Source organism: Nylanderia fulva, unplaced genomic scaffold (assembly GCF_048542155.1).
Source record: "Nylanderia fulva isolate GAGA-0341 unplaced genomic scaffold, ASM4854215v1 Scaffold4, whole genome shotgun sequence".
NCBI lineage: Eukaryota > Metazoa > Arthropoda > Insecta > Hymenoptera > Formicidae > Nylanderia > Nylanderia fulva.
Window position 1 is genome coordinate 4,286,729 of NW_028190476.1, and position 526,067 is coordinate 4,812,795.

The 526,067-nt window shown below is 32.5% G+C and overlaps 22 protein-coding genes and 4 long non-coding RNA genes across 49 annotated transcripts; 17 read left to right on the forward strand and 9 right to left on the reverse strand.

Moving 5' to 3' along the window:
- Window positions 1–34,988: 34,988 nt before the first annotated feature.
- LOC114936231 (lachesin) lies at window positions 34,989–267,181 on the forward strand. The gene is made up of 11 exons (XM_029309361.2): window positions 34,989–35,606; window positions 116,576–116,685; window positions 171,589–171,796; window positions 180,641–180,799; window positions 180,979–181,107; window positions 228,181–228,398; window positions 229,735–229,810; window positions 248,454–248,510; window positions 248,688–248,774; window positions 258,084–258,182; window positions 262,561–267,181. Exons 1-11 carry the CDS (start codon window positions 35,480–35,482, stop codon window positions 262,629–262,631), a joined length of 1,341 nt encoding a protein of 446 aa, XP_029165194.2. The 5' UTR covers window positions 34,989–35,479; the 3' UTR covers window positions 262,632–267,181.
- Window positions 58,421–60,050, forward strand: LOC146721892 (uncharacterized). The gene is made up of 2 exons (XM_085485894.1): window positions 58,421–59,605; window positions 59,709–60,050. The coding sequence occupies exons 1-2, from the start codon at window positions 58,534–58,536 to the stop codon at window positions 59,891–59,893; spliced, it is 1,257 nt and encodes a 418-aa protein (XP_085342020.1). The 5' UTR covers window positions 58,421–58,533; the 3' UTR covers window positions 59,894–60,050.
- On the forward strand, window positions 61,377–63,675 carry LOC146721893 (uncharacterized). Its single transcript, XM_085486005.1, has 2 exons — window positions 61,377–62,560; window positions 62,664–63,675. The coding sequence occupies exons 1-2, from the start codon at window positions 61,489–61,491 to the stop codon at window positions 62,846–62,848; spliced, it is 1,257 nt and encodes a 418-aa protein (XP_085342131.1). The 5' UTR covers window positions 61,377–61,488; the 3' UTR covers window positions 62,849–63,675.
- On the reverse strand, window positions 230,879–247,120 carry LOC114936232 (uncharacterized). The gene is made up of 4 exons (XR_014925452.1): window positions 246,981–247,120; window positions 246,671–246,862; window positions 246,507–246,552; window positions 230,879–230,918 (listed from the first exon to the last, which is right to left on the reverse strand). It is a non-coding gene; the product is annotated as an uncharacterized LOC114936232 (long non-coding RNA).
- Window positions 267,182–270,724: 3,543 nt separating the features above from the next.
- LOC146721894 (uncharacterized) lies at window positions 270,725–300,599 on the reverse strand. The gene is made up of 3 exons (XR_014925473.1): window positions 300,467–300,599; window positions 300,134–300,264; window positions 270,725–270,864 (listed from the first exon to the last, which is right to left on the reverse strand). It is a non-coding gene; the product is annotated as an uncharacterized LOC146721894 (long non-coding RNA).
- LOC114936176 (venom acid phosphatase Acph-1-like) lies at window positions 273,009–279,131 on the forward strand. Of its 2 annotated transcripts, none has more exons than XM_085485892.1 (8): window positions 273,009–273,165; window positions 275,845–275,939; window positions 276,027–276,148; window positions 276,229–276,339; window positions 276,702–276,967; window positions 277,440–277,720; window positions 278,245–278,450; window positions 278,533–279,131. In XM_085485892.1, the coding sequence occupies exons 3-8, from the start codon at window positions 276,035–276,037 to the stop codon at window positions 278,695–278,697; spliced, it is 1,143 nt and encodes a 380-aa protein (XP_085342018.1). In that variant the 5' UTR covers window positions 273,009–273,165; window positions 275,845–275,939; window positions 276,027–276,034; the 3' UTR covers window positions 278,698–279,131. The 2 variants fall into 2 exon arrangements, with proteins under 2 accessions (XP_085342018.1, XP_029165111.2); XM_029309278.2 differs by having other exon boundaries at window positions 273,009–273,161.
- LOC146721895 (venom acid phosphatase Acph-1-like) lies at window positions 280,414–283,729 on the forward strand. The gene is made up of 7 exons (XM_085485924.1): window positions 280,414–280,485; window positions 280,578–280,707; window positions 280,788–280,898; window positions 281,264–281,529; window positions 281,999–282,279; window positions 282,805–283,010; window positions 283,101–283,729. The coding sequence occupies exons 2-7, from the start codon at window positions 280,579–280,581 to the stop codon at window positions 283,263–283,265; spliced, it is 1,158 nt and encodes a 385-aa protein (XP_085342050.1). The 5' UTR covers window positions 280,414–280,485; window position 280,578; the 3' UTR covers window positions 283,266–283,729.
- LOC114936236 (venom acid phosphatase Acph-1-like) lies at window positions 284,712–288,438 on the forward strand. 3 transcript variants are annotated; one of them, XM_029309364.2, is made up of 7 exons: window positions 284,712–284,797; window positions 285,237–285,358; window positions 285,438–285,548; window positions 285,929–286,197; window positions 286,702–286,982; window positions 287,505–287,710; window positions 287,802–288,438. In XM_029309364.2, the coding sequence occupies exons 2-7, from the start codon at window positions 285,245–285,247 to the stop codon at window positions 287,964–287,966; spliced, it is 1,146 nt and encodes a 381-aa protein (XP_029165197.1). In that variant the 5' UTR covers window positions 284,712–284,797; window positions 285,237–285,244; the 3' UTR covers window positions 287,967–288,438. The 3 variants fall into 3 exon arrangements, with proteins under 3 accessions (XP_029165197.1, XP_085342079.1, XP_029165198.2); XM_085485953.1 differs by having other exon boundaries at window positions 286,861–286,982; XM_029309365.2 differs by lacking the exons at window positions 284,712–284,797; window positions 285,237–285,358 and adding an exon at window positions 285,642–285,742 and having other exon boundaries at window positions 285,487–285,548.
- On the forward strand, window positions 289,730–293,621 carry LOC114936237 (venom acid phosphatase Acph-1-like). The gene is made up of 7 exons (XM_029309366.2): window positions 289,730–289,840; window positions 289,937–290,051; window positions 290,132–290,242; window positions 290,614–290,882; window positions 291,384–291,664; window positions 292,190–292,395; window positions 292,486–293,621. Coding segments are annotated over exons 1-7 (1,146 nt in total). The 5' UTR covers window positions 289,730–289,838; the 3' UTR covers window positions 292,648–293,621.
- Window positions 300,600–300,680: 81 nt separating the features above from the next.
- LOC114936213 (damage-control phosphatase 1) lies at window positions 300,681–303,252 on the forward strand. Of its 3 annotated transcripts, none has more exons than XM_085485871.1 (7): window positions 300,681–300,814; window positions 301,134–301,252; window positions 301,372–301,477; window positions 301,557–301,804; window positions 301,876–302,058; window positions 302,129–302,534; window positions 302,626–303,252. In XM_085485871.1, the coding sequence occupies exons 2-7, from the start codon at window positions 301,170–301,172 to the stop codon at window positions 302,974–302,976; spliced, it is 1,377 nt and encodes a 458-aa protein (XP_085341997.1). In that variant the 5' UTR covers window positions 300,681–300,814; window positions 301,134–301,169; the 3' UTR covers window positions 302,977–303,252. The 3 variants fall into 3 exon arrangements, with proteins under 3 accessions (XP_085341997.1, XP_029165161.2, XP_085341996.1); XM_029309328.2 differs by lacking the exon at window positions 300,681–300,814 and adding an exon at window positions 300,821–300,885; XM_085485870.1 differs by lacking the exon at window positions 300,681–300,814 and adding an exon at window positions 300,821–300,882.
- Window positions 303,253–305,180: 1,928 nt separating this feature from the next.
- On the reverse strand, window positions 305,181–310,601 carry sau (Golgi phosphoprotein 3 homolog sauron). The gene is made up of 4 exons (XM_029309404.2): window positions 309,606–310,601; window positions 309,276–309,522; window positions 309,015–309,190; window positions 305,181–307,080 (listed from the first exon to the last, which is right to left on the reverse strand). The coding sequence occupies exons 1-4, from the start codon at window positions 309,888–309,890 to the stop codon at window positions 306,832–306,834; spliced, it is 957 nt and encodes a 318-aa protein (XP_029165237.2). The 5' UTR covers window positions 309,891–310,601; the 3' UTR covers window positions 305,181–306,831.
- A 7,912-nt stretch (window positions 310,602–318,513) lies between these two features.
- Window positions 318,514–327,024, forward strand: LOC114936255 (uncharacterized). Of its 7 annotated transcripts, none has more exons than XM_029309399.2 (12): window positions 318,514–318,665; window positions 322,815–323,000; window positions 323,383–323,568; window positions 323,645–323,827; window positions 323,943–324,041; window positions 324,240–324,323; window positions 324,690–324,929; window positions 325,017–325,091; window positions 325,226–325,318; window positions 325,388–325,578; window positions 325,730–325,889; window positions 326,479–327,024. In XM_029309399.2, exons 3-12 carry the CDS (start codon window positions 323,385–323,387, stop codon window positions 326,607–326,609), a joined length of 1,440 nt encoding a protein of 479 aa, XP_029165232.2. In that variant the 5' UTR covers window positions 318,514–318,665; window positions 322,815–323,000; window positions 323,383–323,384; the 3' UTR covers window positions 326,610–327,024. The 7 variants fall into 7 exon arrangements, with proteins under 7 accessions (XP_029165232.2, XP_029165231.2, XP_029165233.2 ...); XM_029309398.2 differs by having other exon boundaries at window positions 322,838–323,000; XM_029309400.2 differs by having other exon boundaries at window positions 318,514–318,661.
- LOC114935096 (uncharacterized) lies at window positions 319,911–322,803 on the forward strand. Its single transcript, XM_029307848.2, has one exon. It carries the CDS (start codon window positions 320,257–320,259, stop codon window positions 322,288–322,290), a length of 2,034 nt encoding a protein of 677 aa, XP_029163681.2. The 5' UTR covers window positions 319,911–320,256; the 3' UTR covers window positions 322,291–322,803.
- Window positions 327,025–327,049: 25 nt separating the features above from the next.
- LOC114936175 (uncharacterized) lies at window positions 327,050–333,662 on the forward strand. 2 transcript variants are annotated; one of them, XM_029309277.2, is made up of 3 exons: window positions 327,050–328,361; window positions 330,223–330,477; window positions 330,807–333,662. In XM_029309277.2, exons 2-3 carry the CDS (start codon window positions 330,372–330,374, stop codon window positions 333,614–333,616), a joined length of 2,916 nt encoding a protein of 971 aa, XP_029165110.2. In that variant the 5' UTR covers window positions 327,050–328,361; window positions 330,223–330,371; the 3' UTR covers window positions 333,617–333,662. The 2 variants fall into 2 exon arrangements, with proteins under 2 accessions (XP_029165110.2, XP_085341998.1); XM_085485872.1 differs by lacking the exon at window positions 327,050–328,361 and having other exon boundaries at window positions 328,662–330,477.
- Window positions 333,663–334,340: 678 nt separating this feature from the next.
- LOC114936216 (uncharacterized) lies at window positions 334,341–358,267 on the forward strand. 2 transcript variants are annotated; one of them, XM_029309332.2, is made up of 5 exons: window positions 334,341–334,561; window positions 352,376–352,498; window positions 355,433–357,385; window positions 357,482–357,680; window positions 358,062–358,267. In XM_029309332.2, the coding sequence occupies exons 2-5, from the start codon at window positions 352,378–352,380 to the stop codon at window positions 358,108–358,110; spliced, it is 2,322 nt and encodes a 773-aa protein (XP_029165165.2). In that variant the 5' UTR covers window positions 334,341–334,561; window positions 352,376–352,377; the 3' UTR covers window positions 358,111–358,267. The 2 variants fall into 2 exon arrangements, with proteins under 2 accessions (XP_029165165.2, XP_029165164.2); XM_029309331.2 differs by lacking the exon at window positions 334,341–334,561 and adding an exon at window positions 351,011–351,126.
- On the reverse strand, window positions 358,198–399,800 carry LOC114936215 (uncharacterized). Its single transcript, XM_085485878.1, has 7 exons — window positions 399,540–399,800; window positions 392,903–393,380; window positions 365,207–365,533; window positions 360,961–362,815; window positions 360,011–360,600; window positions 358,844–358,964; window positions 358,198–358,727 (listed from the first exon to the last, which is right to left on the reverse strand). The coding sequence occupies exons 3-7, from the start codon at window positions 365,520–365,522 to the stop codon at window positions 358,691–358,693; spliced, it is 2,919 nt and encodes a 972-aa protein (XP_085342004.1). The 5' UTR covers window positions 365,523–365,533; window positions 392,903–393,380; window positions 399,540–399,800; the 3' UTR covers window positions 358,198–358,690.
- A 118-nt stretch (window positions 399,801–399,918) lies between these two features.
- LOC114936220 (delta(3,5)-Delta(2,4)-dienoyl-CoA isomerase, mitochondrial) lies at window positions 399,919–402,284 on the forward strand. 4 transcript variants are annotated; one of them, XM_085485867.1, is made up of 8 exons: window positions 399,919–400,049; window positions 400,293–400,357; window positions 400,606–400,753; window positions 400,835–400,923; window positions 401,009–401,136; window positions 401,270–401,550; window positions 401,650–401,776; window positions 401,908–402,284. In XM_085485867.1, the coding sequence occupies exons 2-8, from the start codon at window positions 400,309–400,311 to the stop codon at window positions 402,004–402,006; spliced, it is 921 nt and encodes a 306-aa protein (XP_085341993.1). In that variant the 5' UTR covers window positions 399,919–400,049; window positions 400,293–400,308; the 3' UTR covers window positions 402,007–402,284. The 4 variants fall into 4 exon arrangements, with proteins under 4 accessions (XP_085341993.1, XP_029165169.1, XP_085341994.1 ...); XM_029309336.2 differs by having other exon boundaries at window positions 399,920–400,054; XM_085485868.1 differs by lacking the exon at window positions 399,919–400,049 and adding an exon at window positions 400,061–400,204.
- A 39-nt stretch (window positions 402,285–402,323) lies between these two features.
- Window positions 402,324–403,820, reverse strand: LOC114936221 (dynein regulatory complex protein 8). Its single transcript, XM_029309338.2, has 5 exons — window positions 403,743–403,820; window positions 403,159–403,275; window positions 402,955–403,075; window positions 402,627–402,837; window positions 402,324–402,513 (listed from the first exon to the last, which is right to left on the reverse strand). Exons 1-5 carry the CDS (start codon window positions 403,807–403,809, stop codon window positions 402,391–402,393), a joined length of 639 nt encoding a protein of 212 aa, XP_029165171.1. The 5' UTR covers window positions 403,810–403,820; the 3' UTR covers window positions 402,324–402,390.
- A 378-nt stretch (window positions 403,821–404,198) lies between these two features.
- Window positions 404,199–411,529, reverse strand: CPSF1 (cleavage and polyadenylation specificity factor subunit 1). The gene is made up of 21 exons (XM_029309335.2): window positions 410,945–411,529; window positions 410,642–410,856; window positions 410,158–410,468; window positions 409,809–410,059; window positions 409,528–409,709; window positions 409,175–409,459; window positions 408,848–409,021; window positions 408,576–408,713; window positions 408,315–408,464; window positions 407,780–407,941; window positions 407,437–407,672; window positions 407,047–407,257; window positions 406,797–406,963; window positions 406,373–406,616; window positions 405,921–406,106; window positions 405,567–405,815; window positions 405,330–405,482; window positions 405,070–405,246; window positions 404,716–404,989; window positions 404,485–404,614; window positions 404,199–404,386 (listed from the first exon to the last, which is right to left on the reverse strand). The coding sequence occupies exons 1-21, from the start codon at window positions 411,111–411,113 to the stop codon at window positions 404,200–404,202; spliced, it is 4,251 nt and encodes a 1,416-aa protein (XP_029165168.2). The 5' UTR covers window positions 411,114–411,529; the 3' UTR covers window position 404,199.
- A 325-nt stretch (window positions 411,530–411,854) lies between these two features.
- On the forward strand, window positions 411,855–414,505 carry Kaz (E3 ubiquitin-protein transferase Katazuke). The gene is made up of 5 exons (XM_029309334.2): window positions 411,855–412,226; window positions 412,632–413,043; window positions 413,240–413,552; window positions 413,775–414,084; window positions 414,264–414,505. The coding sequence occupies exons 1-5, from the start codon at window positions 412,188–412,190 to the stop codon at window positions 414,363–414,365; spliced, it is 1,176 nt and encodes a 391-aa protein (XP_029165167.1). The 5' UTR covers window positions 411,855–412,187; the 3' UTR covers window positions 414,366–414,505.
- Window positions 414,506–414,863: 358 nt separating this feature from the next.
- Window positions 414,864–426,238, reverse strand: LOC114936293 (equilibrative nucleoside transporter 1-like). 5 transcript variants are annotated; one of them, XM_029309454.2, is made up of 11 exons: window positions 425,907–426,238; window positions 424,133–424,408; window positions 421,410–421,530; window positions 421,192–421,273; window positions 420,971–421,110; window positions 420,451–420,596; window positions 419,977–420,062; window positions 419,745–419,891; window positions 419,207–419,512; window positions 418,817–419,019; window positions 414,864–418,669 (listed from the first exon to the last, which is right to left on the reverse strand). In XM_029309454.2, exons 2-11 carry the CDS (start codon window positions 424,227–424,229, stop codon window positions 418,543–418,545), a joined length of 1,455 nt encoding a protein of 484 aa, XP_029165287.1. In that variant the 5' UTR covers window positions 424,230–424,408; window positions 425,907–426,238; the 3' UTR covers window positions 414,864–418,542. The 5 variants fall into 5 exon arrangements, with proteins under 5 accessions (XP_029165287.1, XP_029165286.1, XP_085342082.1 ...); XM_029309453.2 differs by having other exon boundaries at window positions 425,902–426,238; XM_085485956.1 differs by lacking the exon at window positions 425,907–426,238 and adding an exon at window positions 425,731–425,861.
- Window positions 426,239–427,119: 881 nt separating this feature from the next.
- Window positions 427,120–430,674, reverse strand: LOC146721896 (NADPH-dependent diflavin oxidoreductase 1-like). The gene is made up of 4 exons (XM_085485890.1): window positions 430,656–430,674; window positions 429,660–429,747; window positions 427,774–429,270; window positions 427,120–427,616 (listed from the first exon to the last, which is right to left on the reverse strand). Exons 1-4 carry the CDS (start codon window positions 430,672–430,674, stop codon window positions 427,391–427,393), a joined length of 1,830 nt encoding a protein of 609 aa, XP_085342016.1. The 3' UTR covers window positions 427,120–427,390.
- A 2,324-nt stretch (window positions 430,675–432,998) lies between these two features.
- On the forward strand, window positions 432,999–441,325 carry trbd (ubiquitin thioesterase trabid). Its single transcript, XM_029309451.2, has 7 exons — window positions 432,999–433,775; window positions 434,123–434,404; window positions 434,856–435,057; window positions 435,403–435,680; window positions 435,887–436,116; window positions 436,430–436,859; window positions 437,373–441,325. The coding sequence occupies exons 1-7, from the start codon at window positions 433,057–433,059 to the stop codon at window positions 437,449–437,451; spliced, it is 2,220 nt and encodes a 739-aa protein (XP_029165284.2). The 5' UTR covers window positions 432,999–433,056; the 3' UTR covers window positions 437,452–441,325.
- Window positions 441,326–448,603: 7,278 nt separating this feature from the next.
- On the forward strand, window positions 448,604–515,046 carry LOC114936253 (octopamine receptor beta-1R). Of its 4 annotated transcripts, none has more exons than XM_085485863.1 (5): window positions 448,604–449,972; window positions 450,863–451,429; window positions 462,306–463,616; window positions 500,927–501,148; window positions 509,435–515,046. In XM_085485863.1, the coding sequence occupies exons 3-5, from the start codon at window positions 462,886–462,888 to the stop codon at window positions 509,739–509,741; spliced, it is 1,260 nt and encodes a 419-aa protein (XP_085341989.1). In that variant the 5' UTR covers window positions 448,604–449,972; window positions 450,863–451,429; window positions 462,306–462,885; the 3' UTR covers window positions 509,742–515,046. The 4 variants fall into 4 exon arrangements, with proteins under 4 accessions (XP_085341989.1, XP_085341991.1, XP_085341990.1 ...); XM_085485865.1 differs by having other exon boundaries at window positions 451,022–451,429; XM_085485864.1 differs by having other exon boundaries at window positions 448,604–448,736; window positions 448,817–451,429.
- LOC146721897 (uncharacterized) lies at window positions 493,782–495,032 on the reverse strand. Its single transcript, XR_014925439.1, has 2 exons — window positions 493,969–495,032; window positions 493,782–493,866 (listed from the first exon to the last, which is right to left on the reverse strand). It is a non-coding gene; the product is annotated as an uncharacterized LOC146721897 (long non-coding RNA).
- On the forward strand, window positions 495,465–495,783 carry LOC146721898 (uncharacterized). The gene is made up of 2 exons (XR_014925438.1): window positions 495,465–495,596; window positions 495,699–495,783. It is a non-coding gene; the product is annotated as an uncharacterized LOC146721898 (long non-coding RNA).
- Window positions 515,047–526,067: the final 11,021 nt, after the last annotated feature.

Below are 526,067 nucleotides of genomic sequence, written 5' to 3' on the forward strand. Positions count from 1 at the left end.
TGGCTAATTTATAACATAATGCCTCGATATACGTATAAGCAATGTACCATTTTGTTTGCATTAATCTTCATTTCGGTCATCTCTCCTATGTCTTACGCTTATATTATATCCCCCGATTCTCAAACTTGTCTAAGATAGTAGCTTTAACTTTCTTCTTTCAGCTTGAGAACAATTAATTCTCTCTCGCAAAAACGCGGGAATGTGCGTGTAATCGATAAAAATTATAAAGCTAAATTCTTTGCCGGTTTTATTCTTTAAATTTACATTTGTATATTCGTTGCTCGCAGCTTATTGATAAATTCCAGCTGCGATGATTTTAAAAGTTTTTAAAGAAACGAGTATCAAATAAAACCAAGTATAAACGAGGCTCTTGCTGCGTGCATCTTGATATAAAATTCTTGCATCTCCGAAGAACGCTTTTAAAATATTTTGAGAGAGAGAGAGAGATATCTAGTTTGAGAAATATTTTCCATCTCTTAATAATTATAGTCCTATTTTAAGTTTATCGCATTTCGCTGAAAGAAGATTATATATAACACACACACACACACACGCACACACATATACATATACGCAAGTGCGATGTATAGTGTAGAGCGTAAATTGAAGATAGATCTCTCGCGTGTTCTCCACTCTTTTTTTCGTACGAGATTAATCATCTACAAAGAGCCGACGAGTGCTTATTAAAACGGATTCGCCCAAAATAGAGCGGATAAAAATAAAAATAAAAAAAAAAAAAAAGAGAGAAAGGACACATACACACACACACATGGAAATATTTATACAATCCGCCAAGCCTTTCATAGAAAGCCACTAAATCTCATCGATTCAGACAATGATGCAGCGTTTTGAAGCAGAGTGTAAATTCGTAGAAATATTTAAATCCGCTTTCTGATCAAAATTGCGTTCCGTCAGTATCGCGCCTATGGTATCGTTTTTACAGCGTTTCTCCACAGGCTTAACGAATATCGTTTATATACGGCCTTTTTCATTTTATTGACGCCCGGTGCAAATATATCCCCCGCTTTGAGGGTTAAAATGGTTTTAATAACTCATGGCAATCGGAATTATAAATAATGTAACATCTTTAGTTAAAAAAAGATAAAGTCTCTATGATGGTTGTAATATATTCGATATAAAATTGAAATGAAAACGGAGGTGGAAAAATATTGTACGTATATGCGTACGTATTATTTTAATAAAAATTATTGATTTTATCAAGTTACATTATCAAAATTAAATTATTAACAATTACACGAGATATTATATATTATATTTTTTACAATATTCTTTTAAATCTTGTACAGATCTTTCCATGTTGTTGTTTCCTCGAAGAAGAATTTTCGATAAGTGAATTCCGCGGAATATGTGATTTTGAGAAGAATATATTATTGTATTATGTATGTGAACTGGGGAATATAACGCGCTATCCTCTACGTCTCTCGCGCGCCTGCGTTCTTTGCAGATGCATTATGAATCAGAAATCACATTAGAATATTCTACACATACATATGAGTGCATTAAGGGCACAGGTGGCGATATAGATTTTTTTAGCATACTTTAATATCTGCAGCCAGTTCGATTTATCTGTTGATCGTGGTTAGGACGAATGATGCTGCTGCCAGTCTGATGAGGAACTTTCGCGGTGAATTCTTTATGTGTGAAGCTAGCACATCATTTAATAGAAGATCATCAATAAATAATTGAGAGCTTTATTTTCAAAGGTTCTAAAGGTCTTGATACTTAGTTTTAAAATATTTTGACGATTAAACCAAAGAAAATGCCTACAGACAAAGTGATGCCAACTACGGCATTTTCTTTATTAGTAATTATCAGAATTAAAAAATTGTACAATTATTTATACAATATATTTAAATATTTATATTTATATATATTTATGCAAAAAAATCTATATATTATATTATATATTATTCTACATGAATTAAAAAAAAAGAGTTTTGCCTTCTAAAAGCAAAACAAATATTTAACTAAAATAAAGACCGATCTTCTATATCTATATAGTTATTGAGTACGCTAGTCGATTTTCGAGAGTTATACTTATTTTAAAGCTGTATCTTTTTGAACGAATCTTCTTCGAGTTTTAATTAATGCAATGTATTTATTCAATCTAATCTATTTTCGCGCGCGATATATTGTGATTTGTGTGAATATATCTACCATTAATTCTAGCTTACATATTTGTATTGTGTATATTATATGCATGGTTGGGTCAATTATGATTTTTTTAAACCAAGTTAAGTTAAAGTTAGTTGCTTATAAAATTAATTTAGTTAAGTTAAAAGTTGTATGAACAAAAAATTAAGTTAAGATTAAATTAATTGTAGTTAAATCAAAAGTTAATTTTTAAAAACACATTATTTACATTAAATTAGAATTTTGTTTGTTAATTTTTTAAAATGTATAATAACAAATAACAGAAAAATTTTTCCTTTTATATATAGAAATATATTTTTTGGTAATTACAATTGATGACAAATAAACATAAAAATTATTCAGAGATAACAAAAATTTAACTTTGGAAAAAAGTGAATAAGTTTAAGATAAAAAAATAACTAGTTGAAGTTAAAAATTACTACATTTTAAATTAACTAAGCCAAGTTAAAAGTTATAAACTTTTTAACTTTTTTTTTTTACTTTTTAACTTTTTTACCCAACCCTGGTTATATGCGAAATAATAAGATAATTCTAATATATGTATATGTATTTTATTTGTTACAGGTAACAGTGCGATTCACGCGACGCATCGGGAGTGTCGTGTAAAGTTTCGCGCGTCGGGAGTGCCGTGTAAAGTGTCGAGCGATCGTAATTATTCGTGTTTTCGCGAGTGTTGTGAGTGCTACGAAGGACCAAGAGAGGAGGAGGAGATCCAGGGAGATATCGGGCAACAGCGGGCCAACTGTGAGGTATGCAAAACAAAAACATTTTTTTTCTAAGCTGCATTGTTTATGAGATATTCGATCGTTTCCAAACTTTCGAAACACCCTGTACACACAGCACACAAATATGTATATACGTAATTTGAATATTTTGTTTTCAGATCAATGCGCTGCGTACTACATTTCGCTGTTGCACGTATCGGTGAGTGAGAAATTGTTTATTGGATAACATTTTCATAGGTAATAAAGGCGTGTATAAAGCGTCTCGATTCGTGGAAACTCATAAATCATTAAGATTTCTGGCTTTATTTTCAAGTTAGTAATTATTTTCTAGAGGTCTTGATATTTCAGCAAATAATTCTGGCGATTAAATCAAAGAAAATGTTTTGTTGAATGTAGTAATTGTTGAAATTTAAAAGATTTATTAGTTCTACAAGTTTTGCTTTTTATAAAAATAAAAAAATATTAATTAAAACTAAATAAACTTCAGTAAATCTCTTACTTGAACATATCGAAGTAAAATGTCGTTCGAGTTTCGAGAATTCTGCTTATTATGAAATAATTCTAATGTCGGTCTGAACGTGTACAAATAGTTTTCTAATAATTATAAACATGTACAATGCCTTTTCAAAGAATTCTTATGATGGAAAACTAATTAGAAAACTTATTAAACAACTGCTGCTGATTCTATTTTCGAGAGATTTGCTTATTATGAAATAACTGTCGTGTATTTCTAAACATATACAATGCCTTTCCAAAGAGTTCTTTCATGAAATGATATGCTAACTTCACACTCACGTGAACTCTTGCAAATAATTTTTCGACAAGAGATCGCAGTTAATTTTTTTATCAACTCCTTAACTATAGATGTCTTCCTTTTCTTTTTCTCTCAAGAAAATAAAATTTTCTATCATCCTCAATTAGTGTTTGCTGTCATCTAAACAAAATTATATAGATGATCATCTAGATGAAACTTTGGCTTCATCTTATTTTTATGTAGATATAAATAAAAAAAACATGTGTATTATCTATATCTGCATCTTAGATCAAAAAAAGTATTATCTTTCCTAAATTATCTAGAATAATTTTCAGATAATTTTGATATAGAATCGTATTTTAGAAACATAAAAATATTTAAATAGTAGCTTGAGCAGTAAGCGATACAAATTTATAAATAAAAATATGAATACATATATTTTGATATCCCTTTTATAATTTACATTGTTTTATAACTGCGTTTACATAAGCAGTCTTAAAAATTATTATCTAGAAAATTATCTAGATGAATCGCCATATAATTTTATCTAAATATATTAAAAATAAAATCACCGAAGATGAATTGACATATTTTGATCTCATCTTTATCTAATTAATTTTAAAATCATCTAAGCCGCAACACTGTCCTCAATACCATAAACGTAAGTTTATAATTTTATAATTAACATTTTTTGTCATAACTGCATTTACATAAGTTATCTAGAAATTATCTAGAAAATTATCTAGATGAATCGCCATATAATTTTATCAAAATATATTAAAAATAAAATCACCGAAGATGAATTGACATATTTTGATCTCATCTTTATCTAACTAATTTTTAAATCATCTAAGCCACAACACTGACCTCAATACCATAAACGTAAGCACTAATGTCGCGATTCTGACCGTGCAAAGCCCCGTAAGCGTAATTATCTAGTTAACTCGAGATAACGCAGATTGACCATGATCGGGCATCACTTTTTCTCGAATTTCCTGCGATAGAAAGGAAGTCCGGGGAGGGCGAGGATATAGAGGGACGACGTCTACCAGTCACGAAAGGGACAAGTTCGAACTCTCAATCGCTGTTGAAAGTTGTGTGTAACCCGACGTTGGGACGAGAGCTGCACGGAGATTGGCTTTACAAGCTGTTCTAATGAGATAAGTTCGCCCATCGTGCCTTACTTTTAATATCTCTTCCACTTCCTCCGTCCGCCTTTCCTGGGCGCGCTGCGCCCGGCCCTTAACGAGCGAAATATTGTCTGACGTCGCTTCCGGCAATTTTACTCGTCACCAGCCTTGGATCTCGCCTGAGCGAAAATCGATTGCCCCGATCGAGGCGCGACGCCCTCGCGGGCACCCTCGATACCGTCCATTTTTTTTCCCGCTACGTGAAATTCTTACGATCCGACGTATCCAAGAGCGGTCAATACATTAGCGGCTCTCGAGTCTGCCATCAGCAACACCTGTACGGGACATTAAAGGGCCGAAGCCACGACGGCGACCTTCTCCCTCTCAGCTCGTCTCGTCTTGAATTAATTATATTCATAGTGGATTATTCGCCGTGCGTTGGCTCACGATCTACGTCGGCGAAAAGTCGGAAAAACTTCGCCAGGGAAACGATATCCCTATATATATATATATATATATACAGGGTGTCCGGTAATTAACGGACCAACGATTACAAATGGATTCTTTGGTCAATTTGGGAATGATTTTTCCTCGGCGAAAATGTTGAAAAAGATCATCATTTTTTTACAACTTTCCAATATTTGTCATTATGTATCGTTATAACTAAGCCTCAAATTAAAATTTTATTATAGTAAACTCTACCTGAAATTAACTGAAGAACCCATTTTTTTCAATCGCTTATAACTCGAAAATTATTGACTTCTCAACATTTTTGCTAAGGAAAAATCGTCTCCAAATTGGCCAGAGAATCCGCCCTTAATCATTGGTCCTTTAGTTACCGGACACCCTGTATACTACTTGTATATAATAAAGAAATATTAATAATTTTATTACCTCTTTGAATGCAGACTTGTCTAATATATGTATATTTTTTTATATATTATTTTGTCATATTAAAATTAAAAGGACTTTATTAAACCTAATTGCGTAAAACAAATGTGGCAAGAAAGAATAGTGAGTCTTTTCTCTCTTTTTTTTAATACGACAGCAGTTTAATAAAGGCATTTGCATGAATTGTGTATGGGACAATAAAAGTGGTAGATAACTTTTGTTATATAAAAATATATTTTAAAACTTTTAATTAATTACGAGATCCTTATATATATAATACTACTTGTATATAATAGTCAGAGAGATATTAATAATTTGATTGTCTCTCTGTGTGAATGCAGACTTGTCTAATATATATATATATATATTTTTTTTTTTTTTCATATTGTTTGTCATATTAAAATTAAAAGGACTCTATATTAAACCTAATTGTAAGACAAATGTAGCAAGAAAGAATAGTGAGTCTTTTCTCCTTTTTTTTTTAATATGATAGCAGTTTAATAAAGGCATTTGCATGAATTGTGTACAGGACAATAAAAGTAGTGGATAACTTTTTTTATATAAAAATATATTTTAAAACCTTTAATTAATTACGAGATGACAAACGAAATGCAGTGGTCGGCGATTTGACGAATATTGATCGATGTTATGAATCAATTGTGGCCAATATTTGTTTCCAAGCAAATTTTCTCTCTCTCTCTCTCTTCTGTACGAGATAGAGAGAAAGAGAGAATATCATAAGAGCATTTACTAAATTGAAAAACCGCTTGCGCAAAGGGAACACGTTTATATGAAACAATACGCTGTGGTTTTTATCAATATTTTGTTCAAAAAAACACATCGAAGAAAACTTCGAAAACACCGAAAAAAATATTAAAAAACAACATCGAAACTCGTATCGAACATTATATGTGAAATGCGTGTAAGAACGAAAAATGTGAGAGAATATATAAACAGAACGAGTAACATTCTGTATTTTGATAGAATATAGTAGACATAACATACTACACTATCCGTACTGTGCGATATATATATATAATGTTTATATGGCAAGAATTGTATAGATCTATATCTCTCTCAATAAAAAACACAAGAGAAATAAGAATTAACAATTTAAAAGCCATTTTGAAGAAGAAAACTTTACATATAACTTGTAATATAATTTCAAAAAATAGTTTCGCAAAATTAAAATTAAGAATGTGTGGAGTATAAAAAAAGTAGAATTTTGTAATGGATGCATTTTTTTTTTTTTTTTTTTTTTGCAAAGAGTATAGACTATTGCTTTACTTTAATACATAATCGCGGAGTAATCGCGCGTTCTGGTCACACGAGTCGAAAAAAGGTATCCCCCGACGGTTTTTTGGGCAGAATGGAAAAGAGTTAACGACCCGCGGAATGTCCGATAATTATCCCCAGGACCGAGCGAAGGTGAATTGTACCTGGGATATTTTGTGCAAGCTTGCACCACGTGTCGCAAAATATCAGCTTAAAAGCATGCGTTTATTTTTTGATAAATTACCCCGTTAATCGGCTCTAGCGGAGGTTGGCAGGGGGATGAAATCTGCTTCAACCCTCTCTCTCTCTCGTCCTTCCTTTTCGCTTCTCTCATTTATTCAGTGTCTTCTTCTACTCGCGCGCACACTTGGATATTTTTGGAAAATAAAGGAACTCTCGTAGAGAGATTTCCGACTCTTTTTCCGTCGCGTACGCACCGTCGAATCCCCGCGATAATATTTCTGTGAAATATTAGACAACTAAGTTATTGCCGGTACAGTGAATATAGTGCGCCGCTAGATAACCGAATTTAAAAGCAATCCTATCGGCCTCGTCTCTTTCCGTCTTTCTCTCCTTTTTTTATCTCACCACCCTTCTGCCGCGGCATTCCATTAACGGCTTATCGCGTCCGCGACTCCGTATACGATTCGATACTCATTTAACCGTATCTATTGATGGATCTCGTAGAATAATTATTGTTAATCTGCCGATAAATTTCGCGCGTCTGACAAAACGCAAATCAATCTATTTCGATTCCGTTATGGAAAACGTATACGCGGTCGCGTATAAACAGACCGTAATAATAAATGTATATCAAGTTTTACGCACTGCAGATCCGCGCGTATCCTCGTAGATTAGTTTGTATTCCGAATACGTTTTATTGCTACTTGACTATATATTTTTATATACGATCGGTCTCTTTTTAGAACAAAAATTCCACCTCTTTTGATCGATATATTAAGAGGTTTGCGATGATGTAATCTCGTGCCAGGGCAAAGAGGCTCATTAAGAGCCTTTTCAACAAAGTTTTTAGATACATTTTAATATATATATATACATTTTTTTATTTATTTCGATTTGATTTTATTATCATAATTTTATTACAATTTCATTATTCTCATAATTGCAATAAAGGTATAATAAAATTTTAGTTAATAATGTCAGAAATACGTTTAATGTTGATTTATAGTAGCTACATCTAATTAAAAGGGTTTTATGAATCTTCAATTGTATGGACGATTCGATATATATATATATAATATATATACCAATCCGAATTTAGCAAGGGGATTTGCTCCCATCTTAAAATACACACAGGAATATCGCGTCATATTATATTTAGCAACAGATGCGAACGTAAAATACGTCGATATGATTTTCTACGATATAAATTTGGCAGAATATTCGATATACATATAATGCTTACATTTCAGTACTCTCGACATAAATGAAGTACTATTAATTAATTGTTCAGCCAGAGAAAAATGGCATTCTACAAATTTTATCCCTGTAATTCGCTCGTTTTCGACGAGCGTTACATTCCTCGCGTATGTTATTGGGCAATATTAATCATGGCATGAAATCGAACCACTCGATATTTAATCGACTTCCGAACCTGGATATGAAATATGTTTGAAAATGATTGGAAATGAGTCTGCCCGTGGCAGCTGCTTCGCATCGCCGCTGTGTTTTAGTCTGTTTCGCCGGTAGTCAAAAACAATGTCGTGCGCAAAGTATGCGCTTTAGAGTCGGCTTTATTATACGTCACAAACAATAGTTGAAGGGTGAATGACAGAGCAATAGAAGAGACTTTGGTAATAATAATTTTACGGTAATTTTACAGAGCTTGTCAAACCTATAATTTGCATAATAAAGTTTTAATTGTTCGTTACGCACGTGCATCGATATATCTGATATAATCTATCGTTCAAGAAACAATTATATTTATTATATCTTCCTATAAATAATTTTTTCTTGAAATTTTAAATAAACGATGACCGAGATAATAACGGCTGAGATAACATTCGGGATCTCGTTTCAAATCATATAATGAATATTTTAATTTGCTTTTTCCTCTAAAATCATATTCAAATTCGATACAGAATTTTTCAATTCTACCAAATTACACGATTTCAAGTTTCTTTTCGTTCTTCCTTTTTCGTTTCGCGTACATCTGTACAAAATAATATGCGATTTATGCGTAAAATCGCCCCATCCAACTGTCGAGAGCTTGATCGTAGTTGACTGTAAGGGGCGAATTGGATTATTTTTGTTAATATTCAGCATACGGTCCAACACAAATATAGGTATGGCCGCCGAGCCGTACACGCGCTTCATTTCCTCGCTGGGAAATTGCGTTTCGAAAATCCATTTTCAATCTTCATACACGGACTCTTTCTAACGGTCGTGCAGAGGCCACGCGTGCACGCACACGCGTGCGATTCGCGTAACGCGTGCGAGTAGAATACACGCGAATTTACGTCCGTATCATGGCGACATACTTATATTAGTTACGATATTTATAGTAATTATATTTTTTCGCTCAATACTTATCCGAACAAAAATTGGTATGGAGTATAAAACTCTTTCATTATTTTAGAATATTTGTATAAAATTATTTTTTTAACATATTTTCAAATATCTTACATTATGTTTTATATTTAAATAATATTTTAGATTATATTTTTAAATCTTTTTAAAATACTTATATGTATAAGTGAAACGGTTTTATTTGTCTGCTAATAAATCCAATGATATATACATCTAATACTAATAATAATAATAATATAATAATAAAATAAATCTTAATAATAAAAATAACAATAATAATAAGCTTGGCAAAATTGATTTCGACGTAACTAGCAATTTTATTCAATACTGTCGTTGACGAAACATCATAGCGATGGGACGTGTTCCTCTTTTAACTATTAATTTTAAATAAGATCGCTTTTATGTTGCGTTAATCTCATTTTAATTAATGGAATTATCACTTGATAAGAACCACAACCAAATCGGTCGAAACGTCGTGTAAGTATTGAATAAAATTGCTAGTTACGTCGAAATCAATTTTGCCAAGTTTATTTTCACCACTAGCGTCCAATATTAATTTTGATTAATAATAATAAGGATAATATAAATATTTACTAATAAAAGGTTCTGAATTTTAACGCGTGGACGTCTATCGATCCGAGGAATAATGCGAATAAATATCGAATACATTTTCCATGCATTACGTTTGAAACGTCCATGAGGTAGGTAAGACATTCTTGTTATTCGGTGGCGCGCACAGCAAGTATAAGCACTACAGCACGCTTGGAGTGCAGGCCTCTTCGTCCAAACTTTGAGGCCCCTCCACAAGTCGGTTCACAAATTGGACTCGCAGTTGGTTAAAATATAATTGGCATTCGTTTCTGATAACGAAGAGCGTCTGATGCTATGTGAAACGTCGTCTATGGAACATGTAGACTTTCAATTTCAATGCGTTTTCCCAGTTCGTGTCGCTCTCTTCTTATTGCTAGGCATGATTAGATTAAGGGAAAGATAGACCGGGAAATCTTACCCTTTTTAATGATTACGCGATAATTATTCCGGAGATACTATATAATCGAGAAAAGGCTGCGCTGAATTAAAAATGACGCGTATATATAAAGTAGAGTATTAAAAAAATATGAAGAAAAAATTCTTCGACGAATTGATAGCCTCAATCTTTTTCCTTCAAATTTGCAAACTTGAAAGATATATATTCTATGAGAATCTTATATCACAAATTTTATTAAAACTTGTAAGTTCTTTGTGTCTTTCGTCGTAGTAATGTTTATGTGAATGTCGATGTTATCGATCATTTTGGATAAAACTCGAGTGAGACAATAGGGAAAACTGGAGCGGAACATATGCGGCGCATCGCTATTTTCAAAAGACACCTACATCACAATAATATTGAGATACAATACGAATCGTACTACAAAACAAATAGCAAGGAAGTCTCTATAACTTTTTTTTTTTATATATTCCAGAAATTATTATATATGGTTACATGTAAAATTTATTAAATACGTTAAAAAAAATTTTTTAAAATTTTTTAATATAAAAAGAAAAAAAATGATTGTATGAAAAGATATTTTTAAATGTATATTTCCAGGATAATATTATACATTTGTAAATAATTTCTTGCAATTTTTTTGGAAACAATTAATCTCAGTTCCGAGAATAGTTCTATCTTTGAAGGAAAACGAAGATAGACCTTGGCCACGTAGAATCAATGGGTCTGATGCGTTTGAAGGAATCATTGAGAGAGTACGGAGTAATCCCGCGTACGATATATCTGTATATGTGTAATGTCGTCGTGCTTCCATGCGAAACAAGGTTTACGGAAGTTCACCGAAGAAGAGAAACACGCGTGTGCACACATACTAAAAAAGAGAGAGAGAGAGAGAGAGAGAGAGAGAGAGAGAGAGAGAGAGAGAGAGAGTGAGGAAGGAGGATAGTCGGGCAGCAAAGTATATATCGAGGCGTGTGCAAGGCATGTTCCTGTCGGGAGTCATCTCGATGGGGATCGGGGGCACGTTGCTGCGCCTGACTGTTTCATATTTAAAGTATATTTTCGTCGATGGCGCATTTATTGACATGGACGTAGATACGGCTCTTAGCGCGGCCATCGACAATATATTCCCGGTATCGGGTAGGGAAGCATCATTTCCGGTGGCTTCTCCGATGAAGAAACCTGCCAGTCAGAGCCAGCCCATCCAACCCCTCTTCATCCCTTCTTCCTTTCCTCCTGCTTCGGCTTACAGCTTACTTACGGCTTGCTTCATGCCTCTCTACACCTGGCTGGATGTGTATAGGCATCGAATACCGACAGGCAGCAGCGCCCGTCTCTCTTATAACGTTCCTTTTCCTCGCTACCGCCTCTTTTCGCTTCTCTCCCTCTCGTAGCCTCTCTCGTTCTCGTCTTCTCGTTCCTCCACCACATCGTCCGCGACTGCTTCCTCGTCTTCGAAATCCTCTGCCAGTTCCTATGAAAGTTGCGACCTGATCGATCGAATTGCTTCTCTCCCTCTTGGCATCTCTCGCGCTTATGTTCTCTCCGTCTCGCGTTCTCTTCTCACTCTCTCTCTCTCTCTTTCTTTTTACATCTCTCCGCTCAAGATTTTCTCCGATTCCTGTCTCGCGCTCTCATCCGTCCGAGGAGTTGCGATGCGTTGTAACAAGCGCGGTCGGTCTATCCCGAGATTTGGGTTACGATTCAATTACGAGTACCGAGGCAATGAAAAATGCGGCGTCTTCGAGAAATCGACAGCTCTCTCTCTCTCTCTCTCTCTCTAAATAGTTCAGACGTCAACGTGATGTGCCGGCCTCGATTTTACGCGACCGTGGCATTCGAACGCATTTGAATGCACTTCCCTCGCAGACCGATAGTATTCGATAGTTAATCGACTGATGCGTGTCGCACAGTTATGTCATCCATTCGCGAATCAAGTCTAGTGATACGTTATACATATACATTCATTTATACAAGAGTCTGAAGGACTCTCAAATCATTAAATTATCATAGTACACCTTTTTTCTTCAATATGCAGCAGCATTTAAACTGGATTTTACAAATTACGGGGTTTAATCCTTTTTACGACTCTTGTATACTCCTTGCACAATCTAGTTTAGCATTAAGAGGATTCTAAACGTCCTTGAGAAGTCTGTTGTTCTTTCCTATTTTATCGACAAAATGTGAGGTTAGATAAACTCTAAGCATTCATAATCTGTAATCAAGATATATGAGATTATATAAATTGATCTTTTTCCTGTACAAATTTAAGTATATTAATGTTAACAAAGCGAAGCGCTCTACTTTCAGATAAAAAAAACAATCCGCACAGCCAATAAATAGATTTATAGATTATCTAACCTCACATTTTGTCGATAAAACAGGAAAACCCCAACAGACTTCTCAAGGACGTTTAGAGTTCCCTCAAAATCTTTCATTATTACATAAATGTAGAAAATGGCCGCGAGGCCTACGGACTTTGTGCAAACATTTGTCGTATTGCGGCGGATATGTATATATGCATGCTAGGTGTGTATACCTTATATCCACATATACATTACACACACACACACACACACACACACATATATATATATATATATATACACCCCACATATACGTACATAAGCATTATACAGGCCGTTGGAAGCTTTGCGCGGCAAGACTTTGGTCGTGCAATCCGCGGACGGAATACTAACTCGCTTAATACAATCAATTATTTGCCGCGGAACATCCTCCTCCTCCCGCGCTTTACTTCCAGACTCCGTGTGGTGGCGGTTTCCCGCTCCGACCTATTTCTCGATCTCTTTTCCCTCGATCTCTATCCCTCCGACCGTACGTCACACACGCTCCGTTTCTTCTCTGTGAATACCGGCGATAACACACGGATTACCGATCGGCGTACACTTATACGATCCACCAGGTTCGGTTTTAGGCCGACATCCGTATTATTACATTAACGCGGATCTCCCGGTAACACATACAAGATATACATATACGTATCCCTTGGGGGATAACACCTCTAAATCTTTTCTCTCTTCGTACATACACACATACATACAGATATACATATATATAAGTGTAGAAATGGAGGGTGAATCTTGGGTTTCTCTTCCTCCCTTCCTTTTCTTTACGAAGAGTTTGATATTAGTTTGGGATTGGCGGGATTTGTGTTGGTGCCTACGTCGGTGCACCACCACCACCACCACCACCAGCAAACCTGGTGGTTGTGATCGTTCCGTTGCGGCTACGAAGGAGAGCATAAGAGGTGGCAGCTGCCGAACAGGGTAGCCACCCTCGGTCCGTAGGGCGGGCTACCTCATTGTTTCAGCGTAATTGTCGGACAAAAGCAAACTTGTTTCATTCAACGCTTTCATCAGCCTCTCCACCGTAACTCGGATTCGCGTACTACCACTCCAACACCGCTATTTACATTCTGATAAGACTCACGAAAGAGTGCAATATCGATCGGATAGGCAAGAATAGATTAGCTCTTTCCATAATGCATGGATACGCCGGGGTTATATAATAGACGCGGTGCATTAAATTCGGATTATTGTGTACTTACAATTATTGTGATTGCCCTGCGAAACAAGCGCGACACGTGTTTGTGAGATGTAAATGTTATATACGCACCTGTATATAACATATATATATATATATATATATATATATATATATATTGTATATATTGTATATGTAATAGACGCGCGTATACACGCACGCAATATACAATAATTATTCGTATTAATTACTTATGGACATAAATAACGTAGTGAATATAAAGTGTTTTATATTCCATTTATTGTTATTTTCCATATCCGTATATTTTATAATCGATATATGTATATTACGGGTAGTTGAAATCAAAAACTCGTGAACAAGATTAAGTGTGTTCAGTCGAGAGCAATTCTCGTAATTACTATTGCGATATTTAGTATTTTCAAAAATCTTTAATTGACTGCAATACAAATATATATATGTATAAATAGAACAATGATTATTGATCATCGATGTGTCATAAATGTTTCACGTGGAATTTATACTATATATAGTCGTTTAAATTTTCTCTAAGAATTGCATTTAACGGAACGGCACATATAACTTCTTTGACATTTCTCTCCATGCTAAAATATTATAAAAAAAGCGAGCAAAAAAAAACCGCACAAGAAAGTCTTCCATCATCTTGAAATCAGTCATTGTACCACCAGAAGTTATGATATTAAGCATAACAAACGATCAATCACCATTCTTTTCCGATACGACTTACGTAGATGTAATTAAATCGTTCATTCTGCTATTACTCTTGCCAAGTTTACAATACAACGCTTCTGTTATATACGTATATATATATATATATATATATATATATATATATATATATATATACAGGGTGTCCGGTAACTAACGGACCAATGATTAGGAATCTCTGGCCAATTTGAAGACGATTTTTCCTTAGCAAAAATGTTGAGAAGTCAATAATTTTCGAGTTATAAGCGATTGAAAAAAATGGGTTTTTTGAAAACTAAACGTTTTGGAGTTAAAAGTCTAACATAATTACATTCTTCAGTTAATTTCAGGTAGAGTTTACTATAATAAAATTTTAATTTGAGGCTTGGTTATAAAGATACATAATGACAAATATTGGAAAGTTGTAAAAAATGATGACCTTTTTCGCTGAGAAAAAATAGTTCCCAAATTGACCAAAGAATCTATTTGTAATCGTTGGTCCGTTAGTTACCACACACCCTGTATATCGTATATATGTATGTGCTAACGAAGTAGCAATTTAGCAATTTACTTATACATTTAAGTAATTTATATGTATATGTACCTATATAAACATCAAATATTTAAAAGGATTGCAAAATTATTGATGAAACGTTTTAAAAATTTCATAAAATTTCCAATATAGGACGAATTTCCAATAGAAAAAAGAGACGATGAAGCAGTCACGTATAGATAAAGCTTTTTGCACCGCGTACGTATATATAAACATCGGAGACAAATATATTACTTTCCTAAATAATAATTCTGATTGATTTATTTTCGAAACACAGAAAAAAAGGAATCCTTGATTCAAGTATATTTTTATTCTTGAACGCTATTTGATTGATTTAAGCATAGAATGCTCTTCGTAATCAAAAATTTTCATTTGCCTTAATAATAAATAAGTTTGTGTAAAGTATATTTTATCCTTAAGATATATTCTTGTTTTAAAAATCGCATATGATAAAAACAAACTTAGTCACATTTGAACTATTAGAATTATTATATATATTTGAAAGTACCGCTTATATCCGATGCTCACTTGTCACTTGTCCTTGCAATATTTATAAGTAAATTTCAGCTTCAACCAAGAATATTTTGCACTTTGTTTTAAGGATAAATTATCCTTTATCCAAAATTATTTATATTCGGCGCTAAAATATATTTGAATCAAGGCATATTTGCATTCTTTCAAGAATACTGTTTTTTTCTGTGAAGACATACTTGATCTCACTCTCGCAAGTCGCTGCAATTTGACAGATTGTTCGAAGCACACATGAGACTCGGGCGTATTCATCGGTTGAGAGTAGCCTGGTTCATTTTATTACAGCTATTGTATATTAGAAAAAATACGAGCGGCATGACGGGTGGCGAAGCGAAACGATAAATCAAAACTTCCTTCGTATACGCAAGAATCTTGGTGGATGGGCGGCATTCGTGGGCCACGAGCACACCGGGAACGGAGATTACGTTCGATGTATTCCACATAATTACTTTCGTCTGCTCGATCTCTCGTCGGATATATCGTCGGTGGCTGCCGCGGACTCGCTGCAGCTGTTACTTCTTGTTACGCTTGCGAAACTAGGTACGCGCGTTAAGTTCTGCAGTTGCAGCCAGGTTTTAGAAGGGTTTGGAGAAGGCGGGGACGAAAGGAGCGAGAGAGAGAGAGAGAGAGAGAAGAGGGTGGATGTTGAAGGAGAAGAGCAGCGGTCGAGGGGATAACAAGGCGGGAAAGGGAATTGGGAAGAGGAGGTAACCTGGAGAGAGGGTCGAAGCGAACGAGCACGTACGTCATTAGGTTTGCACCGTTGAGGAGAAACTGCTTAAATCCTTGCCCCCTCCCCCTTCCAACCCCCCTGCTCCTGATCTCGCATCATACACACTCGCGCACGTATCGTAAACGACATGTGGACATCGGCGGAAATAAAATGAATAGGTGGGGGAGAAATAAAACCGGGAAAGAGAAGATAACTATGCGTTTTTCCAGAAGTCCTCCTCGTTTTCAACAGCCGGCTGATGCGCCATTAAGGGTGGCGGCTAGAGTTTGGCTGATTGAAATGAATTAAATTCGCTACGGGATAACGAGGGGCGAGTTGAACCCAGGGAGATGACAAATTTTACTCGATGAAATGTGTATTACTTTAGATTTCGCGTCCACCACAATTATTATATTTAAAATCAAAAATTGGGTAAAATGTCTGACTGAAACGTACGGCGCAGGTTGATGCAAAATTGAAAGAAATGAAAAGAGAAAGAATCGCAAAATAATATATAAATGTACAAGGTGCGACAAATTTTCGATGATTCTTTGTCGAAAATTCAGAGAGATTTCTTATATAAACATATATCTTTTCCTTAATTTTTTTTTAAATAGACAAATTAAAAAAATTAAACTTGATGTATATTTTCTATTAATAAAAAGGATATTTATTAATATTTTTTTCTGTATATCGTTATAAGGGGATGAAACCAATAACCCCTATTTAATTCCTTTTAATATTTTATTTTTAGAGTATATGTTTATGTAAGAAATCTCCTTAATCTTCGACAGAGAATCATCTCAAATTTTTCGCACTTATTAGATATCCCCTGTATATAAAATAAAGTTAACTTTTTATCTAAAACTATATATGCGTATAATACTCAGTTTCTCGCTTGCTCGTCATCTCTTTTTCTCCCATTTGTTGTTCGGTCTCCATTGGCGATACAGCCCTTAGGGTATGCCACTGAATCGCAGATTCAGTAACGCGCCATTCCATGACCCATCTCCTTTCCTTTCCGATTTTACAGCAACTTGAAGTTTCTTCGGTTCCACTAAGAAATAAAAGTTTCGAAAGCGGACTTAAAAAGACGGTTCCTGTTCTCGTGCTCGCTCTTAGCGATCCTACGGTCGAAGCGTATCAAAGAAATCAGTAGCGTGAGACGAGGAGGCGTTGTACATTGTGATGAGGGAAAGGGGAATTGATTCAGAAATATATGTATAATAAGAAAGAGCGCGTCGAGGATTCTCAAAAACTTAATGCCGGAGGACTCGAATCAGTTAAGAGCGAGACACGACGGCGTGATCAACTATCACGGTCCTCCGTAAAAATAAGTTACTGGCTCAAACCCCTCTTCGCGTACATACATGTGCACGCATGTGTATCGGTGAATGTATATATATATATATATATATATATATATATATCCATAGACATACCACGCTGAGCTGAAGATTCACACCCCAATCAGGGGTAGGACGCCTAATATTTACGAGCAGAGTCACGACTTCAGTCGTTTTTTCTCGACAAGTCTTCGTCGCGTTCGCTCTCTTTCTTCTTCCTTCTTCCTTCACTTCCAACTGTCTCCGGTGCAATTCGCGGCAACTAGGTATTTCGTGATACCGGATGATATTTGCACGATTCACGTGTCGATCGTTCCGAACTCCGGCGTGATTACTTGTAATTTTCGAGAGGTCAGAAGCCGGCAGAGTTACGTCGAGCAGACAATCTTGCGGAATATTGGAACCAAGTGTGTCCTTTCTCAGTCTCCCGTATATATACATATATTGTCTCAAGCATTGTCGATATGCAAATAGAAGCGATTCTTAAATGTATTAATCAATCGCGCGTTATTACATTTTTTTCAATCTATGTTCCGAGAAATTTTTTTATATACTTTTTCATATGTTTGAGGTTCTTGTCTTTTTTTCGTTTTACTTTCTTATAATATCTAATATATTTGAGAATAGAAATAATATATATTTTATTAATGACAAAAAGAAGAAAAAAAGAGTCGTTATTTATAAATATAATTATTATGTAACGTATATAATAAAATTTTGGCGAGGATATAAATATCTTACACAAAAATCATACTAATCAATTAACAATTTCACGACAATTAGAGCCTCATTTGATATTATCGTCTTTATTAGTTATTGGACATAATGACATGAAAGCTAACTCTGCTGTTCTCGGTTCCGTGTCTTCCTTTTTATTTTTCTTCCCCTTCTCGATCCCTTCCAAGGCGTTTCTCTCGAGCTAAGCGTGAACGTGCAGGGTCGGCCTGGCGCACAACTTTCCTGCGATCTTGATTTCATCAACGTGTCTCCTTTTATTGTTGCCAGTTTAACGTGGCCTTAAATATTTTGCCATCCCAATACGAACCGTCGGCGTCCGCAGCCGGGACAATACATTCGCTCGCATGCTGGGCCAATCAAGCAGCTATGAAAGATCACGTCCAACCCCAACCCCGCAGTCATCTCTGCAACCTTCGAGCTCACCGCCGACCATCCCTTACCGTAGCTTTCTGTCTTTTTCTCCTTTTTTCGCTCCTTTTCCCACTCGCTCGCTCTCTATCTTTATCTCCCTTTCTCTTATCTATAGCGGGATAGGTAGGATAGATAGGTGGCTCCTGAACGGGTAGGTTGGTAACCGTTACGGCTTGCTTATATCCGCAACGCTTCTGTACGCTCGTGTATTTTAGACCCGTTTCACTTCGCTAACGCTAACTTAGCAACGCCTCTGTCAGCACATTCTCCAATCGAGCTCTATCTGTGGAAAAAAATCCTAGTACACTAGGCTCGTTTTGATCAGCATGATGAGTCGTACAATAAAGCAGCGGGAGCACGTGGACGAGAAATGATGACCTATATATATATATAAAATATTTTTTCCTCGCTAGCAGCACCTTAAGCAAAACTAATTAATGAGCTCTCGGAGCTTTTGTAATTTTAGTTTATTTAAAAATTATTAGAGCGTACATATACAAAAAATGCGTACCAAGTTTATGTATGCAAACACTTTTGGTGTATCCAAATTTTATATTCGTAATTCAAGTTGAAAAATGTATAATGATACGATATCTATTGTATAATGACTAAGCTTTATCCGAGGATAAATAATTCCGTAATTTCGACATTATCGAAATTATTGTTGGAATACATGGATTTTGTTGAATCGGCAATTTGATCTTTCTGTCCTTCAAAAATTCAAACGGCGCGGAACATTCGTGACTCTACTCGATGATATCCGATCCTACAGATTTCTCGGACTCAGCTTTCCTTTAAACGCGACAGACTGTAATTCTTTTAAGGCCCTCACGCCGAGCAGGCAGGGAAGCTGAGACAAAAATTGCATCATTCTAAAAGAAAAATGATGTTATTTTGCACGTGTGATGGATAGTGAAGACCGATAGACGTGATAAAAAAAAAATTAATAAGACTTGACGTAAGTGTACGTACAGATAGTGGGTAGAAGATTTATATGAAAGATAAATGCAACGTAACACATATTTTATATACATAAGAATATTTTAGAATATTGTTGACATATATTTTATAGGTAATTATATAAAAGAAGGAAAATTTTTATTTTCCATCGGAGAGTCTCTTGAAAATAAAATTATAAATCAAGTATTCGGGATGAAGAAGGAGAGAGATGGAATTAAAAATACGCGAAACAGATAACATTTGAAATATTAACTGCTCTATTTGTTACAGAAAAGAATATAAGATATTTTTACGATATGCGCTTAAAGTGGTGACCTCGATGACGTTGCAGACATTACAGTGGCGAACCATTGAATCTCCGACGTACGCGAATATATTCCTGATTATCTGGAATGTCATTGATTACCTGGCAAGCCGCCATCATCTTAGTAAGTAATATTTCTACTGGTGTCCCGTGTAGACCGCTTTTGCATAACTTTAGAGGAAGGAATCCAGTGTGTGCGAGAGGCAAAATTAGATTAGAATTTTTTTTTTTTACGAAATGTAGAGATTTATACAAACACACACATTCCTTATCTCAAAGTGATTATTGATTCTTTTATTAATTAATTTTGTAAAAAATTTCAAACACGTATGTTGAATTTCTCGGAACATTCGAGTTCTGTTCGGTTCAAAAATTTTAAATTTCCACGATAAATAATACAAATTAAATAAACACGTGCGCATGTATGTCAGACATGATTTTACGGTAATCAGAAGGATATTATCGTGATCCTCTTGCGACAAGCCAGCGAAAATCTTGTCATAATACTACATTCTAGGCACTTATGCATATTCTGCTTTTCGTCTTAAGTCATTATTTTCGTTAACCCTGATCCGATGTATGCAGACATCTAAAATATATCTGCTTTTATTTACATGCATCGAGATCCAAATAAAACAAAAGGGAATTCATAATTGTGATTCTAAATCTGTCAAGAAATCTAGCTCGCATCTTGACATTTAAAGATATATTGTAGTACGCATTCTCTTTTACTCTGTCAAATTTTTTATATAATAAAATACTTATTAATACATAAAAAAATCACCGAATTTTTGTAGAAAAACATTACCCCAAACTTTGGACACACATTACATCCTCCTTCTCCATCCCTTTTGCAGAAGAAAATAAAATACTCGTAATTGCGTAAATTGAGAGAAAGAGAAAGCGAGTGTGAAAAAAAGAGAGGAGAAAGAAGAAAGAGAGAGAGAAAGAGAGATCGTGACGCGATTTTAGAATCGTATTGATATCGGAGTTGCATTTTGTAAATTCAGGATGTAAACTCTCGCGCGGCAATAAGTTTCGTCGATACATAAGTGTGTACGACGTCTACACACAAGTAGACAGACGCACGCGTCTCAACACACGAGAATGATGCTGGGGGTTCCCATGGACGTTCCCAGGGTTGCAAGGAAAGAGAAGGACGGAAGGGGGTGAAAGGGGGAGGGAGGAAGACGACGATTCCGTGCGTCGGGTATGGATGGTAAAGGCTACGGAGGGGGTTTTGGTAGTTTGGTATTCTGGCGACGATCTGGGCTGCATTGCATCACGTATGCCGCACCTTGACTACGACATATAGGCCATATATAGGTTTACACACGTGTACGTATACACATACGTGTGTAGGGGGCGGGTATATTCGGTGGCGGATCGCAGATGCGCTCATCAAGCAATCTCGGCCACCGTTAAATTGGCAGACACTTTGAGTACGTCGCCTGTGCTTACTTTGCAAGTAGAGGGTAAAGCCGTCGTAATTCGGAGGAGATATCTCTCACTCTCTCTCTCTCTCTTCCTAGCCCTCTTTATTCGGTTAGTTTAGGCCGTCATTGATCGGCCATTATAAATTGTATCGTAATTACGCGAGAGAACAAATTACCTTTTCGGCGTGTCGTACGTTTTTTGAATAATTGATACGTTTTGCGCGCGCGAGAGAAAAAGAGAGACGCGAAACGTTGGACGTGTAAAAGTCTGCGGAAATATAACAGGCCGATACATCCCACTTTCCCGGAATGGGAATGCCATTCATTACGGCGTTACACGTGTAAAGAAAACCGGCGCTTTTGTACCTTTCTATATACGCATCGAAATATCGACCGTTCGCTAATTCCGGAAAACTGATTGCCAATTACAGTGGAATGGATCGTCGTTCAAATATTAATTACGAGCTCATTGATATAATTAAATTATAATCTATTACCTGGGACTATGCGCATATTAAAAATGGTACATCGCAGAAAATAAACGGGCAATATTTAGCGCGATGTGTTGAATAATAAATCGATGGAATGAAATTACACGTCAGATTTCAGTTGTTTGGATGTATGAAACGCGGAAATTTCGCGTAAACAACGGCGCGATTTATAAATTTTGCTCTTTCGCGTTTTGAAAGGACTAAATTTCGTTTCTCAATTTCTTAATTGGCATATATAATGTGACAGCGAAATTTCCAATTTGAGGGCAAGTTTGCGATTGCGAAAAACGTTAACGGGATGCTAACTATCTGTCTGTCTCATCGATAAATATTATTTCCATTTGACTATTTATTGGCTATACAGAATGAAGAATCCTTTTCTAGAATTAAAGTATTCGTAAAGTATATAAAAAAAAAACAAGTAAGCTAATAATTACAGTTTTTTATCGGTCTTTTGCATTAGGTCAACCTAATCTAAACGATAAGAAAACTGTAATTATTTAACTTTTTTGGTTTCTTTTTAAATACACATACAGTATCCCAGATTTGTTATTATGAATACTTTAATTCTAATAAAGGATTTTATGTTCTGTATAACCAGTAAAGAGTTGAGTAAAAATAATATTTGCCAATAAAACATAGCCAGCATTCCCTTAAGACGTATTAATTATGTCTCGGATATCTTTCGGAGCGAAGGTTTCTCTCGGTGAAGTTTCTTATATCGGCCGATCAATCTGACGTGTCTCTGTAGATATGTTTTCCTCTGTAAGAGAAAGAGAGAGAGAGAGAGAGAGAGAGGAGGAGAAAGTAAAACGCTCGGGTGAGAGAAAGAAAGAATAGGAATGTATGGCGGCGCACGAATGTAGGCCTGGTTTATATCTGAGAATTTCTCGCGCTCGAATGCCGAATCCGGTTTCCGTAAGGTTCGCGATCAGATTTTTCTATACATAAAATGCGGACGAGAGAGCTCGCTCCCTCTTTTTCTCTCCTCAATGTCGGGGCTTGTCCGACGTACTTAGGGCGTCGGTGCTACCTTATACACCGTGTCCTCACTGTGTATACGTCTGGTGTGTCCTGTCCAGTGAGCCGCGTGACAGCTAATATCCGACCAGGAAACTAACACCTCGCTCTAGCGCTGCGTCCCTCCCTTTTGACTCTCCCTACGTCGACACACTGTTCACTATACCTATGTCCCATCGTTCTACTCTACCTATATGTACCCACCTCTCTCTCTCTCTCGTGGACTGTTCCGTCGTCATAACGTGTGTCGTCGGACTAACATTAAAATGAAACGGAGTTTGCCGTTGTATCGGAGAATCCCGTTTTCCGTCCTCTGCTTCGAAGTAGAGAAAAGATACCAAAACCGATATGCCATTTTGTTTTTTTCGATTCTTCATGCCTAACTCGGAAAAGTTTCGGAACGAAAACTTTATACAGATATTTACCGAAGAGAGATTGTTCTTTTCGTTCGCTTGCATTACAGTTTTTTGATGATGTTGTTTCAAATCTTTTTCTCTCTTTTCTTTTTTACATATAGTCTTTTTTAAATGAGAGAGCAAAAATTGAGGTCTGAGAAATTGATCCCCAAAAACTAAAACGGAATGCTGAATATTCATTGGAAACGTAATAAAAATTATCGTAAAAAATAAGAATAAAAATGAAACATATTTAGATACTTACGAATATATAAAATATAGCGTAATATTATTAAAAAGATACTCTGTTATTGTACTGTTATTCAGATTATGCAATTCGTCAAATAAAGCCAGAGGAAGAAACTTTCCAGATTCAGAGAACTTTCGATGCAATACCTGATTTAGCATATAAATGAACAAAAACTTTAAATTCTAATGAATAAGCTAACTAAACTTGCTAGAAATTTACAATAGTTCTTATAAAATGTAGTATTTGATTGGTGACAACGAGAAATAGGAAAATGTCTATTTAAAATTTTAAATATACTCATGTCAATTTTGATATAATATTTCTCTAATATTGATGACACGAACAAGCTAATATTATATAATATCAATTTTTTGTTAATATTTTGAACTCTTTATTAATGATTTAAATTTCAAGTAGTTTAAATATATAAAATTAATACTTTTCTCTCTCTCATTGAAAAATTATGATACGCATTTAAATTTAATCCATACATAGTCGCTATTATTATATTAATCCCTTCAGATTCATCGATATTAATCTTCTTAATAAAATTTATTCAATTTTTTTATTTTGTCAAGAAATTATTTCGTCGACGTTGTAAAATAAAAAATCAAAACACACAGTTTAAACAATTGCTAAATAATATATTTAGGAAACTGTACATCTCACTATAGATTTTATGATAAATCACGAAATGCACTTTCTTCTTAATCACAACCGGTGATGCTTATCGTACCATTTATCTCGTCTCGCTTTTTAAGTAAGAAACTCTGTTACCGTATTAGCTAATGTATTTTTGTCTCATCTATACGTTCTCTATTTCTTTCTCTTTTTCCTAGTCCAGCATATTGATTATGTTTCGGTAAGGTGCGGTCTGATCAGGAATTGGCAATTTGTTGAGGGAAAAATAATGGAATTTAAACGGCTGCGCTATACTCGAGCTAGACTACTTATTATTCCAGCTAGGTTGTATATAATGAAATCTTCTAGTTTAAGGCATTGATTTTCAGCAACTCTTCTTTATTTATATTTCGAAAATATAAAATATTTACAATCAACGATAATAAATTATGAGGAAATGACTAATTTACTCTTTATTATTGAACTCGTCAATAAGTCTAATTAAATTTAAATTTAGTTAATTATAATATTATATTCTCTAAATATAAGTAGATCAGATTACGTAGGCTAGTAATTATCGTTATATCACATGTTGCATGTTCGAACGAAAATATTTGTTTTGAAATTCAACGTGATGTGTGTGCAGTCATATTAATATAGATACTGATTTCGAAACATAACCCGGCGTGAGTCGTATATAATAAACTCCAACTAAATTCCATTACAAAACTCGTACATGTCGCATTCTATTCAAGCTTTTTCGACTGTTTGCCGTTGATATAATTGTAGCAAATTCATGACAGCGCATTATATCGCACGTTATACATTATAATTGTAGTCGACAAGTGAATAAACTTATGCTTTATGCAATACATATGATTCACAATTATATCGGTCGTCTCTGTGCGAATGCATTTTTCAGGCAAAAGACAAAATATTATTAATTGACTGAATTAATATATGCGTTACAAACACAGAATATATAAAGATTCACAAATGTGTCACCTATTGTAACTATTAATTATTACATTTTTATTCTGTTTTTTTTTTACGTTTCGTGTCGCTTTATTAAATGTATCGCGTTTTGCCAAAGGTTTCGCAGAGTACACGCAAAAATTTGCACCGAATTTTTTCAAAGTTTGCGACAATTTTTATTTTCTATTATTTTTGCGAAATCTGTCTTTTCTTGGATGAATATCGCGTATAACAGCGTATTTCACATTTTTGTGTTTTTTTTGCAGCCATGGAGTGTGTAACTTTATTCATTTATTTTTATTTACTTTTTACTTTTATTTATTTATTTAAAATTTTATGTATTATATTTTTGGTGTAGAAAATAATTTTCATTATTAATTTTTAAAACCCAACAAAATAAAATTTTCTCTCGCGCTATAAAATAAATAATTGCACGTATAAATAAATATACATACATATATGTATGTATATATGCTATTGTAAAATCGAATCGATTTTGCACATGCAGTTTGTTACGCGGAGATAAATCGAGGAGGTATAGAAGATCGGACGAAGGTCGAAGAAGTAATAACCGAATCCAATATTCGTTCCTTTCAAGCAACCGTTCGTTGACAAAAAGTGAAATTTGCCTGTGAAGACAGGGCTGTCAGTGACAGCCTTGACGCAGATATACTCTCGCGCATATCCTCTCTCTTGCTCTCTTCAGATTTGTGTAAAATCTCTCTCTTATATAAGTATACGCAGAGAAATGGATGTATAACTGTGTCTCTGCGTGTATAGATATGCAGATCATCTGGCTATAGAATACGCGACAGAAATGTATTTCATGTTGGGAAAATTGAACATTAAACATTCAATTAAATATTTTTTTATCCATATCGGTGTTTACTATAATTTAAGTCATTATGGTAACAATTTTTATAAATGATTCTCAATGTCGTAAAATTATTATTGCATAAGTTTTAGTTTCATTTATCTTCATTCACATTGAGGGCCACAAATTATCATAATTTACAGTTATTTTTAATACCAACTATATTTCGGATTATTATCACTACGTGAAAGAGAGAGGGAAAGATTTATTATTATAGGGTATAGTAACGACTATATAAAAATAGAAAAATCTCAATTATAATTATTTTAATGCAATTATAGTTGCAAAAATATTTTTTTCTCGGTTCATAAATAAACGCGGAATTATATCAATCAAGTGTTAGATCAACGACGTAACTGATTACAAATTTTCCAACGTATACGAGCGATTAAATCTTTAATTATTTCATTTTCTAACGTATCTGTTTTTTTAATGATTTTTCGCTGGGCATTGCAATTTATGGTTAATTAGGCGGCGCTTAATATTTTATATAGGACGTAATAATACGCGCCGTAGGCGAGAGAGAAAGAGCGAGAGAAAGAGAGCGACGATCTTTTTTAACGATTGTGTCACGCGTACGCGTCAATTATCGCGGTTGTTCCTGATCCCGGCTATATAGGGGGATTGTTATTGTTGGGCACGTTGGCACGTTTACGCGGCACATACGCGGACGGGGGTTTTGATTTATGGAAAAGTCACGACGTAACGTCGACGTTTATATCGGCAGATATTTATCGGTCGCCCTTTCGTTTACACTGGTTTAATCGAATCGATCGGGCCGGCCTCGTTCATTAATCAATTTTGAGGGGCCGTTCCGCGCCCAGTCGCCACCTATCGCGCTGAAGTCTTCATAAATCGTGGCTGCGTAAAAAAAAAAGTTATAGAGAAGGCGAGAGAGAAAGAGAGGCGGCCTGACCGCGAATTTATACGTACCGAAACCCGCTGGGACATCCTTCGATTTTTATTACACCCCGCGATCTTAGGTGACAGAAGGGCCACTTTAGGATTTTCGTTGCATTCATCAGTTTTGTCGGGAAAAATTATATTTAACGAAAAAGGATTTCAGATAACGCGCGTCTCGATATAAAATATAGCCGAAAGTCGCGAGCAAAGAGGAAACGTCATCGAGAGTATTTTTTTTTTTTTTTTTTTTTACCATATTCGTCATTCGTTCTCTTATTTTGACATTTTTTGTCGCAGTCGGATCAATTTTAAGGGAGCAACATGTGTGCTACAAATTCGCCCGACTCCGCGAACGTAGGGGCGTCCAACGGGAGAGAACAACGCGTGTCGATAGCCGGGACGATACACAGCTATGTTTGCATTCGGTACAACGGGCTCGAAAACAAGCAACGTGCGCGTCCGCGTATTGTGCAGCCGGGCTCGAAGTGCGTAACGGTTAATGTGTGTCGGTGACAGATTTTAAAAGCTCCAAGCTCAAAAGCTCAAAACGTGTTGATGCGTCGATAGCGCGCATAGCTGTCCCGGAGTCGCAAAACCGGGGAGGAACACATTTTGTTCTCTCTGTCTCGCGCCTCTTCTTTGATATATCTGCCGAGCTATATATCCGTTTCTCTCTCTCTTTGTTTTCGACGATACTCGACCACGGTATATATTTTTTTTTTTATTATTCGCAATCCGACTTTTACACGAGCCCGCTCTCTCTCTCTCTGCCTTGATACAACAACGTCGGCGAATGGTTCTTTCGCGCCGTGCTCTATCTCTGTTTTCGGGCTTCCGCCGTATATATTTCGGCCGCGATAGGCATCGCGTTCCCATCAACACTTTAAAAGAGGCACGTTTTCACGGCGAGGGGGTTCTGCATTTTTATCCCGTTAAAACAAACAATTTTATTACCTCTCCGTCGAAGCTGGATCGAGCGCGCGCGTTTGCCTTTTTTTTTTACACATTCCCCTTTCGGGATATGCGGCGCATCGTATGTGTGTGTGTGTGCGGTGCTCTTTAAAGTTATTCCGAAAATATATCGAACCTTTTAGCGCGCGGACACCTTACGTCTCGGCTCGAGATAAAAATCGGAAACGCGGGAATTTTATTATCTCGTCCACGAGAGAGCACTTCACGTCGAACCAGGGATGCTGGGGGTAGGTTTCAGTATCGAGGAGACGCGATTTTATTTCTGACTAAATCCTAGGGCTGTCATGAAAATCGTCAGTCAATTAATCGCGTCAATTTTTTTCGTAGATTTATATATACCATATATATATTTATATATAGAGGGTGTCTGATATTAGGTGTCACATCGAAAATATACAAGTGGATCTTGTTATTCGGAGACAATTTTTCCTCGGTAAAAATATTGAGCTATCAATCATTTTCGAGCTATAAGCGATTGAAGGTTTTTTTCGCAAACTAAGCCTTATGGAAATAAAATATTAACAAAACCACATTCCCCGATTAATTTCAAGTAGAGTTTACTCTAATAAAATTTTAATTTAAAAACGACGGCCTCATGTCAGACAGCCTGTATATATAGATATTTTTTTCGAAAGAGAGAAACACAGCGGTGAGAGATATGATCTTACGATGAATTCGCGATAATACCTATTGTAGTCGCCTTATTTTCGGAAACTTTAATAATACTCAGTTATTTATGACGACTCGTTGTTTATTCAGCGCGGGAAAAAAATGGTTTGACATCTGTCACCCTTCACTCGGGAATGATAGTTAATTAAGCGTCTCTTGCGTAACCCAATATAGCAACGTCCCATCGTGTCACTTATCATCGCCGCTATCGCGATGATTTGGATGTTGCGTCGTTCTTCGTACATTACTTCATCCACCGAGGACGAGGAACGCGTCATTAATCACACTAGCGAAATATTTGTGAAATATAAGGCCGCGTAATTACGTGTCTCCCGGGGGTGGCTACCCACAATCCACCTTTTCCTGCCCTCTTCCAGATCTCGCTCCACGGGAGGGCGTGGTGAACATGAAAGGGACGAAGAGGACAGGTAGGACGAGGGTTTGACAGAAAGGAAAGAGAGAGAGAGAGAGAAGAGACGCGCGAGGAAAAGAAATTTAAACTTTCAGAATTGGCGCTCGCGCGGACTCGGTAAGAAGATTTCTACAAGACAAAAGCGGTCTTGGCAGGACGGAGGGTGGAAGTGAAAGGACGAAGGTGCACGGTGGCGGGCTTCGGAAAATGAATTGGTATTCAGTGGGATCGGGGCGACGCAATTACATTCCGATTGTCTCATCGTTTGAATAGTCTCTCATCGATTGTATTGAATCTTAATTGGCTGTAGAGTACTCGGAGAGTCTCGAAACTGCAATTGTCTATCGCTTACGGAGTTTTGTTTGCCGAAGGAAACCGGTCTGGTCGACCGAAGATAATAATGTATCGTCGAATTGAGACTGATCCGTTGAATCTCGTCGCGAGATTGGTAGAATCGAATTTACACGTATATATGAATATATATATATATATATATATATATTAATTTTCGAAGAATATTTTCCCCTTCCTTATATATAAACGCATGTTTCATATATGAAACAGTTCAATCGTTCGTTCTAATCGAGTTACTGTAACTCCGGAGTTTAATATGTATCATTTGACATCGAAAATTATTTCAATAATCTCCAATGAATTTTTAATTGATTTTATAATTGTTAGAATTGTTACATTAAGCGATAATCACTTGAACTAAGAAATAATCGAGCGAAATCAAATATTGACGATTGTGATTTATACAGTCTGCCATAAAATGTCACATCTATTTTCGATATCACAATCATTCCGATGGATTTTATTGTATTTTCATACAATAAAGAAATTTCGTTTGTTATTCTCGAAAAATATAATTGTTGGCTTTTTCGATTTTACAATTTTTCGATAAAAATTATCGAGTTGAAACGCGTATTCACGTATGTATATGTATATGAATGTATGAAACAAATGCGCGAACAATGGTTGCGCTTTTGAAAATTGTTGTCTAATTGAGAATCGCTTCGTTTCTCCCACGCGGGAAAACATTATTCTATCTTATGCGAATTGATAAGGAAAGTTACTGGGAAAAGACGACGTATTCGCGATGAAGAGATGGTACGAGCAGAGTTTTTCAGTTAGGAGGAAAGTAGGGAAGAAATCATTTGACGGAGAAAATGAAAATAAGAGACCAGATGTGTCCCGGGCAAAAACTCGCCTCTGATTGTCACATCATTTTCTTTCTTCTTTCCCGTTCTTCCCTTTTTCTTCAAGCTCAATACTTCCCGTCTGCAAACCGTTTATAGTTTTATACCGAATCTTTCCAGAGTATGCAGATTTTTATCCGCAAGAATTCTCAAGATTGCACAAGAGACAATTATCGCATAAATTACATCGTGAGCTTTTTTTCTTCACGTGTGACGCGAATAATTTACGAGAAAGCGGAGAAATAAAATATAGTACATTACTTTAATATCGAGAGACTCGACGTGTCGTTCTTTAATAACGAGAATTGAACAATTTCTTATCTATAATTTCTCATTATAATTGCATTTGAGATTAAAAGCTCGGTCGATCACCGAATCTCCAAGTTCCACATATCTCGCGTGAAAGATCTCCGTATTCGCGATTTTCCGTATTCCAGGCGATATTATATTAGCGCAGTCTCTCCTCCATGACCTTGTAACACTCTAACGAAGATATCAGCAGTTCTCGCGTAAGCGCGGAAGTTTTGCTTAACGATGAAAGTAGCTAAACTCGTAGTACGCGAGAGCCGATAGTAGGGTTGGTTAATTGGTCTTAAGGAAAATTTCACGGCCGGATAATCGGTCGTGTCAATCTCAGTTTTGCGGAATAACACGATGAGATAACTAATAATGGCGATAAGAACGCGAGAGAAAGGCGGAAAGCGGGATTTTTAAGGATGGATCCGTAAGACAGGAAACGACACTGTTGATAACGACGGGGATGGTTTATCTTCTTTCCGCTCTTAGAAAGGTGGTTCTGCGGATCAGCCTAGACGCGCCTAAAACTTACATCAAGGTAATGAAAGCTTCTCTCTCTTCCTCCATCTCTTAGACGTCTACGTTCCGTTCCGGATATCCGCTTGATCCCTCGCTTCTTTTATTTGTTGGCGGCTCTCGAACTTTAGACGCAGCTCTCTCTCTCTCTCTCTCTCTCTCTTCAGGGTTGTTTATTAAGAAAATTTTTCGACGAATATATCCAGACGCGTGTGACGAAAATGTGTAATGAAGGATACAACGTTTAATTTAATACACTCAAAATTCCATTTCATATTTGTACGTTCTTCACAATATCACAGTTTTTGGTATCTGCAAAATTGTGGTTTTTTCGAGATACTTTTTAAAATTGAAAAATATATGCTTTAGTAAAATTTCTGATATAAAACATGTAGAGACAAGAAAAATGTTTAAAATTATTGAAAATATAGAAATGCATTTAAATAAGAAATGTAATATTGCATGCACGTATACAAGTGCAATGTTGTAAAAAGATAAACTCTCGTATCATTTCATTTTGCTTCGCAACTTTTTTTTTATATTTGTGCTATTGATCTAGAGAGATATATAATCTATTCTGATTTCGTGAGATATCTTGTATATTATTTGTGAAGCAAAATCATGTTGCGAGATATCAAACGTCAAATTTTCCTACAAAATATAATATATATATATATCGCATGCAACTATGATAAGCGATTTATTTTCTAACGATTGAAATCAAATGCACGAATATATGCGTAGAATATATCATACACCGGAAAATTATAGTCAAAGTGACAAAGTGACCGATTCACCTACGTCGATTGAAGATAATGTCGATAAAGGCAAAATATATAATCACGAGCCGAATGTAATTGCTATGTTTAATCTGAAATTTTCATGGAAATGATATGCGATCGAACTGAACAGTTACTGCCGTAATTGATATAATTTCGTAAAAGAGAATGTATATTAATACGACTCTCGCAATGGCTGCCTTTTATTAAAAAGGAAAAAGCACGTTTGTATCAAATGGAATAAAATTACGCGTCTATTTCTAGATCGCTTAATATTTATTAAATAATTTATTTCGCGATTTTCTACTGTCATTGTTTATTACTGTGTCGAAAAATAAGCATACGAGTCACATTTTGTGAATAAAAAGCGATAATAAAAATTATATTCCATGGACTGTATAATTAAAATATTATTGTCAACGTCAATATTATTGTAAACTCATTATTCAATTCGGCTTAATACGATAGCACCGTCTATCCGATTATCGCAAAAATTCAAATTTTTTAAACGCACTTTTCTCTTATTACATATGTTATGCAATGTTACTACCGAATCCAATCTTGCGTCAACATTAAAATTACATTAAAATCGAGAAAATTTGAATTTAAATTACTTCTTTCGAATATGTTCTATACGCTTCAAACAGATTTTTATTCGAGAGACACACACGTACACAGCGTGAATTTGCGAGAAATAAAAATTCACCGATTTTATTAGTCTATAAAGTTTGTTCATTGTGTAATTTTACATTTCAAACTAATTATTCTCAAGCTCGCTCTGTCTTACCTTTTGCCCGCCACAAGACGACATAATTGATAACTTTTTCTATAATTATTTCATTAAAGAATGAAAGGGTCCTTCGAAACATAATTTTTCACATCAGTGATTGAGCTTCTCGCGGATATTTCCGTTTTCGAAATACATTATTTGCTCGCGGAATATATATGTATATCGCGTCCGGACATTTTCGAGTGACGCGAAATCACGAAATCTGGAAGAGTATGTCCAAACTCATTCCGGTAGTTTTACGCTCTATTTCGTGTGAGCAAACTCGCCGGCGATTTTTCACGAAAATTAAATGTCACGCGAAATGAGTGCACGGCACGTCTCCGACTTGCTTCTTGATAAAGAATGGGCGATATTATTCTAATGGCGGCGCGGCCGCATCCTACATGATTCTACCATCAACCGTAGTCATCAGTCTTGTATATCGTATGTTTCGTTCCGCGATGTTGCTCTTCGGTAAAACGTGGGACTGTATGTTTCTATTATACCGTGTTTTTGCGCGCGCTACGGTTATTATTCAATAAAAGGAATTTGATACGTCCAGGCTATATATTTCATATAAACTTTTCCCGTGACAGTCCTGTTTAAAAATCACGAGTACCAGCAAAAAGGAAGACGAGGTAAAATATACTCCACGTTTTTTTTTCTTTTGAGAGAGATACTTGTTTATATGCCTTCTCGATAATTATCTGTGTGCAATTTAATTGTAATTCGTGGAAATTGCTTTAAATTAATTATCGTCTGTCTGTGCAATTAAATTGAAATTTTTTTTATACATCAAAAACATCAGAAATGAATAATGTTTGTTATGTTATATAATAAAATGGTATACATATATGTACGTCTCTTGTATAATATATATTTTGTTATTGAATATATATGTAGGTCTTATTTTTTAATATACGTATATACAAGATGTCCGGTAACTAACGGACCAACGTTTACAAATGGATTCTTTGGTCAATTTGGGAACGATTTTTTCTCAGCGAAAATGTCGAAAAAGGTCATCATTTTTTCCAACTTTCCAATATTTGTCATTATGTATCTTTATAACTGAGTCTCAAATTAAAATTTTATTATAGTAAACTCTACCTGAAATTAACCCATTTTTTTCAATCGCTTATAACTCGAAAATTATTGACTTCTCAACATTTTTGCTAAGGAAAAATCGTCTCCAAAATTGGCCAGAGAATCCGCCCTTAATCATTGGTCCGTTAGTTACCGGACACCCTGTATAATATGTTAGAGATGGGCTAATTTTTGTTCGATGACAACATATACACTACTCATGACTTTTATATTACGATCTCGCTTTTCCATAGAACATTTTATTTACGCGTTAATGCGTATACATATCATAATAAGGTAGCATACCAATATTTCACGAGCGCTATTTTCAATTTTAACCGACTCGCGCGATTGGTAAAATGATTTTGATCATGAATGTTATATGTATTCACGATAGAGTGAGAGAGGGCGAAAAAGAGAGCAAATTATAATCTCATTACAAGCAATAACATATAAAAATATAATCGAATTGCCAGATCGCAACGCGGGAATAAAATTAGATTTTTCCAGTTTTTCGAGCGGAAAAAAAACTCGTAACGCCGTTAGAGAAATCGACTCTTTGGGTATAAAATATAAAGATATCACAGAATTCGGATATTCGCGTTATTGCAGCGCGAACATGAATTATCCCTAGGCGGAGAGAATGTTTTTCCTTTTTAAACCCCCCAAGCCGCGTGTACATACAATAATTGCGAAGAGGGACAGGTCTCCTCGGTCTCTCGAATGAGGAGACAATGCGTGGCGCCGGGAGAGAACGTGGCGCGCGCGAGAGGAGCAAGGGAGAATAGACAGATAGCTGGCGCGAGAAGGGGGTTCGTGAGGGGGAGGTCGGGGGGTGAACTACCCCCCTGGACTAAGAAAAGTCGAAAATCTTAATTCGGGAGCGGTGCCGCCCCTGCGATGCGATGGGCGGCGACTCGTGCGCGCCGATTGGCCTGATTCGGGGAAAGGGTGAGATGCTCTTGTGTACGGGGGTGGCTGAGATCTGCGCCGTGATGCTGGGACGGCGCGGCGTGTGTGCCGCACCACTGTGGTCTCCCTCTACGAACACGCCAGTCGACGCCGGGCGTCCCAAGCGCGCGCTTGTTCGGGAGCGCTCGCCGTTTCGTACTCCGATACGTGAAGCTTTTCCAAGTCGCGGTTGTATGTCAGGTGTGTTTCATCCCTAAACGTGGACAGCATATCCTACAGAATCGAAGGGAGTTTCTTGCGAGCTTTTCGAAAGTGAGAGCACTTTTCGCGACGTTTTACTAGTTTTTTTTTTTTTTTATCGGGGACACGTTGACATTTAGGATGCACTGGACGGACATAATTTTTTACAAAATCCTGACATAAGCTCCACGTGAATGAGAGATCGCGTAGGTGAGGGCAGCGAGTAGTGCTGCAAAAAACACTCGTTCCCGAGGGAGTCGGAGCGAAGGAGAAGAGTGTCTTTGAGATAGTTGCGAGTGGGTCGAGAGAGACTTTATTGGGGTGAACCGATAGATATGCGAATGCGGATCTTACATTCGTGACATAGGATTTGTTTATCGGATATCGGTGATGCAGCTACATGCTGGAAGGAGGAAAGGGATGACCGTTAATTTTCTATCGAGGATGGTGGCGGTCTTTGTTTTCGCTTGTCTTCTACTGCAGAATGGCAGGTCAACATTCGCAGCCTACACCACTGGTAATGTTCAATTTCTCTCATTGAGATATTATTTTTGCAAAGCGAAACGTGACTAATTTCTAATTCACCGAATCGCTATTATATTTATAATTATTCGTTACGTTCCGTAATAATTGAAGAAAACATTTTATTAAAAATAATTCAATCGCAATGTGGTTTCCAAAAACCTCATAGTGTTCAACAAATTTATATATATTTATTATTATTATTATTATTTTTATATATTTATAAAAAGATACAATCTAACACCAGATATATTTTCAGAAAATATAATTGCATTAACTTTAATAAACGAGTTTTTCTGCTAAAATGTATTATAAAGATCTGTGATAAGATATAAAACTATATATATGTATATTATTATTATTATTATTATTATTATTATTAGCTTTACTGAATAACGCTTTGATTTTGCCGCATTAATTATAAACCGTACATACATTGGGCAAGTTTGTGACAATCTAAATATAAACTACAAATCCACCATACATCCCGCTGATGTCTCCCGTGTTTGTTTGCATGGTGACTTAAACGCATACTATCCAAGCCGCACATAATCTCGGATTTAATTTTGATCACGTTAAATCTGATGCTGACAATGGTATCGGCATAGTTATAGCATTGTTGCGTTACGTATATATGGCGAATTATCCAATTTAAGCTGAGTGATCGATGTGAGCAAAACATGCCTTTAGAGATTGTCTTTGATAAAATTATATAGTATAACGTTTAATTTTAAATTTTCCATATTAAAATATATCGAGAAACTTAATGTATTTTATTTAATATACACGGTAAAAAATGTCACCGTATAATCATATATTACTTTAACATCTTCTTGCTTTGCTATATACTCTATTTGTTCAATTTTAAAAATCTCTAAAAATGTAATATGCAATAAACTATATAAAAAATGTTAAGAATGTAATTTATAGAGTTCAAAGATACTTAAAAAATTATTTAGTATGTTGTCAAGTGGAAAAAGCGCAAAAAAAGATACATAATAATATAACACAATATATACAAATGACATATATTACTTATTCGTACACACACATATATATATATAACGCGGCATAAAGTTAATATATACGCATTATGTACTCGTCCCTCTCTTTGAGCAATTGAGATGATGATCGTCGCGCGCGTTCCGAATGACACGTCCTTTCGTTCTCTCTCTCCCTTTCTCGTAAGCGCTATCACGAAAAAGCTGCTCGAGGGAGAGAGGGCTTCTAATACCGAGCTTGCTGAAATTACGCTTCAATGGCGAAATTGCGCTAGGAATGAGCTACGTCCTCAGCGCGCGTGCTCCACATGCATAATTCATAAGCGGGGCGTCACGGCGAAACCTCGGGCGATAAATATTTTTTGAGGACGGAAGGATGTAAAAGTGCATGCAAATGAATCTCTCACTGTAATGCAGTGGCTACTACTTACACGGGTATTAAGCCCTCGGCGCTCCGCTACACTTTTCTTTTCAACCCCTTCTTCAACCCCTACCCTGTCGTCTTCCCTCTCTCCCTTACCTTTGCTCTATTATTTTGCGTATACCGCAATTAAATCGCGAGAGAAGAGGGGGCGAATAAAATTTTCGGAAGTGTGGCGGTGTACGAAAGCAGATGCAAATTAATACCCCTTCCTTCCGGTCCCGGTGTCGTTTACATCACGCTACACGTCTCGTGGTGTAGCGTGCACGGGGAAGCACATTTTTCTTCGCTTCCGTTCCGCTTTTCTATATATATATATATATACGAGCATTTATGTAAGAAATGTATTATCGCGTGTAACTGCATACACATTAACATTTACACAGAATATAATCGTATAATTTCAAAGATAGGGACGTAACATCTCGAATGTTTCTTGCGAGTTAGATATTTTTAGTAGTCTTTCATTAGAGACAATAAATTGCACTATATTTCGCTAGAAACTTTATCTATATTTGATGGAATATCTAAGTCTTTCAATGCACGATATATTTATATATAATTAAATTTCCTTTCAAATCTATATTTGAAAGTAAACGAAGAATAATCGATTCTTATTGGATTAGTGACCTTAATTAAGTTATATTGAGATAAAGTTTCTCTTTCAGATCTGTATACGCTTTGGAATCTTAAACAAAATTGCGCGGTCGTTATCCAAAAAACCATGTATCCGCATTAAGGTACCACTTTACGTGCAGCATGCTGCTGCAGCAGTTTGTTGTTTGCAGCAGCTATTGGTGAAGTTCTATTAAATACACAGCAAAACAGAAGAATACGCAACTAGTTGATTCTAATGATTATTATTATTGTACGAGTTAAATAATATAGATTTAAAAAATACATTAAAAATAATTATGAGAATATAAAACCGTAATCTTAATCTTGAAATAATAAGAGAACGGAGAAGTATATGCTCTGATAAATTTTGATCGTGTGACTGATTTGCTGGAGGATCCTAAACGCCGTCCTGTTTTATTAATAAAACATCATTTTTGCGCACTCTTTCTTCTTATTGGTTGAATAGAGAAGAAAAAAGATTTTTAATTTTTCAATATAAAATCGGTAGGTTCTCGCGCTTTAGTTCTACATGTACTTTAATCGTGGAAAAGCATTTATTATTTTATTCAATCAATAAAAAGAAAAGCGTGCGCAATAATAATTGATGTTTTATCGATAAAACAGGACAGCGTTTAGGATTCCCTTAAGGGAATCCTACGCTAATCTACAAGTTTCCTTTCTGTTTTATCTCGACAAAATGTAAAATTAGATAAACTATAAATCTATTTACTGGTTATACGAATTGTTTTTTACCTGAAATTAGAATGCATCGCCCTTTGTTAACATTAATACTTTAATTTGTACAGGAAAACGATTGATCAATGTGTACAGTTTCATATATCTTGGTTACAGAATTACGAGTGCTTAGAATTCATAAATCTTTTTCCTATAATTTCTAATTTCAGATAAAAAACAATCCGTATAGCCAATAAATAGGTTTATAGTTTACCATAGTCCAACCTCACATTTTGTCGATAAAGCTAGTAGTAAGTAACGCGATGATTTCCAAATCCAATTGTGTCTTTAGGAAAGCTACGCGTCGCACAGATTGGCCGGTTCTGAAACCGGGACGTATAGAGTGCGCCATTATCGTTCGTGGCCGGCGGATGCGAATTTTATACAGCGGTCATTCAATTCTCGTGTTACTGCCTGCGAGCGAGCGGCGCAATCTCTTTAGTTAGGTAGCCCCGTACTAAGCGCGTGTCGGATAGAGACGGATAGAGGACAGGGGTGCGGACGATCGGGAATACGCGGTGGATTTCTCCCTCCTCCCTCTCATTGTCCTCTCGTATCTGATCGCAGGGAACGACGAATAAAACCACTTTAGTTCGCTGCCGATTGCCCCGCGCCCGTGTCGTTACGTTTAATGCGTAATACACTCGGTGTATTACGAGCCCCTGATATCCACTTGGCCGCTTATCTCATTCCGATGAATTATCGTGGAGATTTTTGGTAACGATCGCGAAAATCGAACATATCGTCATATTATCGGCGCTTCCTCGCGCGCGTTTTTCCGCTTCGGCGGAAAATCCCGAGGCTCTCCTCCGCTATTCCTACCGGACATTTGTCTTTCCTCTACCCCTCTTTTTTCTTATTGCATCCCCTTTTTTCTCCTTCCTTTACTTTTTCTCTCCTCTTCTCTCTCTCTCTCTCTCTTGTATTAGAGGGGTTGTTCTGGGGCCATACTCTCTTTCCCAACTGTTCCCCGCGAAATTATCTCGTAGCCTAAGGGTTGCCATCTGTTTCGACGGGGGAAGCGACCCCTAATTATGTACGGCGACAGTTGTAAGAGCGCTAAATCTAATATCTAATGTCCGCGCGAGGTATGCGTCGTACGTGTCGAAAATACGAACAATTTCCATTTACATTTCGACCAATTGTTCGACCTCGTAGGGGGAGGTTATCCCTTCGCGCAGCGTGGATAATTGCGGTTATAGTACGGCAAACAAAAAAAAGGGGAAAAAACTGCCTCTCATGGTTCGAGGAATCGTTCCGAGATTCGATACTTCGATCGTTTATTATTTAACACGTATTAAGTCACATGCTGTAGCTATATTTTACAATGAGTTATCAACGAGCACGTGCACGCGATCGTATTCAAATTGAAATTCCGTTCAAGTCTACTTCAAACAGAGAAAGAATAAGGTCTATCGATTTACAATTTACCTCTTAAAAAGATTCTTCTTTCGCGAAAAATAAAAAATAAAAGGATGTCTTCTTAGTTGCTTAGAATTTCGAAAAACTGTAGTCGCGTCTCTCGACATTTTCGTCGAGAACAATTTTAAATTATAAACGGGAAGGTAAGCGTACGGAAAATCTTCGGTAAGTATACCGCGGCACTTTAATGGTAATGCGCAATTCAGGAAATATTTTTCATCTTTACGTCGTCTATTTACTATTTTATTATTACGATATCGTGCAATATATATGCACAAGATGCACGCGCACGTGCGTACGCGACGATCGTATGCCATCTGCCTTTAAATGGGTGGGTGGGAGTCGTTTCTGAACCTGCACATGCTCATGTACACTTATAAACAGCGAGAGAGAGAGGGAGAGGAAGAGAGAGAGAGAGACAGAGAGGGCTTCACGTTCTGCACCCCTGGGATTCTCGCTTCATGCATTTTATATTTCGGCAGACTTTGATTCCTAGACGGGCCACGTGACTCACGGGAGTAATCCTTAATCTTTGATCGGAAATTATCTTTGATCATGGTTCAGTCATTGGACGTTCTTTCTCGACCCTCTTCTTATCTTCCCGGATCCCTTGGGTAGGTATTCGTTCGTATATGGCGGATACGTCGGCGCTTTTGCGTGTGCGAGAGAAGAAGCCGAGTCCAAAGGAAGCAGACTTGTCGTAATTTATATTCTCCGTATATATAAATGCAATTTTTTTGTAAATTTATTTTAGCGATATAGGTACCGAGATATAAGCTTTCTTCATTTTTTTTTATATGCATATTTGAAAATATTTCTCGCAATTCTCAAAAAAAAGAACGATTTTTGCAGATACGCTTTCCAATACATTTTTTTCGACGAGATTGGATTTATCGTGAATTTGATAAATAAAGTTATATAATGTTTTGTTTATCAAATTTCTGATGAATCTCAGAGTATATTATATTACATTAAACACTTTGATATTTCCAGTTCTTCTTCCTTTCACCTCTCTCTTTCACGGGTTATACGGGAAAAATGCGTATACACATCATTATAGCTGCACTTGACATTCCGAACTCTTCGATATTCCGCACCTTAATCTGTTCGCGAAAGATTTGGTCCCGCGAAGTAGTGAAGCAGACAGAGTCGAAGGGTGGAAGAGCGAAGAAAGAAAAGCGCGGGGGTGAGCGCGAGAGAAAGAAAGGGGAAGAAAAAGAGAGAGAGAGAGAGTGTGTGTGGAAAGGTGAGAGAAAGAGAGGAAGAAGGAGAAGAGCGTGTTTCCCCAAGAAGAAATCCTCGCGTGAGCGATCTCGACTCGGCTTACCAAGTTGGCGAAATACTCGAAGCTCTCTCATCCTCTCGTTTTCTCTTCTCTCTTCCGCTCGACTCCCCACCTCGAATCAACTTCGCACCTTCGCCGCCTCTGCCTTCCAGCGTCTTCCTCTGTATCTTTTTTTCTCTTTCGAGCTGCGCGTACGTGTTGAAGTTCTCGTTCTCTGTTCCCGAATATCTCGACTCTCTTGACTACCGACGACTCTCACGACTCTCGCACGATCACTTTGCGACACATGTCGTCGCGATCTGTTTCTCTGCGAATATAATATATTAATTATACTTGTTTTTCTTCGTTAAATAAGCTTCTCCGCTTGTTGAATAGAGATATGAATTACATTTCAATTTGTCAATCGATCATGTTTCTTACGCTTTCTTTCGCTTCTTGCGTAGAAGAAAAAACCATCTTTTTTTTCGTCCCTCGCGATCTATTCCGGGCAACAACAGTAACCATTCCTTTCGTGTTCTCCAAAGACCCTGTTCTTTCTTTTCTTCACTTTTTTTCCCGGCAACTTTTAGGATTGCCTTGAAAGAAAAAGACGTTAAGAGAGTAGTCGTGGTGTACGTGGGCCATTAATATTTGAGATTGCCGCAACCGGTTTCTGAATCTACCAGCAAGGTAGGAGAGAGCCACCGTAGCTACGCGGTTAGAGGGTGATACCGAAGAGCGAAGTCCGTAGGGGGATTACAAATCTGGCCTTTGAGAGGCGATTTATTGGCTTTGGAATGTTCCACGTGGGGTCGCGAGCTTAAGACACGGCCAATTGTGCGGAACATTATTAACTTAAAGGTGCTAAAGTCGGGCGCAACGGAATGCTATTTCATCTATTATTATTCATCGTATATATAATTCGACACTCTTTATTGCACTGAAAAAAGAAAAAAATCCACGTACTTTTACATGGAAATTTTATACTTGTTCAAAACTGGAACAATTATAATTATCACTGTAATTTTTTTTCCATATTTTTTGAAGCGAAAATATAGGTAAAATTATACTATTTTTATGCAAGAATCATTTGTAATTTTTAATTTATAGTATTTTATATTTTATATAAGCATTTATCCATTTTTTTTATAAAATATATATTTATACATTACTAGCGTTTTCTATGTGTAATTTCACGTTCAGTGGAACATTTTTAATCTTGAAAATGTATAAGAATATACATTTAATATAAAATGACATATAACCTGTAATTTTCCATATGAGTAGCAATATTGCATGATTATAAATATATTTTTTCAGTGTATATAATATATTTAATATTATACGAGAGAGAGACAATTCCACTATGGAGGAAATAAAAGTGCTGGAAATTTTTTGAAAGCACCCACCCTATTTTACTCCGGTATATCGTGACGTAATTCCGTTTCATGTCGAGGATTTTTGTCGACGTATTCGCGATAAGATCGATAGATATTTCGTTGAATGTCGGAGAAACTTGGAGATTTCTTTCATATTTGCGACTATAACGGACGGGATCGTTTTCAGTCGCTCATGATTACTGCCAGTTCAAGCGGATTTGTCGAGAGGGTAAGTCGGCGACGGCAAAATCCGCGCGATTCTACGTTTCTGCCAATCTGCGTCAGAAACGTCGTCCGAGATATTATGCCGGCCGACGATATAATTCTTATTACGTCGTAGCGAAGAAAGGGAGAGAGAGAGAAAACCTTTGAGAATTGCCGCCTTTCTCGCAATAGCTGTTCTCTAACAAGGCAAAAAAGTACATTAATTGCGCGCTGTGTTGCGGTATTATTAAATTCTTATGGAAATACAGGTATATACGGAGGCGCGTAAGGAGGGGAGACGGGCCCATCTCATAAAGTTCGCTATTGTGTTATAAAATCTAAATAATTTCAAGTTTTCTAGCGGACGAGAGAAGGGGTGGAAAAGAGGGAAAAGAACGGGAGCCCGGTTTCCACTCACCGTTTTCTACCGTCCGACGAGCGAATATCCAGCGCGAGGGATACACAAAGTGTAAGAGCGGAGAGAGAGAGAGAGAGATCGACGAAAAAAAGAGGGAAAAATAAAAAAATAAAAAAAAAAAAAAAGAAAAAATTAAAAAAGGAAAAAAGAGGGAAAATGTCGGAAGAGACGCAAAGACGGGTTAAGACGTTTGCGTCACGCGGCGCGAGAAGATACAACGAAACTTAAAGCCGGCAGCAATCAGATATTCAAATTATGTTTACTAAATTAGCCTTCTTTGCGGGGATTTTCCTCCCTCTGTCTCATTTTTTGTTTTTTTCTCTTTCGCCGTACGTTGTTCTCCTCTTTCGTTTCGCTCGCTCGCTCGCTCGCTCACTCGCCTCGACAAGAAGTTAACGGGCAAGTTTGCTCCTGTCCGACTGCTGCCGAGTTAACAATTCGGTTAGGAAGTTAGGGTCCTTTCCCCATTCCCACCCCTAACTCCACCTTCTCCTTCTCTCATCTCCCGTTACCCCATAGTCGCCTAACGTTACTCGCTCCGCGACCTTTTTGGCGACGGCCAGTTCGATGGTCTTCTACTCGAAAGAGCTTGACTCCTCGTTACGCAGCAGACGTCGGACTTCGTGCTAGGAGTGAAAATCAGTAAATTCGTCGAGCGTCCGTTACTCCCGGAATAACAGAATCCGGGAACTCGAGGGAAAGAGAGAGAGAGAGAAGGAGAAGAAGCGAGCGCGGAAAGTAGCGGAACTGCATTGCGGAAGATCCAAGTTTCGCGGGGTCGAAACTCCGAAAAAGAAAATTCCGCAATACATTTTAGACGACGCGTTTTACGATCCCTCCCATTCGAAAGCATCAATTTTTGACCCGGTTATATGACATGTGCGTGTTAAAGCGCGCGAGCTTTCTTATTTCCAGATAATTATACAGGGTGTCCGGTAACTAACGGACCAACGATTACAAATGGATTCTTTGGTTAATTTGGGAACGATTTTTCCTTAGCGAAAAAGGTCATCATTTTTTACAACTTTCCAATATTTGTCATTATGTATCTTTATAACTAAGCCTCAAATTCAAATTTTATTATAGTAAACTCTACCTGAAATTAACTGAAGAACTCGAAAATTATTGACTTTTCAACATTTTTGCTAAGGAAAAGTCGTCTCCAAATTGGCCAGAGAATCCGCCCTTAATCCGTTAGTTACCGGACACCCTGTATATCGCGATCAATGCAAACGATTGAGTATATCCTTTAATTGATATAAAAATAAATATTTTCAAGTCGCAATTCATGATTGTTATTTTTTCTTACAATTAGAGATGCTTCTATGAAAGTGGCACTTTAAACAAATGATATCTCGAGCAATCTTTTGTCACGCGTGTAAGGGAAAATGCGTTTCAAAAATGTCGTGGATTTTTGAAGGGACAGAATGTATACAAATCTGGAGAGACATAATTTACGTTCGCCCTTGCTCTTTATTAACAAAAATTATCTTCTGATTAATCTTCTATTCGCCCTCAGGGATGAGCAGATATATACATATACACATATATAATAAATGTAGATACCTATCCGTGTGCCTCGAAACTTATGTATACTAGCAGAAGGGATCTTTCCCTTTCTAGAAAATGTTGCACCCTCCAACCGGTGGTCGAGGGTCCCGCAAGCGGAATGAGTTTAGCCCCTTGTCGTTTACCCTCATTTCAGGAAAGTAAAACTCTTTCCTAAAATATTTATATGTAAAATTCACAGCTTGTGTCCAAAAGTTAAATCTAAAAAATACACTTTATTATTCTTTCATGTTTAACGGTGTAATTACTCAGTATTATTTTTATTCGCTACGTTATTATTATTCCATATAAAGCATGTAAGGTCATTAACGTAAAGAAATAAGTAGGAGGATATAAGGGTACAATTGAGATACTTGAAATTATCCGAGAAAATAGGGCGACAACATGGAAGTTTTATGACAAAGTAGACAATTGTCCCGAAAATGATTAAAGAATAGCAAGCATATATAGGCGCTTAAACATAATTAAAAGATCGTTTGAACGTTTTACGGCTTTTTAGATCCATCTTTCTTATTACGGCATATTTTCATTCATAATTTTCTCATCACACAATACGTGCTTCTGAAATTAAAATAACTATATATATATATATACCTTATGTATACATATATTCTATACTTATTTTATCGCGAAACAAGATTATACGATATCATTGATGATCTGATTGAATGTCGTCTTGTTCTCTAAATAAAGAAAATATATCGAACACGATTTCTTTCAGCGCGCTTCTCATAGATTCAAGTAGACTGATAAAAAATTTACTTTGACGTACAGATTTATTGCTCCGTTATATATCAAACGGGTTAAGAGGTCACAAGTATTTATTACCAATAAAAAGAAATCGATAATAAAAGATTTGCATTTCTAATTCTACTATAGATATTTTTGCGAAACTTGGGCGTGGACAAAAAGGATATATATATATATATATATATAACTTGAAAGAGGAGAATTAATTTTTTTTCGACCCAGTGTAATCATGCAATATTGCTATCCTTATGGAAAATTACAGATTATGTGTAATTTCATATAAAATATATTCTTACATGTATGTTTTCAAGATTAAAAAATATTGCACTGAACATGGAATTATACATAGGATGCTAATAACGTATAAATGCTACAAAATAATGTTATAAATAAAATGGATAAATGTTTATAAAATAAAGTAAAAATACTAAATATATTTATTATTTATTTTCTTACATTAACATGTATTTTTACTTTAAGAAATATGGAAAAAAATTGCAGTAATAATTAAGTAATTTTTCCCGTTTTGTACAAGTAATTTTCATGTAAAAGTATATGAATTTTTTTTAGTTTATATATATATATATGATTGAGAGTGCACAGGGTGAGAGAGCGGAATACGGTCGCAAAGTTTGAAGTTTGTAGATTTATTTCAGCGCGATATCGGCGTCGGTTGACGACTCTCGCTCTTCCCCATCATGTGGAAAGGTGTTTTTATCAGCGACAGTACATCTCATTAACATATCCTCGATTCCGGCGTGATATCCTTGAGCGCGTCACATCATCGGACGGGTTTCGTCTGCCGCGCCAAGTCCATTCCCCAGCTTTTTCACGTCTCTCTGCGGGTCGGCCGGGTTATAAATATGATAATACACGTGGCGGAAGCGGCAGTGAACGAAATAACCCCTTTCGAGATCCCCTTCTCCATCACTGGCATCTCTCTCTCTCTCTCTCGTCGCGCCTGTCAAGAGGAACTTATCCTTATCGACCGTCATGTATTACTCGTCTTCTTTCGCCGCTTTACGATATTGGAAATCCGAAAACGCGAATTAAAGTTCCACCACCCTGTTACGGCGTCGACGCGACATCCACTGTCGGAGTCGCGCGTTCCGGCAGACCCCATCTGCATTCGCAGATCGAGGAGGGAGAAAAAGGGGTGGAAAGGACGCGTGTAAATCGATCGTTCCGTGAAAAGCCGAATCCCCCGATACGGATGAATAGAATTCGTCGGTGGAAATCCGTGGCACGCGATTGCACAGCTTCCTCCTCTATCTTTATTATACGAATTTATTATATAATTGTAGCGTATGTGACGAACGTTGAAAGAAAAAAAAAAAAAAAGAATGATGTGTCGACAGAGAGAAGAGAGATGACGAATATAAGAGAAAGCGATATCGATTGAGAAGCATATGTGCGTATGCAATTATCTCGAGATCTCTCTCGGTAAATATTTCACGGTGTAAATCCAATTCAAACTTCTCGGGTGTTACGTGTTTTAACGTAAACTAGTTTAGCGTCTTTTAATTTGCTGGGACGATCTATTTGCGTGCTGCTAAAGTTAGATGATGTAATTATAAAAGTGTTGCTTGTTGAGATGTAGATAATGTATATTTGTTTCGTAATACGATTATATCAAACTAATTTATGCGAGATGATTTTATATTCCACGCTAGAATATCGTTAAAAAAGGTCTTACATGTATGTATGTATACATGTGAAATATTGAATTTTATAAAATATTTTATTCTCCAACTTTTATGTACATATCAAATAATAATTAGATGAATATAGGATTTGTGTAAGTGAAATTATATGAATTTTTTAAAATAAATATGCAATTTCTATTCTTTGCAGATACGTTATTGCAAAAAATATGTCACACGCGAGAAATTACATTAAATCCGTAAAATTTTTTTCTCTATCGTCAACCGTAAAAAAAATTTGATTAGTTTAAATTTGCTACCTCTACTTTTCAAGCGTTATTACACGTTTTATTTTAAAAGTATATGATATGATAATAAATTATATATATTATTTTTATTATCATATATTTTTAAGATGAAAGGAAACACGCTTGAAAATTCAAGACAGCAAATTTAAACTAATGAAACATTTTTTTTACGGTTGACGATGGAGAAGAAGAATCCCAAGTCTTAATGTGATATACATATATAAAATATTTGTGTTTCTGCAAAAGTTGCTTTAATACTTCGAGTATGCTTTCGACAATACGTACTTAATGAATTTAACCGCAATCGCGAAAACGGATAACAATTCGAGGTCGCGGCGAGAGAGTAAAATCCAAGCACACTTTCTTCGAGAGTATCGACGTTATCGATATCCCATCAATCTCGACGGACCGATCGGCACAATGTGTGTTACGGTTCTGCATCTCGCGTAGGAGAGGACACGGATGCGCACTCAAGCGTCCACAGAGGCCAGTACCTATCCTTTGAATGCACCATTTACATGGTAAATACAAACACTGTAGCCCATTAGAATAATTAGTCTTGCCGCGTAGCCGCTTAGTGTGCATAGCGCGCACACCCTCAACGCAATTAATCCGGCTATAGTAACCCCTTCCTTTTTTCCCTTGTCGTTCTCTCGTCGTTTTCTCGTGTCTCGAAAGAATACGATTTTTATCTCTTCTTTCATGTTTTCGAAAACTTTTCCCTCCTTTAGCGCAAATCTTTTACGTCGCGTCGCACGTGTTAAGATTTTTATTATAGGATATTATTTATATTATTATTTTATTATTTAAAAAATATATTATTTTATATTTAAAAAATTATTTAAAATATATATTTAAAATAAATATATTTATAATAAAATATATTTAAAAAGTTCTCAATAAATTTCCAAGTACTATTAATACTCGTAACGTGCGATTTAAATTGTATTTTAGCCTTCTCATATCGATCGAAAAGAGTCTAGCACTAAATAAAGAGTGTGTTAAATTGACATTTTAGGCAGATTAAAGTGATTTACGAATTTTTCTATTTTTATCTTTTTTTCAAGAACAGTTTATCTCTGTCAAAATTAGCGGAATTTGCGAAGCATTAACTTCGCGACATCTTATCTCTAATTTCTTCTCGTCTCGCGTTTCTGCCAAGAAATTTTTCTACAACTGCGGCTAAGAGGATATTCGTTTTCTCTACGTGAATATATTTTCGTAAACCGAAATTGCTGCGTAGAGATTGCATGAGTTTGCGCAGCTGGTGATTCGTAAAATATGCAGTCGGGAGTTCGTGAGCGTGCGCGCACTATATATAGTAATGTCTTGGCTATTCGGCCGTTTGTTATGTTTGAATTATTGTTCTGATATTTCAAAGAAATGATCGTTGACTTTCCTCGTGGAATTGTATTATCCGCTTGAATTCCTTTGTCAGAGGGTGAGTCCCCGAGCTCTCTCGTGATGCAATCTTATCGTCATTTTTCACTGCACGAAAATTGTTATACTATATTTTCTCTATTGCTAATATGTAACGTACAACGTAATGAGATGTAACAATTAAATACTTGTCAATTAATTTGCCAAGTCAAGAGGAGATTATCTTAAAGAGAATGCATTATACGTATACATTTGACATTTTCCATAATAAATATAACGCAGTGTTAACTAAAGACGTCGATTTGAAATAAAAATTAATTTTTATCGAAACGGATTACTTGTGCACGGGACATAAATTTTCCTCGATACCCATAGCAAGTAATTAAATAAATCCCAATTCGAGATTTCATTTTCTCTTCTCCTTAAAAAAGCGTGGGCGAGAAAAGTATCAAAAAATTGCAGCATTAATGTTTAAATGAGAAAATGAACAATACTCTTTTCCCTACTTGCTTTTTCAAACGCAAATTTTAATTCCATCGTAATGGACTAAGAAGCTCTACTAGCTCTTGCAGAAAGTTTCCTTCTGCGCGCGTAACATTTCCCGGCGGTTTCTCATCCGCGTCGCGGATATTTGACCGTCGTATAGCAGAAGCTAATCCTTCCTTTGCCGTTCATTTTAATTTCATTAAACGAGCTTATATGTACACGCCTGCGCGTTACCCGGCCCGTTCGTAATATTCTCCACTGCCAGGAATACCTAGGTCTCCACTCTATTTATTCATCCGCGTAATTCACAACCGGAAGGTGCTCACCGACCGGAAACGCATACACGGATGTGGCCATTGTTATTCGCCCTCTCGTACCGCAGCACTACCCTCAATCCCGCCCTCGTCGTCCACCAATCACCCCCTCCCTCCCTCACCTCCCCTCACTCCCCCACCCCCGCGGCCGGACTTTCTTTCAGAAGAGCTCTAGAAATACGACTCTTTACTCTTATGCGCGGCCGGGAAACTTCGATCTCGAAAATCGTCTCGCGGTCGAGAGAAGCCGGAGGATTCCCTGGCGTTTACGTTTTGCCGATTTGATACCTCGTCGTGATACTTTTGTATACGAAATCGCGCTTTCGAACTCGGTCGAGAAGTCGAAGGAACATATATCGCGATGCCTCGGTCGACCTATATTTTATTTTTCTCTCTCGTCGGAGATATATGTATATATATATATATATATCAATTTCGCAAGTTTAATTTTTAATTTTTAATTCCTATATATATATATATATATATATATATATACAGGAATTAAAAATTAAACTTGCGAAACTGATAATTATATACTAATAATAGTGGGGATTTTGTGGACGAATAAAAACAGCTCTCCCAACATTGATTCGCAATAATAGAAAAGAATACAATTATCGGATATTCAGTTACATACATATATTCTGCATTTCCAGCATTGAAAATCAGATTCATTAAAGTTGTATTCTCTTGATTCCATAATAAGAACATGATATTAATGTATATACAGAAATGATCAAGCTTATATAGCAAGTTTATATAAAGTTAGGTATAGAGAGAATTTATATAGAGAGATGTTAATACCTTAATAATTTACTTTTCCAGAGATCTTTACAGCTGATATTAATCTTTAACAAAGTATGCGAAGTCTGTTAAATCACAGAGCTCGAGTTTTACTTGCCGTCTGTACGATAAATGAATAAATAATTAAAGAGATTAGAGATTTCACAATGAAAGAATTATCTTCTCTTATTTCTTGTATAATTTATATATCAGATAATTAATATAAACGATTAATTTTTCGTATCAGAAAAGTCGTTTGAAAAAATAAAACAGAAAACGAGGATCTGGATATGAGAAATATTTTTCTTCATCCGTTGTATCAATTTTATTCATATTATTTAATTGAAAGTTAGAAATAGCAATAAAATTTACACATAATTTATTATCGCACAAGTGCATTTTCGTGGAAGAAAATATTTATTTCTGTGTAATTTAAAGGTATAATATTTCAAAAGATATATTTGGTTAAAATTCATCTTTCCAATTAAGTTAATTGATTTCTATTCTATTGCTGTTTGACCTATATAAATATGGATATATATTCCGTATTGATTGGTCGCATTTTGAAAGCATTGCTTCAATCTCTCGTCGATTTATATATGAATCTAGCCGATTCGGAAGAATACTTGGATGGCGAACCAATGAAAAGTATTGCGCAACTGCGTTTTCGGGAATTTTTACCTGCAATCGCTTTTTAATGCTATTTCATCAAAATGGTATATTTCAAAAGATTATTGCAAAACCTAAAACTAATCTCCCTATAGTAAACCCTAAAACTAATTTCCATAGTAATTTTCTATTCAATGTCGCGCTTCGATTGTAACTAATAAATAAATAAAAAAAAAGAAATTTGACAAAAAGTAACGCGATTGTACGAAAAAAAAAATTCTCCTGAAAAATTACAATTCGATCATAGTTGTAGTATTTTTTCATCGATGCCATTTATCTATATAAATTACAAGAGAAAGAGAGAAGTAGAGGAAAATTGAGAAACGAATACATTATATAATTATTTCTTCGGAACTGTATCTCTATATGGAGAAATAATTTTCTCCATATATAAGTTCGAGATTAATTTATATATGGAACTTAGTAATCTCAAACCAAGAGATACAGTTCCGAAGAATTAATTATTCGCGCTTGGGCTCTATTGACCGATTAAAAATACCATATATTATTATTATTAATATTGAGAGCCGACAAAAATATTTCTTATCTGATCTCATATAATTATATTCCCTTTGTCCGGCCACTTGTACGGATCACACAATTTTTGTGGGTTGTTTCAATGAATAGAGGAATCTCATTCCGAAAAAGAGAGAGAGATAGGAGGGTGTGCCTAAAGAAAAGAATATAAAAAAAGAAACTTACGTTTCCATTCCCATATACGTTTTCGCGAGACATTGATCTCGAGGTCCATATATTCACACAGGCCGAGGAATATCTTGATAACGGAATATTCGATTTGGGTTTTCTCTCATCGATGGGGAGGAAAAAAGTCATAATGGAATTGAAGCGGTTTGGTTTCCCGGAATTACTCCTAGCGGAGTTTCTCCACGATGGGGGTTTTGCGCGTACGCACCGAAACGAGGGCAGAATTAAACGCGAGTGGGGGAGAAAGGCAAAGCACTTCCGCCGCGCGGAATAAACGTCGAAGAGCATAATTACATAATGTAATATCGCGTCGATGATACATATATCATCGTATGTATCACCGTCTCGACGATCGAACGCGTATCGGCCGTATGCCCGGCGGTTGTTTTTAGAAAACCGGAAATTCTACCGCGAGCAAGGAATTACGCGATCTTTATTTGCGTACGTTCGTTACGAGAGTGAATACCGTTCAAATCTCGAACCGACGTTTTGTTTGCACTGCACTCGGGATATATTGACGTAGCGTTGCGACACTCGGGTATAACGTGTACAATTATACCGCCCTGTTTCGAAACTGTCTGCAATTTAAGAATTTCGTCCGAATTTCTAGCCCGGATTTGCGAAGCGAGAGCAAATAAAATCGAGTCGCTTCGAAATATTTTACACCTCTCTTCCCGTCAATTAATTTTATGATAATAGTTTCGCTTTATATATTTTATTGTATATGTAAAAATAAATCTCTCGTTATCGCGTACAAAAATGAGGTAGCAAAAATTAATTTCCGAGATCGACGCAAAAGTCAGTAATAGAACTCTATTACCTTCAGCGAAATTCATTTTGTTGTTTATACGCTTTTTTCTCAAGTTGAACAATAGGTACCTAAACGTAAGTTCATTTGATGCATTAGCACTTTAACGATTTATAATTATTACGACTCTACATTCCTTTGTTTTATCACAGGTTTGCGAGAGAAAAGCGCCGGCTCATTCGTCATAAGCTTAAACAATGTCTGGCAATTTAAGCGCGCGCGCACATTAATACTGTATCGTACTCTATTATTCGGCTGGCTTCATAGCAGCAAGATTTCATTCGCCAAAATCCGAAAGGTCATCGACATAAGTCGCACTGATTTTCGTTAAAATTTCAGTATTTGGTATGCACTGCTAAAGAAATAATCGATATCTATGAAACTATAATTTTGCACCAATTCAGTTTCAGCACACAATTCATTTACTTAGATTTAATTTTGTATACTTTTTGTCAATATGGTCTAAATTGAATTTTTTATATATTTTTTTGCGCGGAGGATGGTTAAAAAAAGTAGACCGAAACGTTCGCGATAAACGTATTAATAATAAGAAACTCTTGCAATCTAAAATCTTCGCTCTGCTCTGAAGGCCTACCTGTTTTCCTGTCTTAAATTTTTAAAAATAAGAGTAGTCAGTTAACCATTTGATTTTTAATTCACTTAGACTATTTCTAAATTCGATAGTTTAGACTCTGCATGTTTAAAGAGATGCTGACTGTGTCTGTTTCATCGATTATTTTTATTTAATTCTTGAGTATACAGAATGAAAAATCCTTTTCTAGAATTAAAGTATTCATAATAACAAATCTGGGCTACTATATGTGTGTATAAAAAGAAACCAAGAAAGTTATATAATTAGGTTGACCTAATGAAGAAAACCGATAAAAACTGTAATTATTTAGCTTTCTTGTTTTTTTTTATATACAGGGTGTCCCAGACCTACCGTATCACACGTTAAGGGGAGATTCCTGAGGCGATTTGGAGACGATTTTTCCTCAGCGAAAATGTCGAGAAAGGTCATCATTTTTTTAATGTTCCCAATTTTTGAAATCATGTATCTTTGTAACTAAGCCTTAAATTAAAATTCTATTAAAGTAAACTTTACCTGAAATTAACTAAAAAATATAGTTTTGTTAATAATTTATTTTTACAAGGCTTCGTTTACAAAAAGGCTTTTATTTTCAATCATTTTTAACTAAAAAATTATTAGTACCTGGACATTTTTGTTGAGGAAAAATCGTCTCCAAATCGCCTCAGGAATCTCCCATTAACGTGTGATACGGTAAGTCTGGGACACCCTGTATAGTAGCCCAAATTTTTTATTATGAATGCTTTAATTCTAGTAAAGAATTTTTCATCTTGTATAGCCAATAAATAGTTGAATAAAAATAATATTTATCGATAAAACAGACACATTCAACATTCTTTTAAATATAATTTTCATTTGCGTCAACTTGATTAAATTACTTAAGCAGATGAATTAAAATGTATGATATGTCGAGAAGAAATTAATTTCTTACCGTAAATGAGAGAAAAAATATGCATTTAATAATCAACATTCGCGTTAGCCCAGTTTTTTTCAATCTGCCTATGGATCAATAAGCGATTATAAAACATCGCATTGTTCTCTCTCGTTGCGATATCGTGGCGGGATCGAATCGCCGTCGAATTACCGATTAATGACGTGAATGTAAAGAGGGACATGAATATCCGAGTATCGAAACCCCGGAATCTGAGAGTTTGTCGCCTTCAGTTTTTTAACCTCCGGTATGTTTACTTTAAATCTCATGCAAGATGCGAACCTTTTATTTAACTACACCAGCAAGAGTAAGATATGCAAAGTGTTAAAAAAAGAGTTACATATTTTGAAAGCAGATAATATTGATCAAAATAAGAAAAGAGTGTCTAATAAATATAGGTTCTAATTAATATCTTCAAATATACAAGCTATTTATTTGTTTGCTCTATTCTTTTTCTATTGGTCATCTCACCTTTACATTAGTAATGTTATTATAAAATGTTTATTACAATATAAAAGTAATGCAATCAATAAGAAAAAGATAACAAGCTCAGCTAGAAAAAGGTAACTTGCATCTTCGAAGATATTAATTTTAGGACCCATGTTCATTAGACATTTTTTCATAATTTGATCAATATTACCTGCTCTCAAAATATGTAACCCTTTTTTTTTAAAAAAAGAGGAGAAAGGAAGAAAAAAGGATGAGAGAAAAGGGGTTGACAAGTGGAAAAAGGGAGATATTAATTTTAGGACCCATGTTCATTAGACATTTTTTCATATTTTGATCAATATTACCTGCTCTCAAAATACATAACCCTCTTTTTTAAAAAAAGAGAAGAAAGGAAGAAAAAAGGATGAGAGAAAGGGGGTTGACAAGTGGAAAAAGGAAAATATTAATTTTAGGACCCATGTTCATTAAACATTTTTTCATATTTTGATCAATATTACCTGCTCTCAAAATACGTAACCCTCTTTTTTAAAAAAAGAGAAGAAAGGAAGAAAAAAGGATGAGAGAAAGGGGGTTGACAAGTGGAAAAAGGAAGATATTAATTTTAGTACCCATGTTCATTAGACATTTTTTCATAATTTGATCAATATTACCTGCTCTCAAAATATGTAACCCTCTTTTTTAAAAAAAGAGAAGAAAGGAAGAAAAAAGAATGAGAGAAAGGGGGTTGACAAGTGGAAAAAGGAAGATATTAATTTTAGTACCCATGTTCATTAGACATTTTTTCATAATTTGATCAATATTACCTGCTCTCAAAATATGTAACCCTTTTTTTAAAAAAAGAGAAGAAAGGAAGAAAAAAGGATGAGAGAAAGGGGGTTGACAAGTGGAAAAAGGAAAATATTAATTTTAGGACCCATGTTCATTAAACATTTTTTCATATTTTGATCAATATTACCTGCTCTCAAAATACGTAACCCTCTTTTTTAAAAAAAGAGAAGAAAGGAAGAAAAAAGGATGAGAGAAAGGGGGTTGACAAATGGAAAAAGGAAGATATTAATTTTAGGACCCATGTTCATTAGACATTTTTTCATATTTTGATCAATATTACCTGCTCTCAAAATATGTAACCCTCTTTAAAAAAAAAAAAAAAGAAGAAAGAAAGAAAAAAGAATGAGAGAAAGGGGGTTGACAAGTGGAAAAAGGGAGAAGAAAGATATTAATTTTAGGACCCATGTTCATTAGACATTTTTTCATAATTTGATCAATATTACCTGCTCTCAAAATACGTAACCCTCTTTTTAAAAAAAAGAGAAGAAAGGAAGAAAAAAGAATGAGAGAAAGGGGGTTGACAAGTGGAAAAAGGAAGATATTAATTTTAGGACCCATGTTCATTAGACATTTTTTCATAATTTGATCAATATTACCTGCTCTCAAAATACGTAACCCTCTTTTTAAAAAAAAGAGAAGAAAGGAAGAAAAAAGAATGAGAGAAAGGGGGTTGACAAGTGGAAAAAGGAAGATATTAATTTTAGGACCCATGTTCATTAGACATTTTTTCATAATTTGATCAATATTACCTGCTCTCAAAATACGTAACCCTCTTTTTAAAAAAAAGAGAAGAAAGGAAGAAAAAAGAATGAGAGAAAGGGGGTTGACAAGTGGAAAAAGGAAGATATTAATTTTAGGACCCATGTTCATTAGACATTTTTTCATAATTTGATCAATATTACCTGCTCTCAAAATACGTAACCCTCTTTTTAAAAAAAAGAGAAGAAAGGAAGAAAAAAGAATGAGAGAAAGGGGGTTGACAAGTGGAAAAAGGAAGATATTAATTTTAGGACCCATGTTCATTAGACATTTTTTCATAATTTGATCAATATTACCTGCTCTCAAAATACGTAACCCTCTTTTTTAAAAAAAGAAAAGAAAGGAAGAAAAAAGGATGAGAGAAAGGGGGTTGACAAGTGGAAAAAGGAAGATATTAATTTTAGTACCCATGTTCATTAGACATTTTTTCATAATTTGATCAATATTACCTGCTCTCAAAATACGTAACCCTCTTTTTAAAAAAAAGAGAAGAAAGGAAGAAAAAAGGATGAGAGAAAGGGGGTTGACAAGTGAAAAAAGTGAGAAGGAAGGGAATCAAAGGGAAAAGGGATATATAACGAGTAGACGAACGTTGCGCGAGAATCGTCGGACGATTTCGCAGGATTTCGTAATTGAAACGCTCGTACACGAGGTGTAGGACCGGCACGGCGTGGCGCGAGAGAAACAGCGGCAGACAAACGTTGCTCCTTTCCTTCTCCCTCCGGACTCTCTATTCCTCCAGCAGGCAGCGTCTCGAGTAGCTGAGAGTAGCTGAGAGAGAAAGAGCCAAGTTAACGGAATGTCCGGCTATTTCGGTGCCCGGTACAACGCTCGCTCTTTTTCTTCATCTATGTCTGCACCAAGCTCTCTCCGTCTCTTTCCGCCTTCCATTTGTCTCTTCCTCGCCTTCATTAGATTCCGCGGCGCTTACGCGTCATTCTTTTGCGCGCTTCTACCCTTTGCCGCGTGTAATTCGCGAATTCTCTCGCGTGCGTCTACCTCTCTCTCTCTCTCTCTCTGTGTTTTTCTTTTCGCTTTCTTTAATTCATCACTTCCCGCGCCTTTCCTCCGAGCTGTTTTGCTTCCATTTACACGCGAGGAGTCTGCGCAGCGATTGCGAACTTAACTTATTGAACATCACACGCAATCTCGAATTATTCGCCGAGAGATCTGTGTTAAGTTTCAATCCTGGATGAGAAAGTAAAGATTAAAATTTCAGACTTCAGTCCGAATGTAAACTTTCTTTTTAATCGGTTCTTGTTTTAACGCCGAGCTACTTAAATCAATATAATTACTTATCGAAATTAGCGAGCAAGGGCAGACGAGCCGTAGCAGGATGCTTGTGCTAATAAACAAATATATTGAAACAATTATGCAAAAAAACAGACGTTTCGGTTTATTTAAAATACTCCCCATCCCTGACTCTCTCTTATTTCTTTGGTTAAACATGACTATACTTTTATACATATATTTCGTTATATTTCATTCGCTCTAAAAGGGACATGTCACAACTGTCCGGAACCGATTTGATTCTCCTTGAAATATGTTGTTAAATACACAAATCTAAAAGACACGTATTTTTTTATACGTGCGCAATTTGAGTTTTAAGGGGTGAAACACCCCTTTAAAGAATAACGGTATTTTTCTTTAGGATCAAATATCTGCTAAACTATAAGAGATATAAAGAAAAAACGTACAACAAATTTTAATGGCTTGAAGAGTACTTTAAAGTTATATGAACAAAAATTTTTTTTTTTTTTTTTTTTTTTAAAAAACCCTCACCACCTAATTTTTTTTTTCAAAATTAAAAATTTTGTTTTACCTAATTTAAAGCTTATTTTTTTCCAAATTCAACCATGTGTAATAAAGTTATGTTACGAAATATCATTTTCGAAAATTAATTATAAACGCTCCCGTATATACGCTCATCCGTGCTATGTGCGTAAGTAATTACCGTCGAACAATAAAATATATAAAAAATGTTTTTGTATAATTCTTATTTATGTTTTCTATGTATTTATAACTGCGTATTGTGTATATTTAGATTTAAAAAAAAATTTTTAAATATAATTAATAAGAATTTTTTAAATATACCCCCTGCTTTCTTATTATTTCTTTAATATTTAATTTCTTCTATAAAAATTAAAAACAATTATATTTTATAATAAAATTATTTTTTAATTGAATCTTGCGAATACCAATGTCGCAATATTTGGCATAAACAAATTTTATATCTTACGTTAAATGAATCATAAGATAAGATTATGTGTACGTGTTCCAGATAAGTTATAATTTTTACAATAAAATCTTTAATACGTTAAAATAAATAATAAAATAAGATTATGTGATGACGTATTTCTGATAAGTTAATATAAATTGTTCATGTAGCAGCATAATTCTCACAGTCGGTGTAGTCTTTTCGTTGTAATAATATCTGTGTAAACTGTTCTTTTATTGCAATAGAAAGCAAAATATAACATCTTTGAATATGATTATCAATCCGCTTAACGTTGTTAGACTTTTATTGGTGTCAATAAATTCAATATATTTAACAGAAACGCCAGTAACTGAAGCAGAAGTGGAATTAAAGGAAAACATTAAAAAAATATTACTGGATAGCGTTTTTCATTATAATGGGGTGGAAGTAACGGAAGAAATATATCTCGATTATGAAGAACCTTATAAATTACATAGTTTTGAAATAATTGAAGATGACGAAGAAGCATGGCATGAAGATAGTTTAAATTCTCATCCTCATTGTTCAAATGATGATACAAATTTTGATAGTTCTTATAAAAGACGAGCTGTTGAGTATTGGCGATTTCGGGACACTGATGAAAACAGTAATGACAGAAAAAGGAATCGTCCTCTAAGAGTAGTACAAAATAAATTTAGAAGAGTTTCATCTGAACGTCAGTTAAGGCGATGGGAAGAACAAATACAATCAGGTGGAAGTCGTACAGAAAAATTATCTTACATCTCCAAATTTACACATGATAAATTTACTGCAGCTGTCGAATCAGGATTCATGGTTCATGATATTGATTTAAAAAGATGGGCTTTACAAGCTCAAGAAGAAATAGGAAATTTAAATCCTATATTTAAAGCATCTCACAGTTGGATAGCAAGATTTAAGAAGTCTCACCGAATTGTTTCAAGAAAAGTTACGAAGTTTGTCACTAGAAGAACATTAGAAGATTCTGCTGATTTGCAAAAATCAGCTGATGATTTTCTGGAAACAGTAAAACCTCTTATTGAACAGTTTGGATCTGAAAATATTTACAATTCAGATCAAAGTGGTTTCCAATTGGAACTTCACTCTGGAAGATCATTGTCTAACCAGGGAGAAAAGAAAGTAGAACGTGTCGTGCAATCCATATCATCAACAACCCATTCATATACGATACAACCAATAATATCCTGTAATGGCAATTTGTTGTCCCCTTTATTTATTGTATTAAAAGAAGCTAATGGTAAATTTGGACCAAGAGTACAAGAAAATTTATTTAAAGCAGAAAATGTTATTGTAAAAGCATCGAAATCTGGTAAAATGACATCAGGTATTTTCCTTTTATAATTACTTTTTTTAACAACCTTATTTTATTTAACAATTTAATAAGAGTCATAAAAAAACTATTAAATTAACATTTATATTTTGTACAGATCATTTTAAAATGTGGTTAGAAGAAGCTTATTTCGCAAACATTGGTCCTAATAGCGTTCTTCTTATCGATTCATGGACTGGACATTGCCCCAATATGATTTCGGATTTAACACCTCCTGGAACACATATTACTACTATGATAATACCGAAAGGAACTACAGGGAAAATGAACCATGAATCCTGATTCGACAGCTGCAGTAAATTTATCATGTGTAAATTTGGAGATGTAAGATAATTTTTCTGTACGACTTCCACCTGATTGTATTTGTTCTTCCCATCGCCTTAACTGACGTTCAGATGAAACTCTTCTAAATTTATTTTGTACTACTCTTAGAGGACGATTCCTTTTACCCGCTCTCAAAAAACGTAACCCCTCTTTTCTTTTTAAAAAAAGAAAAAAGGAAGAAAAAAAGGGTGAAGCAAGGGGGTTGGGCAGTGAAAAAAAGTGAGAAAGGGGGGAATCAAAGGGAAAAAGGGGTATTAAAAGAGTGGGCAACTTTTTTGGGGAGGGAAACGTCGGGCGATTTCGGCAGGAAATTTTGTAAATTTAAACGGGTCGACACGAGGTTGGGGAGGGGCCCGGGACGGCGTGGCGGGGAGAGAAAAACGGCCAAGACAAACCCTTTGGGTTTTTTCCTTCTCCCTCCGGACTCTCCTTTTCCTCCGGGAGGGCCAGGTCCGAGTAGCGAGGGGTAGCTGAAGGGAAAAAAGGGCCCAAGTTTAAAGGAATGTCCGGTATTTCGGGCCCGGACAACGCTCAATCTTTGTATACATAACTCAATGTCCCAAGGGACATGTCACAACTGTCCGGAACCGATTTGATTCTCCTTGAAATATGTTGTTAAATACACAAATCTAAAAGACACGTATTTTTTTATACGTGCGCAATTTGAGTTTTAAGGGGTGAAACACCCCTTTAAAGAATAACGGTATTTTTCTTTAGGATCAAATATCTGCTAAACTATAAGAGATATAAAGAAAAAACGTACAACAAATTTTAATGGCTTGAAGAGTACTTTAAAGTTATATGAACAAAAATTTTTTTTTTTTTTTTTTTTTTTAAAAAACCCTCACCACCTAATTTTTTTTTCAAAATTAAAAATTTTGTTTTACCTAATTTAAAGCTTATTTTTTTCCAAATTCAACCATGTGTAATAAAGTTATGTTACGAAATATCATTTTCGAAAATTAATTATAAACGCTCCCGTATATACGCTCATCCGTGCTATGTGCGTAAGTAATTACCGTCGAACAATAAAATATATAAAAAATGTTTTTGTATAATTCTTATTTATGTTTTCTATGTATTTATAACTGCGTATTGTGTATATTTAGATTTAAAAAAAAATTTTTAAATATAATTAATAAGAATTTTTTAAATATACCCCCTGCTTTCTTATTATTTCTTTAATATTTAATTTCTTCTATAAAAATTAAAAACAATTATATTTTATAATAAAATTATTTTTTAATTGAATCTTGCGAATACCAATGTCGCAATATTTGGCATAAACAAATTTTATATCTTACGTTAAATGAATCATAAGATAAGATTATGTGTACGTGTTCCAGATAAGTTATAATTTTTACAATAAAATCTTTAATACGTTAAAATAAATAATAAAATAAGATTATGTGATGACGTATTTCTGATAAGTTAATATAAATTGTTCATGTAGCAGCATAATTCTCACAGTCGGTGTAGTCTTTTCGTTGTAATAATATCTGTGTAAACTGTTCTTTTATTGCAATAGAAAGCAAAATATAACATCTTTGAATATGATTATCAATCCGCTTAACGTTGTTAGACTTTTATTGGTGTCAATAAATTCAATATATTTAACAGAAACGCCAGTAACTGAAGCAGAAGTGGAATTAAAGGAAAACATTAAAAAAATATTACTGGATAGCGTTTTTCATTATAATGGGGTGGAAGTAACGGAAGAAATATATCTCGATTATGAAGAACCTTATAAATTACATAGTTTTGAAATAATTGAAGATGACGAAGAAGCATGGCATGAAGATAGTTTAAATTCTCATCCTCATTGTTCAAATGATGATACAAATTTTGATAGTTCTTATAAAAGACGAGCTGTTGAGTATTGGCGATTTCGGGACACTGATGAAAACAGTAATGACAGAAAAAGGAATCGTCCTCTAAGAGTAGTACAAAATAAATTTAGAAGAGTTTCATCTGAACGTCAGTTAAGGCGATGGGAAGAACAAATACAATCAGGTGGAAGTCGTACAGAAAAATTATCTTACATCTCCAAATTTACACATGATAAATTTACTGCAGCTGTCGAATCAGGATTCATGGTTCATGATATTGATTTAAAAAGATGGGCTTTACAAGCTCAAGAAGAAATAGGAAATTTAAATCCTATATTTAAAGCATCTCACAGTTGGATAGCAAGATTTAAGAAGTCTCACCGAATTGTTTCAAGAAAAGTTACGAAGTTTGTCACTAGAAGAACATTAGAAGATTCTGCTGATTTGCAAAAATCAGCTGATGATTTTCTGGAAACAGTAAAACCTCTTATTGAACAGTTTGGATCTGAAAATATTTACAATTCAGATCAAAGTGGTTTCCAATTGGAACTTCACTCTGGAAGATCATTGTCTAACCAGGGAGAAAAGAAAGTAGAACGTGTCGTGCAATCCATATCATCAACAACCCATTCATATACGATACAACCAATAATATCCTGTAATGGCAATTTGTTGTCCCCTTTATTTATTGTATTAAAAGAAGCTAATGGTAAATTTGGACCAAGAGTACAAGAAAATTTATTTAAAGCAGAAAATGTTATTGTAAAAGCATCGAAATCTGGTAAAATGACATCAGGTATTTTCCTTTTATAATTACTTTTTTTAACAACCTTATTTTATTTAACAATTTAATAAGAGTCATAAAAAAACTATTAAATTAACATTTATATTTTGTACAGATCATTTTAAAATGTGGTTAGAAGAAGCTTATTTCGCAAACATTGGTCCTAATAGCGTTCTTCTTATCGATTCATGGACTGGACATTGCCCCAATATGATTTCGGATTTAACACCTCCTGGAACACATATTACTACTATGATAATACCGAAAGGAACTACAGGGAAAATGAACCATGAATCCTGATTCGACAGCTGCAGTAAATTTATCATGTGTAAATTTGGAGATGTAAGATAATTTTTCTGTACGACTTCCACCTGATTGTATTTGTTCTTCCCATCGCCTTAACTGACGTTCAGATGAAACTCTTCTAAATTTATTTTGTACTACTCTTAGAGGACGATTCCTTTTTCTGTCATTACTGTTTTCATCAGTGTCCCGAAATCGCCAATACTCAACAGCTCGTCTTTTATAAGAACTATCAAAATTTGTATCATCATTTGAACAATGAGGATGAGAATTTAAACTATCTTCATGCCATGCTTCTTCGTCATCTTCAATTATTTCAAAACTATGTAATTTATAAGGTTCTTCATAATCGAGATATATTTCTTCCGTTACTTCCACCCCATTATAATGAAAAACGCTATCCAGTAATATTTTTTTAATGTTTTCCTTTAATTCCACTTCTGCTTCAGTTACTGGCGTTTCTGTTAAATATATTGAATTTATTGACACCAATAAAAGTCTAACAACGTTAAGCGGATTGATAATCATATTCAAAGATGTTATATTTTGCTTTCTATTGCAATAAAAGAACAGTTTACACAGATATTATTACAACGAAAAGACTACACCGACTGTGAGAATTATGCTGCTACATGAACAATTTATATTAACTTATCAGAAATACGTCATCACATAATCTTATTTTATTATTTATTTTAACGTATTAAAGATTTTATTGTAAAAATTATAACTTATCTGGAACACGTACACATAATCTTATCTTATGATTCATTTAACGTAAGATATAAAATTTGTTTATGCCAAATATTGCGACATTGGTATTCGCAAGATTCAATTAAAAAATAATTTTATTATAAAATATAATTGTTTTTAATTTTTATAGAAGAAATTAAATATTAAAGAAATAATAAGAAAGCAGGGGGTATATTTAAAAAATTCTTATTAATTATATTTAAAAATTTTTTTTTAAATCTAAATATACACAATACGCAGTTATAAATACATAGAAAACATAAATAAGAATTATACAAAAACATTTTTTATATATTTTATTGTTCGACGGTAATTACTTACGCACATAGCACGGATGAGCGTATATACGGGAGCGTTTATAATTAATTTTCGAAAATGATATTTCGTAACATAACTTTATTACACATGGTTGAATTTGGAAAAAAATAAGCTTTAAATTAGGTAAAACAAAATTTTTAATTTTGAAAAAAAAAATTAGGTGGTGAGGGTTTTTAAAAAAAAAAAAAAAAAAAAAAATTTTTGTTCATATAACTTTAAAGTACTCTTCAAGCCATTAAAATTTGTTGTACGTTTTTTCTTTATATCTCTTATAGTTTAGCAGATATTTGATCCTAAAGAAAAATACCGTTATTCTTTAAAGGGGTGTTTCACCCCTTAAAACTCAAATTGCGCACGTATAAAAAAATACGTGTCTTTTAGATTTGTGTATTTAACAACATATTTCAAGGAGAATCAAATCGGTTCCGGACAGTTGTGACATGTCCCTTGTAAGTCTTTCTTAACAGTGTAACTTTGATCTGACATTACGATATTAATTTTTTTACCACGGAATACATCTTCTGTATACGTATTCACTTTCCTTTATTACATAACTATTTATTATATTCTGCTCAACTATTTATTATATTCTGTTACAGTAGTATACACAAGACACGATGGAAATTTTTACCTTAATTTGTAGCCGTTAGTTTTCACTATTGTATACGATTGCGAGTCTTAACCAATATTAGTTTTATATATTTTACGTAATGAAATTTGCGATGCGTTCTTTATAACCGACGGTTTTCTTTATTTTCATTGTTTTTATTTTTTATTTTTTAAAAATTAATTTTACACTGAAGATGGTTTCAAATAAATCGAAACGTCTGTTATTTTTGCATAATCGCTTCAATATATTTGTTTATTAGCAGGAACATCCTACTACGGCTCGTCGGCCCTTTCTCGCTAATTCGATTTTTTAATCCCTCGAGCCTTCTATTTTAATAATTGCTTATTCCTATCACACAATTAGATTATTTAACAAATTATTTTGAACGAAAATTAAAGAGACACTCGAAAGGACATATCAAATTAATTGAGCAGATTTAAATACTCGCTTCAAGAATATCTCGGCATCCGTGGTGATTAAACACGCGTATTTTGAGATGCATGAAATGGATGCCAGAAAGCTTTATCAGATCGAAATAAACCGGTCGTATTTATCCCGATTTCTATATATATATTTTCTCGCTCTTTTCGCAGCTGCGCGCGTTTCCACTTTTAAAAATTTTTGTTTCAGTTCCCCGAGGAGTTTCTCTATATACCTTTCACTTCTTCTTTCTTCTCTTCTCTATCTTGCGCCTTCACTATGGCTTGGTTAAACTCTCGACAGCGGAGACAGTACACCGAACAAAGACCGACCATTTCTTGGCACGGAGTCACATGGTCTCCGTTAATGAACAGTCTTCACCAATTTTAGAACGTTGAACGTGGACCAGCGAAAAGCAAGATGCGTCTAACTGCCGCTTTACATCGCGCGATTTTGCTACGAGGAAATATTTGGGAGAAATATTCTCATTTTGACAGAAAGATATTAATGTCTCTACGAGAAATATTCTATTATTTCGCTACACGGTGGAAAAATTTGTGTTTTTTTTTTTTTTTTTTTTTTTTTGTTAAAAACGGTCCCCGTGAAAATTTTTGTGTTAAATATTTAACACATTCATGTGTTAATTTAACATATTACTGTTGAATTTAAATGTTAAATTATTAAAACAACTGAAAAAATGTAAAAATAACACAATGTACATCTATTTTTAATTTTACACAATAAATATGTTCTGCTTTATTAGTGACAAGATTTATCTGTTCAAATTTACAGGAAAAACTGATTTGATTTTCTATTTTATAATACAAACGGGGATGATAAAATTTAAAACTAACACATTTTTTGTTAATTTTTACATTAAAAGTATGTTAATTGTACACAAAAGTTATTTTGAATTATCTGAAGTTTTTCATTTATTGTGTTAAAATATTTGTGTCTCCATTTAACATATCCATATTGTATTAAATTAACACAAAAATTTTTCAACTGTGTACTGATTAGCAGGGGCTATGTATTTTTTATATTTATAGGGCATATATTTTAAGTATTTTTATTATGCAGGTCAATCGAGATTTGTTTATCAATTTGGAAACGATATACATAGTTTAACAGGCAAATATACAATTTTACAAAAACACTTTCTAAATAAAAATTATATATATTATAGAGGGGAACGTACAATGGTGATTTTGATTTTATCTTGTGATGTCTATCCCAAAATCATTTAAAAGTTAATCTAATTTTTTTCAATAAAATTATCCTAGTTTTTTTTACATATAAATCGATTCCTAATAAATTTGACATAAAAAGTTATAAAAATAGGGTGGCAAAAAATGAACAGTTTACGAGATATACAATAAGACTTTAATTTGACAATTGAACCTATGAAATATCTTGTACGAAATATATGGTTTCACCTCGATATTTTTATACGAAATAAGAGGAATCAAATTGATGCAAAAAACATATATACTTGTTTAAAAAAATATCTAGTTGCAAATGATACATATATAGTTTATTACATACTGTACTATATATATTAGATACTGTACATACATGAAACTAGGGCGATGTCTCAAGATACACAAAGAGTGCTCGAGCGTGTCGCGGAGTAACTTTCAAACTTTGGAACACACTTTTCGCTTTTTGCACGCAATGTACATTTTGTTCGCGACTCGTTCTGATTGCTTCGATTAAATAACAAACAAAAACGTTTAGCTAAGAATCGGTGCAATCATGTAGCCAACGTTATGCGGCGTACCGGGTTAAAATTAACTCTCTATAATTAAACATACAGAGGCGCGGTAAATTAAAACAATAAATATCAGAGGAAACGCCACGCAAAAGAGAGAAAGAGCGAGCAAATTCGATCGAGAAGGGGGAGAAGACGGGGGAGAGGTAGCATATTTGCAATCGGCGGGATACACGTGTATTCAGCTCGATGTGTTGCGAATAACGATAATGCACATTTTTCCCTCTTTCTCTCTCTCTCTCTCCGTATTTTTACTCGATGAATCCTGGTTCTAATAAATTCAGATAATTATCGTGTACATAGTTTTTTTTTTTTTTTTTTTTACAATGAATAAATATCGATTACATTTTCCATATTCGAGTAAAACAGGATGATAAAGAAAGACCGAGATGAGATTGGCTCTAATTGATTAGCAAAATAACCGATAATCTTCCCTATAAGCACTAGAGGCTTTATTATTTTCTACTTCGGATTTGCCGATGACATTTGCGGTTGGATATTTATTATTCGTATTCGCGAGCGAGTGAATAAGTTTTCTCCCATTAAAATAAAAGATAACGAACACACGCGTATGTGTACATAAGCTCCGTTTATCATTCATTATTCGCATAGATTCGCTCCGATTCCGCGGCCGGTGACGTAAACGGTTGGATACGTCTGTGTGTTAATTTTGAAAATATAATATGCGCGTGCGTATATAATAGATTCATTCGTGCAAAATATTAGTTTCAAATATTTGATAACGGCGGCGCAGACAACGCGCGTCGTATTGCGCTTTTCATTCAATTATCAGTTCGCATACTTGAATGAATGGGCGCGTGCGAACACGCTCGTTTTGTCCTCTGTCGATAATACACAATATATCTGCATCCGGATTCCAAATGCGAGCCCTGCAATGCCGAAGATTTGAGATTCTGCGAACATTTCCCTCTTTCACCCTTCCTCTTTCTCTGCTCCATTATTCTACTTTGGTATCAATTTCTCCAAGTGAATTTTATATAATAATATATTTATTATACAACTAGTGATAGATAAAAAGACCAACAAAAGCAATTAATATGCTTATAAATTCTCGACTCTTATTGAAGAACTAACATTAATTTTCGATATTATGTGGAATTTTTGTATGATTTTGTATTTTTTAATAATTACGGTAATATAATACTATGAGGAAGACCGCGTGCGGTTGAAACGTTTATTTTATAATAATTGTAATTTTTACTTAAGTTGTTTTATGTTTAGTTTATACATGGAATAAATTTTATTTGACAGAACAACTCTAATAATTGCTCGATAAGTTGGTCTTTTTATCTATCACTAGTTGTATTTACAATATACGAGCGAAACTTTGTATCAATATATTTATTATGTTTTATTTTATATTGATTAAATTGATCACATTATTATTTGATGGAGATAATTTTTCTTCAGATTATTTTTTTCCACCGACGACAGTTTCATCATATATGGTTGATATATCTCTGTAATATATTTTCACTCTAAATTTGCGTATATAGAATTAGCGGAATTTATCTGTATAAATATATATATATATAGTTTTTTGCACGACTTAAAAATAATGCAGGCTTTTCTGAAGGTTGTCACATTTCAACGCAAACTAATTCGTTTTCATTATTAAAGGAGCTCCTGGCAGATAATCTCATTGTCGAAGTCATTAATCTTAATAAGTGCCGGCCAAACAACAATTATGCTTCCCGCGCTGATTTTCTTTAGGATTCGGGGCTAGTTAAATTACGCGCACATACGAAATTTAAAATCAAGAATAGATAAAATAAATAGATTCATTCGTTACGCTACATTTAACGTAAATGGATTTCTACAGATATATATCTATTTGTACAAAGCGAAGAGGAAGTTTCCAATTAATTCAGACGGCATCTCTATGAAAATGATTTCTCAACGAATTTATTATGCGCGTCATACAGCAAGCATTTATTTCTTCTTTGTTTCTCTTTTTTACAATATCCACATTTAACCGACGTCGCGCAGGAAGCTCCCAATTTAACTTTAATGATGACGTATATCTCTTTCAACCTAATGATCCACCGAAGAGGTATAGATACCGATGATTTCATCTCCCCACGATTCTGTACCTCCGGATGAATTACGACAGACACACACACACACACACGCTCAGATTCAACCCCGAAAGATGGGGATTCCGTTTACATACCGCGAATCCGCGTATCCCAGCAGGGATGAGATGTTCGCCAGCGGCCAACGGATGCTGTACCCGAGCGATCCATCCCTTTTTGTCCCCTATTCGGCGATCACTTCCCTATACTTGCCCTTAAAATACGAGGCTGCTGGTATGTATGCATGTATACGTACACGTGTGTGTTCTCGCTATTAACTTCTCGCGCATCGGTCGATAGGATCGATAGCATTGCACGCCCGGCGATGCACCGCGGCGTTATCTTCTCGCTAGGCTGCATTAATGTACCTATCCAGTTATTGCGGACGAGGGAGAGGGTTGGACAAAATGGTCCGGCGAAACACCGTTGGTACAAACCGATATACCGTGGATACGATAGATCCAGATGCACGCGCTTTGCAGACCGCTGCGATCTAGCCGGATGCAATAGACGGGAAGAGGTGGGTGTGAGAGAGAGAGAGAGAGAGAAATGGAGAGAGATTTGCAGCAGCATCGTTGGAGAAATGAGGGGGAAGGTCGCCATAGGTCGCAACTCTACCGGCGAAAATGCATTCCGGCATATCATCGGCGATGTGGGGTAATTATTAATTGTCAGCGAAGAGGTAATGGAAGCTGTACGCGAGCATACTCATACCGGACATTGCTCTGGATCATAGCTTTCTTTCTTCTTCACCCTTCTTGTTCGTCCCTATATGGTGTATCGATGAGTCGTCGTATTCATGCGCTCCCGCCTCTCATGTTTGTGTGTTTAATATACGCATAACTAAGGAACAAATTTATTTAGAAAGGAAAATCAAAAGATGCGTTTGTTTTTTATCGACAATTGTTATTTTTATTGCACTATTTATTGGCTACGCGGAATGAAAAATCTTTTATTAAAATTCAAGTATTATTCATAATAACAAATCTATTATATATGTTTATAAAAAAAAACTACGCATAACTAAGGAACAAATTCATTTAGAAAGGAAAATCAAAAGATGCGTTTGTTTTTTATCGACAATTGTTATTTTTATTGCACTATTTATTGGCTACGCGGAATGAAAAATCTTTTATTAAAATTCGAGTATTATTCATAATAACAAATCTATTATATATGTTTATAAAAAAAAAACTACGCATAACTAAGGAACAAATTCATTTAGAAAGGAAAATCAAAAGATGCGTTTGTTTTTTATCGACAATTGTTATTTTTATTGCACTATTTATTGGCTACGCGGAATGAAAAATCTTTTATTAAAATTCGAGTATTATTCATAATAACAAATCTATTATATATGTTTATAAAAAAAAACTACGCATAACTAAGGAAACAAATTCATTTAGAAAGGAAAATCAAAAGGTGCGTTTGTTTTTTATCGACAATTGTTATTTTTATTGCACTATTTATTGGCTACGCGGAATGAAAAATCTTTTATTAAAATTCGAGTATTATTCATAATAACAAATCTATTATATATGTTTATAAAAAAAAACTACGCATAACTAAGGAACAAATTCATTTAGAAAGGAAAATCAAAAGATGCGTTTGTTTTTTATCGACAATTGTTATTTTTATTGCACTATTTATTGGCTACGCGGAATGAAAAATCTTTTATTAAAATTCGAGTATTATTCATAATAACAAATCTATTATATATGTTTATAAAAAAAAAACTACGCATAACTAAGGAACAAATTCATTTAGAAAGGAAAATCAAAAGGTGCGTTTGTTTTTTATCGACAATTATTATTTTTATTGCACTATTTATTGGCTACGCGGAATGAAAAATCCTTTACTAGAATTCGAGTATTATTCATAATAACAAATCTATTATATATGTTTATAAAAAAAAACTACGCATAACTAAGAAACAAATTCATTTAGAAAGGAAAATCAAAAGATGCGTTTGTTTTTTATCGACAATTGTTATTTTTATTGCACTATTTATTGGCTACGCGGAATGAAAAATCTTTTATTAAAATTCGAGTATTATTCATAATAACAAATCTATTATATATGTTTATAAAAAAAAAAACTACGCATAACTAAGGAACAAATTCATTTAGAAAGGAAAATCAAAAGGTGCGTTTGTTTTTTATCGACAATTGTTATTTTTATTGCACTATTTATTGGCTACGCGGAATGAAAAATCCTTTACTAGAATTCGAGTATTATTCATAATAACAAATCTATTATATATGTTTATAAAAAAAAACTATGCATAACTAAGGAAAAAACTCGCTATACATCCGAGCATTTGGAAAGGAAAATCAAAATAACTCGTTCAAATTGTTATTAACAAAATTCATAATTTTTTGGTCTTTCTAATTTTTCTAATTTTTGAAAAACTATATAATTAATCTTGAAGCAAAATCAACGATAAATGATTATATTTAAGGGGATGCTGATTGTGTCTGTTTTTATCGACAAATATTATTTTCATTTAACTATTTCTTGGCTGTACAGAATAAAAAATGCTTTACTAAAATTGGAGTCTAATCTAACTGATAAGAAAATTGTAAATATTTAACCTTCTTGGGGGTTTTTTATACATAGATTTGTTATTATGAATACTTTAATTCTAGTAATGAATTTTTCATTCTGTATAGCCAATAAAGAGTTAAATGAAAATAATCAATAAACCAGACACATCCCCTTAAAATACTTCGAAAGCTTAATATTTAAAATGTTTTTTTCATAAATTTCATATTTCTATTATCTGAAAAAAATTAATTAATATTTAAATCAAACGGCATGATTTTTTTCGAATTTTTCCTTGTAAGCGAACTTTATGCGGAATATGTCTGACGGTTGATCAGAATTTTCGAACTAATCCGTTTTGATGCGTAACAACGATTACGTCCGCGCATTATACAAGCATCTATCGTATTTAGTAACTGTTTATCCGTTATCCCTTTACACATCTATTTGCGTTATTGCATACGTACATAGGTGCGTATGCATGTACAATATATATATATATATATATATATATATATATATATATATACACAGTATTGCGTGTAACGCGTGTCTCTCTTTGCACGCCACGGCGTATAAACCGGCATTCCAATTACGAAATGTGTCGTTTTCGACAATGGGCCTTGGAGGAACGAGGGAGAAACGAGGGAGCGCAACGCGTATTCCCGTGTATTTATGCTTCGGTATTAGCATCCGCACGTGTGGACACGTGCGTTTGACCCTCCGCGATACGACCTGTAACGCGTCCGATGCACGGCATGGATTCATTATGTTAGCGCGAGGAGATTCTCTGTTGCAACGTGTAGCGAAGATAAGCCGCCTTGTATGCAGCATCCGCTCTATTCGCGGACGTTGGATCACTGGAACTAGGATTTTCTTCTCACATTTTAATTTCGTTTAAAATTAATGAATATACATATGCATAGTTTATTTTTTTGTTTACATTTACAGTGAATTTTTTCTCCTATTTTATTAAAAAACATTTTTTTTTTTCAATGCTACCTTTGTTTTTCCCTTAAAAATAGAACAGTATGTTGTTTTAATCAGTTTTTAGCCGTTCTACCGTATAAAAGGCAAAATTATCAATATATAAATGGCTTACTAATTATTCCAAAGTTTTTCATACACGTTGCGACATAAGATATGAAATATTTTGGAAATTGACTTTTTAATGGTTTTATACACATCAAAATAAAATAAATATCAGCTTAATGCTCTTCTAATTAAAAACGATTTTAATTGATATTTTTTCTTGTCGCCATAAAAATATATAAATAGCTTACAACTTATTTCAAAATTTATTATCGTACATTTTGCGATATAAAATATGAAATGTGTTGTAAATTGTTGATTTTTTAATGGTCTTATCTCAACACTTTCGTATGTGGTCAGACAAATCCATTTACAATTAAATCATATGCATATATATTTAAAAACAAAATGAAGATTTTATCTTAACATGCTCTTCCATTTGCAAAAATTATTTTAATTAAATCATATTTTCCTTTCTCGCGCCATGAAATATCAAAAAAAAAAAAAAAAAAAAAAAATATTGGATCTGATTTAATTTCAAAACATGTTTTACTTTATTAATTACAATTAGATACTTGCGCGCAAAATGAAGATATCATTTTAATGCTCTTCCATTTCTACGTAAGCATTATTTTGATTAAATGACATTTTCCCCTTTCGCACTATAAAATATCAGGAAAAAAGTATCGGATCTAATTTAGTTTCAGAATATTCGACTTTATTAATTACAATTAAATACTTGCGTACATAAAATGAAGAAATCATCTTAATGCTCTTCCATTTCTACGCAAAAATTATTTTGATTAAATCATACATTTTTTCCCTCGCTGTACAATAAAAAAAAAAAAAAATATCGGACCTGATTTAGTTTCAAAATATTCGACTTTATGAATTATATATATTTTGATACTTGTGCATAACATAGCAACGAGAGACGTGAATATTTGCTCGACAAGTGGATGATTGCGCCAATAGATATCGATACGCGTCTATATTTGCGGGCGACAACTGTCGATTGACGACGGCAAATGGAACGTCGATAAAGTTTCGCGAAGAATAAAACGATAAATTTTCAATAAATGCTGTCGCGCGAAAGTAGCGGGCTCTGAAGAGAAGGAAGATATCTTCGTCCTCTTACGACGCGACTTATACGAACCTGATCTTATACGGTCAAGTATCTCAGAATGCAGTCACGTACGCGGACAAAAATGACCGTTCCACCCTCTCTCTTTCTCTCTTTCTTTCAACGCCGACAATTTATTTGTGACACTGTGAAGTGTATATCCCGCGCATTGTATATCCCGTGATTAAAGGGATCTAACCATCTCCCTCGTCGCCTTTTCTCAATCCGCATACATTTTTTACGCGTCGCTTTTTATTCTCATTATCGCGTTTCAAAAACGCGTTTGGGATATAACTCGTTATAATCGTGCAGTAGCATCATCATTTTTAATTGTGGCGAATATTCGTACGTATACCAATATAAAAGAACCACGTAACAATTTGAGCGAAATTTGGGAAACTACTCTCGTAAAAGCGTATTGAGATTTTACGAAAAGGCCAGCCTTTAACGAAATCCGTTAAAAGCTAGGTATTACAAATAATATATGGAATTTTGGTTATATTACAAGTTATTTTTGTATTTTCAAAGCTTCAAATTGTACATATCATCATTAGTAAAATATAATAATTAAATCAGCAATCATTACACAAATTGTCTTTATAATTAAAAAAATTAATGTATTTGTAATTTACATCATATTTTATTCATGAGATAAATAATATATATAATTAATAAAATTAAATCATATAATTAAGGATTAATAATCTAAAGAATTCTTAGGAGAGATCAAATAAAATGTGACTAATTCATTCAATTCTGTCGCATTAATTTTGCATCATAAATACGATTAAATTCAGACTCCCGTATGCATGTAGCGACATTGCGGGCAAATGGGCATGTAACAGATTGCGTCAACAGTCTCGCAGTATTGCTCTCGTGTGTCGATGTTTATCTCTTATTAACTTAGATCATTAAGTGAACGATCGCATCTGTTAATCAGCCAGGATATTATTTATACATCGGGCATTAACTCGTTAACTGTGCATATAATTAACCGATTATACGCTTGAACTGACAATCAGTGGAGATATATCCAAACACAGCAACATTGTATATGAAATACTTAAAACGACAATCATTAATATCATATAAATTGTACGGAAATAATTAATTTTTACTATAACCAATTATTGAGATATTTATTTTTTATGCATAGATTAATGACTGGACTAATTGGCTTTTCCGTGTATTTTTTTTTTTTTTTTTGATAAAAAGATTTAAGAAATTTACTTTTTTTAAATATCAATGTGTCTCTCAGTTAAATGTGTCGTGGCATAAGATACGGGTTAATAAAAAAGACAGATGTAAAGAGAAGAATAAAGTAAAATGTGGAGGAACGGATGGAGCAAATATAAGAGAGTGGGAATTAAGAAAGAAGGAGCTGAATGGGATCAATTGAGGTAGAGAGTCGCTTAAAAAGATAAATGTCTATAACCGAGTTGTAGCAACTCGACTGACCTCGAGAATGGAACGAGAGATTTAACAATTCAGCCCTCCGTTACAGAATATATACACGAGAAAGAGAGAGAGAGAGAGGGACTTTAATTTTCTCTACAATTATAATACAAGGACGGTTTTAATATCTCGTATGATAATAGAATGGAACGCATATGATCGCGTAATGGTGGTTTCGCGGAGGATTCGCGAAGCTCTCGCCAACTTGGCGAATATCTACGTAAAATATCGAACGGAGGGAGAGAGACGATACGACACGCGATGATAAACGGGCGATTAAAAGTGACCATTTTGCGTTGTCTACGCGACCGAGAATCCGCTGCACCCCGTATGTATGCTACCCCTCGCAAGAAAAAAGGGGGTGTTGCCAGAACTATATTCGCAGCCGCGCAAAAACAGGCACAATACGCCGCGATATATCATCATTTTTTTTAAGTTCGCGCGCAAACTCCGCGCGAGAAGCTATCCATGGATTTTTAAAGGTACATACATATATACTATCTAGTGTTATATAAGCCTTTAGCTTATAATATATCTCGATGAAAGTGTATAATAAATAGCGAAAGCGATCGTTTAATCTTCGCACTACGTATTTCTTAATGTATCAGGATCGTAATCCAATTCCTTGTCTATATTAGCTACGCGATTGGAAAATATGGAATGCAGAAAGTACTCACGATCTTTATTAACAAGTAATCACGGCAGAATATTTTTTTAATATTAATTATGCATTTTTTTAATTAATTAAAAGATAAAATATATCGGATGCTTCGAAACAATGGGATCTCCTGTCAGATTGAATCGATAGATTTTTTGGACTAATTTAGATGACGATTTTTAGCGCACATATCGAGAAAAGTTGTCATTTTTCTAATTTTTTTCATCGTAAAATTTTTTCGTCATAGATTCCATCATATCTTCATAATTAAACTCGAAATTAAAATTTTATTAAACTCGATCTGAAATTACCCGAAAAAATGTAATCCTTTTAACTCCACAAATTTGGTTTACGAAATGCCCTGCTTTTTCAATCGCTTTTAATCCAAAAATCATTGATGCGTCAAAATTATTCAGGACGAATTGTCTCCAAATTGACTAGAGAATCTAGTCTTAAGAGAACATCTCTGGTAATTTTGAGAAACTCTGCATGTGTAATATTGAATTTATTTCGAAAGTTACGTAAAATAGAAATGGGCGCGACAATAGAAGCATAGACAGAAAAAGCGTCTCCTGCATCAAATCAATAATCAATTTTCGCGACGCACGAATAATAAATTTTCACGAAGTCGCGAACGATATCGAAGACAAGGGTGACAATTATTGTATATGAAATACTTAAAACGACAATCATTAATATTATATAAATTCAGAAATAAATATTTTTCTCGCCTATTTTTCCATATGTAAGTTTCGAGATTAATTTATATATGGAACTTTGTAATCTCGTACCAAGAGATACAGTTCCGAATAATTAATTTTCGCAATTTTTCGTTCTTTGGCTCTGTTGGCCGATTTAAAAAACATCATATTTATATTATATAAATTGTACGGAAATAATTAATTTTTACTATAACCAATTATTGAGATATTTATTTTTTATGCATAGATTAATGACTGGATTAATTGGCTTTTCCGTATTTTTTTTTCCGTGTCGAGCGTACGTAAACGCTCAACTCAACATATTTTCAACTGCGATCGTAACTGCTGCGCGCGACTGCCAACGAAGCATCTCTAATTCCCTGAAAGAAACAAGTCAGCAGCAGCAGCAATAGCAGCCGAGAGATGACATGGAAAAGGAAACTCGGCACCGGATGCACGGTCATTACCCGGACAATACCGCATTAACGGTTTAAATCGAATTTAACGGCCTACGAAGCCTTCCTCTTGGTCTCCACGTCGCTCTATACCCTGGTTACCCTCCCAGGCTTCACCCCTCACACTGATGCACGACCAACACGTTGGTATAACGATACCGCGGAGAATTTGATTGCTTTACGGGTTACCCGTGATTAGGTAATCTGCCTGTCTCATCCGGTACGTTCCTCATCCCTCGTTCCCGATTTTACATGGGGGACGTGGGATTTAGCGGAACGATCCCGCGCACGGGATTTATCTCCCTTGATTCTTATCGAGCCATTATGAACTATGAAACATCGCCGACAAGGATCTATAAATTTGCGAATCGCGTCAGCGTGAATTACAGACTGAAGATGCGCGAAGCGCGCAATTAAACTACTATTCATCACATTCTGACGTATTTACACTTTTTATAGTGATAAACCCGAGTGATAAACAAGACCTCGAAGTTTAGCGAATGATTTGTGTGTTTGAGTCTTGTCGATACATTTTTTTCTCTTCAATTTGGTGTAAAAACAATCTCTTTTTCTCACTAATTTTTTCTCTTAAACATTTTTATATAGTTTTTATATATATATATATATAATTTTTTCTCTTAAACATTAATATAGTATAGTCTTAATACAATTTTTAGTATAAATATATGTAAATATTTTTAATATAATAATCTTATTTAGAAAAATATTAAAACACTATATATATATATATATATATAATTTTTTCTCTTAAACATTTTTAATATAGTATAGTCTTAATACAATTTTTAGTATAAATATATGTAAATATTTTTAATATAATAATCTTATTTAGAAAAATATTAAAACACTATATATATATATATATATATATAGTTCTTTAATATTTTTCTAAATAAGATTATTATATTAAAAATATTTACATATATTTATACTAAAAATTGTATTAAGACTATACCATATTAAAAATGTTTAAGAGAAAAAATTAGTGAGAAAAAGAGATTGTTACATATTCTTAATAAATATATACATATTTTTAATATATACATATATATATATTAAAAATATGTATATATTTATTAAGAATATTTGAGAAATATATATTTATGAAAGTAATTAGAAAATTGAGAAATGTATTTCCCACGAAGAGATGATACACTATATTCTATGTTTCGCATATTGCCACATAATATTTTGCCGATCTCGGAACTGTGTCAAGTCTTCGAATCGACACGCGCTTGACGGCAGGCCTCTCTCTCTCTTGTACAAAAGGGTTGATCGAATAAATAGGCACGTCATGTGCGACGGGACGTACGAAAGATGTATCGAAAAGAGCGAGCAAGCGGATATTAACATCTTGCGCGCCTATGTATCCCACACACGTATCACACGTATATATATATATGTATATATGTACTGGAAACACGTGCGCGCGCGCTCGTTCGCTCGCGCGTAACCGCACACTCGCGTAAATGGAATACATATATGTCATACATGTATGCATCGTATGGAACATATTATGTACTTGAGAGCTTGATATTACCCCCCTGTACCAAGGGACAGCAATGCATACTGAATAGCCATTACCCTTTTCCCCATTACACGGTCACCTGGCGTGTATAGAATACCAGATTCGCGCGAATAATAACGAATCTATCACTAGGTCGTCGTAAACGAGCCATCCCGAGCCGATTCTTCGATCCTTTCTCGAACCTGCACCCTTCGACGTATCTCGATGGTAAACAAAAAAAGAGAGCCCATATATAGGCGGTAGTTATTTCGCCCCGTTAATCCGAATGAACCTTTATGCAACGTTTCCCTTTGATCTTAACGTCACTTGATATATGTACAAAGTCATACGCTCTCTCCGTAATTGAACTATCAAAGAAGCGAGAAATGTCGGAGCAAAAGCGATAAAACAACGCATCGCTGCGTCGCTGAATTGTGCTTTTATTTCTTGCACACTTTTGAATCATAAAAATGTATTTTGGTTCAAATGAAAAAATTCATCGCGCCACACCGATAGTTTACATATCTGGAATATTTAGAAAGAGATCGCAGCTTTTTGAGCTTCCTTTACGTTCATTATGGAAAATGACAGGCAATCGCGTATCGCGCGACAAAAAAAAAAAAAAAGAATCGAAATTCTTTCGCGATTCCGATTCGCAGCTGAAAGTTTATAATTCGTTGTTAAAAAGTGTGTTGCGCAGCGTGATCTCCGGGGAAATCAGACGAAGCGTCTGGCGATACGTTGCCTTGCAATCACAAACGTCACATGAAACATAAACTCCATGCATCCGCGAACGGCTGCACACCGATAGAGAATACTAATGATCAGATGGATTTCCCACGTGTCGCTTTCAGCTGCGAAAGCACGCGCGTCATATACAAGTGTATTTCTTCCTTTCAACCATTTTTAACGGCATCTTTAATCATTTTATCGGGACGCACAAAGGCAAGAGCGACGTTAAACGAGGGAGAAAGAGCGGAGAAAGGCGCGAGAATAATAATATTATTATTTTGTCCTCGGGAGCGAAGGATCGGCGCGCGATTTTAATATCGTTATTCGGGGCAGATATAATCGCGATTATTGTCTGCATCGGATATCTACACTTGGCTTCGCGCACTCACTTTATTCGCCCCTCAGTCGAACGGGAGACGCAATATTTGTCTTTCTATCGAGTATACTACTGCGAAAAACCGAGGAGTCGAACGCAAATCCGGCAGTCGATAGATCGACTATTCGTGCCGTATAGGAGTCGTCGTCTAGGTGCCTCTAAAATGTCGCCGGAAGGGATGTAACGTCGTTTATATAACTCGGACCCTGCCGGTGTGTGTTCACCGGGATAGAATTTAATAAAAACCCACGAGACATCTTTACGCCCTCGTAACAAGCGCGCTCGTAAACCGAAGAGAATGCCGAACTCCTTTTATATATATATATATATATATCGTGCAATTCTTTTTCTACAATCTCGAATGTACGCGAAACGCGGTCGAGGAACGATAATTACTACGGTAAAACTGGTTTGATTGCAACGAGACGAGTCTGGATCGAATGGGGAATATCATATCCTCTCGCTGTGTGTTTCGTTCTTCATTGTTGTTTGTCCTTCCTCTCGATTTCGCGCACGTAAATCTCCGAAAGAGTCCTTTCTTTTAAGAAACTCTGCGCAAAATTTCCCAGATCGTGGATATCTTTCTTCTACTTTATCAGTGACGTTACTTAATTCTATTAATTTTATAAACATATAGAGAGTTTAGACTAACATATTTTCTGATGAAATTTTAGGTCAAATTATTATTGCACTGAAAACAATTATTAAATTATAATAAATATTTATTTCAATACCGCCTAATCATTTGAAACACATAAATATTGATTCGTTTTGAAGAGAATTCTCTTACATCAAATAAATGATTTATTAGGCAGTATTGAAATAAATATTTATTCGAATTTAATAAAATTTGTTTTCAGCGTATAAGAATAATTATGGAGATAAACTTTATTCGTAAAGTTAAATTATGGTTAAATTAAAAGGATTGCGCAAACAAGCTGGAGAGGACCATTCGACAATATATCTTTGTACCGTGTGTTGTAAATCTCATCGTCTGAATATCAAATACGGTATACGTACGTATGTATATTGGCAAGATCGCAGAACGTAAGGGGATGTCAGGGAATGCTAATAATATTTGCATTTTATGAGAATTCTAGCATGTTGAGCCCGGGCACAAAAGTGTCGCCGAGATGTTTCCATAAATGTGTGTATCGACGCTATTTCAGATTTCACCGTTCATTCATATATCCGCGTATTCGTTGCAAAAATAATTTTCGCTCGCAAAACTCTCTCGCGATCAATTATCAAACAATGTCGCGCTTCTCATAATTTGATTTTCAAACCAGACAAAATCGATATGCATACGTATATAAAAATAGAAGAAAAAATGCATGTTTTCTCTCTTCTTCATGACAAATTACACATATTTTTTTCCCGTGCAACTTACGGCCTCTCTTCTTAACGCGCTAGCAATTTCGCGGTAACGTAATTCCGAGATGAAGGTCCTCCAGTGTATATACCGATAAAATTGAATTTATCGACGAACATTCTCCCTGTTTACACGTGAAAACGATCTTTTATTCGCTCTTACGATAATTAAAGGTAAATTCTGGCGGCTGAGTCGTGTTGGTACGCACGCGTGTACTCGCTCGGTTAGAGAGAGCGGTATGTAGCGACGTTGTTTGGAGAGCTTCTTACAAATTAGCCGTGAATATTCATGTGAGGAAGGTGGAGTAAAACCGCAGGGCACGTACTATCTTCGCGGAAAACATTTCGAGGGGATATTTCTACCCTACGGAAGACGGCAGAATCGGGAAAAGGTGTGTTGTCTCCAACTATCCGGACGAAAATATATACAATATATTCAGTGTTTGCTGCTACCTAAATGAAATTATATTGACGATCATCTAGATCGAATTTTGCCGTCATTATATAGATTATACAAATATCTATAGGTATCTCTGCGTCTTAGATGAAAAAAAGTGTTATCTTTACTAAATTATTTAGAATAATGTTCAGATAATTTGCTTTAGAGTCATAGCAAAAAATATTTAAGTAGTACAACTTAAGTATTAGGCGGTAAAAACGTGTATTTTTGTATTCTTTTTATAATTTACATTTTTTTTTATAAATGCGCTTACATAAGCGGTCTTGAAAATAATATTACATTATCAGGAAATTATCTACATAAATCGCCATATATAATTTTATGTTTTATTTAGATATATTTAAAAGAAAATTATCTTCATCTTAAAATTATCTAAGATGAATTTACATATTTTTATCTCATCTTTATCCGGCTAATTTTTAAATCATATAAACACAACACTGAATATATCGTATAAATAATGTGTGAAATATATTTTTATCCAAATCGATGGAGACACTTATATATGTATAATTACTTAACTCATACGATGATCGAAATCGCTGTAATTTGCATGAGTTTTAATTTTATCATAGGTCTTCTAATTTTAATAACCAAAATTTGTCACGCTTTTGTTGATGAAGAGAGATCACTGCGTTTTCTCAATTTGCGCTAATTTGATTATTCATTCAAATTTCAATATATCTTTTTATTTTTTCAATATAATATTCATAATATAAGAGACGATTTGACGTGAGAAAATGTTGCAATCGTGCGTACGCTATCACATAACGTATACGTTATATACGTTACTACTTTATTATAATCGCCGATGGAAAAAGCCCGATACTTGTTAATCGCTGCTTTAAAGTGCGGCTGATGGTTCCGGTGCTTTGGCGCGGATATAAGCACTTGGGAGTTTTTATGAAGTCTAGAGAGAATCGCGAGACTCTTCGAAGGGGAAAACTCTCCAGCTCTCGGCCAACGAGCGTAGTAAAGCATTACTTACGAGAAATGTGGCTTCACGCATCGTATACACCATCGTGGACGACGCGCAGGGATGAAAGAGAGAGAGAGTGGGGGATAGGAATGGAATTTACTTCAATTTGCAAAAACTCTCGCGCCTCACGGGGACGTAATACTAGCTTATTATCCTCGTAAAGCTGTCACGTCCTACGCCATCCTAGAAATCGCGACGGATTGTGGTGTACCTCTCTAGTTTCCTTATATAATTTTACGCGCGTGAGTGGTGCTTATTTAGGAGTCGAGCTTATAGCTTCTGAAAGAAAAAAACAAGAAGAAGCTCTTAAATTTTTCCAGAGTGGTCTCGGAGAAAGTATACGAAGTGCACGAAGGTATTTAATCCGCGACATCAGACGTACTTTATAAAATGATGACACGGGGCTGAGATCTCCGCCAAAATACAATCTTCAAACGAAACTGTCAAGTCCGTTCTCACCGAGAAGAAGAATTAATCATCAGCGCGGATATATATGATATATATATATATTTTACTCCGATTCTCTATAGCATATAATACTGTGAAATAACTTTTCGGCCATTTACCCTGGTGGAAGTTCGAACAACGCTCCGATGAATAATTCAAATACTAAACGTCAAATTGTGTGTGTCAAAATGAGCCGCGGAGCTTTAAATGAACTTGGAGAGATGCCGCAATCAAAGTTGCGCATATCTGGTAATCTAATTTTATTACACAATATGATTCCATGTGCATAATATATATATATATATATGTGTGTGTAAAATATAATAATACGTCTCAAGAGAAAATTATTCATACATTTGTCGCCGGCAAATATTTTTGAAAAATTCTGGCGTTGTTATATTTTGTAACAAACTTGATAAAATTGGATTTATTATGTTATTAAAATAATATAACGACTCTATAATATTATTTTCACTGCAATTTCGCGCGAAGAATCTATATAGTAATTCTTATAATTCTCACTTAACATTCTGGAGCAATATCTCAGAATGTAGGCAAATTGTATGGAAATACTGGTATTACGTTTAAAATTTGACCGAAATGCTTGTATACGCCAGGGCGTATCGTTTATTGTCTAATATAATTCATACATGTTGCGGGGGAAGATAATTTGGAAAGTAACTCGAGCGTAATACGAGAGATAATTTGCGCGTGGAACGTGATAATACTCGAATTAAAATAATAAGCAAAAATATTTGAAGGGAGAGGGAGGCAAAGTTAGACTTTATATCACGCGCACCAGCGATGAGATGATATAACAGCTCTTCGGTGGTTTATTTTGCGCGGCAAAATTCTCTCTCCCGTAGAGCTAATGTATGTATGTTATTTTATCGCGGTTGAAAATCTCTCTCGCTAGACTCTTTTTCGAAACTTTGAATAACGAGCGTAATACGTGTTTTGTCGGAACGATAAATATCGAGATTACGAGAGTTCGCTAAACTGTTATCAGTGTTGTGCTTAGATGATTTAAAAATTAGCTAGATAAAGGTAAGATAAAAATATGTAAATTCATCTTGAATAAGATAAAATTATATGTGGCGATTCATCTAGATAACTTCCGGATATTATTTTTAAAATTGCTTATGTATATAGACACAGTTATAAAAAAATGTGAATTATAAAAGGGATATTAATTAATTGTTTTTATGTACTATGACTGTAAACCAAATTATCTGAATAATTTAGTGAAGATAACTTTTTCTTCATCTAAAATGCAGATATAAATAATACATGTTTTTATTATCTATATAAAAATAAAGTGACGCGAAAATTTCATCTAGATGATCAGTTATATAATTTTATTTAGATAACAGTCATCACTGACTGTTATTAATACATAAGTATGTGCTAAAATATATATTTTCTCGTCATCATATTTAAAAAATTGTTTTTCAATGACGTTACATTGATGACGCGTAACATTATCACACACTATATAATTTTATTTAGGTTACAGCAAACACTGACTGTTATTAATACATAAATAGGTGCTAAAATATATATTTTCTCGTCATCATATTTAAAAAATTGTTTTTCAATGACGTTACATTGATGACGCGTAACATTATCACACACTATATAATTTTATTTAGGTTACAGCAAACACTGACTGTTATTAATACATAAATAGGTGCTAAAATATATATTTTCTCATCATCATATTTAAAAAAATATTTTTCAATGACGTTACATTGATGACGCGTAATATCATCACACACTATATAATTTTATTTAGGTTACAGCAAACACTGACTGTTATTAATACATAAATAGGTGCTAAAATATGTATTTTCTCATCATCATATTAAAAAAAAAAATGTTTTTCAATAACGTTACATTGATAACGCATAACATCATCACTCGATGAGAAAAGAACAAATAACAATTAATTCGAATTGAAAGGTGCGGATAAGTCGTACAACAAAAATTCAGAGAGAGAGAGAGAGAGAGAGAGAGAGAGGCAGAGAGCGAGAGAGAGAGAGAGAACGTTATGTGGGCGCAGAACGTGTCGTTTTTCATTTCGCCCATTGTTCGCCACACAATTCAGGAGCCTATTATGGTTGTTATTCTTTCGGCCCCTCGACAGCTTCGCCTGCGGTGTATATATGTGCCGCGACAGACAACCGTACTGACATTTGTGCACCGATACGTTATTGCGTTTCGTTGCGGTGCAACAAGCGGTGCAATATACTGTCCGATGTTGCTTCTCTCCCGTACCTGCAAATCCCGTACCGAAATCTATTCGCGATTATTTACGTTCTCCTTCTATCTCTCGTGATTTTCAACGTCAATTCTTTTCCCTCTCGACGCTGCAGTGCTTGCGCGCCCGATGCACGTTTATGAGCCGCAGTCAATTAACGATAATGAAAATACAACGATGAGCTTTATTTCTCGTCGATGCGAATTTTACTCGATAAACCCTCGATTTGCTTTGGAAAGGATGAATCCGCGAAAATAAAAATCATGTTGATCGCGTCACATTAATTTCTAATAATACTATACTATTTAATGGAACGTTTTATAAAAGAAGAAAAAAGAAGATTTATAGTTCTAGTTTATATGCAATTAAAATATAATACATGCACAGTTTTTTTTTTTTTTTCCAATTATTATAATCACATAATTAAAACCCTTTGAAAAAGAAAAAGCAGCGCAGATTAATAAAAGTTACACATTATCACACGAAGCATAAAGTTAAAACGCATCGGTTCAGCGTACTCCCTGACTGTAATTTTATTTTAAGACGAATTAAGCGGATCGTTAAAGAGGATTTCTATTTATACATATATACTTCATAATCTTTTTATTCAAGCACAGTTAGAAAGCGCGCGAGAAAGAGAGAGAGAAAGACAGGATGGAGGGGTAGAATTTCACCACCTCCGTAACTTGTCCTCCCGATTTCACTCCTCCATCCCTCCCTCCCCTCCACCCCCACCCCTCCAACATGCATTCTATTCCTCGTCGATTCAACTGAATGTTTCGTACACTCACCCATCGGCCACGACAAGCATGTTGTATCGGTGTATAAGCGTGTTCGTCGTTCCTCCATAGTATATACGGCGGTAAGGGAGGGGGGAAAACTCGGAATGGGCGAGATTTACGAGCTATGCGGAAACCGATGTGCACCACACAGCTATGCACACGCGCACGCACGCATACACACACACACACACACGCACAAAAGACACGCGCACGCACACAGCCGGGACTCACCGACGTGGGACACTTTTTCTATAGTTCGGTGATTAAACAGTTTAATATCACAAATACCTGGCCTCTGGACAATATCACGTGGTGTGAGGCGCCTCGTATGGAGGCTCCAGGGTGGACCTTTATTGTTCTGATTCGCGCGCGTTGTTGTCCCATCACTTAGCGTCGCGAAACTTTTCGACGGATTTTTCAAGACGCTCTTTTTTCCTCTTCTCTTATTCCACCGATATTTATTATTTCATTCGCCTTATAATAATCGCGTCTGTACCCAAGAATTTGTAATATTAAATATATGAGTCTCGTATTTATTTGTATTTCTAAATTATTATTGTATTTTGATGTGCCTCTGTAGCGTTTTCTATAGTTCGGTGATTAAACAGTTTAATATCACAAATACCTGGCCTCTGGACAATACCACGTGGTATGAGGCGCCTCGTATGGAGGCTCCAGGGTGGACCTTTATTGTTCTGATTCGCGCGCGTTGTTGTCCCATCACTTAGCGTCGCGAAACTTTTCGACGGATTTTTCAAGACGCTCTTTTTTCCTCTTCTCTTATTCCACCGATATTTATTATTTCATTCGCCTTATAATAATCGCGTCTGTACCCAAGAATTTGTAATATTAAATATATGAGTCTCGTATTTATTTGTATTTCTAAATTATTATTGTATTTTGATGTGCCTCTGTAGCGTTTTCTATAGTTCGGTGATTAAACAGTTTAATATCACAAATACCTGGCCTCTGGACAATACCACGTGGTATGAGGCGCCTCGTATGGAGGCTCCAGGGTGGACCTTTATTGTTCTGATTCGCGCGCGTTGTTGTCCCATCACTTAGCGTCGCGAAACTTTTCGACGGATTTTTCAAGACGCTCTTTTTTCCTCTTCTCTTATTCCACCGATATTTATTATTTCATTCGCCTTATAATAATCGCGTCTGTACCCAAGAATTTGTAATATTAAATATATGAGTCTCGTATTTATTTGTATTTCTAAATTATTATTGTATTTTGATGTGCCTCTGTAGCGTTTTCTATAGTTCGGTGATTAAACAGTTTAATATCACAAATACCTGGCCTCTGGACAATACCACGTGGTATGAGGCGCCTCGTATGGAGGCTCCAGGGTGGACCTTTATTGTTCTGATTCGCGCGCGTTGTTGTCCCATCACTTAGCGTCGCGAAACTTTTCGACGGATTTTTCAAGACGCTCTTTTTTCCTCTTCTCTTATTCCACCGATATTTATTATTTCATTCGCCTTATAATAATCGCGTCTGTACCCAAGAATTTGTAATATTAAATATATGAGTCTCGTATTTATTTGTATTTCTAAATTATTATTGTATTTTGATGTGCCTCTGTAGCGTTTTCTATAGTTCGGTGATTAAACAGTTTAATATCACAAATACCTGGCCTCTGGACAATACCACGTGGTGTGAGGCGCCTCGTATGGAGGCTCCAGGGTGAACCTTTATTGTTCTGATTCGCGCGCGTTGTTGTCCCATCACTTAGCGTCGCGAAACTTTTCGACGGATTTTTCAAGACGCTCTTTTTTCCTCTTCTCTTATTCCACCGATATTTATTATTTCATTCGCCTTATAATAATCGCGTCTGTACCCAAGAATTTGTAATATTAAATATATGAGTCTCGTATTTATTTGTATTTCTAAATTATTATTGTATTTTGATGTGCCTCTGTAGCGTTTTCTATAGTTCGGTGATTAAACAGTTTAATATCACAAATACCTGGCCTCTGGACAATACCACGTGGTATGAGGCGCCTCGTATGGAGGCTCCAGGGTGGACCTTTATTGTTCTGATTCGCGCGCGTTGTTGTCCCATCACTTAGCGTCGCGAAACTTTTCGACGGATTTTTCAAGACGCTCTTTTTTCCTCTTCTCTTATTCCACCGATATTTATTATTTCATTCGCCTTATAATAATCGCGTCTGTACCCAAGAATTTGTAATATTAAATATACGAGTCTCGTATTTATTTGTATTTCTAAATTATTATTGTATTTTGATGTGCCTCTGTTTGTTATATTGCATTAATTTTCTCTCTGCAATGAGAACAGAGATTAATTAAATTATGAAGAAAAGAAAAAGCCCAAGAAGGACTTTAGAATTCTAAAATTCAATGCAGTGTTGACTCGGGCAAAGAGTTAGTAGGTACTATTCTTTCATCGTTGATGTAGAAAAAGCCAAGGGAACATAGGATCGAGGAAATGCTTAAAGACAATGCGTGAAGATATTGTGCTGATCTTTTCTTCCGTTAATAAAATATGAGATGGACAAAATTTATAAAAAAATTATTAGCCTTTAAAGCGAAGAGAATATTGAAGAAAAGAGGTGGACATTGTGCAAGTCAGTTTTATAGATAGGAGAAAAGCTTAGAATTTTAATAATAGCTGATAAATTTAATATATGATTTTTTTATTGAATTACGTACAAGAGAGAATCGAGAGTATAAAATTTCCTCTAGGATCGTAAAAGTCTAACCATCAAACACGCAAAACACATTCGTAGCTATCTATTTGTCGTAAAGTAAGTGTAGGCGTTTCCTTCACGAACGCTACGCATAAAGTTAAGCCATGACAAGTTTCGTGAATCATATTATCATTGTGAGGATAGTAAAGCAAAGAAATTTTATTACAGCATTTCGGTCGCCTGACGCGTCAGGCATCACAAATTACAAAAGTTTCCGAAGTCTTCCACGGTGAACTACGAAGGTTTGCCCCTATCTTTCACTCTTGGTTTTCCTATTCATATTCATATGTAATGTCAAATATCGCGCGATGTTTACCCCTAATACTTACATAACATTTCGAATTTTGATATCTCCCTGGTAAAAATAATTTTGCAGCAATTTTCGGTCGCAATTGCGAGGATGTGAATTTTCAAGTCTCCTCGTAAGACAATGGGTACAATAGATTCGAGAAAGGTTAACAAGACGGGATAATTTACACAGCGCAAGGACTGTGGATCTTTTCCCGACTTTTTCTCCACGGATAATTTTAAAAAGGCGGAATCGCGACACCAGTTTGCCGCGAATTAGGACGACCTGTGTGCGACCGATACGCGAGTGATTGCTGAAACGAAAACGAGCGAGAAAAAAAGGCGAGCGAGGAAAGAAGGGAGAAGGATGAAGGGAGACGAAACCCGGTGACCACCTCCAATCAGCCACTATTGCCGGCGAATCGATTTTCGTAATGAATTGTGGCTCGGTAACTCCACCACCACTTCGAGCCAATATTGCTTCTTCAGGTTTACAAGTTCCTTCCTCTCTCTTCCTTGGAGGTCAGGACCTAAAACCTAAAACACGATCGCCTCTAGTCCACGATTAAAGCCGTAATACCTTGACGTCGAAATGTTTTTTCAGCGAGGAATTCTCGCTCCGCCGAGATTTTCGGAGGCGTGTTTCAATGGTACTCGGAAAATTGGAACACGTGAAAGCTCGGTTATCAACGCGACACGACCGTTGTTTTTCAACTAAAAAGCGCGTGTTTCCAAAAAAAAGCTTTGAATTTAAAAAGAATCGACGTAATCTCGCTTTGCACCGAAACCGATACATTTGATTTATTCCCCTCAAAAAAAAAGAGGAATGAGAATCGAGCGAGATATACCTATATTATTTTATTATCTAGTCGTGACGAAGATCTAATTGTTTTTAATTACGTTTGATCCAAAGTGACATTTATATTTTTTTCTTTAATAGAGATTGGCGCATTTATATATATATTTTTTTTGCTTTTGAACTGGTCTATTTAAGATTATATAGTTAATTCGATTGAGCTTAATCGACCAACTGGCGGATGGCTGAAAATACAGTGGTGTTCTTTACGCAAGGCGATGAGTCATGCGTCAAACGCGAACCCTTCTGAGTGGAATTCCTGAAATATGCGAAATATCCGTGGAACGGCACGTTTATAATGTGTTCCGCCAGCCAGCTCGGCGAGTTTTCACGTCGTGATTTAAGCGCGATCTTCTTGGAAAAATCTTGCTCAGCGAACGATGCAAAATCTACACCTCTTCGCTGAAAGACATAATTGCTGAAAATTTTACTTGATATACCGGATTTTTCATGAACTGCTTGGCGCATATAAAATTTAATTTCTTTTATATATTTTTGTAATAAGATTTCTCTTTCTTTCTCTTTTATATTTTTTTCACTTTTTGTTGACACGATTTTAAAATTTTAATTCGTTCCATTATAGTTTTCAAGTTAAACCGATATAATTAATTGTTGCATCGTCATTTAACATATAGACACGTGCCTGCGATATATTTAAAATATTAAGATAACTCCTCAAATTTAATTTCTTTTATATATTTTTAATAAAATTTCTCTCTCTTTCTCTTTTATATTATTTTTACTCTTTTTGTCGACATGCTTACAAAATTCTAATTCGATAAAAAATGTTCAAATAAAACCTACATAATTAATTCCTATATATATTGTCCTTTAGACACGCCTGCGATAAATTTGAAGACGACAATGAAAAATAACATACTTGAAATTAACGCGCGATGAAAAAAAGTCTCCCCCAGGAAGAGTAATCTCATTTTCGAAGGTATAATAAAGGTAGAGCTATATAACGCACACGGGGAGACTCGCGTGCATGATCATTCTCTCTTTTTATACCCTTGTAATTAAGTTTATTATCTGATCTGTTCCCTTTCTCTCCCTCTACGTACGCGATGCGTAATACGATACGATTTTGCGGACGCGCGTATGAAACAATTCGGAAGCCGAATGCGGTTCCCGAATCAGCCAGCGTTCGTATACGCGTCTATACACGCGGGCGGATTTTGGCCAAGTTGGCCGGGTCGATTGTCACTCGCGGTCCATCAGTGTGCGATGGGGCACACGTTTCGGATGACGGGCACGAAAGGGCGAGGTGGGACAGAGTGCGGCGGAATATACACCGCACATGGAAGAGTGTGGCACGGAGAGCGGCAAGTGTGCGGGCGCTCTCTCCGTGTGACCACCAGATTAGTTTTGTTCGAGGCAATTTGAATTTAGATTAGTTGTCGCAAATTGCCGTAGCCGATCGCCACGCGCGACTATAACGCCGGCCTGGTCCGTTATTTCTCCGGAGCGCGCTCATTTCGTAGCCGGCGCGCATATTCGCGTCATTCGTTCTGGATAATCAAACAACTCAAACTCGCGAGTCACTTGTGTCACGCTTGTTTGTAAAGTCCACGCCGGAGGGAGAGAGAGAGAGAGAGTCCGCGTAATTTCTGATAATCGAATCGGCGCGGCGAGGAGAAAATATGTGCGTTCGAGTTTGATTTTTCCCCTTTTTTTTCGAAAAAATAATTCACGCCAGTTTTAGAGATCTTGATAATTCGCATACGTAATTATACAACTTCGTTATATGATTGATTAATTTATTATTAATTTCTTTATTTTAATTAAATTAAATTAGATTACATTTTATTATAATTTATTAAATTAATTTTGAAATAAATATTTCACACATTCATATACCTCGTGCAGAATTAAAATAAGAGTATCATGTATTTTTATCTTTTTTAAAAATGATTTTCTTTTTCCTATAATTTTTAACATATACAAATATAATAGCTCTTTAAAAAAGTATTTTAAATAAAATAAATTTAAAAAGTTTTTAATATTAAATTTCATATTAGAATATATAAGCAAAAGCAAAAGAAATTTTTCTTCACAGTTTAAAATTGACTCACTTAGAGTCTGTCGTGTATGCAGCTGTCTCGTTGCCCAAGGTTTAAAACAACCTAAAATCTACATCTACATCTACAAATCTCTACAAATCCGTTGCTTCAAAAATAAAAGTTTATCACTCACCTACTAAAACAGCACAACAGCGGAGTTGATGACACTGAAGCCGGCTTGTCTGCAACATACAAATATAAAATCTAAATTACAGAAGCACTTAAAAATAATAAATATATTTCAAGAAATTATTTTTATTACGCAAACTCGAATTTTATATTCGCTGCATAGTAAGCAGATATATAAATCTATTTTAAAAATTCTGAAAAGACTATTTCTTTATTAGCAGAAATTTTTATATAAAAGTCTTTCTTTATAATTTTCTCTCGTTTAATTTTATTCGTAACAATTAATAAATGAATAATAAATATTTATCCCAGGATTGCTCCATTCGATGCCTTTTTTAGGCTTTCTCGATCGAACTCTAACCAATTTATCGGAGCAGAGCATGTTCTCAATCGATCGAATCTTCAATCTGAACTCTCAAATCCGCGCGAACATATATGTACACGTACGTACAAGCCATACATGCGCGGCCGACGTGTCGCGAAATATGAGGCGTGAAACATTGCCCAGCTACGTTTCAATGAAATTTCCCATTCCATCGGCATCAGAAATACGATAATAATGAAATCGGGCTATATCAAGCGAAGACACGACGCGAATGCCGATATTCTACAAAAATCGACGATACACTATAATATGCGTCCAACGCATCAAATGCGTTTCTCACATACGAGTCATTTACGATTTGTATAGCGACGCTATTTGTGTTCTAAACGCAATTGCGACAAGTGTCGGGAAATAATTTAGTATTATTAATACATATAAATATTAAATTTTATTACGCAAAGGAAGGTACTTGCTTTCTCTTCGAAATACGTATTAAGAAATCGTTTAAGTAACGTCAAGGTGTGTATATCCGTTATATCACATAATTTTGTAATATACATATATAATTTGGAATATATATTTATTTTATAATTAAGAGATTATCTATATCGCAGTTCTCCCTTGTTCTCGATTAAAAGAGATGCGATATAGATATGTTTATTTAAAAAACGAGCATCAAGTGCGTGTGTCGATTAATTCAATTTTTAATTATAAAATAAATTACTGGATATATTATACATTGCAAAATTATATAATATAAATTTCGATTGCATGAAATGTTCAGAAATTAATTGTTAGTCACACGATTCATTGTTGTTCGTGATGCGAGATTATATTCAAATATTTAAAAAAATTTTTAATTTTAGTATATATTATACGTGCTTTATTATATAAGAGAATATCGTGACGTAAATTAGAGCTCACTGATAAATGATAAAAAAGACAAAATAATATAAATTTTTGAAAATTAAAAAGCTAATTTTTTAATATAAAATATAATATTTTATTATAAAATATTTATAAGTAATTATAAAACTCTAATACACATTACTTTATTATTAAACTCATTATTTTAAAATTTTATGAAATATTAAAAAATGTCTATATAAAAATATTAAAATATAATATAAAAACTATTATTTTTTATTATAGATATGTTAACTATTTTAAAATAATATTTAATATTTATATATATTAATAATACCAAATTATTTCCCGACACTTATCGCAATTGCGTTTAGAACAGAAATTTCACGTCTCGCGTAACAGTCTCGCATTAATACTTTCCTATTCGAGTGTCGTCGTGTGAATGATAACAAAGAGAGAGAGAGAGAGAGAGAGAGAGTACGTAAACATTAGCCAAATACCACATTATCAATTTGTTGCCGAAATATTTTACGTATTATAATATATGTGTATATAAACGTGGAAGATTTAATTATAGAAATATTTTAATATTATAGAATAATTATTAAATGAGGGAAATATCATGGGGCCTTTTGATACTTGATTTAATCATTCGATTTACAATTTGTGTCTTACTGTACATTTATAATCCAAACAACAAATTACATCTAGATTGGCAAAAAATTAAAAGCAGCGAAATACATGCATATATTTGACTTTAAGTATAGTTAGAGAAATCATTATACTATTATAAAGAAGAAACGATAATTTATAATTGTTATTCCTATTGTTTCGGTTCCAGATAAAAATGATAAATAAATAAATGGTGAAAAAATAAACGCTTTGATAAGGAGGCGTCATCACGATACCGATGCAGACGTTTATCGAAAGCTAATTAATCAATTGTAATAATTATAGCGAATTATTTCCCGAATTACTTACATATCACGATCGCATTTCAAAAAGGAATTTGACAATATGCGAAGCGTCTCCGCATAATTACCTTACTGCTCGAGTGTCGCCACGTGAATGACAACACGGGCTGAACGCTCGGGTCAAATACCGTATGTTGCAGTTATTTTGCTGATGCCTCGCGAAATATGTAACATTTTATAATATGTACATAATATTAATTTATAATATGAATAAATGCTGAATATTGTATTCCAAATTAATGTTGATAAATATTGTCGCAAATAAAACCTGTATAACGTTTTTTCGGAGAACAAGATTCATTTTATTTTGATCAACAATCTATTTACATAAATTAATTTAGTATTATCATGTTATGTCTTATCATGTGTTCAATTGTTTAATTTTCAAAAATAATGAATTTATTTAATGTTTAAAAATCAAGAATTTTTCCTTTAATTTTAATAAAGTAATACCTATAAAATTTAATTACTACGAATATGTAATGTGGCAATTAATTTTATTTCTTCTTATTTAATTAAAATGACGCATTTTTTGAACTAACTAATGAATCATAGATAAATATCACATTTAAAAATTTGCTTTAAAAATTTGGTGTGAAAACAAACCACATTTAACATTCCTATTCCATAATGCAAATTACTATATACATTTTAGCGGTTAATTAATATTATCTTTAACTGTTTACAAATTTTAATTATTATAAAAGGTGGAAAGAGAAATAGAAAGAGAAAGAGAGAATATAAAAATTATTAAATAATTATTATAAACTATTTACAAATAAAAGAAATTTAATACAAAAAAGTTTAAGGTTGTAATAATAATAATTTTTTTCGTATTTTGTATTATATTTTAATTATTTAGTACGCGTTACTTAGATATTAATAAAAATGTGTCTTTATCACAGTGATTAAATTACGCAGTGATAAAACATTAATTGTGATATATGGTCTGCCTCATTATCGTGCGTATAACTTGGCGCGAGATTTTTTATTATAAATGTCTTTTGATAAAAATATTAAATAAAAAGATTTTATATAGAGATTTTATATATCTATGTTCTCTCACATATAACGATATATGTGAACATAAATCTGTATTGAAGGTAGTGCCTTCTTTTATATAATTTTCTTTTTTATCAGCTTATATAATATCAAATTAGATATTTTTAGATTTAATATCGCTAAAAAAAACTAATTTTAGATTTTGGTAGAAATTTGGGCGAAAAATCAGATTTCGCAATGAAGAAAAAAATCAGTCTTTTTAAGGACGAATGTATTTTTCTCGTAATACACGAATAATATCGTCCGGATAACGGCAAAGAGTGCAATCTTCAGTTGTTCTGTTATCGACGTTTACATTCGCGAGAAAAATATCTTAACGTTTTTCTCACGAGGGACGGAGTGGTCAAATGGATTTACTCGAATGATCCGTATGATTTACCGAGACATACGTGATAACAGATTGCGAACCTTCTCAACGGGACTTTTGGTATCAATAGATGATAGTTTCTTTCTTTTTATATATTTATTTATTTATTATAAATCACGAAACAATCACAGAAAAAACAGTATCCTTGAAAGAATGCAAATATGCCTTGATTCAAGTATATTTTATCCTTATAATAGCGCCAAATATAAATAATTTTGGATAAATGATAATTTATCCTTAAAACAAAGTGCAAAATATTCTTGGTTGAAGCTGAAATTTACTTATAAATATTGCAAGGACAAGTGACAAGTGAGCATCGGATATAAGTGGTACTTTCAAATATATATAATAATTCTTAGTTCAAATGTGACTAAGTTTGTTTTTACCATATGCGATTTTTAAAACAAGAATATATCTTAAGGATAAAATATACTTTACACAAACTTATTTATTATTAAGGCAAATGAAAATTTGTGATTACAAAGAGCATTCTATGCTTAAATCAATCAAATAGCGTTCAAGAATAAAAATATATTTGAATCAAGGGTTCCTTTTTTTCTGTGAATGTATTCTTATTAAGGATGCAGAGAAATATCGGAAGAAATAATTCCTCGAAATATCTTAGATATTATAAAAGCTCTTCTTCTGGTTTTTGATTTTCTAATAAATCGGAATAAATCGTGACAGTTATTATCGATTTCGTAGATCTCTAGGCGCCATGATATATTTTATCCTTATAATAGCGCGAAATATAAATAATTTTGGATAAAGGATAATTTATCCTTAAAACAAAGTGCAAAATATTCTTGGTTGAAGCTGAAATTTACTTATAAATATTGCAAGGACAAGTGACAAGTGTGCATCGGATATAAGCGGTACTTTCAAGTATATATAATAATTTTTAGTTCAAATGTGACCAAGTTTGTTTTTACCATATGCGATTTTTAAAACAAGAATATATCTTAAGGATAAAATATACTTTACACAAACTTATTTATTATTAAGGCAAATGAAAATTTGTGATTACAAAGAGCATTCTATGCTTAAATCAATCAAATAGCGTTCAAGAATAAAAATATACTTGAATCAAGGATTCCTTTTTTTCTGTGAATGTATTTTTATTAAGGATGCAGAGAAATATCGGAAGAAATAATTCCTCGAAATATCTTAGATATTATAAAAGCTCTTCTTCTGGTTTTTGATTTTCTAATAAATCGGAATAAATCGTGACAGTTATTATCGATTTCGTAGATCTCTAGGCGCCATGATATATTTTATCCTTATAATAGCGCGAAATATAAATAATTTTGGATAAAGGATAATTTATCCTTAAAACAAAGTGCAAAATATTCTTGGTTGAAGCTGAAATTTACTTATAAATATTGCAAGGGCAAGTGACAAGTGTGCATCGGATATAAGCGGTACTTTCAAGTATATATAATAATTCTTAGTTCAAATGTGACTAAGTTTGTTTTTACCATATGCGATTTTTAAAACAAGAATATATCTTAAGGATAAAATATACTTTACACAAACTTATTTATTATTAAGGCAAATGAAAATTTGTGATTACAAAGAGCATTCTATGCTTAAATCAATCAAATAGCGTTCAAGAATAAAAATATACTTGAATCAAGGATTCCTTTTTTTCTGTGATCTAATCGCGTGTCATAAAAAATTTAAAAAAAAATGTATAATGTATATGCAGCATCCTCTGATTACGTATTAATAATTATTGATAAATGAATATACATATGTATAGACGTAATTTTTCATTAATCTTCGAAACATTTCGATATAAAGTACATTTCGATCCAGTTACGCAGACATCGAGTGAATGTAGTATACACTGCCTGGCGCGCAATTAATCATGGAAACTGTCATTTTATGTAATAGTCGACACACGACACGACACGGTAACGATTAGATTATCGTTCGGCCGATCGGCCGGCTATATCATTAAACACGCTCCATCTTTGTCCATCGAAAGTGACGGAATGATTTCGAACCATTTCGCTCTCTCTTTACGCCTGAAATAATAGCGCGTATCACGACCCATCCAAAGTGTTGCCATTGTGCTTTTCGAATTTTCGTAATTTGCCTCCCTCGCGCGTTTGTATCGTCGATGCGTGCGGTTAGCCACGTGTTCGGCAATTTTCCGCGATTGAATGATATCGGACGGATCGGGGGACTATGAATTCTCTCACACGAGAAGCGAGGGAAAAAATAGTGTATATATATATATATATATATATATATTGCGCAAATTTCGTTGACGGAAGGGAAAAGCACGCGACGTCGACGCGTCATTTTCAATGGAATATTTGCATTACTCGTCTCTGGATACAATTTCGAAATAATCGTTGAAAATTGTCACGCTATATATTCCGTTCGGTTCGAAAAACCGTTTTATTTCGTATTTCGCTCTCTCGCGTCGGCCACTTTATTTTTAACGTTTTGCAGCACACGTAATCTCCCGTACACAATCGTGTGATTCAACTAATTACATACCTATTCGATCCATTTGCATTAACGTGTATCTCTACGTGTTTATGTACAATATATATCTTACACATGAAGCGTTTATTGAATTTAACAAAATGATTTAGTTAGGCTTGTCGTTTAATTTGTATTTAAGTTCGCGGATGTTTTTTTCCAGTTTTATAAATCGCGAAATTTTTCTTCGTATTTATATACTCTTGGTATTTATCGATTTTTTTGTTACGACTTAAACGAGACACAATGTATATCGGTTTTTTTATGTTCTCTCTTTTAGACATGTGCAGCAAGTCTATACGTTTCGATTCAGATCGATTATGAGCCTTCAAAGCGTCAGGATGTGCATGAAAATTAAATTTTGACTGTCAAAGTAGCTCCGGAAACGTATTTTTAAATCATCTCGCGGATGATCGTTATCCCGCGAAGCGAAAAGGAGAAAAATAGCGATGCAGTGTGTTCTCGATATTTAAGATTAAAAAGATCCGACATATCGCATCTGACGCGCGCGAGAGAGGATATCAACGGAATAAGAAAATCTTCTCCTCTTGTACCTTGTAGAATTGACCCAACTCTGAGTATTCCTCTCTCTCTACTGTGTATTTCGCGTATTTCCGTATATGAGGATTCGCCTCACGTTGCGCCTCCGTTCCCCAGGATAAGTGTTGCTCAGAACTTAAATTTGATCTAGTGAAAGGATGCAGCAAACAGAAGAAGAATTCATGATCGCGAATTGAATATATACAAGTTTTTAAGTGCGTTATTTCAGATGGAAAAAACAATGATATACAGAGAATTCTTGAAACAATTAATATTAAACGTTCCGTTGAATCATATTCACGTATGTATGAAATATGGCTTGATCTCGAGTCTAAAAAGAGAAAGAGTTTCCTTTTTCCGTTTGAAAAAAAATGGTTACTATTAATCACGAATTCTAAATGCCATTATTCAAAGAGATTTATCTCGGGACTGGCTCGAACACATGTTTAAATTTAACAATGAATGAGATAACATTCGTTTCCTTCGGTGTAAGACCCCCTAAAACCCTCTCTCTCTCTCTCTCTCTCTCTCTTCTCCGCGATGTTCTTTTCCCCGACTATATACTTCTGTCTCTATCAACAGGATCCTCCGCCATCATCCACTATGCGTGCCGCAGGCGGGAATCTTTTTTCTTTCATATGCTGCGTAGTCGGAATTTATGCGAGCGGCATGCACCCGGGATCCGGGACGTCCGTCGTACGGACAGAAATGAATAGAGCGGCTCTGGCTGCCGGGTACTTTACAAATATGTGACCAGAAAACACGCCGAGGGCTCAACCCTCCCTCTGCCATACGGAGATTCCGCTTCGCTGCTTCCGCTTTTCCATTTTCGAACCCGATTTTCGATTTCGCGAGTTTTACATTTTTCACCCTTATTCGATACACTTTCGCGATTTTACGGCGGCCGGCGTAAACGAAAAAAATACTAATTGTAAATACGAAAATTCAAATGCCTTGCGAAGCTAAAAGGGAATTATATGGTATATACTTCATTTTCACATAAACGCATATACAGGATGTATCTAAATAAGTGTAAAACATTTTTTTAATTAAGGGGGATTTCTTATATAATATTTACATGTGTTTTTATATTTCTCCCTGAGGAGTTACATTTTTTTAAAGAGGGAGGAAATTTAATTTTTATTTTTTTCTCACATTTTAGACTAATTAAAAAAATAAAACTTGGTATATTTTCCTAATAAAAAGGATATTTATTAATATTTTTTTCATCGTTATAAGGGGATGAAACTAACTACCCCTATTTAATTTTTTTCGTAAAATCAAGTTTTAAGGGAAAAAAATAAAACTTAATTTTTACATCCTTCTTCAGAAAAGTGTAATTCCTCAGGGAGGGTATAATATATAAGAGTATACATATTTATCATTTTTGACAAAGAATCATCTCCTAAATTTTTTCGCACTTATTTAAATACACCTTGTATAATTCCATATAATTCCATCTTCTCTCTTCTGAGCTTAATTTGTATTTTTACGAGGAAACTTTTTGATATTCCAGATGTGTGCGTAAGTAGTATGTATATGAATACATTGCATCCAATTTTTCAAAAGCGGAATACGATGATATACCGTCAATAATGTATGAAAATCCGAGGTTCTGATCAATTTTGTAGCATGTCGGTTTTGTGGGGATTTCTACCTTTTCGCGGATCTGCTATATAAATCAACGTGTGCCATAAAGATCGTGCACAGAGTCGTAAAATTCTCAGCAGGCAGTTACGACGATGATCTTTCTTTCTATGCGGAAGAGGAAAGCGCGTTGTCCTCTCTTATGTACGTATCATTGTTCGACCAGTGTGCTTTCGTTACCAGTTCACCGATTCAAAAAGCGCATTTAAGGAATACTTTATACACACTATAACGAACTCTTTGTGGAAACGCAAAGTTCCTTTCGAAGAATATCATCGGCAGTATATCGCGAGGAATAATAATCATCTTTCGCGGCTATAAAGACGCGCAGGAAATTAAATCGGTTAACTACTGCGACGAATGATATTATACACATGGGATATCCTCTATTAAACCACTAGTTTTCCGACCTTGTATATATATATATAGTGTATATACCATGTTTCATTAATGTCGCAAACCGTAAACAAGCGTTATAGGAAATCGAAAAATTTGCTGCTACGAATAATTAAGAAACGGTCAATTTTTAACGTGGATTCGTTTTGATAGTCGATTATAAAAAAGTCACATTATATTCCGCGGAAAAGTTTGAATGCATGATAAATCGACGGAGATATAATTACTCCCTGATCATAGAGAGACAAGATAAAACTAAAATGTCAAAATTAAAATATTTGCACGAGTTCTACTTCTACTAATCAATATCATGAATGCATAATGTGGAATAATAATATGATTATGCTTGATTGATTTAGAGATTATATTTAAAATATTCAGTTGGTTTTATGAATCAGAAATAAATATTTCATGTATGCACAAGTCTCATCAGAAACCTTATATACAATATATGTAGATAAGTGATCGATTGAAATAATTATTTCTCTCATCGTGTACAAGCAGTGAAATATTTATATATTATTTTCACAAATATTTTATTCCGTTTATTTCTCTCGCCCACTCTTTATATCTCTTCGATCTGTTTGCGTTCAAGTTTATAATTAAATTGTATTAATTATATTCTTGTACATTGCATTGTATTAAATAAACAATGTTTAATTTTAAAATATGCATCAATCTGGCTATTTTGTAATTTATCTATTTATCTATTTAGCTTTCCTTCTTACTTGAAATAATGAATATAAGTTTGAAAATTATTAAAAAGGTTTTTAAAACTACTCTATTTTTTTTTGATAAATTTTTCAATGACAGTGTTTCAAATCAATATTTCCTGTATATTTTTACCTATTATTTTCACGGAGAAAAAAGAAAAAATGTTGAAATAATTTAAAATTTTATTTAAACAGAGCACTATTAAAATCATTATTTTCAATACTTTGTGCATTTGAAATGTATCAGCGCTCTCGATAAAAAAATGTGAAGCGTTTATTAATATACATTGATCAATACAGCGATCTTCTAAATTTCGTTGAACTGCTTTTCTTTAAGTGAAAACAGAATTTCTCGGACTAGGCGTCAGACTAGACTTTACATTCTTTCACTTAGTAAAACATTCGATATTAGAGAATAGTATTTCGACGCGCGTAATCCTCGGAGAACGTTAAAAAAAAGGGAGAAGACTTAAAAAATAAATGAATTAGATAAATATGATAAATTAGTGAATGAGGAAATTAATTTTTTTTCTATAAATTTATTATAAAATTTAAATATAAATAAATTTTTATATAAAAAAATATGTATTTAAAAATTTAAATAATTTTTAATGATCTGTTGATATTTAAAATAATTATTTTAATGAAAATTATAATAGATAATTTTATTTATATTATTAATAAATTTAGGTGCCAGCAATAAATTATTTTTAATAATTTAAAGATATAAAAAGTGAATTTAAAATATTTTTTTTTAAATTTTATTTATAGTGAAATGTAATAATTTTAGAAAGAAATATTTTTATCGGCTCTCAATATTAAGAATATAAATATGATGTTTTTTCAAATCGCGGCCAACAGAGCCAAAGCACGAAAAATAATTATTCGGAACTGTATCTCTTGGTTTGAGATCACTAATTTTTCGTGCTTTGGCTCTGTTGGCCGATTTAAAAAAAAAATCATATTTATATTCCTAATAATAATTTAAGTTAATAAAAAAAAGATGGCAGCGGTATCCGCAACGCGAGGCATTAGATTTCGACGCGAAGTCCGTCATCGCGACGCGAAACAAAAGGTGAAAATCGCGTTTGGAGACGTCGGAAAGGGAGTCCTTTACGACGAAGAGACGGCTGGTAAAAGGCGCGAGTTGCATAGTGTACGTAAATCCGATATTCTCACTCTTCTTCGCGGCGTCTTACCTCGCTCTCTTCGCGGGAGCGCTGAATATCCGTCACACGATACGTGGGGTGGTCTCGAGAGGATTTACTTTACTGCAGATTGATGTATGAAAGAATATTATTTTACCGCGCGCGCGCGCGCGCGCGACGTTGCTTTCAACGCCGAGGGGATGAAAAGAAGAAAGGGGTTGAGTTTAGCGCAGCGGCGCTCCTTTTTATACAAAATGTCCTTCGATTTCCTTCAAACGACCTAATCTCTCCCCGGGATCCTCGTTTTAAGAAAGCTGTGTGTGTTTGTACGTTTATTCGCTTACCGGTATTTCCCTAATGGCGTATAAGTGTACATCCTAATATCTCGAGGAATTATCAGATCTCGTTTTCGGGAAACGATGCACAGCAGTCTGACTTTCTCATTTTACATCCGGGTCCAATTATACTTTTCTCAGGGAAAACGGAACATTTCCACGTCGTTCTGCGACCGTTTAGCCGGAGTATGTACCAAGTTACGACGCCCGGCAGTTCATTTAGATAAGATCTCCGTCTTTCTCCATTCGACTGCCAGACTTTCCTCGCCGGAGAATGGCGGACGAGCAGATTCTATCGTCGGCAAAACAAATCCAGTATCTTTTTCCCAAATCGGACGTTTTAACTGTCCGCGTATCTCAGAAAGTTCGATATACGAGATCCCATCTTCGAACGTTGCCCCGAATAATATTATATAGATCAAATGAATTCAAATGATAATAATAATAAAGACATCTTTCTCTCGTCGATTCTTTTTCACAAATTTTCATTATAACGGTATTTCCTCGCGCGTGTCATTGGCCTGGACAGACTACGGTCTCTCTTTACAACTTCTTTTCGTTCTCTTGCATTACTTCGGGATAAAAAATTCTCTGACTTTTCGCGGTTTTTTCCTTTTTTTTTTCTTTCTTTTTTTTTCTTTCTTTTTTTTTTCTTGCACATCGTGGGAATTTTTCACAGCGTGGACTCTTTATAAGAAAAATTCCTGGCGATACCGCAACGATTCTCGTTTTTCCTCGTTTTTACACGCGAATAATATGTACGTGCGCCGCTGCTTTTCCGTCGTTTGCAAGTTTTCCGAGCCGGTCCACCCACCGACCGACCATCGTCTCTTCTTCCTCGTCCGTTCCTCTTCCTTCTCGTAGAGGGAATGTAACGAGGACCGCGCGATTGTAAAAAGCTATACGACGCGAGGGGTGCAAGTTGGTTCTCTCATTTGAATACTTAGATTGGAAGGGTCGCGGATCGGAGTAAAGAGTAGAGGTAGATGGTATCCGAGTGGGTGGGAAAGCCTGGGGGCCGCTTAATCGCGTTTTCCGAGAAATTTATGAGATCTGAGCCGATAAGGCAGGGAATAAGAGCAAGTCTGAGAGACCTCGAAGAGAGAGAGAGAAGAAAAAAAGGAACGGAAAATAAACGGGGCTCGCGAGGAGGGTGGGAAGTTAAAACTGGAAACGCGTTTCAAATATAACAGTTCGGTTTAATGCGAAGAAACAGTCTGTGATTCTCGAAGAGATATTTCCAATGTTTTCGAAACAAACGCGCCAGTCATCGTGATGATCGATAAATTGATGATCGACGAGCTATTTCCATGTAGACGTTACACTCTTTCAAATCGCAATTTATGCAGAGCGAATATCTTGAGTGATTTTATTTGTTTTAATTATGTATTTTTAATAAATTTGATAAAAGGCTGTTAAGAGCGGTAAATATAAAAAATTCAAATTATGTTAGAAAGTAAGTCATATATAAAAATAATATTGTTTAATATAATGTCTACTAATAAATTACAATAAAAGGTGACAAAAAAGAATTAAACATTATTTAACAAATAATAAACGTATTATGTATTTTTATTATGACAGTATATTTGTTATCATAAATTTATCATAATTAAATTAATTGAAATACAATTTATTGTGAGAGTTTGAAATGAGGTGTCTTTTGTTGTTGGTCTTGTCTTCAATAACTTTTTCAAAAAAACGTGGTTAAAATTGTCAAGAAGGACGATGTCAACGCTTACGGAACATATTAATTTCTCGCATATTAACAATGAAACTTTTCGAGATTTGATTAAAATCAAAGATCATATCGAGGCGAACATTTGTTGGATATGATGGATTGAAACACGCTTTAATTGCTTATAAATTGACTCGAGTCTTATTGAAGAACTAACATTAATTTTCGATATTATGTGAAATTTTTGTATGATTTTGTATTTTTTAATAATTACTGTAATATAATACTGTAACATAATACTGTAATATAATACTGAAGAAGACCGCGTGCGGTTGAAACGTTTATTTTATAATGATTGTAATTTTCGCTTAAGTTTGAGTATAGAATGTTTGTAGCTTTCACATAATGTTTTATGTTTAGTTTATACATGGAATAAAAATTATATTTGACAGAACAACTCTAATAATTGCTCGATAAGTTGGCCTTTTTATCTATCACTAGTTGTATTTACAATATACGAGCGAAACTTTGTATCAATTGAAAATTTATTATTATATAAGCTTGAAAAGCTTTTTCCTCTTTTAAAAAAGAAGTTTGCTCAAACGGGAAAAATTGAAAAACAGTTTATAGAATAATATATTTTTTTAAACACTTTATCTTTTAATTTTGTGAGAGTGTTTTTCTTCCTCCCTTTGAAAATTGCTCGAATTTTTTACTCTGTTGTACGCAGCTCAAAAAAAAAAAGTATTTAATTCATTTACATAATAATTTACATACGTTAAAAATGTAATGGCTTCTAATTTCGCGAGTCACTGTACGGCCTTTTATCTTCTTTTGAAAAAAAAATATTTTTTTCGAAACTGAAACAAATTTTTTTATCGCGCTGCAAACAACTCGGAAAAAGCATTTGATTCATTTGCACGATAATTTTTGTGCGTACGTTAAGATTACGCGCGCTATTTTCGATGTCTGACCACAAACTGATATACTCCACTTAATACGCATTATTCAATTTTGCATTACAATATCGCGCGTGAAAGCGAAAGAAGGGATTTGATTTATCTTTATCTCGCGACTTTCTCACAATTTTCACTGCAAACCGGAGCAAAAAGTAAAAAAGGAATGGAATAAAAAAAGAGTGAAAAACACAACAGACATGGGGCAGCATTTGTGGCACGATAGAAAAAAAAACACACGGCGCGATAAAAAACGGGTCACATTTGTCCTTTCCTCACATTTTTACGTTGATCAATGCAATCGTAGGAACGGAAGATAATCCGCATTAATAAGAGGTAACGTCAGTTACGAAGTTTTTTTTCTCGCGACCCGATAATTGTGATCGCGCGGTCATATCGTCTAGCGCCACTAATCTAGGATATTTCTCTATTAAGGCCACTTAATCTTCGCGGCTGATGATGTCGGCGCGAAAGAAAGGTTTATCTCGCCCTTCGCTCTTGTTTTTCCATCATCAGTCTACCACCATGGCAAAAGAAGTGATATCGATAGATAGGTGCGCCGGCGGCGGCTTTTTTCGCTTTTCCAAAGGAAAAATCGAGAGTGCCTGCGTTGCCCGTAAGGCGGCTGATAAGGACGACTCATTGGTCCCGGGATAGACAGACTATTGTCATTTGTCAGAGGCATCCTCGCTTATTCCGTGAAAGTCTACCAAGTCCCGAGTCTCTGTTTTGATCGAACGGTGATTTTCTTTCATAATTAAAACTGAGATTTCGCCTATATTTTGCCTATATTTTATGAAGCTACTTTTAGACAGATTTGAAAAATTTTAATTCGCCGTATTTCTCTGTGATTTTCTTTCATAATTAAAACTGAGATTTAGATGATATTTTATCTATATTTTATGGAACTATTTTTGGACAGATTTGAAGAATTTTGATTCGCCGTAACTTTTTTCTACACGAAGAGTGATCTAAATAAAATGATATATCGTAGATGAAAAAAGTGTTCTTTTAGCACATAAAAATATTGAAGTAATAAAATTTAAGCAGTAAGCGATAAAAACTTATAAATAAACATGTAAATATATTATTCTATTTCTTTTAGAATTTATATTTTTTTATAACTTTACATAAGCAGTCTTAAAAATGTGATCTGGAAATTATCTGGATGAATCGCCATATATAATTTTACTTGATCTAAGATAAATTTACATATTTTGATCTCATCTTTGTCTAGCTAATTTAAAAATCATCCAAGTACAATCCTGGGAGAGAGAAACACATTTCTCTAATAAAGAAAACTATATTATCTAAGCGGGAAGAAAGGCACTCGCGAGGGAGGATTATTGACAGAGTCGTCGCTGGCTGGCGTTAAGGTGACATTAGCATTGAAAAATCTTACCCGTGAAAATCTTCGTCTCGCACGTGCGCAATTCGCACGCCGAGAGTGCATTCCACGGGCGTGGTTTTTCTCTCGAGTCGAGCCGAAAAAGGAAGCCGGGAGAATGCAGAGAGAGAGAGAGAGAGAGAGAGAGAGAGAAGAGGAGAAAAAAAAAGGGAAACGCACATCGACAGGAAATCCTCCGGTAGAATCAAGATAAACTCCGTTCCAACGGGGATGTCTACGGACGGTGATATGTGTATAAATTGTATACGAACGGTCGATGTGCGTATAGTACAGAAAGAGAGAAAGAGAGAAAATATTCCCGTGTGGGTTGCACATGTGTGCGCGCTCGACCGTCGCCTTATCTTGGATTTCGTTCGGACTTTACAGCCCCACGTAGAGAGGTCCGCTCCCGCAAGAAGGAAACAGTCCTTTTTCTGGTTGCGGAATCGGCCGCGGGAACCCCATGCATTTCTGATGAAGGTTCAGAGAAAGAGAGAGAGAAAGAGAGCGTACAACTCTTCGCGGCGGTTTCTTACGGCGCACGTCGTGTTCCCGGAATCGTTCGGAGGAGGGTAGAACGACGATTGTGATCTCGATTTAATGAAAATTCGAGTTATCCGAAAACAATTCGATTCTCCCGATCCGACTTTTTCCTCCGCGACTTCTTCGCCATTTCATTTGCGGTGCACTTATCTCGCGCGTCACATACGATATCTCGCGATAAGTTTTGACAAAACGAATTTTCCTCACCCAATTACGCCTTCGAAACTTCAAATTCGATGTTTAAAATTCAATTCGATTTTAGCGTAAATATCAAATAATCGCCGTTCCTTTTTTATCTTTCAATTAAGCTTCTATTTTATCTATAGTTGGAATCAAGAGTCCTTCCATTTTCCATTTATTTTCCACCCGTGATAAGTTATATTACAATTCCTAAATAAATTTATACAATATGTATGTGTGTATTAAACATTGTAATATGTTTCGCAAAATTTTACGATTTATATTTTCCAGGCGCTAAAATATTTGTTACAGCTCACATCAAAGATTGATATTAAACCATCAGCTTAGCAGTGGTACTCGCAAATAAAATAATTTGGTTTTCGCAAGATCGATCGCAGGAAATAATCAGTAACACTCTTACACATACATATATATCGTGCAGAATTAACGAATGAAATTACAAAGTGTAATTACGAAGAAATAGATGAAATGGGGTAGTAAGCGAAAGTCAATACGGATCGCGCAGGAATCATCCCCGTTATTTCTCGCCCCGTATTGAATTACGTATCGCCTTTCGCGTTTATAACAGCGATATTTCCACGACGGTATGCTCGATAGCGAAGGTTCGCTTTCTCGACTCGCTTTCTCGCGAAGAGAGTGCGCGGCGCTACGTGAAGCGGAAAATTGACATAAACTGTTGCTCCTGGCACTCTTCTTCACTCGGGGAGCATCGCACGCGTTGTTGCGGCAGTATAAGGCAAGACTTTCTCCTCTTATACAAGTCACCGCGAGACACCCTCGAGACGAGTACGGCTCTTTGAGATTTACTCGACACGTTATCTGTACTTAAGTGAATTCCTCGATATCATCTAGATTGTTCTCTCATCAACGCTCGTTTCGGAATTATCCTCCCATGATCATGAGCGGTGTTTGCTGGTATCGAAATCAAATTATATAGATGATCAGCTGGATGAAATATTTTTTGCCGTCATCTGATCTTTATATAAATAATAAAAATGTGTTTATATAAATTATAAAAATGTATATAGATAATAAAAATGTGTGAGATTTACTCGACACGTTATCTGTACTTAAGTGAATTCCTCGATATCATCTAGATTGTTCTCACCTCAACGCTCGCTTCGGAAGTATCCTCCTATGATCATGAGCGGTGTTTGCTGGTATCGAAATCAAATTATATAGATGATCAGCTGGATGAAATATTTTTTGCCGTCATCTGATCTTTATATAAATAATAAAAATGTGTTTATATAAATTATAAAAATGTATATAGATAATAAAAATGATTGAGATTTACTCGACACGTTATCTGTACTTAAGTGACTTCCTCGATATCATCTAGATTGTTCTCTCTCATCAACGCTCGTTTCAGAATTACCCTCCCATGATCATGAGCGGTGTTTGCTGGTATCGAAATCAAATTATATAGATAATCAACTGGGTGAAATATTTTTTGCCGTCATCTGATCTTTATATAAATAATAAAAATGTGTTTATATAAATTATAAAAATGTATATAAATAATAAAAATGTGTGAGATTTACTCGACACGTTATCTGTACTTAAGTGAATTCCTCGATATCATCTAGATTGTTCTCTCTCATCAACGCTCGTTTCAGAATTACCCTCCCATGATCATGAGCGGTGTTTGCTGGTATCGAAATCAAATTATATAGATGATCAGCTGGGTGAAATATTTTTTGCCGTCATCTGATCTTTATATAAATAATAAAAATGTGTTTATATAAATTATAAAAATGTATATAGATAATAAAAATGTGTGAAGATGAATTCTCTATATCTGCATCTTAGATGACAAAAATTTATCTTTACTAAATTATTTAGATAATTTGGTTTACAGTCAAAGCACATAAAAATTATTAATTAGTAGAATAAGCAATAAGCGATACAAATTTATAAATAATATATATATATATATATATCTTTTTTTTTATATTATATTTATATTTAAATAGTATAAATATATTTTTATATCCCTTTTGTAATTTATATTTTTTTATAACTGTGTTTACACATAAGTAGTCTTAAAAATAATATTATCTGATGAAATTATCTATATAGATAAATCGCCATATAATTTTATCTTTTATCTAGATATATTTAGCTAATTTTAAAATCATCTAAGGACAACACTGACCATGAGTATATACTATACGTATATAATTAAGGCTCTATATATTTTATTTTATTTTTGTTTACAGTTTAAATATTAAGAGAATCTTCATTTGTAAACGGAAACGCTTCAAATTGCTTCACTCAACCCTGTAAAAGTTTAGTCGCGCGCGAGTTACTCTTTCTTATTTAAACTCCTTTAATTCCTTCCTTCCGTTACTCTAAAAGACTTTTAGCCCGTGTTATAAGATAAGAGTTATAATTTTGCCGGGATTCCATTATTCCTTTCAGAAATAACAAATCAATGTCTGATGATGAGATAAGGTTTCGGCCAGTCAGCAATTTCTCGTCATGTCGCGCGAATACAAAAACCTCAAGATCTCTCCTCTTCTCTTTTCCTACTTTTATTGGATTATATATCTCTTGAGAAAAATTGGTTGATTCTGTTTGCTATAATTTCGATTTATTACCTTTTGATTTATTAATCTCGATTTCAATAATTCGAGATAGGAAAAGAGAAAGATCGAATATTGTTTATCTTTGCAATATTTTGAACCAGATACTCGATTAGACATCCTTTTGAGCAACTGATTTTTTCAATGAGGACGATAAAATGAGCGTAGAATGAAGTATATCGCTTAATTAAAATTTGAACTTAATGAAGTGGCTGATCCTTTTTACTTTTTTCGCTCTACTAAAAAGTTGAATCGGTTTTTGATGCAGAAATTCATTCAAATGTATATTATTGCGTTAATATTATATTACGTAAATATTATATCTCACTTTAATACAATTCAAATTGTACGATTGGATCATTTTTGTTATATTTTTTGTATAAATAATTAATTATATAAATTATATTGAAAAATTAATAATATAAGTAGAACTAGATTTTATGAATTTTGTTTTTCAATAATTTTCTACCACTTTTCCATTTGCAAAATGTATTTTACAAATCTTACTGAAATCGATGGAAAGAAGAGATAAAAACGCCAAAGAAATTCTTACGTAATACATACAACAATCGTTAATATATTATATTATATAAATAATTTTACTCGAGCAGAATTTTTTATCTTTAATCTTTATTGTATTTTTCGTATATATATTTATTAATATATAAATTATATAGTATAATTATATAATATAATTTATAATATAAAATTTATAATATAGAACGGATTTTATCGTTTGCAAAAAGTACTTTACTTTTACTTACCAATGATAAGAAGAGATAAAAAAACATCAAAGAGATTTTTAAATTATACACACTACTAATCGCGTAATATTATATCATATAAATATTATATCTCACTTGTGAACATAATTCTTACTATAAGATACTCTTTCCTATATAAGATAAATTTTTTCCCGTACGTTTTGTACATATTTATTATATATAAATTATATAATACAATTTGTAATAAAATATAGATCGAGATCGTTCCTATGAATTTTATTGTAAAATAATTTTCCTACACTTTTCTCGTTCATAAAAAATATTTCAAATTTTCCTCATATCGATGATGAGAAGAGATGAAAAAACGTCAAAGAGATTCTTACATTATACATACTTCTAATTAATGAATCAAAGCGATTATCACATCTCATATCTTACGTTAGGATCAGTGCGTGGCTTCCGTCACATGACGCGCGACACGTGACCAAAGAGAAAGAAAGAGAGAAAGGGAAAGAGAGGATTCGCCATAGATATTAATTAAAATTCGCGCGGGCACTCGACCCGTAATGAAGAGATCTCCCGCTCTTTAATCACCTCGCGTCACATGAAAACCACCCCGACGACGTCCGCGTATGCGTGTGCATGTATGTATGCATGTATTAACGCTCATATAAGCACGCTTTTGTGCGCTTACTCTGTAAGTTATTCGCCTTTAGCGTCTCTCGCGTTCCTCTCGTCCGTCCCAATTATATGGTCAGGTAAAAGTTTCCGCGAATAATACGGCGCAAGTTGCGTCCGCTAATCTTCCACCCTACAGCCTCTTCCTCTTATCCACTTCCCTCGGAATCTGCTCTTTCAGAGGCGCGATAGGAACAGTCTTTCTTCTCGCGGTTAGCTCGCGGCTGCTCGTCACTCGTCAGAGATTCATTATCGCGACGTAGCTTCATCTTTCGCCGATGCCATATCCATTATCGCGCAACGGAAGCATCTCTCTCCCTTTCGTCAAGCTACTTCCCCCGGCCTAATTAAGTTCGACAACTGACAAGACTTTGGACAAAAGAAACGTTATCGGATAAAGTAAAGAGGTAAAGACGAGGAAGCAATTCGAAAGGATTCTTCAAATATCTTTCTTACGTATTAATTGTTTTGCCACTCCTCTCTAATTATCCTTCTCTTACTGTTTATTTGAAATGAAATTTAAAATAATACGAACAATAATATTTGAAATGCAAGTTGACTTTTAATAATAATAATTCCTGAATTTTGTTTAAAATTATTATATATTTATTTAATAATTTTTATTATTAAATTTGTGAAAACTGAAAATTTTGTATACAGTTTATATCTTTTATTTTCATACGGAAAAATAAACGAGGTAATTTTTTATTTCAAGAACTGTGAAATACTCTATTTATGTTTTAAATAATCTAAATAAATAATATAATTTCAAGTAATTATATTATATATAATATAATATATTGTTGTTATATTATGATAAAATATTTAAATAAATAAACATTCAAAAATGTGCTCAATATCTCAATTAATATTATACGCGTAATGTGACTTTAAGCTTAAATCCAATTCGCTTTTACGAAAATGATGTCGGAACGCATCATTTATTTATCGATTCAGATAAGTAAATATTTGAAAGGCGCGCCTAAGTAATAATTTCACGACAAAGGAATTTTTGATTTCGGGAATCCGTCTCTCGGACGGGTCATTTCACGCGACGCAATTGCGGATGATGTGGGTAAAATTTGGAGTACGAGTTCGAAATGCAGTCTCTCTGTAACAGCCGGAAACGCCCAACCACATACACGCATGTTGCCGCACGGCTACCAGGCTGCTTTGGTCTCCTCCTCCCACCTCCCCTTCAGATGGTAAAGTCGATGGCAACAGCCCAAAGAGAATTTTCTAGTGGTATACACCTTTCGGTTACTTGGCAAGCGGGAGTCGCTTCGATTTACCTTTAAAAACGATCCCACGTGCATAACGTATGATTGTCGGTGACGTCACCAGCACGCACGAGGGCTCTCGAGTTTGCTCCATGCTCGACATTTGTGTAAAAAATATTATTAAATGTCTCAATAAAGGTAGAATAAGTATTTTTGTAGATGGCGAATCCAATTTAATAAGCTCGATTTTTCCGTTCCTCTGTCTCTTTCTCTAAATAAAATAGCTTTCTTTCTCTCTATCTCTTTCTCTATTTTCTCATTCGAGTACGAGACACGCGATATTCGGATCTGAAATCGGATCTGAAGATTTACAATAGCGCCATTATGGCGAGAAAAAAGAAAAACAACTACAAGGAGTATGTTTCGATCGACTTTTCCTCTTAAGATCCACTTAAGATATAACATTTGAGAAACTGGGTATTTTAATAGAAATTAAATCCTTTCCGAAGATTTGGCGAACGTTTTCTCGAAGCGAGCAGCAGCGCCTGCGTCGTTGCAGCTGCGAGAAATTTGTGCAGGAGATAAAACGACGATAAAATGAATATTTTCGTAAAATATTTCGACAAGACGTACGACCACAAACATGCGCGCGGCTGCAATCTAATTTGATACTATAGAAAGTAGAAAGGGAGAGAGAGAGAGAGAGACAGTACAGCGAACACAAAGAGCGATGTAACGCGTGTATAAATTCGTTTTTGCGACATGCCCGACCCCATTATGCGACCTCGTATCGTGTCCTGCCGACACTCTCAGCCCCTAGAAAATGCGGGCCTCGCACTAGGAATGGGCAATGTTTAAAATAAAATCAATTTTTGGAAAAAGGAATCGATTCTGAATATCGATCTTATATGTAACACAAATCAACGAGTCGATTAATCGAGTAAAAAAATATTGGTGAATAAGGTTATTATATAGATTATGTCTTTTTTTCACTTGAAAGTTTTTCTACCTGAAAAATTATTATTATCATTAAGCCAGCAATGTGTATATAAAACTGTAATGAAATAATAATTACAATATTTCAACGAAGGCTCTTTTGTATAAAAACAAATATTAAAAAGGCAATTAAGAGCCAATCGTTATAATAAAATCGATTTTTGGAAAAAGGAATCGATTCTGAATATCAATCTTATATGTAACACAATCGACGAGTCGATTAATCGAGTAAAAAATATTGGTGAATAGGGTTATTATATAGATTATGTCTTTTTTTCACTTGACAGTTTTTCTACCTGAAAAATTATTATTATCATTAAGCCAGCAATGTGTATATAAAACTGTAATGAAATAATAATTATTTCAACAAAGTAGGCTCTTTTGTATAAAAACAAATATTAAAAAGGCAATTAAGAGCCAATCGTTGTTGACAATAACGAATTTCTATATTTGGTATATGTATAAACATTTGATTATCTATATATTTAAACGAAATTACAAGTGTACGTTTCGGTTCCTGTTTGAATCATCTTCAACACTATTATTTACAAAAAACTAAAATTATTCTTTTTCGTCCTACATTAATTGTCACTAAATTTTTTCAACAGTGCAAATAATTATTTCATTTAATTATGCAGGTAAATGAGTAACAATACTGGGAATAAGGATATAATTATTTCGATTTTGCCTAAATTAAATCGAAACTCGATTAATCGACCGACAAAAATATCGACGAAATATAATCGATTATTTGAATCAAAGTATCGATACCTTCGGATTAATCGAAAACATTCTTCATTCCCACTTTGCACACAGTGTTGTGCTTAGATGATTTTAAAATTAGCTAGATAAAGATGCGATAAAAGTATGTAAATTCATACTTAGATAAGATGAAAGTGATTTTGTTTTAGATATATCCAGATTAAAGATAAAAGATAAAAAATGTTAATTATAAAAGGGATATAAAGATATATATGTATTCATATTTTTATTTATAAAGTATCTCTTACTGCTTAATCAGAAAGAAATATTTTTATCGGCTTTCAATATTAAGAATATAAATATGTTTTTTTTAAATCGGCCAACAGAGCTAAAGCACGAAAAATTAATTATTCGGAACTGTATCTCTTGGTTTGAGATCACTAAGTTCCATATATAAATTAATCTCGAAACTTACATATGGAGAAATAGGCGCGAAAAATATAGGTCCGAAATTTATATATGGAACTTATGGAGATACAGTTTCGAATAATTAATTTTTCGTGCTTTGGCTCTGTTGGCCGATTAAAAAAAAACATCATATTTATATTCTCACTGCTTAAATTCTACTAATTATATGCTATGAGATTCTAAATCAAAATTATCCGAAAATTCTAGATAATTTAGTAAAGCTAATACTTTGTTTCATCTAAGATGCAGATATAGATGATACATATTTTTATTATCTATATAAAGATAAGATGACGCCAAAGTTTCATCTAGATCATCATCCATATATAAAAATCTTTCCTCAATGGTAAAAGATTTTTATATATGGATGATCATCTAGATGAAACTTTAGCGTCATCTTATCTTTATATAGATAATAAAAATATGTATCATATATATCTGCATCTTATATATAGATCATGGATATATATGGATGGATAAATTATATATGAATCAGATAGTAATTCTTAAGGTTCGCCAGTAATAATTAATCAAAATCTTTCCTCAATGGTAAAAGTCGACCAGACTGGCAATCATTTATTATAAATAATTAGTTAAAATACCGGTATCAAATAATAAATGATTGCCAGTTTGGTCGACTTTTACCATTGAGGAAAGATTTTGATTAATTATTACTGGCGAACCTTAAGGATTATTATCTGATCCATATATAATTTTATTTACATAACAACAAACACTCGCACATGAGACGCGGATCGCGGACCTCGATCTTCATAAGTATCTCGAAATCTTCTCGTTTCGAAGATTCGATGATGCGCGCGCGCGAAGAACCGTCTATCTTCCATCCGCCGGGACGACGAGACGATGGTCGGGAAAACGTAGAGACTTGAAAAATTGCATTTTGTATTCAATAACTAAGCTGTCACACCGACTGGTGAGCTTCTATAACTCAAGGCGCATCCACGCAGCCACGCGTACATACAACCGCCCCTAGATCGATCGATCCTTCTTTCCTCCCCCAACCCCTACTGGGGTGGAAGGGGATGCACGTACTCTCCTCCCTCATCCCCCGGCATACTCGTTGCAAACTCACTGACGTTGTGATTTCAAAAAATTTCGCTGTCGAACTTTGTATCGGATTTTGTCGATCGAGTTCTCCCTCTGTCCCGTTTCTCACCCCCAACTCACCCCCTCCCGTCATCTTCCGGCGCCAATGTCTGACAGATCCCAAAACTGTCTCATATTCGTCAAAGCGAATTTGGCGGAAGATTTTACTAGCACTGTTGTGCGTCTCGCTGTACACACGTGGATCCGACTGTATTAAAATTTAATTAAAACGCGATGTGTGACAATGAGATACAATGGCGCGCAAATAATATGTTGTAATATTGTCGGAGCGATATGCCGGATGTAGAATGTAATTAACGCGAGAATTTACACGTGATTTTGCTTCCTTATCAGTCCACGGGCGATAATTAAATGTACACACAAGGTTATTAGTTAATTATTATACGTACGTTTAGCCTAGAAATTTTATCGCGGTTTTATGCTAATACGATACTTTCGAGATATCATTATCACAAAATTATACTTTATATATTCATCGATGCAAACATACTTTTATATTATTTTATATATATATATATGTATATATAATATATTAAAATATTGTATACATATATATTTTTTTATATAATTATTCTATATATTTCTAATATAATATATATAAACTTATAATAATAAATAATGATATATATAATTATAAATACATATATTCTTTCTTTTTTCAGTTACCACCATCCCTGATCCTGAATTCGTCGATGAAATAGGAAATATTACGGTACCGGCAGGACGAAATGTTAAACTGGCTTGCAGTGTGAAAGATCTCGGATCGTTTAAGGTATGCATATGAAAATTAATACTTTATTTTATTATTGTGTTGTGTTTAGTTTATTATTCGCGAAATATTTTGTTTCGTAATTTTCACCAATTCAATTATATTTACAAATTGCGATACACTAATGGGAGAGAGCGCCGATTGTTTACTGAGTAACTAAAATAAAAAAAATTATTGAATCAATAATATAATATCTACTTGTGTGTGTATAACAGCCTGTATTAATATCGAAGATAAAAAATTTAATTATCTTTATTAAAACGAGCTTCGTATTAATATCACAGACTTTTCGGATAAATATTAAACATTAATATATTTCGTTCGTCGACTTTTAATTAAAATTTTTTTAAGATCGATGTATTTCCTTTCACTTTCCGTCTTCTTAATCTTCTAAAGCTCAATTTTTGCTGGAAGGCTAAGCAGAAAATTATGAGCACGTGACATCGTTAAATCACGTGGTCGGATATACTTTGATAAATGTCATTCATCAATAAAGGATCTCATTAAATTCGAAGCGTGGGACGGTAGAGAAAAATCGAGGGCGAAGAGGGAATATACGTATCTTCGTAGGATCTTGAATAATTTTCTCATCTGGCGCACTCATCTCACTCAGCTGTTATCGTACACGGAATAAATTAATGGCATCGTGGACGTATATCGCGCATCATATTTAATATATTTTCCTGCTGCGAGCGACGAGTAGGTCGCACACAAATTGGTTACTACCAATAGTTAAATCATATAACGTACAAGTAGCTGCATAAAATTGCGAATAATATTACAAATTTCAAATTTTGTAAATAACCAGGCAACTTTATTCCGTTCCAGTTATTTGAAATTATCGTCTTTTTTTCTCGCACCCCAGTAAACTCAAACTCGTTAATACGAGTGTGATAGTCTCATCTTATAAACGTATATAAATTGCAAGAAAAATACGAAGTAGTCTTTCTTATCTCTTTTCATTCCTTTTTTTTTAATTTTAAAAATGAGCCTTCTATTCATCAGAGTGACGTTTCTCGCAACTTTTAACTGTTTTAAAGAGAAAATCTAACTCGCGCAAAAGAAAGATATATACCTGTATGAGAATACGTAGAAATGTCAAGCTCTTAAACATAACTCGGAAACTGAGTCATTATTCGTATATTCGCGAGTGAACCAGAAACATACACTCGAAATGCTACGATAACCAGAAACAGGTAACGAAAGTCGAAAGAGTTCGACAGAAATCTGAAATTTTACACATCCGGCAAGGGAACATTGAATTGGTACTTTCTGAATCTGAGAGCGTCAAGCTCGTCGCATCGGTTGTCATCTCGTTTTACATAACTAAATCAAAGAACTCGATCGTCCCGGCAAAATTTAGTAACAAGATATATCAAAAGAAAGAGAATTTTTTATATTTATTTATATATTATATTTTTTATATTTTTTCAAGAAGCATGAATAAAAGTATCTTGTTTTTTAAATTTAACTTTCTTAATCTGAATAAGCGCAAATGTCGTTAATTAAACAGTGATATAAGATTAATATGATATAATAAGATTTTACTAAAGATCAGAAAAAACACACTTTGCTCCTCCATCTTATATCTGATTATAGCAGTAAAATTTCGATTAAAAAGAAGCTTTCACACATATCATCAGCAATGAAACATGTACTCTTAAAATGTGATAAATTTACAAAGAATGAGTAAAACTCTTTATTGAATTCAGACACATTTCTTTTTTAAGATATATATCAAACTCAGACACATTTCTTTCTTAAGATATAATATTAATTATAAATTTACCTCATATATAATACTACATGTCAGATGTAACTTAAAATCTCACTATAACTGACAACCGCTATTATTAACTGAATCTTTTAGTGACATTTGCTGCAATGTTATACTACTTACAACTGAGATAATAAAAAACTATTTATTGTTTTTCAATAATATGATCATCTGTTTAAGAGAGGAAATGAAATAAATCGCATATATAAAGTGCAAAAATATTTGAAAAATATTTTGCTATTTCAAAATTGCTTACTTTATCGTAATTCTGACATACAATTATTTAAACGTCACTTACTGCTCGAGATACATGTCATACATTGGAAATAAGAGACGCGACTTTATTGCTTCCTTTTGTCTGCGTTAAAAATTCAAAGCGCGTATTTTCGGAACATTTGATCTCGAACCAGTTTGAGTTGAATCAACTCCCTTCGTGTTTTGAAAAAAAAATGTCGAAGCGTGCCGAAGATCGAGCCGGACAATACTTTGTCGGGCGCCTGCGCGGAACGATTTTATATCGCGATCCGCGTGCAACAGACAACTTACTGCTCTCTCACTGCCACTTCTCCACCTTATACGAGCCTTATACTGCCCCTTAGTGCCCTTTAGTGTCCCACGGAAAGGCCACGAGGGATCGCAACCGCTAAACACGCACTTAAACCACCCCTCGTGTATCTTCTCACCCGGGATCAGCGTTATTACTCCACGATCGTTCCGGTTCGCACGGATATCGAACGACCAGGCAATCGATTATTATCGACCAACGATTATTATTATTCTCGTTTTGACTTTCGTCGACGCGTGTATTTAATTTTACGCGTAACGAAAAACGCAGAGAGCGATCGATCGTATATATACAGGGTGTCCGGTAACTAACGGACCAACGATTACAAATGGATTCTTTGGTCAATTTGGGAACGATTTTTCCTCAGCGAAAATGTCGAAAAAGGTCATCATTTTTTACAACTTTCCAATATTTGTCATTATGTATCTTTATAACTAAGCCTCAAATTCAAATTTTATTATAGTAAACTCTACCTGAAATTAACTGAAGAACCCATTTTTTTCAATCGCTTATAACTCGAAAATTATTGACTTCTCAACATTTTTGCTAAGGAAAAATCGTCTCCAAATTGGCCAGAGAATCCGCCCTTAATCATTGGTCCGTTAGTTACCGGACACCCTGTATATATATATATATATGTGTGTGTGTGTGTATGTGTGTGTGTGTGTGTGTGTGTGTGCGTCGTACAGATGTAAAAGGGAAGGTTAGCAGCGAAATATAATATATTTAACAAAGAGAGAGAGAGGAATTTAATTTTATAAATTTTTCGAGAGACGAATAAAAGTTCTAATTTTAATCTAAATTGAAATGAGCCGCGTATGAATTGCAAAGATATCTTTTTTTTTTTCATCTCTGGACCGAGCGTGCTGGATCGGGAAGGGGGAGGGAACAAGGCGGGGATATTTTATATCGCTTTGAACTCCGTTTGATATAATTTTGCATTCATTGCCAGGGAATCCGAATTATTTCGCAATCTCTCTGAAGTTGCGCTTGATGTCGTTAACGGGTACATTTACGCGCGAAAAAATTTTATCGCGTTTAAACGTATTCCTACATTTTTCTGGTCTTCCAGATTGCGCGCCGAGTGAGCCCCCTCCCCCTTCCACCCCCTTCCACCCCCTACGTATTATCGAAGAAAAAATTCGCGATATTTAATCCCCCATCGAGAACCTGCAACGAGATTCTCTCAGCTTTTTTTTTTTTTTTGCTTATTCGCGCAAAATCAAAGTACACCCTTCCGTCAAGAAAAACAATCGCTATAAGTCAAGATATTAAAATTCCAAGTTTTTTTTCGCGGTATGATATCTCGCCGAGAAATTTTCTTCGACTTCTTAAAGTTTTCACCGCAATACAACCAGAAGAAACTTGGTCACAATCACGTTAAAGGTAATCTTAATTCAATCCTTGCCATTATTAATACCGTCGCGTTTAAATTAGCATTTATAGAGACTGTTTGATATCTCTCTTACACCGAAAAAAATTATTAAATTAATAAATATTTAATTCAGTACTGCCTAATCTATCATTTATTTGAAACAAATAAATATTCATCTGTTTCGAAAAAAGGATTTTTTTATATCAAATAAATATTGTTTCACGTCGAATCAAAATTATTAATAAAAAAACTTATTTGAATTCAATAATTTTTTTTCAGTTCAGTATATTTTTTTATTGCGAGTCCTCTGAATGTTTAATTTCGTTTTCTTTAAAAATTTCTTAATGCACGCTCTTGTGTGTGATTCTCTAAATTTATATGACTAACATTCGCAGGCATCTATATAATTTTAATATCCGCGATAATTAATCTCTCTATATATTGAAATAAATTACAGACACATATATGAGAAATTGTGTGGACTAAGTCAACAGTTTACCCAAATTATATTTCGTTTAAACTTAAGCCTTGACATATTTCACGCAGCTATCGCGAATGAATAATAACGTTGATTTAGTACGAGATCGTTAATTTCTGGTTATAATAAATCTGAATAAACTTTCGCTCGGCAATTTATTTGAGTCATTCATGTTCCACGATCGGATCGTTATATCGATTGCCTCTATTTTGAGCGAGAGTGTATTAATTAATCTTGATTTATCCTTCGCTCTTTTGCAAAAGCTGTCTTGTATGAATGAAACACGCGCAGATTCGCAACATATCTTAATATAACGATTGCACAGAGAAAGAGTATCTTTTTTTTGCACGTATGTATTATATCTCATCGAACTTCCAGGTTTATTTGGAATTTTGTCGGCTAGACACGTATACATGTATGTACCCGCGACCAACAATTTTTCCGCTTCAATGCAGCTAAATTCACGAGCGGAGAGGAAAAAAAAATGAAAGAACGAAAGAAAGGAGACGCATGTGATTCGATGCGCAGCCAACGAAAATGTAAATCCACCGCAACTGCGGGAGCCGATGGTAACGCGCATCCGGCCGGAAGTAAAAATTCCCCTCGGCGTTATTGTTCTTTGGTCGCTTGCCCGATGTACGGCTCGGCTCGTATCTTAACGTGGAATTTCCCCATTTACCGATACTATTTCGCGATGCAGATCGCGCGGCCTCTCTGAGTCCCGGTAAGGATATTGGCCCAGGCGATCGGTATATTTCTGCGGAAATCGAACGAGGAAGAGATGTCCGATAAGAAAATGCATTTCGATTCCTACCCGGGATACACGAGGGGCTACGCAACTTTTTCCCTCCTCCGCGCGTAGCCTCGGAAATTTGATTGTATACGAAAAATTTTAATATATAATATACAACATGTAATATAGACAATAATATATAAAATATATGATATATGGATATAGCATATAATATAATATATTAAATAATATTAAAAATAAATAAAAAATGTATTGTGTATCATATTGTATATAAAAATTTTAATATTATATTTTAATATATATATATAATAATATATAATATTTAATATATAAAATATATGATATATGATATACAATATATACTCTATAATATATTGAATAATATTAAAAATAAATAAAACATGCATTGTATATAATATTGTCTATAAAAGATATAATATTTATATATATATATATATATATATATATATATATTTTTTTTTATATATAAAAAAATTTTAGACAGATCTCTCTCTGTGTTGCAATCAGCATTACATTTTACGCAGTAAACCACGTAAAATAAAAGATCGATAAGATCGATGCTTTCGAAATATGGAACATAAAGATGGATTAAGCTTTTTTCGGATTGATTTCCTCGTTGTTTCAAATCTATATATATATATATATTTTGCCAGAAGTACTACTCGCATTATTTCCAACAAAGCTTGAAGCGGGAGAGACGAGCTAGTTTTTATTTTATCGGAGTACGTTTTTAATGTTGTTGATTTGTCTCCACTTTACAGGGCATTCGCGCAGGGAGAATCCTTCCTGTCCTTTTGTCTATCTCCCTCGTTTCTCGACGAGAGTCATCGCTGTACCGTAGACGAGTACACGTCTATATTAAGCTCTTCTCAGATTATTCTCCAATTAATTAGCCCGAACGATTCTTCAATTGATCCTCGGCGTGCAACCCGCCACCATCGACGAGCTCCAAGAGGTTCGTTATCCTCGATTCGCTCCCACTCTTAGACTCGAATGGGTAATGAACTGGAAGATGGTTCTCGTACCCGGTTGTATTATTAAGATGTTAGACTGTGTTATGCTTGACCGCGCTTTTGGGGATAACGAGGATAATGGAATTAAGGAGTGCCGGAGAAACGTCGATATATCGCACATCTGCAACTTTAATGGTGTTATCTGAAGATTTCAAGTCCTTCTGCAGTCCTGAAGCAATTCATTTTTTTTTCTTTTATTCGCGTCTAAATCAATATTTAGACCAAGTTTATCCGTCAATTATTTTGCGTCGCCGTATTTTTTCATTTCCTACTTTTTTTATCGTCTCCATGTTGCATGTATATTTTTTTATCTTTGTTCCTTTTATCATTGTTTCATTCGGATATAGAAATACTAGCGAAATAGAGTCGAAAGAATTGCGAGCTTTCCCTGCCTTTAAAAGCCCGGGATGTCCCATACGGGAAGGCTTTTTTCCTTTTTTTCTCTCTTTTTTTTTTTTTTTTACAAAATAATCATCGATTTTTTTCCCGCTTAGCTATCGCTCGGCGCGAGGTGCTTTCTCTCTCTCTCTCTCTCTCTTTCGTCGTCGAAAAATCTGACACCGGGCGATCTCTCGCGCGCGAGTTTTTATCCCCACAAATCACGGAGCGGCTATGCGGCACGCGATTCGTCGATAAGCTCAGGCTGTCTGCTCGCAGAACATCTATCGTTATATCGATCGCTCGTCCGTTCGCTCTCTTGCCCGGCACTCGACTGCTGTCGTCAGGACACACACCGGCCGGGTGTTTGTGGATATACGTGCTGGATATACACAGTGTGCGCCGAGAGTCTACTTCGGAGCGCCGACAGCAAAACCGCAAACACGCGGCTTGGCGCGACCAAACCTCAAACCAAAGCCAACACTATTGCCGCGGGGGTAAGTAGAGCTTATGTAGTTTCGATGAGCGACCGCTCGAAGGAAACTACTTTCGCGAACGAAAATCTTTTTTTCATTTATCTCACCCGCGAAATCGGTCGCGAGAAATTAGCGCCCTTATTCATTCGCCCCCGGTAATTTCGCCGATTCCACGAGGAATGATCCTTCCTAAATGCATTTTTAGAAAGGGAGGATAAATCGCGTTCGTTTGCATAGTTTGCTGCGGCAATGAGAGAAAGGGAGATTCGTAAAAATCGAATTTATACAATAAAATTTTATTTGGCAACGCGTCAGTCTCTCTTCCTCCATAAAATTCATCAAATCCAAATATGATTGACACGTCCTAAAACAGAACGGCCAGTAGTCTCAGATTGAAATTATTGACGACTGAAAATATTATTGAAATATTGACAATTTATTGTTGTTTCTGATTCAAGTATATGCCACAAATATCGATAAAACGGAATGAGAATTAAGAGACCTATGCGATATATAAAGAAAATAAAAAAGCAACAAATCTAAAGATTAATGTTTTTGTTTGAATGATCGATCAAAAAATGTGTCCTTTAAAAATTAAATTATCAAAAAATTAATAAATTGAATGACATCGGAAGGCTATTTTTCGTTATTTATATGTTCATAAAGTGACACAATGATTCGTGAATTTTCTCGCGAATGCGATCTGCTGCACTCACATATTTACATTTAGAAAAGAGAGATGTCTAAATGGCGGATAAAAAGTCGCTATTACCGCGGAAACAGTGAAATGCAATTCAACCCAGATCAAAAACGTAAAGGAAATGTAGTCATAGCTGGCGTAAAGAGAAAAATTAAGTATTTGCATCTGCGAGACGCGAAACCTCCGCTTCTCTAGCGTTTCTTTCACCCTTTATTTTCGTTTTAACACGTAAATTGCTGGCTTCCGACATGGTACAGATACTTAACTTCTGTATATTCGTCGTATATATATATATGCCGTCTGCATTTTTCATTTTGTTCATGTAATGCTGTTTATTATGCTCGACCATTATTTGAAGTGTGCATTTATATTTTTCTTTCTTTTTGTACATAAACGCGGTATATTCTACACATTTATTTTCACACATGTATATAACGCATTCACGAATTCTACGATACACCTTTGCAATAGATAATCTGAAAATTCTTAAAGACTTGAAAATGCTCGTATTAAGTTACGCTTCATAAATGTATGTTTAATCGACGTAATCGATTAGAAATTAGTATAATGGAGACCCAATTGGTTATATTGCGATAGGTTTCAATTGTTGATTGTCGAGGGCGCTATATATATATATATATATATATATATATATATATATATATATATGACTGCTCCTATACATAGATAGGATAATCATCCGAGTGATATCATCCCTATATAATGCCCGCTATTGAGAGAATGGGGTCTCCTAACACGATAATACTCGTGTTCAAACACAACGTGAATTACTAAGGATGACTCTTCAAAACATTGCAATTCTAGAGTTGTTCCCAAGACTTAAGCAGGCATGTGGGATTGATAATAATTGAAAAAAAAATGATTCACTTAAATAATTCTTCACAACACCATTCAGTATTAAATAATTCGATTGTCCGAGTAATGTAGATTAATGGAATAGAAAGATATATATAAAGCTTCATTGAATTAATGTCATCCGGTATCTATAAGAATTTAAAAGCGCATAGTGGTATAAACGAAGTCCTAAATGAACAAGATGAGTGAATCTTGAAATGTTGATTCACGGGTTACATCTCGTCATCATTGATATATACATATAAGTGTACATGGAATTGATAAAAGAATAATATAATTTATTTTATGAAATCAATTAATTATTGAAATTAAATTATTAAATAATCTAAAAGAAATAATAATTAGTCAAGGGCTTATAGAAACTAAATGATTTTGATTAATTTTTATCATAGTTTAATAATTGTAATAAATTATATTATGTTAGAAAGGAAAAAAAATAAGTTGAATTTAAATTTCTCTTCTATATAATGTTGATAAGATTGAAAATACATAAGCTTAAATTATAGATACAGAAATTTCTAAAATATATAGTGATACTATTTTCGTAGAATGAAATATATGTGCATAAAAAGGCAAGAGACTGCATTTTTTATCGTTACATCGATCATTCAATTTGTTAACATACGGGCTAATTTAATCCCAATTATTTTTTCTCGTCTACTAGAAATCAGCGTGAGAAATTATTTCAGTCTGTTTGAAGTGATGTAATTACTCTCGTTAAATCTTTCAGAAGCGAGAAATGCAAAAAAATGTCGCATTTCTTCCAATTTTTTCCAATACCTAATACAATTTGTTCACGCGAAAAATAGCCTTATGCGAAAAGTCATATCTAAATGTATATGTATATACATTCTTATCTTTATAGCTTTATTCCCCAACGGGATTCCTTTCCAACAGCATAAATCTTCCACTACTGGCCTCGTCTTTTTTAAATTAATCCTTCCGTTCATGTAAAAGCGGAAACTAATGAGATATTTACGTTGCCAGAGTGCTCCTTTCTAATTCATCTCCTACGGGGCTATTAATAATGCGAAATCGACACATACCAAAGACGTACGGTGGGGAATTAGTGTTATCTCTGAAAAAGATTTCTTCAAGAATATACATATATATATATATATATATATATATGTTATATATATATACATATGTATAAGTCTATATGGGGTGCGATTACCCGTTCGACGTAACGAGGCTTCATCCGGGCTCTTTTGGGGCTAGTTGGGCATAATGAAAGGAACAGTTCGGACTGATGGACGTGAAAATACACAGGCGTACACGTACAGAGACACACACGCGTATGGTAACGGTGCCAAAGTGCCGAAGAGTGTTTCGTGGTGCTCGAACTAATCGATGCGTTAATCTCCTGACCTTTTATCCCCACGTTTCGACTCTCTCGCTACCGTTTCGAATTGCCCCGATCATCCGATCCTCATCGTCCTCTCCTCTCGATCCGCTCCGTTCGATAGAATATTTTCTATCCGCTGAGAGCCGAAAAACGACGTTGAGATATTTCGAAAAATTCTTCAAGCTTACGCCACGCCTCCATCATCGACCGCAATATTATATTCTTCGAGCTTATATCCTAAAATCTGTGTTCTCTACGGTTCCTACAACTGTTTGTCAATCACGTCAGAAGGAACTTGCCGAGCGTACTTGCAATGGTATATTCTTGTGTATGGAAAACTGTTAGCTATTCGCTAACGCAATAATATGATATAAGTGACATAATGTAAAAATTAATAATAAATGTAAATGATATAAATAATAAGACATAAATCCGCTTTTTAAAATTGTAATTTGATTCAATTTTTATTTAAATAAATTAATATATTTAATGAAACATTAGATTTAATCATGGTGGATATTTAAAATACATATTAAAAATATTTAAATTAAACTACACGTGAAAGAAGAGAAAAAGGAAGAGAGATTTAATAAAATATGAAGACAAAAATAGGTAAAACATTGCGCGTATTTAAAATAGAAAAACGTAAACTATTCTCTTACCTGATTATAGATAATTAATTAATGTGAAATAATAAGTCACACATTTATATACTAAATAAAATTCTATTTAAAAATATTTGGTTGATTTTATGAATTAGAAATAAATCTTTTAAATATGTATTAAATTTCTATCATGTGATTTCTAATAATCAATTAAAACAATTGTCCATTTCTTTTAATTTTATGTGAACAGTAAATTATTTAAATATTACATTTTCACAAATTATATTAATAATACACTCTATTTATTTCTCTGTTATAGTTTACGTTTCATAGATTCATCTCATGTTTTTATATTTTATTAAATCTCTCTCTTCTCTTTCTCTTCTTTCATGTTATTTTAATATTTTTAATATTTGAAATATTTGATTCAATGCAAATTCGAAAACTTCAAATATTTTTCGAATAAGAATTTCTCTCTGATTTTTTTACATTACTATTTCAATTAATAATTTTAATTATTGCGTTACAAATATTTTTTATGCATTTTATCTATTGTCCTCATTGAACTGAAACTGAATTTTGAAATGCATTTATATTTAAGGCACAAAACTATTTCAATTATTTTTAACATTCGAAATATGTTTATCACCGAACTCAGTATCGTATTTTAAAAAATATTGTTAAAAGTATGATATCATTTATCGAAACGATAAAAGAAGATTGTAAAAATTTGTCGAGTTTTGATTTCGAGTAATAAAGTAAAAAAAAAATAGCATCTACACACATCTCTTTTTTTCACGCGAGTTAGTAATTTGAAGCGGATGTACACATCGCTTTTACGACGGTTTTATTTCGCGCTTAGAAAAGCACGCGGCTGCCAAAATTGCGCGCACGCAGCTGTAAAAGTGTCGACGTAACCATGTCATCGTCGTAACAATAACACTCATTGCCAGCCAACGATAAGCTTTACACGGTGGACAGTAATAAAATCTACACTCTCGTATAGTGATTTAAATGCCGTCCAGCGGCGAATATATCACGACGAATTTCGCAGACCAGATGCGCTACGAATTTTATGAGGTTCGACATTCCCGTGAAATGTAACGGAGCTTACGTCCTTCCTGAAAATAATGGCGGGGAATAGATGGGAGAGAGAGAGACTAACGAGACGTACAGAGCAAAGCTCTGCCAGAAAATGATTACGATATGATAGTGGGATGCGATATTAATTGAATCATTTAACGCACACACACACACATATATATATATATATATATACACAAGTGTAGGATCAGTGTTTGCTGTTATCTAAAATAAAATTATTTAAATGATCATCTAGATGAAACTTTGGCGTCATCTTATATAAAAATAATAAAAATATGAATACATATATTTTTATATCCCTTTTATAATTAACATTTTTTATAACTGTGTGTTCACATAAACAGTCTTGAAAATTATTATCTAGAAAATTATCTAGACGAATCGCCATGTATAATTTCATCTTTTATCTAGATATATTTAAAACAAAATTATCTTCATCTTACCTAACAATAAGATGAATTTATATATTTTTATCTCATCTTTATCCAGCTAATTTTAAAACCATCTAAGCACAACACTGTATAGGATGAGTATATACAATAGAATCGCCATGTATAATTTCATCTTTTATCTAGATATATTTAAAACAAAATTATCTTCATCTTACCTAACAATAAGATGAAGTTATATATTTTTATCTCATCTTTATCCAGCTAATTTTAAAACCATCTAAGCACAACACTGTATAGGATGAGTATATACATATATATTATCATCTTCTCATCGTTTCTCGAACGCATAATTTCATCTTTTATCTAGATATATTTAAAACAAAATCATCTTCATCTTACCTAACAATAAGATGAATTTATATATTTTTATCTCATCTTTATCCAGCTAATTTTAAAACCATCTAAGCACAACACTGTATAGGATGAGTATATACATATATATTATCATCTTCTCATCGCTTCTCGAACGCATAATTTCATCTTTTATCTAGATATATTTAAAACAAAATCATCTTCATCTTACCTAACAATAAGATGAATTTATATATTTTTATCTCATCTTTATCCAGCTAATTTTAAAATCATCTAAGCACAACACTGTATAGGATGAGTATATACATATATATTATCATCTTCTCATCGCTTCTCGAACGCATAATTTCATCTTTTATCTAGATATATTTAAAACAAAATCATCTTCATCTTACCTAACAATAAGATGAATTTATATATTTTTATCTCATCTTTATCCAGCTAATTTTAAAACCATCTAAGCACAACGCTGTATAGGATGAGTATATACATATATATTATCATCTTCTCATCGCTTCTCGAACGCATAATTTCATCTTTTATCTAGATATATTTAATACAAAATTATCTTCATCTTACCTAACAATAAGATAAATTTATATATTTTTATCTTATCTTTATCCAGCTAATTTTAAAACCATCTAAGCACAACACTGTATAGGATGAGTATATACATATATATTATCATCTTCTCATCGCTTCTCGAACGCATAATTTCATCTTTTATCTAGATATATTTAATACAAAATTATCTTCATCTTAACCTAACAATAAGATGAATTTATATATTTTTATCTCATCTTTATCCAGCTAATTTTAAAACCATCTAAGCACAACACTGTATAGGATGAGTATATACATATATATTATCATCTTCTCATCGCTTCTCGAACGCATAATTTCATCTTTTATCTAGATATATTTAAAACAAAATCATCTTCATCTTACCTAACAATAAGATGAATATTTATATATTTTTATCTCATCTTTATCCAGCTAATTTTAAAACCATCTAAGCACAACACTGTATAGGATGAGTATATACATATATATTATCATCTTCTCATCGCTTCTCGAACGCATAATTTCATCTTTTATCTAGATATATTTAAAACAAAATCATCTTCATCTTACCTAACAATAAGATGAATATTTATATATTTTTATCTCATCTTTATCCAGCTAATTTTAAAACCATCTAAGCACAACACTGTATAGGATGAGTATATACATATATATTATCATCTTCTCATCGCTTCTCGAACGCATAATTTCATCTTTTATCTAGATATATTTAAAACAAAATCATCTTCATCTTACCTAACAATAAGATGAATATTTATATATTTTTATCTCATCTTTATCCAGCTAATTTTAAAACCATCTAAGCACAACACTGTATAGGATGAGTATATACATATATATTATCATCTTCTCATCGCTTCTCGAACATTTAGGAGCGAAAGAGAGACAGAGAGAGACCGCTTCCCTCTATCTATTAACTTGAGCGTAAATATTTGCCCAGGTAAGGTGACTTTGGACTTAAACGGATAAAGAGGTAAGAGCTCTCGACGGCGGTGTCGGCGAAGGATAGGATAGGAAACGCATACCGCAATAATGATCTAACGGCGTTCTCATTTGCGCTGAAAAAATTGCTTTGTGCATTCTCCCTTGGAGAGAGAGAGGGAAATCTCTCTCGCGTCCATCACTCACCGGAATTTCGTCACCCTTTCTCTCGGACGCGCCGGTCCTTTCCGTGAATTTCTCACCGGCGCCGTGATTCTCCGGGTGCGTGTTCCGGAAGAGATGGCACTCATTTTCCCGACCGTTGATTCCGGATGGTCTCACGAAACCTGCTTTCCCTTCTACTTTCCGCACCCCCTTTCTTCACCACCCCTCGTCTGTCGCGTCGCCACCCTCGGTCGCCTCTAAGAACGCAAATAGACAAGGACGCTCTCTCTCTCGCGCGCATCGTCGTCCCCTCGATCAGCCGAAATTGCTACCGACGTAGTCGTGAAATTTTAGTGCCGCGAATCTCTGAATTGTTCCGAACCCGCTCTCTCTCACCTTTCCTTTCTCTCTCTCTCTCTCTCTCACCCCCGGCCAGTCTGTTCCTCTCTGCGACGTCTTTATGTCGCCGGCCGAAAAAAATATCTCTGTAACATCGCGCGCAATCCGCCGGCCGATTCGTCTTTCGTTGATCCTTCCGCCTGCATACGGAGCTACCTCATTTGCATGCATTCGACCGCGCGCAGGGAAACGAAAATAGGAAACAGATAGTAGTCAGATTTTAAGAATCCAAAAAATCTAAAAATACGCCCTGATTTTTTCGCGTCTTACGTTAGTCTTGAATTAATACGATAACTTGACTCCGCATATTTTTATTATAATGACAGTGATGAATAATTTATTGTTAATTTCTACTATAGTCAGATTTTAGGAATCAAAAAATCTAAAAATACGCCCTGATTTTTTCGCGTCTTACGCTAGTCTTGAATTAATACGATAACTTGACTCCGTATATTTTTATTATAATGACAGTGATGAATAATTTATTGTTAATTTCTACTATAGTAGTCATATATAGTAGTCAGATTTTAGGAATCAAAAAATCTAAAAATACGCCCTGATTTTTTCGCGTCTTATGCTTAGTCTTGAATTAATACGATAACTTGACTCCGTATATTTTTATTATAATGACAGTGATGATCAATTTATTGTTAATTTCTACTATAGTAGTCATTTATAGTAGTCAGATTTTAGGAATCAAAAAATCTAAAAATACGCCCTGATTTTTTCGCGTCTTACGCTAGTCTTGAATTAATACGATAACTTGACTCCGTATATTTTTATTATAATGACAGTGATGAATAATTTATTGTTAATTTCTACTATAGTAGTCATATATAGTAGTCAGATTTTAGGAATCAAAAAATCTAAAAATACGCCCTGATTTTTTCGCGTCTTACGTTAGTCTTGAATTAATACGATAACTTGACTCCGTATATTTTTATTATAATGACAGTGATGAATAATTTATTGTTAATTTTTACTAATATTTTAATTTTTAATCTATGCACTGAAGAAGGTTGAAAAAGACAACCGAAACAAATCGAATTTACTTCTGTATAATATTTAATAATTTATGTTATAAATCTTTTCACAAATATAATTCTAGTATAGAACTTATTTAGCTCTTATTGCCTTTTTATTTGTAGATTAAAAATTTTCTAAAGAGCTGTTACAAATTATATTAATACGATAACGTCTTTTATTGTTTATAAATCATTTCTTTTGCACTGCATTTTGATCATTTTAAGCCTTCTTTTCGCGAACGTCGACAATACATTTTATATACATTCCCGTGTCATTATTTATATCTATTGAAAAAGAAATAATATAATTGAATTTATTGAGAAAATAAAGATCGCGCAAAATACTTGTATATTATTGTTCATTGTTTTTCTCTTGCATTACGGCATTATGGCGTGTCTGCTTCTTGAAACTGTTTTTGAAGAAAATATATGCATATATGCATATACAAACACAACATTATGGATATTTTGCGAAATTTTGTAACAAGCCGAGAGATATTGTTACTTCAAAAAGAACAGTTCGATATCATGTATGTGCATATATACATGACAAAGCGGTAACACGATAAATAATAATACGGTATTAATATGATAATATAATAATAATTAAACACAAACAAATCAATTGTGCGGTAGTGTATACGGACCGCAAGTAGCAAAACTAAATGAAAATAATCCATTTATCAGGGATTGTTTGTATGCGTAATATTATTTGAATTAAACCAAATTTTACTCTTATTGTTAACCGAGTTGGCAGTAATTGAGTGGAGTAGAGCGCCAAAACTCTCAAAACCATCCAGGTTGGTACTCGCGGCTTGGTAAAGGATTAATATTTGCCATCGCAAGTCATTGACTTGAATTATATAAGTTGGGGAACGTTTTACAAAGCTCCTTTCTCATTCTTACAATTATTGATAATTGTCAAAGAAATTAACGATATTTAATTTAATAATTGCCGGCGTATCTGTAATGGTATATTATATGTAAAATTTGAATTTCAAATCAGTCGTAATTTTCAATATTGACACTGTTTTAAATATCATAAAATTCGAATAAAAAGACTCTAGGATGACGAGCGACGGATTTAAATTGCAATATCGATAGTTCCCTCTTTGTATTCAAATGTCAATCGTCATATTGTACATTTTAGCAACGACAGTCTAGACCTTTACTTTCTCCAAATTATTCTTTGAAAAATCTCATCTTTTTATTTCATCGATCAAGTTAAAACGACAAATTAAAAAAAAAACTTGTATATATACTATATAAAGTTTTCTTTATATATTATAATAACACACATAATATATTGCACTAGTAACAATAATGTTGAGAAAAGTTATTACATCGCGCGCTATAATTACTTTTATAAGAAAAAATGAAGGAAGTGTATTAGTGAGCTTGTAATATATAAACGTCATTTACTACAATGCTTTCGAGACAGTAAAATTATCGGAAACGCGCAGAGGAGATTTGTATTCCTACTTATGAAATAATTTTCCCCAAAGCTTCTTTCGAGTCTGTTTGCGTTCATCTGTACCAGGAACTCTCGGCCCTCTTTCACGGTACAGTGGTACCTACCCATCTACCTATTTGTTTTGTGCAAAAGCAATAGAGTTTGCATGGCTCTATCGATCGCTGCTCGTGAGGACTCGTGATAATTGAATTGTGAATCCAATCAAGCAGTCGAGATTATGAAAGAGATCGCAATACGGTTCATGGACGTGTGAAGAAAATTACACTTGCTCCAATTCTCCAACGCAACAGCAATATATGTATATTTTTGTGTGATAAATATATTATCCAATTACTGGGATGATTATCACATTTTTCTTGGACGAGTAACACGGATAATAGATTTTTCAACATGTTATAAATAGTTAGTTTGCTGTTACCTAACAATAAATAAAATTATATAGATGATCGTCTAGACTTTGGCATCATTTTATTTTTATCTAGATAATAAAAATATGTATTATTTATATCTGCATTTTAGATAAAAAAAAAAAAGTATTATCTTTACTAAATTATCTAGAATAATGGTCAGATAATTTAGTTTGTTTAAGCAGTAATTAGCGATGAAAACTTATAACTTATTATTAAAATGTATACTTATTCAAATATATTTTATATCCTTTTTATAATTTACATTCTTTTATAACTGTTTACATAAACAGTCTTAAAAATACAATCTGGAAATTGTCTAGATGATTAATTTTATTCTTTATCTTATCTAATTATAAAATGAATTTACATATTTTTATCTCGTCTCTTTATCTAGCTAATTTTAAAATCAGAAAGCACAACACTGGTTCTAAATAAATGTTAAAAACTTACTTTATAGAAATGCCGATTATGTCTAAAAAAAAAAAAAAGTATATAACGTAATAAAAATAATAATTGTCTAAAGATAGATGTTTCTCCATATGTGATATAAAATTGACGAAAATATGATGGAAAAAATTATTCCAATTTCAGGACTAGAATTTTCGAATTTTTTTTAGGTATATACCTTAATTAAATTAAACTTGAAAAAATGTTGGAAATCTCAACTACACGTTTAAAAGAGTAACGTGCTTTCTCTGTGCTTTTATATTCAATAGTTACACATTTCGGCCAATTAATTTGAGCTATTTGAATCATATCCCTTTGTAAGTCGCAATGTTATTTGACGGCGGGGCCGACGACACGTTTTACGGTTTGAAAACCGACCACAATGGTCCCGTTGTGGAATCGATCGTCTCGTTGTTCGTACAGAGGCAAGGATGAATATAGGAGGGTGAGTGGCACAAGCTGGGAGCGTTGAAGGCAAATCAGGGGCTTCGTAGATGATCACTATAGATGGGATGAAATATTAAGCGCAGCATGGGAGGGCAGCGACTGCGTGGGCCGAGGCTGTAGAAGGCTTTTATTAAAAATCTGCGTTGAAGGATGATGGATATCTTCCGAGGAGAGGCCTTCTCTCTCCGGCCTTATGTTCGGACGGGCCGGTAAGAAGTCGGAAGAAAAAGCGGATAAAGTAGACGAAGGAAGCCGTTAAGGACAGAAACAGATGAAACTGTACGGATGGTACGGTTGATGAAGCAGAAGATAAGGAGAGATGAAAAAGTGAAAATAAGAGAAACGTCTCTCCTCCTTTCTCTCTCCCGTTCTGGAGGTGATGAAAGAGGAAATAGATTTTTATTCGGCTCAAAAAGTTGTAAAAAACAATAGCAAAATAATCAAGATATAGAGACGGTGGTTTTTCGATTTCCTTTGTATCGAACTTTTTATATTAATAATGACGATTTGTCGATTTTGTTCAAAAATACGTTGTTACGGTGCGATAATGGAGTATATACAGGGAAAAACAAATATATCAAGATACAATTAAAAATTAAAAAGCATTCCTTCGAAAATGGAAAAACACGCACATAGAGGAAAGACTATATAGTAGCGATAAAATAAAAGAATATAGCGGAATAAAATAAATTAAACATTTCAAAGCAGCTTGGATAGAATAGAAATAAACATGTTTATTGAAAAATAGCACATAAATGGAAAGATACAAGAATAGCGTCTGATACAGAATGAAAATTTCTCTCTCTCTCTCACACTTTCGATTGCTTTAAATTTATATGTTAAAAGCGCACATGTTCAACGGCGAAAGAAGAGACGAATAAGATCGCAATATCAGGTAATACCAGTAAAATGGATATGTGTCTATATTTTGAAATTCGGTTTCCACTATGAAAATCATTATAATTTAGAAAGGAGAGGATTAAAGAGACGCGAAGACAAGGAAGAAAATTACACGTTCGATGATAGGTGCGCATCGAAAGGAAAAGAGCTTCAAAAGAAAGAAGAGGAAAAGGAGAAGAAGGAGAAGAGGAAAGTCATTGAAGAGAGATGAAAAACGACATGGCCAAAATTATAGCGAGACGAAGAAGATGAGGAACGAAGTCTCTTCGATATAATAATAAAAAGAAACATAACAAAGGATTGCGTGGCTTGTTTGGTGTAGAAAATTCATAAGATCGAAGGCATTTTAAGATTGGATGAGTATCCTGGTCATCGTAGATCGCAAAGCTGGATAGAGAAAATGATAACGACGAGATTGCGCAAATTTACGATTAATCGATATTTAACATAAAATGTGATACTATCGGGTAAAATGTATTTGCAGAGAAAATTTTAAGATCACCTCTATATCAATGGGAGATGAACGAATCGATAACTTAATATTTTTTAAAATAAAATTAATATTTGATTTTTTTTTTTTTAATCTAAAAACAAATTTAAGGCTTGAAAATATTTTAAATAAAAGTAACACTTTTATTATTCGCAGATATAAGATTGATATAAAGGAAATCGAAAAAATGGAGAAACCACCGTCTCTTTATCTTGATTATTTTGCTATTGTTTTTCACAGTTTTTTGAACCAAAATGTCAATTAATGTGAGAATATTAATAATTCAAAAATAATAAACTTACATGTGTGTCAGGGGACGTCAGACGTTGCATAACAAACATTTACAAACACACATTTTTTTCTATTCTCACAACGCGAAAGACACATCACGTACGATACGTTTAAAAAACATGTCTCGAGCATAAAATGTCGTACACGAAGAAACGGCACGTATATAAGATTCGCTGACTCTCAGCGGTCAAATTTTGCGGGATATGAAATTAAGGGGCGAAAAACTTACAGTGGCGCACAGAAGACGAAGGAACCAGAAATTGGACGCGGCAGCAAAGATATGCGAAGGAGAGGCAAAAAGAAGTGGGAGCGAGAAGGATAGAATCGGCAGTTGCGGAATCATCGCGTTGGAGAGGGATGATTTGTAGTACAGGCTCGAGGGTCGCAACGAGAGAGAGAGAGAGAGAGAGAGAGTGTAGTGAATTAAAGCGGTTCGTCCTCCCTAACGAAGTCAACACGCCAAGCGGACGGATGAGGCCGCCTTGTTGAGCGGAGACTGTCGTAACAAGCGTAATCTTATATAAGGCAGTAGAGACGAGAGGGAGAGACGCGAGGGTCAATTGTAGGAAGCGGGATGAGATCGAAAGTGGAGGAAGCAAAGAGAGAGAGAGGAGTAAGAAACCTCAGACCACAAAGTCGAGTTATGCCTTTTTCCCGCTTCAGAAATCGACCTTTCGCTCTTCTTATCCACCTGTACTCTCTTCTTCTTCTCTCTCTCTCTCTCTCTCGTGGTCTTTCTTCTCTCTCTTAGGTCGCCATTAAAATGATAAAATAATGTTTGCGATGGTAAGTGCCACTAAAGCCTGCCGCTTAACCGCCCCCACCGGAGGAGCCGGAACCCTCGTAAAGAAGGCGACCCTCGACTTTGTACCACCTTGTCGAACCACTTCGCTCACGCTCGTTCGCCTCGGCGCTAATTTACGAACGCCGTACTCGACGCGGCGACGAGTAATCGATTTACGGTGCCCCAGGAAGGAAAGTAGCAGGGTCATAAGGTGGATAGATCGAGGCAGGAAGGGAAAAGAGGGTGGAGGACATCCCTCCCGATCGAAGAATTTGTGGCGAACAGTCTCCTTCTCTCTCTCTTGTGCACCAAAGCGGATAAAGTATTGACGCGCGGATAATATCGTAATTATTCGCCCGCTCGTTTGTCGCATCCTTAGGGGTTATTATTAACAGCAATTGGCTGTTCCCGGAAATGCGCTCTCGCAAACGCGACGCCCCGGTGTTAGGATGAGAGAGAGAGAGGGTTAAATTACCAGGGGGTGGAGAAGAGGGAGAGAGGTCGCGGAGGCGCGTTTACATTATTGGAGATTAAATGAGCCGGATAATTGTATTGTTTACATCGATATGCGCTCGCGTAAGAGAGGACAAGTGTTATGGAAAAATGGAACGAAATTGCACGGATTAACGTCGACCCTCTTACATGCAGCCAGTGATTATGATTTTGAAATTAAAGTTGGATGAAGATGAGATAAAAATAGGTCAATTCATCTTATTGTTAGGTAAGTTGAAGATGACTTGGTTTCAAATTTATCTGGATAAAATTATATGGCGATTCGTCTAGATAATTTTCTAGATGATAATTTTTAATATATTTAAATAGGAATACAAAAATGTATTCATATTTTTATTTATACATTTTCAGTATTTTTTAGGCGCCACGACTTTAGTTTTCCTTTCTTCCGGCTCTTATTCTTATATATGTGAGTCGTTTAGGTGTATATTTATGCGTTCGTTTTATTTTAGACTCTTTATCGAAGCAATACATATATACATATATATATATGTATATATCAAGTCGAATTATGGATTGTCACGTTGGCGTGATATCCATTCAATTCAATATCGCGTATTCAGGAACGTATCGAGAATATATGCGCATATTTTCGTACACACTTGGACTTATTAATAAACATTACGCGAAAATATATATATATATATATATATTTATTTCGTGAGTAATTCCGCGCGCGGGTTTTTTATTGCTTTACAAACAAAAGGACGTAAACCTCCGACCAAATCCATGCCGTACAAAATCGGATAATACCCGGGCGTGCTAAGAGAGTATTCGCTGCTGCAACTGTATAATAATACGTGCGATTATATATTTTATCAATTTACGGCTCGACAATTTAATAAAATCGCACAGCTAAATCGCGCAATACAAATATGTATATCAATCGATTCGCTGTTGGAAATGTATAATGTATAAGATTATGCAGAATTTTCTCTCGTTTCGCAATTATGAGGCAATGTCTGGCAGACCGGTCGACGAAAAATCTTGTCGCGTCGATTTCGCCTCCTCGCTCGATCATCGGCAGCCGACAAGGCAGGCGACAGCGTTAAACGATTAAGCCCAGCCTCGGGAATGGGCCGGAGATTCTCTCTGACGAAAATCCTCGATATTCCAACCCTCCGCGTGCCTCAACCAAATCCCTTCATCCCGTTTCCCCACGCCTTATACACTCGAAGACGGCTCGGCTTCCACGATAAGATAGGGCGGGCTTTGACGCTCCGATTAGCGCGGACACGTCGGAACACTTTTCAGCACTTTAGCGCATGGATTTCATCCATCCCTCTAATTCCACCCTTCTCTCTCTCTGCTTTTTCACATTCCTCGCCCTTCATTCGTTTTCTTCGCCCCTCGCGATATTCTCTCGCTTCTTGCTAATTTTCCTCATCAGATTTTCTCCTTCGCATTCATTTTTCCGCACTCTTATTTTGATTACACTAATGGATTTAGCTTGATTTTTCTCTCTTCATTTTTTTCACCCTTGTAGTTTATGATTTATTTATTTCTTCATTTTATCTCCCTTTTACATCTTCATATTTTTATTTGTCTTTAATTTGTGTATCGGTGTTTCTTTCTCTCTCCTTGAAAATTATAATTTAATACGTCGTTTTATCGCTCCTTCTTGTTTCGATCTTTCATTTTCGCGTTATTCGATTCTGCCTTTTTCCCACCCTCGCTCTCGCGCTCTTTCTCTCGCTCAATCCATCTCGCTTCTCATTTTGTTCCGTACACTTTTTTTTTTCTCCCTTTCATTACTCTTCTCGCACAGCATCTACGAGCATCTCTCCTCCTTTATCGATTCTTCAACCGCTACCTTGCTCAGCTGCTTACGCGACACGAGTGTCTATTCTGAAAAGGGGGTAGTAATTACCCCCGACTCTGTCTCCCTATAAAAGCGAGTGCAAGTGTGCAATCCCTAAGAGTGACGCACAATCCAGGATGGTAGCGGAAACATTTGCGCGTTCACCAAGGCTGGAAAGTGATAGAAAGACAGAGAGGGGGCGGATACGCGGGGCTCATTAAACCGGGAATGCTGATTGCGTTATCCTTGGCCAAGTCATTTCATCCCGGTTCGGTCGCAAACGACCGTGCATTTCCGGCGGAGGCGTCTCGCGCGCGCGCGCGCGCGCGTATGTGTGCCCTCTTCTTTCTTTCTTTCTCTATTTCTCCCGTGCACGTGCGATTGCGAAAAACTCGTGGGACGCGATCCCGCGTCTATATACCGCCCGGCTCTTAATTAAGGACCGAGTATTCAATTAAGAACTTTTCCCCGGCGAATCCCGCGATTGCATCCGCGATTGTAACTGCGCGCGATCCGATTGTGTTTCGATCCTCGTGCGTTTTCACGGCAACCTGATGCGAGGATATCCCTATTCTGGATCCCCTTTTATTAATTGTTAATCTTCCGCGAGGTGAAAAGAAAGAGGGAATTTTGGTGCGTGGGATTTTTTATTATGATAATTTGTAACGGCTCTTTAAAAATTAATGTACATATAAAAGGGAATAAGAGCGAATTCAATTCCTTCGTTAATATTTATTTGTGGAGAAAGATTTGTAATTTAAAATATTAGATAGAAATAAATTCGAACGTTTCGGTTGCCTTCTTCGACCTTCTTCAGCGCATCATTTAAAATTAAAGATTAATAGAAATTAACAATCAATCACAGTTATATTCGCATAAAACTACGTCGAGCTATTTTTTTTTTTTTTAACGAAATCAACGCATTTTTAAAGCATGAGCATTTTTATATGTTCTATTCCTCGAATCGTCATTCTATGTAATTCGCGAAACAGATCTCTCGCTAATTGTTCGGTTAAGAATCTCGATAACAGCAATTGTTAATATGTCTATAAAATCATTGTGTACGAAAAATTAACATTGAAAGATAAGTAAATTAATAAAAATAGACTAAAGATATGAAAGTTAAAAAATAAAAACAACTAACTATTTTCTCCGTTGTGTGGTCGTCTCTCTGAGAGATAAAAATCATTCGTTATTGTAACCTCGAGCAATCAACATTCGAAAGCCTTCACGTCACAATATAATATCTTACTCGATTTAATTGTAATTATTTTTTTTAATTGTAATTACATAGAATGTCGATTCGAGGAATAATATATAAAAATGCTCATGCTTTAAAAATGTGTTTCTGTATAGTTTTATTATATTGACAGTTATGAATAATTGATTGGTAATTTTTATTAATCTTTAATTTTAAATGATGCGCTGAAGAAGGTTGAAAAAGGCAACCGAAACGTTCGAATTTATTTCTGTATAATATTTTATGTTATAAATCTTTTTCCACAAATAAATATTAATGGAAGAACTTAATTAGCTCTTATTGCCTTTTATATGTACATTAATTTTTATTATGTTTTATTTCAGAAGAAAATAAAGGCACACATCAGAGTCTTTTTGATGATTTTAATCTTAATATTTAATTCTTGAAACGCTATTCTGGAAACTACTTAAGAAACTATATAAAGAAAGCTTCTTATAATTTTTTGAAATATTTGTGCTTGGATTTTATTTAAATATATATATATATATATATATATAAGTATAAAAGACATTTAGTCGAGCAAAAAATAACTCTATCGGATTAAGTAATATCAGAATAAAGAAATTCTTTATGAGAGATGAGATTATTTTGTGCTTTTTTTTCTTTCGACATAGGAAAGCTCTTCTTTTAATCATTATACTTGTCAGATTGAAAATCATGAAAATGTCTCGTTGCTTTTAATGGCTTTTAAATAAATTAATAAAAATGATATGTAAATCATTTAAATGATTGTATCAATCATTAAAATGTGTCATATGTGTACAAAACAATTAAGACGTGCCACCAGTGTGCAACGTGCATATATGCACATCTAAAGGAAAACCGATTTATCCATTTGCGGTTTGTACGAAACTTGGTATGTACTATGGTTTTAGGGGCCATCGAATACAAATATCATTTCAAAATGGCGGCTCCAATATGACGGATCAAAATTTGAAATAATGGTTAGATTGTTACAAAAATAAGTATATCAAAAATGATTGAAGTTGCTAAATAAAATATATCTGAATTGGATTATTCTAAATGGTAGATCAAACTTTACTAAAAAGATCACATAAAGATAATTTTATAAAAAATATGTCAATATATATATAGTATATATATATCAATATTTTAGATTCACCACTTTGAATTTGAAATTGATGTCATATTTGGACTCAGCTATCTATCGAAAATCTAATTTTGTCATACTGCGAAGGAGTTAATAATCATGATCAATCATCGATTAATAAATAATTCCCGATTCAGCGATTTTCGGACCAATATTTTACTCGCCAATTTTTCTACAGAGGGGTATAAGGGAGAAGAAAGGAATTGATAGTCTCAAACCAAGAGACACAGTTCCTAATTAAATCTTGGCAATCTGTCAAGTTAAACAATTTTTGCGCGCGTTGGCTCTTCGGCCGATTTAATTTAGATATATATATATATATATATATATATATTATTTATTAATTTTATTAGATATTAAATTTTTTATTAAATTTTTAATTAGATATATATATATATATATATTATATTAATAAATAATTATTGTAAGAACCTTCGCAAGAGTCGGCTGGAATGTAACGGGACGAGAAACAGTCGGGCGAACCGATTAATTATTAGGTAGATTATACGTGAAAAAGGAGGAAGGAAAAATCCGAAATATCTACGTACACGCACAATCGCCCTTCTCCGCGTGCCGTCCTGGACCAAGTGCGATCTGTCGTTTTGCCGGTCATTAAAAAGCTTTCAACGGACGGACCGTGCCTCATTCCACATGTCGGTGCGCAGCCACGTCCGTGGAAAAATGTTTCGCCGCCAACCGCGGGAGTTTCCGGCGCGACGCGAGACACAAAAAGGGTGAAAGAGAGAGACAGAGGGGTGGACGAAAAGGGAGGCAAAGAATGGCGCGCGCGATCGAAAACCGCGCGCGTTGCGTGGCGTGTTTTTTCCCTTTTTTTTCCTTCCTTTTTTTTACATGCGATCGGCATTCGCGCGCGCGCGCGCTCTCATTGTCGCTTCCTGCATTCCAAAGATTTCCCTGCTTTTTTTTTTTTTTTTTTTTTTTTTTTGCGTGCACGGGCTTGTTAAAGGGCGGATCGATATTTTTGCGCGTCCGGCCAACTCGCGCGCGAGTAATCCAAAGCTCGTTTATACTAGTATTCCCTCCCGGAGGAAAATTCTCCACTAATACTTCTCTCCAATTTGGTGGGGACGCTAATCGTTCGCGTATATAAGCTGAAATATTCCTTCGCGCATTTGTTTTGAAAAAAATAAGAGAACAAAAGGACGCGCGTAAAGAGAGAATGGGGTGAAAAAAAGTCGAGAGCTATTTAAAGCTATAGTTACACAGGGTGCGCGATCTACTTCAGTATCTGTTTCCCGGTTTTCTTCGCTCGGAAAACGTACATACATGCATTCATTAATAATTGCCATATAATCGCCCGGCATTTTGTCCGGTCGCGGTAATGACAAGTGGGCGACTTTGGATAATATTCTTGATGAAAATGCGCAAGAAATTTCGGGTACAACGTCAGTTTCCGTAACGTTCGCAATTTCATGTAACAAAGTTTCGTCTAATTTGAATAACGCGAGCAAAAAGAGATCGCGAGGATCCGTATATATATTTCTCACGTCCTACGAAGGCATCATGAATACGTATGATGCCGCGAGCGGTAAGAAAATAATGGGATTCAAAGGCGCAAATATGTCATGTTAAAATGCACGACGAGGTGTCCGGGAGGTGATGACGTTCCTCGAAGAGAGAGAGAACGGATGAGGAACGCGACATTTTAGACAAAGTGTACACGAATATACACAGAGAAGCCGTTGCGTTCCTCGCAAAAATGGCCTACGAATCGCCGATTCGATCGAGCGGAATTATTGTCGGACTGCGGCAAATGGTGCGATAACGATTCGCGTCGACTAAAAAAAAAAAAAAAAAAATGGTGCCCCGACGCGTTTATTTTTCGAGAAATCTCTCTCTCTCTCTTTCTCTTCCCCGGTCCATTTCACATCGTGCACTCGCAAAATGCACCGCATACGTCAATGCGCGTGTGCCATGGTGTCATGTACCTGCCATCGCGGCCGGTATTTTAACCCCCTTTCGCCCCTCGACTTCTTTTTTTCGGCGAAAAAATCCGCAAACGGTTCGCCTGTAAAATTACTTTACCGCGCCGCGAACGGAAAAAAGGCGGGAAAAAATCGCGCTTTTCGGCGCGCGTTTATCCGAAGGAGAAATCGAGAGGGAGAAATTCGCGCCCAAATAAAATATTGCTTCTTTATCTTCTAACCAGTTACGCCACTCTGAGTTATATCTCGCGTAGTACACCCCGGCGCCTCTCGAAGAGAGAAGTTCTCGGCGAACGATAAGTCCGCCGGTGGAAACGTGGGATTAGGGTAAGAGAAGGCCGATAAACTCTTCGGTTCGACTTGTTACAGGGCCGCGAGAGCGATAGTTTATATTCGTGACGTTTTGCGCCGATAAATTTGATATAATACCTCTCGATAGAGAATCGCGTATTTTTGTGAATGTAAACGTCGATATAATAATTGCATGGCCAGTGTTTGCGGTTATCTAAATAAAATTATATAGATGATCATCGAGATGAAACTTTGGCGTCGTTTTATCTTTATATAGATAATAAAAATGTGTATTATCTGTGTCTGTATCTTATTTAGTAAATTAATTTGGGGGTTTAGAATCTCTCTCTCTCTCTCCATAGCACATAAAAATACTTGACTTAAGCAGTAGAATTTAAACAGTAAACGATAAAAATTTATAAATTAAAACGATACGATTATACATATATTTTGATATCCTTTTTATAATTTACATTTTTTTATAACTGATTTTTTAATTGCCATATAATTTTATATCTTTTCTCGGGTTCGATTCCCGATTCAGCGACTTTCGGATCTATATTTTTCTCTCGCATTTATTTCCTTAGGGGGGAACAGGGAATGTATGGAATTAAATCTCTTGTAGAGATTTTTCCAATTTTAAATCTTGGCCGTGACCAAGTAAAATTTGGTGCCTTGTGCACAGGTATTTAATTCTAACGAAAAAATTTAGTCATGTTGGGATAACGCACTGTCATTCGCGATTTGGCTCTTATTGCCTGTCTTACACTTTAAATTTATATTTATATTACAGAACCTTGTTAAACTCTTAATTTAAATCTTTTATCTAGATATATTTGAAACAAATTTATCTTCATCTTATCTAAGACAAATTGACATATTTTTATCCCATTTTTATCTAGCTAATTTTATGTTTTTTCAGCAACGTTTTAACGTTTATTCTTGCGTTGACGTCGCCTTTCTTCAGTTTCGGACGTATAATTGGAAAGCGATGAGAATATCAAGGAAAAAACTAAACGGACCGACGAAATCTCGGTCAAATCGGTGGGAAGAGGGACGAATTCGAACGACAAACTGCGAAATCAATCAGAGTTTCTGATTGTTACCCCGTGATGTTGATACGCCACGTGTCGAGAGCGCGGTGATTTTGAGAATGGCGGTTACTCAGCGAAAAGGGAAGTATCGACAGGGAGATTCGGACCGTTCGGTCTGTTGGTTTTTCGATCGAGATAGAGCACAGGCTCCAGAGAGTACGTTGCTCGATCTCTCGATACGTTTAACATGGAAATATCGAGAATAGGAGAGATGAGGCGATGGGCCGAAGCGGATTCGATTCCGAGGGTTTCTTGTCGAATTTCGCGGTCAAATTTTTCCCTAAATCTTATTTCTATTAACGGGATTCTAAACGCCGTCTTGTTTCATAAATATCGATTAATAATAATTATTTTTACGTCGAAAACAAAAAAAAAAGATTTTTTTAAATTAATACATTATTTTAACAGAAAATCGGTGGAGAAGCATTTATTATTTTTTATTCAAGCGATAAAAATAAAAAGACGGCGTTTAGGATTCCCTTAATCCCTGCGTAATTTTTCGTTTATTTCGTCGATTAATTTTGCCGAAACTCGACGGGATCGATTAAGAGCCGGAACGATGTTTTCTGGCGCGTTTCTTCGTCGAAGAAGACTTCTTAAATTCTTGTATTAATTCCAGGATGTTTTATATAATGCAACGGAGCGGAGAATCGCTAGAATGCAACGTAAAGAGCAAGAGGATACAATCGACTCTCTCTCTCTCTCTCTCTCTCTCTTGCAATATTCTATTTTTACACCTGGAAATAATCAAAATCGATGAGGCAAAAAGGCGAAAGAGAGAAGACGCAAAAGAGTCGGGATGAATGCGAACGCGATAAATTGACAGAGTTAAACATCAATCCTAAATATGTCAGCCTTTATGGAAATCCTCTTCCTTTCGCGGATCTTGCACGGGATTTTCCAGAGACGTATGCTTGATTTTTAATCGATAATACTTTTGTTTCTTTTTTTTCTTCGTCGCTTCCCTATTCTATTCCTTCTCTCGCTCTTCTTTCCTTTGGTTTTCCGCAGTCCGTGATTGGACAGAAATTGCGCAGGCGGTTTCTGTCTGAGAATTTATCGAATCTCTACGGGCAGAAGTAGGATAAAAATTCGCGCTTCCTATTTCCTCCTCGTACCGATTCGAAGCGGGAACTATAGCTCATTGTTGGAGCTGATTTCTGATTTACGATCACAGCAAATACGCAATATATAAACGAACGTAAAATGTATTTGAGTTGAGAAGAAAAGAAAGCGGTGCGCGCAGAAAACGAGTGGAAATAAAGTTTCAAATATTCAGACGAGACGTCGTTAATAAGCCTCCGACATAATTCATGCGATCTAGTATTAGGAGAGACAATTTGGTGGTGTGAAGTTTGTAATAGAATTTCCATCCCTAGCTTAATCGTGGAAAAATTTATTCTAAGAGACTGAAAAGTCTCGAGAGTGTGATTATCCCTTTTTTTTTTTCTATCGAGAAGAAAAAATTCCTCGAAGCAAGCTAAGGGAGAATCTATCATTAACGTATTATTCTGCCTTTTTAGGATTCCATATCATAATTAGAGCCCCCGAACGAGGACTGTAATCGCTTTTTGCCGTTCGCGCCGAGCATCGCTGAATGCTAAGCAAGCAAGACTAGACGCGGTGGAGCAGCTAATGCACAAAGCATTTCTCTTGCACTATAATTGTTTTACTCTTCATCACTACCTCTCATCGTTCAGCTTCTCCCTTCCTCGTTCAATCTCTAATTATAATTTATTTGTCCTTTACTTATGTCATGTATGACCCTCAAATTGTAATCAGTCATATATACAGGATTGGGAAAGTTACTTTGTAAAAATAACTAGTTACAGAGTCACTCAAAAAGTAACGAGTCGTTACTTTTCAGTTACTTTTTAAAAATAATTATACGTTATTTTAAATACAAGGAGCTTACATTTTATGCACAACCACAGTCGAGTGTTTTAAAAAATTCTTGAATGTAATATCGATCGATTTGCTTGCCACTTTGCGATTACCATCAATGATCTTTGAATGACCTTTATATACAACAGTAAAAATAGTTATAGTAACTTATTAAATGGTAATCGCAAAATCGCAAGCAATCGATCGATCAATTATTACATTTAAGAATTTTTTTCAAATACTTGACTGTGATTGGTCGATCTTAATTATGTGTTATATTATTTTACGTACGCAAAATGAAAATTTTAGGTAAAAGATTAAATCATATGAAGATCCATATGCTACTGTTATTAAAATTTAATTTAACAATATAACGGCTACCATACTTAAATGATATTTTTAGCGGATGTTTCCAAAAAAAAGTCATTAATAAAGTAACTGTTAAAATAGTGACTAGTTACTAAAAAAAAGTAACTAAGTTACAGTTACAGATGGAGAAAAGTAACAAAGTTAATTTACAGTTACCGAAATAAAATAACTGTAACTGTAACTTCGTTACATGTAACTTCCCAACCCTGCATATATATATTTTCGCACTTGCACTTTTAGAAACGAATCGATAAAAAAAATGTAAGATCTTTTTCATACGTTTGCAGGAAATTACATTGTCGATATAGACGCAATCAATCGTATAAATATGCCAGAATGTGAAACCGTTTGTGGACGATTTTCGTGCTTTCCGGATTGAAAGGCGAATTAAAAAGAGGAAAGAGTTTTTTTGAGAATTTATATAAACGTGAGTAGATCGGGAACTCGGGTTTATCGGATGCGTTCGGATTTCTGTCGAAAGCATCGCCGGACCTACATATCTAGGTAGTGTGTGTTGCGTATATATAACTTTATCAATATCCAATATACAAATATGAGCAAGCACGTATACGGATGTATGTATTTCCAGAAGAGTGCGCCATCGTTTACGAAAATCCGCGATAAGGCGGAGATATAATAATCGCCTTCGCGATTATTTTTTTCCACACCAACTAATCAGGATTTTCGCTTTGCTTCGTTTGAAAAGTAATTAACGAGTTTGTAGCAATTTTCAGATTTTGCACAGCGAGAGCAGAACTGAACACTCAGGCAGAAAATCAATATTTAACTTCTAGATTCGTTCGGTTTATTTGTCGAATAAGAGCCCCTTCATATTCCGTACATGTTACAGAATAAAAATAAAAATACAAACATCAAAATATATCTAATTTGTCACTTTTATTTTTTCAATCCTTTCAGTTTTAATCTTTAAGAATGCGCGAAGAAGATCGATTGCAAAGGAAATGTTACCAGCTTTTGTCAAATTTTGTTTGAATCAACGATCGTCTCATTGAGGTACTTTTTTTCGAATCATTAAAGGACGTCGAGATTTTAAACAGAGATATTTTGTATTTTTTGTTTCATGGAAAACCATGAAACATTCAAGACCACAGAGCATGTTATATGTGTTTAAAATTCATTTTTAAATGGTTTTTGTCGCTCTCTTTGCATAAAAAATGCACGAAAAACCGCGAGTCTTTTGGCAATGACAGGCAAAATTGATGGAACTATATTGAAATGAAATTCTGAAATCGTGAGTGACAGTGATTAAGAGATTACACACACGTACACATACAAAAGTGAATATGCAAATTCGTATATATTGTCAATCATTAAAAGCCATATAAATATAAGCAAAAAATATAATTTTGACGTTTGTCCGCTACGGTTCGTCTTAATTAATTGTCATTCTATGCATTAACGATGCATATGAATGTACATATCATTTGCGTATATTTGCAGTTTAATATATTTATCATATTAATATTAGTCAAAATTAAAAGGTAGTAAAATTCAATAAAATATCGGAATGCTTTAATCGATCGTTCTAGATTTTCATTTCGCTAATGAATAAAATAATAAATCAAAATCGTTAAAAAAGGCATTGCAAAAAAAATATTATCACAAAGCTTTTAAATACAAAGCAATTGCAACTCTCAATACTCTCTCAACAAACATATCTTATATTTAAAATTCCAGAATTTTCATATCTTTTGTGAACAAAAATATTTATTCAACTTCAATATATGTATACATATTCACGATATATTTATTTCTACTCAAAGAGAGTATATAGTATGCAAAATAAAAATGTCACGACTAACACGTGGTTGCTCACAAACGTTGCAGATTTTCCGAAATTATTCGGTCCATATTAGATATACAGATCATCCGATACACACATAGATCCCGTATTAATTGCTTACTTAAAAAAAAACTGCCCTTTTTCCGGTTCATAGATCATACGGAGTTAATCCATATTTAATGGTGAAACATTAAAATGGACGATGAAAATAAATGTATAATGTTGGGACGCAAACTACTCTTCTCCCTTTCGTCCCTTTTCCGTCCCTTCCTGTCGTAAGCGAGTAAGAAAAACTGCGCGAACAGCGGGTTAAACTACATCGCGTCCGATAAATTTTCGGCGCAGAGGGGTGGAAGGGGTGGGAAAGGGGAGGAGGAGGAGGGAGGGATGCCGCTAAATCTCTGCCGAGAGATCCACGTGTTCGCCGTGTAATCATTACCGGCGTCCCTGTAAATATTCATACCGCGTTTCGCAGCCGCGCCCGCGAACGTAGAGATATCTCGTATATGCCCCGACGTACATGCACGCACGTGGATATCCGCGGAATACGACCGCGAGACGTATGCGTGCCATTAGATATGGAGAACGAGTGCTGTTTATCCGCCGTTTAATGGTTTCTTTGTCGCGCTCGCACGTATGAAATGCACAGCTGCGGGATAATAAGATGATATCGCGCCAAGTGGGTTAAACTCTCGGGAGGGTAAACGATTTTCGAAGATTGTGCCAGCTCAATTTTATCCACCAAGTCTACCTATTCTTGCACATTTTTTGTATATATTATATGTTGCATATACCTATTGTATAAAATTTATATTGTGCATTTTAATTAATTGTATAATATATTGTATATTATACAATGTTATATATTATATATTAGTAATATATAATATGATTAGTATTATATAGTATTGTGTATATTAAAATATATTATATAATATAAAATAAAAAAAAAATATATATATATATATATAATATATAATATACGTATATAATAGAGCGAGAGCAATAACAGTAATGGAGAACAGGATAATTACGAGAAGTGAAGTAAGTTATATACATATAACGGACTGATATCAATGTGACTTCAATTGCATATATATATATATATATATATATATATATATATATTTAAGTAACTCTCGCACGCGAATTAGCTACTCTATTTTGTTTCTGAATAAATCGGAAGTTGCCCGGGGGGAAGTTGCGAAGTATGTAAATCCGTGCGCTCTTTCGGCGAAGTAGTAGTAGCAGTATAACGCGAGTCGGGAGCGCATTTTCGCGAAGAAGACAGAAGTCGGAATCACCTTTCGCGCGTTTGAAACACTTTTCGTCTAGCGTGTAAAAGGAGCGCGATTTATGAGCGACAAAGAGAGAGAGAGAGAGAGAGACTCTCGGGACGAGTAACAGAGATATAGTGAACTTTTCGTTAACGCGAAAAATGGGCGATTGCCTCATATATGTCCCGTGCGTGTAAATTCGCACGCGCGCGTCAGTTCATATATACATGCATTTTCACGTGTGACCCTCTTCTCTTTTTGATGGATATTGGAAAAGTTGAGCGCGACATCCTGTAGCTCAAATCGTCCCCGATAGAAGGAAATGTCTGCTCGACTGCGTCTCTTTTCCGCGTTTCGCAACAGTTATCCCGCAACTTTCGGTCTTCCTGTGGATGTTTTTGTGTGTGTGTCTCTCTCTCTTTCTCTTTCTTTTTTTTCTTTCTTTCTCTCTTACAACAACAGCGATAGACGCAACTTTCCGACATGCCTCCTACACTAGGACACGAAAACAACATTGACAAATATTTTGATTTAAAACCCGCGGTCCGAAATATTCATCCCATCGTGCGCATACATTATTAAGTGAAATGCGAGTAACCGATGTGTTTTGGAATAAGATAATAAAAGATTCCTAGGTTCACAGATGGATACGATCGAAACGTTCCTTTTATTACGATTCAAAATCAGACGTTTTTTTCTTAGCTAGATCGAGATGAGATAAAAATGTTTAGATAAGATAAATGTAATTTGGTTTTAAATATATCTAGATAAAAAAATAAAATTATATGGTGATTCATCTCTCTAGATAACTTCCAGATAATATTATTTTTAAGAGATATATTATTATCATCTATATAAAGATGACGTCAAAATTTCATCTAGCTGATCATATTAAAATAAGAACAAACTCTGTTTCTAATCCTAAATCTTTATAAAATCACGTAATCTATCTATCCTTAGATTTAACCTACTTCCGATGATATGCGATTCAAATTTAATCGGATTTTTGATCGATTTTTAATGACAAGTTTGAATAACCGGATAAAGTTGGATGATCTGTGTGTGGAAAGTTTACACTTAACCGAGTACGAATACTATCTCTCTCCCTGCTTTTCACTCGTCCTTACCTTCAATCCAACGTTTCACTAGGAAATCGCCTGCACGGTACCTAATGCCGTCGCATATAGATAAAGTTATTCGCAGCTTTCGATAAATCGTCCGCCATTCGTCCGCAGCGCGGCACGGCGCGATCGCGACATATTAATCCGTATATACATCCCCGATCGATGTCTGAACACTGGCGAGGATGGGAAAGGAAAGGGGGCGACATACTCCGAGTAGGGGTATTCAGGTTTCCCGGATATCTCGCCGTTCGTGTAAATTCATCGTCCATTCGGACACCGACCAAACGAGATCTTCGGCATGTAGTATACACACGTATCATCTGGCACACACGTTCTCCCTCTGCCCCCGACCCCTCTTTCTGTCTCCGTCTCTGTCTATCTACCTGTCTCTCTTGTGCCGTAGTGTTGGATATTGGTAAAGTTGTACGCGACATCCCTGCAACAATCGAACAGCCCCGCGTTTCTCTATATAGGGACGCCCGAATTCTCTCTGTTCGTATATAACGGGCTCCGTCCTCTCTTTTCTATTCTCTCTTCTTTATCCTCGCCGCTCGTCTTTTTTCCGCCCCTTTGATTTCCGCTCTTTCTTCGATGGTCTTGGATGTGCGGTTCCGACTTTCTCGAGAAAGGAAGGACGAAAACGTCGATCCCGATAAAAATTCTACCTCTAATCCTACTTTTACGACGAGGGTCGCATTAATGCAATTCATTGAATGCTCGATGGTATAATAATGGAAATCTCTTCTCAAATCGTTGAAAATTAAGAAAGTCACTCCGTTGACTGTCCCGTTATATTTAGAGTTGAATTATCTCGTCTGTTTTCTTTTCTTTTTTGTAAATCAGTATTCAATAAAATTACGACGATAATTCTAATTACGATCATCGGGACGTTAAATCTATTTTGTATTACACGTGCAGGCAAAGTGGCACTTTGTGTGCGTGTTTTCTGTGCGGAAAGCGGCCGATTTCCCACGCCGCCATCTAGCGGCGACGCGGTGAGTGAATAAGCCGCATTCAAAGCCATTGCCTACGGCTGAGCCGCGTTCAAAGTCATTGCCCGCGGCTAAAGCCGTGGGCAATACATTGCCCACGGCTCAGCCGTGGACAATGACTTTGAACGCGGCTATTCCCGCACCGTGCCGTCGCAAGATGGCGGCGTGCGATCGGCCACCTCGCGCACAGAAAACGCGCACAAAGCCACTGTGCCTGCGCTTGTAATACAAAATATCGTGTGTATCAAGTGCGGATTGACAATTGTTCACTCGCCTTCGGCTCGTGCGTTCATCCCCCGCACTTGTGACCAATCGTTAATTTTCCGCACAATATACTATTTCAATTTTTCGTCGATTTTTTCTAATTCGCTGTCAAGCGCATCCGGAGATATTTCGCCATTTCGTTTTTCATTAAGCCGCAAAATAGATGAACCGATATTGCAACAGAGTATCAACATTTATCGCTGCAAAACCGGCAAATATTATGTCGTGTTTCATTCCTCTATATACGTATATATGTATGTGTACATGTCCAACAAATAAAACATCAAGATGGCGATTGCGAAGTTGTAACTGCAGCTTGCGTGTACACGTGGACACACGCAAGCATGTCGCTGTTAATATCGATCGATTTGTTGTGACCGAAAAAAACAAGAAAATATACAAAAACAAAAGCGAAAAAAAACACGCAGCCTCCGACACAGGCTGCCGCCACGTTGCCACCGCGGTTATATACGAGCCAGTAATTTTTTAATTGCGTTTCCATCGGACATTTTTATGGTCGGCTATTTTTGCGGCAGTGTAGGCTCATCCGGTCGCGCTCTCCTCTTTTACACGCTGAATGCGACGATTCAACGCCCATCCTTGTAAATCCGTTTCCACGGCGCGTTGCAAAATTAAATGAATCCACAGTGTGGATTCTCTCTATTGTCGACGGGAAAAACACGAGACAAATATGATTATATACACATATACGGGGTGTTCCATAAGTGGTGGGCAAAATTTCAGAAATGGATTTTTCAGTCGTTCAGATTTTTGTAGCAGTTAGAAGTTCATTTAAAGGCATTTACAGGAGATGGACATATTGAACGTTTCCTCTAATCGTAAAAGACGAGAAATGGGACAACAATTTTGTATTACAAAAATCTTCATTATTCATAAACTAATCTTTTCCATGTTGATATAACTTTTTTTTCTTCTCTAAGCATGAGGAATTCCTGAAATTTTGCCCACCACTTATGAAATACCCTGTATATACAGAGTGCCCCAAAATTAATAGTAAAACTGTTAATGGCAGATTCCTGTGATCATTTGGAGACGATTTTTCCTCAGCGAAAATGTCGAAGAGGCCATTATTTTTTGCTTCGCAATTAAGTCTTAAATTAAAATTCTATTAAAGTAAACTCTACATGAAATTAATGAGAGAATGTGATTTCGTTAATATTTTATTTCCACAAGGCTTGCGAAAAACGCGTTATTCTCAATCGCTTATAACTCGAAAATTATCGCGATGCCTCGACACTTTCGTTGAGTAAAAATCGTCTCCAAATTATTTCTAGGACACCTTGTATATATATATTTCCCCTGTTGCGTGAAACAAAATAATAACTCTCGCGGGAGAGCAACTACAAATTAACTCCTAATTTTCTTCGAGTGACTTTAGTCCAAGCGTTACGTTAAAGTTGATCTCGACAATTCGTTCCTGATTAAAAATCACTTTTATTCGTTACGTAGCGACCCTGCAGTCTCCGAACCTTCTTCGAATGTTCATATTTTACATTTGGCTCTCGCAATATCATCGTAGCTCCAATAATTCCGACTACGTAGCATGCGTTCTCCAATCTCGGCCAAACTCCCCGGCAAAACTTTTCGATCTGACGTTATTGTGGTCCGATACACACCGTGCCACTCGTATGTGGCAATATGTTCGATGGCGACCACCCACGGTCTCTTTTATTTTTTTCTTTCGTTCCTATATAACACACACCCACACGCAGCAAGACATCGACGGACGGTGAAACTCCCTCCAGTTCTTGGCTACGGCCTAATAGCTGTCTAGAATCGGCGCGGCTTTTATTACTTCGACACCCGGGGTAGCGGTTTTCCTCCGGTGGTTTCTATATGTCGCGAAGACGTCGCCGACGGTGCGAGAAGGAGTCAAAGGTTGCGAAAAACGAGGGGTTGAAAGAGAGACAAGGAACGGACGGGGAGAGAGAGAGAGAGAGAGAGAATTAGAGGAGGAAGAGAGTAGAGAGACTCGGAAAAAGGAGAGAGGGAGGTCGAATTCCCAGTAGATCACTGTCACGCCGCGAGAAGCCAATATAAATACCTCAACGCCTCGCCCGGTTTGCGCTCGCTCTCGCATTGCTATACGGCCCTCGCTCTTGTGTAACTTGTCTGTCCTCCCCCGTTTGTTTTCTCACGCGCGAGAGTCAGAATAGGGAGGAAGGTTGACGAGTAAACGGGTGGATCCGCACAGAGGGTGGAAAAAGACGCCCGCGGAAAGAAACAGATCATAAGGTAGGCGACACGGCGCTGCTCGGATTATTCCACGTACGTAGACTCGAGGGGTGGTAGAAGGGGTGGGGTTGTGCACATATTCGAGGAGTTTTATTTTTTAGGAGAACCGATTCCGAAGTCAACCCCTTCGCGAACTCGATCGAACGTCTTTCGCGTCTTCTCTCGCCTCTCGGCAAGAGAGAGAGAGAGAGAGGAAAAAAAGGATTGAGAAATGTGTCGTCGTGTTTGCCGCTTTTCGCGCGCGAATGAATTTTATCCGATGTATCTTCCCGCGCAAACAATATATACTCTCTTTGTGCAACGAGCAAGACGAAAGACGAAACGTGCTTCTCAAACATGCGCTCGGTTAATAAATTACCACGCATTCGCGATGAGAGTTCTTGCGCGGCGCGATGCAGCCTTATTGTTTGCTCTTCCCGAAAGGATGGATGCATTTAGGGATGCCTCGATATATTAGAAATAATAATCTTGAATTAAGTAACTGAGATGGTTTTTATTAGATTAAGAAGCATAAGAGGGGCGAAACGGGCAGTTGCCGCCCTTGAAAAAAAAAAATTAAATATTTGCTCTCCTTTTAAATAAACGAGAATTTAAAATTTATTTCCGTATTTAATATAAAAGTGAAAATATAAAATAACAAGAAAATTAAATTAAAATGAAGAAAAAATTGAAAATAAGAAACAAGAGAGGGTGTGCGAGTAAAACTTTTATTAATCATGTCCTTCCTTCTGGAAAAAATCTTGCGGACGCCCACGGAGAGAACTGAAGAGAGAAATTTGAGATGAAATAAAAATATTAATTTTTATTTCATTCATTAAGAACTCCTCACAATATTGCGCACAATTTTATCTACCGATCATAAAACAATAATCAGTTTCTGAGACGCTAGAACCTTCATCCCTCGAATAATCTTTAATATAACTACACAGAAAAAAAGGAATCCTTGATTCAAGTATATTTTTATTCTCGAACGCTATTTGATTGATTTAAGCATAGAATGCTCTTTGTAATCACAAATTTTCATTTGCCTTAATAATAAATAAGTTTGTGTAAAGTATATTTTATCCTTAAGATATATTCTTGTTTTAAAAATCGCATATGGTAAAAACAAACTTAATTTATAAGTAAATTTCAGCTGCAACCAAGAATATTTTGCACTTTGTTTTAAGGATAAATTATCCTTTATCCAAAATTATTTATATTTGGCGTTATTATAAGGATAAAATATACTTGAATCAAGGCATATTTGCATTCTTTCAAGGATACTGTTTTTTCTGTGTAATTAATGATTAATTTCGAAGTTTGTCGATTGCATTCGCGATGCTGGGAAATTAGGTCGTCGCTCGTGTTGGTCTAATCTTCGTCGACGGTTTGTTAGTAGTGAGTATTAATTATTGTTCATTCACAGAAAAAAAGGAATCCTTGATTCAAGTATATTTTTATTCTCGAACGCTATTTGATTGATTTAAGCATAGAATGCTCTTTGTAATCACAAATTTTCATTTGCCTTAATAATAAATAAGTTTGTGTAAAGTATATTTTATCCTTAAGATATATTCTTGTTTTAAAAATCGCATATGGTAAAAACAAACTTAATTTATAAGTAAATTTCAGCTGCAACCAAGAATATTTTGCACTTTGTTTTAAGGATAAATTATCATTTATCCAAAATTATTTATATTTGGCGCTATTATAAGGATAAAATATACTTGAATCAAGGCATATTTGCATTCTTTCAAGGATACTGTTTTTTCTATGTAGAAAATCGAAACAGATTGTACGCGATAAGAGAGCCGGAAGTTAAATTATTCCATGTGCATACGCCTATCCCTTTTGATATCTTATCTCCCTTGTCGAGGGGGTCAGTCGTGTATGCCAGCCATCCTCCTCAGACACTCGTTTTTCATCTGTCTCGGAGGACAGGGCTCTTGACGGCACAGGGAATTGGCGTCCTTCCTAGGAAGAGGTTCGTGGCTTCTGTCCTAGGAAGACGCCAGAGGGAATATCTCGTCACGTACGTCCGACAACTCGCGGGCGGAATTAAGGAAAACTTTTGTTCGAAAGTTTGTTTTTTGCGCGCAGTGCCGTGGCTCGACTGGAAGAGCATCGTCGATCGTGGAAAAGTTAAGGCCGGAGCTTCTTTTCTTTTTTTTTTTTGTGTTTCTCCCGTTTTTTTTTTGCTGTTATTACAAGCGCGCGCGCGCGCGCACACTTGGACCTCCCAACCTGGATTCGCCGGGTAGATCGCGATTCTTCCCGATGATTTTCGCCTCCCTTCACCTCCCCTTCTCATCCCCCCTACTCTCGTTAGTTTATTATCGTACACCGGGAAAATTGCAGCGCCCGCGAAAATGAACTAGTTAGCCCCGCACATGTGCGACTACGACGGGAGCGTGACTCTGTAACTAAAAGCGAAATAATGAAAAAGAGCGCGGCGCGTAAAATCAGATTACGGAAAGTTATGCGTCGTGACGCATTGCGTAAAGATGGGCGAAAATTTTCGTTGGCCGAAGAGCGAACGGAGGAATTGTGCGCGAATCGTTTTCTTTGTTCGAACACAGAAAAAACAGTATCCTTGAGAGAATGCAAATATGCTTTGATTCAAGTATATTTTATCCTTATAATAGCGCCAAATATAAATAATTTTGGATAAAGGATAATTTATCCTTAAAACAAAGTGCAAAATATTCTTGGTTGAAGCTGAAATTTACTTATAAATATTGCAAGGACAAGTGACAAGTGTGCATCGGATATAAGCGGTACTTTCAAATATATATAATAATTCTTAGTTCAAATGTGACTAAGTTTGTTTTTACCATATGCGATTTTTAAAACAAGAATATATCTTAAGGATAAAATATACTTTACACAAACTTATTTATTATTAAGGCAAATGAAAATTTGTGATTACAAAGAGCATTCTATGCTTAAATCAATCGAATAGCGTTCAAAAATAAAAATATACTTGAATCAAGGATTTCTTTTTTTCTGTGAAGGAGAGGACTCATACATACGTTAATCAATGTCGTGTTCAGATGATTTTAAAATTAGCTAGGTAAAGATGATATAAAAATATGTAATAGTTATAAAAGATGAAATTATATATGGCGATTTATCTAAATAATTTTCTAAATAATAATTTTTAAGACTGCTTATGTAAACACATAGTTATAAAAAAATGTAAATTATAAAAGGGATATAAATATATATACATATATATATATATATATATATATATATTCATATATTTTTATTTATAAAGTTATATCGCTTACCGTTTAAGCTCTACTATTTAAGTATTTTACGTGCTATGATTCTAAACTAAAATTAATTTAGTAAAGATAATACTTTTTTCATTTAAGATGCAAACATAGATAATACATATTTTTATTATCTATATAAAGATAAGATAACGCCAAAGTTTCATCTAGATGATCATCTATATTTTATTTTATTTAGATAACAGCAAACACTGATATTAATATTAATCTCTTGTATACCGTTTAATTAATCGAAAAAGAAAATACAAAAGCCGTATTAGAATATTTGAACGGCTGCAGAAATATCGCAGTGGCAAAACTGAAACTATAACTGAAATTATTACGAGTTATTTGTTATTGCGTCTTTCTTTTCGTAGGAATGCGTTGAAATTAGTTGTAAACATTTTCCACACCCGACGCGAATAATCGCGAGATTAAGAGCGGAACAATTCAGCTTTACTATAAAGTATAAACGGTATGCCGACTGTAATATTTACCGCCGAGTTATGGAGTTCTTAAACTTCGTTATTAGTTCTCTATGTACGGATGAACGAGGGAGTTTCGTTTATCTCTACCCGGTCGCGGAAATTTATCCCGATGCATCGCGTTTGACTTTACGTTCATCATTCTTTGCAAGAATCTTAAATAACCGGTGTATCGCGTTTGCATTGTCTTTTTTACAGTCGCGCCTCCGACGATTTGCTCCGATATTCTTTGCAAAAATAATTACTTTGCGAAACAATGCATAAAATAACTACTGGAGCAAGTATAAAAACAAAGTTTTTTTTTTTACGCACACTCTGATAAACTTATTTGTAATTGTTTAGTATAAATTTCATAAATGTTTTCATATTCTAGATATTAAATAAAAAATACAAATTCATATGGTAATATAATCGATTCAATTTGCTATATTGTTTTTCCAGTATTTATATATTTGAGTTACTATTATTTTATTAAATAGAATTTTCATATTGTACTATTTTGATTCTATTTATTTTACATTATAAGTATTGCAATTTAAAATTGTAACTTTTTGAGAAAATTTATTTGTAAAATTGTTTTGCTTTTAAAAAATTTTTAGTTAAAAATAAAATATATTGTATCAATGCATACATAAATTATCGAATTGCAATATCTTTGGGGAATTCTAACTCGGGAATATAAACTCGGTATCGATGAACGAATGCAGTATTATTGAAAAAATTCAATCGCAATCCTACTACTTTTCGTAAACAATTAATAATACAATAACTTATTATAGGAGTACAATAACGTTATACAAAGCAGAATAATAAGATAATATCATTTATATATGCAATTGCAAGCGAATAGAAATTTATAGTCACCGCGTCATCGTTATTTGTAATACCAATCGTGAATTTAAAGTTCATTTTACGTTGCAATAAGAATTACGTGAGTAATTATCGACGGGGTGGTTTTAATTTTCAATCGCTTTTACGTTCGCGCGCACACACACACACACACACACACAGGCGCACACGTAGCCTCGGCATTACTTTTATCACCCCGATGATCGGGGGATGATTTTATTGCCGATTCCGTATGCCGCGCGAGTATTGGGGTGGTTTAATGAGCCGCAGCCCCGGCCTTGTCGACATCACCTTTTCCGTCTGTTCGTTCGCCGCTCCACCGCAACGCCGACTATCGTCGTCGTCGAATGACCTCGGCTTTCTCTCTCTTCCTTCGTCTCTCTCTCTCTCTCTGTCTCTCGGTTTTCTCTCGCACGCCTACTCCATCCTTTCTTCGCGACTGCTTCTCTTTCGACCACCCTTCCACGTCCCCCATTTTGCTACCCTTTCTCGCTACCTAACGTCTCCGATTTTGCGCACCCTCCGACATCCTCACAATTACGCGCTGCGCGTGCCCTGACTAGAGAAACCGTATACCGCAACTAACCTTCACTCTTAGCTCTGATGGGAAGCAACATCCGAGCGGTCTCGTCCTTTAGTCGCGCCTGTTCCTCGGCTTATCTACTCGCTCCCTCCATTTTCATTCCGATTGCTCGAGTCTCGCGAGCATGTCGGAAATCTTGTGGGGATCGATCTTCTCTCTCTCTCTATCTCTCTCTTTTTTTTCGAGTTTTTATTAATACGTTAAATACATATAATGAATAATGTAGGAATAAGTTGATCAAAATTGCCAGTCTTAGCAATCATTAATTGAAAATGAAAAAAGTGTGTTACGAATTTTTTTTAGTATTTTAAGTTAACTTTTTTTTAAATAAAATTTCGCACGAAAATATTTTATCACATTTTCAACTTATTTTTGCACTAGCAATCGCTTCGATTATATTACGTTGTTATTTCAAGTTTAATATGTATATACTTTTTTTTACTAAATACATTATTTTCAATACTATATAGTTTATTCAATAGACTATACGTAAAAAATATATGAACAAAAATTGTTGCCATTCCATTCCATACATATTTCATTTATCTAATATCTATTTTTTTAATAAATAATGCGATATTTTCAAATTGCATGTGTACGGATTAATAAATTAATCGCGCTTTAAAATTATATTTTGTAAACCAACAGATTTTTGTCGCCGAGTTTTTACATTCGAAGTTGATTTTTAATCAATAAAATTGTAGGACTCGTTTCAAATATTACTCAAGAAATACACACGAGTGACTGTTTGCTAAATGTAAAAGTTGAAATATGAATCTATATATGTAGACAGTCGATCTAGAAAATGCATGATGTTTACTGCCTCGCATATATATTATAATTAATGTAAATGAAACATGTAAATAAATCGCTTGTACAAATACTCGCAATGCTTGTTTCGCGAGCTCTTTAAATAATATGGGAATTATATGGAAAATAAATCTCTGTATAAAATTCTTCTGAAACACGGATACTCTTTTGTTTGCTCGGTACCATAATTTATGTAATACGTTTCTCAATCTAGCACTAATAATTAGTATGAGTTAAACTTTGTCGTAACAAGTAGACAGGAAGTCCACGTCGGGCGAAAGAAGTTTTGTAATCACTTAAAGTGCATTCGCGTGCGGCCTGGGAATTCAAGTTGCTAAGACGCTAAGGTGACAATTTTTCAGCGTCTAGTAGGCTGCGTAATGTAAAATATTGCAATTGCTTCATCGATTGCGTGTAATCATACGATTCTTAATAATTTGATGTAATAATATTAAGTATATTATAATTAGTTTCTTTTTTTTATATCATATTTTATATCATCATTTTTCATTACGATTATATCAATCATTTTTTAATATCTCATAAAATACTACAACTCTCTCTAATCTATATATTGTATAACATGGAATATTATATTTATTTAATATTTGATTTCGAAAAAATAATAAAAACTTTGGAGAAGATAGATGGAAATTGTAAAAAATAAATTTCTTAAAAAGATAAAATATATTTTTACGTATAGTTAGAAATACTTTTCATTTGCGCAATCGGATTGTCTTAATGAATTTCGCGTATGAATATTGCAATTGTCTGCGTTAAATGATATAAATCATATTCATTTTTACATAATAATCTATTTTATAGAAGTTAAAATAATTTTACTTTTAGAAAATTCCAAAATGGGGAAATGACATCCTTTAATTAAACAGTAAATTATACTTAACTTTATTATAAAACATAGAAGATAAAAAATAAAAGAGTCTCAAATTACCATATTTAATTTTATATATAAAAAAATAGTTTAATAAGAAATTTAAATAAATGTATTGTTTAAGCTTCTTGTAACTTTTTATATTAATACGCAAATTTAAAAATAGCAAATGTCTCATAACTTTATGAGAACATTTTTCATTTATATTGTATATCGCGTTTAGTAATTATGCTACTATGAATCCATGGATATCCATATAATAATATGTTTGATATACGACATACAATTCCCGAATGCAAACTTGAATAACTAATGTGTACTAATATGTACATAAGCACGCGAATTAGCATTATTAACTTCCCATGTAGCTTAGATATTTATATAACAATCTTTAATGGGTTTGAATAGAAACGCCGATATAATCATTGCAATAATTAATTGGAATATTATTCCATAATATGCTACATAGCGACGCGCATAATGTCGCTACCCTTGAACAATTGTATGCTGAAGCAGCATGAATAAGCAATTTAATGTCGAATTAGTTAAACATGGCGCCGATTTTGCGGAACGTAATGTCTCTGATAGTTACGCGTATATTTAATACGTTCACTGATTTCTCTTCAGCACTTATCCCAATCTTCGCAGATAAAATATAAAAATATATGATATAAAAAATTTTGATCTTAGCACGTGTAAGCTTTTATTTTGAATCTTTCTTTTTCATATGACATGAATCAGAAAGATTTGTACGCGTTGTTGAAAAAAAAACTTGCAAACTAATTCTAACAGAGAGAATTAACTTCTTTCTTTTAGATATTTATTTTTATATTTTAAAATTTACATTTAAATATTAAAATACACATTTTAAATTGAATTAAATCTCAGATAAAATAATGAAATTTTTACTTCATTTACATCGCTTTTTATTACGCTTCTAATTTGTGTAAAAATCAGTATGTATATAATGTTATTTCTGTATATGTATAATATAAATAATTTTAAATTCATCCAATTTTAATAGGTCATTGTTTTATTTGACTTTATAAAATATTTGAAAAAATGTCCATTTAAATATTTAAAATATACATTTTAAATTGAATTAAATCGCTGAAGGGGAGTAATAAAAAATTTTTTCATTAAATTTTGGTTATCTTATTCTCTTTTTATTGAAATATAAATTATATAATGTATTACTATTAATGTATCAAATGAATTTATCAATTCGCCGTGTCTAATTCTATCTCTTTACGTATCGCGCGTAAATTATCATGCTTCGAGTACATATATATTCTGTGCTATCTTACTGAATTGTACTACCAAATGTGAGAGAAAACACTTTGGAGACGACGAGTACATATCATTCTCTTGGAGCGCGTATATATTTTTAGCGCACCGCAAAGGTCATAGACCAGAGATCATAGCGGGAATCCCGATGGCGCACACCATAATGTATCATACCGATGATCCGATCGTGAGTTACGGAGTTTCGAAGTACAAGAACGGATTTACGATGGTGCGTGAAAGTTAGCCGCTGATCTTGCTCCAAGTGGCGGGAATTCACTCTTGCACTTTGGAATCTCGTAACTTACGAATGGAGACGTCAGGACGTTATGGAATAATGTAACGATTCGATTCCAAATCGACCCTTTATATCCTCGTAAGCGGACAAATATACTGGTTGAAAGAATATTCCTGTATATCTTTCTACTTTAGCTTTCTTTCTATTTATTTTGCACATATCTCATAACTATATATATATATATATATATATATATATTTTGCATCTGTGTTCTTTATGTTTAACCTTTTTATAAAAAGTCTATGTTTTTTTATAAAACGTCGACTTGCAAAGATTCCGCGCTTTAAAAAGACCAAACTTTTCTGCAAAAAAGCTTTTATAAAATGCATGCGACGTATATAAAAATTAATATAAAATTAAAAGAAACTTTTACATAAATATTATATATAACATATAGTTATATAACAATTTTTATATAAAAATATATCATGTTTTATTGCCATACTTTAATTGTCTAGCAGACTTGTACATTTTCATTATATATACACTAACTTAGCTTTCTTGATATATATTTTGCATATATTTTGGACCTACATAAAAGTTAATATAAAATTCTGCATTATAATTTTATACAAGATTATATACAGAATTATTATATAAATTATGTATAAAATTATAAAAATTTTTCTATAGCTTTATATATTAAAAACACGTGTGTTACATTCTTTTTTCTTTTAATGTTACTCAACAAATTCGCTGTATTTTTACTTAGCGTTTTAAATATGTTTTACGTAATACGATGTAAATTAAAATTAAGTAGCTTATAAAGTTTGCCTCAGTATATTCTTTCGCATATACGCGCTCTTCAAACATATATATATATATATATTTTTTTTTTTTTTCAACAAAATTTCCCATCCACCTAACGAACGACGAAGCACACACGTGTCAGTATTATCGAATGTCGAAACGTTCGGTCAGTTTTTATTTGTTTGTTCCGCGCAGCTTTTTACGCTCACACTCCTTAAACGCAATAACGTTCGATAACATATCTCGTTCGGCGAAATGGACAAACACACAGTTTGTCGTTTTGCGCAGGGCACGTTGCATTCTATTCGCCCTCTTTTCCTTCTTCCTACGCGAACGAGAAAGAGACGAACGAAGCGTAATGTGAGATCGTTAGACTCACCGACGTGACGATTAAACCGCAGGGTCCGTTGCCAGCGAGCGAGCGAGCGGTTCGGCCGTCCATATTTCGGCGTCGAAACGTCGAAGAGGGATTCACGAGCGCCGGGGGTCCGCCAGGACACAACGTGAATTAAAGCGCGAGGGATGGCTAAATGGCCAAAACGGAGGAACGCGCGCGGCGATGTTTCCTCGAATAAAAAAAAAAAAAAAAAAAAGAGCGAGGGAGGGATATTTCAGTCCGGGCACTTAGCGAATGATTTTTAAATTGAATCACGTCTCTCAACCCTGCTGCGTTCCGTTGGCGGGCAACTACGGAACACCCAGGGGGTGAAGGGGTAGGTCGAGGAAAGGGGAGGCTGTGTGCTCGAACTCTCTGCTAGAAGAACGTGTTGACAAGCGGAGGACACGAGGGCGGAGCGGAAACGACGCGATGCTCCTTGCCATGTCGCGATGTCTTCTCGGCTGACAAGAAGCAGCATCCGGTTTGTCGCCATCGTTACGATCCCGCTATATTATATATAAGACCGGTGCGTTTGATGAAAATGTGTCGCTCCACGTTCCGGGACGAAATATTTTATACTGCATTCGTGTAATGTTTTGCGGAAAGAGAGAGAGAGAGAGAGAAAGTTGTACCTTTGCGTACGGAAAATATGTATAATTTCGTCCGACATTGTATATAGGTACGTATCGATCCTTTCCTCGGCTTTTACGTAAGACGGAGAGAATTTCGCGCAAAATTTATATAAAACATTGAGCATGTTCGTTTTAGTAATTTTTTGCATTTCGTCGCTCTTCTCGTTTTTTTTTTTTTTTTTTTAGCTCCGATGTACGACTATTTTATTTTTAATATGGAAGATGCGAGAAAAAGAGCACTCCAATATTTAAATTATATTTTTCTTCCTCGACTCTATCATGTATTTTACTATATACGTCTTATTCTTTGGGAGACGCAGGCATGTCGGTGCTGTGCTTAGATGATTTTAAAATTAGTTAGATAAAGATAAGATCTTGGATAAGATAAAGAGGATTTTTTAAAAATATATCTAGATAAAAGATAAAATCATATGTAAATTATAATTAATGTAAATTATAAAAGGCATATGAAAATAATATTCAAATTTTAATAAATGATAAATTTTTATCGCTTAATACCTAAGTCCTACTACTTAAGTATTTTCACGTGCTAGAATTAAACCAAATTATCTGAACATTATTCTAGATAATTTAGAGTAAAGATAACCCCTTTTTTATCTACGCTGCAGATATAGATAATACATATTTTTTATTATCTATATAAAGATAAGATGACACCAAAATTCCATCTAGATGCTAATATAATTTTATTTCGATGACAACAAACACTGCAGGCAATCAAGTTGTTGTAATAAAAAAAAAGTCGATTAATTATACAGGGTGTCCAGCAACTAACGGATCAACGATTACAAATGGATTCTTTGGTCAATTTGGGAACGATTTTTCCTCAGCGAAAATGTCGAAAAAGGTCATCATTTTTTACAACTTTCCAATATTTGTCATTATGTATCTTTATAACTAAGCCTCAAATTCAAATTTTATTATAATAAACTCTACCTGAAATTAACCGAAGAATGTAATTATGTTAGACTTTTAACTCCAAAACGTTTAGTTTTCAAAAAACCCATTTTTTTCAATCGTTTATAACTCGAAAATTATTGACTTCTCAACATTTTTGCTAAGGAAAAATCGTCTCCAAATTGGCCAGAGAATCCGCCCTTAATCATTGATCCGTTAGTTATCGGACACCCTGTATATCAACGTGTACACTTCTTTCGTCGTAGTTCTATGAGAAATTTAGCGAGAGACGACGTGTGGACTTGCGAGATAATCTCATCTGTTCAGAGTCTTTGACAGTTCCTAGATGCTTTTAGCACTCACGACAGCGCTTTCGTACTTCCGGTCTGCGCAATGGCTTAGCGCTCTATGATAATTAAGAGGTTGCCTACAAGTACGAGGAACACCCGACAGCTTGTGGGATAAGTGGTCCTAATACATTTATCTATAAGGTGCCCTAAGTTCTTGTACAAGACGATGTGGTGTAAGGGTGTGGCGAGAGAAGGGTCTGTTGATGAAGAAGCTTCGCAAAGCCGGGCGTAGCAAGGCGCTCATTGTTACATTTCCATTCACTGATTTCGCGACGAGAGAAGAGTAAATCCTCAGGTTTACGTAAGGGGAAAGATTTGGTGCACCGCTATGTGTGCTATCGTGTAAATAAAACTAAAAAAATCCAGACACAACAAAAACGCGTTTGCGTGTCGGGACGCGATTTATTGCATTCAATTTGTTAAATCAAGTTGCCGGAGGACATGGTTCGAATTTCCGACAGTTTGAGTGCTAATCCAATCCAACTTTATACAGACTGTTAACGAGTTCTGTTAACAAGTAGCGTTAGCTGTGATTTTTTCCTATTGTGTTTTTACACCTTCTAAATTTTTATCAAATCTTTTGACGCTTTGCACGCGCGAACAACTGTTTATATACATACATGTGTATATATAAAAACGAAAAGGTGTTGTAAAATCAACGAAACGAGAATACAAAACATATCTCTTTTGTCTAGTCCCACAAAATTAATAACAATACAAAAGAATCAAGTCTTTCTTCTTTTCAATGAATATATTGATGAGTATATATTTCCGCAAAAAAGCACTTTCCATCACGCGAAGTCTTCAAACTGGAGTCATCGAAGCTCTTAATGTACCTATTAAACAAACTATCAGTCTTGGTAAAGGTACACGAAACGTCATGGATTCTCCGGGCCTCGACAGCTTGCGGGTTAAGTGGTTGTAATACATTCAGCCGGAATGTGGTCCAACTTTCCACATACACAATGGCTGGAACTGGAGGTTGGGGAACGAGAGTCGGGGAGGGTTGGCTCAGTTCGCCAGCTCTTTCGCTTTCCACGGTTCTCTATATAAACCGCCTAGGTTCTGGTGAATGTGTTTGCGTACGCGCGCAGGAGCACCGGTGGAGTACTCGCGTGGAAGAAGAACGTTGGAAAGGACGTTGGAGAGGAGAGTTGATCTTGACGTTAACTATAGGTCTCCCGGTCCAGACGTTCCCGCCGGGTCGGGACGGGGTGGGGGATGGGGAGGAGAGACGACGTGGAAGAAAAGAAGACACCGACAGTAGCGTAGCCAGCGCCAAGCCAGACTGGACGGCGCTGAGCTCGTCGCCCTCGTAGTAAACAAAGCTGTAACTCTCCTCTCGCATTGAGGAATCAATGCTTCGTGCCGCGCTCTTGGGGGAACAAACTCCTAGAGCAAACCCTCCTCTCTCTCTCTCTCTCTCTCTTTCTTTTTTACTCTCGCGCATCCATCTTAGTTTTCGTGCGGCTTGCATGCTGATGCATCGGGAAGCGACTCGGAAAGATGGTCACTCGAACTTGCTTTCCGTGTAGCTCTTTATATGTTTCCACGCGTGCTGAACCCGAAACTTAACGGCACGTCGATATTATATTGTGAAGGTGACGTAAGTGACAGCTCGAGGAATCGATGTAGAGCGGAAAAATTCCATTTCCGATTGGCCGCGTCTCTTTATTATTTTTTTTCTTTCTTTCTTTCTTTTGTTCTCGATGCTATTAGAATAATATATTTTTATCGCTGAAATATATATTCGCGCTATCTTGGAGTTATATCGCGCCTTGCGATATTTTTCCTCGTTCCTTCGATTATTAAGTACGATAAAAAGTTTGAGAAAAAGAGAATTCAAGTTAATGCTATTACAAACGTCGGCAATTGAAGAAAATAGCGTAATGATATTCTTTTCGATTATCCCCCCACAGAGAGGCGGAAGAGGCCAGTGTGAAAGATTAAAAGAATCGAGTTAAGGACGCTTACTATTCCACAAGAAGCATGAATACTTTCCAACTCATATTATTTGATATTTGGATCTTCTCCAAGAATTTTCGTAAGAACAGTGTCGTTATAAAGTTGAAGGAGCTCTCTTCCAAACGAACGAGAAGTATTATATCGAATGCGTTTAACATTTTCTTATTCACGATCAATTTTTCCAACACCGAAAGTAAAACGTATTTTCTCAAAGTAAAATTTCGCACAAATTATTTTACGACCGATGATCGTCCTAACGTATACATAAAATTAGCGTGTAAAGGAAAACGCGTAATCTTAAAAATCGGAATAGATCCAATCAATCACGAGAGAGTGAGAGAGAGAGAAAATAATTAAAAACTTGAAGAAAATCTCTTTGACTGTAATATTATTAAAAACTGTAATAAACTCAAACATCTCCTTTTCGCATTTAACACGTAGTTGGAATCACGGACTTAATTTTCATAGAAAGAAAAGTAATTAACCGCAGCTTAGAACGTCGGAAAGGCAAATGACGAAAGTGTCAACCGCGATTTCGCTCGATGTATTCGTACAATTCCATTCCCCGCCGAGATTCGCGTACTCTCCGATCTCTCTGCGAAGATAACCGCCGATATCCGCTACGGCAAAAGCGACTGGATAAATGGTGGACGAAAATTCGCTTACGCTCGAAAGACACGAGAAACGATCTCCTTGCTTCTCCGAGTCGGAAGCGAATAGTTACGGTCTCCTCTCTTCTCCATCGCGTTAATCCCGATCGTTAAAAGTCCTCCTCTCCGTTTAAATATGTATTTACGACTTTGCTCTGCAAGAGCTAAATTATATATAATCGTATTTTAATGTTACAATTTTCGTTTTGTTTATTGTATTTTTTTTTTTACGTTTATCGTATGTTCAGTGTTCGCTGTTATCTAAATAAAATTATTTAGATGAAATTTTTTGGCGTTGTCTTATCTTTATAGAAATTAAAAATATGTATTATCTATATCCGCATCTTGTTGTTAGATGAAAAAAAGTATTATATTTTATAACTGTATTTATATAAGCGGTCTTAAAAATCGAGATAATATTATCTGGAAGTTATCTAGATGAGTTTTTTTAACTAGACATATTTAAAACAAAATCATCCTATCTAAGAGATCTCATCTTTACATAGCTAATTTAAAAATCATCTTAGCACAACACTACTGCGTATGTTCATTTTTTTGTTATACTTGTGTGTCAAATTACCACAAATACGGTGCAACAATTACATAAATGCGCGTGTATCACTAATTGTAATCGTATATTTCGAATAAAATATGCGGTGACGTTTTGCTTTTCCGCGCACACGCATTTCGCTCTGTTTTACTTTAAGTCTCCTCCTAGCCAGCATCGCGAGTTAACATCGCGCGGCAGAGAGTTATCACGATGGCGCAATATAGCCTGTCTGTACAACGCGGTGCATTTGCACATTGTGAAAAGAGTCGGCTGTGTTGAAGTAAGTGCAACGGTTCTCTCTCCTCGTGCCCGAGCGAAAGAACTCGCTGCCCTTCTTATTTCTCCAGGGACTTTTCGCGAACGGGAGCGAACGAGAGAGAGAGAGAGAGAGAGAGCGAGAAGGAAGGGAGATCAGAATTTCCCCTTTATTCTTCCTCTCTTTCTCTCGTTTCCCTTTGTTACCGCTCGTAAGGCCTTCACTTTCTTCGACGTGAATGGGAAAATCGGCTAAATATCTCCGGAGCACTTCCGCGCATCCCGTTGTCGCGATACTTTCTACTTATCTCGTCTTCTATTTTGTTTCCCTTCCCGGGAGAGACAGCTACATATTTCAATGGTAATAACAATCGACGTTATTCAACGATGCTATGCAAGAAGCAGCTGACCGGGATCTCAATAAGCGGTCATTTGAACGATGGGAAGACCGAGTTTTTATTCGTCCGCGGAAAACTTTGCGCGAATAAAACAGAGAGAAGACATATCACACACAATATATACAGAGTGTCCGGTAACTAACGGACCAACGATTACAAGTGGATTCTTTGGTCAATTTGGGAACGATTTTTCCTCAGCGAAAATGTCATCATTTTTTACAACTTTCCAATATTTGTCATTATGTATCTTTATAACTAAGCCTCAAATTCAAATTTTATTATAGTAAACTCTACCTGAAATTAACTGAAGACTGTAATTATGTTAGACTTTTAACTCCAAAACGTTTAGTTTTCGAAAAACCCATTTTTTTTTTCAATCGCTTATAACTCGAAAATTATTGACTTCTCAACATTTTTGCTAAGGAAAAATCGTCTCCAAATTGGCCCGAGAATCCACCCTTAATCATTGGTCCGTTAGTTACCGGTCACCCTGTATATATGTATATATATATATATATATTGCGTTAGTACGTATGGAGGATATTCCATAAGGGACGCCCTCGCAAAATCCCGGAGCGATTTATTCCGCTTGGTTAGGAATATCTATAACCGTAGTAGGTTTGTAGATCACTCGGTGCTTGAAAGCATCATTGATCATCCGTCCCGTTCGCGAATCTCATTTCTTCTTGTTCCTTCGCTTTCCTTTCTTCGTATCGTCACTATACATCTTTATTCCGTATATTTCGCGATCTCTAGTTTACTACACAACTATATCAGAAAATATGCATCCCCACATCCGACCCACGCACATCAAAGTTTTTGAGGAATCTTTATTTGAAAATATAAAATATACAAACAAATATATGGGACGAGAGATTCTCTTTTGCGTTAATCGGAAAATAAAGGTATATAAATTCCCAAGAATTGGATGCATAATTTTGAATGTTTAAACATATCGTCTTCCAAAGTATAGCAATTTCCGATTACACGCGACTCTGCGAACTATTTACGATATAATATGATATCCGTCCCGTTTCAGGTGGCCTGGATGCTTTTCGACAAGAGCGCTATCCTGACGGTACAGAATCACGTTATTACCAGGAACCCCAGAATATCCGTGTCGCACGATAAGCACAGGACCTGGTTCCTACATATCAACGACGTGCACGAGGAGGACAAGGGAAAGTACATGTGCCAGATTAACACCGCCGCCGCCAAAACGCAATATGGCTATCTACACGTTGTAGGTGAGAACGCGCTAACTTGTGAAATATATTGATGTATCGCTAAAATTGCTCAACTTTATTTCATGTATTTCTACAATATTACGAAATTCTTCGAAAAACACTATTAAACGCGTTAGGTAATTGGTTTTCTCTCTTAGAACTCTTTTACAAAAATAATCCGATTTCGTCTCTTTGTATTCAAATATTAAAATGATAATAATTTAATACCGAAAAGGCAAATTTATTATTGTCCGAAAAGTAGACTTTTACTCGTGCGCATCTCTTCTCTTTGAAGATTTCTTTCATTTTGCTAAGGAAAATTTTAACAAGAATATATCAGTGATATGCAATTTCTAATAATTACTCACATTTTTTTATTAATTTTAAGCTTTAAATTATCGACAAATTATGATTGCATTTTGTTGAAAAGTAGAAACAGAAAGAGAGAGAGAGAGAGAGAGAGATGCTTTTATCAAAAATAATTATTTTTCTAAACGAATGTATGAAGACTCATATTTCTCTCGATATCACTATCCTGTCATGTTTTATTGTTTCCGAGAAGAAAAAAAACCACTATCTCATATACGTTGTACGTTAATTCTGTTGCACCATTAGCGGAGAACATTCCCCGATCGATTGTTATTTACGGTCTTATTGTATCGTACTGTGAACCCATTAGATCCTCCGAATAAATCTCATTTCGCGTAATGGAGTCAGCTTACCGTCGCGAAGTTTTGCGCGAAACAGAGCGTAAGCATTTTATCGCAGCCATCTAAACAGATTTATGTTTAGAGAGCGAGAGCGCGTTTCCCGGCGTTTCCGCTAATCTTACAGACAGTAGTAGCAGTAGTAGTAGAAGCAACGATGGAGACATAATAATTTAATCGTAGGAGAGTGTGTATATCACAATAAGACCCCGATGGCGCGCGCGGCCATCTCTCTGCCAGCCGAGAGAACATATTAATATCTCGAGTTTTGACATCTCGGCTGGCTGCGCGGAGAGGCCGAGCGACGTGGATACCCGGGAACGGATGCGTCGGTGGAGTAATCAGCGGGCTAGATTAATTGTTTCCGCGGGACTCTTGCCCCCACCCTCGCACAAACACACGCAAGATTTTCCCGGCGCGACACACATTCCCGCGCGCGATATAATGTCGATAGCGCTTCGACACACAATGGCCATCAGCCATGACTCTACATCGCGCGTGTAACAAGCCTCGGCAGATGCGTTTTAGGTATTCTATCTGTCGCCGGTTATCTCGCGGTTAGGCACGCATCGCGTGATGTTTGTGCCCGATCGATTTATATATGTATAGGTGTATATAAATTACAAACGTTTTATACATATACACATATTGATTATAATATTTTTATTGATTTATATACTATTTTATATTTATTGCAATTATTTTGCATTTAACTCTTTAATAATGATGTCCAAATTAATTAATATTGCTTATTATTTATTATTAGATGGTATTGACTTGTAGTATTTTTATTGAGTTATACTACTTGTGCATTGATCTACATTACCTTCATTGACCTATACTACTTATATTTATTGCAACATTATTTTTATCATCATTTTGCATTTAACTCTTTAATAATAATGTTCAAATGAATTATTATTGCTTATTATTTATTATTAGATATATTGATTTGTAGTATTTTTAGTGACTTATACTACTTTCATCGATCTACATTGCGTTATTACCTTCATTGACCTATACTACTTATATTTATTGCAGCATCATTTTGTATCATCATTTTGCATTTAACCCTTTAATAATGATGTCCAAATGAGTTAATATTGCTTATTATTTAATATTAGATATATTGACTCGTAGGATTCGTATTGCTTATACTACTTTCAGTGATTTACACGACACTTTCATCGACATATACTACTTATTAATTTGAATACGCTTTACTCCCGAATTACGCGATCGCAAGATATTAATTTGATATGAGATATGATGAGATATATATATATATATATATATATATATATGCATATGTATACAAATTTAAATTCTGTCTTATTAAATAGATTTGAATTTGTCATAGTAATATAAATTTTAGCAAACCTGTACTTAATAAATTGAATCTAAAATTAATTGAATTAAACTTTTAAGATCTATACGAAATAAATAATATAAAACACATATAGTTTATAAAACACTTTTCTAAAAAAATGGTAAAAACAAACGTTAAGTACATTAAAAAGGATTCATATCTGTATGCAATAAATAGAAGTAAAAAAATCTATTATTTATATATACTTGACGTTTTTTACCATAAAATAAAAATTTATTACTCACCAATCGATGCATAATGGAATTGATTATGTAGACTAAAAGTTAATCTGTAACATATAAAGTAGTATTTTTATTAACTTATACTACTTTCATTGATCTATATTACTTTTATTGACCTATACTACTTACATTATTGCATCATTATTTTATATCATTATTTTGCATTTAGTTTTTTAATTATGATGTTTTAAATTAATTAATATTATTTATTAATTATTATTTATATATATTGACTTGTAATACTTTTATTGACTTACACTACTTTCATTAATCTACATTACTTTCATTGACTTATACTACTTACATTTATTGTACTATTATTTTATATCATCATTTTGCATTTAATTTTTTAATTATGATGTTTCAAATTAATTAATATTGTTTATTATTTATTATTTATATATATTGACTTGTAATACTTTTATTGACTTACACTACTTTCATTAATCTACATTACTTTCATTGACTTATACTACTTACATTTATTGTACTATTATTTTATATCATCATTTTGCATTTAATTTTTTAATTATGATGTTTCCAATTAATTAATATTGTTTAATATTTATTATTTATATATATTGACTTGTAATACTTTTATTGACTTACACTACTTTCATTAATCTACATTACTTTCATTGACTTATACTACTTACATTTATTGTACTATTATTTTATATCATCATTTTGCATTTAATTTTTTATTTATGATGTTTCAAATTAATTAATATTGTTTATTATTTATTATTATTAGAATTATAAATTAACTTATAATATTTTTATTAACTTATAATAATTTCATTGACCTACATCTGTATTACCTTTATTGACCTATATTACTTTCATATACATTACTTTTATTGACAATATGCTACTTCCATTTATTGTGCCATTATTTTATATTATTTTGCATTTAACCATAATGTTCATAACTTTAATTATAATGTCGAAATTAATTAACATTGCTTATTCATTTTAATCATAATGTCCTAATTAAAATTAATATTGTTTATTATTTATCATTATATATACATATATAAAAATTAAGTTGAAATAAAGGTTTACATACGCACATACAAAACAGATTTTAAATTTGACTTTTTCTCCACGAAAAATACGCCAACTTGCAGTTCTTTAAACATAATATATTTATTTATGATATATATATATATATATATATATATAAATATATATCTGATTCATTATAAATCCAATGAATAAATAAGAATTTAAAAGAGAGATTTTATATGTTGTTTGATTTGATCTTGCTAAAATATCGCGAAACATACATATGTGAAAAATTGATATTCTTAGCCACATTCGGTGCAAATATTCGGTGATGACATCGCTAACTTCGTGACTAGGTGAACGTATCTGATATCATATATATCCCTTGTTCCTGTCTATTTAGTTACCGAACCTTCTTCGCGCGTGGTCGACCATCGCATCTAACGTAAATAAAACAGAAGCCCGGGACCATCTGACTTTTATTCGATTTAAAGGGGAGTTGGCCGGCTTAAAACCGGTAAAAGAGCCGCGAAACTGAAAAGCAGACAATATAATGTACTCGCTGCGCCTTTTGATGGCGCTGAAAATTCCTTGCATCCAATCCACGTTATATCCGCAGGATGAGCCAAATTGTTTTACGGACTGTTTTCTCGGAAACTACTACAGATAGCAACGAGATATAGCTTTGATATCTTAAGAGCCATTTGTGAGACAAACAACGTATTGTTCGGTCGGACATTCCATTTTCAGGGCAACTTCTTTCATTTCTTTAAATGTAGAATATACGGGAAAAAATGTCTTTTATTCTTTTCTTTACATTTCTTTTAAAAAAAAGTAAGTCTAAATTGTTTTGTGCATTTTTGCATATTATTAGACAGATGGATTTGTAGAAAAAAAAAGAGACATTTGTTGGTTTCAAATATATGACTATGTGACATATGCGAATGTGTGATGCGGTTCAAGGAGAATATAACGTATAAATTTAAAATGTAAAATTTCATTTTTACATTAAAATTTTATATTATATTCTCCTTGAATTGAATTTCCGTATTACTAAACGCACAAGTTATACGGGTCATACCAATCAAGAAGCATATCATATTATGTATTGTACGATGAGTTTGACGTTAAATGCTCTAAGGGCATACTGTAATTAGCAATCTACAGTTTACAATGATTTCATTCACGACGGAACTCGATAATTATCCCAGTACAGTTCCCTCTTTTGGATGTTAATTGTAATATGCTGTCAGAACAAAGCAACGTTTAGGATCATTACAGCGACAAAGCGTCTTTCCTCCATCCCATTCTCACCCTCTCTCTCTCTCTCTCTCTCTCTCTCTCTCTCTCTCTCTCTCTCTCTCTCTCTCTCTCTCTGTCTCAACCTCTCTTCTTCTCTATATATTAGAATCGTATCTTCCTCTACCGCAAAAAACATGTTTAGCAATTCTATAAATTCTGAAATCCACAGGTATTAAAATTATATTATACAGGGTGTCCGGTAACTAACGGACCAATGATTAAGGGCGGATTCTCTGGCCAATTTGGAGACGATTTTTCCTTAGAAAAAATGTTGAGAAGTCAATAATTTTCGAGTTATAAGCGATTGAAAAAAAATGGGTTTTTTGAAAACTAAACGTTTTGGAGTTAAAAGTCTAACATAATTACATTCTTCAGTTAATTTCAGGTAGAGTTTACTATAATAAAATTTGAATTTGAGGCTTAGTTATAAAGATACATAATGACAAATATTGGAAAGTTGTAAAAAATGATGACATTTTCGCTGAGGAAAAATCGTTCCCAAATTGACCAAAGAATCCACTTGTAATCGTTGGTCCGTTAGTTATCGGACACCTTATATAAACATCGACATAACCGAAACAGCATTCGCGTGTCAGTCAGACTCGTCACTTTTCGGTATACAAGCAGATCGAATATATTTTTCTTCGGTCGAAAAAAAAAAAAAAATCTGAAAGAGAGATTCACCGGGGGACTCGATAAAGTGGCAATCCCGTTTGGAATCGTCAATATTTGGATATTTAAACGCGCCGATACACGCGTAATGTATATATTTTTGTACACGTCGAAGGGAAAATATATTAAAGCCGCGAAGAGGGGGTAGTTTATCACGCGTAACCGCGCGCGTGTTTACCCTCGGGTTACCCTTCGTCGGATCTCGCCTAACCGGAGCGGCGTCTCTCGAAACCTTGCGCTACCAGGAGACTTTAGGACAAGTTAACGAACAACAGCGACGCGGTAACACGCGCGGCGTTTGCGCTTGAATAATGCATCGACAGACCGTTGCGCGACTGAGAAGGGGATGCGACCCCTTTCCCTCCCTCTTTGCGCGCGCGCATTCAATCTGCCCTTGTTCAACAATTCGGCAACACCCTGCATTAGCATTAATGCGAGATATCGGCGGACACCTGCGGTAATTCATAGGATTGGCCGCGTATGTATCTGCCGGCCATCGGATGTTGTTCGGGCACAAAGGAAATGTTCTTTTCCTTTTGTTTCTCAATGCGAAATTATTATAAGAGAATGTGACGGTAGGGGAATAATTTACAAACTTCCTACCCTCTTCTCTCCGTCCTTTGTAAATATAATCTCCTATATTAACGGAATGAATAATTGCGTCGCCGCGTTAATGATATCGTAATGAATTCTGTGTCGGGGAAAGAAAGATTTTATATCGTTTAAAAATCATCGTGCAATATTTCCATTTTATCCAGCTGACCGTTATAATAATATGCGAAATATCGGACAAAATAATTCTACGTTTGTAATAATCGTACACAGAGATATTACGTGCAAGGAATAATGCTGGAGATACAATAATAATAATAATAATAAAATAATTATAATAAATTAAAAACGCGATAATGATAAAATATAAGGAGGAAAAATGCATATTGTATATCTCGCGATATGCGTATTACATAATGCAATTGTAAATATGTTGCAAATCGTAATATTCTATTTGAGTTAATTTACATTATCGAACATGGTTAAAACAAAACGGTCATTCAATTAACTTCCTACTTCCATTTCCAAAAATATCCTGTATGTAAAATATATCTCTTCACCACATATATTCAGAAATTCTCCATTGTCATAATTTGCAACTTCAACTTTTTCTTTAAATTTATTTCATTCTGTTTACGATCTATTTGAACTGTGTAAGTGAATTATTTAAAACGTGACTTGCAATATTATTTAAAAAGTCTGATACAATATCTAAAGATAGAAGTTTTTTCGTACGTTGAACCAACTTGAAAATTACGAGACAAAATAGTTGGAAAAATTAGATTTGCGATCGCGAATTATTTGTAAATATGTGAAATGTCTGTCTTAGCTCTCGCAGTTTCTCCATTTCAGTGTACATCATCATTAATATTATTACAGTTCTCATTAATTTATTACAATTTCAGTTGCGATCGGGATTAATATTTTTACATATTTTTTTCCTATATTCCCTTTATAATCGATATATTTTAAAAGTTCAACTTTTGAAAGAGCAAGTTTCTTTTTCTGTCTCTCCGAGATTTTACAATTTCAATCGTTCTAATTCTGTATATCGAGAAGTCTCTTCCTTTCTATACTTACTCCATTCATTCGAAAAAATTAACTCGCGATTAACTTGATAATTTGTCGCATTAATTATCGCGTATCGTCGATTGATAAAATCGACATCATCGCTCTTCGAGTGTCTCGTTCGCAAATGCCGATTAATTAATTGGTATACGAAGAAGAAGAGTAATTTGGCTGATGTGTCATATTCGTATAGTAGAAGCAGTACGATATCATTTAAGCACGTCAGCCAATTCAGCGACTTGCATTTCCAGGTTGATCAACGTCGACGTTGCAGACGACGTATGTCCGTATACTAATATTATTCGTTACCACGACGACAATATAATTGAATTATACGCCCTTCTCCCTCTGCCTGTTTCTCTCTCTCTCTTTCTCTCATGCGCGCGCAAGCACGGTTTAATTCAAGAACAGCGATGACGTAGTCAATATATGCAGATGCGAGATATCGCTGTCATAGCGCAATTAAATAAAGTTATCGATAACGCGTTGATAAATTACAGCCGTGATTTATATAGTTGTTTTTTTTTTTCATGCGAGCTGAAAAAAATGATGTTTTAATAATTCATTTATATAGCGCAGCGCATAAGAGCGCGATTTCGCAAAATTTATTCAACAAATATATCGTTTATATACAAATATGTAATCTCTCTCTTTCTCTCTCTTTCTCTATGCGATATGCAATATGCGTATCGCGCCGGCGATAACGAACACGTGTGCGGTGGAAACTGTAAAAGTGCCGTTTCTGCTTAATACTTGCCGCTTAATTTTTAGCGAGTAATGTCACTTTAAACTCTGACGCAACTGCGCGCCATTCATAAATTATGAATAAACGTTACGTGCCACGTGTGCTGCACCATCGTGCCGATCTCAATAATATTAACATACGCCGTCTTAATTAATTGGCTCTATTTGATGATGAAAATCAAACGTCACATGGAACAAAATTATCTTTTAATAATATTTTTTCGTTCTCCACTATATTAATAGTATATAATATAATAATAATAATAATAACCATAATAATATATAATATATGTATAATAATATATAATAGTACAATAATAAAATAATCTTTTATGAAATATTCATCACAATATAAAAAATGATGTATCTTTTGTATCTACAAATTTTCTCGTCTTTTCTGCGGCAAAAATTGATGCAAAGTCCTGAATGAACGCAGGAGAAAATCGCGCATCGACGTGATTTTTGATCGGTTAACGTTAACGTGGGAGATTCCGTTTCATCTCGATGTTAAGCCCGTTTAGTAATTGCCGAAGAGGAGAGCCAGGGAAAGGACGGAAGAATCCGTCAAGGGTATGCAAAATATCGGGGGAAACTCGAAAGCTCGCGGCAAAAATGTAGTCCTTCCCCGTTCCTTCCATCTTAAGGATGAAACGTGACAAGACTTTCCCAGTCTCTCCCTTCCTCCGCCAATCCTTCAGAACATTTCTCTTACAGCGAGGAGAAGGCGCTTCTTATCATTAGTGATTACGAGTTTTTCACGGGCGTTTCCTTCCAACCCGCTTCTTATCTGCGCGCCATTTCTGCCTGCTATTTCCCGTAGTGTTCGCTTCTTTTAAATTTATCAATGACAATGTTTCTTTTTTTTTCGATCGCAATTGCGTGAATTGTGTTTTCCCTGCGTGTATGACTGTTCAATATTTGTCTATTTATATTAATAACTTGTTTATATTCACATTGCGATATATTACATATTAATTGTTAGCTATAGCATCAATTCTAAATAATTAGAGATACGCGAATAATATATATGTATATATTTGGATATAATATTCACGATTGACAATATGCATAGAGAATGAAAATTTTTCGCCAGTTCCATCGTAAATCGAGTTATAATTGCAAGACAAAAAAAAGAAACAAATTTTGACATGTCTCTTAGAATCAATAACTAAAACGCCAACGTCTTTTGTTATCTTTACAGTGCCACCGAACATCGACGATTCGCAAAGTTCGTCGGACGCGATCGTTCGCGAAGGTGCCAATGTGACCCTCACCTGCAAAGCGACCGGAAGTCCGACGCCCAGTATCCGCTGGAAACGGGACGACGGTTCCAAGATATCGATCAACAAAACTTTATCCGGTAACAGAAATTAATTTCGCGCGAAACGAAACGCTTCGACAAGCGGCATATAAATGTATATATACGTATTGTAATTTTCAAACGTAATGGAGTAATCAAAAATATATGTCAGTGTGAGAAATAATTAACCGCGAGCGATCGATTTTACATTTATACGTATAATGGATGGTGGTTTTCAGTGGCCGAGTGGGAAGGCGAAACGCTGGAAATGGCGAGGATTTCGCGACTGGACATGGGCGCGTATTTGTGCATCGCCAGCAACGGCATACCGCCTACGGTCAGCAAGCAGATCAAAGTGTCGGTCGACTGTAAGTACTTTGATTTTAATAAAAATCTGTCTAAGTTTACGGCGAAATAATTCGATCTGCAATAAACCAATTTTCTCGTGTCGATACGGAATGAACGAATAAAGGCGCGGTTTTTTTGCACAATTAAAACAATTATAATCAGTGTTTGCTGTCGTCTAAATAAAATTATATAGACGATCATCTGGATGAAATTTCTTATCTTTTTATATAGATATAAGAAAAATATATATTATCTATATCTGCATCTTAAATGAAAAAGTGTTATCTTTATTAAATTATCTAGAATAATATTCAGATACTTTGGTAGTACAACTTAAGTAGTGAGCTATAAAACTTACATAAATATAAGTATGAATATATTTTTATATTCCTTTTATAATTTACAATTTTTTATAACTGTATTTACATAAGTGATTTTAAAAATAGTATTATCTGGAAGTTATCTAGATGAATCGCTATATAATTGTATCTGTTACCTAAGATATATTTAAATTCAGACTCATCTTCATCTCTAAAGTAAATTTACATATTTTCCATCTCATCATTATCTAAATAATTTTAAAACCGTCTAAGCACAACACTGATTATAATTACATAACTATTGCAAAAAACTCGAGAGCTCTCTTGGTATTATATTTTAATTATCTTTATAACGAAAGAAACTCTTCCTTAGTGCATTCAGAAATTTTTTGTAGATTCGCAAACATTTTTGTCTAACCGGTCGAAAGAAACTTGCTTGCGTCAATCATTATTGATTTACCTAAAAACTGAGGTTCGAAGATTTCATTTCACGCATCGATAGCATTGTCTTTGTTTAAAAGTCACCGGGAAAAAAAGAGCGTAACTAGATTTTGGTCAAACAGATTTCTCTCGCGAAGGAGAGCAAAGGTATCCGCACCGCGACAAATAACGTGTAGGCGCTGCAAGGTAGTCCTCTGAGTGGCAACTGCGGCGCCGGGATACAGTGCGATACTCCGGAAAGGGGTTCAACAACATACAATTTAATAACATAGAAAGGAAACCGGTGACAAAGCGGCCTTTACCGAGTCCTCTCTCTCTCTCTTTCACCTCTTCTCTTTTGCTCTTGCGCTTCTAGGCTGTTTCCCGCTGAGCTAAAACAAACGTGCGAGTGCGCGAGAGAAAGAGCCAAAGAGATAGAGAGAAGGCAACGGGAGAAAAGTAGCGAATGGGGCGTTGAAAGTCAGGATCATGTGTGAGTGCGCGCGTCAGAGAGAGAAAGAAAGGGTTCCCCGGTGAGACATAAAAGTAAGCTCGGGCGAACCGCGACACACCATTACGCCGTTTCCACCCCTGTACTCTTGCCTATTGTTACGTTACTGCTCCTCCTAAATACCGGGCACGTGCCTCTTCCCTGTACTGACACGCTCGCTCACCACCGACGCTCGTTTTGCCTCCGTTTCCGTATCCGGCTAGGATACGGCCGCATCGAAAGTGGATATATATCGCTCGTTTTGCACGTCGTTCTTTCGCGAATTTTATTCGCGCGTGCGAATCTTAAATCGATTAACTACACGTGTTTCTAATATTTTGATCTTCCAAATATTTTTTTTTGTCTTTTTTAAAATATTATTATATCATTTAACTCTTTATTGGCTATACTATAGAATGAAAAATGCTTTATTAGAATTAAAGTATTCATAATAACAAATCTGGGCTACTATATGTGTGTGTATAAAAAGAAGCCAAAAGAGTTAAATAATTATAGTTTTCTTATTACTTAGTTTAGGTTGACCGATAAAATAAAATAAAATAGCCAATAAATGGTTAAATGAAAATAATATTTATCGATAAAACAGACACAGTCAGCACTCCATCCGTAGATTGCCTAATTAATTATAAAATTAATTGACTTGAAGAGTTTGTGTGTTTTGGAAAAAGTTTGTATTTTCAATTTGAAAAAGTTAAAAAAAAAAATTACCCGTTAAATGATTATTCCTTGTAATTTAAATTGAAATTTGACATTTAAGAGTCCGAAGAAAACGTCTTTGCAATTTTTAATATCAACAAAATTAATGACTTTTTTGTAACAAAGTCCTTAGAATATATAGTGAGAAAGGAAACATATTATAGTATCCAATGAGGAAATGACGATTATGGTCCCTTCGTGCAGTATTGCGCTACCTTTGAAAGCTCCGCGATATTTAATTATTAATTATCCGTAAAGTAAAATTGCATCCGCCTTTTAAGTCGGCTACAAAGAGATGGCGAGGAACGGTGGAGGCGGAAGTTTGTCGGGGCTTATGCGAAACATAATCTTCGTATTCTTAAGACGGTTTCCCTCGAGTTTTCACGTAACATTCAAACCGAACCCGCGCGCATGTACACGCGAAAATAATAAACAAAGTGGGAAAGCAACAAAAAGGATTGATGATTTATGTCCACGTAATTAATTAATTAATTCAACCGCATTGAGAAAAATCTATTGTAATTACAATACGAATGAGACGTCATTCGTGAGAGCCGATGACAAAGGAAGGACAAATGTATTTGTCGCTGTTGTCAATGCGAATACACCATGGATTATCCTTTTAGGCGTCCTTTAATTCTATTTGTGGCAGAGCGTAACTAGCAAAGGCTTTTGTCAACGAGTATTACCCTGGGCTCTTTTGAAATTAAATTACGATTGAGTAATAATGCAATAGTATTGTCTGCAATAGTATTATATGCCTCACTGTTGTCGCGACGACGAGAAATTGTATAAGAAATTGGCCCGTTGTTGTGTCGCCCTTTGCAAATGTTCGCTCTTAGATGCATCGTGTTTTCGCGAGATGTAAAACGCGATATATAATGCCGGAAACAAATTCGATATAAATGTATACTGCTGAAAGAGCGAATACAATTACAATAGAATACGCGGAAGACAAAAGTTTTATATCATATCATCTTCTTTCTTCTTTATTAACATTTTATCTATGTTATTTAATAATGTCTATTTATATTTCTAAACAATATGCAATCACTCTATCATTATGATCATATTGCAATAATTATTTTGTTCAATTAAATGTATTAAGCTTATATAATGCAATTATATATGTAGTAGAACGATTAATCTGTTATTATGCAAATGCATTGAGACAAATTTGTTTCAACGACCGATGCTGAAGATTAATGGCTAGTATCCGCAAAATCTCAAAATAAACATTGTACATATAATATTGCGATTATATATCTTTTGTGAATTATATACATTTTTATTCAATTGCTTCATTCAAGAGAAACACTTTTAATATTAGCTCTTTCATTGACCCGTAGCTATTTCATATTATAACTTGTTTGCGTATCACGACAGTATATTTCATTGGTCGATAACATCGGAACAAATTTCAGTAATAACGAGGAAGCGAACGTATGAAACCGGGTGAATATTTTGTCAGATGAATTTTTACGTTTCATTCGCAATATGAAGTTTCTCTAAATAGCCGCAGGACTTGTTTCGCTATACGAAATACAGGATATTACTAAGAGTTATGAATTCCGATATGACTGTTTTGGAATAAGAATAAAAATATTTTACATATATCAAATTTATATATATATATATATGTATATATAAAATATTTATATACATTTGTTTCATTTTTTTCTCTTTTTATTTCAATTTAGTTTCTATTTTTGTCTCATTTTTATCACATATTTGTCATGTTTTTTCATATATATATATATATATATATTATATATTTATATAAAAGATTTTTTGTATAAAAAATTCATTATTTCTAAATTTATCTCAAATTTTTTTTCCAAAATTTGACGCTTTAACAAATAATTTCGTTTTCTGTATAAAAAAAATGTATGAAAGATTCTGTATAAAAGATTTTCTGTATAAAAAAATTCATTATTTCTAAATTTATCTCAAATTTTTTTTCCAAAATTTGACGCTTTATCGAATAATTTAGTTTTACCAAAAGAATTTGCAATATATATCGCGGTTCGCACAATGATAATATTATTAATATCAAATAATATTGATAATATCTAACAATATCTAATCATAATAATTGTTATAATTATTATTATATATAAATGAAATAGATGCATATATATATATATATATATATATTTGACGAAATCAAGGATCGATAAGGAGCGATGGCATTAGCGATAATTAGACGACACATTTTTCGATGTCGGGGAATATAGCGACGTGTTGCCGAGCCGAGAGAGATCAGGGTAACGCTCTTTGCGCGTTTTTACGCGTTCAAACGGAGATTAATTAAATGGTCGGACAGATTACAGGCATCTACCGGCCGACCCTCTTGGTCTGATGACATTACAAGTTTACGGCCTGAAAAAGCGTTATATACGAGGTTTTTCATCCCGCCCCCGGTTTTATCCCTCATCGTGTAGCTTTCGCGCAACGTGACGTATTACACGGCGATATATATTTTGTAGTACGATAATTATAGAGACCATCGCGCGTATGTGTATGTGTATGTGTCGCGCACAAATATATCGTCGCCACGCGCCTACAAACGTCTCGTGAAATATTTTCATTCTCGAATGCGTGGCAACCAATGCGAATCGCACTGCCGCATTTATGACGACGCATTTGTTTGGCCCGGCGAATGTAATTTCAGTAAACACAATTGAACTCGCTCGTTGCAGTTATTAATACAGTTAACGGAAAAGCAAACACTGTATCGTTGGTACAATTATTAATATTCTGCAAGTGTTGATATATTCGGGGAGGGGCATAGAGCGAAGGGAAGGGTCAGAGGGAATGTATACGTTTATATTTAAATATTTTATCTTCGCGCATTATATTTGTAAAATTACGATATCATAACACATACATGCGCGTCCTTCGTAAATACTGTCGGTTTTTCTTTTTCTATTTTTTTTTTTTTTTTTTTTTTTTTTTTCATTTTTACGTTGCAGTTAACACGATAATACTAGTTCAAGAATTGTGTAACTTTTTGCTACACAAGGTTTTTTCCCGTTCGCTGAAGAAAATATTTACATATCGTGCTTATCCTTCTCGGGCATCGCTGACGACTTTTAATCAAAGTTCTTTGTGATAATTACGCGGAACATAATTTTATGTATGCACTCCAATTTACGAGAATGCGAGAATTACGTAATTACAATATGCGTATCTCGCGCGTCAAAGAACAGCATTTCTGGCAAAATAACGTTCTACTAAAGAATATAATTTTCGACTTTCATTAGTTAGCGCGAATTTAGAATGATAAAGTCGCCATTTCCGACTCGGACAGACGGACTTGTTGATGAAGGGGAGAAAGCCGAAATTACGTGTAGCCCGTTCTGCATAAATTTCCATTAAGAAACGCGAGTGTGTAAACTAGAATTTTTGAATAAAGTTCCCGAAAATGCTCAACCTCTCATTTTCATAAAATTTCGGCGGTAACATCCTAAATGATCTCAATCGTTTACTTGAAAGAATTTTTTAAATACACACGAAATTAAATTCGATATAAATAAAGAACAAAAAACCTAATGGCTCTATACTTGTGTATTATAAATTCATTTATTTGGAATTATTTTTTTTTTTAATTTAATAACTAAAGACGTATAATCAACAATTGTAAATTCGACGAGAAGAAATTAAACGTTCGTACAAACATATGGTATCTATCTAGCGTGTTTTCGAGTCATGGACAGTCTTCATCGAGATTCACGTGTTTATTTATTTGAAAGTATTATTTTTTAAAATTTAATAATTAAAGACGTAGTCGTATAATAAATATTCAATTTCATCGTAACTTCGAAGATCCAACAATTGTAAATTCGACGAGAAGAAATTAAACGTTCGTACAAACATATGATATTTATCTAGCGTGTTTTCGAGTCGGACAGTCTGCACCGAGATTCACGTGTTCATTTATTCGAAAGTATTATTTTTTTAATTTAAAGACGTATAATAAATATTAAATTTTAGTCGTACAATATAAATATTAAATTTTCTCGTAACTTCAAAGATCCAACAATTGTAAATTCGACGAGACGAAATGAATAAACGTTCGCACAAACGTATATATGATATCTATCTACTAGTGTGTTTTCGATGCACAGTCTTCACCAAAATTTACGTGACCATCGCTTTACATAACTTCGGTTTGCGAGAAACCGAATATACCGACTCGACAAATGACCGGATCTATTTGCGATAAACTATTCACACGCAGAGAGAGAGAGAGAGACAGTAGAAACAATAGAACTCTCGATGTACAATTCGTCACTGCGTGGCGGGTAGCAAGAGAGGGTTGGTGTGCTAATTTTATTTATTGCCCTCTCACCGCCACCAAAGAGTGCTCCACAAGACAGGCGAGACGAGGACTGGAGATGAGGTTGCAGGTCACGGAAAGAATCGTTTTAATTTATTCGAACGTGTCCGTCGTTCGCGTAGGCAAGTATAGGTATCGCATTTGAGGGAGAAAAGGGGACGAAATGTAACGGCGAAACATTGCAGAGAATGCGACGGGAGAGAATGGTTATATCGGAGGTGGCAAAAGGGGGTAGAAGCGTCGTCGTAGTCACGTATAAGCAGTGACTCAGGCACGATCCTTCTCTCTCTTTCACTCTCGTTCTCTTCTCTTTCAACCCTCCCTCTTTTTCCGCCTGCCACGTCCTCCGTCCTTCCCCACCCCCGGCGGTACTTCCAGTAGCAATCTGTTATTAAAATCAGCAACGAGAAAAATCCGTGCCGTATCTCCGCGGGACGCGAACCGCGGTGCGCAAACGACAGACGTGTTACGGCAAAAATTAAGCCACCCGCAAACTCGGAAACGGAATTACGTAAAGGCGCCCGCTATTGCCCGTTAAAAATCTTAACTCTTGGGAGGAGAAAATGGGGGAGCCTGTAGGATGTAGCAGCGGACAATTGAAGCGAGAATTTTGCTTCATTTTGAATTTTTTTTTTTTAAGGTTCTCTTACCGAATATTTTATCTTCTGATAAATAAATCGAGATTTATTAATCGACAAAGATGTGAAAATAAATTGATTAAGAGAAAAGAAAATGGAGATTCACCCTGTAGGATATATTTTGTTTTATTTTGAATTTTTTTTTCTTAAGGTCCTCTTACCGAATATTTTATCTTCTGATAAATAAATCGAGATTTATTAATCGACAAAGATGTGAAAATAAATTGATTAAGAGAAAAGAAAATGGAGATCCACCCTGTAGGATATATTTTGTTTTATTTTGAATTTTTTTTCTTAAGGTCCTCTTACCGAATATTTTATCTTCCGATAAATAAATCGAGATTTATTAATCGACAAAAGTGTGAAAATAAATTGATTAAGAGAAAAGAAAATGGAGATCCACCCTGTAGGATATATTTTGTTTTATTTTGAATTTTTTTTCTTAAGGTCCTCTTACCGAATATTTTATCTTTCCGATAAATAAATCGAGATTTATTAATCGACAAAGATGTGAAAATAAATTGATTAAGAGAAAAGAAAATGGAGATCCACCCTGTAGGATATATTTTGTTTTATTTTGAATTTTTTTTCTTAAGGTCCTCTTACCGAATATTTGATCTTCCGATAAATAAATCGAGATTTATTAATCGACAAAAGTGCAAACATAAATTGATTAAGAGAAAAGAAAATGGAGATCCACCCTGTAGGATATATTTTGTTTTATTTTGAATTTTTTTTCTTAAGGTCCTCTTACCGAATATTTTATCTTCCGATAAATAAATCGAGATTTATTAATCGACAAAAGTGTGAAAATAAATTGATTAAGAGAAAAGAAAATGGAGATCTACCCTGTGGGATATATTTTGTTTTATTTTGAATTTTTTTTCTTAAGGTCCTCTTACCGAATATTTGATCTTCCGATAAATAAATCGAGATTTATTAATCGACAAAAGTGCAAACATAAATTGATTAAGAGAAAAGAAAATGGAGATCCACCCTGTAGGATATATTTTGTTTTATTTTGAATTTTTTTTCTTAAGGTCCTCTTACCGAATATTTTATCTTCCGATAAATAAATCGAGATATTAATCGACAAAAGTGTGAAAATAAATTGATTAAGAGAAAAGAAAATGGAGATCCACCCTGTAGGATATATTTTGTTTTATTTTGAATTTTTCTTAAGGTCCTCTTACCGAATATTTTATCTTCCGATAAATAAATCGAGATTTATTAATCGACAAAGTGTGAAAATAAATTGATTAAGAGAAAAGAAAATGGAGATCCACCCTGTAGGATATATTTTGTTTTATTTTGAATTTTATTCTTAAGGTCCTCTTACCAAATATTTTATCTTCCGATAATAAATCGAGATTTATAATCAAAGTGTATTTTAGAAAGAAAGGAATCCGGGAATTTGTATTTTGATTTTTAGTCCTTAGAATATTATCTCCGATAAATAAATCGAGTTTATTAACGACAAAGTGCAATATGATAAAAAAAATGGAATCACCGTAGGAATAGTGTTTATTTTGAATTTTTTTTTAAGGTCTTCGATTTATCTTCGATAACGATTTAACGAAAGTGTGAAAAAAATTATAAAAGAAAATAAAGATCCCGTGATATTTTGTTTTATTAATTTTCTTAAGGTCCAGAATTCCGGAAAGATTACGCCAAGAGGAAATTTGAATAAAATGAGAACCTGAGGAAATTTTTTTTTTAATTTTTTAAGTCCACCATTATTCGAAATGTTTATTGTGCATGTAATAATTGTGACGAGAAATGAAGGGACCACCCTGGGATATTTGTTTTATTGATTTTTATCCTACCGAATATTTTTCCCGACAATAAATCGATTTATAACGGCAGGGAAAATTTGATAAAAAAATGTACTAGGTATATTTGTTTTTTTTATTTTTTTTTATCCTCTTAGATTTTTATCTCCGATAATAAATCGAGATTTTAATCAAAATCTAAAAATAATTATTAAGAGAAAAAAAAAGGAATCCACCCTGTAGGATAATTTTGTTTATTGAATTTTCATCTTTTACAAATTTAGCCGATATAAATAAGATATAAGACAAAGGTGAAAATAATTATAAAAAAAAATAATCACCGAGGTATTTTGTTATTTTGAATTTTTTCTAGTCCTTCGATATTATTTCCGATAAATATCGATTTTATCGAAGTGTGAAAATTGTAGGAAAGAATGGATCACTGTGTAATTGTTTTTTGAATTTTTTAGTCCTACCGATTTTTATAAAATTTAATCAAAGTGTTGAGAAGAAACATATAATTTACAATATTAAATTATAATAAGGAAATTAAAAATGGACTATTTTGTTATTTGATTTTTCTAGCCTTAAAATATTTCTTCGAAAAATATTTTATAAAGATAAATGTTAAAGAAAAGACACGGGATTTTTTATTTATTTTTAAGTCTTAAATTTATCCGATATATCGATTATAATCCAATGAAATAATGATTAGAAATTATGTAATCTTTGTTCCGAGAACGAATGTTGAAAAAGAGGAAGTTTTTATCTATATTCTCCAAATAATTTATTAAAATTGTCTTGAAGTTACCTATTCAAGTTTAAGAAACGTATGAGGGGAAAAATTTTAGAAAATAGATCCCCTGGATATATTTGTTTATTTTTCTTAAGTCACCATTCTCCGATAAATGAATATAACGCAAGGAAATTGTAAAAAAAGAATGAGATCACCGCATATTTTGTTTTTTGATTTTTGATTCTTACGCATTTATCGATATCATGATTATACGGGTGAAATTGTTGACAGAAATGGAGACCACCCGAGAATTTTTTATTTTGATTTTCTGTCTCTTCTTTTTTCTTCCAATTATCGCATTATTAACGACAAAGTGAATAACTTGATTAGAAAAAAAGAATCCCTAGATAATTTTGTATATTGATTTCAAGTTTACAAATAGTAAACATTATATACGACAAAGTGAATATAAAAAAAAAAATCGCTCTTTCGCACTCCTCGCTAAACGATTTTTAACGAGAAATTCGGTGCATCGAGGGAGGGAAAAAGGTTTATTCAGAAAATTTGTTAAATATTTACAAGCATCCCCCGCACAAAAGTGCGCAGTATATATATCGTCAGCGTTGTCAATTACAGTATCATTTATGTATGAAACCATTAACGGGTCGCGAGACAACTTTCGGCGGGACAAGATTTAGCGCCTACACGATACGGAAAGTATTGATCTATCTACAACATCGATGAACGCGCATAGAGGGAGGACAGAGGGAGGTGGCTTTTTTTCGTTTCTCCAAAAAAAGTCGAACATTTTGATTTAAACGATGCTACCCAGCAACATCCATTCTGATTCGGAACGATCGTGCTTATCGTGTTTGCCGATTGTAATTTAATTGTCCGACGCCCGAGGAAATTGGAATTCTGCTTGGAGCGCACGCCACGTGGGCGCCGATATTACAGATCGGCATTTGAATCCATTGATTTCGATTTATCCGAGTGGAGCCTGGAAATCATCTGCTTTCCCGACCAGTGAAAATGCGATTTCATGACCCCAGCGCGCGAGCGCGAAAATCTATCGATAAATTTTAAATTAATTGTTACTTTACAGGGGATATCTATCGTCGCTGTCTCTCTCTCTCTCTCTCTCTCTCTCTCTCTCTCTCTCTCTCTCTTATTGTTAGTTTTTAGTCTCTCGCGCGCATCGACTATTACATCGCACGAGAGTGCCCTCCACTTGTAGCATTGCAATATTAATCTCTTCTAAAGCAATAATCTCATTTTCTTAAAAGAGAAAAAAAAAGAGGAAACTTTCACCTCTCTTGTAATAAGATGAAATTTTCAGGTAAATATCATTGAAATATTATCAATCGTATTTTAATACAAATTCAGGTAGAAAAGGGCACAGATATAGAATATAAGAGTCACATAAGAGACACATAAGAGTCGGCACAGATATCTCAATTTATAAAAAAAATCACATCTAATGCAATAATCTCATTTTGTTAAAAGAGAAAAAAGGAAACTTTACTTTTCTTGTAATAAGTTGAAATTTCGAGACATTGAAATAAATATCGAAATATTATCGATCGTATTTTTTAGATACAAATTTAGGTATAAAAGGGCTAATAAAAGCTTGGCATAGATATCTCAGTTTATAAAAAAATCTAACGCAATAATCTCATTTTGTTAAAAGAGAAAAAGGAAACAAATTTCACCGCTCTTATTGTAATAAAATGAAATTCGAGACATCGTTGAAATAAATATTATCGAAATATTATCGATTGTATTTTTTAACACAAACTCAGGTATAAAAAGAGCTCGACACAGATATCTCAATTTAAAAAAAAATCATATCTAACGCAATAATCTCATTTTGTCAAAAGAGAAAAAAGGAAAGAAATTTCGCTTCTTTTATTATAATAAAATGAAATTCGAGACATTGTTGAGATAAATATCGTCGAAATATTATCGATTGAATTTTTTAACACAAATTTAGGTATAAAAAGGGCTAATAAGAGTCAGGCTCAGATATCTGAATTCATAAAAAAAAAAAAAAATACCACGTGTATCCTCCTGATCTTATCAGAGAGGACTTATCGAGGATGCAGAACGAGAATGCGGATTTATACACGAGGTTTTCTTACTAATGATATGCTGAGCATGGTTGAAAGGAAGGATCGAAATAAGTATAAAGAAATTTAAAAATAATTATGTCGTACCTAATATCTGTGTCCAGCTCTTCCTAGCTCTTTTCATAGCTGAATTTCTATTTATATATATATCAAAACCTTTTCAATTGATTATTTTCGTATTTCTTAATACGCTTCGTATTTTTAAATTAATATTCCCGTATAGTTCGAAGGTGCGAAAGCAGAACGACACTATTAAACATATATCCCGCTCTTAATGTTTCTCGATATTTGCTGAAATTGCGTTTATCGCTACGTCGTAAAGTACTGCGAAAATCTCCGGCAAATGTGAGTATTAGTGTAATGACGATCGGATTTTCTCACGATATTGATCTTGTCGGAGTGTTCTGTCGCGACAAGCAGCCTGGCTGCGCCCAGAAAGAAAGATTGCCACTAAAACGAGAGAGGGTTCTCTCTCTCTCTCTCTCTCTCTCGCATCTATTGCGAGGTAGGGCCCCTTATCGGCTACGCGAGCTGGCGTTTATTTAAATTTAAAACTAGGGAATCGATCTTGCGCGCGGCCCCTCGATTTCGCGATTATCTTCTTTCTCTCATTCTCTCCTTTTCTCTCCCTCTCGTTATCCCGCTTTTTCCCTCTTTTCCTGCTTTGTTGCCAGACGACTTCCCTTTCCTCGACTCGTAGCTTTCTCGTACCTCTAATTCCCGCCTCTTGTCGATCGTCTCTGCGCCCGGCACGTTCCTCGAAAAACTCATTAACGTGTCTCGGTGTGGCCTATTCCCCCATCTCTCCCTCTCTTTTACTCCACTCACCACCGGGTTACCTTCTGTGCACGAACGATGTCGAAGAGGCGCAGCATCGATGGGAAACCCGTTGTGACGAAGCGCCGAGTGTTTTGAGAAAAGGAGAAAGAGAGAGAGAGAGAGAAAACTATTTTCAAGAGGATCTTCAGGTTGAGCGAAATCAAGCCGTGACAGCGTGATTTTGATTTTTCAGAAAGTGTGTTTACACAAAGACATACTCAAAAACAGATTATCACGAAAAACTTCTTATTCAATACAAATCCTATAATGGATCGTATCTCAGGGATTTAAACCCTGGATTCTATTCTTCAATTTTTCTATACCTTTTCATTATTATACTTTTCTCCATTTACAGTGTGCTTGCTGTTATCTAAATAAAATTATATAGATAATTATCTAGATAAAATTTTGACGTCATCTTATTTTTGTATAGATAATATAAATATTATCTATATATGCATCTTAGATGAAACAAAGTGTTATCTTTACTAAATTATCTAGAATAATATTCAGATATTTTGATTTAAAGTCATAGCACATAAAAATACTTAAGTTTAGTAGTAGGACAAGCAGTTAGCGATAAAAACTTATAAATAAAAATATGTGAATATACTTTTATATCCCTTTTATAATTTATATTTAAAAATAATATTATCTAGAAATTATCTAGATAATATTATTATCCATATAAGCCATATAATTTTATCTATTATGTCTAGGTATATTTAAAACAAAATTGTGTTCGTCTTATCTAAAATGAATTTACATATTTTTATCTCATCTTTATCTAGCTAATTTTTAAATCATCTAAGCATAACACTGCCCATTTATAATGTTTAAAATAATAATTGGAGGAAAGAAGATACTGATCTCTAAGTAAAATATAACTGAATAAATTAATTAGTAGTATATAGTATATTTTATTATCAAATAAATTTAATATAAAAACGACTCTTTTCACCAGAATTTACTTGGATACTACCTTTCTCCGTAATTTTTCAAATTTTTGTACTAAATATTACCTTTAAATAAGTCATATTAAGTGTTTGAGTGAGCGAGTAAAATTAAATATAGACTTTCTTTTTCTCTCTCATGTACGCGCAGACTTCAAATAAATTATTTCAGCTCTCAAAATTCACTCACCACGCGCGGAAGGCTAAAAACTGTCAGACGAAACTGCCATTGTTTATCCTCGTAGCATCCTTAAAGCGCTTGATGAGTGTACAAGAAAAGAAGAGACGCGAATTTTAGCCGCGCGCTCTTAAAGAACAGAGAAACATCTTCCGTAAGTAACAGAAGAAGACCCGCACGTATATACATAGTACGTATATACGACTACGATGATATATACGGTGTATGTAACGTGTAAAAAAAGCGATTGTCAAAGTTAAAATTGAAGCTTTGCGACAGCGATCAAACTCACTCTTTTATAAAAAAGTTGAAAAAATTAATCTTAAAGTTGTGAGAAAATCAGATTTAAATTTATTTCCTGTCCTTCTCTCTTTCTCATAAAAAAAAAGTGAATCGAGAAGATCACTTTGCGATACTCTGCGTCTCTCAATTCTTATTTTTATTTTTATAGTCTTTGCTCGTAGTTTTCTATTTTTTGTGTGTGTGTGTGTGTTGCTCCGATAAACTACGCGCAGTACATCCGATGCAGCTCGGGACTAAGTATCTTTACGGAGTTTCGCAGGAACGAGCACGTTGTTCCTATCGTTTTTGCTTCACCGAACATAGCGAGGGACGATCGAACGCGGAACAATTTCGGAGTATCTAGGATAGGTGCGCGCTTCCGACCCGTCTGCCAAACACCCGTTACACTTAATACAGGGGTGAGAACTCTCCTCAGCAGGAGAGAGAGAGAGAGAGAGAGAGAATTCTCTTTCGCTTTTACACAGCGAAAGATTCATAAGTGAACTTCGCGCGGTATGATGAAATATCGGGCTGTGCAGACGCGGACGTCGCGTATAATTCGACCTGCTCTTGCACGCGAAACGCGTTTACACGAGAAATGCCTTTGAAGAATCACTATTGTGGAGTAGATTGTGTCAACCTGCTTATTTTCGAGATTCTGTCGAAAATTTATGCGAGGTTAATGCGTAATCCGGCAGCCGACTGATACTTGACTATGAAACTTATGTAAAAATATTATTTTAGTGGTTTGCGATACTCAATTGTCGATATAAATTTTTTAAATAATATAAACCCCCGAATCAAAACGTTGTTGCATTGCAAAAACAGCAATAAACTTTTTCATTCCTTTCCATTTCTTTTCACAATGATAATAAAACATTGATAGATCATTGGTAGGATAGATATAAAAATGCCATTTAACTGAATCAGCTGTTTTCTGTCAAAAATAATTTACGATTATATATACATATAACTTGATTTTAATTAAACTGCGGCGTGTTGTATAATTATATCGATCGCGCTTAAAACTCATATTCAGACATTTTAACAGAGGAAACGACAATTATTTCCGGTCTTTATGGTTCTTGTGACACGTGACGGTGAAGCGCGCGTATAGTGATGTGCAGGTAGTTAAACTCGAAAACTCGAGGTTGAAAAGCCTTGAGAGCTCGAAACAGTGTTTTTGATCTCGGCACGTCGAGCAGCTTGAAAAGGTGCGCGGAATCTCAATGTGTGTGTGTTTGTGTGTGAGTGTGTGTGTGTGTGTGTGTGTAGCATTCGTATCTCCCTGCGTGTGTGTAGTCACGCAGAATCAGTCTTTTATGAAATCTCTTTTTACCGCATCTCCTTTTACTGTTCAAATTGCATTGAATATTCATTTTCATCGTAAAAATATTTCAGTAATTCATATTATTGATCTTTCGGGTGAATACTTTGCGATATTTCACGTTACATATTTTACACTGATGTCGGGAAATTTTTACGTCAGTCAATGCGACAGTCAAGTCGCGTTTTCCATAAAAAAATGGAGAAGAAAAGAAAGAAAGTTGAATTAATCTATATAAATAGAACACGCGATGTGACTTTTATGTAAACAAGAATCCTTCATCAAAGGAACATTATCAGCAGTAGAAACAGTTATTGTTAGATGATTTAAAAATTAGCTAGATAAAAATGAGATAAAAATATGTAAATTTATTTTAAATAAGATAAAGATGATTATGTTTTAAATATATCTAGACATAAAAAATAAAATTATATGGTGATTCATCTAAATAATTTTCTAGATAATAATTTTTAAGATTGCTTATGTAAACACAGTTATAAAAAAAATGTAAATTATAAAAGAAATATAAAAATATATGCATTCATATTTTTAATATAAATTTTTATCGCTTACTGCTTAAGTTCTACTACTTAAGTATTTTTATGTGCTATGATACTAGACCAAAATTATTTGAAAATTATTCTAAATAATTTAGTAAAGACAACACTTTTTTTCATCTAACAATAAGATGCAAATATAGATAAGACATATTTTTATTATCTATATAAAGATAAAATGATGCCAAAGTTTCATCTAGATGATCATCTATATAATTTTATTTAGATAACAGCAAACACACAACTGAGTAGGAATGATCTCTTTATATCTCGGCGTTGTAATTGTGCGCTTTCCAGAATTTGAGCTACTTCAAAGTTCGCGATATAAGGACCGAGATTTTTTTTACCTCGTGCGTTCCGCTGCACTGTATAATTCTTTCGGGAGCCGCATACACGTATGTACGTACATACACACGTCGGGATGCGCGGGACATCCTTCAAGAGAGAAGGGAGACGCCGGTGTGACGCACGGCTTTTGTTTGCCCTTTTTAAATGCGGTCGCACCGCACCGCAACCGCATCGGGGCGACTCGACTCGACGCGACGCGACGCGACGACGCGTATGAATTCCGAGGGGTGTTGAATTTTTATGAGCTTACATACCGTGAATTAGCCCATGTTTCGCCTATCTTATACATACGCACGCGCTCGCGCGCGCGCATAGTTTAGCTTCTTGTAGATACTTGCTGATACGGCCAATTTATAGATTGAATTTAAAGTCCATCGATAAAATTAGTCGTATCCGAAAAGTTCTTTAGAAAGAGATAATTTATATCGTTATTTGTAGAATTAATTTTAATGTTTAATTAAATATTTATATAACAATTTATAATTATGTAAATAAATTGTAAATTATTCCATACATGTATAATCATATAATATAAATGATTTTGTATAATATTTCACGTCTTTTATTGAAGATATTATTTTTATATTAATATTTCAAGCAAAACATTTTTTCTCCCCTTCGTTCTCTCTTTCTGAAGCCCTTTTTGTGCTGACGTGTCCAATATTTCGATTATTAAAAAACAATAGGTATTTTATAGCGATTCCCAAAAGTCGCGTGCAAAACGCAGGATATTTTCCGGTTCGCGAGAAATATCCGTTAATACGATAAAACCATAAAATCTCATGGATTCTTGCCCCCGGTCGCCAATATCTTCTCATTTTCGTCCTCCGAGTGCGCTATATTTCACTTGGCACTCGGATGCGAATGGAAAGTGCAGCAACTCCCTAGTTAGACTTCAGCGACGCTCTTCGCGTGCGTCGCAAGAAAGAGATAAATAAGAAATGAGGAGACATATGTCACACATACACAAACTACGTTGTCGAACACTGACGACGTGAGAACACATTCTAGTTATTCTGCTTATGAAATCTAGAAGAATCGCTGCAACGATGTTTCAAGATCGCTCTTCTCGCGATGCATAAACAAATTCAGCCATCGTGGAAGGGAAGAGATCATTCGAGTGAGTATACAATATCCGATATGTTTCATACATTCGATCTTCGTACTTCGAGGCAGTTTCTGGACGGAAATAAATTTGAGACTTTGTTTTAAAAAAAAATGTAGAAATGGCTTACATTTTAAATGGTCTAAATACCTATCATTCATAAGCAACATTCATGATTTATAAAAAAAGGTAGACATAAAAATTCTAAAATGTCACGAGCACTTTCTCCCTTCTGCTATAGCTTCGATCTTCATATACGCGCGTATGTGTATGAACGATAATACGCCTTGTATATAAAATATCTGCGTGAAGAGCACCGTGATCAAAATTATGTAGAAAAATGTAAAGCACGGAGAGAAGAGAGGAGACTACACACGGTAAATTTGCCCGCCATGTGTCGCGCCACCTTCCTTCTCATTCCTCATCGGGCAAGCCCGCATCTACGCGTCTCTCATCGCATGACTCTCATTCTCTCTGTCCGACGCGGCACTTCAGAGCGAGAGGGAGAGAGAGAGAGAGAGAGAAGAGAGTAGTTGCATGTCGCGTAGCCGGTATGCAACGGCACATGGAGTAGACGTACAGCTTGACGTATTACCGGGTAGTGTATTGTAACTGTGCCGTTACACCGGGACCGAGGCACCACCCATAATAATCATGTCATAATCCACAATCCACGCTCTCCATGCGCGTATAATTGTTATAACGATCTTTATCAACCTTTGACCCTGCCAGTTGAATATATATAATAGAGAGAGAGAGAGAGAGAGAGAGAGAGAGAGAGAGAGAGAGAGAAAGGATTAATCTCACGTTCAGTGATGGGTAAGATACATTTAAAATGTATCTCGATACAGATACACAAATTAAAATGTATATAAATATAGATACTCAGATACTTTTAAATTATATTTTATCATAATAATGGTAATATGCACAAAATGTACTGAATAATTTTTTTATCTTATTATTAATATTTTTTTATATTACGACTTTATTCGTTAGTCTTAACATGTGAAAAATGCCTCAAAGATATCGTCACTCAAACTATTTCGCCACTAAAATTTGACCAATATGCTTAATAAGCGCTCAACCGGTGTTGATGACGATATGTTGATAACTTGCAGTCTTGATCTTTTAAAAATTTCAAGAATTAAGCTATTCAAAAAATATGTGAAAATGTATCTGCAAATGTATCTGAAAAAAAGCATTTCAAGTGTCATATTTTGTATCTAGATATAGATATAGATACTTCAATTCGAATATATCTCAGATACAGATTCAGATTTGCGTCTATAATGCGTGTCGGCTAAATTTTAAACTTGTACTACTTATGTGTCAAAATTATTTCTTACTCGAAGATTTTTATCATTACACTATTGTTTAAAATCGTAATACAAATATAACATTTATTTTATTCTGTTAAAAAACAATTGTATGGAAATAGAAAAAGAGAAAAAGAGAAGGGAAAGAGAAGTGGGAAAGGGAGAGAAAGAGAATATTAATCTCACGTTACGTATTAATTATACGATCTCCTTTTCTCGCATCGTTTGAAGATTTTAAGATTTTACAGCTTCAGTAATTTGCGTCTATGGTATAATGCGTGTCGGCTAAATTTTAGACTTGTACTACTTATGTGTCAAAATTATTTCTCGGCGATTTTATCATTACACTATTGTTTAAATTATAATACAAATTATTACACTATTGTTTAAATCGTAATACAAATATAACATTTTTATTTTATTTAAAAACAATTACGGAAATAGAAAGAGAGAAAAAGGAGAGAGAAAGAGAAATGGGAGAGGGAGAGAAAGAGAACATTAATCTCACGTTACGTATTAATTATACAATCTCCTTTTCTCGCACCATTTGAAGATTTCAAGATTTCACAGCCTGAGTGATTTACGTCTATAATGCATGTCGGCTAAATTTTAAACTCGTACTACTTAAGTGTCAAAATTATTTCTCACTCTCTCGGCGATCTTTATCATTACACTATTGTGTAAAATCGTAATATAACAAATATAACATTAATTTTATTCTGTTAAAAAACAATTGTAGAAAGAGAGAGAGAGAGAGAGAGAGAGAGAGAGAGAGAAGTGGGAGAGGAAGAGAAAGAGAATATTAATCTCATGTTACGTATTAATTATACGATTTCCTTTTTTCATTTGAAGATGTCAAGATTTTACAGCTAAAATGATTTGTGTCCACGTCTATGATGCGTGTCGGCTAAATTTTAGACTCGTACTACTTACGCGTCAAAACTGATTTCCTACTCGGCGATTGTATCATTACACGACTGTTTAAAATCATAATACAAATATAAGATTTATTTTATTTTATCACAACATATATAAGATTTATTTCATTTTGTCAAAAAACGACTATAGAATTAGAGAGGAGCAACAGAAAGGGAGAGAGCATTAATCTCACGTTACGTATTAATTATAGGATTTCCTTTTTTCATTTGAAGATGTCTAGATTTTACAGCTAAAATGATTTGTGTCCACAGTTTGTTAATTTACGTCTATGATGCGTGTCGGCTAAATTTTAGACTCGTACTACTTACGCGTCAAAATTGATTTCCTACTCGGCGATTGTATCATTACACAACTGTTTGAAATCATAATACAAATATAAGATTTATTTTATTTTATCACAACATATATAAGATTTATTTCATTTTGTTAAAAAACTACTATAGAATTAGAGAGGAGCGAGAGAAAAGGGGGATAGACAAAAAAGGGGGAGAGCATTAATCTCACGTTACATATTAATTATACGATTTCCTTTTTTCATTTGAAGATGTGTAGATTTTACAGCTAAAATGATTTGTGTCCACAGTTTGTTAATTTACGTCTATGATGCATGTCGGCTAAATTTTAGACTCGTACTACTTACGCGTCAAAATTGATTTCCTACTCGGCGATTGTATCATTACACGACTGTTTGAAATCATAATACAAATATAAGATTTATTTTATTTTATCACAACATATAAGATTTATTTCATTTTGTCAAAAAACTACTATAGAATGAGAGGAGCGAGAGAAGAGGGGGAGAGACAGAAAGGGAGAGAGCATTAATCTCACGTTACGTATTAATTATACCATTTTCTTTGCTCGTTCCATTTGAAGATTTTAAAATTTTACAGCTAAAATGATTTGTGTTACAGCTTGTAAATTTTATGATGTCTACGGAGCGTGTCGGATAAATTTTAAACGTGTACTACTTAGGTATCAAAATTATTTCTCACTCGATGAATTTACCATTACACAATTGTTTAAAATCGTAATATTAAGATCAAGTAACATAAGATTTATGTTATTCTATCAAAAAATAACTGAAAATGGAGAGAAAAAGGGGAGAGAAGAGGGGAAGAGACAGAGAGGGAGAGAGCATTAATTTCATGTTAGGTATTAATTATGATTTTTTTTTCGCTTTCTTTGAAGATTTCGAGATTTTACAACCAGAATAATTTATGTCCACAGGTAAATTGTGCAATGTCTATATATGTCGGTTAAATTATAAACTCGTACTACTTACGCGTTAAAATTATTTCTCACTCGATGAATTTACCATTACACAATTGTTTAAAATCGTAACACAAATATAAGATTTATTTTATTCTATCAAAAAATAATTGTGGAAATAGAAAAGAAGAGGGGAGGCAAGAAGGGGAGAGACAGAGAGGGAGAAAATATTAATCTAATGTTATGTATTAATTATACGATTTTTTTTCTCGCTCCGTTTGAAGATTTCAAGATTTCACAGCTAAAATAATTTGTGTCTACAGCTTGTAAATTGTACCACGTTTATGGTAATGTCGGCTAAATATTTACTTATACTACTTACGCGACAAAATTTTTTCTCGTTCGGCGATTGCATCATCACACGATTGTTTAAAATCGTAATACAAAAATATCAGATTTATTTTATTCTATCAAAAAATAACTGAAAATGGAGAAAAAAAGGGGAGAGAATAGGGGAAGAGACAGAGAGGGAGAGAGCATTAATTTCATGTTAGGTATTAATTATGATTTTTTTTTTGCTTTCTTTGAAGATTTCGAGATTTTACAACCAGAATAATTTATGTCCACAGGTAAATTGTACAATGTCTATATATGTCGGTTAAATTATAAACTCGTACTACTTACGCGTTAAAATTATTTCTCACTCGATGAATTTACCATTACACAATTGTTTAAAATCGTAACACAAATATAAGATTTATTTTATTCTATCAAAAAATAATTGTGGAAATAGAAAAGAAGAAGGGAGGCAAGAAGGGGAGAGACAGAGGAGGGAGAAAATATTAATCTAATGTTATATATTAATTATACGATTTTTTTTCTCGTTCCATTTGAAGATTTCAAGATTTCACAGCTAAAATAATTTGTGTCTACAGCTTGTAAATTGTACCACGTTTATGATAATGTCGGCTAAATATTTACTTATACTACTTACGCGTCAACATTTTTTCTCGCTCGGCGACTGCATCATTACACGATTGTTTAAAATCGCAATACGAAAATATGAGATTTATTTTATTCTGTCAAAAAAAAAAAAAAAACGACAGTGGAAATAAAAAATAGAAAGGAGAGAGAAAAAAAAAAAAAGAAAATGGCACATTTGACGAGCGCAATTTCTTCCAATAAGTCCGAACGTTTCATATCGTTTCGCGTTTCTCGAACAAAATTATAACGCGTTGTAATTGCGTATAAAGTGGACACACCGCGACGTGACACATCGCCGCGTCGGCGAGTGTATTGCGAGGCATGTTACACACCATATTGCTGGGGCAGGGCGGGCTACAATAATCATGTCATAACGCAATCCGCGCGTGCTTTCCGCGGGTACCCGAGGCTTGTAATTATCGCGCCGCACGAGGACTCGTTATAGCCTTTAACGCTACACATCGACTCCCGATGCGCGCGCACACATACGCACACATCGGCGCTAAAGCACTTGTACAATTGCGAGTATATCTCGCGTATCCTTCATGGACGGCGATGTCAGCGACAGAAGCGACAGAAGCTTTCAAAGTACCACCGTCGCGCCAGGTTACATTCAAGTTTAATTATACGTCTCAACATTATAATCCGATGATAAGAGCTCTATTATATGACTTGAGCTTTCCAGCTGGCGAGCTAATGATTTATTAGCGTTCGATGTAGCGCGGTGTAGAGAATATCTTTCCACATCTATACACGTGGCTGGAAACAAAATTGTCCCTCGCGATAATAATAATTCAAGCTTTGATTCGTTGAATATCGAGTTGGTGGCGTATATTTTCGTTGCGAGAGGTATCTTCTCCTTCCATCGAAACGTGATTTTTCCTTCTATTTTTATTTTGTTCTTTTTTTATTATTTCTGTCCGTCCGCGACATTCATAAATCACGGTGAATGCTCTTTCGGTTAATCGCCATGGCTCCTTCCAACAGGAGAGAGAGAGAGCGCGTCATCCGTTTTCTTTGGCTTAAGACGGACATAACGTTGCCCGCGCCACGTTTATCCGATAATTGTAATGTCAAGCGCCTCTCTCGATTCATTCGTCCTCGTCGAGAGTGAAGCGGCCACGATGTCCCCCTTGGCGTGCGCGATACGTGCCCCGACTGCTCGAGCAGTCATTGTCCACTCGGGCAAACTACATTTCTTACGCGTTGTCGCAACGGGACTGCGAATCCGTCGTCGGAGAAGACGCGTTTTACAACGTCAAACAATTCCGCAGAATTCGACGAACCGAGATATGTCACTTTTTTCTTTCGCGAAAAAATATGTACCTGTTTTCGAAGTTCTATGATAATAATCATTGGCTAAAAGTTAATAATGAAAATTTATATTTGGTAGAGAAAATATCTCGCTCCATATTTTATAATGTCGTTAATATTAACAAATATTAATTGTTTGTATTTTTAAAACGAATTATTTTTTCAAAGCAGAAACGAAAATTGAGATCTGAGAAATTAATCCTTGAAATTTTTAACATATACTTATCGAAAACTGTAGAAGATAAAATTGTGATAAGAAACGTAGAAAGAAAGATAAAAAATTTTAAAACTTACAAACATATGTATGTAGAATAATATGATTAAAAAATATACCTTTTATTAGCGCTATTTCGAGATAGTTCCCAAAGACAAGCATGAAGAAAAAACTTAAAAACTTTACGAACTTTTGATACAAGCTGATTTGGCATATAAACGGACGCGCAAACTACGAGCTTTTGATGAATAAACGAACAAAGTTCATATCAGCTCTGGTAAGCTCTACAATACTTGAATGCTGGATAATAAGTTCATTTAGAAGAGACTCGCATCGCTTTCTCCTCACTAGCTCGATCATCCATGTTTTTATATGAATAAAAATCAATCGAAAATTCAAATTTAAAGTAATATGTAAAAATAAACGTGATATTAAAATACATTTGATATTTTTTAATGCACGGCAAGACTATTGCTATTTTTACGCAAGATTAAATCATTGATTATATATGTAAAAAAATTACATGTTAATATGTATGTGATTTCTCGCATTGATAATTAATATGTCATCTTAATAACTTTTGCGCTAGCACTATCTGAGAGATTTATAAAAATTTCACGTATAATGTGTCACATCATTTTTCAACGTTAGTGCATAAGGATTAAGTTGAAGAGAAAATATCGTATCTCATTTATATCATTTAAGATCACGTTACGAGTACACTATGTATTCCGCGAAGAAAAAAGATTTATTTTTCGAATAATAAAACCGACCGATATCGTTTCGTCGATCGTGACGATGCCACATCGTCGATCCTGGAAGAAACCGCGCAATTCTATAATTCCGATGTCGCGTATCTTTATGATTCATTCGTCTGTGTCTGACCCAAGATAGCGAACGCCCCTTGCGAGACTACGTGCCTAGACTGTGGAGAAGTTACTTTTCGATTTCATCATCCTTCACGACTTTTAACACCCCCCGTCGATTTTGCGCGCTGCGCACGCGTTGATCGATGGTGATTTTTCCAGAACGATCAAAGACACTTCCGCGGCCATTTATCTGTCGGCACAATCCCAAAGGAGTCTAAAGTCTATTTTTTATCCATCATTTTTGTCTTATCAGAATGTATTTTTCCTTGCGACGATAATTATTGGAAAGTTCGATTTCATTGTAAAAATAACTGTTTGAAACGAGAAATTTAAATGTAATCAGAGAAATGGAGTAAAGAATTTTAAATCTTGCCTTAATGTATGTGTTGTAATGTGTGTTTAATCATGTTTGTCACTGCAACGATTGACCTGCGACCTAAAAGATATTTAAAAATAAATCGAAAAATATTATGTAGAAATATCAATTTTATATATCGCTTAAATTTCTTAATCTTTCCACCCTAACGATATTTTAGAAACTAAAAATTATTCACACGGTTACGTATATTTGATCTATTCAGAGTGTTTGCTGTTATCTAAATAAAATTATCTAGATGATCAACGAGATGAAATTTTGGCGTTATTTTATTTCTATATAGATAATAAAAATATGTTATCTATATCTGCATCTTATTTTTATTAAATTATCTCGAATAATATTCAGATAATTTGGTTTAGAGTCATGAATATACTTTAATAGTAAAACTTGAGCAATATAAGTGATAAAAATTACAAATAAAAACATGAATATATTTTGATATTCTTTTCATAATTTACATTTTTTATAACTGTGTTTACATAAGCGGTCTTAAAAATTATTATTTAGAAAATTATTTAGATAAATCGCCATATATAATTTCATCTTTTATAACTATTACATATTTTTATATCATCTTTATCTAGCTAATTTTAAAATCATCTGAACACGACATTGATTAACGTATGTATGAGTCCTCTCCTTCACAGAAAAAAAGGAATCCTCGATTCAAGTATATTTTTATTCTCGAACGCTATTTGATTGATTTAAGCATAGAATGCTCTTTGTAATCACAAATTTTCATTTGCCTTAATAATAAATAAGTTTGTGTGAAGTATATTTTATCCTTAAGATATATTCTTGTTTTAAAAATCGCATATGGTAAAAACAAACTTAGTCACATTCGAATTAAGAATTATATCGCTTATATCCAATGCTCACTTGTCCTTGCAATATTTATAAGTAAATTTCAGCTTGAACCAAGAATATTTTGCACATTGTTTTAAGGATAAATTATCCTTTATCCAAAATTATTTATATTTGGCGCTAAAATATACTTGAATCAAGGCATATTTGCATTCTTTCAAGGATACTGTTTCATCTGTGTCGATTCGATAGCGAATAAAATCGTCGGTTATTTTTATTTATTTATTTTAGACCAATCTATTAATCGCGGACAATACAAATCTCGTCTCATCCGAGTTCGCAGTCCGGACACGTAACTCTCGCCGCGCTCATATCCTTCACCTTCGCGGCTTTGGCCCTGAGCGAATGAATCAGCGAATATGTCGTCGTCCGGAAAAGTGCTTGCCGGTCCGGAGGGTGCGCTCGTCTTTTTGTCACGGACTCCGCTAGACGGGCTACCGTAAAATTATCATATACCACGAACGTAGAGAGAGAGAGAGAGAGAGTGGGGGTGAAATGTGTGTGTGGAGAGCCGCAGCGCACCCTCTCCTTCGCCTTCCACACACTCTTCCTCCCCATCGCCACCCTTCAACGCGGCTGCTACACAGCGCGGCCGCGCTCTACGCCTTCTTCTATTCGCCCTAAGTCCCAGCTGACTGACAGAATAATCTGCGGCGGCAAACGAGGGAAATAATTCAGCACACCGTGCAGATAAGCAGCCGCGTGGAAAGAATACTTGCGACGCCGCTATGTGTATGTATAATACATACAGTTATACGCGGAGGAGAGACCACACGAGAAAATTTACGTGGTGCTACGGGATGGGGTTGCGCGAATTTGTATTCCAGCTCCGTTACGCGGACCTTGATTAGCGTTAGACAGAATTTTTGAAGAAACGAGAAGATCGTTCGACGACGTTACGTACCCCGAGATCCTTGAGATTGGGTGACGCGATGTGTCGAGATTCGAACCGCCTCCATAATTCAGTTTATCCCGGCAACGTGAAACGTTTACGCGATTTTTACAAATTCCGGAATTTTTGATGGACATTATAGGTACCTATCTTGTTACGTTCGCAATTGTATATTCGGTGTTGTGCTTAGATGATTTTTAAATTAACCGGATAAAGATGTACATAAATTTATCTTAGATAAGGTGAAGAGGATTTTGTTTTAAATATATCTAGATGATATTATTTTTAAGACTGCTTATGTAAACACAATTATAAAAAAATGTAAATTATCAAAGGATGTAAAAAGATATATTAAGCGAGACTTAATAATGTATCTATCTTTGTTTATTTTATTTTTTTTAAATAAATAAAGACAAACACAGATTTAAGTGTCACTTAAAGCCAAAATTATTAAAAAATATTACAAAACTTAATTATAAAAAAATGTAAATTATCAAAGGATAACACTTTTTTTCATCTCAAATGCAGATAATACACATTTTTATTATCCATATATTTTATCTAGATTATCATCTATATAATTTTATTTATATAACAGCACACACTATGGATTTCGAATATTTTTTTCGAGAAATGTGTGCGCATAATACAAATAATAATATTGTATTTATTTAAATTTTTTTATAAATTTGATAAATATTGTATAGGTATGTATGTGCGTGTTCTCAAATTGCCAGTCGATTTCTGTTCCAGATATCGTATAAATTGTAATATAAATCACGTCTTTGCTATGCGGCGTTGCGCGCGTGAAATTTGACAACAATTTATTGGTTCCGCGGATGAATTTCTGCTCAATGACGTTGCACGGTGCGCATTTGGCGGCGTAGAATTCGAAGCTGCTCGAAACTGAAACGCGACTCTCCCGCACGTCAAGCTTGACCGAGAATATGCGCAAATTATCTCGTTACCGTCTCGAGGAGCCGGTTAAAGATAGTCTAACTCTGCCGTCGTCGCCAATTTGAGGCGAGAAAAAACGAAGAAAAAATCTATTGAAAATTCAGTGGACGGCGAGGCGAGATCCTCGCGGATCGTCGGATGCATAAGCTACTTTTGCGTACGTCGATTAAACTGTTTCGCCATTATCCCGCGTAATCCGCGGCCTCTTTGTTCCACAAAGTGAGATACGCGCCAAGTAATTACGCTTTATCATCTCCGTCTTGTCTCCCCCATATTATTCGACTATCAGAATACGCGGTCATTATCTTATCGCGTATTATCGCGCATCACGGAACAATTCGTAAAACCCCCGGGCTACGGCGAATGGCAGTTTTCATGGATGCGGGAAGGGGGATGAAAGGGGTGGCTTCGCGGGATCCCTTTTCAGAGACGCCCGACCTCGCGCGTCCGCTTGTAAAGGTGCCACAAATCGCACAAAAGAACCGCGAGCGATCATTTAGCGCGGCTACCTCGCCGACGTCCGTTATCATCGGTAATTTTTCATCCGAGATTCTCTCTCTCTCTCTTTCTCTCCGTATGAATTTGACTGTGTCATTACGATCTCATCCCTCCGCGCGTATTCTACGGCATCGCCGCCATCTTCGGAGTCCCGACCCTCTTAACCGTCTTCATTCCCAAGCACGGCTTCTTCCTTCCTCCATCGCGAATCTCTAATCCGAGCAAGATGTTGCTCTCGTCCCATCTGCTGTCGCCGCCGTCGCCGCTCATCGCCTTCGCTTCCCTAAAGCGCAGGAAGTCTAACGGCTCTTGGGAAGATTGGCGGGAGTAAAACGAAAGGGAAGTAATTACTAATCTTTGAAATAATCGTTTGTGCGCTTCCGGCCGCGCGCGACCGAAAACTCTATTTAGGCGGAACGGTAATTTAAACGATTATCGCGTAAGAAGAGCGCCGAACAATTCCCAAGTGCCGCCAAACGGAGACCGAGATCGGAAATAAATGCATACGTGCGCCATTCATATGTATGCATATCGTCGCGTTTTCAGGGATAAGGTGAAAAATTAGAAGCGGCATTTTCCTCGCGCGTTTTCGCTCGAATTACAATAATCTATATGCACTACTGAAAAAAAAAAAAAAAAAAACTATTGAATTCAAATATTTATTCATATACTTCCCTTTACACATTTATTTGAAACAAATAAATATTTATCTGTTTTGAAAAAGGATTTCTTATATTATCAAATAAATATGTTTTCACGACCAATTGATATTATTTGTTTCAAATAAATGATGTATCCAAGAGTATCGAAATAAATATTTATTTGAATAATTAAATAATATTTTTTTCAGTGTACTTGCTGCAAAAATCCTCTAGATATATTCTCTAAGGATTTAAACAATAATGTGTATATTAAATATCTCACATGTTGATTCATGCTCTAAAATTCTATAAATTGGTAAATTAATTTATCATGAAACCAAAATTTCTCCCAAGAACTCGAATCACTTTCCTCTCAAAGTCTTCGTTATCATATATTATCTAATAACTTTGGAAAAAAAATTATTTCTTGTTCCAAGAGAGAAAGAGAAAGAGATTGATGGTAAAAGATAACGACAAATATCGAATTATTGATTATACAAGAATAAGTTTTATATTAATTTAAAATGAAATCAAATATTCTCCCAAAAACTTATCACTTTCTCTCAAAGTCTTCATATATTATCTAGTAACGTTGACAAAAAAAATATTTTTTCTGACATGTTCCAAGAAAGAAAGAGAGAGAAATTGTTGGTAAAATATAACGACAAATATCGAATTATTGATTATACAAGAATAAGTTTTATATTAATTTAAAATGAAATCAAATATTCTCCCAAAAACTTATCACTTTCTCTCAAAGTCTTCATATATTATCTAGTAACGTTGACAAAAAAAAAGATTTTTTCTGACATGTTCCAAGAAAGAAAGAGAGAGAAATTGATGGTGAAATATAACGATAAGTATCGAATTATTGATTATACAAGAATAAGCTTTATATTAATTTATAACGATATCAAATATTCTCTTAAGAACTCGATCAGAGTCTTCATTATCATCTATTAACTTTGAAATAAATATAAAATAAATATAAAAAGTAAAAATAAAAAGTAATTGATTTCCGATACGAGTTCCAAGTGAGAGAGAGAGAGAGAAACGCGATAAATGCTACGTCGAATTATTATTATTGTACGAGAATAAGTTTTGAGCAACGTTTTCACACCACACAGTTTGAGCTGGAAGCGTCCTGCATTTTATATGCGTTTCCGCCGCTGATCCTCGCATCGCAAAGTCGTCCTTTCGTCGCGCGATATCTGATTTTCGCCCATTCCAGGCAGGTGTTCTCGAAGATGAATCTGCCTCGCGTGGATCGACGATAGACAAACCGGATGGACGAATGCGCGATCGTAGTCGATCGTAGTCGTAGATGCTGGTATAGCATTAGAGAAAGAATTTCGTATTCGACTGTCGTCTGCTTGAAACGACACGATATACAAACTGTATATGTATGAATGTATGTATGTACGTCTGCTCTCTCCTCTATCTCTTTCATCTCGTCTCCTCTCTCCGGGTGGGATTTCTGTGCTGTTAAATAGCTCGCCTTTATTTAACCCCCTATCTCGCTCCCGTCCCCTTCCGGCAACAAACCGAATATAAACTGTGCTTTATTAATGAAAGCTTGGATATCACGCATCGTTCTGACGATTAATAGGAAAAACGTGGGCAAAATATTGCCAACATTAAGTATATTTATATCACCGCGTTACGTTTATGCAAATTCTCAATACCCATCTACTTTTGATACCCGTGTGTTAGACACTCGTTTACATTTTTAAAGTTATATCGAGCTAAAGCGGCTAAAAAATAAAAAAAAAAAAAAGAGAGAAGAGAACTCGCTCGACGATATTACATCGAAATGACATTTTGTTAAAAATATAATTATTACGCCACAGGGAACGTTTACACGTATTTTCCTTTACATTCGAAACGTCTCTCGGGTTGTCTGTTTTACGACATTACGTCGAGAGAACGCAAAAAACGGGAACTCGCGCGCGCGCGCAAGAGAGAGAGAGAGAGAGAGAAAAGCAGGGGATGCCGTCACGGACGAGAAGGGCGTGTCGGTCTTTCCTCCCCTTTTTTTCCTCTCCTTTCCCTGTTTTCTTTTTCAAGCTGGTGAATTAATGCACGTGCCATAAAGTACACTCCTGCAGGAGAAGCCAGCCGGTTCGACTTTACGTTCTCTCGATGGAGCTACAAAACTGAATGCCGATACGTACGTAGAATGGAAAGGTTAAAAGTACTCGCAAGAGCAAAGATATATATATATATATATATTTCTGACGAGATGCCTTTCAGTTTTTCCAACTGCATTCTGTAAATAATATTTTTTTATCCAACAACGTGTCGAAACATTTGTATATAGTACGTAACAATTGTTAACGCGCTGTCGTAATCAGCTGAACAATATTGATTTCCGGTTTTGTCAGCAGCCCGTGCTGCAGAAAAAAAAAATAATTTACCGCGACTGTGATTTCGCGGTGATGTTTTGACTCTAAGCAAAGTAATAAAACTGGAGGAATGATGGACGAATGGTCAATTAAAAATTAATTTGAGGGGTCTTCGCGCGCGAAAAGAGAGAGAAAAAAATTTTAAATCATCAGCCCGCGTTTCGAATCGAATTTATGGGATATTAACTCACCGTTTCGTTATATATCAATCGGCAAACTCATTTCGTCCGGGTGAATCGGCGCGATATCGTTTGCGCAATTAATCGCGATTAATCACAGTTAATAACTTTAACGTCGCGATATATTGGTTTTAATCTGTTTCCGCGCGTACATCTTTCGAACGATTAAATTCATGCTACAAGATAGGGTGAAAGAGAGAGAGTCGCGCGAGCGCGTGTCACGTGTTTTAAATCGATATATGCTAATGACGGATTCCGCGATATGCATTTCGGCTTGTTCCGCGTATGTATGTACATCAACTAATCAACTCGACATGATACGAAAATTATGTCATGTATATCATATTTAGCGCAAGCGTTACATTTGATACGGTTATGAGTTATTCCATACGTGAGACTGATACGCGGGATATGATCAGACTATGAAGCTACGTCACCGATGCGCCGCCAATATTGAAATGATTTTAGCTTTGTAATGTATACAAATTTGTTGTAGTCGAAACTTTGCAATAAAATGTACATATTTTTTACCAATTTTTACCCCTGCAATAATTTAGACGTCATTCAAATAATCATTGATAATTCAGATTTATGTATAATTATTATACAAGATGGGTCAGCAAGAGTATAAAATAAAATTTATTTATATATCATTATTTTTGGGGAAAATTTAAGTTAAAAAAAATTAATAACGCTTTTAAATAATTATAAACAAACTTTTTCTCGTGTTTAATTATTATTTTATAACGCACATATACTCGTTCTAAGACATCTGTCTCTCCTTCTCCTCGTTGTTCTATCATCAGTGTTGTGCTTAGATAATTTTAAAATTAGCTAGATAAAGATGAGGTAAAAATATATAAATTTATCTTAGATAAAATAAAAGTGATTTTATTTTTATATGGCGATTTATCTAGATAATTTTCTAGATAATTAAGACTGCTTATGTAAACGCAGTTATAAAAAAAAATGTAAATTATAAAAGGGATATAAAAATATATGTATTCATATTTTTATTTATAAATTTTTATCGCTTACTACTTAAGTTCTACTATTTAAGTATGTTTATGTGCTATGATTCTAAACCAAAATTATCTGAAAATTATTCTAGATAATTTAATAAAGATAATACTTTTTTTCTATATAAAGATAAGATGACGCCAAAGTTTCATCTAGATGATCATTTATATAATTTTATTTAGACAACAGCAAACACTATTTATTATATCGATATATTCAAAACTATATTATATTGTACAACGCGCAGTCAATATACTTTTTGACGAATGATATCGAATGGCGGTGGATAGTCGCAATAAAACTGCTGCCGCAAAGGTAGGATAAAACGCAAACTAGCAGGTCATTCCATCTGGGTTTAGAATTTCACAGATTCGAATGCGAGCATACGACGACGGGAGAGAGCATTGACAATTTATCGGCGCGAATCAACCAACTGAATGTGGCGTGCGAGATGCGACACGGAGGAATGTGCAACGTCGCAATTTCCGAAATGTATTACACGGTTCCATTTCTGCAGATAATCGTATCGATTCGCTCGTTCCGTCATTCTCTCTAGACTCTAGACGATCCCGCGCGCGATCATGCTTTCCCGTACTTTCCGTATTGATTTTTCCAACTTTTGTATTTTCCAATTGCAATTTTTAAATCGAAAAAAGGTTCAGAGCGACATGTTAAAAAATTTGTGACAAAGTTTACTCAAGATTTTCTTTTATCGTCTAAATAAGATGCGATTGTGGGAACACAGATATTTTTCTTATATCAAAATGAGATGTACAATTGCAAATTCTTTTTTTCAATCTTTTATTCGTGATGATAAAAATGCTTCAATTAAATTTTTATATTATTTATACTTTATAATATTTCTTGTATTAAACAAATAAATGTCGCGTAAAGGTTGCAAAATTTTCTGCGAATAAAACTTCTTATTTAAAAATAAATACCGAAATAGATATTCTCGATAATCAACATATTAAACAGGGGAGAGATAAGTTATATCGTGCCCCAAAAAAAATGAGAATTTGATAAGAATATTACGAACGATAACGATGATATTAACGTGATACGCGTTTGTTGGACGAATTTAATTACGAATCACATATCACGTAAATGTTAGTGCGCGATAAAAAATTAGGTCACCGTAAATAATCTTGTAAAAACGCGTAATATTTTTTTTAACAGCTGCGCGAAATTATTTAATTTCGTTTCGCGAAAATGGGAAGAATCTCGTCGTCTATATACGTAGGTATACATACATGTATATACGTTCACGAGTGCAGGGCGTTTGGCGCTAATCCGATCGATTGGCGCGATAACGGGCGTGCATGATGGAAGACAAGGATTTATCTGCCGCTCGAGAGTCGAAGGATCATACTGTATTTAATTCGCGGGGGCGTTTTAAGGCCCGATTTCCATCGGCGCGGCTCACAATGGCCGCCCCGTGTCGACACAGATATCTATCTCTCAATTTCCTGAATGAAAGTTCGCGCGCATATGTAAACCAATGCGCGGCTTGCACGCGAATTTTCCTGGAATTGTGCATGCGAGGTGCATACATACGTTTCATCAACGAGATTACGAAGACGACGACGATGACATACGTAGGTACGTATACCGTAATCCAAACTCGATCGCTTATCCGATAATTAGAGGTTTCACGAGGGCGGAATCTTTGTCGATCGAGATATACACTCGCCGTTTTAATTCGATTTTTTATTATTTATCGACTACTTAATCAACTTTCGATCCGCTTTTGGGAGGGAAAAATTGCTCGCGATGTACTTCCAATATGCTTCTCAGCGCACTTCCAAGTATCGACATTTTCGACAAGCGTCGCCTGGCTGCATCAATATTAAAGTCGTAAGGTTAATAAATAATCGCGTTCGATGGTACAAAACGTGCGTCTTTTTCTTTACATTTTCGAGAATAATTTTCCGACCCTTTTTTCTGTTTTTTTTTTCTTTTCTTTCACTTCGTTCTGTAAAATTAAAAAACTAGGCGGCCCAAAGACAAACTTGGAGATTTTTACATCGGCCGTTTAATTATCGGTTAACTGACAGCTCCCCCTGAGGTAAAATTCGAGAGGAGGTAAATCGGCAAAGGGGTAAATTAAAGCGACTCTGCCAAGTTCGTTACGTCACCTCGATGGCGAAAAACTTTGGGGGTTCCCTTCTCGCCTTTCCGCGTGCACGGTTTTACCTAAACGCGCACAATTTGCCGGAAAGCCATGCAACGGTGATTGCCATAAACAAGCTATAAAGTGTGTTCACGTTTTATGCATCCATTTTACCTCACTTATCGTTCGCGCTCGAACTCATTCTCTATCTCTCTCCTTCTGTCTAGCGCAACAATCCTCATTTTAAATGCGAACAGAACGCGGCGGGGATTTTTATCGCGGGCTGACTTTACGTTAATCATACTAAAAATAACAGAGACGCCACCGGGATGGTTTTCGCCTTGCGTATCCTTGCCGCGCGCATTAGTATGCGGCATGGGCAGAGATACCGAGGCTCGAAAAATGGGACATTAATCTGTTACATTACCTATGACAGTGAGAAACAGTGCCTTAAGTAGCTCCAAGCTCCGGGCAAACGGTGCTATTTATTACGTTGGAGCGCTCGCCGTTGAAAAATATATAGTAATCCAGAAACAAGAAGGGGAATAAGTTGTTCTATCGCGTTGCTCTCTGTCACGATAACCCACCGCGGTGTTACCATGTGACTTTTGTGTTATTTGTAAAGAAGTCCAGTCGGGGCGCTTCGAAACATTTCTTTCTTTCTCTCCGTCTCTATTAGACTATCAAATTATGCAAATTTTTGGTTAAAAATTCTTTCAAAGTTATTGAAGCAAAGTGACATTAATTGTAATATATATATATGCGCCATTTTATTGTATATTCATTTCTACGGGTTATATACCGCGCATAATATAAATAATTTAATAACAAATAATGAGGGTAAAAATAAGGATGATTAATGATATTTGAAAACGGAGACAGGCAATATTATGTGTATTATAAAACTATTTTAATTTTTCATCAATTGAACTTTTTAAATTGAAACTGGGACTTTTATAATATTTTATAATTTAATTGTATCTCATTGACCAGAAGTTCCTCTAATGGCCCATTATTCTCGGAATAAAATATTCTGTATGATTATTGAACTAAATCGAATACAATATTTATATATTTTACACAATACAATATTTGTATTATATAAAATCCCTTTTTTCTCTTGAATGTTGCAACAAGTTCTTTAAAAGTAGATCTCTACCTTAATAAACTCTTATCCGTCATCAAATATGCTGCATGACTTTACTCTAAAAATATCAAAGATATACGTTTATTTATTATTTAACTTCAAAAATGATAAAGTAATGCGAAAGACATTCTACTTTAGTGAATTTTTCATTTTTCCGTTTATTTTCCCTTCTTTCTTTCTATTTATGTCACCCAACTTTATTTTCCGTTCTCTTCCTAACATCGTTTCTAACATCAAATAGTTCTTCTGTTGGCGATTTTCCGATGATTCTTTAATAAAATAATTTGCCCATCTTGCGTATTTTTTTTTCCTTTTTACTCGATAATGTTTTTACTTTGAGACAGTATCCCGACTTTATAATTTTCACTGCTCGCTTTTTTCCACGGTAGCCTTTGTCATTTATTCCATCGCTTTTTTTTTTGCCACGTGCCATGTTATCGCTCATGAGACTCGTATTCTCAGCATGCAATTTCTTATTTTTATTCGCGTACATTCGTCTAGCTTATCGTCGCACATGTCAGAATACCATCATAAGATTCACATCTAATAAATATGGCACTGATAAAATATTTATTAATATATATATATACACGGATACTTTGTAATTATACTTGCAAATGAATATTTAGATATAGTTGAAAATTAAACATCGCTTTGATTAATAACGATTTCGCTTTCACTTTTCATCTCGCTTCGCAATTCGACCGTACTTATATTTTTATTTCCTTTTTCCGACAAGTTGACGATTTACTCTTTCTCAGATATTACTTTGCTTTAATTAGGTTCATTTTTACTTTTCTCGCTCTTTTCGCTCTCTCTCTCTCTCTCTCTCTCTCTCTCCTCGCTACCGCCTTCATTCTTTTTATGTGTATTATTATTGACGGAAGGGATCCTCTTTAATTGATCCTACTCTCTCTACGACAATTCTCACTGTTATTTCGCCGCAAGTATCTCATGGAAATGTAGACGAGCACCTTTCCGTTTGCCAACCAAAACTGGTAGCAGCGCGTAAAGTGTCCTTTGATCCTCGCCCGCCACGTGCTCGCCAAATTTAAACGAAATTGAAGGAAGGAAGGAAGGAAAGGAAGAGGAAGAAGGTTACAGAAGTCGGTTTTAATGAAAATATTTTTAATGGCCTTTGAAAGAGGAAAATTATTCGGCATTTTTCTTTCGGAGTAATAGATAGATATGTGCCATTTTATACTACGGTTAATCTAATAAAAAGCTAATTCTCTCGAAAGAATATATTCTCGAGAAATAAATAAATAAAGGCTGCCGAAATAAAATCCTGACGTAAGAGAGATGTAGAAGCTGAAAGCGTGAAATTGTCGGGGAAAATACTTTTCCATAAATAATATATCTCCCTTTGTCTCGATGATATTTAGAGATATAGAGCACAAGAGGAAGCAGAAATTTATTTCACGTTAACGCGCGCGCTTGTCGCCTTCTGAAATATATATTTAGGACTAAATATAGATCTTTTTATATATTATCGCGAAATATTATCAATAAGAACGTTTATTCTCCGCTTGTAAATGATTGATACGGACGGATAGAGTATATGCGGGATAGTAACTGGTGGCGTAATGCTGCTGCCAGTTGTCGTTACGTAGATAGTTTGTACCAGCCAAGTTTCATGATACTGTTAAGTAAGTTTGCGAAAGCCTTGGTTTCCGCGATGAAAACCGCAGCAGCGCGCTTGCATATGCTTAAAACAGATATGCATATATAGTGATATTTCAGCAATTCACGTAACCATGCTAGCGCTAGTCTTGAAATACACAACGTTTCTCCAAAAGTTTTGCGCACGCGATACCGAGAAATTAACTCTCGAGTTTTACAGAATTAGTATCTTTCAAGCACAAAATACGATTGTAAAATGTAAAAAAGATATATAATAATGAATGGCAAATACATGCGTGTCACAAAATTGATATTATAGATGGTATAATTTCTTCGGACACAGTTTTTATTTAAAAATAATAATAATAAATAAAAAAGAGAGATAGAATAACGTATAATGTCAAAATTGATATTATTTATACGAATTATTTTAAATATATTTTTTTAATTAAAAAATAATCATATCGCGTGTGTAATAAAACTCTTCAGATTTATAATATTAAACGTGAAAATTATATAGAGAGATGGAATAACGTAATGTCAAAATTGAAATTATTTATTCTAATTATTTTAAATATATTTTTTAAATTAAAAAATAATAATATCACGTGCTCAATAAAACTCTTAAGATTTATAATATTAAACGTGAAAATGATATAGAGAGATAGAATAACGTAATGTCAAAATTGATATGATTTAGATGAATTATTTTAAAATATATTTTTTAAGTAGAAAATAATCATATCGCATAAAACTCTAAAGTTTGATAATATTAAATACGAGAATGACGTAGAGCATAACGTATGATATACGCTTTACTAACTTTATCCGCTTTACGCGAATGAAATTAACGTGTAAGACCGACATAATTCAACTAGGACGGTGCAAGACATTTCGAAAGATACGTCGCACAAAGCGATACTACTTTTCGCCTGTAATTAACACCGCGTCGATGTTAAGTGGAGCAGTAAGCTAGAGCGAGAGCTAGTCCGGAGCTATGCGAGCCCTTCCTGCGGCTTCTCTTCGTTAAAGGCGGAGACACTCCGGCCTGTGAATCGGAGAACCCGGTTCTCCCTTCTCTCGCTTCTCTCTCTCTCTCTCTCTCTCTCATCCCCTTCGTCGCCGACCTTTCACCCTGCTGCATGCTCTCGCCCCGTCTTCGCCGCCACGTTTTCGATCCTCATTCAGGCGACCGTTTGACATCTGAGAGAGCCCGGGACACTGGTGCCGAATACCAGTCGAATTACCGTAAATCGAACTGCCAGCTACCTTCCAGAGCGTCCCAGGAGACGGTTAAATCCCAACCCTAAGCCCGTGTATTAGCGCTTACTGAATTCCCGCGCTCTCTAAAACAGGGGATCACAGCTCATTGCGTGTCCGGGTACATTGCTCGGATGCTCCAGGGCGAACAATCCTTGTATACACCTGACTTTATCCGAGTCGCGAGAGAATTGGGATAATAATGTTTACGCGGATCGAGAGCTAGCTGTTACTGACCATCTTCGCTCGGATTTCTTTTTTTTTTTTCTTCATGCATCTTCTCTGTGAATATTGATATCGTGTATGGATGTCACGCAGTGTTTTCTAAATGAAATTATGTAGATGATCATCTAGATGAAATTTTGGCGCGTCATCTTATCTTTATGTAGATAATACAAATATGTATCATCTGTGTATATCTGCATCTTAGATGAAAGAAAGTATTATCTTTGCTAAATTATCTAGAATAATGTTCGAATAATTTGGTTTAGAGTTATAGCATACAAAGATACTTTAGTACTAAAACTTGAGCAGTAAGTGAAAAGCTTAAATATAAATTGCCAACATTTTTATTTTTTATAAAATGGAGGATCTTTTATATTGTCCAATACTACTAGATGAATCCAAAAGTCAATAGAGTGATATCACTAGGGAGATGAACGATTTCAAAACTTTTCAGCAAACATAGCCGATGGAATTAAAGTTAAACTTAAATAAAAATATGAATATATTTTTGTGTATCTTTTTTACAATTTACATTTTTTTATAATTGTTTACATAAGCGGTCTTAAAAATAATATTATCTGGAAATTATCTAGATGAGTCGCCATATAATTTTATCTTTTATCTAAATATCTTTAAAATAAAATCATTTTCATCTTATTTAAGACGAATTTACACATTTTTATCTCATCTTTCTCTAGCTAATTTTAAAATCATCTAAGCACAACACCGATGCCACGTATCCTAATAGCACAACATATCTGAAAGATACTCAGAGAATTTTCAGAGGATATTCCGAGGATATTCAGAGGACATTCAAACATCCTCAGGATGTTCTCCGAACGTCTTCGGGATATGTGTGCTGTTTGGGGTACTTCGCCGCGGATTTGTCAATAACGATTTCTTAAGCGACGATAACACGTGAAATCACACCTGAATAATTCGCGCAATCTGGAAGGAAGGCCATCAGCCGGATTAAAGGCAGGACCAATAAAGTAGAAAACGTTACAAAACCGCCGGTATGAAAACCGACGGCACAGAGCCGCGCGCTCGCCGTGATAAATCGATTTCGTGTGAAACGAACCGTGAAAAATGGCGGGCAGTCGCACGTGGAAAATGTGTTTCGGCTGATAGCGCTTTCGACGCACTCTCTCTCTCTCTCTCGCTCGCTCTCTGTCTCTTTCGGTGTGTATATGTTTCTCTCCTTCCTCGCAGGCCTCGTTGGCACCGGTTAATGCAGTTGACCCTATGCAACCGTAAATCTAATCCCGCTGACTGCCGGACGTTGGTTAGGTTGGTTAAACGATCTCTTAAGGGTCAGCCCGAAAGGGGCTAATGTAGCGTTAAATAATTTAAAAACTAGGTCGAAGAATTTTTTCTCCGACAGATCGAGTTTCGGACAAAGTTATCTCTGCGCGGATGCGATTTCTTCCGCGCTAATTTTTTATCCTTTCCCTCCAGCTTCTAATGATGAGATTTTTTTCGAACTTTGAATGATCGGAGTGATATATTACGCGAGGCGAGAGGCGAATCATCTGCTATGACTGAGCAACAGCGATTATTAAGTCAGGCAGTAAACCTGTTATTCTATTTGATTTTATTTAGACGAAAAACATACATGAAAATTCTCTCGACAAAATTTATTATTAAATGGCAAATAGGAAAAAGTAGTATTCGTTAAAGTTACCAACATTTTTATTTTTTATAAAATGGAAGATCTTTTATATTGTCCAATACTACTAGATGAATCCAAAAGTCAATAGAGTAATATCACTAGGGAGATGAACGGTTTCAAAACTTTTCAGCAAACATAGCCGATGGAATTAAAGTTAAACTTAAAGTTGAAAATTTTTAACAAATTCTGTTAAATGATACTCTATCAAAAAACATAATGTGTAACTTACAAATGTGCTTATTTTAGCTCTTCGCTTTTACTTCTCTTTTATGTTATATCAAATTGTAATACTTTATCTAAGTTTAACTCGCAATTATACTACCTGTGTAAACTTGGCGCCGTTAATTAATCCAACTAAATGTAAATGAAAAAATATCAAACGTACAACATCGTTGGTCTTTTTATTTAAAAAATCGAATCTTTTTCTATCTTAAGTTATTTTTACGAAATTATTCTATATTCGCGAATAATCAATTTCCCTAGACGAGAAAAAAAAATGAAAATCTAAAATCTAAATATATCTCTAACGCGTGATAGGAAAAAAACGTCTCGAAAATGAAGACAAATGGCTAGGGACCGGAAACGATTAGAGATATAGGTTTACGCCCTGAGAGGAAACCACTGTTGTTTCGCGCGATATAGAACCGGGTCAGGAGAGTCGCGAGATTGACGATGCGGAAGCATTAAGGAAGGGCAAGGTCAACGATAATGTTTTTATCGCGCTTGGGAGAAACAGGTGCTCGCTTATCGCGGTCCAGCTTCCTTTCCCTCGTTAAACGTTATGCGCATTGCGTTCGGTAACCAGATAATCTGATCGGGTCGCAAATAATCCGAGCACACACAATTTCGCGCGCAAAATGTCTTCGACGCGTTTTCCATATTAGCGTTATTCCGCTTTCTAGCGTTGTTCTTAAGTTTTCAAGCAAAGTTTGTTGCAGCCAGAATTGCATACTTGTCGAGTCTTTAGCGAAGGAGTTTGGAATTCTTTAAAATGTTGCAGCGCGGAAAAAAGAAACGAATCAGGAACTTGGAAAACTGACTTGACTCTCTAACGAAACGACGCGTTTTTAATCCGATAATTAACGCAATTTTTGTCGTCGATCGTTTTAAATCGCGTTTAATTGCGTTTCAAATTTCAAAATATCACCGTGGAAAAATATTTGGTGATATTTTTTCAAACGGATAATTGTCCTTTAGTACAAAAGCATTGATTCGGAAAACCAAACATTTCCATGTGAAAAATGTAGGATAGATTTTTGTTGCACGGTGCTTTGGATTTTTCGAGAAAAATCACTGTTAAAAAAATAAATTAATTTTTTCCTCTCTTGCCATCTCTCTTTAAGCATGAATGATCAAAATTATAGTCGCGAAGCACGTTACGTAACAAAAAAAAAAAAGTTCCTTCGAGAAGAGTACGATGTTTATATTTATTTCTCTCCTTTGTATAAATTTCCAATTCACTCTCGCGAATTAGAGAAAAGTTTTCATAATATTTCAATGTGCTTTATTTATTCGAAAACGCTCGACGTCTATACGTCTTCGTTTTCCCGTCTTCTACCTCGCGCGGATAATTTGACGGGAAAACAGCACATGGCGGTTCGACTGGAAACATCGGGGCAAAATTTCATGCATACCGTCTGAACAAGCCAGTACGTGTCCGGACATTCTTTATTAAAGGTGCATACCGCGATATTTGGACGCGAGAAGGAGAGGCCTTCAAGGCCTCCGTGATGAATGTAAGGCCGAAACCTCTCGTAACCTAACCCGTCTCGACCCAGCTCCATCCTATCCTATCCTATCCTACATAAAGGACGTACCTTTAACTCTGTTTAACTTCCACCTGAATTAGCTTTCATCTACCTTGCGGCCCGTTCCACACATTGTTCTCCGCAATCTAACTCGACGTCGTTTACATTTCGCAGTGGTCCGTGCTAATGTTTAAACCCTTCCTCGTTCACCGCGGATCACTTTGTTCGGTAAAACATTTATTATCTTAAAATGGAAAAATTTCTTCCCTCCGGCTTATACACGATAAAGTGCTAGAGTTGATGAAATGGAAAAAAAGATATATATATATATTTGTTTCTTTTAACGGCACACACACTATTATTGCACTTTGATATGATAAAATAACTTTACGGATATAACTACGCGTTTACTTTGGCATCTATCTCGCTAATTAAAATTCTATTTAAAATAAACATCACCTCTCTCTCTCTCTCTCTCTCTCTCTCTCTCTTTGTCTTTCTCTTTCTCGCTCTCTTTTTCTTTTTTTTCAAAGTTAATGAAGAATGAAAGTCTTTAGTCTCTGTTGGCTTATACTTCAAGAAAAGCGTCTTGTTAAAGCATTCCTGTTGAAGAGAAATTAATTCTAAATTCTGTTTGAAAAATACAAACATAGAAAAAAGCGTGCGATAATATAACTTATAAATATTACAGCAGATTATCACGTAATATCTTTTACGAATTAATTATACGAGAATGCACGTGCACGGGAAAGTGTCTCGCGTTAAAGGTACTCGGCTTTTATCGATCGAATTTGACGTTCGCGCGCAAAGGACAATTCGAAAAAGAAGAACAAAAAAAGGAACGAAGAGGGTGCGCCCAATGCCCGACGCAAGCTTTCGTATAGCAAAGCCTGTGCTTGTCTGCGCAATAAGGATCCCAAGCATTACAGACAACCTAGATAGGTCCCGTCCCTTCTCTCACCCTCAGACGGAATGTTTTGCATTTTAAGAAGGTGTCGGATATCCTTTGCGTTATCCGAAGACAGGCCGCCCCTTGTCGACTCGGCTCCGTCCAGAAGCGAGGTGAAAGAGAAAAAGAAAGGGAAAAAGAGCTCAGAGGGGAGATACGAGGGAGAGAGAGAAAGAAAGGCACAAGGGCGAAACCCTCCCTTGAAATCCGTAGTAATTCACGGTCCTGTATTACGTGCCAAAAAGAACACCCTCCCCCAGTCGGCGACGACCGATGCTTGCAGGCTCGCATTACGGTGAACGAGCGGAGAATCCACGTGTTTAGCAATAGCATTCAATACTAAGCGATATTTAAGTTCAATCATTTGTTTTTAAACGTTGCGTATTTTATCAAAGTGTATTGTAATTTAAATACTCAATAGAAATTTTGTAAAAGTTAACAGTAAGTAACACAATAACCAAGATTTTTTCATTTATGAAATTTAAAAGTAATGATAAAAATTATTATATGAATGAAATGATAATATTAATGAAATAGAAATATTTCTAATATCAATTTTTTTCTGCAAAAATTTATGTTAGATCGGCGACCGATGCAGGGTCGTATTACAGTGAACGAGCGGAGAATCCACGTGTTTAGCAATAGCATTCAATACTAAGCGATATTTAAATTCAATCGTTTGTTTTTAAACGTTGCGTAATATTAAGACTTTGCGTATTTTATCAAAGTGTATTGTAATTTAAATACTCAATAGAAATTTTGTAAAAGTTAACAGTAAGTAACACAATAACCAAGATTTTTTCATTTATAAACTTTAAAAGTAATGATAAAAATTATTATATAAATGAAATGATAATATTAATGATATAGAAATATTTCTAATATCAATTTTTTTCTGCAAAAATTTATGTTAGATCGGCGACCGATGCAGGCTCGCATTACAGTGAACGAGCGGAGAATCCACGTGTTTAGCAATAGCATTCAATACTAAGCGATATTTAAGTTCAATCATTTGTTTTTAAACGTTGCGTATTTTATCAAAGTGTATTGTAATTTAAATACTCAATATAAATTTTGTAAAAGTTAACAGTAAGTAACACAATAACCAAGATTTTTTCATTTATGAACTTTAAAAATAATGATAAAAATTATTATATGAATGAAATGATAATATTAATGAAATAGAAATATTTCTAATATCAATTTTTTTCTGCAAAAATTTATGTTAGATCGGCGATGACCGATGCAGGGTCGCATTAATTACAGTGAATGAGCGGAGAATCCACGTGTTTAACAATAGCATGCATTCAATACTTAGCGATATTTAATAAGTTCAATTATTTTTTTTAAACGTTGCATAATATTAAGACTTGGCATATTTTATGAATAAAACAGTATTATAATTTAAATACCCAAAATAAATTTTAAAAAGATAACAATAACAAAGATTTTCACTGTCTTGTTCATATATGAACTTTAAAAATTATTATGGATGAAATGATAATATTAATGAAATAAAAATATTTTTAATATCAATTATTTTCTGCAAAACTTTATATTGGATAATTAAATTGAAAAATTACGATTAATAATGATCTTTTTTTCATACATATAATATATTTTAAGAAAAGTTGAAGATTTTTCAGAGAAGATTAAGATTCCAAGCTGTATATAAGAGAGAGAGATACTCTCTTTCTCCGTAAAATAAAAACAGCAAAAATATGATATTGTGCAAAAGTACGAGATTAACAAATGGCGACGAAAAATCGGACGATTCGCCGCGAATGAATAAAGCAGTCTAAAAACAGTCGCAGGAAAACGGATTGGTCGGGCTTCTGTGTGGTCATTTTCTAGAGGACTCGAAGAACAATCGCATTTAATCGAGTCGCCGTTTACCGAGACTCTTGCTTAAAGGAGATCCCAGATGAAACGAGAGCAAACTCGATCGTTCCGGTATCCAGGAGCCGACAAACCCTGTTTTTCCCTCTTTTTATGTGGAAACCCTCTTTAAAAAACGGCACCTCTCTTCTTCTCCGTAAAGCACATTTTTTTAAAAAGCCGTTTTCAACTGTTTAATTTCATTGAATATTTAAAATAATGTACATATTAAGTCATCAATTTGCGTGGAATCCAATTACGGATTCTCCACAGCACAAATTATACACCAAATTTGCTAAGTTTAAGAAAACAAATTACGCGATTTTATTCCGCAAAGTTAGCCGAAAGATTTACAATCGCGTCAAAAAAATATCTCGTAAATCGAGAAAGACATATACTATATACATGCGTATAATAAAAAATAAACGAAAACTTTTTTACCTCACTGATAATGAAGCTGTATAACTTCGAAAGCAGTTTAGTTATAAATTTATGTACTTGGGACCGCGCACAAGAATCTTCTATAAAATGAAACTTTATTTTTGGCGATGGTAAAGAGACACAAAAACATTTAATTCTCTCTGTGGAATTTGTAGAGTTATCTTTTCTGCTCAAAACCTCATTTAACCAAAAAATTTATATGACACATAATGTTACCATCTTTACGTTATTTATAATTTGAATCTTCATCTTCATTCTTTTCATCATCATAGTTATATCCAATTTTACACGCGCGATTTAATTCGAAGTCGATGTTTTATTTATCGAATTTTCTCTTAATACCTAATGTGTTTTAAGTTTTAATTTTTGAAAAAAAAAGAACAATACCAAAAACGTAGTCTTTATTTATATTTTTACCATTTGTTACTTGTAACTGCGACTTGTTTCACGTGATATTTGTCTCGCGAACATTGCGACATTCTACGGAAAGATGGGTTAGGTATATTCTTAGAGGTTTAAGTTAAATTGAAGCGCTCTTACCTCGAGGAAATGTTATCACGGGCGCCGACAACAACGCCAGGGGTTGTTCATCGAAATGGGATTACTTTTTTATTAAAGGGCCGCGTGATACGCATTTAGGTTTCACGACGTAAAGCAAAAATTAAGCCCAGCCTCTTCCGCGTGCAACGATTATATAAAACTTTAAAAAATATCACACCATCTTTCTCTTTCTCTCTCTTTTTGTCGATTCATAAAATTTATTTTTATCTCCTTAATTATATATTTACGATATTTGAATATCTATTAACATAATAATTCTTGATATAAATTATGAAAGTAATATCTACATTGTATATAATTTATATGCGCATGTATAATAATATCGAATAATATCAATTTGTCTTTATTAATAATTGATGTCTCTTTATTAACGAATAACATTGAGAGAGAGAGAGAGAGAGACTCTTTGAAATCTCGATAATAGGAAAAGAATCAACAAGAGTCAGTTCGCACAGATATTTGTACGTAAACATTTATATACGTTGATATATATATATATATGATATAATTGCTCCTGTAATAATCCTTTCTTTCATTCATTTTGCTTCTATAAATGATTGAACGATTGTAAAAATAACAAACGTTTCAACATAAATATTTACGCACCGAGATTTGTGTTCTGACTTTTTTTTATGATTGGACAAATCATTACCGGTAGCTAAGATTCTATTGGTTTTTTTCTTTGTCGATCCTTCTTAAACTCTTATCCTGCATTTTTTAATACAAAGTTTAACTCGATAATGTCGAATCGAATTTCATCTAATTGGGCTTCTTTTTATACCAGAAAGATATGCACTCGTTATTTAATATTTTTTCTGTTTGTCACTTATAATTTATAACCAGCTTTTTTAAAGTGATATTTTCCTCGCGAACATCGCGATATTCTGCAGAAAATTAAATTAGATACATCTAGTGTTGTGCTTAGATAATTTTAAAATTAGCTAAATAAAGATGAGCTGAAAATATGTAAATTCATCTTATTGTTAGATAAGCCGAAGATGATTTTGTATGGCGACCCATCTAGATAATATTATTTTAATTTCCAGATAATATTATTTTTGAGATATATATAAACACAATTGTAAAAAATGTAGATTATATAAAGAATATATTCATATTTTGATTTATAAGTTTTGTATCACTTACTGCTTAAGTTCTATACTACTAAAGTATTTTCATGTGCTATGACTCTAAACCAAATTATCTGAACATTATTCTACTTAATTTAGTAAAAATATATATTTTTTTCATCTAAGATGTAGATCTAAATAATACATATTTTATTATCTATATAAAGATAAGATGACGCCAAAATTATTTCATCTCGTTGATCACCTTGATAGTTTTATTGAAATAACAGCAATAATAATATTCTAAAAAGATAAAAAACCTTCAAGTGTATGTTGCATCAATTTTAGGTGAAAAACTGACATAATACGACTTCGAAATCTCGCACTCTGAAATAATCAATTATATCCCGAAGGCAAGAGAGAGAGCTCTCGAAAAAGACCGCGATCGTCTCGAGTCATTCTTCACCCACCGGTTAGTCGGCGAGATTTATAGACGCGCGAAAGGGATATCGATCGCGCGTAGACCCATCGTGTATTGTTAGTAATTGGAACATTTATGAGCCAATCAATCACTTCTGCCGTTGCAGTCCCCCCTATGCTATGGATACCGCATCAATTGGTCGGGGCGCCCTTGGGCTACTCCGTTATGTTGGAATGCTATACAGAGGCTCATCCGACTTCTTTGAATTACTGGGCGAGAGAGGACGGTCTAATGATTCACGAGAGCACTAAATACAAGGCTACGTCGACGCCCGACAAGCCTCCCTACAAGACGCACATGACTCTCACGATATCCAACATACAGGTGAGTGAATGCATTCTGCATTATAGTTTTGTGTGTGTCGATTTTGTTTCCATCTGATCTGGTTTGTTCAAACTTTTCTACACGCGTGACGTATTTATATGGAAATTACTCGTGCAAAGAAATAGACTTTTTTTCTAGTCGAGTGGAGAATTTATGATACAATGATAAAGTATAAATATACGACTCGTTGCTTTATCGATATATATATCGCGCGAAAAATTAAGCGTTGTAAATTTTTTGCGTGTTTAATAAATTAGAATTGCACGGTAATAATGGCGAAATATGACGTAATCGCTGTAAAAAAGCGTGGCTTAATCATGTGCACCGCGTTAAAATTCACGGCTGGATAATGGCACTATATCGTAAATCATCGATCGTGACGCGATGAGCGCGATAGATGAGTGTAATAAAGTACTCGTTTAAACTATATATATGTACATGTGCAAAAGAAAAAAAAGAAAAAAACATTTATCATTATTCAACAATGATAATATTAATGTCCCACAAAATACAACATAGTGACTATTAATTAGTATTTAACAGCAATATCGATTATATACATATATATCTGTAATATATATTTCATTAATTATGAAATTGAATTTTCTCAGACAAATTTTTATAATTATAAGAAAAATGTGTTGCAGTTTCTCCAAATCTTAAATTTTATAATTAATGAGGAACATCTTGTGTAATATAATTACTTTATTAAAATCTGCTTCTCTCTCAGTAATTATTCGTACTTATTAAATATATTTAACTTTTTACTATTATAGTTATAAATATTTAACAATTTATAGAATTATAAAAAAAGATTTCTCCAGAATTTCAAATTTTTACATGAGGCGAGGAATATCTTGTACTATATATATATATGTAAATATTTTATTAAAATCTCTCGTTTTAGTAACGTGTTCATTCGGTTTATTTTTAAAAAGTAGACTTATTGTTAGATGTAGTACTACAAGTAGAGAGATATATAAATATTTAATAATTTATATAATTATAAGAAATATTTTTCTCCGAAATTTCAAAATTTTACAATTAATGAAGTGAAAATATCTTGTACTACACATGTAATTATATAATTAAAATCTCTCATAGAAAGTAGATTTTGATATAGCTACAAATGCGTCGTTAAGAACCCACGTGCAGAGATAGGTATATAATAAATATTTAATAATTATAAAAAAAATCAAAGTTTTTCCCCGAATTCCAAAAGTTCACAATTAACGAGGAGAAGATATACATATATGTATATATCTCATACTACATGTAAATAATAATTAAAATCTTCTTTTAACTTTGGTAACTCGTTCATTCGGTTTGCTTTCAGAAAGAGGACTACGGTAGCTACAAGTGCATCGCCAAGAACCCACGTGGAGAAACCGACGGAACGATTCGTCTGTACAGTAAGTGTCTCTCTCTCTCGTTTTGCTTCTCCGCGTTTTGCCCCGAGCCATACCAAGCCGCGGTATACCGTTTACTAAGGTAATGACGGTTCGTCGCGAGCTGTTTGGCGCGTTTATGCCGCGTGGCTGTCATTTCCCGCTTGTTTACAAAGTACCGACGAAGACGAGGGGATAGTAGTGGTAGTTCTCAACGAACTACGTAATTTCTACGGCACACCCGTTAACGGATACACCCCCGCGGTTTGTTTCTTCGGGCGACGCGTTTCGGCGGTGCAGTTTGACACGGTTAATTCCGCTCGCCCGTTACGCGATATCTCTTCCTCTCCTACACAAATATACCCACGTTAATTACCTCCGCCTAATATTTGCCAACAGATCGTGATTCGCGGTGGCACTTCTCCCGAATTAAATCGCAACGTAGTTGGCTGTGGCTACGGGGCTTTAATGCGGCTGATTAAATACAAATAGCTTCAATATTTAGTTTTTCACTTTATTATCGATTTTATCCTTCCGCAGTATTTTATTTCTCATTTTTTTTTTAATATACGATGCATGCGTTTAATTAAGTGCGGGAGAAATTAAGAAATTATTTCGAGCTACGATCAGACATACTGCAAATATAGATGTGAAATATGCATGTATGTAACTCGTGAAAAAAAGAAAAAAGAGTATGAAAGTCGGCATATGTAGAAAGCAAATAGAATCAATGGCGCTTACGAAAACGAATGTGGGGACGAGATCACTCCATTAGTTCCGACCGGTTTTTCGCATTAGCAGCATTCAAATGAAGCGAACATTTAGCATAAAAGATTATCAATAAAAGGGAAGGGAAGAGAGATGACGAAAGGTAAATCTCTGATTCGTTTAAAAAACAACGAGGGCGTAAACGATTTTTCATGCAACGCAATACTTTTTGTTTTGTTATTAATTTTGCCACTAATTCTCTCTCTCTGTGCACGTAAATCATTTAACGAATTAGAGATTTTTTTGTCTAGACTAATTTATACATGAAACGTTATGTGAGAAATTGTTATTTTAAAAATTAATTTTATTAAAAATAGGACTCACCGGTTCGATGCGTAACAGTAGAATTGACAAACGTTGCAATCTGTAAAATATAAACACAATAAAAGTAATAAAGCGAATAATATGCCTAAAACAATTAATATCTTTATAAATATTTTTACGCACATTTTTTCATTTTATAACAAAAAAATTTTATAGTTTATGAAAAAAATTGTTTTTGTGATTGGTTTTGTGTTTAACTACATGATTGCTTTTATAAAATATAACAAATATACAAATAAGGAATAAATTATTAAAAATATAAATATATAAATTATTTAAATAAATAAAAATTTTAAACATTGCTAAAATATTTTATATGTATCTGCTTAAAAATGTATTAATTTTGATATAAATATTTTAAATATTTTGCAAAAGAAAATTTTAACTATTTCATATATGCATTATATTACGTAATAATTTAAAACCCATCGCGAAAATAAATAAATAATCAATTTTACAAGTATATATACAATGCATTACTTTGCGTTCTCAATGAAATGACAAGCAAAATATACTTTGTAAATCGATGCAAAATTTAAGGTACAAGACCAAATATATGCGACTCTAAAGATATTTAAAGAAATTATTGGAGAAAATAACATCACAATAAAATAATTTCCATTTCATGGCGCTTTTTTCGATTCTACTCTTGTATGTGAATATATCATGAAAAATATCCTCTTTGAAAGATAATCGTTTCGAATCACAATAATATATACACAACATTCACATATTATATACGAGTATATAATGTATACGAGAGTTAATTAATCGCGCGGGCTAATAATAATCCTAGAAAATAATCTTATGTATCTTCAATTATTTATCGTAATAATATATTTCGAGAGATACAACGATGACATACACAGATGACAATAACAGAAAATAACAAAATGATATTTTTATCTTTTGATAATTGCGCCGAATAAAAAATACCGAATTTTTCATTTATAATATCGCAAATAATATAAAGCCATGACATCTCCCGTATATTAATAACCAATTCGAAATTCGAGAAATATTATCTACGTGCTTTTATTTTATAACGTGTTAAATATTTAATATTAAATATTTCATGATGGAACAAATTAATTGTCATACGGTATTCGGTAGCGCTCGTCTTTGCAACGTCACAGCGCGCTATTGTTTACATGCCGTGGCCTTGCTGTCACTCGCGCGCCGAGACTCGAACGAGTTGACAGCACGAGTTGACAGCCGCTCCGTGTGTCATTGCATTAATTTTCGTGAGACGTATCGGAAGATGCCAAAAGCGATTGTTCACTTCGCTCATTATAATTACCGATAGTCAACCGTTAGAATCGTCCTAAAACCAAAATTGTATGTACTATTTGACAGGTGACGAGTGATTTTTGTCGCCGGATTTTGGATTACCGATTGTAAGTGAAATTTACCTTTCGCACGATCGTAGTTTCCGCGTTGTTCTCCCATTACGATATAATGAGGTTCGCGTCGTATACGATTAACGATTCAGGAGTGCTGTGCAAAGTGCCATACGGCCGTCGTGTTCTGCTGATTAGTGCGCGCGCGATCGTAATTAACCGTGTTTGCGCGAGCGAGCGTGAGTGAAGGAGACACAAGGCCGAAGAGAGAAAGCTGAGAAGGATCGGAGAAACATTGATGATGCTTCGTAATAATGAATATCATTTATAAAAACAAAAAGTGATAAATAAAAAGGCCAACTTATTGAGCAATTATTAGAGTTGTTCAGTCAAATAAAATTTATTCCATGTATAAACTATTAAACATAAAACATTATGTGAAAGCTACAATTTATTTGACTGAACAACTCAATAAGTTGGCCTTTTTATTTATCACTTTTTGTATTTACAATATACGAGCGAAACTTTGTATCAATTGATCATTTATAAAATATTTAATTTATTCTTAATTAAAAAAAAAAGAAAGCATAATATATGTGATATATGAGTCAAAATTCGTAATAAAATCGTCCAATTTTTTTTTTTTTTAATATCGCGGATATAATTATTGTGGAAACGGATAAAAAAATGTTCTAATTATATTACGAGTGTGATATTTTCTCTAACAAAAATAAAAATAATTTTTTGTTCATTCGTTTAGAAAATTAAAAGCGAGCACAATATGCATACGACGCGGACAGATTATTGAAAAAAGCATTTCCACGATGAAATCCTATGTATTTGTCGGGCTATCGGCGCAACGTGGCGCTAATGCTGAATTATTGATATCCCCTAAAGGGATGCAGGATTAACCGCGCACTAAGAGTCATGTCCCATAATCAAATGCGTTGCGGAGTTGTGTACAAGCATTATACATTCTGCCCTGAGGTGCATAATTGCTAATTATTGCAGACGCTTAGCAGCGTCAAATATTACTTGCATTATATAATTCTCTTATGACGTTAATCGCGGTATTTATATTAATATATAAGCAAATGCTCGTAAATATAATGACAAAATTGCAAAAGTAAATATTTTTGATAATAAAACCTTACAACGGAATATTCAATAAATTATAAATAAAACACTACTGATGGGGTAAAAATTAATATTCTCATCACACGCGGAGCGAAATGGACAAGCAAGGAGAAGAGCGTGCGCACTTTTTTCGTCCCATTTAAAATCGTCGATTTGAAATCGACTGTGACCATTCCATTGTTCCGTCCACGAGCGAGAGGATGGGAATTCGAAGAAGAAGAAGAAGAAGAGAAGAAGAAGTAGAAGAAGAAGCCAGACCAGAAAAGAATTCGAATTTCTCGGAGCGTCTCCAAAGGGGAAGCGGAGAAATAACTTCGGAAAGTCCGGCCAAAGGCATCGGGCAGGAGAGAGGACTGTCTAGAGAAGAGAAGCAAACAAACCTACTTCTAGTACAGTCGGCAACAACGTCGCCGATGAGGGAGGGAAACCCGGGTTTCTCTGGGAAAGCGAAAAGGGTCGGGTCGAAATTAAGTGGCCGTAGTTAGAGATATGTCGGCCGAGTTTTATTAAGCGACATAAAAAAGAGATTTGTAGACTGACTGAAGAAGACACCCTCTCCTTCCGGAGGTAGTCGCGAGGACGATTCCGGTCGCGGGGTTTCGTCTGGCGGCAGTAAAGAATAGGGGAGACAAGTCGAGGGATGACGCCGAGATATGAATTTATTATTAAGGACCGCCTAAGGGGCAAAGTACCCCTGTTTCTTGATATCCGAGTACTTGGTACCCGTGTCTTACCTCGTCTTTACCCTCTCGAGGCCTCTTTTTTTTTTCATCGTACCTTTCTTGCCTCCGCATCTCGACCTCGCGAGAAAGCTCGAATTCCCCGGCTAATTTATTCCATAGCCGAGTCAAACTGCTATTTGTAGCGGCGTTGAAGCGCGGGCTTAGTATGCGAAGAGTGACGGAAGAGAGAAGAAGGTGAAAACTTACTTGCTGCGGTCGCAAAGGATAGTATAACAATATCGTATTCATTTGGCACCCCTTCACCCCCGTGATTTTCTCAGACCAGAGCTTCGTATACATAATGCAACGTCCACCCTCTGATTCAACCGCTCTAAATGTCGCTGCTAAAACGTGGATTTAATAAACGGCCGCGCTTTGTCGACCTTCGTAAATGTCATTTTTCGGCCCCCTCGGTTCTCGAACATATTTGCTTATGCATGGAATTGTACCTACAATCTGTCTCGAAACATATACAGGGTGTCCGGTAACTGACGGATCAACGATTACAAATGGATTCTTTGGTCAATTTGGGAACGATTTTTCCTCAGCGAAAATGTCATCATTTTTTACAACTTTCCAATATTTGTCATTATGTATCTTTATAACTAAGCCTCGAATTAAAATTTTATTATAGTAAACTCTACCTGAAATTAACTGAAGAATGTAATTCAAAAAACCCATTTTTTTCAATCGCTTATAACTCAAAAATTATTGACTTCTCAACATTTTTGCTAAGGAAAAATCGTCTCCAAATTGGCCAGAGAATCCGCCCTTGATCATTGGTCCGTTAGTTACCGGACACCCTGTATATAACGATCTAAAAAATTTCTTCCGATATTATAAGGGCCAATTATTATGCCTCATTAATGTAAATTCTTGTTATAATTTTTGACAAACTGTGCGTCGCTCTAACAATCGTTGCAATCGTATTACATCTTCAATTTGCATTTCCAAGTTTTTTTTGCCGCGCTCGAGATTGTAAAGCTGTACATTCGCGAGACGATTACAATGTGACTTTCGACCGTAAAAATCCCTTAACGCTTAACAAGGTCTTAATGAAATTCTTGCAAACGGAAAACTTGTGTCTCAAATTCCTCCCGCAAATCCATACTGAGTTGTCGGACTTTGAGAACTTTCGCGGTCGCGCGGTATCGCGGCACGCAAAGTTGTACGAGCTTTTCATTTGGATTTGAGAATTTCACTAACGAATTCTTCAGCGTAAGATGCAAACGAAGCCGCGGCCCGGCGTGACTTTGATAAATTTGTTGTGAAACTCTTTCTGCACATGCATTCCGGAAGCCGGTAACGCAGCGGCACTTAGCAATTTCACCGTCGGAGTTACACGGAGGAACGAATTTCAACGAGAATCTCGTTTAGATTTTGAAACGTTGTTGCGGCGAGCATTTTCTCGCCGAATTTTTACGCAGACAGTATCTAACGAAGTTATATTCTTAACTTATCCGCGAGAGAGATGCCGCGAAGAGATATATATTCATTCCGACTGTTTCTCTCAACTGTATTAACACACTTGATATGTATGTATGTAATGTATGTACGTGTCTCTCGAATAATTTCACGAATATTACAACGTCAGAAAATACAGTTCCGTTCATTGTTTGACGACGTTCGCTGTAATATTATTATTATATTTATACATTCTTTTATCAAATATTTTGGTGAAATACAAAGCCAGTTTGCGTTATTACTTGCATTTTACTTGGAATTTTATTAAGCGACAAATTTATGAAAAAAAAAAAAATTACAAAGAATTGCTATTTAAAATTCGCTGTAAATTTCTAAACATGAGAAACATTATACATTAAATTTTTTTAAATAAACTTTTCGCAATTATTTTGTTACTTAAAAAACAAAATACTGTTAAATATTATTTTTCATTTAAAAGAAGAATAATTTTCTTATTTAAAACACGAAAAAAACGATGTGTAATGTACAGTGAAAGCGTGAAATATAAATGCGTGCATTAAAACTGCAATTCCTTCGCAGAATGGGACTTGCGATCATAATTTACAGTGGAAAATCGCGTGAGATTTCACGTCGAGGAATTCGCCGATGAATTTTTTATTCCGTGAGGCGGGCAAGCATAACTACTTTCACGTCGGCGGACAGTTTTGAACGGCGCGATATCGCGAAATTCCTCTATTACTCCGGCCGCGCTTTAATTATGAATTGATCATACTTTCGCAAACTCGGCAGACACAAAACGGGGGCGCCTTTCCCTCTCTCCTCCCTATCTGGCACACCTTTCTATAACTTCGTCAGCGCGCACGGAGGCGTAAAAATTTTGTACCAGGTTGTATGGAGACCTTCGCTGTCTACCTTCGAGGCATGAGTTCGGTGCCGCATGGCCGAAACTTTAACGTAGAAAGCCTCGGGGTCGCTTGGGTTTGAAACTTTTGTCCCTCTCGTTGAGTCGCGATTCTTAGTAACCACCCCGGATTCAATAAATTATTTATGATGCAACGGACGAGCAAATTTTACACTCTCGTTTGCGTCGCACCCCGGTAACGTCATAGTATTGCGCAACTTTGGCGATATTCTTATACCATCAACATTGTTATCTCTGTCCGGTTTTCTTCTTTTTTCTTTTACCAAAACGATTAAAGCGATACGATTTATCGCCTTGTGTTTACAGCATTGTTAACGATATTTAGAAGCTCGAAAATGCGACAAAATATATATGTTAAAAATTCTCTATACATTACGAGTGTAAAATATAATTTAATAAAAAAACTCATTTTAAAAAATTATTTTTATAATCTTTTTGACATTTAATACAATTTAATACAATTTTCACCTCAAAAATATTCCATCGAAAATATTCTATTATAATTTTTGAGAAATTTTAAGTTAAAATTGTAAAAAAGATTATTCAGCGCCATTAAAAAATTTGGAGACTGAATTACTTTCTTTCTCGCGTATTAAAAAATAATTTTTTATTCATAATTGAAGAAAAAAATAATTTTTTATTCAATTATGCAATACAATTGCAAAAGAAATGTTTCATGCTTAACGATGTAATATAGATTACGTAGTCTAAATGACTTCATACAAAATTAGAAAAATAATCGTACATTATCATAACGCACATAATGTTACATAGTTGGGAATAATGCATTGCTGCGATATGACATTTTCCGGAAATTGAGAGTTTATTTTTAATGGACGTGTTTTTTTTTTTTTTTTTTTTTTTTTTTACTTACATGCTCGAAATAATTATGAACGGGGAACCTTGTTAGCTAAATTTGCTCTGTGCTTTACGTGAATGGAAAAGATTACGCGCACATTTTTTGTGTCAAATTCCATCGATATACTGATACATCGCTTTTCGCACACTAACGCGCAATAACGAGGATGAACATTTTGCTTGTAAAACTAAGTCACGAAATCTATTAACATCCTTCGAACGATTTTCCACATTCTTGGTATAATCATGAATATTCATAGCAACTCCGTAGCTATATTTCCGAAGGTGAGAAAATCTTAGAACAAGGGGAAATTAACTTTATGCCTCGATGCTGCACAAAAACGGAGAGAGACAGAGAGAGAGAAGTGCCGTTTTCCGACACATTTTGTCTCTACCGTGAAAATTTCGCATGGTGTATTTTTAATAGCCGCACGGTTGAATTAATTGCGGAGTAGCGGACGCTGCTTCGTTACCTCCTGAAAGGTAAATTCGTTAAATATCTCGTTCTCGCGCCAACAATATGCGTACATACATATTTGCGTATGTATTAGAAACGCGGAAGCGGACGACAACTACTTTTTATGAGATTGTCCCGGATTTACCGCCACGCAAAACCACGGAAATGGGTCAACGAGGAAAAATACGTATCTTCTCGGCGGAGGAATATCTTCGAGAAATAATAATAACAAAATTACTTTTTGCGCGCGGAACGTATCGATGTATCTAGTTCATCAGTTAATTAATTAGTTGTTCCGCGGGTGTACACGCTTTCTTTTCATTACACCGTTATTGGTTCCTGCTATCTAGACGCGTTACACATTTTTACATCTGTTATTTTTTTATAGTATACATATAAATAATTGGAATAACATATATGTATATGTGTGTACGATATTTTTATTAAAATTATTAAGAGGTAAAAGAATCCCCTGTATACACACTGTTTTTCGCGTTTAAAACGTTGGTAAAATTAGTTTGTAAAATGTTGTCAGGGTTAATGTATATTTAAATTTAGCAATTAAAATCTCTACATTATTTTTAAAATGCTAAAACTTGATTCTCCATGTTCAAAAAATGTGTATTAATTAAAAATTTAATTGTAAGAATATATTTCGCGCTCTGTGTGTAATTTGAATTTCATATGTTGTATAACTTGACACATATTACTAAAGAGAGTTTTATACTTTTAATTGATAACGGTGACAAACAAATTCATATAATTTTATATAATTTAGATAATTGCACGAGAAAGCTTTATCTCATCGATTTATTAACGTTGAGATCAAATTACTTTCGCAAGACCCCCGACATTTGTAAACCATAAGTTACTGTTAAATGCATGTCGCGCTAACACACTATTATTGCTAATAGTAAATCAGAGAAGGTAAAGAAAAAAAAAAAAGAAGAAGAAAGACACGAAAAAGAGAGAAACTTACATTCTATTGCGGGAAACCACGCAAAGCGAACAGCTTAGAATAGAAGCCGTTCCAAACTGAAACTCATCAATCTAGGGGATTCCGTCTACAGTTCCTATCAGTCGTGCCCCGCCAACGGAAGGTAATGAAAGAAAAAGTGTCGTCGTCTGTGTCAGCTTTAATTGTCATCCTTTATTGGACGGTCACTCATTCCCGCGTCGAGGTAGTTAGGGGTAGTTGAGGGTGGCGATGTGTAAGTTCGGATCTCACTCTGGCACGCACAGAGGGGTCGTTTCATCCCCCTCGCGGGAAGATATCTCTGAGAAAGAGACGCCGAATGAAAGAGCGATGGCGAGTTCGCTTGTATAATTCATGGGACCACCCGGCGTTCGTGGTCGATGGATCCAACCCTGCGTGCCACGCTGTACCCAATCTCTCTCTCTCTCTCTCTCTCTCTCTCTCTCTTTGCGATAGTAACCCCCGCAGCATCTCAATGCTGACCGACCGGCAGATTAGCCCAAGGAAATTGCCAAACTTCTCGTCGCTCCGGCAAGGAAAGTCGATTCCGAAAGTCGTTCCTCAAACGGCCAGTAACGTCGCCGCCGGGCGACTTCACCCCCTACAGGCTTCTTCGTCCCTTAAACAAACTGATGCGCCGTAACTTTGTTCCCCTCCAGGTTCTCCTTTTACCGAGGATAGAGAAGAGAGGGAGTCTATATAACGTATCCCAGTACTTGCGTTCGCGAGAGGATGAAGAAGACGCGAAACGCAGAAACAAACAATAATATTTGGTTCGGCGAGAAGATAAATTGCTACCCGCCGCTGTCAAAAGTTTCGGCACTAATTTCTTCTGATAATCCACCGTAAAATAATACATTTAGTAATATACGGTATTAGATTACTACTGTAGCGATAGATTACTTGCGCGCGCGTTTACGCCTGATATGTTCGAAATAATCGACATTTTCTCCTGGAAAATCCACGATTAATTAATTACATTTGAATTAAATAATTTGAATACTAATCGGCGCGCACTTGTTGAACGAAATGCGCATATATGCTAAAGAATCGATCATTCAATCACTGTACTATTTTCTACGAATACATTCCAATTTTGCATACCAAAGTTTTCCAATAGCGAGATCAAATACATAATTAATGCTGGAAATCTGCTTCAATTATACATTGCGAATTCACTATGAGAAATTGTGCGCGCGTTTTACACTCGTTCAATGAAATTTCCAATTACATCGCGACAGTGACGAAAGTAAATAAGCGGAAGATGAGACGCCACGAAACTGGCGAAGGAATCCTCAATCGGCGTCAGTTCGGCAAATGGAGAAATATATATATAATCTATGTATGGTAATGCGATTAATGGGATGGGTTCGAGAAGAGTGGCGAGTGAAAGGAGAACGAAACGAAGAAGTCGCGTTAAAAAGAAAATCCTCTCCCGAGAGAGAGAGAGAGAGAGAGAGAGAGAGAAAGAGGAGAAAATATTTCCATAAAATCCTCGGCGGCGACGATGCCGAGGGAAAAGGCAATGTTAGTTCTCGTTCGGTGAATTCGCCGGAATCCAAAATCCGTCCTCTCGCGGTTTGTCGCATAGCCTGCTTGATTCTCAGACGTTACGCAACGCGAGAGATTTCATCCCGCCGTAAAATACAACTTTCCCCTAGACTCTCTGTGTTTCTCTCTCTCTCTCTTCCTCTCTTTGAGGAGAGAAGCACTCTCTTCGCGAGCTTGTCTTTCGAAACTTCGACGTCCAAACGACACGTTGGAGGATGAATTTCTAACCGTTTATCAACACATTAAATATCACGAGAGATGTTAATTTACACTTCGAGAGAGGGAGAAAGCTTTATATATCTAACAATAATAAGTTTAGATGTGAGAACATTGTGTAACGTTACTTGTTCCGAGTTTACGTAGTCACGATAAGGTGTGTGAAAATAGTTTTGAACATTGTTGGAAAATTTCGATGTATCTCGAGAGAAATAACAAAGAAATGCCAACTATTTAGAATGCATCATTAGAACAAAGAGAAATAGCAATTTAGTAATTAAATTAATTCCTCTCGTCTAGACGTGCTTCATTAAAGTCTATGTTCCATTTACACTTTTCCCGATTACGTGTTGCGCGAATCTTGACTCGGGACAGGATCAGCCCTGAGGCTGGTGTCGAAAGCAGATAATATGGATAGGGAACTCGGACGATAATAATCTAGAATGTTTCGAGAGAGACAGCTCGCGCAGTTATTTTGAGCGAGAATAATTGTTGAAAGCCGTAATAACACAAGTAAAATATATCGTATTAAACTGACTCAGTTCTCAATTACTGCATAAAAAACTTTTACATAGCAAACATTATTCGACAAATTAATATAAGAATAATTAAGATATAATAATATTTGTGCTTAGATGATTTTAAAATTAGCTACAATAAATAAAAATGAGATGAAAATATGTAAATTCATCTTATTGTTAGATAAGATGAAGATGATTTCGTTTTAAATACCTGTATATCTAGATGAAAGATAAAATTATATGGCGATTCGTCATTCAAGATAACTTCCAGATAATATTTCCAGATTATTTTTAAGATTGCTTATATAAATATAAACAGTTATAAAAAAATGTAAATTATAAAATATATAAAAATTAATTCATACTTTTATTTACAAGTTTTTATCATTTATTGTTTAAGTATTTTATGTGCTATGTCCACATTAAAGATAACACTTTTTTCATCTAACATCTAGATAATCATGTATATAATTTTATGTAGATAATAGTAAACACTATATAATATTGATATAATCTGTAATATATATAATATATAATTATATAAAAAAAAAATATATAAATTTTTGTTATATGTACAATGTACATATATAAAATTTTATTTACGCATTTTTTCTAGACGTAACCAAAAGAGTAGACATAATAATATAAATTATGTGCAACATCGTTAGGAATTTATTAAAAAATTAAAAAAAATTTTTTTACTTATAAGTAAATGTTGTGGAATGTTGTAATGGTGCGAAAATCGAAATTCCTCGATCACAGCAGTGAAGTTTGAAGTATAGCCGGTGGCACGCGTGTCCTCACGGACAAACGACGACGTGTCGTCGAGCGTTTAGTAGTCACGCGTCGGAATCGGGAAGCCGGAAATGACAGTGGCTGGAATCCGAGGTGGCAGACGGTATAACGTATCGAGAGCCGAAGGAATGAAAGGAAGGGGGGAGGGGGACCACGGGGGGGGTATCGCCATAAGGGAGACTCGCTGACGGCGGTAAGATTGATTGGAGTCACGGGATGGAAAATTAACGGTCTAGCCCGGGTGGTCCAGGGTTGGGCCAAAAGGTGCAGGAAGGCGCCGCAGTCGAGGGATGGCGCCGTGACAGTCGCCGCATACTAATTCCCTGCCACCCCTTTCTCTCTCTCTCTCTCTCTCTTTCTCTCCCTTTTCCATCCCCTTATCTCCCCTTAGCTCTACGAGCTGTTTTAGCTACCCTTAACCGCGCACATCCACGCCCTCGGATGGACGACCATGCTTTCGCGAGGAAATGCCTTTCCGACGAGCACCATTGGCTACTGTGTATCGAGAGATCACCGTTTAGAAATACGGTCCCGGTGAACACAAAGGCGAGGGCAGCCTTGATAGAATTATAACTACGTTACCGAACATACCGCGGCGCTTTTGATCGTTAAGGAGTCTATTTACTCAGAAACTCTCTCCCTCTCTCTACGAAATGCGAAACTCGTCGTAAAAGGATTTTTCTTATGAAGGACCTGTCGTCGGACCTGTCAAACGAGAAAGAGAGAGTTGTTTCGCATATGACTCGTCCCCAATCGACTCCCTTTGTCACGTACGGGGAGACTCCATTCCATAATCACTGGGTCGGTAATCCCGCGGGATATCAAGGCGGATCGTCGCAACATCCGCCTTGAGACTCACCTGACTAACGCCAGGTTAATGGATCGATGCGTTAATGTGACGGATCGTACGTCGGTAATTATCAAAGAGGACTTTGACTCCGTTTGTGTGAGGTGCACCCCCGGCGAAGTGTGTTTAATGCGAATTTGTGTGTTTGTATGTGTGTAAACATATATTTCGGCCTTATCGTTAATTGGATCAAACGGTCGAGCGTCTTGGATCGATACGTTAGTATAAGGGATTTCGTCACGAGTAATTACAATAGACGTGTAGCGGCGGTCGCTGACAAAGGCACCTCGTTGGCCTATTGTCTCCCGCGGAATTGGGTTACGCGATCGTAACCCAACGAAGGGCTGGCAATTTCCTGCTTGTCGCGCCGCGCCGAGCAGATTCGATGACGCTTACGGCAAATTATTTCCTACGCCGATCTGTCGTCGATTTAGTTAATGATCGCGGTCCGACCGCAATAATGGCGGCGATTGGTGGGCGCAATCCTAACACGGCGATTTTCAGTTCAAACCCCCACGCGTAATTTAATCATTACCATGAGCGTCTACAGAGAGTGTTTGCCCTCCTTGAAATCGGTGAAAGAATTAAGCACATTTGCTCTCCTTTCGAAAACACTGGAATTTATTTGCATATTTAATATGACAGAAAGAAAATTTAAGAAAATTAGGAAATAATAAAAAATTCTTTGGGATCGATTCAATACTTATATATTCTTTCACGATAAAGATATATCGGGAAGCACGTTAATTTTTGATAAAACGTTATTATATCGGGAAAATGTTTGGCGAAAATAGTTACAAAAATAGAAAATAGAGAATAATATTCTTTTCGCTAAATTTGTCTCAAGCTTTTATTAGAAATTAATTTACGAAAGTAAAAACAGGTAAGCTGTAGTCATCCCCACGATATTTTTATCAAAAGAAAACTATCCTTAAATTGATTAAAAAATATTATATACTTGAGGAGACATTCCAATTTCATATATTGTAAACTTTATGATTTTGCCTCTTTTTTTATTCAAAAATGCCATCGTTGCAATTATCTAAAATGTGCTTTTCTTACCTGAATTAATCTCTCTTTGATACCTTAAATTTATTACACGGTATACCCGACATTCATGCAAATGGAGTTATTGATTTCCCGTTTGTATGTAATTCATACTATGTTAGGATGCGCTGACAATTACTCGCGCAATGAATAACATTTACGCTAAACAATATTTGAACATCTTGCGTACATCTCCATCTGTAATCGCAGAAGGAGAAATTGGATGGCAGGCAGATGAGCCCGTGGGAAAGGGAGAAACGGAGCGTTAGTGACGTACCGATGAAAAGGGATGATGCTATTAGACTAATTAAGGCGTCTTAAGATTTTAATGAATTCTCCTTGCTCGCTAGCGATGATAAGTCAAATTGGTACATGTAAATGTTCGAGAGGTATGAATTTTCAACAAACAAAATTGCGATTTTTGCATCTTTTACGATCCGTTATATGATTTATGTGCTCCAGTTGTATTTACGAAGTTATTGTCGAGTACAAAAATATTTTCGCGCAAAAGTGTTCTTCCCTGATATAATGAAATTTTCGTTATAATTTAACGATAACTATTATTAATTGACGGTTATAAATGATGTGTATCGAGGAATCTTCAATTTAAATCCGGATCAAATGACACAATTGATTTTCCCAATATATATATATTTCGAGATTTCGGTGAAATCACACGTTCATATTTAATCGAGTATAATGAGAGAGTTGATTCGTCGCCGTCACGTTAACTGGTTCAATCATCAATCAGCCCGACGAAGCTAAATGGTCAGGACAACGGGTTTTAATATCTCCCGAGGAAAATAAAAGTTAGTGCGATAAATCAAAGGTGAAAAGTCGCTGCCTTACTTTCTCTCTCTCTCTCTCTCTCTCTCTCTCTCTGTCTCTGTCTCACTCTCACCTAGCGTCTCCTTTTCTTTTCCCTCTTTCATCTTCCTCTCCTCTGCCTCCCTCTTCTCGCTCTCTCACTTTCTTCTGCTATCTCGCTTTTTTCCTCATTGCGTTCTCAGCTTTAATCTTTCTGCCTTCCATCGGTGACTTGCAAAAGTGATAAATGAATTTTACCCACCGCGCGTGCCATATTTATATCTATAAAACTGGATAATATTCCCTCGTAATAACCATGATGACGCGCGCACGATGACAATTTCCAACAAATGTAATTTGTTCGTTCGTATAGTATATCGAAGTATTGATTTTCACTTGCGCGCGTGGGAGTGCATCAGAGGCAGTAATAATCGCGAATTTAACGCGATTTCTTCTTCCGATTTTCCACGATGAAACTATTATTAATTCCAGCTCCGCGTCCGTGTACAGAGATAAATGTCGCGAGATAAAGCCGCACGGGGGGCTTCATGCTGCGTTGTTCTAATTTTTGCGGCAAACATCGTAGCCGCGAGCGAGTGAAACCGGGTTGAAAGTCATTTAGGTATTATCTTACAGAAAAGACGGCGGCTACATATTTGCGTTACGTTCGCGTGTGTAAACACGTCTGCCGAGGCGCATACTTTGTCATCCCTATCCTATTTACCTTGGGGAGAAACGCATCTTCCCGCAGTATGCATCGCGTGCCACTTCTCACCACCCTCTGTCGACGTGGTAATCGCTCAGATACGCTCGTAACAAATAGCAATGACCTCGTTCGATGCGCGTCTATTTTATCGCACGTCTGCTTAAAATTTTAGCAACAGACATCGCTAAAATCACGTCTCGAACGTAAATAATCATTTCTAAATTCAGCCACAAATGGATGATAATTATAGTTTAGTTCGTATAGAATTAATAATACAGACTCTACAATTCCAGAGTTTTCAAAAGACTTTTCAGACAATACCAAGTCCAAAATTGGCGCATAAGATATGTTTTAAGATTTCTTAAAGCTGTCTTAATGATTTCTTAATGATATATTATGCGTCAGTTTTAGACTTGGTGCTGTCTGGATTGATTCCAAATTTTGAGAAAGACTTGAATTGAAATTAAAATTGTAATATAGGTTATTTTAACGTATCTTTATCTGTTACAACTGCGACATATATTGGTTTTCATTTTATTCAAAACTAAATACAAAGTTGCAACTTTTCGATTAAATATTAAGTCTATTGTGAGAAAGTTATAAATTCATATAATCATGCACAGTCTATTAACATATATCGAACATTTCTTATCTAAAATTATATATTTTGATTTAAGAATTCTTCCGGTCGGCAAATAGATGTCAAAACAAACTCAAAATAACTAAATCAATCTTCTAAATATCACAATTAAAATTTTCTCAAACTTCTTTGTATATGGAGCATAAAAAACTATAATTATTATCCATACATTTTCTTTGTTGTATATATAATAAAAAAGGTAATGGTCTATATATATAAAATTACACAGTCTATTTTTTGTGCACTTTTGCAATATTTGTAATATAAGCTATTCAATTTTATGAATAATATTGAATTTATGATTCATGTTGGTATTTATAGTATATTAAGGCACACAATATATTTTCGCCAATTTGATACTTAATTTTTCTAGCTTTGTGTTTTATACATTTGTTTATTGTTTCAATGGATAATATATTTCAACGTTACTTGAAAAGAACCTATTTATTTTCTGCATCACTCAAAAATTTATTTAAAAATTAAAAATTAAAGAAAACTTACATTAATAGAGAGAAAAATATCGCAAACTAGATTAAACATATATTTAATTCAATCTTAAATGTAAGTTTAATCTAGTCCATTTATTTTATCTATCTACAATCTACAACTATAATCTACAAATCCGTTACCTTAAAATTAAATAAAAGTTTATCTCACTCACCAATGCGCAATAGCGGAGTAATTGATGTTCAAGTTATACGTTTTCTCTGTAACATACAAATATAAAATCCAAATTACAGCAACGTTTAAATTAATTATTATTTCAAAAAATTATTATTGAAAGTGGCGCACTTTATATTTGGCGTATAAAAATAATAAACTCACCTTAGGGTTGCTTCGTCAGTGCCCGATGCCTCTCCTAGGCCTTCTTCTCCTCTCAAATTGTCAGGGTCGTAAGTTCGTTGACTACGCACGACACTTTTAACGGCACTCTCGCACTTACGCGCGATACTTTAACGGCACTCCCGCACTCGTATGCGCGACATTAATGGCACTCCCGAATTTTATACGTAGTCTCTGTAATATACAAATATAAAATCCAAATTACAGCAGCGTTCAAATTAATTATTATTTCAAAAAATTATTATTGAATGCGGCGCACTTTATATTTGGCGCATAAAAATAGTAAACTCACCTTAGGGTTGCTCCGTCGGTGCCCGATGCCTCTCCTAGGCCTCCTTCTCCTCTCAAATTATCAGGGTCGTAAGTTTGTTGACTACGCATGGCACTTTTAACGGCACTCCCGCACTCGTACGCGCGATACTTTAACGGCACTCTCGAATTGTATACGTAGTCTCTGTAACATACAAATATAAAATCTAAATTATAGCACCGTTTAAATTAATCACTATTTTAAAAAATTATTATTGGACGCACCGAACTTTATATTTGATGCATAACAATAATAAACTGTATATAAATATATAATAAAATAACTTTATAAATAAAAAAAAGTTTTCTTAAGTAGAAACTTTTATAGGTTTGTATAAATATTTATAATCTCTAAGTTTCTCTTGTTTAAATTTTACGCAAATTTTACGCGTGGTCCATTTCAAAAAATAGTATTTCAAAAAATTATTATTGGACAGAAAGATCTAAGTTATTCACCAGTGAAAGATTTTTTCAAATCGATTCAGTAGTTTTTGAGAATAAATTTGACACCTTTATCTCTTTATATATTAGTGGTATAAATAAAAGATAGGTTCTAATGTTTATGTCATCGAAAAGTCGCAGCTACAAAAGTGTCCTAATTTTATTCACTCTATCTTTTTTCATCTCGTACGATCTTATTCACCGATGTTTAGCAAAGATGTTATAGCTGTCCGTACACGGACAGTCACAGCTAGTTGTAAATTCGGTCAATGACGTTTTCGCCAAGGACAAACGAAATTACGGATAATTATTCAGGTACATACCTCCGAATAAGTTACACGGAAGCGCGAATAACCGGACGGAAGGGGAAAAGGCGTGTAGTACGTACCGGGAGAGTAAAATATGATGTAGAGTTTGGCCGGCTTGGCCGGCGCCACAGCGGCTAATACGTTCTAGGGGAGAAGTTAGTAACAGGTGGCGCGATCCATAACAGCGCGGGGTGCGAAATTTGCCCAATGTAGGAGGGGTTGCATGTAAATATATGGATATAATATTTTTTAATTTTATATATTAATTTCGTGACTATTGCGTGTGTGTAATTTTTCGAATTCTTTCAAAGAGTTCGAAAGTTCGAAAACAATAGTTGTGTATATATCTCTTAAATATTTTTTTATTAAACCTGTATTAAAAAACATATATGAAAAAAATGTTTCAAACAAATTAATAACACATGAAACAAAATGAAATATGATTCGTGGCAGTTGATTGAAATGTACGATGAAGATTTGAAAGAGTAAATCTCTCTAAAATATACTGAAACTAATTATGTTTTTTTTTCCCCCAGAATAATTGTAAGAAAAAGAATGATAAATGAAGAAGGGCTTTTCTTTTGTATAAACCGCTTTCGGGAAAGAATGTACAAATATTTCGCCAAGAGATTCTAACAATTAATTTTGCGCCAAGTATACGCGACATCAATGCTTCGTATTAAAGAGGAAAACTTGTTTTGTTGCAGTGTCCGCACCGCCTAGCACCAGTCCTAGTCCGTCTACCACGGAGATCGCCAAGAAAGGTAAGACGTTGAACAAAATTTTGTCATAAAATTAATGATAATTGAATATAATAAATTGTAGCAAAATTCATGCCGTAAAATTTTCAACGGTACCATATAATATACAATCGATATTATTCACAACGTACTCTCGGTCGCTTGAATTCAATTTTCCAACGCGTACGTTTACTCTTGCAGATTGGGATTTCATAGCGGAGATGAATAACTCTGTTTACGGAAATCCGAGTTCGCTGACGATTCATAATGAGAAGAATATCAAGACAGGTGAGTACTCTTGGAGAAAAAAAAAGAGAAAAAGAGAGAGAGAGATATATATTTCTTTTTTTCCTTTTACATGCGTTCAACGTACGTACATATACATATTCCGTAATTTCGCGAATTACAAAATTGACTATATGCAATTTTGCATTTCAACGAAGTAATGCAGTCGTCGCGCAATATGCGAAGAGTAACAAGCACTTGAAATATATATTTGGAAAAAGTATTCTCTTCGGTCTTGATCTCTGTTCGAAGAGCGCATCAATCACTCGGATCTTTCTCTCTTTCTCTCTCTCTCTCTCATATACTTTCTTTCAAAGAACACGTTTTAAAAAAGAAGAAACAAAGGTAACGAGACACAGAACAGAATTTAGAACTGACGTAATGTCGGAAGTGATGAAAGAAAAAGTCTATTAAATAGAATATCATCTTATGTGAAAACTGCACGGGAATATCAATACAAATTGAAATGTCAATAACCCATCGAATTTGTTTGTTTTAACTCGTGCATATTTGATGTCTTGACGTATCATTAGTATTGTTGACGTTAAAAATATTCTTCGTGAATACAAGAGAGCAAGAATTCAAATGTTTCATCGGTATATTCCTATATATAGCCTGCTAAAATCTCAACCTAGATAGAGAATTTATATATTCAATCCAACATCACGTGCAGCTAAATGGCACATTTCATAACTAGATTTTAGACAGTAACATACTTTGAATCTCCGGTGCTATTAACTTCGATGTTAACTGGAGCCGGAGGATGCACCAGGGAATCCCGGGAATCGATTGCGGCTATAAGGGTGGTTTGAAAAAGAGCAAGCAGATCATTCTTTAAAAAAGGAGAGAGAGAGCAATGAGAATAAAGTCTACAGCAAAATAAAATTTCGAAAACAAATATCTCTTTCGTTATGTAAAACTGTTGTATTATTGCAAACAGAAATAGTAACGTTTTGAATGAGCATCGGATATAACCTCGATATCGATAATCTTTAATGGGAGCATAAAAAGATCCGACATCAATTGAAAGCTGAAACGTAATAATTTGAAAAAAGAACACAGATACTGCGCTAACTTTAAATTCTTAACATTTGTTTAGGAAATCAAAACACACCGCGATTATCCAAAAAAGCTCTGGTTAAAGCGAAAGAATAAACATAAAAGGGATAAAACAACAAATAAGGAAGGGGTAGAAAAAGAGGTAACTGAAGTGATGTTCGTAATAGGAACACGCGAGTGGTGGTTGCGCGAAAAGAGCGGAAAGGATAGATGGCTGGAAAGAAAAGGAGAGAGAGAGAGAGACCTGGGTTGACTGGGGTAGAAGAGATCCCTGTAACATCAATATTTCATGTATGCTAACACGCCGGAACTAATAATGCTCCAACGTGGAAGACCCAAGAATAATATCAGCCGCCACTGTGTAGTCCGCGTTCTCAACGTCCCTTATCCTCGCCTTTCCCTTCCCTCCATTTCTTTCTTTGTCTCCCTCACTTTGCCTCCATCGCCTAAAACAGCAGCGCTGCTAGCCTCCTTTTGCCGCCTTGCCGTGTTAAATTTAATCGAAAATTCGTGTCTCGTTGCTGGGGCCGTCTCCGTGTCTCTGCCATGTCCGCCTTCCTTGCCACCACGTATAACCCGATGTCATCGTCCGCAGAGACAGGATGGGGCGAAGAAAGGTGAGAGCGAAAAGATGAAACGTTGAGAGAGAGGCGAGACGAAGTAGCGAACGGAATGTGGTAAGTTTGAATACGGCATATGTCTCCTTCTCTCTCTCTCTCTCTCTATTTGCGGAGAAGAGGAAGGAAAGGACGGGCTGTGAAGAAAGGATGAGGTTTGTAATTGGTGCAACATCTGCGGTCTGCAAGGTGGCATTAATGTTTGCTCCCTTCGCGTTCTCTCTCTTTCTCTCCTCCTTTCCACCCCAATGCCGCCGACTCTGAGAATCCCTCTTTCCCTTATCGTGTCGCTTCTCTTTTTCTCCTCTCTTCTTTTATCTTCTGGTTACATTTAACCGAGTCCGCTTTCATTTCTCCCTCCCCAAGCTCTCTTGTTTTCTTAAGCACTTTATTTTTATGTCATCTTCTTTCCTTAACATATCTGTTTGACTTATATTCTCTTTTGGTTCCGCCAGTATCTCTTTTTTATATCCATACTACGCTTGTTACGCGATTTCGCTAACAGCTTCCTCTTATTTCTCACAGAGAGTAGATTTTTTTTCCCCCTCTACATAATTTATTTCATTTCTTTTATCACCCTTCGTTTTTTGCGAATGCGTTCTTCAAACAATCCGGCGGTCGGCGTTCTTTTCCTTACCTATATTTGCCGTCGTCGTCGTCGCTTCTCTCGTTATTTGTATCGTTGAAAATTAAAGGGCACAAGTGTACACTTAAGATTAAACAGAAGATTTGCTCGCGGGTTTCCTTCCGCGCGGAAGGAAACCCAAGCATAAACAGCCCCTTATTTGCTCGTAGTGACTTGCGACAATCCGTCGTTGAGAATACCTAAACATAGCGCGCACTGCATCTTAACTTTCCGTATAAGACGGTATAATGCTATTCATGTGACGCGGCACAAGAAGGTACGTTTGCTTATAAAATGTTACAAAATGTGATGCAGCGTACGACATCAAAATATAAGAAAGATATTTACAATTTTCGCGCAAGATGCGCCTCTGGCACATCGAGAGAGAGTTAAAAGGTATTTAAAAAATATTTTTCTTTCGCAACGAAGTATGAAGCGCGCGGAAAAAAATATTTCTGTAAAATTACACGATTGAGCTGAGTTTCTTTTCGACCCGGCATAATTATGCGATATTGCTACTCATATATGGAAGATCACAGATCATATGTAATGTTTCATATGAAATATTGCACTGAATATGGAATTACGCATAGGAAATGCTATAAATAAAATGGATATAAATGTTTATAAAATAAAGTATTCTAATAAAGTAAAAATATTAAAACAAGTAAAATTGCATAAAAATAGTAACTTTACGTATGTTTTTCCATTAATCTGTATTTTCACTTTAAAAAATATGAAAAAAAAATTACAGTGATAATGAAGTAACTTTTCCAGTTTTTTAATTTCGATATAAAAGTACATGAATTTTTTTCAGTGCAGCTAGATCGCACGCAAATTGCAACAAATTCGGTATAATCGTACCTTTTCGCGTGTACTCTCGTCTATTTTCATCTTTCTCGTTTAGTCCGCGAATTACGGCGAATTACAGAAGCGACCGTACACAGCCTACGGCGATAAGTCACTTTGAGGTTCCGATGGGAAACAGAGCAAGTATTGTCGCGGTATCGTGACATCTCCCGGAGCACATATGCCCTTAGGTGTCGCTTAATTCCCCGGGGCAGCGTTACCCGGCTGTAATTCTGGGAGGGCATGTATAGCGATTGGTTTAGCCGCGTGCCTTCGTACGATTAACACGTCCCCTATTCTATCGCGAACGCGTAGTCGCATGCGTATATATATATATATAGGTACCGAGAATGAAGAAAGCGGAAAACGTAAGCGCGTAAAAAAAAAAGAGGGAAAAAAACACAATTCATTTTCCCGAACATTCTTTCGAATAAATAAAATTAAGTCGAATGAAGAGAGAGAGAGAGAGAGATTGAATTTCTTACAAATGTACATTTGACGAGTTTTATCGGAAAAGAGTTAAGCACCGCGCGATTTGATTTGAACGAATAAACGTAAGGTGAAATTTTCCTAAAGCGCGCGCGTCCGGAGCAGCGAACGCGAATATTCTTCCCTACCGAAGAATTCAGTTAAAATCCCGTTGCGTCGCGGAGGCGTGTACTCGGTGAAATTATTTATGACGTGAATCAACATCGCTAAAGAGACGCGTTAATTACGAGTACAACACGCCCTGGCAATATTGCCGCGCCGCGTGACACGGCCGTATAAGTTTGGATCTCACAGCGTGCGCGCGCGACCTTAGACCGCTGTTAATTTTCTTGGGGAACAAGTTAGCCAGCCACCCCAGCCGCACCTCCGAGGGACACAAGGTAGACTTTGTGGCTGCTCCCTCCCAATATCGGACGACATCAGCCGCGGAGAGAAACGAGAGCACATATATATATATATATATAATATAATTTGTAACAGCTCTTTAAAAATTAATATACATATAAAATGCAATAAAAGCTAATTAAGTTCTTTCATTAATATTTATTTGTGGAAAAAGATTTATAACATAAAATATTAGACAGAAATAAATTCGAACGTTTCGGTTGCCTTTTTCAACCTTCTTCAGCGCATCGTTTAAAATTAAAGATTAATAGAAATTAACAATCAATTATTCATAACTGTCAATATAATAAAACTATACAGAACTATATATATATATATATGTGTGTGTGTGTGTGTGTATACGCGTTCGGATCGTTTAATATTCACGGAATGCAGAATGCGGGCTAAATTCGCATACAGTTTCAGCGTTAAAACACGTTAAACGTCGCGTCGTGCTGACCCGCTCTTCCGAATCCACCCGAATACGTGTATACGACTGAATGACTGAACGAATACCGGCTGCCACGATCCGTTAGACGTAAAATCAATGAGAAGGGGTCACCATAAACCGTCCAACTGTAACTTTTTCGGAAAACTATTCTCTTGTTTGCCATATCTCTCTCTCTCTCTTCTCTTTCCCCGCCTCTAAAAAATTGCAAGAGCGTGAAAAATATTTACCCGAATTATACTTGCGCGAGATTCCATTAATTATACTTATTGTTAGCGCATCGAACTTTTCGAATGAAATTATTTTGAACCGCGTACTTTCGTATAAATACAAGTACAAATATTTTGTCCTATATTAAATTGTGCGCACAAACGTATATCAAATACAACACCTTTCAACACCTCGTCAATACACAGTGAATTATGCCTGATACAGAAATATTATATACCGATGTATCGAGGGATTAAATTCTTACAGGGATTAAACTCGCGCGCATTTTTTTTTATTTCTTTTTATTTTAGATATATTTCAAAGACCGTGCTTTGAAAAAAAGAGGGGATAGTACAGATGGGCGTAATGATACACCGGTGAATGTTACATCGCAGTTTTATATGCGACACGCGAATTCAGGTCAGAGCGTCTGAAAGCGTTTATCAATATTTTTTATCTTTTCCTACTAAAGCGCGCTTCGTGTACAAAAGCATCAGAGATTCCCGTATTAATTTAATGTATAGCTCACGGCGTTCAATAGTACGCATTGATTACGTTCTAAATAACTACAATATATAGAATTACATAAATACATTTATTTTTCTGGGATATTCAATTTAATGACGCTGAACGTTTTTAATTTTATCGAGGAACCAGCAACGTGTGTAAAATTCAGACGCGAGTTTTTCGTTGATATTTATGTTTTTATGCTAACTGCATATTTTGATAAAGGAAGAAACATATTAAACTTGACGCGTGCTTTTTAAACTGATGTGCATATATTCCTCCTTTATTTCTCAGCAAGCTAAAGCTACGCTCTACCAGGACTTTAATATGAACTTGCTCCGCTTATTGAGTTTCCTCATCAGAAGCCTACAGCTTGTATACATTCATGCCTCGTTTATATGCTAAATCGGTTTGTATCGAGAGTTATTCAAGTTTGAAATTTTTTTTTCGTGACTTTCTTAGCGGCGAATCATATAATCCAAAGTGGTAACATCTTTCTCGATAATTTATTACATTGATCTACATGTGAATTTCTATATTTTTTGTGTTTGTTTTCATCTTTTTTTATCATATATTTATAATTTTTAATAAGTATCGTGATTTTGAGGACCTGTTTCTTCGATTTTCTTTTATTTTTTGAAGAGAGGTTATTTAAAAACACATTCTCAATCTCTAACAAATATTTATAATGAATTTTGTATATTAAAAATAGTATATATTTATATTAAATTTTGTCATATTAAACGTTCAGTTTCAAAGGTTGGAGGTAAAAAACAGAATGCCATATCGATTCTAATATTTATTCCTTTTTTCTCGCTTTCAAATTTACCAGCACAATCGTCCTCTAGACTATTTTGTTATATAGGGTGTTTCATAAGAAATTACTGAAATTAATCAGCTGTTATTTTTTAATGCATGCAGTTATTGAGAAAATAAAAATTGTGTTAGAAAGAGGAAAATGTGCAGTTTTCAATGAATATAAATAAAATGTTTGTATACCAATTTATTTTATTGATAAAATGTAATGAAAAAGTATAAATAATCACACGAAATCACATAAACTAATGATAAATATTTTCAACAGTGCCAGATTTAATAGCAGCTATTAAAAGGATCGTCAACAACATTAAAAATAACATGTTAGAAAAAGTTTTTACGAGTTTTCGTAAAAGAACAGAATTTTGTACAAATTCAAATGGTGCGAACTTGGAAAATATTTATCATTAGCTTACATATATTTGATTACTAATACTTTTTTTATTACTTGTTTCAATAAAATAAACTGATATACAAACATTTTATTTATATCCATGAAAAACTGCAGACTTGCCTCTTTCTAACGCAATTTTTCTTTTCTCTATAACTGCATGCATTAAAAAATGACAGCTGATTAGTTTCTGTAATTTTGTATGGGATATCCGGTATAAAAAAAAATAACGAATATTATTATACAGAAAACTCTCCCTCTCTGTCTCATAAGCTCCTGCGTTCTCGCAGCTATATATACGTCTGGTTATACATATATCGGTTGCTATATACGGCTCTCTAAATACGTCGTCGTGAGATTCTAAATTTATTTTCATCTGTTTTATCATATATCTATAATTTTTAATGAGTATCGCGATTTTAAAGACTGGTTTTTCAATTTTTCAATTTTTTAATAGAGAGAGAGAGATTATTTGTTTAAAAATATTATATATTCTGAATCTCTAATAAATATTTATATAAATTTTGAATATTAATTATGGCATATATTTATACTAAATTTTGTCATATTAAACGTTCAGTTTCCGAGGCTAAAAGTAATATTTCTTCCTATTCTCTCGCTTTCATTGTTACTATATTTCGTTAAATAAAAAAAATCGAGAATTATTAACACAGAACTCTTCCTCTCCGTCTCATAAGCTCCTGCACTCTTGTAGCTACATATACACGTCTGGTTATACACATATACGGCTCCCTAAATACGTCGTCGCCCACGCATAGCTGCAGAAACAGCCGGCCGCGTCGCGATAGAGATTGTCGCATATAGGAAACTATAGAACTGCTCCTTCCTCCAGCCGAAAGCCACCCCCACCCTCTCCCTCGTTGGGGGCAGCATGATACGTATAGCGCATGATACACACTGTCACTGCTAATGTTTGGCCGAGATTTGCATACGTCTGTCTAGTCCTATCCATTGCGTCGCCGGTACAACGGTGTTTCACCTCGTTGTCCGAGGGTGTATCCGGCCGTGGTAGCGACCTTACGTACTATCAGCTACCCGGTATTATGTGCACAAACACACGTGCGCGCACACACACACACATACCCACGACGACGCAAGCGCCGTACACCGTCATGATCGCCCATTACCTTGCCCGAAATAGGCTATCGTGCCAAGATCGTGTTCACCGACCTCCTCGCCTTGCCTAAACTGGCTCGCATCGCTCTGCCTCGGGGGCCGTGAACTTACAAATCTAATCAGGGGGAAGGGAAAGGGAGCGAACGAAGACACAAAGCGATATTCACGAGCAGCTTTGCACCGCGGGTAACTCGAAATTAAGCCGTAAGCGCAGGTTGCGCCAGGGTCCTGCTATCTCCTGTTCCTCGTGTTAGATGTCTGTCGGTTGGAACTTTAGTCAATTTACTGAGAACACACGCAGACGCACACGCGTGGCAGAAAAGTCGTAGAAATGGATATATCATAACGATCGGTTTTATAATATTAGGACGGGAGATATTTTGGATATGTATCTAGCGATGTGAATGTACTTGAAACAAAATCGTAAAATGACGACGATTCATAGTGATTGACGATAATCTATATTTATTATTTTGTAATATTATAATAGAATAATTTAAAAAATTATCTCTATTTATAATTATTATTTTTTCTCATAATAGTATATTGTGTATCAAGTGCGGAAAGTTGACAATTGGACACGAGTGAACAATTGTCAATTCGCACGTGATACACATACTATTTTGTATTACAAGTGCAGGCAAAATGGGTTTCGCCATCTTGCGACGGCACGGTGCGGGAATAGCCGCGTTCAAAGTCATTGTCCACGGTTTCAGCCGTGGACAATGACTTTGAACGCGACTCAACCGTAGGCAATGGCTTTGAATACGGCTTATTCACTCACCGCGTTGCCGCTAGATGACGGCGTGGGAAATCGGCCGCTTTCCGCACAGAAAACACGCACACAAAGTGCCACTTTGCCTGCACGTGTAATATAAAATATATTTGGGGAAATAAATATACTAGAATAATCAAATAAAAGACATATCAACTGTTTAAAAAGTGAAAGTAGCAAAATAAATATATATTTATATAATATTTATATATCATATTTATGTAAATATATAATAACATATATTAAATCAATAACATATTTAAATCAATTATTTGTTTAAATCTTGCAACGCTTATTTATTCATGTCTCTCTCTCTCTCTCTCTCTCTCTCTCTCTCTCTCTCTCTCTCTCTCTCTCTCTCTCCCAGTCCGCGGTAACGTGTAACACATGACAAAGACATGTAATCTATATATATGTAAAATTTGACTGTGTAATTTTATCAAAATAATACACGAATTCTGTTTTGTTACAAGAATGTAATCCCCCCCTACTTTCCCCCGGTGGGCTCGCGACACAAGCGTGTGACATGGATAGAATCTACTTGCGCGGAATAAGGGAATTGTGTTTACTCGGAGTTTGCATACTAGTTAACGCGTTTGCCACCCACTTTATGCGTAACAGGCTCGTAAACATCTTCAGTCAAGAGGACCACTCGTCGCGTATCCCTTTGTCCGTGGCTTGTTCCACTGGCTATAGGAATCAGAGAATCTCCTTTTGCCCCTTCTGTTTTCTCTCTCTCTCTCTCTCTTTCTCTTATTGTTAGATCTCGTCTCGACTTTGCGCTACCCTGTCTCGAGGCGAGATTCGATTTTTCATTCATTTCGGTAACATCCGGGAAACACAAATCGCGTATTAACGCGCATAAATAAAATTGCCAATAAGGTATTTTTATCGAGACTCTACTCTTGTATCTCGTGTCTCGTTACGCCGACATAGTTCTCACACAATCATATCTTTTTATATCGATAATATTTCTCATCGTTCGTTTACTTTTTTTTTCTCAAGGTACCAAGTTCCAGTCGAACCTTAACGAAATCGGAAGATCGGAGCAAAAGTCGACCGAGCTGGATAGGAAAAGAAATTACAACTGGCCTCCTGATAAGGGTAAGTTTGACATTTATCTACTTTTCGTATAATAAACTTGATAAATTCTCCAAAGGGGGATCATATTCGCACAATAGTACCTTTTCCTTTTTAATGCCAATAACATTCTTTGAAGAGCATCGTTATAAAAAAAATATTCTAATATTACAACGCGCATAAAAAAAAAAATTTTATTCGACGCGACTAATTAAATTAAGCATTTGCTCTTTCCTTTTGAATAAACACTAAAATTTATTTGCATATTTAATATAAAAAAAAAAATGAAAATAAAACAAAAAATAAATTTTAACAAAAAATTAAGAAAAATGAAAAAGCAAAAATTAATTAATGCCTCCACCTGGAAAAAATCCTACGCCCATAGATGAGAGGAGAGTTGATCGGCGATTGAAATCCAGCTCTCGTGGAGAGACGAACGAGAGGAGACAAAACGCGACAAGTTTTCCTGCCGGAAGGTGTGCGCGGTTTATCTGGCATTTCGCGGCTCCGCCACGGCATTTAACCGGCTGCGTTTCCACCGGGTTTCCGAGGGTGGATCCCCCCCTCCCGCCCTTTCCACCCCCCCCCACCCCTTCGGGCCAGGTGTAGCACCTTTCATAATTCCGCCGAGCCTTCGGCATTATCGGATAATTCTTTGCTACGCTCGCATTTTTTTCCACCCCCTTTTCCCATCCGTCTTCTCTTCTTCCCGCCCCTGCCTTCTTCGGTAATTCAACCCCCGTTCGTTCCTTCCCTCCCCTTACCGGTCTCTCAATATCTCGCTCGACCGCGGTTACTTTTAAAAAGAATTTACATAATGGCGTAATGTGAAAATCCGGGGACGATCGCGATAGTCTCGCGGAAGTAGGTAATTTTGCATGGGGAAAGAAAAGGGGGTTGAAACCGTAACGAGGAAAACTGCGTCGCAAACCGTCGCGTGTAAGCATCTTCGCAAATGAAGAGAGACTGGTGCGAGAAACTAACTGTGGAAACTAAATGTTGCGTGCACGCGAGAGAACCCCGAAAAATGTTGTTCCGAAATAAAATGTCAGATAGCTAACAAGGACTCTACTCGACGAGAGGAACTTGTTCTTAATTCTGTTCTCGAAAAGTCGCAATACTAAAATTGATGTTCGCACAATATTGTGCGGTGAATTCGATATATATATATTCGATACTAGAGAAAAGTACGAGAGAGAAAATTTTACAGTATAAATTAAATAAAATATATCATATATCTCTTTTGCAGGATTTATTGTGAAACTGGAACGTGACGACATTAAGATATTTATTATTATAAAATGTTTTAATTATGCATTTTATTTGTATTAACGATTGTGCATTAAAATATTGAAATAATTACAATGTATTGCTTTCTAAAAATATATTACGTATATAATATTACTGAATACAAATATCGTGATATATGTTTTTCATATTTTAGTACGTTTCACGATTATCAAAAATTATATTAATGTAATTTTGATTATAATATTTTCTCAGTGTTCACATGTCACGCACATCATATATCACTTTCTCATTATGTCGAATAATATTTATATACAAGGTGTCCGGTAACTAACGGACCAACGATTTCACAAATGGATTCTTTGGTTAATTTGGGAACGACTTTTCCTCAGCGAAAATGTCGAAAAAGGTCATCATTTTTTACAACTTTCCAATATTTGTCATTATGTATCTTTATAACCAAGCCTCAAATTAAAATTTTATTATAGTAAAATCTACCTGAAATTAACTGAAGAATGTAATTATGTTAGACTTTTAAAAACCCATTTTTTTCAATCGCTTATAACTCGAAAATTATTGACTTCTCAACATTTTTGCTAAGGAAACATCGTCTCCAAATTGGCCAGAGAATCCGCCCTTAATCATTGGTCCGTTAGTTACCGGACACCCTGTATACGCACACACATATATATAGGTCTGTTCGTTTTGGCTACACTGGCTACACTAATTCAGAGGTTATCTTTTTTCTTCCAATGTCAAGCAAAAAAGACAATCTCTGAACTAGTGTGACCAGTGTAGCCAAAACGAACAGACCTAATATATATAATATAAACATGTCACTTTCGCGTGTCGTGTGACGAAATGTAGACTCGTGAACATTAAATTTCGCAGATCTAGTCAGCAATCTAACGCCACAGAATGTCATATCCGTACTATTTTCGCGTTTCCTGCGCTCTAGTATAATGAGATATAAATATCGATCATAAATATATAAAGCGCGCGAATTCCTCTCGGAACGGAAAAGAAGGGGTCGAGAAATCGCGAACCGAAGGAAGGTAAGATCGTACAAAAGTAGCGAAGCGAAGAATTCTCTCGGGGCAGCACACAGCAGGGGTTGGATAAAAGAAAGGAGAGTCGAGGCAAGTTACTGCTTGCGCGAGCCTTTGGATGAGACTCGAGAAGACGAAGAAAGGTCCGTGGGAAGAGGGTGGATGAAAGAAGGGAACGATACGGACGGGAAGGGGGATGATCCGAGGGGGGTTGTTTCTGATTCGTAATTAGAGATGAGTGAGGCCGGGAAAAGGCCGGAGAATATATTTCTCTCCAAGCGAGTAATAGCTAACGGTACGCAGCGCAAGCCAACCGGAAGAATAACTGACTTCCCATTTTTCTTTTTTCTCTCTTCTCCCTCTGCGTCTACCCTCTGCCCCGCCAACCCCTTCTGTATCTACATCCCTCGGTCTGTCGACCATCGGCACCTTTTTCCCTCCCTCTCTTCTCTCGTTTCCCCCGTTTCTGTTTTCTCGTCCCATTCTCTCGGAGGGAAAGGGATTCTTTCGTGGCGAGCTTCGTGCAACGGGGTAACGACAGATTCTCGTCGAGGAGTCCTTGATTGTGCATTGACCTCCCGAGGCTGCCGATGGCGAGAGAGAGAGAGAGAGAGAGAGAGTCCTCCTTTCTTTTTATTCGCGTGTTGTCTCGTGGCAACGAGAGCGAATATATATATATCCTGGTGTTACAGTTTCTTTGAGGTGCCAGAATCTCTCTTCAAATATATATATAGACGCGTTTATTAAATATGCGATAAAGTGTTTAATTATTTAAAATAGAGACGGTATTAATCATAAAATTATTTCTAATTAAATTTTCCATTTGCATCGTTGCAAACATTTATTATTCTAAAACATTTAATGGAACAACGGAATATTCTTACAAACGAGAATGACCAAAATTTAAAGGTCTCGTATTTCTGCATCCCATTCTTATCGACACTCATTGAACAATATAGAAACGTCATTAAAGATATGAATGTTAAATTCTCTTTTTATAGTCTTAACGAATTGAATAAATATATTAAAGTGCATAAAGATCCTATTCCTAAGTGTTCAAATACCAATGTTATATATAAGATCGTATGTTGGTCAGACTAGTAGGAAATTATCTACTAGAATATCACTGACCATAGATTAAAACATAATCATGAATTTAGTTGGGACGATGTAGAAATACTTGACAAAGAATCACAATATAACAAAAGATTGATTTCAGAGATGATATTCATAAAAAGGCAAAATAACAGTCTTAATTTAAAAACAGATAATGATGGCTTGCCAGTAATTTATGACGATATAATACATAGGCTACTTAGAGATATGAAAGTTAAAAAACATAAACAACTAACTATTTTCTCCGTTGTGTCGTCGTCTCTCTGAGAGATAAAAAAATCATTCGTTATTGTAACTTCGAGCAATCAACATCTGAAAGCCTTCACGTCACAATATAATATCTTACTTGATTTAATTGTAAGTCTATTTTTATTAATTTACTTATCTTTCAATGTTAATTTTTCGTATACAATGATTTTAGTTTTATGCGAATAACTGTGTTTCTGTATAGTTTTATTATATTGACAGTTATGAATAATTGATTGTTAATTTCTATTAATCTTTAATTTTAAACGATGCGCTGAAGAAGGTTGAAAAAGGCAACCGAAACGTTCGAATTTATTTCTGTCTAATATTTTATGTTATAAATTTTTTTCCACGGATAAATATTAATAAAAGAACTTAATTAGCTCTCATTGCATTTTATATGTATATTAATTTTTAAAGAGCTGTTACAAATTATATTAAATTATGGGTCGAATTAAATATATCGTTCCTATTTTAAATTATATTTATTATTATATTATAAAATTGTTAATATAAATTATAATATAAATTATCATTGTATATATGTATATATATACATATATATAATATACAATCGAAATGTCATCTATTCTTGAAAATTGTTGCATTTTTCGATTTTTTTTATGTATATACATATATATTTGACAGCTGCGTAAATTGTGAATTCAAAAATGTTATTTCTACAGAAAAATTTCTAGAGTATGCTTTTGTTCTAAATAGCGAAATTTTTTGTCTAATTCCAGATTCAGCAATGGGCATGACGACGACCGTGACGCTACTACTAATTACTCTGGCCGTAACGATAATTCGATAAACAAAACCCAAGTTCTCGTCGTTTATACGCGATTGGTGTTGATTATCTCCCTAATTAAAGGACTTGGTTAAAAAAAAAATTAGAATTTAAACGATACATGAAGGACCGACACCCAACATACACACACACACACACACACACGTAATTACACACGAGTGACACAAAGACTGACCGAGGTAGTTAACGTCCGTATTAAATGACGGAGAATAAATTACGCGCGTGCCAAGTTAGTGTAGCGACAAAGTTCAAGAGTGGCCAAGAATTGAAGGAGCACGAATCCCAACACCGATCCCCCTCATTATAAGATTGCCTGTGTGCGTATGTGTATGTGTGTGTGTTTCTTTTATGTATGTATGTGTGTAAATGGACTCAGACGATATACGATGGCGATTGGCGGAGAACAACGAGAACGAAGAAGGGATGATATTAAAAAAGTGCAACGACTATCGCTTTCAGTGTGTAATATATTGTAATAACGCCGTAATCGATGACACCACAAAAACACAACCAAATACCAGGTCTGATCCCGTCTCTGCGAGTGCGATTTGGTAAACGCGTGAGAAAATGAATCGTTATATATTTTTTAACTGCATCGTGGGAGAATTTTAGTCGCGCGGTAAAAAAAAAAGGAAAAAAGAAATCTCAATATTTCGGAATATCAAAACGAAACCACTCGAGCTTAAATATCGGATTAAAGTTTACTGACTGAGAACGAGAGAGCCCCACATTCCCGCCGACCGGGGATTTTCGACTATTTTTAAATTTATACTCCTTCGAAAAAAAAAAAAAAACATATATATATATATATAATATAGTTTCTTCTCTTAATAAAAATTGTCAAACTTATCGACAACGTATAGAAGATGTTCCAAGATCATTCGTCGTAATGACGCGCGTATTTGAGAGTAGAACAATCGCGCTTCGAGTTTATTTTCTATCAAGTTCTGTCCGAACTCTCTCGGTTTCGTCCGCGATGTATTCCTTAAGCATCGGCAACTTGTTGTCTTTTTTTTTTTCGGATACTAAAACGTGAGAGAAATATGGCATTGCGCGAGCGCGTATTATCTCCGGCATCGATTCTCTCCGCTTCTTCTCTCCGCGGACACACCCTTTCTGTTCTGCCAAGAGTTACATTCCGAATTCTCTCCGACTCCTCGTCGTTCGAGCCCCCTCGCATCCTTACGTAGGAAATCATGGATCCCATCTGGATACTTGAGATTAAAACGTCAGATTCGATGCGGAGGAGTTGCTCTCGCTTAAGGAGGCGGTCGAAGGAAGCTCGAGGGGTCGAGACGGAGAGGAGAAAAAAGAAAATGGAAAATTTGCGGCGGAGGAAGTGGAACGGAATGGAGATACGCTGTAACGAGGGAATCGAGTCATTGCTTTCATGCCATTTTTTTTTTTTTTTTTTTTTTTTTTTCGAGTGAATTCGATGATTATGCAAACGAGTCTCTTTTTCGTTTTGAAACAAATGATTATACGTACTGAAAAAAAATTTATCGAATTCGAATAAGTATTTATTTCAATACTGCCAAATAAATCATTTATTTGAAACTAATCATATTGATTCGAATAAATGATTGATTAGACAGTGTTTTGAAATAAATATTTATTAATTTAATAATTTTGTTCGGTGTATAGATCTTTCTTCTGTCAAAACTCGTACTTGATAAAAGAGATTCGTGTTGAAACCTTTTCTAATTAATTTATGGACAGAATTAACGAACGGATGAAAAAAATCTCTATTTCTCGTTATCAAAATTCAAATATGACACAGATGTAGATTGATTTTGTTTGTTAATTGAAGGTTATATGAAATAGGTTTCGACACATTTTATGGTACGTGGCGCGCTATCGAAGAAAAAATAATAGACATGCAAAGAGGCCAGTTTTATTATTACGATTTGCATTTCTCGTTTCTGACGTCATAATCCCAGTTAAGTGCAGCGAATGATCTCGGGCACGAAAGCATTGAAAGCTTATCTTTTATTACCTGTCTTTTATTGTATTTGCTATTTTTACGCTTACGCAAAGAAATGCTCTTCTAAGAATCGATCTGTCCTTCTAAAACGTACGTAATGAAAAAAAGCAAAAAGGGTATAATGCGCATTTCATATATTCGCGCACGTTCACGCGGGAGCATTTTCTAGTTAGGAAATCTGTCTGCGAGATTGGAGGAGAAAAATCTCGGGGAGGAGATAAAGATAAATTAGAAAGTTGCTCCGGAAAGCGCGATCGAATCCCGTTTCATCGCGCCGTTTACGTCGCGCGATCAATTTGTTTACGCGTTAATTGATCAAATTGGGATTTGTTCCGTAGACGGTCTCGCGCGCGAGAGCGGCTGCCACGTCGGTTTTAAGCGGGCTTCGAACTACTTAGGAATATCCATTATTCAGCGTACATCTTGTTTAAAGCAACAGGTTCGAGAGAGTCCCTGCACTCTGCTCGCGCAAAGGAGTTAATGCCCGCTACGGATTAAAGAAGGGAAACGGGGCTCGACTTAGGGATTACGTAGGACTTACCCTGATGAGGTCTGTAATCGTGTCATTCGCGAGACTACCTCTCGGTCTTGTAACCTTTTAAGAGTCATAAGCATGGGGAGATCGCGCTCGCAGTTTTCGCGTTTCGCGGTGCAATTTCTGCGAATCTTATCGCGAATGACTCCGAGTCCTCGAATCTGCTCAAACGCAAACTGACGATTGTCTCCCCGGACTATTTCGAAACGAAATGTTTGCGCGCGTTTACGCGCCAACGATTAACCGGCGTTAAAAGGTATTCTTCGTATGTGCATTATATAAACGGTTTGAATCAGGTGACGAGAAAATTATATGGAGATCTAGGGAAGAGTTTTAGAAGAAACAAAAATGATGGCAGAAATGTTTCATAGCCTAGATTGTGCATAACATTAATATTTAAATGCATTTTTTATATTTAGATATGTGTGTAAAAATGTTACTTGTTATCTTCTTTCAGGTAGATTCGTTTAGTTCAACCTCTTCATGATTTTTACGTCATTTGGCGAGGAAAATATATACGCAAGTACTTTGCAATCCTTTTGTAAAAGATATAATTGTACTCGATTTAGTGGCGCAGCGTGATGTCATTTATTTCGATGGATTTTGATAGGCACGGCCGATTAGAGATGATTTTTTTTTTTTTTAATTCTGTTTTAATAAGTTAATCATAGAGCTGCAATACACAGGCACATATACATACATATTCGCGGGTCACTAAACGCTATACGTTTTTTAATCCCGCGCGAGACATATAAAGAGACAGAGTTTAATATTTCGCAAATAGTTTCGTCTCTCTAAAAAAAACATCAAATTCATGATTAAGCAGCAAAATAAAAATAAGTCGGTCGTGCCTAAAAAAAAAAAGACTCGACAGACATCGAATCTATCGAGAATCGATCTCTGCTCGCTCTTAACCCACATAGAGCTCGCATAGCACATATATATATATGTATGTACGTGTGTATGTATACGCGTGTATGCGATTGTAATGTGCACGTTGTAAAGCAACAGTGATTTCTTGCGTGCGTAACATGCGTAATGCCATTTTCCGTTAGCAAGTTCCGTCGTACAGAAGACGCGAGGTAGTTCCTTTCCGATTCCGAATCTTGATTGAACCTTGAAAATCTTCCGCGCTATCGGAAAATTCGCGAAATTCGCAAAATCACCGGCACTCATCATCGAACTAAAAAAGGATGGGAGAATTTTAATGATAAAATAATTTTCAAAAATATTTTCAAAACATATATTAATTATAAAATAATTTTCGAAAATACCTGAAAACAAATGTCTACAGACTTATCGTTAAATTCGCGATCAGCTGACGGAAAATGGCGCGACGCGAAATATTCGAATTATCGGTCTAAGGGTGCTCGAAAAAAAAAAAAAAAAAAAAAAAAAAAAAAAAAAAAAAACGTTAAAACTCGTCTCACCGAGGCGAATCCTGTAAATATACAAGTATACAAGTGAGATAAGGATTACATACGTAGACGTAAGCTTCGCAGACTGCGGTAAATATAGTGTGTGCGGCGTGTCGCGTACGCCCATGTGACGTGTCATATGTCATTAATCCGTTTTTCCTTTTCCGTTTTTCGCAATTTTCGCTTTTCAGTTCTTTCGTACGCCGTCGTTCCCCGCACGGAGAAACTCCCCCGCGCAAAAGGGTAAAAAAAATTCTTAGCGAGTGATATTTTCACCTAATGAGTAATGTACGGATCGACGTGGAAAATTCGCCGTCTCGCAACGTCGTAAGCGCGCGACGAGACATATTAAACGCGAAGGTATATATGTATACATAACGCAAATTATAAATATGAAAATATAAATATATATATATATATATAAATATAAATATAAATATACGAATTACGGGGGACTATATTGAGTATATATATATGTTATATAATATATTACGAATATGCTTTGCGACGTTGAGTTGAATGTTGTTATTTACAAGAAAAACACATGAAGAGACGAGAAGTTCTTATGAATATTCTCGACATATGTAATAAAACAAGAGGTTACGTAAGAACTCTACACATCGCGTTTTTCTTCTCTCGTTTTCTCCGTATTCCTCTCATCTCGCCTATATATTTCAACGAAATATAAAATCCCTTACTCTCCATATGAAATAGCATGTAAGAAGAGAGATACGACTGTAAATATATACTTTTTATTTCTCAATTTACAATTCATCTCGCGATCCATTATAATTAGTAACCCAAAGAAAGAATGTATAGAAACAGATAAGATTACCGATAAAAACTCGAGATATGATATTTTCGGGGTCAAATGAAAGCTGGAGCTTCCACTGACAAATTATCAAATTCGTTTATCATTATTTGATTATTTAATCTCAGTTCTTTATCCTAATTAAACATCTAACGTCTACGCGCTTATCGGGGACTCCGAAAACGTTTCATCCCTCGACTCGCGCGATTCTGTTTGCCGCGAGTAAGCTGAATACAGACTGCGAGACAGGAAGGGAGAGCAACATTCGAAGGGGATGATGGGGGAGAAACGGGCGTTCGTAATATTTGGGCCCACGTGAATCCGCGAAGTGAGACGCTATCTACCATCGACGGATTAAATCTCCAGGCCGACTGTGTGTTTATGTGGGGGCAGACGAGAGGAAGCTGGGGATGTGGCGGAGGAATGGCACGAAAGTTCAACAACGTCGGAATATACGTCAGCATAGCGGAGATAACCGGATCGCGCGCCACGCTACGTAAGATCGAGAGGGAGTATGTGTCAACCTTTACACAATACTTCGCCCGTCTATTGTCGCTGACATTGTAAACGCGCGGGCCGCGCGATTCGCCGGTCGGCATACTAACTGCGGGATTAATTCCGCGTGCGGCGGGACCCGAAGACGGGTCGGTCGGTTGTGCGGTTTTAACGATGACGTAACACGTCACACGCCGTTTTCCCGCAGACGAGTTACTATCAGTTTATAAGCCCGTAAGCCCACCACGGCCGCGGCAAATCGCTAATTAAAACCGCGATGTTCCTCGTCCGAGAATTAGGTGGCGCCGGAAGTTTAATCGACACGGCTCGTTTATTCAGCTCTCAACGTCTATCCAAGCGTTATACACTTCAGCGAGATATATATAAGAGAAGATTTGAAAAAATATGTTTATTTCAATAGTAGAATTTGATTTTTTAATCTTAAATTTATAGAAACTTTGCGTATATTTAGCAGAGTACAAATCTGGATGTATTTATCAAAGAATCAATTTGAGCTACTATATATATGTATATAAAAAAATAAGAAAACTCTTTTGTATCGGACTTAACTGATAAAAAAATTATAATTATTTAATTTTCTTGGTTTTTTTATAAACATATAGGTATAGTAGAAATTGTTATTATAAATACTTTAATTCTAGTAAAGGATTTTCAATTCTGTATAGGCAATAAATAATTCAATGAAAGTAATATTTGTTAATAAAACAGACACATAGTCAGCATCCCCTTAACAGTCACGGAAGAATAAATACATATCTTGAGATTTGTATGAATAAAAAATTTACGAATTCCACAAGACTGCATTTACCTCCCAAAAAATTACTATTATAAAATAAACGCACATAAATTGCGGTCTAAAGAAAAATTATGGAAATAATCTTATTAATCTCTTTACTTTACGGAATAACACAATATGTATATGCAAACGTTATACATATATTATTGTTTTGGAAAATGAATAATTGTTATGATGAACGTTGCTTGCATTGTTTACAAGATATTCAGAGAGAAAGAGAGAGAGAGAGAGCATTTTAGCGATGGGGTCGAAGAGCAAGAAAAACTTCAATGAAATCTTGATGAGAGTTGCTCTGGCAAGAGTAGACACATTGCAACAGATTATGAATTAAATTCACTTTCGGACTCGCTCTTCCTCTTTCTCCAGATATCTTTTACTTCATAATAGGTACGGTCCGCCTCGCCAGGCATTTCCGTCGACCATTCATTCGTGCTTTTCTTTTCTCCAATGCCCTCTGCTCTTCTTCGTTCAGCCCTTCGCATTGTCAAGGTGTTCTTTTCCCCTCGAGAGAGAGAGAGAGAGAGAGAGAATCGCCGAAAAGTACTCGTGAATATTATCACGAAGTGGATAAGTTGACTTGTCAAAATTTGTTTATTAATTTTTCCCGGGGAATCTTGCATAGCGTAAATTAAATTAAGAAGTCTTTATTAAACGCAATGGAAAATTTTCGCTAATTGATTAAAAAATTAAAACTTTAATAATTAAATGAACAAGACTTGAAATTTTTTAATCGTCTTGTTAGAAAATACCGAAACGATCAAAAATTGAGGCTCGACGAGATCTTATGCGGAAGATTTAACTTTGTTCATTAATTTTTGCGATACAAAAAAAAGAAACGAGCGATAGAGATTTTTCTAATAGAAATCAACGAACGCAAAAAAAAATGTAGAAAAAGCAAAGGGAGACCGAGACGATCACAAGATGTGCACAGAATTATTGTATGTCACGTACGATGAAATAGTCGATATAATTTTTCTCTCTCAACGAGAATTCGTTATCTCGATTATGGTATAGAGAAAGAAAAGTAGAACGCCCGCAAAAGTTTTAGATTTGTTATCAGAAGAAGTTAGCGCGTCGTTCCAGCTAGTCTATATTTATTCTCCGAAATGGCGCGAACAAATTATTTCTAATAATGCCGCAATTATCGCAGAGTGGACGCAAGAGTGTCTTTAATGTGGGTCGGTTTTCTTCAATGTTGTGTGGGGACAGAAGAGATATAAGAGGAAAGTGATAAAGAAATTACTTTTATCGTATTATACTATATATATATATCGTTTAAGAGCAGAGCGCAAAAATAATCGTTGTTACTAAAATTGTCTCTTGTTGATATCAGTGTATCATTTTTAAATTCAAAAAAACATAATATATAATTGACACACACACCCAAGATAACGCAAACGTGAAACAACTCTGAAAAGACACCGATTTGATCATCATGGGATGATTTCCACAATTTCCATGATCGATAGAAACATTCGGCGGATAATGACGCAAATACGAGTTACCGTGTAACTCGAAATATGACACGCAAGGCGAATCGAACGAAGAGCGGCGGCACGTATCGTGCATATTCGGCGCGAAGAATCCAGAGCCCTGTACGAGAGAGGGATGGATTCTTAGTACGAGCCGCGTGGAAGTCCGGGAATCCGCAATCCGTTTACGAATTTCGAACGGCAAGGTAATGGCTCGTGCGTAGTCGCGCGGTTAGAAATTACAATTCGAATTCCAGTGCCGTGGGCTGACGACTGGGGGTGAGTGAGAGAGGAGGGAGAAATCGAGAGGAACAGGGATGACGACGGATATTGGAGTAAGGTAGGGGATCGACTAGCTAGGAAACGCGATGGTACGAAGTGGAGGAGTAAACCCGACAGTTGACCCGCGCGCGGATATAACGGCTTTTCGACCGGCATTCTGGAATTGTAATCGCAGTTCCATTCGACATGTTCTACGCACGTCGTAGTCAACCCCTCTTTCTCCCTCCTCCCTTTCGGGCGGTTACGATCCGGTCGGATTCCATTTTAATTACTTACCCCTTCGATCAGCGTCGGTCCGTATATATATATATTCCTCGGTTGTGTCCCCGGCATCTCACGTCACATATTTCCTTCGAACGTGTTACTTCGCACTTGACGTGCTGGTGAACGGTTGCTGTGTATCACCGATGTTGCTTCCGACTCTGTGGGAAACAAGAAAAATTCACTTATTTTTTTGCGCTGAAAATATAAACGTGATCGTTCCCGTGAGTTTAATTTCTTTCGCATTCGTATGAAAATGTGTTTATATTCTATTTTAATGTTTAATCTTGAGAAGAAAGGGAATTCGATTCGAGAGGATTTTATTTACAAATTTGAAAAAAATTAAAATTTGAGAGATCTCGAAGAAATAATATTTCTCTTCGATATTTTTACTGTATAAAGATACTATACTAAAATTGTGAGAGACACTTGCCTACACTCAAAATATTGTTTATTTTCATAGTTTTGAACATTTTGACTTGGTCGTTAATTATTTCAATCATCAGATATTTTCTAATAAAAATTAATTCCAAATTGTGTTTTACATTACATAGGATCAATAAAAAATATAATGGGATCGATGAAAATTATTAAAAATTAAAAATTTAAAAATTACGATTATTTCTATTAATTTTCAGATTTGAAACGTGATAAAAAAATATTAAAAAACAATGCAGAAATTGTAATAAATTACAGAATTACAATAACAGAAATTATCATCGGCCGCGTGAATTTAATCATACATATAAAACGCTTGATAAACTGATATACTTTATTAATATTTTGCCTTCGATGCACTTGATTTTCTAATGAATGCAAACCAGTGTATCCGCTAGACGGAATAAAAATTGCAAAACTGTAATGCCGAAATAGCCACTATTTGTTTACGTGATGTAGGTTCTGTCTACGAAGCGAGAAAATGAAAAAATACTTGAAAGGAGATACACGTGTATAAAATCGCATTCATGTACAATGGCTAAAAAAAAAGAAGAAAAAACGAAAATGTAATCAAGTTCGGTCAATTTGTCAAGTTATTTCTGGCTCCATTACTTCTATCATTAGTCTATTCAAATATCTTGACAAAAAGTAGATCAACAACATATATAATATATATATAATGTACACATGTGTTAATTAGTTAATTTAATACATTCGTAGAAATTCGAATAATTTATAATCAAGAGAAAAAAGTACAATTTATCCATTAAACAAGAATGCAGCTTAAGAATTCAAGCGCATATAATAAGAATATGTATTGTATATAAAATTGTCAGAATATGATTTACAATTGCCAGGAAAAAGATTTTAACTTTTCCGATTATTTAAGTATATAATCAGATAATTCATTTCAAAAGTGTAAAAATGTCATGTACTTTAAAGTAATCTTAGAATAATAGTAATTTTGTTTACTCTTGATATCAAATACGGTAAATAATGTCTCATAGCATTCGTTATCTTTATAGTTAATTGCCACAATAAGATTTGTGACTTAATGTTGTTTAGAATTTTTTGCAGTTTAAGAAATGAAATTTATACAAGTATGTTCACTTTACTCCTCTTTTCTTATAAATTTTTAGTAATTAAAGTAATACTGCATTTATATTAATTATGTAATATACACAGATACAATTTATCGCAACGTAAAGCTGACAAATTAATGACAGACTTTTCGATTATTTTGTGAAGTCTCACTTTTTTCTCCTAGTAAGAAACAAAAAATATCAAAATTAAATATTTAAATAAATAATTGTGATATGGTGGCTTCAAAAATGTCGCAGCAAATGGATTCGAATTCTTAACACTTCGATTTTCATAATACAAAAATTGAAATATTTTTTAAAATTGATAAAATAAATTTAAGAAATAATTTTTATTAAGTTTGATTTCTGTCAAGATAGAAAGAGAAAATTGTATTACAAGACGAAGAAGAACCTATAGACAACAGATGTAAAAAAGATAAATATTCAAAAATTGTCAAAATTTAATCAAATAAAGATATAATCTCAATGAAAGAAATCGTTCTGATAAGAACTAAGAGATGACAGTTGTAATTTCAGCTCTAATTTTTCTAATTCTCTTTAAAATTTCGTGATATAAAAATCGAAAAGATCAAAAAAATCAAGTAAAACTGCTTCGCGAAATGTGCTTGTGTGTAAACACGCGCATATTATTTTTTCCTCGTCATATCTTTGTTCTTATCAACGACTTAATAAAATTGCATAATTAAACATTCATGTGCATATATGCGGGCTATTCGGTTTCACAAATCTTTAGATCAATATCCATTTTGTATAAATGGGGGTAGGAAAACGTTAAGTTCACATTGTAGGAATACAATCAGCCAGTTCGTTGCGATCGAATTAATAATTACATCACGACAAAGAAAAAGTATTTCAACGAAGAACACACTATCAAGAGGACTATTGAAGAATCCTGGACATTACAAAGTTTTAACATTGTAAGTAAGTATGTGAAATATAAATGGTATAACATTGTGATGATATAAGTTGCACGTATTTTATTTTTATTTTTAACGACTTTAAACTCTGACCAAAAAATCTATCGTTAAAGTATAACGCGAAAAAATATAGAACATTTTGTGCATATTATGATTATAATATAATTATGAAGAAAGAACATGTCATTTTATTTATTAAATCAAAATGATCTTCAATGTTCATGCTACATAATTAAAAACTTTTATTTTAAACAAAGAGATGAAGCTTCTTGATTAATCAAAGTTGTTATAAATATACAAGTAGAGTACATTAATTTTCCAATCACAAAATTCAGAGAATTGGATAAGATTCTCATAGAAGACATTTTCTCTTCAATATAAAGATGCCTTCAATGTAATATGAAATGATAAGATACTCCAAATTAAATTAAAAAGCTTCTAAAAGTCAAAGTTCTACAGGAAATCTTTCTAATATATGCATTTGTGTGTTTCCACTATAAAATCTCCTACCTCATCATAAAACATGTAAAAGAACCTAATAATACTTGTACAATTCTTTTAGAATTATTATCACTTCTTATATCTCGTCTCATTGCAGTCATCCGTGCAGTCACGTGTTCATTCGTTCATTCGGTATTCATATCCTCATCCGGGCATTCGCGTAGTTCATCAGTATTAAACTTAGAAAGAAAGTTGGCTACCGTGCGGTTCGCGAACCACTTTATACTTTTCCTTCGCTTTTAAACCTCTTGTACGGCAAGTTTCTCTAATGAGAAGTGATATATTTTAGATTCATTGAATTGAAGTTCGATTCTTTTTTTTTTTTTTCATTTCACGCTTAAAAAATTTTCCGAAGAACTACATATTACGTTATCGTTGCTAATAATGTCGAACATAAAAACTTTGTGCCAAACGAATTTTGTCTACAAGATTTGTATTCTCTCTTATGATTCGCATATTCCTTAAATATTCGTAATAGTAAAGGAAAAGAAAAAAAAGATGAAATAAAAAGAAAAAACAGATTGCGACTTAAAGTAGTGTTCAATATCCGCGAAAATCCTTTTCTTTTATTTTAAAAATTCGAAAAAATAATATTAAAATCTGAAAAATTCAATGACAATTATAAAAAATTACAATTTAATTAATTTCTCTTCAATTGTCGGATTATTTGAGAAGATAAATCAAGACGAATCATACATATAAGCAATTTGTGGATTATTAAAAATGCAAAGAAACAACAATCCTCCCAAATAATTATTTGTTTCATCAACGTTACCGTTGAATAAATAACGCACAGGTAACAGATGGAGATTTTCAAAATAAATTGCTCAAATACTGTAATTGCAAAATAATTGTAACAATATTTATGGATCATGCAATTATGAAAGATTGAAAATATCACGGAAAATCCGAGTACTAAGAGCGCATATATATTGTTAATTGTTATATAGATTGATTATATCACGAATATGAAACTGTTTATTTGTATTAATGATCTATACATAATATCCACTCTTTTAACAGTGTAGAATTTTCACAGTAACATAATGAATAATGTACTAATCTGACGATCAATAACGTAAACAGTTTTATAATGTACAAGAAGTTTTTAATCGCATGATTACTAATATGATGAATGAAGTGATATATCGGCAATCTTAAGCTCTATCTTCTAGTCTTCTAGTACTAAATTGTATATACCATAGATATCTTTATATCTATTTCTTATCTTCATAGATATCAAACAACGTATCACAAATTTATCATGGAAGAATCTCATACTAAGTATATCAATATGCAGAAATTAGCATTAAGTATTTTTTAAGACTATATAAAAATCGATTTCCTTAAAACAAAACTTTTTGTAGAGACGATCTTTTTTCATTTTATTAATTATTTCATTAAAATTAATGCATTTAAAATTATATCATTTTATAGAAATTTGTTATCGAAATTAGGATAAATTAAAAACTTTAGAATTATATACCTATATGTACTATTGATGCATAAATTGGTCTCGTATTTTTAAGCTTTCGCGTACTTCACGCAGAAATTTAATCTATTATCAAATTTATACGTATTTGACATTTAATGTTACACTTAAATAAGAATCTACTTTCTTCTTTTTAATAATCATCATTATTTATATCAATAATAATTTATATCTATATCAATAATAATCTATATCAATAGTTTTAGAATTTTAGATGAACTAGCAACGTATCTCTTCTTTTGTCTTATATAATTCATTTATATTCATAAATCATTTATGGAGCTAATAATTGATAAACATCTTAACTGCTGTGTGACCCATGTTAAACGCATACATTCATATTTCTTGTTATTTGTTATAATATTAAAATGCGAATTTTTTAATTCAGCAATCAAATATATTAAATATATTAAATAACAATAGAAGTAAAATTGAATTATATATTTAACTATTTTTACCTCTTAAAATAGATTTCTTGGATTTAAAAGACAAAATGTAACACATGTTATATTGCGTTATTCAGACAACATGATTATCAATCTCCTGTCTCGCAAAAATGTAAAACTTACATTTATTTTTTATATAATTTTCTTTTGCTTATAAAATTTTATATTATATACTAAGAAATTATTGTTATATATGTATACTCTTTAATTAATTAAATCTGAATATTTACATAATCTTTTAAAGGTATTTGTTATACCTGCCACTTCAACAAAACGATCGGTATCGTCACTTTGACAATCACGAACATTAATATCATCGGATAGTGTACTTCCTATAACGTAAGTAATTACACAAAAATCACATTTTTTAACATTGCGGACTCATCATTGTAAAATATTTCAATTTCATAATTATTATGCGTTTAGTTCGAAGGATGACGAAAATGCAACGTAATTTAGTCATTGGTCTAATGCTTTATTTCGGTTTGCTTACAACATTAGAAGCATTTCGTCCACAAGAAGAGAACACATTACGATTTGTGAGCGTGGTATGATATGCAAATTATAATTCTGCAAAAAAAGATTTCTTCTAAAATACTCGAAACTATTGTAACGTTAAAATTTTCAGCTATTCAGACATGGCGACCGTACTGTAGACACTGCAAATAATGAATCATTCCCAACTGATCCATATAAAACCTTTAACTATTATCCGGATGGCAGCGGTCAGTTAACTAATGTAAGACATTTTATGCATACGCATTTTTAATCCTTTTACTGTTAATATCATCTTATATATTCTATATTTTATGTCACATACTTAAATTTTAAAAAAAAAAAAACAAAATTATGACAATTCTGCGGAAATACCTATTTTTCATATGTAATATGTATACATCAAGAGAGCAAATACGGCTAACTAAATACGTCCGTAATAATAACGAAAAGATTGACATTTTTCTCATTTCTTTGTTTTCGCGTTTGAAAGATATTATTCGTTTATTCTCAAGTTTCCATCTCGTTAGAAAAGAGAAAGTAAAAAATATTATGTCTTACTTTCATTCTTATATATTATTTATTTTTATTAATAATATTATTAAGGCCGGCAAGAAGAGAGTATATGAAATTGGATTGATGCTAAAAAACAGATACAAGAAATTTCTCGGATTATTATATTATCCGCCAAATGTCTACATACGTTGCACGATGATCCCTAGGACCAAGACATCCGCACAGATAGTTCACGCGGCACTTTTCTCACCTACTGGCGAGCAAAAGTGGAATCTGGTACTTCCTTGGCAACCAGCAGATATCAATTACATTCATGATGCTCAAGATATGCTGCTGTTTCCAATTCTGTGTCCCGTGTAAGTAATCTTTTTTTCTTTATCAATATATAATACCAAATGTATAACAATAAATCGTACATCTCAAATAATGCAATAATAATATAATGATTTATATTAAATTTTAATTATATCGATGTCAAAATAATATATGACAAATAGACGAAACAAAAATAATATATGTATGTAAGGCAAGCGATTGACAAAACTTAGGCAAATGTATACAATATACTTATACTCACCTTTTCTTAACATTTTTAACATTTATTTTGTTTCATTAGTATATATTATATATTAATTAATTTAATTTAATTTTGTGACACTTAAAATATTTTTTTACATTACGTTTCAAAAAGAGCGTGTCTATATTTAGAGATTATATTATATAAATTTGTCATAAATAATATATTTTTTTTTAAATTAAAGATTATTTCTCTTTTGTAAATTATTATTCCTTTAAATTTAATTCAAATATGTGCATTTTTTCGGATAGGTATAACAGACTTTATCAAGAAATGCTACAAACTCCAGAAATAAAAAAACAATTAGCAGAATTTGCTAATTTAAGGGAAAAACTGTCAATATGCACAGGAAAAAATATTAACACAATGTATGACTGTTTTCTTGTGTATGGTACTTTGCTTGCACAAAAACATTATGGAATACCTACACTGCCATGCGTGCAAGAAATGTTTCCAAATGGTAAACTTTTGGATGCTGTTAATTTCCAAATGAAACTATTTAGTTATGGCCTGTTAAATAAAATAAATGGAGGTATGTTTAAATGAACAATATACATTTTGTTTATAAATTCTTTAATAATTACAGATTAATCTTCGCGATTGTGCTTAAATATTAGTTATACATTTCGGTTATATAAATGACATTCAGCTATTTTACTTGTTCTTTCATTTTCTTTTATATTTTATTTTTCCTCGGATAAATATGACTGTAAAAGTGACAAGAATAATCGTTTTTAATGTCATAAGTTTAAATAAAATGTTATTTTTACTGTAATATATGTTAATGTTAAATATGCGAGAAATATATATTGAGTTACAAATAACAGCATTTTGAAGTACGCTACCGTTTTAGATCTATGAAATACAGATAATTACTAAAAAGTGACATAGAGTATTTTGATTGAGAAAATAATTAAACCTATTACTTTAATGATTGCATTAAAAAGATTGATACACATTTCAATCATGTATAATTTAATAAAAAAATGTTTATACATGAATAGATCACGTATGTATCTATATACTTTATAAAATATTTATGAATATTTTTTCTAGGTATATTGTTACGCAGAATAATTAACGATATGGAACAGAAGAAAAATGGAACCTTAAAAGATCGAAGGATCAATCTCTATTCTGGACACGACTTCAATCTGGCCGCATTATTGCAGGCTTTAAATATATATAATAATGAAATTCCAAAATACGGAAGCTGTATCATGATAGAATTGCATGAAATGAATAACGAGTATTTTGTGAAAGTAAGAATCTATTTTCATGTGCCAGTACCATTTGCAAACAATACTTGTATCACTAACAATAACAAATGCTTTTTTTTTGTAGGTATTATATTATTTAGGTATACCAACAAGAATAGAAGAAAAGGTCATCCCTGGCTGTGAGGTATTATGTCCGTATAATAAATTCGTTCAATTATTATCGGCAACAACTGCGACGAACGAAGAATCGCAATGTCCAGAAAAAATGAACTTAAGTTTTAAATTTTAACGATTTGATTTTCGACTGTCCTTATTAATTCTTTTCGTGATGTAGTAATTCATGTTTGATTGATTGAATTTGACAAAACATTTAAACGACGATATAAAGATTTTTGAATTATTTTTGAATGACAAAACATTTGAATGGCATATTAAAATTTTTTTATAAGATTTGAATAAAATTGATTATATGTATATATATCTATATGTATATGTTTATGTTGTTGTTATATAGATTTGTTATTATAAATGTGAAACTGTTTATTTGTATTAATAATTTATATAATATTCACTCTTTTAACAATGTAGAATTTTTACAACAACATAATGAATAATGTACTAATCTGACGATCAATATGGTAAGCGTTTTTATAATGTACAAGAAGTCTTTAATCGCGCATGATTACTAATATAATGAATAAAGTGATATATCAGCAATCTTAAGCTCTGTGTGTCTTCTAGTCTTCTAGTACTAGATTGTATATAGATATCTTTATATCCATTTCTTATCTTCATAGATATCAAACAACGTATCACAAATTTATCAAGGAAAAGTCTCATACTAAGAATATCAATATGCAGAAATTAGCATTAAGCATTTTTATGACTAATATATTAAAATCGATTTCCTTAAAACAAAACTTTGTAGAGGTAATCTTTTTTTTATTTTATTAATTTTTTCATTAAATTAATTAATTTAAAATTATATCATTAAGAAAAAATTTCTTATCGAAATTTAGATAAATTAAAAAACTTTAGAATTATATATATGTACTATTGATGCATAAATTAGTCTCGTATTTTTAAGCTTTCGCGTACTTCATGCACAAATTTAATCTATTATCAAATTTATAAGTATTTGACATTTAATGTTACACTTAAATAAGAATCTACTTTCTTTTTTTTAATGATCATCATTATCTATATCAATAATAACTTTAAAGTTTTAAATAAAACTAGCAACATATCTCTTCCTATATAATTTATTTATATTAATAAATCATTTATGGAGCTAGTAATTAATTAACATCTTAACTGCTGTGTGACCCATGTTAAACGCATACATTCATATTTCTTGTTATTTGTTATAATATTAAAATGCGAGTTTTTTTAATTCAGAAATCAAATATATTAAATATTAAATATTAATAAAGAAAAACTGAATTATATATTTAGCTATTTTTACCTCTTAAAATAGATTTCTTGGATTTAAAAGACAAAATGTAACACATGTTATATCGCGTTATTCAGACAACATGATTCTTTATCAATCTCCTGTCTCGCAAAAATGTAAAACTTACATTTATTTTTTATATAATCTTTTTGCTTATAAAATTTTATATTATATGCTAAGAAATTATTGTTATATATATGTATACTTTTTAATTAATTAAAAAATAGAAATATTTAACATTAGTTTATAGTTAAATTTGCTTTATAAATAAAATATTTATATATTAATGATTATTTTTGTATCTGATACTCAATATAAAATATAAAACTTACATTATTCATATGAAGTTTTTTTTTTTAAATATGTCAAACAAAACTTACATATACCTATATTTAAATTAAATTTTGAGAATACAAAATAAGAAAAATAAGGACCATAGTGTAGGATTTATTTTGATTCTTTTATCCTTATTTAGCATGATGATACACGACTGTTGAAAACGTTAAATATTTACATTAACTTTTAAAGATATTTGTATACCTGCCACTTCAACAAAACGATCGGCATCGTCACTTTGACATAACCATCACGAACATCAATATCATCGGACGTGTACCTCCTAACGTAAGTAATTACACAAAAATCACATTTTTATAGCAAACTCATCATTGTGACATATTTCAATTTCATAATTATATTGTGCGTTTAATTCAAAGGATGACGAAAATGCAACATAGTTTAGGCATTGTTCTAATGCTTTGTTTCGGTTTGCTTACAACATTAGAAGCAATTCTTATTCGAGGCGAAGAGTCATTACAAGACGATACATTACGATTTGTGAATGCGGTACGATATGAAAATTATAATTCTTCAAAAAAAGATTTCTTTTAAAATACTCGAAACTATTGTAACGCTAAAATTTTCAGGTATTTAGACATGGCGATCATACTGCAGACACTGCAAATAATGAATCTTTCCCAAATGATCCATACAAAACCTTTGACTACTATCCTGATGGTATCGGTCAGTTAACTGATGTAAGACATTTTATGCATATGCATTTTTAATCCTTTTACTGTTAATATCATCTTATATATTCTATATTTTATGTCACATACTTAAATTTTCAAAAAAAAACAGAAATTATGACAATTCTGCGGAAATACCTATTTTTCATATGTTATATGTATACATCGAAAGAGTAAATACGGCTAACTATAAATACGTCCGTAATAATAACGAAAAGATTGACATTTTTCTCATTTCTTTGTTTTCGCGTTTGAAAGATATTATTCGTTTATTCTCAAGTTTCCATCTCGTTAGAAAAGAGAAAGTGAAAAATATTATGTCTTACTTTCCTTCTTATATATTATTTATTTTTATTAATAATGTTATTATCAAGCTCGGCAAGAAGAGAGTATATGCACTCGGAGTGATGCTAGAACTCAGATACAGCAACTTTCTCGGATCATATTATTATCCGCCAAATGTCTACACACGTTGCACGATGATCCCTAGGACCAAGACATCTGCACAAATAATTCACGCGGCACTTTTCTTACCTATTGATAAGCAAAAGTGGAATGTGGTACTTCCTTGGCAACCAACAGATATCAATTACATGCATGATGCTCAAGATATGCTGCTGTTTCCAATTCGGTGTCCCGTGTAAGTAATCTTTTTTTCTTTATCAATATATAATACCAAATGTATAACAATAAATCGTACATCTCAAATAATGCAATAATAATATAATGATTTATATTAAATTTTAATTATATCGATGTCAAAAATAATATATGACAAATAGACGAAACAAAAATAATATATGTATGTAAGGCAAGCGATTGACAAAACTTAGGCAAATGTATACAATATACTTATACTCACCTTTTCTTAACATTTTTAACATTTAATTTGTTTCATTAGTGTATATTATATATTAATTAATTTAATTTAATTTTGTGACACATAAGATATTTTTTTACATTACGTTTCAAAAAGAGCGTGTCTATATTTAGAGATTATATAAATTTATCATAAATAATATATTATTTTTTTTAAATTAAAGATTATTTCTTTCCGTAAATTATTATTACTTTAAAATTAATTTAAATTTGTGCATTTTTTCGGATAGATATTACCGACTGTATCAAGAAATGCTACAAACTCCAGAAATAAAAGCAAAAGTAGCAGAATTTGATGATTTAAGGAAAAAACTATCGATATGCACAGGAAAAAATATTACCTCAATATATGACTGTTTTCTTGTGTATAACACTTTGCTTGCACAAAAACATTATAACCTATCTACACTCCCATGCACGGAAGACATATTTCCAAATGGCAAACTTTTGGATGCTGTTATTTTCCAAATGAAACTATTTAGTTATGGCCCGTTAAATAAATTAAATGGAGGTATGTGTGAATAAACAACATACATTTTGTTTATAAATTCTCTAATAATTAAAGATTAATATTCGCGATTGTACTTGAATATTAGGTATACATTTCGGTTATATAAATGACATTCAGCTATTATACTTGTTTTTTTATTTTCTTTTATATTTTATTTTACTTCAGATAAATATGATTATAAAAGTGACAAGAATAACCGTTTTCAATGTCACAAGTTTTAAAAAAACGTTATTTCTACTGTAATACGTGTTAATGTTAAATATGCGAGAAATATATATTCCGTTAGAAATAACAGCATTCTGAAGCACGTTACCGTTTTAGATCTATAAAATACAAATAAGTATTAAGAATTGACATGGATTATTTTGATTAAGAAGGGAATTAAATCTAATATTTTAATGATTACATTAAAAAGATTGATACACATCTCAGTCATGTGTAACTTAATAAAAAAATGTTTATATATGAATAGATCACGTATGTATCTATATATTTTTATATAATGTTTATGAATATTTTTTCTAGGTATATTGTTACGCAGAATAATTAACGATATGAAACAGAAAATAAATGGAACCTTACCAGATAGAAAGATCAATCTCTTTTCTGCACACGACTTAAATGTGGCCGCATTATTGCAGGCTTTAAATATATATAATAACGAAACTCCAAAATACGGAAGCTGTATCATAATAGAATTGCATGAAAAGAATAACGAGTATTTTGTGAAAGTAAGAATCTATTTTCATGTGCCAGTACCATTTGCAAATAATACTTGTATCACTAATGCTTAACAATTAACTAATGCTTATTTTTTGTAGGTATTATATTATTTAGGTATACCATCAAAAACAGAAGAAAAAGTCATCCCTGGCTGTGAGGTATTATGTCCGTATAATAAATTCGTTGAATTATTATCGGAGACAACTGCGACAAACGAAGAATCACAATGTCTAGGAAAAATGAATTTAAATTTAAAATTTTAACAATTTGATTTTCGATTATTTTTATAAATTCTCTTCATGATGCAGTAATTCATATTTGATTGATTGAATTTGACAACACATTTGAACGGCATTTTAAAGATTTTTGAATAATTTTTAAATAAAAACACATTTGAATGGCATTTTAAAGATTTTTTATAAGATTTGAATAAAATTGATTATATACTAGTATATATTGTATATATATATATATATATATATATATATATATATATGTTTATGTTATTGTTATATAAATTTGTCATTATAAATGTGAAACTGTTTATTTGTATTAATGATCTATATAATATCCACTCTTTTAACAATGTAGAACTTTCACAGCAACATAATGAATAATGTATACTAATCTGATGAACAATAAGATTAGCATTCTTATAATGTACAAGAAGTTTTTAATCGCATGATTACTAATATGATGAAATAAAGTGATATATCGGCAATCTTAAGCTCTGTCTTCTAGTCTTCTAGTACTAAATTGTGTGTATATAGATATCTTTATATATATTTCTTATCTTCATAGATATCAAACAACGTATCACAATTTTATCAAGGAAAAATCTCATACTAAGTATATCAATATGCAGAAATTAGCATTAAATATTTTTTAAGACTATATAAAAATCGATTTCCTTAAAACAAAACTTTTTGTAGAAATGATCTTTTTTCATTTCATTTATTATATCATTAAAATTAATGCATTTAAAATTATATCATTTTATAAAAATTTGTTATCGAAATTAGGATAAATTAAAAACTTTAGAATTATATATATGTACTATTGATGCATAAATTAGTATCGTATTTTTAAGCTTTCGCGTACTTCATGCACAAATTTAATCTATTATCATTTTATACGTATTTGACATTTAATGTTACACTTAAATAAGAATCTACTTTCTTTTTTTTAATAATCATCATTATTTATATGCATAATAACTTATATCTATATCAATAATAATCTATATCAATAATTTTAAAATTTTAGATCGCAAAAATGTAAAACTTACATTTATTCTTTGTATAATTCTTTTTTGCTTATATAATTTTATATTATATGCTAGGAAATTATTGTTACATATGTATACTCTTTAATTAAATAAAAAATAGAAATATTTAATGTTAGTTTATAGTTAAATCTGCTTTATTATTAAAATATTTATATATTAGTCATTATTTTTGTGTTTGATATTCACATACACAATTTAAAATGTAAAACTTACATTATTCATATGAACTTTTTTTTTAAATATTTCAAAACTTATATACATATATACCTATATTTAAATTAAATTTTGAGAATACAAAATAAGAAAAATATAACGACCATAGTGTTAGATTTATTTTGATTCTTTTATCCTTATTTAGTATAATGATACACGACTGTTGAAATTGTTAAATATTTACATCATCTTTTAAAGGTATTTGTATACCTGCCACTTCAACAAAACGATCGGCATCGTCACTTTGACATAACCATCACGAACATCAATATCATCGGACGTGTACTTCCTAATGTAAGTAATCCTTTCCTTAAAAAGTGTATGTTAAGTCGATTACTCGATTATATCGAAACGTTGAAGCCTTTTTTTCTGCGACGCTGATTAGATGCTGGCGCGTAGTGATATATTCATGGTTAATAGGGTAGGTGCGTAACGTTCGAGCGCTTCGTAATATAAAAATGATGTTTTCTATTATGTATTCAAATTCCCAAATTTCTATTATGTACACAATTTAAATTCGATAAATTTAAATTATGTATATTATAAAAATTCGAGAATTAAAATTATGTACATAATTGAAATTCGGCAAATTAGAATTATGCATCTTCGCGGAGAAAAAGGTTGTTTAGCGCGCGCAAAGCAAGCTTGTGTTATCTAGTTATACAAAAATCACATTTTTATTTCGGACTCATCATTGTGAAATATTTCAATTTCATAATTATTATGCGTTTAGTTCGAAGGATGACGAAAATGCAACGTAATTCAAGCATTGTTCTAATGCTTTGTTTTGGTTTGCTTACAACATTAGAAGCATTTCATCAACAAGAAGAGAACACATTACGGTTTGTGAGCGCGGTACGATATGAAAGTTATAATTCTGCAAAAAAGATTTCTTCTAAAAAACTCGAAACTATTGTAACGCTAAAATTTTCAGGTATTCAGACATGGCGATCGTACTGCAGACGTTGACAATAATGAATCATTCCCAACTGATCCATATAAAACCTTTAACTATTATCCGGATGGCAGCGGTCAGTTAACTAATGTAAGACATTTTATGCATACGCATTTTTAATCCTTTCGCTGTTAATATCATCTTATATATTCTATATTTTATGTCACATACTTAAATTTTCAGAAAAAAAAACAGAAATTATGACAATTCTGCGGAAATACCTATTTTTCATATGTAATATGTATACATCAAGAGAGCAAATACGGCTAAATATATATAAATCGGTCCGTAATAATAACAAAAAAATTGACATTTTTCTCATTTCTTTGTTTTCGCGTTTGAAAGATATTATTCGTTTATTCTTAAATTTCCATCTCTTTAGAAGAGAGAAAGTGACCTGAGAGTAAAATATTACGTCTTATTTTCCTTTTTATATAATATTTATTTTTATTAATAATGTTATTATCAAGATCGGCAAGAAGAGAATATATGACCTTGGATTGATGCTAAAAGACAGATACAACCAATTACTCAAACCACTTTATTACCCGCCAATGGTCTACGTACGTAGCACAATGATCCCTAGGACTAAAATATCCGCACAGATATGTCACGCAGCACTTTTCCAAATTGATGACCAATTTGAGAAGTGGAATCATCCATTTTCTTGGCACCCAGCAGATATCAATTACATTCATGATGCTCAAGATATGCTGCTGTTTCCAATTTTGTGCCCCGTGTAAGTAAACTTTTTTCTTTTTTACTTTTTTTATATAACACTGAATGTATAAGAATAAATCGTACATCTCAAAAAATATAAATAATAATATAATGATTTATATTGAATTTTAATTATATTAATATTATAATAATATTAATAATTATATTAATGTCATAATAATATATGACAAATGGACGAAACAAAAATAATATACCTATGTATGTAAAGCAAGCGATTGACAAAACTTAAACAAATGTATATACAATATACTCTCATTTTCTTAACATTTTTAACATTTATTTTATTTTATTAGTCTATATTATATATTAGTTAATTTAATTTAATTTTGTGACACTGAAAATATTTTTTTACATTACGTTTTAAAAAAAGCGCGTCTATATTTAGAGATTATATTATATAAATTTATCATAAATAATATATTATTTAAATTAAAGATTAGTTCTTTTCCGTAAATTATTATTACTTTAAAATTAATTCAAATATGTGTATATTTTCGGATAGATATTACCGACTTTATCAAAAAATGCTACAAACTCCAGAAATAAAAGCAAAAATAGCAGAATTTGATGATTTAAGGGAAAAACTATCGATATGCACAAGAAAAAATATTACCTCAATGTACGATTTTTTTCATTTGTATAATACTATGTTTACACAAAGGCATTATGGACTACCTCTACTGCAATGCACGCAAAACATATTTTTAAATGGCACAATTGTGGAAGCTGCTATTTTCCAATTGAAACTATTTAGTTATGGCCCGTTAAATAAATTAAATGGAGGTATGTATGAATGAACAACATACATTTTGTTTATAAATTCTCTAACAATTAAGGATTATTATTCGCGATTGTACTTAAATATTAGGTATACATTTCGGTTATATAAATGACATTCAGCTATTTTACTTGTTCTTCCAATTTCTTTTATATTTTATTTTTCCTCAGATAAATATGACTATAAAAGTGACAAGAATAACCGTTTTCAATGTCACAAGTTTAAAAAAAATATTATTTTTTTTGTAATATATATTAATGTTCAATGCGAGAAATATATATTTCGTTAGAAATAACAGCATTCTGAAGCACGTTACCGTTTTAGGTCTATAAAATACGGATAATTACTAAGAATTGACATGAATTATTTTGATTGAGAAAATAATTAAATCTATTATTTTAATGATTGTATTAAAAAGATTGATACACATCTCAATCATGTTAATTTAAAAGAAAAATGTTTATCTATGAATAGATCACGTATATATCTATATATTTTTATAAAATATTTATGAACATTTTTTCCAGGTATATTGTTAGGCAGAATAATTAACGATATGAAACAGAAAATAAATGGAACCTTACCAGATAGAAAGATCAATCTCTTTTCTGCACACGACATAAATGTGGCCGCATTATTGCAGGCTTTAAATATATATAATAATGAAATTCCAAGATACGGAAGCTGTATCATGATAGAATTGCATGAAAAATATGACGAGTTTTTTGTGAAAGTAAGAATCTATTTTTATGTGCCAATATCATTTGCAAATAATACTTGTTATCACTAATGCTTAACAATTAATTAATGCTTATTTTTTGTAGGTATTATATTATTTAGGTATACCAGCAAAAACAGAAGAAAAAATCATCCCTGGCTGTGAGGTATTATGTCCGTATAATAAATTCGTTCAATTATTATCGGCGACAACTGCGACGAACGAAGAATCGCAATGTCCAGAAAAAATGAACTTAAATTTTAAATTTTAACGATTTGATTTTGGACTATTTTTATTAATTCTCTTCGTGATGTAGTAATTCATGTTTAATTGATTGAATTTGACAGAACATTTGAACGATATTTAAAAAATTTTTGAATGATTTTTGAATGAGAGTTTATTTGAATGGCATTTTAAAGATTTTTTATAAGATTTGAATAAAATTGATTATATACTAGTATATATTGTGTGTATATATATATATATATATATATATATATATATGTGTGTGTGTTTATGTTGTTGTTATATAGATTTGTCATTATAAATGTGAAACTGTTTATTTGTATTAATGATCTATATAATATCCACTCTTTTAACAATGTAGAACTTTCACAGCAACATAATGAATAATGTATACTAATCTGACGAACAATAAGATTAGCATTCTTATAATGTACAAGAAGTTTTTAATCGCATAATTACTAATATGATGAAATAAAGTGATATATCGGCAATCTTAAGCTCTGTCTTCTAGTCTTCTAGTACTAAATTGTGTGTGTGTATATAGATATCTTTATATATATTTTTTATCTTCATAGATATCAAACAACGTATCACAACTTTATCAAGAAAGAATCTCATACTAAGTATATCAATATGCAGAAATTAGCATTAGGTATTTTTTAAGACTATATAAAAATCGATTTCCTTAAAACAAAACTTTTTGTAGAGATAATCTTTTTTCATTTCATTAATTATTTCATTAAAATTAATGCATTTAAAATTATATCATTTTATAGAAATTTGTTATCAAAATTAGGATAAATTAAAAACTTTGGAATTATATATATGTACTATTGATGTATAAATTAGTATCGTATTTTTAAGCTTTCGCGTACTTCATGCACAAATTTAATCTATTATCAAATTTATACGTATTTGACATTTAATGTTACACTTAAGTAAGAATCTACTTTCTTCTTTTTAATAATCATCATTATTTATATCAATAATAATTTATGTCTATATCAATAATAATCTATATAATTTTAGAATTTTAGATGAACTAGCAACGTATCTCATCTTTTGTCTTATATAATTCATTTCTATTAATAAATCATTTATGGAGCTAATAATTAATAAACATCTTAACTGCTGTGTGACCCATGTTAAACGCATACATTCATATTTCTTGTTATTTGTTATAATATTAAAATGCGAGTTTTTTTAATTCAGATATCAAATATATTAAATATTAAATATTAATAAAGGAAAACTAAATTATATATTTAGCTATTTTTACCTCTTAAAATAGATTTCTTGGATTTAAAAGACAAAATGTAACACATGTTATATCGCGTTATTCAGACAACATGATTTTTTATGAATCTCCTGTCTCGCAAAAATGTAAAACTTACATTTATTCTTTGTATAATTCTTTTGTGCTTATATAATTTTATATTATATGCTAGGAAATTATTGTTACATATGTATACTCTTTAATTAATAAAAAATAGAAAAATTTAATGTAAGTTTATAGTTAAATTTGTTTCATAAATAAAATATTTTTATATTAGTGATTATTTTTGTGTTTGATACTCACATACACAATTTAAAATATAAAACTTACATTATTTATATGAACTTGTTTTTAAATATGTTAAAACTTATATACATATATACCTATATTTAAATTAAATTTTGAGAATATAAAATAAGAAAAATATAACGACCATAGTGTTAGATTAATTTTGATTCTTTTATCCTTATTTAGCATGATGATACACGACTGTTGAAAACGTTAAATACTTACATTATTTTTTAAAGATATTTGTATACCTGCCATTTCAACAAAACAATCGGCATCGTCACTTTGACATAATCATCACGAACATCAATATCATCGGACGTGTACTTCCTAATGTAAGTAATTACACAAAAATCACATTTTTTAACATTGCGGACTCATCATTGTGACATATTTCAATTTCATAATTATATTGTGCGTTTAATTCGAAGGATGACGAAAATGCAACATAGTTTAGGCATTGTTCTAATGCTTTATTTCGGTTTGCTTACAACATTAGAAGCATTTCGTCAACAAGAAGAGAACACATTACGATTTGTGAGCGCGGTACGATATGAAAATTATAATTCTTCAAAAAAAGATTTCTTTTAAAAAACTCGAAACTATTGTAACGTTAAAATTTTCAGCTATTCAGACATGGCGACCGTAGTCTAGACACTGCAAAAAATGAATCATACCCATCTGATCCATATAAAACCTTTGACTATTATCCGGATGGCAGCGGTGAATTAACTGATGTAAGACATTTTATGCATACGCATTTTTAATCCTTGCACTGTTAATATCATCTTATATATTCTATATTTTATGTTACATACTTAAATTTTCAAAAAAAACAGAAATTATGACAATTCTGCGGAAATACCTATTTTTCATATGTAATATGCATACATCAAGAGAGCAAATACGGCTAAGTAAATAGGTCTGTAATAATAACGAAAAGATTGACATTTTTCTCATTTCTTTGTTTTCGCGTTTGAAAGATATTGATCGTTTATTCTCAAATTTCCATCTCTTTAGAAGAGAGAAAGTGACACGAAAGTAAAATATTACGTCTTATTTTTCATTATATATATTATTTGTTTTTATTAATAATGTTATTATCAAGGTCGGCAGGCAGAGAATATATGACCTCGGATTGATGCTAAAAGAGAGATACAACCAATTTCTCGGAGAAGTTTATTACCCGCCAATGGTCTACGTACGTAGCACGAGGCTCCCTAGGGCCAAGACATCCGCACAGATATGTCACGCAGCACTTTTCAAAATTTATGACCAATGTCAAAGGTGGTATAATCCATTTTTTTGGCAACCAGCTGATGTCAATTACTTTCATGATGGTCAAGATATGCTGTTATTTCCATTGTTCTGCCCCAAGTAATTAAACTTTTTTTCTTTTTTACTTTTTTTATATAACACTGAATGTATAACAATAAATCGTACATTTCAAATAATATAAATAATAATATAATAATTTATATTATATTTTAATTATGTTAATATCATAATAATATTAATAATTATATTAATGTCATAATAATATATAACAAATGGACGAAACAAAAATAATATATGTATGTAAGGCAAGCAATTAACAAAACTTAAACAAATGTATATACAATATACTCTCATTTTCTTAACATTTTTAACATTTATTTTATTTCATTAGTCTATATTATATATTAGTTAATTTAATTTAATATTGTGACACTGAAAATATTTTTTTACATTACATTTCAAAAAGAGCGTGTCTATATTTAGAGATTATATTATATAAATTTATCATAAATAATATATTATTTAAATTAAAGATTAATTCTTTTCCGTAAATTATTATTACTTTAAAATTAATTCAAATATGTGCATTTTTTCGAATAGATATTACCGACTTTATCAAAAAATGATACAAACTCCAGAAATAAAAGCAAAAATAGCAGAATTTGCTGATTTAAGGAAAGAACTATCGATATGCTCAGGAAGAAATGTTACCTCAATGTACGACATTTTTCGTTTGTATCATACTATGTTTGTACAAAGGGATTATGGACTATCTCTACTGCAATGCGCGCAAAACATATTTCGAAATGGCACAATTGTGGATGCTTATATTTACCAATTGAAACTATTTAGTTATGGCCCGTTAAATAAATTAAATGGAGGTATGTGTGAATAAACAACATACATTTTGTTTATAAATTCTCTAACAATTAAAGATTATTCTTCGCAATTGTACTTAAATATTAGGTATACATTTCGGTTATATAAATGACATTCAGCTATTTTACTTGTTCTTCCATTTTCTTTTTTTTTTATTTTTCCTCAGATAAATATGACTATAAAAGTGACAAAAATAACCGTTTTCAATGTCACAAGTTTAAAAAATATTATTTTTTCTGTAATATATACTAATGTTCAATGCGAGAAATATATATTCCGTTAGAAATAACAGCATTCTGAAGCACGTTACCGTTTTAGGTCTATTCTATAAAATACAGATAATTACTAAGAATTGACATGGATTATTTTGATTGAGAAAATAATTAAATCTATTATTTTAATGATTGCATTAAAAAAATTGATACACATCTGAATCATGTTTAATTTTAAAGAAAAATGTTCATATTTTAATAGATCACGTATGTATTTATATATTTTTATAAAATATTTATGAACATTTTTTCTAGGTACATTGTTACGCAGAATAATTAACGATATGGAACAGAAAATAAATAAAAAATTACCAGAGCTAAAGATCAATCTCTTTTCTGCACACGACTTAAATGTGGCCGCATTATTGCAGGCTTTAAATATATATAATAACGAAATTCCAAGATACGGAAGCTGTATCATGATAGAATTGCATGAAATGAATAACGAGTATTTTGTGAAAGTAAGAATCTATTTTCATGTGCCAGTACCATTTGCAAATAATACTTGTATCACTAATGCTTAACAATTAACTAATGCTTATTTTTTGTAGGTATTATATTATTTAGGTATACCAGCAAAAACAAAAGCAAAAGTCATCCCTGGCTGTGAGGTATTATGTCCGTATAATAAATTCGTTCAATTATTATCGACGACAACTGCGACGAACGAAGAATTGCAATGTCCAGAAGAACTGAGAATATTGAAATTTTAACGATTTGATTTTGGACTATTTTTATTAATTCTCTTCGTGATGTAGTAATTCATGTTTAATTGATTGAATTTGACAAAACATTTGAACGACATTTTAAAGATTTTTGAATGTTTTTTGAGTGAGAATTCATTTGAATGGCATTTTAAAGATTTTTTATAAGATTTGAATAAAATTGATTATATGTATATGTATCTATATATGTATATGTTTATACATACATATATATGTACATACATTAATTGTAACTTTAAAATTTTTTATAAATTATTAGGTCGAAATTAGATAAATTGCTAATAGTGAATATAATAAGAATATAGTATATTAACACGATTTTTTTTAACCGAAACGTTATCTCACTTAATGTTATTTAAATGGTAAATTTATCCTAATTAAAGTAATTTTTGTCTCAAAAAATTATTATATATATCGCAATCTTTTTGATCTTATACAATGTAAAAAAAAAGATATTTCGAGGATGTCATCCCTTTATCTTCTCTGTGTCGTGAGACATGGGGCGGATTTTTATTAGACTTTGCTCATTATTATCTACTATCGCGCACCGTCGAAAACTAGATGCCCATACGATCGCGAAAAGTTAAGTTCGTTAAGTATGCCCAGAACCGTGTCTTATCGAAGACACGGAGCTCAGATCCTCCGCCTACCGTGCCGTAGCATAACAATTACCCTATTATTTCGCACACACACACACACACACATACACTCTCAGGACAATTCGTTGGGCCTATACACCGCATATTTCCGTTCTGCGATACTCTCCTGCAACTTCTATTAAGGTTAAATCTTTTCGACCGTCTGGCGTAAGCAGATATCAGCGCTAAAGTTTAATTTGTCCATCTACGTTATTACCACTTGCGTCAGTAAGCTATTTACTTTATTTTATTACCTGTGAATAATCAATCTTTTCTACAAAATATGTATATTTATTAGAGAAGCTTTTTCTTAATAAAAACCGTTGTATACAATTCATTATATATAATAAAATATTGTGTTATGAAACAAAGAATGTCTAATGATGTGAAAAAAAGTATTCAGAAAATTCTTTTCCTACAATATTATCTGTTTACGTGTTCAACCTGTAGCTATTATAGATATAAAATTAATTAATTTATAATAAATAAATTTTTACTTTTATTTATAAATGAAGATAACTACTTCTGCAAAATTAAAAAAATCTCAATGGTTTTTGTAAGATAAAAATGTTATTAGAAACAATGTAGCTTCTTGTGTAAAGAATGAATTAGCAACCATGTTCTCTCAATTTTAAAAATCATCGCGAAACTCGTCGCTAAAAGAACAGGATGTTTCAGCTATTGCAAAGAAAGTTGGTCTTTCTTTTTCCCTTTTCTTTCGTACCGGACCATCCTTTTCTGTTACCCCTTTTTCTCTCCTGTAATCCTTCCCTCGCTCCATCGGGATAAACTCTTGAAATTTCCGAGAGTTGCCCGGATGAGAAGAACCAGTTCCGCACTCCTAATTCTGCGGAATTAAACTCGTGAAATCGTTCTAATTGCGGATACAAGAGCATCGGGGCACTTGCATTGAATCGAGTTGTATCGTACTTTTACGATGCGATACTGCGATTGAATCAATCATCGCTCAATTTCCGATATATTCCGGCCGTTAAACCGTGTTTTATATCGAAAAACGTCGACCGTGTTAATTTATAACTAATGAAAATACATCATTTTATCATATGCAAAATACGAATATTTTTCAAATAGAGATGCGTTCCGCGCGGTCAATTTTCCCCGGTATCTTTATCCCCTATTATTAATCCATAAATTAAAGTCTAAAATTTCAAATTAAAGTCTGAAATCTTAAAATCCGCAAAAGTTAAAGTAAAATCTGATTAAAATAAGAAATAAAGCCCTATTTATTATTTGCATTCCTTTGAAACTTAAGTCTCATACAATTTGTTTTTAATCATTTAAAATCTTCAACACACACATTTTTATTCACCCTAAGTAAAGTAAAAGTTGCACTTTGAATTTAACTAAAAATCCATAGATAAAAAACAAGCTCCGAGATATTCTATATGTTATAAAGTATGAAATTTCGAAAAGTATGTAGTAAGTAGTTTAAACTTTAAAGTTTGAAAGCAATACAGTAAAGAAGACGCGCTTTCGATAAGTCTCGATTGCAAGGATTCCGCTACTTAATATGCAATTATCCACTAAAATTAGCCGACGAAGAATCAGTTTCCTCATAACCATAATTTCCATCGCTTTTTCTTCCTTCTCTTCCTCTAAAATAGTCACATAAGTACAACGATAAATTCGTTTTTAAATGTGCAAGAAATGAAAAAAAATCAAATATCCGGAGCATTTCTTAAGTTTCCGGGTCGCTGCGCGATGCAACGACCAAGGAATGCAAGATTCACCGAAAAAAAGAAAATCGATCGTGCGAAAGTTAGTTTGAAAATGCACGATTTAATTGAACATCCGTAATAATTTGTCTGCGCGAGTAGGTGCCAACTGAAACTCTGCGGTAGCGTTCGCGTGCGATTCGTCGGTGGCAAGGAATTAGCACGAGCTGTCGAGTAGACAATACGGAATTAATTATAATTAACTGCCATTCACAAAAGTTTCCACGAACAATTTTGTGGTCGCACCATACCCGGTTATAATGAACTCTCTCCTAGCAGCTCCTATCATTTACATACTCTTACATTCAAACTGGGTTTTCGTTTGGCTGCCGCGCGCGCTAGAGTTCGCGACAACCTCAAGAAACTTCTTTAAATTATGCCCTTTGGAATATACCTTTGGTATGACGTAGAATATGGCATTTGTTGAGAACTTTTCGCTAAGTTGAAGAAATATTGTTGCAACATCGTAAAAATGTAGACGACTGATTCTTATCGCCAGATAATGGAGATTAAACATATAGAGAAAAAAAAGACCAAAGAATTCATGAATTCAAATATAACCAAATTTTATTTCACATCATTCTATAATTTTTAACCGCGCCCGCACAAATGTATGTGTGTGAGAGAGAGAGAGAGAGAGAGAGAGAGAGAGAGAGAGAAAGAGATTAATATATTTCACATATCTCTATATTTTGTCAAAACCTCGCAAATATTGATTAATATTATAAACTTACAAAAATTAGTCCTCTTTTGACAGCTCTTGTTCTTAATTTTTATAATTAAAATAATTATGATTTAAGAAATTTTAAATAAATAATAAAAAAATGTTTTTAATTAGTAAATTTTTATATTCTATATTCATGAAACAATACGTCACTATATAATAATTGAGAGAGTTGGAAAAAAATTATATAATCACAGAAAAAAAATTAGCCACCATAGCCAATTTTAGCTATGATAAAAAATATTTTTTAGCTATAGAATTCTTCGTTAAACTATATAGCTAAAAATATTAATTATCTCATACCTAAATTTTAACTGGTAACTAATATTTTTAACTATAGTTTAACGGAGAATTTTATAGCTAAAAAATATTAGTTATCATAGCTAAAATTTAGGCATGCTAACTAAATTTCATGTGTAATATAGGGACAACTAAAAGCTACAATAGTTAATTTTTGTTTTCCGTGAGAATATAGTATGAATCAAGTTGTTATTAGGCAATCTGACTATTCGCAACGCTAGATTAATACGAGTTAATTATAATTAACTCGTTATTCGTTTTTAATTTCATTATTATTTTTATATATTTTTATTAATTTTTACAATTTTTTTATTTTTTATCGCTCGATTCTCCTGCGCGCAGGTCTTTCTTACTTTAAGAACTAAGCTAGCCATGTGGTACTCGTATTTACGACTTTGTCCTATATATAATGATATTTCCCATATAACCTCATCATGTTAATTAATTTCACATAAAAGCTCATGAAATCATAATAATGTCAATTGTCATTACAAATAGAAAATAAAAGAATATGCACGTTCATGTAAAAAATATTAAAAAGTTAAAAATATAATTTTTTCCACTTGCATTAATAAGCTATCATAATAAAAAAGAAATCATTTAATTGAATTGAATTAGATGATATCTTAATTTGTAAATGATAAAAATCATTATTTTCAATTCGCAAATTATATAATAAATAATATGCAAGTAAAGTTATACAATTTAAAATTTTATTTCAAACAATTATTTCTAAAAGAACGTAAAAACATATTACTTGCATATTTTAAAATTCTATTAAACTTGAATAAAATATATGTAAAAAAAATCCATGATAAAGTACATTAAAAGAAAAATTAGTTTTTTAATATCTTGTGCTTGTACCGTAATTCAAGAAAATTTTATGCACCGAATAAACTTTTATCAAACTTTTTAAAAAGCAGCATTTATAAGTGTCTCGTGTACATGTGTTTAATTATGTATATATATATATATATGTGTGTGTGTGTGTGAATATGAATGTTATATCAGAAAATGTAAGTGTTGCACGTTCGTGGCTGACGTTCGGCAGTGCATTATCAGTTCGCTTCGCGCTCATAGGAAACCGCAATTTCCACAAATTACACGGATGAAAACTGACTCTTGCGACTGTACACCATCGGCTACAGCGCGGTGGAATTCATGGGTCGCGGGTTATGCCGCATTCGGTGGTATGTAGTAATTAGCAACATTGCTCCCAGATCTCTCGTGGATGGGAGGATCAGGCTGTAGGATCTGGTGGAGGGATGCGGAGGGGTCGGCGAATCCGCTTGCACAGATTTCATTTCGAAGGAATAGAACGCATAGAGCGGCGATATTATCTTGCCTGTGTATATTGTGACTATGACGTTTAATGATCGAGCATTAGTCGAGATTAGCAAAAGTCATCGCAAGTCGGAACAAAAATTACTTAAAAATAATGACTTGGATACATCCTTTCGCAGAGACAGCATTTTTAGTGAAGTTTGTGTAAAAATTGTCCTAACATTAGCAAGGTTTAGAATTCAAGAAAAACATTTGTACACTATGGCAATTGATTTTTAAATATTTGCCTTTTTTATAATTAATTTAGTAAAGAAATAAGAATTTAATAGTAATTATAATAAAAAAAACATACAAATACTTTGCAGTGTAGATTTTTTAAATCTATAATCAAAATTGTTTCTCTTTCATTTATGTCTAACGATAACAAATTGTATAGAAAATTCAAATTGGCATTTTAATAAATGCAAATCATTTATTTTTATTAAAAAAATGTTTTATTTATTAAGAAATTCTACTAATAATTCTTTATTACTCTAAGTATTTTTCAGAAAGTTTCCTATAAATATAAAAGCAATGAAAAAATTACATTACTATTCAATTGATAAATAAAATAAATAAAACAATGTCAAAACGTATCAAATCAAGTAAATTGATTACATAATAAAAATTATACAAAATTAATTAGTTAATTATTTCAATTATTTTATTCTATTATCAAGCAAAGTTTAATAGAGAAAATTTAACTCGAGATTTATCTTTCTTTTTATTGTTTTTTTATAATAAAAATAATTACAAAATAAAAGAAAATTGCTTATATTGAAATAACTTAAAAATTTGAAACTTAACTTTTCTTTTTTATAATTGTTACATTGACTTATTCGATAAATATTTGAAAAATTATAACATTTTTGCTAATGTAATTCTTTTCTTTCTCTCTTTCTAATATTTTATATGCATTAATGTGCTGATATACATATTATTTTTTCGGAAGAAAAGAGCAGGGAATAATTTATTATCAGATTATTTTCATCCGTCAGATTTCGACATTATTGTACAAAATGTAGATAGTCCAAGCGTGACAAAAAAAATTAATTAACCCGCTTTGCATTTAATAAGCACAACATTAAAATTCATGTAACTACTGTGAGAAGATATTATTACTTATTGTTTGCGCCTAATCGATACAAAAGAATTATATTTATACAATACATTATATATTCTGTTGAAATACGATTAATAAAGACGATATTTTATCACGATTTTTCTTCTGTATGATAAAGTGTCTAAGATACGCAATACTCTGTGAGTTTTGCTTTGCATGTCTTCCCTATCTAAGTTTATTAAAGCGCTGTGCAGCTGTAGTTGAATTATCGCTAGAGTTTCCCATTTCAGTAACCGGCAAAAAGTGCACAGAGCGAGAGACGAAACAATTTGACCGTCTTATTCGAATCTTCTCTCTCCTCTTTAGATATCTATAATGCGTCGAGACTAACTTTTGCCAGAACTCGCACCCTCCTTAAGCTAATGTACCTCAGCAACGATCATTATGTAAATTCAAATGTGATAGAGAGAGAGAGAGAGAGAGAGAGAGAGAAAGAGGAAGGGAGAAAACGCATTTACGCTTGGCTATATAATGCGAGCAAAACTTTTTCACAGAGTTGATTAATTCATTTATCAGTATACATCTGGTATCTGTTGATACCTCTCTTCCCCTTTTCAGTAGAGTTAAAATCAATACTTTTATATTATGTAAATAAATATCTATCAAGAATTTTTCTAAATATATATAATATTATAATAAACACATATAATAATATTTTTAAATATGTTATAAATAATAGTATAATAATAGTATATAATATTATACTATTATAATATAATAGTATAATAGTATAATAATAGTATAATAATAGTATAATAATAGTATACTAATAGTATAATATATTATACTACTATATAATAATAGTATAATATTTCGAAAATACAAGAAAGTATATATTTTTAAATTATTTTAATCTTTGCAATAAAAAACAAGAAATTTCAAAGAATCGTTAAAGTTTTTCCACATTTTGTTTCTTTTTTATTTATATATTTCCAATATCTTTATTTCAAATAATTTTTTTTATTTTCTGAATAATTCTTTATAAAACTATCTTTCACGCTCCAAGTAGTAAAAAATGTATAAAATATGAGTTTAAAACTCATTTTTAAAGGTAAATTTAAAAAAAGTTAAAATAATTGGTTAAAAAATTTCATTTTATTAATTCAAAAACAGTTTATTTTAACGTTATAATGTAATATAAATATTTATTTAACGTTTATTAATATTTTATTAATAAAATCATTATACTAATAAAATATATTAATAAACGTTAAATAAATATTTATATTATATTAAAATAAACATTTAATTACGTTAAAATAAACGTTTTTAATGAATAAAAAGAGACTTTAATTAATTATTTTAAAATATCTTTAAAAATGAGTTTTAAACGTTTTTATATTTTTTTGCTACTTTGGGGCAGTATTCAATTCAGAATTATTAAAGTTTTTTGCTACTATAAAATTTTTGTAAATCTTTGAAAAAGTACATTTTTTAATGGTTAGGGTTAGGTTAAAATTTATATTTTAAAAAACAGAGATATAGAGATATGGATACGTGTCGCATCATTTTTATGTATAACATATAACGCATAATTTGAGTTTTTTATAAAATATATGAGAGCAGCTCAAAAACAAGCGCTTCACAATTAAAGAATCTTATCTTTTCATATTTGTAAAATGAAACTCACCGATTTTGCAGCGATCTCATCTCACGCAGAACTACCATAACTGCATATATATATATATACAATATATACTCTCGTGCACACACGCGTGTCCTTGGGAAGGTGAATCTCGTATCATCCATTCGCCGCTCGATCTATAAAACGACAGGGACAAAAATGTAACAGCGTTAGACAATACGCTCGATTCGAGTCAAAGAAAACTTTCCGCACTAATGAAATTTCTTCGAGCGAAAACTTTGGGCGGGAAAGTAGCGGGATGCGCCGCTGCTGCCGCTGTTGTTGAAACCGCATGAAGTTAATTGCGGACGATAAAAGAAATTGAAGATAAATTATTACCTGCTTCTCCGCTTCGCTTCTCCCTCTCTTCTTCCTCTACACTTTGATACGGCACCACTATTCAAATACGCGTCTTAAATTATATGAATAAATATTATAATTCTTTCGCCCAACTTTTCGGCGACTACACTCGACTGAGAGTGCCGAAGGAATAAACGAGCGCGCATGTGCAGGCACATGCGCGTACGCGAGCGAATGCGCGTGCGCACGCGCATGCGCGTCGCGCATCGTTTGCGGTATAAAGCGTCTGCTACGTAGATGACCATCCACTCGCTTCGAACGATACATTTTACGTTCGTAAAAAATTCTTTGGAATTGTGTAACAGTGTAGGATAGTGCATAAAGAGGGTAAGAGTCACCTTCGATGAATTACAATGACAGAAAACAGCTGTTGTTCATTTTCGACACTTTTTATGGTTGTGTGTGCACTTACGTAACCTGTTTTCTTTTAAGCGTGGAACAATTAATTTAATTTTTTTAATTTTAAATACACAAAATGACACATTGTATGTAGGAGAAGCGAATTACGTGACATATCTTTTGTTTCGTTTCAAATGCATGAAGTGTGCACGTGTGATACAAAATAATGGGATAAATCTAAAATCTAAAAAATATTTAAGATAAATTTATAGATATTCGTTATTAATACATTTTTGTCGCTTTATAGGTCTTGCTATCTGCTCAGGCTTTATCAGCACATACAATGACTGAAGTAAATCCTAGAATCCCAGATTTACAGGACACATTCACTCCTTTTGGTGTACCGCTATCTGGAGTATATAAACGGTAATTCTTGAAGATTGTACTTTATTATTTTAATCTCTGACTTCTCGTCCGCTGCTATTATCAAGACTTTGCTGACCTTTGCAACAGAACGATAATAAAATTTTTTATTTGTGTTGCAGAAGTTATGCTTATGTATCGATCAAGGATAGAATGCCAGTGATATTAACAAAAATTATTGATACTTTCTGTCAAAAAAAGAACGAAATTATATATCGATATGGCCAGGTAATCTCATCCAGACAATGTTTGCTCTATGCTCCATTGTCTTGCTGCAATATGTAGATAATATTATTCAATATTTTAGGACGCAGCAAAAGATATCAAGGATATCATAGGATTTATAAGTCAATTAAAAAATGAAATTGTTACTAACAAAACTTTGAAACCTATGCGTTTAAATACCAAGGCAATGATTAATGATGCAGAAGAATGGAATATATATTTGGAGAACAAGACACACATAGAAGGTGAAATACCTACATGGTTCAATACGACATGGTTATACTGTGAAACCTACATGTATCGTGTATTAGCTCAAGAAATTAGTTTAACGTAAGCTTTGATGTACTGTGCGTGGCCTAAATTCATATAGAGCAAGCTAAAATATCTTTTTACAAAATTAGGAACAGCATACAAAGTTATGATCCATTTGAACACATAAAGCAAGCTGTTTTTATTAACTTCATTGATTCTATGGATATCCTTGCCTCGTATGTGAATGATATAGTAAATAACAAAGAATACAATGAGGAAAGTTCAAAGAATAATTTTTTGAAATTACTAAAATTGAGCTTATGGAGTAACAGGTAACAACATTTTTATACTTTCTTTTTTTAAGTACATATTACAAACTATAATATATTATTTTATTTGTAGGGTTGATTTATCTGCAAGTGCAGGATCTGTTCAAAGTCAGACTGATAATCCATTGAATATGGTGGACTCTTTGGATGAAAATATATTAGTAAACAATTGGGAACTTGTATGGAATATCATAAAGAAGAAGACAGATAAAAATGTTGATAATATTCATATAGTGCTTGATAATGCAGGATATGAACTCTTCACTGACTTGTGTTTAGCAGCCTTTTTGGCTACCATTGCACCTGAAATTAAAATAACATTTTATGTAAAGCGATTCCCATGGTATGTGAGTGACACGACGATTCAAGATTTCCACTGGACATTAGATCACTTGAATAGTTTAGATAATTACCCAAATTTGAAATTACTGAGTAAGATGTTCGAGAATCTTTTGGACCGTGAAACTTGGTGTGTTAAGGTATAATTGATTTTTAAATTTTGATATCATTCAGTTATTATTTAAGAGATTTTCTTTATTAAATATAACTTAAATTCTTTTTATTAAACAGGAAGAGCCCTATTGGACAGGACCATATGATTTTAGGCAAATGAAAGAAAAAAACCAAAAGTTATATGCCCAATTTTCCAATGCTAAATTAGTAATATTTAAGGGTGACTTAAATTATAGAAAACTTCTAAGTGACATTAATTTTGAATACAACACAAGTTTTGCAACTGCATTGGGAGATTTTCGACCCACAAATATCTTAAGCTTGCGTACTTTAAAAGCTGACATTTGTGTTGGATTACCACAAGGTATGGCTGAATCATTATTCGAAAAAAATAAAAATTGGTTGATAAGTGGAGATTATGGTCTCATTCAACTCGCTGTTAATTCTGATGTACCTGAAGAATTATAGATTTTTTAAAGCGCAAATAAAATAATAAAATTCGAATTCTAATTATGTATCATTTATATATTATATTTATATGTATATTACTATTATGCATATACATATATAACAGAATAAGAGTTATGTATATATACAAAGGATAAAAAATATTTGATCCAAACAATTTTTGTATTTATATTTATCATAATATATCTCTATATTTTTATGTAATTTTGCGTCATATTAATTTTATGATCTGTGTAAATTTCTATATGTACATAAATAAAATCCATATCTAGTTAATTTTTCTAGTATTTTCCTATAAATATCAAACACTAAAATTTCATATTTTGCCGAGCTACACTGTTCACATTAATATACACGATTAATTATCTCATGTTCATAAAATTTTCCTAAATGTAATCAAAGAAAATATTACCAATGTTGAATTATGCGATATATTAATGTGATTATGATGACATTGTAAAGTGAAAATTTTTGTTGCCTCATCTTTATTACAATTACACAATACACTTTTACAAAAAAATATTTTCACGAGTCGTACTTTCTTTCTCTTATGTTTTGCAATAATGTGATCACATATCTTTATACAACGCTATAAAACTTAAAATACTGTTCAACGTTACGTTATGTATAATTACTTATAATAAAACTACATTTTCTATTTTTTTTACTGTGCACATGTAAGATAAAAAAATTTAATAGAAAATAATAAATATTTCTTACTTTTTTGTTTATTATTATTTCAATTGGCGATATATTACATACGTATGTGCACATAAGAATCCGCCTATAATAACAAAATTATAAAGCAAGTCTAGGTATATAGAAATATATTATACTTTATTCACAAAGAGTATTGAAATATATATAAAATTATCTTGATTTAAATTTGATATTAAAATTTGCTCGACTTCGTATATATACATATTTTAAATAGAACAAATTTCAAATAAAATTGCAAATAATTTTAAGCTGCAAAATATGAGAGTATGAATAATTGCACCTTGTTATCAAACATGTCCACATTTACGTCAGTTAACAGTACAATGATTAATAGGTCAGTTTCTTAATTAGAGAAAACAAGTTACATAAAAAATGTTTGACTCATTGGAAAAAGTGCAACTATAAACAATAACGTATGCAATTTATTTTATTAACAAATAGCTGATAGAGTTTAAAAAGATATTTCTTAATAGATCTTTGCACATAAGATGCAAATATATATTTTATTATTATTGTATAAAACATATAACTTTACTTCAATTAAGCAGAACTGATCTCATTGTATCTCATTGTATTTTTGATTCTTCATATTAAAGTATGTTTTATTAAACTATAATAATGCTCCAAAAATTTTTTTTTCTTTGGATTTTAAAATTAAGTACAATAAAAATCCGCCTATAATAACAAAAAACTGTGAATAAGATCAATTTAATTATTTATAAATATATTCTAAATATGAATATATATATATATATAATAAGCTGTAAAGATAGTAATAATAACAATAATTATAATAATAGAAATAGTAAAGATAACACTTATATTTCCAGTAAATGTAATATGTACTGGCACATGCTTGCTTGGCAAGCTTAATTAGAGTAGTATTACTTTTATAAAATAAAGTAACAAAATCTACAACATTCACATAAAAATTATTTATGCAAGGTGTGTGTATATATTTTTGTATTAATTTTTTGTATTTAAACATACGGAAATGACAAAATAATCATTATTATAGTATTATAATTGAATAGCAATATAAATTGAATTTCGAAATATCAATTTATCATAAAATACAAGTCAAAAATAAAATAGGCGCTATTACAAAAAATTTATTACATAATTTTCAAAAATGTTAAAAATTTGATATTTCTTTAGATATTAATGTAATCTAACACTCCTATTTTCATGCTCATCCAATACTTATTTGCGTTATATTAGAGGCATTTTTGGAAAGTAAATGAAATTAAATCGATATAGAAACATAATTTTTAAAAAATTAATTAGAAATTACTGGCTCTAAGCACGACTATTACTTGTTCTCGCACTTAAAGAATAAAAATTTGACGGAGAAATGTTTTTCGAGCACTGCTGACCAATTAACATTTACTTTTCACAAATGCCTCTCTTGCAATTTTATTATCTATATACATCACATATGTATCTATACAATATTAGTAATAGAAAGCAAGCGAGAGTAAACATATGAAGTATTTTGAATTTATATTAGAGCTACTTTTGTCATACAGGTAACTACAAGTCTTTTACATAATATATCTTTTATATGCTCTGCTCTTACAATATATGTATACCATCCATTAGTGAAACCCTACCCAATAATAGTTTATATCCAACTCTAATCTAACGGATCTCTTTGCTGAAACAGACAAATTTACTGATAAACTGTTCCATAAGGTATTACTTTCACGGTGTTAAATAATTATTTACAAAATTATATTTAAAACAAGTATAGAATGATTCAGATAATGTCCCTTAAAATGTTCCTATGATACGAGATATTTTCAAATATCAATATTTTTTAATAATCACACACATATGTACATACCAAGTATGAAAAAAATAATTTAGATAAGTTTGCTTTCAAAAATATTTAAAGAAATGGAAAAATTTATATAATTTATTTAAAAATGAGATATTTTTACTTTTTCTTTTAGTCTAAGGGACATCTAATTTATCTTATAAATGAGATACTAATCAATCTTTATTACCAAAAAAGAATTTCTTATATTCAATTGATAGATTATGTAACGAAATTATCATTTATATATATTTAAAAATTTTTATAATAACAAAATGTATCAAAATGACAAATAATTTGATATTTTGTATTTAAATCTGAATACATTACTACACATGTAATACTATTAATACAATCTTTTTACATATCAGAGGACATTGTAGATAATGATCTGTATGAAGTGAACATTTATATAGAAAGAGCATAAAGAGAATTTTTTTTATAGAATTTATAACATTTAAATGATTATCAGGAAAATGTGACATTTTACCGAATGTCACACAAGGTCCGCCATATGTAACGTCTTATATCTAACAATTTTATGCACATAATGAATAAAAAAAGATAATAGAAAGTAGTTAATGATTCTAAAAACCTTTCAGTAGTTGGTATCTAAAAATCGTTTCTGAAAAAAAAATTGAAAGTGTAGATTAATGTAAAATTAATTATAAAGCTTAAAATATATTCAATCAAAATAATAATTCGTGCTCGCGCACAGATATAACACAAAATCATAGATACTATGTATAAACAAAGAGGCACATGTATATTAAAAAATAGAATTTAAAAAGATATATGTACATATTCTCATATATTTCAATTATGACTAACAACATATTTCAATTATATATCCAAATTCCTTCAACACACTACCACCTAGCATCCATTTTGAGGCACCCCGCATAGTGTCCCGCGTCTTACATTGTGTTTACGGAAAACGGACATATTCGTAAACACGATGGACACCAAGCAAAAAAGCATAGAAATAAAATTCAGCACGATGTAAATCGTTTTTCTCCGAGTGGAAATTGCATTATCGAGCACAAAACATACATTCACACTTTTGGACTTGTTAATTTCATAATATTTGTATATATACGAACATTTGTTATTTAGCTATCAAATATATTAAATAACAATAAATGGAAATGACTGTAATCTCCTAAAAAGAGTAGTCTCCTATGTAGTTTGAATGCGAATAATTTGGTCTGAATGATCTTTTTTTTCATATTACAACTAAAAAACATGCAAAATTTGTAATCATATTATTCACATTAGTATTCGATATTTATTCCACCTTATTTACGAGATGAATGTTACTTGGTGAATGTAGCAAATACAGCCCAAAGAACCGGGTTGGCGTTACGTTTAGCAGCTTCTGCTTCAAAATCAAGATCTAATAACGTCCGTACTCTTCGCATCGCTACTTCGTAATCGTCATCCGATAATGGAGCAAATGCATTTTCTAATACATCAGCTGCATGAGCTAAAATAACTAATGCTAATGTTCGTCTATCCATACGAGCAGCATCATTCACCCAACGGCCTAACACGGCTTCTTGGATCTGAAAGACAAAAAAGCAACATATGCTATCGTCTCATTCACAACTTATAGCACACAATTCCTATTCATTATTTTTTCCTGCAAAATAAAAAACACATTTTTTTCTCATTCATTAATCTTCTATTATTTTTTTTTATTTCTATTTCTGATTTTGTTTCACACTAAAAAATTTTTATATGTACTTTTCATAATTAAAAAATATTAGGAAATTAGGAATTATTTAATGCTGTTACATAATCAAACTTGAATTGCAAATGAAAAATTTTTACATAAGTACCTTCTTTTCCTTTTTTCTCTTTTAGTAAATAATTTATGTCATACATAGTAAACAATTTATATTATAACAATTTATAATGAAATAAACAATAAATATGTAGATCTATCTTTAAAAAAGATATTTCTGTTATTTATATATAGAAAATATAACGTCATGCATATAAATAAGTACAATCATGTTTATATATATATGTATATATATATATATATATATATATAGAATTTGATTTGTGTTTTATCTTCTCCACAGCTTCTAATCAATGTAAGTAATAAAGCATGTATAAAGATAAGATATATATTACTGCTTCCGTAGACTATAATACAATATATTATAATAATATGTATACATAACACAGAAGCTAGTTTTATATATCTTAAAAATAACTATAAAGACAATGAATAGAGAAAAGTGAAATTTAATTGTTGAAAGTAAACTTCATTATAATCTTAAAGAAATAGTAACTTATAAAAACTGAGTAAAGAAATAACTTTATTTTTTATTAGCAATGCAAGCATATTATTACAATAATATGCTTGCATTGCTAATAAAAAATAAGCATTTTTCAATAAAATTAATGAAAAGAGATTTGATTCAAGAAAATGTATTATAAAAGATACGAGTTTTAGATGTGAAATTTTGTCCAGGAAGGATGCTACATTACAATTTGCAATTAATTTTCAATGCCATATTAGCAATTAAGAATTATCATTGTGTTGTATAATCAAAATATTCAATGTATAAAAAAAACTAATAAATATTTCTTAATAATGAAATCACTTAATAATGAAAACACAAATTAACGATAATATAACAACGATATAATCTCTAATTAATAAGTATAATCAGGTATATAAGGCATTAAAATAAACACTAAAGATTAATATGAAAAATAATCACAAGATTTAACTACAATATATAATTACTATAGGAAGAGACCTATACCTAGTATAAAAGCCTTCAAAATGATAAAACTTTCGCAATTATAAAAATTCTATTAAATAAAATGTTAAATAATAAAACATTTTGTTAGTATAAAAAACATTACAGTTTATATTATAACAATACTATTTTTGTTCAAAAAAGAAAGTTATTCTTTTCTTTAATACACATGCAAATAATTTGTTCCATTGTGTTTACACAATAGAGTTCAATACAAAGGAATAAATGTATGTCACATATGGTCTATCTTCTTTAGTTCAAGAAATAAAATAAAATAGCTATATATGTGTAAAATTTTGAAGAGATTCTATTTAAAATTTTATAGCAATTTTATCAGCATAGATGAAAAAAAATATTAAACAATTATAAATAGAAAAACTTCTTATTTAAAGTTCTGCAGAAATGTCTGCCAAGCTTGTCATTACTAATAAACGACAATAGTGATCCAATAAGTCTCTTTGATATCATGTGTAACAACAATTAAATATATATACATATATTATATATATATGTAATATATATATACATATATATATATATATATGTAAAACATATGTTGTTACGTGTATAAAATAAATTTCGAAATTTATGATTGTATGAGCTCTTTCATCCTCGAGATAAAAATATAAAAAGCTTGGTTTAGCAATTCATTTCAAACATATGCTATGTATGTATAGATAGTGTAATGAAAATGTAATATAGAAAAATGAATAATTTACCTTTTTCACGAGTCGACTTTTGGCAAGATTATCAGTAAGAGGATGTGTTGTCATATCAAACAGTAAGAAATTTTGTTTCTCCGTAGTTAAGACACCTTTCTCAACGAGATTTTTCGCTAGTCGTTCCCTGACATTTTTCAATTGATATCTTAATTTTAAAGGATTCCATGTTTCTCCTGTAGCAATATACAAGATATTCAAGACAAATCCATATTGTATGTATATATACATATACATACATATATAAATAAAGAAACTGACCACTGGGATACTCTATCCAACTCTGCACAGTCTCGGCTGGCTCTGTGTCCTTCAAGTGTTTCAGGGCCTCATCCAACAACACATCTCCCGTAGGTGCATCATTCTTCAGAACAAGTTTCCTCGCCAGTAAACTCTTCTTACGCATCCCTGCCTTCTCCAACTCCACTCTGCCACGGAAACCAAGTTCTGCCAAGATACATCCCCTCAATCCGGAACTTATGCAATCATTCCAAAAGGAAGTGTATCCCTGTAAGGAAACGAAGGATAATACACAATCGACGAAGATTCTGAAAGATCTGTACAGAGAACTGTAATAAGTATATATAAAACCTCTTTGTCCTTCAGGCCGAGGAGCAGGACCTCCTCCATGAGAGTCAGCCGGGTTTCCTTATCCGAGTCCTCGTCGATGGTGGGATTGCAATTGAGATCCTTCAGGGACAAGCAATCCGTGTCCGGGCTCTGGCCCGACAGCTTGTCATTGTGACAGGTGAGGTCCGCGTTCGCGCCGTCCTGGCCGTGTCCGCTGCCGCCCCCGGCTCCGCCGCCGCCGACGCCGCCCCCGTTGCCGCTGTTGACGACGCGTCGTCGCTGCACCAGCCCGTCACCGCGATTCATCGTGCGATGCGGACACTAGGACGGGCCGCTTTGGAATACGTCCGCGTGTCGCCAGATACGCCACCGTGTCACCACCGCCGTGATGCGACGTGGTGCTCGTCGTCGTCGTCGTCGATCCGACAATCAGTGAATGTTGTTGCTGCTGCTGTCACTGCTCTTTACTATTATTGTCGCTCCTGCGACTGGCATTTAGGTGTACGCGATAAACACTCCGTGCCGTTGACGTTTATTCCAAAGCGACATGTCTGTCTTCCAAGATGGCCAATTCTCCGTCCGGCGAGTGTCTCGCAATCACCAACCTCGAGAACACGCGTCGATGACTCGACGCGGCGTGGCGCGTCGCAAAACAGAAAGCGAGGAGAATGCGGAGGAAAAAACGCGTTTCCTTTTCCGAGCGTTTTATCGTTCCCGTTAAAATTCGACTGGAGCTCCTGCGCTCTCGCGCACGTACGTACGTATGTATGTATGTGTTTGTTGGTCGCGATTTTCACTCACATATACGATATGCGTCCGCTGTGAATTTATCGCTGTTGTATAGAGTCGCGCGCGATTTCGGAGCAAATTCAAAAACACGGGGGTCGCTCGATACTGCGATATTGTTACGTCTGCCAAATCGAAGGCGAAATAGGATGAGTATTGTTATACGTCCGAACTTGTCACCGCGACAAGAGCGAATCAGCGAAGTGGAGCAATGTCGCCAGAACACGAGGTGTCCGAAAAATTTCGAATTAAAAATGTTCTAGGGAATGTGACGCAGCGAGAGCGAAGATCGGCCCGCCTGTTTCTTCAGTTTCATACGGGAGAGATGATTGGATATAGCGTCGCCGCGGTTTTTTATAAGTAAAAGCGCGATAAATATGAATCTCGATTTTGTAAGATTGTAAGTTTGTGAGATGAATTTCTGTTTATATCTTTTCCAGGAACTGTCCCGGAAATTTTCTCAGCGCTGAAGAGGAAGAACGAGTTAAAAGATCAGTCATTATCAGTGTTGTGCTTAGGTGATTTTAAAATTCTCTAGCTAAAGATGAGATAAAAATATATAATAAATGATAATCCTTAAGAGTCGCCAGTAATAAATAATGAAAAACTCTCCTCCAATTTTAAAGTCGACCAGACTGGCAATAATTTATTTTAAATAATTAGTTTAATTTACAACGTTTCGGCTGTCATTGCAGCCCTTTTCAAGTAATCTATAAACAATTATATACATATAAATATACTCTTAATGCGCTTAATCATACAAATAATTATAGATTTACAAAAATATATATGTTTACATACCAGATTAATACAATAAATCATATTTACAGCAAATTGCGAAAGACACAGTACTTTGGTTTTCTATTTCCTCAACGCGTAGTGACTAAGTTTCCTGCTAACAGTCAACATCTATTTATTTCGGGCTTACTTCTGTCAGTTATACATTGTTCATCAAAACAATGGTTAATTTTGTCGGGGGTTTGCTGTAAATATGATTTATTGTATTAATCTGGTATGTAAACATATATATTTTTGTAAATCTATAATTATTTGTATGATTAAGCGCATTAAGAGTATATTTATATGTATATAATTGTTTATAGATTACTTGAAAAGGGCTGCAATGACAGCCGAAACGTTGTAAATTAAACTAATTATTTAAAATAAATTATTGCCAGTCTGGTCGACTTTAAAATTGGAGGAGAGTTTTTCAAAAATATATAAATTCATTTTATAGATAAGATGAAGATGATTTTGAATTTAAATATGTCTAGATAAAAAATAAAATTATATAGCAATTCATCTATTCAATTCTAGATAACTTTCAGATATTATTTTTAAAATTGCTTATGTAAACATGCACAGTTATAAAAAAATGTTAATTATAAAAAGGATTTAAAATTCCTATATTTATACTTATTTTATTTGTAAGTTTTCATTGAACACTTTTTTTATCTAATTGTAAGATATACAGATATATATATATATATACAATTAGATGAAAAGTGTTTGATGAAAACTTACAAATAAAATAAGTATGAATATAGAAATTTATATATATATAAAGATAAGGTGACGTCAAAAATTCAACTAGATGATCATCTATATAATTGTATTTAGATAACAGCAAACACTGATCATTATATTTATATCAGTCGATAAAATAAAAATCAAAATATAAATATGTGCAAATGCAAAGACAGATAAGGCACAAAATTTTTTAAAGACCTTCGCAAAATTTTCTTGTTCTATAAATATATCTTAGATACACGAAAATGCTCATTTTGTCACAAATACGTTCGTGAAAGGTATTGCACAAACGTTTCAAATATGCTACATGTTATATTTTTTAGATGTTCTAATGACGTTTTATATAGTGTTATTTATAAATTGATATTTTGAATGAAACTTTGAAATATTTCTGCAACATTTCTGTAGAGTTTTGTGCTATGTGGGCGATAATCTTGATACATATCTATGAAATTAAATATTATATTTAATTAAAAATTTTACGATATATGCGTCTGTGACATGAAATTTTATTTAATTAAAACTTTTACTTTTTTATTCCTTTATTAATTAATATATATATATATATATATATATATATTTAAAGTAACGAATTCAATATTCATATACCCATACAGCACCGATAGATTGCAAAAACATTACAACAATCTTTCACCGCAATATTGCAATATTGCAAATTCACTGCAAAATGTGGCTACATCATTGCTGTTGAATTGCAGCAATGTTAAAATGTCCGCTTTTTGGAAGATTTCAACAAAATACTACAATAATATTGCAATAAATTAATATTAATGTTATTAACAAAATTATTGATTATTGTTAACATTTTTTATTGTACAATATTGCAAAAAATTATTTTATTACAGTATTATACCCAGCAAATACCAAGTTACAGTTATATAATTGTTAGTTGTAATTTTCCACTCAACAATATAATTGTTATAATACACGTATTATATTTTTGATTGGGAAATTACAACTAACAATTATATAGCTGTAACTTGGTGTTTGCTGGGTATATGTATATATATTACAATATATAAATTATAGAATTTGGATTACATGCAATATTTCCGAAATATTAATGTCATGTTGCTACAAGTGTGCTAGAATTTTGTGCACCTATATCTCTACAATGTCTTTATAATGTTGCATTGCAACTTGCAACATTGCAACGTTGCTGCAATATAATTGCAATAATCTGTGCTGTATGGGTAATTTCTCTTCCCCTCCCTCTGTCTTTTCCTCTCCTTCTCGTTATATAATGATGCCATATATGTAATAACTAACATATGACGTATGTGACATTACTCCGTAAAGGCGTTGGCAGAGTGATAAGTGTTTGAACTTTTATATATCTACATATAGCAATATAGACCAGTGATAGCCATAAGTATAATATATTATTTTAACCGGGATATGCTAATTTGAATATATATATGTAAAACTATATATTTCTCGTATGGAACATCGAGGTCTCGTACAACAAGTAGATTACATGGCACAAAGTGCTGACGTGTGTAAGTATGAATCACTATATGTATACTATATATTTCTTAGATAATTCTTGATATGGACGATGAATATATGGTTGGCATGCAAAAAGGCTTTAAAAATCAAATAGTTTAATGCAAATTGTGAGAAGCTGCGTTTTATCATCCGCGGAATGTCTATAATTAAGTATTTTACGATAGAAACTATGAACTATAATGTTCTGTCCTAGCTCATTTGTGAAATTCACTATTGATAGCGATAAAGAAGCAAATGTGAATAAAACATCGACATCAATGGAAAAACCAACAGGATCTACAGAAAGTGAGTACAAATACATGGATAAATAAAAATAGATTGGCTTATTATTAAAACAGTAAAGAAAATGAAAGATGAGACTACATGTAAAAACAGGAGATCAAGATGATGATTATATAAGGCGTAGTAGTTCGGAAAAAATTAGAGAATATTAAACAACAAACTTAATAACTTAAAAGAAATAAAGAATAATTAAGTATTAGACAAATTTTTGCATTCTTATTTTCGACATACCAGCTCATCTTATTAGCCCATATACCTTCCAATCTCTTTCATTTGAATATATTAGAGCCTTCTCTCCATCTAAAAATTAACATGACGCATTTGATCCGCAGTGGCTGACATTACGATACAAGAAGAAAAACAAAAAGAAAAGGAACTAATATTATATACAAATGTGCGAAGCTTGATAAAGCGCATAGAAAAAATAAAGCAGATTAGGGAGGAAACATATCCAGCAGTTATAGCATTATCAGAGACTAGAGTGACGGATAAAATTAAAAATAGTAAAGTAAACGTGCAGGGTTATAATATAATTACATGTGATTCTAAAAATAGACGTACGGGAGGGGTTGTGTTATATGTAAGAGACGATATTAAATATGAGGAAGTTTTGATTGAAAAGAAATTGTCGAAATGCTGGTGCGCCGCGATAGAAATAAAAGAGAAATTTTATAAAGGTGTGATAATGGTAATATATCACTCGCCAAATGCATCAGACCGCGATTTTGTGAAATTCCTAGAGGATATAGTAGAAGAGGTAATATTTAAAGGAGATTGTATGGTAATAGGCGACTTTAATATAGACTTTAAAATGACAAATAAAATCTATACAAAGCAGTTGAAAACGGCAATGCATAGTTTAGGTATGAAACAGTACATTGATAATCCAACGAGAATTACGAAGAAGACTCAAACAATTATAGATTTAGTTTTTGCTAACACCAAAATACACGCACAAGTAGATCACACGTTTAATATAGCAGACCATGCGTGGCTAAAAATTAATTTGAATGCAAGTAAATCCAAAAATAAGTATAGAGAATTTAGTGCTACAGATTATAGTGATTTTAATATAGACGAATTTAATACAGTGTTAAAAAATAAAATAGGGCAAATACAAGGTGTGGATGTTAGTGCAGAAGCAAAGAAATTTGTTGATGATATAGTGAATGCGCTGGACTCTACGGCATTTAGGAAAAAATTAAAAGTTCCGAAAGTATGGGAAGGGAAAAGCTTTTCAGATGAAATAAAGGACGCAGTGAATAGAGACGAAACGTATAAAGACACAGATCAAGAAAAAAAGTACAAATATTATATTGAAAATATAATTAATGATAATAAGGGAAATCCTACATCTATGTGGAATGCTATAAAAGAAATATTTAAAGATGAGCCGGAGGATAGAAAAGAAGTAGAGGATATAGATTTTGAAATATTAAATAACATTGAAGAGTGCAATATAGTGGATAAATTTAATTTATATTATGTACAGAGTGTTGATAACACAGTAAAATCTATAAATGGATATGAAGCAGAATGTATAGATGAACAAATTATTTCTGTTACTGAAAGTAGTAAGATTATGAAAAATTTTGAGATGATTAGTGTAAAGAATCTTGAGGAAGTTGTAATGGGTCTACCAAAAATGAAGGACACAGAAGAGGGTATAACTAGTGACACACTTAAAACAATGTTTTATATGATAGAGAAGACATTTGTTGATGTAATAAATAGTTCATTGAGGAAAGGTTGTTGTCCGGATAATTGGAAAACATCCACGATAATACCGATCCCGAAAGTAGAAAATGCGACAAAAGCAAGTGATTATAGGCCCATTAATATGTTATCAATATTTAAAGAAATATTAGAATTAATAGTAAAAAAACAAATTAAAATGTATTTAGAAAGTAATAACATTATAACAGAACATCAGTCAGACTTTAGAAAACCGTATTCGTGTGAAACGGCAATTCGAACGATTATTGACGAATGGAAATTGATAGTCAGTGAAGGGAAAATGGTAGGGATAATTTTTATGGATCTTGAACGAGCGTTTGAAACAATAGATAGAGACAGATTAATAAAGAAATTATATCAGTATGGAATTAGAGGAATGGTTTTAGAATGGCTAAAATCATATTTAAACAATAGAACACAGAAGGTTCGATTTAATAATAAATTGTCGAACTTAATTACTACAGTATGCGGAGTACCACAAGGATCTGTTTTAGGAACCTTGTTATTTATTGTATATATAAATGATATAATCAAAATTTGTCCAGCGGAATGCAGTATAAAAATGTTTGCGGATAATACATTAATATATGTGACCGGAAAAAGTAGTGCCGAATTAGAGAATAAAATGAATATGGCATTTAAGACAGTGGAAAAATGGATGAATATAAATAAGTTAAAAATAAATGCAGAGAAAACAAAATATATGATAGTTAGAAGTGTAAGAAAAAAACAAATAGATGATATTGCAGTAAAATGTTTATATGGAACTGAAATAGAGAGAGTAGAAATAATGAAATATTTAGGAATAATTATTGACGATAGGCTTCGATTTAAGGACCACTGTAATTATATATTAAAGAAAATAGGGAAAAAAACAAATTTTCTAAATAAAATAAGTAATTTTATATCGGAAGATACTAGATGTACTATATATAAGACAATTTTTGCTCCTCACTTTGAGTATTGTACAATATTAATTAATATGGGAAAAACAGAGCTGAAAAAATTACAAATAGCTCAAAATCGGGCCATGAGAGTCATATTGCAATGTGAGAAGCGTACCAAAATGAAATATATGCTGCAAAAATTGCAGTTTATGTCTATAAAACAGAGGCTACGTTACAATGTATGCATATTTATTTTTAAGATTTTAAAGGGAATATCACCCGAGCAATTAAAAAATAAGTTACAAATAGTAGGAGATGTAAAAAAAAGAAGTACACGACAGGCCGAGGATATTGTAATACCATTTCGTAAAACTACGAGTGCGCAGAAAAGCATATTTTATAAAGGAGTGAAAATGTATAATGCCTTACCAATTGAGATAAGACGATGCGAAAAAATTGAATCGTTTAAGAGTATGTTAAAGGAGTATGTATTTATTAATGTAAACTTATAAAGACTTGACAAATAGCTGAAAAGTTAATAAAGATGAATAAAAAACCTTTGTCTCTCTTTCAATTTAATATTACATTTTTTTTCTATAAGTATTTTATGTAATACAACATTTTTTTCCATTATCTTTAACATTATTATCGAGCGTCTGCCAAATCGAAGGCGAAATAGGATGAGTATTGTTATACGTCCGAACTTGTCACCGCGACAAGAGCGAATCAGCGAAGTGGAGCAATGTCGCCAGAACACGAGGTGTCCGAAAAATTTCGAATTAAAAATGTTCTAGGGAATGTGACGCAGCGAGAGCGAAGATCGGCCCGCCTGTTTCTTCAGTTTCATACGGGAGAGATGATTGGATATAGCGTCGCCGCGGTTTTTTATAAGTAAAAGCGCGATAAATATGAATCTCGATTTTGTAAGATTATAAGTTTGTGAGATGAATTTCTGTTTATATCTTTTCCAGGAACTGTTTCGGAAATTTTCTCAGCGCTGAAGAGGAAGAACGAGTTAAAAGATCAGTCATTATCAGTGTTGTGCTTAGGTGATTTTAAAATTCTCTAGCTAAAGATGAGATAAAAATATATAAATTTATTTTATATTTAATAAGAATATGTATTGTATATAAAATTGTCAGAATATGATTTACAATTGCCGGGAAAAAGATTTTTACTTTTTCGATTATTTAAGTATATAATCAGATAATTCATTTCAAAAGTGTAAAAATGTCATGTACTTTAAAGTAATCTTAGAATAATAGTAATTTTGTTTACTCTTGATATCAAATACGGTAAATAATGTCTCATAGCATTCGTTATCTTTATAGTTAATTGCCACAATAAGATTTGTGACTTAATGTTGTTTAGAATTTTTTGCAGTTTAAGAAATGAAATTCATACAAGTATGTTCACTTTACTCCTCTTTTCTTATAAATTTTTAGTAATTAAAGTAATACTGCATTTATATTAATTATGTAATATACACAGATACAATTTATCGCAACGTAGAGCTGACAAATTAATGACAGACTTTTCGATTATTTTGTGAAGTCTCACTTTTTTCTCCTAGTAAGAAACAAAAAATATCAAAATTAAATATTTAAATAAATAATTGTGATATGGTGGCTTCAAAAATGTCGCAGCAAACGAATTCGAATTCTTAACACTTCGATTTTCATAATACAAAAATTGAAATATTTTTTAAAATTGATAAAATAAATTTAAGAAATAATTTTTATTAAGTTTGATTTCTGTCAAGATAGAAAGAGAAAATTGTATTACAAGACGAAGAAGAACCTATAGACAACAGTTGTAAAAAAGATAAATGTTCAAAAATTGTCAAAATTTAATCAAATAAAGATATAATCTCAATGAAAGAAATCGTTCTGATAAGAACTAAGAGATGACAGTTGTAATTTCAGCTCTAATTTTTCTAATTCTCTTTAAAATTTCGTGATATAAAAATCGAAAAGATCGAAAAAATCAAGTAAAACTGCTTCGCGAAATGGGCTTGTGTGTAAACACGCGCATATTATTTTTTCCTCGTCATATCTTTGTTCTTATCAACGACTTATTGTTAATAAAATTGCATGATTCATGTGCATATATGCGAGCTATTCGGTTTCACAAATCTTTAGATCAATATCAATTTTGTATAAATGGGGGTAGGAAAACGTTAAGTTCACATTGTAGAAATACAATCAGCCAGTTCGTTGCGATCGAATTAATAATTACATCACGACAAAGAAAAAGTATTTCAACGAAGAACACACTATCAAGAGGACTATTGAAGAATCCTGGACATTACAAAGTTTTAACATTGTAAGTAAGTATGTGAAATATAAAGGGTATAACATTGTGATGATATAAGTTGCACGTATTTTATTTTTATTTTTAACGACTTTAAACTCTGACCAAAAAATCTATCGTTAAAGTATAACGCGAAAAAATATAGAACATTTTGTGCATATTATGATTATAATATAATTATGAAGAAAGAACATGTCATTTTATTTATTAAATCAAAATGATCTTCAATGTTCATGCTACATAATTAAAAACTTTTATTTTAAACGAAGAGATGAAGCTTCTTGATTAATCAAAGTTGTTATAAATATACAAGTAGAGTACATTAATTTTCCAATCACAAAATTCAGAGAATTGGATAAGATTCTCATAGAAGACATTTTCTCTTCAATATAAAGATGCCTTCAATGTGATATGAAATGATAAGATACTCCAAATTAAATTAAAAAGCTTCTAAAAGTCAAAGTTCTACAGGAAATCTTTCTAATATATGCATTTGTATGTTTCCACTATAAAATCTCCTACCTCATCATAAAACATGTAAAAGAACCTAATAATACTTGTACAATTCTTTTAGAATTATTATCACTTTTTATATCTCGTCTCATTGCAGTCATCCGTGCAGTCACGTGTTCATTCATTCATTCGGTATTCATATCCTCATCCGAGCATTCGCGTAGTTCATCAGTATTAAACTTAGAAAGAAAGTTGGCTACCGTGCGGTTTGCGAACCACTTTATACTTTTCCTTCGCTTTTAAACCTCTTATACGGCAAGTTTCTCTAATGAGAAGTGATATATTTTAGATTCATTGAATTGAAGTTCGATTCTTTTTTTTTCATTTCACGCTTAAAAAATTTTCCGAAGAACTACATATTACGTTATCGTTGCTAATAATGTCGAACTTTGTGCCAAACGAATTTTGTTTACAAGATTTGTATTCTCTCTTCCCACACAGCATATATGTCAGAAAGATCTCTTTAAGATATCTTTTTAAAGGTAACTTTTTGAGGAATGAAAAAAGATATCTATTAGATAAATATATTAAGATGTCCATATCAAGAGATCTAAAAGATATCTTGTTTGAGAAGTGTCTTACATAAGATATCTAAAAGACATCTTTTGTAGGAAGTCTATTAAAATCTCTTCATATTGACATCATAATGTCATCTTGAAAGTGATAAATTTGTAATATAAATGCGCATGCGCACTGTAGTAGTGTAGATAACCTTAAAAAATAATACAACAACGCGGTGTGTGTACGTGCATGAAATAATTTGTTGGACTTATTAATCAAGTTTAAAGAAAAATTTACAAGTACAATTAAGTATCATTTTTCATTGGGTCACTAATTATCTATTATATTTCGAAAAATCATAATAAGTATATTAATATTACTGCAATTAATATATTCAGGGTGTCCCATTTTAACTCACGGATGAAATAATATTGTATGGCTTATTCAAAGGGGACATAAGATTATAGTGGCATTTATTTGACCTTGGATAATTGTTTGAAGGTCACGTGAAGGTCACCTTCAATTTTTAAAATGTTAAAACAAAAATTATTTAAACATTTATCTAAAAGCCAAAAAAATAGACGCCTAAAAAAATGTGTAATTCTTTGGACAATAATGAAAATAATTCAGTATTAATAACATGCAAAAATATAAAATGTGGCAAAACAATAGGAGAAACAATAAATAATTTCGAATTTCAAGATGATAAATCTTCTACTTCTTCTTCTTCTCTTTATGACTGGTTGGAAGATGATAAAAAATCTATCAATCATGTCTTAGAAGAATCAATAAATTGCATAGATATTAAAAATAATTACAATGATTTTCTAAGTGACTCATCAATAGATGAAATTCAGATTAATACAGATAATTTTTTTGAAAATAAAAAATCTAAAAATTTTAATAAAGTAATGGCACGTTGGGTATGTAGTTATGGTATAACCCATGAAGCAACCGGCGCTCTTCTAAAAATATTAAAAAATGTAGAATTAGATGAATTACGCAATTTGCCTTTAGATCCACGAACTTTACTTGGAACCCCAAAATCAACAATAATTCGTAGTGTACCACCAGGTGAATATTTTCACTATGGTTTAAAAAATGCCTTGCTTGATCAATTGAAAATTATTGATATCGACAGAATATCTACTAATATTCAGATAAATATAAATATTGATGGGTTGCCAATAGCCAAAAGTTCAAAAAGTCAACTTTATCCCATTCTGGGAGAAATGTATCCAAAAATTGCTGAGCCATTTGTAATTGGAGCTTATCATGGAAATGAGAAACCTAATTCCTGTAATACATTTCTGAGAGAATTTATTGATGAATATAACGTTTTACATCAGAGTGGATTTTATTATTGCAACCAAAAATTCACAATTACAATTAGAGCTGTAATTTGTGACAGTCCAGCACGGTCTTTTGTTACATGCACAAAAAGTCACAATGGTTACTTTGGATGTGGAAAATGTAGAGAAGAGGGAAATTATAATAATCATCGTATGTTATTTTTGAATTCAAATGCGGCTTTAAGAATAGATGAAAACTTTATCCAACGTATTGATGAAGAGCATCATTTTGGAACATCACCGTTTGAAGAAACAGGTTTAGGGATGGTTTCGCAATTCCCACTTGATTACATGCATCTGATTTGCCTCGGAGTTGTAAAAAAAATCTTACAAACTTTTACACATGGCTCTCATAAACAAAAGTTTTCTGCTAAAATGATCAAAGAAATATCTGCAAATTTAAAAACAATAGCCAAATGGATTCCATCTGAATTTGCAAGAAAAACTCGTGAATTAGAAAATTTGGATCGATGGAAAGCGACTGAATTAAGATTATTTTTATTGTATGTAGGTCCAGTTGCTCTACAAAATTATTTACCAAAGAAATATTTGATCCATTTTATTTCATTACATTGTGCAATCAGGATTCTTTGTCACGAAACAGATTGCAAAAGAAATAATAAATATGCGAAAGATTTATTGAATTATTTTGTGGAAAAATGTATTGAATTGTTTGGTACTAATTTTTTGATATATAATACCCACAATTTAATTCATTTAGCCGATGATGTTTTAAAATTTGGTCATCTCGATTCATTCAGTGCTTTTTCATTTGAGAGTTATTTATATAATATTAAAAAAAAACTTAAAAAAGCAGAAAAACCTTTACAACAGCTACACAATCGAATTGTAGAACATGTTGCATGTAATTTAAAAAAAAAGATTATTTTTTTCGAGAAACCTATAGTGATGTGTAAAAATAATAAAAAATCCGAGGAACTTGGTATTGCTTCATATAATACTATACATTACAATAAATTTACACTATCAACAATAAATAAAGCGGATCAGTTTTGTTATTTGCAAGATGACACTATTGTACGCGTTAAAAATATTTGTTTAAATAATGACAATCCTATTTTAATTGGAGAATCATTGATAAATCCTATAGGATTTCCAAATTATCCTATTGATTCTAAGGAGTTTGATATTGTAATCGGGAATCAATGGTCTCATTCAACAAATTTTGATGCAAATAATGTTACCAGAAAAGCTGTATGTATCCCATATAAGAAATCATATTGTTTCTTGCCTTTGCTACATTCATATAATTAAAACGATTATTTTATTTCCAATTCATAATATAGAAAATAATATAATTAATAATTTAAAGCTATTATACTTTTACTGATTTTATTTTGTCATATATATCGATATAAACTTTATTTATAAACATACTTTATATTTTAACAACTAATCAAAAAGATTATTTTCTTATTAATCATATTCCATTTCATGCGTGTAAAAAAATTACTCAAACATATAAAAGTACTTCTAATTTATATTATGTTTATATTATATAATTCGTCTTTGTAAAATAAAAATTGATTTTAAAATGATAACAAAGCTATTACATGTAATTTATATAAATATAAAAAGTAATATTAAAAATTATATTTAGAGAAATGATAACATTATCATAAATATATTTATATAAGTATTTAACTATTTATGTGTGTATCGATCGCTGAAGGTTTCAAACTGTGTTTCATATATATATGTATATATATAATATATATATATATATATATATATATATTAGTGATTAAATATATTAGTGATTAAATAATATCGTGAAGATCTGCGCATAATTGCGGTTTAGACGGAGTGTATACGGAGTATACCATCAAACATATAATCGCTATCAAAATTGGAAAGAGAGCCGGATTTTTTATAATTTTTTATGTATGTGCTTCTACGAGCTGTAACGAGTTGCAACATAATTTTTCCTCAAATCGGTATTAAACGTTAAGTGTGTAATATAGGTAAGTTTAATAGACTTTTATTTGAGATTATACTTAACACATAAAAAGTTTTTTTCTCAAAATCATATTATTGTAATTTATTCAGATATGTTTTCTTCCAAAAATTAAGTGCTATATATATTACTTTCTAAAAATCATTCTAATTATATAATTTCAATTTATTAAATATTTTATTTATAAGTAAAAAATTCTAACTATATCTTCAACACTGCTTGATTAATATTTATAGAAATTATTTTTATTTAATATGATTAAATTATTATTTACAACAGTTAACATGATGATAAAAAATTATATATACATATATTGCGATATTATTAATAAATTTACTTTAGAATAAATCAAGATTATTTTTTTCAAAGTGAAACATTTTTAATTTCAGAAATGTATTTTGTTGTATTTTGGAAAGAATGGAGTGCTACGATACCAAGTTGTTGGTTATTTATGGAATCCAAAACTTTCAAATGGCCACCCAAACTTAAAAATCCGACTCATTTATGCATTAAAGCAATATTACCAAAAGAAGATTGGGATACGATTCATTATACTAGATTTATAGGACCATTTGGTAAGTTTAATGTTAATTTAATATCAATTATTTTATATTCAAATATTTTTATTGTATTCTTTATATTATTTTGAAGCTACATATAATGAAGCCAGAGATATTGAAATCCAAGCTGTTGATATTTCGACTAATGATGAAGATGCATTGCAAGCACTTGCAACAGTTAAAGTAACTAACAATAATAAGCCACTTTCTGTAAAACGTGCGATCAATAAACCGCGCCGTCTTTATTCTTCTGACGAAGAAAATCAGAAATCATGTAAGCATTTAAATTCATTTTAAATTTATAAATTAATAAAAATTGTATTTTTTAATATTTTTCTCTTCTAAATATTTACATTTTAATTAATACTATTTTATAATATTTTTTATAGATGTTAAAAATGAAAAACTTCTAAAATCTATAAAAAGTAATAGTTTTCCTCATCAAGACGAAGATGAAGATAAAGAATCTGATGAAGATTCAGAAAAAGGTCTAAACTCTCATATAGTAAATCATTAAAAATATTCACTAACTAATTATACTTTAATAATAATAATATTTAGAATATTAATCGGTTCTCGAAATCAACATATAATATATATATATATATATATATATATATATATATATATATTATATATTTAATAATAATGTTTGTTATTTAATATATTCACATATTTTCTTATAGATGTTCAAAAGAATTTTCAAAAACCTCCAATCCAATATATTCCAAAAAATAAGAAAAAGGAAATCATAAGCGAAGTTGCAGCAGGTGCGATGATAAAATTTTGAAGTCCCTGTTTATAATAGAGAAAATATTAGGAATATTAAATATTAAAAATAGGAATTATTTTAAAATAATAAAATTTTTAAAATAATAGACTGATATACAAATATAAATTCGGGTATAAAGGGCTCCTATACTTTTATTAAGAATTCTTTACCCGAATTTGTATTTGTATATTAGAGTCCTTTATTTGTAAGATTTTATAATTTTAAAATAATTACTATTTTTAACAATAAATATTTATTTCTAATATTTTTTTATTGTGCGCAGGATTTAAATTTATATTTGTTTGTTCGATAAAATTTAAATATTTAAATTTTGAAAAAATGCACTTAATTAAATTTTTCATAGGTGTATCAAACAGTTTTAATAATAGTGAAGAAAACAACAATTTGATAACAGTTCCTGAAAGTCTACCTCTGGAATATGGAGATCTCTTTTCTCAGGATTCATTTCTAATATTAAAAGAATTTGAGAATGAGCCAATAAACAATAATGTTAAAGAATATAATAATGAAACACAAGATATGTTTGAAGTAAAAGATGATGTAAATAATACAAATCAAACATCGACGCGACAAAATGAATTTGGTAAGTTAAAAAATACAGAAATTTGGAATAAATTTATAATAATATTAATTTTTTAAATATTTTTTAACACAATAATTTTCTTTGTAGATTCATCTCAATTGGATAACAAGAAAATATATCAATTAAAAGAGAAACCAATTATTCGTAGTATCGTTGAAACCAGTAAGCTTCATACATTCAATAAATATTAATAATATGATGTAATGTGAATTACATATATATGACTTATAAATTATTCTGTTATTTTGATAGAATTGTCGTACCTCTAACAGTTAATATATCAAAACAAATTTCAGATATTAGGCTCGATAAAAATTATGCACATCCACAAACCAATGTTGAAGGACGAAACAAACAACATACACATGAACATCATGACTTATGTTGCAGTAAATACAATTACAAATTTTTGTCTGTTCAATAATTAAATTGTCTTATTATATCTGATTTTTTTATAGCACCATGTCGTACAGATATTCAAGCAATTAAAAAAGCAATAAATTCTATTTATCTTCTTGTATTGGATATAAGTGAAGGGCCTCGCAATGATACCAATAATCTGACCTTAAACTTGCCTATTACGACAGAAAAGGAATTAAACGATATTGAAATATTGCTGAAGGAAGATGCTGTAGCTCGTTCACAATATGTAAGTGTTTTGTTATTGTATTTCAACATTTATTTAATTTTAGTGTGTGTGTACTCTAATTAAACTATGTCTTGTTAATTTATTTCTAATTAATTTTGGCATCAAAAATGTTATTACATATTCTTAATCAAAATATTATTGCATTTTACAGAAAAAAATGATTAAAAACATTGGTGGTACAACGTTTGAAAAGCATGTACGAAATGCTTTAACTGCAACCTTGATTGATCAAATGGCATATAAAATATCATGGACAGGACAAAAGAATACGATAAGCGTAAAAGAAATGAAGTTTATTGATTTGATAATTGGTATCTATCTTTTTTTGTACTATTTATTTATCATTTTCTTTTAGAGAGTATGTTTTAAGACAAATCGCTTGGATATTTATATCTTATTAATTTTTTATGAAAACGAAATGTCTTATTTTTGATTAACATATTTTATCTATACTATTTCTATAATCATTAATAATACTATTTTAAATTTCCTTTTTTTATATACATTTGATAATAGTTTACTGTATATAAAGTTAAATTTTTACTATACATCACTTTAAATAATTGTTTATAACGACAAATACATTTTTAGACCGTAAGAATATATTCAATATTAAATCAGTCAATAAGGAAACTTAATTTTAGCATGTTCATTTATTATCAATTATACATCATAATACTTAATTATGATGACAGTATGACTAAAATATGATTTGATAATAGAATTTTCTCACAATTTTTAATACAAACTTTATAAATACTGGCATTGCTGTTATATACAAAATTTTTGTTTAAATGTTTATTAGTATAATTTGGAAAGGTTCAGAATATGATAATCGAGTGCTTTATATATTCTAAAATATATGTGTGTTGTACTTATAATTTAATTTTCTTATTTCAGAAACCATAATTAATTGTCGAACTGATTCTACGATTGATAAAATACAAGCCGTTATTAAATCATGGTTACAACATGCTGGCGATCGTCTTCCTAAAGAAGGAACAAAAAAAAATAAAAATAATTTAAAATAATTTTTCGTAAATCTAATTTTACTTTACATACATTTTATAATTATATGTAAAAACAAAAATGTTTTTTTAAATGATTACTATTAGTAATTTTCACTTCAAACACATTTTAGTTACGTGAAAACAAAAATATTTTATTTTTTTTAAATAATTACTAATGTTTTTTAAATAATTATTATTATATGAACATTATATAATATATTGTTAATTATTATTAGTGATTTTCACTTCAAACACAAATTTCCAGTTATGTGAAAACAAAAATATTTTATTTTTCTTTAAATGATTATTAATGTTTTTTTAAAAATAATTATTATTATATAAACATTATATAATATATTGTTAATTAATATTTTAATATTATTTATATTTAAAAAATATCAAAATAATATAAATAATAATATAATAAATAATCCAATGATTTATTTATTATTTCAAAGTAGCCATCATTGAAAAATATGATACTGAAATTAGTTTAATATATCTCTAATATAAAATGGTTTGTTTTAAATACTAAAGTCTCTAAAAATCGATTGAATTTAATTCTAGCGCATAGAGTTATCGCATTTAATGGCTATTAAACAAATTTCAGTGTCACTTTTAAAAAGCCATTTAATAATATAATTTTATGTAAGCAGATGACAATTCAAAAGAAGCTTCTGGTGAGATATTTAGCAAGCTTTCCAAATAAGGGAAGGATATATGAACGACAATATGAATATAAGGATCTCTGTCCTTCATTATCAAAACCTCTCTTTGAGGAGCTCACTAAATATCTCACCAAAAAGTTTGCATTTTTTTAGTGTTTTGAACATCTTCGAATAGATGTCTTATTAACATCATAAACGTGAACTCTTAAAGATATCTAATTTTAGATATCTTTTTGACATCTACTTTAGATATCTTTTTGACATCTAATTTTAGATATCTTTTTAATATCTAATTTTAGATATCTTTTTAATATCTAATATAAGATATCTTTTTGATATCTAATATAAGATATCTCAAAAAAGTTATCTGTTTGATAACTATCGGAAGAAGTCTGTTTTCCCTCTCAATGTGGCGCATAAGAGCTCTTTCTGATATCATTAAGTTATCTTTTTAAAGAAATTTTTGGATGTCCAAAACGTGAATGAGAAAACATTAAGAGTTCTTTTTGTTAACATTTTGCTGTATGGGTTATGATTCGCATATTCCTTAAATATTTGTAATAGTAGAGGAAAAGAAAAAAAAGATGAAAAAAAAAGAAAAAACAGATTGCGACTTAAAGTAGTGTTCAATATCCGCGAAAATCCTTTTCTTTTATTTTAAAAATTCGAAAAAATAATATTAAAATCTGAAAAATTTAATGACAATTATAAAAAATTACAATTTAATTAATTTCTCTTCAATTGTCGGATTATTTGAGAAGATAAATCAAGACGAATCATACATATAAGCAATTTGTGGATTATTAAAAATGCAAAGAAACAACAATCCTCCCAAATAATTATTTGTTTCATCAACGTTACCGTTGAATAATTAATGCACAGGTAACAGATGGAGATTTTCAAAATAAATTGCTCAAATACTGTAATTGCAAAATAATCGTAACAATATTTATGGATCATGCAATTATGAAAGATTGAAAATATCACGGAAAATCCGAGTACTAAGAGCGCATATATATTGTTAATTGTTATATAGATTGATTGAAGAATTTTGCGTTTGAAATTTATTCGATTTTCGCTACGGACTTATGCACAGACCCAATAGGTAAGATAAAGATGATTTTGAATTTAAATATGTAGATAAAAAATAAAATTATATTGCAATTCATCTATTCAATTCTAGATAACTTTCAGATATTATTTTTAAAATTGCTTATGTAAACATGCACAGTTATAAAAAAATGTTAATTATAAAAAGGATTTAAAATTCTTATATTCATACTTATTTTATTTGTAAGTTTTCATCGAACACTTTTTTCATCTAATTGTAAGATATACAGATATATATATATATATATATATATATATATATATATATATATACAATTAGATGAAAAGTGTTCGATGAAAACTTACAAATAAAATAAGTATGAATATAGAAATTTATATATATATAAAGATAAGGTGACGTCAAAATTTCATCTAGATGATCATCTATATAATTTTATTTAGATAACAGCAAACACTGATCATTATATTTATATCAGTCGATAAAATAAAAATCAAAATATAAATATGTGCAAATGCAAAGACAGATAAGGCACAAAATTTTTTAAAGACCTTCGCAAAATTTTCTTGTTCTATAAATATATCTTAGATACACGAAAATGCTCATTTTGTCACAAATACGTTCGTGAAAGGTATTGCACATACGTTTCAAATATGCTACATGTTATATTTTTTAGATGTTCTAATGACGTTTTATATAGTGTTATTTATAAATTGATATTTTGAATGAAACTTTGAAATATTTCTACAACATTTCTGTAGAGTTTTGTGCTATGTGGGCGATAATCTCGATACATATCTATGAAATTAAATATTATATTTAATTAAAAATTTTACGATATATGCGTCTGTGACATGAAATATTATTTAATTAAAACTTTTACTTTTTTATTCCTTTATTAATTAATATATATATATTTAAAGTAACGAATTCAATATTCATATACCCATACAGCACCGATAGATTGCAAAAACATTACAACAATCTTTCACCGCAATATTGCAATATTGCAAATTCACTGCAAAATGTGGCTACATCATTGCTGTTGAATTGCAGCAATGTTAAAATGTCCGCTTTTTGGAAGATTTCAACAAAATACTACAATAATATTGCAATAAATTAATATTAATGTTATTAACAAAATTATTGATTATTGTTAACATTTTTTATTGTACAATATTGCAAAAAATTATTTTATTACAGTATTATACCCAGCAAATACCAAGTTACAGTTATATAATTGTTAGTTGTAATTTTCCACTCAACAATATAATTGTTATAATACACGTATTATATTTTTGATTGGGAAATTACAACTAACAATTATATAGCTGTAACTTGGTGTTTGCTGGGTATATGTATATATATTACAATATATAAATTATAGAATTTGGATTACATGCAATATTTCCGAAATATTAATGTCATGTTGCTACAAGTGTGCTAGAATTTTGTGCACCTATATCTCTACAATGTCTTTATAATGTTGCATTGCAACTTGCAACATTGCAACGTTGCTGCAATATAATTGCAATAATCTGTGCTGTATGGGTAATTTCTCTTCCCCTCCCTCTGTCTTTTCCTCTCCTTCTCGTTATATAATGATGCCATATATGTAATAACTAACATATGACGTATGTGACATTACTCCGTAAAGGCGTTGGCAGAGTGATAAGTGTTTGAACTTTTATATATCTACATATAGCAATATAGACCAGTGATAGCCATAAGTATAATATATTATTTTAACCGGGATATGCTAATTTGAATATATATATGTAAAACTATATATTTCTCGTATGGAACATCGAGGTCTCGTACAACAAGTAGATTACATGGCACAAAGTGCTGACGTGTGTAAGTATGAATCACTATATGTATACTATATATTTCTTAGATAATTCTTGATATGGACGATGAATATATGGTTGGCATGCAAAAAGGCTTTAAAAATCAAATAGTTTAATGCAAATTGTGAGAAGCTGCGTTTTATCATCCGCGGAATGTCTATAATTAAGTATTTTACGATAGAAACTATGAACTATAATGTTCTGTCCTAGCTCATTTGCGAAATTCACTATTGATAGCGATAAAGAAGCAAATGTGAATAAAACATCGACATCAATGGAAAAACCAACAGGATCTACAGAAAGTGAGTACAAATACATGGATAAATAAAAATAGATTGGCTTATTATTAAAACAGTAAAGAAAATGAAAGATGAGACTACATGTAAAAACAGGAGATCAAGATGATGATTATATAAGGCGTAGTAGTTCGGAAAAAATTAGAGAATATTAAACAACAAACTTAATAACTTAAAAGAAATAAAGAATAATTAAGTATTAGACAAATTTTTGCATTCTTATTTTCGACATACCAGCTCATCTTATTAGCCCATATACCTTCCAATCTCTTTCATTTGAATATATTAGAGCCTTCTCTCCATCTAAAAATTAACATGACGCATTTGATCCGCAGTGGCTGACATTACGATACAAGAAGAAAAACAAAAAGAAAAGGAACTAATATTATATACAAATGTGCGAAGCTTGATAAAGCGCATAGAAAAAATAAAGCAGATTAGGGAGGAAACATATCCAGCAGTTATAGCATTATCAGAGACTAGAGTGACGGATAAAATTAAAAATAGTAAAGTAAACGTGCAGGGTTATAATATGATTAAATGTGTTTCTGAAAATAGACGTACGGGAGGGGTTGTGTTATATGTAAGAGACGATATTGAATATAAGAAAGTTTTGATTAAAAAGAAATTGTCGAAATGCTGGTGCGCCGCGATAAAAATAAAAGAGAAATTTTATAAAGGTGTGATAATGGTAATATATCACTCGCCAAGTGCATCAGACCGCGATTTTGTGAAATTCCTAGAGGATATAGTAGAAGAGGTAATATTTAAAGAAGATTGTATGGTAATAGGCGACTTTAATATAGACTTTAAAATGACAAATAAAATCTATACAAAGCAGTTGAAAACGGCAATGCATAGTTTAGGTATGAAACAGTACATTGATAGTCCAACGAGAATTACGAAGAAGACTCAAACAATTATAGATTTAGTTTTTGCTAACACCAAAATACACGCACAAGTAGATCACACGTTTAATATAGCAGACCATGCGTGGCTAAAAATTAATTTGAATGCAAGTAAATCCAAAAATAAGTATAGAGAATTTAGTGCTACAGATTATAGTGATTTTAATATAGACGAATTGAATACAGTGTTAGAAAATAAAATAGGGCAAATACAAGGTGTGGATGTTAGTGCAGAAGCAAAGAAATTTGTTGATATAGTGAATGTGCTGGACGCTACGGCATTTAGAAAAAAATTAAAAGTTCCGAAAGTATGGGAAGGGAAAAGCTTTTCAGATGAAATAAAGGACGCAGTGAATAGAGACGAAACGTATAAAGACACAGATCAAGAAAAAAAGGACAAATATTATATTGAAAATATAATTGAAAATATAAATGATAATAAGGGAAATCCTACATCTATGTGGAATGCTATAAAAGAAATATTTAAAGATGAGCCGGAGGATAGAAAAGAAGTAGAGAATATAGATTTTGAAATATTAAATAACATTGAAGAATGCAATATAGTGGATAAATTTAATTTATATTATGTACAGAGTGTTGATAACACAGTAAAATCTATAAATGGATATGAAGCAGAATGTATAGATGAACAAATTATTTCTGTTACTGAAAGTAGTAAGATTATGAAAAATTTTGAGATGATTAGTGTAAAGAATCTTGAGGAAGTTGTAATGGGTCTACCAAAAATGAAGGACACAGAAGAGGGTATAACTAGTGACACACTTAAAGCAATGTTTTATGAGATAAAGGAGACATTTGTTGATGTAATAAATAGTTTATTGAGGAAAAATTGTTGTCCGGATAATTGGAAAACATCCACGATAATACCGATCCCGAAAGTAGAAAATGCGACAAAAGCAAGTGATTATAGGCCCATTAATATGTTATCAATATTTAAAGAAGTATTAGAATTAATAGTAAAAAAACAAATTAAAATGTATTTAGAAAGTAATAACATTATAACAGAACATCAGTCAGACTTTAGAAAACCGTATTCGTGTGAAACGGCAATTCGAACGATTATTGACGAATGGAAATTGATAGTCAGTGAAGGGAAAATGGTAGGGATAATTTTTATGGATCTTGAACGAGCGTTTGAAACAATAGATAGAGACAGATTAATAAAGAAATTATATCAGTATGGAATTAGAGGAATGGTTTTAGAATGGCTAAAATCATATTTAAACAATAGAACACAGCAGGTTCGATTTAATAATAAATGGTCGAACTTAATTACTACAGTATGCGGAGTACCACAAGGATCTGTTTTAGGAACCTTGTTATTTATTGTATATATAAATGATATAATCAAAATTTGTCCAGCGGAATGCAGTATAAAAATGTTTGCGGATAATACATTAATATATGTGACCGGAAAAAGTAGTGCCGAATTAGAGAATAAAATGAATATGGCATTTAAGACAGTGGAAAAATGGATGAATATAAATAAGTTAAAAATAAATGCAGAGAAAACAAAATATATGATAGTTAGAAGTGTAAGAAAAAAACAAATAGATGATATTGCAGTAAAATGTTTATATGGAACTGAAATAGAGAGAGTAGAAATAATGAAATATTTAGGAATAATTATTGACGATAGGCTTCGATTTAAGGACCACTGTAATTATATATTAAAGAAAATAGGGAAAAAAACAAATTTTCTAAATAAAATAAGTAAGTTTATATCGGAAGATACTAGATGTACTATATATAAGACAATTTTTGCTCCTCACTTTGAGTATTGTACGATATTAATTAATATGGGAGAAACAGAGCTGAAAAAATTACAAATAGCTCAAAATCGGGCCATGAGAGTCATATTGCAATGTGAGAAGCGTACCAAAATAAAATATATGCTGCAAAAATTGCAGTTTATGTCTATAAGACAGAGGCTATATTACAATGTATGCATATTTATTTTTAAGATTTTAAAGGGAATATCACCCGAGCAATTAAAAAATAAGTTACAAATAGTAGGAAATGTAAAAAAAAGAAGTACACGACAGGCCGAGGATATTGTAATACAATTTCGTAAAACTACGAGTGCGCAGAAAAGCATATTTTATGAAGGAGTGAAAATGTATAATGCCTTACCAATTGAGATAAGACGATGCGAAAAAATTGAATCGTTTAAGAATATGTTAAAGAAGTATGTATTTATTAATGTAAACTTATAAAGACTTGACAAATAGCTGAAAAGTTAATAAAGACGAATAAAAAACCTTTGTCTCTCTTTCAATTTAATATTACATTTTTTTTCTATAAGTATTTTATGTAATACAACATTTTTTTCCATTATCTTTAACATTATTATCAAACGTGTATTTTATGAAAACCATATACCTATATATTTCGTGAGTCTTTTATTTCTTCCGTAATGTGCGCTTATATTAAATATTTAAAGCTTGATTTTATTTTATAATATTGTTCGACATTATTACTTATTACATATCAATTTTTTCTTATTTTGTATAAAAATATTACATATCTCTGAAGGCCGGTGTTCCAACTTCTTGATAAGTTTTACCCGACAAGTAGCATATATATCGTTTCTTTTTTTAGAACTTATCTAAAAAGAAACAAAAGTATGCTATCTGTCGGATAAAACTTATCAAAAAGTTGGCATCAACTCTGATTGAGAGATCCCAAATAGCAAACTGATGTCATTAAATGTCAAATAATGACGTACGCGTGTTATTTGGGGGATAATTAAATTTTTCCGCCAATTTTATGATGGTCATTCAGAAAGCATTTATACCGATCGGAAAATGACAGTTGTTAAGTAGAGGAAGCCTCAACAGAGGGCATCAGCTGTTCACTTTTGGCGGTTTCACTCGCGAGCGAGAGGAAATGTCAAGCAACGAAAGAGCGAGAGATCAGCGTTCAGTTCTTCGTGATTGCTCGATCGAGTAGGGTCGGTCGTGTTCGCGTTTAACTCTGACGTTCGTGTATATTCTGAAAAAAGTCATACATTACCGGATATCGCGACGTCGTGTCCACTGTGTCCTTTCAAGAGAGAGCGAAATAAGGAGTTTTTTTTTCATCGAAAAGGGAAATCGAGAAATAAGAATGATTCAGCGAATTCCTCATTGAATAGATCGTTTCATCGAATCGGCTATCAGGTGAGAATACCGGCGAAAGGAATTTATATAAGGTACTTCTCCTCTACCGAGAATTCCTGTCCTTTTCGCGCGATGTATTTATTTTATTAATCTTCGAGATCTTTGATAGCGCGATACAAATGACTTTGATTGCCTAAATAACTTTTTGATGTCTTTAGATCGCATGACATTTTATATGACGTTTAGTTTTTTTTATTTTAAAAGCGATATTTATTGTAAGAAAATTTGAACTTTCTAATCCCACGTAATGACGTAATTGAAAAAAGGAATGTCATTTTACGCGCGTCATATATTATATATATTTGAAAACTTTGAATTATTTTGAATTATTTTTCAATCCTATAGGTATTGTATTAAATTTAAAAAATCAATATAATAACGTATTTTATTCATTTAATTTATAATTTGGCCTTTGTATATAATAAAATAGATTTTAATGTCAAATTATTTAGAAGCACATATATATAGTACATTTTTTTAAAATCAAATAATCCTTTTTGAAAAATAGAAAGAAAATTATATTATTAAATTCTGTCTACATTATAAGATATAATTATGTTATATATTTTGTTATATTTGAAGTTTCTTCTATATATGCTCCATTATTTGACACATATACAACAGAGCATATTAAAATAATCAAATATAATTTTATAAAATAATTAATTAATACATTTTATTATAACGTTGGCATTCTGTTTATAAAAGTTTTACGTTTTGAGTATTTTGATTTTACGCTATAATCTATTTCTGTGAAGCCTGCTCAAGATTCACACAATATAAGATACATATAATGATTTATGTACATAGCATCATAAGACTGTTTATTGAGAAAATATATCTCCGTTGATATATGTGAATGTGATTGATCTATTGACAAAGGAATTCCAATGACTGAACTGATTGTTATTTATGACTATTAAATATCTATGATTACAAATCATTTATATATAAGTAGGATATACAATATTTACATGAGTAAGATATCTTATCGATTATCTTTAATCTTAATCCGATTTAATTCAGATTATTAATTTCTTTTTAAACAATTATCACATAGTAATAAATGTTTTAAAAAATAATTCAATCATTAAATTTAGAAATCATTGATTTAAGACTGTATGTAAATAAGGTAACAAATAATAAATACGAATTAGTAAAATATATAATTGAATTACTATTATATTAGTGACTTATTAGAGATGTACGAATTATTCGAATTCGAATCGAATCAAATCGAATCTGGCAATATTCGATTCGATTCGACTTCGAATCGACGTAGTTCGAAATCGAAAGATTCGTTAACGTCGAATCACTGCAATTCAAATTCGAACTAAAGAACCGCGTAAGAAGACTTAAAACCTGTTTATTAATTTTATCGTTTAATTCTATACGCGTTGATTCGATTCGAATTCGAAATATGGGTGATTCGATTCGATTCAATTCGGCGATATTTTTGTCGATTCGATTCGAGTTGTTTTTTTGCAAATTCGATTCGATTCGATTCGAATTAGAAAATCTTGATTCGCACATCTCTATTACTTATCATCGAACAATTTTGTTCGAAAGAGAAAATTAATTTGTAGCCTTCAAACATTACAAATTTACTATTTTCAATATATTTTTAAATAAACAATTCTATTATTTCATAAGGAAAATATAGACATATAATAAAACGAAGTAACGAACAGGCCGATTTTGGAATAAATATACATCAAATATTAATTTATAGCTTTTAAATATTCAGATTTACTATTTTTGATATATCTCCAAATAAATAATTCTGCTATCTCATAACGAGAAAATATAATAAAACGATCTTTAGATGTGTATCAAACATTAATTTTTCAAACATTGAGATTTACCATTTTTGATATATTTTCAAATAAACAATTCTATTATCTCATATCGAAAAAATATAATGAAACGAATTCTAGGTGAGTATCAAACATTGAGATTTACTATTTTTGATATATTTTTGAATAAACAATTCTATTTTATTTTATAAGGAAAAAATATAATAAAACAAATTCTAAGTGTATATCAAATATTGAGATTTACTTTTTGCGATATATTTTCAAATAAACAATTTTATTACCTCATAAGAAAAAAATATAATAAAACGAGGTATAAGAAACGGAAGCGTGCCGATTTCGGATGTTCTAAATAAGTGTACGTACGTACATAATAACTGCCATACACGGGGAGTAACACACTTGAGAATTACATCACGATTACACGTTCTCGGCTGACATGATTCTAAATTTCTCACACGAGCCTATTATTTCAATCGCGCCGCGCTCTCGTAGTCGGCACGCTCGATTCTCTTGCAGTTGCAGCGAATTGTCGTGGATGAGATTCCCCGGTTATACTCGCGCTCCTTCTGCCTTCCAGCACAATTCAAAGCTCACAAAAGGGAAACCATGGGAATCCCGCCTAATTATATTATTCATTAATTAACTGGGATCGGACAAAAAAGCGCGCTGTCTTAACGATGTGAACGACGAATTATCACGAATTTATTCCCGAACTCTTGCAATGGTGCAAGAATCTCCGAAACAAAAAAAAAGATACGCGTTTCTCGGCGTTATTTTTTTTTCTTCCTTTGGGAAACTCGCGTTTACCTTTGCGCGCCGCGTCAAGTAGCCATAGGAAAGTAGTAAAGTGAAACGAATAACACACCTGTGCAGTTGTTTGGTTTCACGGACACGATTTGGTTAACGGACTTCAAATTATACGGTTCTCCGTTGAAGAGATGGAAATATCCCGAGTTGCGAGGAATATTGTTTGTTACGCGACACACATATGCTTTTATACGCGATTTTTACGACATTATTTTTTTTCATCAAACCTATATAGATATGTAGTAATGACATACTTTAATTAATTGAGAGGTATACACGCGAAATTTTTTTTCACTTTAATTAACATGTGATTCGAGTCCATCTGCGTCCGCATTTTTTCTTATCATTTAATACGGTCATAAAATTATGTCGTTATGTCAAATGTCATATGCATCGATATATAAGCGTCAACTTAAAGTTCTATTTACAGAACTTTGAGAAATTCACTTGACATTTTAAGTCTGATTATTTTTTTCTAATAAAAAATATAGAATAAAATTATTAAAATTATTTTAAATTTAATATACAATTTTTTCAATCGAAAAAGACTTCGATATTCTCGTTGAGGAAAAGTTGATTGTAAAATTGATCGCAGAACACGTTCGTAAATTTATATCACCTGCATATCGCATATACATATATATATATAAACACAGCTTTTATCTAAATATATATGTATATGTATGACCGATTTATTCTCCATAAACGTTCTCTCTTTCGCATCGATTTTTCGTCGACGAATTTATTAATAGCAATTGTATTCTCGCGGATACTCGCGCATATTTCACGAGCGCATTTTTATCGCGGGAAGAGCGGTATGAGCACGTTTACGGGACAGACTTGTTTGCAACCAGGAAATGGATTTCGACAGCGTTTTTAACGACGTCTCGTAAACCAAGACGTCGATAAACACGCTGCTCTCGGCGCGCAGCGTGTTACGAGAAGTTACACCACAAAATTTTATACGTCACATACGCACACATACGAATTTCAAAGCGATACGAATACGGTGACATTCGGTAATGAAAAGATATATAAACGGTACTTTTTTTACAATCATTACCGCGAGATACCACCCATTCAAGGTAGACGCGTGCGAGAAACAGAGGGGTTTAAAGAGAGCTCAATTTTTTTATTTTAAGAAATCAATTTTTTTTTATTTTAATTCCAATTTTTATTTTTTATCTCATTTTTTATATTTTATTTTAATTCCAATTTTTATTTTTTATTTTATTTTTTATTTTGATTCCCGGTATCTCTTATCAGATGTGTTGAAATTTACTTCGACAATCTACGCTTCAATCTTTCTCTCTCTTTCTTTATTGAAACATTGATTAATTTATATGACGCCATTTCGCCGATTGACTTAATCTGCGAGTCATTCATTCCGCAACTTTATAACGCAATGTCTTTTCTTCGATACGCTCTGCAAGGAGATTCGTTGTTTAGATAAATTCCTGTTTTTTTTTGCGCTCATAAAACGGACCGGTTGGTATTACGATCGGAATATTAATGATAGAGACTAATTATATTTTCTTTATACTGGTTAAGCGCCGCGTAAACAGCACAGAATTGAATTTGATATCGCACGCTCCATAAAACGAGGAAGACTTTACGAAGCGAAAGTACAATGAGATGTTCATTGAAAAAGATGTAATTTAATAGCGTTTCATCACGGATGACCGATCACTTTCTAGCCGCTTAGCGCAGAAAGTATTTTACACGGCGAACCTTTTTCTCCTCTCTCGCTCTCTTAAGACGTTCTCTTCTCATCTTAAAAATTTCGACTTTCGAATCGGAGAATCATAGAAAGCGCGGTTTACTCCAAATTTTATATACATAAAGTATTATTTTAATAATTTTATGTATATAATTATATTAGAATATAAATTATAATTATATTACAATTAAATATATTATTAAAAAAATTATTTTATATGAATTTGCATATTTATTAAGACATTTAGGATGTGATTATTTTCCTCGTATGACGTATTACACGGTATATTACGTAGTTTTTTCTCAGGGTGGGAAATACCGAACGGGTCGCATAAATCCCCTCCGGGGCGTAAAATGTTACACATGCTAACGTGAAACGATGTTAATTATCTGGAACGCAAAACAGGTATCGGCGCGCACTCGTTACGATCGAAACTTTCACTTCGCGCGCTACTTGAACGATATTATCTTCTCTCTCTCTTCTTTTTTTTTCTTAAATGCACGTAAGCAACCATAGAATGAGCGTGCAATACAATAAGTTGCGTATACTTTTTTTTCCGCTGTGCTAGAATGCACATTCCGATAATTTTTCATATCTGAAAGCAGATGAGGACAAACGAGTCTTTTTCAGTTTTATTTTTTACATAATAATTTTCGTACATAATAGATATCATAAAATAATTCTATAGCGAGAAGCACGATTTTGTAAGCTAATTATGAGATTGCTAGTTGAATTTTTTATTAGGAAGAAACGTAAAAAAAAATAAAATAAAATCTCACGTGAATTAATTATTGCTATTCGATACAAATTATTTTATCCTCTCGTATTTTTTGTTAATAAGCAAGTTAATTTTTAAATTATGAGATTCTTGAGACATTTATTAAGTCTTTTAATTTATTATTTCTCGCTCCTAAAATTTAAATATCTTGGAATCTTTTGAATATATTATGTGTGTGTATATATATATAAATATTATTAATATATTATGTATAAATTTCATACATAATATAATTAATATATTAATATATTACTAATTAAATAATATTATGTATAATATTACTTAATTAGTATTTAGAGTTCTCGATTTCTCTCTGTAATACGAGTCATAAATTATTCAATATGGACTTGAAATAATTTTTTTGTCACCAATCCAGTCAAACGTCGTATGCAAATACTCCATACGAAACTTACCGGCAATGTACACAAAGTGGAATGAATTCTCGATATAAAAATGTCATTTAACTCGGCACGAAACCGGACTAGTTTTCTATCGCTCGATTCGATCTCGATCCAAAGTGCGGTCACGGTAGAACGCACGCGGATACTCGCGCGAGTCTCGTGTATCCCCCGATGCTTCATCCATGGTTTTGCTCCGTGCATGCATGTACGACATTCCTCCATACGCTCTGATAGTGATCCGAGGCGACGGACAGTTCAACCTCGAAGCGGAGAAGGCCACCGCTGACGAACACGCGTGACTTTCCTGCGCGATTTTCGCGTGTGACGTCATAGATATCAGTCGCGCAGTTATTATGCAATTCGAGGCGCTGATAACCCGGACCGAATTCACCGTCGCGACTTACTTCGTATGCATTATCGTCTTTTACGCGAAATAATTAATTGTACGAAACGTGTCCGGAATCATCGGACGCGTTACAATTTCCATCTGTCAATTTGTTACAAAGAAGATGAAGTAGTAATATTTGCTTTTATATATGATTTTTTTTCTTTATAAGACACGAATTTTCTAAAATAATATATATAAATATTTTTTGAAATATATTTTATATATATTATTATACGTATGTAATAAATGTAATATTATATTATATAATATAAATATATACCATAATATACGTATACAGAGAGAATTTTCTCTTTAGAATTTACTCTGAAAATCATGGTAATCGTGGGACAATATGGTATTAGAAAAATTGAATAAGAGTTTCAAAAAATTTCAAAAAAAATATGAATATCTCCCACAATAATATATAAAATATGTTCGATTAATTTTACTATATGTATATAGTTTTATGTACATTAATATTTTGTATTGTGGTAAATATTAATCAAAGAAACTCATAAAATATTCTTCCAATACCATATTGTCCCGCACGATTACCATGATTTTCATGGTAAATTCTAAGAGGAAATTCTTTTTGTGTATAATAAATATAATAATATATAATATTTTAGTGAGATAGAGATGCAGAAAATGACGATGATTATCGCAAAATGCAAATATGCTTATATACTTAGGATATTATCTTGAGCTAAACTCTATGTGTACATATTTCGCGTACATATATGCACATGCATATCATATACGTGGTCCACGGTGGGGCTTAACCCGGTAACGGACGAGCTTTCATGATCTCGTCGCGTGCGACCTCAATCGCTATCAGCGCGTACGGACCATCCCGATGTCCGTCGTCTACGGACATTCGTCCCGAATTCGATTCAGTGTCAGCGACATCGGAAAATCTCATTGAGTATTCCACATTGGGGCAATAAACGCGCGTCCGCAATTCGTGAATACGAATGAAACGCGGATGAACGAGTCTTATCTGTCAACGATCAGCTGACGCTATTCGATAGATAGAAAAAAACCGATATACATAAAAAAGTGGGTTAATTAAATAAAATATGCAGGATGACCCAAAATTACCAAATACCCTGTTAATGAGGAGAGTCTAAAGATTATTTCCAGACGATTTTAGCTCAGCAAAAATGTCAAGGGAGGTCATCAATTTTTACGTGTTCTCAATTTTTGCCATCGTGTATTTTTGTAACTATTCAGTTAATTTCAGCTACACGGAGATAATTTTCTCTTAGAATTTACCATGAAAAACATGATAATTGTGAAACAATATGAAAGAATTTTATAAAAAAAATTTCTCTGATTAATATTTACAATAAAAATTTGAACAAAAAAATATTAATATCCATAATAAGATATAAAATATATGTTCGATTAACTTTACTTTAATATATGTATACATAATAATATTTTTTATTATGGTAAATATTAATCGGAGAAACTCTTATAAAATTCTTTTAATATTATATATTATTTCACAATTACCATGATTTTCATGGTAAATTCTAAGAGAAAATTCTCTCCGTGTAGCTGAAATTAACTGAAGAATGTAGTTTTGTTAACATTTTATTTCCACAAGGCTTAGTTGCGAAACACCCATTATTTTAATCGCTTATAACTCGAAAATTATTGATGCCTCGCCATTTTTGCCAAGGAAAAATCGTTTCCAAGTAACCTTAAGAATCTCCCCATTAACAAGGTGTCGAACGCGTTTGAAAAGAATCACGCGATAGGAATTCGAGGGAAAATTCGCTGAAAAATGTTCCTGCAGCTTGCACCAAGATGTATGAAGGGTCTCGATCCTTCTTGAATATCTCTCATAAAATGGTTCGAGATGCAACTCGCGCTACATCTCCAGATGTGCAGGGAAGACCAAGGACGAAAGGATCGTCCGACACGCAGGAAGGGAAGCGATTAGAAGAAGGAGCGGTTAAACCGGAAAGTCGAGCGCGACTGAAGGGGCTCGCTCTCAAGCAAAACTGCTATTCTCACATTGTGGATCGTGACAAGATAGGATTCTATGAGTGGCCCCGCGAGAGCATAATTGTCCACGCACGTATCCCACTTCCGGTTCTCCTGCGGCAAAAGCTATTGGGAATATTACCATGCAGGGATGATGATACCATATCTGATCCGCATCTTCTGTCTTTCTCTTTCTCTCTCTATCTATCTCTCTACGTATGTGTGTGTGTATATGTGCATGTGTGCATGTTGGGAAATAATACAATCGGTACTTGACACAGTATCAGGTTTCGCGTTTAAGCGAGATTTAGTGTTATCGCGAATGCGATCGGGTTAACCGCAACCCTTCGCTTGACCCTACTGAATCTCAACGTGGAACCTGAAGAGAATAGCGACGATACCAAAACCGATGTATCATTCTATTTTTAGGCTCTAATTCCTAGATGGAAGCGGAAAATAAAGATTTATATTTATTAGAAATCACACATCTTATCAGAGATTATATAATACAATTAATAAACGGTGTCAAACTTTTTTTTTCAAGCAAACGAAGAGAATTAAAAATTGAGAAAAGAATGTCTAAAATTGAAATTAGATGTAATTTAATTAATGGGATCAAAAAAGAAAAAGAAAAAGTTTCGAGAGAAATTTGAAAGCATATGTATAGAATAATCTATATAATACTATATATACAGTTAATATTATATATTATGTATATGCGGGCTTTTCTCTACCTTTTGAAAAAAGTTCTCACCATTTGCCACAGGAATCTATAGAATTACAGAGATAATGATTCTGAAGCCAAAATATATAGAATTTCGTGGAAATTTTCCTGAATAATTATTATATATACGAAAATTTCGCTAGTCAGATCTCATATGTCAGATTTCTCTCCGAGAAGAGAGAGAAAGAGAGCGGGTTGTCTTTGTCCCTTTCTCTTTCTCCTTCCGTCCCGATGGGTTCCCTCGGAGGAATGGCGCGAAGAGGAAGGGTTAACCAGTAATCGACCTTGGAGCCCCGTCCTTTACGCGTACGCGTGTGTATCTTATTTTATATGCACGCGTGTACGTATGTACATGTACACGCGTGTCTAGCAATACATATATCCGCACCTTAACTCCGAATGCACGTGAATGTACGCGTACGTTCACCAGGTCCGATAGCTCCAACACGTACATACATTATATCTATATACACATAGACACAAGCGAGCGCAATGCCGAGGGCGTAGTTACACGGCTATTCCAGCGAGGAATGCTCGGCATGTCGCTCTCGTCAAATGGCCAGAAAATAAAAGGACTACCTCGCCCGCGGCCTTGATAGAGGAACGCTCCTCTAGCGGGCTCTTTCTCTCTTTGGTCCGATTATCCGCGAGTTTACCATACAAAAGTCATCTTGGAAAATTAACTGTGTCGATGATTATAGAAGCGGTCCGTGGAGAGTCGCAAATATTTATATTTATATAGATATGAGAAACGCGAGATTTGTATCGCGTGTATGGATATGTATATGTATATATATGCCTTCTTGTCTCGTGTATCGTGATATATATATAGGATATGGTAAAGTGATCTGGTAATATTTCAAGCTAATCTTTTCTCTTTTATACACACGTGTGTAATAAGAAAATGATTTTACCTCGCGCGCGTGCCAACATGTTGAATATTTCCTTCCATTTCGCGTAAAATTGAATCAACTGAAATCAGCTGATATCTGATGTTATTACGTTTTCTGCATCGCTCAACTAAAATATTTTTTTTAAGAGAAATCGTGCAGTTTCTTAGAAAGAAAAAATATTCATACATAAAAGTAAATAAAAGATCTACATAAAATATAACGTTTTCTGGCATAAAAAAAGAGTTCCAATTTAGATATATATTTTTAATAATAAAATGCATCATTTGCAGTAAAGTAAATTGATAAAATTTCAAGCTAATCTTTTATTCTCTTATATACAGACGTGTGTAATAAGAAAATGATTTTACTTCTTTACTCGCGTACGTGCCAACATATTGCATATTTCCTTCCATTTCGCATAAAATGAAATCAGCTGATATCTGTCATTACGTTTTCTGCGTTCCTCACTCATTAAAATATTGTGTTTAAGAAAAATCGTGCAGTCTCTTTTAAAGAAAAACATTCATACATAAAAATAAATATTTCAAATATATTTTCTAAAATCATTAAAAAGGATATCTTTTTTTTTAATTATTAAAAGGCAAGAATTTATTTTCATGTCAAACTTGGATGTACATAAAATGTGACATCAAAAAAAGAGAGAGAATCCTAATTCAGATATATATTTTCAATAATAAAATGCATCGTCTGCAATTCACGAAGTGACATTTAGCTTTTATTTCGCTATAAAGCGCCATTAAAGAATCCTCGTCGTAAAATTCACGATATGGTCGGTCAAACTGAGCCATCAAAGTAACGGTTATGCCGAACCGATTCTCCAACATTTTTTATCGCTTTGTCCGATTCTTTAAATTACGGGTTTTAGGCTTCTGCGCACACGCTTCTTGATGCATTATTCAGACTCGAGAGTCTCGAGAGACCTCGTTCACTAAATTCTATCGCTGAACACTCTGTAAACATTATATCGTATAATTTTTTGTACTAATCTTGCATGTCAGAAAAATTGATAAAAAAGGCAAGGATGACGTCTTCGTAGAGACGAAAACTAAATAGAATGAAAAACGTCAAATTACATTTGCAAACAGATAAGCGAAGAAGAACGTACGTACATACAAAAGATAAGGAACGAATCTCAAGATAGCAAACCTACGTCATGGGAAGATTTTTTATACTGTTTTAATTATACTAATAAGACGTTCTCTCGTTCAACATCGTATTTTTCGAGTATTAAAACTGAACAAATAATTCTTACGTGAGAAAAACTCGTATCTTTTTAGAAACAAATTTTGCAGAAAAACGATGAAAAGAAAATAAATATAATACGAAATTGCTTCGAAAGAGGAAACGCAACTGAAAGGAAGTGGCATTGCATGAATGACATTGAATTATCATGTGCGAAAATGCATCCACATTTCGAGAAGTCTCACGAATAATTTGCATCGCGGTAATCGTGGCGGTAACGCATGCAGATCCAGAATCCCCCAGGTACGCGATAACAATACCTAGGAAGCGGGAGCGAGTTACGACTCAGTAGCCACGCAGCGCAGAATGTTTTACGAGCATCCGGGGCACGTCACGCTTTATACATACGCGTCACACTTTACCTCAAATTGCATTCAGCGACATGTGTGCACATATGTGTGTGTATGTGTCGATTCCTCTATTGAACAACAAATCTCTGTCCGATATGAATTGTTTTCAAGACGATTCCTTCATTCTTATATAAATGATAACTGACATTTGATTAACTTTTTCCGTTCTCTTACTAATTCTAATCTTAAATCTATTCTATAGTTTATTTGAAAGATTTATAGTTTATTAGAATTTAAAAGATGATAACTTTACATTATAAAAAAATTAATAAAATAAAGTTCTTTTTGTAAAACGTTTAAAAAAATGTTTATATAATGGAGAAATTATTAATATCTTATTTTATTCTTCTCTAGCTTCTCTGAATAATCTTTGATTATCGTGCAAGATAAATCGTGCCAAGTAAAAAAATTACACCTTCTAAAAAATTATAATTTAAATTATGACGGATTATTTCTGTATGTAAGTATAATACTTTTTTATATTCTTTAATAAAATATTGTATCTCTTCAATCATATTCTGACAAAGAGACGTACGCTGTTGAAAGGAATTTTCTCTCTCATCAATCTATGATGTAACACTATTGTGAAAGAAGATGAACAGAGATTAATTCGATTCTCTCGAAGATGAAGCATTTTTTTACTTATTTTTTTATAGAATCAATTTTTTTCTCGGAATTACCAATAATGAACTCGTATATTCGATATTTACGCGACCAGACAGTGCTTTTGCTTGTAAAACAGTAATTGAACGAAGACTCACCTGCCGTCTGGATATAATTTTGCGCGCGTATGTTACCACTTTACACCTTCGTGCGCGTAATGGCGCAATTACTATAAAAGTACGAGTTTTAAGGTGAAACGCGGTCGCCGCAGGCATTTTTTGTTTTTTGCCGTTTATTGCGAGACAATATTTTGCAACTGAATTACTTGTAATGAGAAAGGAAACGTTCGCCACGAGCTGTGAATGCAACTCGGATTCAAATGGTGCAGTTCTTTCATTATTTCTAATGAAAGACACAACAATATCTGTTATGTTGTTGAATAAAAGATATATAACAAATAAATTATCAGGAAATATTAAAATCACAATAATATACGACTAAAATAGAATATTATTAAGAATATTTAATGCTACTAGAAAAATCCTAAATGAGAAATATAGCATTAATCAAAATATAATAAGAATATAAATAATTTGTAATATTAAATCTCTGATTTTACAGATTTCATTATTAAATATTAGATTTTTTTACACAGAGAGAATTTTTTTATAAAATTTATCCTGAAAATCATGGAAATCGTGGGACAATATGGTATTGGAAGAATTTTATAAAAATTTTTCTGATTAATATTTACCACAATAAAATATAAAATATGTTCGATTAATTTTACTATGTACATGGTGAAATTTATCATATTAATACATATTAATATTTTTTATTGTGGTAAATATTAATCAGAGAAACTCATAAAACTCTTCCAATATTGCCTCACGATTACCATGATTTTCAGGGTAAATTCTACTTGTAAGAGAAAATTCTAACCGTGTATAAATTTTGTGTAGAGGAAATTTATGTGAAAAAAGCTATAATTAGATTCGTCAAAATTAGAAATAAAAGTACGTGCAATTTCGTACTATTCAATCGCGCATTGGTTTATTTTCTGACCGATAATTCCTGGTTTAAGCTCGTACCGGTGAAATCGACATATATAGCTCGCGGAGAATCTCGTGTGCAGAGTCGCGTGCATTAACGGCGTGTCTGGTGCATTCGCAAAAATATCTCGTGACACGCGAGTCACAGATTTCTTACAAGCACGAAGCACAGTGAATCGTGCAATTAACCATGTGAACGAAAGCATTCGTCTCATAAGATTTAAAGAGAAATATAGCTTTTCCGCTAAACGCAGAGGAAGGTGATGATCCCTCGCTGTAATTATGTTGCATTATAATATCAAGAGCACGAACAAAATTTTTTTATTAATTCGCAAAAATTGTAAAAAGAATTTTTAGAACAATTTTTAAATTTGTCATACAAGACACTAATTTATATTGCGCTATATAGCGTAAAAATAAAAAAAATTATATAATATTTAAATTTAAATTTTATTATACAATATTACATTTTATTATATATCAAATATTTAAATTATTATATGAAATCTAAATTATTATATATATATATATATATATATATATATATGTATAATATATAATAATTATTACTGTAAAAATTATTATTTTAAATTAAAATTATGGTATTAAATTTAAATTTATATTAAGCTGATACGTTTGTAATAATGGACCGTTGGAATCGCCTTAATATTATACCGCACGACGATAACAGCTGCGTCTCACCGCACTGCGAAGATTTACAATCCGGAGGCTAGACTCGCAACGGAGTAAAATCTCGAGCTGCCAGCGCGGCTACGACCGCGGTCAGGTACGGATCGGCAGCCCACGAAAGTGGAACGATAAATCTATGCCGGGATAACTGGACGTTTAGCTCCCACATTCCATCCGAGTCTTTAACAGCCGCGAATTTTCCGCGATATTTATCGCGCAACGCGCAGCGGAGGAGAAACGCTTTGAGCTTCAAGCTGAGAGGTGCACTTCGCGGTCAAGTAGAATTAAAAAATCCTGTCGTTCAACGCAGCGTGAAATAACACAGATTGCATTAAATTGACTCCCTCTCGTGAATGAATTTTATTGTTTTCATGAAAATTTACATATTTTTGCAGAAAAGTTTATTAAAATATTAAGATGATCGAAAATATAATTTTAATACTCAATTTTTCATCTTTTTCTATTAATAACAACATTCGTTTTCACGATGCATTTCTCACCTTGAATTTAATATAAGTATATACATATGAGAGATAGGTCCAAATTTAAAAATTAAAAAAATTTAGATGTTCTATAAAATGCGGAAATTTCCTTTGTATGTATTACATAAAAATAAACGATAATAAATAACAGTACTTCGAAACTTTCTAATAAAACTACCGTTTAGAAGTAATCTGATCGTATTGCATTCTTAATTGCGAACTTAATTAGCGTCTGGCTGCTAGTGCGTGGGTTTAATCCACGAAAAGTGAAAATAAGAAGAGGCGTAGCCTCTGGAGATGAGCTAAGAAGGCGACGGCATACATATTTTGCATCGGAGAAAGTCGTACGTTTATACCTCCCTTCTCCTGATTTTTTTTCTTCCTTCACCTTCTCGTTGCTGTCCTCGTAATCAGCCATTATGCAGATACGTATAATCATTACCGCGCATTAACATCTTGCATAACGCATTGCATTTAATTAAATGTACGGGTCTATCGTTCGAAGTCGTGTGAAGTAAAAAGATTATTCCGTTTAATACAATTCTTTCTTCATTTTTCTTTGTAATTACAATGAGGAAATATAAATTTGAATTTATTGTATTTAAATATATATTTTATATAATTATAATATTACTTTAATTGTGTATGTGCATTTGTAATTACATATTATATTATAATGTCCTTATAAATATTGATATGATTACATTAACGTAATTGTTGTCATAATTAAAATATGTTATTCAATTTTTCATATAATTTTTTGCAATGAAAATTGGAAATATATTTTTTCCAATATACCTATCTTGATTATAAATCTATTATTATGTTACTATAATAATAAAGATAAATATATATAACCTTTATCGATAATATTTATCTAGTATTTGCTTCAAGTTTGAGCCATATTATTTCGCAAAATTTTGCGTAACAGCAATATTCTTGCATATTTAGTTGCTGACGTTGCAGCTGACATTTTCTTGAATGCTATATGATAGCAATGAATCGCTAGCAGTCCATGTTGTGCGCCGATATGGTATATTACGCGAAACGGAAGTGAAGAGAGTTGGAGAATATATAGGATGTTTAGAATCGCATACTGATACGCTCTATTTTAATGTTTGAAAATAAAGGATAATTTTACGCTTGGAAGCGCTTCTAAACTATTAGTCTACCCTTCAACGAAACACTTACAACACTACTAGACTGAAAATCTTATTTTATAAGTCTTAGTTACCAACAATATAGGTATGTCAAAATTAAAAATCTTTCCTGTGTCTTATACACTGAAAAATTTGTTAACTTGACTAAATCTTTCAACTAAATTATTATTTTGTTAATTAAACACATATATTAGTATTTGAGTCAAATATACATTTCGTTAGATTTAATATATTTAATTTAAATATTTTTATATATTTAATTAATAAAATAATATTTATTTGAAAGGTTTAGTCAAGTTAAACAATTTTTTTCAGTGTAGAGAGGTATATAAAAAAATTAGATAAATGTTTTACATGACTGCATTTGTGTTATTATTATCAATATATAGTCTTGTTTCTATAATAATGTTTTTACTTATAAAACCAATATAATTTTCTTGAATTAATTAAATATATACACACAATATTCTCTATATCTTTATAACTATGATTATATATTCTATCCATTATTTAAATTGAAATATTGTGGATTCTATAATAAGCGGGTCAGATAAACGGTTTTGCCTTTCGCGAATATTTCGTTTACAGAATGTTTTTGCTGGAGAAAAAAGATAAATTACCTTTTGTGCTACTTGCAACCTTATTTTTTATCGATGCCAGCAAGATAATGAGATAATATTACGTAAAAAAAGTACCGCTTTTTAACATCGATCGAACTTGTAATGGAGTATAATTATTTCAATATTAATTGCGTGATACAATAATTGCTTTTATTATGACAAAATGATGTCCGGTGATCGATGCAATTAATATTAAAATAATTATGATCAATTACACACAAGATTCTAATTAATTTTAAAAAGCGGTACTGTTTTTACGGAACTATATAAACTGCAACATTTATTATAAGATGTATCCGCGTAAAAATCTTTAACAGATTTGTGACAGACCTTTTAAGAATTTCTTGGATATATACGCGACGGGGTGGAATGCATTCGGTATTTCCGGTCGCTGATATTTTTTCTACAAGGTAGAAAGATCCATAAAATCGAAGAAAAATTGCGCGAATACCGTTTTCGTAAAATCTCGAAAAAATATTCCCCGACGTTCTCGTATTACAGGAATAAAAAATATATTATTACAAATGTAATGAAGACGCAAATCAAACGAAATATATAATTGACTCTTGTTTTATCTCATTTGATTAAATATTGCATATATATCTTTTTCCTCATCGCTATACATGCATGAGTAGAGAAGATAGTAGATGACTGTAAATGTCTTCGAGTTAACGCATGCGTATATCAGTGCCATCGGTACGAAAAGTTGTAAGCTAGACGACGTAGATGATGATGCGGCGGCCTCCTTGTCATGAAAGTACCGTTGTGATGAGCGATGGGTGATGCTGTATATTCCGTACCACCTCGTTCGAACGCACAAATGTAAATCTGGCAAGGTCCTACATTGACCATCGTATACTCAGTAAATAAAGTAATAAGTGTAAATCCCGTTTCGGAACAGAAAAAAAGACTACCGCAAAGTGTTTTCGTTAATACACTAGTTCGAACGAAAGCGGCATGTGTTAAAATTAAGGAGCATTTTTTGTGGCAAAATATTCCTCTTTATGTAAAATGAATTCTAAAGAGGAGAATAAAATGTGTGAACATATATACGTGCATACTGAACGAAATTGTTAACTTGACTAAATTTTTCAATTAAATTACCTACTATTTTGTTAATTGAATATATATTAGTATTTAAGTCGCAAAGACATATTTTGTTAGATTTAATATTAATATTATATTTAATTTAAATTATTTTTATATGTTCAATTAATAATTATTATTTAGTTGAAAGATGTGTAAACTTATATCTTTTATTAAACAATTGTCTCGAATGTATCTATCGATACCTTAAATTAAATTGAATTAAATTAAATTAATTTTATTAATTGGTTTCCTGATTTATTTCGCAGTCGAAGTTTTCTCAGCAAAAATCTCGTGAAAGATTTCAATTTTTCGGACAAACTTTCAATTTTCCTTCAGATTTCTATTAGAATGGAATTACAAGCGAAGAATGTGGATTTCTTATGTATTAAATTTATTTCGTTCGCGCATTTTTTCACGTTCGCTTGTGCTTCATTATGATCATCACGCGCAGTTTTCTCTACCGCGTTATTAGATCGTATCATAAAAAAGCAATAGCGAAGTGAAAAGAAATAGTTTTAACCTGATTTCAACCGGTGATTGTCACCATTGACATTCAGTTAAAATTCATTCGTTTCCCAAGATCTATTGTTTCACTTTTACACAATTCCACTCTCTTAATCGAGTAGTTACTTCATTTAAGATCTTTTGACACAGCAATATATTTTTTAATTGCAAAAATACCAGAATAATAAATATGCACCCAGGGAAAGAGAGAAAGAAAATATCCCACAATTCACGACTTTACTTTTACAACAATAGATTCTCTGACGAATTCGACAGAAGATTCCTTTAATAGGGAAGAATTTCGAATTAAAGTTTAATTATATAAATATGGTGTAAATTGTTGATTGTTTGCGACGAACGCGCCAAAGAAAATTACTTATTGGCACGTTGCCGAGAGATATTGTCGAATGCTTTCACGTACGGAAACTTCACGCAATGACTATCAATGATCACGCAATGACTTTCCAATTTCTTGCAGATATGCGTTGGTTTCGTGGCCACGCCGAGGCACCGAGACTCTTACGTCTAAGTCCCTTAAGAGCCGATGAAGATGTCAATGAAGAAGTGTCCTATCATTTTCGCGCGAGGTCTCGATGCAGAGGTAAGAATTATTTCAGACGAAGCATTTAATCTTTTATAAAAAAATATCTTTAGAAATAAATAAATTAAATCTTTCTTGCGTTAATCATATATTTTATTTTTAATTACATATTTTTTTCTCGCATTTCTTGCGTTTTATATACAGACGTGTGCAAATTATTAGACTCAAATATATTTTTGTATTGATATTATTTCACAATTATATTTTTGCGTTTTTGAATAATTACATTTATTTAAGTTTTATTTTTTTTTTAAATTGAAGATTCTTTTATAATTTTTTTATATTGTCCTACGATTACCTTGATCTTTAGGATAAATTCTAAGAAAAAATTCTCTCTGTGTAATTCAATTAAAATTCAAACTAAATCATTGTCCATAGTGTACATTATTCAGATTTGTACAAAACTAACACAATATATAAACTAATTAATATCAATATGATACAAACATGAACCGCTTGCTGCATCAGTATGAGATTTTATCAATAATAAAGATGTTTCCGAATAATTTGTAGGTCAAAAAATAATAAAGAAATTTTTAATCTTTTGAAAAATAAAACTAAAATAAATGTCCATTAAAAAACGCACAAATGTGAAATAATCTGAACATAAAAATATGTTCGACTCTAATAATTTGCACCACCGTCTGTATATGTATGTATGTAGAACGCAATCTTTTGTTTTTGTTCTCGTTACCAAGAATGAGACTAATTTTTGCGAAAATCATATCATCTCGCGTGTCGCGAATATATGCGTTGCGTGTCGTTCCATCGTATGTAGCGTGCAAAGTAATATTTGAGAAAAAGAGAAAGGGAGGAAGGGAGAGAGAGGGATGCTAGATTCCATTCTTAATGCAAGGATTACGATTCAGCATTCCGTCCGAGTCCCGAGTGACTGGTTGAAAAGCGAGAATAGGAGCAAATTGACACCGCCGGCCTACGCGAATACACGTTAATATAAAGGATCATTGTCGAGGACGCAATTTGTAGCTTTATGCGTGATTGTATAAGCGTTTCCCATAAGACTGTAAATGCAATTGACGGCTACGGCAATGACAACCTGCGACAATATGAATCGCTTCGCTTCTAATTATACATTAGTAATTGCTAATTGTTGATATATATATATAGTTAGCGCGATCGAGATGGAACGATATATTTATTTCACATTTAACCGCATAACTGTTTCGCATCAGGAAGTAGGTTGCCTCTAAGAATTTTTGACGCGAGAAAACGTAGCCGCGGTTTTTGACGTCAGACATGATTTAAAGAACGACGAAGCATTACTCAAACGTCCGATCTATTTTTGATTGTATCCGGTTTACGCATTCCAGACGATAATATACGCATGAAATGCAGATTCACGCACATTCTTTCTCTCTCTCTCATACACACACACACACACATCTACAACTGTTTCGCATTCTTCAGTTTTTAAAATTGCAAATATACGCGCAGAGAATTTTTTTAGAATTTATTCTGAAAATCATGGTAATTATTAAACAATATAGTACTGGAAAAATTTTATAAAAGTTTCTCTGATTTGATATTTACTATAGTAAAAAATATTAATATGTACATAGTAAAATTAATCGAGTATATTTTATATTTGATAAAATTCTTCGAATATTGTCCCACGATAATAATGATTTTCAGGGTAAATTCTAAGAGAAAATTCTCTCTGTAAAGATGAATAAATTTATATTTATAGCGAAAATTGTTCTTATTTATTGAGAATAAACAAGAATGATTTAAATGCATCGCAATGCGCACGATGACGGACGCTAATTTAAAATGAGCAAATCTCGCATACTCATCTTGAAGATTGAAAATGGTACATCTAGTCGAGATAGCGGTATTACTTGGCTGCATTATCTCGATTGCTGTCGATCGCCTCGTCTCGTAAAGTTACAACTCGTAGTACTACGGGGATTAAATTGATATCAGTGTAGCTTTCGACGCATTTTGTAATGACATGCGAAGCCCATGTTCTCACATATCTTTTTTTTATTATTATTTGCATTTTTTTAACAAGGCCGATTTCCTCATAAATGCGCAAGACTACAGTCAGCATTTTCGTATCAGCAATATAATCGCAATATTAATACAAAATATGTTTGTTGTTTATTTTATTTAAAAAACTCTATTTTAAAGAAACACTAGACTTAAAACCCCATTTTTTAAATATTAAAAAATTTTTTTTGCAGCCAGAAAAAGTGATTTATACAATTATTTTGATTGATAAAAAGTATGTCCTTAAAGTTGTATAATTCGATTTTCAATTATATCCGACAAACGCGATGAAAGTTTCCGCATGCAATTTAATATAAAGTAATATAAATATTTTTATTTCCCGTGTCTATATTTATTGCTTCATGTCATTAGTAATGTTTTTATCTGAATATATTGTAAGTTAAGTAAATTATTCATGAGGACATCCTGTTTTACGCATATCCTGTGCCTGTGCAAGACCTCATTAGGACCTCAATATGACGTCATACTTGACGGAACTCGCAGATCGGTCGGCATCGTCACGAGTCGCACTGAAAACCAAGATCACTTTCGATTCAGAAGTCGCGGAGTTCGGATTTCACTTTTAGACAGATCGGCAGAAATGAGAATTTACAATCTACTATATCGTATGTCATTCATTCAAAATCTCGTACGGTGTTTCATTTAATAGACTATAAATACGAACATAAAAAATATTTCATTAATAAAAAAATATTAATATAATAAATATAATGAATTAATAAATAAAAAATATAAAATATATTTTTTAGGGAGACAATATAATGAGATAAAAATGTGCTCCAAATAGTTTAACAATTATTTCATCACGAAGAGAGACTAAATATCAAAAGACAGAAATATTTTTAACTATCGCATCCGAAATGTTTATTGACATCTCCTTACCTTAATTATCTTATGTCGCAGACATGTCGCCGGTGCGATGGGCTCGCAGAAAATCCTCGAGTTCCGAGTCCGAGAGGAACTGTTACAATGTACAGACCTCTCAAGTGACAACCGAGCGGGCCTCCAATAAAAAGGACAAGAAGAGAATCCAGGAGGAACGGCGGCGAGTGTGCGAGAAGCGAAACCCTCTGTTGGACCGTGTGAAGAGCACCAGGCTGAGCTTCTTCAAGGACCGCGACTCCGACGAGGACGAGAACGACGACGGCGAGGACGACGAGGAAGCGAGACGAGTCCAGTTCCGTTCCATGTGCGAGCTGAGGCATCGCGGTCTGACGAGGAACGAGTTGCGGCGCTCGGTCTGCGAGTCCGACCTGAAGGACAGCGCGGTGGAAGAGGAGAAGACGAGCCAGGCAAAGAGGAGGAGACGCGCCAAGTCGCAGAGCAGGTTACCGTACAAGAAGCAGGAGGAACAACGGTTCTCCTTTCTCGGCTTTCGCACCTCGACGCCCCGGAAGCAGCCCGAGTGGCCGCGAGAGACGGAACCGATCCGGGAAGATGCGATGCCGCACGATTATCGATGGGGAAGAACCAATCGGGATTTCCTCGACGCGAATCGTAGCGCAGCCGTTGATCGCGCGACGGTCGACGCCAAGGAAGAGATACCCAGACACGCCAATGAGACCGTCTTCAAGAAGGGTGCGACATTTGACAGCGTTACTCCGTCCAGTTGTTTGGCAGCGAAATTTCGCGCGATGCAGGATAGATATCTAAAGAGCTCGACGAACAAGTTGATCGCCAAGATTTATAAGAAGGATTGCAAGGACAGGGAAAGACGGAGGCTACGTAGTTTCTCTTACGGCACGCTGCCGGGTCTCGAGGAGCTACGGACGAATCCGCTCTACGAGGATCAGGATCAGGACGATAATGACTCGGGGATTCTGGACAACGATTCCGCCACCAGTTCCCTCTTGGACGACAGATGTAGCAGCGGTGCTTCGGGAGCTCTGAACAACAGCAGCCATAACGACTCTTGTCTGGGATCGCCGCCTCGACTTCCGCCCAGAAGACTCTTTTCGTCTGCTGTGGACGTCGACAGGACCGCGCGGTTGTTCGCCAGTTTGGATACGTACGACAGGACTAAGGATGCCTCCGAGACGGGTCTTATCGAGGAGTACTCGAGCGTTTGCCAAGCCGCGAACGACACGTTGATAGATCAAGCCACTCGAGTCTCCGCGGAGAATAATAGTACGGATCGGGAAAGAGATGAGAGAAACGCGGATGAGGATTCTAAACGGAAAAAGCGCACTCCCGGTTTGCAGGTTGTAAGAAGCAGAGCTTATACAGCAGAGACGATAGTCGTGAAGCTCCTCAAGGAGACGTCCGATCAGTGCCTGGGTATTTTCATCGCGAAAACCGTCGAGTCCAATCCGGGTTATCTGGTAGCTCACGTGGTGCCGAACGGACTGGCTGATAAAGAGGGCACTCTGAAGATCGGCGATGAAATTCTAATCGTCAACGGAAAGAGACTGCGCGGTCTGACTATGGCGGAGGCGAGAAAGATCCTGGGTAACGGTAGCGGCCCCGGTGACGTCGATATTGTCATCTCGAGATTATCGGGGGTCGATCAGCAAGCGAAAAGGCTGACGGAAAGCAGCGTGGATTATGAAAACGTCAGCATGGAGGATGGCCACGGAGTGATCGTTGAGAGCTCGCCCAGCTCGCACTTCAGGAAACATCAGACCAGGTGTCATCGAGACAGGAAGGACGAGTCGAACAGATCGATCTCGTCTGAGAAATTTGCTACGAATGTAGACAGCACGTTCACGCAGAGTATCTCCAAATTCTGCACCCTCCCGAGAAGACCGCGGAATACCGTGTCCACGTTTCTTACGGTGCTTTTCGAGAAAGGAACCGGGAAAAAGTCTCTGGGCTTCACTATAGTTGGCGGAAGAGACAGTCCGAAAGGAAACATCGGTATATATTTTTCGTACTAAATATTATATATTTTTTCAATTTCTTACACGTCTTTCTACATATTTCCTGCAATCTTATATTCTTCAATTTGTACAGGTATCTTCATAAAGTCGGTACTACCTAGTGGTCAAGCTGCCGAAGATGGCCGTTTGCGCGCAGGAGACGAGATTTTGGCTGTGAATGGCCAGGTCTGTCACGACTTGACGCATCGCGAAGCCGTACAACTCTTCCGCAATATTAAAAGTGGACCGGTTGCCTTGCACCTGTGTAGACGCGTGAAAAATCGTGAATCGCAGTAAGTTCTCCGATATTTAATTTAAGATTTAATAAACTAAATAAATTCATATATAATTTATTAATATTTTATTTATATTTATATTATGTTTTATATATTAATTTTATATAATTAATTTAATAAAAATAAAACTTAAAAATTAATTAAAATTAAAAATAAATTAATAAAAGTTACTATATTTAGTAATTAATTAATTTGAGCAAAAAATTGATTTCAATTAATATATTAATTGCTTTTAAAAACGTGCAAGTTAACTTTCAAGCAATATTTAATATATTGATATTTATTACAAAGAATAATATTTATATAGAAGAAAATAAACTGAACGAAATCTGTTTTCATGTCATCGCTTCTATATCATTTTTTATTTTTGTACTTTAGAATGCCGAAAGCCAAGTCGTGTGCAGATCTTTTGATGATAGACACGTAATGGAGACGTATGATATGATGTTTCATCGATGGCTCGCTAAATCATCGTTGAAAGAGAGACAGGCAATATTGAAAGTAAAATGTAAAATACAAATCATGTATATATTGTAAATTTTCAGAATTCGCTAGAAATAAAACAATTATTTAATTAAGATTAATCTGGATGCGGTACCTTTTTTTCAACGGTACCATCTAAGTATATCCTCTCTTTATTGTCCTCTATAAGATTAAAAAGATGCGTATAATAGATTCTACGTATTGCGTTGTTACATTATTCGTATAAAATCTTATGTTAAAAATGTGGTATAATAATGTATAGTTATAACAATACCGCACTATATTATATAATAATAATAAAAATAATATTAATAATACTATTAATGATAAAACATTAATCTATTAGGCAGTCGCGCGGAATAAATTATATGAAAGAGAGAGAACACGTCGTAAGAGAGTCATAGATTTCTTTTGATAGACTAGAATCCTAAAACGCCGTTTTCTCCTATGGACGATATAATAGATTTTAAATCTAAATCTAAAGAGCACTTCCGGTGGGCAGCTTCCTTTCCATCGATTCTTTTTTAATACGGCGCACTTTTCAACGTATTCCTAGGATATCTGCAATGATCATTATTGTATCTTTCTTTAATTATTTTGTTCCTTACATTTTAATTACGCACGATAAAATTTTTTCGCACGATATTCTTATTAGATACACAAATTATTGCCTTTACCTGTGTCTTCTCGTAATCTCTAGTTCGACGATACCCTCTCTCACCGTCTTAAACAATTCGATGACTTCCTGATGCGTGCGTCCCTTCAAAATTTGTCCATTCAAGCTTAAGATCTCATCGCCTGAAATTCGAAGATATGTCTAATATAAAATCATTGTCGATTTAATAACAAATAGTAAGGAATATGTGTGTGAGAACTTTTTTAAGAAAATTTAATGACTTTAAAAGCGATCCTCGAGGCTGTCAATGACCTCGCGACGTGGATGATGATATTCTCGCAGGAGGATGCCTTTGCACTCCTGCGCTTACGCAAGCTGATCAGTTAGCCTAACCCGTTACTCAAGTATGCGGTAAGGAGCGGCGGTCAATGAGGAAACCGCGATGTTGGTGTAAAAAGCATCAGGGCTCGGTTGAAATTCGAAACATAAGAACGCGCATCCGTACAACGACCTCCCTAATTATTTTATCGATATCTGATCGCACCAATAAAACTCATGACCATGACTTGGGTAACAAAAGTTCAAGAAAGCCGTACAAAGTGTTGGAAAAATGCGATAAAACTATCGAGAACCAGAGTTGTTAATGACGCTATACGAGCAACGCCTTTTTTTCTTCTACTTGTTGAAGAATATCGATGAAGGGAGAAGAGATGCGAAAGCGAGAAGAAGAGGGACCGAAGAAATAAAAAAAGAAACGAAAAACTGTTTTTATATGCACACGACGTTGCCTGTCGGATTAAAGATTCGACAGCTGTCTCTGGCGCGATCCTCGCATATCGTCGTGAATACAACGAGAATCGACGAACGTGCGCATTCCCATTATCCCGCGACCGATAGCTTCCGAATGAAAAGTATTCGATAGAAACGCGCCGGACTCTGCATTCCTCGAACGACGAGACACTGAAATCTCGTAATAAATACCGCGCAATGAATGCTTTCGTCTAACTTGTTCACTCAAGATTGCAACAGAGCGAAAACCGAGAATGTACATCTCTGTCTTACATTACCTAACGGAGAATATAAACGCTTCTCTAACATCACACATGTCCGAAAGACGTTCAGAGAACATCCAGAAGACATCCAGATGACGTAAAATATCTGGATGTCTTTTGGACATGCTCTGCTGTTAAGGATTGTAAGTTGAAACAGGTTCAAAAATAGAATTTACCTTGAAACAACGATTTGGAAGTGTCGGCCTGACCACCTGGAAAAACCCTCCTCACAAAAATTCCCATGTCGCCTCGCGGACTATCTCTGCCACCTACGACGCTAAAACCTAAGCTGGCTTTGCCGTAACCCTTTTCGAATCTGGCCACGTGCTTCGTCAGATATTGTTGCGATTCTGTCGCGGGTTCCGGGCCGTTGTCCTTGATGTCCTTTTGATTTTCGAGCGGCAGGAAATCGGGTCTCTTCCTCTGCTGAAGTGACTCCGCGCTAGCATCGATCGCCTTCTTCTTCTTCTTCTTTGTCATCTCCGTGCCTGACGAAGAGGAAGCGTGATTCGTTTCGATCGCGTCAATCAACGACATGTCGGAGAGGTTCCTCGCGTTCTCCAGGTACTCGTACTCGCTGGGTAAAGTACTCGACGATGGATTTTCATATACTTGCGGCATCGTCTCCTCATAAGCCGTCGTTAATCGTACGGTGTTACCGGTAAGAGATCTCAGAAACTCCTGAACTTCCTCGAGGCTCTCCAACGTTCGCAGCTCTTTGCCCTCGACCTCGACGATCTCGTCGCCTAATCTCAACCTGCCGTCCCTGCGATAGAAATGATGGAGTCAGCTTGGATAGATTTATTACTTATATAAGCCTTAGCTGATATTATAAAAATTTCATTATATTGTATCACATATATCTATATAATATATAATATATTAATTAATTTATAATTTATAATTAATTTAAGAAATTTATAATTAATATAATAAATAATTAATTTATAATTTTATATATATATATATATATATATATTATAATTAATAAATTTATCTAATATAATTAATATATAACATAATTATATATAAGTAATAAATAATAAAAAATATATGAAATGTATAAAATGAAATTATTAGAAATGAAAGATAATAATTATATTTTTCGCGAGTTCCTCACCCATACCTGTGAGCAATGCCCTCGTTTTCGAGTTGTACGACGATGTACCGCAGATCACTTAGTTTCTGCTGCGCCAGTCGAATCCCTAGACTCTCTTTAGGCTCCCTCTTGTGCAACTGTATCGGACAGCATCGCCGTACCCGCGTTAAGGGCTGAATGATATCGCTGAGAAATCTGGTTTTATCCTGCTGCAACCTCATGCGATGAGGCGAGACGTCCAGCGTCTTCGTATTCGCCAAGAGACTCAGTCTATCTTCGCAACTCGGAAGCTGAGTGTCCTCCAGCCGCGACACGGCTTCCTCCTCGAAGGACGTCCCGTGAATGCTGGGCAGCATCCTTCCGGAACCGCTCCGGTGCCACCTGAGACCGTCGAGTCTCTCGATGCTCATCCGAGAGATCACGTCCGATCTGCTCTCGTCGCAATTCCGCCTCAGAATCTTCCCAGCATCTTGATCCTGGCACTCGCTGGGCGTCGAGCTCCTTATCGGCTTTTCCGTTTCCGCGTCCATGACGCTGCTGGTGTCGGAGCTGCACTTGAGACCCAGTCCCTCGTTCTCGGAAGCTATTACGGGCTCACCTCGCGGTCCGTCGCTATCGTACCCGGATTCATTCGAACTGACGTAGTGAGATGACAGTCTCTGCTCGCAGCTCGACACGGAATTCCGCCGGTTGTTCCTGATGGCGGCCATCACGTCGAGGTCCACGTTGCAACCCTCCGAGGCAATTCCAAGCTCCATTTTACCGGTAAAGTCCTTGTCGCGTGCGGCATCCTCGACATGAAACTCGACGTTCTCCCGAAGGGATAATAAACTGCTGTCGAACAGGCTGTAGCAGGTCGCGACACCCTCCTGCTGGAAGCCGGCCTCGATTCGTTCGAGGCGGCTCGCATTCAGGCTGTACCTGTTGGCTTCGTATCTGCTGGAATTCCTTTGGAATTCCGCGCAAGAAGTCCGACTAGGTCGCGAGGCCGTCTCCCGATTCCTCGCGTTGTCGCCTCGGCCGTTGTAACCGATCCTGGATCTCTTCCGTCCAAGAGTCGTCGTACTGATGTACGAGTCCTCGATCTGCAAGGTCGGGAAGTGCTCTTCCGAGACTGTCTTGAAGAGTCTTTCGTCCTTGGTGAACGAGGGTCCGTGACGCTCCTCCGGCAGAACGGAGAGTTTCGATCGCAGGAAAGCGTACGGGAAGTTGGATTTCTTCGCCTCTTTCAGGTCGCAACTGCTGCTCTTCCTCATCAACGACTCGTCCTTGGTCTGTCCGAGGTCGCAAGTGCTGAAGCTCACGGAGGAGCCGCTCAAGGAATACGGAGAGGTGCAGGAAGCCTCGAAGACACCCTGTTCGTCGCTTCGATGATTCGCCAGATCGTCGCAGGACACCGTCTTGTCCTTTCGCGCGGCTATCTGCAGGTCTATACCTTCCGAGGGATCGTCGCCCTTCACGTAGGTCGGACTGCTGTTCAATTGACTGGTGCTGCAGCTCCGGAACAAACCCTCCTTGTCCGGTAGTTTCGTTCTCTCGTCGATATTCTGAGACCTTCTGTTGGCTCTGGCCGAGTTAAGCATTCCGGTGGAACCCATTCGTATGAAGAACGATTTGAACGGAGATGGAGCTCGGTTACAAACCGTCGGTGACTTCCTGTTCAGCTTTTCGTCCAGGTGCAGCTGACTCAGTTGTTGGATGTTGATATTGTTGTTGCTGGTACAAGTATCGTTGTTGTTGATGTTGTTATTATTATTGATACTGTTGTGATCGAGACTATCGGATCTTTCTGCGATGGAACAGATTGTCTCGCGAGATCTGGTCCGTCGAAACGAATCGATCTTCCTGCCCATCCTGCGACCCCAAATTCCTAGACCCGACACTACGAAATGAAATAATATTACCGTTATAATTTATAATTCATAATTAATAATTTATTATATTTATATATTTTTTATTAAATTCTACATTAAGAGATATTTAGTAATTAAAATATAATAATATGTATACGATGTATCTCGATAATTTAATAAATAATTATTGCGATAATAAAATGCAACAAAATATTTGAAAAAACATTTTAAATGATGTGAAATATTCACTTCTTAACATATTTAATGCATATTTCATATTGCACAATATTTATCGCCAATTAACGAAGAAAATAAAATTATCCAATAATTATCTGATAATGAGAACGGGTTTGTTTTACGCGAAACGCTCTTCGACGAGGACCGGCGAAAAGGTGGAAGGGAGTAAGACATTGAAATGGTAGCGTGCCATCACACACGCGCGTGGAACGAAAAACCACCCGCGTTCGACATAAGGTCGTTCTTGGGATTTGTGGTCGCCATATACGAGCTCGCGTAGCAGCGGTTCCGCGTAGTTTGGGACTACTTTTTCGAGGTGTCACCCCGGCTAACGGGTCCACATCGGTTCTACATAACGAGATACGATTAAAAGGCTGTTCTCCAGTATCGGACACACGTGTTTTGCGATCGAACGGTACAATGCAAAAGGGGAGGAGAACGCAATGTTTAACTTACCCCGTATCACTGATAAAACAATTAAATTAAAAAATATTTATTTCCATATTGCTTTATTTGAAACAAATAAAAAATATTTATCTGTTTTAAATAGTATTTTCTTTCATCAAATATAAATATTTTTCACATCATATATCAATATTATTAGTTTCAAATAAATGATTTATAAACAAAATACTGAAATAAATATTTATTTGAATTCAATAAATTTGTTTTCCAATGTGTCATCTTTTATAATAGCATTTTTTAAGAGTATTTATCAATTTACAGATTATTGTACAAGTAATATTAACAATACCTTCTAAGGAAGGATGCATAAGCTTATATAATATATAATTTATATTATATAATCTCTATTTTATATCACATATAGGTATTATATAAAATATATATAAATAATAACTTTTATATTAATTAAATTAATTAATATTATATAATTATTACATTGTTATTAATATTATATTGTATGCAATTTTCAAGCTCAATTTCCGAAAAAAATATTAAACTAAAATTTGAGTTAATAATTATATCTTGATTACTTGTCGCAAAATACAGATATTTGGTAATTTCGATGATTTTGTTAATTCGATCCTTTGAGAAGAGTTGAATAAACTTTCTATTAAATTATATATACACACAGGAAAAAGATTTTAGTATCATTATCTTCGATGATGGTATTACTAACTAAAGCAAGTGGTGAACGCAAACATCGGCGTTCGCGAGTATGTCGGAGCACGAAGCTCTAACGAGGCAACTGCGCCGAGCGAGTGATTAGTGAAAGGATGCGATGTTTTCCTGGATTAGCGGTAATTCGCGGCCGTTCGAAACAGAAGCAAGATCGGTGATGTCGGTAGCAAAACGACGCCGCCGGTACTTTTTGTGCATCGCTGCCGCTCCGAGACTCCGAGCGGGAGGAGACATTGAAGTCACCGGAGCATGGAGTCCAGTTTCAAAAGTATTATTACTCAGATCCGCTACACGACGACGTCGGCGTGTATACCGTATTGTTCGAAGTAGTAGTTTGCGATCGTTTTGGGTTCGTGAACGCTTTCGCACGCGATGTACACGCTCGCGTTCACCGAAATGTCAAACTGTAATTTTACGTACAACTAAGAATTTTAGTATAAGACTTTGAATGTGAGGGCATCCATTTTTTCCAAGCAATTAAATATCTCAATTCGAAATTTTTATTTTAATCAAAAATTCTCCCCGTAAAAAAAATATTGGAGCAAATCGGGAATTTTATATATTATTTTTAAAACATAACAGAATTATTAAATTTTATTTATTTAAGGAATTTTAGCATGAGACTCTCAATGTGAGGGGCATCCATTTTCTCCAAATAATTAAATATCTCAATTCGAAATTTTTATTTTAATAAAAAATTCTCCTCGTAAAAAAATATCGGAGCAAATCGGGAATTTTATACATAATTTTTAAAACATAACACGTAAACAATTATTCGATTTCATCTAACGAATTTAATTTAGGTTTCTCTCCGAGAAGAAATGAGATTACTCGTTATCTATATAGAACCTTGTGCTAGAACTGCTAAGACTTTCGATTTGCTTATGGTAAAAAAAGAGCGAGAACGATTTGAGAGAGAAATCGAAAGGAATAACGAGAGAAAGAGACACATAATTAATGAAGCGCGATAAGGCATCGAATTGATTTCACCGTCGAGACACGTGCAGATAAACATCATCATCATCATGGAGACGACTTACCTCGAGACTGCTTACCCGGATCGTGATGCTCGACGATGAAGGCCGGCACCGCCGTAACCGTCTGATAGTCAGCCTCGATGACATCCTGCTGACCGTCTTGTTTCACTTCGAGCAACGTCTGCATCGCGTCCGCGTCGCCGCAGCTCCTTCGCGAATACTTGGACCTGGACATTTTCAGCAAGCCGGCAGTGCTCAGATCCTGATGACTGTTGTCACGCGGCATCGAACTCCCCGACAGCTCGTCCACGGAACCCGATAAGGAGAGGGCAACGTCGTCGGCGCTATGGCGCCTCGATTTTGACAAGCGTTTGAACATCTTGAGTCTAACTGCAAAAAATTGATTGAAAATATTTTATTTAAAAATGAATAGAAATACACAGGCTGGTGAGAGCCAAAAGCGCAAAAATTAGGCGTAGGAGACTCGTTACAAAATATTTCTCTATATTTAAATCGAACATTTCATTTCCTTTTTTTGAACCATCTTCAGTAGGTGACTAAAAACTAATACAGGGTATACAAGGTTCCTGAGTTTTTAGTAAAAGTAAAGAAATATTTTAACAAGTCTGCCATCTTGAATTTGCATTTATACACTAGAGCCTTTTAGATTTATTATCAATTTAATTTAATTTAAAAAATACACTACTCAGAAAGATAGGAAACATTTTTCTTAAAAAATCATATTATTTTCAAATTGCTGAAATTCGGCAAAATATCATCGTAGACTAAACATTAAAAACTCATTTTGAAGCTTAAAGTTTCAACTTTTTTTTTAAATTACGCATTTTGACACTTTAAATTTCGATAAAAAAATTGTTTTCGAAAAATTCTGCTCAAGTTTTATAAAATACAATATTTTGCCTATAAAACGCTACTTTTAAAATTTTTCTACGATTTCTTTTTAATCGAGTTACACAAAAAAATTTTTAACTACCGATTCGACGTTGAAGTTGAAACTTCAAGCTTCAAAATGTTTTTTTAATTTTTAATCTACAATGACATTTCATCGAATTTCAGTGGTTTGAAAATAACACAGTTTTTAGGATAGAAAGTGTTTCTTATTTTTTTTTTAGTAGTATATATTGCAAAATGTGTACTAATAAAATTTGCACTAATCATAAACACGTTACATTGCTAACGGTACCGCAGTAAGGGAAGGTTAAAATTACTAAGTAAATAAAAAAAATTCATGTTGATACTCATGGTTCTGACATAATTGTAGACCTAAAGGGAGGATGGGTACATACTGATTTTTTTTTAAACGGGCAAAAAAGCAATAAAAACTGTTGCGAATGTACACGATACGGGTGGACGAGTGTAAAACAAAGAGTCACTTATGTTACGCTTTATCCGAGCGTCGAAAAAAGTAACGCGGGAGATTCTTTACAAAGTAACACACACACAAACACAGACCAGCCGATCTCTCCGCAAGTTTCCAAGTACGATTTACCGTTGTCGATGTCTGACGATCGGTATTCGGCAAAGCTTTTTGCGGCCGCGAAAAGATACGACGGATCTTTCATTTATCGCCCGACTAATGGTATCCGTTGGGAGACTCTTTCTCTTTCTTTAAGAAGAGAAACCGACCAATCAGGATAATTGCAATATCGGGACAGTAATATGACACCGTAATATTATTCACTAATATAATACGTAGTCGTCAGTTCCTTTCGTCATTTTACAGCGTCTATTAAATGAGCAGTTATCAGTTTTAACGATCATATATAAGTAATATCGAGTTCATCATTGAGAATGCACTTGGGAGAAAAGAGACAGAGAAAAAGGGAGAGAGAGAGAAAACGAGAGAGAAAGAACGGAATTAACTTCTCTTCGCGATCGGCTGCCGCGAGACAGAAGAGAGAAGGCCGCCTGTTATTATTTATTTTTTTACTTCTCGTCAAGGTTCCCGGATTTCAGTCTTTCATGCTCTCGTGGTGACGTGATGATTTGCACACACAGGTAAAAAGAAGAAGGCGGGCGAAAACAGCTTTCTTGGAATGGACGTTATCGCGCATCTCGGCGCTTCTATTCTCCGTCATCTCTTGCATCTTCCTTTCAAATTTTTCTCTCCTCACATCATTATTTCTCAACGATAATTGTTACTTTACGATGACATAGAGAAATAAATATGTTGTTTGCGAAAGTGCTCCGAAGAACGAACGCCCTAAACACATTAGGTTTTGGTGGAATTGGCTGTTTTTTTCATATGTTGTAGAGATTACGTCCTGCTGAACAAAAGATATAATAGCCTCAAAGCTAAATATTGAATAGTCACCGAGTTACCAGTCAAACTACTTATAAAGCTCAAGTTTTTCGTATTTGACTTGTTATAAATCAGTAATTACCTATTATTTAGCTTCGAACCTATTAGGTACAGTTGTTGTTCAGCAGATCATAAGCTACAACATATGAGAAAATCAGCTGATCTTATCAAGATTCAATTTTAAATAATTAGTACAGGATTTTTGGATCTATAAAATGCTAGACGAAATTAAATCCCAATAAAATCAGCTGTTGTAACTTGTGACTTGCTGAAGAAAATATGTAATAGGCTCAAAAAGTTAAATAACAGTTACTGATTTACAGCCAGTCAAATACGACAAATTAGAACTTTGCAAGTTGTTTGACTGGTTGTAACTCGGTAACTATCGAATATTTAGCTTTGAAGCTACTACATCTTTTGCTCAGCAAGTCATAAACTACAATATATGAAAGAAAACAGCCAGTTCCGAAAGCTAAAATCCTATGTATTTAATTCAAGATTCTTTACGTATTTCAACCATTTCACCCTGATACGCTTCTTCAGGATCAAAAACGTTTATTAAAATTAAAAATTTCGAATTTTTAATTTTTTATCGTACCAAGAAAAATCAGTACACATTAGTTTCAACGAAAAATAAATTCTTGAAACTTCTGCATCTGCGGACTTGCCCGTTAAAAAAATAAAATGTGTCCTTCATTACTCTTGTTTCTTCTACCAACGTATAACTATTCTGTATTCTGACACTTCTGTATCGGGTATTAAATAAACAAAATAATTTATTCAGCACGCCCGTCTTCTCGATTCTCGAAGGTTACCGTTACTATCAGCCGGCGATGGAAATGTCGCGCACAATATGTAAAATCGACACGCGGAGGAGAGCGAGAGATCGAAGATTACATCGTTCGCTCGACGTCGAAGAATCAGCGGATGGCGAGAAAAATGCGCGGGCGAAATAAGCTGGAACTTTACGAGATTGGAGAAAGTCTCTCTCTCGCGTGTGCATGCATGCTCGCATGCATCTTCGCGGACGTCGAATATTGCGTTATTTCACGTAACTGCCATAGCGAACCGTGGCAGATACGACGCGATGCTGCATCAGGCTTTCGGACAGCATCATCGGCGCGGAAGAGGAAAGATCGACCGACATTCCTGATTTCTCCGCTCGATACTGACACGACTCGGTACTTTCTATCCCAATCATCCTAAGATATCCTTGAAATAGATACACGAGCGTCATTATAACTTGTTCGTCTAAATGATAAATTCATTAGAACCTGTATTTCTTGGTATATTCGATCTGAAATTGTGTGTCCTGTTATTCGGTTATACGGTGATCATATTTTCTGAGAGAAAATAAAGGACAAAAACATAATTCTGTGACTATCAGAAGTCTACATTATTCTTATAATTTGAAATTGATTCGATTATGTTGAAACAAATCCTTGGTTTTTATTTAGGTTCCGGATGGAAGAAGTTCCATTGTTTTCGTACTAATTCCCATGTTAATACTATGACATTAGACATTAAAACGCTGAATAAATAGTAAAGAGCAAAATTATAATATAAATGGACAAAATTGTTGAAATAAAGGTCAAAGATGAGTTTTGGAAAAATAAATAAATCTAAAGAACAGCTATTTAAAAGACTGCATCCTCTAAAATAAAGGACGGATGGTTACTATAGTTATACCTAATATGATGTGTGATGTAATTTCTTTTTTAATTTTATATACATATTATCGTGACGTATCATTAGAAGTATTGAAAAAAAGTTATATAATATATTCTCCCTTCATCATCGACACCTCTATTCATTAAAGCACCCGGGAAAATTTGCATTTCATGAGCTGCACTTCCGCGACGTGCCTTGTGTCATGCAGACACATTAGGAGAGAACCCAGGGGTACTTCCGGTTTATACACGCGCGATTAGTTCTCAATGCGGTCTATACAGCGAAATAAAAAAAGAGATGACGTATGCGTGACGAGTGGACGACACCGAAGAATAGCATACGTGATGCAACGTACGTCATCTACTATAAGCCAAAAAAATAAATACATACATATATATATTTACGATGACCATATTTTCTGAGAAAAAGTATAGGAAGTGGAGATCGAGCAAAAAAAAATAATTCTGTGATTATCAGAAGTCTACGTATTCTCATAGTTTAAAACTAATTCGACTATGTTGAAAAAATTTTCGATCTCTTAAATAAATTCCGTTATATTCGCACTAATTCTCGTGTTAATACTACATTTGACATTAAAATGCTAAATAAAAAATAAATACCAAAGTTGTAATATAAAGGACAACGTTTTAGAAACAAAGATGAGTTTTTAAAAAAATGAATAAATCTAAAGGGTAGTTACTTAAAGGACTGTTCTCTAAAATAAAGGAAAAATGATTACCATATATATATATTATACGCTATTTGCATCTGTCAAAAATTAAAAATTTCCTGCGCAAAGGGAGAGAAAAAACGCGACACATTTCCTGAGGAATCTTCTCGCGAAGATATAAATCAGAACGTAAACATGCAGTATGAAATTAATTGATAATACGACGGCTATGCTATAATTTCGCTCCTATTTTCCGTGCATCCGGCATAATAATTCGCGTCTGACAAATGATCATTCGCGTGTGCAGATACCCGAGAAAGGTATCATCGATAGCAGCACTTTAGAATCGCGCTGCTCTTAGAGAGTTATATACTTTTGTACACCATGTACAAAGTTTGCGTTTTATTACTGGTTTATGCCCGTGTAGTTATGTATGTACAATGTATCGTTGCATCTATATATGTCTCGCATATACTCCGTTATGACTTCTCTGTTTCCGTAACTTTTTATCGCGACAATAACGACAAGTCTCTGAAGTCTAGGAAGGAAAATGTGTCGAGCGTGATAAATGACGATGCGCCGTATAAAAGTATATATTCCTCTCTCGTTTCTATTTTCAACGGAGAAAATAGAGTCTATTTCGATTTTCTTTGGAACAACATGTGTATTCGTTGCAAGCAACTAGCATAAAAATTTAATCGCACGATCTCTACAGAGAACGCGTCTGCTTTCCGACGACAACAAGAAGATTACAAGAAGCTTGTGGACGAAATCGAAAATAAAAATACCGAAAAAAATATAGAGAGAGAAAAAAGAAAGAGTGCATCGTAAAATTAAAAATTCGAGAAAACAATAATCAATATATATATATATATATATATAAATATTTAAAAAATATTAAATTAAAATTGCATTTCCGCGTTCCAAGAAAAAGACATAACTTATAACGCGATTATGCTAGACGTAGATTTACATTTTGAAATAGAGTCTTTCTAACGTGCCTCATCGATAAGAGAAAATTGAGAAGATGTTTTATTCAAAGGAGATCGATCTTAGTCGGTGGACATCCAGGATGCACACGCGCTGGTCATCAACAGACCGCTTCATTTATTCCTGCTATATCACAGGTGTTGTGTTACATTGTCCACGTACAAGTACAAGCGAGTAACGAGAGGAAGGGTATCGAATGTTGCGTGGCATAAGGGTTACGAGGGTTTATTCCTCGTTTTTCGAGGAAGTTCAGTCCTCGTTAAATAATATCGGTTATCTTAGCTCGAATACCTCATTGCGTTCGATTGGCGGAACAGTTTCAATAATGTATAAATTTTTTTACATTTTATATGTAATAAAAATCGATTAAAAGAAGCCTCCAGGTCAAAGAAAGTAACATTTTTTTAAAATTAATTTTCACTGAACTTAAAATCAACAGAAATATAACCGGACATTTTAATGTAATTTTATAGAAATTATTTCTATAAAATTGTATTAAATATCAAAATATAAATATTTATATTTTAGTTAAATATTAATTATAATTTATATTGAATTTAATTGTATTAAGTTATATTAAATTAATTTTATTTTTTAATTTCGCATTTCAACACATACCTATGTACCATATATGTATATTTCATACGCAATGGAAATTATTCTCTCTACTAAAGTTAAATTTTTAAATTAAATTATTAAATTATTAAAATTAAATTAAAATCTATGAATTTAATTAAACATTAAATAAATTAAAAAATATTAAAAAATAAAAAAATAAAAGTAATAAAAATTTTTTACGATTTAAAATTCGAGTAATATATGTAAAATGTTTGATGTTAAAAATTCAGAACGACGAATGAAAAGGTACTTTCGTTGAAGAAAGAGACATCCACGTCTTTCGCGATATATCCCGGCGAGATACTTTATAACTGTCCGGGACATCTTGTACCTACGTACATATATGTACATACATATACACATGTAAAAGTGTTTATTACGCTACATCCAAGCCGCAACTCGGTAGTACGCACGCGGACAAAGATATACAAGAACTCGCGATAAAAGATCAAAATGCTAATAATATACTACCCGTTACGCTTTCCACGGTCATCCCCGCCTTTTATATACCTCTCGTCCTCGTGAAATGTCGGCGAGGTTTTAGCGTTTTGCGCCGAGCAGAGATTCCGCGTAACCATAGCGCGATCCGTGTCGTAATGTCCGCTACGGTACGCTTCGCGAGCGGTGTAATTTTCGAAACGATTAAAGCCTTGTTATACCCTGACTCGCGTCTGAGGAACGCGAGCTCCGACTCTTCTTTACGTGCCCGGTTCTAAATAGACACGCGGAAAAATGTCGGAGCGTTTCGCGCGAGCGAGCAACGACGCTTCGTACCGCAATGTTCAGGAATTCTGCTGAATCAGCGGATTTTCGACGGAAAGTCCTTCGATCTAGCGATCTACGCCTGAGTATTCACAGAGAGGGACATTTGCTCCCTCTTGGAATCCATTAAAAAATTAAGCATTTACTCTCCTTTTGCATAATTGGATTTTACTTGTATATATTTAAAGTATAAAGAAAACTAAAAGTAATAAAATAATTAAAAAATTAAAAAATCCTGCGGGAAGAGAAATAAATGCGATGCATCGACGGAAATAGATAAGTCATAATCTACAGTTGAAACTCGATGAGAGAGAAAGAGAGCTCTGCGTTTCATTTTAGCTATTAAAATGCTGATAATTGGGTTTACTGCCCCTGGTGTTTACACTCTCTGTGGAATGATCAACGCGTACTTCCTGTCTGGTCGCACCATCCTGTGTCATTTTATTTGATTCTTGCGGAGAGAGTTGAGATTTTATAATGTTGATCCACATTAAAAACTATATAAGATATTCCGAGATAAAAATTTTATTACTGATAAAATCAGCTTTTAGTATCCAGGATGTGTAAAATCGTGGCACATCCATATGATATGGGAAGAGAATTCTCTGCTCTCGTAAAAAAGAAATTCAATTGGCGATGCCGATTCGATGCTAAGTTTCTAGGATATGTAAATATACATAAAATTGTACAAACGTGTATCGTGAAAGTATGACAGCCCCTCTCAACTAAGCAATCTTTTTTTCCTTTTTACACCACTGCTGGTGGGTAGTGTGTCGCGGTCAAATGACCTCGCTTTCAAAGAGAAAAGCCTATCAAAGATTTACAATGGAAACTGACGGTATATTCCGCGTTTATTACCATGTCTATTATTATCAGCCAACGTCCGCGTTCAAAGGTTCTGCTCCTTTTTTTCCTACTTTCTTTCCATACGGTACATCTGCGGTGACCATTTTTTCAAAGAAAAACTGAAGCACAAGCTTGTACATTTTAGGGCTTTGTTTCAACATGTTTCCAAATTAGTTTGCGACCAAAGTTACTACTTCTACATTTAAAATTCAAACTCATCTAAAGATTGTTAAGAAAAAAAAGATAACTGTGATCTATCACGTATTCTTTTAATTATTCAAACTCATTACAAATAACTGATGTCGTCCTTGCAGGAAATTACATTTGTCAATTTTTTTCGTAAAAATTCAAAGTTAATATAAATATAGTTAATATAGTTGAAAAAAAGATTGTCCTCTGAAATAAAAAACGGATGGTCACCGTAGATATATTTAAACATGTTACAGTCTAGAAAAATGTTCTCGATTATTATTGCGCGAAAAAGAAATTGCTTCACTTTTTTACAAATTTTTGTCTAAATAAGATTACAGTTTAGGAAACTTGGGAATTATTATGGCACTTATTTCTCACGAAATCTCTCAATGTGACAAACTCTCCGCATAACTCTCACCTAATAACATTTTTTTTCTTTTCCACACCTGCCTTCGCCGACTAGAGTCTGGACTGTCTAAGTACTAAGCGGGTTGCTGGGACATGAACAATAGGCGTGAAGCATTTACGACGGAAGATAAAGGCGTATTATCACCATTTGCGAAGGCAATGCCCTTCTTTCGTCTCTTCGTCTTTCGAGTCTCCTCTTTCAAGACGCATCTGCGGGATCCACGCTTTACGGATGTATAATCGTCGTATAAGGTAGAGGGTAAGTCAACGCCTTAGATGGCTTGAAATACAGCGGCTGACTGTTGCAACTTGGCCAGGCCTAGGCAAAAACTAGGATAGGAGCCTAGCTTGGTACCGCGGGACGACCGCGACTTGGAGAAAAACGCAGCGGTCACATGGTGGCGTGAAGGGGTGAGAGGAGAGAGAGAGAGATAGAGAGAGAAAGAGGTGTGCAAAGAGCGGCTTCTACGTGTGCACGTGCATATGCGTGCGTGCACGCACGTATGGAAGGGAAACTGGGAAAGGAAAGAGAAGAGTGAAGAGAGAAGAGCAGGGCACCGTAAGAGAGAGAAAGATAGAGAAAAGGAGGAAAAGAAAGAGAGAGAGAGAGAGAGAGAGAGAAAGAGAGAGAGAGAGACGTGGCTAGACCTTGGAAGGAGAGAAGCAAATACTGCCGGGATAGGTATATTCAGCGTAGAGTCGACCGGACAGTGCACTGAACTTGGCAAGAAGTCCAAGGTTGCATGGTTTAATGATCTAGTTTCTTCAACGGAGATGTGTGTGATTCACCACATTTTATGCATTCGCTCGCGTCGGCCTCCCCTTTTCCACCACCACCGATATTTCCGCGATATTACGCGCGCGAAAATCCGCGCGCGGACGCAATCATCTCGCTCCAGAGTTTAAAAATACTCGAATACGAGATCTCTTCACGGGAGGGAAAAGAGAGGGATCTCGACCCGTCACAAAAACTCTCGGCTCTTACCTAAGAACGCTCGAGGGCGAAAGCGAGGAAGGCCGAAACATTCGAATCGGCTACCGCACGCTCTCGATTGCGACAGCTGTTTTGAAAAGTGAAGAAGAAGATTTTTTTTCAAAAGTGAAGAAATATATTGAAATATCAAATAGATCCAGTTTTTCAATTTATTTGAAATAGCACGTTTAAAAAAGTGAGAAAAAATTTGACATCGGAGTGATTGATGTTCAAAAATGAAATACTCGTCACAAATCCGATCGTATGAAACTCGACGTTGATTTTTTATTTTTATCAGACATTTAACATCTTCTTTTATCGCGAAACCAGTCTGAGAATGTCAGGGCCAGTGTTTTCGTGATGCCATTTTCTAGATTCTAGACAGCATATCGCGTCGTCGGCAGAATCTTAAATTCTCAAAATGTGTCGCGAAAAGACAAAAATCATATTTGTAGAAAAAAAATATTGCAAGCGACTTAACATTTTAAACTGAAATAATGACGGTAATTAAGTAACTCTCCAGAGCATACATTTCTCCTGGTATCTCGTCGTTTAAGACGTAGATAGAGAAATTGTTGCCGCAAGGGAGAAAACGATGATGATACCCGATTACCTTATCCGAAACTCGATTATATATATTATTTATTGACGCTTATCGCGAACGCTGCACCTTAGATGCAGCATCCGGCTACTGCAACTTGCTGATTACGAATCGCGCCGAGGAAGTTACTTACGTTCGCGCGAATATACAATATATATATATATATATATATATATACAGGGTGTCCCGTACTTAGTGAATCACTGATATACAGTTAGATTCCCGAGGTCATTTGGAGACGATTTTTCCTCATCGAAAATGTCGAAGAAAGTCATCATTTTTTGCATTTTTCAATTTTTGCAATTATGTATCTTTGTAACTAAGTCTTAAATTAAAATTCTATTGAAACAAACTCCATCTGAAATTAATTGAAGAATGTGATTTTGTTAGTATTTTATTTCCACAAGACTTAGTTTGCGAAAAACCCTTTATTTTCTTTTGCTTATATATACTCACTCCAAAAAAAACGGTACACTTAAAATTTGGAAAAAATTACCAAATTCCAAATGACGATAACTTCGTAAATAATAAAGATAGGAAGGTTTATAAAAAATGAAAATAAAGCTTGAAATGTCTACTTTAAGAATCTATTTATTTCAATGTTGCGAGATAAATTTATTAAAAATGGCGGATGACAAAACGAGCATATGCAAAATTAAAAAATAATAGTCGAGTTTGCCAAGGCACATGGCGTGAGTCACATGTTGCAACTCAATGGGATAAAAAGCATATGATAGCACAGAGTCTCCCCTTTAAAATGCTTTTTTATTCATTTCGATACAATTATTTTTCGCCAAGATATTCGCATTTAAAGTAAAAAGCTGCTTTTTTATTCAAATGCGAATATCTTGGCGAAAAATCATCGTTTCGAGATGAATAAAAAAGCATTTTAAAGGGGAAATACTGCACTATCATATGCTTTTTATCTCATTGAGTTGCGACATTTGACTCACGCCATGTGCCTTGGCAAACTCGGATCATTATTTTTCAAATTTACATGCTCTCGTTTTGTTATCCGCCATTTTTAATAAATTTATCTCGCAACATTGAAATGAATAGATTCCCAAAGTAGAGATTCCAAGCTTTATTTTCATTTTTTGGAAACCTTTCTATCATTATTATTTACGAATTAACCTTATTTGAAATTTGGCGATTTTTTCCAAATTTTAAGTGTACCGCTTTTTTCGGAGTGAGTGTATATTGAAAATTTTATTGGTTCCTCGGCATTTTAGCAGGGAAAAAATCGTCTCCAAATGACGTCAGGAATCTGTAAATCAGTGATTCGCTGGATACGGACAGACCCCTGTAGATACGTGTGATTACGAGGATGCAAAATCGGGCGATTCGAGAGACAGCGCGGACTGAATCCTTTGTGCAGCGAGGACGCGAGGAACTCGCTGCATCATCCGTTCGCATGGAGGGGTGCACACGCATCTCGCGCGCGAAGAAAAACTAGAAGAAAGACGGAGGGAGAGAGAAGGAAGAGGAGAGGTGTATACGCGTAAATAAGTATTTTTTCTTCTTTTTATTATACGCCGCGATGTAAACCGCCATGCGCAGCCTGTACACCCGATCTCGCGCTGCTCCGTTGTGCGTGTAATAGCGAGAAAGAGAGATGCACGAGCACACGCGTCTTTTTACGTTACTGATAAACTTTATTAGCCGGTATTACGGTGTTTAACGGACCGTCTAAAAACGCACCTCGTTAACGTCGCGCGCACATACATCGGACAATATAGATATTTTCTACCGATTTTCTGAATATTCTCTTCCCTTAGATGCGCAAAATTGCGGTATAAAATCATCTAGACATATATATTTTAATAATAATTAAAAGTAATAGAGAAAAGATATAAAAAATCTCTATATAATTATTCGAGACTGGATCTACACACGCGTTCTGAATATTTTAATAATAATTGAAATTAAATAGAGAAAAGATATAAAAAATATATAGCTTTATTTCTTAGCAATTAAATGTAATTTATCGGAGCATATATAAATTTGATGAATTGACACATGATCTAAATAGTGACTATTTTTTAATTTAATAATTTATTTTATATAATTTAATAAATATTTTTTTAATAATCGTTCTTCTACATTTGTAGATTTCTAAGCTTTAAATACTTTTTCATCTTTTTTTATCATTATTTTAATATATGTATATTTGATTTTCGTTTTCGGGGATTAATTTCTCAATCAATTTCTTCGCTTTCAATTTTTCAAAAATTACATCTATAAAAAAAACTTGGATGCAATATTATCAAAACTGCAATCTGCAGAGAGAGCGAATAATATAAATTTCGATTTAAAACTTTTAATTTGGAGCATGGGCGCCTGCAAGATTTTTTCTAGAAGAACTAGGGTGCATGATGAAAATTTTGTTTCTTATTTTTCGTTTTTTCTCAATTTTTTTATTTTCTTATTTTCATTTTTTATATATTAAATAAATATGCAAATACATTCCTTTTTTCAAAAGGAGAAGCAAATGTTTAATTTTTTTACTAATTTCAAGGGAGAGCAAATGTTCCCCTCAATTTTTTTATTTTCTTATTTTCATTTTTTATACATTAAATAATAATGCAAATACATTCCTTTTTTCAAAAGGAGAAGCAAATGTTTAATTTTTTCACTAATTTCAAGGGAGAGCAAATGTTCCTCTACGGAGTCCCATGACTTGGAGCATGAGAAACAAAATATTGGTTTTATTGGTTTGCAATCTTCTTCTACTAATTGATATCAAAGACTGGACGGAGAATAATATAATTCCGACGGCAAGGATCAAACGAGAGAGAGAAGGGGGATATATCATCGGTAAGATACCGGGCACGTGCCAGTTGACCCCGCGCGTTTATCCTGCCCGCAGCGTGGGGGTCAGCAGGTAGAACGCGTGTTTGACGAGAGATCAGGTACGAGATGTGGAAACGCACGTTACCTTATTTATGCGTACACGCCCCTGTATCCTGCGCGTGCGCGAGATTTATCTCTCAGCGCGCAATTCTCGTGTAAAATAAATCTATTACTTGAGAAAGAGAGAGAAAATCACCACTCCGCCACAATAAATAGTCATATCTTCGACACGCGCGCAGTCTTTTACTCTTGTGTCATTGCTCGAATCGAGTTTGCGGTTTTTTTTCTTCGAGAGGAAACAGGTGGTTTGTCTCTCTCTCTCTCTTGTTGAGTAAAAAAGGAAAATTTATCTCTCTGAAAACGATGCAAATAATGATATATGGAAATGGTTACGGTATAACTTGACTACCTTGAATGCACTTCTTGTTACCGGACGGAGAGAGATGCGATCGTTTGTTTGTTTCGTTTAAAAAGGAGTTAAAGATAATCTTGTATGAGTGCTCGAAGATGCAGTTAATAAAAAAAAAAAATACGATAGTCATGTAGACCTCGTCTGTATCGGAATTATTCGGGACACAACACAAAAATTTGCATCGGTCCTCCAACAACAAAATTATTCAAAGTGGTTAAATTATACGGTTCATTCTGCATATATGATAAGCAGAAGATTAGAGAGGAGTGAGAAAAAGAGAGAAACAGAATTGATAGAAAAGAAGGTATTGTATTCCAGGGAAGGATATCCATAATAAAGTAGAAGATACGTGTAAAGATACCTTCATAAAGAAAAAAAGATTCCTCCTATCCCTCGAAAAAATGTCCAACCTCACCGATATATTGACGTATCTCAGGAATGCATAACTTGATTAAGTCTTATTGACGTTGAATAAAAGATATCGCATAAAAAATGAGAAACCATCACAATCTCGTTATAGAGCGTCTGAAGCTCCTCGTTATTCTACAGAATAAATCTAATAAATATTCGATTACAGAAAATAACAACTAACCGTAGATATCAATGAATAAATTAGGCCTTTCGCAAACGACATATGTACAGTTTTAAAAAATTATGTCAAGGAAAATAAAGTCTCTGTGTGCGCGACAGAACATGTTATTATCTCGTTCCGCAACTGCACGATCGATATCGATTTATGTACACGATATCCATGCAGTTTCCAATCGATTCCACGTGACGTTAGCACGGGACACACACCTGTCTAAGAAATATACCTGTCGATATATCGCGAATTCCGTCGACAGTTCTGTCATTCAGCCCCGAAGAAGACGTCTCGATCCGTTTCGTGTGCCTCGTTGTTTAGGCATGAACGATTTCTTCGGCGCATCGCAAACTGACAGGGGAAATAAAGAAGTCATCGCGTCGTGAGAAAGAATACAAAGATCTCGAAGAAGCAAAGCGAGAAGAGAGAGGCTATCCATCGAATCCGTGACGATCCTGCGCTCGACTTTATACAGGGTGTCTGACATAAAGTGTCACATCGAAGATATACAAGTAGATCTCGTTATTTGAAGACGATATTTCCTCGGCAAAAATCTCGAGAGAGGCCATCATTTTTTGCACGTTTCCAATTTTTGCCATCATGTATCTCTTTATAACTAAACCTTAAATTAAAATTTTATTGAAATAAACTCTGCTTGAAATTAATTGGAAAATGTGGTTAATATTTTGTTAATATTTTATTGCCACAAGACTTAATTTGCGAAAAATCTTTTATTTTCAATCGCTTATAAAATCGCTCGAAAATGATTGATGCCCCAATATTTTTGCTGAGAAAAAATTGTCTCCAAATAACAAGATCTATTTGTATATTTTCGGCGTGACACCTTATGTCAGATACACTGTATAGAGAGAGAGAATCAAGCTGATTCGATAGCTGACTCCTTCTTTGTACGTATCTCTTCGGTTCCAGATCGCTTCTCTCTCCCTCCTTTCTCTTTCCATCTCGCTCATTTCCTCTCGCCGTCTCGACATCAGCTTCGCTCGACCTCTAATTCACGAGCGAACAAAAACTTAATCGGTCGCTTCCTCCGTTCGCTCTTATGGTCACGGCGAGAGAAAGAGAGACGGGAGAAAGAAGGAGAGAGAGAGAGGAAGACGTGACGAGCCTGGAGGGCTAAGATCGAGATGAAGGGTAGAAGAGAAAATGGAGGAAAAAAAGAGACCTAGAGAAGAGGGCTGGGCTTTTCCTGGAGAATACGATCAGGATCACCTTCGACGTAATCTCTCCGTATCCAGTAGCTATAAACCGCATCTGAATTCGTTTAATCGCGCGACGATACGTTTAGATGGTATAACGCGAGACTGCTCTTGTATACAGCCGGTTTATATCTGCCTGATGCTCTCTCATCTCTGTAGAATCTCCGCGCGAGCCACTCTCCGATCGGAGAGTACATCTCCCGAGATAGAGATCGGAGTAATGAAAAAAAAAAAGCGCGAGGAATGAGCACGACGAAAGTCGATTCGCCATCGGAACGATCGGGGAAAAGCAGATGCGGTTAGCTAATTCGGTAAGCCGAACTGCAGGCAGGTAAGATGGCTACGCATAAAATAGCCGGAAGCGGCGATAGTGACAGCGTGAAAGATTGTGCCAGATGTTCTCACACTGCTTGATTGCTCATCCTCGACCAAGGATAATACCTGATTCTGTTCGAGTCCCTCTCTAGCAGGAAATTCACTTGAGAAATGTAGCAAACATTTTATTCCTGGATATATACATATGTAACACTAAATTTAGTGTCAATATCTATTTTATAGAGGAATTCATTATCTATGTGTTTGTATATATTATAAGGAAAATTAATAACTGATAGTTATTAATTAATAATTATTAATAATTATTTTTTAATTTTCCTTATTAATTTTCTTTATTTATTTCTTAAATTAATGTATATTTTGAAAAAATTAATATAATATAAAAATAGGAAAAATATTATTTCCATATTTCATTTATATTTTCATATCTCGATTATCCTTAATCAGGAGGAGAGCTGTTCCTTGTTGCCTGGCAGTGAAAATTTGTAATTTTTAAGTTTCTCCAAATGTGATTAATTCAAGCCGTACTTGTACAGGAATATCGACACTTAGGTAAATACCTAAGTACCTTCGCCGAGCGTCGACACGTAGCAGATACAGCAAACACTTTCGTGCGCATCGTGGAAGGTGTTGAAGGCACGACGTTGATTAAATTTATGTCTCCGGCGGTCGTGATAAATGCGATAGTTCGATTTGGTTATAATTTGGGTTCTCGAGTAAGAGGTGTACTCTTAGGAGAGGTGTACGGACCTTTTAGTAAGTGTCAGCGCTGATATCTACCCTCCACGATTTACGACGATGATAAAGCAATGACGAACGAAAGGAGAGAATGGAACAAATTTACTTCCCGCGCATTCCCGGGCTAATCAATTTAAATATCCTCCCTCTCCCATGTAACACTTGATTAATTATCCTTGTAATATACTTTTTGGATATAATTTCCACGAAACTTACATATGACGGAAAGAATTGTATTAAAGGGAGAGATGTCGGTTCATAATATTATTACATCATAATTATTACTTCATAATAATAATTATTATAATAAATTATAACAATGTATCATATATAATTTACTGTATTATGCTATATCGTATTACATAATATCGATATTTTATATTACGCAATTGCCCTTTCCATTACAAAAATACCAAGGATAAAGATTTATTCGCGTCTGCCTTCATCTCTAATTGAATTAAACGCGTTTCAATGGCGACGCATAAATATTAGCGATTACTTATCCCGCCAATAGGGGCAAGATTAATAAGCTTGAAACGTAGCTGATGAAACGGCGAACGGCGGAGTTAATAATTCGCGTCGCTTGAACGGAAGAGAAAAACAGCTCTCGCGAGGCGAATTGTATTTAACTAACGTGGCAGCCAATGAGGCGGGAGAATACAATATTGAGTCGAACGGGGCATGAATGGTCATCTGTTTATATGTAAATAAACGACGCCTCGAACGCAGCCTGCGGCGACAGCAGGATGCGCGGTCCACTTTCGAGCCGGGGTATCTCGGATAAATATTTGTCGCGAGAGTAGGGACATCCGCGGTATGTAAATCTCTGCCTCCCTCTTTCTCTCATCAATTCCTTTTTTTCCCCTATACTTTCTTTTCGTTTTTCCCTGCTGCCTAGATTCCATTACGTGGCGCGAGTTCGAAGACGAAAAAGATGAATATTCGCGCGATAGAAGCGAGAATTAAGAGAAGGAAGAGAGTGTGGAGAAACGAACTCAATGTTACAGAGAGAGAGAGAGAGAGAGAGAGAGAGAGGGATGTGTATGGAGAACGAAGAAGGAAAGAAACGCACCACTCTCGTTTCGCATTCTGCAGCGCGCTAGTCAGCGGCTAACTATAAGAGGAGCTAACTATAACTCGCGGAGTTTCTACCCGCGTCTGCTATTTCGGGGTCCTCACGCGCGTTGTCGCACCACCAAATCCTGACCCCATCCCAGTGAAAGATCTGACGTCGCTGCACGTCTGCAGACAAGCGCGATACACGACGCATGACACAGGAAAATAGGGAAAAAAAAATAGTGTATATACCCTAAATTTCTCCGCAATTATAAACGTTGCGCTTCATCCGTTCGATGTTGTTTTACACATTTCTACAGATTTTGAAATCTGTTTCATTTTTATTCTCGTTTATTTTATCATGATTTTTATCTTCCATATTTTCCCATGGAACATGGAAAAAATTAGCTACACAGACAGAATTTACATCTTACAATTTACTCTGAAAATTATGATAATTGTGGAATAATATGGCATTGATAGAATTTTATAAGAGTTTTTCTTTGATTAATATTTATCACAATAAAAATATTAATATTTACCATAATAAGATATAAAATGTTTGATGTAACATTTATTGAATACATATTAATATTTTTTTGTAGCAAATATTTATAAGAAAAATTCTTATAAAATTCTTCCAATACGATATTGTTCCACGATAATCATGATTTTCAATCCTATAATAGAAAAATTTCTCCGTATATCATAGCTAGATTTTAGCTATCCCTATATTGCAATCTGAAAAACTATTATTTTTTAGCTACAGTTTAACGGAGAATTCTATAGCTAAAAAATATTAGCTATTATAGCTAAAATTTAGACATGACAACTAAATTTCATGTATAATATAAAAACAGCTAAAATTGAGCTATAGTAACTAATTCTTTTTCCATGGAAATTTTTTCCTTTCAGAGAAGCCTCTGTTAAATTTCATGTTGTAATATAGACAACTAAAATTTAGCTATGCTGACTTTTTTCCATGAAATAATCACACAATTCAATGTAAATACGAATCGATAATCTATTCTGATTACAGCATAAATGTAAAATATCTCTTAGAAATAAATCGGTATTAACAGAGATATTTTAATGAATAATATTTATAATTATAGTATATAATAATTCCCTTTTAAATAATCAGCTTAAAAAACTTCATTAATAACTTATCCTGTAGATTTTTTACAAAAACCTCGTATATTTAAGAAAAAAACACGGCATTAAATATAATCTACAGATAAACATTTTACGTAAATAGTTTGAAATAATCGCGAATCAAAATTATTATTATTGATAATTTAATAACTCATTATTACAATATTAGAAAGAATAATAATTTAATGCTCAGGTACCTTGAAATGGAGTGAGAACTTTTTTAATGACCAGTTTTACCGCGATTATTTTTAGTTAGAGCATTTTACACCCGTGTATAAAGTTATATGTAATCGTATAAGCTGTTACATATAGTTCTAAGCCGGTTCTTATCCAGTTTTGTGCGGCGTGTTAATTACGTTTAATTACGTCGCAGCGATTAAGCGTTCGCTCGGGAGGTCAATGCACGGTTGCTGTTTCGATGACGCTCGCTAAGTTCGCTTTATTGGCTAAATCCTATAATTTATTTATAAGCTAAGAATTCTAGTGGAGATTGGCCGACATTTTTTTTGGCTTCGTCTAGAGTTACGCCTTCACTTTTATTGCAACGTAGAAAAACGCCTACACGCGATTTATATTCGCGTTCAAGACGATATAAATATAACCGGCATAATAAATATGGATCCGATGTTTTTCGCGTCACGTCAAATTTATTTTTTTGCAAATTTTTTGAAACTAAAAAAAATCGATTTAAAACTTTTTCCTCAATGGTAAAAATCGACCGAACTGGCAATCATTTATTGTAGATAATTAGTTAAAATACAACGTTTCGGCTGTCATTGCAGCCCTTTTCAAGTAAATCAAAAGTAAATGCAAAATAAATTAATACAGTAAATCAAATTCACTGCATACCTCCGACAACATTCACCATTGTTTTAATGAACAATGTAAAATTGACAGAAGTAAGCAAGAAATAAAAAGATGTTAACAGTTAGCGAGAATCTTAGTCACTACTAATGTTGTCGGAGGTATGCAGTGAATTTGATTTACTGTATTAATTTATTTTGCATTTACTTTTGATTTACTTGAAAAGGGCTGCAATGACAGCCGAAACGTTATATTTTAACTAATTATCTACAATAAATAATTGCCAGTTTGGTCGACTTTTACCATTGAGGAAAGATTTTTATTAATTATTACTGGCTAACCTTAAGGATTTTTATCTGTTAAAACTTTTTTCCTTGACGTCAGATTGAAACTGACTTTTGAAATCGCACGAAGAGAAAATCTCTCAGTTCGGTCCCGATTAGAGTCTTATACATCTGTATACGGTCGATCCGATCGATCGTGATTTTCGAGCGATTAAAGGGAGCAGAACGTAATTAGCGTTGAACGAGCGACCGGATTAACCTTGCGCTCTCGTCTCGCTTGAAAACGCAAGCTCGCTCGCTCGCTCGCTCGCTTTCGCTGCGAAAACAGAACCGGGCACATGTCGAACGAACCGCACCGACGTGATCGCGTGCATCCGGTGGATCGACCGAGTATCCTTTTCGAGTATCTCCATTCTCGACTCACGGGCTCGCTGTGTTTAACCTTGTCGGTTTCCTGAACCCCGTGAAAGAAAAAAGCGATTCCCTCCTCCTCTTCCTTTCGCCCCTTTAATCTTACCCCCGCGTGCGTCTGCACACCAGTCTGCGTGACATTAGTATCCTAGAATAATCTTGAGAACGCATGCGGCACGTTCTCGCGAAATCGTGAAATCGTGAAATTGCTCGAAAATGCATGCAACAAAATCACGAACTGTGGCAAATTTCCACTTGATTTTTTTTTATTTGAGGGAATTTTTTTGACAGAAAAAATGGTGACGCAATTTTGTTTAAATTGTCGGCATTAGTTGTAGACGCATTTATACGCAATTTGTCAATTAATAAGGTAGAAAGTCTTTCTCTCTTCGTCTACGCTTCGCGTAGCAATATAGTAAAATATTCGTTCCGCCCGCGAGTACAAACGACCTCTGAATCCTTCAGACACGTTATTGCACATGCAATACACCTGTTACTGTACTGGATTGCGTAAGTTACCTCGGTGGCGAGCCCACGAGTCAAACTGACCGCAAGAATTCCGAATACTTTCACTCGTTTCAGGCGCGGCACGAAAACGACGCGCGAGAGAGAGAAAGAGAGACCGGGCTGAGAAAGTATCCCAATATGTGTGCAACACGATCTCTGATAACTGCAGCATGAGGAAAAAAAAGAGGAAGTGAAAGAGAGAAAGAAAGAGAGGAGGAAGGTGACGAAAATAAAGTCCCCAACTTACGCACTTGAGCCCGATGTTACAGACGAACAACCGGAGATACGGAATGCAGATACATTCCTATGTTTCCTCATCGATCGTATAAACGCACTGCAGAGGCGTATATTGCCTCAAGTACACGTGTCATGTTCGAAATTGATACAAATTACGCTGTGTTACTTAAGATTAAGGCGCAAGAATTGATGAGAGTCCATCGTCCTAGTCGAAAGATATGCGTTCAGACGAGTAAATTCTTTTAACAATAATATACGAATAGTAGGGAGAGAAACACGAAAAATTTTGTTTAGATCTATAATAAAAATGTTTGAAAATAATTATTGCATCTAATGCTCATATTAAGGAAAATGAGCGATTTAAAAGGAAATAATTTTTATGTTGTGTATTATATTTTTAAATTAGTAATTTTAGTAGGTTTTTTATATTTGGCACGATTAGTCGAGTCAAAATCTGCGATAAAAGCGAACAAGCCTTCATTTTGTGAGTTAGAATGCAGACTTTGAAAATGCAACTATCTCACAAGATTGAGAGATCTCACGTCTAAAAATATTTAAATTGACTTTTTCATCATGCAATGCTCATCTAATAATGAATAAAGTTTTTATATTATATTTAACAAAAAATTATCACAATATATGTATATGTAATAATTACATTATTTATTGTACACAGAGAGAATTTTCTCTTAGAATTTGAAAATCATGGTAATCGTGAGATAATATATGGAAGAAATTTTATGAGAATTTCTCCGATTAATATTTATCACAATAAAAAATTATAATATCTATCATAATAAAATAAAAAATATGTTTAATTAATCTTACTAAAATATACATACAGTATAATTTCAATAATTTTAGAACGTGTTAAAAATTATGTTAAAAACTTAAGATTCTTTATTTAAGTGTTTTAAATAGAATAGATGTCCAAAAAATGATAAAATATTTTACAATGCAGCATAATATTTTCAATCCAGCTTAATCGCTCACGATAATTTTAACATGCAGATGCAATATAATAATTTTCGACTTATTATCATTGCAAACATGATAAAATTTGTATTGAATTTTGCGGGAAAATGTAACGAAAATAATAATAATATGTATTACGATTATCATGTGATATTATAATTTTTATTTTATACAGAAGATATTTTCTGCGGAGATTTATACCATATGTTACAGATAATAATAAATTACCATAATTTTATGCATTGCAGAATACATATATATTGCAGTAATTTTGAAAATTGAACAATCATTTATATGCTGCAGTCGTTTAAGATAAGCTAAACAGTGCATGAGGCAACGAGAGTGCATTCTATATTAATGCACGCACTTCGAAGGTCTGTAAGCTATGCAAACTAGCTCGACTGTGTTAGTTAATCTACTGATATTATCAATTTATGATCGCACGTGCATGATTCGGCATAGGCGGGACTTATTTCGTGCGAGAACAAAAGCGAAAGCGCTTGCGTTTAAAGTCTCAGTTGTAAATACATATATAATTATTTTACGTGATCATAATATACATGTATAACGTGATATCTGAAGTGTAAACGGTTAAATACAAGAATTTCAACACTACTTTTGTAACAACACCGTTTCGAATAATTTCTTTCTTACTTTAATATTTCAAAAGTAAAATATAATATATATTAATAAATAAAAAATACTATAACAATTTAATTTATAAATTGAGTATTGTGTAATTTACGATCAATTTTTAAACAAAACTTTCATTATATTACAAAATGATATTATCAACCAATAATCTATCCCGCAAGAGAATAAAACCAGTAATATATTTATTTTTTCTTTCCAAATGTTAATGTAAAGTCTTTAAAAAATTGAAATAATCATTATTTAAGTAAAATGTTTAATTATAGGCTGCAATGGATGACAAGTTTTCTTATTACTTAAACGAGTCAGCGTTGGCTTACTAATATTTTGTTTACGTAATAATTTCTGCTAATGCATCCTGAAACCTCGCATACCACGAAATTCCACAATAATCCACCCTTCCAGCGAATAAAGAGGATGAGCCCAGCATATCTGTCCCTATAGTCCTATCATCTCTCGAATCTGCGGAACCTTGAGGAGTATCTCGGCACAGACGCGTCTATTTAAAATTGCAAACCGGTGAACCCGCGCGAACAGATAGGATCTGTCGAAAAAGGCATAAAGCGACCAAAATGTGTCGCACAAAAGCCCCTAAAGAAGGTCAACCGGACTCGGAGGGGTCAAGCGGAGTCAACCGATTGCGATTTGGTTTATGGCGTGAGCTCTTGTACTCCTTCTCTCCCTTTATCTCTCCTTCCCTCTGTATATTATTGTATTTTCGACGATGATTTACGATAGGAACGACCGTTTGCATTTGTGTTCCTTCTAATTTTTTTTTATTTCTTTCTTGCCCGGCGCTCGACGATGCGTCGCGGGACATCATCAGCTATATCCCGGAATTTCCGGAGCTGATGGCCGATTCTCGCGTTTCTTTCTTCACGCGTCATTCAGAAGGAACAGCACCTCTTATTGAATAAGGCAAGGCGATAAATAATACGCGGATAGTCTAAAAGGAAATATCTAAACTCTCACAAAATGACGTATCTCTCATATGATTTCATCTATTCTATGCAATTACGTTCCTAATATTTACTTGTTCTACCGTAAAATGATAAAATAAAGAGATCTCGATGATTGTGAAAAGCGCAAATTGCTTGTTCTTCAGACTTTAAAACAGCTTTAGAATTATTCCGCCTCTATTATATCTTCACGCCTTACTATTTTCCGCTTTATCTTATCTATATACTTTCACTTTATTGTAATGATTAATCTGTTTCATGAAACACTATCTATTCCTGTACGTTGATTTTGTAATGCATTTCCTTTATTTACGATTTTTATCATGTTTAACCATTTCCTTTATTTACGATGTTAGAAGGAAGGATGTTATTTATCCGAATATAATTTCTTAGCGATGTTATCAATTCGTTTCATGAAAGTTTAGCAGGGAAACGTATACGTGACGTAATTTATAAATTGTAAAATTAGAAATTCACAATGTGTGCGCGCAGCGCACGTAAGATTAGGTGTCTGGAAGAAAGTAATTCTCGCAAAAATCCATAATGAATATCATACGTAAGAGTTAATCTAGTGTACTTACTTTCAAAGTGCCGAGTTCAATGCACTTATAATTTCGCCAATCTCAATATTAGATGCAAAAGAAGGTAAAAGAATAGGTATGTAAATATAGAAACTGTTACATCACTGGACGCTATTACACAAAAACTTCTCCAACAAAGTAATTTTACTTAAAGTAAATTTAAAATGTATAAAGTTATCGAAACCACAAAATGTATATATACATATTATATACAATATTATATATTAAATATATAATATATGTTATTTTTGCATTATATATATGTGCGTATATATATATTTACAATTTGCCTTTTTACAGTATTTTACACACGGGGAAAAATTAGTTATCATAGCTAAATTATCATACCTAAATTTTAGCTATAGTAATTAATATTTTTTAGTTATAGTTTAACCAAGAATTTTATAGTTAAAAATATTATATAGTTATCATAGCTAAAATTTAGGCATGATAACTAAATTTCCTGTGTGATATAGAAACAGCTAAAATTTAGCTATAATAACTAATTTCTTTTCCATGATATACATATATAAAATACTATAAAAATGTTACGATAAACATATATAAATATATACAAAATACAAAAAATTCCAAATATTGCGGACAATTTAACTGAATGTAATCTATGTCTAATTTTATAAGAGAGACTAATAAAAAATATGCATATGTAAATTGAACGGTACAAGGATTTCTCGAGCGAATTAAACGTCTCGAGAAATATTGCCTCGCGATATAAATCGCGATTAATGTAATTAAAAAGTCCGAGAATGCGTGGAGCAGGTTTACGCGATTGTCGCGAAGAAACGCAACAGCGATGCGAAGAGGCGCGTCCCTCTCTCTCTTGACAGATGGCCGCCAGAGATTTCCGCAAGAAAACAACGTTTACAAAAACGTTGACGAGAGATACAGCGTAAATATGGCGGACAACGGGGAAGCTTCGAAGGAAGCTCCGCAATTTCTAGAGAGCGACGAGATTAATATCCTTGCGAAAGCGACTCGTCACGTCGTTCCACATTCGAATGTGGAACTGTTCGCTCTCTTTGCATATTAAACGCGAGATACTTCTCGCACGTATCGACAAATGTGCCAACTCCCTTATTTTATTATCCAATTTATTTGGCCAATCTCCTCGAGAGAGATCAAGAATATAAAGAGATAAGAAAGATTTTGTACAAAAAAGTGCATTTATATCGACATATTAAATAATTCCACAGAAAAAAATATTGATCATACCCTGAAAAAAAACTAAATGACTAAATGATTAATAAATATTTATTTCAATACTACCTAATAAATCGTTTATTTGAAACAAACAAATATTTATTTGTTTTGAAAAAGACTTTTTTATACCAAATAAATATTTATCACATCAAATCAATATTAATTTCAAATAAATGATTTATAAGGCAGTGTTGAAATAAATATTTATTCGAATTCAATACATTTTTTTTCAGTGTAGCTAAATTTTAGGTGTTCCTATATTATACCTAAAATTTAGTTATTATGTCTAAATTTAATAATAATAACTAATATTTTTAGCTACAGTTAAAAGAAGAATTTTTCGTTAAATTATAACTATAAAAGGTAATTAGTTGTCACAGTTAAAATTTAAGCATGATAACTAAAATTTCAATATAGAGACATAAAATTTAGCAATGGTGGTTAATATTGTTTTTCCGTAAAATAATCGCGCGATGTAAAATCATTACACGCGTCGTAATTTTGTTACTGACATGTGAGAATATATGTGGTAACGAAACAAGGAACACTTTGTCGAACAAGCTCGTATACATCGCTCTGATTTCATCGTAACTTCATCCGTTTCTTTATTTCATCTCAGAGATCCACGTCCGGTCACAGCTTCTACATTTAATAGAAAATTGCGCGACATGGGCGTCCGCAGGTTCTTTTCAGGAGGAGGCATAATTACATTTTTTTGTTCTTTCTTAATCTTTTTAAATTTAATTTTTTGTTATTTTATTTTGATTTTTTTATATAAAATATGCAAATAAATTGCAATTAATTTTTAATGCTTAATTTTTTATTGATTCCAAGGGGTGGAAAATGCCCCTTCTTGCTCCCTTTCTTCCCCCTGTAGACGCCCATGAACATTACTCTTTCCAAAGACAGTTAAGCTAAACAATTTAAGGTATACGCAGACCGGATGAAATTGGAAAATAGATAAAAATAAATAAAAATAAATAAAAATAAAAAAAGGATATACTTCGGTAAATTAAGCGCGTTACGTGTTCTGGAATGGTATTTACGTACATACATGACGCTCGCGTGGCCGTGGATGCACTGGTAGATATATGAAATAGCGTTACGAGCAGTAAAAGCGAATCGACCGCTTTCACATGCTCTGCAGTTTGTATATACGACCGTGCAATTTATAGCACACAGTGAAATGAATGCGTCTCTCTCGCTATCGATCCTTCTATAATTCTATACCGTTATTCCTAGTTTACGTTAGAATACGTCATTTATTAAGCATACAAATTTAAAGTCCTCGCGGCGTATCTGTAACGCGAACTTGACACGCGGCGTTGCGTTAAAACAAAAACTTTTCAAGGCAATTATAGGTGATTCGTAAACAAATAAGAAGTAAGAATAATTTCTTCCGAAATTAACTGGAAACATTTCTGTTATTCTGCACTATTTTTTGGAAAAATTTAGATACAAGTAGGCGTAAACTTTTTTTATAACTCTTAAAATAAAAAAATGACGTAAAAAATTATTTTTATTTATAATTAAGTATTAATGCAATATTTCTTTTATGTCATTTATTAGACTGCAAAAATTTTGTATTATGAAATTCCATATGAAATAAAAATTCAGAAGTTCAAGATTAATAAATTTCTTTATTTTTAAATAAGAAATTTATATCGAAGCCATGACAATTTTTATTTGAAATTCTATTTGCTAAATACAATTATTTTTTTTTATATTGTAAATAAAAAAATAGAATCTGTACAGAACTGCTTCCAGAAATGTGTGTCGAGAATTAATCTAGATTTGAACTGTTTCTCATATTCTCGTTGTATGCATATTTTGCATTTTCCCTCGAAGAGAATACAAAGATACGCGTTCGTGTACGTCTTATTATAAGACCCCATTATTATCTGTCTACAAACAAAGTCGTAGAAGTATAATCGCATTCGAGAGATTACAAATGTCAAAAAAATTAAGATTAACCCTTCGATTGCGGAAAGATGTTTCATTCGCGAGTCGTCATTTTCGTAAAGATATATTGTGGTAAACGCGATAAATTGCGAAATTTTGCAATACCACAAAATTTCGCTCATTATTCGCATGTACAATCGACGCTATTATACCGTGTGACACGAATAATTGAAAATGAAAATTACGTATAAATTGTCGCGGTGATATTTTTCTTCTCTTTCCATTGTCATTTGCATTGAATCATTTGCACGCCACAATTAACGGCGACGTTATTAACATTTACGTCCGAGATACATTGTGGCAAAAGTTCTTCGTCATTGCAATGCGATGCAAACTTTGTTGGAGAAGCCGCATAATGCAAAAAGTTGTAGAATGAACGAATTTCCGGAAGCGTATTCAGAAGCAAAACCGGAGCAAAATCGCGCTGACGATCGATTCGATTGCCCGGAATTGCTGGTGCGAACGCCCTTGTACCATAATACCGTAATGCGTCAACGATATATCTCTGTCTCCGTTTTAATTATCAAATAAATATGCCTCGTGTATAACAAACATAGCTAATAGCAAATTAGATGTATAAATAATTGTCCAATATTCAGTAAGATATTTTTTTTTAAATATAATAATATATATTATACCTGGAGTAATGGAAGGGCGCAGATTTCATTCATCATCGTTGACGTCGCGGTTTAAATAGCGCGCGATATACAATTGCCTCTTTTATTACCGCGAAAAATGCAAATGTCAGCGAATTGTCATTTACCTTTATTTGTGCGGCGAGATGACTGGCGAACTGTCGTCTTCCGGTTGCTGCAGAAAACTTATAGTGCACCGGCGGAAAAACACCCCCTGCAGCTGCTGCAGTACTGGACTCCGGTTCGTTCCTCTCGGAAAAGCACAGGTGTCATCGCACTGTCACGCACGCGAATCGCCGCATCGAGTTTACCGCGGCAGTGTCTCTCTTTCTCTTTCTCCTCTCGGTAAATACGTGACGTATATCGTTAGATATTTCGCGCGATTTGGAAAACAATTGTAGAATTTCGGGGAGTGGATGGAACGTGAACCTCGATCGATGTCCGTGCGCAGACTGCCCGTACCGCATCGTCTGCACCGGTTGCCTCGCGTTCGTCATACTACGGTCCCTCGTCGTGTCCTTTTCCCTCGCACGTGTTTCCGCTCTTTCGTTCGTTCCCCCACCGCGCGTGTTCCATCCATCTCGCTTGCACACGTGCGAATTTTCCCTGCAAGCACCATAATCGTTAGATGAGAAAAACTCGTCTGTATTAACAAAAAAATAATAATAAAGGTATCAAATCAAGAAGGAAATACTATATATGAGTTGTAATAAAAAAATTTTTTAATCTTCTTCCAGTGAAATTTTTTGCGCTTTTGTAACGTTTGACCATTATTAATTTTTTTCATTTTCTAGTTAATAATGTAATGTACCACCATGTGGCAAAACACACAAAACAGTCAAAGGAATGTAATAATACTCGATTGGTAATACTTGTCTCCATATAAAAAAATTTGTAGAATGCTTTTAGTATCATAATTGTTAGATGAGAAAAACTCGTCAATATTATAAAGAAGAAAAAATAATAATAAAGATATAAAATCAAGAAAAAAATATATAAATTGTAATAAAAAATTTTTAATTATCTTCCATTTTTTTGCACTTTTGTCACGTTTGATAAATCATTATTAATTTTTTTTCATTAACTAGTTAATAATGTAACGTGTGTCACCATGTAACAGAAACTTCAAAAGGAATGTAATAATAATCGACTGGTAATAATCTTGTCCTCATATATAGCTTATTTACAAAGAATTTATAGAATGTCGCTTCTTATCTTATAGTATCATAATCGTTAAATGAGAAAAACTCGTCAATATTATTAAAAAAAGAAAAAAATAATAATGCAGGAATAGAATAGAGAAAAAATGTGAATTATAATAAAATAATTTTTAATTATCTTCCGCTAAAACTTTTTTTGCAGGTTTAATAAACCATTATTAATTTTTTCCATTTACTGGTTAATAATGTTATGTGTCACCATGTGGCAAAAACTTTAAAAGGAATGTAATAATAATAATCATCAACTGGTAATAATCTTTATATATGACTTATAAAGAATTTGTAAAATGTCACTTCTTTTATCATTTTCTTCATCAAGATAATCAATTTACTGTTGTGTCTATAAATATATCTTCAAAAAAAGAACATTCAGCAATATATTTGTATATATTTACAAATTATTTATTCTTGTTAATAATTAAAACTGTCTTATGTAATTTCCAAATTTCATGTTATAAAAATATAAAAGTGTAAAATATAAAAATATACAAACTTTAGCCTTGTAACATGTAATAAATTTTACAAGACATAAGAATAGAGATTTCTTATTTATTTGCCCTATTTATTAAAGTTATTAAAATATTAATAATTAAAATATTAATTACAATCAACATATTTAATATATCGTATTTAATCGTACAAACAAGTGATAAATATAATGATGATGACGTAAATATAAATAATATATATGATAGATTATGATGTGGCCTAGATATCGAAAGAAATACGCGCACCCGCAATATATAATAAATAATTTTAAAAATAATTCTAGCCAAAAATATGTTTTCGACGGAGATAAATGTGCCACTGTTACGGGCACGTTTAAACATCGGTGATGGATTAACACAAAAGCACGCTTACGTGATCTCGGCTATTGCGCCAAATCATTTTGCCAGAAAAAATTATATATTTATCTTACTTCTTCTATTTAAAATTATATAATTACTGATGAATATGGTTGGAATTTATACGCGAAATCATTTTGTCAGAAAAAAATTATATCTTACTTCTTTTATTTAAAATTATATAATTACTGATGAATATCGTTGGAATGTTTGCGCGAAATCATTTTGTCAGAAAAAATTGTACTTATACTTCTTCTATTTAAAATTATTATAATTACTGATCGATATGGAATTTTTTTCAGTAATATAACAAAAAAAGGAAGCGTTTTTACAATCAAAAAATTTATCTATATGGTAAATTCTGTTCTATTTAGGACACTCGGAAATCTCTCTCTAAACCCGTCGCTGTCGAATATGTGACAAGACATCATTAAGATTCCGTGCGTCGGTTTCCAAACCAACTGGCGTTTGTTCTTTGTAAATGTGAAATAGAAAAAGGGCACCGTACACTGAAGAGGTCGGTATTTCCCTAAAGTAGACACGACATTCATCGTTTACTGAGTCAAAAATCAACTAACCATTCTATTTAATGTGTTATTACTATTCATCGTTCTAATGTCGATAATAAAACGGAATAATTAACACTCGAATTGTTGATAATAGACTTATTAATAATAGAGTAATAATTTACAGTACGACGCAAGCTTTTTTTTATATATAGCACGCGAAAAATTACTGAAATATTATTTCGTCATAAGATCGCGATACTATAAATAAAAATGGATATATTATTTTGGTAATAATCCGTATATAGAATCTGTATTTTCATAAATTTTCTTCGGCGAAAAGAGATGAAAATTTTATTACTTTCAGAAATTTTATAAAATAATCCGATGAAGATCAGATAAGATGGTTCCAGAGGAGTGATCTAAGAAATTAAAAGATAGAGTGCATGCGTGGATTAAAATTCCACAATCAATATATAAAAATGAGATGACTGAAACGAGTTAACGGAAAATAGCCACTGAAATTATTTTGGAGAATTTAATTCCGCCGCATTGAAATTATGGTCTGAAAGTAAGGACCGCCGTTTCGTCGCGCTTTTGATTGCGGTGCGCAAATAAGGATCGTATATGTGCAAAAAAAGCCTCTCTGCTATTTTATATGAGAATCTTAGCTCGTTTAAGGTAAGTAACTGCCGCGCAAAAACTGGACATTCCGCTGTTGTTCGTCCTTTTTTCATTCCACCCGTGTTTTTCCCCTTCCCACTTTTCATCGCGCTTCGCTCGAAGAACGGTGACACTTCAATCTTCGTTAGAAGAGTGCATATGTAAAAGTAAACGTAAACCTTTTCAGCAACAAATTAATTTAATCATGTAAAAACCTATTAAAAATTAGATCACATGTGTGATGTATGTATGTCCGATTTAAAATAAGGAAAACGAAAGAATAAAGTTAACTTCACAAATCCAAAGTTTAAATAAAAAAAAAGAAAATACGTTACATCTTATCATTATAGATTTTTTCGAAAGATAATTTTGTATATTTTATTAAATTTCTCTTTACTTTGAATTATTTAACTTTTTTTAACAACAATAATGAACTCACTTTATGAGATGCAATGCTCTTCAACCTATTATCTAAAATGAGTGAGATGTGCTTTAAAATAGAGAAATGAAATAAGAAACGGAAATTGGACGGCGAAAAAAAAAAAACTGGGATACTTGATTTATGAGTTCCACTTTGTTCAAGATTTTGCTTGTATTTTGTTAATTCTCTTGACTCTGCAATTTTGATCAATTTTCGTGAGTCCTACTGCATTGAAATTATGATTCTTATTTTCCCGTTATCCCTTGCAATCTATTGTATGTTCTTTTAAAAATCGCAATTTTGATGTAATATGAAATGTTGTAATAAGAATCACAAACTTTTTGGTAAATGTACATCGTTTGATTTATTAATATATGTATCTTAACCTAAAAATTCTAATTTTCCACCTTCATTGTTAGGACGCAATTCGGAAAATGTCCCAATCATGCGAGGGGAGCTGTTGAAAGCTCATAAATTCACACCGTGATCAAGTTTCGTGATTATCAACATCTCTATTAGAAATAAAGGACTGATTTCTACCGTCTGTGTCATTTTATTTGTATATAATATGAGATATAATATACATAGATCAAGAAGTGATAAAAGCGGTTGCTATTACATTCATTGTTTCATGATTTCCGCTATGATAATTGTCTATCGAATTACGCAGCCATATTATTTATTGTAAAAACACACATTGTTGGCTTTATATATGGTCGCTTCTTGTTTGACATTTTGTTCAATTTGGCGAGAATTCAGAGACTTCAACACTTGTAATGCAAATAATAATCGTCATCAGTCTTCCTACTTCTTGATCAGTATCCAATTATGAACAATGTAATTCACGGAGCTAAATTCCTGTTAATTTGGCATTCCCGCTTTTTTCGCCCCATGTACCGCAATATTACTTGTAAGCCACCACGTGTAAAAACGCTAAACTACGTAATTTTCCAATTGTCATACGACCATAAAAAGAACACTTTATAAAAATAAGGTTTAAGAATAGAGAAAAAAATAGCTGATACCAAACAAGTTTCGAAATGTGGGCAATCTAATATAAAAAAAAAAAAATATAAATCGATTTGATTATATCAGAAAAGTATGGCAAAAACGATTTTCTTGAAATAAAATTGTTAATGAAGTCTTACTTTATAATAATAGGACTTTCATATATCACGAGTTTTGCTGGACTGACCTGTCCGAAACAAATTTGTTTATATGAAAATATCAATATGTTTATTTTCCAAAGGTTTTATTAATTCTTATGTTATCGTGAAATGTAATCCAAATTGAAATATCTATTAGAAATTGTTTGCGAAAAATGGAGTGGGAATAGTAAGAATTTGAATCTTTAAAACTTTTATATATGCCTTTTAATTGCATTAGATGAAAAAGAAAAATTATTTAAGCTCATCTTTATGTAAGTTTCAAATTTCCATATGTAATTTTATTTACACATTTTGTTTCATACATTCGTCATAGTCATCATTTTATAGAAAAAAAAATAAAAATAATTCTGAAATAAATTATTATTCCATTTAAGATTTACAAGTTGCTTGATGAGATACCTTCGAAGTCTTGATTGATGGATAAAAATACGCGTCCTCAAAAATTTGACTTCCGTCATATATATCTCCTAAATCAACGTCATCAATTTTTTCATTGTCTGAGTCTTGTACCTCTGGTTCGGACTCGCCACTACTCCAAGCTTCATTTTCAGTCATTTTTCAAAGATAAGAATCTGATAAAATGTTTGGATAATAGTGTCAAAAAAATGAATAATAGTAAAAATAAAATATGTACTGCAAGAATTCTAATCGTAATAGATTATGAATCAATAGTAGCGATCTGCAGCAAATTACCTTATGCAATCCAATAGTGAAAAATGTTAGGTTAGGTTTTACGATACGCAGTACTATTTTTTCGCACTTAGCGCATAAATAATGTGGCTATACGAACTTTGAGGCCAAAATAGCGAAAAAAAAGAATTAACAAATATTTTTCTAATTATACTGCATTTAAAATAATGCATTAAAATATTTATTTTGATTAATAACATATTTATAGTGATCTATATTATTGCATATGTATTTAATTTTCTAAAAAACCGCAAATAATTATATAATATAAAATTCTGATTAATCACAATAAAACTTTTTTTTTAATCTTAGATTAATATTTATATTAATTAAATATAGATAATCTTTATATGACCTATATAATTAAACATTTTCTAAAAAGTGCATATATAAAAGTAAACGTAAACCTTTTTTTAACAACAATAAATGAATCATTTTTTATGATATCTTAATGTGTAAAAACCTATTAAAAATTAGATCGCATGTGTATGTTCGATTTAAAATAAGAAAATGAAATAAAAAAGTGAACTTCGCGAATCCGAAATTTAAATTTAAAAAAAGGAATACGTTGCATCTTATGATTATATATTTTTTCGAAAGATAATTTTGTATTTTTTGTTAAATCTCTCTTTACTTTGAATTTTTTAACAAATCTTTCTGTAATCATACTGCATTGAAATTAATGCATTAAAATACTTATTTTTAAACACATTTATATAGCAATCTATTATTGTATGTATTTAATTTTCCAAAAAATCGCAATTATTATATAATATAAAATTTTAATTAATAATCACAAAACTTTTTTTAAAAATTTTAGATTAATATATTTATATTAATTAAATATATAGATAATCTTTATTAACCTAAAAAATTTTCTAATTTTCTCACAAATTTCATAATTCTATAGGACAGAAATTCGAGAGAAATGTACTCAATCATTGACAAGAGGGTAGCTATTAAAGACTCATAATCCCACGAACCCTGTGTCAAATTTCGTGATTATCAAGGCATTCTGTCGTTTTGGGCTTTAGATAATTAAAGAGCGCTGACATTACTTTGAAACCGTCTTGTGATCATTATATATGTTGTATATCATTATATATGATATATATATACATATATATATTTATATATAATGCGGTGTATTAATTTACAATTTACAATTATGTCATTAATATTTCGCAGATATATTTTCTCAATTACGCACAATATTATATTAAAAAATTCGTAAAAAAACTTTACACATACCTTTACATTTATCATCATGCTGACTCGGCTTCCCGCCTTTTCCTCCGCCATTTGCAATTTTGGCGAGAATGCACGGAAGACTTTTCCAACCACTTTTTATGCAAATTAAATTAAACTTTCGGGCGTCGCACTCATGTCTTCTACTTCTTCGGATCAAGTATCCTCAAATAAAATGAAAAATGAAATCTACGGATTGCTAGAATTACACTGTTGTAAATATTACAGCAAAATATCCGAGAGCGAACTTTTTCCGCCACCACAATGTTTATCGAAAATACTTACTTGAACGCCACCACGTATACAAAACGCAAACTACGTCTCTAATTTTTCTTCGATTGATATAATCGACCGGCGATAAAAAGAAATCTACTTTAGTCAGAAAAACAGCTGATTTAATCTGAATAGTAGAACAAAATAGCTGATTCACAAAACAGAGTTCGAAGAGATTAGTAGAGGAAAATCTAATATAAAAAAATAGAAAAAATATAAATCGATTATATATATATATATGTATGGTATATAAATCTGTAATATTTTGTTGAAATTTTTAATATTATTAATGTAATGTTCTGTGTACAGTGTGATATTAGATATTATAGTGGTGTAATATTATAGTATTATTCGTAAAGTTATACGATGTACTTTGACCTGTCTACGTGACAACAGTTAAATTTGTTATAAATATAGAAAATACATCAAACGCGTATGTATATATTCAAATTTTTTCATTAATTCATTATTTTTATTTTGTAGAATATCTTCATCCAACATGATGATAAATATTATTAGAAATAGTTTGTCAAGATCAGTGGGAAATAGTAAGGACATTTGTAATTCTTTTAAAAATTTTTAATATATGCTTTTTTATTTTGTATTTAGTATGAAAAAAAGAAAATTATTATTTAAGCGTTAATTTTTATTATGTTTAAAATATATCCTGCTTTAATTTTAATTAAAACATTTTTTGTTTATATCATTTCATATTAGTCATCAGTTATATAAAAAATTATTATATAATAAATGTAATAATTCTGCGAGAATTAAATTATCTATTAACAATTTACAGATTTACAAGTTGCTTCCAGATTGAGATACTCTACAGAAATGTCACCTAAATATAAAACATTAGCAATATCTACTCCAAAACCTTTTGTTTACATGGTCAAATTGAATAGACCAGAGAAACGAAATGCAATGAGTCCAACTATGTGGAGGTATGAGAAGAGGAATCACTTATTATATATCTTTTGCAATTAAACACCTATATTTAAATGACTTCAATAATTTTCATGTAGAGAATTTAAGGAATGTTTCGAGGAATTAGCATTCAATCCCGAATGCCGAGTAATTATTTTGTCAGCTGCTGGAAAGACATTCTGTGCAGGTATGAAATAATTTATAAATAAATTAATAGTTGTTTATGGCATAAATAAATAAATGGAATTATTCTTATTTGACAACTATTTTAGGAATTGATTTGCAAGGATTGATGGAAACGGGTCAGGACTTGACACAGCACGAAGATATTGCACGTAAATGTAAAGTTTTGGAATCCAAAATTAAATATTATCAAGACTCACTTACCGCTATAGAGAAGGTATTCCATTATTTACATGGAGTTGATATATTCTCCACACCTCGCCCATTAACTCACTCCATTATGCATCATATTATTTTCAATATGACACTTCTTTGCACAAATAAAATAATGATGCAAAATTAATTGACAGTGTCCAAAACCCGTAATAGCTGCTGTACATGGTGCATGCATCGGCGCAGGTATGGACATGGTATCCACAACTGATATACGCTATGCTTCCTCTGATGCATACTTCCAAATAAAGGAAGTAGACATTGGCATGGCAGCTGATGTAGGTACACTTCAAAGATTTCCAAAGATTGTGGGTTCTGATAGTTTAGTGAGAGAACTTGTCTACACAGCACGAAAGTATCCAGCGGCTGAAGCACTGGAAAGCGGATTTATAAATCGCATATTGGACAATGAAGAAAGGTAAAACAACAAATGCAATTGAAAGAAGAACATATAATCTTGTAGTAAATTGCTCGAACAAGGTGAATTAATTTGAAATTATTCACATTTTTATTTCAGCTTATTGAATAAAACAATAGAAATTGCTGAAACCATTGCAACTAAGAGTCCAGTTGCTGTGCAAGGTTCAAAAATAAGTATGGTATATTCCAGAGACCACTCTGTTCAAGAAGGATTAGATCATATAGTAAGTGCCTTCCATTATTTATTCCACCTAAAATGATAATAACCCTTATTATTATTTATTCTTTGTGAAATAATTTCTTATATTTTAAATTGTTTCAATATATATATTGGGATTTTTTTTTATCTTGATAGATGGTGCATAACAAAGCAATGCTTCAGAGTGAAGATTTCTTAAATGCAGCTATGGCACAGGCTGTTAAAGGTGATCCTCCGATATTTTCAAAGTTGTAATATCTAATATTGTTAATTGATAAATTATCTATTTACACATTTAATTACCATTATTCATAAGAAAAAAATAACCACAAATTTTTTATATTTTAATATCAAATTTTAGAATATTTTTCGTGAAAATTTAAAAAATTTAAATAACATGAAATATATAAAATATATTTTTACATCTTTTCTAATTAGAATTTAAAGTATTTTAATACGTTTATTATATATAATATTTGTATGTTATTTATATATAAAAATAGGTACTGGAAATATACTTATATAACATGAAATATATCAAATTTGTTAATACAATTTTCCTAATCACGGATTTTTCATATATTGAGATTCTTTCATAAAAACGACAATTCTTTACTAAAATTATATATCATTTTTTTGTCAGGTGGTATTTTCCTTAAAGAAAAAGTTTTCCCACATGCGTTTTTTAGGTAATGCTGCTGCTTTCGCAGCTTCTATTTTATCAACAATATTATATACATTCAGATCTTCGGGAATTTTCACCTGTAATTTTTATCTCAAATGGAAGTCTATATTTTTTTTTTTTTTTAGATAAAACTTTTTATGCATGGTGTAAAGAAATCTTATAGCACTATTGAAAATGACTATATACGTACAATTAATAAATTGATATAATGCTCGTAATTAATTTTTCCTGTTTCTGCATCACAAGCTACGGCCATCATATCAGCCACTTCCTCCTTCGTAAATGGCTCTCCAATTTCCATAATAGATTTCTCTAAATCATTTCTCATGATATATCCGCGATTTTCAGGATCTAATAATTGAAACGCTTTCAATAGCTCTTCTGGTTCTGCTGGTTTGAATCTAAACAAATTGTAAAAATAAGATACATATATATCTACTATATTATAATAGAAATTGCATTTTAAATCTATCAATCACTTGTTTCAATTTTCAAAAAATGAAGAAAGATCAACATACTTGCGCTCGTTAATCGCTTTGCTCATATATTCTACAAATCTATTTAGTGGAACGCAATTATTTTCGACATCTTCTACTTCCACTTGTATCTCTTGCAACTCAGCCTCTGTTATGACACATCCTATTGTGCAACATAAATAGAATGAAATAGACTACAAGAAATATATAAACTTATCAGAATTTTTTTATCATTTTTTTTATTACCTAATGCTCTGATTATTGTTCCTAAATCTCTGACATCCACTTCCCCACTTCTTGCATTATCAAATACATCAAATGCCTCATAGAGTCTTCTTTCTAATAATGTTGGTTCGACAGCCACTACCCAGATAGCCACAGTAATTATTATGACATCATTTTGATGTCAAAATGCATCATTTGCCATCAAAATAATGCATTTTGATGTCATAATAATTACTGTGGCTATCTAGGTAAGTGTATAATTTTAAACAAATTAAATATTTTTGTTAATCTTTTTTGTTAAATTGGTATAAAATCTGTAAAATACTTACTTTGATATAAAAAAATAAAAAATAAAAAGAAATAATCAATCAATTAAATGTTTCTCGGTGTTCAAGAAACGTGACTAGTTTTCATGAATTGTTTGATCAATATAAGCAATATAAAATAATTAGTATAATCTCATAGGACTTGTATTGATTGTATTTTATATGAGATATGGCATTTTAATTCACATTTTTATAGACAATATTTAAAAAAAAACTTGTTTTCTACAAAGAACATATATTCTGTACACATTAATTACAAATTTTTTGTCTGCTACATACATAATTGACTTTCTTTTCGTAAAGTAAGGCGTCTTTCAATGATACTTTTCCTGGAAGATGGATGCATTTGAGAAGATATATCACCACAATAATGCTGTGAATATTTCTATTTGAATGTGCACAAGTGATAAATAAACTACTAATTTGTCAGTCCGTCGTGATTCGGCAAAAATTTACAAAGTAGTATCATTTTTTTTCCTAAAATATAAATATAAAAATTATACTTATATTTTTTTGTATTCTAGTAGTATCAAAAATTTAGGTTCAATTGCATTATGCAATATATAAATTAAACAATTGCAAGTATGTAATAATTTCAAGGCATACAAACTATTGTATGCATTCGATGATGTACATACATACATACAAGCAAAGTTTATTATGCATTATTGTTTTTTCAGAAGATATAAAATTATAATAAAAGCTTATTAAGTCTAATACAATATAAGCTATATAATTAGAAATGCGCCGTTTGTCGATCAATTTCAGTAATATCTTCGATTATCTCCTGAACGCGTGTTCCAATTTTTTTAGCTACATCTGCTTTTTCGTTGTTTGGCAAGAGAAGATAACGCCAGACCAAATCGCCGTCAATAATACCTCTTGCTGGATTACCTTGATTTCGTATATAACTTTTATACGTGCTAAACGAAAAAATAATTATACATGTCAGCGAGCTATATATATATATATATATATAATTACGAATTATATAATCTTTGTAATTATAATTAATACTTACCGATATGATTTTGGATTCAAGCCTGCAATGTGACAGATATGTGTCACCAGCACGTTTTGTAACATAAGCAGTCTTCGATATGTTTTTTCTGGTACTGGCAGTATGTAACCAAGACTGCCGTCTAACGTTGCTGTAAAATATAAAAATACATGTAAAAATATACTTTTTAACAGATTATTTAAAGTGTTACTAAATTACATATTATTTGTTATACCATACATGGTGACTTACCATACATGGTGACATGTCTTTTCTCAGCACCGGAAAAGTGCTTTTTATCATTTGCAGGATCGGTGAGTCTAGATCTAATACGGAAGAAAGTATTCACCTTCTGTCCTAAATGAAAATCCGCCTTTCTAATCAGCTTTTGGCCTCCTAAACTTTCCCTCGACTCTGGCTGATACATAAATAAAGCTAGATTGCTCTCTCCATCAGCCACAAAAAATCCTAAATTTGTGTTATCAATTAAATATTCTATAGTATACACTTCTGCAGGTCTAAAATCCTATAATAAAAATACACAAATTATATAATTTAATGTAATTATTGTTAATATTTCTTTGAAATTAATGCATTACTACTTACTCTACTAACAAGAGAGAGTGTCCTGTATTCCTCCTGAAATCTTAGCAAACTAATTGATTTATAAACGTCAGCTATCAGAATAAGACTTTTGATACTCAGCATCTGATGGATATAAATTTGAGTATCAATAAAAGCAACTCCAACGAGATCGTTGTCTTTCAACTGCCAAATGTAGATCTGCAATAAAATAACATAGATTTTTAATATTGTTCACAATAGACATATAGCTTTGGTAAAAATAAATTGAAAAAAAATAATACTTTTTGACCAACTGCCGAGACTAAAAATCCTGATACTTGAGTTATAGCAGTTATAGGTCCTTTTTGTTCTTTCGCGTAAATCTGTTTAAATCTATTTTTAGTTAATGGTTGACCAGGCTCAGGTACTACTTCAATTATGTCAAATATAAGTATCTGAAAAGAGAGAGAGAGAAAAAAAGAATATAATAAAATAATTAAATTGAGAAGATTTTGATTTTCTTAATTCGTAGAACTTACACGTCCTCTACTTGTAATATCTTCGCCATAATTATAGTTTGTTCCCAATACTATGTAACCTTTCAAACCAGATCTCGTTCCTTCATAAGCCAGAGATACATTTTTTAAGCAAGTGACATGTTCCCATTGTTCCAGTTCGATTTTTGTATTAGGAATCGTCTCCCATGAAACTGGAGAAAATAATACAATGGAAAATTGTTCTTGAGACGGGTAAAGAAATCTTTCTGGACGTTCTTCCTCGGTAAATTCCTTATTAACAAAAACATTTGTCATTATTAATTTTTAACATTATGCTTTCAAGCTATTTGATAAATAAAAATATCTTGGAAAATTGAAAAATATTTTTACCAATACCTTATCTTCGCCATTAAATCTGTAGTAACTTTTCAGCGGTTCAGCTATGCTTGTTATGACACAATAGGTTTTACTTTCCAAATGATAGGTAACAAAATGTGGAGTACATCGTAAAGGCACTTTTCTAACTGGCCAAGGAGCGTCGTATGATAAGTGTGTCGGCAAAACGCATATCCGTAGCTCTTCCTAAAATAAAATTATAAAATTTTGTACATAAAAATATAGTACAGAATGCAAAATATTTATATCTAAAAAAAATGACTTTAGAGTAATTAATTAACTTCAGAAAATATTGATTTTAGAAAAAAAACATTTAAAGTAAAAATTATAAAGTAATCTTTTCTCTTTTTATTTAAAATATATCTTGCTATATTAACAATTTAAAATAAATCAATATATGTCATCTTTTATAATTTCTACTATTCTACATAATACAGGAAACAACATAATACCTTTCTATTAAAATATAGAAAACCTTGTGGGCAATTAACATTATTAAAAGCAGCGAAAGACGTGATGGGGCCATCGATGCCCATTGGATGCGTGCGTAATTCACCGCGTCCAGTCAAGAATATCCAATGCGGATAATCGCTGCAGATAAATACACCATTGTATCCGGCAATGTTGCTAAAATAACGCATCATGCAAATACGAGTGTCACTATTCATGGGCATGTCCTCTTCCTTGGGTTTTGGGCTACAAAAAAGAAAAAATTTTTTAGTTAAAAAATTTAGCGTAAAATTATTTATTTAACAGTGAAACATAAAATGATATTTATGAATATAAATTTATAGATATAAAATAATATTTATAAATATTTAAGTGAAAGATCAACTATATATATAGAAATAATTATACATATATGTATATACAAACCTGAAGCGTCCCGGGATTATTCCATGTTCCAATTTTTTAAACCTCAGTTTTAGATGTCCCTTTGGATATCTATAAGCTTGATAAATTTGCAATTCCGAATCGAGACGTACCAAAAGCATCGGTCGATTTCCATGATGTCCCAAAGCGACCATTAGAATCTCACGAACCTGTGAAGAAATATATATTTATTAATAATAGAAGAATGATTAATTACGGAAGAAATGTCAAATATGTTTGCAAATATATATACCTGCATTTCAGGATTAGGGATTTCATTGACAGGTGTTGATTGCAATGTCGTAGATTCCATGCTGTCGTGCAACACATACTGACCATAGCCAAAATTACGAATGAGATAAGAGAGTCGTAAATCCGGTAGGGAGTAAATTTCCAAAGTCCCACTATCTCTATACACAAGTAGCCAGTATGTGGGCTTAATTTCTTGCAAATGTCTCTGCCACCTATTATACAAAGATCCATATTATGAAAATGTATATCGATATAGCATATTTAATAATATTAGGATACATAGAATGTAAAATATTTCGCCAAATATTTTTTAAATACATAAAAACTGAAGAATATATTAAAAAACTGAAAAATATATACAAAATATATAAAAAAAACTTAAAGATTTTACCAAGGCGCTTTCTTAGTAATTCCATCCGATGGTTTTTGATATGATGGTGCAGGCATTTGGAATGCTGGAGCATCGCCATATAATAGGTCGTCTTCGTTATCAATATTGGTGAGGAGAGACGGTTCCTCTACATTGTGCTCCTCTTCGGTTTGCTCGTCGTCCACACTCTCGGACAATTGCGTCGTAAATATCCCGCTTACATCTCTATAAGTGCATAATGCCTCTATCTGGGGACGCTGTAAACACATAGAAAATTATTATAAATTTTAAGAACATTTAATTGAATTATTTATTTATTTTATAAGATTTAACACTTAACGCTTCAAAGTGCATATAAACTTACAAATAATAAATTGGCAGGTTGAGCATGCAATCTCGCTGTACCCCTCACTTCTCTAAGTGTCAACAATACTACTTGTCCATCTTCCGAGAGTAATGTTACATACGGATCGGCACAACTTGCGTGCACAATTGGACAGCCAAGATCTATAGGCATATGCTGGATCTGTAATAAATAAAAATAGATTATAATGATAAATTTAATTTTTATTTATAAAGCATCTTTACTAATAATTCTAATTGTGTTTTATATGCTTTTCAAATATAAGTGAAACAATCCAAATACAATGGTATAAATACAAATATATTATCGTTTATCTTTGAGGATTAAACTAATGAATAAATATATAAATCAAAAAGACAATATAAAAACTGCATCTATACTCCAAAAGTATTAAGAATATCCCATTTCTAGATCTAATTTAAAAATAAAAAACTTTACTGCTATTTTTCTTAATATGCTTTAAAATAAAATAAAAATTACAAACAAAAAAAAAATGCTTGAATTCATGCAAATATTTAAGATTTAATGTGCATACTTGTTCAATGCCTTGTAAAAGACGCACACCCATTTGAGTAACTTGCACAATATATCTATTAGCACCGAGATTACCGGCGAATACTGTACTTCCTTGAGTGCTGAACCCACTCTGGTCTACTTCGTTAATTTCCTGACCGGTTTGCAGAATCTGTTAATAAATAATATCATCAAGTATTAATTATTATTCAAGATATATAAAGTGACAATATATCAATATTTCAATATATTATATTTAAGTATCAAAAATATATTATTATACCATGGTTGAATCTTCTTGACTCAATATTAAGAAAACATGAGATCCCTCTGCTTCTGCCTTAACTTGCTCATCATTATTTAATGTGCCAATAACAGTCCACATATCTTCACAGCCAGGCAATTCAAATGTTGTCACAACCTATTTTATTATTTATTTTTATTAATGAGATTTTGTGGTACTAATTATATCACAGTAAGATCAATGTATTAAAATTAATTAAATTAAAATTAATTATACATAATATAAATAAGATTACAAAAGTTGTCAATTACCTGAGGACGTATGGAACGTTGCAATACACAAAGCGCACCATTTTTGCCATATCCGGATGTCGTTACGAGTTCGACATCGGGATCCTGATTATGTAGAAATTCTTCCGACAAGAAAGCTGGTTCTCCCATGGAAATATTTCCACATGGTCCAATGTTTAATAAACTGTCGCACACCTACACATAAAAGTTAAAAAAATCATGAGAATAGAACATAATAAAATAAATAATTGAAATTAACAAAAAAACACAATGCACTATATATATATATATATATATATATATATATATATATATATATATGAAATAAGATCACAAGTTCGTTAATACCTCAAAAATATATGATGTTATTTGGATAGACGTGTGAGTTTCGCTTCCATACACTTCCAATTCTTCTGGATCTTTAATGTCTAACACGTCCGATGCCATCCAGTCACCGAGAAAGTCTTGCTTCGCCTTCTTGGCCGGGGTTTCCTCGCTTTCGTTTTCGTCAATAGTGATCTCACCATCATTCAGATTCTTCAGAGTTTCCGGTTCCTTTTCGGTAAATCGTAATAATAACGAATTACCGAGTCGAGAGCCAAGAAACAGATAATTGTCTTCACACATACATACCTAAAAATACATATATCGTTAGAATGATAAATATCTGTGTAGATTTAAAGTTCAATGTAAATGCTTACACATGATGTTAACACACTAGCTGCTGCTTTATCAAAGTGAAATCCACGTACAGATCGCATACTGTCGGCAAAGAGAGACAAAACATAAAGTTCTCCACTCTTTAAAGAGATAACTAAACGATCCCCAGATATAAATGCGACTTGTGCACCTTCTAAGCTCATTTTTACTCCCTCTTGTGGCTCTATAAAAATAAAAAGAGAATAATAAAAGTGCATAATTATTATGTTCCATAAATTACTACAAGAAATATAATTACAATACTATTAAAAATATTTCTTACTTAATGGAAAATTGGTACTTGTATCTGCTAAACTGTTAAGCGATACTCCATATGGTGGTATACTTTGATTTAAATAAATAAGCGAATTAACCGCCATTATTAATGTGCCACCAAGAGGTTTTTTCACAGGTACAACTTGATAACAATCAAATGGTAAATTAGAGACAGACCAAATGATAGGATGTACCCTTTGCTGAATGTTTAAGGATATAGCAACCATTGCGCAAGTGTCCTGTCTTACAGCAATACGTCTGTGTACAAAAATTATTTTCATTACATAATTGATTGATTGATTGATGCATTTCTTCTTTTTATGCATTTATTTGATAAATTTAAAATGTATCCTTACCCTGAAAATGTTCTTACTGGTTCATACAAAATTAACAATGTAGGTTCGTAATATCCATACAGAAATTGCAGGTCTATTACATTGTCCATTTTTTCTTCTAGTGTTTTTAATACTATCATATATGAGGATAATATGGGAGTTTTATTGGAAGATGTTAATTTTGCACTGTCGAGTAAGTCACCATCATCAAGACTGGGATCCTTACGGAATGGTAGTACAACCAGTTTTCTGCCATATATTAACATTACTGCACATCTTCCTTCAGGATCTACCCTCACTATTGGTATATGATGATGATTCGTCCAGCCATCCTAATTAAATAAGACATAGTCTAAAATTTCAAGAAATACTATCTGTGTTATTTTTAAAAAAGATAAAATTTTAAGGATATTATTATTGATTAAAAAAATTAAAGTTTAAATAATTTCTTATAAATATAAATTTGATTAAATCGTCTTTTTTGTGAGACTCCAAATATTTTTACCTTTATTTCTTCTTCTTCAAAATAATGCAATGATACTGTCCTCAGATCATGAATATCCTGATCGTACTCGACAACAGACAATTTTGCATCGCGAAAGCTAAGCAACAGAGAATCCCTCTGCGATCCAATGAGATGAACAGCCTGCATGGACATAATATTCCCATGCAAAGTATACTGTGCCAAGCACTCCAGCTTCATTTTAGGTGGGCGGGTTTCTGCACAACAAAAAGAAATTCCCTCCTATTTTGTGTATTCGAATAAAGAAGAATCAAAATGGTAATAAAAATTATAAAATTAATTTACCTGTATACTTCTCCCTTCGCGTTATGTCGACGTCCGGGATCAGGCGAAACACCCGGATGACATTCGCGCCGGCGACCACGAGACATTTTTCGTTACGGTTGAAAAAGTGACAGGTGATCGCGTGCTCGACTCCCGTCGCAGGATGAGTATTTTTGCATATAGAATACATGAAGAATTTGTTAATCGACTATGAAGTGTCACAGAGAGAGCATGTTGTTTCCGGAGAAGAGGTTAAATTAGACTTTTTTAAAGATAAGGTTTAGTACGTCTCTAATTGGAGTATTCTGACTTTTGGATACAGCTTTAATTGATTTTCTGTCAAAGATATAAATGAGATATCTTTTAAGTCTCAGTTAAGTTAATCGAATTGAAGAATTCGACAGTATTCACACAATACACAAAATGTATATACACCATGGCTTCGGAGAGAAGCTGTTTTGCAGTATATTTACAATACAGTAGCGCCATCTACTTTTAAAAAATAAATCTACATCCAATGCTAAAATTTAAAAAATCGTCGTTTGATGAATAATTAATTAATATATATCTATATGTACAAATTAATTAATATATCCCAGCTAGCAAACGCGTGATTTTGACGTTTATGACGTCAGTTGCTATACAGAGTGTCCGGTAACTAACGAACCAATGATTACGGGCGGATTCTCTGGTCAATTTGGAGACGATTTTTCCTTAGCAAAAATGTTGAGAAGTCAATAATAATTATATATTAATATAGTAGTTTATTATTATATATATATATAATTAATTAATATATATGTTGCCATATATTTTACTGATCTACAATTTTATTCGTAGCACAAAAACGACTTTATCAGCAATTAATGTTGTTTCGAATTTTAAAAGTAGATGGCGCTACTGCACGGAAAACGTCCCTCGAAACGCGCCGGCATGGCCTCTCTCATATTGTCAGATTTGTCAGTGTCAGTCTCTGTTCTTCTCTCTAACTGAGCTATTCCGAAATTACGCGTAAACAAAGGCACACATATGTGATCGAAAAATGCGCTATAATTAAAAGTGAATCGATGTGAATCCTTGAAATCGGTCCCTGTGTTATTTCGAGTCCTTCTGCCGATTCTTTACATCGACATGAACATCGATATTATATCGCGGAATAATTGACGCACAATCGGATTGCCAACTCCATCGTCTTCTTTCTTCATTGTATTTCTGTTTGTCTCTCGCTTATTTCGCTAATCATCTTGGACTATTAACCCCCAACATGTCAGATGTCAAGAGCCTTGAGCATCCTACGTTGAAGGTAATATAATCTATATTTTTCTCATTTTCTCAACAATTTTTACTCATTACAGATTACAGTATAACGAAATGTCATTGTCATCTGCAAATTTTTTAATTTTACCTTTATTTCGTAATAATTGTACATCCTATTGGTAGATTTGTAAATAATTTTTTCAAATATATATATATATATAACACTTTATTAAAAATATAAACTTATAAAAATAGGTATTCTATAAAAAAAATATTAATATTTATATAATTAATAATAATACAAGAAATATTAATTTACATTCCAAACTGTAATATAAAATAACATACAATATTATTTATTATAATTGTATTGCTAATTACTTTTTTTTTAATAAACAGAATGTATATCAAAATTTGTGTACGTATTTGATAATATATTTTTAAAATATAGGTTCCATACGAGCTTCTTAACAAGAAGTTTCGCTCTGCCCAGAAGACTCTCGACAGAGAAGTGTCACATGTTCAAGCGGTATCTAATGAACTTGAAAAAAGTCTCAAAACTGATGGATCTTACGTTGCCACTGGAGAAATCAGCAAGTTACTTGGTGGTGTGGTTGCCAGGCTTCAAGTTTTAAAGCGTAAAGCTCAAGAATCTATAGCAGAAGAGTTACAAGCAGGCATGGTCTGCAAAAGAAGATTGGACCACTTAAAGGAACATGCTAATACTTCTCCAAGTGCTGTGAATCAGTGGAGACGACAGAGATTAGATAGAATGCTAGTAGAATATTTTCTTCGCAAAGGATATTACAAAACGGCGACTAAATTGGCAGACAGTAACGAGCTCAGAGATTTAACAAATATTGGTACTTTTATATAAAAAAATAATTAATATATATTTTTTTATTTCAACATCTTTTAAAGATGATTGTATCTCGTTCAAGTTGTATGATACAAAATAATAGTTTGAAGTCTTTTTTTATAATCATCAGTTTTTATAATTTTGTATATAAACTCTCAATATAATTATTACAATATTGTTAATACTTTTAATGCTTATAGATGTATTTATGGTATCAAGAGAAGTAGAGAAATCTCTGGCCAATCACGAAACTGCGAGATGTATTGGATGGTGTCATGACAATCGTTCAAAATTAAGAAAATTGGGCAGCACAATGGAATTCAATTTGCGTGTACAGGAATTTATCGAATTAGTGCGAACTGATAGACGCCTGGACGCGGTGAAACACGCCCGGAAGTACTTTTCCAATTACGATGAGTACCAGCTACAAGAGATTCAATGTTGTATGGGCCAGTTAGCATTTCCAGCCCATGCATATTTAAGCCCCTATAAAGATTTATTAGATGAAAAAAGGTTTGTGCAATTGATATATATCACAATTAATAATTAAGACATATATCACAATTATAATTAATTTATAAATATTTCTTTAAAAAAAAACTTATAATAACAGATAATTATAAAAATTTGTTTCATTTATATGAATCATATTGTATAAATTCAACAATTTAATAATATAGCATACTAATAATAATTTTAATGATCATAACACAATTCATAAAAAATTATTTGCAGATGGGACAAGCTGATTGAAACATTTCGTCAAGAGAATTACAGATTATTTCAATTGGCGAGCCAGAGTGTATTTACAGTGGCTCTGCAAGCCGGTTTATCGGCTCTCAAAACTCCTCAATGTTACAGCGCAAATAAGGAAGGCCGAAATCCTAGTTGTCCAGTTTGCAACGAAGCGTTAAATGAATTGGCCGCACCGTTGCCTTTCGCTCATTGCTCACAATCGCGACTTGTTTGTAGTATAAGTGGGAAACCTCTAAATGAATATAATCAACCAATGATGATGCCTAATGGATATGTATATGGTGAACAAGTATGTGAAAACTTTGAAACATTAATCAAACAATTAGAAATTATTGTTGTAAAAAGATATTAATCTATGCGAATATAAAAATATTAAAATAATTTCAAATTAATAAGTATTAATTATTGGTATATTAAATACTGTATATTAAATAAAAAATATACACATATTTGCAATTATTGTTACAGGCATTAGAGAAGATGGCTCAGGAAAACAACGGCACAGTAATTTGTCCAAAGACTAAAGAAGTATTTCCATATAAAAAGATCGAGAAAGTTTATGTTATGTAAACATATATTGACACAGTATATATATACGTTGTACTATATGCTTAACGTTCTAATGGTCTTCTAGCTCTAATCTTTCTGTTATTTAATAGTGATTGTATACAGCATTGATGGAATAAAATAACATTTATTTTTAAGAAAAATCTTTGATCAATTTATTTATTTATGTTTATCATACTTTGTATAAGTACACAAGTAATTATGAAGAAATATTAATTCTTAATATTTAAAAGTTACATATTTTTTATTAAAAGTATATATGTATAATTATAATGAAAAGTATATTTACTCATAATTATATAATAAACCATTTATGGACTTTTTTTAAATGTAATAATTAGAAGATTAAATATCTTACAGAGAATTTTTAGTTAATTATAATAAAAATTTTTTGTGCTTTATATTGATGTTAAGTTTAATAAATTTTTATTATTTTATGTATTATTGCTACAATTTATTATTATATATATTATTTAGCTAAGTATTTTTCAATGGGAATAATTAGTCCTTATTCATTTATTTAACGTTCTTTCTACAATAAATTGAATAGTTCAAACTGTTTCCATAAATCTACTTATTCATAAAACGCAACCATTTCTTATCTTACAAGATTTTCAATTTTTACATATATAGGATGAGGATGATTTACAGAATTTAAATTTTTCAAAAATCGCAGATAACAGAAATCAAATACATTCAAAACCTTTATTGATTTTTCGTATATAAAAATATTTTAAAATAATCAAACATAAATAATAATTGAAAACATTGTTAAACTGTTTTATTCGATCAATTATCTATAATGGTGAAATCTGCGATTTTTTAGACATCTTGTAGATTTGTATATATATAATCAATATGTTATTATATTTCGACACACAAAAATGATAAATCTCCGTAAAACGAATTTGTTTAAAGATATGTCATTTTTATGTGGAAATAAATACGTATTTAAATCTTATATATGTATAATACGTATAATATTAATGTATAATTTTTTTAAATGGAGATTGCTTATAATCTAAACGGTATAATGCGCACGAAACAATTCGCTGAATAAAATTTATTTATGTATGACTGAGAATCCATATAAAAATATTCTATCTACTTTTCTATCAATTTTTCTTTTTTTCCCCTTTAAATTCAATGAATCTTCCGATTTTATTGGATTACTTTTATCGAATTCCCTTGATTATTTATTGTCTGTTGCTTTATACGGAGGATTGTCCTTGTACAAATTCAAAATTTTTTTAGAATCATTTTTATCAACCTGATAACAATCAAAGTGTAAGAAATCCTTAAATAATTACTTAATAACAAAAGAGCAGATTTTTATTTGCAACACAGTGATTCGATGTATGTAAAATAACTTGCTTATTATTTCATAATAATCTATTAAATTTATATTTAATAAAACTTAAATTAAATTTAGTATTAAATTTAGATTTAATCTAATTTGTAAAAGTTTCTTGTAGAATCACTGTTTCGCAAATAAGGAGGTTTTTAAAATGCATTTGTAGTACAACTTTTTACGTTTATCGATTAGTAGTATAAATTGAGAAGGAAAGTTATTATATAATAGTTATAGAGGTTACACATTTTACATTTTAGAATTAAAAATGCATATATAAACACGCCCTCTTGCTGAATATATCCCACAATGTACAGAGTATTATAAAAATATTTGAATAAATTATACTACCGATACAATTACTATGATATGATTACTGTACAATTAGTAAAATAAAATCGGCGAGTAAAACTAAGCAATAAAAAATTTTTTAAAAATTATAATACGATTAATTGAACGGAATTATTGAATACAGTTCGATAAAATTTAGTCAAACATTTTCAAAACACTCTGTTTTTATACTCGAGATAAAAATCTTATAGAAAAATACAAAATATAAAAAGACGTTTGTGCCATCTCTCACGACATACTCTGTACTAACTTTCAATATAATGCAAATTCTACATTATAAAATTAGTAAAAACCCTTAAATTAGTCGACAAAGATAAATGAAAGATTCTATTTGCTAAGATACAATGGAGCTATTTATAAATAACAAGAGAGTATTCAATTCAAATCTATCGCTTGTGCGCATCGATTCTGAGGTACTTATGTTACATTTGAATCTTTATATATAAATATATGTACATTATATTTAATGACAATTTAAAAAAAGTTAAACTATTCAAGCAGCTCCGTTATATCTTACTAATAGTTAATGTAACTATAATACTAAAAATATAATTTTTTAATATAAGCTTAGAAAAACATCAATAAGCTTTTCTATAAGTTTAAGCTACAAAAGTTCAAGTTTAAAATTAGATTTTATCTGAAATAATGTGTTCTAATTTTAAAAAAATTGTACAATTATTCAAATATTGTTTTGTAAAAGAATATTGTGCATTGTACAATTTAATCACATTCATTCAAAATGTGTAAAACATTATTACTTTTTACATGACTATATGATTTTAATATGTAATTAGAACGTGATTATAAGATTTTATATACTTAGAACATAAATATTATAATTAGAACACATGTACATACATACATATGGCAAAAGGAGATTATTGTAAGACATAATCATAGCCCAAGCAAATGTGTAGATATTTTTAATTTTTTTAATTATATTTGCATTAATCTCATATAGATAAGGTGGAAAGCTCGTCATCAAAATTCTGAAAGGACTAGTATTAATTGGATGGCCAACAGTCTTGACTCTCCTGCATATCTTTTGTAATACAATTTTTATATCAAGTATTTTAAAACAGAAAATTTATGAAGGCATCATGAAGTAGAACAAAAATTTTTGCTTTAAAATATTAATTATAATTTTAATAACATTTGAAACGTTGCAATTTTTATGTAAATACATTATGTGTCAATATTTGTTATTTTATAAAAATATTAAATAAAGTACTAAATAGTATTAACAAGTGATAAACAAATGATAAACACAACCTCGTGTAATTACGGAATAAATTTGTAATATTAAAAATATGGAAGTTTGTTACGAGACTATTACATTAGATCCTGCTACAAGACTTTATCAATTATATAAAAATATTACTATGGTCTCTTTTATCATTACTTTCAAGTTTGACTTTTAAATTAAAGTCAACCAAGTAATTAAAATAAAATTCAAAATTAAATTTTTCAATGTAATTATAAATAAAATTATAATTTTTTAGTCACAGGAGTACTACTAGAACTGTTTTTCTAAATCTGTCATATCTTTAAAATTATTCTCTATGTTACATACCAATAGCAAGTTTAATTTACAAGAAATAAAATTTTTCTGCAGGAAAATTCAGCATGGCAACTTTAGCATAAACTCTATCTAAAAATGTAATGTTTATCTATTAAGATAAATATTTTCGTTACGCGTTTAGCGCCAGAGATGTGGGAGTGTTTGATAATACTATATGTTAAATGTAATCTTAATAAAATGAAAGTTACGTTTAGTGCTAAACGCGCGACGAATTATACAGATTTAAATGTATAATCTCTTTAATAAGTATGTAATAATTTAGCAGTTTACTATTCGTAGAATGCGAAAAATGGGAGTACCGTACAGCTCTTTTTTTTTTATTAATAAGGCTTATTGGTCCGGTCTTTATTAATAAGGGCAGTAGTAATATATTAGCTTTTCTAAATCCTGATAAAACCTGATAGACCCGGTGTTTTCTACACAGATCTGTTGTGAAACGATTTTGATCGTTAATGCACTTCAGATGGTCTTATTTAATTTCCATAACTATTTTTTCTATCAAAGGGACATTAAAAATCAATCAATCCAAATCACACGCTTATATAAAACACGCAATGTTACTTTTAAAAATTCTTACTTAATTAAAAGCTTGTTTTCATTCATAATCTATTGCTTAAAGAATTGTACGATTATATATGTATATGTATTCAACGTGTGTATATATATATATATATATATATGTATATAAGTAAACATTTCAAAATGTTTCTCTTATTTCGTGTTGAATAGCAGTAGCCTCAGTATTTCTGTTCCTAAAACTTTTTTTCTTAAGGAATAGAAATTGTTCATCTTAATTTGAATAAGAGAAACATTCCAACATCTCAATTGTCAATCCTTTTTCTAACTCCTGAGTAAATACGAGCATATCGCGATGCTAAATTTCATCTTTAAAACAATCAAAATGTCACGTTGGCCACCAAACTCGGCATTGCCATGGAAAACATGATTCCTGTAAATATCCCCGTGATTAAAGATGCTGCCCCAAACATACCAGCCGTTGACGCGTATTGCGAATCCACCATTCTAAATACAAAAGTACATATTAAATATCACTGTTATATTCTTTTGTTTTTTGTCATTGTGTATTATTCTTTTCAATAATATAAGTATTTACAGAAATTCTCGTAGTTTTCTCTTAATTTTTTTTATTATATATATAATTGTACTTACTTAGGACAGTACATCATCGATAATGATGACAAATAGCCGCTACTGAGTCCCATAGTAACGGCAATGGCCCAGAAAATCCAATCATTATCAATATATACAGGTAGTAATCTTTCTGTGAGAGCCGGTCGATAATTGCAGAATAAAAACAACGGTATGTAAACAAATCGCAGCCATACTGGAATCAGCAGATATTTATGGCTGGGCTATAAAAAAATAATTAATTAAAATGTATAGTATATATAAAAGATTTTATATATTTACGTACGATAATTATACAAAATAATAAAATCCGTAACAAAATATATATATTTGTCATAAAAATATTTGAAAAAATATAATTTAAAATGTAAATTAAATGTAATTTAGATAATAATTCTAGATTCTACATACCCATTGAACTAATGATGCAATTGAGCTTCCGAGCATAGCAGTGATATTAAATGTTAAAAAGCACATAACACTGCTATAATATTCAGGTGGAACTGGGAAATTCTTATCTGAAGGTTGTATATCAGATTGAACAGATGGGAAAAGTGCTAAAGTTACGAAGAAGACTAAAAATGTGTTAAAACATTGTGGGAAACACGCTTTAAATATCATCCAATATGGTGGGCTGTTACTTCCTCTGGAACTGTTCTCTAATTGTCTTTTATTTGTCTCTTTCTGGTGAAGCAGTTCATGATATCGATAAAACCTCTGTAATTTAATTTATTAACATTATTTAGCATGTTCATTTTGATATGCTTAACTAAAAAATTCTATTTTTATTCCTTGATAAAACATACAAAATTAATGAAATTAATGAACAGATTAATAATTTATTCTTAATTCATTAATTTATCAAAAAACTGATCAATTTATTTTTCAGTTAAGCACATATGGAAATAAATATTGGTAAATAATATTCAAATAAGAGATACGATCTTACATTAATTGGAAGTGCGAAATATGTGTCAAAGCAAGCCAGTAGGATAAACAAAGCCGTGATGAAGTAATATATAGCGGCAGTACGTGCATTCGGCGCCATTATTTGTGCAAGGAAGTTTATTATGGCTGTAAAAGTTCCACTAATATTCTGAAAATAATAGATGACAGAGGTTTATACATTATGCAATGATTCTTTGTCAAATGTAATATTGATATTTGATATCGATATTTACCGAGCCTAAAATAACAGCGCCTGTGTACTTGATAGGCAGCTTTGCTGCCATTCCAAACACCGAATTTTGGTAAATGCCATTGGCAGCTAAAATATAAAGTTTCCATTATAAACAGAATACCAATTAATAATAATGTCAAGAATTAATAATTATAAGTATAAATTAATTTATAAAAATATAATGATATATTATTATTATATATAATATATATAATTTATTATATATTACTATTTATATATTATATACTATTTATTATATAATTATATAATATATAATTTTTATTATTAAATTAATAATTATAAAAGAGTATGACTTAATGTAATATAATAATTTAATTTGATATATGTATAATAGTTTTCAATATTGATAAATTGATATTAGAAAGCTTTATATAAAAGTAAACAAATTTTAAAGGAAAATTTTTCGTAAAATTTATCTTTAAATGTCATAAATAAAAATGTATATGTTACTTACTATTTAATATAACAACGGATACCATAGTAGTCCAGAAGAACACTCCGGGCCAACCAGAACTGTCAATCATCGCTAAAACGACAGTAAATACAAATACTACAACCAGTATAAAAATGCTCCATACTATGCGCGTTGTTAAGTTGCCTCTGAAAAGTCAAAAACGCATGTCCTCAATAAACTATATTATTATTTAACAAATTACAATTTTACTACTATTAGTGAAATTCCTTTACTATTTTATTATTTTAGTATATCTTTCAATAATTTGATTAATAACATACTAATATAAAATATAATTAAATATAATTAAATTAATTTTTAATTAAATAAAAAAATTATATCACAATAATTTTATTTAATTAATAATATACTCAGTAAGATAAAATCAATTAAAAAATTTATAATTTATAATTCAATCATTATTAATACACATTATTAATAATAAAGTAAAGTAAACCATTATTTAAAAAAGATTATAAAAATCTCTTATTACAAAATACATTTTATTTTGTATACATACCCCAATTGTAGAAACACATTCAGCCAATTAAATAGTAGATTCGGAATTTGCGCCGCGAATCCTAGATACGCGAGAAAATTTGTAGCATAGTTTGTATCTACATCAGTATACTCCTTTGACAATTTATAACTCACAAAATACTGCAAAATATACCAATGTTTTATGGAGATTGCATTATAATCAACTGTATTATTATGAATTATTATACTTGATTTACTTACGTCTTTAGCTGTTATAAACATATTCCATGGCATCAAGGCACCGATTCCATGAAGTACGAGTATACAAAATACTAAATTTAATCTAAAACAGTTGTGTTTAAATTAACGAATTTTTTATACAAGAAATAGATATATAGAATTAATAAATATATAAAGTTTACATTAATATACAGATAATTCTTATTAAATAATACAACAAACGAATAATATTGTTATACCTATCTCTAGGAGGATTCAATTCGAGATCTGCTTGATCCATTGTGACACCTTTAAAATTAAGTTCGTCGTCAGGTCTACCTGTGCCTTCCCATCCTGGTGACAGTCGCACAGGTTCTGAACCTTTAAATGAGTTTGATTAAATTAAATAATAATAAAAATTATTTTCAAAATTAAATTAATATTCTTTTGCTTTAAATTTCTAAATTAAAAATTAATTATAATTATATATATATATATATATATATATATATATGCTCTAATATAAATACTTTTAAATAATTTATCTAAAATTATTATATATAAGATATATTATATATAAGATATAATCCTATATAATCATGAATAAATCTAAGATTTATTAAGTCTTGATTTTTACAATTATAATTAAAAATAATCATTTTAACAGAGCACGAACAATCCTTTGAATAATCACTAAATATTTGAATTGGTAGTATTGTGTAAAAAATTTTGGCATATAGCTGATATACATAGAAAGTTAATTTAGACACATAGATAACTGATTACAACCAAATACATATTATAATTGTGTGCAGCTGTTATAATAGAATGTCGCAATAAATTGATCCATTAAAATCAATTGATGTAGTCTGAGAACATAATACATGAGATATTAATAATTTACAAAAAAAATGTAATAAAAAATTCACATGCATTTGTGATACATTAATTGATTATCAATTACCGATAAATAGAGGAAAAGTATTATAAGATGTGCAAATACAACCTGTGAAATAAAAACTTATTTTATACTCTGAATTATCATTTATAATCTTTTGTAAATAAAATTATTCTAATATCTATATTGTATAATATATATAAATATATATTGTATAGTAAAATTGATATAATAAATTATAATAATAAATAACAATAAAGAGACTTATATTAAATTAACATAATTAACATAGTAATATAAGTTGTTAAAAAGTATAAGTTATTAAAAATCTTGAAAAAAATTGGTAAAACAAATTATTAAGATAAAATTAACAATTAAGAAAAAATACCTTTTCCAGCCATTTGTCTTGCACTGAATTATTTACACAAAGCAATAAACATTAATAAACATTTTAATTTTAGTTTTTAATGTAAAAGTAAAAAAATAAAAGCACAAGAATAATGATCAGATAGATAATATGAAGAAGCTTATATCACTGCTCAGTGAATTATTACTACTGATTACTTTTTATTCATCGTCTGTGAGATACTATTTCGCGAGGGCGTCTCATACTTCTCATTCTGTCAGTGACTGCATGAAAGGCTCGCGCTTTTTATTCAGCTAAATCAGCATGATATATCAGCAAAATAAAACATGAGAGAATGTTTCGTTTGTACATAAGTTACACTAAAATTTAGTTATCACATTATCATTATATATATTTAACACTTTTAAATATGTTTTTATATGCATTTATCTGCATATATTTTATATGCAGATTAAATAATGTTAAAAACTTATCCCGAAAATTGCTTCCACATATTTTTTAAAATAGAAATTATAATGTTTAATATCAATTCTATACAATTTTTTAATAAACTATTAATAATGTTAAATATTGCGTTAACTTTAATATAAAAGAAGCTTAGAAGTTGAAATATAAGATGTATATAAAATAAGAAAATATAATAAAAAAATATAAGTAAATTTTATATAAAAATAAAAAACAGAGAAATTTAAATAGAAAAATTAAATATAAATAGAGAATATATATTACAAGATAACTAAATAAAATTGTATATATCTCTCTCTCTATATAAATTAATACATTATTTTTTAATAAATTAATTTTCAATAGATTTTTGACGAATCTAAACTTTTAATATTTTGGCATGATATTTTGTTTTTCAAGAATTCCGAATATGTTTATGATTTATATTACAAATTAAGATAACACAAAAAAAAGAAAGTTGTTATTTTCAAAATATATATCTTATCTCTTCTCTCATGACTGACTAAATAATAAAGTAAAATAAGTATATAAATGAGAAACATGAGAAAGACTTTTGAGATTCGTGAAGAAAAGCTTAGAAGTTTCTGATTTAAAATGATTGATAAGATTAATTATATATATACTTTTCAAGTTCAAAAAATAAAAATTTTTAAAACTGATATCAGAAAGTTCTTAATGAAAAAAGATTAAATTAATATAATAATAGACCATGCAAAATAGAAAATGTTTCTACTATAGAAATATTGAATTATTTTAAATTTATTACTCTTTACGAATTTCGTTTATAAGGAAAAATAAATTTTTAAAACTACTTAAACTTCACAGAATTATAAGATTTATAAATAGTAAGATATGTAAAATTATATATCATGCATAAAAAATGTAATTTGCTAATTATATATATAAACAAACCAGTGTAGTTTCTTTGTTATTATATATTCTTGTTAAATATTAAATAATAAATAAAATTTATTATTATACTATATATATAAATATATAATAGAATATTATATATATATATATATATATTACATAAAAGAAAAAGTATAAGCTTTCAATAAATAAAATCCAAGAAACTAGCAATGTTAAGTCCACAAACACTTCACTGGCAAGAATGCTGCATCTGCAGCCTGAAAGCCTCCTCTACAGACTGGTTTGGGCAGGTATACATCAGGATAAAATAAAATGACAAAACAACGATATTCCAAGAAAGCTACTGCATTCCCATGTAACCAGCGCGTCCCACTATATACCTTTCGAAGCCACGATGCGGGTCCCGTTGGAATCCTTCAACAGAGTCTGCTCCTCAGGTCCCGCGCCAAATTCCTTCTTCGTGTAAGTGCCTGCCATTTTTCCTATTTTTGCTTTACTTCTTCTTTTTCGTTACACAATAGAGATTCTTCAAACGTTGACAAACGAACTTCAATGATGACCTCAGCGACGACTTTACATCTTTCGACGATCGGTCCCCAGAAAGAACGTAGATTTAGTTATACTTTCTGCACTCTTTCCCGTAATTTAATCTTCGTCTGAAACATGTAAATATTTATTAATCAAATATCACTACCTCACATAAAATTTTCGTTTTATATACTAATATTAATTTCGTTTAATTTATAATTTATAGACAATGTTATTGCAAAAATATTGTTGATGCGAAACCATAAAAATAAAATATATATTTTCATTTAAAAAAAAAATGACTTAATGTGATCTCTTCATAAAACCTGAATAATATTATTAAAGAAATTATTAAAATAAATAAGATATTCTTAAATTATATATAAATAAATTTTGTAATATAAATTAATGAGTTGTTTAAATACAATGATATATTATAATGTATTTACAGCATATGTATTTTTTATCAGATTGTTCTTTAACATATTATTACATTAATGTAAGCTGTTTTTTTTTTAAATGCGATGATATAAAGTATTTAAAGCATGTGTATTTGTTTACAACAGATTGCTCTTTATAATAGCATTAATTTCTTTTTGCTTACAAATAGATTCCTCGAATCAAAGATCAAACCTCAGTTGATTATTCTTAGAACAAGATAGGATCACGTGCTCGTTGGAAGAAATATAAACACTATTTCCAATGATTCATTAGGAGATCGTTGACCAACCATACATTTTCTACATACATTAGCTATATACTACACAAGCTTAATTCATTGAGTCTATTTCTGGTAAAAGCAGAATTGAGTAAATGATAGTGCTACGAAGATTACTTGAAGAGTGACACAAATAATATAAGAATATTATTTATAGTATATATATTATTTAACAACTTTACTTTGTATCTTGTTTTTAAAAGCAATATTTTATTACATAAATTATTCTACATATTTATATTCTGAAATATTTCAACACAATTTTGACAATTTCATAGAATGCATGATATTTTGAAAGTTTCATGAAATTTAATATTATCATAAGGATTATTAATCTGAGAATGTTAAAATAAATAATGTATATCCATATTAAAAATATTCAAATATTTTAAGCAATTATCAAGTGATAACAGTGTATAATCAGAATAATGCAAGATATATAAAAATATAAATGTAGTGTCAAAAAGTGCATAAAATATCCTTCCGATTCTTAAATATTACATAATCTAATGTAATGATTATGGAATCAAATACATCATAATTGTAAGATTAGTAAAGAAATTAATACAATAATATTCAAATATAAACCCTCTTTAACTAAAACAATTAGAAATAAAATCTCTTTTTTCATCCAGGCAATTATTTAGATATTAGATTCAATTGCGAAATTGTACATATCCGGTATTCCTTATGTAGATTAAGAGTAATCTAACAGAATATTAAAATACATACTTTCTCAAGTATATAATATTAAATATTCTCTCTTCTACGTATAAAGACGTGTCCTAAATATTACAATTGTATAGATTCTGAATGGATCTTCTCTCGAGATAAGATAGACAGGTTTAAGGTTATAAGTGAGATAAAAGTGTAGTCATGCAGAAGAAAAGCTAAATCTCATACCGAACCTTCCTGCGGATGCTCGTCTCGAACTCGACTACCGGTGAGCTTTGCTAAGCTTATTGTTGAGCTTATCGACGCTAATGGACCATCAGAGGAGAGCGTGGTGTGACGAAAAAAAAATCACGTGCCAATGTCCATCGGTCGTTTGCGAGCAGAGTGTTTTTATTTGCTTGTTTCGTAGCGTCGTGCGCACGGAGAGAAAAAAGGCAAGCGCAGTTAACGACTAAACGTAGCCAAGATCGTTCGAGATACCGGGAACACTGCGGGACACGCGAGCGTACATGTTTCCGTATCGCCCACTATTTTCCTAGGTTAGGTCGCGGGGTTAAGAGTTCATCAAGATACGCATCTCGGCGCTGCTCGCTGCCTCTCGTCGCGAAGAGCGCCGAAGATTGCCGAGTGTTTACGAGATTCGAAAAGGCATAAAAATTACGACGCGTATTGAAATATGTAATACATAATATATATTATATATGTAATAAGCAATAATTATATTATTTATTATATATATTAAATAGGTATAATATTAATATTATACATAATATTAATATTATATAATATTCATATTATATATTATAATTATTATATATTAAAAATACAGGGTGATTCAGGAGGAAAGGTAAAGATTTTAGTGGGTGATAGTATAGGCAAATGCGAACAAAAAATGTCCTATTAACATGGGTATTATTATGAATACTGCTGCTCTCATAAAAGAACGTCAAGATGACCTCAGAAGAGCTACACGTAGTACAGTCAAAAGAATTAGAAAGTGTATTGAAGTCGGAGGTGGCATTTTTGAAAATCAACTTTGAACTTAGTCATTTGCGTCTACTTTTGTTTGTGCCTTTGATTTTTTTTCTGCTGTGAGTGGTTTATTGTAACCAATAAAAATAAGACACATGTTAATAGGACATTTTTTGTTCGTATTTGCCTATACTATCACCCACTAAAATCTTTACCTTTCCTCCTGAATCACCCTGTATATTTTATAATATAGAATATATGTATGTAAATTAATCAGCTAAAACTTCCATAATATTTACATATATAATACTACTATGTAATAATATTAATATAATGTATAATATTGATGATTAATTTCAGTTTCTTGAATGTAAGAAATATATAAGATACACAAATACATAAATATAACAAATTCTCTTTTATTATTTATATGCATATATATATATATATATATAGAACACATATAAATATATATATCTGTACATATTTATCCAAGCACTTTTCAAAATTTATATAATCAGACATGCACATAAATATTTAAAATAAATACTTATATATGTATCAATCAAGTGTGTCTGAATGAATAAATAATGCATAGATAATATATATTTATATTACATATGTATATATAAATGTGAAAAAAAATATATATACATTTTTTTCTTTGTACAAAAAGGAAATCTAATATAATGTTAAATATTTTTCTTGAAGAAACAATGTGATTTTTTTTTAATGATTTTTTTGATCAACCCCAAGTCTCAATTTGATATCGATTTTTATTTTCTAAATCCTTGATGAACGCTTGCGCCTGTTCTATGTTCATTTCACCCAATTCCTGTGCCAAAGTAATGAATTCATTGCGCACGTCGGTCGGCATATTTTTAGAATTTCCTGCCAAATAAATGCTGCCCCCATTTTGTAAAAACTGCCAGCATAGCTCTTTTTGATCGCGAATAATATGTTGCACATATCTGAAAAAATAAAATATACGTTTACAATATATGTATACAATTAACAATCAAGAAAATTAAAAATACTAAGATTTTATAAATAAATATAATTTTATAGTTTGTACTTTTATTATTATCATCACGATTAAATTTTTATAATCAATTGTGGATGACTTACACTTTATAACATTGATCCCTGGAAAATGCACAGAACACTTTCAAATTACTTCTTCTTGATAAGCGTTCAAAATCCCGTCTACAGTGATAATCCTTATCCTTATTTCTGCAGCCAAAAAACAAAACACATTCCTTCAAATCTTTATTTTCTTCTTCTTTCTCCAAAAGAAAGGATCTAAATGGAGCCACTCCAGTTCCAGGACCAATCAAAATCATCGGCTTATTATCTTCAAATCTAAAAGTTCCCTTTTGAAACCAAAATATTACTTTGTCATCTTTTTTTAAACTTGCCAACCATTTCGAACATAAACCAAATCTTGGCTCTAGCAATCTAGTTTTGAATTCAACTATTGCTACTAAAATTTGAATCATAGTAGGAGTAGCGTATGAGCTGGAGGCGATACTATAAGGACGTGGTCTTATGGGTGACATAATTTCAAATAACACTTCAATGTTTAGTTTACTAGTGGTATGAGGAAAGTCAGCTAGAACCTCCAAAATATTTCTTCTTGGTCTGCTGACGTAATCATAAAATTCTTCTTGGCCATCTGGACTAGCAAATTCACATAATTTTTCTTTTTCTAACTCATTTTCACTGATAAGAGACAAATAATGCATTGTAGACCTTCGTGGCTTGAAATTCAAATCCCAATATTGTTCAACAATTGTTCCTAAAGTTAAACATTTTTGCAAAACAAATGGAACTTTTATTTTCTTCTTTGTTACAACAACCATCATATCTGAATACAATTCTACATTGTTTTCGTGAAGTATATTAAAAAAACGGTTCACTTGTTCCATAGAATTCATTGATCTAATATAAATAACATCTCCAGGATCATAATCAATACTATATGGTATTGAAATACTTATTAATCTAACATCTTGAAAATGATTTTCTGAGGTAGTTCTTACATTGTCAATTATTGTTCCTATTTTAACATTTACATTTGCATATGTTTCATCTTCATAGATGTTTTCTAATCCATTTGGACGGGTTATTATCCATCCATCATTTGAAATTAATAAATTTGAGAAATCACTCGTTTTTTGTATTGAAATGCAATACTTTGCAATAATTAAATTTTCTCCAATTTTGTCTTCTACAGAAATTTTAAAAACATTTGCAATTTCTTCCCACAATTTTTTAATCCAGGGATCAACTACAGCATCAATGCCTAAATTATGCTGATCATCAGCGAGTCCTATAGGTAATAACTCTATGGCACTTAATTGCGCAAGACGTTTGTCTAACTTCTTTGCAGCAAAGTTGAATTTGGAATAAGAACTATCACCTAAACCAAGTACACCATATTTTAGATGTTGCAGCAGATCTGATCGAAGACTTTTGCCTAGTAGACGTCTCCAGAATATTTTCATGTTAGCTGGTGGATCGCCTTGCCCAGTAGTTGCAACAACAAACACAACTAGTTCCTCGGAAGAGAGATTTTGTATGTCATACTCGTCCAAAGATGAGACAGTGCTTTGCAGTTGTTTTCTTTAAAATTTCAAACAAATATTTGTATTTAAATGTCTGTATTCAAAGTTTCAAAATGTGGAATGTATAATTATACTAAATTAAAAATTTTTAAATGTAGAATATTGTGTACTTTTTTATTGTAAACATAATTATTTTCTAAATTAGAATAAAATAATATATATATATTTCGTACATCTCAAAGTTTATAAAATAAGAATAGATAATTTATCTTCAAAATCGAATACGTTTTATATGTAAGTGAAGATAGAAAGAATAAAAAGACATGACATTCAAATATCTATTTAAAGATCATTTAAAGTTATAAGAATAATGGGGGTTCATGTGCCAAAAATTTTCCTAGAGAAGAATTTCGAGTTCGTTTGCCAGGAAGGGAAACAATAACAAACCTTTGGGCGCTCTTCCAAATCTGCTCAGCGACATCCTGTGCAGTTCCGGTCTCGCTTCCGTACAGCACCCGAATTGTTAATCTCGTCCCTTACGTCGTCCAACGACGACGACGAACAGTTCACGTTCATTGCTGGTAAACACGTGGTTGACGCGTGCTCCATGACTAACGCATCTCAGCTGATCGCCGATGACGTCACGAGTTTACCGCAGCAGACGACATGTGAAGCACGAGGTTCGTTTGAGTCCCCGGAATTTTTCTGCGAGATAAATATATATAATTATATGAGCGCTGGAAAGAGAAAGTTAACATATTCTTCCTCAATTAATCATCTCACATTAAAAAGTAGGACTCGTTTACATGCGAAAATTCTAACGTGGATCAGATTTTTAGAAAAATAATCTATGTATATATATAAATATATATATATATATATATATATATATATATATATATATATATATATATATATATATATTAACGCGGGAAAACGTTTCGGTTTTTATAGCTTCTCGCCAAAAAGTACAATATCGCGATCTTGTTGACGAAATGTCAAGGATAAATGTTTAGGTTTAGGTCCCCAACAGAGTTTGGCAGCTGGCCCGAGATATATTTATAAATAAAAAATAGTCTAGCTAGAGGGAATCATTGAGTGCAATTCGGGTTTTTAATTTTAATTAGAATTTGTCAAACTGAAAACAAAAAAACAATCTAAAACCGCAAATTTTTAATTTATGGACGTAATTTTATAAATTTACAAGTAATTTGGCTTCGAATTTAAAATGTGCATATAAATAAGATGAATAATATTTTGTTCCGCGATTTTTGAAAATCATCGAGGATGTTGAAAAAAAAATGAAAAAAATGAGGAATCTCTCTCTTGAATTATTATCAGTGATTTCATCTTTGCCGACGAAATAGGAATAATGATAGTAAAATTATACGAACACGTTTCGAGACAAAGTCAGTCTCGCGTGATGTAACGGGATCAACAAACCAGTTGGTAACAGTGGCATATTTCTGTAAATAATCAAAACCCGAGTTGTAAAAATCCTACTTGCGTCCTGGCGCGATTTATCGACGAGTTTCCTCGTATCTCTCGACGGAAATCGGGGAAAGAAAAACACAAGAGGAACAATTGAGGTTAGATTCGCCAAGTCAATCAATAATCATTAAAATAGTCGGTGTTCGCAATTATACATTCTCGCGATTTTAATTTTTTAAGAGAAGAAAAGAAAAGCGCGAAAAAACTGTACAAAAATTAGCAATCAACAAAAAAGATTAAACAGTGTTCATTAAGTTAGGTTAGGTTAGATTATACCGAAAAAACATCCCGCGTAATTGATTTTCGGAATTTAAGATCGAGATTAAATTATATTAACCAACAAAATTACATTTTCGGACGAACATCGAGCGATATTTACCAGTGAAATATTCAATTCCGCGAAGAGGAGAAAGTAAGGTTAAGTCGATCCCCGTCTCGGTCCGCGCCGCTCGCGAGCACTTTTGACAGCTCGCTTGATTGGCGGTTCGCCCACGCATGCGCGCGCTCGCGCGTGACGTAACGGCACTCTGTCGCGCGCGCGGTTGGCAATACTGGCGTCCGTCTGTTTGCGGATGACTGTCAAAACCTACCTCCGTGACTAGCGTGAACGACATCGTCGACCTCGTCGCCGTCGCCGTCGTCGTCGTCGTCGTCGTCGTCGTCGTCGATCGTCGCAGTCCTCGTCGAAGCGAATAACCCGCCCCAGCGTCGAGTTTGACAGCTCGAGGAACGGGACGCCGTTCCAGACGATGACGTGACGCGGTCGCGCACAGTGACAGCGAGACTCCGCGCTTCTACCGTGTGTCTTCGTCTCCTCGACGAAGAGGCTCGTTGCTCTCGGTGCCCTCTCTCCCTATCGTCGTTCTTAAAATATAATTTTTCGCAGGAAGGGAGAGGAAGGAGGCGAAGAATATCCGGGATATTTCTCTTTTTTATTTCTTCCTCCGCGAAATCGCGCGCGCGTGTGTATAAGTGCGTCTCTCGTAGAAGCTCCTACCTGCCGTTTCGCTGAATGCGACGTGGCGCGAATGCTCCCTGGTGTACGAATGACACGAGAGTCTGGATAGTGTCGATTTGAAAGGTTCTTCGATGGAGGATAGTCCTGTGTGACGTTGGTTTTCGTCGCGCGAGAAGCTCCAAGGTGGTTCGGGATAACATCGAGGTTACCGATCCGACGAGGTAACGCGTCTCTCGATTATCTGGAAGTAACGCAAATGTCATTTTCGTATTGCGAATTATTCGTCCTGCTCGTCGACAGGAGTTTCTCGTTCTCCGAGGTTAGGTTAGGTTCGCCGTCGAGACGCTTCGATGAGCGTGGATAAAGGGTTCTAGGGAATCACGCGGTGTCGCGTGTTTTTTCCGACTTGCTCGAGTGTAAATGAAGCAGAATAGAGGCATTTTTAATTTTAATCTTTTCGAGATACACTTATGTACGAATTTGTTTTTGAAAAAAATTAAATTAAGAACAAGTACGTCGGACGTACAAACATGTTTGTACGCGATGTAAAAAGGTCATTTGCATGTAATTAAAAAAAGAGCCACAGTAAATATAAATCCAAAGTATTTGTATATTCTAGTAAGGTAGTTAAACAATTTTTTTTAATGTTTATATGAAAACTGAATCAATCTTACATCTATTTTAAAGAGCAAAAGAAAGTGTTGAGAAAGTGTAGACAAATAAATTAGATAATATGTTATCTTGCACAATGGATATTTAATATGAAATTTATTCATAATATTGTCTGCTTGTTCCAATTTTTTATATACAGAAAGTTCTCAAAAGCTGAAATTAATAGAATTGTTATTTGTATTTTGCTTCATATACATACATATATATAGTATAATAATTTTTAAACAAGATAAATAAGTAAAAAGATTTTGTTAATAATTTAAAAGACAATGTGAATAATTAAGAAAAATTCTAATGATATTGCATGTTATGTACAAAATATATAAGTTAGATTGTTCTATTTTATTCGACATTTTTCTTATATAAGAGCATATATAAAACTTATGGTAAACTTGACACGTAAATTTTGTTGTTTCTCATTTTAGATTCTTCCACCAATGTCCACATTGGCGCATCTCTAGCAGCTTTGTCTCATCACAATCAAACATAATGCTAATCACGTAGCACAAATTGAACCATAGAAACCAAGCACTTAGATACAAATTTCCCAATAGATCATGTACAGCAACGCATAGAAAAAATTCATTCAGGATATTTAGGATATTTAATGCTCGGTGCATATATTTCACCTTAATATTTTCTCCTTCATCAAGAAGTACTGCATTATTCGCAGCAAAGAGACCAAAAAAAAAAACTTCATTGAACAACTTTTATTTGGTGAAGATGACCAGCAGACTTGAAGAATCGGAGCAGAAATGGATCTGCGAGTACTGCACTTACAAGAACTGGCCCTCCTCTTTAAAATGCACCATGTGCAGGGGCACTAAACCTCTTCTAAATGAAGACATATACCGTCTTCGGGATCCTAGTCCTCAAAGAGGCTCCTCCAATGTCGCTTCCGGTCCTGTGCCCCAAATAAGCCCTACGGACAACTACATCTCACAAAATTATAGCCAGAATGTACCCTCTGCGGGGAAGTGGGCCTGTAGCATGTGCACTTATCTTAATTATCAGAATACAACGCGTTGCGTTCAGTGCAGCAATCGTAAGCCAGTCAATCAATCCGTCAATTCGTTAGCCTCGAATCTGCACGAACATTTAGCACCGCTACGATTAGCCGATGGGCCGCCAAACTCGGGCTCGAATTCTCAATTGAATTCTTCGCCAATCAATCTCCATCCGGAAAGGTTGTATAATATGCATCCAGAAAAATGGTCCTGTCACGTGTGTACTTATGAGAACTGGCCCAAAGCGACTAAATGCATCATGTGCGGTCATCCAAAGGAGAAGGATAGAAGGGATAAGGGTACGCAAGGAAATGTAGGAGTGATTTTACCGAGTCCCGAGAGGGAGCATAGTCAACGGAGCCTGCCATCACCTCCGTTGCACGCGTCCTATATTCATCAGACACAGAGAGAGGATAATTTAGCGATAGGAAGAAGGTAAACTAATTATTTTTTACAACTTGCATTCTTTGTGAATATTACATACTCCCAGAATAATATCATTTTTCTTGTTATATATAATGCAGTATTATATCTTTTTATATACAGACATAATTATATACAACAGATATAATTATATATATATTATTACATTTTATATGTTTACATATATTACAGATATTATTATCATATGTATATTACATTTCTGTGAATCTATGGATAAGTTCACAGAAATGTAATACGTGGTTTAACTAGTTTATTAAATATTTTAAATCTGAATAAAATTCACTATAATATTTATGTATATGTATTTTGTGAGAATATATGGATATATAATTTTTCAGAGGTTCACATAGGTATGCAGATAGTCGAAATGACAGCCTGTCGACCCCTCAGTCCCCGAATAACTGTGATTACGAGCGCCGATTGAAGCAACTGAGACGTCACACCGATTGGTGTTGGCTCAATGCTTGTCTCGGTATTGTCGAAGGTGACAACACTCCCGTCGAAGCTTACCTGGCGAGCGGAGGCGATCCCGCCCGCCAATTGACGCATTCTGAGGTCTTGCTCCTCAATAGAAGCAGCGCGTTTGACGTCGGCCACACTTTAGTGCACTTGGCTATTAGGTAAATAGACAAATTAAATACTTTTTATAAAATTAATAGTATTAATATTGATAAATAAAATAAAATTATCTCATAGATATTAATAGATTGAATAAAATTTCGAAAATATAAAGACACTCTGCGGTTGGAAAATAAAAAAGAAAAATTTGAATGAAGAATTAAATAATAAAAATTAGAGAAAAAATTTAAACGTGCCAGAGAAAATTTTATTAAATCAAGAAAGAAAAGGGACAAATGATTTCTGTTCATATTAGTCTACATTTTCCTTCTTTTGTCTTAAAATGTATATTCCTATAATTACATAATTATTTTTATCACAATATTAAAATTATAAATAAAACTCTTACTATGCAAGTCATTTGAGATATTTTCAATAAGGATAATATTTTGAATCCTGTAAATAAACACTCTTGATTATATATTCTTATAATTTAATTTGTACGATTTTAAGGTTTCAAAGAGAAGATATTTTAGCAACATTGCTGTCACAAATCGAGGGTTCAGGCTCGGGAGTAAAGAGGGTACCGAGCTACGTAGCGCCAGATCTTGCGGTGCAGATTCGTCGACATGTCACCAATAGTATACGCTTACGCAAAGGTTCCTTTCCCTGTTATTTCGTCACTGACATGGCCACTTTCGCGCTGCCAGCTGAGGTTACTATAATATATATATATAATTATTTAATATAAATTTTAATCGAAAGTTAAAAGTTTAGTTCATTTATAGTCAATATTTCTAATAAATATCAAAATAATAAAATCAGTATACATTTTTAAATATTAAAGTATCGTTTTAAACTTCTGTAACTTCTAAATTTCTTTCAAATAATTTTTTTTAACTTCTCTAAATTTTATATTTTAAGTTTCTTTTATTTGAATTTTTATCTTTTCTTATCTTTTTTTAAAATTCTTTGAATATTCAATGTTTATTTATAAAGACAAATATATAAATATTATTGTTCTATAATTATTTATAAATATTTTTTTATTTCTTTTAAGGTCGAAGACTTACCGAGTATCGTGCAAGAGCAGATGCTGGAGGAATTGTTAGACAAAGAAGCTCAACAGCAACTAGAGGGTGGTGGCGGTGAACCGCCAGCCCTAAATTGGTCCTTAGAAATTACTGAACGATTAGGCAGTCGTTTACATGCACTTTGGAATCGATCAGCCGGAGACTGCCTCCTAGATTCCGCCATGCAGGCAACCTGGGGTGTTTTCGATAGGGACAATGCTCTGAGAAGAGCGCTCGCTGACACCTTGCAACAAGCCGGACAATTGTAAGCGCTTTATATAATCAATTTAATATAATGTAATGTATATTATATTAATATAATTAGTTTAATTAATAATTTATTAGAAATACATATACATTTATATAATGAATTTAAGATATTAGTAATAATAATGCTTTAATAATATGCAAACTGATAAAATGACTCAAATATATTCATATAGATATAATAATATCATAATATTATTTCAGCTTTTATCCTCGTTGGAGAGAATATGAAGCCTCGCAGGCAGCTAGAATGTTAGATTTTACTTTAGAAGAGACACAATGGCAAGAAGACTGGGAAAGTTTATTGGCAACGGCCGCTCAACCTGGAAGTGCGTTAGAACAATTGCATGTATTTGCTCTTGCCCATATTTTAAGACGACCTATTATCGTCTACGGAGTTAAATATGTTAAGAGCTTTCGCGGTGAAGATATAGGTAAATACAACATTTTATTGTTATTTAGTAATTAATCATAATAGTATAATTTTTTTAAATTTCAATTCTCTCGAATAGTTTTTCGATTTCTATTTATAATCATAATTAAATTTAAATTAAAAATTATTTTCTCTCAAGTTCCTGTTAACTTATAGAAAGTTTTATGAAATATATGTTTCCCTTTTTTAAAAATTTGCAAACTTTATACACACAATAATTTCGAAGATTTAAAAATCGATTTTTAATCGATTTAAAGATATGAAAGGTAATATTGAGTTTAAGATTTAATCGATTATTTGCCTTAATTTCGTAGGCTATGCGAGATTCGAAGGTGTCTATCTTCCGTTGCTCTGGGAACCTTCGTTTTGCATTCGTTCACCGATCGCCTTAGGTTACACTCGCGGCCACTTCACGGCATTGGTGCCAATTGAACCGTACACCTCGTCCAGAATACCAGCCCTAGCGTCCCATGGGGTGGTTAGCAGCAACAACAGCTCGCTCGAACAAATGCAGATTCAGATGCAAACCACTTTCATGCCGCTAATGGACCGCGAGCATAAACTCTTACCGATACATTTTCTTACGGCGGATGAAATCGGCCGCGAGGAATCCATCTACAAGGAGTGGTTGGACGTGTGCAGGACCGAGGGTGGAATTCTTGTCGCGCATCAGAAGCTTCATAAAAGACCACTCCTCGTTGCGCAAATGTTAGAGGAATGGTTGAATCATTATCGTAGATTAGCGTGAGTAATGTCTTGTTTCGTTAATTCATTGAAAAATCATAATGATAATGTAGAGAAATTTAAAACAAATTAAGGAAGAAGTCAAAAAAACTTAATACAATTAAGAATATTATTAATATATTTATATTATATTATCTATTTTTAATATATTTTATATTATATATTTTTATTATATATCATATTATTAATATATATATTATTAATTTAAATAATCATATAATAATAATTACATCATATATTTTAATATATATATTAATTTAAATAATCATATAATTATAATTATATCATATAATTTATGTAATATAATTGATATAATATAATTAATATAATTAAAGAATATTTTGATTTTTATTTTAAAAAAAAGACAAAGATCACATAATATTAAAATACATTTTAAATAGTTAATAACTTTTGATGCTTGGAGATCAAGTACTGAAAATTTAAAAGAGGATAAAATGTGGAGATTATCCTAGCATATTAGATGTAACATCTTTTTCTTTTCTAATATTGCAGTCAAACCAACGAAGCACCCTTTTCAAGACCACCCATTCTGCAGGATTACAGCAGCGATGGTGATACTGAAGATGAGTAGTATGGTAATCCTAAGAAAGAAGTATTGCGACTGACATGAGAAGCATCTCTGATCTCACAAGTTTACTCTTGGCTGAAAATTTTAAAATAGCTAGAGTTATATAAAATGTAAACTATAATACACGTGAATTCTGTACTTTATGGATAACTCGATACAGAGAAACTACTACGTCCATACATATTCACTGGCAATGTACTATTTAAAAAAGTTGAAAGCTCTGTTATATTGCTATTAATCGCCGTGCGAGTAAAATTGTGTGAAATTTGAATTTAGATTTGTGAACTGTTCTGAATGCTTTAAAATTAATTATTCAAAAATTAATTAATTATTGACATAATTGTAATAAATTTGAAATAATATAAAATTAGAATAATTAATTAATTATTGAACTATTATCATATATTATTACAAATTCCATTTATAATTAAATTACTATAAATTCAAAATTTTCAGTTATAAAATAGTAAAATAATGTAAAAATGGACAAACTTTTTTTTGTTAAGGAAAGTATTTTTCTATTGAAATTATTTTTTTCTATGTATACCTAAATAACGTTACTCAAGAAAGTTATGCAATAATTATTTATCAGAATGAAACGTCAAAAGAAAATACATATTTAATTTCTTGAGGTGAAAGGGAAGAATGTTGAGTATGTTATATTAGTATAAAAGTCTTTAAACGATACATTATACATATAAGTGTTATACAATCCATTGCCAGTGACAGTGAGCGAAAGTGGAGAACATTGTCGTTTGTTATACATTATCGAACCGTTTTGCATAATAGAAATTTAATTGTTAGGCTATTGAAAATAACATTTTTCACAGATAGTTTGTAAAAATGTAATCTCGAATGAGAGAAAAAAACTTGAAAATGTTCTCTCACGAAATTGCGGAATTTTGCAAAAACGTTCGGAAGAATAAATTTTCGAACGATTTTTTGACGCGTATTCCATTATAGTCGAATTCCTCTATTTTAAAATATCGGTCAGACTCCTCGTTATTCTGGAATTATTCAATTTCTACTCTAACTCTGATGGCACTTATGCAAAAAATATTGCGTTCTTTCTCTTTCACTTATTTTCTCACTTTACATATAATCAGGTAATCATGTAGCAAATGTAATAGAAGAACATTGTAAAAATTCCAATTTAGTGAGGAGGTAATTTAAAATAGTAGAGACAGAATAGAGGAGTTCTACTGCATTATAACGAACAAAATAATACAGGGTGTCGATTTTTTCTTGCTAAAAAAATTATTTAGATTAGTAATTTTTGGAGTAAATACTTTTGAATAAATCAATATATAATAATCGTTTAAAAATTATATTAGATGGACTTAAATTTTGAATAATTGGAATAATAAGATTTTTGTAAAAATTAGATGCAGATTAAATAGATGCAGATACCTTATTTCTCTTACCTTTTTAGTCAGAAAGTCTGTTACTAAAAATCGATACAGGACACCCTGTACAATCATGCGGATTCCGATATACTCGATAAGATCTTCGAGGATAGTAATTTAGAAAAGTCAACAAATTCCGTGTATAATCGTTCTTACAATTAATTCGTTTCACTTATTACAACTCGGAGTTGCGTTGAAAAGTTCAAGCAACTGAATACACACAAACAACGATCTGTCTTCTTTTTAATGATCAAGAAAGATCGCGCGATTATCCAGAGCGTTTATCTCCAACGGTATGTTGATAGGAAAAAATAAATAACGGACTTGAAAATTTGTGCTTTGTGCTCTGTGAAGAAAAAAGAATTGTAGTTTTTATTTTTATGCAAAGAATATAATGTATTATCATTTAATAATAATAATAACGATGACGATATATTAAATTCTTCGCATAAGTTTGGTTCACAATTGTGTTAAATATTATAGGTAACACTATATGCGAACTTTTATAAAAACCGTTGAGGAAGAAATTAAAGAGACAAGTAGTACGTACGTTTAAGCGTTAAGATTATTATCGAACATCATACACACATACATTCACTCACTCATTCATACATTTAACAACACATTCTAATGAACGAATGAGCGATTGTAACAAATCTTTAATCAAAAAAGTACAAAAGATCGCTAGAGACGTTTCTTTGGAAACGCTCTTCTTCGTTTATTCAATATAATAATGATATATAGTCTTTGTTTCTTATTACTTAACTCTGATAACAACAACACAACAACGTAGTGTCTAGTCTTTTTGCATATAGCACCACATCGCGTTCTTCTTTCCTTCTAATTACGATAATTAATTATTGCGCGATCGAAAGTCACGTGATAAAAATTAGCGAGAAAGAATCGAAAATGATCCAACTGGATCTAGAAATCGGTATAATTTCGAGTTGAATCTCGAGTTTCCAATTTTCGAAATCTTTTTTCGAAATTGATGATAGAAAATAAATTTTTAGATAAAATTTTATAAATAACTTTAAATAAAATGTAAATTTTTTGAATATTAAGTTATATGAAAAAATATTAATTTTTCGACTTAATACTATTTTGATTTATCTTTAAGTATTACTTCTTTTTTCGATTATATCACGATTAATCCCTTCATGTTGTTTCTGTATGTTGTATTAGGAAAATAAGAAAAAAGAAAAAAGATTTTTTTTACCAAGATTTATGCAGACTATGTAAATAAATAAATTTTATCTTTTCCATTAAAAAAATTATATCAAAAATTTTATTACGATTAGATTTCGATTAGATTTACGAAAATTATATCGATTTCCGTATTCTTAATTTGAGGGACAACAGATATAAGTCAATTTCATAGTATCGTATCTACGAAAGCGACAGAAGCGAGTTCACCGCTATCATTGTCATTATAGCATAATGTACATTGACGCGCAATCACTATCATTCTTATCATTATTATTCCAATCTCATTAATATATACACATATATATATATACATACATATATATATATATATATATATATATACACATATATATATGTATATGTATATATATGTATGTATGTATATCAGGATTAAAACAAGTCCGTGTTTTATAAGGCTCGTTTTAAGTACGAAGTCGTATCAATAGAGTAAACCCCACAAACTACGGACTTTTAGGCCACATTTTTATTTAAAAAAATCCTTTTTTCTTTCTCATAAAACTGCAGTAATGCTGGTTTCTGCATGAAAAAGAAAAAAGTAGCGAACTTTCTTTTCGTTAATTTTTTCGATATTAATTATTATTAATGAAATATTATGTTTAGTATATTACATTTTGAAATATCTAGTAATAATCTTATGTAATCTAATTTTTAATTTTTTTAAAAGTCAGAAATTTACTAATTATTTCAATTGAATTTAATATAGAAAACATTAATTAGTTATTGTTAATAATAATTGATATCGAAAGAGACAATTTTGGGATTAACTTTTCATTAATTCTCGGTGGACACAGCAAATCATGCCGGCAAAATAAGAATAAAATGTTAAAAAAAATTAAGAATATAGCGCGATGTTTGGCGAAGGCGTGTTTTCTTTTTAAGCACGCAGTTTTCTCAATCTCTTGTTGCCAGAATTTGCTCTCGGCAGGTGATAAAATATAGAGAGTTTTAAGAATCTATTCTCTAATCGCGGAAAACGCAGATAGAAAAGTCTATAAATATATAAATATAAAATATTAATATAGAGTATATATATATATATATATATATATATATATATATACATACACGAGATATAGATATTATATATATATGAAATAATATATCGATGTACAATAATTCGAAATAACGGTTTATTATTATTATTATTATTATTATAATGATTTTATGATGATTATTATTATAAATATTATAATAAGGAAACATCGAGAGGTGTGAATCAATAAAATTACTGAATTACTTTATGCCACTTTTCCTTATTGAAAAAGAAATTCTTTCCTAATTTTACTAGATAAAGAATACTTTTTAAATAATCTTTTCGCTTGAATATTTATCTTTTTTATAAAATTTATAAAGATTTTTGAAAATTCTTTTTAAAAAAATTCAAGATATATTTTATAATATTTTTTAGAGAGAGAGAGAGAGGGAAAGAAAAATATAATTTTAATTGTTAAAATAATTTAAAATTTTTTAAATGTAAAATTGTTAAAAGAAAATCTATTATATTGTTAAAGATTATTTTAATAAATTACCAGTATATAAATCTTTTTAATTAAATATTTTGGAAGAATTAAAACTATTTATAATCTATATGATTATATATATATATATATATATATATATATATATATATATATAATTTGATTGATTCTTTCTATATTATAATATTTTGGATATGTTCTTTCAGTTAAATTAAACGTCACACAAGGTTCTTCCTAAACGAAACTTTTTTTAATTTTCTTTTTAAAAACATTTTTAATCTTATATATATTCTAGTTTTTAATTGTGATTGTTTAATTAGTCATCAAACTGTTAAAAAGACAAATAGTAAGGATTTTAATAAAATTACATTTTTTTACTGTTTAATTATCTCAAATTTAATCAACTAGAATTATTAATAATTTATATTTATTAATCTTCGTAAATTGAAAGCTAAAAAAATTTTGTTTTTATTATTTTTTTATAATACTATTTAATTTTTAAATTATTTTATTTATAATGTAAAATATTAATTCCAAAAAATAATCATTAAGAAAATACAACTTTTCAAAAGAGATTTTTACTATAAATGTCTTGAATCACAAATTATGTAATATAATTTTGTTAGAGATAAAACTTAATTTCAAGTTAACTTACAATTTTATTGTGATCAATAAAAAAATCGTAACGATGATACGATTCTCGATCTTCATCAAGAAATCAGCAGCAAATTCATCAAAAAATTCCAAATTAGATAGTAATGCGGTTGGTCCAAAAAAACTCCCTATAAAAATAAAAAACCAATATTATCTGTCCAAAATTTTTACATCTAAATTTTTCTTGGTAAACATCTTGGGTTTTTTTAGTGCAAACAAAATCGTAAATCTGAGATACTCTCGTAATAATAACTCTCGTAATAATACTCTCGTAACATGAGATAGCAAAGTCATTCGTTTGTAACGGCATCTCAATCCGACTTCATGTTGTTTCAATCTACATGTAAACAGTAATGCTAGTCGAACGGATTCGTTCGTCGCAAATATTCTGTATTTATTGACTATCGAGAATTTATTCTGTGTCACAGCAACGAAGAAAATAATTTAATATTGAAAAATTGCGTTATAATGTGAAGTACATCATCTTATTTCTCAAAATTTCTACGGAAACTGAAAGAAGATATGCCAAAGAAAGAGAAGAATAAAGATAATTTAAAAGACGAATTTCCGCGAGATCTCACGTAAGTATGTAATTCTTAATATCATGTTAATAATTTAATAGATAAAAAAGATTTTTTATTTATATTTAGTTATTAAAAAATTTTATAAAAATTTTCACTTATAATTAATTGAATTAGTAATAGAGAAAGCGCTATGCGTTAATATTTGTGTAAGAAGTATTTAACGTTGCCTTAAATGTTAAGTTAACTTTCGTGAAATGAACTTTTGGCTTTCAGAAAACCATTTTCACACATATGTAATGAGCTCCTTGAAAATTCTATTAAAAGTTAAATCAAATCAAATCAAATTAAAAATTAAAATTACTAATTGTGACTATATCACAGGATGTGTCATCTAGAAGAATATCTCATTAAAAAAATTTTTTTTTAAATCGAGTTAATCAAAAAAGTGCTATTCACACATCATAGTACCATAATAAATTGCTTATAAATTTTAACATTGATTTTGATGGATCTTTTAAGCTGTTGATACTAAAAAATTGTTAAAGTTTTCTTTTGAAAATGGAATGTTGGAAGCTGTTAATACTAAAAAATTGTTAAAGTTTTCTTTTGAAAATGGAATGTTCGTCGCAAATGGACACTCTGAGTATTTACTACTCTGGTCATCATTGATAAATCTAGTCACGTAGCTATGTAATATGTAAGGGTCTGCGAAAAAGCAGTCCATCTCTTTCTTGATACCCTTCCCTTGTTGAGGAAATAACCCGAGAAAATAACGGGGAGACATATATGAGATTTTCCCGAAATTTGCGCCACACCTTACCTTCAGTTATTATTATTGCCATATCTTAAATATCTTCGCCGAGAATCATAATAATAATAATCTATTTGATAAATAATAAAATACTAAGTAAAAAATGTAAGTAATTTTTTTTTTTTTCGTTCAGAAAAGTAGTTTGGAAAAACAAGTGAGATTTTTATAAAATTTACGTCAAGTATTGCATTGAATACTGATGTCTTCTTATTTCTGCATGCTGTAATTAATCAATGTTTTTTTCTTTATAGATTTATCAATGAAAATAAAAAATATATTAATAATTAAGAAAAACAAAATGTTTAAAAATAATTAAAATATTTATATGTACAAAAATACATGATAGAAAAGTCTTTTTCTCTCCCTCTCTCTTTCTCTTTTGAAATTATAATTAATTATTAGATTTAGTCTCTTCTCACGCATAAATCATATTTTAATCAAAATAATGTATAATAAAATACAATAATAAAATTATTTGTGCAATTAATAAAATTGATAATTTTTTGTAATATTTCTGAAATACATTGATAAATACTTTCAAATATGCAGATAAATTAATAATAATAATTCTATCCATTACATTTTATTAAAATCAATCTTGATATGCATCATAAAACGATTTTTACGTTATAATAAAATCGAGAATAATCGTTTGGAGATTTACAGACAAGGTAAAGAATATGGACAAGAGAGACTGTACACGAATTGATGTCATTCCAATTTGCGAAACGACCCAGATAACAAGAGGGTCATCTTTTTTTTATAGCTACAGAAAAAGTGTGATACAGCTGTCTACTATATTATTTTTTTTATTTTATGAATATTTTTTTTACAATATAGAAAAAAAATTGAAAACATATTATTTCCAAATATTTTAAATCCACATTTTAAAAAATAGGGATTATTTCGTAATTAAATAATCACAAGCTTAATATATGATTAAATATTTTATAAGTACAATTTTATAAGATTTTGTAATTTTAAATATCTCTCGAAAAATATTGGATATAAATATTTAATATATTTATAATGTATCAAAGAAAGATACAATGCTCTATTATTATTAAAAATTATATATAAAGACGAGTTAAAAGACATATTCTTGAAGAAATAAAGTCTTATTTTGAACTTACAATTAATAATTCAGAAATCATGAATTTAATAGTTGTATAAAACAAAATTTCATGAATATATACATATGTTGTTAATTGTTACTATAAATATTCAAAAATATCTTAAATATATATATTATATATTTATATATATATATATATAGAATAAAAATATGAAAAATGTAGAGAGAGAGAAAGAGAGAGAAAGCAATATATTTTATTTTGATTTATAAATATATAAAAAATATTTAAGAGAAGTAAAGCTTTATTTTATGCGTCATTTTCAATAATTTCAGTGAAATTATAACAATACTCGATAGGCATCAAATCATTTGTCATCTGATTGTGAGTCGTTTAATTATTTGCGATTGGGGGGAGGATGTAATTTACAAATAATTTATAATTTTGGTGTTGCACCGGAATTACGTTGATACGTATTTATTTGTATATGTTTGATGTAAAATCAAACATTGATTATTTAATGAATAAGATATTCTTGCAAACATATAATTCATTATTAACAACCCTCATTTATTGCGAACGTATTATTATTAATTTGCAATTACGTTGAAAAAATACCGTGCTTTTGTTTGATCCTTGATTTTTATTATCATTTACTATAAATTTGTTTAAATTTTGTCTTTCTATAGAAATTAATTTCCCACGCAAATTTATTTTTGAAATTTCATATTTACATATTTGTATTTATGTTCAAAGAGTTTTACATGAGATATAAATCGGTTTATGGTCTATAAATTCGGACTGTACATATTGCTATAAAAATTTGTTTTCATTTCTTGTTTACTACACAAAAAATCAAAATTCAGAAAGAAAGGAGAGAGAGAGAGAGAGAGAAAATACACCAATTCCGATTTTACTTCTACTTTCGAATTTTATTGCATTTTTTGCTGTAATCTAATGCTAGATAAAACACTTACTGTTAGTTTTGCTTGGTCTAAGAAAGAAGATAATAATAAAAATAGATAAATTTGTAACAATTACAATATAAAAACACTAGATAATCGATTTTACAATACTAAGAAATACTCGTGAAATCGTATTTATTTCAAATTAACAATGAGAGGAGGCGTGACCTTTCAAATCGATAACAAATAATTATCACAATCAAATAAAAGCCAAAGTATAAATGCATAATGTAATCAAATGCTTTTCCAAACAAATGTGAAACTTTTGTAATGTGTTTACGTTAATATATTTATACATATCTTTCGGAAAAAATTAATTATTATATACGTCAATTTTTACCTTTTGATGTCATTATATTCTTTTATTTATATATATATATTATATATATATATATATATATATATTTTTGTCTGAGATTATTGAAAATTGTTTGCGTAATTCGATACAAATGCTATATTTTAATAATAATTAATACTTATATTTTTTTCGTGTCTCGGCAAACTTACTTCTTACTTCCAGACGTGTAGTTTGCAGAAGTTTGCGAAGACACGAAAATATTTTTCTTCTCTTTTAATTGGCGAAAATAACGAACCTCGTTACCGCTACAGCCATCGATTGTTTATACACGCACCACGACGGAAAAAATCAAGTCGGTTGGTATGATTAATAATAGCAAGGCGGATTAATTGTCAGGACTTACTCTTTCCGCGATCAGCCAGGAGAAACTTCATAATTTTACAAGACACGTATACAAACGCGAAATTGATTAAGGTCACGATGATGACTTTAATAAAATTTTATGATAACTGGGAGAAAAATAGTTTCCTAAATATAATATTTATTTACGAGACTAGAGAATAAAAACGAGTATGACACTTTGCTTCAGATAGATTTATTAAATTTTTAATAGTCCCTTAATCTTTTCACGCAACCGAAAATGTGCAAATAAAAGATTATATAATAATTATATAATTAGAATTAATATTATTATTATTATTATTATTATTATTATTAATTATTATATAATTTCTTTTATTACTTTACAATCACAACGTTTCGACTATATTTTTAGTCTTTATCAAGTGATCAGCTATACAAAAACATACAGAAAAAGAGGTTCAGTAAACTACATAATTTTGCTATTGATATTTCACAATTAGATGAAATTCATACATACTTGTAAAAAAGAAAGAAAGAATTATTACAATCCAAAAATGTTTTAGGAGAATAGTGTCTAATAGACATCACGTCAAATATGTCAAACGGATCGAGAGAGACTAAGCGATCTTTATTATTTTGTCGTATATGCTATACTTAGATTATCAGTGTCCTTTTGTAAATTAATAGTGTTTTCGTTTTTCTTAATAAAAAACATTTCAGCAATCTCTCTTTTTGTACGTGTTTTTCTTTATGTAGGATTTTAGGCATAGACCAATCAATAGCAAAATAAAAAGCTATTGAAATATGTTTTGGTCGAGTGAAAGGTGTTTTAAAGTTATTTATTCTGACAGGCGAGACTCGAGGATTGACACTGTTAATTAATTATATTAAGTGTTTTTAAATAATTATTTATTGCGTAATATTTTATTATATTTTAGATTAATCGCTTTTATTTATATTTTTGGCGCTTATATTTATATTTTTGGCCACTATCTATCAAAGGGAGGAAGTGCGCGACTTTTGGCATCTAGTACACATGTAGGACATTTTATCTGGCGGACAATCCAGTTTCTTCCGCGTGTCCCGCTTTATTTTAAAAGCGCCAAACTTTTTCTGTTCTCTGCCATATGCACTCGATACACACATGACATTTTGTATATGCTTATATACATCTGTCGACAGGGGAATAGACAAGCGTGTGTGGGAGGTGGTACAACAGGGTTGACGAGTTCCGCTTCGCAACTTGCGTCCATTTTTACGTCCATGATTACGAGGACATTCTCAAAATCGATCGAGATAGTCACTTTTTTTAAACAGACATACCGAAAGATAACTCATCTTTCCTTTGATTAAAAAAGACAACTAATTGTGGTAAATTAAATTTAATTAGAATTTTTTAATTAGTTTTTTATCAGACATGTAAAAAGTGTGCTTTAAGATCTTATTGCTGAAGTATCGAGTGATGTCATAAAATCATATAATGAAAGATATTTCGTTTAGATCGCTTAAAAAAATTCTTTATATGCTCTCTTTATAGTTAGTTTGTTTGATAAACTTATTGATAACTCAGAAAATAAACAAATCCTTAAAAGGTTTTTTTCGTATATATTAGAACTCTATATTGGTGTATTAAAAACTTTTATTAAAATATTTTCCGTATACTATACTATATATACAATATCTGTTTTTTATTTATTATTCTTTATTTTTTAATTTTATGTTAGTAATTTTTTCACAACAATTTTTGTATATGTTAGTAATTAATTTTGTAATCAATCGGTCTTAAATAATCTTTGATTGTACTGCGTCATGTTAATTTTTATCATGGTTATCTTTGGTCGATCGGTTTAAATATGTATAAATAAATTAAATTTTAACGCTTTGTAATTTGGCTCGTACTTGCCTTTAATTGTTTTGAATTAGAAGAGCCTTATTACTTGTACTAATGTATCTCATATTTTATATAACAATTGATCGGAATAGAATTTTAATAGATTGGCGTGGCAGCTCGCAAAATAATTGATAATCGCAACATCTGTCCGATCCGGGGCTTGACATCTCGATTTTAGCGAATTAGATCCACTCTCGAGCTCGCGGAGGTGGCGTCGAAAAACCACTTTTCTCTGGTGGAAGTACGTACGATGAAGAGGGTGAACACTGGCATGAAATTCGCTGGTAAAGAGAGAAAGAGAGAGAACGGCGGATCAGGGTGGTGGCAGTGAGGGATCCGAGAAGGAAGGTGGAAGCGGTACCGCCATCCGATGTGGGGCGAAGAGGGCGTAGAGGGTGAGAGACGCAGAGACAGGGTGGCGCAGTGGTGCGTCGCTGGTGGAAAGCGGGAAAGCCTCCGAAGCGACCACCCACAGTTCACTGCGGCCTCGCGAGCCGTGTTAGCCACACACACGTCGGCCCACTGTTGTGCTCGCGTCGTTCAACCGCTCGCCTTCTGGTTCTCACTTGGACCCTCGAAGCCTGCTCGGAGTCATGTAAGCGGAGCGTTAAACCCGGGATATTCTCTCTCGGAGATATATATATTTATATATATATATCTCGCGAATATTCACAGAGACAGAGAGAGAGGATCCAACACGCGACGTAAGACACGTGGTGCGAGATGGGAAGCCTGCATCGTCGCGAAAAATTGTGGAGTAAACAGCGAAATCTTTCGCTCACGCCTAACGGAAGAACGAATCCGCAGTGACAAATGTCGAGTGGTAGATTAAGTAATGCGTATTATATCAAACCATTTTCGAGGGAGGACAATGATGACGGTCTAATTTCGATCCACCGTTCCTGGATTTCCTAATGTCAGCACGAGTCACTCAATTCAGGAAGTGTCTCGCGTTTAAGACTGACGTTCGAACTCTGATCTTCCGCTTCTGAACACTATCTTGCCGCGAACAAGAAGAAGAGATGCCATTAATAGATCAATGATAATGATGATGATGATGATGATGACTCGACTTCGATTTTCTACGTGTGCATAGATACTTTGCAAAGAAATGCTGAAGACATTTCTCTAATTAACGGATTGACGATGATTGATAGTGAAAACTAACTATAACAGTTTCCGAAGAGATATATTTGTTCGATAAGTCGGGGCTGATGCGCCAACTTCGCGATAATATCGTATACGTCCTGAAACTCTCCCGAGTGATATATTTCACGAAATTTAATAACAATTTCTATTAAAATTTCCAATAATCAGCATTCACGGCATCTGCGCATTAATTTCCAGCAAAATTTAATTTATTCAAGCTGGAAGAAGATTATCGTTTCGTGTTCGGCCGAAACATTTCTCTTGTTTTATCAGAACAGATATAAATCGCATCACGGCTTTCATCACCGATGATACTACATGTGCGCTTTTCTTGTTGCTCGTAATCAATGATCAGAGAGTTTCTAAATACCATTAATATATCTCGATTGCAATACATCTGGTTCAAAAAAAGAGACAAAAATTCAGACCCATATAGAACTGATATATTACGCTCTCCTTTGTGAATTAAGACGGATAACGGATGAGGACGACGTGGATTCTGTTTATATCGCGATATGCTAAGAACACGCGGACATTCGAGAAGGTAGAAGCCTGTCTTCGCTCTAATCTCGTCAACCACGTGTTTCGTGTGATATCTGTGATGGTGCGAGTACCGTGACGAGGTGTGACTTTGTGCGAAGTTTCGAAGGATGACAGTGCATTAAGTGTTTGTACAAAAGAGGTAGCTATTTCCTCCAATACGCGTCAATGGTTTTCGATTCATGTAGATTGCACGTTTTAAATTTAAAAAGCCCCCAAAGCCCTTCTTGCGCTCATTCAGGGGATACTGAAATTAATAAAAAATCCGTTTAATGCATTATAAATTAATTAAAAATGTGGCCTATTTTAGGCCTATTTCAAAGACATTATTGTTGTAATATTGATATTCGATAGACATATTTTGTAATTAATTAAAATGCGATACGTTGTCTATGCTGTATCACAATAATGGCAAATGTGCTGATATTTTCACGAGCAAGTTTAATATTTTTAATTTTCAATTTAAAGCAACAACGTGGATAATAATCGCACATGTAATTTCTTAATTTATCGCATTAATACGTTCGCTACCAATCTATTTGTGAAAATGAGATGGTCATAAATACAGATAAAATAATTACTTTTTTTTACGTAATTTCATAGACTTTAAATTAATAAAAAACAAATAAAAATTATTTTCCGATTATATTATTCATCAAGGTGACAAATTATCTTTTGTCATTATTTTCACATTTATTCATTTTTAATAAAAAATAATACAAATTTAATAAAGAGGCTCTTTGACGTAAAATCAGAATAATAAGAGAAAATTATTGTGTGTATAGACGCTCTTGCGCAATATTAATGTAACGCTATAATATTAATTTGAGATTGGTGTATATATATGATGTTATGGTACGCAAGCAATTTGCTAAGCAAATTACTAATGTTATAAATATATATATGATATTTGGTAGTGAAATAATTAATGCGATTTCATAATCTTATTCACAATCATAAACAATCATACATAAAGCTGGTGTAAATAATACGAATTAATAGTATTTATATAGTATATTATATATGCTAAAGTAAAGGCGATTAATTCGTCGGCTCAGTCACATATTTCCGCTAAGACTATTTGCAAACAACACTCTGTCTGCTCATTCAATATAATACAAGCTCAATGAAATTTACTTTGTGTCGCACAATGTCTTGCTTTCCCACGAACCGTTTATCGAAAAACAATAGGTTTCACTTTCTTAATAAACAGTGCGAGCAGAATGTGATCAAATAACTGAAGAAATAACTCGAATGTAAATATAACCGAGGAGCTAATTAGAGTAATTAAAGAAACGCAACTGAGAGAGTATAAAAATATCAGAAGAGGAATAAATGTAATGTAATAATATAACACAAGATATATAGAAAGAAGAAATAATAACGAATCGAAGAATGTCGAACGTATAATAACGGAAGATGTCTTTATCTCCTGGAACCTCGATTAATCAACGTGAAAGACATTGTGACATTATTTATGTGTATGAGTGGAACATTGAAACATGAAACTAAAATACTATAAATTGATTTTCTTTCGTGGAAAAGACGCGCTGGAAGTAACTAGATCGGAAAATGTGAATCAACTGAGAGAATCTTCAGGTAAGACATTGGCTTATAAAGCTCAAATATAGATGAAACACGAGTGTTTTTTGTCTTCCATGTGCGATAAGTGTGTGTGTGTGTGTGTGTATTTTATTTCTGATAACTTTAATTAATCTATATTATTATTGCTATCTATTAATGTCTATATGGAATCAATGTTATGTTAATTCGATAAGTGCACTGAATATAATGGATTCATGAATGAAAATATTATAATTAATATTCAGCATAATCGCATAATATGCAGAGCACGAGAATTTTTAAAAAGATAGAGTGACGCGAGATGGATCTATATTTAACAATGAAAAAGAAAAACACTTTATGAATATTCTTCAAAGAATCTACACTATAAATATCATGTAAAGGTATATATATCAAAAAATTTGCATCTTTTTAGAGAAATAAATGAGATTTCACAAACTTTAATCACAAACCTAGGGTAGCAATAAGAATTTGAAAGTTTTTCTCCCTGACAAATATATATATATCAAAAAATTTACAAAATTTAAACTTTTACAAATTTGTAAAAAATATGATTAATCATTTTATTATTGAACTTTAATTTAATATTATAATTTAATTATTATAATAAGTTAAAAATATTTAGTAAAATTTTATGTGGTTTAATAAAATTCAATGAGAATTCATGTGATTACGCGCAGTCTTTTAATGAATTAATAAAAGATACTTTAGACACAATTTAAAATTCACCGTAAATTTTAGGACAATTTTATTTATAACTGTATTGTAATTTAATTTATAATTATGTCGTTAATATTACACATTGCACACACACATATATGTGCAATTTGAAGTGCGTCGTTGCAGTGAATCGATTCTTCAAATATTTCCTGTATTACACGATATATCGAATTATAAATAGAATTTGTCTGAAATTTTTTATCATAAATTATGATTTATTTAAAATAGCTTTTTAGCTTCGTGTATATATGTATATGTATATATGTATGTGTGTGTGCGCGCGTGCAAGATGTTGGACGCAATATTTCATCGTTCTACAACATTACAAAAGCTTCATTTAAATCTCCTTCGCAGCCCGTAATGCTAATATTGGAATCGATTTTCAAATGTCGGTAATTGAAATTATTTTTCACGATTATATCGAACATTACGTGAATGCAGCGTTTGAATAAATATGGAAACGTAACAAATCGAATTATTTCGCGAATCGGCGAAATTTTCTGCCGATTAAAACAATCGCGTCGCGTCGCGTTCGTTTTATATGTGCCGATCGATTTTCGATGTGGCTGACACATAAATGTTGAGAGTTGCCTCCATCTTGAAACACATTATTGCTCATATATCTATTTTCATGGTTATGTTTTAGTTGCCGAGAATATAAACAGCTTCCATTATTCATAACGCGCGGTAAAACTCACCTTTTCAATTTAAAAATCCCATCTTTCATACGTGATCTATAATATAATAACTCAAGGCTACTAAATTCAACACCAGACTTTCATCTTTAACTTTTTATATCGATTTAATAATTTATAAATATTAATAAGTATAATTATATAGATAAAGAAATAATTTTTAAGATTATGTAAAAATAATAATGAAAAATAATATAATTTTGATTAAAGAATATTTTCCTTAAAGTCTAATTATACACATTAATTATCAATTTAACACGAACAAATTATAAATAGAATTCTAAAAAAAAATTACAGTTTGTCTAAGTTTTAATTACAGATTCTCATACATATTTGGTTATAGTTTCCTCCATAATTAATAAAGATGCTATAATGCCATAAAAATAGATTTTAATGCAAAAAATATATATAATACGAACAAATTAATAGAAGATAACATCCTAAAAAATGGTCAAAAAATAATGTTTAAAAACTATATCGTGTATTTTTGGAAGAAATCATTTCGCCTTTAAAATTTTCATAAGGTTACAGTGTCACGCGGTTATCAAAGGCATCGCAATACCTTTCTACAATCGGGTTATACGTAACATATACATATAATGTAGGCTTGAATGCTCGTATGCTTGTGGTAAATGGCGACTAAATGTAATAATAGAAGCGATCTTTTCTCTAAGAACATATTTTAGCGTTGTAAAGCTTCCCGTCTTATAGAAAAAAACGAAATAGGATTATAATAGTCGATGTCAATGACCTTGACAGATTTTATTACAAACAAGAATTGCAAATATGCAAATTTTATTTACTTGAATATTATTAATATACATATAATTATATTAATATATATGTATATAATTATATACTACATGTATATTTAAAATTAATATAAAATTATATTATTTTTCAATATAAGATTTTTTTATGAAATTAATTCACATTTAAAAATACCAATATATAGATTTAATTATTTTATTAGTTAAACATATATGTAATAAAATATTTAAAATTCTAGTAAATAAAAGTTTCGCTGAAATTTCACGACCTGTTTGTGCATATATTTTCTTTATTTGAAGTTTTATTTACACATATATATTTTATATTCATTTATTTACACGTTGTTAGAAAAATATAATTTTACAAGTGTTCGATAATTTTCCAACAGGAATGTCACGAACCCATTTAACACAGTTTTGACTTTCTAACAAGTTCTTGCTTTAAAAATACGTAAACTTTTCAAGTTTCATCGTGCATTATTCACTTCCACGATTTCTTATTACGAGAGTTTAGTCGCGTTCTACACGGGGATTCGGTCGTAAATTTCCATATTCGCGAATCCTATTACCGTCATTTGAATAAAGTTGCGTACCGCGATTGGCCGTTTTTCATTTACGAACTAAAACTCGTCTAGGTTCGAATTCAAATATCCGCAACATTTGCATGCCTGATTCGCCTCCTAGACTTTTCAGCTATTTTTGTCTCACGTATATAGCAGATAATTTTATATTCAAATGGCGAATAAAAGCGAATAAAATATTGTACGTGTATATTTATATAATATAAATTTATAAAAATATATAATATATATAGACAATGATGAAAAATATAATATAAATCTGATAAATATACTTGCCACATTCGCCTTAAAATCAACGACGCAGTATCGAAGATGACGCGAGAATGTATAAGCTCCTCGACGCAAGAATCCGGATTATTATGCCGAATCGCGTCGCGAAGGCGGAAATCGTGATTCGCGAACAACGCCTTGAATTCCACACTCGTATCTCGCAAACGGAAACACGCAGAAATGACGGAAAACGGGGGTGGCCATGTTTTGTACTCTTGTCACTGGAATATATCCACGCGTTTGTAACTCGATGAAACGATAAGTCGATTTTACGACATCCAATACATAAAGTAAGACTAATTATAAAATTCAGTTGTATATATACAATTGGAAATAAAAAACAATATATCTATATACATACATTGTAATTCTCGTACATAATATTTGCATAGTTAACGTATTTGCGTGTGACACGTACGCTTAATCAAATATTTTTCTCTCTAAAGTTCTTCTCTCTTATTTTCGATTCTACTTCAATTTTTTATTCACCTATATGTTGATTTAACTTGATGCCGCGCGCCACTCTCTTCCAATTTGTTCGATATTCGTTCTGAAATTGACACCGCAGCTCGCGTCGAGGGTGGTTCCCATTCTTCGTGCTTGCTTTTCGATGCAAAAGTCCGGAATATTACATCGCGTCGCGTGGCGAAAACAAAATCGTTGTTGTTCGTATCGCGCGTTCGGATTTCACTGCACAAACGCGGAAAATGACAGCGATGATGATGAGCGCCCGACGCGACGGTGCTTTATAGTTGCGCTCCAGTAGAACATCCACGCGTTTGATCCGACGCGACGCGAGAAATCAGGTAAGCCGATTTCACGACGTCGACGAACGCTCACTTTATCTTCGCGTTTCACATTTCAATTGCCTTCTTCGCATTTCATCTTCGAAGCTATCAATTCTTAATCAATTCTTCCCTCGTTTATTATTTTTATCTTTTGAATTCTTTTTTTTTTAGATATCTCAAAATATGCGACATGACGTAAAGTATCTTTATCTCCATTTCTAAAAATATTGAAATGTATATAATGCTTGCAGAGTGTTAAAATATATATTAATTAATCATTGTTATATTATGAATATTAATTAATCTTATTGATTAATTTTTTGAATTATATTTCAAATAATATTAAAAGATTAAAAGATTAAAATATATGGTTACAACGTAAGATTAAAAATTATATAAACCAACAGATTATTAATAGAAAAATTATTAATAAAAAATAACAGATTATTAATAAAGAATATAAAAAAAAAAATGATATTTAAAATTATAAATAACCAATATTAATTAATACTATTCTAAAAAATATATGACAGAGAGAAAGATCGAAAAAAAGGAAAATTGTTTTATTATAAAATTATTAATGATCAGGATTAATTACAAAAAATATAGTTAAGCATATAAATTGCATTCAAACGGCCGTGATTTGCGTAATTATTCCACGCTAACAATTATGTTACACGTTTCGTGTTCCGGGAAATTATTAGTCGAGTTAATAACAAAAAAGAGCGATTTTTCTCGCGTGAGAAAAAATTATTCGCGCGCCAACTTCTCCATCGTTGCAGAATTTTCATCATGTCACGATGAAGCGAATGTATATAATAAACTTCATAATATAGTTTCTCTTTTTTCACAGTTTTTTTAATGAATTTTCAAGATAGTTCTAAAATTCCGACAATGACATTTCTCACATTTCACAGATATAATTAGTCTAACAATATACATATATCGCAAATAAAAATTTTATATATTTTATATACTAGACTAATCTCTCACACCTGCAGAAGCAAAGCTCTCTTCAATTCCATCTTTCGCATTTTTATTCAAGTAATATCAAAGATCTCAAAATAATTTTTTAGAGATATTTTTTTTCTTTTTTTTCAAAGCATGCAAAATATATTAACTGGATATTTAATACATTAATAGGAAAATACATGTAAGATTCTTTTTAAATTATCATTTAAATCAAGTTTTATTTTTATTTCTTTTTTATTTAAAAAAGTTTCTCTGAAAAATCAAATTTCAAAAATCAAATTAAAATAAATTTTTAACTGAAAGATTAATTTAAAAAGTTAATTAAAAATGTATATTATTAAAAAATTTAAATATAGAAAAATTGTTACTTATTAGATTAACTGAAAAATATATAATTGATATGTTCAAAAAAATAAAAGATTCATCACTAATTGCATTGATGTTTTTATTATACATATAAATCAATAAATTATTTAGAAAATCTTTAGATAAAAATTAGCTATATGAATCTAGGACATGCATTCTGTATTCAGCAAATCTATAAATATCGAACAAAACATTTTACATTACAGTCGCAAAAAATTGCATCCGATTTTAATTCATTTTGTACCAAAATAGAAAAGCCGATAGAAATGAAGCGAGCTTTTTATAATAAAAACGTAAATTTCTTAAGAATGCGAAGAGAAACGTCAATGATATATTATTCCATCGTTTTCCAGTTTCTATCATTCAGCCTGATTCATTTTACATGATAGAAGATTTTCTTGCGTTTAATCGACCGGACATTCGTTTTAAATGTGTACGAATACTCGAATGTATGTGTGAGTGTATATGTGGATGTTTTCTTATACATATATCGTCTGAATATATGTATATATATAAAATAGCACAGAGATGCATATAAGTATAGAATTATAAATTAATAAGACAGTGGACTAAAATGGACGGATCTTTTATATTTATGAAATTATATTTTGGAAACAAATAGATCTAATTTATTTTAAGAATTTGTTGACCTGAGAAGAATATAAATACATATAACATAGAATCATAATACAGAATAACGTATAAAGCATAAATGGGTCAGTCTTATTGTTAGAGTTAATATCAATTTTTTTATTAGAATATAATGATAACAAATAATGAAGATTGTAATTATTTATAAGAATCAAAAATAATAAAATTATAATAAAAAATTATAACATTATATCTCTTAAATTTAAATAACAGTTAATAAATCAAGATAAATAAGTTTTTATAATTAATAATATTATTAATAATATTATTAATAAAAATATAATCATAAGACATTGTGTTAATAAAACTTTTATTACAATGTTGACACTAAGATGATAACACATTTTTATACTGCATGTATTTAAATACGAACAGTATTTGAATGAAAAATCTAGAAAAATAAATGATTTTTTACGAATCACGGAAAATGAGAAAAAGTAAATGTATCAGTTTGATTAAATATTAAACACTAGAGAATTGTATGAATTTTCTGTGTGACATGTTTTTAATAGTATCTCTATTTACATACGTTTATTAAACATTAAGTTCTTTTCATATTTATATATATTTTACAGTATCCATTTATTATCCATTATTGTTATTTATATCTTGTTACTGTTAATGTCATTTATACCTTGTCCAAACTAAAATTCATATTGTTAATATTATTTATATGTCGCTCATGATAATTGAATCTTCATGTGGTGTAATCTCGACGTGTGTGTAAATGGGGAGTGTGGGGGAAATGTCATAATAATTAAATTCTAAATCGCGAGTTTGAAATAAAGTTTTAGCTGCTCTACGAACATAGTATGTTTGACCGCATGTTAATTTGCATTTATTATTTTCATTTTGTCTGATATACATATTGCTTTATGTACAACATATTACTTTAGCATTAGATTGTATTGTTGTGATTTGTTATTCTCGCGCGTTTCTCGCAAACCCCATGTAAATCCAATTTTGCAGAACATACAAGCGTATTCCTGTGGTAAATCAACGGCCTTTTAACGCGGATTATATACTCATACATGCTGGAATACATTTAAATACATTGACTGTGGATAATTAGTTACGAATATTTACAATAAAGAAATTCAGCCCGTGATCAATTCAGAGCGATTAATATTTAAAACTTCTCATATCAAACATAACTTTCAAATTTAAACTTTCAAATATTAAAATTGGACCTTTAGAAATTTCACGACTTTTTTTTTATTCGATGTATTTTGTAAAATTACTTATATGTAAATGCAAATGTATAATATTATTAATTTTTATTTTTTCAAATAATAAAGTTAATACAATTAAAATATTAAATTAAATACAATTAAAATATTACAATACATTAATATTTAAGAAATATTTAGAACAATTAATTAATTATTATTAATATTAATAAATTTATGTTATTATATGTAAATAAATAGATAAATATGTATTTTTTATAATAAAATATTTGAATTGATCGATTTTATAACCAAATCTTTAACAAATTAATAATTCTCCGGAATTATTAAATATTTTAAATTTTCTAAATATAAATTTCTTTTTAATTTATTATATATTATATAACTATTCTTACGTATAATAAAATTTCAATAACATTATATTATATATATTGTTTTTAAATTCACGAAACAAAATTGTAGCAAGAAAATTTCCTAAAACTAAAATAATAATTAAGTAATAATTTAGAACACTTTTACGTCAAGAAATATAATGGTTAAAAACTGGCTGATTTACTATGTTACGTTTAAATGGTTGCTTATTGTGAATTGTACGGTAATATTAGTAATAGCGTACTTGAAATATTTACCGATGGTATATTTCACTCACTTCATTTTAGGACGCATTACATATGATATTTTACAGACTATGATGTTAATCAACCTCGCTGGTGCGCATCGCACTGGAGAAGTTTTATTATATTTTAGTACGAAGATAACGAATTTCCACGAGAATATACATTTACAAGAATATACAATAGAATGCACAATAGCAGATCGACATTGTAATCAAATAACATACAAATATACATATACATTTATATTTATAATATATTTAATTTACATTTCATATATTTAAAATATTTTATAAAACGATATCCAAAATATGTACTATTTTCCACAATAATATTTAAATCCAATAATTTTAATTTATTTTCTTATATAATACATGAGATAAACGAACACTTAATTTCAAAACAATAAATAGTATTTATTTAATATGAATTAAATTTAATAATAATCTTTTAATATAAATGTAAAAAATTCGTATTTATCCTACGGTTGTTTTGCCGTTGCTCGTTTCCTTCATTTTTTATCTCATTCGTTTTGTATTGTGCTTTCATGATGTTCACACGTAAAAACGGTTAATTATAATCATATGCAAACGCTAACAAAATACGACTATAATTACACGTCACTCCCGATATTAATCGCGCGTGATATTAACGCGCACTTTATTATATTACGACAGAAAACAAAACTCTATCTTCCGTTCGCCACTCGAAAACGTTAAAAATTCACAAACCATTTACCGCGACAATACAGCGCGATGAGTCGATTTAATGGCTAATTAAATCGCAATTGATTGTCAGAAAGTGTACACATAATTAAAATTCAATATTGCAATCGTTGCACATTTTTAACGCGCACAAATCCTATATGAACTTTACGTAGGTATTATTAATAAGCTGTCAAATATGTATCATGCCATTTAATTACTTGGATCAAATAATCATCATCTGATCACAATATTCTTACGTATTACGAGAGTTAATTAATTAAGAGACGAATAATAATAGAAAATAATCCAGATACATGAAGTGATTTGCGCAGCTGCCTGCTCACTCGATTATAGGATCAGATTATAGTATCACATGTACAATAACAACGCGCTGTACAAACAACGTGCTGTATAAAAACAAGCGTCAAATACCATAATAAAATAATAGTCATCTTTATACTATAAAATATATTTATTAACCATATAAAATAAATGCGATATATTGAGTGCTCCTTAAATATCATTTTATTAATATTATATAGAAATTGATGTATCAACGATATACCTCTTCGTTATTTTAACTTTTCGATTCTGCGATTCGTGTAAATTCGCGGGTTCTTTTCAATCGGAAAATAATTAACAAATTAATTCAAACTCGACGAGAAACTGAAAGCGCAACATAAAATATATTTACATACAGGTCCGAATATACTGAAGAAATAATTAGCATTCGTGAGAGAATCTCTCGATGAAACAATAATTTCTCTGTCCATCGATCTTTTTAAATAATTATACATCGCGAAAGATATTGGTTTGATAAATGACCATTATCCTCCGATACACTTATTTCGCGTGCGAATTAATTAATCGTGCGGAATTGAAAATTTCTAATTGTTCGGTATCGTATCTTTGGATTAGCGATTCATCAAGCTATACATTTAATTAACTTCTGCGATAAACCGACACGTATAAGAGTATCGCGGCGATGACTATTTGATCAAGTAATTATGTAAATGGCATGATATATTGACTGTCTATTAATAATACGTATGTATATATGCTTCGTGGAATTTCTATGTATGGAAAATTTATCATACTGTGCTTTTGCAATGTTAAATAATTTTTAATTCCTCCCGATATTTATTATTTATATAGCGATTACATCTCGAGAGATATACAGGGTGCCCGGTAACTAACGGACCAACGATTACAAGTGGATTCTTTGGTCAATTTGGGAACAATTTTTCCCCAGCAAAAATGTCGAAAAAGGTCATCATTTTTTACAACTTTCCAATATTTGTCATTATGTATCTTTATAACTAAGCCTTTAATTAAAATTTTATTATAGTAAACTCTACCTGAAATTAACTGAAGACTGTAATTATGTTAGACTTTTAACTCCAAAACGTTTAGTTTTCAAAAAACCCATTTTTTTCAATCGCTTATAACTCGAAAATTATTGACTTCTCAACATTTTTGCTGAGGAAGAATCGTCTCCAAATTGGCCAGAGAATCCGCCCTTAATCATTGGTCCGTTAGTTACCGGACACCCTGTATTACGACGACATACGGATCATCTCGCACCATTACCTTCTCGCTAAAATCTTCCCCCGAATGACAACAAGTTATGTGTTTACAGCATGTATACATATATGTATACGAACCATATGTAAACGAAAAACGAGCATCAAACTTTGGGGCGTATAAAATACTGTGTATGTACCTATATATACTAAATGTGTCAATATGCTTTTTTCAACAATGAAATTATTTTCTTGAAACTCTCAGATTTCTACATTTAATTTTTAATTTTAAATTTTATCAATTTTTCATTAGCAAACTTTAATAAAGTACATTGAATTATTGCGAAAACGAGAGAAAAGATATCAATAATAAAAAAATTAATTATTTTAATATCTCAGGCTATAAAACAATTTTTAATTAGTTAACTTTCATAAAGTTTTATTATCAAACATAAAATAAACGAAAAAGCTTTAATCATAATTATTTTCTTTAATAAAAAATTATAATTAAAGTCTTAGTTTTACAAGCACTTTAATTAATTCTTAATTAATAAATTTAGAAAAAGTTAATATTAATTTTGTGTATAATATAAAAATAGGAAAATTTTTGTTAATAGTGTAGTTATTAAAATTTATTATTTTTTACTAGTTTAATATATTTCCATTATTAATTAAATAAATTAAAATTGTATTTTAAATGACAAATAAAAAATAAATTAAAAAATCTAGATGTATTATCTAGGTGTAGCGGATATACAAAGTAATAAACTTTTAAAATTTACACATGAAAAATACAATATATAGAAATTTTTTATTCTTATACTTGTTAAAAAGTTTGAGTTGTGCAGTATCGTATTATTAATGTGCATATGTTAATCTAAAAAATTAAAAAATAACGACAATATTTCTCGACGTAGATTCATAAATACTTTTTGATACAGAAAATACTTTTTGTACATATAGATATATAAACATAATTTAATGTAATTTTATATTATGCATTATTTACTAATTTATGCACCTTTGTGTATATTTTGTTTGCAGATTACCATTGTGCGAGGAGACTACAAAATCTGCGAAAAATGCATCATTCGAAAATACCGTTTTGTCGTCAGCCTAAAACAAAGTCAAAGAGCAACTGCGTAAAACTATAATTAAAATTACGAGAACAGAAGAAAGGCAAAGAAAGACTATTTAATCGCAGTTGCGACTATCTACGTAAACGGACAATCATTAGAATAGCTCAAGAAGATCCAAATATACGAAGTACTTTGTAAAAAAAAAAAAAAGAAAGTCGAGTAACCAAGTACTCTACTATTCAAGTATCAATCTAAATAACTGAACGGAGCTCACATACGCACATTTCTCGAAAAATGCGTTCCTATTTAATTTCCCGAGAACGGACTCTACCGACAGGCGGCTCACAAAGCATTCCCAGTAAATCGTTTTGGATGCCGCGAGCGAAAAATCTCGAGATTTACGACATCGCGCAGGCGAAATCGTAATCCGGCATTTGTAAATGGATCGGTTACACGCCGTCCATCGCTTCAAGGAAGAAACGCAAAACGACGACGAAGAAGAAGCCCTCGAGAGAGAAGACAAAAAATAACCGCAGCTCATCAAAATGGGATTGAACGAGACATTGGAGGGAAAGCTGGACAACGGCACGGATCTGCAGAGCGAGCTCCTTTTCGACACCGGGCAGCGCAACACCAGCAAAAACTATCACGACGTCGAGTACGTCCTCCTGCTAACCTTCAAAGGCTTCATTATGGGCTTCATCATTCTCTCTGCGCTTTTGGGTAATCTACTGGTCATTGTCTCGGTTATGAGACACCGAAAGCTCCGGGTAATTACCAATTACTTCGTGGTATCGTTGGCCTTGGCGGACATGCTGGTCGCCCTGTTCGCCATGACGTTCAACGCTTCGGTCGAGCTTTCCGGACGTTGGTTATTCGGATACTTCATGTGCGACGTGTGGAACTCACTGGATGTCTTCTTCAGCACCGTCAGCATCCTCCACCTCTGCTGCATCAGTGTCGACAGATATTACGCGATCGTTCAACCGCTCGACTATCCGTTAATCATGACGAACGTGAGGCTGGGAACCATGTTGAGCGTCGTGTGGTGTTCCCCGACTGTTATGAGCTTCCTACCGATCTTCGCGGGATGGTACGCCACGAAGGAACACTTGGAGTACAGGCGGGCCTACCCGGACGTTTGTGTGTTCGAGGTCAACAAGTTCTACGCCGTCATTAGTTCCGGCGTCAGTTTCTGGGTGCCGGGGATAATCATGATCGCGATGTACTACAGAATTTATATAGAGGCCGATCGGCAGGAGCGCATGATGTATCGGTAAGTGGCTTTTTTTTGCAACGTTTTGGCTTAGCAGCTAAACATTTCTGTTTTTGACAGATATGTCCCAAATGGTCCACAGAATTTTTTGTCTTAATTTAGTGTAATGTGGATATTTTGAATGGAGACACAAATACTGTGTTGGTATACTTTAACGCAAAATAAATGCAAAACTTTAAATATAATAATTTAAAATACAATTTGTGTAAAATTAATATAGTTTTAATGTAAAAATTAACTTAAAATATGTCAATTTTAGATTTTATTATCCCCAATTGTATTATAAAATGAAAAATCAACATTTTTTCCTGTAAAGTTTTAGCAGATAAATCTTGTCACTAATTAAACAGAATATGCTTATTGCGTAAAATTAAAAATAGATGTAAAATTAAAAATAGAAAACTATGAGTGCATTTTAATGTTTGTGATATATTCGCGAGATGGATGAGATCATAAATATTTCCCATAAACTGACACTGAAGGATGTAGTACCATTCAGTGGTTTTACTCCTATCATTTTTGTATGCTTGAAACATTTCTTATAAAATAAGATTTAACATATCATTAATGATAAAAACATTATAATTTTATTCATATTTCAAAAATTATAATTTTATCACATTAATTTAATCTACAATATATATAAACAGAATGTTTTTATTCTATATTTCATGATTCTCTACCAAAGATAAAGAATGCGAGACATAAATGACGAATTTCTCGGTCGATCATTATTTAGAAGATTTAATACCTAGTAAATTGTATGAACTTTTAACATCTTTCGAGACCTCGCTGAAATTTTTATACTTCTTTTATTTTAAATCTATATCAACTTTTAAAATAGCGTTACTTTCTATTTTATACATCATATAAATCATCAGAGGCGTCCGCAGGATTTTTTCTAGGGGGAGCATGATTAACATTTTATTTGTTTCTCATTTTTTGTTTTTTTTTAATTTTTTTAATTTTATTTTTTTAAATTAAATATGCAAATAAATTTCAGTGTTTAATCAAGAGGGGAGCAAATCCTTAAATTTTTTAATTACTTTTCTCTGCGCCCATAATATAAATATCGTTTGACAAACAATACGTAGATTTAAGATACAGCACAGTTTGTCATTTAATTTAATTACAATTTAATTTTTGTTCAAATAGTTCTCTTTGGAGAACAAATAACGTAATGTGTAAAATCCGAGTAAGATAGCGATACTGTTATTGTATTGTTACAATAGTCCGACGATACGTGGTCGTTAAATCTCGAAAAGGCACTTTCTTCTGTGAAAGGAAAGGTAAGAGAAAGAAACGAGTACTCGCCATTAGTTTCTTCCCGAAAGATGCTCCCGAAAGCTTCGTGCCGTTCTTGAATGTCCAATTAGGGTAAAAGGCGCGAAAGAAGGTACAGACGAGTGGCCGACCGACAACAAATGTACTTCTCGAGAGGAAGGAAGCACTCCGAAATAATACCTCGCCATTCTTCCCCTGTATTGTGCAGCTTGCGCGCCATTACAAGCTTTCGGATCCTCTTTTATTTTTCGTTCGACGAAAAAATTTTAATTAAAAATAATATTCTAATAACAGTGTCTTTTCTACAATGTGATTATTGTATTATCGGGCCTCGTGTAACTTCGTTTCCAATTTTATCATGCGATATGATCTTTACGTTGCAGCGAATAATTCGATTTTAATTTAAAAAGCGCGCGCGAGAGAGAGAGGGAACCGTGATTTTTCTTACAGATAAAAATAACACCTTTCAGTTTTATTTTTGTTCGGAACGATGTTATCTTCTTTTTCGCGATCGATCGATGAAGCTGTCGAGTCGCGACCTTGTGTCGCGCGGTTTTCAGTATTTTCATAAATTACATATCCGCGGAAGGTCGCGTGTCGCGCTCTTTATGCAACGCGGTGCCCGTCGCATTTCGCGCACACACGTCATTCCGCCGCACTTTGAATGCACCCAGACACTCCGACGTCCGTTTATGAACGGCAACGGGAAAATGCGGACGCAAAATGCGGAATGGAAATTTCGCGTCGCTCTCGTATTCGCCGTGTTGACTATCAAAAGACCCGCCGGAGAGCTTTGACAAGTATATATAAAAATATTTGACAGAGTCAATATATATATATATATATGTATAATAAAAAACCTTTAATATTTCATTTGAGTCTCACTAAATTCCAAGAAAAGTTTGACAAATTTTTAATACGCGCTATATACGCTGATGATGCGAAAGGTCAAATTTAATTCCGCATAGATATATATGTATATGTACATCACGAAAATTTTATTTTTATAGTTTTTACGATAGAGAAGAGTAGGAAATGGACAGATGTAGGTTCGCATACATCCGCTTATGAGCGAACAACCAGAAAATGCAAACAGAATAAAATAGAAATTTCATGTCGTGCTCTCGAATTTTTCATGTTCGCAAACCGAAGTAACGAATGAAGTTCCGACGTAGCCAGCCGCGATTTGCGCAACGATATTTCACCTTAAATAAGAAAAATTTTGTTAAAAAAAAATTATTAGACGTCGATTTCACATTATGCATGTTTGAATGATAAAAAAACTTGTCGATTAATTCGATGAAATATCACTTTGATTTAAATTTAATCAAACTTTAATATTAATAAAGAGGGAAATGTTATGCGACGATGAAAATATTGCGATATCTTGTATTTAATTTTATGCTGCGTGTCAAATTAATTCCAACACGCAGTGATGTGTTTGGATGAATTTAAAATTAGCTGGATAATAATGAGATAAAAGAAATATGTAAATTCATCTTCCATAAGATAAAGATGATTTTATTTTAAATATATCTAGGTAAAAGATTATGGCGATTCATCTAGATAACTTCCAGATAATATTTTTAGATTATTTTTAACATCGCTTATGTAGTTATAGAACAAATTAAATTATAAAACGGATATAAAAATATACCCATACTTCTTTAATAAATTTTTATCGCTCAAGTTTTACTAATTGAGTATTTTTATGGCTCTAAATCAAATTATCTGAACATTGTTCTAGATAATTTAGTGAAGATAACACTTTTTTCATCTAATTGTAAGATGCAGATATAGATAATATTATTTTTATTATTTATATAAGGACGCTAAATAATTTTGTTTAGCTTTAGAACAGCAAACACTCAAAAAAAAAAAAAAAAAAGAAACACGCAAAGTGACTCCGACGCTTTCAATCCTATGAGTTGCACAATCTTCGAGAACTGCATTGTGTCTTGTCTATTGACGATTTCAATTTGCACGACTTTTGAATTCGATGCCAAAACTGATAGTGCTCAACGTCGCGTTGAAAAACGAGCACCAATTTTGTGTTCCGATTTTGCGGGAGTTGCGTTGTAAATTTGACAAAATCGATCGTGACGACTGACGAACCGAAAAGTTACATTTGGTTTACGAATGCATGCAACACGTTACAAGCAGTTTAGAAATATGATGCACGATGTGTGTATTTTCCAAATATCAAATATTTCATCCGATATACTTATAATGATACAAATATTCTACACAATGCTTCGTTTTAATGTTATAAATTTTAAGGAACGGTAATATAACATCTTTATAATATGTATATTTTGAGATATAAAATTTACGTAAAAAATCTTTATATGATCACAGCATTAAATTAAAATAAATTGTTTCTTGGAATGCAAAAAAAGAGACTTATTATATTGATTTTAAATATTACGAAAGGAAGAAGAGCATCTCTACAGAAAAATATTATAAAATACATATACAAAAACCTCTACATTTATATGAGTCCAAATAAAATTTAAAAAATGCAAAAACACGTTTTTTGCGATTCACTAGTCTATGCATGCGTACTTCGATTTGGCTCGAACAATTCCACTCTAGCACGTTTAATAGGTTACTGATTGATCGATTCCTAGTTCCGTTCCCATTTCTAAATTCGCAGGAAAACTCTGATTACGAGACGTAAAGCTTTAACGAGCAACCTAACTGCATCTTAAGAATAATTTCGCGTTCCAGTTTACGCTGAAGAGGCTCTTCTTTGTTGAAGAGTGCTTCCACTCTCTTGCGATTGAACTCGTCCCGTCTCTGTGCAATCCTCCGATTGTCATTGGCTTTTACGCGATGTCGTGTATATACGGCATCCAATTATTCGTACAATTAAACTTGAAAGACCGCATCTCTCTCGACGGCAGTATGCTTCACCAAGTAATTAATGTCGGAAATCAGATGCATGGGAAATACGATGACAAGACGAAATTGTGTAGCTTCTGATCGCAGAGAGATACATGGTGCTTTTAATCTTTCGTTACACATTATGAGATATTAGTTCCATTTTTTTTTCTATCCCTATAAAATATAATTAAAATTATTTTCTTCACTTTAGAACGCTGCAGGATTATTTTTCATTTTGATCTAATTCGGAATTGTTTACTTTAATTAATTTGAATATTAATTTTCTAGAATTCGTGACTCAGAATTTAGTTTTTTTAGGAAATTATTTTCAATTAATCAATTTAGTTGAACATTTTTTAAAATTTATTACAGTTATAAAATTACCTTTTTTAAATAATAATTATGATACTTTTTTGGAATAAAAAATAATTTTTGTTCTTATTTTCCTTTCTTTCCTTATTTTTTTTAAATAAATTATTATTTATTCACTATATTTATCAGCGATAAGTCGAAAATATTAAAAAATTCAATATTTTCTCTCGATAAAAAATTGATTCTAAATTCGAAAAGTATTCTACTACAAAAGATAAGTAGTTTCAAAATGCATCATACAAATATTGTATGGATTCTGAATAACATAAAATATCGAAATATATCGAAAATATATAAAAGCATCTGAGAGACTTAAATTCTCTCTTTCATAGATCTTTCAAATATTTGTAGATTTTGTAGTTCTTTATAAAATGTCACAATAGTAAACTAAATACGAATATTATATTTGGTCTGGTTTGTAAAGAGTATCTTTAAAATTGTCATCAAACATTCTGATAAAGCTATGCGATTTCCGGATACGTAGTAAACATAGAATATGTGTTATAGCATGCGTGAACATGCTCAGAAAGGCAATTTAAATGCATGAAGGTGATTGAAGTAGGCAGTTATGCAAGCTAGGCCTTTTACAATGAGGTAAAGCACGAGAAAAATAAAAAATTTATCACATACATAATTTATAATACGAAGCTCACAATTTCCATAGAGTTCCATTTTTAAAAAACCAAAATTAAATAAACACATTTTTTATTAAATAATCAAATAAAAAGAATAAAAATAAATATTTAAGTAATAAAATCGATACAAACGAAAGACTAACAAAAATATAATGTAACAAATAATACAAGATATAAATAATAAATATAAAAATATAGTTACGAGAGAGAATATTGATAAATAATAGTAAAAAAAAAATACATACGTATGTGTAAAAATTTGATGTATAAATAAAATAATGCTATACAGCCTTGTATTGTATAGTAATGTATAGAGTCAAGAGCTGTACCAAGTAAATGGCATTTATGTATCTATGTACTGAATTGCTGAAGGTTGGTGGATTTTGCGCCAATCCCAAGATCAGAATTCGGATCAAGATACTCTTGACAGAGTTTCCCGATGCAGTCCTTCTGCGTCGTATCAATGACGCTCCTATTCACCCTCCATCTTACTTCCTCGATACCCTTAGGAGACCTTTGACGCGCAAGACAGCACATCGATATTCCAACCATCGATACTCTCCCCCCGTGAAACTTGCAAATTTTTTATTCATGCAATCCCCGTAACATGTCTTGCAAAGTTTATTCATTTTACGCTGTCAACATCCTCCAAGTTGAGAATCTTCTCGTCGAAGCTTCCGTAGAAATACAGAATAATGAAGAAAGTCGCAGCCTCAATCTCTCGCTCGGCATTGACTTCTCGTCGGAGAGAATGGCAACTTTTTGGCAACTGATTTCCCGAGACGCTTCTTGCACACATCCTCTTTCGTCCTATTTTATTCATTGTTTCGATAGTATCGCGAAGTGGTATATCTCCGCTATAAAGTTTGTAGAGCAAAGTTTCGAACATTTCGTACGTCGTGTGAAATAGCGGCAAAAGTTTCCCAGGCTCTTTAAACATCTCTGTTTCCCTCGGATCTTCTGGCGTTTAATTCTTTAGCAGAACTTAACGTCGCATCCTCCACGTTGTTTTACCGCTATTTCTTTCGATAACGCTATAATTCCATTTCCCGATAACAAGTATGTTGAAAGGTCGATTTAGAGCGTTCGATTATTTTGGAAGATTCAATATTCAATATGTACCTTATTATTAATTAAACACATTTTTATTAATCGAGTATTAGATTAAATATTTATTTAGTTTTTAAATATTTTATCAATATTGCTTCATACAATATATTAAATATACAATATATGAAGCACATTTTCTTCTCTCTTCACTAACATTTTTATATCTATATTTATATTATATTAAATGTAACATAATATAATATTACTTATAATAAAAATCGTCTTCCTTTCTTGATACTTAAATTCCTATTATTATGTTTTCCTTTTCTTTGACAAATATAATTATTTTATTTGACAAATATGACGAAGCTTTTATACGATCCTTTTTCTTTCTTTCTATAATTTTCAAGTCGTACAGTATTTCTAGAAATTGCACGAATATATTTTTATTCCTGTAAAGAAAAAGTGGTTCAGTGTCGAGATATTTGCCAGTCTCGACGAACATCTGGTCCTTCAACGTCTCTTTGTACTCTTATACAGTCACGTAGCTTTTTCAGTCGTCTAAAGATCATTTCACGTCAATCGAGGAATGTACAAAAAGTACAAAGTAAAATTAAATAATTCATTTTATCATTCTGTGTCATCTTTTTATTTGAACAGAAAAGCACGTGTTATATATCTATAATTTTTATTCGTCAAACGTTTTTGACACACTTCGAAAAGATTCCAAAATTATATTTAATTTAAAAATGTGTTTTGCACGTTTTTCAATTAAAATTTTATTTTACATTTTATCTTAGCATTTATATTTGCGATTTTACATTTTTCTACATTTTACATTTTATTACTCGTTTCATCAAATTTATTATTTCATTTTATTTTATGAAATTAACTTTTATCTCTCTTTTCAGTTTTGTTTTCATATATTTAATTCCATCTTTTATTATATTTTCGTTATATATATTTATTTCGTTTTTTATTATTTGTTTCATTTTATATTTCACCCATATTCGTCAAAATCGAAAATAGCGCAGTTTCTGAATATAAATGCCATATATAACGTTCTTCGCTGCAGATTAACAAATCTATTGATATCGTATTTACTATTTGCTAATGAAAAAAATTTTCTTTTTCGTCCATTTAAAAAACAAACAATGAAAGCATCTGTACGTTGCGTATTGCATTAATCAATTGCCTTTTATCAGCTCAATCTTTCATTCATTATTACGATATACTGTAATACATCAGCGTTTCATTATAAAGAGAAAAGAATTTTATCGCATGTGAAAACAAACTTAATTTTAGTATTTCAGAACTTCATCATAACAATAGATTGTTGAATTATAGTATTAATTTCATTAATCTTCAACATTATGCAACATTAATATTTCGATTTTATATTAAATATTATTATTAGATCTGAATTTGTATAATAATTCACACGCATATGAAATACAGATATATCATTAGATATAGATATATTAATATTTGTAGATATATATATAAATTTTTGGAATCGCAAAGTGTTCTGTGAAAATGCAGAAGTTAATAAAAATAATGAAGCAAACTCCTCGAATGATGAGGATATTTTATTCGGAGAAATTGTGTTCACGTCAATAAAGGACTGGATATAAGCGACGATTGCCAGTAGATATATCGCTGCTTGCGATGTCGGTAGTGATTCATGGGTTGTTCATCGCTTCGGCCAGGTCCACAAAACCCAGCCCGAATTATAGTATTAATTTCATTAATCTTCAACATTATGCAACATTAATATTTCGATTTTATATTAAATATTATTATTAGATCTGAATTTGTATAATAATTCACACGCATATGAAATACAGATATATCATTAGATATAGATATATTAATATTTGTAGATATATATATAAATTTTTGGAATCGCAAAGTGTTCTGTGAAAATGCAGAAGTTAATAAAAATAATGAAGCAAACTCCTCGAATGATGAGGATATTTTATTCGGAGAAATTGTGTTCGCATCAATAAAGGACTGGATATAAGCGACGATTGCCAGTAGATATATCGCTGCTTGCGATGTCGGTGGTGATTCATGGGTTGTTCATCGCTTCGGCCAGGTCCACAAAACCCAGCCCGAGGCAAGAAGCCCACCCCTATTCTTCGTGATATCGAGCGTTATATCGTGCCCCAATCGACGTCATTATTGCCTCAGCCAGATAATTTCGAAATGCACGCCATTTCGTCGATTCTCTCCAGAAACGAGCGAGCGGAAACTAATAACAAAACTATGTCACATATAATCTCATTTGACACTGAGAACAAAAATTCGAACCACTCGGTTAAATTTGAAGGTAAAAAAATCGTAAAATCAAATTCGTGTAATTTTATTTTCAAAGACATAAGACAAATATAATGCGAGAAAACAATTTTTTAGACTATAAACTCTTATCTAGAGAATTAGTTTGGAATTATAATTAACATTATTATTTAATTTCTATTAACCTGGTATGGAATTTTATTCATGATTTAGAAGAAAAATAATTAAGGAAAGTTAAAAAGTGTACGTATTATGTTAAAAATAATATCAAAAGTTTCTTATATTATAGAAAAAAATTCAACTTTTTTTCATTTTTTCCATATATGTGTTTTAAATTTGAAAGTTTTATGTTTTAATTTATATATAAAGGGAAACAGAGTTTACTTACATCTCAATTTTGGACAAAAATTGTTTCAAACTAAAATAATTCTCCTCATTAATTCATTATTAAACTTATTTATAAATAAATAAAATAATATAAAAAACACACTTTACACTTGGCAAAAATAAAGGTCCAAAAATTCCAAAATGGATCAAATTTCGAGAAATGGATACAATCGTTATGTACTAAATCACACATATCATTTACACATGTTCGCGTGCATATATTGATTTCCAAATTACACGCAACCGTGAATGCCCTAAGAGTAATGAATACAGTTCACTGAATCATGAACAAAAAACCCAAGAGTATTAACTAACAATAAGACTTCCATTCGGACACTTTCGTGTCTTCAACAATGATTTATTAGTTCGTGTAAAATAGAATTTTAATTCTTGTAGAATAGAACGAGAAATGTGTGTATGCGTATTAAATGATACAAAGGGAAAATGCATTTTCATCGAAATGTTTAAGATATTTGGAAGGAAACTCAAGATTTACCGAATTCGGATCCCTTATATTGCGGACGATTATTCTGATTTACTCGGAAGCCCGAAAATTTCTCGCAAGGAAAATTTAGGATCGCGATTTCTCACCCGGATAAGGGAATGACGTCGTTTTTCTTCCTTATCTATATATATATACGTCGCCGCGATTGTCATGTGACGTTCATTCGTCACCATTTGCAGTGATATTGTGGTGAAAGCTCGGCACATAGAAAAGAGATAAAGAGAAGGAGAGCTCCGAAGATTTTCCTCGACTACGTCGACCGGGTGAAGTCGTTTTCCTCGCAGGATGCTGATGACAGTTGAAGCGTAATGCGAAGTATAAGAGGCCCATGAAGCAAAAGCCGACTTTCACGTGGTCAGGAGCTTTCAAAGCGAGCGGGATTTCGCTTTAACGAGCTCGTCCCGGGAACCGTCATCGAGTGAGTTCGATGTCGATAAGAGGATTTATTTATATTGAATCCAACATACGCGAATTGAAAGTCTTTGAACCTCTTTGAGGATGTCGTCCCCAGCATCCGTTATATGAAATTTAATTAAATTTAACTTTCGACAAAATTGGCATAATACGAAATTTACATTAATTATTCATTTAATCTAATTTAGAATTATATATGTCTGATTTTTTCCCAAAGTTATATCCACTTCTTGAAAATATATTACGAAAAGATATTTTAAAACCCATGAATATTCATGCAATATTTGTTGAATTTTCCGAAGATTTCGGGGGATATTTTTCTTTTCATTTTTTGGGTCGTTTATGTGCGCGGAGTCATTAAAACTGTAATATCCTCTTGTAAATCGATCGATCTTGGCGCTGAATTGAATTTTGCATGCAGGGCAACGTAAGCGCGGTTTGTGGGTCACGTGTCCAGCGGCAATGATCAAAAGATCCATTAGGCCTCTATGGTCGCTGCCGTGATTACGTCGCACGATATCACAGCTTGATCGCGACGCGGAAACCGCGGTAGACAATTTGCTTTGTGGCGAACGAGAAACTCTTCGCCGAAATTTCGTCTGAGATCCTTCATTATTACTGTTTTCCCTCGTCCTTTGATTCTGTTTGCTGTTAGCTCATTACTTTGGAAAATATAATTTCAGCATTTTTTCTTTTTTTCCCTTCTGTTGAGTTTTATTATTTTTCGTCTTGCTATTGCAATTTATTATTATTATTGCATTTTATTATTATTATTACAATTGTATGCGGAGAAATGCATAAAGCGATTCAGTCAAATTGCGCAATTAATTTATTATTAATCTCTATCGATATATTATATGAACAATTAAAATCTGAATTATTTGAATTTATACTAATCATCACTACTTTGTTAATTATTAAATATATCTTTGTGTAATGTATGTATATTATTGCTGTGCTATTAAAATTATATAATTATTAAAAATCTGTAAGAGCGATTTATTAAGGTAATCGGACACCAAATTAAATTTGGCATACAATTTTAAATTGAATTTAAAATTGTATTTAATATGCAATTTCTATTTAATAACACATGAGTCTTTAACTGTATAAAATATAAAAAAATATGCAACGGAATGCAGACGACAATATTCAAAAAATTAAAGTTAAGCGAGCGGCATTTGCAATTCGTGATTTTATTTGCATTGATTATGTAAAATTTGGTATGCCGTAATTATTTAAAAGTAGCCAATTTCATTTAAATATCTATGCATATTAAATTCTTTTGCATGAAATATTTTAATAAATCAATTCATCACGCTTGCAATTTTCGCGGTCGTTTTATCGATTCCTTCTCTCCAAATTAAACGGGGCTTCCTATTAAAGCACTTGCCAGGTTTCTTTTATGTGCATTACAGGCACATTCTTCTAGATAATCCCTTATCATTCTACATTATTGCCTATAATTTATCAAGTAATAATTAAGTATTAATTATCGACTAATTATTACAAATTTTCTTTTGTACGCATATTTCATTTCAAAAGCGGATCATATAACATCAAAGGAAATCGCGCGACTCGACATTTATATTAATCATCATGATCGAACAGATTAATATCTTTTTTAAATTACATTAATTAATAATTTTATCGTTCAAAAAATTATCAGATATACTGATAATATCGAAAGATATCAATAAATATTATCTCTTTACTATTATATAATGTTAATTAATATTATATCTATATTACATCTAGCACTTGAAAAAAAGTAATTCTGAAATATTTTTATTTATTCGTTATTAATTATAGAGTAGTAAAAATTAAGCATTAAAAAATAATATTGAATATTTTAACTTTTATAATTTCCATCACACAAAATTGTGTGTTGAGTGTGTGTAATTCATTTAACTTTTAGTTAACAAAATTTTATATATAAAAATATATGTATGTGTGTGTGTGTATATATATAATTACATAAGCATATAAAACATATAATAATTTATAATAAACGCGGTAAAATGTAATATAAAAAGAAAAATGTCACATATATATAATTTTATTATATGATACAAAAACTTATTAATCGATTTTTACAATTATACAATTTTTCCCTCGATATTATTACATCATTATATGTAATCTACAAAAGTCTGCAGTAAAAATATCCATCACAGAATGTAATATTAATCGAATATAGCAGTTAGTGCACATTTCATTTTATACACTAGATAGGTTAATCTAAAAGAAATTCTCCAAGTACATACAATAGAACAAGATACATAGAACGCAGTTTTAACGGCGCGAATGAGAGCCCTGCTCCAAACTGCAACAGAGCAGCCTTAAGCTGCAGTTTGCAGTGTTTGCGGTCAATGAAACGGCGTTAGTTGCAAGGATCGAAAGCTTTGCTCTTAGTCGCGAAAGCTCGTCGCACAATTGAACGGCACGTATCCGGTTAAGATATATAAAATACGTACAATATTTTTTCACTGTTAAAAATAACATTTTATTTTAAATATATGAATAAGTAATTAAATATAATATATATATATATATATATATATATATATATATATTAAAATAAAAAATAAATTTAATTAGTGTTATTATTTAATAACTACGTATGTTAGAAAAAAAGAAAGAAATATATTATAGAAGTATACAATTAGTATATAATTTAATTAAAAATCTTATTTTGACTTGATTTACTGTTAAATTAAAATAATTCGGGTCAATAAAAAAAGTAACATAAGTACTAGAAAATTAAATAATTCTTCTTTTATTGCCTCATGATTCGAGATTCGAAACAGTATCGCTTGTAATTCATAAATGGAGTGACTCGACAATTGCACGACACTTGAAAAATCGCCGCTGCAAAATTGCGGTACTAGATCGTATTTCGCAATACAAAAGTCACGTGAAAGCTGCATAAGTCGCAACTAACGCACAATAGTGAAATAAAACACCAGAGAGAAAAGAGAAAAAACCCGAAAAAAACAATTCCACAAAAAGTTCAAGTTAATTCCTATAAATCCGTGATGTTCTCGCGACTGATGAGAAAGACTCTATTTACAAAATTCATGTTTCGGAAAGTTTATGTTTGCAAATAATCTTGCATCTACATATTCTAAAAAAAAAAACTGTTTTAAATAATAAAATAAAAATATAACTGTATAATAGAATAAAAATAACGAATAAAATAAAAATAAACAATATATGAAGATTTTATATTTTGCTTGATAAAAATGATTATTTTTACCACTAAACAAACAAACGACCATAGTTTGAGAACTACGTTTATGACTTTCCGTAATGATTCAACTTTACAAGATACTCGCACGCGATTCGGAAGTCGTCACGTTCTCACGTGAACGTAAATTCCATCGCTATGAATCCTTGTAACGGTTCCTTATTGTTGGGAGTACGAACAGCGTTAGAAAACGGTACTCGTGAAAGCTACACGTCGCACGTGCTGTATTCCCCTTTGTCATTGCAGCCTCCCCAATCCTCATTCCAGTTGCCCTGATGCATTCGGCGCGAAACGGCCGTAAACACACCATGTACACAATCGAACTGCGGCTCTTACACCCGCTGTTGTATTCAACACCCAACATTGCACATACATACACACACACATATATATATATATATATATGTATATATATATATATATATATACATATACAATACGTGCGCTCTAGTAATTTTCATTGTATGCGAATAGCACAGCTCTTGAATGAGGTATGGAGACTGCAATGATGAATTTACCCAACGAATAAATTCCTTCAAACAATTATTATTCACATTTAAGAGACGATAACATTTTTTTTAGAAAGGAACAGAAAAAAGAATTCCAAATTTATTATGTGTATATGATAATATAATTTAGATAATTATTACTAATTAAGTATTATTAGTTTATTATTTATCTTTTATTCATTTAAATTATTTATATTTAATTATTTTTTCAATCATTCTTTCTTTCAAGTTAGTATTTTTTTATTTAAAAATGTTTTAATTTACGATGACATTTATGTGACATTTTATATTTTTGGAATATATAAAGGTTTGATTTTTAATTTGATTCTTGACGAACCAGAATTGCAATGATTAAAGCGAAAACTGAATAGTAGATTTCATTTGATTATAATTATAATTTGTATTTATTTTCTCTCTATCTCTTTCTATCTCTAAAAAATTATCCAAAGTATTTTTGTCTTCAATTATAAGTATATATATATATATAATAGATATGATAAATTTAAATATTATAATTTTAGGATGATAAAATCACCGATATTTCATGATGTTAATTAATTATTATGTAATTTTTGTCGACTATATTCCTTTGAATATTATTTTATATTTTTTATATATTTTTATTTTTTACTTTTAGTTCCTCTTATTATCAATATTTTATTTATTCTTTATGGTAATATATCGAAAGAAATAAAATGCTAAAAGAAAAAAAAGTAAAGAAGGATGTATAATAAATGAGTGTTTCAACGGAAATTCTCGCGCTAGAAAAAAATAAAGAAAGATACAGAGAGCTGGATAGAAAGAGAGAAAGAGAGAAGTTTGTTATTCCTATCCTGTTTCATTAACCAAGTAAATAAACGAACTGACAGTTAACTAATTTTACCGAGTTGTATCGCCGCCGGCAGCATAATCGGAAACACGAACTTCCGGCAATGGCGATACGCGGTAAATTATATTTGCAAACAAAGTTGCTAGTTTTTTGAGGGATCTCTCTGTTATATAATATTTACCATCGAGAGTGCGTTTCACAGCTCGTTAATGGAATAAATTTGTAATTACTCTGAATCACATCTCTGAAATAAATGAATTCTTTGCCTAGCCATTATATATTACATTTTACTAGTAAACATTCGGATGTGTTTGTCTGTTTACAACGTAAATAATCTTAATAATTAATAATTCAATTAAAAATTTCCTTACTAAAAATGACCGATAATATTAATATTATTTTACGCATGTCATATATAATTTTTTTATATACATCTTTAAAATTAGATTCTCTAAATTAAAATTAAAAATTAAATGGGAGCATTTTTTATTTTGCTAGCAAGATATTTTTTTATAATTATATATATTTATATATAATTATATATAATTATATATAATAATTAATTTTCGTAATTTTTCGTGCTATGGCTCTTAGGCCGATTTAGAAAACATCATATTTATATTGTTTATATTGAGAGCCGATAAAAATATTTATTTCTGAAGATATTTTTTGTTCAATTATATTATGATGAATTTAGGCGCCGGGATCACTTAACCATGCAGCAAAAGCATTAGGGGAGGAAATAAAAAAATAAAAAGGGAGAAGAGAGCGAAGTCTCAAAGATATATAGAAAAATATGAAGCATGAAAGACATATTTATAGCAAAAACCTTACTTTCTCACTCGATAAATTTTTTATGAAACGTACGAAAATGTTAAATATTAAAAGTAAAATGCAAATTTAGTGTATACATTATGGTATAAATTATAATAACTTCGTTCATAACGCGGGAAAAATATCTCGGGAAGAAGAGAAATTGAGAAGTAGAAACACCAGCATCGATTTTCTCTACTTTATTCGTGATAAGTAGATTTCCATTATATTCCATGGATCCTCTTGTGAACACGAGTGCTTCCTTTTTGTGTAGTGATCTTTTGTATCATGTTTCGATTTTTGTGTCTCTATTGTGTTTTTATCTTCTTCGAACTTGACGTTGAAAATCGACATATAATACATTCGCCAAGGTGCTCATCCATCAAGAAAGAACACTCCAATTTTATAAATATAGTTCTCCAATTCCATAGGTATTTTTTGTCACGCAATTAATTGAACTTTATAAAAAAATAATTATAGAAAGATATAAAAATATTTATATATAATATATGTACGCTAAAAAAACGTAATAAATTCTAATTATAAATGTTAGAAATTATACCAAGAAAAATAATATTAATTAAATACTATATTATTGCGCATTTCTATATCCTCTCCTCAATTGAACTATTGGAATTGAACATAGCACATCTAGATTTACGAGTTTAGGAAGTTAAGGGAAGTCACTTCTATACTGTCTCCTCCTTAACGAACCAACAGTAAATAATGACGAACGCGATAAGACATGGCCAGCATCCATTATTCAGTAGCGATTCTCTCTTTCTCTTTTGGTCCTCGATAAATTTTCCTATCCGAAAGTAGTGCAAAACTGGACCAAAAGTGACGACCCGGCCGGAATTTCAACGAGTGTTCGCTTCATTACTTCGGTAGCTTCCTGAACTTTAGCAGCTTCCGATAGATTAATGCACTCTGTCAGGTCAAGGCTATAAATTGGCTCCGTACAAAGCTTTTTTGGCGCACAAAAGATATTGTTTATTTAACATGTTGTAATTTTTTTATTTCTTTTATATCGTGTGGATCATCGCGTGACTAAACACCATATATATCCTTGTAATAAGAGTAATTGCATGGCATAAAATGCAAAATCAATCAACTAATTAATATATCAATTAATTAATAAATATCAATAATATATCAATATATTAAAATTTAATTAAATTAATCGATATAATTATTATAATAATTTTTTTTTACTTTATTTGCCTTAATTCATACTTTCACACGTGCACATGCAAAATGTTACATATCGAAATCCTTTAGCTCATACGACGGCGAAGCCATTTTCGTTAAAGGCGCGCGCGTTATCGCGTTATCGACGATAGCTAAAATGCCATTTTCTACGTGCCTGCATCTTGATAAAGCTGGTAACGGCAGCAGCATGTTGCGCAAGCAGCAGCATGTTGCGCAAGCAGCAACATGCAATTCCTGTCGCAAAATGATTTCCACGAAAGATCGTGACAGCCGTAGCAGCTTAAAGTTGGTAATTTTGTCACACCGCGAAACACCACTCTCCTTCCGCTTTCGTGATCGCGTTTATGTCACATAGTTTATCTCACAGCCGCAAAAAAAAAAGATAAAAATGGAGTTTCGAGATACTTTGAGATTATAGATTAAATAGATTGTCTGTGAGAAAGAGATACTAAACACCTTTCTTTTTTTATGTATTAAAATTTGTATAAATATGTATATATATATATATATATATATATATATTTGTAATTTTATTTTATATATTTATTGCTGTCTTATTGATTAAGCAATATGTTATTGTTTTATTCGCGATAAGTGCTCTGTTAATAAATGTATAGAATTTTCAAGAAAGTAGCACTGTATGATATTACGGAATATATTATTATTATATATATACATATTTACATTAATATACATAAAACAAATAATGCTTAAATAAAAATGTCATAATTATTCTAATTTCCATTTTTAATGTTTTTCATTAATTTAGTTTTTTGATATTTAGTTTTAATTTTGATAAATTATACTTCTGCTGTCTTATGTGATTCTCTATTTGCGAAACTCGAGAAAAAAAGCACATTTATCATTGAGACAGATATTGATAAGAATTATTCCGTATAATTTTGTTAAATAAATACTACAGATCGATCTTCCCCGTCTTTTCTGGTCAATTGCCGAAAGTCTGAGTTATTTCTTTTTTCTTTCTCTCTTTCACGTTATTGATAGCAACGATTGTTCATGAAGGACAGGTAGACATAAAAGAGTCTATTAAAGACTTCAGAAGTCCGATGTTCCGCGGCCGCATGGTCATGTGTTAGAGATCTTCTGCCTTGAGATCGAAATTTCCAAGAAACTAAATTGTTCGCGATAGACAAGACAAATCCTTTCAAATTCACAAATAACAAAGAGTAGACAGTTTTGTTCTTTCCTGTCTTTTCGAATACAACTTTGATAAAGTGGAAAAATATAGATTTGACAAATAATATATGTTATCGAAAAAGCTCCAACATATAGAAAACAAATAAAAGAGTTTCAACGAAATGTACATAACTTATATAACTTAACTAAGCACGCCGGAATAAATACATTTAATAATAATCCATCTCAATTTAATAATAATATAACTACATATGTATAAATAATTTGTTAAAGTGAAAGTGAAAAATAATAAAATAGAATAAAGGATAATATTTTGTAGTGCATAGAATACAAAATGCTATAGAAAAAGATTAAAATAAAAATGAATAGAAATTGATATAAAATATAAAAAAATGTTATATGTTAAATATTTTTATCCCCGATAGATATTTTTTCCCGCGCAAATATTTTCTTTATTAGAATCTTCGGCGAGAAAACAACATCGGCAGAAATACGAGAGATGTAAAATTACACGCATATCTTTAATCCGAGATCAACTTTTTACGACAAGCAATTTTTATGAAAACGTCCACCCCTGTACAGCTCCTCTCGAAGCAAAAGAGAACACCACATCTTTTGCATTCCGTCGTAAATTTTAATAGGTTTTCCACTTTCAATTTGCAACAAACTCGTCAACTTGTGTAACATCGTAAAAGGTTATAAGGAATGTTTGAGTTCGTAACAAATAAATCGCCGCGGGTGCGCGTGGAAGCGCTTTTGACAGCGATGAAATGAATTCCTCTGTTCTGCTATAAAAGTTATCATTATTCAAATAAATATTTTTAGATTCTTTATTCTTAAAATTAAATTTAATTCGCGTTATTTTTTATTTACAAGTATAATATTTATAAGAGAGAGCATTCTTTTATTTATACAATATCTAATTTTTTGCAACGCAAATATAATAGAATAATATTTCATATAAATACAAATTCATAAAAATAAAAAGAGTTAGTGAGCTATTGATCATTCGATACTATTTGTTTATTACGGGGTTAGCACGTTCGCCTCGTATTCTCGTCTTCGCTTGCTGCGAGGACTTATCGAAGATTTAGGACGGAGATGTGGATTTATGTATGTGGTTCTTTTTATTAATTGATGTGCTAAGAATGTCCAAAAGAAAAACTAAAGAATTTAAAAATTATTTTTTGCATCCAATATCTGTACCTCTTTACATTTAAATTTATATTTATATATTAAAATTTTTCCGTTTTATTATTTTAAAATAATATATAACACAAATGATCGAATAATACTACTTTTATAAAATTTTTAAAAATCAGTACTAGTTCATTATCAAACAATATTGTAACACTAGCTTTACATCAAGTTTTTTTTGCAATATAGAGAAAATTGATCCGTGTTTCGCACATTCACACTTATACCAATAGCGAAATTAAATTGACAATGTGTAAGTTCCTCTATGAGGAAGCCAAATTGAAAAACCATTTTAATTAGTGAAATAATATGGAGAGGAAGCAATGACAATTACAAGTTGGCAATTTGCACACTTTTTTCACAAAATAACATTTTTCCAAAAATATCAAGTTCGTTATCAAACAATATTGTAACAAAAAATATGTAAAAAAATAAATAAAAATATTCATATTAAAATAAAAGTGTGCAAGAAACTGACTCGTAATATTGTGTGGGGATTAATTAAACAGAAGGTTAAAATTTATGAATCTGCGAGCAGTAGAAAAAATGAATAAATAACATAAATAAAGTAATATATTTGAGCTGACAAAATAACGAATGAAATAATAAAAATTCGTGATAAATATATCATATTTCGATATGTGGGACGTTAATCCTGCACTTTAGCGCCCTGTATCGTGGAATCTATTTCGGGTTAAGTGCACCATTACGTAGAGCTGCATAATACGACGCGATGTACGTGCTGCAGCATCCTGTTAAGTTTTAATTAACAGGCGAGAGCGCGGATAATGTGCTCCCTGCAAGACGAAGTATTTCCGGTTCGCTTGTACACTTTTATCCTTCGGTATACATATATCGAAGTAGCTGCTAGTACTTGAGTAATCGATATGTAACGCCCACAAGTGCAATTAGAACTTCGCGTGATACATCCAAGTTGGTTAATTAAACCGAGCACGGATAAGTACACTCTAATTATATACTTGCATAATTTAGTATTATTTGAACAAAACTTCGAAATTCGTATGGTAAATTTCGTTATATCTTGAAAGTGCAAGCTTACTTTGCAGAATTTTCGGCCTGTTTATTTCAATCAATCGATACTTGTGTCACTGTCAATATTTTTCTACTGTTAATTAACAACATTGCAAGAGTTTCATATAAAAAAATTATTTCAATCATTAAAGCGCATATAGATAAATAAAAATAATTTTTACTTTTATTTTACCTTCTTCCGCATTGTATTTTGCACATTTTAAATATTTTACAATTAATTCCATTTTTCTGTCACACACATATACATTATTTTATTCTTGATAAGTACAGGATGTCCCATAGGAATATGTCATTATTAGTATTTTTTTCATTACTTTTTTCGATAAAATAAACTGGTATACAAACATTTTATTTATATTCATTAAAAACTGTAGACTTTCCGCTTTTCAACACAATTTTTGTTTCCTCAATAATTGCATGTATTTAAAAAATGACAGCTGATTAATTTCTGCAATTTCCTATGGGACATCCTGTATTATAAATAAAATAATCGAAAAAGGTGAAGTTTCCTTGACAAAATTATTAGTTATTATTTACCCACAAACTATGATATTCTGTCAAGACGCATATATTATTTTATTCTTGATAAGTATTATAAATAAAATAATGAAAAGACGAGGTTTCCTTGAGAAAATTATTAGTTATTATTTACTCACAAACAATGTTATTCATGATGTAACGGTGGACGTGTAAACACAGTGCAGCTCACTAAATTTTCAATGCAATTTTGGGACAAGCTCTGTCTCGAAACTTGAGGTCACTGTGTGTAGTCAACAGCGAACAATATAGATCCGCCTAACTTTAACAAGAGTTATGCAAATTGCGGTGACAGAGTCGCGACTTATTGTCAGTAATATCTTTACACGGCTCACAATCAGTATAAAGGTCAAAGTTTCAATAAAAGTCTTGTTCTTCCAATTGTCTCATTAAACTTCAACGTATTACTTATTGTTATTATTTCTATAAACGACTTATTAAATTTGTAACAATCAAAGTAATACAGATTATAGGAAGAGAAAGAGAAAAAGAATATAGAATAATATTAATTCCGTAATTTCAAGATTCTGAAATTCACTCGATATTCCGAAGTGAGTGCCGACGAATTTCTCATGACGGAATTTTCCATCCGCCAGATGCTTCATCAAAATAAAAGAAGGAAAAAAGCAAGAGGAAAAACCAATTTTTGACCGATTTAATTGTTGCCGATAAATCACTTCCCTTTGCCCGACGATTCACGTTGGAACAAAAAAGCGAGTTATGAAAACGATAGCTTTCTTTCTCCTTTCTTCACTTTAGGCATCGCAATTGCGGCGTTCAAACCGTTTGTAAAAAGGAGGAATAAAAAAAAAGAAGAAACGAAAGAGTGAAAGAAAAACGATGCGAAAAGGTGTAATTGAATTTCTTCGTTCTTTCTCTTTGCGTCTTCAGTTGCTCTGACCTGCATTTTAAATTCTGCGAAAATTTATACCACGGCAATGAAATCTAACCCCAGCGGGAAATGAGGATACCGTAGGAAATTCGCCGGTGAAAAAATAACGGCGATTCTAATTGGTTTAAGTTTTACAATCCATTATTATTCTGGATTTTTCATAACCGAGTTACTGGAGATAATTGAAAAGTCTCATATTCAAACGGAAAAAGCAAACTAATAATTTATTTAAAATTAACATCAGAAAAGAGACCGAGGAGACGAGAAATGATTAAGCTCGATAAAAAATAAATGAACGAGCTTAATAAAAGGAAATAAACAGAAATGTAGTTTTTCGAGTGAGAGAACAAAAAACAAATAATACGCGCTTTCTTCATTTTAGATCGATTTTTGAGTCACCGCGAGTTTCCTCGACGTAGGCGAGTTTTAGCCCAACAATCCTTCTTTATTAAGGATTAAGTTAACTCGCGGATTAAGGCTACTGCGAGAATTACAGCGAAGTGTTTTAAATTGTTATAGCAATCCTCCTCCTCCTGTTTCTCCTTGGGATGAACTTGTTACGTAATTCCGCGCGCTTGACATCGTGCCATTAATCTAACCGTCGTGGACCACCCGATGACCAGAGGTCCAGAATTTCAGGTGCAGACACACGACCATCTATCCTCTGACCGTGAATCATACCCCGGTGTTTCGAATGAAAATGAGGATTTATCGGAGCCGGATAATATCGCAAATAAACGTATCGTTACACGCGATATTGATCTTAGTTCCGCTGATTATATTTTTCCCAAAACCCGTGATTCAACCAGTATTGTGGTTAGATGATCTTAAAATTAGCTAGATAAAGATGAGATGAAAATATATAAATTTATCTCATTGTTAGTTAAAATGAAAACAATTTTGTTTTAAATATACCTAGATAAAAGATAAAATTATATATGGCGATTCATCTAGATAAAGATGAGATGAAAATATATAAATTTATCTCATTGTTAGTTAAAATGAAAACAATTTTGTTTTAAATATATCTAGATAAAAGATAAAATTATATATGGCGATTCGTCTAGATAATTTCCAAATAATATTATTTTTAAAACCGCTTATTTATGTAAACACAATTATAAAAAAAATGTAAATTATAAAAGGTATATATTCATATTTTTATTTATAAATTTTTATCGCTTACTGCATAAGCTTTTATTATTTAAGTATCTTTATGTGCTATGACTCTAAAGGCAAATTATCTGAACATTATTCTAGATAATTTAATAAAGATAACACTGTTTTTTTATCTAAGATGCAGCTATAAATAAAACATATTTTTATTATCTATTGTACATGAAGACAAGATGACGCCAAAATTTCATCTAGATGGTCATCTATATAATTTTACTTATAGATAACAGCAAACACTGGATTCAATTCGTTATATTATAGTATTACCTTACCGTTTTTAGACGTGGGAGGATGATCGCGACTTGTTGAGAACGATGTAAAGATATATAAATTATAAATATATTTAAAAACATGTAAAAATTAAATACTGCTATTTTTTGCGCAAAAGAAGTTGGGAAATAATGAGTTAAAAATTATTCGTATGCGTTATTAAAAAATTCGCAGAAAGAGAGAAAAGAACTTTTAATATTTTTATTAATCAAACTTACTTTTGCTAATGTAACATTTTAATTAACCGCTGATATTTTCACAGAACATTTTGTTAAACTTGTTTTTTTCTATATTTATTTTATATTTCCGTTGAAACTTTTTTATACCTATATAATTAATCTTACTAATATATGACGTTCTAAAGAATTATATAGTGCGCATTATTAGTTCATTTTTTGTTTAACCACATTATTCTTTCGACATAATCTGTAATAAGATTTTGTAATCCTTTCCTATGATCGTAAAAAAGCCAAGCAGTTTTTTGTTGATGCAATAGCTTATAAAGCTTATATTATTACGTATTTCGAGACAGAGAATTTAAAATAAGATATCCATTCGCGTTTCTCGTCTCTTCCGTCGATGGAATAAGACAAGACAAAGAGGGACTTTCGTTATTGTCGACACAATGCATCCATGAAAGAACCATAGTTGTAATCACAGAATGCAGTCTTATTTTGAAGTTCCGTCTGCTTCTCAAACGTCGAAACTTTAACTGTGTTTCCAGGAAGATACAATTATTTGCGAAAGAACATTATAAGATAAAACTTCAATATTTAATTTATACTAGGAAATAGTAAATAAAATATTTTTTTATATCATTATTAAGTCAGATATAACATCTTTCTGTAATTAATTTAGTTTTTATCATTTTTTAATTTTCTTTAATTTAATTCATATAAACATACAATAAAAATTCAATTCAGTAATATGCATATTAAATAGAAAACATATGTAATTGAATTTATATAATATCGGACAAGGGTAATGAAAATAAAAGTGACAGAGATTGCTCCTTGAAAACGTATATAAATATTCATTAATTTATCAAATATTTGCGAATATTATGACACAATAAAGTTGATATAAAATTTCAAGCATAATCTAACTGCCAAACACATCGCATAATTACATTTTTATGCGTCATATAATTTATAGATGATATTATAATAAAGATCTGGAAAAAGAGAGAAAAAAAAAGAAAGAGATTGACAGTGGTTGTCCGTTTAATTATCCTAGGATGTTCACAAGCGAATTCCATCTCGCGAATTTCATCTCTTTCGTGAATTTGTGAAAGAAAGAGAGAGATAGCTCTTTTAGCGACTGGAAATTGAACTTTCCAGCGTTATCTAGCAGCTCCTGGCCTTAATCTGAGGGATTATTACTTACTTCGGAACCCGTCTTCCTTGTCACTCTCATTACTCTTCGCTTTTCCCCGTCTTATCCTTAAAAAGATACGAACCTTGCAAAGAACGATAGCTTGCGTAAGATTTTTTCGAGAAGAAATTGGTCTAGCGATTCAAAATCGTTTGATAAAATTAGATTACGTTGCACGTGTTCGACATTTGGATTTAAAGGAACAATTACTTTAAATCGCGAATTACACGAACGTAAAATCGCAAATTGTATTATACACGTCATGATAATGTAATGTGTAATGTGTAAAAAAATTATAAAAAATTTAATGATTAAAATAAAAATTAGAATAATACTGTAAAATTATTAATTAAAATTATGCCCTTAAGAGAAGCTTGTATTTAAATTATTATTGACTATATTATTATTTATCGATAAATTGATAAAAAAAATAATACGCTCCTCCAAAAATAAGCACAGATCCTATTTTGAGATTATATTTGTTCCAATATATATATCCATCTGTCTATATCTATAATGTCGTTATAAGAATAAATTTCCTACTATGTTTTTATTTGTTTAGAATATAGATTTGATAAAAACTTTATTCTTACCGACCAGTTTCCTTATCACAAAGTTCTTGTCGCATCCACTTTGAAACTTTGCTCTTAGAGCGCGGTGTTTCGAGTTGCAATTGCAGCTGTTGCAACCGGTATATAACGCAACACGTGCAGCTTGACTATAACTATTTGCACAGTCTGTTGACCACTGAAGATTAAGTTAGGCATACATCCTTGCACCCTTCGCAGTTGATAGTCTCAAACGAGCATTAATGTTGTCATACAATAATCGTGCGCGCACTTCGAAACAATTATTGAGCTTTAACTGCGTTTCAGATCCTCTTGAGAGTTATTTTCCTCTCATTTCGATTACTTATTATTATTATTGTTATTGTTATTGTTATTATTAGACCATTCTAAATTTAGCAAAATTATTATTTTACTATAGTTTAAAAATAAAAAATGTTTATTTTTTAAATAAAAAATTTTTATTTTTTAAATTAAAAATTTTTATTTTTTAGGAGATAGAGAAAGTTTTCAAGTAATATTTTACACTAAATCCTATAAAATTAAATTCAGATATAATTAACGTTAATTAGAAAGCAAATTAAATTTTAAAACTTAATTATTTCGCTATAAATCTTTATTTGATCGTTATATAATTATTTAAAAGTTTTCATATGAGTTTCTCTTCATACTTTTGACAGACAAATGATTGAAAACTGAGAAGAAAGATACATTTTATATTATTATGTGTGTGTGTGTATGTACATACGTCTTAAATTTTTGTCAAGTTTGTAAGAAGAATGACGGAAGACACAAGTTCCAAAGATCGATCGAAGTATCGACTGTCATATCTAGTTAGTCGTAAGTAGAAGAGACTCGGCTGTGGTCAGACACGCGGTGACGTCAGTCGCCACTCGATAATAACGCGTGTCACCAAGAGTGTTCACCAATTTTGTCCGATGCATGATGTTAACGTGATCGAGTTTGATCGACATCGAGTAAAACTGATGAACCTATTATGGCAGCTCTTCGCAAAGCATACGCTTATTTGTAATTTTATAATTTTATGTAGTGCGTATTAAACATTAATTCACTAATTGCATTCTTTTCAAGAAATGAGCATTTAATTTAAAGCTTGTCAAGCTTAACGTATGACTGATCTGTATATTGTATACATTTTTTTAAACGCACGCATTAAATTAAAAAAATATATTTTTTTAATTTATAAATTTAAACGTAAAAGTCATACAAATTATTAATTTAAAAATGAATTTTTTCTACTTTATTCATGTAAAATTTGAAAAAACTATTTTTGAACAAAATTAACTGCGAGCAAAAAATATTCTGACAATTTAGTGATTCTTTTTATTATTAATTCTAGTGGTTTTAAATTCCAAACGCGGATTTTCTCCCGTAATTCTCTTGGTAAATCGTTGCCTTCGCAACAGAGCAGCTTCTTTTCGAAATAAAAAGAAACTGAAGCAAAAAATTGCAGATGTACTTTTCGCTCTCTTTGATATGCTAAAACCGAAGAATCCCTTTACGAAAGAAAACTGCCACGCACGCCTTAAATCGAATCCCGTTTCTTTCAGTTCTTTCAATCGCGACTCAATGAAGTTCATCAGCAATCAAAGGCATGTGCAAATTGGCTTTTGACGTCCGTCGTCAAAAGGATTATCGAGGTTCTTTCCCCGAAGGAAAAGCGTTTTAGCTTAAATCTTAGGTAATTGAGCTTCAGATATCTGTCGTCTTTATCGAGAAAAAAATCGAACGTTTGGTTGAAGACTGAAATTCCATATCAGATATCAGCTTTTATGAATCCTAATTTCTCACCTGTCTATTATTTTACAGAAAAGTAAAAATCTTGTGTATACATAACTTATTAATAAGTTTTTAACAATTTTAATTCTTTCCTTTTTTTAATATTATTTTTACGAAATATTCAATTCTAGTTATAACGTAATTATTCTTAAATTATTAGCATTTTTGGTGTATATATGTATATAAAACCATTCGCGCACATTATATAAAAAATTCTTTTTTAAATCTATTATCTATTATCTATGATTTTTTCTAAATTTTTCCAATTTTTTTCTTAAATAATTTTCGTAATAAATTTAAGTAATTTTTCTCTCTAGCACCAAGACTAAATTCCATAAAATAATTTTTCTTTTATTTCGTTTCTTGCAACTTGTTTCTTCATTATAAAAGATTTTTTTTTAGAATTAATGATTCATTAAATACCTAAAATATTCTTAAGTTCATAAAACTAAGCTTTATCATGATTATGATATTTTTCATATTTTAAATACCGTATTTTTTCTGCTTCTTTATATGTTGCAAGTACAATAGTTAAAATTAGAGATCTACTTTTATTTAAAAAATTTCTAAAGATATTAATTACTACTTCAGTACTAATTCACTTATTCGTCAAAGAAATTGTGATTCTCGCATTATAATGAAAAAAGATTCATCTTAATATTTGACTTATTCATCCTGTGAAGGAAAAGCGAGTTCAAAAACGTTATCTGTACAATGGCGAAATGAAAAATATGTACATGTATTATATTACATTCATATAATTACGACTACTCTTTCCTCGATGAATCCCGGAAGCCGCATTTCGTGAGCGCGCAAAAAATGGAGGAAAGAATCTCATTTTGTAGAAAACTGGTGATAAGAACGTGTGAACATATGGTTATCGGTTGATTTATAAATTCATAATAATAACAATAATAATATTGTGTATATATTTTCGCAAGAAATCGGAAAAACAATCTTTGACGTGAGCAGACTTCGAATTGCGAAAACTCAATGGCCTATTTTCTATTCAATTCATCCTATTTTCAATTCGAATCGTATAGCGAAGACCGATTTTAGTCTACGAATATCGGTCGCTATTTCCTCCGTTTGGAATATGTATGTACGAATATCCTCACCTTCTTCCTCGTCTTGGAATTGGTCGCAAAATCGCTTTAGCAATTCCTATGTCGCTCGGCAATTTCCAAGCTCACCAGGCATCCGCTTTTCGTTCAAGCAAGAAACATTCGTATGACTATGACTACTGTTTCCTTGATAAGTCCCGGAAGACGCGTTTCGTGAGCGCGCAAAAAAATCGAGGAAAGAATCACTTTGTAGAAGACTGCACTTTTCTACAAATCGTGATCGGATGATTGTAAATTGTATAAAAAAATATAAGCGAAATAAATCTGTGTGTAATCTTTATACATAAATAACACAATTGAGAATTTTTTAATTTAGCTTTTATTTTATTTTTAATTTAAAGAAAAATTTTTTAAAATTAGACGCGTTTCGTGAGCGCGCAATAAATCGAGGAAAGAATCACTTTGTAGAAGACTGCACTTTTCTACAAATCGTGATCGGATGATTGTAAATTGTATAAAAAAATATAAGCAAAATAAATCTGTGTGTAATATTTATACATAAATAACACAATTGAGAATTTTTTAATTTAGCTTTTATTTTATTTTTAATTTAAAGAAAAATTTTTTTAAATTAGACGCGTTTCGTGAGCGCGCAAAAAATCGAGGAAAGAAAATTGCACTTTTCTACAAATCGTGATCGGATGATTTGTAAATTGTATAAAAAAAAATATAAGTAAAATAAATCTGTGTGTAATATTTATACATAAATAACACAATCGAGAATTTTTTAATTTAGCTTTTATTTTATTTTTAATTTAAAGAAAAATTTTTTTAAATTAGACGCGTTTCGTGAGCGCGCAAAAAATCGAGGAAAGAAAATTGCACTTTTCTACAAATCGTGATCGGATGATTTGTAAATTGTATAAAAAAAATATAAGTAAAATAAATCTGTGTGTAATATTTATACATAAATAACACAATTGAGAATTTTTTAAATTTATCTTTTATTTTATTTTTAATTTAAAGAAACATTTTTTAAAATTTATCCATTATCGATTGCCATTATCGATCGTAACGACACGATTTTGCTAAATATAAACAATAGCTTTAATAACGAATGATCTCACACGGGATTGCGCATCGCACGATTATCGAAGTTTAATTACGCGGGGTCACCGCTAATGACAAAGGCGAAGATTGCGGCTCGACATCATAAAGTGTTCGTTATCGCGTACTCTAACAAGTGATAATTATCACTAAACTAACTATGGAGTATAACTAGACTACTTCAAATTAATTTCGTACAAATTGTAATAATAACGGATGATATTGCGAATATTTGTACATATATCAAAGTTTAAGTCGAATAATCTCTGCTTAGTGTGCATTTCAACGGATTATTTATTCTGTCTAAAATATTATTTTTAAATCGTAGAAAAAAGTTTAGTCATTTTTTTCCGCACATTTCTCTCGAATTTAAATTATATAATTAAATATAAATTAATTATAATTCGATTTTAATGTATCTACAATTTTTTTACTACTAAAAATTAAATATTACAATTTTTACCAAAAATGAGGAATATTTATAAAATGTATTCTAACATTTTGCGCGACAAAATTGTCATTCTTTAAATCAAATTACTCACGGAAGACGGGCTTGCGCGAATACTTTTTTTTCTCTATATTATATCTACATTGAATAACATTTAAAGAGGAAAATGTAACAAAATGTTTATTCGAAAATGCACACATTGTAAGAGGTAGTGCAATTACATTAAAGAGAAAGAGAGAGAGAGACAACATACGTCACACGCGAGATTTCCAGGCGGCCTACTTCGCTTACCTTCAGATAAGTCCTCGAAATAATATGAACTTGTGTGTTTGTATGCGCGGATTTCGTCGAGATGTGTACCGGAGGCTAGTGGCGGAAACTAGGACGCGCGCGACGTAAAGATTTGTTGAAAAGAATTGCAAATAGCGCACGTGGAACGGACTGTGATATGTATGTTTGAAAGGAGGCGAGGTTTGCAGTTTGCGACGCACTTGTTTAAGTCCGGATAAGCTCTCCCTCCGGAAGGCCTCGAAACGTCACAAACTGCTCCGAGGGACAGTTAGCTAAAATAAAAATACCAACGCGGCGCATTCGCAAAGTAGTAAGTAGCAATACGGAAAAGTTTCACAGCTACTCGAACAGTTTAATTAATAGAACCAAAAAAGTATCAACGAGTAAAAGAAACTAATAAAACTTCGGAAAAATCAATAAAATATTTTTGCGAACAATTTATATCGCGAACACTTAATAAAATAATATATTGAGAAATAAAATAATAGAGCAAAATTAACGAAATAAAGCATTTTTAATGATAATAAGATTAATAAATTAGTATCTTTTTTAATGAAAATATCAATACAATATTTTTTTGTAATAATTATATAGCATAGACTTAATAAAATATAATGATAAATAATGATAGAGTGAAATGACAAAATAAAGCATTTTTAACGATCATAAGATTAATAAATTAGTATCTTTCTTAATGAAAATATCAATACAATATTTTTTTGTAATAATTATATCGCATAGACTTAATAAAATAATTTTAAAAATAAATGTGAGACGACCCAACTGGCTTAAATTAATTCTTATTATTATTTGTTTGATGCCATGTACAAGAAAAGACAACGTTTCGACCTTAGGTTTAGGTCCTTATCAAGTCTAAAATTAACATTAAAAAATACAATAGATGTACATACAAGAATTTTGATTTTTAAGAAAGTAAAGCGCAAACCAAGATTATAATACCAATTTAAAACGTACCTTATAAATTCTTAAGTGCAATATATAATTAATTTTGTTCCATTTTACATATTTCAATATAAATATTGTGTCACGTAAACGTTCGGTATGGATGGTAAAGACGAACTAAGTTAAACAGCTTTGATTATTCTATCATAGATCGGATTCAAATTCTCTGTGTCTTTCTGTAGGTTGATCGTGTTATTAAATTTTTTTATAAAAAACATTTCAGCAATCTCTCTTTTCCTAGTGTTTGTTTCTCGATGTAAAATATTTAAGTTTGTCCATTTAAAGTCATGCGAAAATTCATTTCTATGTTTGCTTATAACATTTTGATTGCTGACATGCATTTTTATATTATTCATATGTTCTTTAATCCGAGTATTAAGGTGTCTTTTAGTTTGTCCGATGTATGTGGCGTCACAGTCATTGCAGTCGACTTTATAAACTATCTCGGTCATATTGGCTTTAGGTAATTTGTCTTTTCGGGGTTTAATAAACGTATCAAGTTTTTTTGGAATCGTATAAATAACACTTAAGCCTGTTTTCTTAATAGATCTCTCAATAGTCTCACTTAGGTTCTTAACATACGGCATTAAAATACAAGACGAAATATCAAATACATTATTTTTGTCAACTACGTTATGAGAATTTTCTAAAAAACATGTTCGTTTATACATATATCGCTCGATGACCGTCCTAGGGAAACAATTATTCAACAAGATTTTTTTAACCATCTGTAAGTTCTCATTATGAAATCGTTTATCCGATAACAAAATAGCGTGGTCGACTAAGTTATTAATCGTGTTAACTTTGTATTTAAACGGATGGTTAGAATGGTAGTTTAAATATCTACCAGAGAAGGTGGGTTTCTGGTACCAACTAGTCAATAGTTTGCCATTGTTTCTAAAAACCAATGTATCCAGAAAGTTAATCTTGTTATTTATCTCTGTTTCATGTGTAAATTGCAAACGGTGATGGTATTTATTAAAAGTAGTCAAAATGTTATCCATTTTATTGCGTGGTACTATTGCAAAAATATCATCAACGTACCTATAATAAACTGAAATGTCAAATTGTAAAGAGCTTAAATATCAGATTGATACAGCAACATTAGCTGGATTTTATCATCAAGGTGACAATAAAGGAGCTACATATCTTTTGTTAGACTTTAATCTAATGGATTACTTTAGTAAATTTAGAAAGAAAGAATCTTAAAGAAATGTTACAATTTTTTAAAATATATATAGAAATTGATTTTTTTGCTTGTAGTTTTATCATATAATGTACAGAATATAAAAAGAAAGATATTAATTTATTAAACGTCGAAACGTTGTCTTTTCTTGTACATGGCATCAAACAAATAATAATAAGAATTAATTTAAGCCAGTTGGGTCGTCTCACATTTATTTTTAAATTTATTCATCACTGGCGATACAAGATATCTACTATTAATAAAATAATATTATGATAAATAATAATAAAGCAAAATAACAAAATGACGTAAAGATCTATGATAGAATAATCAAAGCTGTTTAACTTAGTTCGTCTTTACCATCCATACCGAACGTTTACGTGACACAATATTTATATTGAAATATGTAAAATGGAACAAAATTAATTATATATTGCACTTAAGAATTTATAAGGTACGTTTTAAATTGGTATTATAATCTTGGTTTGCGCTTTACTTTCTTAAAAATCAAAATTCTTGTATGTACATCTATTGTATTTTTTAATGTTAATTTTAGACTTGATAAGGACCTAAACCTAAGGTCGAAACGTTGTCTTTTCTTGTACATGGCATCAAACAAATAATAATAAGAATTAATTTAAGCCAGTTGGGTCGTCTCACATTTATTTTTAAATTTATTCATCACTGGCGATACAAGATATCTACTATTAATAAAATAATATTATGATAAATAATAATAAAGCAAAATAACAAAATAAAACAATTTTAATGATAATAATAAAAATTAATAAATTAATATCTTTCTTTTTCTATTCTGTACATTATAATGATAGAGTGAAATGACAAAATAAAGCATTTTTAATGATCATAAGATTAATAAATTAGTATCTTTCTTAATGAAAATATCAATACAATATTTTTTTGTAATAATTATATCGCATAGACTTAATAAAATAATATTATGATAAATAATAATAAAGCAAAATAACAAAATAAAACATTTTTAATGATAATAATAAAAATTAATAAATTAATATCTTTCTTTTTATATTCTGTACATTATATGATAAAACTACAAGCAAAAAAATCAATTTCTATATATATTTTAAAAAATTGTAACATTTCTTTAAGATTCTTTCTTTCTAAATTTACTAAAGTAATCCATTAGATTAAAGTCTAACAAAAGATATGTAGCTCCTTTATTGTCACCTTGATGATAAAATCCAGCTAATGTTGCTGTATCAAGCATGACATTACCCCGGCTTTAAAACTTTTCTAAAGAATAAGTCAAATTTTATTGGTTTCTTTGCTGATGCTGAAAAGCGTCTCGGTTCAATCAGCGACTTGTTTTCGCGAAAAAGACGAAAATACTTACATCAAAGAGAACTCATAATCTAATCTACAAAAAGTTTCGCAAGTGAAGTCGAGTCTGAGCAAAGGTTAAAGGAAGCTTTCCACTCGTAACTTCTTCACTGAGCTTTCCAAATCGTTTCGAATGTAAGCTTTCTCGGTGGAGATGGATTCGTCATGCGTTATTTGCTAAATCGAATCAAACTTACTCAAAATCCTCGATTGTCTCCTTCTATTTCAAAATAAATCAATATAGATAACATTATATTTTTATCAATCAAAATTAATATTGGACGCTAGTGGTGAAAATAAACTTGGCAAAATTGATTTCGACGTAACTAGCAATTCTATTCAATACTTATAAAATTGATTTCGACGTAACTAGCAATTTTATTCAATACTTATTATTAATAAAATTGCTAGTTACGTCGAAATCAATTTTGCCAAGTTTATTATATTTTTATATTCTATCAGTTGTCATCAGTTATTTGTCTATGCATATTTTCTCACATATAAATTAAACGTTTATTGTTATACATATATATTATATAATATTTTATTACATATTACATTTTATATCTCATATTTTTTTCAATTTTAATTTTTTGCCTGCTTTCACAGGGAATTAATTTGTTATTGCGGTTATACCATCATTTATCGGGTACTCTTTATATTTTCAGATTACGCTATTAACGTCTTTCACGAGCGATTTTCGCTATTTTTCGCGGCCGTATCCTTCGCTTTATATCTTTGCTTCGTAGTCATGTGCCTCATTCTCAGTCTATTCCGCTTTCACGACCGACCGACCGATTTTCCATCTCATCGCCTCTGTATACAAATAGCATACATATATCTGTTGCATTTATATCGAGAAAAAGGATGTCTCTCCAAGATCTAGCATCTATATTATTTGCAAATATGCGTATGCAAATTCCGCCATCGCTTAACATCGTCTGAAAGTTTTACACGGGCTTTTAGTGTAAAGGAAAATTTGCAACGGAAAATGTGATGTAATTTTTTTTAAGGGAGAATATTTCCTCCTTTTTAAAGAATTTCTTCCTTTTTTAAAGATTTCAAAATTATACGACGCTCTCAGATCGTTATAAAATACGAACAAAAATGTGAAGTTTCAAGAAGGAATTTCGTTTTTAAAAAGAAAAATTCGATTTTATATTAATGAAACCTCTTGATTTATTTCTCTATATATCTATAATATATATAATATTTTATAAGTAGAAAAGAGAAAAGACTATAATAGTATAATAAACGATACGAAGGAAAAATCGACGCAAGTATCAAACATTTGTGCGATTATCCTTTTACGAAAGCGTTGTATCTGTTTTACAATGTGATATTAAAGCGCACATTTACAGGCTGTTTCTTGAACATTTACTTAACGCAGCTACATTAAAACGGACGGGCGATAAATGACCCAGTCGCCGTAATCTTTCGAAGGATATTTCACCGTCGTGGCGTCGCGACCTTATTTCGCACAAATTACGATTGCGGGACCAGTTGCATCGCATAACCGAAGATTCATAACTTTGTGCTGGAAGATTCATAATTATGCAGCGACTAAATGCATATTCTAGATCAAACCATAATGCGGATGCAAGTTCTGCGGCAAGGAAGATGAATATGTTGCGCATTGTTCAGCGAAATCGCTAATTTGCTCACTGATCGCAGTCCGGCGAGATTTCCAGCATTTGCATTTAACGATACTTGGAACATTTAATTTGACAAAGGTGAACAAAATAATAATAATAATAAAAGTATATAAAATTGAAATAAAATTAGAATTCGGGTCGAAATAACTTTTCTTAATTCAATCTCCTTGTCTTCATGAATAACTGAATGCTTTTTCCTATTATTCGACATTGCTGACAAATATTTTTTTCCGTGTTCGGCAACAAAGAAGAAGAATGAAGATCACGCCAATCAAGTGTATTTTTAAAATATAAATAAATAAAAAAGTATAATTGAAATGTATATATAAACCAAATATCGATAAAATATTTTTAAAAATTATCAATATATCAATTTATACAATCAGATATATAGATATAATCATAGATAGAGGATAAAAAACCCAATATAATCTTCTTCAAAAATGTTGTCAGAATATTTTTTTAAAATATAAACAAAATGACAGTTGATTAGTTTCAGCATTTTCCTATGGGACTGCAATTGCGATATGTTGTAAAATTAATATTCCGTGGTTGGTCAGTTCTAGATACGATAAATCGATAACGCGGCGAAGAGATGAAACATTCTTATCGGCAAAAGTGCACCGCGATCGTTTATTTGCACGAGCCCTGAAAAGTTTCCAATCTCGCTCTCGGTACTCGTGTAATATCGAATTTAGAGTTTCAGTCAAACCCTCCCACGTTCCATGCCCTATGTGCGAGCGTTCATAAAAAAAAGCTTAGTCCGACAAGCGTCTTCCAAGTTTACGCCTGGTAACGAGAACGAGTTAACTTGGAAACGCGAGTTCAAAGCTGAAACAAGGGCTATATATTGTTTTTTGTTCAAAGCTGTGGTTGCCGTTCAAGTCCGGAGTAATATAGAAGCTCCCGGTGTTAATCGAATGTCTCGAACTTTTTAATTGAACTAGCTTGTTCGAGCAGTTTATCGAATTACGAGATCAAACCTCGTGGATTTGGTTTCTTTTTTTTTTCAATAGACGAAGAAATATGAACATTTCAATTTAGTTTTTACGTTATTACGTTATCACGATCATGACAGAAGAGAGACGTTCGCTCGTTTGGTGATTTCCTTTTAATTACGTGAGAGTGAATTTTAGAACTTGTATATATATATATATATATATATGTATGTATAACGTGACGCAAGTACCCATATTTATTATGCAATATATTATTTACTGAATGCTGAAGATATTTTGTTCAGAATATTAGTATCTACACACGGTTTACCCGGATTTCTGAACTGATGGATAACGAGATGCGCCGAGGCGAACTGCTGAAGTTTAATTGCGTTTGCACTGCTTCAGTGTAATGAGGGAAACTACTTATTTATAAACTACTTATTTAAAATATGCTAATTAGTAATTTAAAGTTCAAGAACTCTAATATTTCCGTGTTTTATTTGTAATTAGATTACTGACATCCTCGAGAGCTTTATTACAGCTGCAAATTTTTGTTACAAATGCAATCACCTCTCTGTCTCTCTACAAGATATTTTAAAAGTTTTATTTATAAACGATACTAATGGGTATCTCTTTAATTTTATCGACCATGAAAAAATAAAAATAAAATAAGTGTATTTTTAAAATATAAATAAATAAAAAAGTATATTTAAAATGTATATAAATTAAATATCGATAAAATATTTTTAAAAATTATATATAAATTTATACAATCAGATAGATATGATCATAGATAAAGAATAAAAAACCCAATATAATAAAAAACAAATCTTCTTAAAAAATTTTGTCAGAATATTTTTTTAAATACAAACAAATACATAATCAATAACAAGGATTTTTATTGATTTATAAATATAATCCAAGCTTGAGTTTGTTTTGCGATTTCAATTTTCACGAATGCAGGTTTAACTGAACGCTGCGTTTGTCGGCGAATTAAATACAAGAGCGGCAAAGCGACAGGGTTGGTAAATCGCGTGTGCGCGAATCAACCCTTCTCTGTCTCTCTCTCTCTCTCTCTCTCTCTCTCTCGCTCTCTCTCTTTTTCTCTCTAATCCAATAACAAATGTAATATTTGTCACTCGACAGCAAACGTGTATGACGCGCGCAATTTTCTAGTTAGATTTTATTTTATCGCAATACGTAGAAACGGAAGCATATCATATACGTTGCTTCAGGTTTAATGCAGAAATTACACTAATTCTCGAGAAAGACGAGGAAAATTATATTACGCTTTTCAGATTTCTACATACATTAATCGTACTAGACTATATTTCTATCAAATTTTATTTTATATATCGTTATATAAAATATATATGAAATATAATATCAATAATATCAATGACTGTTTTATATACAATTATACATATATCAAATAATAATCAAAATATATAAATTAACACACATAATTTAGTATAAAAAAATAATAATTCATGATATAATTGTGATATTTCTCTTCTTGCAAACTTTTCTATTAAAAAACATAAATAACGAAACATATATGGCTCTGAATTGTTTTCCTCAAAAAGATATCAAGGGAGTAAAGTATAATGAAAATAAAATAAAATATATCACTATAAAACATGATAAATGTTATACTTTTTACAATATTACATACTCTTCACATATTTTATTTGATAAGAGTTACTATAATAATTTATCTCGTACAATTGTATTGTGTACTAAAAATATTCATTATTAAAATTCATTATTATTACAATTTTATTAAATATATAAAATTAAATTTTATTCTGCTTTTTATGTTACAGGAGCAAAGTCGCGGCCGCTCTGTTAAACAAACATTTACAGATCAACGGGATCTCGGCAGGTTTGACTTCTCTGCCGACCGTGGACCAATCGTCACCCGAGCCACAACCGGAAGAGCCGCCGATAACTAGTAGCAGCAAGATGAAAAGAGAACGGAAGGCAGCCAGAACACTCGGCATCATTATGTCGGCGTTTCTGGCCTGTTGGCTTCCCTTCTTCCTGTGGTAATGCACATTCAATATTACTTTCTCCATCTTATCGCAAAATATTTATCGTTCTACCCTTAATACTGCTACGAGTTCAATAGCAATTTCACACTCTCATATTACGTGTATATATTCTTTTCTCACATCTATCTTTCGTCCACACACATATGTTCATACTTTTTATTTATTATTAGGGCTAAAATTATTAGGAATCAAAGAGAGAGTTTCAAAAAATCAATCACAATATTATATTGAAAATACTTTTATTTGTTTAATAAAATTAATTATTTAATTAATTGTTTAATTATTTAATTAATTAATTAAGAAAGAATTAATGAAGAAATATGAATTGATAAAGAAAGAAATTTGGAAAGAGATATATTTATTCTATTATTTAATAATATATTTGATTTGATGAAATATTTTATTTATTAAACTGTAACTTTACGCAGTTTAAAAAAATGTATACATGTGACGAAAACATGCGCTCTGTTTTTCTTATCAACGTTATGTCAGACACACTCGCGCGCAATCTGTCATAGTAATTAACATTATTTTCTAGCGCGAAATAATGTACAATATATCATATTCGCTTCGTGTTCTGCTTTGCTTAATTACGTAGGTAGAACTTACGTGGGGTAAAGCGTTGGCGTGACGTGTTATCTCATTGAGAGCAGTTTTAAACGTGCTTTAAAGAGACACACACGTCCATTGGGATTTGAGTATGCATTTATCTCTTATTTTTTAATGTTATTTTTATACTATTAATCGTATTATTACCGCATTAAAATAGCTATTGTGCTGTAATTAAAAAAAGAATACTACAGATATCATTTTATTCTCAATATCATATTATTTTTTTACGCTGTGCTTTACAACATTATTAATAATAATAGTTAAAAAAGAGGAACGAAAAAATTTATGTATCTAATTCTACTTTAAAGTTAATAAAAATTTCGTTTGATAAAGCATTTTAGAGAAACAAAATATTCTTGATGAGAATAGAAAATTCGATAATCAATTTTACAAAGTGTACATACATAAAATTACGATTTCAAATATTTAGTACGTGTGTAGGACGTATCTTTATTCTCACCTTTTTTATGCAAACAGCACGAGGCGTAAATGAACAAAATTGATATTGTGGACATTAACTACAACCTTTGCTAATTGCCACCGTAGGTACAATTTCATCGATCCATGTGACTTTTTCAAACGAGACATATCGTGACACAAATTGAATCAGATACAAATTGCAGAAAGATATAAATTAATTAATAAAAGTAGAGCGATGCTGGATAGGAATATAAATAAATAATTAAAATAAAATAAACAATAAAATACATATAAAAATTAAAATTAAATAAGAAAAAATAGTATAGAATAATAAAAAGAAAAATTTTAAAAATTTATAAAAAAGTAAATTTTTATAATTCTATATGTGCAATTATTCGATTTGACGAAATTACTGACGATTTTGTAAAATTACAGATGATTTTTTTCAATTGCATTGATTGTATAAAAAAAGATTCTTTATATTTATTAAGATAGTCTGCAATTCTAAGAAATCATAAAATGCATTTATATAATCATCAAATTAAGAGTATTCTTTCATTGTAAGATTTAATACAGTATACCATGATAATTGTAATAAATATAGATAATTATATATATACAATATAAGCAATCATTCGTAATCTTTTGTAATATTACATACCATTTCGACTATTATGAGAAATCTCTATAATATGTATATTATTACAACAATTGGCAATCAAAATCGACCACATGCTGATTTTATTCGAATTATGACATAAATGTTGCTTCTTATTAATAGCACTTTTTTAAATTAATAATTTCTCAAGTCGATTTTCTCTTCGCAAGAGATCAATCGTTGAATCTGTCAATGCATAATTTTTCACCTTTTCATGTAAAAGTGCTCCGATATTAACTGCGTGTTTTCAACACATTGCACTGCAACAATTTCTTTATAGCAGCTATACTGGGTATCGAACATTCTTTCCCTATTATATTTTAGAATGTTTCCGAATACAAAGGCCCTTTGTATTTTGTTTCGGGTGGAGAAAAGTTCCGACACATTTTTAACATTTAAAATTGCTTTGGATACCCGCATCTGTTCACTGATAGAAGGATTAAAGGTTAAAGCAAAGCTCTCAAGTTTTTTAACATTATAATCCAAATTAAATTTTTTATTCAAGTAAAATTTATTTAAAATTAACTAAAGAATATAACTTTATTATCTAGTCACTCCTTTAAATTGTGTAATTTTAAACATTTCTTCTAATGATTTATTTAAAAAATTATGGGTATTTGATATTTTTACAAAGAAAAAATCAACTGAAAAGTGATGAAAGAAGTTAAAAAAAATATGCTTAATAAGAGACGTTCATATTATGAAAATTCTAATAAAAAATGGACAATTATGTCATTGCGCAATAGAAGACCGTGTTTTCTTGTTAAAATTTATGTTAAATATTTAACACAATATTTATATTAATTTTATATATTACTTTTGTGTTGATTTAAGTTAAATGTTAAACATGTTCTGTTTTATTAATGACAAGATCTGTTAAAATTTACAGAAAGTGTTGATTTTATAATACAAGTGAGGATGATAAAATCTAAAATTAACATATTTTTAGTTAATTTTTACATTAAAACGATGTATATTAATTTTCCCCAAAAATTATATAAAATTACTTGAAGTTTTGCATTTATTTTGCGTTAAAATATTAACACAGTACTCGTGTCTCCATTTAACATATTACATATTATATTAAATTAACACAAAAATTTCTGTGGACCGTATTTTCTTCTGGGATCTGTTTTTAACATAAATTGTTCAACTCTGTGTCTAAATAATTGTTCGTAAATTCTGCTAGAGTAAAATAAAAGTTGCTTTTGCGAATGTTGTCCATTATTATCGAACGATATCCAAATGAAAACGGGTGGGATATTGCGCCATGTCACGCCGAAATTCCTGAGGGTGCAGTAACTAGGGAAGGAGGCGAGAGACTCGGTCGGTTATATACATAGAGAAAGTCGCGATCGATAGGGAAAAGTAGCGTGTGCCGGCGCCGATCTCCGGAGATTTGCAGCGGGAGAGAAGCTTCGAGGGTTGTGTGCAACCACCTCGAAGCGGAAGAAGGGTGGTTGGTTCCCGGGTGTGTGTCAAGTGCCTTCTCTCCAGATGTACGTGTAACACGACGACGTGTCACAATAGACCAGAAGTCGGCCATTTTTAAATTTTACTCTTTAGCACGTACGTGCGTGATGAGGCTTTAATAGGGATCGAAGGAGATTTCGTAACGCGCGCGTGTCGAAAAATTGTCAAACAAAATTATCGGAATATTTATTTGTATTTTCTCTCTGTATATTTTTAATCCTTAATTGAATGTTTTTATTTATTCCAAGCGAGAAGCTTGCATGTGTATTTAAAGCTAAAACTAAATTTACACTTCTTCTCATTGGCTATCTGATTGATTTTCAATTTTCAATGCTTTTATTGTGAGCTTTTAACGCGCGATAAACATTCACCGTTTGTAATTAATGGATACGAATGGTTACGTTGCTGTTTTATCAAATACATACCACGAAAGATTTCGAAAAAATATGCAAATATAATTCACTCCATTGCAGATATGTTATAAACATATTAAATATTAAAATCTCGAGTAAAAAAATAGAACATATAAACAACGCTTTTTTCAATATCAAACATATATAAATAAAGTAGTAATAATTATAAAACATATCAAAAATAAGGTATATAAATAATACATCAAATAAAAATACACCAAAATAAATTAGGTAAAATTAATATGAAAGATTAAATAAATAATTTCACATCAATTTGATATTTCAAAAAGCGTATCCCATTTTTAAGATTTATAAAGGAAAGAAACAGGAAGGATTAAATGAAAATAAATAATAAGGATTAATTGTAAAATAATAATGTAAGATTCCTGTTGGAAAAATGGGTCGATAAAATATTAACAATAATCCCAAAATATGGACACTTCTTGCCAAAGTATTTTTCCGTGTAATCGCAGAAATACACTCAATCGCTTCTCACAATAGTCGGTGAGAAATTCCCCGCGGACATCAAGAAGAAGTTTAATAATTCGATAGAGAACTAGAAAAAGAAAAGTGCAGAAAAATGTTTTGAGATAACTTGAAATCGATTTCGGAAGTCATCAAGATTAGAGACAAGGAGATAAAGAGATGAATCCTTCCAGGAGTGTATTCGCGGTATTTTAGTTGGATTTCTATCCAATTTTATATATATATATATATCCTATACACATATTTCGAATCTCGATGAACTCTCTCTTTCTCTCTTTCACGCAATCTCTTTGATCTCCCGTCAGTGATGCATGTCAAAGTAAATCGCGACAATCTGCTAAACCGATGTTTCATTTGAGAGAATTCATCAACGGTATTTAACAACACTGTTTCCCGTTAAACATTTACGGAAATTTATTAATCCCCGGGTATTTCGGGCTAATAATTAATTTGCAATTAGGGAATAAAATACAACTCTCTTTGTGAAACTCCAAAATTAATTAATTTTTTATATGATCCATTTCAACGAAATTTATGATATAGATATTCAAGAGTCGTAAAAAATAATATTTTCCTTTCTCCGAATATCTATATATCGAAAAATGCTTCCCTATGTTCCGCAATATTTCCATACTATTTATATGACATTATCTTTTTCCATTATAAATGTTTATCTCATAACCTTTTAATATTTTCCATTCGACGAACGCATAAAATGATAAACGCTGCGAAGAAACAAGGCTATAATTTGTAGCTTTCCATTGCCTCGTTTCCAATTATTATTACACCGAGTGTGTACGATAGTTCCGTGAATTCTATTTTTTTCTCCATCAGAAAAACAATGAAATTGATTTCTCGTCGATCTGGCGAACTACTATATACGTATTTATCCTGCTATATATCCATCACGCGGCTATCAATTTTCCTATTTTCGAATCAAATCTCCGTGTTCCTATTACTCCGCCAAATAATACAAACCAATATTTTATTTCTCTTTCTCCTTCGCTCTGCCCGGCCTCATTAAGAGACAGACCCTTGACCCACTTTGTCCCTCTGCCTCTGCTGTGGCAGCCTTTTTCGACTCTACTTATCCCTGCCTGACACGTCTCGAGGTGTCACTACTCGTACATTTTCTCGAAACAAACTGAATTTGCCGATGCAGCAAAGAGAGCGTAAGGATTAATTTCGTTAATGTCACTTTAGACGATGTTTAGATAATCCAAGACACGTGCGAAAATTCCATTTACAATTTTATACGCGTCCCTTAGAATTTTCCATTCGCGTCTTAAACAAACGTACATTTTCTCGAAACAAACTGAATTTGCCGATGCAGCAAAAAGAGCGTAAGGATTAATTTCGTTATGTCACTTTAGACGATGTTTAGATAATCCAAGACACGTGCGGAAATTTCATTTACAATTTTATACGCGTCCCTTAGAATTTTCCATTCGCGTCTTAAACAAACGTGAACGCATTCGGAGCAAAAAATTATTCACAATCGTTATCTATATATGCCGCAATGTTTCGCGCTACATTGTCATCGATTATATTTTATCGATCTAATGCAGAGAGAGAGAGAGAGAGTCCGTTGCATGAAAAATTGCCTTGAATAAATAAAGACGTAGACTATTGCATGGAAAGTAGGCAAGAGAAATCAAGTATCGATCTGTAGGAGTTACGTTGCGCCGCTCATTGTTAGAGAAAAAGAAATGCGGATGAAAGTTTTAAAGGAATTGAACGATTGCGACGGTCAATGAGAGAATGTCTCGATGTGTAAAGAATTTCTAGCCATTCACATGGGAAAGAAGCTTGACCTTAACCGGTAGTTATTCTATTCTTAGCCTCCGCAGCTAATGTACTATTACGAAACACATAGGTATAGTTCGATTTGTATCAATCGATATAAAAACGTGTGACAATGCAATAACGCTATAACGCACGAAAATCAATTACGGGTATCAAAATTATTTCAAGTTCAAATTTTTATTCGTTTTAATTAGTATTCGTGTGTTTAAAATAAAAAATAAATTGCACACTGAGACTCTCTATTCGTAATGTTATAAAGTTATAAAGAATTCTTAGAATTTCCTTTAATGTAATTTATAATTTAGAATCTACAGAGATCTATTATTTTTTAATTTCCAAATAAAATTTTTTATATGCAATAATATCTACTATAATGCATGAAAATAAATTATGATACGGATATCAAAATTATTTTTCTCGGTTCAAGTTTTTATTCGTCTTGATTAACATTTAGATATTTAAGATAAAATATAAATTGCACACTAAGAACCTCTATTCGTAATGTTATAAAGTTATAAAGAATTCTTAGAATTTTCTTTAATGTTATTCTTAGAATTTCCTTTAATGTAATTTATAATTTAGAATCTACAGAGATTTATAATTTTTTATTTTCAAATAAAATTTTTTGTACGCAATAACGCTATATAATGCACGAAAGTAAATTATAATACGGACATTAAAATTATTTTTCCAAGTTCAAATTTTTATTCGTCTTAATTAACATTTATATGTTTAAAATGAAAAATAAATTGCACACTGAGAATCTCTATTTGTTATATGGTAAAGTTATAAAGAATTCTTAGAATTTTCTTTAATGTTAGAATTTATAATTTAGAATCTAGACCTATTATTTTTTATTTTCAAATAAAATTTTTTGTACGCAATAACGCTATATAATGCACGAAAGTAAATTATAATACGGACATTAAAATTATTTTTCCAAGTTTAAATTTTTATTCGTCTTAATTAACATTTATATGTTTAAAATGAAAAATAAATTGCACACTGAGAATCTCTATTCGTTATGTGGTAAAGTTATAAAAAATTTTTAGAATTTCCTTTAATGTTACAATTTATAATTTAGAATCTATATAGATCTATTATTTTTCCTTTCTAAATAAATTTTTTGATATCATTAAGGAAGAAATGAAGAATAAATTCCGCCTGCTGTAGAATTGCAGAATCGATTTATGTACAATTTCCATATACGCGAACAAAAGGAAATTTCGTTCGATGATAAAATTCTAAGTAGATTTAGTAAATTTCTAAGCCGACGACTTACCTTTAGCTTTATAGAATCCAGACTCTTAATATGAAGCCATACGACGTAGTTATTTCTATACTATTCTGAATCGAGCCTCGATAATGGTATCAGGGAGGAAAATCGTATATAACGTGAATCCAGAAAAATTGAGACGGAAAGAATTCCTTTCTCCTAAAAGTCTGTAAACCTATTCTTTTCTTGTCGATGGAAACAATTTCGATGTCAGGTACATGTAGGTCACCGTCAACCAGAAAAAGAGATACATTTCGTTTCTTCTTTCCCACCGTAATATATATTTACCGATTTACTGCAATTTATCGCGATTTAAATTAACTAAGCGTATTTTTTCTTTCTTTTCTTCACGTGCAATTTGTCATTTAATCATTTTATGCAATCCTTTTTTATATCGATACATAATTTTTTTTATCGATATATTAATATATTTAATATAATATATTAATATATTTTAATAGATTATGGATATATTTTATATATTATATTTATAGATTTAAATATATATATTATATTCTTCATGTGTAATTTGTCATTTAATCATTTTCATACAATCCCTTTTTATATCGATACATAAAGTTTGGCAATTAATAGAATTATTACATATATAATTAATATCTATAATATATTAATATTTCAATAGGTTATAGATATATTGTATATATTTATAGATTTAAATATATATTATATTCTTCACGTATAATTTGTCATTTAATCATTTTCATACAATCCCTTTTTATATCGATACATAATTTTTTTATCGATACATAAAGTTTGGCAATTAATAGAATTATTACATATATAATTAATATCTATAATATATTAATATTTCAATAGATTATAGATATATTATATATATATATATTTATAGATTTAAATATATTATATTCTTCACGTGTAATTTGTCATTTAATCATTTTTACGCAATTCTTTTTTATATCGATACATAAAATTTGACAATTATAATTGCTAATTAATAGAATTATTATATATAATTAATTATCTATAATATATCTATTAATATTTTAATAGATTACACATATATTATATATAAATATATGAATAATCCGTATCGCATTCAATTAATAATAATCGTACAACTCGGCTTAGTCAGAATATCTCTTGGATTGATGCAGGTACATCATTACGGCGTTATGCGCCTCGTGCAAAAGCGGCGATATGGTGGTGGCGATCGTGTTCTGGGTAGGCTACTTCAACAGCGCCCTTAATCCACTCATCTACGCATACTTCAACCGTGAGTTTCGCGCCGCCTTTCGCAAAACCCTCGAGAGCTGCTGCCGCGCATTCGGCCCGGTGCATGATCTGCGCCAGGTGCATCGCAAACAGGATCTCGTGCACAGCAACGCCTCGTCCGAGCTGCACGTCAACAATCAGCTGCGCAACAGCGAGATGACCAATGTCCACATCGAGGCGTGCATATGAGCGGATCTCGCGGATCCGGCTGCGCAAAAATAAACGGCCGACCCCTCGCGAGCACGAGAAAAAAAAAACGTAGATAGAACGGACGAATTCGCGAAGTGTATCGAAGCCGAGAGCGTTTCACATTAATTTAGCAATAATTTTATCTTTTTTTCGTATAAAAAAATGTGAGAAAAAATTAATGTATAAGAGAGAAGATTTTTAAAATTCTCTTGAAGAGAAAATTTAATATGTGAAAGAGATGGAATTTTTTCCCCACAATTCATTTCAATATAAAATAGGTACCTTTCTTATATTTGAGAAAAAATTAATGTATATGAAAGAGAAGATTTAAAATTCTCTCGAAGAGAAAATTTAATGTGAAACAGATTCAATTCAATATATAATAGGTACCTTTCTTATATTGATTACAAAGCAACAAACTTTTTTAGCAACCTAATATTAGAGGGAATTAAGGCTGTATTCATTATTATTACCGCGTCTTCGTTTTCCTTACGATCCTCCTCTGACTATCTCCTCAGATAAAATTTAAAAACTTCAGGGAAAGGAAAAGAAAAAGAAAATCAATAAATTAATAAAAAATAAATATTCGTGAAAAATAAATTTGAAGGAATTTTGATGTATACATATATAGATAGAATGCATTGTGTTTGTAGTTTGACAATTATTATAAATATAATATTATTATTTATTTATTCCTATAATAATTAATTATTAATTGTTGTTGTTCAATTTATTTAATTTTTAAAATTTAGTTGAAGATTAAACCTCTCATTATCAAAATTAAAATTGTGTGTTAAAAGAAAGTCTTCGTAAAATTCATAACATTTTTGAGAGAACATTTTTAAGAAAACAAGGTATTGAATATACAATTATATATTATTTTTAAGACTTGGTATGCGTTTACATCTACGTATTTAAAGAACCTGTCATACGAAAAGATTAAGATTGCTCAAAGATCATCGGAAAATTTATCATGAAAAACTAAGACTGTTCGAAAATTCGCGAAGAAATTTATAATATTAAAATTAAGATTACTCTCTCTCTCTCTCTTTCTCTCTCTCTCTCTCTCTCTCTCTCTCTCTTTCTCTCAATTTTCTCGTCGTTAAAATTAAGATCGGAAGAATGTGCGATGCTCGCGCATCAAGTATATACATTCGAGTATTCTCAGCGTGAGCAATTTGCAAGAGAGAAGTTCATAGTTCCAAGGAGAACGCGAGTATGTACTATATGTACTATGTGCTCTCGTGCCTGTTTCGTTCTGCGGCCGACCTATTTTAAGGGACACATTTGCCGCCTAGTCCCCGAGGGTCTATTTCTGTCCAGGCAGGCGTTCTATCAGGTCCGTAAATAAGACTCCTGTCCGTCGGCAGATTGATGTTCCGATTCGACAGTAATATTTTAGCTCTGCTTCGATAACGTCGGAATGAACCTTCGAGCCAACATTCGATTTGCGCGCATACTTTACTTCACTTCGTGATTTGGTCCTGTACGCTTTTGTAATGTGATATACCAATTTCAACTCTCTTCTATCCCCCACGTGAAATTCATCGAAAGTAATACGATAATTATTGACACGTAATAGGTATTGTACAACAAATCAAATGAATAGAAACATACGTTAGTAATTTGAATTGGAAAATCATTTGCGAGATTATTATTTTTCCATTTCTTTTATATTTGATTTAAATCATTATTTTCGCTCTTATTTATGTTTTTATAAATTATCAGAAAGATTGATCTTCAAGATTAAACTTCAAGGATTGAAATTGGCAATAAACTGTGAGAAGCGAAGATTTTTCTTGAAAAAAGAAACTTCTTCGAGAGATCGATAGAGGAATTTTCAAGCGTATTAAAGAATTATATCTTTTATATTTGATTTAAATCATTATTTTTGCTCTTATTTATGTTTTTATAAATTATCAGAAAGATTGATCTTCAAGATTAAACTTCAAGGATTAAAATTGGCAATAAACTGTGAGAAGCGAAGATTTTTCTTGAAAAAAGAAACTTCTTCGAGAGATCGATAGAGGAATTTTCAAGCGTATTAAAGAATTATATCTTTTATATTTGATTTAAATCATTATTTTTGCTCTTATTTATGTTTTTATAAATTTTCAGAAAGATTGATCTTCAAGATTAAACTTCAAGGATTGAAATTGGCAATAAACTGTGAGAAGCGAAGATTTTTCTTGAAAAAAGAAACTTCTTCGAGAGATCGATAGAGGAATTTTCAAGCGTATTAAAGAATTATATCTTTTATATTTGATTTAAATCATTATTTTTGCTCTTATTTATGTTTTTATAAATTATCAGAAAGATTGATCTTCAAGATTAAACTTCAAGGATTGAAATTGGCAATAAACTGTGAGAAGCGAAGATTTTTCTTGAAAAAAGAAACTTCTTCGATAGATCGATAGAGGAATTTTCAAGCGTATTAAAGAATTAATTCGAGGGATTCTGAGACGTCTTATATATAGACGCTGTCCCGTAATTGGAGGAGAAGCGAAGGGAGAAACGAAGAGACGAGAGCGAAAGACCAAGAAGAAGGGTTGAAAGGCGGGAGATAATGCCGTATTATTCGTTTAGGGGATCACTTTGTATATAATTGCGCTGCGGCAGCGCGTTTCGTTCTAATCAAAGGGATTTATAATAACGAGACCTTAAATGAGGTATCTTTGTAAATACGAATCTGCGTATCTTTAGGTTCGAGTAACTTTGTGTATAAATGTTGAATCCGTATCATCCCTCTCGCAAAACAAATCGTTTTACTGAAATAGCTAGATTTACGAAGGCACTTCGTTAAAGAGACTCACTGAAATGCCAAAAAAATGAAACAGAGAATATATTATATATAAATATAAATATATATGTATATATATATATATATATATGTATATATATATATATATATACACAGTATAAATCTATGTATATGTACAGTAATAGAACGTAAGAATGTTGCTGTTACGTTGTTCGACAATGATTGTTATGTATAATAATTATATAATTTATTGTATATTGTTTATTTTTAAATGAATATAGTGTTGTATTTCGATATCTAGTTTTGATTTTTGGAAAAACAAAAAGACGAAAGAATTATGCGTTATTTTCATAGATACGTCATCCAATTACAGTCTTGTCTTCAAAATGTAAATTTTATAGGAAATAACAAAGTTTCGTCAAAATTATACATTCGAATCAATTTACTTATGAAGAGGCTTTTAATTGATTAAAATTTTTATTTTTCACAGAAAATATATTTCAGAAACTTATTTCGGAGCATTACGCAATATATCTCTAATTTTCAGTAAACATGAAAAAAAGCATTTGGCAATATTGATAATAAATTAAATAATTTATGAGAATGAGAAAAATATCATTGTACATTTTTCGCGATATTTTTTATAATAAAATCTCTCCCTAGAATAAGAGAAAAATTTTTAGGTTTCCAGAATTTTTTCCATATTAAAAAAATCAATAGTCACGAGTGAATTGTGGCGATTGCGTCATAACAAACGGATGACTTGCTTTTCAATATTTTTTGCTTCTTTTCATTTCCTTATTAGCTTTTTTTCAAGCGTCGGTTGACAGATCAAAGAAAACGGTACACATATATATAGTTATGTATACTTCAGAGTGCAGAACAATCACTAACGTAAGCAAGATCGAACGATCGGACGATATATATCGTGGACACATTTTTTTTTCACGCGATTATAAATTGCGACTGTAAAAATGAGCGATTCCGAGAAATTTTATTTCAATTATAAATGTATAAGATTTTCATTTAAACAATATTTAAATTATTTTATATTTATAATATTTATTTATATGTACAATATTTACTTATATTCTTTATTTATAATATTATATTTATTCATCTTATAATATTTGTTGCATTATATTATCTTTACTAACAAATAATGTTGTGTGAAAAATCAATTTCAGTGATTTTAAACTAATTTATAATTTTTTATTTCTTCCCCATGTTTTTACGATCATCGGGATATGAAATCGCTACGAAATCGTTCGCAGGTTCGATCTACTCGTATATCACGTATCTGTTAGGCTACGTATAAAGGCGGCTAGTGCCCCTCTAATATAACGTAATGTGCAACGTTGTAAATCGATGTTTACGAGACACATTCCCGCCGTAAAAGCGACTGCTGCGAACAACCAGTGTCGGCAAAAAGATGTTATAGTGAGAAAAATATATAAATAAAACTGATTTCAGACGATCTATAATTTGCAAAAAAAAAGAGAGTTATTATAAAAAAGAATATATATTAAAAAAAAAAGAGACATACAAGAGATATTAAAAATGTATACAAATTTTACGTTATATATATTTGATACACGTATATTCGAATTATTGATCGTCTAAAATTGAACTTAAGGCAAAAAAAAAGGCATTCTCGACAAAACGGAAAACACGTAGTATTTTAATGACAATAGCGCGAATGGGAGAATTTATTATAAGTTTTACGGGCGCGCAATTTTCGTAGATTGCAGATGATATCGAGATAATTTTGCGAGAGATTGTGATTATTTTGGATGCGTGGTCATACGCATTCCGCCACGCATGCAGCGGAATTTGCAGGTTGCATAACTATATTTACTGTAATGTGGTTTCATGGATCGTGTTGTCTAATGATTGAGAGGCTAATTTATCGCCAGATGCTATATGCGACTAATTTGTGGGGATTAACATTGTCAGTGTATTACACGAAAAGGTAAATATAGCCATTTCTTCTCGCATATCTATTTATTTTAGTACATTATTGTATTATAATCCATATTCAGATTATTTTTAAATTATTTATTTATTTAATTAATTATTATATATGTCAATTACATTAAAATATATAGATATATGCACTAAAGTGAGCATCAAAGGTCTTTGATATATATCTTAAATAACATGTAAGTAAATAATAATATATATATTGATTTAATATATTTTTATTTTTCATAGATTTATGTATACTTGCAGTTAATATTAATTCTTATAAATAATTTGATATACTAAACAATTTGTAAATATATGTACATTTCTCTTTTATAGCAATAATTTGAAAAGTTACTTGCGTGACTACGCATCCATCATAATAGAAGCCTAATGCATGACATATTTTCCAAATAGTGCATTTTTAAAGAATGCCATGACATGAAAGAATACGTATATATGTGTACGAAGTAAAATTATGTATCGTGTGGGAATGTAATGAGAGTGCAAACAAATTGAGATGATTGTGTTTGAAGATGTGGATCTGTGTAGAAAATTAATAACAATGTTTTAAAGAAACTTGTACATTTCTCTTGATTTTCCATTTTCCTCCATGAAATCCACAATTGTACTCTTTCCTAATTTCTGTAATAAATTCATTCTAAAAATAACACTCTCACATTCTTGTTTAAATTTAAATTACACTGGTGACTATTTTAATTTTAATTAAATTTTAATCTTTTCTACAAAATATATGTTGTTATATCGCGCAAGCTATTTTCACACAAATAAATTCGCGTCGGGAAATCCCATAATAATTTTGCAACTTGGCATAAAGAGCAAAGAAAATAATTGAGTTGTTTAATGCTAAAAACGTACGTATGCAACGTGTGATAAAATTTGCATAAAATTAAAGAAGCTTATTTTATTCGTAAATAAAACTTACATAATAACTAAAACTTAAAAATCACATATATTTTTATTTTAAAATTGAATATGTAAATTTAAATATATAAATTATATGTATATATTAGATTTATATTAATAAATTTATTTAATTAATTTAAATATATGTAAATTACATAAAAATTAAAAAATCAAATATTTAAAAGTAGATTTCGTTTACAGAAAAAAGTTTTAATATAATAAGTATTAACTATAATTGAACGTTTTATTAAATTTTCTTCGAGTTTATATACATTATTATATGAAATTGATTTCTTTTCACATTTTCCATTTGGAGCAGAGAAATAACAGATCTTTGAAATTATATACTTATTTAACGGCGACCGATTCGATTCTATGCAACATTCTAAATGTTTACGCTTGCAAAGCGTGAAATGCGACATCTCGTTTCAGAAAGCTTGTCAAGATTTCATGGGTAGTCAAACTGCGACACCTGCTTAGCATCCGGGACAATAGCTTCCTCTCGCTATTGTTACAGAATACACGTAACTGCTGCATCGAGAACTGTATATTCGTATTATTGCGGAATTTTCGAATGCGCATAAATTGACAATGTTTGCTTTCATCTCCAATAAATCGAAATCTAAACAATAACTTGTAACAATTCCTTTTAATCTGATATTTCTCCCATATACACATACTAATATTAAACGCAAGAAATATATACATATACAATACATATTTGTTATTTAAATATAAAATTATTAATGCAAATATATGTATTAGAGAGTGCAAAAATTAACGAAATGTTTGATATTTTATATTAGAAAAAATATGTCAGAATAAAATATGAAATACCTTATAAATTATATAGATCTCTCTTGATTTTTATATAAAATATCTAAAACTACTACAAACTTTTTTTTAAAAATAATAAACTAATTGTAATTAATAAAATTAATTAACAGTTAAACTAATAAAATGTAGACCAAAGTAAAATAAAAAATAGCTACTTTAATTTGAAATTGCACAGCAGAAAATATTCAAAGTTGTTCCCTTCATGAAGTCAGTAGAAGTCAGTAGAAGATTTAAAGTTGCTGAAAAACATCTGTATTTTATCGCCTGAGATTTATTACAGTTAGAAAGAGAGAAAAGTTAAGGCTCCATAAAATATGTAAAGAAAACTGAGCCATATAAACGAAACAAATTTCAAAGTTTTGCATACTATATATAGTTTACATCACTAAGTTCTCGTGTTTTATTATATCGCTCTAGTTTAAATAGAATATTCCCTTTTAATCGAGTTCTTTAATATAGCATCAATATCGTTTCGATATTTAATATTTCTATTTGGATCTTTAATATCAAAGTTCTGTTCATGACATATTACATTATATATATACATACATTATATTATTATATTATTGGAACAAGTTAATATTACATAGCACTCTAAAAAGATAAAGAAAAATTTCTTCAAATTATGAAAGAAATAAATAATACAAAATTTTTGATTTTATTAAAGATAAGATAAAGAATAAAATAAAATAAAATTGAATTTCTAATCTTATCGAGATTATTGAGTTTTCGAATTTTTACATGCATACAAAAGGTTCATTATTGCCGGATATTCTCTGAAACGTAATGCATACATTGTAATGCGATTCCTTATTCGATTCTCTTCCGCAAACGCGTTAGAGAATTATTAATTACCCAAATCGCGCGAATATATAACGAGGGGGTGCGTTTTCGTCGTAATAACAGAATCGATAATTAATGTGGAAATGAAACTGGGTTAATATAATATCGTTCTCGAAGTCAAATGTTTGCCTCCCGATTCGTGTACCATCGTCAAACGTCGGAATGTTCTCGAAGACGCTATCCCGTCGACGTAGATAGACGTGTAACATGGTAGAATATTCTCCATTCCCATGTTGGTGAAGGAGATTCAATTAAACCCTACTCTCAGGGCACAACCCAAGTTCGTTCCAAGTCTTGATTGATATACGAACACTTCTCATCGAAAATTCATTTTTCTTCTTCGACAATTTTTAAAAATTCATATCTCTTTCTTTTAATAATTTACCATTTTTTTTATTTGTTTTTTTCGTGCGTGTAAATTCTAAAAATAATCCCCCATCACGTCTAAAATGTCATTTTTTTCTTGTAATTTCGAAAATGAAATTTTTTTCTGTTTTTATTACTCCAACGTTGAGTTGTGTATCTCTTCGTTCCTCAAAATTTCAAGAACTTTTGATGAAAATTTAATTCAAAAATGAGCTTGATAAATTAAACATTGATAGAGTTCTAAATCGGGCGAGAGAAATTTCTCCCCCTTGAATAATTTCTAGGAGGCAGAATTTCCTTTTCCTCTTCTTCCCTTTTTTTTCATCTTTTCCACTTCGAAAAGCGAGACCGGGGAATGTGGGACACGCACCCGGTGCCGCCGCTGTCCCGGTTTTGATGCTGGTTCTAGTTTTTTTCCAGCTCGCCCCAGGGATAGCTCTTCGCAGACAGCTATACGTTCATGCATATGCGTTTCAGAAATTTTCTAAGGTCTGTCCGTGAATGAAAAAGGTCAGGGTATATATATATCAAATATACAAGCAGTGTCTTCATTTATCGATGCACTTTCGATACAATTTTGTCAGAACCAAAATGTCATAGTGCAGCGGATCTCTCAGTCACTGCTTCATTATGTATGTGTATGTATATCTGCGTTTATATTAATATATAAGAAGACCATAAAAAATCAAATAAATATAAAATGAATATAAAAGATTCTCAAGATATATATATATATATATAATTTTTATTTATATATAAATCAATATCACAAAATTTATTTAAAAATGGTGGCAACTATTGTGTAACTGATAATATAATTTGTATTTATAATTTATTAATATTTTATGTGTAATTTTGTATTGAAAAAAAAACAAAAATGTTAAAAATGTTAAATATAAAATAAATATATTATAAAAGATTCAAGATATATATATATATATATATATAATTTTTATTTGTATATAAATCAATATCACAAAATTTATTAAAAAATGGTGGCAACTATTGTGTAACTTGTGATAATATAATTCGTATTTATAATTCATTAATATTTTATGTGTAATTTTGTATTGAAAAAAAACAAAAATGTTAAAAAATCACTATTAATTTACAGTAGTTACATAATTATAACAATGTTCTCATATACAAATATCAAATCATTTTAATAATAATATGCTTGCTTTGCACAAGTATAAAAAGAGCACCAATACAATAAACAATCACCTATGCAATATCGTTTTTTTTTTTTTTTGACAATCGATTTGAAATAATCCGATAATATCAAAAATTGTATTTCTTGAACTAGTCTCTTTAATGTACTTTATTTATACAGTGTTTCTTCAGCATCTAAAGTCACACTTTTAATTTTTCAAACTAAAATCTATAATATTGTTTTGCCGATTTTTTACGCCAACATTTAAACATGTAGAGATACATTCTCGATAATGACAATGAAATATTATTGAAACCTTCGGAATCAAAAATATGAATTGACCAAACTGCGCGGTAAAAATAACGCAAGGCGAAGAACATATCGCACGTGTGCTTCATTAAAACTTACGGATTGTGAAACGACCTCCAGACTTTATAACGCTTATGCTTCATTATTTTATAATCGTTTATTCAAAGAGCTTAAAATAGAGAAGTTATGTTAGTTTTAAAAAAATATATATTACTATCATTCAATCAAGGAAGAAAATAAATATTTTAAATATCAAATCTCGATCTTAATAATTTTAAAATTATTAAAAATCACTTCTCATACCTTTGGTTTGAACAAGAAAATCTCTACACATTTTCAACTAAAGATAATCTGTTTAAAAAGCTTTTCAGTAGAAAAATCATTAATGCTTTAATGTGGATTAAGAATTAATACGCCGCGGTAGTAAAAGAATTAAAAAAAAAGAAAGAAAGAGAGAGAAACGAATAGTTCTTTGTTTTAAAATATGGCATGATACAGTATAATTATATATCATATATAAGATGTATAAAATAAAAAATATTTATATAATACAATGTAAATTAAAAATATTTAGTATAAGATTCTCGTATTTGTTTTAACGTTCTTTGATCGTAATAGCGAAGCATGCTTTCGATTCCCCGAGTGCAAAACTTCGTCGAAAACTTTTGCGGATGTATATATCAAACCGGCGATATCCGTAAAACAAGAGCCAACCCCAATGGGAAAAGCCAATAAAAAAAAGAGAGAGAACGATAACAACGGGATCCGAAAGTTCGTGCTCGCATCTCGAATAACTCGGAATAATTTGAGGGAGTATAATGTGCGTTGTGCTGGCGAAATTAAAATCGGAATTTTGGTGGTGAAAGTTTGATCGCGAACCCCGTCGCTTTTAATGTACGCGTTTAATTAACGCGGAGTAGTTTACGATAAAGTTCCATCGCAGTTTGCGCGGACAAAACCACGAAAATTGATCGTAAACAATTGATGCAACAATTTATTAATTTATTGTCTGAAATCATGTGAAACACGTAAAATAATTTAATGACTAATATATATCACTTTCCGAATGATGTTAAGCACTTTTTAATATATAAAAATTATATGTTATAATGATTTGAAATGTTTCGCTTAATTTTTATTTAATTTGTAAATTCGTAGTTTTTCAAAACCAAGAAATTGATTCAAATCAAATTATTTTAAAAAATATATAATAAAAATATGTAATATATGCATATTCGTAATCGTGTTACAAAGATTTATTAATTAAAAAAATGCGTTTGTAAAGTTAAAACTAAAAACAATTATTAAAGTTTTCTATAACTTTTACACTTTCTAAAGAAATATATATTTAAGAGATTGTTAAAAAGTCTTCGACTTACAAAGACGGCAGAACAGAATTAAACATTATTATATTTTAATAATATTTTAATAACACAATAATTTGCGAAGTGTGAAAAGTTTGAGAAAATACATTTTTGGAAAACTGATACAATTTTACGAAAATTGCGCACATGTAATACCTTGCGATGAGAAATAGAAACTATCAAAACAACATCATCTTATCAATTACACTTTCTTTCTTATATTTGAAAATAATAAAGCGAATCTATTTGTACTAAATTGAGTTTTAATCCCTTTTAAATCCTAACAGAAACTGAATTCTCTTTTTGATAATTTCACATTTTTTGTGCGACACATATAATACATATATAATATTTAATTTTTCGTAATTTATTATCTCTCATTATGCATAATAATAACGTTTATATATATAATCTTTTATATCTATATCTCTTATTATATTCTATGACTTACTATATTGTTCTGTTAATTTCTATTAATTCTTATTATATACGTACAATAAAATCTTTCATGATATGTCGATCTTTATATCAATTATTAAGTTTAGAAAACGAGTTTCGTCTATTATGTCATCATATTAATTTGTACATATGACATTACAGAACACACGTAGTGATTTTGTGATACACTTTATACTAAAACCACTGACGTTCATTAATTAGTCTTATTAATTAGCAGATTAGTGATGCGTTATGCATCGAAAACAACTGATTCTCGGCTGTTAATGTGAAATACGACGCGTTAAATCCACCTCTTTAATCCAGCAAGCGTTTGCTCGGTCCAGTGACGCGACGTCAGTTACATGGAATTTAGTGACACGAATCCAAGGCTCAGTCTCGCGTAAATCGAATTAGGCAAGTTGTATTCCGACGATCCTATTGTTCGTCATCTGATTATATCTGATCGCGTCAAAATGAGCGGTAGATGAAAAATGAGAAATTAAAATAGAGGAAATTAAGAAAATAAAGTATGCTTTATACGCCAGCGCATATTTCCAGTTTTAGCCAAAGATAAATATAGTTTTGCATGCTCTTCAGCGAGTATTAACGATCCCAGTTCGACTTAATAATTCAGATCCGGATATAGAGCTGCCTGACATTTTCGTGATTATAGTGTTAATTTAATCCATCTTTCGCGCGGAATTGCTCCGTGCAATTTGGAATATTATTTGATATCGTTATTTTTATGCTAAGTTCAATGTAAATAATGGAACTTCAAATGTCGAAATCTTTCGTAATTTATCCAAACGATTATATGCAAATTTATACATTATAAATTAGAATTATACAATATTTAAGTAAATAAATAAAAAATACATGTTATTAATCACTTACATATATTTATATAATAATTTTATAGCTTTAAGAGATGATCTATGTTTTATATTATATATATTTCATATTTATATTATATATTTCAATAATATAACAAAATTTAATAATATAAAAATTTCATAGATTTCTAACATAGAAAGTTGTTGTGAAGGAAAAAGCACATTTTTTCCTTATATAGTTTTCCCTTTCTTATCCTATTTTCTTTATTTCAAGCAACTAAAAATTAGTAGCAGAGTAATAGAGAAATTCAATACATTCGAGAAAGTAAATTTCCCAAGTCAATTTGGTTTCTTAAGTAAAATCTAAAATAAAATTGCCATCAAACGATAGGCGAACATAAACCAAAGGGGATGCATAGATAGGGGTAGATATTCATATTTTCTAACGAGAAAGAGAACGCCATTTTATCGACAGAATGTGTGAGGGTTTTCTACACCATCGGGAGTATTCAACTCAGCGCTTCTCATTGCTGATAATCGATAAGGACCTAGGTAAGTCTGAATAATTGCCTGTGGTTGATAAGAGAGCAAAATGGCAAGTAAATTTTCAACAAAATAAATATATTGAAGATTTCTATAAAGTCGATGATAGAGAAGTAGAGTTTTATTTCTTCCTGCAGATGACATTAGAGTAGTTTTTCGCAGATAGGTAAGCAAAAGGTTTTCTTGCGATAATAACGAAAAAATGAGAAATTATATTCCAAACCGGTAATTGATAAATTAGAGTATATATTTTTATTAATAAAATATATTATTTTTAAGATCATATAATAAATTCTTTAAGACTTTAAGTTTCAAAGGCAAAATATCTTGAATCTTGTAAGTCTAGATTTTTAATATTATTATATATATCAATTCGATCGTTGCAAAATTCAATATCGGTATCGAGAATATATGGTTATATAATAAACTTAATATATATTTTAATACCAAATCTATATTGATGTTTTTTTTGAAAATTTACTTTTATTAAAATCAATATCTATGTAATAAGAATATCTTAAATTTGTTGGAAAAATATTCAGACTTAATTTTTAACATTTTTCTTTCAACTAGATAAATTTTATAAAAATTATAATTGAATTTTAAAAAATCAGACAAAGTGATTTTTGACAAATCGGACAAGTGATAGCAAATCCGTACATTTCCATAAGTATAATATCAAAACCAAACAGAAAATATAATTAAAGCATATAAATATAAAAATTATTTAATATTTAAAAAGTATTATTAATATTTAAATTATTGACATAATGTGTAATTGTCATTATATAATATTATATTCAATTATACAATTATATAATTTCTAACTATAGTTAGAAAGAAACATTTGTCTTGCTATCAGGGTAAAAATGATTTGAATAACGAAATAATCAAATCTATGAGTTTTTCTACATTTCCATAGGCATAATATCAAAACCAAACAGAAAATATAATTAAAGTATAAATATAAAAATTATTTAATATTAAAAAAAAATATTATTAATATTTAAATTATTGATATAATGTGTAATTGTCATTATATTATATTCAATTATACAATTTCTAACTATAGTTAGAAAGAAACATTTGTCTCGCTATCAGGGTAAAAATGATTTGAATAACGAGATGATGAAATCTATGAGTTTTTCTAGGGGCAATTCCATATCGTCGTGTTTAAGTCAAATTGACAAGATCGATCATCGACCAAGTCAATGAATAGTGGGAGAGGGTGAGAACGCGTTGCAGTGGGCCATGTTGTCGCATCGATTATGCACGTATGAACCTTGTCCCAGTGCATATGTCGATTCTGTCAATGGCGAAGTTAATTACCAGCGTCCGTTGCCGGAATTATGTATCAATCCTTATATATCTAATTTATAATTGTGCTATATATAGCTTTATTATTCGCGATGCGACTTTTCATGAATGATCGTCCGTTCTTTAGCGGTTTGAAAAACAACCCTCGAGCTGTATATGATCCTTTAACGTTATGAAACATAATGCTGTTGAAAAATATCGAGAGAAGAACAATATAATATTTTTGTTGGAAATGTTGGATAACATTTTATCATGTTACGTAATACGGAATTGTACGTTTTATACGCAAAAATAAAATTTTGATAGCGAAACGTATTGTCTAAAATAATAAATAATATTTATACGATTGATAAAATATACAAAACTAATAAAAGGTCAATTAAACGATAAATAAACATATTGCTTTCATAATTCATACAAAACCTGTAAGAAAATTCAAACTTTCTCTTTCTCTCTCTCAAAATTGCACGATAGAAATTATGGACTGAATTATAAAAGATTGTACAGTAAAAAAAAATGTGTCAACTTGACTCAACCTTTGAACTGAATTACTATCACTTGTTAATTGAATATATGGGTTATTAAATTTAATATGTCATATTTATTTTAAATATTTGTATATTGTTCAATTAACAAAATAATACTTGTGATTTACCTATCTATCTCTTTCTCTACTTTCTTATTTTAATGATGAACTTAATAATCCGTCCTTGAGACACGTGAATGTTTGATTATCGGAACGCAGGCGGCCGCAATAATCTAGTTGCTCAAGCGCTAACTTCCGCTCGTTGCCGCCGAAACAATCAAGGTAATACCAACAGTGTACACCCTCGCGATGTCCAGGTGTCCGTAGCTGCTGGCGTGACAGTACGCAAAGTTGTTCGTGCGACGCGACGCCTTGAGAGAAGTTTGCTCCGGCACATGTTCTGCATCTAAATGCGCGCTATCTAACTTTAACGTCGCAGAGACGTTACATACGACGGCGATAGCGTGTGAATGCATCTATGCGTATCGGTTACAAGATTCTGGCTGATTCTCTCTCTCTTTCTCTCTCTAAGAGAGAGTTTACCGTATAAACTGAACGGAACTTTTTGACGAAACAAGTAGGGACGACAATGTGATTCCCCACAATAGACTTGCGACTCAATGCTCGGTGGCTCTATAAATAAATTCTATAAATAAATATGGATGTTCTTTTACTCGAATTTCTGCGGAATATTATTATATGTATATGCAAAAATCGAAAAAAGTCTGGAAATTTTTCGCGCATATTTTGGAGACGATTTTTCCTCAGCGAAAATGTCGAGAGAAGTCATCAGTTTTTTAACGCTCCCAATTTTTGAAATCGTGTATCTTTGTAAGCCTCAACTTAAAATTCTATTAAAGTAAACGTTATCTGAAATTAATTAAAAAATATAGTTTTGTTAATAAATAACTCGAAAATGATTGGCACCCGGACATTTTCGCTGAGGAAAAATCGTTTCAAAAAGCCGCAAGAATCTCGTATCAACAGTGTTGCACAGTAAATCTGGGACACCCTGTATATCCACTTTTGGATTAGGACTTTACAGCTCGAGGGGTTTCTGAGCTACTCCTCTAGACTTTCGACGCTTTATTTTTATTTGCTGCGAATTACGATTATCTTAAAAGTTGGGACCCGCACGGAAGTTTCGCTCGGCGCGTTCTATCCGGGAATGTAAATACTTAGGGAATTTCAGCGGAACTGATTTATCACCCCTTTTGCCTGTTTAGTTAGCACGGGGTAAAAGCTATTTACACGCTGATCGCAGTTTATCGTCGCTCGCTGCCCTCCGGGGACTTGTCTCTCTGAGCGATGCGACGAGCATCGTAAACTTCTTCGAGCGGCTCTTGGATTCGCGGATCAAGATTTTAGAAACATCAACCCCTTCCCTTAAGCGTGCAATATTCGAGATGTTATAGCGTCGTGATACTAATTTATCATTTCAAAATTATTATTTATCTATTAGACTATTTATTTTTTTGCTTCTTCAAGATTTAAGAGAGGGAAAGTTTAGAATGTAAATTATAAATAAATCAAATAAAAGATAAAGAAATAAGAATTTTTTAAAATAATTATCGCCTGCACAATTTTATCCTATAGAGGATCTAAAGGCAAAATAAAAAATTCATACTTATAATTTCAAAATTATTATTTATCTATTAGACCATTTATTTTTTTGTTTTTTCAAGATTCAAGAGAAGGAAAATTAGGGAAAGTTTAGAATGTTAGTTAGAAATAAATCAAATAATTATCGGCTGCACAATTATCCTGTAAAGGATCTAAAGGCGAAATAAAAAATTCATACTTATAATTTCAAAATTATTATTTATCTATTAGACGATTTATTTTTTTTCTTTTTCAAGATTCAAGAGAGAGAAAATTAGGGAAAGTTTAGAATGTAAATTATAAATAAATAAAATAAAAGATAAAGAGATAAGAATTTTTAAAAATAATTATCAGCTGACAATTATCCTAGGGGATCTAAATCAAGGCGGAATAAAAAAATCATACTTATTATCAGCGCAAAAAAATCATCAAGAAAAAATAATACTAATCCAATATATTTACAGTATTATTAATAACATGAATTTTGACGCGATATGCAGACGAAATGTTTATCGCGTTTCACTGGACGTTGTGAAAACATA

What these genes read in the sequence shown, in the direction of transcription:
- LOC114936231 (XM_029309361.2), top strand. Translation starts at nt 35,480, where the DNA reads ATGCAGCTACATGCTGGAAGGAGGAAAGGGATGACCGTTAATTTTCTA. An exon ending in AAGATCTCGGATCGTTTAAG is followed by an intron (nt 116,686 to 171,588) that starts GTATGCATATGA and finishes GTCCCGTTTCAG; the next exon opens with GTGGCCTGGATGCTTTTCGA. An exon ending in TGGCTATCTACACGTTGTAG is followed by an intron (nt 171,797 to 180,640) that starts GTGAGAACGCGC and finishes TTATCTTTACAG; the next exon opens with TGCCACCGAACATCGACGAT.
- LOC146721892 (XM_085485894.1), top strand. Translation starts at nt 58,534, where the DNA reads ATGATTATCAATCCGCTTAACGTTGTTAGACTTTTATTGGTGTCAATA. An exon ending in ATCTGGTAAAATGACATCAG is followed by an intron (nt 59,606 to 59,708) that starts GTATTTTCCTTT and finishes TATTTTGTACAG; the next exon opens with ATCATTTTAAAATGTGGTTA.
- LOC146721893 (XM_085486005.1), top strand. Translation starts at nt 61,489, where the DNA reads ATGATTATCAATCCGCTTAACGTTGTTAGACTTTTATTGGTGTCAATA. An exon ending in ATCTGGTAAAATGACATCAG is followed by an intron (nt 62,561 to 62,663) that starts GTATTTTCCTTT and finishes TATTTTGTACAG; the next exon opens with ATCATTTTAAAATGTGGTTA.
- LOC114936176 (XM_085485892.1), top strand. Translation starts at nt 276,035, where the DNA reads ATGACGAAAATGCAACGTAATTTAGTCATTGGTCTAATGCTTTATTTC. An exon ending in GCAGCGGTCAGTTAACTAAT is followed by an intron (nt 276,340 to 276,701) that starts GTAAGACATTTT and finishes AATATTATTAAG; the next exon opens with GCCGGCAAGAAGAGAGTATA. An exon ending in ATAACGAGTATTTTGTGAAA is followed by an intron (nt 278,451 to 278,532) that starts GTAAGAATCTAT and finishes TTTTTTTTGTAG; the next exon opens with GTATTATATTATTTAGGTAT.
- LOC146721895 (XM_085485924.1), top strand. Translation starts at nt 280,579, where the DNA reads ATGACGAAAATGCAACATAGTTTAGGCATTGTTCTAATGCTTTGTTTC. An exon ending in CATTACGATTTGTGAATGCG is followed by an intron (nt 280,708 to 280,787) that starts GTACGATATGAA and finishes TAAAATTTTCAG; the next exon opens with GTATTTAGACATGGCGATCA. An exon ending in GTTAAATAAATTAAATGGAG is followed by an intron (nt 282,280 to 282,804) that starts GTATGTGTGAAT and finishes TATTTTTTCTAG; the next exon opens with GTATATTGTTACGCAGAATA.
- LOC114936236 (XM_029309364.2), top strand. Translation starts at nt 285,245, where the DNA reads ATGACGAAAATGCAACGTAATTCAAGCATTGTTCTAATGCTTTGTTTT. An exon ending in GCAGCGGTCAGTTAACTAAT is followed by an intron (nt 285,549 to 285,928) that starts GTAAGACATTTT and finishes GTTATTATCAAG; the next exon opens with ATCGGCAAGAAGAGAATATA. An exon ending in ATGACGAGTTTTTTGTGAAA is followed by an intron (nt 287,711 to 287,801) that starts GTAAGAATCTAT and finishes TATTTTTTGTAG; the next exon opens with GTATTATATTATTTAGGTAT.
- LOC114936237 (XM_029309366.2), top strand. An exon ending in TTTCCATTGTTCTGCCCCAA is followed by an intron (nt 290,883 to 291,383) that starts GTAATTAAACTT and finishes TTTTTCGAATAG; the next exon opens with ATATTACCGACTTTATCAAA. An exon ending in GTTAAATAAATTAAATGGAG is followed by an intron (nt 291,665 to 292,189) that starts GTATGTGTGAAT and finishes CATTTTTTCTAG; the next exon opens with GTACATTGTTACGCAGAATA.
- LOC114936213 (XM_029309328.2), top strand. Translation starts at nt 300,841, where the DNA reads ATGACAGAAAACAGCTGTTGTTCATTTTCGACACTTTTTATGGTT. An exon ending in TTATATATCGATATGGCCAG is followed by an intron (nt 301,478 to 301,556) that starts GTAATCTCATCC and finishes TCAATATTTTAG; the next exon opens with GACGCAGCAAAAGATATCAA. An exon ending in TTGAGCTTATGGAGTAACAG is followed by an intron (nt 302,059 to 302,128) that starts GTAACAACATTT and finishes TTTTATTTGTAG; the next exon opens with GGTTGATTTATCTGCAAGTG.
- sau (XM_029309404.2), bottom strand. Translation starts at nt 309,890, where the DNA reads ATGAATCGCGGTGACGGGCTGGTGCAGCGACGACGCGTCGTCAACAGC. An exon ending in TCGGCCTGAAGGACAAAGAG is followed by an intron (nt 309,523 to 309,605) that starts GTTTTATATATA and finishes GTTTCCTTACAG; the next exon opens with GGATACACTTCCTTTTGGAA. An exon ending in AAAGTCGACTCGTGAAAAAG is followed by an intron (nt 307,081 to 309,014) that starts GTAAATTATTCA and finishes TTTGTCTTTCAG; the next exon opens with ATCCAAGAAGCCGTGTTAGG.
- LOC114935096 (XM_029307848.2), top strand. Translation starts at nt 320,257, where the DNA reads ATGTGTAATTCTTTGGACAATAATGAAAATAATTCAGTATTAATAACA.
- LOC114936255 (XM_029309399.2), top strand. Translation starts at nt 323,385, where the DNA reads ATGTATTTTGTTGTATTTTGGAAAGAATGGAGTGCTACGATACCAAGT. An exon ending in CATAAGCGAAGTTGCAGCAG is followed by an intron (nt 324,324 to 324,689) that starts GTGCGATGATAA and finishes AATTTTTCATAG; the next exon opens with GTGTATCAAACAGTTTTAAT. An exon ending in CTGTAGCTCGTTCACAATAT is followed by an intron (nt 325,579 to 325,729) that starts GTAAGTGTTTTG and finishes TGCATTTTACAG; the next exon opens with AAAAAAATGATTAAAAACAT.
- LOC114936175 (XM_029309277.2), top strand. Translation starts at nt 330,372, where the DNA reads ATGTTCTGTCCTAGCTCATTTGCGAAATTCACTATTGATAGCGATAAA. An exon ending in ACCAACAGGATCTACAGAAA is followed by an intron (nt 330,478 to 330,806) that starts GTGAGTACAAAT and finishes TTTGATCCGCAG; the next exon opens with TGGCTGACATTACGATACAA.
- LOC114936216 (XM_029309331.2), top strand. Translation starts at nt 351,087, where the DNA reads ATGCTGTATATTCCGTACCACCTCGTTCGAACGCACAAAT. An exon ending in CAGTCCGAAAGGAAACATCG is followed by an intron (nt 357,386 to 357,481) that starts GTATATATTTTT and finishes CAATTTGTACAG; the next exon opens with GTATCTTCATAAAGTCGGTA. An exon ending in GTGAAAAATCGTGAATCGCA is followed by an intron (nt 357,681 to 358,061) that starts GTAAGTTCTCCG and finishes TTTGTACTTTAG; the next exon opens with AATGCCGAAAGCCAAGTCGT.
- LOC114936215 (XM_085485878.1), bottom strand. Translation starts at nt 365,522, where the DNA reads ATGTTCAAACGCTTGTCAAAATCGAGGCGCCATAGCGCCGACGACGTT. An exon ending in TTCCAAATCGTTGTTTCAAG is followed by an intron (nt 358,965 to 360,010) that starts GTAAATTCTATT and finishes TTCGAATTTCAG; the next exon opens with GCGATGAGATCTTAAGCTTG. An exon ending in GAGATTACGAGAAGACACAG is followed by an intron (nt 358,728 to 358,843) that starts GTAAAGGCAATA and finishes TGATCATTGCAG; the next exon opens with ATATCCTAGGAATACGTTGA.
- LOC114936220 (XM_085485867.1), top strand. Translation starts at nt 400,309, where the DNA reads ATGATGATAAATATTATTAGAAATAGTTTGTCAAGATCAGTGGGAAAT. An exon ending in CACTTACCGCTATAGAGAAG is followed by an intron (nt 401,137 to 401,269) that starts GTATTCCATTAT and finishes ATTAATTGACAG; the next exon opens with TGTCCAAAACCCGTAATAGC. An exon ending in ATATTGGACAATGAAGAAAG is followed by an intron (nt 401,551 to 401,649) that starts GTAAAACAACAA and finishes TTTTTATTTCAG; the next exon opens with CTTATTGAATAAAACAATAG.
- LOC114936221 (XM_029309338.2), bottom strand. Translation starts at nt 403,809, where the DNA reads ATGCATCCATCTTCCAGGAAAAGTATCATTGAAAGACGCCTTACTTTA. An exon ending in ACGAAAAGAAAGTCAATTAT is followed by an intron (nt 403,276 to 403,742) that starts GTATGTAGCAGA and finishes CTATCTGGGTAG; the next exon opens with TGGCTGTCGAACCAACATTA. An exon ending in AAAGCGATTAACGAGCGCAA is followed by an intron (nt 402,838 to 402,954) that starts GTATGTTGATCT and finishes CAATTTGTTTAG; the next exon opens with ATTCAAACCAGCAGAACCAG.
- CPSF1 (XM_029309335.2), bottom strand. Translation starts at nt 411,113, where the DNA reads ATGTATTCTATATGCAAAAATACTCATCCTGCGACGGGAGTCGAGCAC. An exon ending in GATTTAATGGCGAAGATAAG is followed by an intron (nt 405,816 to 405,920) that starts GTATTGGTAAAA and finishes TTTGTTAATAAG; the next exon opens with GAATTTACCGAGGAAGAACG. An exon ending in TTGAATCCAAAATCATATCG is followed by an intron (nt 404,387 to 404,484) that starts GTAAGTATTAAT and finishes TTTTTCGTTTAG; the next exon opens with CACGTATAAAAGTTATATAC.
- Kaz (XM_029309334.2), top strand. Translation starts at nt 412,188, where the DNA reads ATGTCAGATGTCAAGAGCCTTGAGCATCCTACGTTGAAG. An exon ending in CAGAGATTTAACAAATATTG is followed by an intron (nt 413,044 to 413,239) that starts GTACTTTTATAT and finishes TAATGCTTATAG; the next exon opens with ATGTATTTATGGTATCAAGA. An exon ending in GATTTATTAGATGAAAAAAG is followed by an intron (nt 413,553 to 413,774) that starts GTTTGTGCAATT and finishes AATTATTTGCAG; the next exon opens with ATGGGACAAGCTGATTGAAA.
- LOC114936293 (XM_029309454.2), bottom strand. Translation starts at nt 424,229, where the DNA reads ATGGCAGGCACTTACACGAAGAAGGAATTTGGCGCGGGACCTGAGGAG. An exon ending in AATGTGTTTCTACAATTGGG is followed by an intron (nt 420,597 to 420,970) that starts GTATGTATACAA and finishes TTGACTTTTCAG; the next exon opens with AGGCAACTTAACAACGCGCA. An exon ending in TCGATGATGTACTGTCCTAA is followed by an intron (nt 418,670 to 418,816) that starts GTAAGTACAATT and finishes TTTTGTATTTAG; the next exon opens with AATGGTGGATTCGCAATACG.
- LOC146721896 (XM_085485890.1), bottom strand. An exon ending in ATTTGGAAGAGCGCCCAAAG is followed by an intron (nt 429,271 to 429,659) that starts GTTTGTTATTGT and finishes GAAATTTTAAAG; the next exon opens with AAAACAACTGCAAAGCACTG. An exon ending in AGGGATCAATGTTATAAAGT is followed by an intron (nt 427,617 to 427,773) that starts GTAAGTCATCCA and finishes TTATTTTTTCAG; the next exon opens with ATATGTGCAACATATTATTC.
- trbd (XM_029309451.2), top strand. Translation starts at nt 433,057, where the DNA reads ATGACCAGCAGACTTGAAGAATCGGAGCAGAAATGGATCTGCGAGTAC. An exon ending in TTGCAACAAGCCGGACAATT is followed by an intron (nt 435,681 to 435,886) that starts GTAAGCGCTTTA and finishes ATATTATTTCAG; the next exon opens with CTTTTATCCTCGTTGGAGAG. An exon ending in AATCATTATCGTAGATTAGC is followed by an intron (nt 436,860 to 437,372) that starts GTGAGTAATGTC and finishes CTAATATTGCAG; the next exon opens with TCAAACCAACGAAGCACCCT.
- LOC114936253 (XM_085485863.1), top strand. Translation starts at nt 462,886, where the DNA reads ATGGGATTGAACGAGACATTGGAGGGAAAGCTGGACAACGGCACGGAT. An exon ending in CAGGAGCGCATGATGTATCG is followed by an intron (nt 463,617 to 500,926) that starts GTAAGTGGCTTT and finishes TTTATGTTACAG; the next exon opens with GAGCAAAGTCGCGGCCGCTC. An exon ending in TGGCTTCCCTTCTTCCTGTG is followed by an intron (nt 501,149 to 509,434) that starts GTAATGCACATT and finishes GGATTGATGCAG; the next exon opens with GTACATCATTACGGCGTTAT.